Below are 576,716 nucleotides of genomic sequence, written 5' to 3'. Positions count from 1 at the left end.
CAAAATGTACATATTGTGAAGGAAAATACCGCCTAAATTTAACAAGCTATATTAGGGTTAAATTTGACACAGATTGGCCCTGTGTAGAGGGTCAGCCTGGCATGTGAATAGTGAATAGTCCCGGGTTCGATTTCCGGCCAGGGCACACAGGAGAAGCGCCCATCTACTTCTCCACCCTTCCCCCTCTCCTTCCTCTCTGTCTCTCTCTTCCCCTCCCACAGCCGAGGCTCCAGCTCCATAGCACAGTTGGACCCGGGCGCTGAGGATGGCTCCATGGCTTCCACCTCAGGTGCTAGAATGGCTCAAGCAGCCCCAGAGCATCGCCCCGATGGGGCAATGCCCAGTAGATCCCGGTTGGGTGCATGCAGAAGTCTGTCTGCCGTGCCCACCCCTCTCGCTTCTCACTTTGGAAAAAAAAAAAAAATGGACACAGATCACTTTTTCTAAAATATTGGGGTTTATTTTATTAATATTATTATTTTTCTATGAAATATTTAAATTTACTGTGTTAACATGGATTGAAGTGTCACTCTCAGTATAACACCTTCACATCCAACCATGTGCTCCACATTACACCCCCTCTGTCCCCCTCCCTATTGGAGTTTTGTTTCTTTTTTTAAAAGATCAATTCTAATATTGTAAGGAGAACTTTAAAAGTTTACCTTTCCTGAATATATATATATATATTTTTTGTTTGTTTGTTTGTTTGTTTTTTATTTTTTAAGAGAGGCAGCGAGAGAGAGACAGGAACATCGAGCTGCTTCTATATGTGCCCTGACCAGGGATCAAACCCATATCTTATTGTTTTGGGACTATGCTCTTAACTAACTGAGGCAACTAGCCAGGGCTACTGAATATATTCTTAAATAAAAGCACATTCCTTAAAGTTATTTTCAGGGATAGCATATCTCACTGACATAGCACACATATGCTAAAGACAGTACTGTTCCTTATTTACAGAAACGGCACCACTGCTCAGGGAGAGAGAAGTAGACCAGGTTTATTTTCCTAAAGAGAAAATAAACAGCCAATTATAAATCTAAGTTGCACCAAACATAGTCCTGAAGTTTTAAAAAACTGTGTGCATTTTCAAATGCCCAATCAAAATTAGAAGTTAACCTCTGACTTAGAGGTAGAGCAAAGCTAGTCTCTAACCAAGTTGTCTATTAAACTATATTCAAAGGAACGTCAATAAGATTTTAGCTGTATCCCTTGAAAATGGCAAAATTGTATATAAACTTGGGAAGCTGGGTTAAGCAAGTCTGATCAGGCTTGTTTTTTTCTGCATTGTTTTTTACAACATGACTTCTCAAGATCTTAAAATGATAGTAAGAATTATGTTGATACTCCAAGAGTCAGACTGTGCAGTTTGCCCAAAAGTAACTGATCACAGACTTGCCAGGGCTCTCCAAATATACACACGTTTTCCTTCTTTTCCAATGACTGGTTCACATTTTCCAGAGAAGCAATTCTGAGAGCTCTGTGAGGGAAATGCTATCTAACAAAAAAGAACTGAGTTGTCAGGGAATCTTGACAACAGCTTTTAAGAGAAAATTCAAAGCACTAAACTGGACCATATGAATGAGAGAAAAAATTCTACAAGAATTTATATATTTTTTAAAATCTGGGATAAGAAAAATCTATTGCACTGAATATAATGGCTGGTTTGTAAGAAAGTTTTTTGGTCGTTGTTTGTTTGTCTGTCTTTGGCAGAATTGTAACTAAGTTCTCAACTAATATTGTTAGAAATGAACTCTTCCCCATAGAACTCATTTCTACATCTAGTGGTTGGCTCTGATGGTACCCAGGAATCTCTTCTTGAATATTAACTGGTCAGGCTCTGGCTGGATAGCTCAGTTGGTTAGAGCATAGTTCCAACTCACAGCTGTTGCTGGTTCGATTCCCAGTCAGGGCACATACAGGTACAGATCGATGTTCTTGTCTCTCTCTCCCTCACTAAAGTCAATTTTTTTTTTTTTATTATGCGAGAGACTGGGAAGCAGACAGACAGGCTCCTGCATGCACCCCGACTGAGATCAACCTGGCAATCCCCTACAGGGAAATGCTCTGCCCATCTGAGGCCACTGCTCCATTGCTTGGCAACCTATTTTAGTTCCTGAGGTGAGGCCATGGAGACATCTTCTACCTCCAGGGCCAACTTGCTTAAACCATTCAAGCCATGGCTGCAGGAGGGGAAAAGAGAGAGAGAGAAGGGGGAGAGTGGAGAAGCATATGGTCACTTCTCCTGTGTGCCCTGACAGGGAATTGAACCTGGGACTTCCACATGCTGGGTTGATGCTCTACCACTAAGCCAACTGTTCAGGACTGTTGAAATCAACTTTTAAAGAAACAGATAAACTGATTGGGAGCTGTGCTCCTTGGTGCAGCAACCTCAGAGATGTGCTATGTTCACTTTCAGCCTCAAATTGTATCACTGTATTAACAAATGGACCAATATCCAATATGATACCGTTTAGGTACCTATCTCTGCTTATTGTAATCTAGTTTATTTTTAGTTGAGATATATTTTGTTTAAATTAAAATACACCATTTTAAAGTACACAGTTCTGTGGTTTTTAGTATTTTACAATATGATACAATCATTACCATAGCTAATTCCAGCACATTTCTATCTCAATCCTCAAAAATACCTTGTACCGGCCCTGGCCGGTTGGCTCAGTGGTAGAGCGTCGGCCTGGCGTGCAGAAGTCCCGGGTTCGATTCCCGGCCAGGGCACACAGGAGAAGCGCCCATCTGCTTCTCCACCCCTCCCCCTCTCCTTCCTCTCTGTCTCTCTCTTCCTCTCCCGCAGCCGAGGCTCCATTGGAGCAAAGATGGCCCGGGCGCTGGGGATGGCTCCTTGGCCTCTGCCCCAGGCACTAGAGTGGCTCTGGTTGCAACAAAGCGACGCCCCAGAGGGGCAGAGCATCGCCCCCTGGTAGGCAGAGCGTCGCCCCCTGGTGGGCGTGCCGGGTGGATCCCGGTCGGGCACATGTGGGAGTCTGTCTGACTGTCTCTACCAGTTTCTAGCTTCAGAAAAATACAAAAAAAAAAAAAAAAATACCTTGTACCTGTTAGCAGTTACTCCAAATTCCCTCCTTTTGCTCACAATTGCTAGTCTACTTTCTCTATGTTTTTGTATGAATGAAATAATTTAATATGTGATCATTTTTGTCTGCCTTCTTTCACTTAGTATGATGTTTTCAAGGTGCATCCATGTTGTAACATGAAGCAGTACTTGATTCTTTTTTATTGTTGAATAATATTTCTTTGTATGAATATATCACATTTTGTTTATCCATTGATCCATTAATGGTTACTTCTACTTTTTTTGGCTATTGTGAATAATGTTGCTCTGAACAACTTTTGTGTGAATATATGTTTAGTGTACAAGTTTTTGTGTGAACATATGTTTTCAATCTTCTTATATATCAACCTAACAGTAGAATTGTTGAATCATATAACTCTAAGTTTAACTTTTTGAGGAGCTGCCAAAGCATTTTCCACAGAGGCAACACCATTTTTCATTCCTATCAGCAATGTATAAAGGTTCCCATTTCTCCACATCCTTGCCAACATTTGTTATTTTCCCAGACATATAAAGAACTCTTATAACTCAACAACAAAAAGACAAGTTAAAAATGGGTGCATGATATAAATAAATAGTTCCCAAATAAGATAACCCACATCACATTTTTTAGGCTAATGAGCACATAAAAAGATGCTCAACATCATTATTCATTAAGAAAAATCAAATCAGAATCAAAGACTATCCCATCTAGTTCTTTTGTAGAAGCTGGTACTTGAGCAGAATAATATTCTGTGATTGTTCTTTTAATTTTTCTAAGGAGATCGTACTTAGCTATGGTCAATCAACTTCAGGCATTAAAACCCTGGTGACCTTTGTCCTTCTATAAAGCTTTTATGTGTCAGTTCCAGTCATAGGCATTGACACTCAGTCTGTCCATTTCACTATAACCCTGTTCCTTTCTCTCTTGATTCAAGTTTCTGCTCCATGCACATGATCAGAGACAGGGTCTGTGTCATTCGCTACTTGTTTCCTGAATCTGTGATAATCCTTTTGTCACCCAGAAGGGGTTAATTTCCCATTTTCAAGAGAAGACATCACCTCTCGAATAGAATTTGATGATTACCAGCATCTCTTTACTACCATTTTCTTGTCTCTTATCATATTATGGTTTAAGCTTTTAATTTTTTAAGGTAGTACAAGAATGCTTCATTTCTTTACATTTTAAAAGGAAACATATTCATAAAAAAAAAAAAAAAGTGGCAGAGAGGCAAGGGCAATATTATACAGAGACTTTTTTTTTTTTTTGCTTTTAGAATAATTTTATTTGTTTGTTTGCTTTTCATTTAAATTTATTGGGGTGATAGTCGTTCACCATACAGATTTCAAGTGTACGATCTAATAAACCATCATCTGCACACTGCACTGTGAGCCCATCACCCCAAGCAAAGGCTCTTTCCATGCCTGTTTTCCTCCCCTTTGCTCACCTCCACTTACTCCTCAACCCCTGTCTCTCATGCTATCCCCACACTGTTGTCTGTTCCTATGTCTTATGTATGCATGTTATTTGGCTAATCCCTTCACCTTCTTTCATTCAGTCTCCCAACCACTCCCCTCTGATAGCTGTCAGTCTGCTCCATGTGTCCATGCCTATTTCTATTTTGTTCATCAGTTTATTTTGTTCATAAGATGCCATATATGAGTGATATCATATGATATTTATCTTTCTCTGCCTGGCTTATTTCACTTAGCATAACAATATACAGGTCTATCCATGCTATCATAAAAGGAAAAGATTTCCCTTTTTCTTTTCTTTTTTTTTTTTTTTTTTTTTTTTTTTTTTTTACAGCCAAGTACTATTCCATTGTGTATATGTACCACAGCTTTTTTATCCATTCATCCACCGATGGACACTTGGGCTGTTACCAGATCTTGGCTATTGTAAATACTGCTGCAATAAACACAGGAGTGCATTTATATTTTCAGATTAGTGTTTTGGGTTTTTTACAATATATTTCCAGAAGTGGGATTTCTGGGTCATAAAGCAATTCCTGTTTTAATATTTTGAGGTAACTATATACTGCTTTCCACAGTGGCTGCACCAGTCTGCATTCCCACCATCAGTGCAGGAGGGTTCCCTTTTCTCCACATCCTCCCCAACACTTGTTGATTGTTGATTTACTGATGAAAGCCATTTTGGCAGGTGTGAGGTGATGTCTCATTGTTGTTTTAATTGCACCTCTTTCATAATTAGTGACATTGATCATTTTTTATTTTTATTATTTTTTATTTTTTATTTTTATTTTTGTATTTTTCTGAAGTTGGAAATGGGGAGGCAGTCAGACAGACTCCCACATGCGCCCGCCTGGGATCCACCTGGCACGCCCACCAGGGGGCGATGCTCTGCCCATCTGGGGTGTTGCTTTGTTGCAACCAGAGCCATTCTAGTGCCTGAGGCAGAGGCCATAGAGCCATCCTCAGAGCCCGGGCCAACTTTGCTCCAATGGAGCCTCGGCTGCAGGAGGGGAAGAGAGAGACAGAAAGGAAGGAGAGGGGGAGGGGTGGAGAAGCAGATGGGGGCTTCTCCTGTGTGCCCTGGCCAGGAATTGAACCTGGGACTCCTGCACACCAGGCTGACGCTCTACCACTGAGCCAACCAGCCAGGGCCTCATTTTTAAAAATATGTCTATAGGCCATCTCTAGGTCCTCTTTGGAGAAGAGTCTATTCAGGTCCTTTACCCATTTTTAATTGGGTTGTCTTCCTGGTGTTGAGTTCTATAAGTTCTTCATATATTTTTGGAAATTAACACCTTCTCAGATGTATCATTGGAAAATATATTCTCCCATTCTCTGATTTGTCTTTTCATTTTGTGAAGGGTGTCTTTTGCTGTGAAAAGCCTTTTTAATTTTATGTAGTCCCATTTGTTTATTTTTTTTCTTTGTATCCCTTACCTGAGAAAATATATGGCAAAAATATTGCTATGAGATATGTCTGAGATTTTACTGCCTATGTTTTACTCTAGGATTTTTAAGTTTGGCAACTTACATTTAAAGCTTTTATCCATTTTGTTTATTCTTGTGTATAGCGTAAATTGGTGGTCTAGTTTTATTTTTTATTTTTGCCAACACCATTTATTGAAGAGACTGTCTTTACTCCATTGTATGCCTTTGCCTTCTTTGTCTAATATTAATTGATCGTAAAGATATGGGTTTATTTCTGGGTTCTCTGTTCCATTCCATTGATCTATATGTCTGTTCTTATGCCAGTACCAGGCTGTTTTCATTATAATGGCCTTGTAGTATAGCTCGATATCAGGAAGTGTAATATTTCCCTTTGTCCTTCATTTTTAAGATTGCTGAGACTATTTGGGTTCTTTTTTGATTTCAGATAAATATCTGAAAGAGTTGTTTTATATCTAAGAAATATGCCATTGGTATTTTAATAGGAATTGAATTGACTCTATAGACTGTTTTGGGTAGTATGAATACTTTTTTTTTATTTAGAAAATTAAATTTAACAAGGTGAAATTGATCAACAAGTGTACCTAGATTTCAGGTAAGCATCACTACATCATTTGAATAGTCAATTATGATGTATATCCATCACCTAAAGTCAAATCATTTTCTGTCACCTTATAGTTGTCCCTCTTTACACGCTTCCCCCAAACTCTCCTCCCTCTCTCTTATATCTCCCTCCCCCTGGTAACCACTATTACTCTTACCTATGTCCATGAGTCTCAGTTTTGTATCCTACCTATGTGTGAAATCATACAGTTTTAGCTTCTCTGATTTACTTGTTTCACTTAGTATAATGTTATCAAGGTCCATCCATGTTGTCGTAAATGTCACTATGTCCTCATTTCTTAGGGCTGAGTAGTACTCTTTTGTATATATGTACCACATCTTCTTTATCCAGTCATCTATTGAGAAACACTTTGGATGTTTTCATGTCTTAGCCACTGTGAACAATGCTGCAATGAACATGAGGGTGCATGTGTCTTTTCGTACCAATGTTTTTAAGTTTTTGGGGTAGATACCCAGTAGAGGGATTGCTGGGTCACATGATAATTCTATACTATATTTTTTGAGAAACCACCATAACTTCTTCTATAATGGTTGTACTAATTTACATTCCCACCAGCAGTGGATGAGGGTTCTTTTTTCTCCACAGCATCTCAACACTTGTTATTACCTGTCTTGTCGATAATAGCCAATCTAACAGGTGTGAGGTGCTATCTCATTGTAGTTTTGATTTGCATTTCTCTAATAGCTAATGAAGATGAGCATCCTTTCATACATCTGTTCACCATTTAATATCTTCTTGAGAGAAGCATCTGGTCAGGTCCTCTCCCATTTTTTTAACTGGACTGCTTGTTTGTTTGTTTCTGAGCTTTGTGACTTCTTTATATATTTTGAATATTAACCCCTTATCAAAGCTGTTGTTTGCAAATATTATTTCCCACTTCATTGGCTACTTGTTTTGTTGTCAGGATTTTTTTTTCTGTGCAGAAATTTTTTAGTTTGATATAGTCCCATTAATTTATTTTTGCCTTTACGTCACTTTCTATGGGGTCAAATTCATAAATTATTTTCTACGGCAAAGGTCCATGAGTTTAGTACCTATGTTTCTTCTATGTAATTTATTGTTTCAGATCTTATGTTTAGGTCTTTAATCCATTTCAAATTGATTTTTGTGCAGGGGGACAAACTGTACTCATTTCATTCTTTTGCATGTGGTTTTCCAATTTTCCCAGCACCATTTATTGAAGAGGCTTTTTTTCTCCATTTTGTTTTTGGCTTCTTTCTCAAAGATGATTTGTCCACATATATATGATTTTATTTCTGGTCTCTTGATTTTTTTCCATTGATCTTATGTCTATTTTTATTTTTTTTTATTTTTTTGCCAATACCATGCTGTTTTGATTATCGTGGCTCTGTAATATAAGTTGAAGTCAGGCATTGTAGTACCTCCAGCTTTGGGTGTTTTTTTTTCAGGGGTGATTGGTTATTTGAGATTCTTTAAGGTTCCATATAAATCTGGTGATTTTTTTGTTTTCATTTTTAAAAAAATTATATTGGAATTTTGATGGCAATTGCATTAAATTTGTATATTGTTTTGGGTAATATGGCCATTTTACCTATGGTGATTCTTTCAATATATGAACATGGAATATTTTCCCATTGTATTGTTTCTTTTTCAATTCCTTTAATAATGGTTTGTAGTTTTCAATATACAGATCCCTTACATTCTTTGTTAAATTTATTCCTAGGTATTTTGTTGTTGTTGTTGCAACTGTAAAAAGGATTTTTTTTTTTAGTTCATTTTCTGAAGTTTTATTGTTGGCATATACAAAAGCAGTAGACTTCTGTATATTGATTTTGTATCCTGTAACCTTACTGTATTGGTTTATTGTTTCTATTAGTCTTTCTGTGAAGTCTTTGGGGTTTTCTATATACAGGCATGTCATCTGCAAAAAGTGAAGCCTTTACTTCTTCTTTTCTTATCTGAATGTCTTTTATTTCTTTCTCTTGCCTGATCACTCTGGCTAAAACTTCCAGCACTATATTGAATAGGAATGGAGAGAGTGGGCAGCCTTGTCTTGTTTCTGATTTTAGAGGAAAAGCTTTCAGTTTTTAATCATTTAATATGATATTTGCTGATGTTTTATTATATATGGCCTTCACTGAGTTGAGGTATTTTCCTTCTATACCCATTTTATTGAATGTTTAAAATAAAAGGATGTTGTATCTTATTGAATGCCTTCTCTGTGTCTATTGATAGGATTATATAATTTTTGTTTTTGTTTTGTTGATATGGTGTATACCACTAATCATTTTATGTATGTTGAACCATCCTTGTGCTGCTAGAATAAATTCCACTTGATTGTGATGTTATTGTATTTGATTTGCTAGTATTTTGTTTAGGATTTTTGCATCTGTATTCATTAGAGATATTATTTTGTATTTTTTTGTATCTTTTTTTTGTAATATTTTTGCCTGATTATGGTATGAGGGTTATGTTGGCCTCATAATATATGTTAGAAAGTGTTGCTTCTTCTTCTATGTTTTGGAAGACTTAGAAAAGGATAGAAACCAACTCTTATATAAATGTTTGGTAGAATTCACTAGTGTAGCCCTCCAGTCCCAGACTTTTATTTTTGAGGAGGTTTTTGATAATTGTTTCTATTTCCTCCCTGCTTATGTGTCTATTTAGTCTTTCCACTTCTTTGTGACTCTGTCTAGGAAGATTGTATAGTTCTAGGAATTTATTCATTTCTTCTAGATTGTTGAACTTGGTGGCATATAATTTTTCATAGTATTCTACAATAATTCTTTGTATATCTATGCTATCTGTGTTAATTTCTCCTCTTTTATTTGGACTTTGTTTATATAAGTCCTTTCTCTTTTGTCCTTAGTGAATCTAGCCAAAAGTTTTTCAATTTTATTGATCTTTTCAAAAACCAGCTCTTTGTGGTATTAATTTTTTCTGTAGTTTTTCTGTTCTTTACTTCATTTATTTTTGCTCTAAATTTTACTATTTCCTTTCTTCTGCTGGCTTTGGGTTGCCTTTGTTCTTTTTCTAGTTCCTTAAGTTGTGATAAGTTGTTTACTTGGGATCTCTTTTGTTTCTACTTATAAACCTGTAATGATATAAAATTTTCCTTTAATTGCTGCTTTTACTGCATCCCAGAAATTTTGATATGTCAAATTGTCATTTTTGTTCATCTGAATTTCTCTTTTGCTCTCTGCTTTTATTTCTTCTTTGACTTGGTCATTTTTTAAAAATATGTTGTTTAATTTTCACTTTTTTGTGGGTTTCTTTACTTTTTTTTATAGTTGAATTCTAGTTTCAAAGCCTTATGGTCAGAGAATATGCTTGGTATAATTTCAATCTTCTTGAATTTGTTGATATTAGTTTTGTGGCCCCACATATGGTCTATTCTTGAGAATGTTTCATATATACTGGAGAAAAATGTGTACTCTGAAGTCCCGGAATGAAAGGTCCTATAAATTTCTATTTTGTCCGTCTGGTCCAGAGTGTCATTTATGGAGGATATTTCTTTATTGATTTTCTGTTAAGATGATCTATCTAAACTATCAATGATGTGTTGAAGTCTCCAAGTATTACTGTGTTTTTGTCTGCTTCTATTTTTAGATCAGTTAGTATGTGTCTTATATATTTTGATGCTCCCAGGTTCAGTGTGTATATATTAAGAAGTGTTATGTCTTCTTCATACAATGTCCCTTTTATTATTACAAAATGTCCATCTTTGTCTCTGGTTACCTTTGTTGACTTAAAGTCAGCATTGTCAGATATGAGTATAACTACACCTGCTTTTCTTTGGAAATTATTTGCTTGAAGAATTATTTTCCAACCTTTCACTTTGATTTTACTTTTGTCCTTGCAGCTTAAATGTGCCTCCTGAAGACAGCATACAGTGGGGTTTTGCTTTTTCATCCAATTTGTTACTCTGTGTCTCTTTATTGATGAGCTCAATCCATTTACATTTAGGGTAATTATTGACAGGAGGATTTCCTAAAGCCATGTTATGTATTATTTTCTGATACCTCTGTGTCTTTTTTGGTTCTTCTCTTTTGTTTTTTCTGTCAGTTTTTTGTTTGGTTGTTTCCCATACCTTTTCCCCATTTCTCCTTCTTTTTCAGCTATGTGTTTCAGTTGTGGCATTTTTGTGGGTGGCTAACTTTATGTTATTAAAAGAAAAATTGTCATTTTTACAAGAGTTCATTATCATAGGAGTGCTTCTGTACTCAGTCATCCCTTGCTACTGCTGATCTTTATCCTCTCCCATTTTATGTTATTGTTGTCACTGATTATCCTTGTTTTTTTACTGTGACTCTGTTGGAGCTTTTACTTGTAATTTTGTTCTTTGTATCTGGTCAAATATCCTCCTTTAATATTTTCTGAAGTGTGGGTTATCTTGTGATAAATTGCCTCAGCTTTTCTATGTCTGTAAAAGTTTGATTTCTCCTTCATATTTGAAGGATAGCTTTTCTGAATATATTATTCTTGGTGGGTAATTCCTCTCTTTCAGTACTTTAAATGTCTGAGTCCTCTCTCTTCTGGCTTGTAAAGTTTATTCTGAGAAATCTGATGATAATCTAATGGGCTTTCCCTTATATGTTGTACTATTCATTTCCCTAGCTGCCTCGAGGATTCTTTCTTTGTCCTTGATTTATGACAATTTCATTACTACATGCCTTAGGGTAGGTCTGTTTGGGTTGCAGTAACTGGTGTGCTGTTTGTTTCTTAGATATGAGGCTCTAACTCTTTCCACAGTAATGAGAAGTTCTCATCAATTATTTGTTTAAATAGGTTTTCCATTCCCTTTTTCTTCTCCTCTTCTGATATGCCCATCATTCTTATATTGCTCTTTTTGATGGAGTCAGACAGTTCTTAAAGAGCTCTCTCATTTTTTAAAGATTTGTGAGTCTTTTCTTCTCTTTGTAATATCCTTAATTTCCTGTCTTTGATGTCACTGATTCTCTCCTCTGTCTGGCTTGCTCTATTAGCTAAACTTGTTACCTCATTTTTCAGTTCATGTTTTGAGTTTTTCATCTCTGTTTAGTTCTTTATTTTTTCAATTGATTTTAATTTATTGTGTTTACATAGATTCTAGTGTTGCCCTGAATGCATCCCCCCTCCCCTGTATTCCCTTCAACATCTCCCTTGTCTCCTCCCATAGCACCCTCCCCCTTCCCTTAAGCTTTATCCCATCCTATCATCCCCTTTCCCTCTGTTTTCTTTTCCTCTGGTCCTTTTGATCCCTTCTCTGTCTCAATTCCATTCCTCAGTTCACATTGTTCATTGGATTCCTCAAATGATTGAGGTCATATGATATTTTTCTTTTTCTGCCTGGCTTATTTTATTTAACATAATATTTTCCATGTCCATCCATGTTGTCACAAAAGGTAAGATTTCCTTCTTTTTCATGGCCCCATAGTATTCTATTGTATATATGTACCAAAGCTTTTAATCCACTCGTCCACTGACAGACACTTGGGCTGTTTCCAGATCTTTGCTATTGTGAACAACGCTGCCATAAACATGGGAGTACATTTCTCTTTTTGAAACAGTGCTATGGTGTTCTTGGGTTATATTCCTAAAAGTGGGATAGCTGGATCAAAAGGCAGTTCAATTTTTAATTTTTTGAGGAATCTCCATACTGTTTTCCACCAGTCTGCATTCCCACCAATACCTCTGATAAGGGGTTTATAATAAAAATTTATAAAGAACTTGTAAAACTCAACACCAGAAAGATAAACAATCCAATCAAAAATGGGCAAAAGAAATGAATAGATACTTCTCCAAAGAAGACATACAGATGGCCAATAGCCATACGAAAAAATGCTCAACATCACTAATCATTAGAGAAATACAAATTAAATCCACAATGAGATATCCCCTCACACCAGTCAGAATAGCGCTCATCAACAAAACAATACAGAATAAGTGCTGGCGAGGATGTGGAGAAAAGGGGACTCTCCTGCACTGTTTGGTTCTTTTTTAAAGTTTCAGTCTTTTTGGTTAAGTACTCTTTTTGTTCATTAATTTGTTATTTTGAGCTCATTAAATAACTTATAAGTGTTTTCTCCCCACTTATTGAGTTCTTTTAGAACTTCAATTTTGAATTCTCTGTCATTTAACTTTAAGGTTTCCATGTCCTTGAGATATTTTTTCCTGGAGACTTTTTATTATCTATCTGAACTACATCTCTGACTTGTGTATCCATGATGTTTGATTTCTTCTTCCTTGATGGCATTTGAGAGTGGTATTGTTAAGAATTCAAACAAGAAACAATTTTTTTCTTAGTAGGTGTTGCTGTATGTACTACAAATTTTGGCTCTGTGAAATTCTTGAGCAGAACTCCACTGTCGTAGTGATGTAGGTGGGGCTGCAGTCACGTTGGTGGTTGGGGCTTGTTGTGAGGGCTTTATAGTTTCAGCTTCATGGTTTTGTGGCCTTATGGCTTTAGCAGTAGCAATTTCAGGTTTCCAGACATTCTTCCCCACATCTCAGCAGACCAGGTGATCAGATGTGAAGCACTTCCACCTCTTAGGGAGAGATTTAGCTGTGGGGAGCCTACCACCACAACTCTTCATACCATGCGGGGAGGAAGGTGTGTTCTGGGAGCCTGGGGGCAAGCACTTTAGTCTTTCCTGACACTACACAGAGTGTGTGCTGCTGGTAAAGTGTCATCTGTGGTAAGAGCGCTTGAGTGCTGTGGGCCCAGTGTGCACAGTGCAGCATGGGCCAATCTTTGTGGGCTAAGTGCTCACTGATGGAGTGTGTGTCATGCCATATAAGCCAGGCACTGTGAGCCCAGCACACTCTGATGAAGTGCATGCCACGTGCCTGCACACCATGAAAGCCAAGCACTTTGGGCTGAGCATGGCCAATGAGCAAGTACTACAGGCTGAATGCAAGCCCCAGATAACTGATCACAAGTCAAGAACCATGAGCACTCCTTGGTAACCCTGTGCCTGATTGTGCCCACCTTAATTCAGCTCCTTTCCCTTTGCCCCTCAGTCTTCCCTCCTCTCTTGGCTCAGAATAAAACTCCCTCCCTCAGTGCAGCAAGGAGATAGAAATGTTCAGTCTTCCACCTTCTTTCCTCTCCAGATTCCACCACAAAAGCATTTTATCTTCTGCCCCCTTTTCATCCTATCCCACATTCAGTCCATCCATTGTGCGGATCTTGTAGGTAGGGTTGTGAACTCAGCTGGGGTTTCTTGACTGTGTTATAGTTGTTTAATTTGGTGAAATTTTAAGAGGAGAGATCTGGAATATCTCTTATGTAGCCATTTTTCTGATGTCAGTTCAAGTTTGGATATTTTAATGATGTTAGTTCTTCCTATCCATGAAAATGGTATATGCTGCTACTTATTTGTATCTTCTTCAACTTCTTCCTTCAATGTCCTACAATTTTTCAAGTACAACTCTTTTACCTCCTTGGTTAAATATATTCCTAAGTGCCTTATTTTGCTATTGTTTCCTTAATTTCTCTTTCTGATAATTGATTATTGATGTATAAATATGCTACCAACTTTTTAATATTAATTTTATATCCTGCAACTTGGCTGAATTCATTTAATAGATCTAGTAGATTTTTTGGAGACTCTTTATGGTTCTCCAGATGCAATAACATGTCATCTGTGCATAATGACAGATTTACTTTCTCCTTTCCATTTTAGATGACTTTTTATTTCTTCTTCTTGTCTGATTGCAGTGTATGACCTTTTAAATGTATCCAGTTTACTAATATTTTGTTGAGGATTTTAGCATATATATTTTAAAAAGATATTAGATTATAATTCTCTTTCTTTAAAATGTTTTTACCTGGTGTTGGAATTGAGATAATGCTGGCCTTGTAAAATGAGCTTGGAAGTCTTCCCTCCTCTTAAATTTCTTGGAATAGTTTGAGAAGAGTAGGTATTCATTATTCCTTGAATGTTTGATAACATTTTTCTGTGAAGCCATCTGGTCCAGGACTTTTGTTTGCTGAAAGTTTGTCTTTTGTTTTAGAAAATTAAATTTGGCCCTGGCCTGTTGGCTCAGTGGTAGAAGCATCAGCCTAAGGTGTGAATGTCCTGGTTTTGATTCCCTGTCAGGGCACAAAAGAGGAGTGACCATCTACTTCTCCCCTCTTCCCCCTTTTCTCTCTCTCTCCCTTTCTTCTTCTCCTGCAGCTATGGCTCTATTGGTTCAAGCACATTGGCCCTATGTGCTGTGGATGGCTCTGTAGATTCTCTGCCTCAGTCACTAAAAATAGCTCTGTTGTGAGCATGGTCCAGATGAGCAGAGCATTGACCCCAGGTGGGGGTTGCTGAGTGGATCCTGGTCAGGGTGCATACAGGAATCTGTCTCTCTATCTTCCCTCCTCTCACTTGAGAAAAGAAGAAAAAAAAAGAAAAAAGAAAATTAAATGTAATGGGGTGACATTGATCAGTAAGGGTACATAGGTTTCAAGTAAACATTTCTATAGCATTTGAACTATTAATTATGTTTTGTACCTATCACCCAAAATCAAATCACTTTCTGTCACTGAATATTTGTTTCTCTCTACTCCCCCTTCCCCATCCTGAAGAAAGTGTTTTGATTATTGCTTCAGTTTCATTAGTTGCAATTCATCTATTCATGTTTTCTAATTTTTCCAGATTCAGTTTTGGAAGACTGTATGTTTACAGGAATTTATTCATTTCACCCAAGTTGTCCAATTTGTTGGCATATATTTCTTTATAGTATTTTCTTACAATCCTTTGTATTTCTGTGATGTCAGTTATTACTTCTCCTCTTTCATTTTTTATTTTATTTATTTGGATCCTCTCTCCTTTTTTCTTGATTAGTCTGGTTAGAGGCTCATCAATCTTGTTCACCTTTTCAAAGAACTAGTTCTTGGTTTCATTGATCTCTTGAATTGTTTTTTTAGTTTCTATGTCATTTGTTTCTGCTCTAATCTTCTTTATTTTCTTCCTTTTACTTCCTCTGGGCTTTGTTTTTCTTTTTCTAGTATTTTTAAATACATGGTTAGATTGTTTATTTGAGTTTTTCTTGCTTCTTACGATATGACTGTAATGCTATAAACTTCTCTCTCAAGACTGCTTTTGCTATGTGCCATAGCTTTTAGGTTGTTGTGTGTTCATTTTTATTTTTTACCAGGTAATTTTTTATTTTTATTCATTGTTTAATAGCATGCTAGTTTCCACCTGTTTGAATTTTTTTAGCTTTTTTTATTGTAGTTGATTTCTACTTTCATATTATTCTGATTCTGAATAGATGCTTGATATAATATCAATCTTCTTGAATTTATTGTCTTATGTTATAACATGTGGTCTATCTGCGACACTGTTCTATGTGCATTTGAAAAGAATGTATATTCTGTTGCTTTGGGATGAAATAAATATCTATTTAATTGATAAATATTAATTAAATTCTGCTGTGGGCCAGCTGCGATGAGTATATTCCAGGGTCCCAAGTAGGAAATTGTACAAAATTGAATTAAAGATAGACAGAGACTTAAAGATATATACAGATGGGTTTGGGAGGAAGCCACAGCTCTTTTTCCAACAGTCACTATTGTTTTGAGCTGCAAAACATGGCTGCCCCCAGAAAGACATCCGTTTTTATTCCTGGGTAACATGGACCATTAACAATTCAATTAAGTTTCCAAGGCAACTCAAAGGCAACCCCCACCATACTAGTCAATCTAACTTTACACCAAGAAGAAACTAGCTTCCAGTCTCTTCTGGGGGAAGGGGAAATGGGTGGGCAGAAGGAGCAGAGGAGCACAGCCCTTTGTTAACTTAATTAGGCAGGTGAGGTGGGGGATTGGGCCCAACACCTCTGTTCCCTAGATATCCAAACTGCAAAATACCCTGTTTATTTTTCAGTCTCCAACAAAATTCACTTGATTCAGTTTGTCATTTAGGGTTACTGTTGCCTTGTTGATTTTCTGTCTGGAAATTTATCTGTTGATGACAGTGGGGTGGTCAAGTTTCCAACTGTGACTGTATTGTTGTCCATCTTTCCATTTATACCAATCAAGATTTGCTTTACATATTTAGGTGCTCCTATGTTGGGTGTATTTATGTTTATAAGGGTTATATACTCTTGCTGAATCAATCCCTTTAGTATTATGTAGTAACCTTGTTTGTCTCTTGTTATGGCCTTTGTTTTGAAGTCTATTTTTTCAGATATAAGTATTGATTGCTACACCAGTTTTTTTGTTTGTTTTCATATGCGTGGAATATTTTTTTTCCACCCTTTCATATTCAACCTATGTGTATCTTTTCTTCTGAGGTGAATCTCTTATAGAGAGCCTATACTGTATATGGGTCATGTTTTCTTATCCATTCAGCTACCCTGTCTTTTTTTTGTGTATTTTTCCAAAGTTAGAAGCAGAGAGGCAGTCAGACAGACTCCTACATGCGCTGGATCAGGATCCACCCGGCATGCCCACCAGGGGTTGATGCTCTGCCCGTCTGGGGCATTGCTGTTGTGGCCAGAGCCATTCTAGCACCTGAGGCAGAGGCCATGGAGCCATCCTCAGCACCCAGGCCAACTTTTTACTCCAATAGAGCCTTGGCTGTGAGAGGGGAAGAGAGAGACAGAGAGGAAGGAGAGGGGGAGGGGTAGAGAAGCAGATGGGCACTTCTTCTGTGTGCCTGGACCAGGAATCAAACCCGGGACTTCCACATGTTGGGCTGACACTCTACTGCTGAGCCAACTGGCCAGGGCCTACCCTGTCTTTTGATTGGAACATTTAATTTATTTACAGTTAGGGTTATTATTGATCGGTACTTATTTATTTCCACTTTATTCTTTATATCTAAGTTCATCCCTCTCTTCTTTCTTTCTTTCTTTCTTTCTTTCTTTCTTTCTTTCTTTCTTTCTTTCTTTCATTCATTTTTTCTTTCTTTCTTTCTTCTTAAAGCAGGCCCTTTAACATTTCTTGCAATATTGGTTTGTTGGTAATGAACTACTTGAGCCTTTTTTTTTTTTTTTTTTTTTTTTTGGTCTGGAAAGCTCTTTATGTCTCCTTTAATTTTAAATGGTAGCCTTGCTAGATAGAATAATCTTGGTTGTATGTCTTTGCTTTTCATCACTTTGAATGTTTCATGACAATCCCTTCTGGCCTGAAGTGTTTCTGTGGAGAAATCAGATGATAGCCTATGGGAGCTCTTTTATAAGTAACCAATTGCTTTCTTCTTGCATCTTTTAAGATTCTGTCTTCAATCTTTGGCATTTTAATTATAATTTGTCTTGGTGTAAATCTCTTTGGGTTTATCTTAATTGTGACTCTCTGTGCTTCCTGAACTTGTGTGACATTTTCTTCACAGGTTAAGGAAGTTTTTAGCTATAATATCCTCAAATAAGGTCTCTAATCCTTGCTCATTCTCTTCTCCTTCTGGTACATCTATGATGTAGATGTTGTTATGCTTGATGTTGGCCCACAAGTCCCTAAGACTTTTCTCATTTAAAAAAATTTTTTTTCTTTCTGATGCTTTGCATGTGTGCTTACTGTTATCTTGTCCTCTAAAGTGCTAGTTTGATCCTCTGCTACATCTAATCTACTTTTGATTCCTTCTAGTGTATTCTTCATTTCAGTACTGTATTCTTCATTTCTGATTGGCCCTTTTTTATAGTTTCTGTGTCCCTTTTAATCCTCACTATCTCTTTGTTTAACTTCTCACTGAGATCATTCATTCTTCCCCTAAGGTCCTTAAGCATCTTTATATCTATTGTTTTTTTGTTGTTATTATTATTATTATTCATTTTAGAGAGAGAAAGAAGGGGGTAGGAGCAGGAAGCATCAACTCCCATATGTGCCATGACCAAGCAAGCCCAGGGCACTGCACCACCACATGTCAGGCATTGTTTTAAACTCTGCATCTGATATTTTGGTTGCTCCATTTCATTAAATTCTTTTTTTTCTGGGAATTTCTCTTTTTTTTCATTTGAGATATATTTATTTGTCTCCCCATTTTATCTCTGTGTATTAGGTAGATTTGCTATGACTCCCAAACTTGTTATGATTGCTTTATGATGAAGCTGTCTTGTTGTAATAAGTGGAAAAAATCTTCCAAATCACCTGCTTTCCATGATTCAGGAATGTTTCTTTTTTTTTTTTTTTTTTTTTTTTTTTTTATTTTTCTGAAGCTGGAAACAGGGAGAGACAGTCAGACAGACTCCCACATGCGCCCGACTGGGATCCACCCAGCACGCCCACCAGGGGCGATGCTCTGCCCACCAGGGGGTGATGCTCTGCCCCTCCGGGGTGTCGCTCTGCCGCGAACAGAGCCACTCTAGTGCCTGGGGCAGAGGCCAAGGAGCCATCCCCAGCACCCGGGCCATCTTTGCTCCAATGGAGCCTTGGCTGCGGGAGGGGAAGAGAGAGACAGAGAGGAAGGAGGGGGGTGGAGAAGCAAATGGGCGCTTCTCCTATGTGCCCTGGCCGGGAATCGAACCCGGGTCCCCCACACGCCAGGCCGACGCTCTACCGCTGAGCCAACCGGCCAGAGTCAGGAATGTTTCTTGTGGGTTATGTGCACCCTCCTGTTGTAGGTGAGTTTTTAATACAGCTGGCCCTTTCTTGGGTGGAATTAACCCTTCAGGCTAGCGGAGTATAATGGTAAAGCTCAATCACTGTTTATAAAACACTGCGCAGGTAATGCCTCCCAAGAGTTATTCTCAGCAAGGTCTGGTGCCTGCTGGAATCCCCTCTGTGGTGTGGCTAGTTGAGTTGAACTCTGGTGTTATCTAAAATCCATCACTGGTTATTGGTTCTGGGTCCACTTAAGTGTAGCTCAGATACAGGTCAATGTCAGATGGAGTGTATAAGCAGCTTTGGGCTACGTTTCTAGAATTATCACACTGTTTATTGTTTGTGGCTGCATCTACTGGGCCTGGATGTGTGAGGAAGGGGCCAATCTGTGCATAAGGGTTGGCTGCTTCCAGCTTAGAGTTGAGGACATATCTGTAAAAGGACCAAGGCTCCCTTCAGTTCACCTCTATCTGTCAGCCTCTCTTCCCCCTAAAGTTGCCTGGCCTTCCTCCAGAACTTTCCAAAGAAAAACTGTAAAGTGAGCCCAGACTGGTGTGACCCATAGTCCCTTTTCACAGGTTACAAGCTCAGTAGGGTAGGGGAACTGTGGTTAGGAGGATAGGGCAGGTGGGTCTTCTACTTGGGAGTCACATGATCATGCACTCAATGAGGGGACTGTGGTCCCTACTAGACAGCCAAACCACTCTGTTTCTACAAAAGTCTCCACCTCTAGTTCTCCAGGAGGGGTGCGCTGCAGGTTCAGGTTGGGTGTAACCAGCCATGCCCTCTGCAGGAGAAAGCTCGGCCAGACAGAGCCACCAGGCTCAGGAGGACATATCGAAAGAGTCTACCATTAAGAGTGATGCCAATTCAACCCGGAGGAGGGGGATAAGCACTTTGTTCAGTTTCCAGACAGTAACCTCTGTGAAACTTACACTCTGTCCCAGCTCTGAGCCACTCTCCCTTCACCACATGGAACTGAGCTTGGCAGAGTGGGGATCTGGGTCTTGGCAGGGCAGATCCAAATATTCTCCCACTAGAGGTGGTGCCCACAGGCAATAAGAGAAGGGAGGGTACCTCTCTCCCACCCCAAGGTGGCACGGGCTGAGCTCATAAGGGAGATAGGAGTGGCCCCCAGCACTTGCCTGTCTGATTGCCAGACAAAAGTCTTCCTGGGGAGAACACTTCAAAAGCCCCAACTCTGCATAGCACTCTGGTCTGCCTGTACAGCTGAATTCAGCAGGACAATGCCAGCCAAGTGATTCGGCAGGTTGGTGGGGGGAGGGCCTGGGGTAGGGGGAGAGGCTGTACACAGGAGGTGGAGGAGACCTGTTCCCTTTCCAAAGTCACACAGCTAAGTCATTATCTGAGTCTCTACCAAGAGCCTCCCCAGAAAAAGAGGACACCAAAAGTCACTGCTGGGTGTAGCCACTAGATGCCTTTGCAGAACTTGAGTGTGACAAGAGTGTTTGCCAGCAGTCTGAGACCAGACAGTGTGTTCCCCCAGCTGATACTGAAACAATAGGCATGCTCGTCCTTGGGATGGTAGCCTCTGGGTCTCCCAGGTGGATTCAATCCCTGCTGATTTTCACCACCGGATGGTATGTGGGTTCTTATTCCCATATCTGTTACTCTGCATGGGGTAGAGGCCCCACGCTCCTGAGGGAGCGTGTTTTGCTGCTGCCATCTACCTCCAGCTTCTCAGCCACTGTACACAGGTACAGGATCCAGCCCATTCCATATCCCCGCCCTTCTGACCAGTCTATCTGACTTCTTCTGTAAACTCTGGGTTATATTTCAGTTCAGCTAGCCTTCAGTTGGTTATTCAGGTTGGTTGCTCTATAATTTAGTATAAATCTGGTTTGGTGCCAGGAGCTGGTAAGTGTAACTTCCACCTACTCTGCAGCCAACTTGGAGTCCATTATGGTTTCATCTTCAATCCAAAGAGCCTGCATTCTTAAATAGGTTATACTTCTTTTTAAAGACTATTCAAGCCTGACCTGTGGTGGCGCAGTGGAGAAAGCGTCGACCTGGAAATGCTGAGGTCGCCGGTTCGAAACCCTGGGCTTGCCTGGTCAAGGCACATATGGAAGTTGATGCTTCCAGCTCCTCCCCCCCTTCTCTCTCTCTGTCTCTCCTCTCTCTCTGTCTCTCCCTCTCCTCTCTAAAATGAATAAATAAAAAAAATAAAAATAAAAAATAAAGACTATTCAAGAGCCTTAGTTTTAAAACACAGTTAAATATAATTTAATATAGTGTTGAATAGAAATATAAAGGTGATATTTCAGAATGTATCTGACAACATATTAACATTTTTAGAGCTAAAATTTATGAAAATTATAAGATCATCTTATCTGCAATTACGTACATTTTTGAGAACTGCTTCTAACATATGCATAACACTTATACCCAGAAATACACATGAATCTAATAAAATACTTGAAGGAAAACCTGTAGGTGGCAATGACCTACTTAGGTTTTTTTGTATATTCTATCTTTGAGACTATAAAATTTACCAGGTGAAGTTTTGGTTTAAAAGATAATGGAAAGTACTTGTAAGAATCATTACCACAGGCCCTGGCCGGTTGGCTCAGCGGTAGAGCGTCAGCCTAGCGTGCGGAGGACCCGGGTTCGATTCCCGGCCAGGGCACACAGGAGAAGCGCCCATTTGCTTCTCCACCCCTCCGCCGCGCCTTCCTCTCTGTCTCTCTCTTCCCCTCCCGCAGCCAAGGCTCCATTGGAGCAAAGATGGCCCAGGCGCTGGGGATGGCTCTGTGGCCTCTGCCCCAGGCGCTAGAGTGGCTCTGGTGGCAACATGGCGACGCCCAGGATGGGCAGAGCATCGCCCCCTGGTGGGCAGAGCGTCGCCCCATGGTGGGCGTGCCGAGTGGATCCCGGTCGGGCGCATGCGGGAGTCTGTCTGACTGTCTCTCCCTGTTTCCAGCTTCGGAAAAATGCAAAAAAAAAAAAAAAAAAGAATCATTACCACATATATGTTAAATCTTTGTCTTAATAACAAAGCATATTAAGATCATTTTTAAATATAAGCCTTGCTCATTTTTGTCTGCCAGTAAGAATACTATACTATATCACAAAATTGCTTTAAAATAGGTTATTGAAAGTGAGAAATATATCTTTGTATGACATTTTCAGTTTTATTAAACTGCTTTATTTCCTAATTTAGAAGAGTATGCTAAAGCATGCACATAGATATTAGAGAATAAATTATGAGAGACTGTATCAGCGATACTGATTTTAAAAGCATATGTCTTTCAGTGAAATTTTGATGTCTTCAATTTATATTTATGCATATTAACAACATTTGAATTCCTCCTTACCTATAGTGTCTCCCAAATATTGAGCTTTAATAACAGACCTAAGTTTCATTAAAGGTGATTATTTGCATTTTATGTCCAGCATACACTTGCTCTTATCTCTCATCCCAGATGGCTATGTATATGCTAAAGGGAGGAATATAAACTGTAGCTTCATATTTGCAAAAATTAATAACTCTAGTAAGTAAGGTTGAAATACATTTTCTCTTCCTCACTTCTACCTTATTTTCTTCAACAGCCTTCTGCATTACATAACCTTTTTTTCTTTCAGGGGCAGGACTACATTTATTTTCCCCTGAGGATCATTTCAGAAGATAGAACCTAAACCTTCTTAGAAACCAGTGTGTCATCTGGGAGGTAGCCTTTTGTTATCTTTTCCTCATGAACCAAAAGGCAAATTTATACTAGCAAGAAATATTGAAAACCAGTATCCATGACTTGTACATTCAAAGAATTTTTAAAAGAGGCTTAAATTTACTCATATATTCTATTTCAATATGTGATCCTGTTAGGTATGTTGCCTTTTGATGATTTACATTTAAAAGGGCATGCAAATAAATTTTTATAGATATTTTTCATTGCGCCTCACTGCTAAAGATTTGAAAAAGAAAATGTGTTTCCTCTATTACTGATTTTTAACACTTTTCCTGTGGCAAATGTGGGTCCTTATCTCTGGACTCTTAATGCACATGTCAGCATGTTTCTGTTTCATTTGTTCTCATTTGGCAAACAGCTGAAAACTGATGGTAAGATATGTGCTAGGACCATGATGGCAAACTTTATAAAAACTGCCCACTTTTGCAGTGCTGGCCAACCTGGTCCCTCCCGCCCACTAGTGGGCGTGCCAGCTTTCATGGTGGGCCAATCGCGGCACCGTTTGGTTGCTCCGCTACCGCCCACCATGAAAGCTGGCATGCCCACTAGTGGGCACGGGTGGGTGTGGGGGGGGATGACCAGGTTGATCAGCACTGCAAAAGTGGGAGGTTTTTATAAAAAGGTTCACCATCCCGGTGCTAGGACCTCAGGAGTGTCCACAGAGCGCCAGCCCCACATCAGCCCTGTCCGCAAGCATTAATACCAGTTCTCCAGGTTAATACCACGCCTGACAATCCCTGGGTCTCTAGGATGACAGCACAATGCTCTGCCTTCACGCTTCTGCAAGCCTCAGCCATACAGGAAAAAAGAAAGGTGAGAGAATAGAGCCAATGGCTGTGGACCATTATGCGGCCTTCATAACTCATCCCCAAATTGAATCCACCATTTTATTTCACTCTCTTTAATTAAACTTTGTGAAGGTTCTGTCACTAGGAACTGAAGCACTAACTCTGTAACAGTGTATCAATGGAGATACTGGCTGAATCCAGACATCGCAGCTTCTTGAGACCAGTATTTATTCTATGCCTTGTCAACTCAATTTTGAAAAGCAGACATTCGTCAAGGAAATTTTTAAGAAAACTAGGTTAGAAATACTGAAATCAACATTAGAAAAAGTCAGAATCATCAAAGTGAACAGATGAAAAAACACAGATTTCATGTCCTAATTAAATTATAGTTGGTTGATAGTATTTATTAAACTCATTATGTATAAGGCAATGTCTTTTTTTTGACCAAGACAGAGAGAGAATCAGAGAGAGAGACAGCTAAGGACAAACAGGAAGGGAGAGAGATGAGAAGCATCAGTTCTGCGTTGCAGCACTTTAGTTGTTCAATTATTGCTTTCTCATATGTGCCTTGACCTGGGGGCTACAGCAGAGCAAGTGACCCCTTGCTCAAGCCAGTGACCTTGGGCTCAAGCCAGTGACCTTGAGATTCAAGTCAGTGATCTTTGGGCTCAAGCCAGTGACCATGGGTCATGTCTATGATCCCATCCTCAAGCCAGTGACCCCGTGCTCAAGCTGGTAAGCCCACGCTCAAGCTGGTGACCTCAGGGTTTCAAACCTGGGTCTTCCGCATCCCAGTCCAACACTATCCACTGCACCACTGCCTGGTCAGGCTGTATAAAGTAATGTCTTTTTATTTTATTTTTTTTAATTTTTTTTTACAGAGACAGAGAGAGAGAGAGATAAGGACAGTCAGACAGGAACGCAGAGATGAGAAGCATCAATCATCAGTTTTTCACTGTAACACCTTAGTTGTTCATTGATTACTTTCTCTTTTTTTTTATATTTTATTTATTGATTTTTTTTTTTTAGAGAGAGAGGAGTGAGAGAGAGAGACAGAGAGAGAGAGAAGGGGGAGGAGCAGGAAGCATCAACTCCCATATGTGCCTTGACCAGGCAAGCCAAGGTTGATTACTTTCTCATATGTGCCTTGACCATGGGGCTACAGCAGACCGAGTAACCCCTTGCTCGAGTGAGTGACCTTGGGTCCAAGCTGGTGAGCTTTGCTCAAATCAGATGAGCCTGTGTTCAAGCTGGCAACCTCAGGGTCTCAAACCTGGGTCCTCCACATCCCAGTCTGATGCTCTATCCACTGTGCCACCGCCTGGTCAGGCAAGACAATGTCTTAATGCTCAACATCAATAACCTTATTCAGTTCTTACAACAAACTAGTTGGTAGATCATATCCCCATTTTACAGATCAGAAAACTAATAATGAGTAACATATTTAGTTTTAATAAGAAGTGGTGCTGTAATTGAGAGTAAGATCTCTCTGCATTGACACAGCTTCAAGGTAAAGACACTAAACTCTTCAGTTTAGCCCTACCTAAAGAAACTAAATTCTAAGCTATCTATGGCTCATTTTCATTTGTTGAGTGGTTAATCTTCTTTGGAGGGAATAATCTAAACTATGAACTTTTATAACAAGTCATTGCTAAATTTTGAATTATATCTATCCTCTTCATTACAAAATCTTTGTCCTAAACTGAATGAAATAATGTAAAAGAGCCTAAATTTGCAAGTATTCTTAAGCTGATATATATTTTATTTTCATAGAAACCTTTGGTAGATATAAAATGTAGGCACATTGGATAGGCAAAAATCACAGGCAAGTGACTGGACAGTAAATAAAAGAAGAACATTTCTTCCCACTAGGAATGGGCAGTATTTGTGGAAAAAAACAACCTCTGTGAAAGCACAATCAATGACAGTCTTGGCTCTGTAATCCCAGATGCTTTGCAGCTTTAGCAGTTGAGGAGTACTTGGGAACCGTAGCACAAGCAGTAGCCACCTTGAAATAGGACATCTTGGACAAGAACACGTGGTAGCGACATAAGCAATCTAGGCCAAGAGTGGTTAAAGAAGAGGAACCCTTCCCAGAACTCCAGAAAGAGGATTCTGGAGGTCCTAGCTTAGTGTTTTAGCTAAATTCTTCCAGGAGGAATGAAAAGTTTATACTAGATTAAAAGTTGCTATTAGACAATTCTATATAATTCGTTGGATTTAGAAATATGTGCTAAGATAATGGTATACAAATTTGATAGGTATCTTCTATAAAGTTATGAGATAAAGTAACCCTCTAAGTATTCTGCTATAGAAATAGTAACTGGATTTTATCATAATTGCAATAAAAATAAGTGAAAGAAACCTTCCTGGAGCTATTCCTAGACCTCTTGGTGCTGCATGGCTTGAGATGACACCACTTGGGTCATCTATGCCAAAGGCATTTCCTTTGTGATGGGGAAATGGACAGGAAAGACAGTGTCTCTATGAGTGGCATTTCTATGCCCTGCAAGATAATGCCCTCCTAATGCTGGGGATTGCAGTTGGTTGGGAGAGACTGCATATGAACTGGAACACCCATTTGTTGAACTCCTTTTCCATCTTTCTGCAGAATGCACTCTAGGTGCAGCTTGTTCTGCAATCCACCCCGTGGGTCAGGTTAACACAGAAGAAACAGGTAAACACATTGTATTTCATGTCCTTTGACACACAGAAGGCAAAACATTAGAGAAGAGAAAAAACAGTATGGTCTGCTGGTCCGAAAGTGAGGAAATTCAAGTCCTAATGGCAGATGGATCACTGATTTTATGACCTTGGTACCGTACAGCTTTGAGGCCCTTTCAGTTCTAGGGGTATCCTATGCTAGGCCTGTCACCCTAAGAAAAGATTTCATTTGCACGATTTCCATCACCAGGGAGAGCAATGTGAAGAAGAATTGTAATAGGTTGTTCAAAATCCAAGATGCTGACAGAGAGACTGGTAGGTATGAGAGTCTAAGAAAGCTATCTATGGCTCTTAATCATGTTGACTCAAAGAAGAAAAGAAATGGTAAAATGTTTTAAGTTTGGTCAAATTCACAGATCAATTAAAAGACACTAAAAATGCCAAAAATCTCCCCCCAAATCATCTACATCAGCTCAACTTCCAACCAGCAAACACCAGAACCCAGTGAAGAAAGCCAGAGGGCCAGAAGTTTGTAGTAACTGATGGGTAACAAACCAGTACTGTCTGAAGCTTTTCTCCAAGACGGCTCCAGAACTCCCGAACATCTCACGGATCCAGAATTGAGTTAAATTTTGGGCCAAGGAGAGAGAAATTATTAACAATGTTAAGATATCAAAAAATATATTTCAGGTGGGTATAAAAGAAACTGATAGACCAAATTTTTTTTCCATCACTATAGTTTTTCACACCATGTCAGCAGCTTTTTTTAAACATGTATGTGTACTACCAAAAACAGTTAATAAACAAATACATAAAAATAAGAAATATCTAAATCAAGTAAGCTATCTCTAAAAAAATATTTCCATAGTAAGGTTTCTTCCTCAAGACAGAGATGGAGATATTAATATGTAGATATATATGTTTTTGGTATTATAAATACATTTATTATATTATAAATACATCTATTATAGCTTGGAGATAACTATGCTATACTTATGGCATAGTTTTTGTTCCTTCCATTTTGTTATTGCTACCACTTTGGATTATTAAAAAGGAAAGCCTATTTCAGAGAGCAGATCACTTAAAATTGTGTCTTGGTGCCAAAAGTGCCAATTAACAAAATAAAAAGAATAAATGATTCTTTGTTGTAGAAACTTATAAAATAGTATAGCAATTAGGGAAACCTCCAATATACGCTTCAAGGTTAAAAACAGAATCTCAGAACAGATTACGATGTTTTTAATCATTTAATATTGGAAATCATTACAATAAATTGGTTCTAAAAATGGCTATTCAGGCTTTCCTCTTTTTGTCACTGCCATCCTTTCAACTGCCAAAAAGCCATTGAAAGGGTGACCATCATATAGATGACAATCTCTGCCTGCTGACTCCATGAACAACCACACCCCTCTTTGGCCTAGACAGGACTGTTATGGTAGCAAGAAGTAAATGTCTTTTATTAAACTGAGCCATTTTGAGTTTGAGCTAACTTGTGACCAAAATGTAATTCTTTAATTAATCACAAGTGAAAGTGTTCATTTGCTTACCTTTTTGTTGTAAATTATATAATCATGGTTGACCATCAAGAGAGATGGCTAGTCAAGATTAATTTGCCTTGTTTCAAAGGAAAGATTATTAAAGCAACCAAAGGAGCTGAGCAGTCATTTAGATCAGACAGGGAGAGAGCTGCAGTGAATTAATGGGCTAAGGAAAGGGGTATTTGTTTAGACATTAAAGTTGTAGCTTTGAGACATCTTTCCTGGAGATTCTTATAATCCAAATATTAGAGCAGCATATGGTACTGTCTATCGTCTATCTATCTATCTATCTATCTATACATCTACTTATCTTTCTGCTTTTTCATTGGTTGATTAATTGATGATACACAAAACATTAGGTTCTTTTGTTATAGTGTCAGTGTGGTGAGATTTTTGTATGACCCTAATGACAAGTGCACAAACATCAAGTTGCCAAGTGAAAACCAACCCCTTAATCTATAAATGGTGCTATTGATCATTACTGGGTATTAGCTATTTATCAGGAAATGTATGGATTTGTAAATTTTATCAATATTATAATAGATTTAAAAAATTTTAAATGCCAAAAATCACAAAAATATGAGTGATGGCTGAAATAAGCTAGAGAAAAAATAAAAGGTCTTAGAGGATGAATTTATGTGAAATGAAAATGCAACTCTACAACCTCAGATAACAGTGAATATTAGAACAGCAGAAATGAAAACAATGAAATAGTATCAGATCTGAATAATTAACAAGCATTAATTAAATTGCAGGGGCAGAACATAGTACATAATATAAAGTTTAAAAAGCAGGAATTATAATGCAAAATATAGGGGAGAAAAGTTAGTTCCATTTAAAAATAATATAATTTTATGAGTAACTATTAAATTGTCCAAGATATATGTGTGTGTGTTTAGGGGGGTAGGTATACTGTGAAAAGAGTTACTTGGAGACCAACATTAAATGAATACTTCAGTAATGGAGCAATAGATAAATTATTTGTGAATGATACCAAACAAAAAGGGAAAAAATTAAAATTTTTAAGTTTCATTTTGACAGCGATACAATATGTACTTTAAAACCTGAAATAGAGAGTCGCCAGCTGGTTGGCTCAGTGGTAGAGCATCAGCCCAGCATATCGTTGTCCCAGATTCAATTCTCAGTCAGAGCACACAAGAGAAGCAACCATCTGCTTCTCCAAGCCTCCCTCCTTCCTCCTTCCTTTCTCTTTTTCTCTCTCTCTCTTCCCTTCCTACAGTGGTTGGAGCAAGTTGGCCCAGGGCATTGAGGATGGCTCCATGGCCTAGCCTCAAGTGCTAAAATAGCTCGGTTGCTAAGCAATGGAGCAATTGCCCCAGATGGGCAGAACATTGCCCCATAGGGGGTTTGCCTGTGGATCCTGGGCGCATGTGGGAGTCTATCTCTCTGCCTCCCCACTTCTCATTTAAAAAAAGCAAAAACAAAAAACTGAAATAGTGAAAACAGGAAAAAGGCATCATAACAGGAGTTTAGAATAGTACATAGTTTGAAGAAAAAAGAGAGAAAGGAAACATTTATTTATATTAGTTAATAAAATTCTTTAACATATGCATCCTTTAAAAACCCACCTTTAGGAAAGAACAGCTTTAAATGGATGTTGGTTTTCTTTCTGATAAATAAATCAAACAAAGAAATAAGCAAACATGGAGCCAAAATCTTTAATCATCAATTTATTCTTTCACCAGGTATTTGTTTACAAGTATCTTTGCATTTTGAGAAGTAAATATAGGTGACAAAATTAATTGAAACTTTGCCTTAGGGGAACTAGGAAAGTAAATGTTCCAAAGTCAGAAGTTATTATAACTTTAATACTAGCAAGCATGTCTTAAGGGATTTGTGTCCATGCTTTCACAGGTACTATAATTCACCCAGTGTTTCCTGGTGAAGAGTCTGAATGTAGGCATTTTACCCGGTAACAAGGCTGCTCAGACACGGAGACATTTACACGGAGCAGGCCAGTGCCCACACGCTGCTTTGGGATGCTGACTGTCCTGATACACCACGGGCAAGACAGAGGCCAGGCCGGGTCAGAGCTCGGCAGCACAAAGTGCTCATAGCAGTGCTCCTAGCTAGGGAGGAAAATGTCAGTTATAATTTTATTATACTTTATTTTTTGAGTTTGAAATTCAGTTATAATTTTATTATACTTTATTTTTTGAGTTTGAAATTCATAAAGCAGGGGATTCAAAAGTACTTGTTATAATGTCAATTCAACAGCGTTCATATACTGGACAGATAGGCTTTCTCAAATATGTGACTTACTGTAGCTGTTTGCCATTAAAAACATGGTGCCTCCCTAAAAATAAGGAGGAAGACTGGTACCTGAGCCTCGTGGACAGGCCGGCTTTCACACGGCTCCTGGTGGGAGCCCAGTCTCTCATATCTTCATACCTAATAAGAGAAATAACAGTAACAATGACAAAAATAACAAACCTAAGGTAGAAGTTATTGGAACTTGTTTGGGGTGACAGAGGACAGAGTTAGCATCTCAGAATTCTGAGCGAAATTCTCAACGTAACCATCTCTACTTTTCTTTAATTTTCCTAAGATCACTGCCAATGTCCTCACCAGCTTCCAACATGTCTACCTCCCGTGCCTTCTCTTTCAGCTCTTTTTAGGCTCCCATTCCCTGTATTTCCTCCTCTCCTCTGATCTCTCCAGCATCCCCCCCCCCCACCCCATCTATCTCTTTCTCTCATCTGCCGTTTTGCATTTTCATCTCTCAACTTGCTCAACAAAAGCAGTCTCAGGATTCACTCATTTCAGAAGGCTTGTGGTGGCAGGAGGGAATGTCATTGCTAATAATTTAGCATATTTCTTTAGCCACTTTTGTTACAGCATTCTGATCAGCAGAGAGGAGGTTTATATCCAGGACCCATATCTCTAACCTATTCTTGAGTCTTTAGTAATAAGTGTAGTATGGAAGACTTCAATTCCACTTTTCCCTCAAATATTTGGGAACATTACAATACCAAGGCTTTGCCATTTATATATTGAAAAACAGAGAATGCGCTCTAGTTCAGATACTAATATTCTCTCTGCTCAAGGGGACCCCAATTCTTGCTGATCTAGGCCAAGAGGGAGCAGGAGTCCTTATAAACAGATTAGAAAGTGGACGGTCTGATGGCCACCTTCATCTAGCTTCCCAAAGAGACTTCATCTTACTTTCTACGTTCTGTGACAGGCACAAAAAATGAGGACTGTCCTCCAGGAGGATGTCCCTGTCACTGTCACTTTTACAGTTGTGGTTCAGTTTCCTAAAACATCTCCAAAGAGGTCTATTTTATCACACACCTATGCCTGTGCATTATGAATAGGGGCATCTGTACCATTAAATGTGTCCTGTTCACCACTGTCAACAGGAATTTAGGAGAGCCTGGGAGTGGAACTTAAGATCAGCCCTCAGGGGCACAATGCTTTTGAGGTCAGGGAAAGGCTGTGTCTGTGGGATTTTATACTTTCGACATCAAGAGTCAGCTGAGGTCTCTAAACCTGCAAGTTGCTAAAATGAGAACCCCAAACATCCCTTTAAGCACTCACAGATTCTTTCTGTGACCATCATAGGAACACTGGACCTAATCTCATCACCTCCCCATTTCTGTGGATGTAAACCACCACAGTCTAAGTTATCACTCACTACCCCCACTCTCATCTCCAGGTGGCTTTGTATATGCCTTTTATGACCCCATCTTTTAAGCCTCTACAATTTTTGGAAGGCCTTTCCTGTAGTTTCTATAACTCAGAAGTTTTAATAATAAAATTCCTTCTATCCTTATTCATTTCTTTGAGCATTTTCTTAATATATTATGCTTAATATTTATGCTTGCCATAAAAATATTAAGATCCTTAGCTGAGGACACTGCTTCCTTCCTCTGCTGCCATCCAGGGAGTGGCTGCTTGGCTCTCCACTCCCCCCACATCACTGGTCTATAGCAAGAATCAGGATCCACCTTGTCCTCGTTCCTGGTTCAAATCATTCTTCCTCTATCCTCAAAAGTCTCCAGTTTGTGCTTGACCAGGTGGTGGCGCAGTGGATAGAGCATCAGACTGGGATGTGGAGGACCCAGGTTCCAGACCCCGAGGTCGCCAGCTTGAGCGCGGGCTTCTCTGGCTTGAGCAAAGCTCACCAGCTTGGACCCAAGGTCGCTCACTCGAGCAAGGGGTTACTCGGTATGCTGAAGGTCTGGCACATATGAGAAAGCAATCAATGAACAACTAAGGTGTCGCAATGAAAAACTGATGATGCTTCCCATCTCTCTCTGTTCCTGTCTGTCTGACCCTATCTATCCCTCTCTCTGACTCTCTCTCTCTGTCCCTGTAAAAGAAAAATTTTTTTAAAGTCTCCAGGTTGCATCTTATATTATCAGGTTATAGTGTCCCTGCCTGTTTATTGCCATCATCTGTCACTGCTAGGACATTGCCTCTTTACCCTGATCTAATTTTCTTGTGAAAAGTAAATTTTTACTACTTAGTAATATCTACATCCATGTAAATGATCTGTTTAATGCTCTGGCCTCTTAATCCTTGATACATTTCCCACAATCCTACCTCAACCACTTCTGCCCTTAGTCATACCCTTGACCTTGTCACTATTAATAACTGCAATTCGCTATCATCTCTCCCAGCTTCAATTCTGCTGTCAATCATAACCACTTCCCAGCAAATATGCTCAACTTCCTCCTCTGTCTTCCTTCAACTCTCTCACTTGATTACACCCTTGGTAATGTTAATTTCAACTCTCTGCTGCCAAAAGGGACTAAATAAAACCACACAATTATGCTAACTTGACTCACTTTAAAAACATGATGAACTAACCTCAAATGGACTTTTGTAGTTGCCTGGCGCTCACACTATACTCCTTATCTCCATTTACTTAACCACTCTACCAAATGATTAATTCCTGTGTGTGCTGCATGCGTTTGTATATTCAGTGTGCTTCTTAGCTCTGTCTGCTCAAAGAGCCCCAAAGCAGTAACGCCTTTGTAGCAATTGCTTTACTAAGAACTCACATTTTGGTTTCTAAATACCATCCTCCATTGAAAGAAACCAAGGCTCCTTGAAGACATGGCTGAGACCAGGGCTAGAACAGGAAAACCTTAAGAGGAGCCTGGCACATTTTTCTTGTGCCAGAGAGAAAGTAAAAGCTTGAAGAATGATGGTGACAGGTCAAAGGACAAAAGACCCAACTTGGAGAGACTCTTTGTAGCCAAATGAGTGACAATTAGAGCATCAAAATAAATAATAAGAATTCCAGCTTATAAAACATTGAATGAAATAGAAACTCATTTTGAAGAAAAACATATAAAATATGTATGGTATATAGGTGAAAATTTTACTGATATAAATAAATACAGTATGTCCATAAAGTCATGGTGCACTTTTGAACCGGTCACAGGAAAGAAACAAAAGACTATAGAAATGTGAAATCTGCACCAAATAAAAGGAAAACTCTCCCAGTTTCATACTTATTCAGTGCAGTTCGATGTGGGCTCACGCACAGATTTTTTAGGGCTTCTTAGTTAGCTATCCCGTATAGCCTCTACAGACTCGTCACTGACTGATGGCCTACCAGAACGGGGTTTCTCCACCAAACTGCCGGTTTCCTTCAACTGCTTATCCCACCGAGTATTGTTATTCCTATGTGGTGGCACTTTGTTATAAATGCGCCAATATTCACATTGCACTTTGGTCACAGATTCGAATTTAACAAGCCACAGAACACCCTGAACTTTCCTCTGTACCATCCACATCTCAACTGGCATGGCCGTGGGCTGCTCCGCTGTATACACGGTGTTACGTCATCATCTGCACATGCGCACATGCTGCCACATCATCCTACAGAAACTGGGAGTGTTTTCCTTTTATTTGGTGTGGATTTCACATTTCTATCATCTTTTGTTGCTTTCCTGTGACCGGTCAAAAGTGCACCATGACTTTACGGACACATTGTACAGGGGTCCTTGGGTTACGACAGTCTCAACATATGACATTTTGAGTTTATGACGCTCACTCCATAAAAACTTAAGAAAATTGAGACATGAGTGCTTAAGCTTATGCTGTTAGCATGATACTTACGGACTATGTAGATGAATTAGTTTGTTTGCATGCCACAGAAGAACACGCAGTACAGTGTACATACAGTATATTTATGTCCTTTTCCTGTGGCTTAGTTGTGTTTTATGTTCTAGATTATGATTTTACAACTATGTTAGGATAGGTAAGTGACTTAGGGTAGGGTGTGTTTCAACTTACACCAAAATTCTGGTTAAGTCACTGTAATAGGAAGGGAACTGTGTTCTAACCTAAGAACTCCTGTATTTAGGTGTGATAAGCATCAAGTCTATATATAAAGAGAAGGTAATGGAGTCCATGTAGACAATGTTAACATGGAAGGGATGCAGGAGTTTTGATACTGTTTCTGCCACTTTTCTGTCAGCTTGATATCATTAAAAAACAATCCTTCAGCATTGTGATTTGTGAAGCTCTATGTGATCTAGATCCTTGTCACCTTTCTGAACTCATAGACTGCATGTTCTCTGCTCTTTTAATCCATCCTTGTCCCCTGATCTATGCCCTAGAAGTTAACCTGTGACTACATCACGGCATCAACAGGTCCCATTCCCCTGGCTTCCACCTGAGTTTGGACAATGTGGGGCACTCAAGGGGTAGAGGAGCAGGAGCAAAGAGGGCTGGGACACGTATTCCTCTAGCACACTTCTTGCCAGGTTCCATGTGGCAAGAGCTGGGTTTCTCTACCCAGGCCCTGAGTCCCTGTCGAGAATCCTTCCCTCCACCCTGTGTTCAACTCCCTCTGTGTTTCGTAACCACTCCCTCCCATTTTGTTTTAAGCCTAGATCTCCCTGGTTGCCTTATAAATACCCCTTCATCAAATTCTCAGTTATCCTATGGAAGTGTCCCCTCATCCTTCCAGGATCTGAAAGGACAGACAGCACCACTTGCTATTTTGCCCCTGGGGCTTTCTGCCCCATCCACACTGGCCTCTGTGCTGATGCATGGACCTGTTTGGCACAAGTCTGATCTGTTTTCTCTCCCTGAAGTGTTCTTTCCTCAGTATCTACATGATTCACAGCTTCATCTTCTTTCTACCTTTAATCAAAAGTGATCTTCCCAGTGGGACCCAAGATTTCAACTCCTGACATTTCCTCCTGGCTTTCTCCATAGCACTTATCACTCTCTAACATAATCTGTATTTTACTTATTTTTTATTATTATATTTCTTTTCTCTTTAGAATATAAAGCAGAGAAAAGTATGAACTTTTGTCTCTTTTTACACTACTGTATCCTCAGAGCTAAGAACAGGATCTAGCATGTAGTCAGAGTTTATTAAATATTTGTTGTTGAATAAATTGCATCCAAGTGCCTAACACATTGGTGATTGATGAATTTTTAAACTAACAACTGATTGACTTACTAATTAAAGAAATGAATAAATTTGATGCATCAAATCAGAGAATTTAAGAGCTCAGTGGGGCTTGAGAATTGAGAGAACATTTGTTTCAATCTTCTAGTTTCACAGATGAGGAGACTGAGGAACAGCAACTCTCACACCCCAACTGAGAACCAAGGTCAAGACAATTATCCATCCCTGCCACATTAGTAGATTCATTTTAGAGGGAAAAAAAATGAAATATATTACATAATATTTTAAATTTAACTGTATATGCAGATATTGATTGGAATATTTGAATAAACCACTTTAAATCTTGGATTAGTATCACAGTAATTTTCAAGACTTAAGCATAAGAGAGCATCTGGTGTTAGACTGGTTTGATGTCAAAGCCCCTACCACTTGTCTGTCAGAAGTTCAATATTGCTTCTCACTGCATGAGTCCCATTGATCTTTCTAATTCCACTAAGTTGCTGAAGCTATTAAAAATAGAGGTCGTTCATCCTCTCTAGCAAACTTCATGAAGAAATGTTTTCCTATGTTCTCTCGTACTATTTCCTCTTGTTCCCTAATTATCCAGAGGATGGAAAACCAATAGAAAAAGCATCTGTGCCCAATCCCTCCTGGAACAGAAGTAAATAGTTTCCAAACTATTTCCATTAAAAAAATAGATTTAATAAGTTGAAAGTCTCCCTAACTTCAATCTTTCAATATTATTTGCTATTTAAAAGTGACTTGGAAACACTGAGGCAAGAGAAAAATTCTGAGGTTGTTTTTGATGTTGGTGGTAGCAATGGACCATTTGTTAGTCTTAAATCATTGTATAGCTTACAGAAGAATGGACTATCCTTTGTAAACCAAATATAAATAATGGCTTAGGCCTGATAGTGGCTTAATGATAACTCAGTAATTTGGTCTTATTATCTAATTTAGATATAAGAAAATAGAAGTAAATATAGCTGTCTAAGGTCACATAAGTAGAAAGTGGAAGATTGGGTTTTAACTCATGTCAGTCTGATTCCATTATTTAACATGTTTTGCAGTGACATCAAAGTAATGGCAGCATGAGAGATACTCCTAACTTCCCCCCTTGAAATTTCAACAAATTGAACAACTATAATGCAGCAAAGGAACCCCAGTTGGGCTTGCAGGCATGCCTGAAAGATACACACACCAAACAGACTAAAGGTGGGACAGGGTGAGAAGGAGGGCTGGAGATAAAATGCAATTGCAGTGGGCTTTGGAGAGGAGGGAGACAAACCTGGACTGAATGGGTTTTTTTAATCTCTGCTGGACTATGGGAAGAAAGGAAGCTTGGGCTCTGGATTTTGTCTGAGGGGAATTAAGAGGGGAACTCAGAGTGACTGGGTTTCCTTCTGACAAGAGGAGCGGTGAGAAGGTGGAGCCAAGGGGGGAGATAAATCAAAGTGGCAGCAGAGTGCTCCTGCAGTCTGCCTGCAGCCCACACTTGGCAGAGACAGAGAAAGCTAAAGTGCAGTCCCCAGCCTCCCAGATTCCACATCCCCACCCTCACCTCAAGTATGGAGAGTGGCAGAGACAAACCCCACAGCTAGCTCTCCAGAGCCACTCTCTCCCCTGAAGAACAGAGGTGCTCCATGTCTTATCTTCAAGTCTGTTGAGAGGTGGGAATAAGCTCCCAGAAGCCTGAGATCGCCACTGTTAGAGCCATGAAGCCCTCGCAACATACCTCACACCCCCCCAAAATGACTGTAGCCCCGCCTATATCTTTGTGACACCAGCATTTCAGTGGACAGCCCAGGAACTGCATAGATCTAAATGTTGTAATTCAGTAACATCTACTGGAAGAAACCTCTCAAAACTGAAATTATTTTTCCTTTTCCCTGCCATTTTTTCCTTTTTTTTCTTCTTATTCTTCTTTCTCTTTTTCATTTTTGAATTTCATTTTTAAAATTTTTACATTTTTATTTTTTTGTGGGTGCTTTGTTTTTTATTTTTTCTTAGCTTTTTATTATTTTTCTGTGTTTTTTCTTCTTGTCACAATTTTTAAAATTTTTATTGTATTTTTTTACTTTTTGAAGTTTTTAGTTATTGCTTTTTATTTTTAGAGTTCTTAACAATACCACTTTCAAATGCCATCAAGGAAGAAGAAATCAAATGCCATGGCTACACAAGACAGAGATGTATTTCAGAAAATCTCCAGAAAAAAATCTCAATCACATGGAAGCCCTAGAGTTAAATGATAAAGAATTCAAAATTGAATTTCTGAAAATACTAACCAAGATGAAAGAAGACACCAATGGGCAACTTAATGAACTCAGAAAACAAACTATTGAACAAAACGAACACCTCACCAGGGAGATTGAAACTTTAAAAACAGAAATAAAGAACTCTGTGTGAATTGAGCACTGAAGTAGCAAGTTTAACTAATAGAACAAGACAGATACAGGAAAGAATCAGTGACAATGAACACAGGCAAATAGAGACATTACAGAAAGAAGAGAAAAGAAACTTATGAATTAAAAAAATTGAGAGAGCTCTACAAAAATTGTCTGATTCCATCAGAAAGAGCAATATAAAAATAATGGGTATTTCAGAAGAAGAAGAGAGAAAGAAGGGAATGGAAAGCAGCATGTTCATACTAATAATTGGTGAGAATTTTCCAAGCTCATGGAAAGTTACAAACTCAAATCCAAGAAGCAAACAGAATGCCAAGTTACTGCAACCCAAACAGACCTACTCCAAGGCATATCATAATAAAATTGTCAAAAATCAATGACAAAGAAAGAATCTTCAAGGCATCTAGGGAAAAGAAAAACATAACATAAAAAGGAAAACCCATTAGGTTATCCTCAGACTTCTCAGCAGAAACTCTGCAAACAAGAAGAAAGTGGACCCAAACATTCAAAATACTAAAAGAGAGGAAATACTAAAAGAGAGGAAATACCAGCCAAAAATACTATGCCCATCAAAGTTATCCTTCAAATATGAAGGAGAAATAAAAACTTTTGTTAAAAGAACCTTTATTTTGCGAGGTGACGTCACGGAAATGGTGCCGTGAGCAGCGTGTCTGACAGATCTCCCCAAAATCTCAACAAATTTATCAACTAGAAACAGAAAAATTTATCCTCGGAGCATTCCGGAGTTCCACACACACTGAAAGCGAAAAGACTGTTATCACTTGAATCTGAGAGATGGGTCAGAGCTGAGGGTGTGGAAGAAGCTAACTACTGCATGGACATTCATTCAAGCCAAGGAGGGAATATGCCTGTGGTGAGTCAACCCACACGTGCAACTGACCACCCACACTCATGGAGAAGCAGCCTGAGTGCTGCGAGCAGCAACCAGTGTGCCGTGAGAAACCGCACATGCCCCGTGCCGCGGTCCGGTTGCAGAGCGAGCTCCCTTGAACCGCGAGCGTCCCCAGCAGCCCGCGCACTGCGAGTGAGAGTCCCCAGCCACCGGAGTGCCCAGAGCACCCCATTCACTCGCGTGCCCTGAACTTCCCACTTGCCCACACGCCCAGAGCACCCCACTCGCCCGCACACCCAGAGTGCCCCATTCTCCCACCGCCCAGTGCACCCCAGCCGCCAGCGACAAGGCAAGCCGGAAGGGCGCCAAAGCTATCTTCCATACTCCGGAGATTCTCTCCATGGGCGGGGCACCTCACCCAGCCATTCAAGCTAACAATCAAGCGTTGGGGGAGGGGTGCATGGGCAGCTTGAAATACTTTCTGGAGCACAACTGCAGATCCAATCACTGAAATTAGCTTAACCCACGAAATCTGCACACCCACGGGGCTCTAATTGATAAGATCTCTCTCAGTTCAGCGATCCAAGACAAGAGGCGTGATATTTTTTAGCGCCTCTCGCTAAAGGGGCAGGGGCAACCTCTGATTGACAGAGCCTTCATATTCAGGGATATACGCTAACAAGAGGGACTTGGCAGATGTTAAGATCTATACAGCAAGCAGCAACTAGTGCCTCTACTTCCCAACCAAAACAGGCTACAAAGTGTGGAAAGCCTGGGTTGAGTGGTCCAACTGAATGCTAGGCGCTGAACAGTCACTTTGACAACAATTGACACCCAGCCCTGCCTGATTACGCTGGAGGCTCTGACTGCCAGAGCCTTACCCAGAGCCTTGCGCTGAGTGGAAATAGAGTGGGGATTTCCCAGCTTTTTGAGCCTCTTACTCCCCAGGCAGAAGCAGTGGCAGCCTCATAGCTGGATTACCAGGCTGCTAACTCAGGAAGAGGAGACTAGGAGAGAGACTCCGGGAAAGCAAACTCTCTCATTGTTGGATCCTGCAAATGCCAACAAGCCTTGACTACCAACGAGACTAAAGCCAATTATATGACATTGCCATAGAATCCCATCAACTGCAAATCCCTACCTAAGCGTGACACAGGGGCAGAGCCTGGGGTACAGAGTCACCGACCAGGAAGAGGGAGAGAAAAGAAAAAGGAAGAAGTTAACTTCTCAAAATCAAGAAAAATCCACAGACTTTATAACTTGTTCCACTATTTTTTCATTGTTGTTGTTTGTTTCTTCTATCTTATTGCCTTTATTATTATTACTTCTATTTCCTCCACCTTGATCCTTTTATTCTCTGCCCATCTTATGCTTCCCTTTTCTTGAACTACACTACCCATGAGTGTTACATTTTATTTCTCTTCTTCATCCTTACTCTCCTTTAGGGTTACACTCTAAAACCCTTAACTCTCACTCTCTCACCTTTTGGGGTTTTTTTCTTTTCCTTTTTTTCTTCCTTCGTTTTTCTCTTTTTCTTATTTTTTCCTTTCTATTCATTTCTTCTTTTCTCCTTTTACTTTTCCTCCCATTCAATCCTCAATCACAAACAAATTATTTAATTTGGGAATCAAGTTTTATATTTTGTTTGTTTTTTTCTTTGCTATTGTTTTTGGTTTTCTTTTGTTTGTTTGTTTTTGAGACATTTTGGGTACTTTTTACTTTGATTTTTAACTCATTAGCATTCCTCCCAACCCAAGGTCTCCATTGTATTTAGTCTTTGCTCCACTTAAGACAACAGATTTTTACTTATTATTATTTTTTCTTCTTTAATTATTCTTTTTTTTCCCTTTTTTCTGTTTCCCTCTTATTCCTCTCATTATATCTCTTAGTTGACCATCACTTACAAGCAAATCATTTTATACTTGTCTAAGATTTTCTCCTTTTTTTTTGCATTTACTAGGTCCCTACTCCCTTTTTTGCCCCTTGAACTCTTCACCCCAAATCAGGCCCTCCGTTATAGGCAGTTTTTGTTCCATTTAACATAATATAATTCAAAGGTCATCACAATATTTCCCTAAGGAGGGGAGAGGAGGGGAAGAGAAGAAAAAAAGGGGGGGGGGAATAATAAATTATTACTGTTTTTTTTGGTGGGGTGTTTTCCTTTTTTCCTTTTTTTTTCTCTTTATTCTTTATTAATTCTAATTAGTGCTATCAACAAGACCACACTCAGATGCCAATAAGAAAAAGGAAATCAAATATTATGGATACAAAAGATAAAGAGGTAACACAAATAGATGTGGAAAAACCTATGGAGAAAAGATTTAACATATTGGAAATGCTGGAGCTAAATGACAGAAAATTTAAAATAGAAATGCTAAAAATATTCAGAGATATACAAGAAAACACAGAAAGGCAAGTTAGGGAGCTCAGAAAACAACTCAACGATCACAAAGAATATATTACCAAGGAAATTGAAACTATAAAAATAAATCAAACAGAAATGAAAAACTCAATTCACGAGCTGAAAAACGAGGTAACAAGCTTAGCTAATAGAACAGCCCAGATAGAAGATAGGATTAGTGAAATAAAAGACAAGCGACTTGAGGCACAACAGAGAGAAGAAGAAAGAGACTCAAAAATAATAAAAAACAAAAAAGCCCTACAGGAATTGTCTGACTCCATCAGAAAGAATAATATAAGAATAATAGGTATATCAGAGGGAGAAGAGAAAGAAAATAGAATGGAGAATATACCCAAACAAATAATAGACAAGAACTTCCCAAGCCTGTGGGAACTAAAGCCTCAAATTCAAGAAGCAAACAGAACACCGAGTTTTCTTAACCCCAACAAACCCACTCCAAGGCACATCATAATGAAGATGACACAAACCAATGACAAAGAAAAAATTCTCAAGGCAGCCAGGGAAAAGAAGAGTACAACATATAAAGGAAGGCCTATTAGATTATCATCAGATTTCTCACCAGAAACTCTACAAGCTAGAAGAGAGTGGACCCCAATATTTAAAGCCCTGAAAGAGAGGAACTTTCAGCCAAGAATTCTATACCCATCAAAAGCTATCCTTCAAGTATGAAGGAGATATAAAAACATTCACAAATACAGAAAAGATGAGAGAATTTATCATCAGAAAGCCCCCACTCCAGGAAATACTAAAGGGGTTTTTCCAACCAGATTCAAAGAACAAAACAAAACAAAACCACAAGTAACAGCTCCACCAAAAACACAATAAAACCAAATTTATACTGTGACAACAAAAGAAAACAAGGGGGGAGAGGATGGAGATTAACAGTAGCAAAGGACATTAAAGCGCAGAAATACTCATAAGATAGGGTACTACAATGAATATGGTAGGTACCCTTTTCATTACTTAATGGTAACCACCCTTGAAAAAAACACCACAAAAACACTTGACTTAAAAAAGGTAGCAATAGAGGAAAGAAGAATGGAATACAAACAAACAAAAACAAATGATAGAAAAACAAAAGAGAAGAATCAAACAAGATACAAAACTAACAGAAAGCAATTTATGAAATGGCAATAGGGAACCCACAAGTGTCAATAATTACACTAAATGTAAATGGATTAAACTTACCAATAAAAAGACAGAGTAGCAGAATGGATTAAAAAAGAAAATCCAACCATACGCTGCCTACAAGAAACACATCTAAGCAACAAGGATAAAAACAAATTCAGAGGGAAAGGCTGGAAAACAATACTCCATGCAAACAACACCCAAAAAAAAGCAGGTGTAGCAATACTCATCTAATAATGCTGACTACAGAAAAAGTACTCAGAGACAGAAAAAGTACTCAGAGACAAAAAAAAAGACTCAGGTCATTTCATAATGATTAAGGGGACACTGAATCAAGAAGACATAACAATCCTTAATATATATGCACCAAACCAAGGAGCACCAAAATATATAAGACAGCTACTTATTGACCTTAAAACAAAAACTGACAAAAATACAATCATACTTGGAGACCTCAATACACCGCTGACGGCTCTAGATCGGTCATCCAAACAGAGAATCAATAAAGATATTTTGGCCTTAAACGAAATACTAGAACACCTGGAAATGATAGACATCTACAGGACACTTCATCCCAAAGCGACAGAGTATACATATTTTTCTAGTGTACATGGAACATTCTCAAGAATTGACCATATGTTGGGCCACAAAGACAATATCAGCAAATTTAGAAAAATTGAAATTGTACCAAGCATATTCTCTGATCATAAAGCCTTGAAACTAGAATTCAACTGCAAAAAAGAGGAGGGAAACCCAACAAAAATGTGGAAACTAAACAACATACTTCTAAAAAATGAATGGGTCAAAGAAGAAATAAGCGCAGAGATCAAAAGATATATACAGACAAATGAAAATGACAGTACAACATATCAGAATATCTGGGATGCAGCAAAAGCAGTAATAAGAGGAAAGTTCATATCACTTCAGGCCTATATGAACAAACAAAAGAGAGCCCAAGTAAACCACTTAACTTCACACCTTAAGGAACTAGAAAAAGAAGAACAAAGACAACTTAAAACCAGCCAAAGAAAGGAGATAATAAAAATCAGAGCAGAAATAAATGAATTAGAGAACAGAAAAACTATAGAAAAAATCAATAAAACAAGGAGCTGGTTCTTTGAAAAGATCAACAAAATTGACAAACCTTTGGGAAGACTCACCAAGGAAAAAAGGCACAGGACTCAAATAAATAAAATCCAAAATGAAAGAGGAGAAATCAACACAGACATCATAGATATACAAAGAATTATTGTAGAATAATATGAAAAACTATATGCCACCAAATACAACAATATAGAAGAAATGATTAAATCCCTAGAACAATACAACCTTCCTAGACTGAGTCATGAAGAAGCAGAAAGCCCAAACAGACCAATCAGCAGGGAGGAAATAGAAAAAACTATTAAAAACCTCCCCAAAAATAAAAGTCCAGGCCGAGATGGTTATACTAGTGAATTCTATCAAACATTCAAAGACTTGGTTCCTATTCTACACAAAGTCTTCCAAAAAATTGAAGAAGAAGCAATACTTCCAAACACATTTTATGAGGCCAACATAACCCTCATATGGAAACCTGGCAAGGATGGCACAAAAAAAGAAAACTACAGACCAATATCTCTAATGAATACAGATGCTAAAATACTAAACAAAATACTGGCAAATCGAATACAACAACATATTAAAAAAACAATACATCATGATCAAGTGGGATTCATCCCAGAATCTCAAGGATGGTTCAACATACGTAAAAGGGTTAATGTAATACACCATATCAACAAAACAAAGAACAAAAACCACATGATCTTATCAATAGATGCAGAAAAGGCTTTTGATAAAATACAACACAATTTTATGTTTAAGACTCTCAACAAAATAGGTATAGAAGGAAAATATCTCAACATGATAAAGGCCATATATGATAAACCATCAGCCAACATCATATTAAACGGCATAAAACTGAGGACTTTCCACCTTAAATCAGGAACACAACAGGGGTGTCCACTCTCTCCACTCTTATTTAACGTGGTGCTAGAAGTTCTGGCCAGAGCAATCAGACAAGACAAAGAAATAAAAGGCATCCATATCGGAAAAGAAGAAGTAAAAGTATCACTTTTTGCTGATGATATGATCTTATACCTCGAAAACCTGAAGGACTCCACAAAAAGATTACTAGAAACAATAAACCAATACAGTAAGGTCGCAGGATACAAAATTAACATACAAAAGTCCATAGCCTTCCTATATGCCAACAATGAAATATTAGAAAACGAACTCAAAAAAAATAATCCCCTTCACGATTGCAACAAAAAAAATAAAATACCTAGGAATAAACATAACAAAGAATGTAAATGACCTATATAACGAAAACTACAAGGCATTGTTAAGAGAAATAGAAAAAGACACAATGAGATGAAAAAATATTTCTTGTTCTTGGATATAATTAAAATGGCCATATTACCCAAAGCAATATATAAATTTAATGCAATTCCCATCAAAATTCCTATGACATTTTTTAAAGAAATGGAACAAAAAATCATCAGATTTATATGGAACTATAAAAAACCCTGAATAGCCAAAGCAATCCTAAGGAAAAAGAATGAAGCTGGGGGTATTACAATACCTGACTTTAAACTATATTATAGGGCCACGATAATCAAAACAGCATGCTATTGGCAGAAATACCATGACCAGACACTCAGACCAATGGAACAGAATAGAAAGCCCAGAAATAAAACCACATATATATGGTCAAATAATCTTTGATAAAGGGGCCAACAACACACAATGGAGAAAAGAAAGCCTCTTCAACAAATGGTGTTGGGAAAACTGGAAAGCCACATGCAAAAGGATGAAACTCGACTACAGCTTGTCCCCGTGTACTAAAATTAATTCAAAATGGATCAAAGACCTAAATATAAGACCTGAAACAATAAAATACATAGAAGAAGACATAGGTACTAAACTCATGGACCTGGGTTTTAAAGAACATTTTATGAACTTGACTCCAATGGCAAGAGAAGTGAAGGCAAATATAAATGAATGGGACTACATCAGAATAAAAAGTTTTTGCTCAGCAAGAGAAACTGATATCAACATAAACAGACAGCCAACTAAATGGGAAATGATATTTTCAAACAACAGCTCAGATAAGGGCCTAATATCCAAAATTTACAAAGAAGTCATAAAACTCAACAACAAACAAACAAACAATCCAATAAAAAAATGGAAAGAGGACATGAACAGACACTTCTCCCAGGAAGAAATACAAATGGCCAACAGATATATGAAAAGATGCTCAGCTTCATTAGTTATTAGAGAAATGCAAATCAAAACTACAATGAGATACCACCTCACCCCTGTTAGATTAGCTATTATCAACAAGACAGGTAATAGCAAATGTTGGAGAGGCTGCCGAGAAAAGGGAACTCTCATCCACTGTTGGTGGGACTGTAAAGTAGTACAACCATTATGGAGGAAAGTATGGTGGTTCCTCAAAAAACTGCAAATAGAACTACCTTATGACCCAGCAATCCCTCTACTGGGTATATACCCCAAAACCTCAGAAACATTGATACGTAAAGACACATGTAGCCCCATGTTCATTGCAGCACTGTTCATAGTGGCCAAGACATGGAAACAACCAAAAAGCCCTTTAATAGAAGACTGGATAAAGAAGATGTGGCACATATACACTATGGAATACTATTTAGCCATACTAAATGATGACATCAGATCATTTACAGCAAAATGGTGGGATCTTGATAAAATTATACGGAGTGAAATAAATAAATCAGAAAAAAACAAGAACTACATGATTCCATACATTGGTGGAACATAAAAACGAGACTAAGAGACATGGACAAAAGTGTGGTGGTTGCCAGGGGTGGGGAGAGGGAAGACGCAGGAGGGAAGGAGGGAGAGAGTTAGGGGGAGGGGGAGGGGCACAGAGAAAACTAGATAGAGGGTGACGGAGGACAATCTGACTCTGGGCGAGGAGTATGCAACATAATTTAATGACAAGATAACCTAGACATGTTTTCTTTAAATATATGTACCCTGATTTATTAATGTCATCCATTAACATTAATAAAAATTTATTTAAAAAAAAAGAACCTTTATTTTGACTTAGTGATTTCTTTTTTTTTTTTTTTCTTTTTCTTTTTTTTTTTTACAGAGACAGAGAGAGAGTCAGAGTGAGGGATAGACAGGGACAGACAGATAGGAATAGACAGATGAGAAGCATCAATCATTAGTTTTTCATTGCGCATTGTACTGAATGAACACCTAAGTTGTTCATTGATTGCTTTCTCATATGTGCCTTGACTGCGGGCCTTCAGCAGACTGAGTAACCCCTTGCTTGAGCCAGCGACCTTGGGTCCAAGCTGGTGAATTTTTGCTCAAACTAGATGAGCCCACTCTCAAGCTAGCGACCTCAGGGTCTCAAACCTGTGTCTTCTACATCCCAGTTCGACACTCTATCCACTGCGCCACCGCCTGGTCAGGCAAGAAATGAAAACTTTTACAGACATACAGAAGCTGAGAGAATTTATCAGCAGAAAACCTCTATAGCGAAAAATACATAAGGGAGTTATTTGACCAGACACAAAGAACAAAACAAATCAAATCTACAAGTAAAATCTCCAACAATGTCACAATAAAATCAAGGATAATTTTTTACAACAACAACATATAAGGTGAGAGGATAAAGATCTGCAATAGCAAAGGAGAATGGAGAGCAGAAGCACTCATAAGACAAAGGACTATTGTATAAATATATATGAATATTTATCTCTTAACAACCTAATGGTAACCACCCACAAAAAGGCAACCACAGAAACACATAGCTTAAAAAAGAAAAAACAGAGAAAAAGAAATGTGGAATACCACAAAACAAAAACAACTGACAAAAATAAAAATGAGAAGAAACAAACAAGAACACAGAACTACCAAAAAAAACAAAATATAAAATAGCTCTAAGAAATTCTCAAGTGTCAATAATTACCCTAAATGTAAATGGACTGAACTCATCAATAAAGAGCCACAGAGTAGCAGATAGGATCAGAAAGCAAAACCCAAGTGTATGCTGCCTTCAGGAGACACATCTAAGCTGCAAGGACAAAAGTAGATTCAAAGTAAAAGGTTGGAAAATGATTCTCCAAACAAATAATATCTAAAGAAAAGCAGGTGTAGCTATCTATACTCATATCTGACAATGCTGACTTCAAGACAACAAAGGTAACCAGAGACAAAGATGGACATTTTATAATGATAAAAGGGATATTGTATCAAGACAACATAATACTTCTTAATATTTACACACTGAACCAGAAAGCATCAAAATATATGACATCTACTAACTGATATAAAAATAGAAGCAGACAAAAACACAATCATTGATGTCTTTAGAGTGATCATCCCAACAGAAAATCAATAAAAAAATATCCTCCATAAATGACACTCTGGACCAAATGGACATAATAGACATTTACAGGATATCTCATTCCAGGACTTCAGAGGGAACATTTCTCTCCAGTGTGTATAGAACATTCTCAGGGATAGACCACAAAACTAACATCAACAAATCAGGAAGAATGAATTCATACCAAGAATATTTTCAGATCACAAGGCATTGAAATTAGAATTCAACTGTAAAAAGGAAGTAAAAAAAAAACAACAGAAGTGTGGTAATTAGACAACATACTTCTAAAAATGGCTGGGTCATAGAAGAAATAAAAGCAGAGATCAAAGGCTATATACAGACAAATAAAAATGACAACACAACATATCAAAATTTTTGTAATGCAGTGAAAGCAGTAATAAAAGGAAAGTTTATATCAGTACCGGCTTATATGGCTTATATCAAGAAACAAGAGAGATCCAAAGTAAACAACCTAACATCAGATCTTAAGGAACTAGAAAAGGAAGAACAAAGGTAACTCAAAGTCAGTAGAGGAAAGGAAATAGTAAAAATTAGAGCAGAACTAAATGAAATAGAGAACAATTAAACTATAAAATAATTAATATAACAAAGAGCTGATTCTTTAAAGAAAATCAATAAAATCAACAAACCACTGGCTAGACTCAGTAAGGAAAAAAGAGGAAGGATTCATATAAACAAAATCCAAAGTGAAAGAGAAAAAATTACCACAGACATTATAGATAAACAAAAGATTATAATAGAAGATTATGAAAGATTATATGCCACTAAATTCAAACCTAGAAGAAATGAATAAGTTCCTGGAATGATACAAGCTTGGTAGACTGAGTCACAAAGAAGTGGAAAACGTAAATTGACCTATAAGCAGGGAGGAAATAGAAACAACTATCAAAAACCTACCCAAAAGCAAAAGTCCAGCACCAGATGACTATACTGGTGAATTCTACCAAACATTCAAAGAAGATTTGGAATCTATTCTTCTCAAAGTCTTCAAAAAATAGAAGTAGAAGCAATACTCCCCAACACATTTCATGAGGTCAACACAACCCTCATACTAAAATCTAGCAAGGACAATACACAAAAAGAAAACTATAGACCAATATCTTTAATGAATACAGATGCAAAAATCCTAAACAAAATACTAGCAAATCAAATCCAATGATACATTTAAAAAATAATATATAATGATCAAGTGGGATTCATTTCAGGAGCACAAGGAAGGTTCAATATACAGAAATCAATCAACATAAAACACCACATCAACCATATGTTGAAGAACAAAAACCATATGATCCTATCAATAGATGCAGAAGAAGCATTTGATAAGATACAACATCTCTTTTTGTTTAAAACACTAAATAAAATCTGAGTAGGAGGAAAGTAGCTCAACATAATAAAGGCCATATAAGACACACCATCAGTTAATATTATACTAACTGGTGAAGAAATGAAGGTTTTCCTCTAAAAATCAGGAATGAGACAAGACTGCCCACTTCTTCACTTTTATCCAACATAGTTCTGGAAGTGTTAGAGTGATCAGGCAAGAGAAAGAAATAAAAGGTATTCATATTGGGAAAGAAGAAGTAAATGTGTCACTTTTTGCAGATGACATGATCCTATACATTAAAAACCCCAAAGACTCCACCAAAAAACTATTTGAAACAATAAACTAATACAGCAAAGTCACATTATACAAAATCAATATACAAAAGTCTACTGCTTTTCCATATGCCAACAATGAAACTTCAGAAAATGAACTCAAAAAAACAATTCCTTTTATAATTGCAACAAAAAGAATAAAGTAAGTAGTAATAAATAACACAGGATGTGAAGGACCTATATGCTGAAAACTATAAGATATTATTAAAAGAAATTGAAATAGACATGATGAAATGGAAAAATAATACATGTTTATGGATTGGAAGAATCAACAGAGTTAAAATGGACATTTTACCCAAAGCAATATACAAATTTAATGCAATCCCCACCAAAATCCCAATGTTATTTTTTAAAGAAATAGAACAAAAAATTACCAGGTTTGTATGGAACCATAAAACACCTCGAATAGCCAAAACAATTTTGAGGAGAAAGAACGAAGCCATAAGTATCACACTACTTGACTTCAAATTATAATATAGAGCCATGATAATCAAAACAGCATGGTATTGGCAGAAAAACAGAGATAGAAACCAATGGAACTGAATTGAAAGCCCAGAAATAAAACCACATATACATGAATAAATCATCCTCAACAAAGGAGCCAAAAACACACAATGGAGAAAAATAAGCCTCTTCAACAAATGGTGCTGGGAAAACTGAAAAACCACATACAAAATAATGAAACTTGACTACAGTTTATTCCCCTACACAAAAATCAATTCTAAATATAAGACCTGAAACTATAATGTACATAGAAGAAAACATAAATACTAAGCTCATAAATCTTGGCCATAGAGAACAATTTATGAATTTGACTGCAAAGGCAAGGGAGGTAAGGCAAAAAATAAATGAATGGGACTATATCAAACTAAAAAGCTTCTGCACAGCAAAAGAAATTGACAACAAAACAAATAGGCAACCAACAATACTGCTCACAAAAATTAGAGGATATTTCAAAATTAATATGAAGTGATAAAATATTTCCTAATTTTTGTGAGCAGTATAAATAGAAGATGTGTTTGCAAACAACAGTTTCAATAAGGGGTTAATATCCAAAATATATAAAGAACTCCCAAAGATCAGCAACAAACAAGCAAACAATTCAATTAAAAGATCGGGAGGGGACCTGACCAGACACTTCTCCCACGAGGACATACAAGTAGCCAACAGGTATTTGAAAAGATGCTCATCTTCACTAGCTATTCAAGAAATGCAAATCAAAACTACAATGAGATATCACCTCACACCTGTTAGATTGGCTATTATAAACAAGACAGGTAATAACAAGTGTTAGGCTGTGGAGAAAAAGGAACCCTCATTCACTGCTGGTAGGAATGCAAATTAGTAAAACCATTATGGAAGAAGTTATGTTGGTTCCTCAAAAAATTAAGAATAGAACTACCATATGACCCAGCAATCCCTCTATTGAGTATCTACCACAAATCTCAAAAACATTGATACGTAAAGATGCATTCACCCCCATGTTCATTGCAGCATTATTCACAGGGACCAAGACATGAAAACAACCAAAGTATCCCTTGATAGAGAATTGGATAAAGAAGATGTGGTACATATATACACTGGAATACCACTGAGCCATAAGGAACAACGACATAGTGACATTTATGACAACATGGATAGACTTTGAGAACATTATACTGAGTGAAATAAGTAAATCAGAAAAAGCTAAGAACTGGATGATTTCACACATAGGTGGGATATAAAACTGAGACTTATGGACATAGATAAAAGTAAAGTGGTTACCAGGGGAGGGGAATGTGGGAGAGGGGTAAGGGGACTTGAGTGAATGTGGAGGGAGGAGGAGGTGGGTGGTAGGGTGTGAGGAGGGACAAATATAAGGTGATGGAAAATGATTTGACTTTGGGTGATGGGTATACAACATAATCAACAGTTGAAACGCCACAGAAATGTTCACCTGAAACCTATGTACTCTTATTGATCAATTTCACCCTGTTAAAGTTAATTTTCTAAATCAAATTTAAAAGTTAAAAAAAATAAATACTTTTGAATATATTATTGCCATAAAGGAGAATTGTTATTCCCCTGGAGAGTAATACTAATAATTCCAAAACTACCATTATTACAGAACTTTGATATATTTTTTAATATTTCAATTGGATCCCAGAAACATACAGTATATCCTCAAGACTAAAATCCTCTGGGGCCATCTAATCTAACCTCCCATGGCAGCTTCAATCTTTTACATAGTGTCTGGGGAACTAAACGCCATGTCTCTTACTGAAGCTCAGACTGGGAAGGATCTTTGTCATTACATACAAAGTCGGTTTCAGTCTAAATGTAATTAGTTTAATAGCCATTTATTTTTATGTAAGTTCTGTATCTTTAAGATTTTTGAGTTGTGGTCTTTAGAACCAAGACATGTCTAATTCTTCAAACTTATGTTCTAATTCTCTCATAGATCAACCTTCTTCCAGAGAGCAGAAACAGAACAGAACACAGTATTTTGAAACCACAACTAATATATTTGGCGATGGAGGTGCTCCAAAAATTTAAATGCAGATCAGTGATATTACCAGGTAAATGGAATGAGGAACCTGGAGTCCAAAGGGCTTGTGATACAACTACATCCAGGTCCTTGCTGTGCTCTGGCGCCATCTGGTGGTAAATGCTGTGTGACAGATGTGTATGCTGGGTCTTCAGTTGATTCGGAAAGAGGCTTAATGACACATATTAGAAATTATGACAAAGTGAAATAAATTTTAAAAAGAATAGGAACAGTAATAAAGAGAGAATAGAACAAAAATGTTTAATGGAGAATAGAGGGGAAGGAAGCCTGTTTGAGGAAGTAACATTTAAAATATACATGATTTTGGCGCTGAGTCTTATAAGCAGTTGAAGGGAAAGGAAAGAGCAGGAACCAAGGTCCTCAAGTAACAGACAACAGTGTATTTATTGTTAACACTCTGCAAGGAGCTCAGTGAAGGCTGACACGTTGTTGATAGGAGGAAAGAGACTGGAGAAGTGGCCAGAGCCTGAACTTTAGGGTGTTGAAGAGATTCGAGGTTCTCAGATTGCTGTAAGAAGTCATTGAGGTTGAAACTGACGTCTCTAGCGTGAGAACGAGAGCAAGCAGGACAGGGTAGGGAAACTGCCGACCAGGTCCGGCTGAGTGGTGCAGGCGGCTGCAGCTGGAGTGGTAAGGGTGGCAACGAGCAGGCACAGTGGCTGATTTGTTGGGATTTTGCTTTCTCTCAAGTTCATTTTATTTTCTCCTTTTACATGTAAGTTGTTTATGAACATGCCCTGCATTTTTGAATGAAGAAAACGGCTGAACTACAACCAAAGTTTCATTTTGTTTTCCTCAACAGTTTGTTGGAGATAGCTCTCTAAGTCGTAATTGTACCCATTAAAACCCTAGCTTTGTTTGTGTCACCTTAAGAAATGAGAGGAAATACTGCAAGGCTTCCTTCGGCATTCAGTTGATCCTCAGACCTCCAAGCCGATGCCCAGGGAGAGAATGGAAACAGGGCCGTTCCATCCCGCTGTCCTCCTGGCTTCCTCTCAGATGTGAATGAGCAGAGAGCACCAGATGCCGTTCAAGTGAACGGGGAAGAACGCGGGCTCCAACTCAGCCTGCCTGAGCTCCGGCCTAAATCTACCACTTACTCAGGCAGTTACATAACCTCCTGGTGCCTCAGTTCTACGTCTGTAAAATAAATGTAAAAATAGAACCCATTTCATAGAGTTGTGGGGGTGATGAAATGAGCAGTACAAGGAAAGTGTTTAAAGAGTGTCTGGCATATAGGTAAGTGCTAAGAAACATTAGCTTTTAAGTTGGTGAGAGATCTGTATGTAGCTGTTGATTAGATTCTTTGAAAGTAGCATTGTCACCCATAAGAAGGTTATATATATTTGCGGTGAGAATAAAAAGACAGGATTTCAACCTCTTCTCTCTGCTACTCAGAGATGAGTCACATCCTGGATACACTTTCTCACCAGCTTGAACACCCCCCAAAATTAAAGATCGGCAAAAGGATAAAATAAAGAAGAGGAAAATGAAAGAAATGTCTAGGGTTTCCACCTATGTCCCTTTTTCTATTAAAAATTTGAAGGAAGTGGCTCTGGGAGGATGTTTTCTATTTCCCCGAAAATGGAAGTATGTTGGAAGAACCTTTGCACTAAAGAGCACGTTGGCATCTTTCAGCCGTGTGTTGTACACAAAGAAGAAAATAGATGTGACTAACCTTAATAATAAAAAAAGGAACTCTTCACCACAGTTTCTCTTAAAGGATTTAGGAGATGCTAAAAATATATTTATAGTTTTGTCTGGATAAGTGAGTTGGATTGTAAACAGCAGTCTGCAAGAGTTATATTTCCCAAGATGGCACTCTTGTTTTTTTTAAAAGCAGCAGACCACTTTGGCCATAGCCAAAACATTCAGGGATAGCTTAACGACATAGCCAGATGTCTCATAGAAAATCAACTGTCTGGCCAAACCACCAAACCTTACAGAAAGGGAGAGTGAGTTTAGCAGGTAGAAAAAATTCATCATGTGATGATGTATGGTAAGAATATTTTTGTGACTCAATGGCATAGTCGTTATTTCCCATTGAGTTTAAAACTCCTTTTTAAAGAAGCCAGATTCTGCCAGTGCTTCTGCAAGATGACAGAGAGACCTTTGGAAGGCATGTTCCAGTGCCAAAAGTATCAAGTGCTTTCCAGCAAGACCACACTTGTTCCCAGGGTGCATTGTCTGCAGGGGTGATTCCAGCTTGTTCTTACAGAAGAGCAACAAGCATTCACCATTCACATATATTATCTAGTCAGCCATTATACTATGGTTTGTTTATTAAAAATTGACTTTTAAAACAAATTCCTAAGAAGGTATTACTTTAAGGAAAAACTAGTTTATTCTGATATTAGCAGAGAACACATGTCCTTCACTTCTCCCCACCTTCTCAATCTCAGAGTGGGAAGTGGGCTTATCTGAGTGGAAAGTTTGGTTGCTCATTCAGGTCAATTTCTCTGCTTCTGTCTCAGTCTCTCTCTATATATATCTCCCCCCTTCTCCCTTTCTATCTCCTTCTCTCCCGCTCCCTCTTCCCCATCCCTTTCCTTCCCCTCCCTTTCCTTTTCCTTTCTTCCCCCTGCCCCTCTCCATCCACCTCTCTCCTCCCCCCTCCCCTCTCCGCTCCATGTCTCTTCCTGTCCTCCCTGCGTCCCTTCTCCTTCTCCCCCATTATGGATGCTGGCAGGAAAATGCATTTTCAGCTGTACCTCTTTCCACAAGAACTTTCTTTGCCTGCAGGTATTTTGCAATTTCATCTGCTTTCTGTCATTCAGTAACCTTATCAGATGAGCTTGTCTCAGGGGATTAGGGAAGAGAAATGAGAGAAATCTGGCAGTTTATTTATTTTTTCCTTTTTATTGAATTTATTGGTGTGACACTGGTTAACAAAATCATACAGATTTCAGGTACCTAACTCCACAACATGTCATCTTCACACTGCATTGTGTGCTCACCACCCCAAGTCAACCCTCTGCCCATTACCATCCAAGCCTGCGTACCTTCTCCTCTCTTCTCCCACCCCCCAGCAATCAACACACTGCCTTCCATGTCCATGAGTTTTTTATTTTTTACATTCTCTTTTCCTCAATCATTCCACCCCTAATCCCCCACCCAACAGCTGTCAGCCTGCTCTCTGTCTATGAGTCGGTCTCTATTTTGCAAACAATGCTGCAGAGAACATAGGGGGCATATCTTCTTTTGGATTAGTGAGAGGGGAGAAACTAGAAGAATACAGGAGAAGGGGCCTGCAATGTCTGTGATCCTGCACTCAAGCCAGTGACCACAGGGTTTCGAACTGAGGGAGAAGGGCTCAAAGGGCTGACTGAGAAAGTTTGAAAAATAACAAAGCATAGCTATAGCCCCTTTATCAGCTCCCTGAAATAAATTTGCAGCACCAGCAAGAAAAATGAGTTTGTGAAAAGTCAAGGACAGACAGTCCAAGCCTCCTCCCTTACTGCCCCACCCCCTCCCGGAGTCACAAAAGTCATGCAGGTTTGCAGATAAAGAAGTCAAAGAAATCAGGCACTTGTCATGTGAAAGCTAAAGCTGTAAAGGTATATAAGACTCAGAAAAACTAATTTCAGGGAACTTGTGCTTTGGTGCTACTAACTCCACATGCTTTTCCGGCTACTAATAAATTCCTCTTCTTCTATTAAGTTGTTTGGATGTCTATTATCCTCTGTTTAGGTGTCATTTTTCCTGCTACATTAGTGTTTGGGTTTTTTGTAAATATTCCCAGAGGTGGAAATGCTGATTATGAGGCAGTTTCATTTTTTACTTTTTGAGGTAACTCCATATTACTTCCCATAGTGGCTGCACCAATCTACATTCCAACCAACAGTGCAGGAGGGTTCCCTTTTCTCTGCATCCTTGCCAACACTTGTTGTTTGTTGATTTATTGATGAGTGCCATTCTGACAGGTGTGAGGTGATATCTCATTGTGGTTTTCATTTGCATTTCTCTGATGATTAGTGATGTGAGCATCTTTTCATATGCCTATTGGCCACTTGTTCATCCTCTTTGGCAAAGTGTCTATTCAGATCCTTTGCCCATTTTTAAATTGGATTGTTTGTCCTTCTGGTGTTGAGTTGTATAAGTTTCTTATGAATTTTGGATACTAACCCCCTATCAGTTGCATCATTGGTAAAGATGTTTTCCCATTGAATGAGTTGTCTTTTCATTTTGTTGATGATTTTGTTTGCTGTTTAAAAACTTTTCAGTTTGGTTTAGTCCCATTTGTCTATTTTTTTTTCTTTTATTTTCCTTGCCTGAGGAGATATATCAGAAAAATATTGCTACAAGAAATGTCAGAAATTTTACTGACAATGGTTTTTTCTAGGACTTTTATAGTTTCAGGTCTAACATTTAAGTCTTTAATCCATTTTGAGTTTATTCTTGCATATAGTGGAAGAAAGTAGCCTAGTTTCTTTTTTTCTTTTTTTGCATGTATCTGTCCAATGTTTTTAACACCATTTATTGAATAGACTATCTTATTCTATTAAATGTGTTTGCCTCCTTTGTCAAAAGGAATTGACTATAAAGGCATGGGTTTATTTATGGGCTCCCTATTCAATTGATCTGTATGTCTGTATCTATGCCAGTGATCATATCAATAGAAAAAGCATTTGATAAAATTTAGCATACATTTATGATAAAAACTGTCAATAAAGTGGGAGTAGAGAGAACATACCTTAACATAATGAAGGCCATATATCTGACAGTTTTTGTCATTTGTGTGAATTTTTGTCCTTTGCACTAAGACTACAGCTTTCATACTTAAGATAATCTGTAAGCCAGCCTGATTAATAAATCCAACCCTAGGATCCGAGACAAACTTGTTATTGCTTTTTTTTAATAAATAAATAAATACAGAGATCCAAGATGGTGGCAGAATAGGTGATGTTATACTCACCTCTTCTCAGGACCAAACTGCAGGTCTAACTAAATTTAAGAACAATCATCCTAAAAAACCAACTCAAGATTGAATGAAGAAGAGTCTTATAACCAAAGAAAAAGCCACATAAAGACTAGTAGGAGGGGCTGACCCTACTCCTGTGAATGGCAGCTGAGATTCCAGAGGAATTTCATAGCTGTGAGGCAACTTTAACCCTGAGAAGCATGAGGCCTAAACCCTGAGCCAGGCTCTCCAGCCTAGAGCTCCAGAGCTGAGAAGAGGCACCCACATAGCATCAAGCTGTGAAAAGTGGCGAGGTTTCTGTCAGAGACAGGAGTCTACAGAGATGTAGGCACTCTTTGACTTTCTGAAAGGGCCAATATGCAAAATAGCATTCACAGCCACTTACCCTGAACTCTGGTGGAGGGAGGGCTGAGTGGAATAGAGATAGGTGAGAAAAGTTTGAGTTGTGTGGCTCTGGGGAAAGACATAGTGGGGGACAGCCACCAGAATCCTTGTACTGAGTCATTCTCCAATACACTAGTCACCATCTTTCTTGGGCAGAACACTCCCTTCAGCTGCCCGACCCTCAAGAATCTCTCTCACCCCATCTTGCAAAGATTAGGCCCTGTGGAGGAGTCAGCAGTCTTGGCCATAGAGTGGAAGTATGGACAAACTCAAAGGTAATAGTGAATTGGTTGTTTGGCTTTGAGTCAGGGGCTGTTCCCACACTTTCATGGTGGTCTGACTGATGCTTCCACCTCATGGGAGATTCAGTGGGCCACTCTCTTGGCTGTTGGTGGGCTAGCTACCTGTGCTCCAGAGGTCTCACCCACCTGACTCCTGGTGGCTCCACCCTACTGAGGTCAGAGTCAATATCCAAGACTGACTCAGACCTGTGCCACTCAAGGGAGGCCACACCTACAATCTTCCAGAAGCCTGACGGCCCCTCCTCCTTTTCAATGGGTGAGTCTAACAAGCATGGGGCAGACAGAGAGGGCTGGAAACTGATCTCAGTGTGCTTTTGATCTTTTGCTGACCTGCCTCCAGGCCCAGTGCTGATAAAAGTCAGCCTCGGTGTGCAGCTTGGTCCTTCCCACATGCACCTAAGCCCAGCAGAGGCAGGCACAAACTGTGGAATGCATGTAGCTCCAAACAGATTGCTAAAGGCCAGTCACAGTCAGCATCTTACATTGGCCTGCACCAGGTTGCCTCTGAAGAGGCCCAGAACAAACACACCCAGTGGTCAGCTTCAGACAACATCAGAGCAGGATCTTATTAGCTTCACAAGCAGCCTGTCCAAAGGGAGATCTTGTCAGGCTGAGGTGAATTCCATTTCCTGTGGTCAGCACCTGCACAGCAGTTTGCACACATTGGTTGGGGTAGAACTTCACAGTCGACTAGCCTGAATATCAATCCCACACAATAAGCCAACAGCAGTCAAATCTCAATTACAATAGAAGAGCCCACCACACAAGGGACATTCCTGGAGCACACAGCTCAGGTGATCAAGGAATCTGTACCACTGGATCTAACAGAACATCTACGACATGAAGCCAACCCATGAGGAATGGAAATTATAACAAATATATCTAATACATAGAAACAAACACAAAGAGACAGCCAAGATGGGTAGGAAAAGAAACAGACCCAACCCTGGGCAATTAGCTCAGTTGGTTAGAGCATTATTCCCAGTCAGGGCACATACAGGAACAGATCTATATTCTTTTCTCTCTCTGCTCCTCTTCCTGTCTTGAAAAAAAATCAATAAATAAAATTTTAGAAACCATAAAAAAAATAAACATATCCAAATGACAAAACAGGAGAAATCTCCAGAAAAAGAGGTAACTGAAATGGAGATAAGCAATTTATCAGATGTAGAGTTCAAAGTAGTGGTTATATAGATGCTCAAGAAACAAAATGAGAACTTCAACAAAGTGATGGCAAGAATAAAAAAATGACATAGAAACCACAAAAAGGAACCAGTCAGAAATGAAAAATATAATGTTTGACATCAAGAATACACTGAGAGGAATAAACAGTATATTAGATTAAGCAGAGGATCAAATCAGCAATTTGGAAAACAAGGTAAGAAAAATCACCCAATCTGAGCAGCAATAAGAAATAAAGAATTTAAAAGAATGAGGACAGTTTAAAGGTACCTTTGAGACAACATGAAATGTAACAACATCTGTATCTTAGGGGTCCCAGAAGGGGGGAAAAGAGAACATGAGATTGAGAATCTATTTGAAGAAATAATGACCCAAAATTTCTCTAACATGGTAAAACAAAAAGACACCCAAGTCCAGGAAGCAAAGAGAGTCCCAAACAAGATAAACCCAAAGAGACCCACACCAAGATACATTACAGTTAAAATGGTAAAGCTTAAAGACAAAGAGAAAAAAATCTTAAAAGCAGGAAAAGAAAAGCAGCTGGTAACTTAAAAGGAAGTTCTCATAAGGCTGTCAGCTGATTTCTCAATATAAACATTTCAAACCAGAAGGATTGGCATGAAATATTCAAAGTGATAAAAAGCAAGTACCTATAACCAAGAATATTTTTCCCAGCAAAGCTATCATTTAAAATTGAAAGAGAAATAGAGAGCTTCCCAGACAAGAAAAAGCTAAAGGAATTTGTGACCACCAAACTACTATTACAAGAAATGATAAAGGGCCTGCTTTAGAAAAAAACACACAACAACAACAACAACAGAGGAACATAGTTAAAAGAATAAAATGGCATTAAATACATACCTATCTATAATTACTTTAAATGTAAATGGTTTAAATGCTCCAATCAAAAGGTATAGGGTAACTGAATAGATAAGAATGCAAGACCCATATATATGTTGTCTACAAAATATCCACCTCAGAACAAAAGATATACAGACTAAAAGGTAAAGAAATGAAAACTGGTATTTTATGTAAATGGAATGAAAAAAAGTTGAAGGGAGCAAGCCACAACAGATATAACCCATGCAGACATATGTGCATCTAAATAATTAAAACAAATTTTGATGGACATAAAGGGATGGATCAACAGCATAGTAAGGGATTTTAACACCCTATTGACATCAATGGATTGATATTTCAGTATTCTAGAAAGAAAATCAACAAGAAAATAGTGGCCTTGAATGACACATTAGATCAGCTAGAATAAATTGATATTTTCAAAGCATTTTTCCACAAAGGAGTAGAATATACATTGGTTTCAAGTGAATATGGAACATTTTCTAGGATAGACCACATTTTAAAAGATAAAACAAGTCTTATAAATTCAAGAATATTAAGATTACACCAAGCATCCTTTCTGACCATAATGTTGTGAAACTAGAAATCAATCACAAGAAAAAAAATAAATTACACAAAGAGATAGAGGCTAAATAACATGTTACTAAACATTGAATGGATCAACAATGATATCAAGAAAGAAATCAGGGCCTGACCTGTGGTGGCGCAGTGGATAAAGGATCAACCTGGAATGCTGAGGTCACCGGTTCGAAACCCTGGGCTTGCCCAGTCAAGGCACATATGGGAGTTAATGCTTCCTGCCCCTTCCCCTTCTCTCTCTCTCTCTCTCTCTTCTCTAAAATGAATAAATAAATTTAAATAATTTTTTTAAAAAAGAAAGAAATCGAAATATTCTTTAAAATACTTGAAAAGGAGACCACAACAACCCAAAATCTATGGGACATAAAAAAGGTAGTCCTAAGAAGAAAAAAAGTTCATAGCATTAAAGACCTACCTTAAATATATATATATCAAATGAACAATCTTACCTACCCTGAAGGGAACTTGAAAAAGAACAACAGAGCTCAAAGTGAGTAAAAAAAAAAAAGCAGATAATGAAGATTAGAGCAGAAATAAATAAAATAGAGACAAAAATACAAAAGATCAATGAAAATGAGAGCTGGTTCTTGGAAAAGATTTTTAAAAAGGTTGAAGAGCCTTTAAACAGATTTATCAAAAAAAAAAAAAAAAAAGGACTCAAATAAATTAAATCAGAGATGGAAAAGGAGAAGTAACAATAGACACCAAAAAATATTTTGAACAACTATATGTTAACAAATTTGACAATCTGGACAAAACAATAAATTTCTAGACATATACAATCTTCCAAAACTGATTCAGGAAGAATCAGAGAATCTGTATGTAAAGATTATAGCCACTGAAATTGAAGCAGTTATCAAAAACCTCCCAACAAACCAAAGCCCTGAACCAACAAACCAAAGCCCTGACTTTGCAGGTGAATTTTACCAAATATTCAAATAAGAATTAACACCTATTCTTCTCAAACTATTCCAAAAACCCAAAAGGAGGGAAGACTCCCAAGCTCTTTTTATGAGGCCAGAATTATCCATATTTCAAACATAGATAAAGGTATTACAAAGAAAGAAAAGTCTAGCCAATATCCCTGTTGAACATAGATAATAAAATCCTCAACAAAATCCAAGCCAGATCCAGTAACACATTAAGAACACATAGTTGTTTGTAACGTTTTCTTACAATATTTTGTTTTCATCTAATGTCTGTTGAAATTTCTCCTTTTTCATCTCATACACCATGATCAAGTGGGATATATTCCAGGGGTGCAAGGTTGGTACAACATCTGCCAATCAATAAATGTGATATACCATATAAACAAAATGAAGTTGAAAAACCACATGATTATATCAAGATACAGGAAAAGCATTGATAAAATTTAGCACCAATTTATGTTAAAAAAAACTCTCAGAGGCCTTGGCTGGTGGTTGAGTGGATATACTTTTGTCTCAGTGTATGGATGTGCTGGGTTTGATTCCTGGTCAGGGCACACAGAAGTTACCATCTGCTTTTTCCTTCCTCTCCCTTTTCTCCCTTTTCCCCTCCTGCAGCCAGTGGCTCAATTAGTTCTAGTGTGGCTCTGGGCACTGAGGATAGCTTGGTTGGTCTGAGCACATCAGCCTTAGGCACTAAAAATAGCTTGGTACTTGAGCATTAATTCTATAAACAGTTGCTGGGTGCTTACCAGTCAGGGCAAATGTGGTAGTCTGCTTCCCTATCTCCCCTCCTCTCACCTAAAAAAAAAAAAAAATACTCTCAGCAAAGTAAGAATAGAGGGAACATACCTCAATGTTAATAAAGGCCATACAAACTCACAGCTAACAACATACTCAGTGGGAAAAGACTACAAGTGTTTCTTAATATTAGAAACAAGACAGAGATGTCCACTATCACCACTTTTATTTATTATAGTACCAAAAGTCCTGGCCACAGCAATCAGACAAGGAGAAATAAAAGTGATCCACATTAGAAAGGAGAAAGTAAAATTGTCATTATTTGCAGATCACAAGCTACTGTATATAGAGAACTCTAAAGAGTTCACCAAAAAAAACCTACCAAAAACTGATTGATGAATTCAGTAAAGTAGCAGAATACAGAATAAATATCCGAAAATCAGTTGCATTTTCATACACCAATAGTGAACTATCAGAAAGGGAAACTAAGAAAACAATCCCATTTACAACTGCTTAAAAAAATAAAATACCTAGGAATAAGTTTAACCAAGGATGTAAAAGATGTAAACTCAGAAAAGTATCAGACACTGAACAAAGAAACTGAAGAAACAAATAAATGAAAGCATATACTATGTTCATGGATAGAAAGAATTAATATCATTAAATGTCTATACCAACCAAAGAAGTCTATAGATTCATTGCAACTCCTATAAAAATACTAATGGCATATTTCACAGAACTAGAACAAATATTCCAACACTAAAGATCCTAAATAGTCATAGCAATCTTGAAAAAAAAAATAATAAAGTTGGAGGAATCATGCTACCTGCTATCACACTATACTTCTAGCAATTTACTTTTGAGAGGAGTAAATTCAGTTGAGAGACCAATAAGAGTGTAATTATCAGTGGGATAAGATGAGGCTGGTGATATCGTCAGGGGTGCAAGATGGAGACTCTGGGGCAGTGTTTATAAAGTATCTCCATCATTTGAGCAGAATGGGACAACGGTAAGAGCTATGATGCTAATTAGTAGCTGCTCCACATCATTGATGCACCAAAGAAAGAAAATGACCTTGTCAGATGTGTTAATCCCCAACTCAGGTTAACATAAGAAATCTCAAATACTCCCATGGTAGCATTTAAAGACTTCCTTATTGCCTGAAGTCAGACTGAGGCATTTTTTTCCTCCTTCTTTCTTTCCAAGTGAGAGGAGAGGAGATAGAGTGAGACTCACGCATGCGCCACGACCAGGATCTACCTGGAAACCCCCATCTGGGACTATTTTTAGTGCCTGAGGCAGAGGCTCCATGCAGCCATCCTCAGCACCTGGGGCCAATGTGCTTGAACCAATCAAGTCATGGCTGCAGGAGGGGGAGAGAGAGAGAGAGTGAAAGGGGAGAGAGACGGACAGAGAAAACAATGGTCACTTCCCCTGTGTGCCCTGACTGGGAATCAAACCTGGGACATACACGTACAACATAATGCTCTACAACTGAGTGAACCAGCCAGGGCTGGCACTGATTTTTTACTAGCTGATTTACAAAGATTGTTAAATAAACCACCCTCACAAGTCTTCTATGTTAATGCCAGAGCCCTGATAAAGAAAGGAATGAGATCCTGATATATGGGATACAAACGTCCAAATGGCTGTGCTTGAGGCCTAGACCCCCAGAGTTACCCCAAACCTACAGAGCCAGCAGAAGAGTCTCCCTCCTACTGTAATAAGTTAAGCACCCACTCCTGGCTTGGAGACTGTTTAAAGGCTGCATTGAGGTATATGACTTGAAAGATGATTCTGGCTCTTCTCAAGATCTGCTCTAACTTCCCTCATTGCTTCTAAACTACTAAGTCATTTCAGTCTCAACATGAGCTGACCAGGGAAGAATGAGCCCTGCTTTGGCAGGAAGTGGCTTATTCATCAAAAACGCCGCTGGGCCTGGTGAATGTGTATTGGCAGGAACTGAAAGCATGTTGGGTACTGGATGAGGATATCCTATGATTTAGGGTTTAACGTCTTAGCAGTGACAACTAGACTTATTCCTAATAGGCTGCTAATATAACTCCTTGAAGTTGGGAAAAAATGATAGATGGAAAAGCTGGAAATCCCTGGGTGAATATTGAGGAAGCCTCAGAAAAGCAGTCATGTTAGAATTAATTTATTATACAACATCAAACAAGAGTTGATTGTGTTCTCCTTGAGGTCCTAGAGGAGACTTCTTTTGCTCTAACCATAGGAGTCTGATAGTAAAGCAGAAGCCACATTGTTGAGAAGCTGAGCCTACCCTCAGCCCCGAGACCCACACATTTAAGAAAAGACAGGTCCCCTGAAGGAAGGATTCCTAAATGCCTGCAATATTTATAGTCCTTCTCCTTAAGGACCTATGAACATTTCCCCAGGTAGCATGCATTCTCTGGGGAAAGGAGAATATTCAACCTTTTAGGGGTAGTTGGATACAGGGTCAGAGATGACTAATACAGGACACAGAACCATCTTTATGGCTCCCCTGTAAGAGTGCTAAGGCTGGTGGTACTGTCTTGGCTCAAAGTTTGTTGTGTAGTCTGGCCCATATGTCATTTTCCTGGTCTCTGAGTGCATAACTGGTATGGATGTACTTGGACTTGGTAACTGGCAGTACCCTTGTGAAGCAAGAGCCAGGAGAGAGGAAAAGCCAAGGGAAAGCTCTTGAACTTTCTGACTCTGGCCAAGATAATAATTCAGAAGCAATATGTCTCACAGTGTGGAAATGTAGAGATTCCACAAAATGTAAAAGAATACAAGTTCCCATTATATCCCCATTTAACCTACCTGTCTGGTCCTTGCAAAAGTGAGATGAGTTACTCGTAGCATCCTGCTGGATTCTCACAGAAGCTTGGTATCTGACTTTAGAGCATTAAGTGAGTATATGATAGAGATGCCCATCAATATCTGGACCCACCAAGTAATAAGAATGAAGAGTTCTATCCATAAGATGAAAATTATAGCCTGACCTGTGGTGGCGCAGTGGATAAAGCGTCGACCTGGAAATGCTGAGGTCGCCGGTTCGAAACCCTGGGCTTGCCTAGTCAAGGCACATAATGGGAGTTGATGCTTCCAGCTCCTCCCCCCCTTCTCTCTCTCTGTCTCTCCTCTCTCTCTCTCTCTCTCTCTCTCTCTCTCTCTCTCTCTCTGATCTCTAAAAAATGAATAAATAAAAAAAAAATAAAAAATAAAAAATTTAAAAAAAAAAAAAAAAAAAAAAGAAAATTATACATTCAAATTCAAGGCAAAGGGAGCCTGGATAGGATAAAAAAGTTAAAGATGATCCAGATTTGCTCTCTGAGACACCTTTGTCCACTGCAATAATGCCAATCCTGGTGCTCATACTCATGTCCTTGTGAGGTTCTTATGACTAGCTGACAGAATAAGATAGGTTCAGATTGCCATGTTGGTAAAATTTTAAAGTATATTGTTGTTACACTACAATCTCTCTCAAGGTTGTCCCCTAAAGGCAGCAGTGAGATAAAATTGTCCTGTGGGAAGAGCTTTAAATGGTATACCTGGCCAGTAGGCAGGTATAACAGGGGTGTGGTTGGAGGCAAGAGTATGCATGTACATAACCTTCATCCCTGATATCCTGGCTACTCCCCTGGCAGCACAATGTTTGAAGAACTGAAAACTGAAAAGTGAAGTGTCCAGAGAGTCAGTGATAAGGGTTTGCACATGATTCCAAGGCTGCCAGAGTAGCCCGTGGTTACTGCCAATGCTGAATCTCAACCAATTAATAGAAAAAAAAAATTGATGTTAAACTCTCAACGTGGCACCATTTCTTAAGAAACCCCTAATTACAAGTTGAGTAAACCACACCCCTATTAGCCTGGAGGGCACAACAATTTGGGTGTATGAGAATTGAGGTATGTTTTTTCCATCCTTTCCCATCTTCCCTTGGCCACCACACTATCTGATGGCTTAGAGTTTCTGATTTATCATCATGTAATCTCGAGCAATATCACCTTGAGGAAGAGACCCATTCAGGGATGGAGTAGTTGTAATATTGGGCACATCCTCATTAGTTTTTTTGGGTTTTTTTGTTTTGTTTTGTTTTTACAGAGACAGAGAATGAGTCAGAGAGAGGGATAGATAGGGACAGACAGACAGGAACGGAGAGAGATGAGAAGCATCAATCATTAGTTTTTCATTGTGGCACCTTAGTTGTTCATTGATTGCTTTCTCATATGTGCCTTGACCGTGGGCCTTCAGCAGACCAAGTAGCCCCTTGTTGGAGCCTTGGGTTCAGGCTGGTGGGCTTTTGCTCAAACCAGATGAGCCCGTGCTCAAGCTGGCGACCTCGGGGTCTCAAACCTGGGTCCTCTGCATCCCAGTCCAACGTTCTTTCCACTGCGCCACCGCCTGGTCAGGCCTCACTGGTTTTAATACACACATTATTCATAAGCTGTCAACCTGATAGAACATTAGAATGGCTTCTTAACACATAAATAAACTTATTAGCATAAGAATGACACTCTCAAGGGGTTGGAGAAGTTTTTGGGTTTTTTTGTTTTTGTTTTTTGGTTGTTTTTTTTTTTTTTCAGGGACAGAGAGAGAATTAGAGAGAGGGATAGATAGGGACAGACAGACAGGAACTGAGAAAGATGAGAAGCATCTATCATCAGTTTTTCGTTGGGACACCTTAGTTGTTCATTGATTGCTTTCTCATATGTGCCTTGACCGCGGGCCTTCAGCAGACCAAGTAACCCCTTGTTTGAGCCAGCGAAGCTGGTGAGGTTTTTTTTGCTCAAGCCAGATGAGCCCACGCTCAAGCTGGCGACCTTGGGGTCTCGAACCTGGGTCCTTCCACATCTCAGTCCAATGCTCTACCCGCTGCGCCACCACCTGGTCAGGCTGGAGAGTTGTTTTTTAAGATGCATAATATACTGTGAACCATTAGCCATTATATGGTTCAACATCCCCAACAGATAAAACACATTCATCCAGGAAGCAAGGTGAAGAAGCAGGAATAGCCCTCGTCCCTGTCAGTGACCCACTGGGGGACAATGTACTCCTTGTTCCTGAAACTTAAGGGTTTTCTGAACTGGAGCCCCTGATTCTTGGGGAAAATGGGATTATTTCTCATATGACAGGAGTATAGGTTCTATTAAACTCAAAGATAAGACTTCAGCTTGGTCATTTTAGATTTATTATGCTAATAGACCAACAGGCAAAAAAACAGTTTATTATACCATCAAGGACAAGCGTCCCTGCTTGTCATGAGGCCTTAGGTGTTGCTGATACATAATGTGGAAAGTCAGAGTATTTTGGTATTTAGGGGGTTCACTGGGGAAACGCTTATTCCTTCCAGGCCTGAGATGATCATGCAGGAGAATTATAGCAACCTGACAGGAGCACAAATCCAAGTCAGGCCCTCAGAGTTGAGAAGCTGGGAGACTCAGGAAACAAGTGACCTAAACTAGCTGAGGCATTAGCTAAGGTGAAAGGGCGGTTCAATGGGTGGTAGAGAAAGAGGGGGTGAATATTACTTGGAACTAACTGCAGCAGAAAATAACAGCTAGTTCTACTAATCTATATCTTATGAGTATTTTCTTTAAAAAAATATGACTTGCTACTACCTTGAAAAATAAGTAGCAGAATGGAGTAAACTTAATGACAATCTTGAGTAGATCTGAGTGAATCAAAAGGGAAACTATAGCAGATGCTGTCTAAGATTTGACCATATGTATAACCAATTGATTTTTACAAAAATGCTAAGGCAATTCAATGGAAAAAGGATAATCATTTTAACAAATGGAGCAAGAACAATTGGATAGCTATATGAGAGAGAGAGAGAGAGAGAGAATATCTACTCTTTCCATACCCCATATACAAAGACTAAAAATGGATCTAAGACCTAAATGTAAGTTAAAACCATAAAACTTAAAACTTTCTGGAAGAAAACATTGGAGTATATATCTCAGTGACCTTAAACTTGGCAGATATTTCTTAAATAGGATATAAATGTATGAACTCTAAAAGAAGTCAATAATTGGACTTCATCAAAATGGAAACTTTTGCTCTTAGAAAGACATGATACAAAAATGATAAGGCAAACAAATGCTAGGAGAAAATCATATATTTTAAAATTGTATAGGAAATAGTTATTCTATAGACTCTGCCTCTAGAGTAGATAAACATTCTTACTAAATAATAAGAAAGCAACTGGTAGAACAGGGACAAAAGATTTAAACATACATGTTACCAATACGATGTATCAGACTGTAAAGGTGCACTCAGAAAGATGCTCCACATCCTTAGTGATTTTAGAAATGAAAATTAAAACCACATTCAGAGACCATTACATGGCTAAAATTACAAAGACTAAGCCTACTGTTCAGGATATAGAAGGACTGTAAGGGTCATGCTGCTGGTAAGAATGTAAAATAGTACAACTTTTTTGGAAAATAGGTTGACAGCTTCTTAAAAGTTAAATCTATACCTACTATATGACGCGGCCATTCCACTCCTGAGTATTTACTCAAGAGAACTGAGGCACCCTCCCAGACAAATACTTAATACACAAATGTCCCAAACAGCTTTATTTGTATTAGCCAAAACCTAGAAACAATAGAAACATCTATCAACAGGTAAATGGAAAAAATAGCAAGTGATGGTAAATACAATGGACTATATTTGGCAATAAAAAGGAATGAACTATTGAAACATTAAGATGAATCTCAAATTAAATGTGATGAGTGAAAGAAGCCAGAGAAAAAACAGTACATACTAAGTGATTCCATTCATAGGAAATTCTAGAAAATCTGTCGTAATAGAAAGCAGAACAGTGGTGATGCAGGGTGAGATGGGGAGGAAAGGGTGTTCTACCAAGGAGCACAAGGAAACTACAGGGGTGATGATTTTATGGGCAAGTGTATCAAACTGTATATGTAGAATTTATTTTATGTTAATCATACCTCAATAAAGCTGTAAAATATCAAATTGTACCTCAGTGAAGCTGTTCAGGATGCTCTAGAAAATGGGAACTCTATCCTAAAAATACTATGATGAGGGAACGAACCCTTACAAATAAAGTCCAGTACTTAGTAACTGGAAGGCAAGTCAAGACTTGGTTTACCTGCTGTATATCTTCTAGTTTGCTTTTGCAGATGTTCTAGGGAGGAATTTAGTTGTGTGATACAGAATAAGATTTAGGATACAGGAAAAAAATACGAATTATTAAAGGGTAACATGAGCCTGTAGGTCTGTCCACCTAGAACGCTTCTTTCTCATCATGCCTATCTATTGCTGCTCCCATATGTTCTTGTCAAGGCGGGATAAGTGCAAATCTCATGGTTAAAGACCCATATTGTTTGTCTGCTCAGCTCACTAACAAAACAGCAAGAGGAGAAGTGTGGCACTGCAGAAGAAGTAAACCTTATTTCTCCCTGACACCTTGTGTCACTCAGTTTAAGTCCTGAGCCCAAAGGCTGCCAAATACCCTCAGAGACCCAGAAGTTGGGGTCCACCAGGAGTGAGCGACAAAAGCCTGCTCGATTCTGTTCAGTGCTCATTTCTGATGAATTTCAGCATTGCTTTTCTAGGACGATTTACACATAAGAAACGGTTTTGTCAGTCTTCCAGGCCTTCACAGAGTCATGTTGTCCATAATGGACTTTAACTCAACTGCTTTTCCTGGTAAAATCAATAGGTAAAACAGTGGTGAAGAAAGCTCAGTGAAATTTTGCTCCAGAATCCCCAAACTGAAGGAAGAAGATGTAAGGTATTTTTCCCCGCCGAGAAGGAAGGAACAGGTCTCGGAGCCACCAAGTGTGGTAAGTTCAAAAGGATTTATTCAGTACAAAGCGTTCCCCAGACGAGACTCACTGGCGTGCAAGATGGAGGTCAGGAATAAAAATCGCACATGGACAGACCGCGCGGGTATATTTAAAAAAGGGTCCCTCTAGGGCAGTCAGGCTAATATGACGTAGAGAAATCTTACTGGCTGACAGTCTATCGCCTTTGTTTCCAAGGAGTCCTAGGAAGTTTCTTTTTGGCGCGCTTGACTGGGGGCGGTCCTAGCCAAAGTTCCCAGAGCCTAAGTTCCCACGTGACTAGCCCTCTATCCACCGACCTTACATTCCGATCTTTTTGTGTTAATAAGGGCGCCGCTTATTCGTCTGGCTACTTCCTGCTGAATAGGGGCGTTGTGGGGAGGGGGAGATCGGAAGGTGGTGGTTTTGAGGGGTGTCCAGAGGAACATCTGTTTGGCCATGAGTTGAGGAACTTCGTTGGTGCAGTTCTGTAAGAATTTTTTTAAAAAGAGACAAATATGAGTTATACGCTGATAATTAGAAGAAGATTTAGGTAGGATAGGGGCAGCCCAGGTAAGAATAGGTGGCTGCTATTAGGAGTTAAGCAGGTTATAAGAGGAGAGATTTTTGCTTAATTTTTTTCTTGCAGACAGTTCAGATTAAAGCTTCTTTTATCAGGCCAGTCTTACTGAACAGCATTGCTCCCTGCTTCAGCTCACTCTGGTGGCAGGTTCCTGGTGGGAGGGACAGGAGCAACAGGAGGGTCTGCATGGCCCAATTTTTTTGTGAGCCGCAGACGAGTAAGGCCAGTGGTTCTGACTCCCAGCAATCCTGTATGGGAGCAAGTTTGAGGCAAGAGACATGATACCAAGGTGTTTGCCCTAGGAGCTTAGCTGCAGTAGGAGTAGTCAGTATTACCGTATGGGGTCCTGTCCATCTGGGCTGCAGGGAGCCAGGCTGGAGCTCCCTTAGAAGAACGCTGTCTCCTGGTTGGAGGGGGACCGCTGGCTGTGTTTCATCTGGACCCCCTATGGGAGGAAGGGTCCGGTCCGCGTGTTCCCTGAGAAGATGGCGAAGTAAAGACAGAAAGGGGAGGTACGTGGCAAGAGGAGGGGGGTTGACAGGTAAGCTGTGATTGATTAGGAATGGCCTACCGTAAATCAGCTCAAAGGGGCTAAGTCCAGTGGGGTTTCGCAGGGTTGCCCTGATTCTGGTGAGTGCCAGGGGAGGAGGTTTGGCCAGGAGAGCCTGGTCTCGATGGAAAGTTTAGTTAGCTGACTCTTCAGGATGCCATGGGCCCTTTCCACCTTACCCGACGACTGAGGGTGATAGGGTATGTGGAGCTTCCAGGTGATGTTGAGAGAGGTGGCAACCTGCTGGACTATTTGGGCAGTGAAGGCCGAGCCGTTGTCTGACTGGATGGTAGTCGGCAGTCCAAACCGCGGGATGATGTTTTCAACGAGAATGGAGGCAACGGTATCTGCTGTTTCTCGAGAAGTTGGAAAGGCTCTATCCATCCTGAAAAGGTGTCAACAAAGGTTAAGAGATAACGGAGTTTTTTGTGAGGCATATGAGTGAAGTCAATTTGCCAATCCTGGCCTGGCACGTGACCCCTCAGCTGATGAGTAGGGAAGCGAGGGCGGGGTCCCCCTTGTGTAGAGGCTTTGGAACAGACAGCACATGCTGCGTGTACCTTTTCGATAGTCTGCTGGAGGCCTGGGAAGAAAAAGAGTGGTTGTAAGAACCAATAGAGAGCTTTTGGCCCTATGTGTAAGGAACAGTGGATATCAGAAAGGAGAGTTTCAGCCTGTTCTTTTGGTAAGGCAATTCTATCTCCGAGAAATATCCATCCCTGGTTGCACACGTCTCCACCCTTTTTGAGGAGGGTCTGTTCTTCCTCAGGAGTGTAGGAAGGTTTCAAGGAGGTGGAGAGAAACATGAGAGGAGATGGGGAGGCTCCCAGGGTGAGGTTTCGAGCTGTCGCATTGGCCCGAGCATTTCCCAAGGCCACCGGGTCCTGAGAGGTTTGATGGCCCCTACAATGTACCACAGCCACCTCAGCGGGAAGCTGTAATGCCTGCAAAAGTTTAGAAATGAGGGTAGCATTGATTATGGGGGAGCCCCTGGTAGTGAGGAAGCCCCTTTCCTTCCAGAGGGCAGAGTGGCTGTGGGTGATAAGAAAAGCATATTTAGAGTCAGTATATATAGTTACGCATTTTCCCTGGGCCAGAGTGAGTGCCCGCGTGAGAGCAATCAGTTCTGCTTTCTGGGAGGTGGTGCCCTCTGGCAGCTGTTGAGCTTCTAGGGTGGAGGAGGTGGTGACCACTGCGTAGGCTGCCCGTCGTCGTCTGTTGGGTCCCTGTACAGAGCTCCCATCTACAAAGAGTATTAGATCTGGATCTTTTAAAGGAGAATCTGATAATCCATCTCGAGGCCTGTTGAGGAAATCTATTAGTTCTGTACAAGAGTGGGTGGGTTCCGGAAGTGTCACTGGAACTGGCAATAAAGTGGCTGGGTTGAGTCGGGGAGAGGGTAAAAGAGTGATTGAAGGGTTTTCGATGAACAGGAGGTGAAATTCTTGTAGGCGGGAAGGACTTAACAGAGAAAGAGATTTGTGTGAAAGGAGGTCAGTGAGCCTGTGGGAGGAGAAGACAGTGATGGGTTGAGAAAAGGTGAGCTTAGTAGCCTCCTTGGTGAGTTCAGCTGCTGCACCCAGTGCCCGGAGGCAGGGCTGCCAGCCTTTGACAGTGGTGTCCAGTTGTTTAGAGAGATATGCCACAGGGCGGTATGTAGGCCCCACAGGTTGAGTTAACACGCCAACAGCATTACCGTGCTTTTCATCAGTGAAAAGATGGAAGGGGCGCCTGGAGTCGGGTAAAGCGAGAGGGGGAGAGGAGATGAGGGCATCTCGAAGGGTACAGAAAGCCCTTTTGACGGTGTTAGGGCATGTGAGAGGTCCCGTAGGAGTCTCCTTTGCAGCCTCGTAGAGGGGTTTGGCTAAGAGAGCAAAATTGGGAATCCAGTGTCTAAAAAAGCCTATTAGACCAAGGAAAGAAAGAATCTGATCAGCAGTGGTAGGTGGTTGGAGACTGCGGATGGTCTGAGTTCGATCTAGGGTGAGACCTTGGGTGGTGGGAGTCAAGGCAATGCCCAGATAGACTACAGACTGAGAGTGAAGTTGAGCCTTAGCAGGGGAGACACGATATCCCTTCATGGCAAGAAAGTTAAGAAGGGTAGCTGTGTGTCTTCTTGAGGCAGACAGGGAGGGACTGCAGAGAAGTAGGTCATCTACATATTGTAAGAGAGTACTAGTCTCGAGATCGCATGCAGCTAAATCCCGAGCCAGCGCCTGTCCAAACAGGTGTGGGCTGTCTCTGAACCCCTGGGGCAGGACGGTCCACGTAAGCTGCTGGGCTGCATTAGTGTCCGGATCAGTCCAAGTAAAGGCAAACAGAAAGTAAGAGTCAGGGTGTAGAGGAATGGTAAAGAAGGCATCCTTGAGATCTAGGACCGTGAAGTGAGTGGTGTCTGATGGAATGTGTGACAGTAATGTGTAAGGATTAGGGACTACTGGATGGAGGGGAACTACTGCCTCGTTGATTAGGCGTAAGTCTTGGACGAGGCGATAAGCTCCTGAAGGTTTTCGAACAGGAAGGATGGGGGTATTGCAGGGAGAGTCCGTGGGAATGAGTAAGCCTTGGTTTAAGAGGCGGGTAATTATGGGTTTAAGGCCTTGGCGGTGACTTGCTGAAATAGGGAATTGGGGCCTAGATGGAAATTGGGAGGGATTCTTTAAGCGGATGTGTACAGGTGGGTGGTGGGTTGCTACCACAGGGGTAGAAGTGTCCCAGACCTGAGGGTTGACAACATCCGGTGGAATAGGAGGTGTGACCGGGTTAGAGTGATCTGTGGTAGTGGAAGAGTCTCTAGTCAGGAGTGGTAGGAGTAAGTGGGAAGATGCTGTCAGCTGGATAGTGGCCCCGAGACTGTGTAGAATGTCTTGACCCAGAAGGGGTACAGGGCACGATGGCATGACTAAGAATGAGTGTGAAAAGGGAATTCCATCCAAACTGCATGTCAGAGGTGGTGTGCAAAGAGGAGAAGAAACGGTTCCGCCCACTCCCATAACCGAGACCTGTGAGGGAACTAGAAGTCCAGAGTATGTAGGCAATACAGAGAAGGTAGCCCCCGTGTCCACAAGAAATGATATGGACTTACCCGCTACCTGTAGCATCACCCGTGGCTCAGAGAGAGCAATGAGGGTCTCCGAGTCCGGGCCGCATCAGTCGTCTGCGAGGCCTAGGAATTCAAATGATGGCCCCACCTGGCTGGCTTGGTCTCCCATCTGAGCGGCCTGTCCTCCACGTCGAGACGTCGAGGATGAGCCTGCTGCCAAAAGGGGACAATCGCTCCGCCAGTGACCAGGCTGCTTGCAGTTAGGGCAGGGCTTAATGGGCGGCCTCGGGCAGGGGCACTGCCGGGACCAATGACCCTCCTTGCCACACTTAAAGCAAGCTCCTGGTGGGGATCCTCTTGGTGGCCCAGACCTAGGTCGAGCACCCTCTGTGCCTTGCCCTTGTTGCTCTGGCCTTAGGGCTGCCACAAGAGCCTGGGTTTGGAGTGACACTTTCTGCTGCATGCGGGCCCGGCATTCAGCCTCGGCCTGTTCCTCTCGACTGTTAAAAACCTTAAATGCCATGTTCATCAGGTCTCGGATAGGGGTCTGGGGGCCCTCTTCTGCCTTTTTAAGTTTCCTCCGAATGTCCGGGGCAGATTGGGAAATAAAGTGAGTAGCTAATACAGTGGCCCCGGCATTGGAGGTAGGGTCTAAACGAGTGTGGAGGACCATAGTGTCAGTGAGGCGATTTAAGAAGAGAGCTGGATTTTCCTCAGGTCCCTGAGTAATTTCCCTTAACTTGTCATAGTTAACTACCTTTTGTGCTGCATCCTGCATTCCAGCTACAAGACATTCAATCATTTGGTCTCGTCGTCTCCTACCTGTTTGTTCCGCCTGGTAATTCCAGTTGGGGTCCATGTCAGGGACCGCCTCTGGGCCCACCGGCATTTGAGGGTTTGAGGCGTGGACCTTATCTGCATGAGCTCGCGCCGCCATCCGGATTCAGTCCCGTTCATCGGGGGTAAGGGTAGAAGACATAATAACATAGAGATCATGCCAAGTGAGGTCATATGCCTGAGTGAGATACTGGAATTCCTTGGTATAGTTGGTAGGATTAGAAGAGTAAGAGCCCAAGCGCTTTTCAATTGCAGACAGATCAGAGAGGGAGAAAGGCACATGAACCCGAACAACTCCTTCTGCTCCGGCCACCTCACGGAGAGGGCATAGGAGGTTGGCTTCCTCTTGTGGCCTGGAGTGAGATCGGGTGTGAGCGCTGACTGGAGAGGAGAGAGAGAGAGAGCATCATTTGCAGGTGGGGAAGCAGGATCTAGCAAAGAGGGAGGAGGAGTCCGATGGGACCGAGGGAGCCGAGGAAGTCTTGCAGGAGGGGAAGAGAGTTCCTCGGGGGAGTCAGAAAAGGAGGAGGAATCTGGAGCGGAGGGTTTAGCTGAGGTTTCTCTGGCCAAAAGAATGTGCGGTGTAGAGCAACCAGCACAGAGTTTAGGACGAGAACGCAGATGCCAAAACCCCTGAATATAAGGAATTTCTGACCACTTCCCAGCCTCCTGGCAATAATTCCGTAAATCAGTAAGGATGTTAAAATCGAAAGTCCCTTCCTGAGGCCACCTGGTCTGGTTATTTAGTGGGTATTGTGGCCAGGCTATGCTACAGAAGAAGATCAGTTTCTTCTTTTTCAGGGAACGATCAATGTTTGAGAGATTCCAGATCAGGCACCCCAGGGGTGTTTTAGAGTCAGATTTGGATCCCTTTGCCCCCATAATCACCCTCAGTTCTCGGAGTGGTCAGACTTGAGTATTAGTGTCCTAAAACTCACGGTCGGGCCACGGACGGAAAAGGTAGAGTGGAAATGCTCCGGACGTCTCTAAAGCAAATGCACTCTGTCGGAAGAGAAGTCCCTGATGCAGCTGCGGTTTCGGACAGGGATTCTCGAGAGAGAACTGAGGCGAGGGGAGGCTGGAGGTGGGGAACTTACCACACTGTGCGCTGAAGTGGGTGGGAGGTCGGAGGTCCTGGTTCTTTCTCGGAGGGAAGGGAAGAGGAGCAGTCCTTGCAGACTTCTGACTCCTCCCGGGTTTTCGGCACCAAAATGTAAGGTATTTTTCCCCGCCGAGAAGGAAGGAACAGGTCTCGGAGCCACCAAGTGTGGTAAGTTCAAAAGGCTTTATTCAGTACAAAGCGTTCCCCGGACGAGACTCACTGGCCTGCAAGATGGAGGTCAGTAATAAAAATCGCACATGGAAAGACCACGTGGGTATATTTTAAAAAGGGTCCCTCTAGGGCAGTCGGGCTAATATGACGTAGAGAAATCTTACTGGCTGACAGTCAATTGCCTTTGTTTCCAAGGAGTCCTAGGAAGTTTCTTTTTGGCGCGCTTGACTGGGGGCGGTCCTAGCCAAAGTTCCCAGAGCCTAAGTTCCCACGTGACTAGGCCTCTATCCACCGACCTTACAGAAGACAGTAATGAAATCATTTCCTGTGTAATAAGCACAGCAAAATATAAGGGTGAAGCTAATCAGCCTGCACAGCGTTATGAAAAGGGAAGAGCAAAGAAGAGGAAACACACCACCTGTGAGTGCCAGAGAGAGGAAGCAAGCAATTAAGACTTGGGAGTTTGTGTTTGGTGATATTCTAATTATGGCTGCCTACTGTGGGGCATAGTAAATTTAACTTTTATTACCCAAATTCAGCTTCTGTTCTTATACTAGTAAACACATTCTTAAGGATGGGCTCCTGGGACTCCAGTGGATATGCTGCTGCCTCTGAAGAACTTTCTCCCCATGCATTAGGGGTACAGAGGAATCTGTAGACAGACAAGTATTGATAGCAATTTAGTGTCATATTTGAGAGATATAGCATTTAGTTATATTCTGTTTTTTAAAAAATTTTATTTGTAATACTGTTTCCTATTTTTTCTTCTCTTCACCTTTACTGGATTCATCAGTTATTTTTCCCTTTGTATTGTCTTCTATTGCAGAATTTTATGAGTAGTATTACAGAAAGTGCTATTACAGAATTCTATATTTTGCATGATAAACTTTCTGTTTTAAACTAATAATATTTAATTCTGTATTTCTCAATTGATGTAACAAGTTTAAATAATATGACCCCATATAATTTATTCACCAAGAATCAAATAAAATTCTGATTTGGAATCTGACCTCCATTACTGATGGTACAGATGTGCGAGTGGACATGGTGAACACATGTCAGGTGACGGGTTCTGGGTGAAAAACATCTGTTCGTAGGATGCTGTGATAGAGATTGGAGAATGACCCAATACAGTGGTTCAAGCTGCCTTTCTTCTTTATTACCTGCAAATTCATTCAGTTCCTCCTATATGTTTATCTTGTGGTTATTTTTAGGTTCTGCTAAAACAAACAAACAAACAAACATACAAAAATTTCCAAATTTTTGGACTTGGGATTTTTGTTTTGGTCTGGTTATGGTTTTTTGTGTTAATTTATTGTAACTTTTGGAATTCAAATTTTAAAATCTTACAGATTTTGAGATAAATTGATCTCTGTTTACAAATTGGTTTCTGTTTACGTCTTTCAGAGAGTCTCCATTTTCCTGTACTTGCTGTGTCAGCCTTTCCTATTTCCCAAGGCACCTATGAATTACACTTGATATTTAATGTCATTTCAGCTGCATTTTATGAGGAAGGCAAAGTCATCCCACACACAGCTGTTGTGATCTCTACAGTATAATCTAAAGGAATAGACTAATTGAGTAAAAGAGAAAGCAATAGATAAATGGGGTTTATTTGCATTTTCTTTGAGAAATGTGATGGATACATAAACTTACCAAAGGTAGTGTCATAAATCATATTTGAAAATCATATAAATCACAGTCAGGACTTTGCTTAATGCAAAATATAAATATAGCACTGTTGGGCAAATAAGCTTGTAAAATATGATTTCTGAGTTTGCTAACTTTTGTTGTTAAAAATGGTGCTGCCCACATGAATGACACTGCCAAGTGAAACTGCTAATTACCTTCCTGCTTGGGAAGGGCAATTGTTATGCTAATGTGTGCTGGAGGATGGGTCTTTGTGGGCCCAGGTAGGATTTTAGAAGGAGAAGAGGAAGAAGAAGCCAAGATGGAAGAGAAGGAGAGAGAAGCCAGTTTTGCAGAACAAGAAGCCATGTTGGCAGATAGGGAACCAAAGGTGACTGAGAGTGGTGAGGGCCTTTGATTCTAGGAAAAACCGGATGAGTTAGTGGCTTTGGGAGCCCTGAATGGAAAGGGAAGTGTTTTCCTGCTGTGTGTTTACTTGCCGGCTGGTTGTCAGGCTAGAATAAAGGAATGGCCCACCATTTTTTGGCTCCACTGTTTCTGTACCATCTGCCCGAATCTAATGGGAACCTGCACCTGCATGGCCATGATGGCTGCAGCTACTGGGGTTAGAAGCACAATTAGGAGATCTTATTTAAAAATAATTGTTTCTCTAAGTGTTATTCAACAGAAAGATGTGAAGCCTTTTGACTTCTTGAATTTATGATTTTTGTTCTTCCTGATACTTGCTTTCCTTTTCTTTGGGGGACAAGCATGCTTCTGTCACCCATGAGGCAGGGTGCCTTCCGAGAGTGCCATTTGTGTTGCCTGCATTGGCATGGTTCACACAGTTCTCACTTTCTATTTTGCGTCACTGTGTTAGAGGCCGGTGGGGAACACAGAGCATGATGCATACTCAGTGTGTGTTTGCCCAGCATTTCACTGCCCACTGCTCCTTGTCATTAATTGAGGGAGAAAGCAGAAGCTGCCAGGAATCGGAGTTGATGTCGCAGACCAAGTTAATGGAGTGTAGGAACTATAAAGACTCCAGGGAGGAAGAAAGATGCACGCCCGGGATTACAGCAATGACTACTCTGATTTAAGCAATTCCCCAGTACTCCTCTGATGGAAATTCATATAACATGTATGGCTGTGTATAAAACCACAAAAAAATTCGAGAGCCAGGAAAATTAATGAAAATAGACTCATTTTTTCATGGAAGGAAGAGAATCAGAGGTTTGGGAAGAGTAGAAAAATACACATGGTTGTGAATTGTAAGAAAAATTAAGGAATAGTAAAGGGAGGGAAAAATTGATGTCTGGAAAGGCAATTAAAGTGTGATATAGATGGCAAGTATTTCAGTGCAATAAAGCTGTATAACAAGCAATACATAGTTATAAGCACTTATATGTATAAGCTGAGACAGCTATCTCTGTTCGTGTAAGTTTAATATGTTTTTTTAAAAAAATTTTATCCAGCTCATGCAATAATTCAAATGTAAAATAAACAGCTTTATTGAGTAAGATATTTTAATAAGCTTACTAAGGGGAACAAAAGCATCTCAACTTAGCTCCCAGGTTTGTAGGTGAAAAAGGAAGTAACTTTAACAAATAAAATGTAGAGGAGAGAGGTGAAGGATGCTCAGTGTTGCTCTAAGGATAAAAAAAAATGGTGAGTGTAAAGCCTATAGCCACGGCCTCCATCACAGCCGCCTGGCCAGTGCCGGTTCGCATTAGATTCAGACAGTTGGTAATTAAACAACAGAGCCAAGAACTGGTGGGCCATTAGCTTTAATCCTAGCTTGCACCTAGCAGGCAAGTAAAAACACACACTGGGTTCCAAAACCCACTCATTCAGTGCTCACAAAGCTTCTGACTTATCCGAGTTACTTAGAATCAAATGTTTCTAGCTCACCAGCCCCATTCACCTCTGTTCCTCATCTCCTTCTCTCTGCACAAATTCTGCACAAACTGGCTTCTCTTTCAGCACCCCACCATCTTGGCTGCTTCTCCTGGCCTCCTCCATGTGGCCTTACTCTGCTCTCCTCCCTGTTCTCTGCCCTCCTCCTAGAATGCAATCACTCTTCCCTGGAACAACGTGATCTCTCTTCCTTTTAAAAGCTTTTGGCATAAAAGCCCTCCCCACACACATATTAACATAATCACGCCCATCCCAAACAATCACCTGGGCAGCGCCATCTTTAACAAAGTGAGCATAATATATTTTATCTGCCCAACAGTGAGCCAGGTTAAAGAAAGACTTTCACAAAACCAGACATATCTAAAGAGTGTGTACTGAATTATGAATTATTTGTTGGTGATTTTGCTTTAAATACATTCCTCCATCTCACCTATAAAATGTTTGGCACATTCTTAACTGCTCACTAATGCTTTTTGTAAATGGATTGTTTCCCCAAGATATTTAAAGCTTCATGTCAAGCCATAGAATCTATAAAGTCAAAATGCCTTGGAAATCCAAAAGCTTGCAATCTCAGCCAATGTGACTGAGGTTGAAATTTAGAAAAACCCTAGGAAATTACTTTTATTTAGGAAATGACAGAAACTACCTACATCCATTATGTAACTTTTATTCATTCAATGATGAGTTATTGACTTTCTCTTCTTCATGAAGCACTGGTAGGCATCGACACTATGAAATAATTAAGTTCACTTCAAATGGAACAATGAGTAGCAATAAATTTTTATAGAATTAAATACTAAAATAACTTAATGGACATTAAATATAACAAATACACAGAAATATAGATGGCTCTAAAGGAAAACTATGAGGAAAAGAAGATTAAACATAAACATAAACCGGATCTTAAAAGATGGGTGAAACTTTATTAAGCTGGAAATAGAGTCTATATGATGGATGAGAAGGAGGTAGACACATCTACATAACAATTTTGGTGACATAGAGGGGACACAACATGTTTGAAGGAGAATGGGGATACAGGTGGAGAATATGCCTGGATGGCAGTAAAATAAGCCAAAAATCGGAGTATGATTGTGCAGTCACAGAATTCCCAGTCTCTGTAGGATTTCAGATGAAAGCATGGGGGTTGATTGGGAGCCAGTGACTCCCCACAAATTTGGATGTTGGAGTTAGGCTGTAGGAGAATGAATTCAAGAATGAATCTTCCAGATTTCTTTGACCAACAGGAGCTGCCTCTCCTCTGCCTTGTGTTGAGCTAACCTCTTTCTTGTAGAAAGATGTGGCAATATCCTCATCTGGAACATGTGTGGGGATGAATCTTAAAAGTGCTGGGTCAGAGAAAAAGGAACATGGCCTTATTTGGGCCATTTTACACACACATTTTACCTACATTTCTCCATAAAAATTAGCAAAATCTTGCAATTCCCTTTGAGTGTAAACTGTCTCCTCTTGGGCTAGACTTTGTGTTTATTCCCTGTTCTATAGTTTCCTATGGCTTCTGTGAAAAATTACAACACGCTAAGTGCTTAAAATGACACAAATGTATTCTCTTAGTATAAGGTATTTTTCCCCGCCGAGAAGGAAGGAAGAGAGCTCGGAGCCACAAAGTGTGGAATAACAAAAGGTTTTATTGAGTACAACGCATCCCACCCGGCAAGGTTCCCTGGACCTGAGGTAAGATGGAGGCCAGGGAAGTTGCAAGGATTAAATCGTGTGGGAGATATTTAAAGGGGTCCCTCTAGGGAAGTTGAACTAATATGATGTGGTGAAATCCCACTGGCTGGTAGACGGTCGCTTTTTTCCAAACAGTTCCTGTGAAGCCTCTTTTGGCGCGCTTGGTTGTGGGCGGTCCTAGCCAAAGTTCAGGGGTCTGGTGACCATCCCCCATTATCCACCGACCTTACACTTAGAATTCTGGATATCTGAAGTCCTAAAATGCTGAGCAAGACTGCGTTCTGTTTGGAGGCTCTAGGGGAGGATCCATTTCTTTGCATTTTCTACTTCTAGAGACCTCCTACATTCCTTGGCTTATAGACTCATCCTCCACCTTTAAAGCCAGCAGCCTCTTCTATTCTCTCTGAGTCTGACTTTTCTGCCTTCCTCTTATGAGGATCCTTGTGATAACATTGAGTTCACCCAGCTAATTCAGGACAATCTTCATCTCCAAATCCTTAATTTAATAATGTCTATGAAGACCCTTTGTCATGTTAGGTGATATGTTCATAGTTCCCAGGGATTAGAATTGTTAAAGTAATTAAATGAGGGAAATATAGGGAAGGAAAGGAAAACTGATTTTCTTTTAGCTGAGACTGCTCCCTCTCATAATAAAAGACAAATTAACAGAAAAAAAACCCAGAAATTTAACAATATGTATACCTCCTATATACACGGGAGATACCCCAGCAAACTAAGTTATTTCCCAAAATGGCCCAACCCACCACTTTCAATATTATCTCTAGCTAATGGCAAAAGAAGATATTAGGGGTGAGAAGAGAAACCAATTACAGAAAGTTACCAAGGAAAAGTACAGTAAACAAAGGTGAGATTGCTATGCAGATTTAAGTCATTGTATTCTGCACTGATAAGACTTTCTAGACATTTAGTCATCCTTCTCTACGGAAGAGGAAGACAGGAAGCAAGACACCCTTACCATGGAGGTTTCTCATATAAATGTCTCTTACAAAAGAGTAACTTCTACTCTGCTTTCAAAGCTTTAGCTATGTCTGATATTTCTTAAAAATAATCAGCCTAAAATAATCTTTTTTTGCCTAAAACACATATTTTGGGGGAGGGGGACAAATTCTGCTCTTCTTCAAAGTCATTAGATGGAGGTGGCTCTAATGCCTTGATAGCCTCAATAAGCAAACGAAACCTAAGCCAGAGTCAGTTCCTGTCAACACTCTTATCCCAGAAAAGAAAATTTGAGAACACTCAAACATCAAGAGTCAACCAGGCTTCCCAAATAAGGCAACCACTTACAAGTTTTACAAACTTACAAATAAGTTTCTTGCTTTGCTCCCAAGGCTGTTCTAAAAAGCCCTTCCCTGGGTCCCTTCCTCAGAGGCTGTAAGGCCAGGAGCCGCCATCGTGGCCATTCACATGCAGGTTCCCATTGGATTCGGGCAGACGATAAAGAAATGGCGGAGTCAGAGGATGGGGGGCCATCCTATTTATTGGTGTCTCACCAAGACAGGCAAACCACAAAAGAAGACAAGGGAAAAGCAGAAAACCAGCTCTTCCCATGAAGGGCAAGGGATCAGGGAAGCCCCTGCAATTGTGATAGCAGGAACTGTGTGTCCAAGCTCCTGGTCTGTCCCACTTTATAGTGTAGAAAACCAAAATCCCTTAATCCAATATACAAACAAGGAAGTCCCCGATACAAAGTCACCCATCCAAGGCATAATTGGATTCCTCATGAGAGTGCACCACCCAGATCATACAATCAGTCAAGGGTGTGGGGAAAAGCTTAGTCCCAAAACCAAACCCCAGGCCACAACGACCTGGCCTGCCCACAGCCTGTCCCCCACACCCAATATAAGTCACAAGCGAGCAAACATATATATCATATTTACAAACTTATTTGACCAACATTCCACCCCTTTTGCTCGCTTTACAATCTAAACCACAGGCATCTTCCATGATGGTCACTGTGCAAGGAGTAGGATACATTGCATAAACAGAAATAGTACCAACTACAGCAATAGGATTAACAGATCAAAAACTATGGGCGAAATGAGAGAGCTGTCAGTGGCACCAAGAGAGGCAAATCTTTTCCCTCTGGCAGAATACAGGCCAGAGTTTTGTCTGCAGACAGCACCGTAGCTGGCACCAGAGGCCGCCCTGAGCGGGCATACCAAACCTTATTGGCCAATACACCAGCATCTGCTGGTTCTATGTGTAGTAAAATAGGGGAACTCATTATTGGCCATAAAGAAATTACAAAGGTGCCCTTCAAAATGCTGTCCCCTTGAGCACTCAAGGGATAATACACTTCTACCTTAGGTGGCCAGGTGCTGGTTGCCCAAGGAGTTAACTGGAGGTCCACCTCTAACCCCTTTCCCCATGGTGCCAACAAGGCCACCCATCTCAGATGGGGGGCCTGTACAGTCCAGGGCCAAGTCCATTGAAGCCGTTGTCCTTTAAGAAGGGCTGTTGGAGCAGGCAAGAGCACGTTGCCCTGCTGTCCGAAACCTGGCTTGAGTAAAATGTCCTTGGTGCGTATCTGCAACTGAATAGGGGCAGCTGTCCGATGCAGGAGGGCCTCTACTGGAGCTGGGCTTCCCCGTCGAGGTCGCTCATTCAAAATCCGAAGTACTGTCCATAAGCGGCGTGTCCATCCAGTAAGAGAGCCGGTGCCCCCCTCCTGTCGCAGTCCCTGCTTTAAGAGTCCATTATAACACTCAATGATACCAGCAGCCTGGGGGTGGTAGGGAACATGGTACTTCCAGTCCACCCCCAGCTTTTGAGCCCATTGCCTCACCGTTGAACCAGTGAAGTGGGTACCATTGTCACTTTCAAGGACCAGCGGTCACCCATATGCAGCACTCAGGCGGTCCAGAGCCTGTATGACTGCCCTCTGGTCAGGGTTACGAGCGGGGTAAGCAGCAAGCAGCCCGGTGGCAGTATCTACACAAGTGACTGCATACTGGTACCCTTCTGACTTTGGTAAGGGTCCAATGATGTCTATCTGCCATCGTGTCAGTGGGACATGACCCCTCTGGATCTGTCCAGGTGACACCAGTGGTCTCCGAGGGTGTTCCTTGGAACATACTGCACATTGCTCACAGGCTGCAAGTACCTCTGCATAGGACACAGGCAAGTTCCAAGCCTTAACCGTAGACCACATAGTTTTCTGTCCTGCATGGAGCAGGCGCTGGTGGAGCCACTGTGCCACATCACCTGCAGGTGCAGTCTCCAACCATCGCACCCTTGCCAACGTATCTGCCTCATCATTCCCAGGATGGGCTAGAGGGGCATGCCCTGTGACATGATATACTGTCACCTGCTTCTGGTGTCCTATTTCCCATAAGTCCTGCCACATGGCCTGACCCCATAATGGACGGTGCATTACCATCCACTGGTTAATGTGCCAAGTAGCAATCCAAAGGGTCAGTCCACGATAGACAGCCCAACTGTCAGTACAGATCACCAGAGGTGAAGGTTCATTATGGGCAACTAGCCAAACAGCTCTTAATTCTGCCCATTGGCTGCTTTGGCCTGTACCCGTGTCCATCCAAATAGTCTCAGTGGCCGGATGGAAGGCGATAGCCGTCCATTTGGCAGGTTGGCCCCTGCTGGAACCATCAGTATACCAGGCATCTTCAGGGATGGGCACCCGCCCCTCCTGGTAGGGACTGACCTCAGGTTCTGCCTCCTGAGCCCCAGTTGCACCTGACTCTAAGGTCGCATAGGTGACTGGAACCAAGACTTCCTGCAGTTCTGCCCTCAATGGGCTGGTGCTAAGAGCACAGCGTTGTTGCAGATAGGCACCCCAGTTGGCCAGGGTAGACATTTGGGCCATACCACTACGTGGTTTAGTTGCCCAATCTCTCACCCATCCAGCAATAGGGTATGTTGTCTTGACTGTAACTGGTGTTGTGGTTGTAATACTCTCAGTTGCCAGGAGGGCAGCATACACAGCTGCCAGCTGCTTCTCTACTAATGAGTAACGAACTTCAGCACCTTTCCACAATTGGGACCAAAATCCAATAGGTTGCCTTAGGCGCTCTGTCCGCTGCCACAAGCCCCATCCAAACCCCTCTGAGGTTACATGAACATCCAGCTCACAGGGCCTGGCAGGATCAAACATATTCAAGGCCTGTGCCACCTTGACAGCTCTCTTAGCAGCTGAAAATGAACCTTGCGCCTGCTCAGTCCAATCCCAGCAAACCCCCTTTCGAATAAGGTTGTACAAGGGGCATAGTAACTGAGCCAAATGCGGTATAAATGCTCGCCAATACCCCAACAAACCTAAGAATTCCTGTAACTGTTTTACCGTAGTGGGCACGGGGTATGCTTGAATCTTATCTATAACTGCGTCAGGGATAACTTTTGTCTTACCCGACCAGACAACTCCCAAGAATTTAACAGATAACCCAGGTCCTTGTAATTTGTTCTCGTTAACTGCCTAGCCACATGCTTTCAAATGGGATAGCAGGGTAGGGATTGCTTGCTCCAATTCTGAAAGAGAATCACTAGTTAGCATAATATCATCAATATAATGGTACATGCGGACTACCTCTGGCTGTTTCCATTTAGCCAGGTCAGCAGCCACCAGCCCATGGCATAAGGTGGGGCTATGCAAATAGCCCTGGGGTAACACTGTAAAGGTCCATTGTCTCCCTTCCCAACTGAAGGCAAATTGGTCTTGACTCTCTGCGGCTATATCAATAGAGAAAAAAGCATTGGCCAAGTCTGCCACAAAGTGGTATGTCCCCAACTCATGGCTTAACCGATCCATCATGTTAGCTATTGAGGGAACAGCAGCATGCAAAGGGGGAACAACTTTATTAAGTTCCCTGTAATCTACTGTCATTCTCCAGGTTCCATCTGCTTTGCGCACAGGCCATACTGGGGAGTTGTAAGGACTGTGTGCTGGCTGGATGATCCCCACCTTTTCTAGTTCAAGGATTGTCCCTGTGACTTCTTCATAACCACCTGGCAGGCGGTACTGCTTGGTGTTAGTCACACGCCGAGGGATGGGTAATTGCAAAGGGGAATGTGATGCATGTCCCCGCAATACTGCCTTCACAACCCTGATCCACAGCCAGAACTCCCCAGCTGTAGTTTCCAACCACAGTCCTTGCAAGACATCTACCCCCAAAATATATTCAGGAATAGGAGATACATACACCTTATATGGCTTAGGAGGCAGTCTCCTTATCCCCAATGGAATAGTTATTGGCTTCGCTTGAACAGTTTGGCCCCCATAACCGTCAATGGCCACTGGGGTCCCAGCAAACCGCTCTGGATTTCCATAGAGAAGGGAACATTCTGCACCTGTATCCACCAAGGCCAACACCTGTTGTACATTGGAAGGGGACCAGTGGATAGCCAGTTCCACATGTGGCCTCCGGTCCCCACCCATCCCCGTTAGACGGGTCCCTCGGCCTTTTTCCTATTCAAACTGGTACAATGGGTCTTGGGAGTTCCCCTCTCCCTTGGCCGTCTCTATCATATAATCTTGTAACCGAGCTGTGCGCACACCAAATGTTTTATTGGTAGCTGCTGGGGCCTTTCGTCTCAGTGGCTGGAACTTCTGTTCTGGTTTAAGCTGCCGCCAAAGCTCCAAAAGAATTTTATTAGACTGGCCATCCAATTTCCCCTTATCTGCTCCAGCCGCAATCAAGTCTACCCACATCTGCTTTCGGGTAACCTTTACAGGCCCGTTTCCCTTGTTAGTTGGGGGGGGGAAACATAGGCAGCAGCCCTCACTGCTTTATGATCCCTAGCGGCCTCCAGCTCTCCCAAATCTGCTACCATCTGTGTAACTGCATTGATGGGCTGCCCCACATAGGGGCCCAAGATAGCCACAAGTGACCCAAAAAGGGCTGACGGGGCGCTAGCAAGGACAAATTCCCTCATTTTGGCCGTAAACATTTCCTCATCTGGCCCACGAGACCCAGGGTTGAAAACAGCATTCTTCATACCTAGTTCTCGAAGGACCTTTACTAACTCACTGTAGCACTGCCACCGACTCATTGGCCCCGGCAGTTCTCCAGCATTCTGCCAGACCATACGAATGGCAGCCATCACCCATTCTAATAGGGTATGGTCTCCTGGGTTGCCATGGCAGTTCTGAAGACGCTGCCTCAAGGAAGAGTGTGTGGTAATGGCGGCCAATTTCTCCATCTCTGTTCCGGAGAGCATGATGTCATCCACCCCTATATCCCATAATCATAGTAACCAGGCTATCAGGGATTCAGTAGGTTTCTGCCTAAATTGTGCCCCCAACTCCATCAGCTCTGCCTGGGTATAGGGCCGGACCACAGAGTGTTCCATTACCTGGGCAGGAGGCTGTGGCTGCCCCTGAGGGACTCTTTGTTGCTGGGTTTTTACCTTCTTGGCGACAACTGGTCGGGCTCTCAGTGTGCGTATGGCAGCTTCTGCCTGAGCCTTCTCATCCTCAGAAGAGGAGTCGCAAGCGCCTGCTCCCGCTGACTCAAAGCCAATCCACCGGCACGGATGCTGCTGCTCCTTTGGTGACCATTTAGGCTCCTGTGGCTGCTGGCTTTTGGCCAGAAGCTGAGACTCGAGCTCTTGAATCCGCAGTTGTTTCTCCAACAACTGCCGGTGAAAACGTTCAGCTTCCAGGGTAAACTGCAACTCGCGAACCTGTAATTCCTTCTCCAATGCTCGCTCCAATTCCAGCCTTTTCTGCCATTCTATTTGCAGTTCATACTGAAGCTTTTGACCTTGGGCAGTTTCTTCTTGAGTAAAAAACATGTAGCCCATGGCCCCTAAAAGGACAGCCATGGGGAGCCCGAGCAGCAACCAATACTCTATCCCACCCATCAAGGGTGGTGGCTCCATACCAATCTCTGAATCCTGCCGACTACGCCAGTTGTAAGGCCAGGAGCCGCCATCGTGGCCATTCACATGCAGGTTCCCATTGGATTCGGGCAGACGATAAAGAAATGGTGGAGTCAGAGGAAGGGGGGCCATCCTATTTATTGGTGTCTCACCAAGACAGGCAAACCACAAAAGAAGACAAGGGAAAAGCAGAAAACCAGCTCTTCCCATGAAGGGCAAGGGATCAGGGAAGCCCCTGCAATTGTGATAGCAGGAACTGTGTGTCCAAGCTCCTGGTCTGTCCCACTTTATAGTGTAGAAAACCAAAATCCCTTAATCCAATATACAAACAAGGAAGTCCCTGATACAAAGTCACCCATCCAAGGCATAATTGGATTCCTCATGAGAGTGCACCACCCAGATCATACAATCAGTCAAGGGTGTGGGGAAAAGCTTAGTCCCAAAACCAAACCCCAGGCCACAACGACCTGGCCTGCCCACAGCCTGTCCCCCACACCCAATATAAGTCACAAGCGAGCAAACATATATATCATATTTACAAACTTATTTGACCAACAGAGGCCCACTAACCACTTTCCAGATTTGAGCTGCCCAACTTATATTGATGTTTGCTAAAAAAAAAAAACTTCTTGAAACTTGGATAAACATGCTTCAGTTTATCTTTTAACAGGATGTAGCATCTTTGGGATCATTATGTTGTAAGGTACCTGTAGTGCCAGTAGTCACAGCCACCATCACAGCAGCCTGGCCCAAGCAGGTTTGCATTGGATTCAGGCAGACGGTAATGAAACAACAGAGCCAAGAACTGGTGGGCCATTAGCTTTAATCCTAGTTTGTACCCGGTGGGCAAGTAAAAACACACACTGGGCTCCAAAACCCACTCACATTCAGTGCTCACAAAGCTACTGACTTATCTGAGTTTCCTAGAATCAAATGTTTCTAGCTCACCAGTCTTATTCACCTCTGTTCCCCGTCTCCTTCTCTCTGCACAAACTCTGCACAAACTGGCTTCTCCTTCAGCACTCCACCATCTTGGTTGCTTCTCCTGGCCTCCTCCATGTGGTCTCTCTCTGTTCTCCTCTCTAATGCTAATCTCAGGAACTGAGAGAGCACAAGCTCCCCGGTCTGCCCTACTTTATAGTGTAGAAACCAAAACCTTTAATCCAATATACAAACAAGGAAGTCTCTGATACAAAGTCACTTATCTGAGGCATGATGGGATTCCACATGAGAGTGCACCACCCCACATCAAAAAGGGTGGGAAAAGCTTAGTCCCAAAACCAAGCCCCAGGCTACAAGGATCCTGCCTACCCACAGCCTGTCTCCAACACACATTAATATAATCACGCCCATCCCAAGCAAGAAGGCAACCAATACCATCACCTGGGTGACGGGCTTCCACGTGGGCAGCGCCGTCTTTAACAAAATGAGCATAATATAGTTTATCTGCCAAACAGTACAAAAAAAACTGCAAATTAATATTGATATTCTAGGAAGAAAAGGTCAGGCTTCCCTGTCCTTTCCTTGGAAAATGGAGGAAAAGGAATATAGAAGTCTCCTGACTGACTAGGGTCATTTGGTTTTAAGTTCTCTGAAAGGATTAAGGTTAACTGAGAAACTTCTTCCCTTTCAATAGGAGTCAGAATTTACATACCACCTTGCATTGATTGTAGTTCCTCCCTTTCCTGTAATCTTGAGAGTAAAATACCTCTAGGCTAGTGAGGGAAGAGGAACCCTGAAAGATTTGTAAATATCTTTGATTGTGTTACCTTGAAAGTCTTAAGGTTTCTGTGTATCCCCTAGACAAATGTTATAATCTTGTTAATGATTGTGACATAATGTCATACTCTCCCCCTCCCGTGCCTGATCAAGGATATTATATAAGCAGCCCCTGAACTATTTTTGGGGCTGCATGATTTGGGCCTGATGCCCTGTGTCAGTCATATGCAGCCGGCATATTTAATAAATCTCCTCCTCTAATAAAACTCTTCAAAATTTATCTAGACTGGGTGTTGGGCAGATAAAATGTATTATGCTCACTTTGTTAAAGATAACACGAGGAGGCCGTCGCCCAGGTGATATTAATGTGTGTATTTTTACTTGCCCGCCGGGCGCAAGCTAGGATTAAAGGCTATGGCCCACCAGTTTTTGGCTCCATGGTTTCTTTACCGACTGTCCGAATCCAATGCGAACCGGCATGGGCCGGGCTGCTGTGATAGTGGTCCTGGCCCTAGATACTGGCTTTACATTTGGCGTAGTCTGTGGCAGGATTCGATACAGATCGGCAAGGAGCCTTTGAGTGGTGGAGTAGAGGACTGGCTAGTGTTAGGGTTCCCCATGGCTGTCCTTTTGGGGATTGTAGGCTGGCTGACTTTTACAGCCATGCGTGAGGAAACTGAGAGCTCTGTGGAAGAGGCTGCCCGGGACCTGCAAACCGAGCAGTGGAAGGAGTTGGAGCAAACACAGGAGAAACCGATGCTGACCCTGGAGCTGGAGAAAGCGCTGAAGGAGGAGGCCGACAAGGTTTGCGAGATTCGCCTGGATATGGAGCAAATGCTGGAGGAGGATTCAGAGGTTCGTGAGTTGCAGCTTGCCCTGGATGTTGTGGACAGCCAGCAGCGGCAGGAGGCTGAGGCTGAGGCTGGAGCTGAGGCCAACGTCCGGAGCTGCAAGGTCTGCGGAGCAGAAGGCGGCAGTGGGCGGAGGCTCGAGCCCAGCAGCCGGAGCTGGTGTTTTCAGTTCCTCTTTGGAAGGTGAGGATAATCGAGCTGAAGTTGTGATCTACAGTCTCCAGAAGATGGAAGCCCAGCTGGAAGGAGCACCTACTGTGGCCCCGGTAGGTCTGCGATTTTGGGACATAGGGCTGGACATGCTATCCGGAGCAGAGATGGAAATGCTGACTGCCATTGCCATGTGGCCCTCTTTGGGACAGTGTAAGACCTGCCAGGATGGCAGGGATGAGGGGGGTGGCTGCCACCCCATGTGCACGGACTGATTTCCTGGACTACGACCGGAGTGGGCATTGGCTCCTTTGTTGGATGGATTTAAGGATTATGGATTTTGGACAATGTAAAATACCCTGATGGGGGTGGGGGGTGGCTTTGCTGGAAGCACTCCCCTGCCCCGGGAAGCTTTTCCCATAGGCCGAGGACATTTTGCGCTTTGGGCAAAGTGCTCAGAGACTAGTGAAGTGTACCTTTGTAATTGTTGAAATTGTAATTTATGTAATGTGCCTAATTTCCTTGCACAGGGATGCCAGTGGTATAGATTGTGGGTAGTAAAGTGAGCATAGGGGTGGATTGTTGGGCAGATAAAATGTATTATGCTCACTTTGTTAAAGATAACACGAGGAGGCCGTCGCCCAGGTGATATTAATGTGTGTTGGGGTGGGCTAAAGGCAGGCAGAATCCTAGTAGCCTGGGGCTTGGTTTTGGGATTAAGCCTTTCCTACCCTTTTTGCTGTAAGGTGGTATCCTATCATGCCTCAGAGAAGTGACTTTGTATTAAGAGACTTCCCTATTTTTTTTTTTTTTCCATTTTTCTGAAGCTGGAAACAGGGAGAGACAGTCAGACAGACTCCCGCATGCGCCCGACTGGGATCCACCCGGCACGCCCACCAGGGGCAACGCTCTGCCCACCAGGGGGCAATGCTCTGCCCATCCTGGGCGTCGCCATATTGCGACCAGAGCCACTCTAGCGCCTGAGGCAGAGGCCACAGAGCCATCCCCAGCGCCCGGGCTATCTTTGCTCCAATGGAGCCTCGGCTCCGGGAGGGGAAGAGAGAGACAGAGAGGAAAGCGCGGCGGAGGGGTGGAGAAGCAAATGGGTGCTTCTCCTATGTGCCCTGGCCGGGAATCGAACCCGGGTCCTCCGCACGCTAGGCCGACGCTCTACCGCTGAGCCAACCGGCCAGGGCGAGACTTCCCTATTATGTATATTGGATTAAGGGTTTGGATTTCTACACTATAAAATGGGAACGGAGCGGGAGTTTGCCTTTTGGTTCCTGGGATGATTAGAGGAGAGAGTAGAGCCAGCAGCAGAAGGAGGCCACGTGGAGTAGGCCAGGAGAAGCAGCCAAGATGGCGGAGTGCTGAGTGAGATGCCAGTTTATGTAGAGTTTGTATCTGGGATAAGGAAGGAGATGGGGAACTGAGGAGAAGAAGGCTGGTGAGCTAGAAACCTTTGATTCTAGGAAACTCGGATAAGTCAGTGGCTTTGTGAGCACTGAGTGTGACTGGGTTTTGGAGCCCAGTGTGTATTTTTACTTGCCCGCCGGGCACAAGCTAGGATTAAAGGCTATGGCCCACCAGTTTTTGGCTCCATGGTTTGTTTACCGACTGTCCGAATCCAATGCGAACCGGCATGGGCCGGGCTGCTGTGATAGTGGTCCTGGCCCTGGATACTGGCTTTACACTGGGTGTCTCTATGTGGACTCGATGAAGTGAGGTACAGTGCCTTTCAGAACCTGGGGTGCAGTACTTTTTTTATTATTATTAAATTTAATGCAGTGACATTGATAAATCAGGGTACATATGTTGAGAGAAAACATCTCTAGATTATTTTGACATTTGATTGTGCTGTATACCCATCACCCAAAGTCAAATTGTCTTCTGTCACCTTCTATTTGGTTTTCTTTGTGCCCCTCCCCTCCCCCACCCCCTCTCTCCTTCCTCGCCCCATCCCCCCTCCCCCCCGCCCCCATTGCCATCACATTCTTCTTCATGTCTCTGTGTCTCATTTTTATGTCCCATCTATATATGGATTCATATAGTTCTTAGTTTTTTCTGACTTACTTATTTCACTCCGTATAATGTTATCAAGGTCCACCCATGTTATTGTAAATGATCCGATGTCATCATTTCTTATGGCTGAGTAGTATTCCATAGTATATATGTACCAAAGCTTTTTAATCCACTCGTCCTCTGACGGACACTTGGGCTGTTTCCAGATCTTCGCTATTGTGAACAATGCTGCCACAAACATGGGGGTGCATTTCTACTTTTGGAGACTTTCTATGGTGTTCTTGGGGTATATTCCTAAAAGTGGGATAGCTGGGTCAAAAGGCAGTTCGATTTTCAGTTTTTTGAGGAATCTCCATACTGTTTTCCACAGTGGCTGCACCAGTCTGCATTCCCACCAGCAGTGCAGGAGGGTTCCCTTTTCTCCACATCCTCGCCAGCACTTATTCTGTGTTGTTTTGTTGATGAGTGCCATTTTGGCTGGTGTGAGGTAATATCTCATTGTGGTTTTAATTTGCACTTCTCTAATGATTAGTGATGTTGAGCATTTTTTCATGTGCCTATTGGCCATCTGTATGTCCTCTTTGGAAAAGTGTCCATTCATTTCTTTTGCCCATTTTTTGATTGGATTGTTTGTCTTCCTGGTGTTGAGATTTACAAGTTCTTTATAAATTTTGGTTATTAACCCCTTATCAGACGTATTGTCAAATATGTTCTCCCATTGTGTAGTTTCTCTTTTTATTCTGTTCTTATTATCTTTAGCTGTGCAAAAGCTTTTTAGTTTGATATAGCCCCATTTGTTTATCCTGTCTTTTATTTCACTTGCCCGTGGAGGTAAATCAGCAAATATATCACTGCAAGAGATGTCAGAGGCTATTCATGTTCTTTTTTGGTTCCATATAAATTTTTCTAATATGTGATTTATATCTTTGAAGTATGTCATTGGTATTTTAATTGGTATTGCATTGAATTTATAGATTGCTTTGGGTAATATAGACATTTTAATGATGTTTATTCTTCCTAATCATGAGCATGGTATATGCTTCCACTTGTTTGTATCTTCCTTGATTTCTTTTATCAATGCTTTGTAATTTTCCGAGTACAAGTCTTTTTTTTTTTTTAATATTTTATTTATTGATTTTTTAGAGAGAGAGGAGTGAGAGACAGAGAGACAGAGAGAGAGAGAGAGAGAGAAGGGGGAGGAGCAGGAAGCTTCGACTCCCATATGTGCCTTGACCTGGCAAGCCCAAGGTTTCAAACCGGTGACCTCAATGTTCCAGGTCGATGCTTTATCCCACTGCGCCACCACAGGTCAGGCCCAAGTACAAGTCTTTAGTCTCCTTGGTTAAGTTTACTCCTAGGTACTTTATTATTTTGGTTGTAATAGTAAAGGGGATTGTTTCCTTAATTTCTCTTTCTGACTGTTCATTGTTGGCGTATAAAAATGCCTCTGATTTCTGAGTATTAATTTTATATCCTGGCACTTTGCTGAATTCATTTATCAGGTCCAGTAGTTTTTTGACTGAGACTTTAGGTTTTCTATATACAATATCATATCATCTGCAAATAATGACAGTTTTACTTCTTCTTTTCCAACTTGAATGCCTTTTATTTCTTCTTCTTGTCTGATTTCTGTGGCTAGGACTTCCAGGACCACGTTGAATAAGAGTGGTGAAAGGGGGCACCCCTGTCTTGCTCCTGATCTTAAGGGGATTACTTTTAATTTTTCACCATTGAGTATGATGTTGGCTGTGGGTTTCTCATAGATGGCTTTTATCATGTTGAGGTATGTTCCTTGTATTCCCACTTTGCTGAGAGTTTTGATCATGAATGGGTGCTGGATTTTATCAAATGCTTTTTCTGCATCCATTGAAATTATCATATGGTTTTTCTCCTTCTTTTTGTTTATGTGATGAATCACATTGATTGATTTACGAATATTGTACCAGCCTTGCCTCCCCAGAATAAATCCCACTTAATCATGGTGTATGACATTTTCCATATATTGTTGCATCCGGTTTGCTAATATTTTGTTGAGGATTTTAGCATCTATATTCATCAAAGATATTGGCCTATAATTTTCTTTGTTTGTGTTGTCTTTGCCTGGTTTTGAAATCAGAATTATGCTCGCCTACTTGATCTAGTGTGCCCAATAAGTCTGCTGTTTCTTTGTTAATTTTCTTTCTTGAGGGTCTATTGCTGTTGATCTCACCCTTTATCCATCAAAGTCTGCTTTATAAATTTAGGTGCTCCTATATTAGGTGCATAGATATTTATAATAGTTATATCTTCCTGTTGAATTACTCCCTTTATCATTATGTAGTGGCCTTCTTTATCTCTTACTATATTCTTTGTTTTAAAGTCCAATTTGTCTGATATAAGTATTGCTACCCCAGCTTTTTTTTCATTTCCATTTGAATGAAATGTTTTTTTCCATCCTTTTACCTTCAATCTATGTGTATCTTTTGTTTTAAGGTGTGTCTCTTGTAGACAGCATATGTGCGGGTCTTGTTTTCTTATCCACGCAGCTACCCTATGTCTTTTGATTGGATCATTTAATCCCTTTACATTTAAGGTTATTATTGATATGTAGTTGTTTATTGCCATTTTATTCTTTTTTTTTTTTTTTTTTCTGAAGCTGGAAACGGGGAGAGATAGTCAGACAGACTCCCACATGCGCCCGACCGGGATCCACCCGGCACGCCCACCAGGGGCGACGCTCTGCCCACCAGGGGCCGATGCTCTGCCCCTCCGGGGGGGTCACTCTGCCGTGACCAGAGCCACTCTAGTGCCTGGGGCAGAGGCCAAGGAGCCATCCCCAGTGCCCGGGCCATCTTTGCTCCAATGGAGCCTTGGCTGCGGGAGGGGAAGAGAGAGACAGAGAGGAAGGAGGGGGGGTGGAGAAGCAAATGGGCACTTCTTCTATGTGCCCTGGCCGGGAATCGAACCAGGGTCCCCCGCACGCCAGGCCAACGCTCTACCGCTGATCCAACCGGCCAGGGCCCATTTTATTCTTTAAAGCTGTATTCTTTTTTTTTTTTGCTATATTTTTTCCCACTTTGATCTGTTTACAGCAGGCCCCTTAACATTTCCTACAGCATTGTTTTGGTTGTAATGAATTCCTTGAGTTGTTTTTTGTCTGGGAAGCTTTTTATTTCTCCTTTGATTTTAAATGATAACCTTGCTGGATAAAGTACTGGTTGTAGGTTCTTGTTCTGCATTACTTTGAATATTTCTTGCCATTCCCTTCTGGCCTCAAGTGTTTCTGTGGAGACGTCGGATGTCATCCTTATGGGGGCTCTTTGTAGGTGATAGCTTTTTTTCTCTTGCAGCTTTTAATATTTTCTCTTTATCATTTAGCTTTGGTATTTTAATTATGATGTGTCTTGGTGTAAGTTTCTTTGGGTTTCTCTTTAATGGAGTCCTCTGTGCTTGAACTCGTGAGAGTTTCTCCTGCATTAATTTGGGGAAGTTTTCAGCTATGATATGATTGAACAAAGTCTCTATCCCTTGTTCTTTTTCTTCTTCTTCAGGAACCTCTATGATGCGGATGTTATTTCTTTTCATGTTGTCACAGAGCTCTCTAAGAGTTTCCTCAGACTTTTTGAGTTTCTTTTCCTTTTTCTTCTCTGCTTTCATGCCTTCATTCCAGTTGTCCTCCAACTCACTGATTCGATCCTCAGCTCTGTCTATCCTGTTTTTAATTCCTTCCATTGTAGTCTTTATTTCTGATATTGTATTTGTCATCTCTGACTGATTCTTTTTTATACTTGCTATTTCTTTATTTAGGTGTTCATAATGATCATCCATTGTTGTTCTAAGATCCCTAAGCATCCTTACAATCATTATTTTGAACTCCGTTTCTGGAAGTTTGATTATTTCCATATCATTCAGTTCATCTCCTGAAGGTTTCATTTGAATTACACTTTTTTGTCTTCTCATTGTCTGTGTTTTGTTTGTAGGTTGGTTGAGTCTAGGCTTGGTGTTGTCTGCCTCCAGTTTTCTGTTGTGTTATTTCTAGGTCTTCTTGGGTTGGTATCAGCTATTATTTTTAATCCACTTTTGGATTTGGGCAGCTTTGAAGTCTTGATTTGTTTGTTTTCTTAACAGGTCATAGTCTTGTTTACTGATCTCAGCAGGGGGCTTCCTTGAAACTGTATCCAGGAATGCGGTGGGTGTAACCTGAGACTCTGAAGGCCTCTTCCACCAACTAATCTCTCTGGGGGCAGGGTGTTTTCTCAGCTTCAGTAGGGGGAGGTGTATCTCAGATCTCCATGGAGACCTGAGTTACTGCCCCTCCTCCCCACTTCTTTTTTTCAGCTGTGTCTTGTTGCACTGATTGGAGCTGGAGAGATGTCTGGAGATCTCTGATATGGAAGCAATTCAGTACTGTTTTGTGGGGTAGGATCAGTCCCTCCCCCCAGCTTTGGCCGCCTCCAGCACGGATGAGTCAGCTTTTTTTAGTTTGTTTCCTGCATTCCTTAGCCCCTCACAGTCTGACCCTCTCTCTTTCCTTTCCACTTGGGAGATAAGCTGGTCTTTTCAACACACCTTACTCCCTGGTTGCCAGGCAAGTGGCTGTGAGCAGTATTTTCTGCTCTTTTCCCTGGGTTGAGATCCCCTTGGGCTCTCAGCCTCACCCCCACCCTCCGTTCCTGTAAGCAGGGTAGATTCAGGCGCTCTCTACCAGGTTTGTTGTGGCTTCTTCTTTGCTCCTTGGTTTTTGAGAGCTGTTCTTGTAGTCCAGAGTTAATTTTTCATGCTGATTTTTCCTAAATTGATTTGTATTACAGTTTGGTGGTGAGAGCTGGGTGTCTGTGCGTCTGCCTACTCCACTGCCATCTTCAGGTCCTCCTGGTGTGCAGTACTTTATAACAATTATTCTGGAGCATGTGGGGATTTGATGAAAGTTGTGGTCTAATGGCAACAAAAATTGGGAAGAGTAGGGCACAAAAATAATTTGTACTCCATTGTAAAGAAACTGCCGAGAGCAGCTGGGTCAACAACAGTGAGGAGTTTTGGTAGGAGCTTCCAGAATTATGAATGGCAGCAATGGTTTCCTGGACTCTGAATTATTGTGTCAAGGAGTGATTTTCTTTTTCTTTTTTGAAATGACTTTTAATTCAAAAGTTTGGTGATAGCCAAAGGGTTTGTGAAAACCCAATTCTTTATAGTAAATTCTTTGCTTCTTGAAATATCTAAATGGGTTTCTATTTCCTGTACCAAGCTCTGATTGATATGATCTTAGATTCAATATACATATATCAGCTATGGTAGCTAACAGCAATTTTCTGACAGGTTTGGAATCTTTATTTTAACTTTTAATGGCTATGTGATCTTGGTGAATTACTTTATACACACACACACACACACACACACACACTACTCTTCAGCATTTTTTTGTTTATTTTTTGTTTTATGTTTTGCCTATAAATGAGAATTATATTACCTCTCTATCACCCAGGGTTTTCTTTCTTTTATTTTTCTTATTTTAAGTGAATTAATATATTTAATGTCTTTAGAAAATATCTGGAACATATTATTATACAAAATTTCACCGTCTAAAAAGATAGCAACTTTTTTAAAGATTTTTCAGCACACATAGAGCAGCCACTAAAACATATCATTTGTATCAGTCTGGTATTTTAAAGAAAGGGTGCATATTTTTTTTAAAAAAGAGATCTTTTAATAAAAGCAATTTTATCTAGTTAACTACAAATGGCAAAAAAGAACACTATGCTATTGCAGGGTAACAACTACAGGAATCAGCCATTTCCCCTAAATTTGGGCACATAAAGTAATGAGATGGAAATTTATATAAATTGGAAGCTTGAAGAAGGGGCCCAATGAAGATGAAACCCAGAGCTCTAAGGAAAGCACTACAACTGAGCTTTGAACATGGGGGTTAGGGTCACGGACACCCCCACACAAAGTCAATAATTCTCATATCACTTTTGACTCCCTCAAAACTTAACTACAAATAGTCTACTGTTGACTGGAAGCCTTACAGATAACACTAACAGTTTTTAACGCAAGTTTAATATATATGTTATATGTATTATATACTGTATTCTTAAAACAAAGTAAGCAGGGAAAAGAAAATGTTATTAAGAAAATCATAAGGAAGAGAAAATATATTTACAGTACTGTAATGTATTTATTGATAACCACAAATTTACATCATCTATTTTCAAATGAAAAAATCCATAAATAAGCGGACTCGTGCAGTTCAAATCTGTGTTGTTCAAGGGCTCACTGTTTTGGGCTGGCGTGGGGGGTCTCTGAAGGCAGTCTAATAAAGCTGATTCTGAAAGTGTTGGGAAAATAGAAAGTGGATTCAAACACTGCTACAGAAAGAAACCACAACTTCCTCTGTTGGAAATATTTTTTTAAGGCATTGATAAGATGATGCACAGAAAAGCGAGGAGCAGAGAAGAGGCACACACAAGACAAATAGGCAGGATGCATTTCTTTTCCCTCCCATAGCCCTAGCCTTTCTCTCTCTGGTGTGGGTGTCAGCTGAGACAACAGGAAGGCAACCCAAAATGGCAGTGTGGTTTGTAGCACTTCAGTCCTAATATCTCAAAATGAATGTGGTGGGAGGGCTTATAGTTGAGAGAGACAAGATTAATAACTAGCAAATCTACCTTTGACTCCTCTGCATCCATACAACATATTGCAACTATTCTCCTTACAAATGGAAATGTTCTTCTCTTTCCCCCAAATAAGAAGCAAAGTTCCAATTGTCACTGCATTGTCGATATAAGAAACATCCCAACCTGTGGAGAATTTTTATGAGTTTATTTCAGGCAAAGTGACAATTATCGGGAAGCAAAATCTCAACAGACTGAGAAAACGCTCCAGAGAATGGCAGTTTTGCAGCTTATTTTACAACATTAGAATCAAAGCAAGAGAGGAAAGAGATGGGGCAAGGGGTTTTATATGAAATTTATTGGTGGTAGATTAAGGAGGCAGGAGAAAACAGAGTGGAGAAATCTCTGAGATTGGATAAAAAGTTAAACAGAGAAACACTTCTTTTGTATTTGTGGGCACAAAATAGTTAATATTTGACATTTACAGCACATAAAGGTGGTATTTGGAAGAACAGACAAAAATGAGGATTCTGTGGTCTGTGCTCTGGTGGGAGACTATGCCATTAGGGATCTGGAAAAGGAGATTACTCTGATATCCTAAAGGTGTGGTATCTTACATGAATAAAGACAACAGAGAGGTTCAGTAAAGGTAAAGACTGACCTTTGTCAAGAAAGCTACAGGCCCAGGACTTGATTATCCACCACGATCTGCTTTTAAAGTTAGGCATTTTTATGTTCAGATCATCCTATGTGGTAACTTTGGGTTTCTGAATTCATAAGGCTGCCATACAGGCCACCCCTGAGCTTCTTGGGTTCAGTATGTGGTCCCCTTTTTGTCCACAGTAGTCATCTCTGGCAGACAGTCACTTTATCTTTCTCTGCTATGCCAATTATTCTTCAAATTTAGTAATAGTTCCAATGAATTATTGTATTACTTAAAGAAAACTCTTACATACATTTTTATACAGTAGTAATGAGGAGAAGGAGCTGCTGCACAGGGAGAATTACCTTGAAGGGGATAGTTATGTTTCCCAAATCTTCAGATCGCTATAGCATCTCTTAGATACATTCCACATGCATCTGCTCTCTTCCTTTTCTAGTTTTGTATGGTTTAATTTGTATTACAATTGATATTATTTCTCATACCTTTCTATAAATTTTCATGATGTCTGAACATATTTAACTTGATGTTGTCATTGATCATAACAATGCAGGTGTGACTGTTCACTACGTCTAACTAAAGGAAGTGTGGGCTTGTTTTAAAGGAAAAGTAAATTGTTGTAAGGTACCAAAAAGCTGAAAAATTAATATTGATATTCTGAGAAGAAAGGTCAGGCTTTCTTGTCCCATCCCTCCTTTGGGGAGGGGAGGGAGAAGAATGTAGAAGTTTCTGGCATACAAGAACAATGGGTCATTTAGTTTTAAATCTAAAATAAAGGTTAACCGAGAAACTTCTTCTCTTCCATTAGGAGGCAGCATTTACATACCACCTTGCATTGATTGTAGTTCTTCCCCCTTCCTGGAATCTTGAAATTAAAATACTCTCGGCTAGTGAGGGAAGATGAACCCTAAAATATTTGTAAACATGTTTGATTGTGTTACCTTGAAAGTCTTAATGTTTCTGTGTATCCCCTAAACAAATGTTGTCAGCTTGTGCCATGATGTCATGCTCTCCCCCACCCGTGTGTGATCAAGGGTATATAAACAGCCCCTGAAATATTTTGGGGGCTCACACATGATTTGGGTCTGCTACCCCATGTAAGCCAAATGCAGCTGGCATATTTAATAAACCTCCTCCTTTAACAAAACTCTTCAAAATTCATCAGGACTTGGTGTCTCTACATAAACCCGCAGAATTGAGGTATGGGTACTTTACAACAAAATAACAGATTTTTAAATTTATTTGTGTATTTTTATCCTTTTTAAAATGTCTCTTTCTCTTCTCCCTTCATTCTTCTGCAGCATTATGCTTCTCCAGCACAGATCTGAATTGTTCTGGAAGGTGCCAAGGAGAACATGGAGTCAGCGTTTAGCACTCAATGTCCAGAGTGGGATTCTGAGTGAATTACATAAATATAGGCATAAAAGCTGGGCTTTGTTGAGAAGAGGATTTCGTCAACATATCTGGGGATGAGCTTTTGTTGACTGAATCATAGAATTTTATCATAAGCCAAGACTAGAAGAAAACCTGAATAAGGTAAGGGTGGTCCTTGTCACACAGAGAGGAGTGGAGAGACTGCCCTGATTGACCTTGGATTGGGAAAAGAAGGACACAGACAGTCTATGTCCTGTGTCCTCTGTCCTGACTTGCTCTTTCCAGGCTGCTGCCCCAGGAATCATTGGGAATGTCTATTAGACATACTCTGGGGAAAGTGGAAAACAGAATAGTTTTTACCTTGTTCTTGTTTCAGAACTCTGGTAGACTACCCACATGCTGACCCCTCTCCACCATAGGGGGAATAGTAGGATTGGTGAGGAGGTGCTTAAAAAGATCAAAGGCACTTGGACCAGCTCCCCATTGCAAGGGCTGATACAAAGACCACACAGGACAAGACTGGAGGAGCTCCTGCTTCACACCATGAGGACTGCAAACTTTCCACTGTGCCTCTGTACTGTATTTGAAAGTGGAAAGTGAAAGGGAGGAAGAGCCCTGCAGGAAGTTTAATTTTGGATTAAGAGAATGTTAATGCAAGTAGAGGTTTTAATTGAAAGATACTGTCTAAAACAAAAAATAATGAGCTATTGTTAAAATTCCCCTCCAAACCAGCCTGCTTCTCCTTGTGCATAGCTTTGAGAAGGATCCTTGCATTCTTTGGACATCTGTGTAGTATATGTGTGAATTTAATACCATCATAATATCTATTAATTTAGAAGAGTTTGATGACAGCAGCTGTGTGCATATAATTATATATAATGTAAGTCACAGGCATTTTGGAAACATAGAGCTCCAAATAGAGAAATGTGGGGATTATACTGTTTAAATATATCTTTAAATTATTTGGTAATATTGAAATAATAAGAAATGATTAGTTACAATAATATTCCGATAGGTTCAGTTATTTATTTTAGGTAAAATTATGCAATTTGCAGTATTTTATAATATTTTGCTAATAGTTCCATTCCAGAGATTTCTCACTGGATTCATCTTAGAGAATAAGTAATAAAAGTTATCTTAAGATTTAATAAAAGCTCAATATTTTTAGAATAGATAGATACATTTATAACTTATTGGTAATAAAAAAGCGCTTGTTATAGTCAGTTTGATGACTTGTTCTATTTTCTTATATTATTTTTCATGCAGTTTTCAGTCTTACATTTTGATTCAATACAAGAAATTGACTTGCTGTATTTAAAAAAATACAATGTTAACACAAATTATCATTTTAATATAGTAATTGCTGCCATATAATTTATTTTCTAATTTTAATATAGAATAATTTGACTTTCAATGTGTTGTTTTACTTGCCTTAAACTCAAATTAAAAGCCTCAGACTGGAACTGCATTCTATTAAATATCTATTACAACATGTCTGTTCTATGTGTATAAAATCCTTAAGAAACTAGAAACTTAATATTCAAGTTTTATATAATTCTGTTAACACCACTCAGAAAAAAAAAAGAAACTGGAAAATTTACAACTAGGGCCCTGAAATAGCTAACAAAATTCTGCCACTTTAGAACATCTACGGGTTGGTGCTATCCATAGAGTTTTTGTTTTAGTGCCAAAATCAAAGGTTTCATTTTAAAAAATAAAATAAATGGAATGTCTGGGCCGCTGGATTTTGTGCTGCTGGTGTCATCAAATATAAAAATTTATGCCTTCCCTTTTTTTTTTTTTCTGAAGCTGGAAACGGGGAGAGACAGTCAGACAGACTCCCGCATGCGCCCGACCGGGATCCACCCGGCATGCCCACCAGGGGGCGATGCTCTGCCCCTCCGGGGGGTTGCTCTGCCACGACCAGAGCCACTCTAGCGCCTGGGGCAGAGGCCAAGGAGCCATCCCCAGCGCCCGGGCCATCTTTGCTCCAATGGAGCCTTGGCTGCGGGAGGGAAAGAGAGAGACAGAGAGGAAGGAGGGGGGGGTGGAGAAGCAAATGGGCACTTCTCCTATGTGCCCTGGCCGGGAATCGAACCCGGGTCCCCCACACGCCAGGCCGATGCTCTACCGCTGAGCCAACCGGTCAGGGCTGCGTTCCCTTTTTTTATGTTCCTATTTGTTCCCTAAGAATTTCTTCACCTTTCTTGGAGTTCCATTTAATTTCAATGTGCTGTCTACCTTGGCTTTGCTTTGCTATTGTTTTTCAATTTCTTACTATTACTTTGTTGTTTTAATGCATCTATTCTTAACCAAGTCATTTTTCCCCCCAGTGTTCCCACTGTTTATTGTGATAAAGACAGCTCACATTTTTCAAGCACTTACCAAGGGTCAGGCCTTGTGCTGTAATACACATGCACACGTGATGCATGCTCCCTATGTAAGGAGGGTGGCCCTTACTATGCCTTGATCACAGGGAGAAGTGGAAGCACAGAGGATAGAAGTAACTTGTCTAGGGCCACAATGCTGGCACATGAAAGAGCTGGGCTTTGGCTACATACATGTGGTTTGACTTCAAAGCACACCTAACAATCTTTTAGTGAAAATTCTATTAGCTGTGAGTGACAGGAGTTTACCATGAAACTAGCTTATGAAACCTGGCATAAAATCCAGGAGTGTGCTTCCAAACATTGCTGGATTCAGATACTTAACTCACAGCAGGGTCTGTCTCCTGCCCTCTTATGGCTTCATTCTCTTCATTTTCAGACTGCTTCTATGGGTCTAGTATTAATTTTAAAAAGAGTAAATAGACTTAAATGGATAAAATTAGACACTTGCCTGATCTAGTCCTGTATTATGTATTGAAAATTAATCTTTTAAAAATATTTTAATGGGCCCTGGCCGGTTAGCTCAGCGGTAGAGCGTTGGCCTGGCATGCGGGGGACCCGGGTTCGATTCCCGGCCAGGGCACACAGGAGAAGCGCCCATTTGCTCCTCCACCACCCCCCCCTTCCTCTCTGTCTCTCTCTTCCCCTCTCACAGCCAAGGCTCCATTGGAGCAAAGATGGCCCGGGCACTGGGGATGGCTCCTTGGCCTCTGCCCCAGGTGCTAGAGTGGCTCTGGTCACGGCAGAGCGACGCCCCGGAGGGGCAGAGCATCGCCCCCTGGTGGGCAGAGCATCGCCCCTGGTGGGCGTGCTGGGTGGATCCCAGTCGGGCGCATGTGGGAGTCTGTCTGACTGTCTCTCCCCGTTTCCAGCTTCAGAAAAATACAAAAAATATATTTTTTTTTTAATGTTTTATGCATTATAACTCTTACTTGCAATTTTCTGATGGTATCAAATAAAAGAGTGGAACATTTCTATTAGATGAATGTCAGCTTTATTCACACTCTTTAGCTCAATCAATGAGATTACTTTAATGAAGCAAGTTTAACCCTTTGAGTACTGAGTGTTTTTCATGCTCACTGACCCCCGGAAGTGAGTTTTGTTTTTTTTTTCAAAAAATGAAATTAGTTTCAGTTACAGTTTTATTAACTTAAAATCATGTTTGTTTAATAACCAATTTATAAAAACAAGGAGAACATACATTTGCCTTTTTTTAATGTTGCCTTACACATTTTTAAAATAAATCGATTGTACTCTGGATGGTCCAGAGGCACAAGGATGTACATGAACTTTCATACTACTCAAAGGGTTAATGAAAAAAATTCAGAAGTTACAAGAATTTGAAGCAACAGCAAGTACTTGATTACCATTCTGTGTATAACAGAAGTGTCATTGGGGAAAGAAAATTCTTTTTAACTATGTTTAAAGGTCATTATTACCTAAGGGAGGGGGACGAGTATGAAGTAAATTCTAATCTACATGCTCAGTATGAACTCCATGTCACAGTTCTTTAATTTTTAAAGCCATCTTCAGTCCATTTCCAAGCTTCCATTTGATGTAGATAGTAAGAAATGAAATCTAAGACATTACTGGGGTGTGCCCCCCACTGCATGGTTACCTTAGGTTATCTTAGGGTTGCATGCAGTGTCAGTTATCCAGGGTACTTCTGAGGTTACGTCTGCAGAGTTTGTGTTGACACACCCATCACTCCTCCAGCATGGGCCTTTCCAGTCTCTGCAGCTTCCTGATAATGAGTATATAGAGCATGCTGGCCTTGGGAAAGTCTTTTAGCTCATTTAACACAGAAGTCCTCAGTGTATGTTCTGTGACTCCACCGAGGGACCTAAATGTTTCTGGAAATATTGGATTGGAATTCCACTTAAAAATAGTGTTGTTGTCAGTAATGAAAAACAGAAAGTAAAACTAAAACTGTTATACTGTGAAGGATACTAAATAGGTGTGTCACCTAAAACTTAATTTGAGATCTAACTTTCACCTAAGATGTGACTCTATGAGACCCATTCAGGAATATGCATTAGAACTTGTGAGATCACACCCCTCCTCTGTTCAGGTTGACAATAACTGACTTCCCATCTCAGTTGAAGTTAAAAAAAAAAAGCCTTACATTGGCCAAAAGGTGTCCCCAGCATGTTCCTTGCCTTGGTAACCTCATTCCTTTTTTCATGACTCACACCCCGATAGCACCCTACGCTCCTTGCTGTTTCTCAGAACACGCCATGCATGCTCCTCTCCGCCAGTTCTCTCTTTCCACAGACATCACTGTGTCTTGCTTCTTCACCTCCTTCAAGCATTTGCTCATATGCCATCTTCTGAATGAAACTTTTCCCAATCACTATATTTTAAAAATTGCCTTCCTAAGTTCCTAACCCCCTTCCCCAACTTATGTTTTATGGATATTCTCCCTGTCTTACATATTATACTATGCAATTTAATGTTGTGTTTTCACCAGCTAGTGAGTCATCTCCCCAAAACAAGGGCAAAAAAATTTGTTCTGATTTATTTAATCATAAAACCCCAGCACCTAGAACAGAGCCACAGAGAAGGTGTTACTAAATTTTTGTTGAATAAACAGGAATAAAAGAGCAAATGCCACCTCAGAAAGACTAGAGCAAGTGCTCAAATTTTTCTTTATAGATGTCTGTGTCTATGTGTGTCTTAACACTGAAAGTGTTAGAATACAGATAGCTTTATCTCTGATCTCAAACTGTGGTTGGAACTTCCTGTACACATACACACACCTCTATACAGGAAAATATTGATCACTTGTTAAAATAAACATATGTTTAAGAACATATTCAAATATAGGAAATATTTAAGCACCTTCTGTGATCCAGACCTTCTGCTGGGCATGTTCATCATCTTTACCTCATACAACCACCTACAAAGATATTAAGGTAGTTCAATAAAGTTAAACCCAAAAGTGGGTATTTTAGGATTCTCCACCCACTCTCTAGTCACTGCAAGGGTTTGCTAGGTTATCTTTTTTTTTTTTTTTTGCATATTTCTGAAGCTGGAAACAGGGAGAGACAGTCAGACAGACTCCCGCATGCGCCCGACCGGGATCCACCCGGCACGCCCACCAGGGGCGAAGCTCTGCCCACCAGGGGGCAATGCTCTGCCCATCCTGGGGGTCGCCATGTTGCGACCAGAGCCACTCTAGCGCCTGAGGCAGAGGCCACAGAGCCATCCCCAGTGCCCGGGCCATCTTTGCTCCAATGGAGCCTTGGCTGCGGGAGGGGAAGAGAGAGACAGAGAGGAAGGCGCGGCGGAGGGGTGGAGAAGCAAATGGGCGCTTCTCCTGTGTGCCCTGGCCGGGAATCGAACCCGGGTCCCCTGCACGCCAGGCCGACGCTCCACCGCTGAGCCAACCGGCCAGGGCCTGCGATTAAATTTTTAATGTTCTCTGCTACTTTAAAATCTCAGCTACTCAGAAGTGGAAGCGTCTTTGATTATTGGAAATCGAGATATTTTAAGAAGATAATGATACGCGGAAAAGAATTCTGCATGTGACTAATCTAGGGTTAACTTTCAATAATTGGTCGAATGTATTCGCGATACTTCTTAATTTTTTTAAAAAACCCATTATAACTTTTGTATTCATCTGTACTTGATATGAACTATTTGACATTTAGTGGCAATGTGAAACCCACATTCTTTTAGGTGGAGTTTGCCAGTGCACACCCAAGGTCAAACAATTCGTTATTTTTGTAGTCAAGTGTGCTGAATCAAGTGGCATTGTAGCATAGAAAATAGCTGCAGTTGATAACTGAAAATGTGTCCAGGCTGTTTGTAAAACAAAATAATTGTTTTATTTGCAATATAATCCCTTCAAGCTCATTCTATTAATTAAATATTGTTTTGATTAATTGTGATACAGTTTGGATATTTATACGGTATGTAATTATATTTTTATTAAAATAATATTGTATATTAAAATTATTTTTACTCACATTTATTCATAAACAAATTACATAATAAAATTTTGTTTACTTAAACAAATCATTTTTGTATTTAACATTTTTTAATTTTAATATTTTGTCTGGCCCGTGAAGAAAGTTTTCTTTCTAATCTGGCCTGGGGGCAAAAACTGTTGGCTACGCCTGCTCTATCCACTGTGCCACCGCCTGGTCAGGCAATAAGCAATTGTTTTTTAAGTGGAGCAATTAACTATAAGATTTGATTTAATTTTTCTAAAAAAAAAATCCTGCTATAAAAATAGTTTGAAAATCACTGCTGTTGCCCAGGGATTGGTGAACTTTTTCTGAAAGAGCCAAATACTAAGTATTTTAGGCTTTGCAAACCAAGAGGCCAAATTGAGGATATTATGAAAGTATTTATATAATACTTAATATATAACAATTTAAAAATGTAAAATTATTTTAAAATGTAAACCTCCCTCTTAATTTGGAGGCCACCAAAAAAAGGTGGTGGGCTGCATTTGGTCCATGGGCTGCAATATGCCCACCTCTGCTCCAGCCCAGGGACCTGCTCTTATAGGTGAAGATGTGCTGAGCAGAACAGAATGTCCTGTGGAGACACAGTCATGTGACAGCACAAAGAGAGGAGTGAAGACTACACTGTCAGTCTCTTGTGTCTGAAATTGTTGGGTTGTTCTTGAAAACTTAAGGAGAAAGGAGGCCCAGATACAAATATCAGAAGACTCCAAGCTATGGGTGAAGCCAAAGCCAATAAAAAACAACTATTTAAACACTCACTGTAGAAAACAACCACATTTGGCAGGTTTTCTTCTTTTCCATATTCAACCCCACCAGACCCTTTTTGAAGGCAAAGGAAATTTTCCTATAATTCATATATAATTTCACTTTCAGTAATGATGGAGGCATAGGTAAAAATGGTATTTAGAACCTCCAGAAAACCCATCAATTACAACTAAACTACAGAACCATCACTCACCTGAACCACCTGAAATCAAGCTCAATGGAAGTCCTACAAGCAGGGAATTACAGAAGAAGCCACATCCAGAATGGTGGGAGAGGCAGAGACGTGGAACAGGCTGATCCCACAACCACACGTGGCAGTTAAAAATCTTGAGGGATATGTTACCTGCAGTGGTCACCCCTAAAAATTTAGAGGGTCCCAGCCCCACATCAGAACCCTCAGCACAGGTTTCCAGTGCCAGGAAGAGAAGTCCCCATAACTTCTAGTTATAAAAACCAAAGGGGATTGTGGCTTCCAGAGTCCCACGTGTTCCTCTTAAAGGAATCATGCATAAACTCACTCAGACTCACTCCCTCCGAGCTCCATCACGAGGACAGCAGTTCAAAAGGTACCAGGGAAAATTGGAGAGGAACTGAATTTTCTGTTTTCAGGATGAGGGCTGAAGGAACAGCTTTATTCCAGACAGAGGTGCTGACAGAGGCCATTGTTTCTTCTCTGAGCCCTCCCCACACAGAGCTGGCAGGCAGGCACCATATCTGAGTCTCAATCACCCTGGCTCACACTGTTCACTCTGTCATGGTGATTCCCTGAGACCCCACCTCACCCACCTTGCAAGCTTAACCTAGCCATTTCCAGTGGCTTTTCCATACAAATAGCCTCTCTAGGCTCATGCTTGGGACTTTCCTAAAATCTCAAATAAGCAGTATCTGGATTCTGTGCATCCCATATTTTTTGCTAAGTGGCCCCAGGCCTGGCATTGGTGGCAGCCAGCCTCAGCAGCGTAGCCTCTCCCAAGCACCTCTGGGCCAAGCACAAGTAGCAGCTATTGGCAGCTCACCTTGAAGCTTCTGCTGAGTGGTCCTGGCTAATCATGGCCTGTACTTTCCAGAAGGCTCTGGAGCCAGTGAACTCAGAACACAACTTCAGACCAAGTTGGATCATTTCTCAACCACCTCCATAAGCAACACACTCAAGGGGTGGACTCACCTGATACCGAAGTGCCACTAAACGGAGTCCTACCTGTGAGGACTGCCCAGGAACAGCAGTTCCTCTTCTCTAAGTGCACTGGTCCTTGCATACAATGGGCCTAGAGTCAAGCCCTCAGTGGCATGCCAACAGCAAGCAAGGCTCAACTACAACAGGGCAGTGCACACAACCCACTCACAGGGCACAATTAGAGCACCCAGCTTTGGTGATGGGGCGGCTATACCACTGGACCTTATAGGACACCAACTACATTAGGCCACTCTACCAAGACTGGGAGACAGAGTACAGGGGTCGAGAAACTTTTTGGCTGAGAGAGCCGTGAATGCCACATATTTTAAAATGTAATTCCATGAGAGCCATACAATGACCCGTGTACATTAGATATTATCCAATAAAATTTGGTGTTGTCCCGGAGGACAGCTGTGATTGGCTCCAGCCACCAGCAACCATGAACATGAGTGGTAGGAAATGAATGGATTGTAATACATGAGAATGTTTTATATTTTTAACATTTTTATTATTTTTATTAAATATTTGTCTGCAAGCCAGATGCAGCCATCAAAAGAGCTACATCTGACTTGCAAGCCATACCTTCCCGACCCCTGACCTAGTACATAGAAAAAAAATACAGGGAAGTGGCCAAAATGAGTAGACAAAGAACAAGTCTCAAATGAAATAACAGGAGAAATCTCCAGAAAAAAGAAAACTAAATGAAATGGGGACAAGTAAACTATGGAATACAGAATTCAAAACAATGATTATAATGATGCTCAAGGAACTTGGTAAGAACTTCATCAGCATACAAATAGGACATATAAACCATAAAAAAAGAATCAGTCAGAAATAAAGGCTACTCTAACTGAAACAAAGAATAAATTACAGGGAATCAACAGTAGAATAAATGAAACAGGTAATCAAATCACCTATTTGGAATATAAAGGAGCAGAAAACACCCAATCAGAACAGGAAAAATTATAAAAAATGGTGATACTGTAAAGAGCCTCTGGGACAACTTAAAGCATATTAACATTTGCATCACAGAGGTACCAGAAGGAGAAGAGAGAGAGAGCAAGAAGTTGAGAACCCATTTGAAAAAGTAATGATAGGAAACTTCCCTAACCTGATGAAGGAACTAGATATACTAATCCAGGAAACACAGAAAGTCCCAAACAAGATGAACCCAAAGATACCCACATGAATATTTGTCATAATTAAAACCCTAGAGATTAAAGACAAAGAGAATCTTAAAAGCAGCAAGAGATAAGCAGTTAGTTATCTACAAAGGAGCTCCTGTAAGACTGTCAGCTCATTTGTCAACAGAAACATTTCATGCCAGAAAGGATTGGCAAGAAATATTCAAAGTGATGAAAAGCAAGGACCTACAATCAAGATTACTCTATTCAGCAAAATTGTCATTTAGAATTGAAGGGCAGATAAAGACCTTCACAAACAAGAAAAAAATCTAGAGGACTTCATCAGTACCAAACCAGTATGACAAGAAATGGTAAAGGGTCTTCTTTAAGAAGAAACTAAAGATTAAAAATATGAATAATAAAGTCTTGGCTGCGTAGCTCAGTTGGTGCATTGTCCCAATACACCAAGGTGGTAAGTTTGATCCCTGGTCTGAGTACATACAAGAATCAACCAGTGAATGTGTAAATAAGTAGAACAACACCTTGATGTTTCTCTTTTTCTCAAAAAACAAATGATGGTAATAAATATGTATCATAATAATTATTTTAAATGTAAATGGATTAAATGCTCCAATTCAAAGACACACAGTGACTGAATGGATAACAAAAGAAGACCCTTACATATGCTATCTACAAGAGACTCACTTCAGGTCAAAAGACACACACAGTCTAAAAGTAAAGAGATGAAAAAAGATACTTTATTAAAATGCAAACAAAAAACCTAGGGTAGCAATACTTACACCAGACAAAATAAACTTTAAAACAGTGGTTCTCAACCTGTGGGTCGCGACCCCGGCGGGGGTCAAATGACCAAAACACAGGAGTCACCTAAAGCCATCGGAAATACATATTTTATTCAAAAATGTATTGTATAATAAATATGTATTTTCTGATGGCTTTAGGCGATAAAGAAGGACCCAGTGACTCCACTTCTGATTATTTATCCAAAGAAACTCAAAGTACTAAACCAAAAATACATTTGCATCTATATGTGTATTGCAGCAGCATTACAATAGCCAAGATATAGAAGCAACCTAAATGTCCATTAATAAATGAATGGATAAAGAAGAAGAGGGGAATCTATACAGTGGAATATGATTCAGCCATTAAAAGAATGAAATATTGTCATCTGCAATAACATTGATGGACTGAGAGGGTATTGAAATTAATCAGACAGAGAAAGACAAGTAGTAGATGATTTCACTTATATGTGGAATCTAAAAAGCAAAATAAATAAGCAGAACAGAAACATATTCATAGATACAGATAACATTTTGACAGATGCCAGATGCGAGAGGGTTTGGGGCTGGATGAAAAAGGTGAAGGGATTAAGAAGTACAAATTGGTAGTTACAGAATAGTCATGGAGAATATAAAGTACAGCATAGGGAATATAAAGTTAATAATATTGTAATATTATGAAGATGAGTACTAGATTTATTGGGATAATCACTTTGTAAGTTATATTAATGTCTAATCATAGGTTGTATGCCTGAAACTAATATAATATTGTATATCAACAGTAATTTTAAAAGAAAAAAAATGAGTCATATATAATTTCACATATAATAAATCAGAAATTTGAGTGAATGGTGAGGGGAAGGGACAAATATAAGGTGATTGAAAATGATTGGAGGTTGGGTGATGGGTATCTAACATAATCAATAATTCAAGTGCTATAAAAACATTCACCTTAAACCTATGTACTCTTATTGATCAATATCACTCTGTTAAAGTTAATTTTCTAAATAAAAATAAATAAATAAATCAGAAATACCAGATTGCTAGGAAATTATATATATTCAACTTCCCACATTATCTTCCCAGCCTATTTGTTACTAAATTTTATAAGTTCAGTAAGTGCAAGTTAATAAATAAAATAATTAAAATAGAAAAATATAGCATCTTTTTCCCCTCATAACCTCAACTTTATGTCTTGATAGATAGATTAGAATATTAGTGATGTGATTAGGGATTAAATAGCAGAAAAATGAGATTACTTCTGGTAGGAATGAGCTTCTGTTTTTGGATTACTTCAATTTATTTTACCTAGCAAGACCTTTTAAGAAACTGAATATAGACAATTTTTCTGATCAATTCTTTTACAAATCCCTGGATCATAAAAAATTAAGGATTAAAAAGTGAACCTGTCTTTACTATGCAGACTGTACCACTAGATATTAGTAACTTTTCCCTTTGTGGAAGTATTCCAGTTAATAAGGAAAGAAACAATGGTGGAATTAGAAATATTACCATTTTGAACGTATAATGAATTAATGAATCTAGGAAATCGTTATCAACAGCAACTTATATTAGAAACAGACAACCGTTATGTGTCTCCTGTAAAAGAACACAACATTGTCTTTTTTTGTGTGTGTGTTTTTCTGAAGTTGGAAACAGGGAGGCAGTCAGACAGACTCCCGCATGGGCCTGACTGGGATCCACCGGCATGCCCACCAGGGGCGATGCTCTGCCCATCTGGGGCATTGCTCTGTTGCAACCAGAGCCATTCTAGCGCCTGAGGCAGAGGCCATAGATCTATCCTCAGTGCCCGGGCCAACTTTGCTTCAGTGGAGCCTTGGCTGCAGGAGGGGAAGAGAGAGACAGAGAGGAAGGAGAGGGGGAGGGGTGGAGAAGCAGATGGGCACTTCTCCTGTGTGCCCTGGCCAGGAATCGAACCCAGGACTCCTGCACGCCAGGCCGATGCTCTACCACTGAGCCAACCGGCCAGGGCCACAATGTTGTCTATTAAGTACTTACATTCAAAAAGAAAAATTGAACTTGTATCTGGTAATTCTCTGGGTCATGAAAATTCAGAGGACATACAGAAGACAGAGGAGCATGTTAAATAATGCTCAGGAATGAAACCCCACAGGGTAAATAATCCAGTTTGTTTTAAGCAAATGTAAAATGAGAGAGAGAGAGAGAGAGAGAGAGAGAGAGAGAGAGAGAGAGAGATGGCAGGACCTATTAGAGAAGCTTGAGAGGCATATAAAATAATGCTGATTATTAAAAAATATCATAAAATAGAATTGATGTGATAGTTGACAATTTTAACAATTATTTGATATTTGGTAATATTTAGGAATACAGGTTAAATTTTCATATGGTGATATCATTTTAAAATTTCTTATCTTTTAGAGCTATATAAAGAATAATTATACATAAATAATGTCTGTGATTGACTTGACGATAACCCAGCAGAAGCTAAGTGGGTGAGGATGTAGATAAAAAAAAGATTGGTCCTGTGTTGAGAAGTGCTGAAGCTGGATGATGGGTACAGGAAGTTCTTGTCTGTATACTTATGTATGTTTGAAACTTTCCATAGCAAAATGTTTTTTAAAAATAGCTGAAGGGAATTCCCAAAACCAAGAGACAGTACAATGGCCACAATGGCCGCAGGAAGAATTATGGTAGTCCAACAGGGATGACAACAGAAAAACATTAGCAACTCCAGTAGCCCCATAAGAAGATTGTTTCTATAAGATACATTCTTCAATGCAAAGAAATCTAAATTTGTAAGGCACACCAAAGAAATCTAAATTTGTAAGGCACACTTTTGAAACTATTACTTGGTATATCGATGGTTACTTACTCACGTGGTTTGTGTCTATTGTAGTACAGACAGTTCAAAAGTCTGGCTTTCAGAGTGAACATTGCTTTTAACTTGTGGGTTGGAGAAGAGGCCGCCAGAGTCTTGCCTACATCTCCTTATCTTTTCCACTATAGTGCTTGCCAGTGCTCTGTCTTTCAAGTACCAGCCTCTTTAACCCATTACTGAAGGGCTTTTTTTTGACTGTGCAAGAGGCAGCCTGGAATTTGGGGAATTAGTGCCCCTGGGAGCAGCCCTTAATTAGTGACTGACAGAGAGTAGAGTGTAAATACAGCCAAACTCTTTGTTTCTTCCACTGGACAAATCTGAGACCCATCCATAGTTTACTTTGACTATAAGTGTTTCCCAAGTGGAATTAAACTCCAGCTATCAGCAGTAGTAAATGACTTCACAACTCACCCTTCCTGGGTGAGTTGGCTTCCTTCCTTCCCTTACCTCTGCTTTTCATTTCTCCATTCTCCTACCAGTATTCTCTGGGGTCACTTTCCAATAAACCACTTCTCTCAAATTCTTGTCTGAAGATGAAGAGAAACCAAGATAAAGAGGAATGCACATACCTTCAGTTTGCAAACAGCAAGTGAATTAGGGGTCCTCTCTCATGTTAGTGGGAGAACCTAGAATTTAGCTATTTATCCATGTTTTCTAAGGGTGGTAAATGTCAGTAGAAGGGAATAATAGTTTTGTTTTTTATGTTAATTTGTTTAATGTATGTTCTTAGGATTTTGAATTATCCCAGTTATCAAGAAAGATTAGAACAGTAAGTTACAAACTTTATTATGTTCACTCAGGGTCTGTGGACCCCTACCCCCACCTTCAGGGATTCTGATTCATAAAACTCCAGATTTACTATTAATAGTTACACATATTAAAACATTAGAAATATTTGCACACGTGTCCTGAGATTCCCACGTTGAGAAACTTGCCCTAGGTGCCATGGCCAGTGGGTTCCATATGCCTGTCAGACTTGATCTGACTTATAGCTGTATCATGTTCTGGAGTCCCAGTTCGGTGAGGCTAATACCAAAACCTAAATTTAATTTTAATCTGATTCAGATGGTGCTGTTGCTAGTCCTTTCTACTTTTTGTAAAGATGGGCATGGGAAGTACAGTCTGGAAAGAAATAAAAGTGTAGGGTAGAATGGAGGGTGTGGTTAGCAGAACTCTGGCAAAGGTCTTCTTAAGAATGCAACACTCTACCCGGGTTGTTTCTTGGGTGTGCCGCACCATGCCTTCTTTGAATCTCTGTGTGCCTGGTTGGGAGATGAAAGCAGAAAGCACTGTGAGAAAACACTCAGCTATAAGGCTAACCCATTCCTCTCTCGTCCTCTTTATGCCCAATGAAGATTCAGAGATAAGGCCACAGGGCCCAATGAGAGAAAGTATCATCATCCCCCCCCATTCATATTTTCCATCTTGAACAATGTTCTTAGAGCAATTTCCAAACAATGACCACTTGTTTAATTTATAGGAGCCAATTTACCTTTCTCAATTAGTTCACAATTTTATTTGGACTTTGCATTTAGTCTATTCCCAGAACTCCAACTGGCTTCAAAATGCAGATAATTGTACCTTCTACTTTATCAGTATGGCAATATTATCTTTTCTCCTTGCTAAATTTTGACACATCAAGTTTAGAATTAATTTCTTGAGACAGACTTTCTTTGGCACACTAATGCAGAGTAGTTGGAGATTTATAACAATGTACTGTCTTGTACATAAATTTTGTTTCATAAATAGTGCCTTTTTACTTAGAAAAGCTTGCTTGTGTGTAAGAGACTTTCATATGAGCTGAGGGGAATTGAAAAAATGTTAATTCTGATATGGTCACCTCTTTACTCTTTCATATATATATATATTTGTGTGTGTGTGTGATTTTCATCCTTTTTTTGTAATTTAAAATGTCTTATAATTACATGATACCCAATATTTTATTTTTACTTTTTAACTGTTTATTATTATTATTATTATTTTTTTTGTGTGTGTATTTTTCTGAAGCTGGAAACGGAGAGACAGTCAGATAGACTCCCGCATGCGCCCGACCGGGATCCACCCGGCACGCCCACCAGGGGGCGACGCTCTGCCCCTCTGGGGCGTCGCTCTGCTGCGACCAGAGCCACTCTAGCGCCTGGGGCAGAGGCCAAGGAGCCATCCCCAGCGCCCGGGCCATCTTTGCTCCAATGGAGCCCTGGCTGCGGGAGGGGAAGAGAGAGACAGAGAGGAAGGAGGGGGGGGTGGAGAAGCAAATGGGCACTTCTCCTATGTGCCCTGGCCGGGAATCGAACCCGGGTCCCCCGCATGCCAGGCCGACGCTCTACTGCTGAGCCAACCGGCCAGGGCCCTGTTTATTATTTTTTAAGTGAGAGGAGAGGAGATAGAAAGACAGACCCCTGTATGCACCCCAACCGAGATCACTCAGCTAACCCCATCTGGGGCCAATACTTGAATCAGCCAAGCTATCCTCAATGCCTGAGGTTGACGCATGAACCAACTAAGCTAACCTCAGAACCTAGGCTGTCACTCAAACCAGTTGAGTCATGAGCTGCGAGAAGGGAAGAAAGAGAGAAGGGTCAGAGGCAGGGGAAGAGAAGCACATGGTCACTTCTCATGTGTGCCCTGACCAGGGATCAAGCCTGGGACTTACACATGGTGGGCCAATGCTCTATCCACGAAACCAAATGGCCAAACCCTTATTTTTATTTTTTTAATTGTTATTTTAAAATTTTTTCACTTGCCTAATCACTTTTTATTGAAATAAATACTGTGGATTATAATACAAGTAAATGTATTCTTTTTTATTAATTTTAATTTATTGTGTTTACCTGGATTCAAGTGTCTTACTGAATAAAACTCCCTAACCCCCCACTCCTGTGCCCCCCACACCCCCCTTATCCCCTTCCTTTAGACACCCTCCCCTCTTCCCTCTATGATTTGACATCTTGCTATCCATATCTCTGTATTATATATACATAAATTTACAAATCCCTTTACCTTCTCTGATCCCATCCCCTCATCCTTCCTCACTCTAACCATTGCCCCTCTGGTCCTTGTGATCTCTCCTCTGCCTCTATTTCATTCCTCAGTTCACTTTGACCATTAGATTCCACATATAAGTGAGATCATATGCTATTTGTCTTTCTCTGCTTGGCTTATTTCATTTAGCATAATAGTCTCCAGGTCCATTCATGCTGTCGCAAAAGGTAAGATTTCCTTCTTTTTCATGGCCACATAGTATTCCATTGTGTATATGTACAACTGCATTTTAATCCACTCATCCACTGAAGAACACTTGGGCTGTTTCCAGATCTTGGCTATTGTAAACAATGCTGCAATAAACATGGGATTGAGCATATTTTATATTGAATCAGTGCTTTGGTGTTCTTAGGATATATTCCTAAAAGTGGGAGAGCTGGGTAAAAAGGTAGTTCCATATAATTTTTTGAGGAAACCCCATACACTTCTCCACAGTGGTTGCACCAGTCTGCATTCACACCAGCAGTGTAGGAGGGTTCCCTTAATGCCACACCCTCACCAGTGCTTATTCTGTGTTGTTTTGTTAATGAGCGCCATTCTGACAGGTGTGAGGTGATATCTCATTGTGGTTTTAATTTGTGCTTTTCTAATGATTAGTAATGTTGAACATTTTTTCATCTGCCTATTGGACATCTGTATGTCCTCTTTGGAGAAGTGTCTGTTCAGTTATTTTACCCATTTTTAAATTGGATTGTTTACCCTCCTGGTATTTACTTTTAGAAGTTCTTTATAAATTTTTGTTATTAACCCTTTATCGGATGTATTGGCGAATATGTTCTTCCATTGTGTGGTTTGTCTTTTTATTTTATTCATGTCGTCTTTTGCTGTGCAAAAGCTTTTTAGCTTGGTATAGTCCCATTTGTTCACCTTGTCCTTTATTTCACTTGCCCGTGGAGATAAATCAGCAAAGATGTTGCTACAAGAGATGTCAGAGTTTACTTTCTATGCTTTCTTCCAAGATGTTTGTGGTTTCACCACTTACATTTAAGTTTTTTACCCATTTTGTTTATTTTTCCATATGGTGTAAGTTGGTGGTCTAGTTTCATTTTTTTGCATGTACCTGACCGATTTTCCCAACACCATTTATTAAAGAGACTGTCTTTACTCCATTGTATGCTCTTACCTCCTTTGTCAAATATCAAGTGGCCATAAAGGTGTGGGTTTATTTCTGCATTCTCTGTTCTGTTTCATTGATCTGTATGCCTCTTCTTATTCCAGTACCAAGGTGTTTTGAGTGCAATGGCCTTGTAGTAAAACTTGATATCAGGAAGTGTAATACCTCCCACATTATTCTTTTTCAAGATTGCAGAGGTTATTCATGTTCTTTTTTGGTTCCATATAAATTTTTGGAATATGTGTTCTATAAATATATCTTTGAAGTATGCCACTGTTATTTTAATAGGAATTGCATTGAATTTGTAGATTGTTTTGGGTAATATAGACATTTTAATGATGTTTATTCTTCCTATCCATGAAGATGGTTTATGTTTCCACTTGTTTGTATCCTACTTGATTGCTTTTATCAATGTCTTATAATTTTCTGAGTATAAGTCTTTAGTCTCCTTGGTTAAATTTACTCCTATATATTTAATTTCTTTTTGTTGCAATAGTGAGGGGGATTGTTTCCTTAATTTCTTTTTCAGACAGTTTATTGTCAGTGTATAAAAATGCCTCTGATTTCTGAATATTAATTTTATATCCTGCCACATTGCCAAATTTGTTTATTAGGCCCAGTAGTTTTTTGACTGAGACTTTAGAGTTTTCTATGTACAGTATCATGTCATCAGCAAATAATGATAATTTTACTTCTTCTTTTCCAATTTGGATGCCTTTTATTTTTTCTTCTTGTCTAATTGCTGTAGCTAGGACTTCCAGAACTATGTTGTATAAGAGTAGTGAAAGGGGGCATCCCTGCCTTCTTCCTGATCTTAAGGGGATTGCTTTTAATTTTTGTCCATTGAGTATAATGTTGGCTGTGGGTTTATTGTGGATGGCCTTTATCATGTTGAGGTATGTTTCCTGTATTCCCACTTTGCTGAAAGTTTTGATCATAAATGGGTGCTAGATTTTATCAAATGCTTTTTCTGCATCTATTGATATAATCATGTCATTTTTCTCCTTCCTTTTGTTTATGTGATGAATCACATTGATTAATATGTGAATAATGTGCCAGCCTTGCCTACTCAGAATAAATCCCACTTGATCATGATGTATGATTTTTTTCATGTATTGCTGGATTTTGTTTGCTAATATTTCATTGAGAATTTTAGCATCTATGTTCATCAGAGACATTGGCCTATAGTTTTCTTTCTTTGTAGTGTCTTTACCTGGTTTTGGAATGAGAGTTATGCTTGCCTCATAAAAGGAGTTTGGAAGTCTTCTCTCCTCTTGAATTTTTTGAAAAGGCTTGAGAAGGACAGGTGTTAGTTCTTCTTTGAATATTTGGTAATATGTGCCTCTGAAGCCATCTGGCCCAGGTCTTTTGTTTGTTGGGAGTTTTTTGATAAATGTTTCAATTTCATTTTTTGTAATCAGTCTGTTTAGGTTTTCTGATTCTTCCAGATTGATTTTTGGAAGATGATATGTTTCAAGGAATTTATCCATTTCACCTAGATTGTCCAGTTTTTTGGCATACAGATCTTCATAGTATTTTCTTACAATCCTTTGCATTTCTGTGGTGTCATTTGTTACTTCTCCGCTTTCATTTTTAATTTTATTTATTTGAATTCTCTCTCCTTTTTTCTTGCGAGTCTGGTTAAAGGTTCATCAATCTTACTAAGTTTTTCAATGAACCAGCTCTTGGTTTCGTTGATCTTCTGTATTGTTTTTTAGCTTCTATGTCATTTATTTCCACTCTGATCTGTATTATTTCCTTCCTTCCACTTGTTCTGGGTTTTATTTGTTGTTCTTGTTCTAGTTCTTTTTATTGCAGAGTTAAGTTGTTTATCTGAGCTTTTTTTTTGCTTCTTAAGGTATGCCTGTAGTTTTCTGAATTTCCCTCTCAGGTCTGCTTTTGCTGTGTCCCATAGATTTTGAGTTGTTTTATGTCCATTTTCATTTGTTTCAAATTTTTTTTTATTTCTTCTTTGATTTCATTTTAACCCATTTGTTATTTAATAACATGGTATTTAGCCTCCAAGTGTTTGAATGTTTTTCAGTTTTTCTACTGTAGTTGATTTCTAGTATCATGCCATTGAGATCAGAGAAGATGCTTGATATGTTTCAATCTTCTTAAATTTTTGTGTCCTAACATGTGGTCTATCCTAGAGAATGTAACATGAGCACTTGAAAAGAATGTATATTCTTCTGCTTTGGGGTAAAAGGTTCTGAATATATATATTAAGTTCAATTGTTTTCATGTGTCATTTAAGGCCGCTGTTTTATTGTTAATTTTCTGTTTGGAGGATCTATCCATTGATGTTCGTGGGGTATTAAAGTCCCATATTATAGTATTGCTGTTGATTTCTTCCTTTATGTCCTTTGAAATCTGCTTTATATATTTAGTTGCTCCTATATTAGGTACATAGATACTTATAATGGTTATATCCTCCTGTTGGATTGCTTCCTTTATCATTATGTAGTGACCTTCCTTATCCCTTACTGTAGCCTTTGTTTTAAAGTCTATTTTGTCAGATATATGTATTGCTACCCCAACTTTTATTCATTTCCATTTCTATGAAATACATTTTTCCATCCCTTCACTTTCAGTCTATGTGTATCTTTTGTTCTGAGGTGGGTCTCTTTTAAACAGCATATGTATGGGTCCGGTTTTCTTATCCAAGCAACTACCCTATGTCTTTTGATTTGAACATTTAGTCCATTTACATTTAAGGTTATTATTAATATGTAGTTGTTTATTGCCATTTTATTTTTTAAGTCTACAATCCTTTTTTTCTAGATTTTTCTTCCTTTGTTCTGTTTACTATAGGCCCCTTAACATTTCTTGCAGTACTGATTTGGTTGTAATAAATTCCTTGAGTGTTTTTATGTCTGGGAAGCTTTTTATTTCTCTTTCAATTTTAAATGATAGCCTTGCTGGATAAAGAAGTCTTGGTTGTAGCTTCTTGCTTTGCATCATTTTGAATATTTCTTGACAGTCTCTTCTGGCCTCAAGTGTTTCTGTTGAGATTTCAGATGTCATCATTATTGGGGTTCCTCTGTAGGTAATTAACTGCCATTCTCTTGCAGCTTTTAGTATTCTTTCTTTGTCTCTTAACTTTGCCATTTTAACTATGATGTGTCTTTATGTAGTCCTCTTTGGGTGCCTCTTAAATGGGACTCTCTGTGCTTCTTGAAATTGTGTGACTTTTTCTTTCATCAATTTGGGGAAGTTTTCAGCTATGATTTCTTCAAACAGGTTCTATATCCCTTCTTCATTCTCTTCTCCTTCAGGAACCCCTATGAGGCAGATGTTGTTTCTCTTCACATTGTCACAGAGTTCTCTTAGAATTTCCTCAAACTTTTTGAGCCTCTTTTCTTTTCGCTGCTCTGCTTCCATGCTTTTGTTTGTCTTGTCCTGTAAATTAGATTTGATCCTCTGCTTCATACAGCCTTCTGTTAATTCCTTCTAGTGCAGTCTTTATTTCAGATATTGTATTTGTCATTTCTGACTGGTTCTATTTTATGATTTCAATGTCCTTTATGATGCTTGCTGTCTGTTTATTTAGGTGCTCATTATGCCCATTCATTGTTGCTCTAAGATCCTTGAGCATCCTAAAAATCATTGTTTTAAACTCTGCATCTGGTAGTTTGTTTACTTCCATGTCATTCAGTTGTTGTTTTTTCTGGTGATTTCTCTTGTTGATTAATTTGGGTTGCATTTCTCTGTCTGCCCATGTTGTCTTAGTTTGATATTTTTGTGGGGTCTTTATGAAGAAGGTGGGCTCAATGGTACTGTCCTCCAGGCCTGTTGTTTTCCTTGTTCTAGGAATGCTTCTTGAGGGTACTATTTTCCTTCTTGTTGTATGTATTAGATTCAGTTGGTCCTTTCGTGGGTACTGTTATCCATTCAGGCTGGCTGGCTCTAAGGATCAACCTTGATCATGTGTATTATACACTGTTCAATGTCTGTCCTGTTGGGCGTATTTATTCTCCTCAGTGTCTGGTGCCTGCTAGACTCTACCTTTGAGTGTGCTACTTTTGTAGGTAGTTGAGTCTAGGGTTGGTGCTGTCTACCACCCAGTACCAGTAGTGTTGGCTCTAGTTCATCTTGGATTGGCATCAGCTGTTGTTTGTAACCTGCTGTGGGCTACCAGTCTGCAGCTGTTTGTGTCTGTGTTTTCTGTACCTGTGTAGTGTGGGAGGGGTCAACCTTTGTATAACTTCCTCCTGCTTAGAGATGACAGCAGCTACATAAATGCCCCAAGCCCTGTAAAATTTGTTCACACTTTTCAGCTGTTCCTTCTCCTCTTGCAGCTGCCTGGTCATCCACAGAGTCTTCTGTAGAAAGACTGTAGTGTGGGCTCAGATTGGCCTCACCCAACCAATCCCTCTACAGGTTGCACGCTTAGTGGGTTAGGTCAGCTGAGAGGTTGTGAATATGTTTGTGGGATCCAGTACTTCAGGGGTCTCTTGGTCAGGAGCTCAGTTCAGGGAATGTGGCCCCTACTCCAGATCTTGATTCTTTAGCCACTGCTGTATACTCAAATTTTAGTTCTCTCCAACAAGGTGAGCAGCAGGTTCAGACCAAGTGTGGCTAACGGTTCCCTCTGAAGAAGTTATTTCAGCTGGTGTGACCCCAGTCTCAGGGAGGAAGACTGAGAGAGTCCTCTCCTAGGGCTGACTGTGCCCCTCTCAAAGGTGGCTAAGGCCCTTGAGCAGATCCAACAATAGACTCACAGGGACCCGTACATTAAATGTCCATGCTATAAGCCTCTCTCCCTTCCCCCTGTGCAATCTAGCCTAGCACAGAATATCCAGCACCAGGTTGGCTGACTGTGAAGCTCCACCCTATTCAGTGCACATGTGCCAGTGCTGATCACAGAGAGTGAAACTCACCTCAGCTGGGCCAGGTGTGAGGAGCTTTTTCTTAGGATACCACTCTAACAAGTGTTGTTAGGTCCTGAACCCAATGCTTTCTGTACCTGGCCCCTGGATGTGCCAGCCCTGGGCCTCCCTAGCAGGAACCCAGCACAGATCAGTGGGAGACAATTCCCGTAACTGGCCCTCAGCAACCTTCTTGGAGCGACAAGTAATCCAGAGTTTGTGGCTGCTTCTGCTAGGCCCAGGTGTACATGGTAATACCTAGCTGCACTCCTAGGCTGGTTTTCACCCGCACTGGGCCTGTGAGAGGGTGCACTCAAACGGCCAGGTTTCCCTGAGTCCTGCCTCCTGCAGCCTCTGTCTGCTGGATGCTTATAGGTCTCAGCTGCTGAAAAAACCTCTGCTAGAGTTTAGAACCTGGGCAATTCAGGGATTAGGAAGGATGGTGGGTGTGGCTCTGCCCCTTGGCCCCAGGTGTCAGTCTGTTCAGACTTTTTTCACAGACCTTAATAGGGTGTGGCCCCAGGAGTCTGGTGGGTATAGCCTCTGAGACCCAGAGGTGTGGTCTGCTTGTTCTCTGGACAGCTTCAACTGAGTCTATTGTGAGGTGGAAGCACCAGTCACAGACTTGGGAGAATGTGGGGGGGAGCTCTGATCTCAACACCAGAAAACTAAGTCACTGTTGCTCCTGCTGCTTCCTGGACTCTCTGAGTGATCCGTTGCCATGATTGGGGTAGGAGAGACTCCTGAGGGTGGAGTATTTGCTTTTCCCCAGGCTGATGCCACCCAGAGGGGATTGTTCAACCCAAGCAAGATGGTGATTGCAGTATTGGAGAATGACTCAGCACAAGGGTTCCGTTGTCCATCCCTCACAGTGTCTCTCCCTGGGCCTCCAACTTTACATTCTCCTCACACAACTCCAGTCCTGTCAGCTCTCCCTTGCCAGAGCCCTGGGTAAGTGGCTATGGATGAGGTTTTCTGTGTGGGTCCTTTAAGACAGTGTCTGTGTCTGAGAGCTCTGTCTTTTTCTTACAGACAGCAATCTGGCTCTTTTGACAGCTAAATTCTATCTGGGAGCCTCTTCTAGGCTCTGGGGTTCTAGGCTGGGGCTCTAGGCCTGGGGCTGAGCACTCACAGCTCTCAGGACGAATCTCCCTGCAGTGAGAGTCCCTCCGGACCCTTAGCTGCAGCTCGCTCCTGGGAGTGGGGCAGCCCTTTCTGTGTCTCCACCTTTCCTACCAGTTTTGATGTGGTAGGTTATAGACTCCTCTTAGTTTAGTCAAAGTTGATTTTTCAAGATGATTGTTCTTAAATTATGTTGTAGTCCAATTTGGTCCTGGGAGGTGGCAGTTGGAATATCCATGTACTCTGTCACTGTCTTTGTTCTGGTCTTGTGCCTCTTTTGACCACAGGTATCCTGCAGTGACTTTGGTGAAGACATGAAAGGCATGCTCATTGGGGCTGGTTGGGCCGGACTGTGCTCACTGGTTAGCGTGGGTGTCAGGGATGGACTTGCCCTTTAGTTGTCCACTGGCATTGCTCTGCCTCTTCCCACCCATTTTGACCATTTCTGGGTCCTCCGGGGGTCAGGCCAGTCTTGGTGTGGCTTCTTCTGTGATCCTTGGTTATAGAGTCCTCTTAATTTAGTCCAAAGTTGGTTTTTCAAGATGATTGTTCTTAAATTAAATTGTAATCCAATTTGGTCCTGGGAGGTGGCAGTTGGAACGTTCACCTACTCAGTTGCCATCTTGGAATCTTCTTTGGGTCATATTTTCTTATCTTACCATTTTGTCTGTGAATTAGGAGCTCTGTGCTGATTTTCAAATTTGTTGTGGCATCTTTTTGAGGAAAATGGGCAGAGTGGTACTAACCTCCAGGTCACCTGTGCTCCTTGCTCTAGGAATGTTTCTTGCAGGTTATATTTACCCTCCTGTTGTATGTCAGTGTTGAATGCTGTTGGCCCTTTTGTGGGTGAAATTATCTCTTCAAGTTGGCTGGTTCTAAGGGTCACCCTTGATCATGTGTATTAAACACTGTGCAGTGTCCTTTCCATGTGGCGTAGTTATTCTCAGCATCGTCTGGTGCCTGCTGGACTCCTCCTCTGGCTGTGCTGGTTGTGTAGCTAACTGGGTCTAGTGTTGGTGCAGCCTGCCATCCAGTACTGGTTGTGTTGGCTCTGAGTCCTCTTGGGTGGGGTTCAAGTCCGGGTTGATGTCAGACATTGTTTGTAACTCACGGTGGGCTATGTATCTGGAGCTACTGCTCTGTTCACTGTTTGTGTCTGAGTTTTATGTGCCTAGATGTGTGTGTTAGGGGTCAGTCTCTATATAAGGACCAGCTTCCTCCTGCTTAGAGCTGACAGCAGCTCCATTAAAGGGCCCAAATTCCTTATAATTTGTCTCCACTTTTCAGCTGGTCTACCTCCTCTTACAGCTGCCTGGCCTTCTGCAGAGTCTTCTGTAGAAAGTCTATAGAGTGGACTCCAACTTGCCTCATCCCCCCAACCCCTCCACAGATTGCAAGCTTAGTTGGTTAGGGCAGCTGAGGTTGGAATGAAAACATTAGTAAAATTTCCTAGTTTGGGGGCCTCTTGATCAGGAGCTCAGTATGGGGAAAGTGTCTCCTACTCCTGAGCATAATCCCTCAGTCACTCCTGGATATTCCAATTCCCTTTCTCCCAGTGAAGTGAGCAGCATGTTCAGATTGGCTGGGACCAACAATCCCCTCTGCAGAAGTTCTTTCAGCTAGGGGCCACTGGTCTCAAGGAGGAAGACTGAGAAAGCCTTCCACTGGGGTTGATTGTGCCCCCCCCCAGAAGGTGGCCCCTCAACCAGTCCTAACAATAGACTCCAAGGAACTCACACTTTGAATGTCTGTGCTCTTAGTCTCTCTCCCTTCCCCCTGTGAAACTTGGTCAAGTGTGGCAGGATAGCCAGGACCTGACCCAGCTGACTGAGAAGCTCTATCTTGTCCAATGTGTGTGAGCTGCTATGCAGGTGTTGACCACAGAAAGTGGAATTCTCCTCAGCTGAGTTTGGTGCCTGACATGCTCTCCATTTTGGATATGCTGCTATAAAGTTTAGCTGGTCCTGCTCTGGTGTCATCTGTAGTTGGCCACTGGATGTGTTGTTTCTGGGCCTCTTATGAGGGAACTTGGTGCAAGCCAGTGTAAGACACTACTACCTGTGACTGGCCCTCAGCAACCTTTCTGGAGCTATAAGCAATCTGAAGATGTGGCTGCCTCTGCTGAGCTTAGGTGTAATGAGATGAACCAAGGTACACATGTAGGCTGGCTTTTACCAGTCCTGGGCATGGGGGAAAGTCAGCCAAAGGCCTAAATTTTCCTGAGATCCACCTCCTACTGCCTGTTTGCTGGCTGCTTGTTGGGCTCAGCCCCTGAAAAAATGTCTGGTAAGAGTCTAGAGCAGTGTTTCCCAACCTTTTTTGTGCCATGCCCCACCTTAACCTTTCTAAAATTTTTATGTCCCCCCCTATGTAACATACATAATTTTTAACATTAAAAAATTGATTTGTTCACTTAATAAACATAAATGATAGGTTCTAGGAAGAAATTGTTAACAAAACACAGTAAGTAAAATTTCAAAACATATAATGAAAAGCAGAAATTTAAACTCCAAATAATTTTAATACAGATTTTTCTATATTAATTTATTATTTTAATTTAGTGTGATCCTTGCACTTGATGCTTGCTGCACAGAGATTTTATATTAGGTTCCAATTTGGTTAGCTTTAGTCTCAAGTCTCCACGTTGTGTTATATCCAGCCGATTTTTGTTTTTACCAGTAAATCATTTACAGCACTAAATCCACATTCAGCTAAAAATGAGGATGGAAACAGTAGCAATAGTTTTCTTGCACATTTGGTTGAATTTGGGTATTTGATTTCTGTTTCCTCACAAAGCCATGCCATCACTCCTTTGATATTAAATAAAGCTTTAACTGACTCATCATTTTGCAATTCTGCGAGTTCTTCTTGATACTGCATATTTGATATATCAGACAAATCCACTAACATTGGCTGCATCATCCATGTTGGGAAATCAATTTGTTTTAAATCAGAAAATGTTTCTTTTAAATCAGCCGATAGAATATTCAAATGATTGACAATAACAAGTAAAGCGGTATCAGTTACTTCACATTTTTGGAGCCAATAAAACTGTTTAAAGTTTTTGTTGTTAATATGTTTCTGACATAACTCAATATTGGTAATGAAGCCAAATATCTTTGCTTTTGCATCGACAAGAGTTTTATTTGTTCCTTGAAGTTGCTTATTTAATATATTTAGTTTTTCAAAGATATCGGCTAAATAACTCACAAATGCTTTACCATCTATTGTTAACAGATACTTCATTTCAGGTTTGTCGCTTAAAAAATCACTAAGAGTATCAAACAGTTCCATAAATCTTTTCAAACAGTTTCCTTTAGATAGCCATCTGACTTCAGTATGAAGTAAAAGTCTCACACGGTCTTCATTTTGTTCTTCACAAAATAGCTTGAAAAGACGCTCACATTTGGCGCTAGCTTTAATAGCATTAACACACTTTATTACTGTATGTAATACTTCATTCAGAACAGGCGAGATGTTTTAGCTGCCAAGTTTTCCCTATGAATAACACAATGCACAATAATCATTTCTGGATTCGCATCTTTCATCAATTTTAAGCAGCCATTTTTCTTGCCCATCATATTGGGAGCACCATCTGCAGCACAAGATGTTATCTTTTTCATTGGTATATCATTGACATCTAAGTAGTTTTTTAGCTTATTATATATATCTTTGGAGGTAGTGGTGCTTTCTAATCTTTTACAGAACAACATTTCTTCAGCAAAATGTCCTTTATCAATATATCTTACGTAAGTTATCAATACTGCCTCACTGTCTCTCAAAGTTGATTCATCCATTTGCAAGGAGAATTTTCTTGTTTTCAGCTTTTCAATAAGTTGTTTTTCAATATCCTCACTCATTTCGTCTATTCTTCTGCTAACAGTATTGTCACTGAGTGGCATAGCTTTTACATCTTTGTCATCTTTTTCAAGAACCGTTTTAAGAAATGCTGATATTGACGGTTTTATTAAATTCTCTCCTATAGTGTGATTTTCTCCAGTTTTAGCGATGAATAAAGAAATTTGATAACTAGCCTCAAGAACACGATCATTAGTTGAAGTATGAGCAGTAAATAGAGACTTTAATGTTGTTCTTTTTTCAAAAATTTTCTTTAAAGTTTTAAAGTAACTCAAATCTGAATTAATATGAGCACTATGTTTCGCCTTCAAATGTGCCTCAAGATGACCTTGTTTCATTGATTTGTTGGTCAAGCATTGCTGGCATAAAAGACAAAAAGGCTCTATAACTTATATAGTCTTATAATATGCTCTAAATAATTACCTGTTCATATTTCAGTATAGGAGCTCTTACCATTTCTGCATGTGCTTATTTCTAAGGAAATAAAAATATAATTAAATGGCTATCTTATTATGTCTCTATGGTTACAATCTTTTGCAACGTCTAACATTTTATAACACGATCTATCCGTTAGAAACATACCAAATTACATTATGATTATTAACCACTAGATGCCACAGTTGCTTCATGCAAATGAAATCAATTCAGCCTTGATCTGTCAAGAAAAAATAACATTCTAAATATCACAGAAAAATACTAAGTTAAAGTGTCAGTACTAGTCTACACTTGCTTCCAGCTTATAATAGAAACATATGCTGAACCACGTATTTAAATATTTAAATACTTACTTTTAACTTTCATAACTGAGCAAACAATATCCTCCCTTTTAAACTCATTTGTAACTTTTTCTGTAATTTTGAAGTTATTGCTAATTCTTTTCAATCAATTCAAGCACTCATAGTACCTTCAGAGCAGTGTGCTGAATGGTGCTGTGTGTGTCAAGCTTGGTTTTAGGGTGGTTGACATTATTGTCACCCCAAAGCCAAGGACACAACTCTTATTGGGGTGCTGCTTCAGTGCGAATCCAGGTGATTTCTATGTTCCAATAGCTTCAGCTCAGAGGAGGTGGCAAATGGTTCATGTGTCACAATAATCAAATAGAGACATGTTTGAAATTGATAAAGGGTTGAGGACAGGGATTCAATTTTGCACTTTTCTCTGGAAACAATTGTAATTTTAAGAAGAAACTATTATAATTTTTGTTTTACTGTTTTTCTCAAAACCTACTAAAGTGCTTCATAGAGGTTTTATCAGGTGGTTCAAAAGTACAACTATTGAAACATTCTTGTTTGGATAAGAACAGCAGTCCCATCAGATATTTTCAGCCAGTGATATTAGAATTAACTGTATTTCTGTAGTCTCTTCCAATATAGTACATTGATCTACTGTAATTGTGTTCACTTACTATGTTTATGTTTCTTAAATAGTTTCCATGTAAAATCTCCCTTTACATTCTTCTTAACTAAATAAAACTGTTTTCTTGCGTCAACCTGGACAACTGAAGTCGCCGGTTCGAAACCCTGGGCTTGCCCGGTCAAGGCACATATGGGAGTTGATGCTTCCAGCTCCTCCCCCAGTTCTCTCTCTCTCTCCCCCACCTCCTCTAAAATGAATAAATAAATAAAAATAATTTAAACCTATAAATTTTGAAAAAAAATGTTTTCTTAAATTTTTCCAAGAATGTATTACTTTACTCTTGTTTTAATAAACAAAACAAAACAGTGTTTGGTAGAGATTTCTCAGAATATTACCTATCCTAAAACTTATGTATCTTCAAAATTAAAATTGAGAAAATTACCTCACTGACTTTTGGAAATATCAAATAAATAGCGGAATCTCAGTAAATATAAAACTAAACTCACAGAAACACTTTCCCAGGTGCTCCACTTCTTCCAAATGAGGAAGATGCTGTGTAGCAAGAAGAAAAAGGTATTTTTTCTTCTTCTATTGCAAAGGGGTCCCATTAATGTTTTAAATGCTTGTTCAAATTCCACTCTTGTTTCCATCTAGTTTTTTCCCCCCACAGGAGCTAGAGGGATCCTTATAAAACAAAAACTGTCTCACCACTTTACTCAACACCTTCACTGCTTCTCAGAATAAAAGCTAAAATCTTTACAAATATCTTCAAGGCTCAAAATACACACTGTCCAATATGGGAGACACTAGTTACATGTGTCTATGCAACATTTAAAAAGTGTCTAGTCTGAATTGGGGCACGCTGTAAGTGAATAATACACAACAGATTTGGGAAACTTTAAAACCCATGAAAAGAATATAAAATTTCTTACTAATGATTTTATATTGACTACTTTTTGGAATGATAATATTTGGATATGTTGAATGGAATAAAATACATTATTAAATTTAATTTCACCTTCTAAAAAAAGTGGCTACATGAAAACATTTTAATTCCTTGTCTTATGTTTATGGCTCACACTGTAATTCTATTGGACAGCTCTGGCCTAAATGATTAGCAAGTCAGAGCTTCCTCCCGTTTCCAGCCCACATTGGCCAATTTGCAGTTTCTCAATATACCACATCTCTCTCAAGCCTTTGCTTTGCTATTTCCTCTTCCTGGAAAGTCTGCGTCTAGGTACCCTCATGGTTAGTTTTCTCACTTCTATTTTTTGCTAAAATTATAAGAAAAAACTTCTCTGACTGATCAGTTTAATATGGCCTCCAATACACATATACACTCACTATTTCTTTATATTATTTCAAAACATTTATAACCCAGCATATATATTATAAATATAATATAAATATGATTTGGTATATATAATACATAAAATATATAATGTATTCATTATATATAGATCAGGGTAATCTCTCCTTGGCAGAATATAACTCATGAAATCAAGAGCCTTTTCTGTTTCATTTACTGCTGTTTCTCTAGAATAGTGCCTGACTTATGGTAATATTAAATAAATATTTGTTAAGTAAATGAAAAGATGAAATATCACAGAAAATAAGTAAGGTGATATCTAAGAGAATTTATTGTAAAGGAAGAGATTGGAAAAATGAGAACTAACATTTCCTGAGTTCTTACAATAAACTAGACACTGTGCCAAGCAGTTACGTATAATATTTTAGTAAATCCTAACAAAAAGGTATTGACAGATGAGAAATCTAGAGCTCAGATAATTTAAACAAATTTCCCAAGGTCACTTTTAGATGTCATCATTTTAATACTTCTCTTTTTATTTCAATGTTTCCAAGTGCCTCTCCTGACTCTGACTGAATTACAATACTTGTACAAATACTCCCTCAGAGTACATACTTATTGTCCTTCATATCATTTGTTACCACTGTAATTCACTTTGTCGTGTGGTGTTTAATGTCTGTATTCTCCACTGCACTCTACACTTCATGATAAGTGACAGTGAACAGTTTGCTGACATTTCCGTTCAGAGCCTTCCACCTTGTTGGATGCTTAATCTCTAACACCTGTTTGTTGAATAAAAGAATGAATGAAGTTGGCCCTGGCCAGTTTGCTCAGTGGTAGAGCGTCGGCCTGGCGTGCAGAGGTCCCGGGTTCGATTCCCGGCCAGGGCACACAGGAGAAGCGCCCATCTGCTTCTCCCCCCCTCCCCCCCTCCTTCCTCTCTGTCTCTCTCTTCCCCTCCTGCAGCTGAGGCTCCATTGGAGCAAAGATGGCTCCGTGCGCTGGGGATGGCTCCTTGGCCTCTGCCCCAGGCGCTAGAGTGGCTCTGGTCACAACAGAGCAACGCCCAGGAGGGGCAGAGCATCGCCCCCTGGTGGGCGTGCCGGGTGGATCCCGGTCGGGCGCATGCGAGAGTCTGTCTGTCTCTCCCCGTTTCCAGCTTCAGAAAAAAAAAAAAAAAAAAAAAGAATGAATGAAGTTAATTTTCTCCCAAAATGTTATAACAGTTGATGAGTGGGTTATTTATGCCAAATTTGAATTAATGATTTTGTAGATCAACTACATGAATGGCACCCACCGGAATAAAGCGTGGCAAGATATTGTAGGGGAGAGTATGCTGGTGTGTAGAGGGACTATTTGTTTTTCTCTGTTTACCTAAGTCATGGAACCATGGGGTATGGATTAGCTCTGACAATGTGCTGTACAACATGGCAGCGGCCAGTCACATAAGGCTATTTAAATCAAAGTTAATTAAAATGAAATGAAACTGAGCAATCATTTCTTCAATCACAGTAGTCACATGTGATTATCGAGTGCTCGATAATCATGCAGGGCTAGTGGCTGCCTTATCGGACAGTACAGATAAAGAGACTTCCCATTTAGGAATAGTTCTTTCGAATAGCACTATTCTAGAAAGTTTAAAATGCCCTTGGGAAGATATAGTTTTAAGTTGGAAGGGGCCTGTTTGATTTGTTTGGTATTCCAACTAAAATTAAACTTTGAAAAAGAATCCAATAATCTGTATTCCTAAGTGTTTCTGGGAAAGACTTAAATGTGGAAAAGGAGCTTCAATGTTCACAGCTGAAACATTCAGACAGACGTGCTCATGCACAGCCAGTGACTGATGTGGAAAGAACCATTCCTCCAAGGACTCTGGGCAAGCATACTGTTCCAGGGACGCTGCCAGCCCCTTGCTGGATTAAGCCCCATATCTAATGCCATTCAATACCATCCTTTTTTCGTTTGATGTACAAAACAGAAGACTGACATTTGAAGAAGAGGAAAGGGTTTGGATGCCAAATGCACCTTAGATTCCAGTTAAGAGTCACAACTTCTATCTAGAGAGAAAGTTGTTAAATGCTCTCTTCTTCAAAATGTCACGTATCTTCAGGTAATTTCTTCATAATGTAACTTTCAGTGATTTCGGCCAATATAATTTAAGGTTTTTTTGAGATTCTGTTGCTGGAGATGTTCTTCTCATTGCCATAGAAAATAAAATGGTTTATAGACAGGAATGAAAATTTTATTTTCTAATTAAGTTCACCTATGGGGGAAGTAGGTAAGAATTTTCTTAGTTTGAATCTTCTGGGTATTGGCCCTATAATTTGTTCACATTTCTTCAGTTCTACTGACCCAATCTTCTACCAAGATTGAAAATAGTTCATGGCTCTCATTTTTGGTCCACAGACCAATAAGAGAGCAGTGGATGGGACCACTGGGTAGGCCCACATTGCCCAACCAACAGGTGGGCAACGTGGAGTTTTTAAGTTCTCTGGGGGTTGATTCCCCATTCCTTATCCTCACGATCTCCCCTAGCCTTTCAAGGTTAGGCCTTTTCAATCACTCCGAGATTTTCTTAGGAGGATACCAAGGGGCAATGGTGCTTCCGTGGAGAGGTGGTGGAGGATGCAGATAGGGAGTGGGGAGTTAGTAAGGCTGGGAAGAGGTGCAAGGTTGGGACAGTTGTTTCTGAGCGGTGAGTAGGAGGAGCTGAGAGAGAAACCCAAAACAGACCGAAAACGCGGAGAGGAGCGCGGGCGGACCTGGGCGTGGCGGATTGAGGAAGGGTGACGTCGGGACTTAACGGGCCGTGGGCCGGGGGTGGGGGGAGGACACACGGGCGCGAGCCGGGGACTCGGGGTCCCGCGCCCCGCCGATGAGGTCAGCGGAGCCGTTGCGCCTGGAGGAGGGCACTGGGTCCCCGGGCGCGGGTGGCGCGAGGCTACCGGAGGGGCGGGACGGGACGGGAAACGGGACGGAGTGCAAGGGCCTTGCGAGGAGGGACGATGGGGCGTCGGCGCTAGGAGCTGGAGGCGGCCCGATGGGGATCGTTTCCTTCCGGAGGGGAGACCAGCGCTGGACCCAGGCGCGGACGGGGGGCGTCCGAGGCGGAGGAGGACGGGGAATACCGCGGACCACGCTGCGCCCGCCCCGCCCCGGGCTGCCAGCGGCGGTGTTTGTGGCTCCTCCTCCGGGCCAGTCCGGAGCCAGGCCGCGAGGGGGAGCTGGGGGCGGGGGCTCGGGAAGGAGGAGGGAGGGACTAGGCGCGCCAGTGACAGGGTGGCAGCCCAGGAGCGGACGCGTAGCCGCTGCCGCCGCTCCACCACCTCCTCCTCCTGCAGCTCCTCTCGCTGCCGCTGCCGCCAGAAGTTTCACTCCCGACCCTCTCGCAGAAGCCTCCAACCCAGAGCGGAGTGGGGAGCGTGCCCGGCAGCTGCAGCCCGTAGCGGGCTAGGCGCCTTTGCGCTGGGAGTCCGAGCCGGCGTCGGCGCCTGGGCGGCGAGCAGCGGTGGGGCTGGGGGCGCGGAGGTGCAGAAGGGGCGGGAGTGAGCTGGCGGACCCGCGCTCAGCGCCGCATTTGCTCCGCTAGCGTCGGCGCTGGGCCTCCGCGATGGCCGTGCGCTCCCGCCGCGCGTGGATGAGCGTGGTATTAGGGCTGGTGCTGGGATTCACCGCTGCGTCCTGGCTCATAGCCCCCAGAGTAGCCGAGCTGAGCGAGAGGAAGAGACGCGACTCCAGTCTCTGCGCTTACTACGGTCGCTCGGCCGCTGGCCTCGGCGCACAGCAGCCGCTCCCCCAACCTCAGCCCCGGCTGCGGCCAGAGCAGTCACCGCCCCCCGCGCGCCAGGAGCTCCAGGGGCCGCAGCTGCCTGAGCCAGCAGCTAGGGTAACCAGTTTTCGGAGCAGCCCCTGGCAGCAGCCACCTCTGCTGCAGCAGCGGCGGCGACGAGGACGCGAGCCCGAAGGTGCGACGGGGCTTCCCGGCGCCGCCGTAGCGGAGGGAGAACCGGAGAAGGAGGACAGGGGCGCGGCCGAGAAGCGGAGAGGTGGCCCACTGAGGAGTAGTCACAACGGCAGCGGGGACGGGGGCGCCACCGCCGCAAGCTCTCGATCGCGAGATTTCCTGTACGTGGGGGTGATGACCGCGCAGAAGTACCTGGGCAGCCGCGCGCTAGCGGCTCAGCAGACCTGGGCGCGCTTCATCCCCGGCCGCGTGGAGTTCTTTTCCAGCCAGCAGTCCCCCAACACCAGGCTTGGTCATCCCCCGCCACCCCTGCCTGTCATCGAGCTGCCGGGGGTGGACGACTCCTACCCTCCCCAGAAGAAGTCCTTCATGATGATCAAATACATGCATGACCACTATCTAGACAAGTATGAGTGGTTCATGCGCGCCGACGACGATGTCTACATCAAAGGTGACCTCTCAGCGCCGACTGACCTGCCTACCCTCCTCCCTTTTCTGCATCCAGCCCCAACCCCCTGCCCAGTCCCTGTTTCTCCGCCTGCACGTGCTCCGGGTTCTTGCAGCCCCCAGCCCGCCATCCCCACCTCGCGCATCCGCCCACCATCCCTTGTCTGTTCCTCCTCTCCTGCGGTTTGGACTCTCCTCACATGTGCCTGGCTTTATCCACCTCCCTCACACTTGCTTTCTCGCTTCCGCCAGCGCTTAACCCTACTCTTTACGGTGTGGGAGAGGTGAGGACCTGGACTTTAGGGTTCAACCAAAGGCTATTCCCACTCTGCCTTGCTCTGAAAGCCCGGGGTGGTGGCCAGGTTCCCAAATTGGCCCAGAGGGGCGTGTTCCCAGTGGAGGAAGGAAAGATCCAGGATGCGGGCGAGAGCCCGTGTGGAGATCGTTGTTCTTGCTTTGTTTCCCTACCTTTTTTTAAAACCTGGATCGAGCGCAGTTTCGGAGGACTCATCTTCCCTGTGTCGGACCCTGCTCTGTGCGTTGCCTTCTCTCTCGCACGACTTGCCGTGCACTGGGAGCCTTTGAGCATCCCTAGCACCCCTCGCGCTGCTTCTTCCAGCCACTACAGTGTAGCACCAAGCTGCCCCACTCCCCGCCACACCTCAGTAAAATCCCCAGGCGATGGGTGTATTGTCACATTTGGTGGTGAGAAGAGGACTGTGTCCGCGAGTTATCCAGACCCTAGGAGCTTCAAGCTGTGCTAGCACACACCAGGATGGATCTTTTCTAGTCCATCGTGGTGTCTGCGGCGATAAGCGGGGGCTGGAAGTACTCTAAACCAGGCGCAGCCACAGCATGAGAAAACTTTGTCACTTTTTTAAAGAGGTCCGATCTTTCACTCCGAGTGTGGGTGGCTCTGGCCAGAGATTCCTAAACTTAGCAGAGAGTTCATAAGAGCTGGAATAAATCTTACCAGTCCAGCCTATTGCGGGAATGGACAGGGACACAGGGAAGTAGAAACGCTGTAGGGAACGAAGGTCCCCTGTGCGTCCCACGTTTCCTGCTTGGACAAAGGGGAGCAGCCCTGCCTTAGTTTCTGCCTCTTACTCGTACCATCATTGCTTTCCCCTTGTCCAAGTAGTAGGAAAAACAGGATTCAAGGAAAAACAGACATTTCTCTTCATGCTTTGAAAGATCGACCTTCAAATCATTGAAATGCCATGCATTTTGAAATGCATTTTGTATTAAGGACCCAATAATAGCTGAAGCTCATTGAGATCCAAGGGGCGTGGCATGAGATCAAGAAAATGACTGCAGATTCTGTGCTCATCAAAAATGATAGTAAAGGTGCTGACTGGGAATATAAGAAGGTGACTACTTATTCCAGTGTATTATTTTGTAGAGGACCAAATGTTTTTGAACTGTGTTGGTTACTTTTAAATTGTTTTTCCTGATAAACTCCCAATCTATAAGTATTCCAATTTTATCCTTTAATTTAAATGTTTATTTTTTTCTAAAAGGGTGCTTTCCAAAGTTCCAAAGTTAAATTTCAAGGCAAGTTAAGGACAGAACACTAAACTAAATTGTCAGGAAAAAAAATAATTTTTGGATATTAACATTGTCAATCGATGCTAAAATCAATATTTAATATTTCTGGTAATTTTATCATTATTTCAAAAGTGTTAAGAAACCTTTTTATTCTCATTATTTCACCTTTAAAAATCTGATGATTGTTAGACTTATTAAGGTTTTTCAGTGACTTTGGCTAGAAGGTTGGTAAGAATTTTATTAATTCAATTAAGAATTATAAATTAGTTTTTTTTAAACAAAATATTCAGAAAGGTTTCTTTTTTAATTGTATAAGACTTATGGGGAGTTTATACATAATACACCATATTGGAAGTTCTGTCCATTTGTACATATACATGATTATGAAATTAGGAAAAAATGATTGTTGCCTTTCTCTCTGTAGGTGACAAGTTAGAAGAGTTTCTTCGATCACTGAATAGCAGCAAGCCCCTCTACCTGGGCCAGACAGGCCTGGGGAATATTGAAGAACTTGGAAAGCTGGGCCTGGGGCCTGGGGAGAACTTCTGTATGGGCGGACCTGGCATGATCTTCAGTCGAGAGGTTCTCAGGAGGATGGTGCCACATATTGGTGAGTGCCTCGGAGAAATGTACACAACGCATGAAGACGTGGAAGTAGGAAGATGTGTTCGACGGTTTGGTGGGACTCAGTGTGTCTGGTCTTATGAGGTAAGATGAACTGTGATGCAACTGTTCACCTATGAGAGGTGTGTGCCACTGTATAGTCCGGGCAGTGATTCTGTTATTCTCTCTGTATCTTTGCATTTGCTTGAAAAATGATAGCAGCAGCTGGCTGTGGACACAGGTGATTGTGGAACATACTTTTCTGTTAGAGCTAAGGCCTGAGGCTTTCTCATTAGCGTGACCACCTGAACCTTAATCAGCAGTCTAGAATTCTGCTCACATCTCTGAAAGATGCTCTCCCTTTTTACCTGCTTTAGTGGTGTTTATATAAGTGTGTATCCATTTCCTATCTCTAAAAGAGGACAGATTCTCTTGGGCTGTAGGTTTTAGCATTTGGTACATTGTTGTTTTGGTCAGGTATGTAATTGCATTTTTTTTCAAAAAGTTAAAAATTTGAAGATTCTTTAAAGATTTTCACGTGAAAATTTAACATGTATTTTTTAAAACATAGGAAAAGTTAACTCATGATATATCACTTGTGATAAATAGATTCACAACATTTTAAAAGAAACGAATGATCTAAAAAACGAGAAGTAGTTCTGAAGGTGTTACATAACTGCTTGATATTTTGATTGGTTCCCTAGAGGTTGTTTATGTCTGCCCTCATTCTGTTTTCTGACCAGCAACTGTTAAATAATCTGAATCATGAACTGTTGTTTAATTTTGCTGTAATTAGTTTATAAAATACTTTGAGGTTTTTTCTTCAGAAATTAAGTAAAATACAATAGAAAAAAATAGTTTTCCTAAAAGCTAATCTTAGTAAAAATTGATTTAATACTGAGTGTATTGCAGTTTTCAATACAGTTTGGTTTTCAAGTATTTGGAGTTTAATATACTGCTCACAAAAATTAGGGGATATTTCAAAATGAATATGAAGCGATAAAATATCTCCTAATTTTTGTGAGCAGTATATATCTTAGCTACCCAGTGCACTCCTCTTAGTAAATGATAACTTAGCTCATTTACTTTTCAGATTTTCATGTCCTTTAGTATAGAAGAAACATTTTATGAAAATATACATGGGTGGGCAAAAGTAAGTTTACAGTTGTAACACAAATAGTGCAATAAGTAATATACAATAATAGAAGAATGAACTGTTTTGCATACTTACAGCTGCAAATCTCCTTTTGTTCACCACTGCATTACTTGTGAAGTCATTATACCCCAAGATACCATACTCACATTCATTTTTCTTTTAGAAGTTTAATCCCACTTTTGTAAATTTTGCTTTGTCTTTCTGTTTTGTTGTATTTACACTGGGGGGGGGGGTAGTTCTTATATTTATCACAGAAAGTAAAAATTATTTGATAACTAGTTATTTGAAATATATACTGTGCAAACTTAAAATTATTACATAATCTAATTTGATAAGAAAAATAGTAATTTTTATTTTATACAGTTGTGTTAGCACTACCTTTTAGAATAAAAATTTATGAAAGTTATAGTTTATGTAAGTTACAGTTTAAAAGTAGGTAATTTAGAATAAACATGATGAGAAAAGATTGTGTTTTGCTGTTTAATATAAAACTAACTGGAGGGCAAAAAAAATATTCAATATAGAAAACACATCCAGTGGATTTTGTTTACAAGTGGATTTTGTTCTGCAGACTTACTTTATATGGATCAGTAAAAAATCATATATATTTAAAAATGAAGATGGAAAATTATTGCTTTATTTGATACTTTGTTGCCTTAACATCACATATGAAGTTTTAACAAACCTTTTAAGTGTTAACTCCCTTCAACTCTTTGTTGATTCTGTTATAAAGTTACAGTCCTTACAAAGCGGTCTACCCATTCATGTTCTGAGAGAGTGAAATATGCTCAAGTGACCTACATGCTCAAGAATTGATTTAATATTTTATTTATAATATAGGCATTTGTTCTGGTTAAAGTGAAGAGGAGTTATTATAGATGTGTATCCTCTCTTTTGGGATAGTGGAACCTTAGATCTTAATTCATCAGTTGATGTTAAAGAAGAGACAAGGGACTCCCAAGTCTTACAGGATTTAACTTTATGATCACTATGTTTTTATTACTTTTTCACAATACATTTGAATTTTAGACTGATACTATAAAAGTAATTTCTACATTTTTTTCCTGGCAATAGAAAATATTGTTTTCTAAAGGAAGGCTGTTTAAGAATGTTGACTTTATTTTGTTAAGCAGTTATATAGAAGTTAATTTGTTTTGGAATTTCACTCTTTAAAGCAGGGGTCCCCAAACTACAGCTCATGGGCCGCATGCGGCCCCCTGAGGCCATTTATCTGGCCCCTGCCACACTTCCAGAAGGGGCACCTCTTTCATTGGTGGTCAGTGAGAGGAGCACATTGACCATCTCATTAGCCAAAAGCAGGCCCATAGTTCCCATTGAAATACTGATCAGTTTGTTGATTTAAATTTACTTGTTCTTTATTTTAAATATTGTATTTGTTCCTGTTTTGTTTTTTTACTTTAAAATAAGATATGTGCAGTGTGCATAGGGATTTGTTCATAGTTTTTTTTTTTATAGTCTGGCCCTCCAACCGTCTGAGGGACAGTGAACTAGCCCCCTGTGTAAAAAGTTTGGGGACCCCTGCTTTAAAGGATCAACTTAAACAATATTTATTTTACAGGAGGCATTAATTTAATCCTAATACAAAGTCTCAACATCTTCTTTAAAAGAATGATGGAAAATTTTAATACCAAGGAATATAATAAACAGCATCTATTAATAAATTTAGCAAAGATATATATACAATTAAATTGTATCTAATCATTTTAATATTAGGGTGTGTTCTGTGTTTTAAGAGACACTTGAGTAGGTCAGTTGGGGCACAGCCAAACTAAGGCTTTCTGGTTTGGATTTTATGTTAGTTGAAATGATGTCCACATTTTCTAATGTTCACATTATAATGGAAAAACTTATCTATTCCATTCTGGGTTGGCAGTATGAGTAAAGGTGAGATTTCATATCTGGTAATAGAATAAGTTATAAAATTGATTGGTAATTTTGTTTCCATATTTGTTTTAAAAGAACTATCTGTGACAGAACTTTCTTAAAATTTTGAATTTCTTTCATCTATATCTTCATGGATTTCATAATTTTTTTTGGCTTTATCTTTTAATAAAAATTCTTGCCAAGTTAACAGTGCTGTACAGACACAGGTTCATGATCTGAGTTTGAATAGCTGAACTATTCATGATAGAATTATATCTTTTAAAAAATGATGAGCAGACTTGCAGATCTCATAGGAAGAGAATTAGATAAAAATATTAAACTATATAGCTTACATAGCTTTTATTATAGCAGTGTTCTTTACTGTTCAGTTGAAGTCTGCTTTTTCTGTGTTATATCTACAATTAAGCACAGTCTTGAGAGAGAGAGAGAGAAAGAGTGAAGGGAATATAAACTTGAATTTGGACTTGAATCACCACTCTGCTATTTATTAGTTTCATTGTCTTTTGTAAGTTACTTCTTTGAGCCTTGTTTAACTGAACTAAAAGTGGAAATTCTAACATGTTTACCTTGTAGACTTTAGAGATTAAGTTAAATGGTGAAATGATCCATGTGAAGCCCTTTGTATAGTGTCTGGCACATAGTAAATTGTCAGCAGCTGATGTTAGCTATTGTTACAAGGCTGAACAGGTCATGTACTAGATTATATATAACATGAATTCATTCATTCATCTATATCAAACAAGTCAGACTATAAATAATTTTTTCATTTAAAGATTCAAGTTTAAGGTTTTTTTGGCAAAGAAACCAATAATTTTCAGTATTTTAGAAGTATGAGGAGTCCATTATTATAAAGTATGGAAGACTTTAAACCATTCATTACAAATATTTGTTTCATTCTTTGAACATCATATTAAATAACTGATCTTAAGACAGTGTGGAAAATATTATTCAACAAGTGATTATTTAATATACATAATTAAACAGTCAAACAGATCAGACTCTATAATACATTAAAAATTATTACTGTATAGATATCTAGATCAGTTGCCAGAACAATACACCTTTTCTGAGTTTCTCTAGAATTTTCAGTAGGAAAAGAAGTCAGTAGTATCCCATTCTGCAGTCAGCTCACAGGAGCTTGCCTCTCAAGGCAGCTAGCTGGAAGCTGCTCTCGAAGTTCCTGTGGTTCTTTAGGAAATGAAGTACCCCTATTGTTCTCCCTGTAATGTCTTGGTGGTCTGCAAAAACTTGTCTTCTTGCTCTGCTTCCTTCTCTGCCGTTCCAACCGCTTTTTCTTGTTTCCTCTGTCTTTAATGATAAAATAGCACTGCTTTTCACCTGGTTCTCGGTAAATTAATGTGCGCATGACAGAGTTAATCCTGATGTTCCAAGAGCTCACAGGATGTGCACCTAGAGCGCCTTAGGGCCCGGAATAGCCTGACCTCTTCAGAATATAGAGGCCTTTGGTTGCTGGTTCTCTGTGGGCCTGAGACCATTGTAGAGTCGGCACTGAAATTCTCCCATTTCCACCTGGAGGTAGAAACAACTATTTTTCAAGAATATATGGCAGCTGTTAATAATCCACGGATTTAGCAGGCTGTTATACTCATTTATACTTCAAATTGTATCAGTGAAAATTACTAAATATCTGTGAAAAATTATTCTATTCACTTTGTATTTGAATCTATTGGCACCTACTGTTGGCTAAGTTCACATTTTTGGTTGAGCTCAGTCTTGGCTACTGTTCTAGTTATCTGAGATATAAACTGGCAGCTTGGGAGGCTGCATATGGTGCTTAAACATTGTTTGGCAGGCACATGGAGTATTTTAAGGTTTTTCTTTTTCTTTTTGATGACTTTAGCAGTCTTCAGCCCTCTCATGTCCTGTTGTTGTCCACAAGGCTCTTCTTGCATGTTTATTTTAACTCCTTGTATGTTTAATTCTCCTGTGGATTTATTTTTAGTTCTGGTAGGCATAAGAATCTTGATATTTTGAACCAGATAATCCACATGTTGCAAATTTCATTAAAATATTCTTTAGAAAATGAAGTGATTTTTCCAGTGAGAATGACATGTGTATTTTAAATAATTTACAGAAGAAATAATATTTTTTCAAATTTGGCTGTTAGAATCATAGGTCATATAATACAGTTATATTTTCTTTTTTATAGGCATGTTTTTACTAAGTACCTAACGAGTCCCCAGTGTTAAAAACTGTTTATATAATTTATTGCCAGCCTCTGTGTTAGCAGAATTGGAAGTTCTGGTTATTTTATTTTTTGGATCACTTATATTGAGGCATTAAAATAATTTTAATTTTAATGATTTTTTTTCTCATTAGGGAGTTTTGCATTTCATCTAAGAGTCATTTTCAAAATAGTTTGTTTTTTTTTTTTTGTTTTTTTTTTTTGTATTTTTCTGAAGCTGGAAACGGGGAGAGACAGTCAGATAGACTTCCGCATGCACCTGACCCGGGATCCACCTGGCACACCCACCAGAGGGCAACGTTCTGCCCCTCTGGGGCGTCGCTCTGTTGCGACCAGAGCCACTCTAGCGCCTGGGGCAGAGGCCAAGGAGCCATCCCTAGTGCCCGGGACATCTCTGCTCCAATGGAGCCTCGCTGCAGGAGGGGAAGAGAGAGACAGAGAGGAAGGAGAGGGGGAGGGGTGGAGAAGCAGATGGGCGCTTCTCCTGTGTGCCCTGGCCGGGAATCGAACCCGGGACTTCCGCATGCCAGGCCGACGCTCTACCACTGAGCCAACTGGCCAGGGCAAAATAGTTTAATTTATCTTTTTACGGTTTCTAGTTAACCAGAGCAACAGAATATCTGTATTTCTTTGTTGCCTCAAAGAAAACATAGCCCTATGCTGATAAAAAAAACATTTCTCTACAGATTGAAGGAACCATTTGTTATGACTAGAAATATTTTAGATTTCTTCAAGAATTAAGTTCGGAATGCCTTATGTTTAATCTTATCCCCTAAAGGCTATAAACACCTAGAACATTCCATTATTTCACAAAAGGATATATTCTGGAAGTTTTTTCCTGGGCTTGTAATACCAGAGAGTTACACCATAAAAAGTTTAACCTACATATAGTTCTTTACAACAGGCATTAAGGTTAAAATGTATGTGCCATTCTTACAGGGCTCTTGCATATCCTTTTAGCTTCCTTCTTCTGTAATGCTAATTTTTACTGTATCATGAACATGGTTTATGCCAGAGTTATGTTAATATCTGCGGAAAAGTATAATTATGGAATTTTGATCTTAAGTTCAGTCTTTCAAAAATCTTTTCTTGGTTCTGCTTCAGTTGTGTTTAGTTTTCAACTTCACTAAAGGCAATGAGCTTCTCGCACCTACTTTTCTCACCCTCATTCCTCTTGTCAGATGATGTCATCATGCATTGATCTTATGAAATTCCTTTTCTGCTATACGAAATAAAATTGCGTTCCGAGCTGAAGGAGAAACATGGTATGGTTTTTCCATACTTTGTAGTCTTAGCTCATTTTCATGGTTGGCAGCTGCCTTTGCCCCTGGATCAAGACAATGCACTCTTTCCAAGATGCTGATTTCCAATAGTTGTGGATAATGTTAAGTTTGGATGATGTTTTTATGCAATTTAAAATAAACTACATGATAACATAAACATTCATGTTAGTTTAAAAATCTTCCATGCTATTCCTCTTTAATTGAGCTTAAGGATTCTAATTCCCTGAAAAAATTCCAAGTCAATTTTCTACGTCCACTTTCTTTGTCTTGGTCTTTAACAAGCTGTTTTGAGAAACAGTTATTTCAGTATCTTTTCCATCTAGTGAATTAGTGCTCAACATACAAAGCAGTCAGTTCTATCATATAAGTGTACTACATATTGCTTTGATTAGAGCATGTTATTTCTTTTGCACAAAGGTATACATTTTAATAAGGTATTTGAGCTAAACAAACTTCATTGAAATGCAAAACATCAGTGTCAAATCATATGAGTCATTATTTGATATCAATGAACCATAGGAAAACCTAAGTGAACTGAAATATTGTGGGTTGCAGTTTCTCAGAATTCTGATGTTCTCTTCATTTACTGTCTTATTAAAAATACTCTCGCCCTGGCCGGTTGGCTCAGCGGTAGAGCGTCGGCCTAGCGTGCGGAGGACCCGGGTTCGATTCCCGGCCAGGGCACACAGGAGAAGCGCCCATTTGCTTCTCCACCCCTCCGCCGCGCTTTCCTCTCTGTCTCTCTCTTCCCCTCCTGCAGCCAAGGCTCCATTGGAGCAAAGATGGCCCGGGCGCTGGGGATGGCTCTGTGGCCTCTGCCTCAGGCGCTAGAGTGGCTCTGGTCGCAACACGGCGACACCCAGGATGGGCAGAGCATCGCCCCCTGGTGGGCAGAGCACCGCCCCTGGTGGGCATGCCGGGTGGATCCTGGTCGGGCGCATGCGGGAGTCTGTCTGACTGTCTCTCCCTGTTTCCAGCTTCAGAAAAATGAAAAAAAAAAAAAAAAAAAAAAAAAAAATACTCTCTAGTTAAGGCTTAACTAGATGCAAATCAGGCTGAGTCTTGAGATAACATTTGATGTTACCCTTTCTCACAAAAGTGTTGGACTTTTACAGTATAATAAGTGTGTTACAAGTTTCTAAACTAACTGAATAAAAAATATATTTAAAAAATTCAGCAGCCACAGTTTTGGAACTAATTAATGAAAGAAATGTCTGTCTTAATTTTTTGAGATTGTAAAATCTTTACTCATCATTTATAATTTTGAAAGTCATGTCCCTTAGTACTTATATAGTCAGTGGTGTCTGAAATTTTCATTATCCCTTTCAGTTGCATTTATTCTTACTGTAGAACTATTTATTTATAGAGTATTAGTACCTCAAAATGAGATGTTTAAAGAAGTATATATAATAATTAAAGTAACATACAATAAAATAAAATTAAAATGTGAAGAAATAAGGGAAAAAGCATATAAAAATAAGAAAAATATTGTAAAAATATTTGTTGGTTTCCTGCTTCCCTGGCATTAAAGAGAACCCTAACTTATCATGATACTGAGACCTGATAGAGATCTTCCCCAGGGAACAGACGGGCTGTGAGGATGCACACACTAGCGCCATTTCTATGACAAGTAGAATAGCATAATTCTCTTGGGTGTTTCTATCTGCCCCCTCAATATGAACCAGTCTGTGACACAGAGGACAGTTCTGTAGGAGCAATGCTACTTGGAGATTATGGGCAAGTGCACCCTTGTTTGATACCTTGCTTGTTTTTATTTTAAAATTTAGAATACTCTTTACAGATGTTCTCACCTAAATGCTTTATACTGGGTTGGCCAATGGCAAATTGAGTTATGCTGTTTTCTGGGGAGAACCCAGAGTGTAGCTGTTTCATCATTGGTTCAGGGATGCCAAAGCTGTGCCTTCCTGAGCCCCTGGGTGGAGGAGCACCCAGGAAGGGGGAGCCCCCAGGGAGGGGGAACCCTCTGAATAGGGGGAGCACTCGAGAAGGGGAGCCCCCAGGGAGGAGTAGTCAGGCTTCTCAGGAATCTCTTACTTTCATGACTAGTAGAGAATTGGGTTTCTTGTCTTCGTCGTCTTTACTTTTTCATTTTAAGTCATGAAGGTTCCAGTTGCAACCTGTGATACCTGTGCTGAATTAAAATCAAATGATTTTTTATCTCAGTTTTCTTAAACAAGCACCTTCCTCTTTATTTGTTTTACTATTTTCTGAAAAGGAGTAAAATAAAGACGTTTAGCAATTTAATTGCCCATTAATATAATTTGTGCCTGTTGTATAGCACAGAGCTACTAGGGTTTTGTTTTTCAATTAAGTCTGGAGCTAAACTATGTGGCTTTGAATTCCAGTTCTGCCATTCATTTTTTAATAACTGTATGGCCCAGTTATTTTCTCTGTGCCGTAGTTTCCTCATCTAATGAATGATTATAATAAAGGTGCTTACTTCACAGAACTCTTGTGAAGATTAAATGAGTCAAAGTATATAGCAGCATTCAGAATAATATTGCAATGTTAAGCATTCTGGAGTTGTTAGCTCTGTTTGCAGATGCAGATGCAGAATGGCATAAATTGAGCCAACTTTCCAGAGCCATTGTGAGGAGTAAAAAGGTCAGTGTATTAGAAGCTGTTAGAATAATGCTTGACACCTAATAATTGCAGTATAACTGTTAATAATAATTTCCAGGTAACAGTGTTCATATTCCTTTTCTGCCTTCATGTGAAAGAAATAACATTGATTGTAAAGAGTTTATTGCAATTGCTTTTTGAAAGCTAGGCTTTGCTGTAGGTGAGAAGGTGCTGATGTGATTCTCTACCCTGACTGCACAGTGGAATCTCTTGGGGAACTTTGAAGACTTCTGATGCTGACACTCATCCCTGACACATTAGATCAGACTCTCCTATAGGTCAGACCTCTAGCACACTACGTCTAATGTGGCTCTAGGGTGTGGACCACCATATAAATTCTTTTATTAATTTTCTGTTTTTAAATATTCAGCTCATTCTTTAATTATTCCTTAAACATTACTTTTTATTTTGTTTTCCTCCAGGGAAAATCATAGTAAAGTAATCAAGATTTATGAATTTTTTTCTACATCTATTGCAAAGAGTTAGGCGCTGAATTTAAATACAATGACTATAAAGCCATTACTGACAACCGTAGTATGTTTTGTCGTGGTCTGATTTTCATTTCTGTATAGTACTCCTTTTTTAGAGAAAAATTCAGGATGGATTTTAAAATATTCTTAGGAAAATATATATTGTGTATCTATGCAAGGATTAAGGTTTATAGGTGTTTATACTTATTACATTTGAATAAATATGGTACTAGTTTTGGAAATATAGACAACATTGTTTTATTGTGCTTCCCTTTACTATGTGTTTCATAGATGCTGTTTTTTACCAGTTAAAAGCAAGACCCCCCCCCCCCCCACCAGAAGAATGACTGCCACTCTCTTTATTGCTCTACTCACTTTACTATCATGGTTTAAAACCAAAACCACAGTATCTCCAAATTATGCCTATATAGGTGGAATGTTTTTTTGACTTGATTGCTTTCATGTTGACTTATTGAATTGGTGGTCAAAGGAAAAAAAGTGATTTGTTTGATAATTGCAGAAACTGTAACTTATTTAATAACTGGGTGTAACTGATTTCAAACAGTCATTCTCAACAAGTGTTTCTGTGCCCACTGCTGTAGCCTACTGCTGTAGCTCACTGCTATAATCGGGGAAAGAGCAGGATACACAGGAGTGTAAGGGAAGAAGTCCCTGAGGAGAACAGGAAAATGCAGTGCTTTCTCCAAACTAGAAGTAATGCATAAGAACATTGCCAGGTGAGTGGGGACACATGGGAAGGCAGAGATGGGACAACAACATAATAGCGAATTGTGCATTAGTTTCAAGTATATGTGGAGGCAGGAGCAATGAGGCTCAGAGGCTGTTGGTAAGACTTGATTATAAAAGGCCTTTAAATCACCTACAAAGGTTTGTAGATCAGTGATTTTTAGAATTGCTGGGGGTGATGTAATTGGTTTAGATCCAGTTATGATGGAGCCCCTGAATAGTATGTGGAAAAGCTTTCTGAGAGATTCCAGTGAATCAGAGTGGAAAGTCAGTTTCATGGATGCTGGGGCGCTTGGAAGAGTTCTTCAGAGGTGAGCACCATGGTCTGATCACTGTTCAGCATCTAGCGTGGAGGGGTGGACTGGAGGCGCCAGTGCCTAGGGCTAGGACGTGAGACATTTAGGAGGCTATTGCCCAGACCAGTGAGAACTGAGTCTTGAAAGTCAAAGTGGAAGAGGAGGTAAATGAGATGGTATTGAGAGCTATCAAAAAGAGAACTGACAGATGTAGGTTATTAATTAGATCAAGGGGTGGAATGGGGGGGGGGGGGGTTAAGGTTGATCCTAGACTTTAGCCTCAGATGATAATAATGTTCCTAGAGGTAGAGAATAAAAGGGAGAAGACTAGGTTTGGGCGACTGGTGTGTCTCACAAAGGAGAGAGGAGGTCTATTTTGAATTCATTGAGTTTTATTCATTATTCATTTATTCAACTAATACTTACTAAGCATCTAATATTATAGACACATTTGTACATACTAGAATTATAGCAACCAAACATCAGAAAAGCTCACAAACATTTCTGTCTTATTTCCAAGGGGGCCCACAATTGATAGCAGGGGAGAAGCTAGGGAATGCAGGAGGGTGGGTGTGCATTTTAAATGGGGCAGTTGGGACCTACTGAGGAGAGGTGATTTGAGCAAGGTAGGTATGTGAGGGAGAAGCGTTCCAGTCCAAAAAGAGTAGGTGGACAGGTCCCTAGAGAAAGGCCCTTGGCAAGTCGAGAGCTCATCAGAAAGCAAGAGAAACTAGAGGAAGGGCTGAGAGAGCAGGAATGTGTGAGCTGCAGAGGGCAGAGGGTAAGGGGCAGGAGCAGGGGTGCAGTGTGTCAGCTTCATAGCCCTTTGTGAAGACTGGTGCTTAGTGGAGATGTGAGGCCCACGCAGTGTGGACAGCTCTCTAAATTCAGCAGGCAGGGTCTCCCTCCATTGTGTGAGTATTCTCAGCTGACGTAAATGCATTTTTAAAAGATCATTCTGAGGCAGTTCTTGTTTACAGTTAAAAAAGAAAAATCACACCACAGTCATAGACTGACAAAGTTTAATTCGTTTAAGATTTGTTAAGATTAATAATTTAAAATTTACTTTGTATTTATTGATTTAAACCAGTAATATTATAAAATGGCTCCAAACCTAAAAGCATAAACATGCATACATACAGTGATAAATCTTCTGAATTCTGTCCTCTACCTGCCCAGAGAGACGCTCCTCTTCCCAAAGCCCCAGTCCTTTGTCCCAGAGTTTCTTCTGTGAGTCAGGTGACCAGGCGGGCACTGGGCTGCCCTCTGCAGTCTTTGCTTGCTGCAAGAAAGAACATGTTATGCATGATCTGAATATTGCTTTTTTCAATTAAGATGATTTTTTGGAGTGATTCTTATATCAATATCTCATTCTCATTAAATGATCTCGTGTTTGGAAAAAAAAATCTGTATTCTTTTTATTTTAACTCTTTCCTGTGAAAGCAGAAAGGGAAATGGGCTGCACAGTGGCCTTAGAGCTGTGTGCAGATTTCCACATGTTCTAGACTGCCAGAGTTCTTTCCAGAAGAGTAACAGATTCCCCAAATAATTAGCTTTTTTAAATGCCTTTTTCATTTATTCTGTAAATATTTATTGACTACTTCTTGGGCTTCAGATACTTTGTTGGGTGCCGGGACAGGTATTTCTCTGTCCTTGAGGAATTTGTAATCTCTTAGAGGGAGCTTGCTGGTAAACAAGTAAACAAGTAGATGATCACACTCTGAAAATAAGTGAACAAGATGGAGTTGGAAAGAGTAAATATGGAGTCAGCTATAGATAGATTTAGGAGAGAAGATTTAGGAGAGAAGGCTTCTGGGAAGAGGTAACACTTGAGCCCAGCTGCAGAGCATTAGAATGAACTTATAAAGAGTTGAATTATCTAGCCTAAGGAAATAGATCAGGGGTCCCCAAACTATGGCCCATGGCCGCATGCGGCCCCCTGAGGCCATTTATCCAGCCCTCCTCCCCCCCCCCCCCCCCCCGCACTTCTGGAAGGGGCACCTCTTTCATTGGTGGTCAGTGAGAGGAGTATCAGCATCCTGTGCTCCTGGAGTACTATATGTGGTGACAGCGCCACAAAGCGCGGTGTTGCTTACATACAGTACTACTTCCAGTGACGGGGGACGCATGCATCTTGGCTCCGGAAGCGTCATATCACTTGTTACAGCTAGCAGTGACAAATATGGAACCGGACATTGACCATCTCATTAGCCAAAAGCAGGCCCATAGTTCCCATAGAAATACTGGTCAGTTTGTTGATTTAAATTTACTTGTTCTTTATTTTAAATATTGTATTTGTTCCCGTTTTGTTTTTTTACTTTAAAATAAGATATGTGCAGGGTGCATAGGGATTTGTTCATAGTTTTTTTTATAGTCCGGCCCTTTAACGGTCTGAGGGACAGTAAACTGGCCCCCTGTGTAAAAAGTTTGGGGACCCCTGAAATAGACAGTACAAAGGCCCTGAGGTGTGTGTTGAACTGAATGGAGGCCAATGTGGTTGAAAAATATAAGTAAAGGGAGAGGCCCTGGCCAGTTGGCTCAGTGGTAGAGCATTGGACCAGTATGTGGAAGTCCCGGGTTCGATTCCCGGCCAGGACACACAGGAGAAGCGCCCATTTGCTTTTCCACCCTTCTCGCTCTCCTTTCTCTCTATCTCTCTCTTCCCCTCCTGCAGCCAAGGCTCCATGGAAGCAAAGTTGGCCCGGGCACTGAGAATGGCTCCATGGCCTTGCCTCAGGCGCTAGAATGGTTCTGGTTGCAGCGGAGCAACACCCCAGATGCGCATGCCGGATGGATCCCTGTCAGGCGCATGCAGAAGTCTGTCTGTCTGCTGCCCGCACCTTCTCACTTTGGAAAAATACAAAAAAAAATGTAAGGGAGAAAGTGGTAGGAGAGTCAGGTTGCAGACAATAAGAGCCAGAGGGTAGAAGAGAAGCTTTATGTAAGAGAATGAAAAGGCTTGAAAAATTATAAAGAGCTGGGTGATGGGACTTATTTCTAACTTGATTACTAAATGAACATAAATGATGGACATAAAGCATAATAAATGTCATAAATTTGGTATTTCATTTATTATATGTGATTTACCAGGACTTATATGCGATGTATTATGTCATTGTATAATTTTCTGCAATAGATTATAAAACAAATTTGGGGTCATAATGACCCCATATAGTATGAAACTTTATCACACAATATTATTTGGCAATAGACCAGTATTATTTTTATTTCCTTGAAAGTTTGGTTGATAATTTTAGATAATTTATTGCATATTTACATGACATTATTTGTTACACCTGGAGGTTATTCTTATGATGTAGAATAATTTTATAAAGTTTCTATCTGAAATAACTTTAGTTTAGTGTTTCAAATCTTATAAAGTACCTATCTTATTCTGTGAAAGTAGAGTTTTGGAATTATGAACATATAGTTCTGTTTTGTGTCTTAATTAATTGAATTGTAGTTGCTTTAGCTGCAAATATATTTAGAGCAGGATAACATCAGACTAATTACATTGCATATAAATTTGTCATCCTTGATTTCCTACCCATATAATGGCTTATATTAAGATTCATATCAGGAGGGGGGTGCATTCAGGGCAACACTAGAATCTATGTAAACACAATAAATTAAAATCAATAAAAACAAGGAAAAAAAAAGATTCATATCTTTCCCCTATAGTTGTTTTAAAATTCTGCATTTCTCATAATCTTCATCTTGTCTTGGTTTCCCTTTTCAAGAATTAAATAACCTTAAAGATTTATGAAATTGTGATCGTTAAATTACAGCAAGACTGTAACTTTGGAAAGTCTGTGGAAAGACTCGCTATAATCAAACAATCTTTGTTAATCAGTATTTGCTCTTCTGACAATATGTTTTATAGTAGTGTTTGTAAATGTTTATTTTCATTGGTTATAAGCATGTAACTGATGATTGGTCTTATTATTATGCGCATTTGTTATATATTTGTTGTTATAATATTTATACATTTAATGTAGTAAATTCTGTGTAGAGATTGCCTAACACTTAATCAATTTGAAAAATAATTTAAAATCCATTAAAATTGCTTTGTTTTTCTATTTGAAGAGCATTTAACAGTATATCATAAATTAGTTTTTGAAACTTAAGCAATATAATGAGTGGTAGTATATTAATTAGAATACATAAGTATGTTTATAATATAATTATGACACTTCTATAATAAAACAAAAACTCAAAGCGGACCCTATAAAGGTAGACTTTTTATGAGGACTTATAAGGGCCTAACTTAACTAAAATTAAATTTTCTTTCTTTCTCCTATTTTTTTTAAAATTTGTTTTCTAACGGTCATAAACATTTAAATGCTACTATGAGGTTTTATTCTGCCTCAGTTCATTTCTAGTCATTCAGCCACATTGGCCTAATATTCTGCACACATTATGAATTTTGATCACACTTTTCTTATAAAACTAAATTCCCAGGTTAAGAGAGAAAATATATGTCAATTTGACACTTCTTAAAAATTTTCAATTACAGTTTACATTCAGTATTGTTTTGTTTCAGGTGTGGAGCATGGTGGTTAGACAGTCATGTACTTTTAAAAGTGTTCCCTCTGATATTTCCCATACTGACCTGGCACCATTTGTAGTTATTACAGTATTATTGACTGTACTCCTTGTGCTGCACCGTACATCCAGCGGCTGTTCTGTAACAACCAATTTATACTTCTCAATCCCTTCTCCTTTTCACCCAGCCCCCCAACCCCCTCTTCTCTGGCAGCCATCAGTCTGTTCTCTATCTATGTGGTGTTTCTATTTTGTTCATGTATTCTATTCTTTTAACAAAGGGTTACATGAGTAGGTTTTATGTTCATAGGTGCAAAGAACAGCCTAACCAACACCCTCAAATTATCCAAGACTTGTAAACTGTAATCTCATTTGAATTAGACCAAGTTCTATTTTACTAAATATATTATCTGGAGAATTGCTTGAAACAGTTGTTAATGAGTAATATTGGTTTACTAAATTAGACAGTTGTAAAATGTGTCTGGAAATGATGGGAAAAAGGTTCTATTGCTTTTCAGGGTTATAATAGAGCAGTTATTAGTTTTGTATATAAGTAATGATACTGATAATTCCTGATTATGTAAAATGTTTGTGTTTTTATTTACTTCTTTTATTTACTGTATTTTTCGCTCCATAAGACGCACTCCCCCCCCCCCCCCCCAAAGTGGAGCGGAAAATACGGTATTTTATTAAAGACTTTAACACACCATTTGGTTCAGAATATTTTTTTTTCTTATTTTCCTCCTTAAAACCTTAGGTGTGTCTTATGGTCAGGTGCATCTTATGGAGCCAAAAATACAGTGTTTATTTACTTTTGAAAGAAGGGGGAGAGAGAGAGAGAGAGAGAAACAGAGAGGGAAACATCAACTTGTTCCACTGAGTTGTGCCATTGATTGCTTCTCATATGTTCCCTGACTGGGGCTTGAACCTGCGACCTTAGGGTTAGAGCTGGTGCCCTCAGGATCGAGCTGTTGGCTTTGGGAATAGCGACCCGGGCTTGAGCTGGAGACCCTGGACTGGACCTTGGCACTCTAGGCCGATGCTCCATCCAAAATACTTTTAGGGATTTGAGTGAAGAATTCCTGTTTTTGGCTTTCATTTCTTCATGCTAGTGTTAAATTCCAGTTTACACATATCAGTTTATAGGACAACAAGTTTTCTGGGCAGCCTGTACCACCTCTAGGTCAGTTGAATCAAGAATGATGTTAGTTGCATAGGCTCCTTTTGGCTAGTTTATATAATTTTATCAGTCACAGATTTTGGAATATTAGAAAATTGTGAAGATCTGCCGTAATTTTTCCTGTAGTATAGAATTAATTAATATAGCTTGCCCAAATTAAGGTAGGTTTAGGTCTAAGAAATACTTTATTGTAAAAATTGGTGGGTAACGTTGGCATCATTTTGTATCACTGTTTTGATCAGACTTGTTTCTTTAAATGCTGTACTTACTAATGACATAAATTTAGATGAATCTCTGCATCCTTTTAACAGTTAAGGTATACAGCCCGTGAAGACAGTAGAAGCAAGAACAGGGACTTACTGTAGTATAAAAAGTGGTGTGGGCAACCTGATCAAATGCTGATCTGTAACTTGGTGTGGTTCATTAAGAATAAATAGTATAAACCCTGGCTGGTGGCTTACTGGATAAAGTATCATCCTGGTACACTGAGGTCGTGGGTTCGATACCCGGTCAGGGCATGTATGAGAAGTAATCAGTGAGTTCCTACCTAAATGAGACAGCTAAATGGAATAACCAATTGATGCTTTTCTCTCTCTCCCTTCTTCTCTCTCTGTCTCTCTCCCTCTCTCCCTCCCCTCCCCCCTTCCTTCTCCCACCTTCTCTCCACTACTTCTCTCTCAAATCAGTGGAAAAATTAAAAAAGAAAGAATAAATACTATGTAGGAAATATCTGAAGTATCTAGTATTTATGCTTAAGATGAACAATAATGTAAGCATCTAACCTTCCTGAGTGTTTAATAATAGCTATCAAATTGATTTATATTTATATATAGCTATAAAAATAAACTATTCAGCATTAGTTATGTCGAAGCAGTGTACTGGACTGTACAGGGGTGTGAACTGGCGTTTCCTTGCCTGTTCTACAAGAGGGCAGCAGGCTCAGCAGTTTAGTAACTTGCCCAAGATCACACAGCTAGACAGCTGTTAGCATCTGGCTTTGAACTCTCTGGTTTATATAACTCAAAGACCATACTTTTCTTGAAATGTGAATTGACATTCTGCCTAAGGATTTAAAGAATGGCATTTCATTTTTATTTTAAAATTCTAGTGTCAGGTTGGAGTAGAAAAGTTCAAGTATATGCAATATGAGGAAATTGGAAAAAAAAGAGGTAGGTGATGAAGGCCAGCCAGTAAAGACCCTGAATGGAGAGCTGCTGTCATCAATTTCAGCATTCTTTCACTAGGCGTGGTCACCTGTTGGAGAGAGACTCTGTCTTTCTGGAAGAGATCTGTGAAGAACGAATGAAAGGGACCAACATTATTACAAGTTTTTCCAGTTCTCAGTAGGTAGGTTTACAGGAAAAATACCTAACAATAAAGTTTTCATTTTTAGTAGAAAAAGACAATTGTATATTTTGCTCTACCTTAGGGCAAGAATAAAAATGTCAGCTGTCAGTTTTATCTAAATTTTTTTTCTCTCAGTTGTACTATGTAGGAACAAAATATACTTGGGCATATGTACCACACTAGAATTTCACTTACTGGCATAAACTCTGAAAACTCAGCATTTTACCTTGAAAATGTTCCTTGTTCTTGTAATTAGTTTATGATAGAATGAAGATTTTTCATTTATTGCTCAGTAATACATACACTGAGAGATTTTATAGGAATTGTTAACTATATATATTTAAAAGAGCCAAAACTTTGTAGAAACTTTTATTTGTTTCTAGGAGTGACTTTTACATGGACTTACACTGTTAATAAATCCTTGTGATAAACAGGCCGTTGCCATCTTTGTTAGGTGATTGTAGTAATCTGGCTCAGGCTGAGTGCCAGCCATATGCTTTGCTGTAGATAGAATATGAGAACAAAGATGGTGTTTTGATAACAGGTTTAGTAAGGTACAGATATTTCTGGAGTCAAAATGTAAAGTCACACAGTAGAAATATCAGAACATTAGACCATGTCTGAATGAGTGTATTCAAAACACGTATCAAGTATAAGATTTCTGCATTGTTCTAAGCACAGTCTTCTTCCTTTAATTGTTTAGAGTGTAACTAGGGATAAAGATGTCTAAGTGCAGTTATTAACAACATGGAAGTGAGCATGGCGTTGATGAGTTATACACAGATAAGCACTACAGATGTTTAAAAGCAGCCATCACTGGGGGAACTGTGAAGTTTGGGCAGGAAGGCTTGGTGGAGAAGTTGATCTTGACTTTGAGGAGTAGATAGGTCAATTCTTCAGGCATGGGCTGTGAATTATGCCCTGAGGGCACGTGGTCAGCTGGCTCCCCTTCGGTCAGAGGTGTAGAAGAGGCTATCTCAGCACCAAAAGATGGAGCTAGATATTCTATCTGTGTAGGGATGACCATGTCAGTGACTATGTAAGAGCCAACTGTTGGCAAAAAGCAACGCAGAGACTACAGATGAGGGATGATAGACGAACCTGGAAAAATATGAATGAGAATTCTCTTCTACCTGTGTGGATTGAGGACGTCTTCTAGCTTCTGGTTAAGGTAAGGCCTTGGAATTCAGGGAACGCTCTGGCCACTCAGTTAACTTAATCTCCTCTTTGCAAACAGCTTTATTCAAATTTTTGTCAAATGTGTCTAAGTCTTTCCAATCCAGTTCATTTTAAATTGCCTCTATCTCAGCCTCCATGATCTTATTACAGCCTGCCTATAGCAACACTTTAGACTCATATATCATCCTAACTGAAAAAATGTGTTTTTTTCATTTTGAGTAATCCACGGAAAACAGCTCCTGTTTAGTTGAAGCTCTGTAAGTAATTTAAAATATGTGTATTTGTGACAAATACATCTAGCCTAAAATGTGGCCATATTCTTATTTATTAATGCTGTTCCATCACTGTTCGTACCAGGGGAGGACCTGGCTCTCTGCTTCCTGGGCCCCTGTGGCATGGCAGGGCTTATTTCTTTTAGCACAGCTGTCAAAGAAGGCCTTTGAAAAGAAGACAGTCATTATTTGCAGTCTCCAGTTTTAATTTGGGAAATTATTCAGTGCTTAATAAATTATACCTGAGCTTTTAATGTGTATATTTTTATAATCCTTTTATTGTTTTTATTTGTATTTTTAAAAATTATTTTTTACTAACTTTTCTATAAGGAAACCAGTTTTTACCAGCTTAATGCTGCAGATACTTAGGTAGATGTGTGTCAAGACATTTTCAAATGATTGTATCAGATCAGAATGTATTTGAATAAAGCAAACAGAGAACTTGGCCGTGGTGGCTGTTTGTCAGTTTCCCGGATGCATAGGTGAGTAGGCTGTGACTAAGTGGGTGCTCAGTGATATCATCATGGTCCCATGCTCTCACTGTATTTTTGCTCTGTCTTTGCTGAGGGTGTTGGTTTCTGTCTGCACTCGGATAGATTTTAGGCACTTTTAAATATCTAATCCTAGTTCCAGGTTGGAAGGGGAAAGACTTCTACTGGCATGAGATTAGTACTAGTTTCAGTGATTTCAGTTCTCCCTCCATATTCGGGGTTGGAAACTGCAGCATATAGCCACCTTTGGCTGCGGGAGAGGTGGGGGAATGGAGCACTCCTGGCTTCCGTAGCAGGAAAAGTAAAGGTGAAGGAACTTGGGAACAGGTATGAATACAGCTAACATACAGTGTAAAGCAATGGTTGTTAACCTGGTCTCTACCGCCCACTAGTGGGCGTTCCAGCTTTCATGGTGGCAGTAGTGGAGCAACCAAAGTATAAATAAAAAGATAGATTTAACTATAGTAAGTTGTTTTATAAAGATTTATTCTGCCAAATTAGCAAAAATCTGACATAAAGTACTTGGTAAGTAATTATTATATGCTTTAACTTGCTGTAACTCTGCTTTATAAATTTTATAAAGTAAAGTTACTTCCCTACGTTATAAATCACCATTACTGTGGAACTGGTGGATGGTTAGAAAGTTTTACTACTAACAGAGATACAAAAGTGGGCGGTAGGTATAAAAAGGTTGACTACCCCTGGTGTAAAGCCAGGGGCCGCTGCTGCCATCATGGCCATTCACACGCAGGTTCACATTTAATCTGGGCAGATGGTAATGAAACTGCGGAGCCTAGAACTGGAGGGCCATTACCTTTATTCCTTTCACTTGGCAAGCAAGTAAACACAAACACTGGGCTCCAAAACCCACTCATTCAGTGCTCACAAAGCTACTGACGACACATCGAGTTTTCCTAGAATCAAAGGTCCCCACCAGACTTAACCCCTCTGGTTCTCCATCTTCCTTCTCTTCTCTGCACAAACTGGCTTCTCCTTCAGCACCCGGCCATCCTCTCCTCCAACCACATGGCTTCTCTCCCCTGGAACAACATGGTCTCTCTCCCAAAATGGCCACCTAGCTCCTCCTTTTAAAACTTTTCAGCATGAAAGTCCTCCCCCAGCACACATTAGCATAACCAGGCCCTTTCTTGAGCATGAAAGCAATCAGCTGTATCACGTGAGAGCATCATCATATGAGTAGTGGCCATTTTTAACAATAAGAGTGAGCAAAACCAGAAAATACAGATTTTACAACTCATTTGCCCAACATATGGTATTGGGGTTTCTAGAAAAGCAGACCAACAGAAGTGTAGACACTTAAGGGATTGGTTTACACTGTCGGGGGGCTGGCAAGTTCAGTCTTTAGGGAAGGCTGGCAGCCTGCAGAGTAGGAGTTGATGTTGCAGCTCAAATCTGAAAGCATTCTGGGAGCAGGATTCCTTTCTTCTTAACATTTTGGGGGCCTTATTTTTTTTCTTTTAAAGCTTTCACCTGATTGGATGAGGCCCACCCACACTAGGAAGTGTAATTTCCTTTATTCAAACTTTGCTGATTTAAGTGTTAACTGCATCTAAAAAATATATTAATAGCGACAGTAGACAGTTGTTTAACCAAACAGCAGGTGCCACAGTCTAGCCAAGTTGACACATACAATTAACCATCACACCTATATTATATACTAAAGTTTGAACATACCAGTGGTTGAGAACTTTTGCATATTCAAGTCCGGTATTAGCCTTAGTGTGTCAACATATTTATGATTCATGTTTAGTTTGTGTGTATTAAATGCAGTAATTTTTGCTTGACCAGGCCATGGTGCAGTGGATAGAGTGTCAGACTGGGACACATGGTGCAGAGGACCCAGGTTCAAAACCCTGAGGTTGTTGGTTTGAGCACGGGCTCATCTGGTTTGAGCAAGGCTCATCAGCTTGAGCCCAAGATTGAAGGTGTCACTTGGTCTGCTGTAGCCCCCCTGGTCAAGGTACATATGAGAAAGCAATCAATGAACAACTAAGGTGCCGCAACAAAGAACTGATGCTTCTCCTCTCCCTTCCTGTCTATCTGTCCCTATCTGACCCTCTCTCTGTCTCTGTCTCTCTGTCACAAAATAAGTAAATAAATAAAAATAAATGCAGTAATTTTTCTTTGTATCCCAGAAAACTTTTACGTTAATTCTGAAGTGGAGTTAAAATGTTATACCCATTTCAACAAGGGAAAGGCTTAACAGAAAGGTGTGTTGGGATTGCTTAGGTGGTAAATGACTTACAGTCTTTCAGCCAGTAAGCGTACTTTTGGACCAGGGCATGCTAAGAGGGATAGTGGAGTGTCGACTGGCCTGGAAATAAGGTTTTGTATTATCTCTGGTATCAGCTGGCTCATCACCTGGTCTTTCTGAACCACCTATAAAAGAGTACTAGTTTCTTACCTTTCCTGCTGGCTTGTGACAGGTGCATGAGATAATGGATCTAAAAAGTTGCTTTATGATCCACAGATGATAAGGAGACACTAGAATATAAAGCAGCGGTTCTTAACATTATAAAATATGTATTTCCGATGGCTTTAGGCGACCCCTGTGTTTTGGTCGTTCGACCTCTGCCGGGCTGGCTACCCACAGGTTGAGAACCGCTGATATAAAGGCAAATGTCATCTAATAACCTCCTGTTTTATTGGAGGGTGGCATGGCTGATGAACTGTCCAGTGGGGAGATTAGAGCTGAATGCAGCCTCAGTAATGATCTGTCCAAGCTCAGAGTATGCTGTAGCCTGGAGAGCTCAAAAGAACATCATCTCATGAGTGTGATTCTGAGGAAGCAATCTGAGGGCCATTTCCTGGCAGCCTGAGGAATGTTTTCAAATTAACATCAGGCTGTTAGGTTTGTTCAGCATGGCCGCTGTTTCAGTCCATGTTGTTCTGCCCTCTCCTTTGGAAATGCACAGCAATTATTTGAGTAACCTTGGCAAAAATATAATTTAAGAAACATTTTAAGAACAAACTTTTAGATCTAACTATTAATTTTTGAAATATTAAATGAATAAGGGAGTAACAGAAGAGCTTACCTAATGTGTTTATAAGTACAGCCTTTAAATAGTTTCAGGTGATGTTAGTTCATTTTACCTGTATGGAGAGTAATTAGGCACAGCTAAAAGTCATTGACAATTTCTTAATTCAGTGAGCCATCATTTTAAGCATAACAAAATCAGCTAAATTTCCAAAAATAGTTTATTATAAATGTACCTACTGAATAGGATTTACATAACCCTAACTACATTTATTATTAACCTCCGACTTCTTTCATATAATTCTAAATGTCTGTGGGAGAATGATTTTAGTGTTTATATATGATAATTTCATATACAAAATAAGGTATACCTAGCAGTTTAATTCCTTCCTTCCTTCCTTCCTTCCCCCCTCCCTCCCTCCCTCCCTCTCTCCCCCCTTCCTTCCTCCCTCCCTCCCTCCCTCCCTCCTTCCTTCCTTCCTTCCTTCCTTCCTTCCTTCCTTCCTTCCTTCCTTCCTTCCTTCCTTCCTTCCCCCCTCCTTCCTTCCCCCCTCCTTCCTTCCTCCCTCCCTCCCTCCCTCCCTCCCTCCCTCCCTCCCTCCTTCCCTTCCTTCCTTCCTTCCTTCCTTCCTTCCTTCCTTCCTTCCTTCCTTCCTTCCTTCCTTCCTTCCTTCCTTCCTTCCTTCCTTCTTTTTTTTATGACAGAGAGAGATACAGAGAGAGGGACGGATAGGGACAGACAGACAGCAAGGGAGAGATGAGAAGCATCAATTCTTTATTGCAACTCCTTAGTTGTTCATTGATTGTTTTCTCACATGTGCCTTGACGGGGGCCTACAGCAGAGTGAGTGATCCCTTGTTCAAGCCAGTAACTTTGAGTTTCAAGCCAGAGACCTTTGGGCTCAAGCCAGCAACCATGGAGTCATGTATGATCCCGCGCTCAAACTGGTGACCTTGGGGTTTCAAAACTGGGTCCTCTGCGTCCCAGTCCGACAGTATCCACTGCACCACCACCTGGTCAGGCCCTAACAGTTTAATTTCTTTACAAATCTTGATTTTGAAACTCTTAAACACTAGCTGTTAACTTTTTTTTATGTTCATGTGAAATGGACACTGAAAATTTAAAAGTTGTTTCATGTTTTTCATGTTGGTTATTTGTGATGTCTTTTGTCCTAGTAGTTTTGCTTTCAGTCATTTATCCTGATTTTGGGTTTGTGTGTAATATTTAGGGTTAGAGACAGCCTAAACAATAGAAATAGTTAGACTGCATGTATTCCTAAGACAGAATAACAGACAGCTATTAAAAATGATTTCCTATGTTTATTATATGAAATAGAAAAATACTCGTGATATAATGCTATGTGAAAAGAATGGGATAAAAATGGAATATACACCATTACCTCAGTTCAATATATTTATATATTGCAGTGTATTGAGGAGACTACATTGCGCTGTTATTCTGGATAAGAGTTGTTAATATATAAAATACTGTGGGTACACTGTCTAATGAAATTTAAAGTGCTTTTGTATGTGGGGAAAGGAAAATAAAATGGTGTGTGTATTATCAGATGATGGGCATAATAAGAATCTTATAAAAAGAATTAGAGCCTCGTGTTAAATGAGACATACTGAGTTGGGCTTTAAAGGAAGACACATGACTAGAATGAGCTATTTTAACTACTGTGTTAAGAAGTACATTTCTAGTAAAGGTAAAATTTCCTTGGTTGCAACATGTGTTCTCTTATACAGTTATCTTTTTTAATGTGAGAAACATTTAAATTTAAGTAGTCAAAGGCACCTTTCTGAGGTAAACTTGCCAAAATATTTTTTTTGAGCAGCCCCTTTAATGTTTAAATCATTTCTCTTTCTAATCACAGCCATACAGGAGGTTGTTTTTTATTATGTATTATTTCTTTCCTTCTACTGTTCACATTAGTCATATGAATTATGAAGTAAGAAAATCAAAGACAGTTTTTTTAAATTTTTTATTTTGGGTCATCCATATCTTTATTCTGTGTCCCTAAATCAGGCCCCACACCTCACCTCGCAGCTCTTGTTTTTCTGTGTCACACATGGAAGGGCAGATATTACTCTTGAGGCCACTCTGTTATTCATGCAATTAAAAGGTTGGTCCTTGACAATCTGTTATTTGGACAAAACACTCATTTGGCATAGCGTGCATCTCAGAGTTCTTTCATCTACAATAAGGATGAGAACTAGCTACACGGGCGATTCTTTATTAACAGAATCGCTTGAAGGAAAATGATGAAAAAGAAAAATGGAAACTGTTGGACTTAGAAATGAGATGAGGATACTCTGGATTTATTTACTTTTGACTAAATCCTGAGTCAGTCACTTCAATGGAAATATTGAATTTTATTTTATTTTTTTATTCAATTTATTGGAGTGACACTGGCTAAGAAAATTATACAGGTTCAGGTGCACAATTCTACAACACATCTCTGTATGCTGAATTCACTTCCCCAAGTGCAGGGAAATAATTCATTTTAAAATAAGTTATAATGCACTATTTGCAGCTCTCACACTCTAAAATGAGGTTGCCACATTCAGGTGTTGACTGTAAATAGCTCATAATCATGGGCGTCTTGTCAGACAGGGGCCACTGTTTATCTGCAGAGGGGGCGCCAGACGCTGTCCTGTTCAGTGCTTTTTAAAACCAGATGGCTGCAGAGCACTTAATGATTACAGAGATCTGGGAATAGGGCTAGGGACAGTCTCTTTTAAAAACATTTTGCTTTTCAATTACAGTTTATAGTCAATGTTATTTTACATTAGTTGTAGGTGTACAGCGTGATGGTTAGAAAATCATGTACTTTACAAAGTACTCCTTCTGTTTCAAGTACCACCTGGTGCCATATGAAATCACTGTGATATTACTGACTGTATTCACTGTGCTGTACTCTACACCTCTGCACCTGTTCTGTAACTACCAGTCTGTATTTCTGATCCCTTCATCTTTTCCTCCTGACCTCCTAGCTCTGCTCCTGTCAGCTGCCAGTCTGTTTCAGTTTTCTTGTTTACTTGTCATTTGGATTAGACACAGAAGTGAAATCATATGATATTTGTCTTTTTCTGTTTGAGTTATTTTACCTAAAATAATACCCTCTAAGTCTAAGTCCATCTATGCTGTCACAAAAGGTAAGGTTTCATTGTTATTACGGTTATGTACCACCACATTTTTATACACTTTTCTTTTGATGGGCACTTGAGCTGCTTCCATTATCTTGGCTATTGTAAATAATGCTGCAGTGAACATAGGGGCCATATATTCTTTCAAATAACTGCTTTGGGTTTCTTCAAGTACATACCGAGAAGTGAATCGCTGGGTTAGAAGGCAGTTCAATTTTTAATTTTTTGAGAAATCTCCACACTGTTTTCCACAGTGGCTACACCAGTCTGCACTCCCACCAATAGTGCATGAAGGTTCCCTTTCTCCACATCCTCGCCAGCACTTGTTTGTGGATTTATTGATGATAGCCATTCTGACAGGTATGTGGTGATTAACTCATTGTAGTTTTAACTTACATTTCTCTAATGATTAGTGACATTGAGCATCTTTCCATATGTCGGTTGACCATCTATATGTTCTCTTTGGTGAAGTGTCTATTCAAGTCCTCTGCCCGTTTTTTAATTGAATTGTTTGTATTTTTTTGTTTTGAATTATAAGAGTTCTTTATAAAAGTTTGGATGGTTAACTCCTTAGATATATTATTGGTGAATATCTCTCCCATTGAGTACATTATCTTTTTGTTTCGTTGATGGTTTCTTTGCTGTACAAAACTTTTTATTTTAATTTAGTCCCATTTGTTTATTTTTTCTTTTGTTAACCTCACCTCAGGAGATACATCAGAAAAAAATTTTGCTAAGAGAAATATTAGAGAATTTACTGCCTATGTTTTCTTCTAGGAGTTTTACGGTTTCAAGTCTTACATTTAAGTCTTTAATCCATTTTGAGTTTATTCTTGTATTTGATGTAAGAAGGTGATCTAATTTCATTTTTTTGTTGTTTATTTTTTTTATTTTTTATTTATTTATTTATTTTTTTTATTAAATTTAATGCAGTGACATTGATAAATCAGGGTACATATGTTGAGAGAAAATATCTCTAGATTATTTTGACATTTGATTGTGCTGTATACCCCTCCCGCAAAGTTAAATTGTCTTCTGTCACCTTCTATCTGGTTTTCTTTGTGCCCCTCCCCTCCCCTAACCCCTCTCTCCTTCTTCACCCCATCCCCCCTCCCCCAACCCCCCGCCCCTGTTGCCATCACATTCTTGTTCATGTCTCTGAGTCTCATTTTTATGTCCCTTCTATGTATGGATTCATCTCAGTTTTTTTTTCTGATTTACTTATTTCACTCCGTATAATGTTATCAAGGTCCTTCCATGTTATTGTAAATGATCCGATGTCATCATTTCTTATGGCTGAGTAGTATTCCATAGTATATATGTACCAAAGTTTTTTAATCCACTCGTCCTCTGACGGACACTTGGGCTGTTTCCAGATCTTCGCTATTGTGAACAATGCTGCCACAAACATGCGGGTGCATTTTTCCTTTTCGAGCCGTTCTATGGTGTCCTTGGGGTATATTCCTAAAAGTGGGATAGCTGGGTCAAAAGGCAGTTCGATTTTCAGTTTTTTGAGGAATCTCCATACTGTTTTCCACAGTGGCTGCACCAGTCTGCATTCCCACCAGCAGTGCAGGAGGGTTCCCTTTTCTCCACATCCTCGCCAGCACTTATTCTGTGTTGTTTTGTTGATAAGCACCATTCTGACTGGTGTAAGGTGATATCTCATTGTGGTTTTAATTTGCATTTCTCTAATGATTAGTGATGTTGAGCATTTATTCATATGCCTATTGGCCATCTGTATGTCCTCTTTGGAGAAGTGTCTATTCATCTCTTTTGCCCATTTTTGGATTGGGTTGTTTGTCTTCCTGGTGTTGAGTTTTACAAGTTCTTTATAAATTTTGGTTATTAACCCCTTATCAGACGTATTGTCAAATATGTTCTCCCATTGTGTAGTTTGTCTTTTTATTCTGTTCTTGTTGTCTTTAGCTGTGCAAAAGCTTTTTAGTTTGATATAGTCCCATTTGTTTATCCTGTCTTTTATTTCACTTCCCCGTGGAGATAAATCAGCAAATATATTGCTCCGAGAGATGTCGGAGAGCTTACTGCCTATGTTTTCTTCTAAGATGCTTATGGTTTCATGGCCTACATTCAAGTCTTTTATCCATTTTGAGTTTATTTTTGTGAGTGGTGTAAGCTGGTGATCTAGTTTCATTTTTTTGCAGGTAGCTGTCCAATTTTCCCAACACCATTTGTTAAAGAGGCTGTCTTTACTCCATTGTATTTCCTTACCTCCTTTGTCAAATATCAGTTGTCCATAGAACTGTGGGTTTATTTCTGGGTTCTCTGTTCTGTTCCATTGATCTATATGCCTGTTCTTATGCCAGTACCAGGCTGTTTTGAGTACAATGGCCTTGTAGTATAACTTGATATCAGGAAGTGTGATACCTCCCACTTTATTCTTCTTTTTTAAGATTGCTGAGGCTATTTGTGTCCTTTTTTGGTTCCATATAAATTTTTGGAATATGTGTTCTATATCTTTGAAGTATGTCATTGGTATTTTAATTGGTATTGCATTGAATTTATAAATTGCTTTGGGTAATATAGACATTTTAATGATGTTTATTCTTCCTAACCATGAGCACGGTATATGCTTCCACTTGTTTGTATCTTCCTTGATTTCTTTTATCAATGTTTTGTAATTTTCCGAGTACAAGTCTTTAGTCTCCAGTTTACTCCTAGGTACTTTATTTTTTTGGTTGTAATTGTGAAGGGGATTGTTTCCTTAATTTCTCTTTCTGACTGTTCATTGTTGGTGTATAAAAATGCTTCTGATTTCTGAGTATTGATTTTATATCCTGCCACTTTGCTGAATTTATTTATCAGGTCCAGTAGTTTTTTGACTGAGACTTTAGGGTTTTCTATATACAATATCATATCATCTGCAAATAATGATAGTTTTACTTCTTCTTTTCCAACTTGAATGCCTTTTATTTCTTCTTCTTGTCTGATTGCTGTGGCTAGGACTTCCAGGACTATGTTAAATAAGAGTGGTGAAAGGGGGCACCCCTGTCTTGTTCCTGATCTTAAGGGGATTGCTTTTAATTTTTTCCCATTGAGTATGATGTTGGCTGTGGGTTTCTCATAGATGGCTTTTATCATGTTGAGGTATGTTCCCTGTATTCCCACTTTGCTGAGAGTTTTGATCATGAATGGGTGCTGGATTTTATCAAATGCTTTTTCTGCATCTATTGAAATTATCATATGGTTTTTCTCCTTCTTTTTGTTTATGTGATGAATCACATTGATTGATTTACGAATATTGTACCAGCCTTGCCTCCCCAGAATAAATCCCACTTGATCATGGTGTATGATTTTTTCCATATATTGTTGGATCCGGTTTGCTAATATTTTGTTGAGGATTTTAGCATCTATATTCATCAGAGATATTGGCCTATAATTTTCTTTCTTTGTGTTGTCTTTGCCTGGTTTTGGAATCAGAATTATGCTTGCCTCATAAAAGGAGTTTGGAAGTCTTCCTTCCTCTTGAATTTTTTGAAATAGTTTGAGAAGGATAGGAGTTAGTTCTTCTTTGAATATTTGGTAGAATTCCGTTGTGAAGCCATCGGGCCCTAGACTTTTCTTTGTTGGGAGTTTTTTGATAACTGTTTCGATCTCCTTTGGTGTAATCGGTCTGTTTAAGTTTTCTGATTCTTCCAGATTGATTTTTGGAAGATTGTATGTTTCAAGGAATTTGTCCATTTCATCTAGGTTGTCTAGTTTTTTGGCATACAGTTCTTCATAGTATTTTCTTACAATATTTTGTATTTCTGTTGTGTCAGTTGTTATTTCTCCTCTCTCATTTCTAATTTTATTTATTTGAGTCCTCTCTCTCTTTTTCTTGGTGAGTCTACTTAAAGGTTCATCAATCTTGTTTACCTTTTCAAAGAACCAGCTCCTAGTTTCATTGATCCTCTGTATTGTTTCTTTAGCCTCTATGTCATTTATTTCTGCTCTGATCTTTATTATTTCCTTCCTTCTACTACATTTGGGCTTTACTTGCTGTTCTTTTTCTAATTCTTTTAGATGCAGGGTTAAGTTGTTTATTTGAGCTTTTTCTAGCTTCTGAAAGTGTGCCTGTAGTGCTATGAACTTCCCTCTCAGCACTGCTTTCGCTGTGTCCCATAAATTTTGAGTTGTTGTATGCTCATTGTCATTCGTTTCTAGGAATTTCTTTATTTCTTCTTTGATCTCATTCTTAATCCATTCATTATTTAACACCCTGCTATTTAGTTTCCATGTGTTTGAGAATTTTTAAGCTTTTCTGCTGTGATTCATTTCTAGTTTTATGCCGTTGTGATCGGAGAAAGTGCTTGATATGATTTCAGTCTTCTTAAATTTGTTGAGAGCCCTTTTGTGCCCTAACATGTGGTCTATCCTAGAGAATGTACCATGAGCACTTGAAAAGAATGTATATTCTGCTGCTTTAGGGTGAAAGGTTCTGAAGATATCTATTAAATCGAGTTGATCTAATGTTTCCAATAAGTCTGCTGTTTCTTTGTTAATTTTCTTTCTTGAGGATCTATCTAGTGATGTTAGTGGGGTATTGAAATCCCCTACTATTACAGTATTGCTGTTGATCTCGCCCTTTAAATCCATCAAAGTCTGTTTTATATATTTGGGTGCTCCTATATTAGGTGCATAGATATTTATAATAGTTATATCTTCCTGTTGGATTACTCCCTTTATCATTATGTAGTGGCCTTCTTTATCTCTTACTATATCCTTTATTTTAAAGTCCAATTTGTCTGATCTAAGTATTGCTACCCCAGCTTTTTTTTCATTTCCGTTTGCATGAAACGTTTTTTTCCATCCTTTTACCTTCAATCTGTGTGTGTCTTTTGTTCTAAGGTGTGTCTCTTGTAGACAACATATGTATGGGTCCTGTTTTCTTATCCACGCAGCTACCCTATGTCTTTTGATTGGATCATTTAATCCATTTACATTTAAGGTTATTATTGATATGTAGTTGTTTATTGCCATTTTCTTCTTTAAAGGTGTATTCCTTTTCTTTTTTTTTTTCCTGTATTCTTTTCCCACTTTATCTGTTTACAGCAGGCCCCTTAACATTTCCTGCAGCATTGGTTTGGTTGTAATGAATTCCTTGAGTTGTTTTTTGTCTGGGAAGCTTTTTATTTCCCCTTCAATTTTAAACGATAGCCTTGCTGGATAAAGTAGTCTTGGTTGTAGGTTCTTGTTCTGCATTACTTTGAATATTTCTTGCCATTCCCTTCTGGCCTCAAGTGTTTCTGTTGAGAAGTCAGATGTCATCCTTATGGGGGCTCCTTTGTAGGTGATAACTTTTTTTTCTCTTGCAGCTTTTAATATTTTCTCTTTATCGCTTAGCTTTGGTATTTTAATTATGATGTGTCTTGGTGTAGGTTTCTTTGCGTTTCTCTTTAATGGAGTCCTCTGTGCTTCTTGGATTTGTGAAAGTTTCTCTTGCATTAATTTAGGGAAGTTTTCAGCTATGATATGATTGAACAAAGTCTCTATCCCTTGTTCTTTTTCTTCTTCTTCAGGAACCCCTATGATGCGGATGTTATTTCTCTTCATGTTGTCACAGAGCTCTCTAAGAGTTTCCTCAGACTTTTTGAGTCTTTTTTCTCTTTTCTTCTCTGCTTTCATGCCTTCATTCCAGTTGTCTTCTAACTCGCTGATTCGATCCTCTGCTCTATCTATCCTGTTTTTAATTCCTTCCATTGTGGTCTTTATTTCTGATATTGTATTTGTCGTCTCCAACTGATTCTTTTTTATACTTGCTATTTCTTTATTTAGGTTTTCAAACTGTCCCTCCATTGTTGTTCTAAGATCCCTAAGCATCCTTACAATCATTATTTTGAACTCCGCATCTGGAAGTTTGATTATTTCCATATCACTCAGTTCATCTCTCGAAGGTGTCTCTTGTGGTTTCATTTGGATTGCACTCCTTTGTCTTCTCATCTTTTTTTTATTTTATTTTTTATTTGTAGAGTTGGTTGAGGCTAGGCTTGGTGTTGTCTGCCTCCAGTTTTCAGTTGGGTTATTTTTAGGTCTTCGTGGGTTGGTATCAGCTATTATTTGTAATCCACTTTCGGATTTGGGCAGCTTTGAAGTCTTGATTTGTTTGTTTTCTTAACAGGTGATAGTCTTGTTAACTGATCTCAGCAGGGGGCTTCCTTGAAACTGTATCCAGGAATGCTGTGGGTGTAACCTGAGACGCTGAAGGTCTCTTCCACCAACTAATCTCACTGGGGGCAGGGTTTTTTCTCAGCTTCAGTAGGGGGAGGTGTATCTCAGATCTCCATGGAGACCTGAGTTACTGCCCTTCCTCCCCACTTCTTGTTTTCAGCTGTGTCTTGTTGTGCTGATTGGAGCTGGAGAGATGTCCGGAGATCTCTGATCCCGAAGCACTTCAGCTCTGTTTTGTGAAAGGTTTAGTCCCTCCCCCAGCTATGGCCGCCTCCAGCACGAATGAGTCAGCTTTTTTATTTCATTTCTTGCATACCTTAGCCCCTCACAGTCTGTCCCTCTCCCTGTCTTTTCCACTTGGGAGATAAGCTGGTCTTTTCAACCCACCTTGCTCCCTGGTCGCCAGGTAAGTGGCTGTGAGCAGTAGTTTCTGCTCTTTTTCCTTTGTGAAATCCTCTCTGGGCTCTCAGCCTCACCCCCCTCCTTCCGTTCCTGTAAGCAGAGGAGATTCAGGCACTCCTTACCAGGATTATTGTGGCTTCCTCTTTGCTCCTTGGTTTTTGAGAGCTGTTCTTGCAGTTCAGTGTTGGTTTTTCATGCTGATTTTTTCTAAATTGATTTGTATTCCAGTTTGGTGTTGAGAGCTGGGCATCTGTGAATCCGCCTACTCCGCTGCCATCTTCTCTCTCTCTAATTTCATTTTTTTACATGTATCTGCCCAGTTTTCCCAACATCATTTATTGAATAGACTCTCTTTACCCCATTGTATGTTTTTCTTTCTTTGTCAAATATTAATAGACCATATATATGTGCATTTACTTGTGGGCTTTCTATTTTGTTCCATTGATTTATATGTCTGTTTTTATGCCAGTATCATGCAGTTTTGATTACTATGGTCTTGTAGTATAGTTCAGTATCAGATAGTGTGATACTTCCAACTTTATTTTCCTTTCCCAAGATTGTTGTGCCTAATTTTGGGTTTTTAGAGGCTCAATATAAATTTTTAGATTATTTGTTCTAGTTCTATGAAGTATGCCATTAGTATTTTGATAGGAATGGTGTTGAATCTATAGAATACTTTGGGTAGTATGGCTATTTGAGTGATATTAATTCTTCTTAGCCATGGGCATGGTATATGCTTCCATTTATTTGAAACATCTTTAATTTCTTTCATTAGTGTCATAATTTTCTGAAGTGCAAGTCTTTTATCTCCTTGGTCAAATTCATTCCTAGGTATTTTATTCTTTTTGATGCAATTGTAAATGAGATTGTTTTTCGTAGTTTCCCTTTCTGATAGTTTATTATGGGTGTATAAAAATGCAACTGATTTCTGCACTTATGGGAATATATTAAAAGAAACCTGAAACATTAGAAAGAATATATACACCCTATATTCATTGCAGCATTATTTACAATAGGCAAGAAATTGAAGCAAGCCAAGTGCCTATTAACAGATGAGTAGATAAAAAGCAGTGGTACATATATACAGTGAAATACTACTGGTCCTTAAAAGAACAATTAAATCTTACCTTTTATGACAGGGTAGATGGGCCTATAGGTTATTATTCTAAGTGAAATAAGTCAGAGAAAGACAAATACCATATGATTTCACTTATATGTGGAATCTAAAGAGCAAAATAACAAAAAATTGATACAGACTGACAGTTGACAGAGGGGAAAGGGTTTAAGGGACTGGGAAGAAAAGGTGAAGGAATTAGAAGTACAAATTGGTAGTTAAAAATAGTCACAGAAATGTAAATTACAGTGTAGGGAATATAGTCAATAATGTTGTAATAATTATGTATGATCCTCAGTGGGTACTAAAATATTAGGGGGACCACTCTGTAAAGTATATGACTTTCTAACCACTATCCTGTGTGTCTGAAACTAATGCTGAATAATATTGAATGTAAATTGTAATTTAAAAATGCAACCATTTTCTGAATGTTTTATATTCTTCTACTTTACTGAATTTATCAGTTCTAGTAGTTTTTTGGTGCAATCTTTAGGGTTCTCTATATAACATCGTGTGATCTGCAAATAATGACAGTTTTACTTCTTCCTTTCCCATTTGGATGCCTTTTGTTTCTTCTTGTCTGATTGTTGTGGCCAGGACTTCAAGTAATGTTGAATAGGAGTGGTGAGAGTGGACATCCTTATCTTGTTCCTGATCTTAAGAGAAATGATTTTAGTTTTTTTCCCATTGACTATGATGTTGGCTTTAGGTTTTTCCTGTGGCCTTTATTATGTTGAGGTGTATTTTCTCTAGTCTCACTTTGCTGAGAGTTTTTATCATAAATGGATGCTGGATTTTTTCAGATGATTTCTCTGTATCTGTTGACATGATCATGCAATTTTTATCCTTCATTTTGTTTATGTGATGTATCACACTTATTGATTTGTAGATATTTTACCACCCTTGCATCTAGGAATAAATTCCAGTTGATCATGGTCTATGATTTTTTAATAATTGCTGAATTCAGTTTGCTAATATTTTGTTGAGGATTTTTGTATCTATGACAACCTTTTATTTGTTCATTTGGAGGGCAAAGTTTGGCAAAAATATAGCTTTAAACTTAAAAAAAATACAGGATTTCAAAGCTCTTACGAACTACTAATTGAAAGATAATCTATTATATATATTTTTCAAACCATTAATTAAATAATACATATGTTCTTATGTGGAATTTTGGGAAAACTTGATCAATTTATAAAATTCTTTAGAAGATAAAAAAGAAATAACACTTCTAAATGAAATCCACATTTGGGGAAAATTAATTTGCCTCTAACTGGCTTTTGGTTCTACATTTCCTGCAAAATAAAGGTCAGACACTGTTGGATGGCATATAGCTCAGGATTCTAGGTGGAAAGCTAAGTACTGCCTCTGCCTAATTTATCCAGAGGAGACTTATTAAAGGATCTTGGGCAATTCACAGAATTCTGGTGGAGCCTCAGATCCAGGGCGAGGCCTCGCTGCCAGGGATAGGGCCCAGGAGTATGCTCCACCTACTGTCTGGCATGATGGCAAGTGTCACAGTGGCTGTACACACAGTAGACACTGCCCCTGGCTGGAGCCACAGGAAATCAGATGTGGCTGTCTTGGCTCCACCACACTGCAGGACAACACAAACTGTTTATGCTTCTTCATGTCACTGGCTTCCTGGCTCTGGTGGCTCTGCACCCTCGCTCTAAGAAAGGTAGTGAATGTGACTATGTTCAATTTTTGCTTCTTTGTCATATGTAAGATGAGGGATTCCTCAGACATACGAATGAGCTGTAAATGATGACAGTCCAGAAAAAATTTTTAAATCTATGTGGTATGCAGGGTCTTAAACTACCAACTCCACAGCTTACTCTACTCCACTCCATACTGCCTCATATACCCCGCACGCTGGCCAGGTACTCCTCATTTCCTTCCGCACTTCTTAGACTTTCTGACACTGAGGCTTTACTCACGTTATTTCCTGAGTCTGGAATTCTCTCCTTTCTGTGTACGTCCACTGTCCTTCAAGGGCTAACTCAGTAACCATCTCTTCCACAAAATATTCCTTTTTTTCCCTAGGAGGAAATGTCTTCCTTCATTTAGAGTGTTCTCTCTTGCTCTCTTATTATCTTTTTGGTTTCTGTCTCACCCGCTTAACGTAAGCTCTTCACGATGAGGTGCCATTCCTCAGTCATTGGTGGAACTTCAGGTTGTACTGATTATTAAGCTGTATTCACTGGCTCATCCTCTTCTCAAAAGAGTTTTTAATATGCCTCTTTAACACTCTAATTTAGTAATACTTGAATAGGAATGTACATTTTTACTTGTTTTCTTCCACGCTGTTTTGCATAAAATTTCAAGTATTATCTCTGTGCATAATTGGAAAAATAAATCTAGAAGTTGTGTACTCTAAACTTTTCTTTCCAGATAATAATGTATCATGTTAAGGCAAGTTGCTTTGGCTTAAAAACCAAGCCTGTCTACTTGCTTGCCTAAATGTAAGTTCAGTTACACAGGTAATTTAGGGTGTTCTAAAAAGAATGTTTCAGATTAAAAATAAAAGTGATTTCACTCATGTAGGATATAAACCCCAAAGCAATAAATGAACAACAAAAACTCCTAGAGATAGACAATAGTATGGTGGTTACCAGAAGGAAGGGGGATGGAGAAGTAGTGACAGGTAAAGGGGGTAAAAAATATGGCTACAGAACAAACTTTGACTTTGGGTGGTGAACACACCATGCATTATACAGATGATGTATCATGAAATTGTACACTTGAAACCTATATAATTTTATGAACCAATATTACCCCAATAACTTAATTTTAAAAATAATATAATAAAATTATTTAAAACATTAAAAAATAATTCAATGAAAAAACACAAACATAAAAATCCTACAGTATCGCTAAATGAGGACTTGGAATATAGATGGTATTATTGTGAATGATGCTTTGAATTTCTACCATGGACGGAACTTTAATTCAAGGAGTCCAGATTTCATTTTAGATGTGAGTAATATTTACTGGTGTTGAAAATGATGGACTGAAAATCAAAGTGCTCACAGCTTTTTCATGCAATTAACACAAGGAATCTTTTTATAAGTACTGCCTCAAGATGAGCTGATAAAGCCTGAGGATATGAAGACATAAAAATCAAACATACCTTGAATTCTGATTATTCTACTTCTGTGATAGTGGCAGACATTTCTATTCATTCACTAGGGATCCTTTTTCTGTTAGGATAGAACTATCAATATTAAAGAAAGTATGATCTCGATACATTATCTTAGAGTCCAAGTAGTTTATACTAATCAAATTACAATGTTATTGAAAGAGTTCTTTAAAACCTTGACATTAAATAGAAATGTTCTAAGTCCCTTTCTTTTTTAGTTTGGGTTCCCTTAGTCCTTTAGAGTGTGGGGGAATATATTCTCAGTGCCTATATGCACCATACATGTGTACAGAGTCTAAAAAATTTAAATTTATTTTCTATAGCTAAAGGAATGTAGGTGGTATCTTACTTGCTTTTTTAGAAAAGGAAACATTTGTTTAATGCAGGTGTGAGATGAATTTCTGATCATTGAATTATTTAAGATATGAATCTTTTTTGACGCTAACTGAACTCATTCATTCTTAGCATTTGTAATTTATATGTTAGTCAAAAATTAAAGTTTTTCAGAAGAGGTAATTGTCAAAAATATGTCATTAGTGTTCTGTAAAAATTTCATTTTAGGACTATAATCTGTAGACATTATATTAAACTTTTATAAAACACACTGATAATAAATTCACACATTAGTAATTCTATATAGATTCTTAAAGTTGTAAGAATATGCTTTTTGGGGAAAATTATATAAATTTGGCATTGTCTCTCTTTTTATAAACTCTGCTTTAAAAATTGCATTGATAAAAAAATTTTGCATATTCTCATGTACATATATGTATATTATATGTAGTTAGTATGTAACAGTATAGAGAATTATGTGAGAGTGTATGTGGATGAGCTATACATGTATATTATATATGTTGTATATAATATACTTTCATTTAACTAATAATTATAGGTATACATACACACACACTCACATACAACTTTAGTATTAGACAGATTTATGCCAGCACTTTCATTACAATTTTTATATCATTGTTTTTGCATAAATGAAACTTCCCCAAACTTCTGACTGTATTACTTTTGATACAGCAAGTCACATTTAAAATTTAATAATATGAATACTAGCTCAAAAAACCCAACAGGTGAATATTACTAAAGAATAACACTCATTAGAACTATAAGAACACTGTTAATTTGTTTTATTTAAATGAGTCCACTTATCTCTCTTTTTTTTTTTTTTTTTTGGTATTTTTCTGAAGTTGGAAACGAGGCAGTCAGACAGACTCTCACATGCACCCGATTGGGATCCACCCGGCACGCCCACCAGGGGGTGATGCTCTGCCCATCTGGGGTGTTGCTCTGTTGCAACCAGAGCCATTCTAGCACCTGAGGCAGAGGCCATAGAGCCATCCTCAGCACCCGGGCCATCTTTGCTCCAATGGAGCCTTGGCTGCGGGAGGGGAAGAGAGAGACAGAGAGGAAAGAGAGGGGGAGGGGTGGAGAAGCAGATGGGTGCTTCTCTTGTGTGCCCTGGCTGGGAATCGAACCTGGGACTCCTGCACGCCAGGCCGATGCTCTACCACTGAGCCAACCGGCCAGGGCCCACAACTTTTATGTTAGTCTTTAAGATGTCTATTATGTTTGCAAATTTACATTTATTAACTTCCTATAACTTTTATATAATTAAATAAATATACCCCCTATTCTTGAATATAGATTTTCTTCAGGTATAATAATAACATCAAATAATTCATTGTTTAGTGAGAGCAAGAACGAGAGCGAGAGAGAGACAGACAGACAGACATGGACAGGAAGGGAGAGAAATGGGAAGCCTCAACTTGTTGCAGCACTTTAGTTGTTCATTGATTGCTTCCTCATATGTATCTTGACTGGGGGGCTCCATCTGAGCTAATGACCCCTTGCTCAAGCCAATGACCTTGGGCTCAAGCCAGCAACCTTGGGCTCAAGTCAGTGACCTTAGGCTCAAGCCAGTGATCTTGGACTTCAAGCCAGTGACCATGGGGTCATGTCCGTGATCCCACACTCAAGCCAGCTGACCCTATGCTCAAGCTGGTGAGCCTGTGCACAAGCTGGATGAGCCTGCACTCAAGCCAGCAACCTCAGGGTTTCAAACCTGGGTCCTCAGCATCCCAGGTCGCCTCTCTATCCATTGCGCCACCACCTGGTCAGGCTCAAATAATTACTATTTAAATGTTTATTCCTAAAGGAGGTGGTTCACACTTATTGAACCAAACACCATGCATAACATGATCTGTAGTAACTTATTTAGTTTTTACAGTAACCCTGAGGGTATGCATTTTTATCTCCTTGTTACAGGTGAAGAAAACTGATGCTTTAAGGGGGTTAAATAATCTTCTTAAAATTTGACTTCAGAGCCTGTGCTCTGTGCACCCTACCTCACCAGATCAGGGAGGGAGCACACACATGCTTTTATTTGATGATGGATTTGGGAGGTAGAACTTATGTGTAACGTTTTCTTCACATACAGCATGCTGCTAATTGAGTGAATAGCAGCTTACTAGACTAGCTTCATTTGATCCTTCTATTCTGCTTCCAGTGGAAAGTCTCCATTGGGTCCTTTCTTGGACCTCAAGGAATCGACAGTTGTATTCCTATTGGTTTGTAAATTCTCCACAGAAGTTATTGATAATAATTGAAAAAGGTATAATGATACAGGAAGAGATTGTGGATCATTTGAGTGCCACCATTATAATTGAGTCTCACCATGCAGTGTCTATATTTATATCCATTTTCATTGGAGCTGAACAGAATTCTTTCATTATCATGAGTGAAGGGTAGCAGATGGGGTCAGACTTAATGTGGATATAATACAATAAACGAAAACGAAGATTAAAATGTCACTGGTGCCCACTATGAGAAAGGTTTTGCAGTAATTCAAACAAAAACCTGTTAAAGGAATTGCTTTGTCAAGTGGTGATCATATATGCATGCTGGACCCTAAAGAACCTGTGCTCTAAATAAACTGCAAAACAGTCATGACACTAAAATATTGCTAAATTAACCTTAATTCAAATGCTAATTGCCATACTTGTGGTTTACCACTATAATAAATGAGGTTTGGTGGTTTTACTATTAAAACATTGCCATAAAATTTGGAAGGCATTCACTGGAAATCTCTGGAAGTTAGTGGAATGCTAGGCAGCTTGCACAGAGCTGGGAACACACATGTCTGAGTGTTGCCATGAAGTTGCTTTCTGTAACTTATGTTTCTACTGTTTAGTGCTAGATCTTTTTTAATGATAGCTCTTTGAGACTTCTTAAATCTCAGGTTTCCACTTGGAAAGTGATTGACAGTCACGGAGCTCTTGTTTTACTTTGGCATCAACACCTAGTCTACAATCTCTCCTTCCTGTGGTGTTTGGAAAAGGGCCAGTTGAAATTAATCTGAGGAAGAGTCAGTACCTCTAACCCAGAGGTCTCTTTGGACCAAGATAAGTGACTCTTGTAAATTCCCCCGTGGTTAGCTGGCAGAGGTGGGGAGGAGGGAGAAGACTGGCCGTCGTGGACTGGTAGTGTAAGATAACGAGAGAGCTCCATTTTAATTTGTTTAAACAGAAGTACAAGCTGTGTGTGAAGTTGGTCTTATAAATTGCCTGTGGCTTTCTGTTCATTCACTGAAAGAATGAAATGGATTTAGTATTTTGAACTATTTACTAGAGCATATATTTAAAACTGTTTTGATCTAATTTTTTAGATCAATACACTTTTGAAAGAGTTCCATGAAAACAAATTTATCCTGCTTACCAATGAAAATTCCAAGTTCTGTAGTTTTATTTTTCTTAAATTTTAAAAGTAATGCATACTTACAAAGTCATAGTACACACAGGTAAGGTGAACAAAATCTCTCCTTTCTGTGTACCCTTTGTGTTCATGTTTTATACCAAATGATGATTTTTTTGATTACAAAATAAATGACAGCAGGATTAAGAAAAACTGTCATTTTCTTAGCAAATTCTGATGTTAAATGGTAATTTTAGTACACTAATATTCCATGCTTAGGAAATTTGTTATTTTCTTTTTATTTCTTTTAATTTGCCTATCCAAATTAACTGAATTGAACAAGTCATACTTCAGTAAAAACAGATGTCTCTTTAAATACCTGATTACTCCACTATCCAAAGGCAGTGAAGCATTCTGAGGGCTCCTGTGAGCTATTTATTGTCCTGGCCTAGTAGGTGAAGATGGGCGCTCCTGGCGCAGGGCGCATGCGCGTGAAGATGGGCGCTCCCGGCGCAGACGCCGCTGGGAGGCAGCAAAAAGCGAAGATCAGTCTGTTCTTTTCCAAGTGGCATGTGCACCCCAGGAAAGGCCACAGGATAAATATGGCCCAACTTCTCAAAGCCTCAGCTTTGCCTGAAGTTTTCAGGACAAAATGTTATCATGAAATAAAGCTATCATTAAGTAATAAAATTAAGCACCAGATATATAAGAATTTTTAAGTTTTAAATAAATAAACAAAATTCTTCTTGGGCATTGAGCTTATACCATAAACTCCTAAGAGTATCTTATATCCTCAGCCTGTCAGGGTACTTTTGTTGGATACGTGTTAGAAACAGTTACATGTTGAGGATACAGAGAGGGAAGAGAACCGGATTTTCATCTGGGGAGGTGTGGGAGAGGCGGTAGAGAAAAACGAGTATTAATCTTATTTTTAATTAAAAAAAAAAAATTTATTCCTCACAATATTTAGCATAATACCTCACAGATAGAAGGGCATGTAAAAATGACTGTGGGTTTTTTTGATTCAGTTTCTGTTCTTATTAAGGAAAAATAATGCTGGTCAGTGAGCACCAGCTCTCAAACTTTGCCGTAAGTTTTCTTTAAAAATCTCTTCCACTAGCTGATACTTTAAAAGACTTTTTAATCCTATAGGTCTAAAGGCTGATTCTCTCAGAGAAGAAAGACAGTACATCTGATAAGGGGTTAATAACCAAAATTTATTAAAAACTTGTAAAACTCAACACCTCTTTGAGAGAGGTGAAACTATAAAAATATTACTTGAATCACAAAACTTATTTTTTTATATTTATGTATTGTGTTTACATAGATTCTAGTGTCTCCCCAAATGCATCCCCCCCTCCTCTCTGTATTCCACTCAACATCTCCTTTGCCCCTGTCCCAACCGCTCTCTCCTTCCCCCTTCCCTTCAGGTTTAATTCCCTTCCTCAGTTCACATTGTTCCTTGGATTCCTCAAATGAGTGAGGTCATCTGATATTTTTCTTTCTCTGCCTGGTTTATTTCACTCAACATAATAGTTTCCAGGTCCATCCATGTTGTTGCAAAACGTAGTATGTCCTTCTTTTTCATGGCCCCATAGTATTCCATAGTGTGTGTGTGTGTGTGTGTGTGTGTGTGTGTGTGTGTGTGTGTGTGTGTGTACCACTGCTTTTTAATCCACTCGTGCACGGATGGACACTTGGGCTGTTTCCAGATCTTCGCTATTGTGAACAATGCTGCCATAAACATGGCGGTGCATTTCTTTTTTTTGAGTCAGTGGTATGGTGTCTTTGGTATATATTCCTAAAAGTGGGATGGCGGGTCAAAAGGCAGTTCCATTTTTAATTTTTTGAGGCATCTCCATACTGTTTTCCATAGTGGCTGCACCAGTCTGCATTCCCACCAGCAGTGCAGGAGGGTTCCCTTTTCTCCACACCCTCACCAGCACCTATCATGTGTTGTTTTGTTAATAAGCGCCATTCTGACTGGTGTGAGGTGGTATTTCATTGTGGTTTTAATTTGCATTTCTCTAATGATTAGTGATATTGAACATTTTTTCATCTGTCTGTTGGCCATCTGTATGTCTTCTTTGGAGAAGTGTCTATTCATTTCATTACCCATTTTTTGATTGGATTGTCTTCCTGGTGTTGAGTTTTACAAGTTTTTAATAAATTTTGGTTAACCCCTTATCCGATGTACTGTCGAATATGTTCTCCCATTGTGTAGTTTGTCTTTTTATTCTGTTCATATTGTCTTTAGCTGTGCAAAAGCTTTTTAGTTTGATATAGTTCCATTTGTTTATCCTGTCTTTTATTTCTCTTGCCTGTGGAGATACATCAGCAAATATATTGCTGTGATAGATGTCAATGAGCTTACTGCGTATGTTTTCTTCTAAGATGCTTATGGTTTCATGACTTACATTTAAGTCCTTTATCCATTTTGAGTTTATTTTTGTACATGTTGTAAGTTGGTGGCCTAGTTTCATTTTTTTGCAGGTAACTGTCCAGTTTTCCCAACACCAGTTTTTAAAGAGACTGTCTTTACTACATTGTATACTCTTACCTCCTTTGTCAAATATCAATTGTCCATAAATGTGTGGGTTTGTTTCTGGGTTCTCTGTTCTGTTCCATTGATCTACATGCCTGTTCTTATGCCAGTACCAAGCTGTTTTGAGTACAGTGGTATAACTTGATATAAGGAAGTGTGCTGCCTCCCACTTTATTCTCTTTTTCAAGATTGCTGAAGCTATTCATGTTCTTTTTGGTTCCATATAAGTTTTTGGAATATGTGTTCTATATCTTTGAAGTATGTCATTGGTATTTTAATTGGTATTGCAATGAATTTATAAATTGCTTTGGGTAATATAGACATTTTAGTGATGTTTATTCTTCCTAACCATGAACATGGTATATGCTTCCACTTGTTTGTATCTTCCTTGATTTCTTTTATCAATATTCTATAATTTTCCGAGTACAAGTCTTTAACCTCCTTGGTTAAATTTACTCCTAGGTACTTTATTTTTTTTCTTGCAATAGTGAAGTGGATTGCTTCCTTAATTTCTCTTTCTGACATTTCATTGTTGGTATATAAAAATGCCTCTAATTTCTGTGTAATAATTTTATATCCTGCCACCTTGCTGAATTCAATTATTTATTAGGTCCAGTAGTTTTTTGACTGAGACTTTAGGGTTTTCTATATACAATATCATATCATCTGCAAATAATGATAGTTTTACTTCTTTTCCAATTTGGATGCCTTTTATTTCTTCTTCTTGTCTGATTTCTGTAGCTAGGACTTCCAGGACTATGTTGAATAAGGGTGGTGAAAGGGGGCACCCCTGCCTTGTTCCTGATCTTAAGGGGATTGCTTTTAATTTTTGGCCATTGAGTATGATGTTGGCTGTGGGTTTGTCATAGATAGCCTTTATCATGTTGAGGTATGTTCCCTGTATTCCCACTTTGCTGAGAGTTTTGATCATGAATGGGTGCTGGATTTTGTCAAATGCTTTTTTTGGCATCTATTGAAATTATCATGTGGTTTTTCTCCTTCATTTTGCTTATGTGGTGAATCACATTGATTGATTTACGAATGTTATACCATCCTTGCCTCCCCAGAATAAATCCTACTTGATCATAATGTATGATTCTTTTCATGTATTGCTGGATCCAGTTTGCTAATATTTTGTTGAGGATTTTAGCATCTAAATTCATCAGGGATATTGGCCTACAATTTTCTTTCTTTGTGTTGTCTTTGCCTGGTTTTGGAATCAGAATTATGCTCACCTCATAAAAGGAATTTGGAAGTGTTCCATCCTCTTGAATTTTTTGAAATAGCTTGAGAAGAATAGGAGTTAGTTCTTTGAATATTTGGTAGAATTCACCAGTGAAGCCATTGAGCCCCAGGCTTTTGTTTTTTGGGGAGTTTTTTGATAACTGTTTCTATCTCATTTGTTGTAATTGGTCTGTTTAGGTTTTCTGATTCTTCCAGATTAATTTTGGGAAGATTATATGTTTCCAAGAGTTTTTATATTTCACCTAGGTTGTTTAATTTTTTTGCATACAGTTCTTCAGAATATTTTCTTGTAATATTTTGTATTTCTGTTATGTCAGTTGTTATTTCTCTACTCTCATTTCTAATTTTATTTATTTGAGTCCTCTCTCTTTTATTCTTGGTGAGTCTCGTTAAAAGTTCATCAATCTTCTTTACCCTTTCGAAGAACCAGCTCTTGGTTTCATTGATCCTCAGTATTGTTTCTTTAGCTTCCATGTCATTTATTTCCACTCTGATCTTTATTATTTCCTTCCTTCTACTACCTCTGTGCTATACTTGCTGTTCTTTTTCTAGTTCTTTTAGATGCAGCGTTAGGTTGTTTATTTGAGCTTTTTCTAGCTTTTTAAGGAATGCCTGTAGTGCTATGAACTTCTATCTCAGTACTGCTTTTGCTGTGCCCCATAAATTTTGAGTTGTTTTATGCTCATTATCATTCTTTTCTAGGAATTTTTTTATTTCTTCTTTGATTTCTTAGCCCATTTGTTATTTAATAACATGCTATTTAGTTTCCATGTGTTTGAGTATTTTTCAACTTTTCTGTTGTGGTTGATTTCCAGTTTAATGCCGTTGTGATCAGAGAAAATGCTTGATATGATTTCAATCTTCTTAAATTTGTTGAGACCATTTTTGTGCCCTTACGTGTTGTCTATCCTAGAGAATGTACCACGAGCATTTGAAAAGAATGTACATTCTGCTTCTTTAGGGTGAAAGGTTCTGAAGATATCTATTAAATGCAGTTGATCTAGTGTGTCCTTTAAGGCAGCTGTTTCTTTGTTAATTTTCTTTCTTGAGGATCTATCCAGTGATGTTAGTGGGGTATTGAAATCCCCTACTATTATAATATTGCTGTTGATCTCACCCTTTATATCCATCAAAGTCTGCTTTATATATTTAGGTGCTCCTATATTAGGTGTGTAGATATTTATAATGGTTATATCTTCCTGTTGGATTGCTTCCTTTATCATTATGTAGTGGCCTTCTTTATCTCTTACTATAGACTTTGTTTTAAAGTCCATTTTGTCTGATATAAGTATTGCTACCCCAGATTTTTTTCATTAACATTTGCATGAAATTTTTTTTTATCCTTTTACCTTTAGTCTATGTGTGTCTTTTGTTTTGAGGTATGTCTCTTGTAGACAGCATATGTACGGGTCCTGTTTTCTTATCCATGCAGCTACCCTATGTCTTTTGATTGGATCATTTAATCCATTTACATTTAATGTTATTATTGATATGTAGTTGTTTATTGCCATTTTATTTTTTAAAGATATATTCCTCTTTTGCTATTTTCTTTTTCCCCTTTGTTCTGTTTATAACAGGTCCCTTAATATTTCTTGCAGCATTGGTTTGATTGTAATGAATTAATTTCTTGAGTTTCTTTTGTGTGTCTAGGAAGCTTTTTATTTCTCCTTTAAACGATAGCTTTGCTGGATAAAGTAGTCTTGGTTATAACCTGTTGTTCTGCATTACTTTGAATATTTCTTGCCATTCCCTTCTATCCTTAAGTGTTTCTGTTGAGAAGTCATATGTCATTCTTATGGCTGCTTCTTCGTAGTTGATAGCCTTTTTTTCTCTAGCAGCTTTTAATATTTTCTCTTTATCTCTTAGCTTTGCTATTTTAATTATGATGTGTCTTGGTATGGATTTCTTTGGGTTTCTCTTTAATGGAGTTCTCTGTGCTTCTTGAACTTGTGTGACTTTTTCCTGCATCAATTTAGGGAAGTTTTCAACTATGATTTGATTGAACAAGGTCTCTATCCCTTGTTCTTTCTCTTCTTCTTCAGGAACTCCTAGATGTGCATGTTATTTCTCTTTAGGTTGTCACAGAGCTCTGTTAAAGTTTCCTCAGATTTTTTTATTCTCTTTTGTTTTTGCTGCTCTGCTTCTGTGTTTTTGTTTATCTTGTCTTCTAAATCACTGATTTGATCCTCTGCTTCATCCAGCCTGTTTTTAATTGCTTCTAGTGTAGTCTTCATTTCAGATATTGTATTTGCAATTCTGACTCGTTCTTCTTTATTATTTCAATGTCCTTTTTAATAATTGTTATTTATTTACGTGCTCACTGTAACCATCCATTGTTGTCCTAAGATCTTTCAGTATTATAATAATCATGATTTTAAACTCTGCATCCGATTGTTTGCTTATATTTATCTCATTCAGCTCATTTTCTGGGGGTTTCTCTTGTTGATTCATTTGCATTGCACTTCTCTGTCTTCACATTTTGTCTTTGTTGCCCCAGTCTTCCCTGGCTGGGACCTATGGCAAATCATTGGGGGTCACTGCCTGTGACTGGTTCTTATCCACCTTTTGGGGGCTACAGTTTATCCAGATCTGTGGCTGCCTTACTGGGTCCAGGTGCCATTGTAAATATTCGCTGCAATCCTAAGATTGCTTTTATCTACTCTTGTTCTGGGAGAGGTTACTTTAAAAGGTCAAGTTCCCCTAAAGTCTGCTTTCTGTTGTCTTTTGTTGCTGGCTACTTGTTGGGCTCAGTACTGTAATTCAGTGATTAGGTACAGTATTAGATGTGGCCTACTTCTCAGCTTTAGGTGTCATTCTATCCAGACATTTTAGCTCCTGTTGTGTGGTCTAACAAGCTTCCACCGCTGTTGCTGCCTGGGGCTTTTGGGCTTAGGTGCTGCTGGCTCCAGCCCACCTCTGCAACCACCACTGCCCTGATTGGGCTCGTGCATGCCCGCATGCCTGCATGCCCATTTGGACCACTTCCGGGGCTGCCTTAGTTGGCTTAGATCTCAGTGGCCGCCTGGGGGGGTGTCGTGCACACCCTCTCGGACAACTGCGGGGGGTCGCCTGTGCTCTTTTTACCACTGAGGGCTTGTTTGGATCCTGAGCAGGTTTGCGCACTGCCGGATTCCTGCAGTAGCTGGTGCAACTTCCGCCGTCATCACTGGTGGGCTCGTGCTCGCCCATGCTTTCCCCTCAGATGCCGCTGGGGGCTCTGCCTCCACTCAGATCACCACCAAGGGCGCGACCCACCCCAAGCAGGTTTGCATGCCTGCCCGTATCCCCGCGGCAGCCAGGCGACTTCCGCAGTTGTTGGCGGGCTCACGCCCACCCATGCGTTCCCCTTTGTTGACTCTCGGGCCTCCACGCCCAACAAGGGCTGGCCAGTCAGTGAGCAGGGCTGTGTGTGAGCCCGGCCTTCCCCAGCGCCAATGGCAGTTTCCAGCTCTGCGGGCCAGTTTGCCTGTACTTACTTGCTTGAATCTCCGCAGCCACGCCCTGCCTCCTTCAGCCTGTCTGCCCAGGTGAGCACTCAGCAGTGGGTTGGGTAGTGTAGCTTAGACCTCTGCACTCCCTATTTCTGTCCCTAACATGGTGCCTGGCTCTAAGTGCCTTTGTTATAGCTAGGGTAGGGGAGCCTCCAGTGGACAGGGCACTTTCTGTTGCTGGTGATGCTGGTTCACTTAAATTTGGGGAGTGACTCAGCCCAGGTTTAGGGTGTCCTCCTGGAGCTCCGGGAAAGTGGCTGTGAGCGAGGCTCTCTGTGCAGTTCCTTTAATACGGAGCCTGGGTCTGAGAGTCTGCCTCCTCTCAAACCGTGTCTAGGCTTTTTTTCTCAGGCAAATATAGTCCATCAGCCACTTCCAGGCTCCAGGGCTCTAGGCTGGTGTTCTGATTTTGGGGATAAGGACCTGCAACTCACTGGACAGCTCTCCCCATTGCGAAAATTTCTCCCAGGCGCTGCTCCCCGCTCCCGGGAGCAGGGCAGCCTTCTCCATGTCTCCGCTTTTCCAACCAGACTGAGTGTGGGTTCTTTGGTGGTCCTTGGCTGTAGAATCCTCCTAGTTCAGTCCAAAATTTGTCTTTTATGATGAGTGTTCTCAGATTTAAGTTGTAATACACGTTGGTTCTGGGAAGTGGGAGTTGGTGTGTCTGCCTATTCTGTTGCCATCTTGTCCCCTTGGTCCCTTCCTTTTGATTTTTAAATTGACACTTTTTAACTTTCTAAAGGTTTTGATATTCTCAAGTAGTTATTTTTCAGAGCATCCAGTTATTTTTATGGGTAAGATACCTTTCTTGAATATCTGTTATAAGTTTGTGTGTGTTTCTTCTGTAGCTTGAATTAGCACTTTTTTCCTGCCTTTTTTTATTGATCATACTGTTGATTTTCCTTGGAAATCTGGTGGTTTTTGGTTGTCTGCCCATATTTGAATGAGAGCATTGGTTGATGATTGTAAGGAAGCTGTGTGGATTTCTTCTAATGTTTTCTAATTCACCATATTTCCTGCTGGCCCTTCTCTGGAGTAATGCCTCAGACAGGGATTCTGTGCAGGAGATGGGGAGCTAAGCAGGCAGCTCAACGCCAATGAGCAGGCAAGGAGCTGTTATGGGGGTGACTCCAAACCTGCACTGGAGATTGGTCCTCCAGCTTACTTTAACATTTTTGTAAATTGTATACTTCCATTGAATTATGTTTGGTGTCCATTAAAGTTTACTACTGGTCCTTCATTCAGAGAAATCCTACTTATTAATAAGTTGAGAGCCAATTACTTTCAACCTACAAAGCAGAATTGAAATTCAGTTAAGAATGGCACTGGGATTTCAAAGCATCGGTCATAGAAACCTGAGAGAAAAATCATGAAGTTTATTTCTTATCCTCCATATAGGACTTTATTGATTTTTGTATTTCCCTGTTTTTCTGACAAGGTTGCTTTCTTGTGTTCTTACCTATAGGAAAAGTGAGAAAGAAAAAGAAAAAAAGTATAGTGAGAAGTAGGTAGTCCACTAGAGATTCAAGGTGAGTAGGACATGGAGCCATACTCTGTGAATAGCAGGTCATATAATCTCCATATCATATTGTGCCCAGTGCCTTCTTTTTAAGAAAACAGAAGTAATATCTTTTTTTTTAAAATTTTTTTATTTATTTTTAGAGAGGAGAGAGAGAGGAGAGAAGGGGGGAGGAGCTGGAAGCATCAACTCCCATATGTGCCTTGACCAGGCAAGCCCAGGGTTTCATACTGGCGACCTCAGTATTTCCAGGTCGACACTTTATCCACTGAGTCACCACAGGTCAGGCGAGAAGTAATATCTTTTATAGAGAGATTATTTTTGAATGGCCAAAAAATTGTGTAAAGATTAATCCCCAAAAGAATAAAACACAGCACTCAATATTTTCCTATTGGCCTAAATAAATGAGTTGTTACCCTAGATGGTTGGCCAAACATAGCAAAGTCCTGCTCAGCATTCAGGGTCAGCTGGAATCTTGCCCCTTCTAGTAAGGTCTTCCTGGATAACCCCCAATGAAATGTTATCTTCTCATAACCTTGTTTTTCTATTGTGAGACTGAGACATTATATTTTGCTTCATATTCTGACTTGTGTACAATTATTAAAGTTAATGTTAGATGTTAATCTTGTTTTGAACAAGATTTTAATTTGTAATTATCTTTGCATATTTCTTAGGTATTTCTACCTGGTAGGCATGTAAACAATATTGCTCAAATGATTGGAACAGTGCCGATCTCATTATATTCCAATAATAATTTGTTACTTGTTGATGCTTACCCTTCATACTTTTTAAATTTATCCTTGGGATTATAGTTTGTTTTGAATTATGGTTTGCATCTTGAAATTTGGATGCTATGAATAAAAAGTTTGAACACAAGTACTATTTATTTTTTTTCACACTTATATTTATTATAACTCAGAGCAGAGAAACTCCTAATTTGCATGTAAAAGAATGTGAGATGTGTCACTTTCAATATTGTTAATAGGGAAAAAACCAACAATAAATGTATTTATGGTCTGGAAGAGTTAAGCTCATTGTTATTCAGTTTGTGCAGCTAAAGAGGCAAAATTATAAATAGAAATGGTTTCCATAGATAGCATTTTTAGGCTTATTTGCATTAAAATTTCTGTAAGCAGCATAGGAGAGATGCTGAGAGCAATAATAAATTTGGAAACCTTCTTCAATCACAGTTCTACTTCTTATGTATACATTTTGTCATATAGTCGTCCTCCTTGTGCTTGCTTTTGCTTCCCATGCTTTCAGCTATTGGCAGTCAACTGCAGTCCAAAAATACTGGAAAGTTCCAGAAATAAATAATTTATATTTTTTAAATAGTGCGCTGTTTTGAAAAGTATGATGAAAGCCTGTGCCACCCCCTCCATTCTTCCCTGGACGTGACTCATCCCTTTGTCCAGCGCTTCTGCGTTGCAGACAACCTGGCCCTTAGTCACTTAACTGGCTTGATTATAGGATCTGCTGTCAGGGTATCGCAGTGCTGCTGTTTGCATCAGCCTTTTTTAATTTCATGATGGCCCCAAAGTACAGGAATAGTGATGCTGGCAATTTGGACATGCCACAGAGAAACTGTAGAGTGCTTCCTTTGTTATAATATGTATTATATGATTAGGAAAAACATCCTGTGCGTGTGGCTCTGTACTCATGGAGGCTTTAGGCATTCCCTGGGGGCCTTGGACTCTTATCTTCTCTGGATAATGCAGTTCAGGGTTCTATTTTTCCTGGTGTAATTGATGTATAGTATGTCCCTTTTTTTAATTTCTAACTTCTTAAGAGCATTTTAAAACTTCTCTGATATATTTTTTGATTATTTCACCCAGTCATGTTGGGCATTTAAGCATTCTGACGCTGGTTGTTGTTCACACAAACCTTAGGAAATCCCTAATCCTGAGAACTCTGAGTAGACTAGTTGGTTTTATGACAACAAAGAACTGTTTGGTGAAGTTAAAATGGCTTTTCTGGGACTTCATCAGTGCAATTTTTCCACTTTACAGACAGCAGTGCCTGGATTCTTTCCTCCTTACCCTGCCTCTGTTGCTCTACTGGCCTCTTTCTCTTTTCTTTACCTGATTTTGTCCATGGAAAGATGGTTAAGTGTTTGGCATACAGGAGATGCTCACTGAAACAATTAAATGCTTGAATGAATGACTTTTGATTTCCCAAACATTGGAGAATCTTTGAAGGTTTTTAACCAAAAACATGGTAAAAAAAATGTATCTTCAAAATATTTATGGCCCTGGCTGGTTGGCTCAGCGGTAGAGCGTCGGCCTGGCGTGCGGGGGACCTGGATTCGATTCCCGGCCAGGGCACATAGGAGAAGCGCCTATTTGCTTCTCCACCCCCCCCTCCCCCTCCTTCCTCTCTGTCTCTCTCTTCCCTTCCCGCAGCCAAGGCTCCATTGGAGCAAAGATGGTCCAGGCGCCTGGGATGGCTCCTTGGCCTCTGCCGCAGGCGCTAGAGTGGCTCTGGTCGCAGCAGAGCAACGCCCCGGAGGGGCATAGCATCGCCCCCTGGTGGGCAGAGCGTCGCCCCTGGTGGGCATGTGGGGTGGATCCCGGTCAGGTGTTTGCAGGAGTCTGTCTGTCTCTCCCCGTTTCCAGCTTCAGAAAAATACAAAATATATATATATATATATTTAGTTCCTCATATTCTTTAAAATGGCTATTGATGTTGGGACTTGGTACATATTTAAATAAGTAAAATAGGCCAAGGCTTGATGTTTTTGAATGGAATGGCTCAAATCCATTTATAGATTTTATTATTTGCAACAGACAACTATAGTGAGATGAGCAGGGATTTGGACATTTTACTTGAATACATGAGAAAATGGAGATGATAAAAGTAATTTAATCTTGCTTCGATTAGATTTGTTTTTGTAATGTTTTAAAACTTTGAATGTAATGTCTGATGATTTGGGAAATGTGAAACTTGGCATCAGCATTGTTTTATTTATTATTTTTATTTTTATTTTTTGTATTTTCTGAAGTTAGAAATGGGGAGGCAGTCAGACAGACTCCACATGCGTCCGACTGGGATCCACCGGCATGCCCACAAGGGGGCGATGCTCTGTTGCAACCAGAGCCATTTTAGAGCCTGAGGCAGAGGCCATGGAGCCATCCTCAGTGCCCAGGCCATCCTTGCTCCAATGGAGTCTTGGCTGCGGGAGGGGAAGAGAGAGACAGAGAGGAGGGAGAGGGGGAGGGGTGGAGAAGCAGATGGGCGCTTCTTCTGTGTGCCCTGGCCGGGAATCGAACCCGGGACTCCTGCATGCCAGGCCGACGCTCTACCACTGAGCCAACTGGTCAGGGCCATCAGCATTGTTTTAGTAAATCAGTTGTTTTATACACTGTTATTTTTAAAAATAGGTAATTTGTTTCATTGTTTAAGGAATAAAGTATTTTATGCTTCTCCTGGAACCAGTTAATCAATTTAGCAGATTTTTATGACATATTCTATATGTATCTACTCCCAATATTAGCATAAATAGGGAAGAGTGTCATAAAGACATGCTCTTGTAGTAGTTTACTTTGTGTCTAGTGTTCTGAATTATCAAATTATAATTTATTTTCTTAGCTCCCCTGAAAATTCTGCCCGCCAATGGATGTGCTCAAACTGAAAATTTCCGCAGTGTGTCCTGAGTTGAAATTCTTCCCAAAGTGACTTGATTGGAATGTTTGGTTGATTGTGGCAAGTCTGACTTGCTTTCACCATAAATGGTACAGACGTGAGTTTTTAGAAAATGGGCAGTGGAAATTACAGCTAATACATGGAATACACTGAGAGGGGTGACTGCTTTCTTCCTTCCCTCTTTAAATTTAGTACTCTGACATCACTAAAGTTGCTCACGATGCTTGCTTTTCTAACATACCAAGTCAGTGAAAGTAGGGGAGGTGTGTACTGTTGATAAAGAGGTTTGTATTGAGAGAATAACAAATGTGTGCACATTGGCATCTCATCCCTTCTAATATTTACATGTGAAACCATAGCAAAATAGAGAAAGTTATTCTTTAGAATTGTCTCAACTGCCCAAGTTGAACACTTTCATTTGAGAATAAAATTTTAAATCACTCCTTTTAAGGAACAGTGGTCAATTGTGATCACCTCCATCTAATATGTGATTAGATATGATTATGTCTAATATATGTAATATGGTATACAATATGGATGTAGCCCTGGGATTTTTCTCTGACAGCCAGAAGCCCTAAGTCACTTCAGACTTTTCTCATCCCTCTGTGTTCCAACTATTCTTTTTTATTTCTTCTTATTGAATTTACTGAGATGCTACTAGTTAACATGTTTCTAATTTTCAACACTACCTCAGTCTCATCTCTGATAACAATTTTTTCTTCTTTCAGCATAATCATTCAACTGTTTGCCACTTCTCTATTAGCCTTTTTATTGCTTTCCTTTCTTAGGTGTGTGTGTGTATATATCTTTATACCATGGAATACAATTTCACTAACACTTTCTATCATCCCTCCCTTTCAGCTCAAACTTTCTTATAAAAGCACAGTATGACATAACTTGTACAACACCTGTACTTTGTTTCTCTGGTCAGTATATTTTAAAAAGAACCTTTCAATATGTTCAAGCTTTCTGTACTCTCACACTTCTTATTTCCTACGTCATTCTCCACAGGTGACTGTTTCCTCCATCCAGAAGAAAAGAAGAGTCATTCCAGGGAAAACTGGCTTCCCTCGGCCCCAGCCAGGGAGCATCCTGTATCTTCAGCCTTCTTTTTCAGCTGCTTCCTCAGTTTCAAAAGAGGGGTCCTCCTTATATTGTACCAGTCCCTTCATCTGGGCTCTGTCTCCTGTATGCCCAACTCTCTCACAAAACTTCCATTGTCATTCCTCTCTTCTCTTCCGCACACCAGTTTCATCTCAAAGGAATCACTCCAGTCAGGACTCCTACTTAACATCTCCATAGTTAAACATGTGACCTTCAACACCATTCTCTGCTTTTGAGCCTCTGATCTCAGCAAATCGCACCATTCCAAGCCAACTGCACACAGAACCATGAGTTATTCATGAGAACTTTTCTCCTTGAATTCAGTCCATTCCCATTTCTTCTTAAAGGTCCACGAATATCTACCTCATTCTATATCCTTCCCTAACACTGACATCTAGGCTAGCATCACCTGTTACCAGATAGATGACAACAGCCTCCTAATTCATCAAGATCATTCTCCAATTTGTTTCTGATTATAAATATGACCTGTCACTTCTCTGCTTAAAACTCTTAATCACTTCCCGTAACAAACAAAATAAAAACCAAATTCCTTTCCGGAGCCAGTGAGATCCTGCATAGACTGACCCTGTCTGCACTTGCAGCCCTGCCTCGCTCTCCCTGCTCCCTGCTTCCTGTTCTCTAATCACTCCAGCCCTCTCTGGTCGAACAAAGGAATCCTGCTTCCTCTTTTTGCACTCTGGATTTTTTGCATATATTAACTCAGTGGCACAATTCTGGCTTCAAGGATTGCATTCATATGAAAACTTCGGTGGACCCTGGCCAGTGGCTCAGTAGGATAGAGTGTCAGCCTGGCATATGGATGTACCGGGTCCAATTTCCAGTCAGGGCACACAGGAGAAGCAACCATGTGCTTCTCTTTTCCTCCCCTTCCTCCTTCCTCTTCTCTCCCTCTTCCCCTCCTGCAGCCAGTGGCTTGATTGGTGTAACCATGGCCTCTGAGGGAAGATGGCTTGGTTGGTCTAGCTGTCATGCTCAGGTTTTAAAAACAGCTTGATACTCAGGTATCAGCCCCAGACGGGATTGCTGTGTAGATCATGGTATGGGCGCATGCAGGAGTCTGCCTCACTATCTCCCCTCCTCTCACCTGAAAAAAAAATAAATAAAAGAAAAAAGAAAGAAAGGAAAAAGAAAACTCCAGCAGAAGGAGAGCAGATATCTAGAATTATCAAAATTATCTAGAAGGGTAAAGTGACTGTATGAGAAGGTTAGAATACACGAATTGTGAACTAGGTTGCAGCAACTCTGGGTGTTGGTTGCCATTCCAGGGCAGCCAGCTTCAGGTGGGTAGGTGCTGTATGTTCTGCTGCCGGGTTCTCCTGGCCACAGGCTGGTTTCTAGGAAACTCAAGGCAGCTGCCGAGCTTCAGTAGTGAAGCCAGAATGAATGAGCAGAATTGACCACTACCTATAATCAGTCCAGCAAAGCTACAGTGTGTGGAGAGAGATGACTTCTGTGCTGAGCCAAGGGCTAGAATCCTATTGATTATGAAAGAAAAGTATGACCTGATTTTATTTCTCAGACTAAGGAAGTGGATTATAGCTATTATGAATACATTATATCTCTTAGCATTTTAATGTTTATGAAACTATTTTCATCTCCTACCTTGGCTCATAGCTCACTAGTTTTTAAGGTAGGCACAAAAAAGATTTTTTTTTCTTTTTTTTTCAAAAATTTTTAAAAAATTCTTTTCATATAGATATGCCAAAAGAAAGGTTGCAACTTTACTGTGACACTTGAATTTCAAAGTCAAAAGAACAGCTACATCCAATTCCCGTGCTGCTCTTCAGAGGGTTGGTTTAAAATTTAACACTCCCATGGTCAGCATGTGTCCTATGAACATGTTAGTGAAGTGTGATGCAGTGAGAAAATGACTAACAGATGACACTGAGGAGCCCATTCAGCTGGTTTCCATGGTGCAGGCCTCTTTCAGTAAAATTAACCTATTTTTAGTTGTGTTTGGGACAAAGCCCAGACCAGTACTGAAAAGAGTCTGCTACCTTCAGCCTGGTGTTATTTGCCCTTAGTCATCATATGAATGTTTCTGATGTTATATGCCTCAGGAAAGACACATTTTTATTTTCTTCTACAGTATTGCCTCAGCTGATCTTGGGTCCTATGTCAGGGTTCTCCTCCTTTTTTAAGAATTTGAAAAACCCTAAGAAAATACTCTGTGTGTGTGTGTGTATGTGTCCCCTGTAATTCACTGTAATGAAAAATTTCTGAGTCACAGTAGAACGGAGTTCCTCCATCCTCACCTCCCAGAATGCAGTGCCATGGGAATAGGCAGAGATGACAGCCTCCTGTCAGGCCCTCCTCCTGGGCCACAGGGGCTCCGCACTGAGTGGCAACAAGGCAATGCTTCAGCTCCTTCTTCAGGAGCCTGACTTTCTCTTTGGCTGGAATTGGATGTGCCCGTGGCAGGTCTCCTTTGACTCGAACGCGTACACTGGTAGAGGAGGGGGCATGTCTTCGGCTAAGGTGGGTCTCCCAGTACTGCCACCAGAGCCCCTTCTGTCCTGTCAGTCAGGCTCTTGCCCACCCTGGGATGGAGGTGGGGCGGGGGGTGGGGGGGGTGGGGGAGAGAAGGTGGTAGTGGTCCAGGATGTAGAAGGGAGTGATTATAGCCTTCCTTGAAGCTAGGAGCTTGTATAGCTTAATGTACATCCATGTGCACTTTGGGGACTCCCACAACTCCCCTCCATTTTTTGCCGCTGTCATGTGCCTCTGTCCTGTTTGGGTTCCCAGCTGAAAGCAGTGTGCGATCTTCAACTGCCCTTATTTTAACAGCTATGATTGAGTTATTCAGTATGATTCCCCCCTGTGTATAGCAAATTGTATGTACAGAATTTTAATTACTTCAGAGATAATCTTAATTACTGACATAAGACAAGGTATTAATAATTTTGGTGTGTATAAAATTCAAATCACTATGAAGAGTATTTCTTCCTGTTCAAAGTCTTCTCCGAAGCTGCTCCTGGTGCAAATGTTTCTTTTCTTTTGTACTTTTAGAGCTCTGACTGAAAACGGCTCTAGAGGTAGAGGATTCATGATCATTCTTCCCCTTCCCATGTGGTTTTCTTTTTTTTTTTTTTTTTTTTTTTTTGTATTTTTCTAAAGCTGGAAACAGGGAGAGACAGTCAGACAGATTCCCGCATGCGCCCGACCGGGATCCACCCGGCATGCCCACCAGGGGGCGATGCTCTGCCCATCTGGGGCGTCGCTATGTTGTGACCAGAGCCATTCTAGCACCTGAGGCAGAGGCCACAGAGCCATCCCCAGCGCCCGGGCCATCTTTGCTCCAATGGAGCCTCAGCTGCAGGAGGGAAAGAGAGAGACAGAGAGGAAGGAGAGGGGGAGGGGTGGAGAAGCAGATGGGCGCTTCTCCTGTGTGCCCTGGCCGGGAATCGAACCCAGGACTTCTGCACGCAAAGCCGATGCTCTACCACTGAGCCAACCGGCCAGGGCATAGATATCTTTTTTGAAATATGGTTAGTCTGCTATCAAAAATATAGGTTGGGCCCTGGCTGGTTGGCTCAGTGGTAGAGTGTTGGCCTGGTCAGGGCACACAGGAGAAGTGACCATCTTCTTTATACCTCCCTCTTCCCCTTCTCTCTCTCTCTTTCTCTTCACCTCACACAGCCATGGCTCAATTAGTTTAAGTGCATTGGCCCTGGGTGCTGAGGATGGCTCCGTGGAGCCTCTTGCTCAGGGGCTAAAAAAATATATATCAGTTGCAAACATGGCCCCAGATAGGCAGAGCATTGGCCCCAGATGGGGTTTGCCAGGTGGATTCCAGTTGGGGAATAGGCAGGAGTCTGTCTTTTCTCCTCTCACTTAAAAGAAATATATATGTTGAATCACATACACACTTTCATTTCTGCCGATTTAAACTGTCAATTTTTTTTATTGAAAAACCTTTTTACATGTTTCATGAGAATGCTGTGTTGGTGTCTACCTTACTGCCAGTTTAGACACAGTGAACTGTAGTCGTCCCTACTGTCAGACTTGTTCGTGTGGCCGTGTTCTTTACCATCAGGGTCCTAGTCTTTGTATTTTCATGGCTGCAGATTGTAAGGTAGGTGCCAATGCTAGTGGCTATACATTGGTAAGAGGAGTGTGCATGTCCGTGTCGGGGGAGGAGATAGAGCATGGATAGTCGGTACTAGAGTCTGTCAGGCTGCCAGGTCACACACATGCCAGGAGCCACTTCTGGTGATACCTGTTTCTGTTGTAACTATATCTTTTTAGTTAAAAGTAATAGTTCTCATCTCATTAGAGTTGTGGGTGACTGGGATTGTGACCATTTTTTCAGCAATTCATAAATTATAAGCTCATGACAGGAGATTTAAAAAATATCTGCTTTGTTTACTGCTGCATCTTACTACCTCTTTCCTCATCTGTCTGGTACCTAGTAGGCACTTGATAAATGACTTCTGAATGAGTGAATGAGTGACCAAATGATCTGCTATTCAAGGGGCAAGTCTAAGACTAATACTCTGGAACTAATTCCTTTGCAGCCAGAACACAAATTCATATAGGTCATTGTCTGCTAAAATTTAACTTTAGTGTGACATTTTCATAAATATATTAAGAGCATTAACAGAAGCTTTGTATATAAAACTTATTTCTTCAAAATTTTTAGTGCTTGTTATATGGCAAGAAGAGTTTAAGGTGCTAGGAATTCCAAGATGAGCAAGTGAAATCTCAGCCCTCTTAGAATGTGCATGTTAGTTCAGAAAGATAGGCAACAAACCAGCAGATGAATGATTCCATGGCTAGTGCTAGCAGGTGCTATAAAGAGAATTCAAGAAAAGCCCTCTCTGAGGTACTGTGTCTGCAGAGCCTGACTGAACTGCAGTAATGATCCTTGTGACTCTCTGAAGACAGAATGTTCTAGGCCAGGGGCAGTCAACCTTTTTATTCCTTCCACCCACTTTTGTATCTATGTTAGTAGTAAAATTTTCTAACCGCCCACCAGTTCCACAGTAATGGTGATTTATAAAGTAGGGAAGTAACTTTACTTTATAAAATTTATAAAGCAGAGTTACAGCAAGGTAAAGCATATAATAATAATTACTTACCAAGTACTTTATGTTGGATTTTTACTGTTTGGCAGAATAAATCTTTAGAAAACATCTTACTATAGTTAAATCTATCTTTTTATTTATACTTTGGTTGCTCCGCTACCACCCACCATGAAAGCTGGAACGCTCACTAGTGGGCGGTAGGGACCAGGTTGACTACCACTGGTCTAGGCAGAGAAGGTACAAAGTCTTCATGGTGGCAACATGCCTGAGGGCTTCACAGGCTGAAGAAGACTGAAGGAGCCAGCCAGTGAGGTGAGAGGGGAGTGAGCACAGGGAGTGCAGGAAGGTGGGATCCATGAAGGATCAGGTGGGAGTAGACTGTTGCAGACTTGCAATCTATTTTTGGGAATGTTGCTTTTCCTGAGTGAGCTAGGAAGCCAGTGGAGGCTCTATGAACAACTTGGTACTGGAATCATCAAGAAGAGAGAGTAGGACCCTCTCCGTCATTACTGTGGGTGGTGGGCTAGTGGAGCCACCTCGTGCCTGTATCCACAGTGTCTGCAGTATTGCTACAGCCTCCTGGGACAATACACTGACCAGGGCTGGCTCAGCACAGAGCTGTAGGTGAGGCAGACAGCATTGCCTCATACCTCCAGCTCCCCAGTGCACATTTATTTATTTTTAATTTCCTTTAAAAATTTGTTATTCCAAATTCCAACATTATCTTGAGTTCTTTGGGTATGTGTGTTAGCAAAGACATAGATTTAAGAGGAGTTTGCATTTCAGAAGTAAGGGGCAAGAGATGGGCAGTAATGTGGGTGCATGTTATTTCATTAAAAAGAAACTCTGACTGACCTGTGGTGGCGCAGTGGATAAAGCGTCAACCTGGAAACGCTGAGGTTGCCGGTTCAAAACCCTGGGCTTGCCTGGTCAAGGCACATATGGGAGTTGATGCTTCCTGCTCCTCCCCCCTTCTCTCTCTCTCTCTCTCTCTCCTCTCTATAATGAATAAATAAAATCTTTTTTTTTTTTAAAAAAAAAAAAAAAAAAAAAAGAAACTCTGAAATGGGTAGCAGAAATCAGGTTTTCAGGTCAGCTTCTGGCAAACACTGCCACTTGACTTTGGGCAAATGATGTTTCCTCTTTAATACTTACATTCGTCATCTTAAAATAAGCAGAATTTGACTGGATGTATCCCAAGGACATTGCCAGACGGTATTTTAGTCAACTTGGACTGCTCTAACAACATACTTTAGCATGGTGGCTTCATCAGTAGAAATTTATTTTTCACAGTTCTAGAGGCTGGAAGTCCATGATCAAGGTACAGGTCACTTTGGTTCCTAGCAATACTTCTGTGTTGCGGGCAGGGCAGCCACCTTTTGTGTCTGTTCCTATAAGGGCACTAATCCCATCCTGAGGGCTCCACCCTCATAACCTAATTATCTCTCAAATACCATTAAATTGAGGCTTCAACACATGAATTTGGGGAGACACAAACATCCAGGGCATAGCAGCCAGCTTTAAAATCTGAAACTATCATGTTCTTTCATTTTATTGAAGAACTTCCAAGTTATATTTACTGTAGGACAATTTGTTTGACATGCAGGTCATCAAAAGTTTGCTTTAACTGGCAGTGCTGATAGTTAAATGCACATCCAATGCCCTTGCTTTGTTGATTCCTGAATTTTAGTTATGACACGCTATTTTGGTGTTCTGGTGGACCGCGAGGTTGTTCCATTTAAATACACTGTGTATTAACACAGTCCTTTTGAGAGTAGTTGAAGAAAAGTTTTCATTTAATCTACAGGTTTCAGAAAGAAACCAGGGATCATAGGGAGGTTACTAATCCTAATACATACTGAATTGCTACAGGGTAGTTGTCTTTCCACACTTGTCAACATTTTCTTCAGTAATTCTTTGTGGTTGTAAGAAAAGAATTGCAGAGATGTCTCTTTTGGGGTTACTAGGGACTCTGTTTGATATTTTAAAATAGCGGTTCATAAGATGTTTGTCTCTTGTAAAATTCGCTGGTAGAAAAACATTTCAATTAGTGAGATCAGAGTCTTAAATTATTGTTTTAAAAGCTGTTATATGTGGAATAGTTGACTAACTCTTCTCATATTCCAAGTAGCCTGGATTCTGTCCATCAGAAACATATTTTGATGAAGGGAGGTCTGTACACATTTAAAAAGATGTAAAGAGTCATCCAAACATTTCTAACAGCATGCCTTATTCCAGATGTTATCCTTTAATTATATGCTGTTAAAGAAAAATTTTCCTTAAAGTATTAGAAATATCAAGCAGTTGAGGAGTAACAGCTGCTGAAAGTCAAGACGTGTTTGTGTGGTGGACATTTAAGTATGGAATACTTTTCTTCCATTTATTCTCTTCATCCAAAAAATTTTTCTTTGTACACTTGCCACTACCTTGACATAACACGGTGTTTGTATAGTGAATGGCAGTAGTCAGTGTCTCATTTCTTTATAACCTCTTTTTTTTTAAAAGATTTTTATTTATTCATTTTAGAGGAGGGGGAGGAGCAGGAAGCATCAACTCCCATATGTGCCTTGACTGGGCAAGCCCAGGGTTTCGAACCAGTGACCTCAGCATTCCAGGTTGACGCTTTATCCACTGCGCCACCACAGGTCAGGCAGTGTCTCATTTCTTAGTGCACACTCAACTCAATGGGTACGCAAGTCATTCTGAAAACCTTGCTGTGCGGCATCTGTTTGACTCCCGGCTCTGCCACCTGCCTGCCTGATAACTCTTCTCTCTCTTGAACTTTTGTGTAAAAAGGGGGCAATCATAAGACTCATGTATAGGGCTGTTCTGGGCATTACATTGGATAATGAATGTTATGAAATAATGCAATTTTAACAATAAATATTTTTTAGTTGGGGCGTAGTATATTTTAGATGAACCAGAACTGAAAGAGTCCCATTAGATCAGCTGGGGTGTGTAGAGCCAGTAAATTCAGCCAAGATTCTTTAGTAAATAGGGGCTTTTTCAGTTCCATAAAACTTTCCAGTTTTATGCAGTGGTTTCTTGAGGGAAAGACTCTAACCTACCATTGAGGATAAGTTGTCTGGAAATGTGTTTAGCTCTGGCCTTGGAAAGGGAAAGGAAAACGGCAATAAGAAGTAACAATGAGAAGGGGGCAGTGCCCACCTTCACTTCCTGTCCTAGAGAGCATGCTGCCCATCCTACACTGAGCATCCTGTGAGTAATTTTATACTTCAAGTCAGAGGACTCCTGTGTAGGGTCTCAACATGTCTAGTGTTACTTGTGTTGAAAGCAATTTAAGAAGATAATAAATGAATGATCTGACCATCTTCTAGTTGTATAACCAAGTTAGAGTGACAGGGTTGTGATGGAAGAAACACTCATAATCAGAAGACCTTATGTTTAAAATTAGACTACACTCCTCCACTGTCCTTAGGGTCCTTACCTGTAAAATAATAATGATACGCTTCTCTAGCTTATTGTGTTTCACACATAATCAGTAGTGCCTATATGTTAATTAAATATGAAACTAATCCAGTTATTTGAAGTCAGCTTGATTCCAACATTAGTTTGGAGGAATATCAAAACTCTATAACAAACTTATTTGAAGGTGTGGTCATTTGGGTATTGGTCTGACCTATGATGTATTTTCACATGTGTAACAAAAATGTTTCTTTTTTATATAGGAAACTAAAATAGCGTAAGACTACAAGATTCATTCACTTATTTCAATTTTCTTTATTTTTCAGAATTAAAAATTAATTATCCTTTGTTAAAATTGTTAAAAATTTAAATATTTAACAGCATCGAGTCTTTTAATTTGTCAACACAGTAATTTTAAAATGCAATTTACAGTCATTCTCAAACTGAGGGATTAGATTTTAGATAGAAAATGAAAAGTTATTGGTAAAAGATAAATGAGTGAAATAAAATCAGGATTTTTTTGGTATAGATATTTTAGTCTTGATTCCTCTCCTCAGAACTCCTTTCATTTTTCTCTCTCCATTATGGGTCTGGTATTCTTCTCACTAAAACAGAGTGGGAGGAAAATAGCTATATTATCTCTCTATTCAATAATTTTCTTTACCTAGATGAGACTGAATAAAATCAAATTTAGGCCCTGGGCAGTTGGCTCAGTGGTAGAGTGTCAGCCCGGCATGCCCAGTGTGTGGAAGTCCAGGGTTCAATTCCCAGTCAGGGGAAGTGACCATCTACTTCTCCACCCTTCCCCCTCTCCTTCCTCTCTGTCTCTCTCTTCCTGTCCTGCAGCCAGGGCTCTTGGAGCAATGTTGGCCTGGGTGCTGAGGATGGCTCCATGGCCTCCTCCTCAGGCACTAGAATTACTCTGGGCCACAACGGAGCAGTGCCTCAGATGGGCAGAGCATTGCTCCTGGTGGGCATGCTGGGTGGATCCTGGTTGGGTGCATGCGGGAATCTGTCTGGCTGCCTCCCTACTTCTAACTTCGGAAAAATAAAAACAAAACAAAAAAACCACATCAAACTTACTGCAGAAGGGCTGCATGACTCAGGTGGCAGTGGGCTGGGGGGGGGGGGGACAAACAATGGCCATAGCCGCTACAGATTGTTCAACTTGATCAGTAGTATGCTGTTTGGATATAGGACAGAGTAGGAAAATGGGTCTCAGGCAACACTGGCCTCAGGGTTCAGACCTCTCTCAGAGGCAGGGTTTATAAGCAGAAAGCAGAGTCTTCCAGTCTCTCAGTAGAACTCCAATGAAAACTTGTCCTCTAATGCATGTGGGTAGGAAAGAAAAAAAGAACATTTAGGGCATGAAGTGCAGTTTAAAAAGTGGGAGTTTTATTGGGTTTTTTTTGTGTGTTTTTTTTTACAGAGACAGAGAGAGGGATAGATAGGGACAGACAGACAGGAACGGAGAGAGATGAGAAGCATCAATCATCAGTTTTTTGTTGTGACACCTTAGTTGTTCATTGATTGCTTTCTCATATGTACCTTGACCTTGGACCTTCAGCAAACCAAGTGACCCCTTGCTCGAGCCAGAGACCTTGGGTCCAAGCCAGTGAGCTTTAGCTCAAACTAGATGAGCCCGCACTCAAGCTGGCGACCTCGGGGTCTCGAACCTGGGTCCTCCTTATCCCAGTCCGACGCTCTATCCACTGTGCCACCACCTGGTCAGGCAAAAAAGTGGGAGTTTTTAGAAGGATGAGAATGAGGCTGATTTTATAGGGTAGTAATACTAATTAAACTTCCCAGGCCACATTTATAAGGGTGAGAAAAAAGAGCTTGAAGAAGGTGGAATCAGTGGAAGGCCTTTTACACCAGTGTAAAGAGTTAGTATTTGATCCAAGAAAAATCAAGAAATGTGAATGAAGCTGACTTTCAAGTTGTCACACTTGATAGAAAGTATTACATGATATATAAGTTATAGGTGTGCATATATATGTGTGTCTTCTTTACTTTTAGTATCCTTTGAAGAGAATAAACATTTGTGAAAAATGACTTCTCTACTGTTCTTTTTCTGGCTAAATATGGCATTCATTTAAAACGTCTGATATTTACCAGTCACTGCTACTATTTGGTTTCATAAAAACCCTCCTAATTATCTGAGAAAGCCAAATGTGATCTGAGCTTTCTTGGCAGAAGGGTATTGACTTTCATTAAGACTGAATTGTAGTGCAGACCTTTAAGCCTTTATCTGCATCTCATTAACTGGCATGTGATTTGGGAGTGTGGCTATTATACAGAAGACAGTGAGTGGCTAGAAAGGGTTGTTCAGAAGCAAACCATGCTTAAACCTGGCGTGTCTGCAAGCATTATACACTCCACCCGACAGGCATTAATTTCCCTAAGTGTTTGGAAGCAGCCATAGTAAGGGTTTTTAAAGGACATATCTAGAAGTAACATTAATATCTTGTGGGTGTTTTTTTTTTCATTTAATTTAGTTAACTGCTAAGTCTTTTTTTTTTTTTTTTTTGACTTTGCATGACTGCTTGGTTGAAGCAGTAAGAAAGGAACACATATGATATAATAGAAATAATCCTGGGAAGCCACAGATGCGTTTTTGTGAACTGAATCCCTCTCCCCTCAACATAAACTTTATATGATGGTGTGCTCTTCTAAAATTCACTACAGTTAGAATAAAATGTTTCCTTTGTATAAAGATACAGTGGAGGCAGTCCTCACAGCTGTTGTTAAGATGTCAGCAAGTAGATTGTGTCTTGTTAAATATAAACTGTACTTGAAATCCACATTCATCTTTCACTTCTATTAAAGAGACATCATCTTGTAATACGTTTTTATACATCCACACATAAATATAGATTAAAATGAATTTACAGTAAACTCTGTGTGAACTGTTTTCAGTTTTAGCTGTGCTGCTAATGCTTTTCAAATATGTCCATGTGCTCTCAAGTCTGGCCTCTTTAAAGTCAAAGGCTTACCTCTAATTTTCACATGCATAATTCAGATCTCCAGTATTAAAATTGTCTGCCTTACTATAATTCGACAAACCTACATTGAATATTGAGTGCAAAAGGCACCGTGTTACATTACACCATTTTGATGGGTGGTCAGAGTTGGAACCTTTAGCACTGACCTTGGGAAAAGCCAAGTAGGGATTTTCCAGCTCCACTCATGGCGTTAACAGAGTGTCAGTCATCAGATCTGAGCAGCTAGGTTCTCACCAGTTCTTCTGAGTTCAGGTATAACTGTCTATCAGTGACAGATCTTTCTCAAACTTTGCTGGAACAAAAGCAATGTGAACCAATAATTTTGATTGTCAATTTTTGTTAAATGGTAAGCATTCTGTGACAGTGAGATAGATCTCAGAGCCAATAGGCCAATGTGTTGTTCAACATTCTTGTTGAGATGTTCCAGGCTCTGAAGGGCAGTGTTCTCAAAGTTTAGGCCGGCGATAGTCCACCTGCATCTGAAATGGGTGGGTATTTGTTAATGCAGATTTCTTGGCCCCACTTTAGACTTAACTGAGTCAGATCTCTAAAAGTGAAGACGGAAATCTACTTTTAACTCACACCTTGGGTGTTTCTTAACCACGGTGCAAGTTATCTTGCTAACATTTGGGGGAGTGATTTATTGCTATGAAAAATGTTTATTAGGTACTTAATGGACAGCGAATTAGTTAAATCAGTGCTGTTATGTATTTGTATGTATAATATTTTACAGAAATATTTAATCTTTCAAAAAAGGTATCTGAGGGTCAGTGGAAGTAACGATGCTATTATGATAGATCTTTCCTATTTTCTTGTAAAATGATATTTCAAAAAAATTTACTTTGTACTTACACAAACACACATGTGAGGTTAAAAGTTGGCATAGCTAGGGTTAAATAAACTGGTACAAGTTCAGGAGCAGATTTCTGGAGTCATTATAAATACCACTATATTTAAAGTAATTGGTACTACTTCTATTTTCAAGGTAGTGATTTACTTATTAATGTTTAATGCTTAAACATTACTTAATGTAATTAAATGGATCATGTGGTATGATGTGTATTTTCTTCAGCTGAGCATTAGATAATTATAGTTAAGTCATTAGTATGCCGATTGCATACTAAACACATTTTCTTGCTTTTTGTAAACATTTAATTTGAAATACTGTAGAATGACTATCAGTTGTTTTTATTTGCCTCCGACTTAACTCAGGCCTGAATAGAAACTTTCTCATAAAGTATTTAATTCATTTCTCTTTACACAAAGAACATGCAATTTCAAAGTATAATGTAAGTAGATTGTCAAGATTCTTTGGAGTAGGAAATTTATCTTCCTTTCCAATTTTAAATTCTTTTATCTTTTATTCAGTGGTGAAATCATTCTGGTAAGTGCACTTATGTGCTGCTTCTAAAAGAGCTGAAGGTCAGCCAGGAATATTAGCCCGAGCACTGTGCTTTACTTTAATTAATTCATTAAGGCAGTTTTTTTCCTGCTGAATCAAGGGGGGAAAAAAGAACTCCCAGCAAAGGCTATGAGCATATTTCTTTGTTGAGTGAATCAAGTGAATGCTGTGCTCGGTTCTGTTTCTCTGACACTCCAGGCGCTTTCCTGCCAAGGGGTCTTGCAGCACAGGGTGCCTTTGCCCGTGTCGGGTTCCTCAGGTTCACAAAGCTGCCTCCTTGGCTTCCTTCAGCTTCCCACATGAAGGCAGTCCTCTCAGATCAGCCTGTTTGACTGCTCTGTTTAATGCAGATCTTTATGTCAGCCTTTTGTTTCCTCCCATCTTTTTTTTTTCTTAATTGAGAAGTGGGGAGGCAGACAGACTCCTCCATATGCCCTGACCAGCATCCACCCAGCAAGCCCTCCACCAGATGATACTCTGCCCATCTGGAGCATCACTCTGTTGCTCAGCAACTGAGCTGTTTTAGTGCCTGATGAGAGGCCATGGAGCCAATCATCAGTGCCTGGGGCCAACTTGCTCCAATAGAGCCATGGCTGTGGGAGGAGATGAGAGAGATAGAAAGGAGGCAGAGAGGGAAGGGTAGAGAAGCAAATGGTCACTTCTCCTGTGTACCCTGACCAGGAATCCAAACCTGGACATCCACATGCCAGACTGATGCTTTACCACTGAGACAACTGGCCAGAGACAGTTTGCTCCCATCTTAAGCCTTATTACAACTTGTAATTGTTTTATTTTTCTGTAGACTCATTTCTTTTCTGTCTTTCCCAATGGGCTGTGAGCAAATTGTAATCACAGAAAATATTTATCTTATAAACATTTATGTCACCAGGGCCTAGCAGAATGATTGGCACATAGGAGATACTCAGTGCATGTATTTGTTTGACTTCAGGAATGGGTGGATGGATGGACAGGTGGGCAGACTGACTGATGGACAGACAGATAGATGAATCATAAATGCTCCTGGGTTGAAAATGTTCACAGTGAGAGAGATCTTAAATGGCATGCTAACATTAAATAATGCTTGCAGTTGCTTAGCAGTAAAGAATGGGTAAACCCTTAGTAATTTTATATTTATCTAAACCACTTGAGTGGAATTGGACTAATCACATTGGAGCATTTTGTGGCTTGTGTCGTTTTTCTGAGATCTTGTACTTTAGTCACACTGCTCTGTGTGACTTGGCTGACACTGTGAAAGTGATTTTCTTTGTATAACTGTGGACATACTTTTTCTGCTTTTTGTAAAAAAGGCATGGTATGTGGATCTAATTTGATCAATAATGCCACCAGCCAGTCCAGGCTGTGAAGCTATGCCATCAGAAACCTTTCTGGGATTTGAATTTTGTAACTGACTATACCTGATGATGTATGGCATAGTTTTGGGGAAAAGTGAGTAGATTTATGAAACTCTAAATTATTATTGTCAAATATCAGTGTAAATGCCTCCATTATGTCAGATAAATATAAGGAGGTGACAGCTGTTTCCCACAAAGCTAGGAAATTCTTTATTGCAATATGTACCTATAAAATGTATACTTAGCACATTTTTTGGTGTTCTGTTTAAAAGTGCACAAAAACATTTAGAAGAAAATGGAGTATTTAAAATCCATTGGGAATATACTGAATAGATTCAAGAGATTGAAAAGGAGAAGCTTCAGGATGATTCTGTTTTTCAGTTTATAAGAAGATGGGAGTAGCTGCATGCATTTCAGTTGTAATAGGGTAGGAGACTGCATTTTAGATTTGGCATCATTTAACAGAAAAAGATACTTAATATAGTATTTAATTTGTCAAATATAGTAAGCTGTTATAAAGATATGCAGAATAGTTTAAAATGGGGTTGTTCCTAATTTTATTTTCCATGCTATTCATTTAGATTTATAAATCTTCAGTCATTGATAAAAGACTAGCATCAAAATACTACATACTGTGGGTTGAATTGTTATTGCCAGGCACTGAGCTAGGCAAGATTTTTACATATCTGTATGCACAGCAACTCTGCAAGTCAGTATTATTACCTCTGTTTTATAAATGAGAAAATTGTGGCTTACAGAGGTTATTGGTCTAAAGCCATATTGCTAAAAAAACAAATACAAAAAACTGCTGACTCAAGTTTATCTGCTTTCAGATTTTTTATGCTGTATCACATTGCTTCTAGAAAAGAGCTTCAAGGATTTAAAATAATAATACTCAGAGATATTAGTCATGTAGCTTATATTTTCCATTTACTCAGTCAACAAACATTTATAAAGTGAGCAGGCATTGCTGAGAATTGGGGATGGTCTAAAATTATGCTTGAAATTTGTCTCTAAGGACCTCAGTTTGGCAAAGTAGGACCGTCCCTGGTGGCTGTAGATTTCTGCACATGCCTGTGTTCTACTGGGAATGCAGCAGCTTCACTGTTTTCCACGTCTTTTCATCTCTGGCTAATACAAAAACAAAAGAGCTACCTTCCCTAGACCAGCTCTCAGTGTGCCTTGTTTAACTAGCATTGACTAAATAACTCTGACAAGAGACACATTTTCCCTTATGAATCAAATTGGAATTTTGTTGAAATTAAAGTAGGTAAATTTTAAAATATATTTTATTTATTGATTTTACAGAGAAAGGATGGTGAGGAGGGTGAGGCATGAGAAGAAATTGCTTCACTCTAACTGTACATTAACCAATATCATATGTGCCTTGACTGGGTAAGCCCAGGGATTTGAACCAGTGACCTCAGCATTCTATGTTGGCGCTCTATCCACTGCGCAGCCACACTCCAGGCAGAAGTAGGTAATTTGAACAAAAAGATTATCAGTGTCACTTTCTACCAATGAAGTAAGTAAATCTAAATTATTTAGATGGACTTAAGCAGTATATCATTGGTTACTAAAAAATATTACAAATTGTCTGAACAACTGCTGTGAACCCCAGATCCAGGCAGCTGGTTGTCTACCTCCTCACTGCCTGCATCTGCTCTGGTGGCTGTTGATGGTCCTTCACTGTGGGGTTCTCTGTGCTGAGAACGTTTTGCTGCTTTGGCAGATCTGATTCATATTTCATGTCTGGCTCAAGTCACCTTCTCAGTTTTTTCCATTCCTATTAATCATCCCTTTTCAGAACTCTTTTAGCCCCTAGTGTAGTGGTTCTCAAACTTTTTGTAGTTGGGGCACATTTAAAATCCTACAAATAATTGTAGGCGTGCTATATACAAATTTCTGAGAAATATGTTATAATAATTAAGTCAAATTAAAAAAATATAAAGTCCAAGCGTGCTTTTATGGTAATTAAACAAAATAAATACAACAAAACGAAATTTATTCTGACATTAAAAAAATTTTTACTTTACATTTTTTTTTTTTAATTTTTCTGAAGCTGGAAATGGGGAGAGACAGCCAGACAGACTCCCGCATGCGCCCCACCGGGATCCACCCGGCACGCCCACCAGGGGGCGACGCTCTGCCCACCAGGGGGCAATGCTCTGCCCCTCCGGGGCATCACTCTGCTGCGACCAGAGCCACTCTAGCGCCTGGGGCAGAGGCCAAGGAGCCATCCCCAGCACCCGGGCCATCTTTGCTCCAATGGAGCCTCAGCTGCGGGAGGAGAAGAGAGAGACAGAGAGGAAAGAGAGGGGGAGGGGTGGAGAAGCAGATGGGCGCTTCTCCTGTGTGCCCTGGCCGGGAATCGAACCCGGGACTTCTGCACGCCAGGTCGACGCTCTACCACTGAGCCAACTGCCAGGGCCTACTTTACATTTTTTTGAGTTATGCTTTTTAGAATTTGTAAAAAAGAGGGGTTAAAAATTTTTAAAAGACAAAAATGTTATCTTTTATATATATATATAGATACATTCTTAGTAAGATTTAGTAAATTCAGCAGGTCCCGGTGCAAATGTGTTAGGTTTTTTCATTCTTGTGTTTATGAGAAACATGAGCCTGATGTGTCCTAGCGATTTCTCCAATATTTAGGCATATATCTGAAAGGCAAACTCTCATTTCCTCGTCAATACATTGAAGAATTCCTCTCTTTTTACTCTTAATTGTGTTGAGGGTAGAAAATCTTAATTCCCATAAATAGGATGTTGAAAACTGTAGTAAAATGTTCAAAGCTTTTTTAGATATTGCCACATATTCTTCTTTTATAGAAATCCAAAAGGCTTCAAGAGACAATTCCTTATGTTTAATCATAAATCCACGATCAGTGGATATAGCTGCCAGTTCTTCTTCTGTTAATGTTAAACAAAAATCACTTGAAGCTTCCATGAATGAGTTTTTAATCCAATAGTATTGTTCAGTGTTAAGTGATGGAAAATGCTATAAATTAAATTCTTCCCATCAGCCTTCAAGTCCTATTTTATTTACACTTAACTTTTGCTCACTTCCAGAATTGGATTCTTCAATATCATACTTCTTTTTGAGAAATCTATCCATTTTATTTGGGTGTATTTATCTAAAAATAATATAATGATGTGTTAATAATAAATATAATAATGATATGTTAACAAAAAGTGGTATTTCTGTAATGAAATGGTGTAATAGAGTGACTATATTTATTTTTATATCTGGGCACATGCTGCGAACCAGCACAGCTAGTAATTCCAGGTCCCGAGTGGGAATGGTGCAGAATTAAGAAAATATGCAGAATTAAGAAAATATGGGGTCAGGAGGGCCCTGTAATTGCTGCTGGTAAGAACAAAGTGCACCCAAATACCAAATCTTGCTTTATTTATAGGGCAAAGTGGGCCATTAGAAAATCAATGAAATCTTTGATCATGTTTCCAAGGCAACCCAAGAATTTTACCAAGTGCAGAAAACCCCCACCATACATATCATTTTAACTTGACACCAAACAAAGGATAGAAGAAACTTGCCTCCAGTCTTTCTGGGGAACATGGAGGATAGTGTAAACAATCCAGCACCACAGCTTAACAGCCTTTTACAACCTAATCAGGCAAGTAACGTGGGGGGTTGGGCAGACTGTCATCTTACAGCCAATTTCCCACACCCCTGTTTCCCCAAAATCTAAACTCCAAAAACCCTGTTGGTTTTTTTGGCCCCCAACAGGCACATATTTCTCTGGAATACCATGGGACACAGCTGGAAATCTTCTAGGATGCACCAGTGCGTCCTGGCGCACACCTTGAGAACCACTGCTCTAGTGTATCACTGTTCTTTGTTCCTTACCCTTTTGTGTGCTCATTCATTTCTAGTCTCATTATGTGACTTATTTTCAAATAGATTGTAAACACATCATACATTCATTTTGTGGGTTTTTTGTAGCACCCAGCTGGGAAGACAGTTGAAACTGGCATTTAATGCACACAGGTTCACTTCATAAACCCAGTGAGTGGGTTGGGACATGTAATTTCCAGGCACCAGCAGCTATAGTTATTTAACTCCTTTCAAATTGAAATCTCATTAGACTGGACTAATTCCTTAGCACAGTATTTCAGTAGGGAAAAATTTTACCATACATACCTACTCTCTGCGATTGTCAATCACCTATGAGACAGAGGGTCAAGGACACAAAAGTTTTAGTTACAACGAATCTGGGATGAAAGAACTTGTATGTCTAGTTGGTTTGATACTTTAGTTTTGAAGATTTACAAAAGCATAATTGATTCTACTTAAAAATGAGAAATCATATCCTGAAATCCATTGAAAGCTTATTGAACATAAAACGCACCATCACATCCTTACAGTGAACGTGTGAACGGTCGTCTTGCTCCATTCAGCCTGATCCTCTTTCTGACATTGTCATCATGGGCTGTGTGCTTCTGTTTTAGCTTTGCCTTTAACTAGATAATATAGCCTGAATGTGTCCAATTTCCTGTAACCCATTGTCAGGGTGTTATCTCTAAACTTGTATTTCCAGTCTATTTCTAATCGTTTTATGATCTGAGTAACAAACTTCATATACAGCATACTAAGGAGTAAGATTTCTTTTTATTAACCCAACACTCAGCATTAGGAATTAGCACTAAGCTGAGTGATATACGGGGAGCAGAGAGGAGCCCTTCGGTGTCTCAGGTGAAGCAGGTCTGCTAATTGCATCTGTGAGCCCTCTTTCCATTCGGAGTGGCTATTGCCCAAGTGAGGGTGGTCTGGACTGAAATTCTTTCAGTAGACCTTTTATTAGGAGGAGGAGGGATGCTCCTATGCTTGTTTGCTCTGTTTACCTGTAGTATTTTGGTGTATCTTCACTTTGAAAAAACAACATTTTTTTTTCATTTACATTAAGAATTTATTAATAGCTTTAGCTATACTAAAACCAAGCACCCTAAGAAAATCTCGTGTCTAAACAGACTTCAGGATTCTACAAAGATAAAAGGATGAAAAATTACACAAAGAGACGGATGACTCGAGGACATGTAACCCCTGTCCCTGGAATGTTTCCCTTCCCACTCTATCCCTGGTGTCCAGGATGTGGGGAAGCAAGCTCACTTTAGCACCCTCACCTGTATGTATACAGAAGTGAGCATCCTAGTATTTCTTCATAACCCAAAATTCTCGAAGGAAGTAGCCCTTCTTAGTTAAGTAGTAATCTTCATGTCTGTCTCAGGGGCTTTGTTCTGGAGAAGCTGTACCATGAAAGCCTACTGGTCTATTTCTGTAGTCAAATGTGCATGTGTTTGTGTGTGTGTGTGTATGAATATGGAAAAATGCCCTGCAATGGGACATTCAAGGACATTTTCCTCACCCACCCATCATTCACTCAAAACCAGGCCTATAACAGGCAAGAATGAACTAGGGACCTGTCCTGTCTGGTCCCTTCCCAATGTCCATTTCTTAGACGTGCCGTCTTGTGTGTGCTCTCACTGCCTGTGTCTTCATTTGGTGCCTTGTGTCCTCTCATGGCCATCATCTCTGTCTCCTAGGCCTGTTGTGCCTGCTCTGCCCCTTTTCCCCGTGCATGGCTCTGTCTCTTCCTACACGATCTGCCCCACTGACTGGGTCTTGTGATGGCTCACTCATGCTTTCTGGTCTCATGAGGAGTCTCATGCCTTCTGTTGCTCTCACACTGTCTTTGAACTCTCTCACATGATGCTCCCTACTTCTCTATCCCCTGTGACTATTTTTTCATTGAATTCCTCTTCCTCTCTTGTGAGTTATCATTTAGCTGTGGTGTTTGTGAAGTGTTTGAGACATAGATTTTGCCTACACCATCATGCCTTACCAGAAATTTAGTCCTCTCAGCCATGATTGTTGATTTATACCCTATTATTCAGTGCAAGACCTTGTGCTTTCCAAAAGGCACTCATTGTGTTTTATTCTTCCTAATTTAATTATACTTTCAATGAAAGTTTTGAGAATTCAGAGTCCTTTTATAGTCCTAGCTTGGTTACTTCTAACTATATATTCAAGAGAACTGAGCAAATTTTGCCTGTTTTTATATACCTCTGAATTGTAGTCCTGTACAACTAGCTGTTTTATTAATATAAAATTCTTGTTCCTACTCAAATGAATATAAATTGTTTTTTTTTAATAGTTGCTAAATTTTTGAGATCACTTTAAATGCAACTTGAAGATTTCAAGAGTGATTTTCCTCCCTCTCTCCCTCTCTCTTTCTAAAACCCACTGCTGTTTTGTATGATTTCTGTTAGACATTTCCAGCAGTCTGTGTTGTCATTTGGTAAAACCTGCCTTCCTCGATTTTTACAGGCAGTGCTTTGATGAAAGGCCTTGTTCTCGCTCCTGGAGAATGATGAGCGCAGCCTCACAGTCCTTCCCTCTCCCCATGATTGCTGCCACGCTTGTCTTTCTAAAACATGTCATTCTGTGTAAGGCATTTTTATGCTTAGGTTTTTTCAATGTCTCCCTATTGACAAAGAACAGATTTTATAGCAAGATCTGCCCTGCTCACATTCTCAATAAAACTTAGCCTACTCCCTCTGAACCCAAACTCGTTGTATTTTCTCTTAGAATGATAAGGCTTTTCCACAACACCACGACTTTTTTACATGCCGGATCCCCAGTCTGGAATGCTTTTATTTTGTCTGTTTGACAAATTTCCATTTGCCCTACATTCTTTTTTTTTTTTTAATATTTTTTATTTATTCATTTTAGAGAGGAGAGAGAGAGAGACAGACAGACAGACAGAAAGGAGGAGCAGGAAGCATCAACTCCCATATGTGCCTTGACCAGGCAAGCCCAGGGTTTTGAACTGGTGACCTCAGTGTTTCCAGGTTGACACTTTATCCACTGCGCCACCACAGGTCAGGCCTGCCCTACATTCTTAATAGATTGACCACCCCTGAACATTTTATAGTTGTAAAAATAACTTATCAGCCCAAATAGCTGGATATGAAATACTAGAATTTCATCAAATCTATTTTGGAGCAAATGGGATTTCCTGGCACATAGCTTCTTTCCAGCTGTGCCCAAACAGAAGGATGCCTTTGAGCTATTGAGACCGTTTATTCTGAACTAGTTACACTCCTGCCTACATTGTGAGTCACGTACAAGGAGTGGAACATGCTAGTCTGGGTGAGGATTATCCCCCGGGAAGGGAAAACTGACTGGCCCTTCTGTGGACTCACTCTGGCTTGGTAAAGCTGGACCAGTCAGAGGAACAGTAATTCCAAATGAATATTTACAGTATGTTTGTGCTCCCCCCTGCCTACCCTCCACTGCTCTTGATATAGTTCCTGTCACTCATCTTTACAGTAGGATATGAGAACACCAGACTGCTTCAGGTTGTCTCTGGTGAAATAAAGGTACCATGGTAAAGAATAAAAAGCAAAGGCCCCTGGGCACTTACGGTTCTTCAGGGCTGTCAAGTGTGGTTGGCTGTGGGGCGCCCTCATCTTCTAGAGGAGCTGGGTGGCACAGTGGACGTGCACACACAGCTGCTTGGCAGACTTCAGGCCACCATGGTGTCCTTTGATCTGTCTCTAGAAAGGATCTCCATTTTTAGTTCTACTGGGAAATACATTATTGGCATAAAATACAGTGTAGGAGAGTAATGGTAGACATGGTGATATTAAAATAAGACTTTGGCTTGCATTGACTTGCATTGCAGTCATAGCTGCTCATAACTTTCATTTTCAAACTCTGTGTAATTTTTACTTAAAAATAGTTACTTCACAGTTTATGGTATGACCAAATGACTTCTCTTGGAAGGAGGTAGCAAGTGGGAGAATGTAAGCAAAGCATTGTTACAATCTTTAATGTTTAAACAATATTTTCATACCATGAATTACTAATTATTTCATATGTAATAAAATTATTTCTTTGAAAATTTATTTGTGATGTGAAATATGAATTTTAAATAGAAAGTCCTTTCTCTAATTTGATTACCTGATACTTTTTTTCATTTTGTAAACCATGTTTTGTATACATTATAGTACGTCATTCTGTGAATATGTAATATTTTCCTTTGAAGCAGTTCATGTGTTCTGCACCGTGAAACATCAGTATAATGAAGAAATTACTTCAAAATCATCTTTCCTAAGAGATTTCTCTTTAGTGATAACTATGGTGACAACATGTGGTTCTGTGCCATTTGAGCTAACGTAATGTGTGCCTCCAGGCTCCAGGTACTGTGTAGAAGGTGGGTACACGGGCTTTTCGGGACAGTGGGTGAGCTGGGTGCCATCGCTGTCCTCTTGCTTTTGGCATGGAGATTGAAGCCTTGGGGAAAGTTACCCCCAGGATAGTAGTGGCCACAGGCAGGGCTGCTTCCCAGCTGGTTCAATTCAGTTCTGTATTCCATGCCTGAGAAACGAGGAAGAAGAGCAACCTGAGGGAAACAAAAGGCGTGACCTACAGCCTTTGCACAGCATCCCTCAGATGCCTGCAGTCTGAGCTGGGAGAGTTGTCCAAGCCCTCCTTTTGTAAATGGAGACACTGCTGAACAGACACTGCCTTCCAGGTCACATGTCAGTAGCCAGTTAGAAGGAGAACCCCATCACTGCCAATCGAGCGTCACTTCTGCTATCCACATTGCCCCAAGATTTAGTTACACTTTATAGCAACTTATTTGTGTCAGGCACAAGGCATTTATTAATTCAACACCTATCAAATGTTTGTCCATTTACCTAATATGCACCAGGGCCATCTCCTTCTCTACCTTAGTGGTGATTTAGACACTTATTCAGGCTTTTAGATCAGTGGTTAGAGGCTTTTTAGAGACTGAATTCAGTGGCTCAGGTGCCTGAAGCCATCACAGGAACCCCTTGCCTGGGCATTCAGCACTCAGGAGCCTGTGTCAGAAATGAAAACAGCTGGCTGGTCATGAATCCTGGCTGTTTTATTTGCTCTCTCTTTGATTCGGGAGTTGGTTTACAGCTTCCCTGCTTTGGATCCCTGCAGCTGCTGGAGAGGAGTGCCGGAGGCCTCATGGGGAAGTCAGATGTGATCAGTTAGTTTGGAACTGGAATCAGCCTTTTATAAACTGGGAGTTGTACTGATAGAAAATTCCTGAGGAAGGAGCCTGGATCTTGGCCACACCGAGTACCTTTTGTAGTTTAAAGAACTGAATGAACCCTTTATTCCACTATCAACAGGTGTGGTGTCTTTTTAACTTATCTCCCCACTTTGGAGTCAAATTGTGTTCTCAGAGTCAACTTCATTCCGTAATCGTATTATATTCATTGAATATTCCAGATTCTTCGACATTACCTCTGGGATCAGCACATTGGCTCATCTTCTCTGGGTTCTGTTCCTAGTTCAAGTATCACTACTGTTAGATTCCCTGCCTGGCATGGGTTGTGCCCGGAGGGGTCAGAGTCAAGGATCCATGGCTTGCACCCTTATTTTAGAAGGGTGGTCATCACTTAACTTGCTATCAGAACTTTCTATGAAATGACTCATACATAAATATAAGCATATTGTTGTGGTATTGGTTAATTAGACTTAAAGATACTAAATTTTTTGTATGGATTGTCTTACTCATTCTGCAACATAATTTTCTTTTAGTAAGTAAGACTATAATGCACAATATAAACTTTATATGTTTGGGGTTACATGCTTCATTTTTTGATAATGTGGAGCAAGGTGTTTCCCTCTGAACTACTACTTAAGAAACATTAGGGAAAACACTTAAAAAAATAAAGGCTGTAAGTTATAAAAGGTGAAATGAACAAACATACAGTGATATGAGCTCTATAAAGCTCCCTGTTCTGCTTCCATGTATCACAGCCAGAGTGTGTGCACAGATCGTGGCTGCAATAGATGTTCCCTTAAAGACACAGTGAATTTGGGGGGGACATTAGAATCCAATGTTAAAAAAGGGGTTGGCTGAATGAAGGCTCTTGGGGACCTTACCTTTCTTTGGAAATTGTATTCCTTTAACAATATTTAATACAGATCTTTCTGATTGGAAGACTTAACATGCACATAAAAAACTTTACACTTAGATGATTTTTTAATGGTGGATATCAGGCTGTGTATGTAATAATGTGTAGAGGGAGGATGGTTGCAGATTTTTAGGAATTCGCTACTCTGGCATTTTTTATCTCATGATGAAGAAAACTCTAGAGTAACCTGAATAAGATTTGTTAAAAAGGAGAGCTAAATAAGTCACATTGTTTTTGTTATGACAATCTCTGACTGGGGGTAGTTTACTTGAGCAGTTCATTAAAAAAATGTATAAAAATTTGTTCTTTTAATAAGAGAAAGCCACGTTCTTGCTTATTAGATAGATTAGACAAGCTAGATAAGATATTACTGAATATAAAATTTTCTTGTTTATTTTAGTTTTTCTTTTTTGTTTTGGGTATTAGTCTAATATTTTTATTTAATTGATGTCATTAAATTGAGTAGCTATTATGCAAGGCACTGCTTGCTAGCTATATTATATGTAACACTACTAATCAGAACTACTTAAGGTAGGCAATCATTAACCCTGCTTTATCTGCAAGAAAGCCAAAGCTCAGATAGCTTCAGGAGAGCAGTCTTCTGAAGGTCACACAGTGAATGACATCTTTGCAGCGCAAGTCCCAGGCAGTCTCTGCCCCTGCAGATTACACACTTTTCATTGTATTGCAGCGGCCCCAAGGACAAAACAAATCCAAAGAAAGGAATTTCAAGGCTGAGTTTTGTTTTCAAATACTGATTAGCAGCAAAATGCTAAATTACAAGCCAACTTGGAAGGACAGGGCTTTGCTAGGGTGCAGATTACCTGGAGAACTACCTGTTCTTGTGAACACAGCCACCATAGTGGCAGCCAAAACAAAGCAGTCCTTTGTGGACATGCTGTGTCTTTGTTAAATAAACACGCTAATATCACCAAGAACTGGTTTAAGTCACAGTTTAACAATATAGGACAGTTTGAACAATGTAGGCAGATAATAAATATACTGATAATTCATCAAAATATAAAAAAAGAATGCAAGCCTGACCAGGCGGTGGTGCAGTGGATAGAGCGTCAAACTGGGATGTGGAGGACCAGGTTCGAGACCCCAAGGTCGCCAGCTTGAGTGCGGGCTCATCTGGTTTGAGCAAAAAAAAAAAAAAAAGCTCACCAGCTTGGACCCAAGGTTGTTGGCTCGAGCAAGGGCCAACACAGTCTGCTGAAGGCCTGTGGTCAAGGCACATATGAGAAAGCAATCAATGAACAACTAGGCTGTCGCAATGAAAAACTAATGATTGATGCTTCTCATCTCTCTCCATTCCTATCTGTCTGTCCCTGTCTATCCCTCTCTCTGTCCCTGTAAAAAAAAAAAAAAAGCAATAAACAAAGCTTTTAACCAGTGTGTTCATTTCAACGGTGATTATTCTTAAGAAAGTTAAATATTGTTTTACTTTGGGGGAAATAAAAGATTGAAAAATATTATTCTATCATCACTATAGAACAGTCAAAAGATTAATGATGAGGTTATACTGCAATTTTAATTTTAAAGAAATATTTTAATATTTTTTGTCTTTTGGATTTTTTTTGTTATAGTTTGTTTGTATTCGGTATTATTTTGTTAGTTTCAGGTGTACAACCCAGAGGTCAGACAATCATGACCTTCACAAAGTGCTCCCCCAGTATTTCCTGTACCCACCTGGCACCATACATAATTATCACAATATTATTGACTGTATTCCCTGTGCTGTACGTCCCTGTGACTTCTGTAACTACCAACTTGTACTTCTTAATCCCTTCACCGTTTTTTACCTATCTCCCCAAACCCCCTGCCATCTGGCAAATATTAGTCTGTTCTCTGTATCTATGAGTCTATTAATTTTGTTTATTTTGTTCTTTAGATTTCACGTATAATAAAATTGTATGGTTGTTTTCTTTGACTTATTTCACTTAACATAATACCCTCTAGATTCATCCTGGCTGTTGGAAATGATAAGATATCATTAAAGAAATATTTTCAACAACATACACAGAAATATCAAGTCATTTCCTTAATTTTGGCATGCTCATAATTACCATTAAATGTATAAGTAAAAACACAAAGCATATAACCTACTTGAGAAAAAACAGAGGTAGACATCTAAGTGGTGATTTTAAAAGGCATCAAAAACTTGCACTGGATTTGCTCAGCCCTTCTTTGTCTGTTTCTGTTGTGCTTGTTTTCCACTTCAAACACGGCTTTCCTTCTCGAAAGTAAATGTGTTAATTGCATACTTATACAGGAGTTACATCGCTGTGAATTGAACCTTAATATCATTTATTTTTAGATGTTTATTCAGTTCCAAGCTTGAGGTTCTAATTATGTTGTTGGTTTTTATTGTTGTTTTTTGCTTTTCAAAAAAGATGGTTAAAGTTCTGCTTCCAATGAACTGTTTTAAGTAATATTTATAGTATGTCTTTGATCCCCAAACTTATAATAATATCTAATATAAAAGATCCATTTTTGTCATAACAGTTAATTAAATACAGTATTTTGCCAATGGAAATTATGCTAATATTATTTTTTAGTTTTTTCTTTTCTTTTTTTTTAAATTAAATTTAATGCACTGACATTGATAAATCAGGGTACATATGCTGAGAGAAAACATCTCCAGATTATTTTGACATTTGATTGTGCTGTATACCCATCACACAAAGTCAAATTGTCTTCTGTCACCTTCTATCTGGTTTTCTTTGTGCCCCTCCCCTCCCCCACCCCCATTCTCCTTCCTCGCCCCATCCCCCCTCCACCCACCCCCTACACCCGTTGCCATCACATTCTTGTTCATGTCTCTGAGTCTCATTTTTATGTCCCATTTATGTATGGATTCATATAGTTCTTAGTTTTTTCTGATTTACTTATTTCACTCCGTATAATGTTATCGAGGTCCATCCATGTTATTGTAAATGATCCGATGTCATCATTTCTTATGGCTGAGTAGTATTCCATATATACCAAAGATTTTTAATCCACTCGTCCTCTGACGGACACTTGGGCTGATTCCAGATCTTCGCTATTGTGACCAATGCTGCCACAAACATGGGGGTGCATTTCTACTTTTGGAGCAGTTCTATGGTGTTCTTGGGGTATATTCCTAAAAGTGGGATAGCTGGATCAAAGGGCAGTTAGATTTTCAATTTTTTGAGGAATCTCCATACTGCTTTTCCAGAGTGGCTGCACCAGTCTGCCTTCCCACCAGCAGTGTAGGAGGGTTCCCTTTTCTCCACATCCTCGTCAGCACTTATTTTGTGTTGTTTTGTTGATGAGCGCCATTCTGGCTGGTGTGAGGTGATATCTCATTGTGGTTTTAATTTGCATTTCTCTAATGATTAGTGTTGTTGAGCATTTTTTCATGTGCCTATTGGCCATCTGTATGTCCTCTTTGGAAAAGGGTCTATTCATTTCTTTTTTTCCATTTTTTTTATTGGATTGTTTGTCTGTTATTGAGATATACAAGTTCTTTATAAATTTTGGTTATTTACCCCTTATCAGACGTATTGTCAAATATGTTCTGCCATTGTGTAGTTTGTTTTTTTATTCTGTTCATATTGTCTTTAGCTGTGCAAAATCTTTTTAGTTTGATATAGTCCCATTTGTTTGTCTTGTCTTTTATTTCACTTCCCCGTGAAGATAAATCAGCAAATATATTGCTCCGAGAGATGTCGGAGAGCTTACTGCCTATGTTTTCTTCTAAAATGCTTATCATTTCACGGCCTACATTTAAGTCTTTTATCCATTTTGAGTTTATTTTTGTGAGTGGTGTAAGCTGGTGATCTAGTTTCATTTTTTTGCAGTTAGCTGTCCAATTTTCCCAACACCATTTGTTAAAGAGGCTGTCTTTACTCCATTGTATTTCCTTACTTCCTTTGTCAAATATCAGTTGTCCATAGAGCTGTGGGTTTATTTCTGGGTTCTCTGTTCTGTTCCATTGATCTATATGCCTGTTCTTATGCGAGTACCAGGCTGTTTTGAGTACAATGGCCTTGTATTATAACTTGATATCAGGAAGTGTGATACCTCCATTTTAGTCTTCTTTTTTAAGATTGCTGAGGCTATTCGTGTTCTTTTTTGGTTCCATATAAATTTTTGTAATATGTGATCTATATCTTTGAAGTATGTCATTGGTATTTTAATTGGTATTGCATTGAATTTATAAATTGCTTTGGGTAATATAGACATTTTAATGATGTTTATTCTTCCTAACCATGAGCATGGTGTATGCTTCCACTTGTTTGTATCTTCCTTGATTTCTTTTATCAATGCTTTGTAATTTTCCGAGTACAAGTCTTTAGTCTCCTTGGTTAAGTTTACTCCTAGGTACTTCATTTTTTTGGTTGTGATAGTGAAGGGGATTGTTTCCTTAATTTCTCTTTCTGAATGTTCATTGTTGGTTTATAAAAATGCCTCTGATTTCTGAGTATTGATTTTATATCCTGCCACTTGCTGAATTCATTTATCAGGTCCAGTAGCTTTTTGACTGAGACTTTAGGGTTTTCTATATACAATATCATATCATCTGCAAATAATGATAGTTTTACTTCTTCTTTTCCAACTTGAAAGCCTTTTATTTCTTCTTCTTGTCTGATTGCTGTGGCTAGGACTTCCAGGACTATGTTAAATAAGAGTGGTGAAAGGGGGCACTCCTGCCTTGTTCCTGATCTTAAGGGGATTGCTTTTAATTTTTTCCCATTGAGTATGATGTTGGCTGTGGGTTTCTCATAGGTGGATTTTATCATGTTGAGGTATGTTCCCTGTATTCCCACTTTGCTGAGAGTTTTGATCATGAATGGGTGCTGGATTTTATCAAATGCTTTTTCTGCATCTATTGAAATTATCATATGGTTTTTCTCCTTTTTTTTATGTGATGAATCACATTGATTGATTTACGAATGTTGTACCAGCCTTTCCTCCCCAGAATAAATCCTACTTGATCATGGTGTATGATTTTTTCCATATATTGTTGGATCCAGTTTGCTAATATTTTGTTGAGGATTTTAGCATCTATATTTATCAGAGATATTGGCCCTATAATTTTCTTTCTTTGTGTTGTCTTTGCCTGGTTTTGGAATCTTAATTATGCTCGCCTCATAAAAGGAGCTTCGAAGTCTTCCTTCCTCTTGAATTTTTTGAAATAGCTTGAGAAGGATAGGAGTTAGTTCTTCTTTGAATATTTGGTAGAATTCAGTTGTGAAGCTGTCAGGCCCTGGACTTTTCTTTGTTGGGAGTTTTTTGATAACTGTTTCGATCTCATTTGGTGTAATCGGTCTGTTTAGGTTTTCTGATTCTTCCAGATTGATTTTTGGAAGATGGTATGTTTCAAGGAATTTGTCCATTTCATCTAGGATGTTGGGTTTTTTGGCATACAGTTCTTCATAGTATTTTCTTACAATATTTTGTATTTCTGTTGTGTCAGTTGATATTTCTCCACTCTCATTTCTAATTTTATTTATTTGAGTCCTCTCTCTCTTTTTCTTGGTGAGTCTCATTAAAGGTTCATCAGTCTTCTTTACCTTTTCAAAGAACCAGCTCCTAGTTTCATTAATCCTCTGTATTGTTTCTTTAGCCTCTATGTCATTTATTTCTGCTCTGATCTTTATTATTTCCTTCCTTCTACTACATTTGGGTTTTACTTGCTGTTCTTTTTCTAGTTCTTTTAGATGCAGGGTTAGGTTGTTTATTTGAGCTTTTTCTAGATTCTTAAAGTGTGCCTGTCGTGCTATGAACTTCCCTCTCAGTACTGCTTTTGCTGTGTCCCATAAATTTTGAATTGTATGCTCATTGTCATTCGTTTCTAGGAATTTTTTATTTATTCTTTGATCTCATTCTTAATCCATTTGTTATTTAACAACCTGCTATTTAGTTTCCATGTGTTTGAGAATTTTTGAGCTTTTCTGTTGTGGTTCATTTCTAGTTTCATGCCGTTGTGATCGGAGAAAGTGCTTGATATGATTTCAATCTTCTTAAATTTGTTGAGACCACTTTTGTGCCCTAACATGTGGTCTATTCTAGAGAATGTACCATGAGCACTTGAAAAGAATGTATATTCTACTGCATTAGGGTGAAAGGTTCTGAAGATATCTATTAAATTGAGTTGATCTAGTGTGTCCTTTAAGTCTGCTGTTTCTTTGTTAATTTTCTTTCTTGAGCATATATCTAGTGATGTTAGTGGGGTATTGAAATCCCCTACTATTATAGTATTGCTGTTGATCTTGCCCTTTAATTCCATCAAAGTCTGCATTATATATTTAGGTGATCCTATATTAGATGCATAGATATTTATAATAGTTATATCTTCCTGTTGGATTACTCCCTTTATCATTATGTAGTGGCTTTCTTTATCTATTACTATATCCTTTGTTTTAAAGTCCACTTTGTCTGATATAAGTATTGCTACCCCAGCTTTTTTTTTTCATTTCCATTTGCATGAAATGTTTTTTTCCATCCTTTTACCTTCAATCTATGTGTATCTTTTGTTCTAAGGTGTGTCTCTTTTAGACAGCATATGTACGGGTCCTGTTTTCTTATCCACGCAGCTACCCTATGTCTTTTGATTGGATCATTTAATCCACTTACATTTAAGGTTATTATTGATATATAGTTGTTTATTGCCATTTTATTCTTTAAAGCTGTATTCCTTTTTTGCTATATTCTTTTCTCAGTTTGATCTGTTTACAGCAGGCCCCTTAACATTTCCTGCAGCATTGGTTTGGTTGTAATGAATTCCTTGAGTTGTTTTTTGTCTGGGAAGCTTTTTATTTCTCCTTTGATTTTAAATGATAGCCTTGCTGGATAAAGTAGTCTTGGTTGTAGGTTCTTGTTCTGCATTACTTTGAATATTTCTTGCCATTCCCTCTGGCCTCAAGTGTTTCTGTGGAGACGTCGGATGTCATCCTTATGGGGGCTCCTTTGTAGGTGATAGCTTTTTTTTCTCTTGCAGCTTTTAATATTTCCTCTTTATCACTTAGCTTTGGTATTTTAATTATGATGTGTCATGGTGTAGGTTTCTTTCAGTTTCTCTTTAATGGAATCCTCTGCGCTTCTTCCACTTGTGAGAGTTTCTCCTGCATTAATTTAGGGAAATTTTCAGCTATGATATGATTGAACAAAGTCTCTATCCCTTGTTCTTTTTCTTCTTCTTCAGGAACCCCTATGATGCGGATGTTATTTCTCTTCATGTTGTCACAGAACTCTCTAAGAGTTTCCTCAGACTTTTTGAGTCTCTTTTCTTTTTTCTTCTCTGCTTTTATGCCTTCATTCCAGTTGTCCTCCAGCTTGCTGATTTGATCCTCAGCTCTATCTATCCTGTTTTTAATTCCTTCCATTGTGGTCTTTATTTCTGATATTGTTTTGTCATCTCCGACTGATTCTTTTTTATACTTGTTATTTAGGTGTTCTCTTTATACTCTTTATTTAGGTGTTCATAATGACCATCCATTGTTGTTCTAAGATCCCTAAGCATCCTTACAATCATTGTTTTGAACTCCGCATCTGGAAGTTTGATTATTTCCATATCACTCAGTTCATCTCCTGAACGTGTCTCTTGTGATTTCATTTGGATTGCACTTTTTTGTCTTCTCATTATGTCTATGTTTGGGTGTTTTGCTTATAGAGCTGGTTGAGTTTAAGCTTGGTGTTGTCTGCCTCCAGTTTTCAGTTGTGTTATTTCTAGGTATTCTTGGGTTGGTACCAGCTATTATTTTTAATTCACTTTCGGATTTGGGCAGCTTTGAAATCTTGATTTGTTTGTTTTCTTAACAGGTGATAGTCTTGTTTACTGATCTCAGCAGGGGGCTTCCTTGAAACTGTATCCAAGAATGTGATGGGTGTAACCTGAGACTCTGAAGGCCTCTTCCACCAACTAATCTCTCTGAGGCAGGGTGTTTTCTCAGCTTCAGTAGGGGGAGGTATATCTCAGATTTCCATGGAGACTGAGTTACTGTCCCTCCTCCCCACTTCTTGTTTTCAGCTGTGTCTTGTTGAGCTGATTGGAGCTGAAGAGATGTCTGGAGATTCAGTACTGTTTTGTGGGGAAGGATCAGTCCTTCCCCCAGCTATGGCTGCCTCCAGCATGAATGAGTCAGCTTTTTTTAGGTCGTTTCCTGCTTTCCTTATCCCCTCAGAGTCTCTCCCTCTCTCTTTCCATTCCACTTGGGAGATAAGCTGGTCTTTTCAACACACTTCGCTCCCTGGTCGCCAGGCAAGTGGCTGTGAGCAGTATTTTCTGCTCTTTTTCCTGGAGTGAGATCCCCTCTGGGCTCTGCCTCACCCCCACCCCACCCGTCCGTTCCTGTAAGCAGGGTAGATTCAGGCGCTCTCTACCAGGTTTGTTGTGGCTTCTTCTTTTCCCCTTGGTTTTTGAGAGCTGTTCTTGTAGTCTAGAGTTGATTTTTCACGCTGATTTTTCCTAAATTGATTTATATTCCAGTTTGGTGGTGAGAGCTGGGCGTCTGTGCGTCCGTCTTCTCCGCTGCTATCTTCAGGTCTCCAAATTATGCTAATATGACATTTTTAGTAGCTTAACTCATATATTTTTCTTAAGTTAAATATATTGGAAGCTCCTTCAGTTTACCTCTCAGTACTGACTAGTTTGTCTTTTGTTACACTTTGATGATTTTTCTACAGTGATTATATGTTATCTTAGTTTACCTATATTAAAAAGTAGTTTTAATCTACCTATGAAAAGGAAAAAAATACTGAGCATGTATGACAATTTGTTGTGGGTTTTTTTTGTACTTTTCTGAAGCTGGAAACGGGGCGGCAGTCAGACAGACTCCCACATGCGCCCGACCGGGATCCACCGGCACGCCCACCAGGGGGTGATGCTCTGCCCATCCAGGGCGTCGCTCTGCTGCGACCAGAGCCATTCTAGCACCTGAGGCAGAGGCCATAGAGCCATCTCCAGTGCCCCGGTCATCTTTGCTCCCTTGGAGCCTTGGCTGTGGGAGGGGAAGAGAGAGACAGAGAGGAAGGAGAGGGGGAGGGGTGGAAAAGCAGATGGGCACTTCTCCTGTGTGCCCTGGCCGGGAATCGAACCCGGGACTTCTGCATGCCAGGCCGACGCTCTACCACTGAGCCAACCGGCCAGAGCTGACAATTTATTTTTTTAAGCTTAAAATATGTTTAGCTTTCCAACTGCAGCTGTATTTTTTTTTGACAGAGACAGAGATAGAGAGATGGATAGATAGGGACAGACAGGAAGGGAGAGAAATGAGAAGCATCAATTCTTCATTGCGGCATTTTAGTTGTTGATTGATTGCTTTCTCATATGTGCCTTGACGGGGGGGGGGGGGGAGGTGGGGGTCGCGGCAGACCGAGTGACCCCTTGTTCAAACCAGCAATCTTGGGCTCAAGCTGGTAAGCTTTGCTGAAACCAGATGAACCCATGCTCAAGCTGTCGACCTTGAGCTTTTGAACCTGGGTCCTTTGCGTCCCAGTCTGACACTTTATCCACTGTGCCACTGCCTGGTCAGGCCCAACTGCAACTATATGTATTTGTGTATTTATGTGGCTGTCTGAGCTGAGAGAAATGCTGATATTATTCTGACATTAGAAAAATTGTTACTTATTTAGTAGTGAGGAACTGTAAACCAGAAATAAATCTAATGCAGAAAATATTATGTTAAAGGTTAAAATCATAAGTGAGGTTTAAAACTTGACCTAAAGTTTAGAACTGTCTTATATATCATATACTCATTTACTGGATGATATCATGTGGTATTTTAACTTTTTAACTCATTACAACTGGTTCAATTAGAGATGAAAGGCTTGCCTTTTAATAGGATTTGAGTGCCATGTATATTTTCAGTTTTACTGATATAAGTATTATTTTACAATAATTCAGTCCCATAATTTAGTTTTTTATATAAATATTCTTTCAGGTTCCTTATAATATAGTGTTCATTTAATACATTTAATGCGACAGGAATTCAGTCTTTAACGATTCTTTCCTTCATATATTTCTACTTTTAACTGTATTCTTCTGGTTTAAAACCAACCCCTCAATAAATTCTGCACTAAGATAGTTGGCTTGAGGTTTTTTAATAATTATAAATATTTTTAAACGTAGGACAAATAATGTATTTCTGTCATCCACTTATTGCATGTAGATGAGAATGCATTCCTTTCATTATCTTTTATGCTTTGGAACAGGATGATGTCGTAAAATCAGTTAGAGCCTGACCAGGCGGTGGCCCAGTGGATAGAAAGTCGGACTGGGATGTGGAGGTCCCAGGTTTGACACCCTGAGGTTGCCAACTTGAGCACGGGCTCATCTGGTTTGAGCAAGGCTCACCAGCTTGAGCCCAAGGTCGCTGGATCGAGCAAGGGGTCACTCAGTCTGCTATAACCCCCAGGTCAAGGCACATATGAGAAATCAGTCAATGAACAACTAAGGAGCTGCAATGAAGAATTGATGTTTCTCATCTCTCGCCCTTTCTGTCTGTCCCTATCTGTCCCTCTCTCTGTCTCTGTCTCTGCCACAAAATAAATAAATAAATAAAATCAATTAGATAATTTGATAAAAATTTATATCTTAGATCATTAGCACAATCTTCAGTTTTCTTCTGGATAATTCAGAAGTATGTTTAAAAGGGCGTGGGGGAAGGACAGTTATTATATTTAATACCATTTAACAGGTACCTTTGATTCAGCCTTCCCAGTGTGTTTTAGTAGTCTTATCAAATTCAATTGTAAATGAAACATTCTATTCCAGTCTTTAGACAACTTATATTAATTTAATTGAAACAAAGTTGCAGAACCAGCACTCAGCAAGTTCCAGAATTAAACTTGACTAGAATTGTATATATTTTTAGCTTTTGATTTAAACATGAAGTTTATTTCACTTCTTTTTTGATAGAAGTGAAAATGATAGTTATTTCACAGATCCATTTTAAGAATTAAATGGCCCAGTACAGGTAAAGGGATTAACGCAGCAATAGCACCTGGTACACAATAAATGCTCAGTAATTGGTAGCTTTTATTAATGGTTAATGTACATTACAGCTTTCTGGTTGGAATTTGAATTTTATTCTTTATCATTAAAGCAACCAGTTGGTAACTTTCTGTGCTATAGTGAAGCATATTTTTTTAATAAAAATTAAGATTTGAAATTATACTTTGAAAAAGACTTCATTATATATCTACTGAGTTCAAAAGCACAATAAAATTGGCATCTTTTTTGTATTTTAAGTCATGCCTTTGCCTTGCCTCTCTCCTGGTCATATGTCAACTCGTCACTGTCTCCAGAATGGAGAGATGAACTCTCTACACTTTCAGGGGCTCATTTGGGCATCTTTAGTGCTATGGCAAATTATAATTCTTTTAATTTTATACCCACAAGAAAGTGTGATTTAATCTACTTTACTTGTGCTTAGTATTCTTTGTTCTCCTAGAGCCATATTGGTCAATATTATAATTAGAAATCACATAATACATTACTTATTGTGAAATAAAATTGTTACTTGCTCCACATTAGAACCACATTAACATTTTTTTCTGCTGTATACACTTAGATTAAGCTTAAATATTCTTTCATCTCTGAGGAAGGTGAAGTCTTCATTCTTCTCTGATGAGGGCTGTTAGTGATTCAGTTCAACACATATTTATTAAGTACCAACTGTATATCAAGTAGGAGGGTGAATGCTGATGATAAAGCCATGGAAATGGCTTTTAAGAATTCATTTCAATTCAGGTTATCAAGTATTAAAACCAATTCATGTATAAAATGCTAGAGCAGTGGTTCTCAAAGTGTGAGCCAGGGTGCACTGTGTGCCCTAGAAGATTTCCAGGTGCACCCTATGGTATTCCAGAGAAATATGTGCCTGTTGGGGACCAAAAAGCCAAAAGAGGTTTTAGAGTTTAAATTTTGGGGGGACAGACATGTGGTGAATTGGCTGTAAGCTGACAGTCTGACCAACCCCCCACCTCACTTGCCTGATTAGGTTGCAAAAGGCTGTTAAGCTGTAGTGCTGGATTGTTTACACTACCCTCCATGTTCCCTGGAAAGACTGAGGCAAGTTTCTTCTGTCCTTTGTTTGGTGTAAAGTTAAATTAATATGTATGTTGGGGGTTTTGGATTGATGATTAAACATAAGGAATTGTCCCTTGAAGCTTTTTGGATTTCTATAAAAGGAGAATATGTGGCAATATCTAAAAAAGCTTTGAACATTTTACTACAATTTTCAACATCCTATTTATGTGAATTAGGATTTTCTACCCTCAACACAATTAAGAGTAAAAAGACAGGAATTCTTCAATGTATTGACAAGGAAATGAGAGTTTGCCTTTCAAATATATGCCCAAACATTGAAGAAATTGCTAGGACACATCAGGGTCATGTTTATCATAAACATAAGAATGAAAAAACTGAAAACATTCATGCTAGGACCTGCCGAATTTACTAAATCTTACTAAGAATGTATCTATCTATATAAAAACATAACTTTTTTGTCATTTTAAAAAATGTTTTAACACCTCTTTTATGAATTCTAAAAAGAGTAACTCAAAAAAATGTAACATAAAATGTTTTTTAATGTCATAATAAATTTAATTTTGTTGTATTTATTTAGTTTAATTACCATCAAAGCATGCTTGGACTTTATATTTTTTTCTTTAATACTTGACTTAATTGTTATAACATATTTCTCAGAAATTTGTATACAGTGTGCATACAATTATTTGTAGGATTTTTTAAAATTTATTTTAATTTATTGTGTTTACATAGATTCTAGTGTTGCTCTGAATGCATCCTCCCTCCCCCGTATTCCCTTCAACATCACCCTTGCTCTCCTCCCTATAATGCCCTCCCCCCTTCCCTTCAGCTTTATCCCATCCTGTCATCCCCTTTCCCTCTGTTCTCTTTTCCTCTGGTCCCTTTGATCTCTCCTCTATCTCAATTCCATTCCTCAGTTCAAATTGTTCATTGAATTCCTCAAATGAGTGAGGTCATATGATATTTTTCTTTTTCTGCCTGGCTTATTTTATTTAACATAATAGTTTCCATGTCCATCCATGTTGCTGCAAAAGGTAAGATTTCCTTCTTTTTCATGGCCTCATAGAATTCCATTGTATATATGTACCACAGCTTTTTAATTCACTCGTCCATTGACGGACACTTGGGCTGCTTCCAGATCTTCACTATTGTGAACAATGCTGCCATAAACATGGGGGTACATTTCTTCGTTTCAAAAAGTGCTATGGTGTTCTTAGGTTATATTTGTAAAAGTGGGATAGCTGGGTCAAAAGGCAGTTTGATTTTCAATTTTTTGAGGAATCTCCATACTGTTTTCCACAGTGGCTGCACCAGTCTGCATTCCCACCAGCAGTGCAGGAGGGTTCCCTTTTCTCCACATCCTCGCCAGCATTTACTCTGTGTTGTTTTGTTGATGAGCGCCATTCTGACTGGTGTGAGGTGATATCTCATTGTGGTTTTAATTTGCATTTCCCTAATGATTAGTGATGTTGAGCATTTTTTCATATGTCTATTGGCCATCTGTATGTCCTCGTTGGAGAAGGGTCTATTCATTTCTTTTGCCCATTTTTTGATTGGATTGTTTGTCTTCCTGGTGTTGAGTTTTATAAGTTCTTTATAAATTTTGGTTATTAACCCGTTATCTGACGTATTGTCGAATAGTTCTCCCATTGTGTAGTTTGTCTTCTTATTCTGTTCTTATTGTCTTTAGCTGTGCAAAAGCTTTTTAGTTTGATATAGTCCTATTTGTTTATCCAGTCTTTTATTTCACTTGCCCGTGGAGGTAAATCAGCAAATATATTGCTTCGAGAAATGTCGGAGACTTACTGCCTATGTTTTCTTCTAAGATGCTAATGGTTTCACGGCCTACATTCAAGTCTTTTATCCATTTTGAGTTTATTTTTGTGAATGGTGTAAGTTGGTGGTCTAGTTTCATTTTTTTGCAGGTAGCTGTCCAATTTTTCCAACATCAGTTTTTAAAGAGACTGTCTTTACTCCATTGTATGCTCTTACTTCTTTTGTCAAATACCAATTGGACATAGAGCTGTGGGTTTATTTCTGGGTTCTCTGGTCTGTTCCATTGATCTGTATGCCTGTTCTTATGCCAGTACCAAGCTGTTTTGAGTACAATGGCCTTGTAGTATAATGTGATATCAGGAAGTGTGATACCTCCCACTTTATTCTTCTTTTTCAAGATTGCTGAGGCTATGAATATAAATTTTTGGAATATTAGTTCTGTATCTTTGAAGTATGTCATTGGTATTTTAATTGGTATTACATTGAATTTATAAATTGCTTTGAGTAATATAGACATTTTAATTATGTTTATTCTTCCTAACCGTGAGCATGGTATATGCTTCCACTTGTTTGTATCTTCCTTGATTTTTTTTATCAATGTTTTATAATTTTTAGAGTACAAGTCTTTAATCTCCTTGGTTAAATTTACTCCTAAGTACTTTATTTTTTTGGTTGTAATAGTGAAGGGGATTGTTTTCTTTAGTTCCCTTTCAGATAGTTCATTGTTGGTGTATAAAAATGCCTCTGATTTCTGAGTATTAATTTTATGTCCTGCCACCTTGCTGAATTCATTTATCAGGTCCAGTAGTTTTTTTGATTGAGACTTTAAGGTTTTCTATGTACAATATCATATCATTTGATATGATAGTTTTACTTCTTTTCCAATTTGGATGCCTTTTATTTCTTCTTCTTGTCTGGTTGCTATGGCTAGGACTTCCAGAACTATGTTGAATAAGAGTGGTGAAAGGAGGCACCCCTGCTTTGTTCCTGATGTTACGGAGATTGCTTTTAATTTTTGCCCATTGAGTATGATGTTGGCTGTGTGTTTTTAATAGATGGCCTTTATCATGTTGAGGTATGTTACCTGAATTCCCACTTTGCTGAGAGGTTTGATCATGAATGGTGCTGGATTTTATCTCATGCTTTTTCTGTATTTATTGAAATTATCATGTGGTTTTTCTCCTTCCTTTTGTTTATATGATGAATCACATTGAATGATTTTGTGAATGTTGTACCAGTCTTGCCTCCCCAGAATAAATCCTACTTGATCATGGTGTATGGTTTTTTTCATATATTGCTGGATCCAGTTGACTAATATTTTGTTGAGGATTTTAGCATCTAGATTTTCAGGGATATTGGTCTATAATTATTTTTGTGTGTGTGTTGTCTTTGCCTGGTTTTGGAATCCGAATTATGCTCATCTCATAAAAGGAGCTTGGAAGTTGTCCTTCCTCTTGAATTTTTTGAAATAGCTTGAGAAGGATAGGAGTTAGTTCTTTGAATATTTGGTAGAATTCACTTGTGAAGTCATCGGGTCCGGGGCTTTTGTTTTTGGGAGATTTTTGATAACGGTTTTGATTTCATTTGGTGTAATCGGTCTGTTTAGGTTTTCTGATTCTTTCTGATTGATTTTCTTTTAATAAATTTTTATTAATGTTAGTGGGATGACATTAATAAATCAGGGTACATATATTCAAAGAAAACATGTCTAGGTTATCTTGTCATTAAATTATGTTGCATACCCCTCGCCCATAGTCAGATTGTCCTCCGTCACCCTCTATCTAGTTCTCTGTGCCCCTCCCCCTCCCCTAAATCTCTCCCTTCCTCCCTCCCTCCTATGTCCTCCCTCCCCCCACCCATGGTAACCACCACACTCTTGTCCATGTCTCTTAGTCTCATTTTTATGTTCCACCAATGTATGGAATCATGTAGTTCTTGATTTTTTCTGATTTATTTATTTCACTCTGTATAATGTTATCAAGATCCCACCATTTTGCTGTAAATGATCTGATGTCATCATTTCTTATGGCTGAGTAGTATTCCATAGTGTATATGTGCCACATCTTCTTTATCCAGTCTTCTATTGAAGGGCTTTTTGGTTGTTTCCATGTCTTGGCCACTGTGAACAGTGCTGCAATGAACATGGGGCTACATGTGTCTTTATGTATCAATGTTTCTGAGTTTTTGGGGTATATACCCAGTAGAGGGATTGCTGGGTCATAAGGTAGTTCTATTTGCAGTTTTTTGAGGAACCACCATACTTTCTTCCACAATGGTTGTACTACTTTACAGTCTCACCAACACTGGATGAGAGTTCTCTTTTCTCCGCAGCCTCTCCAACATTTGCTATTACCCGTCTTGTTGATAATAGCTATTCTAACAGGGGTGAGGTGGTATCTCATTGTAGTTTTGATTTGCATTTCTCTAATAACTAATGAAGCTGAGCATCTTTTCATATATCTGTTGGCCATTTGTATTTCTTCCTGGGAGAAGTGTCTGTTCATGTCCTCTTCCCATTTTTTTATTGGATTGTTTGTTTGTTTGTTGTTGAGTTTTATGAGTTCTTTGTAAATTTTGGATATTAGGCCCTTATCTGAGCTGTTGTTTGAAAATATCATTTCCCATTTAGTTGGCTGTTTGTTTATTTTGATATCAGTTTCTCTTGCTGAGCAAAAACTTTTTATTCTGAAGTAGTCCCATTCATTTATCTTTGCCTTCACTTCTCTTGCCATTGGAGTCAAGTTCATAAAATGTTCTTTAAAACCCAGGTCCATGAGTTTAGTACCTATGTCTTCTTCTATGTACTTTATTGTTTCAGGTCTTATATTTAGGTCTTTGATCCATTTTGAATTAATTTTAGTACACGGGGACAGACTGTAGTCCAGTTTCATTCTTTTGCATGTGGCTTTCCAGTTTTCCCAACACCATTTGTTGAAGAGGCTTTCTTTTCTCCATTGTGTGTTGTTGGCCCCTTTATCAAAGATTATTTGACCATATATATGTGGTTTTATTTCTGGGCTTTCTATTCTGTTCCATTGGTCTGAGTGTCTATTTTTCTGCCAATACCATGCTGTTTTGATTATCGTGGCTCTATAATATAGTTTAAAGTCAGGTATTGTAATGCCCCCAGCTTCATTCTTTTTCCTTAGGATTGCTTTGGGTATTCGGGGTTTTTTATAGTTCCATATAAATCTGATGATTTTTTGTTCCATTTCTTTAAAAAATGTCATAGGAATTTTGATGGGAATTGCATTAAATTTATATATTGCTTTGGGTAATATGGCCATTTTAATTATGTTTATTCTTCCTATCCAAGAACAAGGAATATTTTTCCATCTCATTGTGTCTTTTTCTATTTCTCTTAATAATGCCTTGTAGTTTTCGTTATATAGGTCCTTTACATTCTTTGTTATGTTTATTCCTAGGTATTTTATTTTTTTTGTTGCAATCGTGAAGGGGATTATTTTTTTGAGTTTGTTTTCTAATATTTCATTGTTGGCATATAGAAAGGCTATGGACTTTTGTATGTTAATTTTGTATCCTGCAACCTTACTGTATTGGTTTATTGTTTCTAATAATCTTTTTGTGGAGTCATTCAGGTTTTCGATGTATAGGATCATATCATCAGCAAAAAGTGATACCTTTACTTCTTCTTTTCCGATATGGATGCCTTTTATTTCTTTGTCTTGTCTGATTGCTCTGGCCAGAACTTCTAGCACCACATTAAATAAGAGTGGAGAGAGTGGACAACCCTGTCTTGTTCCTGATTTAAGGTGGAAAGTCCTCAGTTTTATGTCATTTAATATGATGTTGGCTGATGATTTATCATATATGGCCTTTATCATGTTGAGATATTTTCCTTCTATACCCATTTTGTTGAGAGTCTTAAACGTAAAATTGTGTTGTATTTTATCAAAAGCCTTTTCTGCATCTATTGATAAGATCATGTGGTTTTTGTTCTTTGTTTTGTTGATATGGTGTATTACGTTAACCGTTTTACGTATGTTGAACTATCCTGGAGATTCTGGGATGAATCCCACTTGATCATGATGTATTATTTTTTTAATATGTTGTTGTATTCGATTTGCTAGTATTTTGTTTAGTATTTTAGCATCTGTATTCATTAGAGATATTGGTCTGTAGTTTTCTTTTTTTGTGCCATCCTTGCCAGGTTTTGGTATGACGGTTATGTTGGCCTCATAAAATGTGTATGGAACTATTGCTTCTTCTTCAATTTTTTGGAAGACTTTGAGTAGAATAGGAACCAAGTCTTCTTTGAATATTTGATAGAATTCATTAGTATAACCGTCTGGGCCTGGACTTTTATTTTTGGGGAGGTTTTTAATAGTTTTTTCTATTTCCTCCCTGCTGATTGTTCTGTTTAGGCTTTCTGCTTCTTCATGACTCAGTCCAGGAAGGTTGTATTGTTCTAGGAATTTATCCATTTCTTCTAGATTGTTGTATTTGGAGGCATATAGTTTTTCATAGTATTCTACAATTATTCTTTGCATATCTATGATGTCTGTTGTGATCTCTCCTCTTTCATTTTGGATTTTATTTATTTGAGTCCTGTGCCTTTTTTCCTTGGTGAGTCTTGCCAAGGGTTTGTCAATTTTGTTGATCTTTTCAAAGAACCAGCTCCTTGTTTTATTGATTTTTTTCTATAGTTTTTCTGTTCTCTATTTCATTTATTTCTGCTCTGATTTTTATTATCTCCTTTCTTAGGCTGGTTTTGGGTTGTCTTTGTTCTTCTTTTTCTAGTTCCTTAAGGTGTGAAGTTAAGTGGTTTACTTGGACTCTCTCTTGTTTGTTCATGTAGGCCTGAAGTGATATGGACTTTCCTCTTATTACAGGTTTTGCTGCATCCCAGAGATTCTGATATGTCGTATTTTCATTTTCATTTGTCTGTATATGTCTTTTGATCTCTGTGCGTATTTCTTCTTTGACCCATTCATTTTTTAAAGTATGTTGTTTAGTTTCCACATTTTTGTGGGTTTTCCCCCCTCTTTTTTGCAGTTGAATTCTAGTTTCAAGGCTTTATGATCAGAGAATATGCTTGGTACAATTTCAATTTTTCTAAATTTGCTGATATTGTCTTTGTGGCCCAGCATATGGTCAATTCTTGAGAATGTTCCATGTACACTAGAGAAAAATGTATACTCTGTCGCTTTGGGATGAAGTGTCATGTAGATGTCTATCATATCCAGGTGTTCTAGTATTTCATTTAAGGCCACTATATCTTTATTGATTCTCTGTTTGGATGACCGATCTAGAGCCGTCAGCGGTGTATTGAGGTCGCCAATTATGATTGTATTTTTGTTAGTTTTTTGTTTTAAGGTCAATAAGTAGCTGTCTTATATATTTTGGTGCTCCTTGGTTTGGTGCATATATATTAAGGATTGTTATGTCTTCTTGATTCAACTTCCCCTTAATCATTATGAAATGACCATTTTTGTCTCTGAGTACTTTTTCTGTCTTGTAGTCAGCATTATTAGATATGAGTATTGCTACACCTGCTTTTTTTTTGGGTGTTGTGAGCTTGGAGTATTGTTTTCCAGCCTTTCACTTTGGATTTGTTTTTATCCTTGTTGCTTAGATGTGTTTCTTGTAGGCAGCATATAGTTGGATTTTCTTTTTTAATCCATTCTGCTACTCTTTGTCTTTTTATTGGTAAGTTTAATCCATTTACATTTAGTGTAATTATTGACCCTTGTGGGTTCCCTATTGCCATTTTATAAATTGCTTTCTGTTAGTTTTGTATCTTGTTTGATTCTTCTCTTTTGCTTTTCTATCATTTGTTTTTGTTTGTTTGTATTCCATTCTTCTTTCCTCTGTTGCTACCTTTTTTAAGTCAAGTGTTTTTGTGGTGGTTTTTTCAAGGGTGGTTACCACTAAGTAATGAAAAGGGTACCTACCATATTCATTGAAGTACCCTATCTTATGAGTATTTCTGCACTTCATCGTTCTTTGCTACTGTTAATCTCCATCCTCTCCCCCCTTTTTTTTCTTTTGTTGTCACAGTTTAAGTTTGGTTTTATTGTGTTTTTGGTGGAGCTGTTACTTGTGGTTTTGTTTTCTTTTGTTCTTTGAATCTGGTTGGAAAACTCCCTTTAGTATTTCCTGGAATGGGGGCTTTCTGCTGATAAATTCTCTCATCTTTTCTGTATTTGTGAATGTTTTTATATCTCCTTCGTACTTGAAGGATAGCTTTGATGGGTATAGTATTCTTGGCTGAAAGTTCCTCTCTTTCAGGGCTTTAAATATTGGGGTCCACTCTCTTCTAGCTTGTAGAGTTTTTGCTGAGAAATCTGATGATAACCTAATAGACCTTCCTTTATATGTTGTATTCTTCTTTTCCCTGGCTGCCTTGAGAATTTTTTCTTTGTCATTGGTTTGTGTCATCTTCATTATGATGTGCCTTGGAGTGGGTTTGTTGGGGTTAAGAAAACTCGGTGTTCTGTTTGCTTCTTGAATTTGAGGCTTTAGTTCTTTCCACAGGCTTGGGAAGTTCTCGTCTATTATTTGTTTGAGTATATTCTCCATTCCATTTTCTTTCTCTTTTCCCTCTGTTATACCTATTATTCTTATGTTATTGTTTCTGATGGAGTCAGACAATTCCTGTAGGGCTTTCTCGTTTTTTATTATTTTTGAGTCTCTTTCTTCTTCTCTCTGTTGTGCCTCAAGTTGCTTGTCTTCTATTTCACTAATCCTATCTTCTATCTGGGCTGTTCTGTTAGCTAAGCTTGTTACCTCGTTTTTCAGCTCATGAATTGAGTTTTTCATTTCTGTTTGATTTGTTTTTATAGTTTCAATTTCCTTGGTAATATATTCTTTGTGTTCGTTGAGTTGTTTTCTGATCTCCCTAAATTGCCTTTCTGTGTTTTCTTGTATATCTCTGAGTATTTTTAAGATTTCTATTTTAAATTCTCTGTCATTTAGCTGCAAGGCTTCCAATATGTTAAATCTTTTCTCCATAGATTTTTCCACATCTATTTGTTTTACCTCTCTATCTTTTGTATCCATAATATTCGATTTCCTCTTTCTTATTGGTATCTGAGGGTGGTCTTGTTGAGAGCACTAATTAGAATTAATAAAGAGTAAAAAGTAAAAAAAAAAAGGTAAAACACCCCACAAAAAAAAACTAATAATTTATTATTTCCCCCTTTTTTCTTTCTTTTTTTCCCCTCCTCTCCCCTCCTCAGGGAAATATCGTGATGACCTGTGAATTATATTATGCTAAATGGAACATAAACTGCATATAACGGAGGGCCTGATTTGGGGTGAAGAGTTCAAGGGGCAAAAAAAGGGAGTAGGGACCTACTAAATGCAAAAAAAAAAAAGGAGAAAATCTTAGACAAGCATAAGATGATTTGCTTGTAAGTGATGGTCGACTAAGAGATATAATGAGAGGGATAAGAGGGAACCAGAAAAAAGGGGGAAAAAAAGAATAATAAAGAAGAAGAAAAATAAAAATAAAAAGTAAAAATCTGTTGTAATAAGTGGAGCGAAGACTAAATACAATGGAGACCTTGGGTTGGGAGGAATGCTAGTGAGTTAAAAAGCAACGTAAAAAGTACCCAAAATGCCACAAAAATAAACAAAAAAACCCCAAAAAACAAAAGCAAAAAAAAAACAACAAAAACCAAAAAAACTTTAGTCCCAAATTAAATAATTTGTTCGTGATTGAGGATTAAATGGGAGGAAACGTAAAAGGAGAAAAGAAGAAACGAATAGAAAGGAAAAAATAGGAAAAAGAGAAAAACGAAGGAAGAAAAAAAGGAAGAGTAAAAAACAAAATATAGCAAAACAAAAAAAACAAAAGGGGAGAGAGTTAGAGTTAAGTGTTTTGGAGTGTAACCTTAAAGGGGAGTGAGGATGAAGGAAAGTAATAAAATGTAACACTCATAGGTAGTGCAGTTCAAGAAAAGGGAAGCATAAGATGGGCATAGAATAAATGGACCGAGGTGGAGGAAATAGAAATAATAATAATAAAGGCAATAAGATAGAAGAAACAAAGAACAACAATGAAAAATTAGTGGAACAAGTTATAAAGTCTGTGGATTTTTCTTGATTTTGAGAGGTTAACTTCTTCCTTTTTCTTTTCTCTCCTTCTTCCTGGTCGGTGACTCTGTACCCCAGGCTCTGTCCCTGTGTCACACTTAGGTAGGGATTTGCAGTTGATGGGATTCTATGGCAATGTCACATAATTGGCTTTAGTCTTGCTGGTAGTCAAGGCTTGTTGGCGTTTGCAGGGTCCAACAATGAGAGAGTTTGCTTTCCTCGAGTCTCTATCCTAGTCTCCCGTTCCTGAATTAGCAGCCTGGTGATCCAGCTCTAAGGCTGCTACTGCTTCGGCCTGGGGAGTAAGAAGCTCAAAGAGCTAGGAAATCCCCACTTTATCCCCACTCAGCGCAAGGCTTTGGGAAAGGCTCTGGCAGTCAGAGCCTCCAGCATAATCAGGCGGGGCTGGGAGTCAATTGTTGTCAAGGTGACTGTTCAGTGCCTAGCATTCAGTTGGACCACTCAACCCAGGCTTTCCACACTTTGTAGCCTGTTTTGGCTGGGAAGAAGAGGCACTAGTCGCTGCTTGCGACTAGTGTAGTATAGATCTTATTATCTGCCAAGTCCCTCTTGTTAGCGTTTATTCCTGAATATGGAGGCTCTGTCAATCAGAAGTTGCCCCCGCCCCTTTAGCGAGAGGCACTAAAAAATATCACGCCTCTTGTCTTGGATCGCTGAACTGAGAGAGATCTTATCAATTAGAGCCCCGTGGGTGCGCAGATTTCGTGGGTTAAGCTAATTTCAGTGATTGGATCTGCAGCTGTGCTCCAGAAAGTATTTCAGGCTGCCCGCGCGCCCCTCCTCCAACGCTTGATTGTTAGCTTGAATGGCTGGGTGAGGTGCCCCGCCCACGCAGAGAATCTCCCAAGTAGGAAGACAGCCTGGCGCCTCTCCCGCTCGCCCGCCGCTGGCGACTGGGGCGCACCAGGCACCGGGATAATGGGGCACCCTGGGTGTGCGGGCCAGTGGGGCCCTCTGGGCTTGTGGGACGCCCAGGGCATGAGCGCGAATGGGGTGCTCCGGGCAACGGTGGCTGGGGACTCTTACTCGCAGTGCGCGGGCCGCTGGGGACGCTGCCGGTGCTCGCTCTGCGACCGGACCGCGGCACCGGGCGCGTAGCGGCGGCTGCTTGCCGCTCCCGAGTGTGGGCCCACTCACCACAGGCGCACTCCCTCCGCGGCTTGAATGAACGTCCCTTCGGTAGTTAGCTTCCTCCACACCCTCGTCTCTCAGATTCAAGTGATAACAGTCCTTTCACTTTCAGTTTGTGTGGAACTCTGGAATGCTCCAAGGATAAATTTTTCTGTTTCTAGTTGATAAATTTGTTGAGATTTTGGGAGATCTGTCGGACGCTCTGCTCATGGCGCCATTTCCATGACGTCACTCCTGCTTGATTTTTAAAATATGTGTTTCAAGGAATTTGTCCATTTCATCTAGGTTGTCTAATTTTTTGGCATAGTTCTTCATAGTATTTTCTTACAATATTTTGTATTTCCGTTGTGTCATTTGTTATTTCTCCACTCTCGTTTCTAATTTTATTTATTTGAGTCCTCTCTCCTTTTTTCTGGGGGAGTCTGGTTAAAGGTTCATCTATCTTGTTTACCTTTTCAAAGAACCAGCTCTTGGTTTCATTGATCCTCTGTATTGTTTTTTTAGCCCTATGTCATTTATTTCCACTCTGATCTTTATTATTTCCTTCCTTCTACTAGCTCTGGGCTTTACTTGCTGTTCTTTTTCTAGTTCTTTTAGATGCAGGGTTAAGTTGTTTATCTGAGCTTTTTCTAGCTTCTTAAGTTATGCCTGTAATACTATGAACTATTTGTAGGATTTTTTTTTTTTTTCATTTTTCTGAAGCTGGAAACAGGGAGAGACAGACAGACTCCCGCATGTGCCCGACCGGGATCCACCCGGCACGCCCACCAGGGGCAAGGCTCTGCCCACCAGGGGGCGATGCTCTGCCCATCCTGGGTGTCGCCATGTTGCAACCAGAGCCTCTCTAGCGCCTGAGGCAGAGGCCACAGAGCCATCCCCAGTGCCCGGGCCATCTTTGCTCCAATTGAGCCTTGGCTGCAGGAGGGGAAGAGAGAGAGAGAGAGGAAAGCGCGGCGGAGGGGTGGAGAAGCAAATGGGCGCTTCTCCTGTGTGCCCTGGTCGGGAATCGAACTCGGGTCCTCCGCAAACTAGACCGTCGCTCTACTGCTGAGCCAACCGGCCAAGGCTATTTGTAGGATTTTTAATGCGCCCCGACTTCAAAATATTTGAGAACCACTGTGCTAGGGGAATAATAACACCTACTCCAGCCTCCAGGAAATTAATTCAGCCCTAACAACTCTTCTGAGGTAGAATAATTATATTTAGAATTATCCCTTTGAATTATCACCAAATCCTCAGTCATCAGTAAAGATTCACTTATGATCATGATAATTTCCTGAATAATGAACAAAACATCCTAATGCATGTTAGTAAAAAACTTTAAGTGTAGGCTTGATGGTAACTGCAAAATTCCTCAGAAACCTCAGTTTCTAAGAATTATTACTAGTCAAGGATTCATTCTTTATTTGATTGGGACTCTTTTATTTTTTATTTACTTTTATTAAGTGAGAGGCGGGGCGGCAGAGATAGAGTTCCGCATGTGCCATGACTGGGATCCACCCAGTAAGCCGTCTGCAGGCGGTGCTTTGCCCATCTGGGGCTGCTGCTCAGTTGCTCAGCAACTGAGCTATTTTAGCGCCTGAGGTGAGGCCATGGAGCCATCTTCAGCACCTGGGGCCACCTTGCTTGAACCATTTGAGCCATGGTGTCAGGAGGAGAAGGGCGGGGCATAGAGAAGCAGATGCTCATTTCTCCTGTGTGCCTTGACTGGGAATGGTACCTGTGACTTCTGTATGATACCAGGCTGAGGCTTTACTGCTGAGCCAACTGGCCAGGGCTGCGACTGTATTTTTAAAAATACCAGCATTATTAGTGTATTGTCATTTTCTATATTTCAAAGAAAGTTTCCATATTAATGAGTTTTCTTTTTTTTTTTCTTCTTAAATAATTTTATTTTTTTAATGGGGCGCCATCAATAAATCAGGATACATATATTCAAAGATAACAAGTCCAGGTTATCTTGTCGTTCACTTATGTTGCATACCCATCACCCAAAGTCAGATTGTCCTCTGTCACCTATTATCTAGTTTTCTTTGTGCCCTTCCCCCTCCCCCTTTCCCTCTCCCTCTCCCCCATCCCCCCGTAACCACCACACTCTTATCAATGTCTCTTAGTTTCACTTTTATGTCCCACCTACGAATGGAATAATGCAGTTCCTGTTTTTTTCTGATTTACTTATTTCACTTCGTATAATGTTATCAAGATCCCACCATTTTGCTGTAAATGATCCGATGTCATCATTTCTTATGGCTGAGTAGTATTCCATAGTGTATATGTGCCACATCTTCTTTATCCAGTCATCTATTGATGGGCTTTTTGGTTGTTTCCATGTCCTGGCCAGAGTGAACAATGCTGCAATGAACATGGGGCTGCATGTGTCTTTACGTATCAATGTTTCTGAGTTTTTGGGGTATATACCCAGTAGAGGGATTGCTGGGTCATAAGGTAGTTCTATTTGCAGTTTTTTGAGGAACCACCATACTTTCTTCCATAATGGTTGTACTACTTTACATTCCCACCAACAGTGTATGAGGGTTCCTTTTTCTCCACAGCCTCTCCAACATTTGCTATTACCTGTCTTGTTAATAATAGCTAATCTAACAGGTGTGAGGTGGTATCTCATTGCAGTTTTGATTTGCATTTCTCTAATAACTAAAGAAGATGAGCATCTTTTCATATATCTGTTGGCCATTTGTATTTCTTCCTGGGAGAAATGTCTGTTCATGTCCTCTTCCCATTTTTTTATTGGATTGTTTGTTTGTTTGTTGTTGAGTTTTATAGTTCTTTGTATATTTTGGATATTAGGCCCTTATCTGAGCTGTTGTTTGAAAATATCATTTCCCATTTAGTTGGCTTTCTGTTTATTTAGTTATCAGTTTCTCTTGCTGAGCAAAAACTTCTTAGTCTGATGTAGTCTCATTAATTTTTGCCTTCACTTCTCTTGCCTTTGGAGTCAAATTCATAAAATGCTCTTTAAAACCCAGGTCCATGAGTTTAGTACCTATGTCTTCTTCTATGTACTTAATTGTTTCAGGTCTTATGTTTAGATCTTTGATCCATTTTGAGTTAATTTTAGTACAGGGGGACAGACTGTAGTCCAGTTTCATTCTTTTGCATGTGGCTTTCCAGTTTTCCCAACACCATTTGTTGAAGAGGCTTTCTATTCTCCATTGTGTGTTGTTGGCCCCTTTATCAAAAATTATTTGACTATATATATATGGTTTTATTTCTGGGTTTTCTATTCTGTTCCATTGGTCTGAGTGTCTATTTTTCTGCCAATAGCATGCTGTTTTGATTGTCGTGGCCTTATAATATAGTTTGAAGTCAGGTATTGTAATGCCCCCAGCTTCATTCTTTTTCTTTAGGATTGCTTTGGCTATTCGGGGTTTTTTATAGTTCCATATAAATCTAATGATTTTTTGCTCTATTTCTTTAAAAAATGTTATTGGACTTTTGATGGGAATTGCATTAAATTTGTATATTGCTTTGGGTAATATGGCCATCTTGATTATATTTATTCTTCCTAACCAAGAACAATGTATATTCTTCCATCTCATTATATCTTTTTCGAGTTCCCTTAACAATGGTTTATAGTTTTCATTATATAAGTCCTTTACAGTTTTTGTTATGTTTATTCCTAAGTATTTTATTTTTTTGTTGCAATCGTGAAGGGGATTAATCTTTTGAGTTCGTTCTCAAATGTTTCATTGTTGGCATATAGAAAGGCAATTGACTTCTGTATGTTGATTTTGTGTCCTGCGACCTTACTGTATTGGCTTATTGTTTCTAGTAGTCTTTTTGTGGATTCTTTGGGGTTTTCCATGTATAGTATCATATCATCTGCAAAAAGTGATACCTTTACTTCTTCTTTTCCGATATGGATGCCTTTTATTTTTTTGTCTTGTCTGATTGCTGTGGCTAGAACCTCTAGTACCACATAAATAAGAGTGGAGAGAGTGGACAACCCTGTCTTGTTCCTGATTTAAGTGGGAAAGCCTTCAGTTTAGTGCCATTTAATATGATGTTAGCTGATGGTTTATCATATATGGCCTCTTTCATGTTGAGATATTTTCCTTCTATACCCATTTTGTTGAGAGTCTTAAACATAAAATTGTGCTGTATTTTATCGAAAGCCTTTTCTGCGTCTATTGATAAGATCATGTGGTTTTTGTTCTTTGTTTTGTTGATATGGTGTATTATGTTAACCATTTTACGTATATTGAACCATCCTTGAGATTCTGGGATGAATCCCACTTGATCATGATGTATTATTTTTTTAATATGTTGTTGTATTCGATTTGCTAGTATTTTGTTTAGTATTTTAGCATCTGTATTCATTAGAGATATTGGTCTGTAGTTTTCTTTCTTTGTGCCATCCTTGCCTGGTTTTGGTATGAAGGTTATGTTGGCCTCATAAAATGTGTTTGTAAGTATTGCTTCTTCTTCAATTTTTTGGAAGACTTTGAGTAGAATAGGAACCAAGTCTTCTTTGAATGTTTGATAAAATTTGCTGGTATAGCTGTCAGGGCCTGGACTTTTATTTTTGGGGAGGTTTTTAATGGTTTTTCTATTTCTTCTCTACTAATAGGTCTGTTTAGGCTTTCTGCTTCTTCTTGACTCAGTCTAGGAAGGTTGTATTGTTCTAGGAATTTATCCATTTCTTCTAGATTGTTGAATTTAGTGCCATAAAGTTTTTCATCGTATTCTACAATAATTCTTTGTATATCTACGGTGTCTGTGGTGATTTCTCCCCTTTCATTTTGGATTTTGTTTATATGAGTTGTTTCTTTTTTTTCCTTGGTAAGTCTTGCCAAGGGTTTGTCAATTTTGTTGATCTTTTCAAAGAACCAGCTCCTTGTTCTATTAATTTTTTCTATAGTTTTTCTGTTCTCTATTTCATTTATTTCTGCTCTGATTTTTATTATCTCCTTTCTTCGGCTGGTTTTGGGTTGTCTTTGTTCTTCTTTTTCTAGTTCCTTAAGGTGTGAAGTTAAGTGGTTCACTTGGGCTGTCTCTTGTTTGTTCATATATGCCTGAAGTGATATGAACTTCCCTCTTATCACTGCTTTTGCTGCATCCCATAGATTCTGATATGTCGTACTGTCATTTTCATTAGTCTGTATATATCTTTTGATCTCTGCACTTATTTCTTCTTTGACCCAATCATTTTTTTAAAGTATGTTGTTTAGTTTCCACATTTTTGTGGGATTTTTTTCCTCCTTTTTGCAGTTGAATTCTAGTTTCAAGGCTTTATGATCAGAAAATATGCTTGGTACAACTTCGATTTTTCTGAATTTGCTGATGTTGTTTTTGTGGCCCAACATATGGTCAATTCTTGAGAATGATCCATGTACACTGGAGAAAAATGTATACTCAGTCACTTTGGGATGAAATGTCCTGTAGATGTCTATCATATCCAGGTGCTCTAGTGTTTTGTTTAAGGCCAATATATCTTCATTGATTCTCTGTTTAGATGACCGATCTAGAGCCATCAGCGGTGTATTGAGGTTTCCAAGTATGATTGTATTTTTGTCAGTTTTTGTTTTAAGGTCAATAAGTAGCTGTCTTATATATTTTGGTGCTCCTTGGTTTGGTGCATATATATTAAGAATTGTTATGTCTTCTTGATTCAGTGTTCCCTTAGCCATTTTGAAATGGCCTTTTTTGTCTCTGAGTACTTTTGCTGTCTTGTAGTCAGCATTATCAGATATGAGTATTGCTACGCCTGCTTTTTTTTGGATGTTATTTGCTTGGAGTATTGTTTTCCAGCCTTTCACTTTGAATTTGTTTTTATCCTTGTTACTTAGATGAGTTTCCTGTAGGCAGTATACAGTTGGATTTTCTTTTTTAATCCATTCTGCTACTCTGTGCCTTTTTATTGGTGAGTTTAATCCGTTTACATTTAGTGTAATTATTGACACTTATGAGTTCCCTATTGCCATTTTATAGATTGCTTTCTGTTAGTTTTGTGTCTTGTTTGATCCTTCTCTTTCATTTTTCTGTCTTTTGTTTTTATTTGGTTGTATTCCATACATCTTTCCTCTGTTGCTATCTTTTTTTTCTCACATGCTTCTGTGGTTTTTTTCAATGGTGGTTATCTTTAAGTAATGAAAAGGGTTCCTACTCTGTTCATTGTAGCGCACTATTTTGTGAGTACTTTTGCACTCCATCGTCCTTTGCTACTGTTAATCTCTATCCTCTCCCCCCCCCTTTCTTTTTGTTGTTGTCATAGTTTAAATTTGGTTTTATTGTGTTATTGGAGCTTTTACTTGTGGCTTTGTTTTTTTTTTTTTTTTGTTCTTTGTATCTAATTGGAGAACCCCCTTTAGTAATTCCTGGAGTGGGGGTTTTCTGATAATAAATTCCCTCATCTTTTCTGTATCTGTGCTCAGTTCCCAGTGAAAGCCGCCCTGTTTAGGTTAGTGAGGAATGCGGAGCATTTCTTACTTCCTATTTCCTTTGGGGTTTGATTATATATTTAGCTAATTTTTCACTTGACCATTCCTTCGGGTGTATTGCGAAACATCTGAAGGCTCCAAGGATAGGTTTTTCTGTTTCTGGTTGAAGATCTTGTTGAGTTTTGGGGGAGATTTATCGGTATCGCTTCCTACCATGCCATTACTCTGACATCATCTCTCAGTGAGTTTTCTTTGATTAAAAATAAATGAACAAAGCTAGACAATAGATGTCATTAAAAATTGTAGCAATATTTTTTCATTATTTTATAAGTATTTAAATTGTAAAAACTACATTTTTTTATGAATTCATTTATTCATTTTAGAAAGGATAGAGGGAGAGAACGGGGAGAGGAGCAGGAAGCATTAACTCCCTTATGTGTCTTGATTAGGCAAGCCCAGGGTTTCGAACTGGTGACCTCAGCATTCCAGGTCGGTGCTTTATCCACTGCTCTACCACAGGTCAGGTGGAAAAACTACTTTTATTAAAGGTACATTTTCTGCAACATTTAGTGGTTATATTTAATGAAATATTACAATAAAGAAAATAAAAAGTATAAAAATTTCAGTATTACCCTCGAATCTAAGTTGTGATAGAAGGGATTATGTTCATTCTGCTCATAAAATTCTTTAAAAAATTTTTTTATTGCATTGATTTTAGAGAGAGAGAGAGAGAGAGAGAGAGACAGGAACATCTATTTGCTTCTGTATTTCTGTATTTGCCCTGACTGGGGATTGAACTGGCAACCTCTGTGATTTGGGATGATGCTCTAACCAACTGAGCTATCCGGCCAGGGTTGTTCATAAAATTCTGTGGGCTATATGCAGGCAATTCAACCTTATGTTACTAGTAGAGCTATTTGAAAAGTAGTGGGATCTCAAGATACAAAACTAATGCCAAACACCCATCCCGGTTAATGCTGTACTAGAGAATGCAAAATGTTGTCTTTGTCAAGTGGATACAAAAGTTTTATTCTAAAAGACTTATTTTACAATTAGATCTTAGGATAGATTCTTTGTAATTAATAATAGGAGATATTTCTTAATGATTTGAGCCCCTTTATAATAGTTTTTGGAATATTTTAATTAAAATATATTGGAATTATAGCAAAAATATATATCACTCATGTTTAAAGGAATGACTTCTTGAGAGAAATAATTATCTCACTCATGGATGTTAGAGATTTGGTGCTCTTCTGTGTCTTGGCTTTTGTTCCTCTAAAAAGAGGACTGCCATGTTATCTAATTTTTGTTTCTGCCTCAGTTATATGTGTAACATAACATATTTGTGTTATACATCACCGTATTTTTCGCTCCATAAGATGCACTCCGCCCCCCCAAAAGTGGAGAGGAAAATTCCCGTGCATCTCATGGTGAGAAAAATACGGTATTTTATTAAATATTTTAACACACCATTTGGTTCAGAATATTTTTTTCTTATTTTCTTCCTTAAAACCCTAGGTGTGTCTTATGGTCAGGTGTGTTTTATGGAGTGAAAACTACAGTATATGATTATGAATTGCACTTAATGATTACTGGCCAGTAAGAAAACATTCTTTTGGGAAGAATGATCTTATATTTGTAGTATTTTTTTTTTCCTGTTGTTAAATATGTTGAAAGAGTTGCCAAATTCTTGTAACTGCAATTGTGGCACCAAAGTCACTTCTTTTATCATCCGCTGAAGAGATCATGACTGCTTGTTTTTGATAGTTCTCCAAGTCTTCCTTTTGTACTTTACCTTGTGCCATGAAATCGATAACTAGAAGTTAAATTTTTTAGGTAGCTGAAATTATATATATATATATAAAACTAAGGAGAGTGCAATGAAATAAATTTATAGTGATAAAATGAAATTTGTCACAAAATGACATTACTTGGACTTAGGGTTAAAAACAAGTACCAGTAAGTTACTGCCCTTATCTAGGGAAGTTTACTCTTCTGATAATATGCATTGTCCTCTGAATTGGGGTGAGTAATAGCGCCAGGATCATTTATATGAGTCTAGATCTTTTAGATTATTTTCATCCTGTTTAATCACTCAGAAGGTGAGTGCATAGGATGAAGACATATTTGATAAAAGCCATACCTTGATTATTCATCTAAAAGGTTATCATTGTTTTCCTTTATGTCCCTTACAAGATGCCTTATGAGAAGCAGGTCCATTTCTGAACAGTGCTGAAGAATTAGAGTGGCAAGGACAGCCATGAGCCCCACTGGGTTTCATAGCATTATCTAGAAAGATTTTTCCTGTGATTGTTAATAGTCAGTTTTGGCCCCTGCTGTTTCAGAGCATATGAGTCCCTGTGACTTTAGAAAGTGGAAGGCCTCAGCGGCTCTGGCTGCTACTGTACACGACTTCACTGTAGTGGCAGTGTACTGCTTACTGCCTCTGCTGGTGCAGAGCAAGAATGATCTCTTCTTATTTTTCCTGAGTAATGGGAATTTGAGGCAAGGTGCAATGAATATGGCTAGGTCACATATTGCCAACTCGAACTTTTGAACTTTCCAATTTTTTTTTATTTTTTTTTTTATTTTTCTGAAGTTGGAAATGGGGAGGCAGTCAGACAGACTCCCGCATGCGCCCAACCGGGATCCACCCGGCATGCCCACTAGGGGGCGATGCTCTGCCCTTCTGGGGCATCACTCTGTTGCATCCAGAGCCATTCTAGCACCTGAGGCAGAGACCATAGAGCCATCCTCAGCGCCCGGGCCATCTTTGCTCCAATGGAGCCTCGGCTGTGGGAGGGGAAGAGAGAGACAGAGAGGAAGGAGAGGGGGAGGGGTGGAGAAGCAGATGGGCGCCTCTCCTGTGTGCCCTGGCAGGGAATCGAACCCGGAACTCCTGCACGTCAGGCTGACGCTCTACCACTGAGCCAACCGGCCAGGGCCTAATTTTTTTTTTTAAGTGAGAGGAGATAGTGAGACAGTCTCCCGCATGTGCCCTCACTGGGATCCACCTGGCAACCCCTGTCTGTGGCCAATGCTTGAATCAACTGAGCTATCCTCAGTGCCTGAGGCTGATGTTCAACCATTGAGCTATCCTCAGCACCCAAGGCCAATGCTGGAACCAATAGAACCACTGGCTGTGGGAGAGGAAGAGGGAAAAGAGGGGGAGAGGAGAGGAACAGGGTGGGGAAGAGAAACAGATGGTTGCTTCTCCTGTGTGTCCTGCCTAGGGATCAGACCTGGGAGGTCCATACGCCATGCCAATGCTCTACCCAGTGAGCCAGCTGGCCTGGGCCAGACTTTTGACTTTATAGTTTAATTTCACTGTCTAGTTATAACTGACTTAATGCTAGAAATATCCCAGTTTCATATATGTTAATTGAATTAATCCAATCAGTATCCATTTGATTATGCAGTAGTGGTGTTCACTTATACTTATTCATTTATGAATTTATTTGTTCATTCATTAGTGCACTTAGTAACAATTTGTTGAATACCTATTTTGGGTTAGAATTTTAAGACAACAAAGTGAAAAACAACATAGTCTCACTAATCAAGAGGTCAACAGCAGTATAGGGATAGTAGAAAAGCAGTAAGGTGATAACATCATGGCTGACAAAGGAAGCATAGAAAGACACCCAAATGCTGTGATTGTGTAGAGCAGGGGTCCCCAAACTACGGCCGCAGGCTGTATGCGGCCCCCTGAGGCCATTTATCTGGCCCCCGCCGCACTTCCAGAAGGGGTACCTCCTTCATTGGTGGTCAGTGAGAGGAGCATAGTTCCCATTGAAATACTGGTCAGTTTGTTGATTTTTTTTTTTTTTTATAATTTTATTTTTTTAATGGGGCAACATCAATAAATCAGGTTACATATATTCAAAGATCAACAAGACCAGGTTATCTTGTCTTTCAATTATGTGGCATACCCATCACCCAAAGTCAGATTGTCCTCTGTCACCTTCTATCTAGTTTTCTTTGTGCCCCTCCCCCTCCCCCTTTCCCTCTCCCTTTCCCCCCTCCCCCTGTAACCACCACACTCTTATCAATGTCTCTTAGTTTCACTATTATGTCCCACCTACGTATGGAATAATGCAGTTCCTGTTTTTTTCTGATTTACTTATTTCACTTCGTATAATGTTATCAAGATCCCACCATTTTGCTGTAAATGATCCGATGTCATCATTTCTTATGGCTGAGTAGTATTCCGTAGTGTATATGTGCCACATCTTCTTTATCCAGTCGTCTATTGACGGGCTTTTTGGTTGTTTCCATGTCCTGGCCACTGTGAACAATGCTGCAATGAACATGGGGCTGCATGTGTCTTTACGTAACAATGTTTCTGAGTTTTTGGGGTATATACCCAGTAGAGGGATTGCTGGGTCATAAGGTAGTTCTATTTTCAGTTTTTTGAGGAACCATCATACTTTCTTTCATAATGGTTGTACTACTTTACATTCCCACCAACAGTGTATGAGGGTTCCTTTTTCTCCACAGCCTCTCCAACATTTGCTATTACCTGTCTTGTTAATAATAGCTAATCTAACAGGTGTGAGGTGGTATCTCATTGCAGTTTTGATTTGCATTTCTCTAATAACTAAAGAAGATGAGCATCTTTTCATATATCTGTTGGCCATTTGTATTTCTTCCTGGGAGAAATGTCTGTTCATGTCCTCTTCCCATTTTTTATTGGATTGTTTGTTTGTTTGTTGTTGAGTTTTATAGTTCTTTGTATATTTTGGATATTAGGCCCTTATCTGAGCTGTTGTTTGAAAATATCATTTCCCATTTAGTTGGCTTCCTGTTTATTTAGTTATCAGTTTCTCTTGCTGAGCAAAAACTTCTTAGTCTGATGTAGTCTCATTAATTTTTGCCTTCACTTCTCTTGCCTTTGGAGTCAAATTCATAAAATGCTCTTTAAAACCCAGGTCCATGAGTTGAGTACCTATGTCTTCTTCTATGTACTTGATTGTTTCAGGTCTTATGTTTAGATCTTTGATCCATTTTGAGTTAATTTTAGTACAGGGGGACAGACTGTAGTCCAGTTTCATTCTTTTGCATGTGGCTTTCCAGTTTTCCCAGCACCATTTATTGAAGAGGCTTTCTTTTCTCCATTGTATGTTCTTGGCCCCTTTATCAAAATTAATTTAACTATATATATGTGGTTTTATTTCTGGACTTTCTATTCTGTTCCATTGGTCTGAGTGTCTATTTTTCTGCCAATACCATGCTGTTTTGATTGTCGTGGCCTTATAATAGAGTTTGAAGTCAGGTATTGTAATGCCCCTAGCTTCATTCTTTTTCTTTAGGATTGCTTTGGCTATTCGGGGTTTTTTATAGTTCCATATAAATCTGATGATTTTTTGTTCTATTTCTTTAAAAAATGTCATTGGAATTTTGATGGGAATTGCATTAAATTTGTATATTGCTTTGGGTAATATGGCCATCTTGATTATATTTATTCTTCCTAACCAAGAACAAGGAATATTCTTCCATCTCATTATATCGTTCTCAATTTCTCTTAACAATGGTTTATAGTTTTCATTATATAAGTCCTTTACAGTTTTTGTTATGTTTATTCCTAAGTATTTTATTTTTTTGTTGCAATTGTGAAGGGGATTATTCTTTTGAGTTCATTCTCAATTGTTTCATTGTTGGCATATAGAAAGGCTATTGACTTCTGTATGTTAATTTTGTATCCTGCGACCTTACTGTATTGGCTTATTGATTCTAGTAGTCTTTTTGTGGATTCTTTGGGGTTTTCGATGTATAGGATTATATCATCTGCAAAAAGTGATACCTTTACTTCTTCTTTTCTGATATGGATGCCTTTTATTTCTTTGTCTTGTCTGATTGCTCTGGCTAGAACCCCTAGTACCACATTAAATAAGAGTGGAGAGAGTGGACAATCCTGTCTTGTTCCTGATTTAAGGGGGAAAGCCTTCAGTTTTGTGCCATTTAATATGATGTTAGCTGATGGTTTATCATATATGGCCTTTATCATGTTGAGATATTTTCCTTCTATACCCATTTTGTTGAGAGTCTTAAACATAAAATTGTGTTGTATTTTATCGAAAGCCTTTTCTGCGTCTATTGATAAGATCATGTGGTTTTTGTTCTTTGTTTTGTTGATATGGTGTATTACGTTGACCGTTTTACGTATGTTGAACCATCCTTGAGATTCTGGGATGAATCCCACTTGATCATGATGTATTATTTTTTTAATATGTTGTTGTATTCGATTTCCAGTATTTTGTTTAGTATTTTAGCATCTGTATTCATTAGAGATATTGGTCTGTAGTTTTCTTTTTTTGTGCCATCCTTGCCTGGTTTTGGTAGGAGGGTTATGTTGGCCTCATAAAATGTGTTTGGAAGTATTGCTTCTTCTTCAATTTTTTGGAAGACTTTGAGTAGAATAGGAACCAAGTCTTCTTGGAATGTTTGATAAAATTCGCTGGTATAGCCGTCAAGTCCTGGACTTTTATTTTTGGGGAGGTTTTTAATGTTTTTTTCTATTTCTTCTCTACTAATAGGTCAGTTTAGGCTTTCTGCTTCTTCTTGACTCAGTCTAGGAAGGTTGTATTGTTCTAGGAATTTATCCATTTCTTCTAGATTGTTGAATTTAGTGCCATAAAGTTTTTCATAGTATTCTACAATAATTCTTTGTATATCTACGGTGTCCGTGGTGATTTCTCTTCTTTCATTTTGGATTTTGTTTATATGAGTTCTTTCTCTTTTTTCCTTGGTAAGTCTTGCAAGGGTTTGTCAATTTTATTAATCTTTTCAAAGAACCAGCTCTTTGTTCTATTAATTTTTTCTATAGTTTTACTGTTCTCTATTTCATTTATTTCTGCTCTGATTTTTATTATCTCCTTTCTTCGGCTAGTTTTGGGTTGTTTTTGTTCTTCTTTTTCTAGTTCCTTAAGGTGTGACGTTAAGTGGTTCACTTGGGCTGTCTCTTGTTTTTTCATATATGCCTGAAGTGATAAGAACTTCCCTCTTATCACTGCTTTTGCTGCATCCCATAGATTCTGATATGTCGTATTGTCATTTTCATTAGTCTGTATATATCTTTTGATCTCTGCACTTATTTCTTCTTTGACCCATTCATTTTTTTAAAGTATGTTGTTTAGTTTCCACATTTTTGTGGGATTTTTTTCCTCCTTTTTGCAGTTGAATTCTAGTTTCAAGGCTTTATGATCAGAAAATATGCTTGGTACAACTTCGATTTTTCTGAATTTTCTGATGTTGTTTTTGTGGCCCAACATATGGTCAATTCTTGAGAATGATCCATGTACACTGGAGAAAAATGTATACTCAGTCACTTTGGGATGAAATGTCCTGTAGATGTCTATCATATCCAGGTGCTCTAGTGTTTTGTTTAAGGCCACTATATCTTTGTTGATTCTCTGTTTGGATGACCGATCTAGAGCCGTCAGCGGTGTATTGAAGTCTCCAAGTATGATTGTATTTTTGTCAGTTTTGTTTTAAGGTCAATAAGTAGCTGTCTTATATATTTTGGTGCTCCTTGGTTTGGTGCATATATATTAAGAATTGTTATGTCTTCTTGATTCAGTGTCCCCTTAGCCATTATGAAATGGTCATTTTTGTCTCTGTGTACTTTTGTTGTCTTGTAGTCAGCATTATCAGATATGAGTATTGCTACGCCTGCTTTTTTTTGGATGTTATTTGCTTGGAGTATTGTTTTCCAGCCTTTCACTTTGAGTTTTTATCCTTGTTACTTAGATGAGTTTCCTGTAGGCAGTATACAGTTGGATTTTCTTTTTTAATCCATTCTGCTACTCTGTGTCTTTTTATTGGTGAGTTTAATCCCTTTACATTTAGTGTAATTATTGACACTTGTGAGTTCCCTATTGCCATTTTATAGATTGCTTTCTGTTAGTTTTGTGTCTTGTTTGATCCTTCTCTTTCGTTTTTTTATCTTTTGTTTTTATTTGGTTGATTCCATACATCTTTCCACTGTTGCTATCTTTTTTATCTCATGTGCTTCTGTGGTGGTTTTTTCAATGGTGGTTACCTTTAGGTAATGAAAAGGGTTCCTACTCTGTTCATTGTAGCGCACTATTTTGTGAGTACTTTTGCACTCCATCGTCCTTTGCTACTGTTAATCTCTATCCTCTCCCCCCTTTCTTTTTGTTGTTGTCACAGTTTAAATTTGGTTTTATTGTGTTCTTCCTGGAGCTTTTACTTGTGGCTTTATTTTTTTTTTGTTCTTTGTATCTGATTGGAGAACCCCCTTTAGTAATTCCTGGAGTGGGGGTTTTCTGATGATAAATTCTCTCATCTTTTCTGTATCTGTGAATGTTTTTATTTCTCCTTCATATTTGAAGGATAGCTTTGATGGGTATAGTATTCGTGGCTGAAAGTTCCTTTCTTTCAGGACTTTATAAATATTGGGGTCCACTCTCTTCTAGCTTGTAGAGTTTCTGCTGAGAAATCTGATGATAATCTAATGGGCCTTCCTTTATATGTTGTATTCTTCTTTTCCCTGGCTGCCTTGAGAATTTTTTCTTTGCCATTGGTTTGTGCTAATTTCATTATGATGTGCCTTGGAGTAGGTTTGTTGGGGTTAAGAAAACTCGGAGTTCTGTTTGCTTCATGAATTTGAGGCTTTAGTTCTTTCCACAGGCTTGGGAAGTTCTCATCTGTTATTTGTTTGAGTATGTTCTCCATTCCATTTTCTCTCTCTTCTCCCTCTGATATACCTATTATTCTTATGTTATTCTTTCTGATGGAGTCAGATAATTCTTGTAGGGCTATCTCATTTTTTTAAATTTTTGAGTCTCTTTCTTCCTCTCTCTGTTGTGCCTCAAGTTGCTTGTCTTCTATTTCACTAATCCTCTCTTCTTTCTGGCCTGTTCTATTAGCCAAGCTTGTTACCTCGTTTTTCAGCTCGTGAATTGAGTTTTTCATCTCTGTTTGATTTGTTTTTATAGTTTCAATTTCCTTGGAAATATATTCTTTGTGTTCATTGAGTTATTTTCTGAGCTCCCTAGATTGCCTTTCTGTGTTTTCTTGTATATCTCTGAGTATTTTTAGGATTTCTATCTTGAATTCTCTGTCATTTAACTCCAAGGTTTCCAATATATTAAATTTTTCCTCCAAAGATTTTTCGTCTTCTATCTGTGTTACCTCTCTTTCTTTTGTATCCATGATATTCGATTTTCTCATCCTTAATGGCATCTGAGGGTGGTTTTGTTGATAGTATTAATGAGATTTAATAAAAATTAAAAAGTTAAAAAAATAAAAAATTGAAAAAAGTTGTTTTTTTTTAAAGAAATTAATAATGAAATAAAGAAAAATAAAATAAAATAAAAATTAAAAAAAAGGAAATTATTCCCCCCCTCCTTTTTTCTCTCCTCTCCTCTCCCCTCTTTCTTGAGAAAATCTTGTGGTGAACTGTGAATTATATTGTATTTAATAGAACAAACAATGCCTGTAATGGAGGGCCTGAATTGGGGAAAAGTAATAAAGGGGCAAGAAAAAAAAAATAAATAAAGGGGTGAGGGTATGGACCCACAAAAAGCAAATAATGAAAAAATTTGGATCAAGAATAAAATGATTTGCGTTTAGGTGTTGGTTGACTAAGAGTTATGATGAGAGGAGTAAGAGGGAAACAGGAAAATGGGGGGACAAATTAAAAAATTAATATTGTATTTAGTGGAACAAGAGCTTGATAAAATGGAGAGCCAGGGATGGGAGCACTGCTAGTGAGTTAAAAAGGTGAAGTAAAAACCCCCCAAAATGCCACAAACATAAGTTTGAGTCCCAGATAAAATAATTTGTTTGTTATTGAGGTTTGAATAAGAGGAGATGTAAAGGAAAAAAGGAAGAAACTAATATAGAGGGAGAAAAGAAGAGAGAGAGAGAGAAAAAAAGGGAACCACTAAAAGAAGAAAAAAGAAAAAAGAGGAGAGAGAGAGAGAGAGTTAAGGGTTTTGGAGTGCAACCCTCATAGAGAGAAAGGAAGAGGAAAGAAAAGATAATGGGATATGTAACACTTATGGGTAGTGTAGTTCAAGGAGAGGAGAGAGTAAGACCGGTAGGGAGTTAAACGACCAAATTGGAGGAGGAAAAAAAAAAAGAAAAAAGAAAAAAAAAATCAAGGATGAAGATAAGAGAAACAAACTAACAAATATAATAAAATGCGATAGGTTATAAAGTCTGCGGATTATTCTGATTTTGAGAGGTTATCTTCTTGCTTTTTCTTTTCTCTCCCTCTTCCTGGTCGGCGACTCTGTACCCCGGGTTCTGCCCCTTTGGCACGCTCAGGTAGAGGTTTGCAGTTGATAAGTCTCTATGGCGATGTCATATATTGTGCTTCAGTCTCGTTGGCAGTTGAGGCTCATTAGCGTTTATAGGCTCCGACAGTGAGAGAGCCCGTGTTCCAGGAGCCTCTCTCCTAGTCTTTTCTTCCTCAACCAGCAGCCTGAGAATCTAGCTATGGGGTTGCTGCTGCCTCTGCCTGGATAGTAAGAGGCTCAAAGAGCGGGCAACTCCCCACTCTTATTTCCACTCAGCACAGGGCTCTGGGTAAGGCTCAGTCAGTCAGAGCTGCTAGCATAATCAGCCGGGGCTTTCGCCTACTCAAAGACCTCTGGCTCTGTCACTCTGTCCAGTAACACGGGCGGGTCTGCGCGCGCAGACCAGGATGTTAGACAGGAAGTCTCGCCCTCTGAGTGAAACACCCCGCCCGCACTGAAAAGTTCCAGTGTTGGAATTGGCTCTCGCTCGTCCCCATGTGCTGCTCTTTCAAGGCACTGGGGCAGCCTGTGACTCCGCCCTCGGCCCCCACAAAGGTCCCCGACTCTGCCCCTCCGTGGGACAACATGGGCTCCCACTCCGGAGGTGCTGGGAGGAGTCTCCTTCCCACTCTCTGTGCGCGCAGACCAGGATGTGAGGCCGGAGTCTCGCCCTCTGTGTGAAACCTCCCGCCGCACTGAAAAGTTCCAGTGTTGGAATTAGCTCTCGCTCCCTCCCCGTGTGCGGCTCTCCCCGGGTGCTGGGGCAGCCCGGAGGCTTTCGGCCCACACAAAGGCCTCTGACTCTGCCTCTCTGTGGAGTAACATGGGCACACCCTCCGGGGGCTTTGGAAGGAATCTCTCACCCACTATGCGCCTACCAGGGGATCAGGTAAAATGGCTGCCCCGCTTGTCTTTCTTTGTCTGGGTTTGGCGCGAGTGTTAGCTGTATTGCCCAGGTTGTCACAGGAACAGTTTTTCCTTGGCTTAGATCTCCGTGCCACAGCCTGGTTCGGCCGTTTGTGCCGCGGCCTGGATCTATTCACCCCCTTTGCCCGCCTTAGTTTCTATATTCTCAGTTTCCAGTGAAAATCGCCCTCTTTAGGTTAGTGAGGAAGGCGGAGCATTTCTTACTCCCTATTTCCTTCGGGGTTTGGTTATATATTTAGCCAGTTTTTCGCTCGATCATACCTTTGGGTGTATTGCGAAACATCTGGAGGCTCCAAGGATAGGTTTTTCTGTTTCTGGTTGAAGATCTTGTTGAGGTTTGGGGGAGATTTATCGGTATCGCTTCCTACTCCGCCATTACTCTGACGTCATCCCAGTTTGTTGATTTAAATTTACTTGTTATTTATTTTAAATATTGTATTTGTTCCCATTTTGTTTTTTTACTTTAAAATAAGATATATGCAGTGTGTATAGTGATTTGTTCATAGTATTTTTTATAGTCTGGCCCTCCAACGGTCTGAGGGACAGTGAACTGGCCCCCTGTGTAAAAAGTTTGGAGACCCCTGGTGTAGAAAAAGGGCACATAATTGAGCCTAGTGAGGGAGTTAGTGCTGGCAGGTTTATGATGCCTGGGAAGCATTTTAGACAGATGGCGCACCGAGGTGCAATCACAGGGAGGCACTGGGTAGATCGTTACAGGTGAGTAACTTGAGAAGGGGCTGGAGAGACTGAGGGTCTTTGTAGACTTATAGGAATGAGACTATAGTATTTCAACTGAGGAATAGCATGATAGTACTTGCCCTTCAGGAGTTAAGTCCAGTGTAAGGTGGGGACTTAATTGAAAGGAGATGAGGCTGGAGGTGAGAGATGTTGCCAGCTTGGACTCATGAAGGAAAATTTAGGAGGTAGAGTTTTAAAATGTGATGATACAGCCAAAGTGGAAGTAAGAGTGTAGATGAAATCAGTATGATTTTTAGATTTCTGTCTCTCTTGTATACTAATTTGTTTGGCATCCCAAGTGTGACATTTCATACATTAATTTTGTGTTCTTTTATGAATTAGTGATAGTGCTGACATGTTTAATATTTTACTCCCTAATTATATATAGATTTTGACTTCACTGTCTAGTTGTAACTGACTTAATGCTAGAAATATCCCAGTTTCATATAATAGCATACTGGTAATAAGGTAAATAGTATATAAGGCATTGAGTTCGAATCAATAAGCCTTTAAATCTTTCAAAAAGTTTAGTCTTCACCATTTTCTACACTAGTCATTGTTATTGTTGATTCTGTTCTGTTGCCATTGTTACAGTCATGAAATTTGGATTAAGTGATGTATGTGGAAAGCAGCCATGGGAAATACGATAAAAACAGCATGGGCGATCTATTACCAGATGAAGGAATATGAGGAAGAGAAGAAGCGAAAGGAGAGGAGGAGGGAAGAGAGAGAAGAATAGGATTTCTGTTCTGGATTGGGAATCAGGGGAGCAGATAACTCTTGACCCTTAGATTAAAAAAAATGCAAACAATAGTGTTGTCTCAGGGATTTTAGGGCAAATAAAGTTGCTTCTTGCAACTCTGTAGACAGCTACATTGTGAGCCCTCCTCTGTTTAGAGTGAACAGACTCGTCCTATAGTACACGCTAGTCTTTTTTACACCATTTAATTTTGTCCAGAAGCACTGAAAATAGACAAAGACAAAAAAGAAACTTTTTTTTTTTTTTTTTTTTTCTCTTTTTTTTTTTCTGAAGCTGGAAACAGGGAGAGACAGTCAGACAGACTCCCGCATGCGCCCGACCGGGATCCACCCGGCACGCCCACCATGGGGCGACGCTCTGCCCCCCAGGGGGCGATGCTCTGCCCATCCTGGGCGTCGCCATATTGCGACCAGAGCCACTCTAGCTCCTGAGGCAGAGGCCACAGAGCCATGCCCAGCACCCGGGCCATCTTTGCTCCAATGGAGCCTTGGCTGCGGGAGGGGAAGAGAGAGACAGAGAGGAAAGCGAGGCGGAGGGGTGGAGAAGCAAATGGGCGCTTCTCCTATGTGCCCTGGCCGGGAATCGAACCCGGGTCCTCCGCACGCTAGGCCGATGCTCTACCGTTGAGCCAACCGGCCAGGGCCCAAAAAAGAAACTTTTAATTAGTTAAAGTTGTCTCTAGTTTGCATTTGATGTGTTCTTTTCTGGGCACTCCTTCAGCAGCTCCATGTAACCAGCTGTGTGACCAGCTGTGTGACTAGGCGACCATGGAAGGGAGCTTGCTGAAGTTCAAGACCTGCAGGCATTGAGCATTCTCTTCTGGAATGTTACACACTTTTGCTAAGCACATACTTTCTTAACCTTTCAGTCACAACAAGAAAAGTAAGTTAAAATCTGACTAGAGTTCAACAGTCCATTACCTTGCCCTCCCAACTAAATGATAGCCATGATTAAGCCAAATGTTATTTCAGAGGAATAAAAATATCTCCCCTACTGGTATTTTAAAAATAGCATTGGATTTTATACACACTTTTAAATTAGAAACCAGAAGTTGCTCAGTTGCTATTTTTAGTTACAAAAAGGCGCTGAAGTAAACTACAAATATTATGCAGAATAAAAAAAAATTGGTATTCTTTGATATTTAAAGATTTGTCTTAAGTTCTTGAACACATTCCATAGTTCTTAGATTTTCAAATGGGAAATATTTTCTGTCATACCGCGACAGCAGGAAGGCAGTCTTGATGTCTGTGATTGGCAGTTTTGTAAACAGAGGAGATGGATTGTTACCAGCAGTCCTGTCCCATCAGTGTATCCAGTGTTTTATGGCTGGAGAAACCATTTATAATTGTCACCTTTTGTGGCTTTGGCTTTTAAATCTCTCATCTGCCTAAATATTTTGCTCAGAAGAACCAAGCCATTTCTAATTGCAGCATGATGATCTACTTGGAGCGATTTACTAGTAAATTCCATGTCAAACCATGTTGTATCCAATTCTGCCCTAAAGCAGTCAGTTTAAATTCTCACACATATTCACTATTATTATTATTATTGTAATAAATAACATGATAGTAAAGTTTTTCTCAGTGTTTTTGAGTGTTTCAGTGTTTTGAATAGCAGTTTGGCACTCAAAACACTGTTCTAAATGGCTCATAAATATTGTCACTTCCTTTGCATCCCACCTGTAAGAGTGGGTACCATTATATGCTGTTGCAGATTGTGGACAAGGCCCACTGGGGGTAAGGACGACAGAGACGCAGAGACCCGACTCCGGGGACCAGGTTCAGTGAAGCAGATCCGATTTATTCAGGAAATAAGCTAGCTTATATACACAGGTTCAGCCTATAGGGTGTTACAGCGTGTTCCTCAAAGCCAATGGCTGAAAAGATCAGGGAGCTGCCTGGTAGGCACTGAGTCACTTCCTTATAGCAGGAGAGCTCCCTTCCTGGGTATGCCCAGGAGGGTTTCAGGTGCTGGAGTATTCTCACAGCATTGCATCAGCCATAGCTGCTAGGAATGTGCTCTGCGCTCTACCTACAGCAGATGAGAAAATTAAGCTCTGAAAGTCTGTTATTTGCTCAAGTTTGTATGGCAGTATGTGTTGCAGTTGGGGTTCCAGTTCCAGTCATTCATTCTGAGCCAGTACTGTATGTCCCCAGTATCATTTAAGAATGATCTGTTACCTAAGCATGAAAAAAACAGAAGTGCATGTTCATAAAGGTTGCAATTTTTCCTTTTAGACAATGAATGTGCATTAAGAGATTTTCCTTCAGTCAGTAACCCCTTCTCAGGGCCACAGTTTATAGGTTGGAGAAGCCTGGATTTGTGTGTTTGGGCATTTTTCTTTTTAAATATTTATTTTCCTCTTCCCTCCCTCTTTTTATCCCTTTCCTTGTCATCTCCTCACTGTTTCCCCTCCCTCTTTTATGCTTTCAAATTCTATAGAGCATGGGCTTCAAACCCAATAGACCTCATTTCAAAGACTGGTTCTGTCTTTTATTTTGAGAAAGTTACTGAACTTCCTATCTTTTTTTATTTTTATTTTTATTTTTTTATCTGAAGTTGGAAACGGGGAGGCAGTCAGACAGACTCCCGCATGCACCTGACTGGGATCCACCCGGCACGCCCACCAGGGGGAGATGCTCTGCCCATCTGGGGCGTCGCTCTGTTGCAACCAGAGCCATTCTAGCGCCTGAGGCAGAGGCCACAAAGCCATCCTCAATGCCCGAGCCAACTTTGCTCCAATGGAGTCTTGGCTGCGGGAGGGGAAGAGAGAGACAGAGAGGAAGGAGAGAGGGAGGGGTAGAGAAGCAGATGGGCGCTTCTCCTGTGTGCCCTGGCCGGGAATCAAACCCTGGATTCCTGCACGCCAGGCCGACGCTCTACCCCTGAGCCAATCGGCCAGGGCCAACTTCCTATCTTTTTTTTTTTTTTTTTGAGAGCAGCAGGGAGAGAGAGACAAAAACATGGACCTGCTTTTGTATGTGCCCTGACCAGGGATTGAACCAGCAACATACGTACTCCTGGAAATGCTTCAGCTGACCGACAAGGTTATCTGGCCAGGGCTTAATTTCTTTTTTATTTTCAGAGACAGAGAGAGTTGAACTTCCTATTTTAAAAAAGGGATAATAATAACCTTGTGAGAGTAATTTTCATTTAAATGAGTTGGTGTCTGAGATGTGACTAACCACAGTAGCTGTTGTTATTACCATTAAAATTTGTTATTATTGACCATATTATTACTTTATCACATTGGAGTCTCAATGCTGATGTTATGGATACACTGAGCCCAGGAAGCCCAATTGCTTTGTCATCTGTTTCAAGCTGATGGAACAGTTTGCTTAAAGAGATCTTTCGAGAAACTGTTATTTCATACACCATCTGTTAATGTCCTGACCAACCACATAGGAAGCCTATGGAGCACAGTGGCAATTTTGCCTCTCGAAACCCTGGAGTTGTTGATGTGTGTTTATTTCATGTTTTCCTATAACATTTAAAAATGTTGTAAACTTAATGCCTGAAACAGTTTCTGTCTTCCAACCAATATACTGGAATTCTGAATTTGGTTTCTTAGTTGATTGTTAGGAAGAACTTGTTTTAAAAATGCACAACCTTGATGAATATCATGGATAAGTTTCATGTGATCATGTTTTTGAGGAAGAGGACTTTTAAGCCACAGTTGATGTTTTAAAGAATTTCTTGTCATCTTAATAGCAAGCATATAGTAATTCTAAGGTTTGCTCTCCCCAACACATACACACACATGCACACATACTATGACATCATTGCCTTGATTGTCTCTTCTGCAAAGCATTTATCATATCTTAACAAGCTTATTTAATTGTTTACTTGTGTGTAATGTCTCTCCTATCATACTAAAAACAACCAAAAATAGAGATGTTATCTGACTCATTTTCAGTATCCCTAGTGCAAGGCACAATTCCGGAATTTATATAAGTGTTTTTAATTGATGAATGAAACTTGATAAAGTGCCAAGCCTAGCTCATAAATATGCCTTCCATAATGTCCATTAATTTCTTCTTCTTAAATCATCTTTATATAAACTTCTCATGACTGAAGTCCAGCAATAAACACATTTCTTAGGCAACTCAAAGCATGTTTTAAAAATTCCAGCTCTTTTGTTTCATTAGGATAACATTTGTGACAGACTTGTTTGCAGTCTGCATTTACTTTGTCAAAACCAATTTATATGACCAAATGGTGACACTCACGTCATTGTCTCTCAGAAAGTGAAGTTCAAGCAGCAGTGCTACTACCCATGGCTTAATCTGACTTTTCTCAAGTTAGCTTTTTCTTTGAATGAACAGCTATCCGTGTATAGTTGTAAGAAATCAAAGTAACTGTACAGTGACATAAAAGTGTCTTTTCCACTTCAGACCCCTTGGCCACATGCTGAGAAGTAATCAATTATTTAATTTGTAGTAATTTAGCAGTAAAATATTCAGAAGCATTTTACTCTATGCTTGCATCTATATGTGAATATATACTTAAATGAATAGTATGTCCACAGTTATAAACCCTTTGTTATTTCTATCTACTTAAGTTTGTATCTTTACAAACTGATGGTTGCCCTGGGGTAGGGAGTCAAATTGGTAAGAAGTGCAAGTTGGTAGTTACAGAACAGGCACAGGTATGTAAAGCTAAGCAGAGGAAATATAGTCAATTATATTGTAATCATGTATGGAGCTAGGTAGGTAAATTATCAGGGGAAATCACTATATAAATTAAATAATTGTCTAACTACTATGCTGTATACCTGAAACTAATTAAAAATATTAACAACTAAATATAAAATATTATTAAGTGTCAGCTATAATTAAAAAAAAAAAAGCCCTGGTTGGTTGGTTCAGTGATAGAGTATTGGACCGGTTTGTGGATGTCCCAGATATGATTCCCAGTTAGGACACACAGGAGAAGCGACCATCTGCTTCTCCAACCCTCCCTGTTCTCTCTCTCTCTTTCTCTTTTCTATTCCCATAGCTGTGGCTCAGTTGGTTTGAGGGTGTTGGCCCTGGGCACTAAGGATGGCTCTGTGGATCCTTGGCCTCAGGTGCTAAAAATAATTCAGTTGTGAGCATTGCCCTGAATAGGCAGAGCATCGGCCCCAGATGGGTTGCTGGGTGGGTCCCAGTCAGGGTGTATGTGGGTGTCTATGTATTTTCCCTCCTCTCACTTGGAAAAGAAGAAAAAAATGAATAAATAGAGGTATAAATACATACTTTTATTTAGATATTTAAAAGTATAAATACATACTTTATTAAGATCTTCCCAGGGCCCTGGCCAGTTGGCTCAGCGGTAGAGCGTCAGCCTGGCGTGTGGGGGACCCAGGTTCGACTCCCGGCCAGGGCACATAGGAGAAGCACCCATTTGCTTCTCCACCCCCCCCCCTCCTTCCTCTCTGTCTCTCTCTTCCCCTCCTGCAGACAAGGCTCCATTGGAGCAAAGATGGCCCGGGCGCTGGGGATGGCTCCTTGGCCTCTGCCCCAGGCGCTAGAGTGGCTCTGGTCGCAGCAGAGCGACGCCCCGGAGGGGCAGAGCATCGCCCCCTGGTGGGCAGAGCATCTCCCCTGGTGGGCGAGCTGGGTGGATACTGGTCGGGCGCATGCGGGAGTCTGTAGTCTGTGTGACTGTCTCTCCCCGTTTCCAGCTTCAGAAAAATACAAAAAAAAAAAAAAAAAAAAAAAAAAGATCTTCCCATATTAGTACATGAGAATCTCTTTTTAAAAAACAACTGCCTGGTGTTTTATTGTGTGGATATAATTCCATTTATTGAATCATTAGTATATTAATGAGCATTAAGATAGTTTTCAGCCTTTGGATATTTAAAAACAATGCTACAATGAATTCTACTTTACATACTTTTTATATACACATTTAAAATGTCTATGGGATGGATTCTTGAAATGAAATGTTGAGTTAGTGGGTTAGTGCTTTCTAAGTGATTATAGATCTGGCCAAACTTTGCTGAGTCTGTTGCCATGTTTATACTCCTACTAAGGGTCTAGGAAAGTGTCTTTTCTGCCAGTTACTCGCCAACATTGTTTAGGATCAATCTTTTTGAATTTTATTAATGAAAAATAAATGGTCCTTTTAAAGCTGTTTTAACTTGTACTTTTTATTATGTAAATGGCTCAAGATCTTTTTTATTTACTTGAAATCCATTTATATTTCTTGTTGCCCATTTTTCTTTTGTATTTCTGGTTTTTCTTCCTGATTTGTAGGAACACTTTATTCAGTAAAAGAATTGGTTCTTTGCCATAAGTGGCAAATTTATTTTTTCATGTGGTTGTTTGGCCTTTTAAAAAAATTTTTACCATATTTTTTATGCAGAATTTTTTTTGAACACACAATTATTAATCTTTTCTAAGGCTTCTACCCTGATGTCCCATTCTAAATGCTCTCTCAGAACCAATTACTAGCATTCAGCACAATACAGTTCCATTTTCATAGGCAGTTATTCATTAATATCTGTGTTGCTCACTGGACTGTAAACTCCACAAGGTCAGGCACTGTCTGTAATGCCCTGTGACATGCCCAGCACGTGGTCTGGCACCTGCCTGTTACAAATAGCCTCTTAGGAAGTTTTGAGACTAAAGGGGGGAAGTAACAAGTGAGACTGGCGTATTCATCAATAACAGGCTCATGCCCCAGTGGTAGGTACAGATACCTTGAAAAACATGATCCTCAATCCAGTGTATGTCAGTATGAGTCATTGATGACTGCGTTTGACATCATGTCATATTTGCTCTAAGAACTGCTGAGTTTTGTGAGGCTGTGACTTAGTTGGTGGTCAGTTTTTACACAAGTCATTTTCATTCAGGAGGCTACAATCCCTTGCTTGCGATGAATTTCAGCGTTATGTCTCAGAAACAGCCAACTTTGCACAGTGAGGAAAGTATTTTTCATAAAGATGATCACTACATTTAAGGAACTCATAACTTCTTAAAAGATTAGATGCTTTGCTTTTAAAGGTTTAAATGATTTAAAATAATATATATTTTACCTTTTGTTGATTTTTATGAGAGATAAGGGTATGCTAAGTATGCTTTTCCATTGCTTTGTTTAAAAACATCTTATGATTTTGGTGTAAACTTTAGACAGACTACACTATAAAGATAGCACTTTGGGTAACAGTGCAAATAGTAGCAAGGTAGCTAGAGAGCTGTGGTAGCAGTTAGGCAGACATGAGCAGAGCAAGGATGATGGGCCAGGCACAGAAGGTCACCAGGGTGGAAAGCCCCAGGTGCCTAGCAATGTGCAAAACTGGAAAAACAAAGACCTTGCTCCCAGGGTGACCTTTCCTTCTCCAGCATATCCCTGGTCATTCAGTTTAGACGCCCTGACCTTTCATATCGGTTGTCATGCAGTTCGGACCCTCCCCTGACCTTTCCAACCCCTGGCATGTTGCTGGTCATGTAGATTAGACCCCCTTAGAGGAGGAACAAAAAGGGGGGCCAGAGAGAATAGCCCTTAAGTATTAAGGCCCCAGAACAGTGAGGTTCTGACCCATATCAGATACATCTAAGCCTCAGTTGTGTTTTAGCTCCAGGCCCAGAAAAGCAGGAAAACTAGATAAGCAACACCACCCCTCCTGAAAAAACACACCTGGAAAGCTGATGAATAATCTATTGAGATCCTTCCCAGGGGCTACCCCAAATCTCTACCCTGAAAAGCCCTTAGGACAGAGGCCCATTATCTTTGCCTTTCTCTCTCCAGAGCTCCAAGGACCCTTCTTTTCCCTCTGTGACTTGTTTCCTGTGCCCATTTCTTCTACTGCTCACTTCTTCCACATTGGTGACTTTATAACTAAACTTTCTTTCATAGTGTGAGTCTTGGCTCTTAATTCTTCCTTAGCCAGTACTCAAGTCCCGAGGTGCTGAAGGAGGCCTGGCGTGACTGAGGAGCCACTGAGCCATTTCACCCGCAGGTGTTGTAAAGTACCAAAGGCTACAGAATTAATATTAATATTATAAGAGGCTTGGAGAACATTTTATTAATTTGGGTTAAGGTGTGCAGAGAAATTGTGAGAATAGTCTCTGTACTGTGTGATTGGCATAGTCAGGATAGCCCTTGGCATTGTGTTGTAAATGCAAAGGGGAGGGAAACATGGATCCCCAGACATTCCACCACGCCTGTGGGGAAAAGGGTGAATGGCTAGCCAGGTACAGGGAGAGAAAACTAAAATAAACCTTTTCTCATAGCAATGAGCCATTTGCGGGCATTTGTCCCCACCAAAACTACCTCTCCTATGTAAATGCGTGTGGTTAACACGTGTGACTCTGGACAGAGAGATGGCAGATAAACACTAGATGATATAGGAATACCTTTAATACGTAAAGAGACATCTTTCTACCATTGTGTTGGCTTGTAAACTTTGTTTTCCCCAAAAGGATGTATGGCTTGCAAATTGAACGTGGTCCTATCATGTTAAAGGACATATGACTATAACCAATAGTGGTAAGGGGCTCCTAATTGCAATTTTTGCTTCTGTACTTCCCACTTACAAAACTATAAAAACTAAGTAGAACAAAGGGCCGGAACCCTCTCCTTCGGATTTTTGTAGGAGTTCCCGCCGCTTGGCCAAGCTAGACAATAAAGCTTTGATGTGTAAACGACTGACCTTGTTCCTGTCTTTCATGTTTCGGGTCCCTCCAAATTTGGCTTAACATGACCCTACCGGTCTAATACCTGGCGCCTTATTGCTGCTAACAGAATGAAGTTGCATAATTTTATTCAGCTGTCAGAAATGGGAGGGTTAATGCAAGACAAAGGAAGACTGATTATCTCTGATTTAAATTTCAAGTCAACCCAAATTTATATTTATTCAAAAATCTACATTATTTCTATAAGCTTAAGAGATCTTTCTAATATGGATTTATATTCTTTTTTTTTTTTTTTTTTTACAGAGACAGAGAGGGAGTCAGAGAGAGGGACAGACAGACAGGAAAGGAGAGAGATGAGAAGCATCAATCATTAGTTTTTCATTGCGCGTTGCAACACCTTAGTTGTTCATTGATTGCTTTCTCATATGTGCCTTGACCGCGGGCCTTCAGCAGACCGAGTAACCCCTTGCTGGAGCCAGCGACCGTGGGTCTAAGCTGGTGACTTTTGCTCAAACCAGATGAGCCCGTGCTCAAGCTGGTGACCTCGGGGTCTCGAACCTGGGTCCTCTGCATCCCAGTCTGATGCTCTATCCTCTGTGCCACTGCCTGATCAGGCTGGATTTATATTCTGATTCATTGGTCTGTCTCCCTCTCTATTTAGGTAACCTTGAAGTTGAAAATTATTTCACAGATTCTGGTAATAGCGAGGTCCATTTCCTGGGTTCCTTACATGTGTCTTCAGGAATTTAGGCAAAGGCTCTGCCTCTCAGTCCGTGGGTTCCTAGGAAGCTGAATTCATTCATTCTCACAGGAAAGAAAATATTTTCTTTTCCAAGTGAGAAGAGAGGAGAGGAGAGGAGAGAGACAGACTTTTTCATGTGCCCTGACTGGGATCCACCCAGCAGTCCCTGTCTGAGGCCAATGTTCTGCCAACCTGGAGCCATGCTCACAACTGAGCACTTCTTAGCACCTGAGGCAGAGGCTCCACAGAGCCATCCTCAGCACATGGGGCCAATGCACTCTGAACCAATTGAGCCAGGGCTGTATGTAAAGCCAGTAGCTGCAGCAACCATCACAGCCACCTGGCCTGTGCAGGTTTGCATTTGATTCAGACAGATGGTAATGAAACAACGGAGCCAAGAACTTTAGGGCCTGATAGCTTTAATCCTAGCTTGCACCCGGTGGGCAAGAAATACACACAGTGGGAAAACACTTCCCTTTCCATTCAGGGCTCCCAAAGCCACTGACTTATCCGAGTTTCCTAGAATCAAAGGTTTCTACCTCACCAGTCTTATTCACCTCTGTTTCCCGTCTCCTTCTCTCTGCACAAACTCTGCACAAGCTACTTCTCCTCTCCTCCATGTGGCCTTTCTCTGCTCTCCTCCAGCATGGGCTCCTCTGCCCCATTTTATAGTGTAGAAATCAAAACCTTTAATCCAATATACAAACAAGGAAGTCTCTGATACAAAGTCACTTATCTGAGGCATAAATGGGATTCCTCATAAGAGTGCACCACCCCCATCATGCAACAGTCAAGGGTGTGGGGAAAAGCTTAGTTTTGAAAAGATCTTAGTGTTAAACGGTGGGAAAGGCTTAGTCTTAAAACTAAGCCTTAGGCTATAACGACCCTGCCTGCTTACAGCCTGTACCCCACACCCAATGCAAACTATAAGCAAGCAAACTTATATATCATATTTACGAATTTATTTGACCATCACTGTGGGAAGGGAAGAGAAAGAGAAAGAGACAGAAGGAGTAGAGATGGAGAAGCAGATGGGCACTTCTCTTGTGTGCTGTGATTGGGAATCATATTTGGGACATCCACACACTGGGCTGACATTCTACCACTGAGCAAACAGGCCAGGGCCGGAAAGAAAATATTTTCTAAGAAACAATCATAATTCAAAATGTTTTAGAATATGGGTCTCTACAATTTATTTTTTTTAATTTTCTTTTTTTTTTTTTAAGACTACTGAATCAGTAGGTCACTGAAGAAATAACCAGATGGTGGAGGGTTGCCAGTAATAACACAGTGGGCATTGTCATTTTGTGCCTGTGGCTGGGCAGATCCAGGACCCAGTGAAGGCCTGGGATGGGAACCAAGATAAATGGATGCCACTGAGAATGACTTCCCCTCCCTTTGGGCCGCAAGCACAGCACTGAATGAGCATTCTCTGAGAATTTATGTACCGTTGCTTCTAATAAGGAAGCAGGGTCATATAATAATTTAAAAGCCTGTGCATTTGCTATTTTTCACAGTTATTTCATAAAAATGAATACCATATTATTCCTAAGAGATCCTTATGCTCATAAAAATTGTCTTTTCTTTTCTGAACCTGCTCTCACCAACAACTTTCTGTATTTCTAGGTTAGAGGAATACAAAAAGTCTAAAGTCCTGCAGTTGACATTCAGGTATTTTACCCATAAATATAATCTCATATAAGCCAAATAGGAGGGAAAAGTAACCAAAACATTTAATTAAAATTCTGCCTGGTTTCCTTTAGGTTAGTGATATGTAAGTCATACTTACATTTACATTTCAATTACACCCATACACCTGCAGTTTATTCTTTTTAACCCATGACAACAGTAGATGACATTCTGCTGCCTGTATATGAAGGCAGCAAGGTGGCTTCTTTCTGTACTTCTATCTGTTGTCCTTTTTGAGAACCACTTGGGTCTCTGTCTTAATGATAAAGCATCCATCATTAAGGAATAGGCTTTCTTGGGCATATGTACATAGCTGAGGATCAGCAAGAGAAGAGAAGGTTCTATAAAGTACCACAGCCCAGATTCTGAAAGGCACTGTACCTCATTTCATTGAGTTTATGTAGAGACACCCAGTCCAGATGAATTTTGAAGAGTTTTATTAGAGGAGGAGATTTATTAATATGCCGGCCACATATGGTGACACGGGGCATCTGCAGGCCCAAATTGTGCAGCCCCAGAAATAGTTTAGGGGATGCTTATATACCCTTGCTCACACACGGGGTGGGGGTGCATGTCCTCATGGTACGAGCTGGCAACTTTTGTTTAGGGGATACACAGAAACATTAAGACTTTCAAGGTAACACAATTAAAGATGTTTACAAATCTTTCAGGGTTCGCCTTCCCTCACTAGCCTAGAGGTATCCAGGAAAGGGGGAGGAACTACAATCAATGCAAGGTGCTATGCAAATTCTGCCTCCTATTGAAAGAGAAGTTTCTAGGTTAACCTTTATTTTAGATTTAAACTGAATGACCTATTGTTCTTGCAAGCCAGAAACTTCTATTCAATACATTCTTCTTCCTCCCCTTCCTAAAGGAGGGACAGGACAAGAAAGCCTGGTAGGAAAGCCTGACCTTTCCTCCCAGAACATTATTATCAATTTTCAGCTTTTGGTACCTTACAACAAAGACATGGTGCCTCCTTTTCTCTTGTCATTCCAGAGAGGAATGTGTCACAGATAGGTTGCTTCTGAGACCATGCTGTCAGAGGCTAATACACAGGCTGATGGCAGCCAACAGCCTGGACTTAGAATTTCAGCTGGTTAAAATCCTGGAAATGCCCACTGCCCAGTGCTCACAGGCCTTATAACCCCTGAGATATTACAGTGCCTTCAGTGGGTGTAGCATCCACCGGGTATGAGAACAAATGTCGGAGACTTTCAGGAGTTAAGATGTTACTTTATTGGCCAGTTTAACCTGCGCAGGGGCGAACTCCCGAGATGTCCGGAGACACCGTGCCCACAAGGAGCTGCAAATGGGAGCCACACCTGGAGCTTACAGCCAGGCCCTTATATATCCTAAGTGAGCAAGCATAGGACAGAAGCAGATGTGGCAGTTTAGCTATTGGCTAGGGAGGTCACACGCAGCATAGCAACAGGGGCCGGCATAGCAACAGGGGCCGGTTTTAGCTTAGTGGTGAATTTCAAACCTAAACTTCTGATAAGGGTCTCTGACCTTCTTTGTTCTCAGCCTCACAGGAGCCATATCAGCACTTACTGTTCCTTCAATAGTTACACTCTTTGGTAGCCCCAGTACTCCCTGAATCTAACATTCCCCCATCTCTTTTGGGAATAAATCAAACCCTTGATTCTTTATCAGTGGGGAGAATGGTATAAGGCTGGGGCTCATGAGAATTTTCTACTTTAGCTGTAGCTATAAGCTAATTGGGTCTTATACACTGGCTAGTGATTAGCCTACTACACCTCTCACAATGGTCAGCAATGAGCTCAGGGGGAGAGGGGTATTTATAGGCGAAACCTACAAGGTTACAATGTTTTTAGTACATTTGTACAATATCTTTGCAAAAGTACACAAGCACACACTGTTTTAAGATAATAAACTGCTTTCCTGCAATATCTGCAGGGCTGATACACAAGGATCATGTCCTGCCTTGTATTTTTCTTCTCTGTACTAATTTCTTACAACTTGCATAAACCTTCTGCACCTTGCACAAACCTTCTGCAACTTACATAAACCTTCAACTTTTATGTACTTTCTTATCTAGAAATAACTGGCCTTCATAACAACTTGCTTTTCCCTTTTCTTTTCAAAAGTACCTTTACACTTCATACTTTCTATTATCAAAACTATACAATTCCTTTCTAGTCAAAACTCTTGATTTAAAAATCTTTAACCTTTAGTGACAATTAAGTTGACTTTCTTTTTATCCTAGTTTCCCTTTTCCTAAAGCCTGATTAAAAGAGTCCTTAGTTAGTTCCTCTAGGCATTAGCCATGCGTGGACCAGTTAACTTCTGGTTTGTGGCTGAAGCAGGCATGCTGTCCTTCTCAGGGTCAGCTTACAAGGGTTGGCGGGGTCATTCTTCACTGTCCATAAAGGTGTCTCTGCTGGGACTGCAAGCTTCAGCCGGCTGCGGTGGACCCAGGAGGGTATGCCTTCTACTTTGGCAGTAGTGGGGGTGCTCAGGATCATGGTGTGTGGACCCGTCTATGTGGGAGTCAGTCCTTGGGTGGTGTACTGCTAGAAGTGCCTCTTGGACAGTCTTTGAACAGTTTGCTGAGTAACCTGTAAAACCTTCTCATGTCCTACTTTCTACAGCACAGACGTGTCCCTTGATGGGGCCGGGAAGCCTGGCAGGCTTTCAGTTCAATGACCTTTCTTTCTACTCTGGAGCAGGGCCTGCAAGGACTTGAGGAAATTATGATTAGAAATCTCTAGTTCCCCTCTGGTCAGTCGAGGTACAAGGGGCACAGGTTGCCCAAATAAGATTTCATAAGGGGTCTATTTATTGAGATAGGGGGTACATCTGGTTCTAAAAAGGGCGAAAGGGAGGAGCTCAACCTAGTTTTTGTCGGTCTCCCCTCTCAGCTTAATTATAGTTTCCTTCAGAGTCCTGTTCATTCTTTCTACCTGTCCTGAACTATAAATGCAATGCAATTTCTAATTAATACCTAACTTAGAGGCTAATTCTTGAGATATCCTGGATATGAATGCAGGTCTATTGTCTGATCCTAGGACTAGGGGAATGCCATATCTAGGTATGATTTCCCTTAATAAGACTTTGCAGACTGTGGAAGCAGCCTCTCCTCGCGTGGGGAATGCTTCCACCTATCCTGAGAAGGTGTCTAATAATACTAGTAGATACTTATAACCTGACTTCCCAGGGGTCATATCTGTGAAATCTATTTCCTACAGTTCTCCCGGAGCTTTCCCCTGATACCTCACAAAGGGGGGGGGGGGGTAGCTTCTTATTCTGTGCATTTACTCTGGCACAGATGCTGCACCTCGAGACAATGGAGTGGACAATATCTCTGATGTTGGGCCCTACATAATACTTCCTAATAAGTTGTTCTAGCTTGTTTTGTTCTAGATGGGTACTAGTATGAATACTTCCTACTATTTCTCTTACTATTCCCTGGGGTAAATAGAGCCTGGAGTCTGGAAGCTCTATCTCTCTCTGCTGATTTTTCTTCCCTTTCAACTGCATCCCTTCCTGCTCTTCTTCTGGAGAATATCTAGGATCCGGAGGTAGCGTTGGCTTAGGCAGCAATGGCAGAAGGCTTTCTTGTGGCCTAGTGGCTGCCTCTCTTGCAGCTGAGTCTGCTAGGTTGTTACCCTTTACTATAGGCGAGTCCCCTCTCTGGTGTCCTTTGCAGTGGATGATGGCAACTTTGGTAGGTAGCAAAATGGCGTTTAGGAAGGCAAGAATTTCATTGCGATTTTTAATGTCTTTCCCCCCTGCTGTCAGTAAGCCTCTCTCTTCGTATATGGCTCCATGGACATGGGCAGTGGCGAATGCATACTGGCTGTCAGTGTAGATGTTGGCAACTTTTCCCTCTGCTATCTGTAAGGCTCGGGTTAGTCCTATTAGCTCTGCCCTTTGTGTAGATATGTTCCTGCGGGCAGTGCTTTCTGCCACAGGACCTTATTTTCTATGGCCACTGCTGCCCTTGCATGTCGCTGTCCATCCTTAATAAAACTGCTCCCGTCTGTAAAGAGGGCCAGGTCTGCCTTCCCATATGCTTGATCTCTTAAGTCCGGGCGGGAGCCAGTTACTGTGTCAAGGATTTGTTTGCAACTGTGGACCAAAGTGGAGTTGCTGGGTTCAGGGCAGCAGTTTTGAGGAACTGAACAGATGGAGGGTTCATCAGCTGAGCCTGACACTGTATTAGCTGCACATTAGATAGCCACCTGTCAGGAGGTGCTCGCAGCACTTGCTCTACGTAGTGTTCCTCAATGACTTTGATGTCCTGCCCTAAAGTTAATTTACTAGCCTCCTTGACTAGTATGGAGGTGGCAGCAAGTGCCCTCAGACATGTTGGCCATCCCGAGGCTACAGGATCAAGTCTCTTGGACAGATAGGCGACAGGCCTCTTCTACGGCCCAAGTTCCTGGCTCAGTACTCCTAAGGCTACCCCTCCCTTTTCTGCTATAAATAGCTGAAAGGGTTTGGCCAGATCTGGCAGGGCCAAAGCTGGGGCAGCCGCCAGGGCCTCTTTCAGCGCTTGGAATGCTTGCTTCTTCTTATCTGTCCATGTGAACTGCTCTTCCTTACCCCTGGTCAGTTCGTGCAGGGGTTCAGCTAGTTCTGCAAAGCCTAATATCCACAATCGACAGTATCCTACTGCACCCAGGAATTCTCGTACCTGTCTCTTGTTAGTAGGCTCGGGGATCTGCAAGACCATCTGAATTCGCTGGCTGGATAATGTCCTTTGCCCTCCCTGTAAGTTATAACCCAAATAACTTACAGTTTGCGTCACAATCTGGGCCTTCGTGGCGGAGACTCGATACTCCATTCGCCCGAGATCTTGTAGCAGGTCCAGGGTAGCTTCCTCACACTCTCCTTCATCCTTGGCAGCTATGAGGATGTCATCCACATACTGGAGCAGTATGATTGATGGATGGGAGAAGCGGAAAGCCTGCAGATCTTTGCTGAGGGCTTTATTAAAAATGGTGGGGGAATTCTTAAACCCTTGTGGTAGTCTGGTCCAAGTGAATTGCCCCACCAGTCTATTATCTGGGTCATTCTATTCAAAGGCAAAGATCCCTTGGCTCTGAGGTGCCAGGGGAATACAAAAGAAGGCATCCTTCAAATCTAGGACAGAATAATAGGTATGGGTTGGGGGCAATGAGCTCAGTAAGGTATATGGATTGGGCACCGTGGGATGAATAGTCTCTACCTGTGCATTCACCTCCCGCAAGTCCTGGAATGGACCATAGTCTTGGCTCCCTGGTTTCTGGACGGGAAGCAGCAGGGTGTTCCAGGCTGATTGACACCTTCGAAGGATGCCTGCCTCCACCAGGTGTTGCAAGTGCCTGGCGATTCCCTGTCTAGCTCAGGCTAGGACCGGGTACTGCCTGATCTTAACTGGTCTAGCAGTGCTAAGCAGTTGCACCAGGACAGGCGGTTGGTGAGCAGCCAAACCTGGGGGGTTGGTTTCCGCCCAAACCTCAGGTACCCAGGCATACAGGGAGTCTGGAACCCTTTCCTCGGCCTCCTTACCTTCTAGGACGGTGGCAAGTAACTGTTCTTCAGACAGTGGAACAGTTACTTCCATGCTGACCTCTGCCTCTTTGTTCCCCATAGGGCTTTCCTCCCGTCGGAAGGTTATGGTGGCCTGAAGTTTCTGCAATAAGTCCCTTCCAAGCAGTGGGTAAAGGCAGTCTGGAATGACTAGGAAAGAGTGGGTGATGGTGCCTCGACCTAAGTCAGTAATTCTTGCGGTGGCCCATGGGTAGGCTTCTGCTTTGCCCGTTGCCCCTCTTATCTTAGTAGTTGTCTTCTGCATCTGGCCCTGTGGTTTCTTTAGGACTGAGTAGGTGGCTCCCATGTCGACTAGGAAGTCAATTAGTTTTCCTTCGACTGTTAAGGTGACCATGGGCTCCTGGGAGCTGGTGGGAATGGAGCCCTGGCCCCGTCAGTCTGTTTGGAGTAAGACCTCTGGGCCCTGTCTTGGCCCTTTTGCTGTCCCCCTTTCTCTTTCGGAGGAGGTTTCTGGGCAGCAATCAGAATTTTGGCAACTTCCTTCACCCTGCCAACCTCCGGATCATCCTTATTGACATACATCTTCTGGGCTATCTCTAATAGCTTGCTTCTATTCTCTCCTTCGAACCCCTCAATCTTCTGAAGCTTTTTCCTAATATCTGAAGCGGCCTGAGTCACAAAGGCTATATTTACTAGTCTCCTGTTCTCTTCTGCTTCAGGATCTAGAGGGGGTATATACTCTATAAGCCCCTATGAGTCTCTCTAAAAAGGCTGCTGGGGATTCCTCTCTTCCCTGGATGACTTCATTTACCTTGCTAAAGTTGGTTGGCTTTCTAGCTGCTGCCTTGAGTCCCCTCAACAGAGCCCGGCGATACTGGAGGAGCGCGTCCCTCCCCCCCAGCGGTATTAGGGTCCCAGGTAGGAGGTTGGGACGGGAGAACGTCTTCTATTTCCCTTCTTCCCTCCTAAGTTTCCCTTTCTTCAGAAGTGAAGAGGGTTTGTAAAATCTGCTGACAATCATCCCATGTGGGCTGATGGGTCCTAAAAATGGTCTCAAGGAGAGATATTAGTCCCTGAGGTTTCTCGGAAAATGGGGGATTCTGATGTTTCCAATTGTATAAATCACTAGTGGAAAAAGGCACATAGATGAGGCAAGGAGGTGCCCGTGGGCCAGCATCTGGTGCTGGCGGCGCCTCCCGGAGAGGCAAAATAGCTGCGCCTCCTGGAGGAGGAGGCAAAATGGCTGCCCTCCCGGAGTAGGAGACAAAATGGCTGTATCTACCCACACATCCATATACAGGTATTGGTCTGGGTGGGGAGCCCTATAGACCGTGGCTCTGACAGCAAACAAAATTGGAAGGTCAAAAGTGCCCTCTGTGGGCCGTCCTACATTAAATGTACGTTATTCCAGCTGGCTCAAGGTCCGGAGGAAACCTGGACTCGGCTGCGGACCTCCGTACCCCTGAGCCCTCTTCTGAAAATCAGAAAAATTCTTCAACAGGTACTCAAGCAGGGATCCTGGCACAGACTCCTGTTGTCCCATCCTAGATGACTCAGGAATAATGAGAAAGGGTAGGATACAGGCAACACACACTATTAACACAAGGAACACACTTGTCTTTCTCACACTCAACTCAGTCATTTGAGCTCAGACAAAATGCAGCACAGCGCAAAACGGATTCCTAATGTGACCGGTCACTCCCAAAGTTAACTCCTTGAGTTAACAATTCCTTTCAGAAAACGGCGTCCCGTTCTGAAAGCCCTGGGTAGGTTACCAGCGGCGTCCCACCTACTACCTCAGGTTTATATGCTCCGGAGCCCAAAACCAAACCAAATGAGGATCCTCCGTGAATACTTACTCAGCTCGAGCTGTCCTTCCGGTCTCTGACCCAAAACTCTGCCAAGGGAGAATCCCGGGCGAGCCCCCAAAATGTAGCATCCACGGGGTACGAGAACAAATGTCAGAGACTTTCAGGAGTTAAGATGTTACTTTATTGGCCAGTTTAACCTGCGCAGGGGCGAACTCCCGAGATGTCCGGAGACACCGTGCCCACAAGGAGCTGCAAATGGGAGCCACACCTGGAGCTTACAGCCAGGCCCTTATATATCCTAAGTGAGCAAGCATAGGACAGAAGCAGATGTGGCAGTTTAGCTATTGGCTAGGGAGGTCACACGCAGCATAGCAACAGGGGCCGGCATAGCAACAGGGGCCGGTTTTAGCTTAGTGGTGAATTTCAAACCTAAACTTCTGATAAGGGTCTCTGACCTTCTTTGTTCCCAGCCTCACAGGAGCCATATCAGCACTTACTGTTCCCTCAGTAGTTACACTCTTTGGCAGCCCCAGTACTCCCTGAATCTAACATGGGTAGATGGGAGTCCTGGAAAACAGCCTGGGCAGCCCCTCCTGTCAGGGGAGAGAGGAACCCCTATCTCAGCTAGCTTGTTGTCTAGGCAAAATATGCCCAGCGTCATTTTCAGACAACCCTGGTCCTTGTACAAGATAAATGAGTCACTGAGAGCAGATTAGAATCTAAAGAGAATACATGAAAAATTTAATAGGTGCAATGTTGGGCAGATAAAATGTATTATGCTCACTTTGTTAAAGATGACGCTGCCCACGTGGAGGCCATTGCCCAGGTGATATTAATGTGTGTTGGGGGCAGGCGGTGGGCAGGCAGAATCCTTATAGCCTGGGGCTTGGTTTTAGGACTAAGCCTTTCCCACCCTTTTTGATGTGGTGCGGTATAATCCAATCATGCCTCAGAGAAATGACTTTGTATTAGAGACTTCCCTATTATATATATTGGATTAAAGGTTTGGATTTCCACACTATAAAATAGGGGCAGGCCCTGGCCGGTTGGCTCAGCGGTAGAGCGTCGGCCTGGCATGCGGGGGACCTGGGTTTGATTCCCGTACAGGGCACAGAGGAGAAGCGCCCATTTGCTTCTCCACCCCCCCTCCTTCCTCTGTCTCTCTCTTCCCCTCCCGCAGCCAAGGCTCCATTGGAGCAGGGATGGCCCGGCCGCTGGGGATGGCTCCTTGGCCTCTGCCCCAGGCACTAGAGTGGCTCTGGTCATGGCAGAGCATCGCCCCGTGGTGGGGAGAGCATCGCCCCTGGTGGGCGTGCCGGGTGGATCCCGGTCTGGCGCATGCGGGAGTCTGTCTGACTGTCTCTCCCTGTTTCCAGATTAAGAAAAATACAAAAAAAAAAAAAAAAATAGGAGCAGAATAGGAGCTTGCTCTCTTGGTTCCTGAGATTATCATTAGAAGAGAGAGCAGAGGAGAGCAGAGAAAGGCCACGTGGAGTAGGCCAGGAGAAGCAGCCAAGATGGCGGAGTGCTGAGTGAGAAGAGAGTTGGTGCAGAGTTTGTACAGGGAGAAGGAAAGAGATGGGGAACAGAGGTGAATAAGGCTGGTGAGCTAGAAACCTTTGATTCTAGGAAACTCGGATAAGTCAGTAGCTTTGTGAGCACTGAATGTGAGTGGGTTTTGGAGCCCAGTGTGTGTTTTTACTTGCCCGCCGGGTGCAAGCTAGAATTAAAGACTATGGCTCACCAGTTTGTGGCTCCGTTGTTTCATTACCGACTGTCCGAATCCAATGCGAACCTGCATAGGCGAGAAGGCTGCTGTGATAGTGGCCCTGGCCGTTGACTCCTGGCTTTACATGCAACCTGACACATGTATTGTTTTCCTCTGTTTTTTTGTTTTGTTTTGTTTTTTTGGTGGGAGATTATTATTTAATTCACATAGCCACATTTCCAGCCTAATTATCATCTCCCAAATGGTCTGTAAATGCTTTCATTTTTTGTTTTTGTTTTCCTGTTTCTGGTTGCCTTGTTTTCTGATTTCCTGTGTCCTTCCAGCATCCTTGTGTTGCTTTGCGCAAGAATATTATCAGGACTTCCATTGTAACCTTTACTAAGACTGATTTATGCTAAGCTGCCCTTGAACAACTGAGGATTGACTGTAGTACAAATCATCAGAAACTTTCTCCTGTATTTCAGTGTTGTGGGTAGTGTTGTTATTGCTAGTTAAATTGTTAAGACTGCACAGGATACTGATGACAGGTCAGTTTCTTGCTTCTAAAACTGTGATGTGGTCAGGAGCATACTACTCAGATTGTGGGTTTTTCTTTTCTTTTTTTTTTTTTTTGTATTTTTCTGAAGCTGGAAACTCAGACAGACTCCCGCATGCGCCCGACCAGGATCCACCCGGCACGCCCACCAGGGGGCGATGCTCTGCCCACCAGGGGGCGATGCTCTGCCCCTCTGGGGGGTCGCTCTGTCTCGACCAGAGCCACTAGCACCTGGGGCAGAGGCCAAGAAGCCATCCCCAGGGCCCGGGTCATCTTTGCTCCAATGGAGCCTCGCTGTGGGAGGGGAAGAGAGAGACAGAGAGGAAGGAGAGGGGGAGGGGTAGAGAAGCAGATGGGCGCCTCTCCTGTGTGCCCTGGCTGGGAATCGAACCCGGGACTTCTGCACTCCAGGCCGACGCTCTACCACTGAGCCAACCGGCCAGGGCCTAGATTGTGGGTTTTTCTTAAGGTACATTGCTATGTTTTATTCAACTTTGCTGGCATGTGGAAAAAATATTTAATGCCTTTGTTTCCTTTGGATGGACAGGAGGCTTTCAAGCAGTGATATTTTGTATGTCTTATGGAATTTATTGTGGTCAGAATGCAGTCAGACTGGTGTCTCATAGATGATCAATTTAAATTGTAAACTGATTTGAGAAAAAAAAAAAATTACCCCCAGGCTTGATGCCAGGGCCTTGTGGTGGCTCAGGTTAGTCTTAGCTAGGGGTAGGTGGCATTGGCGGCATTGGTGGCTCTATGCTCCAGGGCACCAGGGTAGTTGGGGGAGGGTTCACTTTGCCTTCTGTCCTTAGTTTGTGCTCAGGAGGCAAGGCAGGGATGGGTAAGCCAAACAGGATAGAACAATGCCTAATTTAAAAAAATAAGAAAGTAAAACAGAAAAATCATCCCATAGTATAAAAGGAGAAGAACTTTAAAGTTCTTTTCTAGTCAATTTGAGACCTTGAGGTCCATTTCTATCTGACTTTTCTTTAATGAGAAAATTAGAGGTACCATTGCAGACCTGGCGGGTAATGCCTTAAACTGCTCAACTGTTCATTCTGATGTGCACAGAAATTTTTTAAATGCTCCTTTGAGATGTTATATAATAATTTTTTTATCATGTTTTATTTATTTTTAAGGGTGATTTATTTTTTACTCATTGGAAAACATATTAAAGCATTAGTACTTTTGATAATTTATTATAAAATCTTATATTTACCCTTGTTAAAATCAAAGTATTGATACAAGAGTTTTGCCAGGAATCGGAATAACTCATGCTTGTTGTTGAAAAGTGGCCATTTCAGTGTGGTGCTGACACCTAGTACAATCACTGAGTGCTGAAATTTGAGATTCAAAAACTTGTTTCTTTGGCCCTGGATGGTTTGCTCAGTGGTAGAACGTCGGCCCGTTGTGTGGAAGTCCCGGGTTCAGTTCCCAGCCAGGGCCCACAGGAGAAGCGCCCATCTGCTTCTCTACCCCTCCCCCTCTCCTTTCTCTCTGTCTCTCTCTTCCCTTCCCCCAGCCAAGGCTCCATTGGAGTAAAGTTGGCCCTGGGCGCTGAAGATAGCTCCATGGACTCTGCCTAAGGTGCTAGAATGGCTCCGATTGCAGCAAAGCAATGCCCCAGAGGGGCCAAGCATCACCCCCCTCCCAATGGGCATGCTGAGTGCATCCCAGTCTGGCACATGCGAGAGTCTGTCTGTCTGTCCCCTCCACCTTCTCACTTTGGAAGAAAAAAAAATTTTTTTTTCTTTACTGAAGTAATAATGTATGGGAAATTCAGTAAGTCTTTAAGCTAACTAGAACACTTTATGAACATCTTATTCTTGATACACATTGCATGGGGAAACTTTTTTTTTTTCTTTCTTGATTTTAGAAAGAGAGAGGGAAAAAGAGAGAGAAACATTGATTTGTTGTTTCACTGATTTATACATTCATTTGTTGATTCTTTTATGTCCCCAAACCAGGGATTAAACCTGCAACCTTGGCATATTAGGACAACACTCTGACCAACCGAGCTACCTGGCCAGGTTGAGAAATTTCTTACGTGAATGAGAACTGTTCATTTTTTTCAGCTTTATTACGGTATACGTAACAAATAAAATTATAAGATATTTAAAGTGGTTTTTGTGAAAACTTGATAGACAGATTTCCTCCATCTGGCTAATGAATCCATTCATCCATCTACTCACATATTTATTTATTTTTGAGAACATTTAAGTTCTCTCAGCAAACCTCAACTATGCACAGAGTGTTATCAACTACAGTCACCATGTTATACATTAGATCCTCAGACCTTATTCATCTTAGAGCTGGAATTTTGCACTTCTTTACCAATTTCTTTTTATTTCCCCCACCCGCAAGCTCCTGGCAGCCACTTTTGTACTCTGTTCAATGAGTTTTTTACTTGTTTTTTTAATTCCACATATAGGTGATCCTGTGCAGTATTTGACTTTTCTCTGTGAGACTTCTCTTACTTAGCATAGTGCCTCAAGTTTCACTCATGCTGTCTCAAATAGCAGGTTGTCCTTCTTTCTGAATAATATTCAGAATTTATGATTGAATAATATTTCATTTTATATACTCCAGATTTTCTTTATTCGCTTATTTGTTAGTCGACACTTAGGTTGTTTCCATGTCTGGGCTGTTGCGAATAATGCTGCAATGAACATGCAGGGCAGATTAGTCTCTGAGATTCTCTTTCCATTTCCTTCAGGTATAAACCCAGAATGGAACTGCTGGATCGCATGGTAATTCTATTTTTACATTTTGAGGAACCTCAGTGCTGTTTTCTACAGTGGCTGCGCCAATTTATATTTTCACCAGCAGTGTGTAAGGGTTTCTTTTTCTCTACATCTTCATCAGCACTTTTTCCTGTTGTCTTTTGAATTATAATAATTCTAAAAGGTCTAAGGTATTATCTCATTTTAGTTTTGATTTGCATTTCCCTAATAATAAACAATGTTGAATGCCTTTTTTTATTTTTATTTATTCATTTTAGAGAGGAGAGAGAGACAGGGGGGAGGAGCTGGAAGCATCAACTCCCATATGTGCCTTGACCAGGCAAGCCCAGGGTTTCAAACCTGCGACCTCAGCATTTCCAGGTCGATGTTTTATCCACTGCGCCACCACAGGTCAGGCCATTGAATGCCTTTTCCATGTACATATTGGCCATGTGTTTGTTTTCTTTGGAAAAACATCAATTTAGGTTCTCTGCCCTCATTTTAACTGGATTTTTTTTGTTTTTCTGCTATTGAGTTGTATGTGCTTTTAATCTATTTTGGATCTTAACCACTCATCAGATCTATGGTATCTCCCATTATGTAGGTTTTCTCTTTATTTTGTTGATGGTTTCCTTTGCTGTGCAGAAGCCCTATGGTTTGATGTAGTGCCACTTACTTGTGGGTTGTTGTTGCCTTTGTTTGGTGTCAAATCCAAAAAATCATTGTGAAGACCTATGTCAAAGAGTACTCCCTGTGGTTTTTTTCTAAGAGTTTCAGTTGATTTTGTGTACAGTGTAAGATAAGATAAGGGTCTGGTTTTATTCTTTCGCATGTGGCTTTCCAACTTTCTCAACACCTTTCATTAAACTTTTAGAACTGTCCTAAGTATCTTATAGAACATGGAAATTTATTTACTTAAAGACTGATTTGATGGGATAGTGCTTTTTGTTTTTTTCTTTGAGAACTTTACTTATTTGAAGTCTCTACCTGGAATATGTTCTGTAACACGTGAAATCATTGGTAGGTTGACTATTCTCTGGATTTATTCAGTCTTTAAGCTTGCTTTGATTTATTCAGTGTCACTCTTGGAATGCTCAAATGTCAGAAAGAATTTGTCACTTGTTTGTTTTTGTATTATTAGTGTAGTGGCCATTCAACCCACTTTTGTTAAATTAAACTGTATTATTCCTTATCTAAACTATACAAAATAAAGTTGATTATTGCATAGTAAATAATGAATAGTGCAGCATCTTTCATTGAATAGGCTTGTCTTTTGCAATGTTTAGGATTTTTATATATTTAATGTTAGTAACATAGTGCTTCTACTGGCATTGTCAGCCCTTGGTTCTTGTGTTTGGCAAAGAAAGAATTTAGACCCAAGAACTCTACTATAGGAGAAAGTTTATTTAGCATGCAAAATAAAATACACTCGAAGAGAAGATTTGAGCAAGCTGCCTTGGCCTTTTAGAAAGAAAATTACAGGGGCAGAAGAAGTGAGCCAGCTGGGCCATGTGGGCTCAGGAAACAAGTTAAGGAGGCAAAAGAAGGGCCTTTAGAGCTAGTAGAAAAAAAGCAGTGATACACACCTAAAGAATCAGGCTTAGGCATCCTCTAGTGTTTTTCAACTGCCCGTCTGCAAACTAGTCTGCCAAAAATTTTATGCCTGTCTGCAAAAGAGGTACCACCCTGATGTTGTATGAAGGGTATAGACCTGATGATATTAGTTGACTTTGGTTATGCTCAAGGTGATTTCTGTCTTAGTGGTCTCTGAAATACTTCTTCTATTTTCACTGGTTCCTAAGTATAAAAAGGTTAAAAACCCCTCTGAGCAGGGTTTGTCAACCTTTTTATGCCTACCGCCCACTTTTGTATCTCTGTTAGTAAAATTTTCTAACTGCCCACCAGTTCCACAGTAATGGTGATTTATAAAGTAGGGAAGTAACTTTACTTTATAAAATTTATAAAACAGAGTTACAGCAAGTTAAAGCATATAATAATAATCACTTACCAAGTACTTTATGTCGGATTTTCGCTGTTTGGCAGAATAAATCTTTATAAAACAACTTACTATAGTTAAATCTATCTTTTTATTTATACTTTGGTTGCTCTGCTACCGCCCACCATGAAAGCTGGAATGCCGAGTAGTGGGCGGTAGGGACCAGGTTGACTACCACTGCTAGAGAGAGAGAGAGAGAGAGAGAGAGAGAGAGAGAAAGCAGGCACACATGCATTGAGTCCTTTGTCTTAGGGGTTTTACCTGTTTTTCAAATGTAGGAATTTTAGGGGAGTTCTCAGGGGAGGATCTCAATATAATGAATATTCATAGCTTTCCAGGTGTGTCCTTTTATATTCTGATTCATCAAAATGAGCATGTAAGGTCAGAGTTGTGGGGGTGTCATTGGTCCTTGCCCCTGGTCCTGATGTCAGCTATGGCATTACTTTATCTGGTTTTGCTACTCTTCTGGGCCTGGAGTTGAGATACAACTGAGGCCTACATATTATCTTTAGTTTGAGCAAAACTCTCTGTGGTCAACCGACCCAAGGCTTTGTTCCAAAGATTATCTGATGTGGATCAGAAACTCATTGTACTGAGGGCTTAATGCTTAAGGGTATGGTCATGCAAGGGAGTCAGGGTGCTGGATGGGGCCAGCTTGAATCAGCCATCTGTCTCAGTTTCCCCATTTTACTTGCCATGGAGTTTTCCTACCTTCTTACTATCCTGCCTCAGTTCTGTTTACTTTTAAATTCTTTACAGTGGAAATGCAAATAATAATATTCAAGGAAAGGAAGGGCCCTAGAATATCTGAAGTATAGCAATCACCTTGAAGATTAATTAGGCATGAGATTAAAATGGCATATTAGGCCTGGAATTCTTAACTGGAATTTTAGTAGGCAATTGGTAGGAGCCACTAAAGAAAGGCTTTTGAGTTTAATAGAGAGTGAACAGGAAATGCTGGTAGAAGGAAGATAATTAAGAGATAAATCATCATGTCAGTATGGGGCAGGGTGCAGGTGATAATGGTGACAGTCTGAAGAGAGCTGAGTCTTTTAGGAGACAACTGTAACTCTCTGCCAGGATATAAACCAGGATGAAGGCCATCGAAGGACACTGATATAAACCAGATTTATGTAGGTTTTACTTTTTCTAGGTTCTTTATGGTGATTTGAAGTCCTTTGAGGTAAAGAACAGTGCCTGCATGTTGGGCGGATAAAATGTATTATGCTCACTTTGTTAAAGATAACACGAGGAGGCAGTCGCCCAGGTGATATTAATGTGTGTTGGAGATCGTTGTAACCTGGGGCTTGGTTTTGGGATTAAGCCTTTCCCACCCTTTTTGCTGTAGGGCGGTACAATCCTATCATGCCTCAGAGAAGTGACTTTGTATTAGAGACTTCCCTATTATGTATATTGGATTAAGGGTTTGGATTTCTACACTATAAAAGGGAAGCAGAACGGGACTCGGCTCTTGGTTCCTGAGGTTAGCATGAGAGAGAGGAGAGAGTAGAGCCAGCAGCGGAAGGAGGCCACGTGGAGGAGGCCAGGAGAAGCAGCCAAGATGGCAGAGTGCTGAGTGAGATGCCAGTTTGTGTAGAGTTTGTATCTGGGATAAGGAAGAAGATGGGGAACTGAGGAGAAGAAGGCTGGTGAGCTAGAAACCTTTGATTCTAGGAAACTCGGATAAGTCAGTGGCTTTGTGAGCACTGAGTGTGACTGGGTTTTGGAGCCCAGTGTGTATTTTTACTTGCCCGCCGGGTGCAAGGTAGGATTAAAGGCTATGGCCCATCAGTTTTTGGCTCCGCTGTTTCTTTACCGACTGTCCGAATCCAATGCGAACCTGCATGGGCTGGGCTGCTCTGATAGTGGCCCTGGCCTTGGCTGCTGGCTTTACACTGCAGTTTTTTGCTCCTTTGTGCTTTATGTTGCTCTGCAGGAGTGGAGTTTTGAGCAAGTGAAGTGTGTATGGGATGACACTTGCTTCCAGATATTTTGGACCCTGGTGGCTGCACCGCACTTACAGTAGATTTCTTCCCTTGTATTTCCCCACTCTGAACTTGCTATCCCCTAACAAGCCAGCATCTCCATGACTCCAGGCTTTCTTGAGTCATTAACGCTTCTACTGCCTCTCCAGTCCCTCTTTGTAGTCTGGGCTTTGGCGGGGTTTGTCAAACTGACTGCAGCTGAAGGCAGTGAAAGGAAGGTTACCTGCTGAACTGATCACCCGGAAGTCCTCATTATACTATCTTCTCCAATGAGGACATTTGAAAGGGTTTGAAAAAATCTCTTTTCCAGATCTTGGCTACTGTAAACAACGCTGCCATACATGTGGGGGTGCATTTCTTATTTTGAATCAGTGATGTGGTGTTCTTGGGATATATTCTTAAAAGTGGGATGGCTGGGTCAAAAGGCAGTTAGTTCCATTTTTAATTTTTTGAGGAATCTCCATACTGTTTTCCACAGTGGCTGCGCCAGTCTGCATTCCCACCAGCAGTGCAGGAGGGTTTTATTATTTTCCACACCCTCTTCAGCACTTATTATGTGTTGTTTTGTTGATTAGTGCCATTCTGACTGGTGTGAGGTGATATCTCATTGTGGTTTTAATTTGCATTTCTCTAATGATTAGTGATGTTGAGCATTTTTTTCATATGCCCATTGGCCATCTGCATGTCCTCTTTGGACATGTTCATTTGCCCATTTTTTGATTGGATTGTTTATCTTCCTGGTGTTGAGTTTTACAAGCTCTTTATAAATTTTGGTTATTAACCCCTTATCAGATGTATTATTAAATATGTTCTCCCATTGCATGGTTTGTCTTTTAATTTGTTAATGATGTCTTTTGCTGTGCAAAAGCTTTTTAGTTTGATATAGTCCCACTTGTTCATCCTGTCCTTTATTTCACTTGCCCGTGGAGATAAATCAGCAAATATATTGTTGCAAGAGATGTCATGGAGGAGTGGATTAAAAAGCTGTGGTACATATACACAATGGAATACTATGGGACCATGAAAAAGAAGGAAATCTTACCTTTTGCGACAACATGGATGGACCTGGAAACTATTATGTTAAGTGAAAGAAGCCAAGCAGAGAAAGAAAAATATCATATGACCTCACTCATTTGAGGAATCCAATGAACAATGTGAACTGAGAAACTGAATAAAGGCAGAGGCAGGATCAAAGGGACCAGGGGAAAGTGGACAGAGGGAAAGGGGATGAGAGGATGGGATCAGAGAAGGGAAAGAGTTTGGTGAAACTATATACACATAACACAGCATTATACAGAGCAGAAAAGCAAATCCTGGAGGGAAGGGGAGAGCGTGTTTGGGGGAGGGGGGCAAGGGGGATGTTGAGGGAAACACGAGGGAGGGGGCACGCATTTGGGGGGACCAGAATCTATGTAAACACAATAAAGTCATAAAAAAGTCTTTTTTCAAGGAAATCTCACTGCATCTTTTTTTTCCCTTGAACAATGCTTTTATTTACTTGTCTTTTTTTCCCTTCAGACATGTTGAATACTAACACCCTGAAGTAATTTTTAAAAAAATGTTCCAGGCCCTGCCTGGATGGGTCAGTGGTAGAGCGTCGGCCTGGTGTGCAGTAGTCCTAGGTTCAATTCCCGGCCAGGGCACACAGAAGTGCCCATCTGCTTCTCCACCCCTCCCCCTCTCCTTCCTCTCTGTCTCTCTCTTCCCCTCCCGCAGCCAAGGCTCCATTGGAGCAAAGTTGGCCCGGGCGCTGAGGATGGCTCTATGGCCTCTGCCTCAGGCACTAGAATGCCTCTGGTTGCAACAGAGCAATGCCCCAGATGGGCAGAGCATCGCCCCCTGGTGGACATGCCGGGTGGATCCCGGTCGGGTGCATGCGTGACTGCCTCCCGTTTCCAACTCAGAAAAATACAAAAGAAAACAAAACAAAAAAAAACAAAAAAAAAAGTTCCACTAACAATCTTTGGTTGTCAAATATAAAGCTTACTAAAACATAGCTTTTAAAACATTTATGTAAAACAGAATAAAACTGTGATATTAAGTGAATTTAACACAGGGACTTCATAAACTAACAAAACCAGCTTTCTTTCCATGGTCTCACTGGAAGATGAGAAAACCAACCCTAATCCTCTTCAAACCTCTTTGAACCAGGAAGCTTCAAAGGTAGTGGAAGGACATGTGATTTCTTCATTGTAACTGCTATGCTTTTTTGAGGTAGCCTGGGGTCACAGCTGGGGTCCATTGCCTGGTCACCTTATGTGGGAATTGCCACTGAATAGAATCAAAGTATAAATAGATTGTAGAAGGTCATTTTTAGGTCCTTTCTTTCTTTTTTTTTTTTTTTGTATTTTTCAGAAGTGAGAAGTGAGGGGCGACAGACTCCCGCATACACCCAACCAGTTTCTACCCCACATGCCCACCAGGGGGCAAAGTTTGGCCCATCTAGGGCGTTGCTCTGCTGTAACCAGAGCCATTCTAGCACCTGAGGTGGAGGCCATGGAGCCATCCCCAGCGCCTGGGCCACCTTTGCTCCTATGGAGCCTTGGATGTGGGAGGGGAAGAGAGAGATAGAAAGAAAGGAGAGGGAGAAATGTAGAGAAGCAGATGGGTGATTCTCCTGTCAACCCTGGCTGGGAATTGAACCTGGGACTTCCACACACCAGGCCGACGTTGTACCGCTAAGCCAACTGGCCAGGGCCAATTTTTATTAATTTTAATTTATTGTGTTTACATGAATTCAAGTGTTCCACTGAATATAACTCCCTCACCCCCACCCTTGTGTCCCTTTTTATATCCCTTTTACCCCCTCCCCTTAACTCCCTCACCCCTTCCCGCTAGGATTTGATGTCCTGTTACCTGATTCTCTGTATTATATATATATACATATATATATACACACATATATATACATATATATACATATATATACATATATATATATATACATATATATACATATATATATACATATATATATATAGTTTCACTAATTTTTTTTTTTTTTATATATTTTTCTGAAGCTGGAAACGGGGAGAGACAGTCAGACAGACTCCCGCATGCTCCCGACCGGGATCCACCCGGCACGCCCACCAGGGGCGATGCTCTGCTCACCAGGGGGCGATGCTCTGCCCCTCCGGGGCGTCGCTCTGCCGCGAGCGACCAGAGCCACTCTAGGGCCTGGGGCAGAGGCCAAGGAGCCATCCCCAGCGCCCGGGCCATCTTTGCTCCAATGGAGCCTTGGCTGAGGGAGGGGAAGAAAGAGACAAAGAGGAAGGAGGGGGGGTGGAGAAGCAAATGGGCGCTTCTCCTGTGTGCCCTGGCCAGGAATCGAACCCGGGTCCCTCGCACGCCAGGCCGACGCTCTACCGCTGAGCCAACCAGCCAGGGCTAGTTTCACTAATTTTTTACCTTCTCTGATCCCATCCCCTCATCCCCCTTCCCTCTGATTGCTGTCCATTTGGTCCTTCTGACCCCACCTCTGCCTCTAATCCATTCCTCAGTTTACTTTGTACATTAGATTCCACATATATGTGAGGTTATAGGATATTTTTCTTTCTCTGTCTGGCTTATTTGACTTAGCATAATAATCTCCAGGTCTATCCATGCTGTCACAAAAGGTAAGATTTTTTTTTTACACAGTCCTGTAATATTCCATTGTGTATATGTACCACTACTTTTTAAAAAAATTTTATTTATTCATTTTAGAGAGGAGAGAGAAAGGGAGAGAGAGAGACAGAGAGGGAGAGAGATAGGAGAGACAGAGAGAGTAGGTGGGGAGGAGCTGGAAGCATCAACTCTCATATGTGCCTTGACCAGGCAAGCCCAGGGTTTCAAACCGGCGACCTCAGCATTTCCAGGTCGACGCTTTATCCACTGCGCCACCACAGGTCAGGCTGTACCACTACTTTTTAATCCACTGATGGACATTTGGGCTGTTTCCAGATCTTGGTTATTGTAAACAATCCTGCAATAAACGTGGGGATGCGTATCTTCTTTTGAATCTGTGATTTGGTATTCTTAGGATATATTCCTAAAAGTGGGATAGCTGGTCAAAAGGCAGTTTCATTCTAAAATTTTTGAGGAAATGCCATACTGTTTTCCACAGTGGCTGCACCAGACTGCATTCACACCAGCTGTGCAGGAGGGTTCCCTTTTCTCCACATCCTCGCCAGCACTTGTTGTATGTTGTTTTGTTATTGAGCACCATTCTGACAGGTGTGAGTTAGTATCTCATTGTGGTTTTAATTTTTATTACTCTGATAATTAGTAACATTGAACATTTTTTATATGCCTATTGGCCATTTGTATGTCCTCTGGAGAAGTGTCTATTCAGTTCCTTTGCCCATTTTTTAAAAAAAATTATTCATTTTAGAGAGGAGAGGGAGAGACAGAGAGAGAGAGAGAGAGAGAGAGAGAGAGAGAGGAGAGACAGAGAGAGAGAAGGGGGAGAGGAGCTGGAAGCATCAATTCCCATATGTGCCTTGACCAGGCAAGCCCAGGGTTTCGAACCGGCGACCTCAGCATTTCCAGGTCGATGCTTTATCCACTGCACCACCACAGGTCAGGCTTTGCCCATTTTTAAATTGAATTGTTTACCTTCCTGGTGTTGAGTTTTAGAAGTTCTTTATAAATTTTGGTTTTTAACCCCTTACCAGACATATTGGCAAATGTGTTCTCCCATTGTGTGCATTGTCTTTTTATTTTGGTCCTGGTAGCTTTTGCTGTGCAAAAGCCTTTTAGTTTGATATAGTCCCATTTGTTCATCCTGTCCTTTAATTCACTGGCCCATGGAGATAAATTAGCAAAAGACTGCTGCGAGAGATATCGGAGAGTTTACTGCCTATGTTTTCTTCCAAGATGTTTATGGTTTCGCGACTTACATTTAAGTATTTTATCCATTTTGAGTTTATTTTTGTGAATGGTGTAAGTTGATGGTCTAGTTTCATTTTTTTGCATGTACCTGTTCAATTTTCCCAACACCATTTATTAAAGAGACTGTCTTTGCTCCATTGTATGCTCTTATCTCTTGTTAAATATCAATTGACCATAAAGGCATGGATTTATTTCCGGGTTCTCTGTTTTGTTCCATTGATCTGTATGCCTGTTCTTATGCCAGTACCAGGCTATTTTCAGTACAATGGTCTTGTAGTATAACTTGATATCAGGAAGTGTGATACCACCCACTTCTTCTTTTTTTTTTTAAGATTACTGAGGCTATTCGTGGTTTTTTTTTTTTTTTTTTTAATTCCATATCAATTTTTGGAATATCTGTTCTATATCTTTGAAGTATGCCATTGGTATTTAAATAGGAATTGCATTGAATTGATAGATTAGTTTTGGTAATACAGACATTTTAATGATGTTTATTCTTCCTATCCATGAACACTGTATATGCTTCCATTTGTTTGTTTCTTCCTTGATTTCTTTTAACAATGTTTTATAATTTTCCGAGTACAAGTCTTTAACCTCCTCTGTTAAGTTCACTCCTAGGTACTTTATTTTTTTGTTGCAATAGTGAAGTCGATTGTTTTTTTAATTCTCTTTCAGACAATTCATTGTTGATGTATAAAAATGCCATTGATTTCTGAATACTGATTTTATATTCTGCCACCTTGCTGAATTTATTTATCAGGTCCAGTAGTGTTTTCAATGAGACTTTAGGGTTTTCTATATACAGTATCATATCATCAGCAAATAATGATAGTTTACTTTTTTTTTTCCAATTTGGGTGCTTGTCTGATTGTTGTGGCTAGGACTTCGAGAACTATGTTGAATAAGAGTGGTGAAAGGGGGCACCCCTGCCTTGTTCCTGATCTTAAGGAGATTGCTTTTAATTTTTGCTGGTTGAATATATTGTTGGCTGTGGGTTTGTGATAGATGGCCTGTATCATGTTGAGGTATGTTCCCTGTATTCCCACTTTGCTGAGAGTTTTGATCATAAATGGGTGCTGGATTTGATCAAATGCTGTTTCTGCATCTATTGATATTACTATGTGATTTTTATCTTTTCTTTTGTTTATGTGTTGAATCAAATTGATTGATTTGCTGATATGGTACCAGCCTTGTTTCCCCAATCTCACCTGATTATGATGTATTTTTTTTCCATGTATTGCTGGACCTGGTTTGCTAATATTTTGTTGAGAATTTTAGCATTTAAGTTCATCAGGGATATTGGTCTCTAGTTTTCTTTCTTTGCAGTGTCTTTGCCTGGTTTTAGAATCAGTATTATGCTTGCCTCATAAAAGGATTCTGGAAGTCTTCCCTCCTCTTGAATTTTTTGAAATAGCTTGAGAAGAATAAGAGTTAGTTCTTCTTAGAATTCTTGGTAAAATTCTCTGGTGAAGCCATCTGGCCCAGGACTTTTGTTTGTTGGGAGTTTTTTGATAAGTGTTTCAATCTCATTTGATGAAATTGGTCTGTTTAGGTTTTATGATTCTTCTATATTGATTTTTGAATGATTATATGTTTTGAGGAATTTGTCTATTTCACCTAGGTTGTCTAATTTTATGGCATACAGTTCTTCATAGTATTTTCTTACAATCTTTTGTATTTCTGCTGTGTCAGTTGTTACTTCTCTTCTCTCATTTCTAATTTTATTTATTTGAGTCCTCTCTCTTTTTTTCTTCGTGAGTTTGGTTAAAGGTTCATCAATTTTGTTTACCTTTTCAAAGAACCTGCTCTTGGTTTCACTGATCCTCTGTATTGTTTCTTTAGCCTCTATGTCATTTATTTCTGCTCTGATCTTTATTATTTCCTTCCTTCTACTACCTCTGGGTTTTACTTGCTGTTCTTTTTCTAGTTCTTTTAAATTTTTATTTATTTATTCATTTTTAGAGAGGAGAGAGACAGAGAGGGAGAGAGAGGAGAGAGAGACAGAGAGAGAAGGGGGGAGGAGCTGGAAGCATCAACTCCCATATGTGCCTTGACCAGGCAAGCCCAGGGTTTTGAACCGGCGACCTCAGCATTTCCAGGTCGACGCTTTATCCACTGCACCACCACAGGTCAGGCATTTTCTAGTTCTTTTAGATGCAGGGTTAAATTGTTTATTTGAGCTTTTTCTAGCTTCTAATGGTATGCTTGTAATGCTATGAACTTCCCTCTCAGGACTGCTTTTGCTATGTTCCATAAATTTTCAGTTGTTTTATGTTCATTTTCATTTATTTCAAGGAAATTTTTTATTTCTTTCTTGATCTCATTGTTAACTCATTTGTTATTTAATAACATGCTATTTAGTTTCCAAGTGTTTGAGTGTTTTTCAGTTTTTCTATTGTAGTTGATTTCTAGTTTCATGCCATTGTGATCCGAGAAGATGCTTGATATGATTTCAATCTTCTTAAATTTGTTGAGACTCATTTTGTGTCTTAGCATGTGGTCTATCCTAGAGAATGTACCATGAGCACTTGAAAAGAACGTATACTCTGCTGCTTTAGCGTGAAAAGTTCTGAAGATATCTATTAAATCTAATTGATCTAGTGTATCCTTTAAGTATGCTGTTTCTTTATTAATTTTCTTTATTGAGGATCTATCCAGTGATGTTAGTGGGGTATTAAAATCCCCTACTATTTTAGTATTGCTGTTGGTCTTGCCCTTTATGCCCATCAAAATTTGCTTTATGTATATAAATGCTCCTATATTAGGTGCATAGATATTTATAATGGTTATATCTTCCTGTTGGATTGCTCCCTTTATCATTATGTAGTGACCTTCTTTATCCCTTACTATATCCTTTGTTATAAAGTCCATTTTGTCTGATATATATATTGCTACCCCAGCTCTTTTTTCATTTCCATTTGCATGAAATATTTTTTTCTATCCCTTTTCTTTTAGTATCTGTGTATGTTTTGTTTTGAGGTGGTTCTCATGTAGACAGCATATACATGGGTCCTGTTTTCTTATTCACACATCTACCCTATTCCTTTTGATTGGAGCATTTAATCCATTTACATTTAAGGTTATTATTGATATATAGTTGTTTATTGTCATTTTATTATTTAAATTTACCTTCCTCTTTTATTAGATTTCCTCCTCCCCTTTGTTCTGTTTACAACAGGCCCCTAAACATTTCTTGTAGCATTGATTTGGTTTTAATGAATTCTTTGAGTTTTTTTTTTTTTTTGTCTGGGAAACTTTTTGTTTTTTCTTCAGTTTTAAATGATAGCCTTGCTGGATAGAGAAGTCTTGGTTATAGGCTCTTGTTTTGCAGTACTTTGAGTATTTTTTGCCATTCCCTTCTGGCCTCTAATGTTTCTGTTGAGAAGTCAGATGTTATCCCTATAGGGCAGGGGTCCCCAAACTTTTTACACAGAGGGCCAGTTCACTGTCCCTCAGACCATTGGAGGGCCGCCACATACAGTGCTCCTCTCACTGACCACCAATGAAAGAGGTGGCCCTTCCGGAAGTGTGGTGGGGGGCCGGATAAATGGCCTCAGGGGGCTGCATGCGGCCCGCGGGCTGTAGTTTGGGGATGCCTGGTATAGGGGCTCCACTGTAGGTAATAGACTGCTTTTCTCTTACAGCTTTTAGTTTTATTTCTTTATCTCTTAATTTTTTATTTTAATTTGATGTGTTTTGGTGTTGGCCTATTTCAGGGGTCCCCAAACTATGACCCACGGGCCACATGCGGCCTCCTGAGGCCATGTATCTAGCCCCCGCCGCATTTCTGTAAGGGGCACCTCTTTCATTGGTGGTCAGTGAGAGGAGCATAGTTCCCATTGAAATACTGGTCAGTTTGTTGATTTAAATTTACTTGTTCTTTATTTTAAATATTGTATTTGTTTCTGTTTTGTTTTTTTTACTTTAAAATAAGATATGTACAGCGTGCATAGGGATTTGTTCATAGTTTTTTATAGTCCGGCCCTCCAACGGTCTGAGGGACAGCGAACTGGCCCCCTGTGTAAAAAGTTTGGGGACCCCTGGCCTATTTGGTTTCATCCTTAATGGAACTCTCTGTGCTTCTTGAACTTGTGTGACTTTTTCCTTCATCAATTTAGGGAAGTTTTTAGCTATGATTTTTTTAAGCAGATTTTCTATCGCTTGTTCTTTCTCTTCCCCTTCAGGAACACCTATGATGTGGATGTTATTTCTCTTCATGTTGTGATAGAGCTCTCTTAGAGTTTCCTCTGATTTTTTGAGCCTCTTTTCTTTTTGCTGCTGTGCTTCTATGCTTTTGTTTATCTTGTCCTCTAACTCACTGATTTAATCCTCAGCTTTATCTATCCTGCTTTTAATTCCTTCCAGTGTGGTCTTCATTTCTGATATTGTATTTGTCATTTCTGACTGATTCTTTTTTATTATTTGAATGTCCTTTTTTATATTTGCTATCTCTTTTTTTAGGTGCTCATTATGTCCATCCATTTTTGCTCTAAGATCTTTGAGTCATCCTAACAATCATTATTTTAAACTCTGCATCCAGTTATTTGGTTATTTCTGTCTCATTTAAGTCTTTTTCTGGGGTTTTCTCTTGATTCATTTGGGTTGCATTTCTCTGCCTTCCCATTTTTTCTGTGTATAAGAAGAGTTTAGCCACAGAAGTTTGATAGGTATGGCCCCTGTGTTCCCTAGGTGTGGTCTATCTGCAGCCCTGCCACCCCCTCTGCCACTGCCTCGGGCATTCTGGCATGGGCCTTGCTGGCACCGGCCCACTGCTGCAGTCGCTGCAGTTTTAGTCCTTCCTCCATGGTTGGGACTGCTCTCCTGTGTCCAGGCTACAAGCCTTGGCCGGCCTCAGCCTTCTCCCTGACCCCACGAGTTGGATTGGGACCGCTCTCGCTCACCTGGCCCGCTGCCGTGGGTTGGACCACTTTCGTGTGCCCCTTATGCTGCCATGGCCACCCTCAGCCTCCATCCCTGCTGGGTGGAACTGCGCTTCCATGTCCTGCCGCCACCCTCCCTTTGGCGAGCACTGAGCAGTGTGTGTGTGGGGGGTGTCAATGCAGCTCAAACCTTAGCACTCAATACTGTATCCCTGATGGCTTCCTGCTTCTAAGTGACTCTGCTCTGAGTGCAGCAGGAGAGCTTCTGTTTGGCTGGTGGCGTGCTTCCATTTGCTGGTATTGCTGGTTCCAGGAAAAATATTCATTTGGCTGTCCCTCAAAGTGTTTCTCTCTGTGCCTCTTAGTTACACTCTCTTCCTGCTACTCTAGTCCTCTCAGGTTTCCCTGGGTGAGTGGTTGTGAAAGAGCTTTTTCTGTGCGGTCCCTTTAAGAAGAATCCTGGATTTGAGAAATCTGTCTCTTTCTCACAAACAGTATCCTGGCCTGTTTCGCAGCTAAATACTGTCTATACACCTCTTCTGGGCTCTCAGGCTGCAGGCTGGAGCTTTGTTCCTGGGGCCCAGGACCATCCTCTCTCTGCTAAACTCTCTTCTCACATGCCTGTCCCTCGGAGCTGCCATTCGCTCCCGGGAGCTGGGCAGCCCTCTCCGTGTTTCCATTTTTCCTACTAGTCTCAGTGTGGCTTTTTCAGTGATCATTGGTTAATGAGTGCTCTTAGTTTGGTCCAAAGTTGGTTTTTACAGATGATTGTTCTTAAAATTGAGTTGTAATCTACTTTGGTTCTGGGAGGTAGAAGTTGGTATTTCTGCTTACTCCATCGCCATCTTGCTGCCTCTCCCAACCTTCCTAACATCCTTAATGAATAACTATTGTCCTAATAAGTGAGACAATGAATACTTTTGCACTACTCTGCTTCTGATTCAGTTTATACTGCTGTAGCTATGTGCCTCTCAATGAACATTTTCTTGTTATAAAGGATTTTGTGATAATTACAATAGGTGAAATAGGTTTTTGGAGTTTTGTTATTTATAAAATTATTTAATAACTAGTGGTCAGCCTTGTTTATCTTTTATAGCTTTATTCTAGTATATCTTATATGAAATATTTTTCTAAAATGTATTGTCCTATTTAAATAACTATTTTTATATGTTTGTTTGAAAAATAATTTCTCTTATGATTAGCACCAACATGGCAGTATTATTAGACCTTAACATATATTTTAGAGTCACTTGTTTTGTCCTTCTCTTTTTCTTTCTCTTTGTTTTTTTTAAATCATTTTTTATTTTTTAGTTATAGTTGACATACAATATTGTATTAGTTTTTAGTGCAGAGAGTCCAAAGCCAGATGAAACCAAAGAGGCCCACACTAAGACACATCATAATTAAAATCCAAAGGGTTAAAAACAGAGAATTTTAAAAGTAGCAAGGGAAGACTAGTTAGTTACCTACATGGGAGCTTCCATAAGACTGTCTGCTAATTATCATGTATTCTTTATCTCTGTGAATGGCAACATCAGTTTTCCCGTCACTCAGCCCAGAAACCTGGGGACCCTTTGCCTCTGGTATTCATTCATCCCTCTATAATTATTATCTGGTTGATCTTATTACTATCTCTAATTTTATCACCTTCACTCTATTCTTCTCTCCCCTTCTCCTTAGTTCAAATACACATCCTTTTTTACACACATTATTCTAATTTCCACCTAATTAATCTATGTCCAGACTAGCTGGGCATATAAACTTACGCCACAGAACAATAACCTGGTTTGTATATCCCTGGTAGGACTTCTTTTGGTTTTTATAACTAAACCTGCAAAAACTGCATAAAATGTTTGTATTGCAAAAGTTCATACATTTATAATTTAGCAAAAATACATCAGTTTGAATGTCAACTAAAGGTCACTGTACCTTAAATATCACTGGTACTAGGCGAGGCCACGTTACTCTTCACAAAGCTCTGTGGTTTGTGTCCACATTTCCACCTAGAATTGCTAATTTGTAGATATTTAAATGTGCTTTAGAAAAATATTAGGCATTTTGTCTGCCTTATTACACATTGTAATTCTTATCACTGAAAATAGTGGGAAATAAGCTCCAATTAGAATTTTGCTGGAGAGCATCAGCAGGCCTAATTTTCATGGGTTATTGATAGTATGAGTAAGATCTATATGTTGCCCCAACACTGTTGTCTTAAAGGTGTTACTAAAACACAGATTTGATGCTCTGTTTCCCAGGTGAAAATGTTTTCTGGCTTCCCCACATTCTTTTGATTAAAGTTCAAATTCTCCCTTGCTTGGAGAAAACCCTAGATTCCTCCCTGGGACTTTTCACACTGTCCTTCCAGCATCTCTCTTAACCCAGGACCACGTGCATCTAATCACCTGAGATACACGTAAAAAATAGCGGTTTCCAGACTGTTTTCCACACACACAGAACCAGAGATTCTGGGAAGAAAACCTGGGAATCCTTCCCCTCCCCCAAGCCCATAAACATGAAAGCTGCTGACGGGGACCTAGGTGACAGATATGTCTGGCTAGTGAAGTTGCTGCAGCACTACCCTGGGAAGCCTCTGGCCTCTTCCCCTGTCTGCTCCTTAGAACACATCATGATGCTTCAGTTCAGTGCTCATACTGTCCTTGTACAAACCTTTATCTGACTTTCCCTCACACCATAGTTGTGGAGTCTCAAGAGAAGGAGCTATATTTCATTCAGTGTTTTGTCCCCAGTTTTAGTGCAGCCAGTTCCCCAGATTTAGTGTGTAGCCAGTGTCCCTGTATAAGTACATGATAGATAGATGAATCATCTGTTATGGTCATAAGTCTTAGAGCAGAATCCCTGTTTCTTTGTTGTTATGGTGCCAATATAGTAAGTGTAGCACATGCTCTTATTTTTTCATTACATGTTTAAGATGATGCGTTTAGTTATAAGAATCTTATCCTAATTCACAACGTCAGTAAGCCTAGATTAACATTATCCACATCAGCCGAGCTAAGGAGTCATGGCTAAGGGCTGCGATTCAAAATCATGGTTGCTGTGCCTACACTTGTGGTTGTAATGTTACCCTTACTACTACCGCCAGTAATGTGCCCAAATAGTAATAATATTGTACTTAAATAGCAACAGTGAAGTTTTTGTTACTATTATTTTTAGTCATGCTTGAATTTTTATTCTAACTACATCACTGCCACCTGATTTCCGCTTCGTACCCTGCTAAGTATAGGAAGAGAACAAGAAAAAAATTGCTTTTCTTCTGTTTCCATAGAAATGGAGGCTTCTGTGTGTTTCAGAAGCAAGGGATGCTGACAGAAACCTGAAAACAGCCCGTTCTTTCTCTCTTAACACCTCTCCTCCACATGCACACACACGCACACACTCACACATAAAAACACACAACAAACATACTCCACAAAAGTTGATTCTGTCGAATCTTGTCAAAACTAGAATAAATTTTCAGATTTTTTTTTTGCTTCAGTTAATTTCTATTACCTGGTGGCGTTTTCTTTATATAAAAAAGTAAACACTGTCTAAATGCATGTGTATAATAAATATTTAGGAAATGAGAAAAGAGCAGATGTGTCACATTTTCAAAATATGCTATAACTCTCAGTGTTATGAAGACTTTACTTCTTTAATAACTGGTATTTCAGTAACATTAGAAAGTAGATAGTTTCTATTCCTCAATATACATTTTATATAATTTTGTTCCTTCTGTTGGAAGAGTTCATAGAAGTTGTTGGACACGTGAAGTATGGAGGTATCCAACTGCATTCTTCTTTACTGGAATGAGTGAATTAGGTCATTTGTTGAAAAAGTAGATTTAATTTTTTCTGTCTTCTGAAAAGCTGAATTTGCTTTTGGAAATACCGCCTTCCCCACTGCCTCCCTGTGCCTCCATGGAGGCTGAATTGATTTGACAATTTGATTTTTAGTATAGTGTTAATTTGGAAAATAATTTAGTTCTGTATCTATGAGATTAGTGAATATCTCTTTCCGTCTATATAATTTAGATTTACCGTGGCTGTTACTAACTTTGATTTTCATGTTTGTGAGCTACATCATTCTATAGAATATTTACGTAATTGGCATATATTAGCATCATCTATAACCTTAGTGAGTGGTCATGACCACAAATTGTGCTAAGTAACTCTTTTAGTTTCCATGTGTACACTTGTGTTTGAATTGCTGCTGTTAATACCACCACCGATAGTAGTATTATAGAGCTTGCATTTGATCCTAGCAAAAGTGAAAATTATAGGAAAATTTTTGATAGTGTACCAATTCTAATATTAATCTCTCTGTCAATGACATTTCCTCCTATTTTTGACACCCTGTTCAGTCAGGTATAATTTATAATTTATTTTTTTAAATGCATTTTGAACAAGGAGATAAGTAATAACTTTAATGAATAGCAGTCTGTGTATAGAACTTAATCCTTTCACATTCAGGGCATTGTTGTTTGTTCAAAGTGGCCTTCCATGAAATCACATGATTTAAATGTTGCCTCTGTAACTTGTATATTACTTTAGATTACTTGGCAAAGTGTGTGGTAAGTGTATTTCATAGAATGTAAGCACAGAATAGATTTTTCTCCTCTTCTTTTTTGTTTTCAGTTTTGCAGAGGATTCTGTGAAACTTCCAAGAAGTGTGAAACTTAATTCACTTGAAATGTAAAGTATAAAAATATGCCCTACAGTTGTTATATTGGGGGAAGGGTAGTTTAGAAGTCAAACAATGATGGGCTGATGAACCTGAGATACCCTAACCTTGATTTGTGGCCTCGTGACCTGGAGAACCTGGGGACAATAAGCAGTGACAGGAATACCCCTAGATATTCCTAGAGAAGACATCCCAAAATTCCTGAGAGACTTCATAATACCCTCTAGAACAGGGGTCTCAAACTCAACTCAGCATGTGGGCCGCAGAGCAAGATCACAGCCGTTCGGCGGGCCGCACTAGGTCTACAAAAGGCAACTGTTACGCAACACTTTTCTCACTGCAGTTGAAAACAAAAAAAAATCAATACAACAAGCACAATCGTACATGCAGTTTACTCAGTGTCACAAAACGACCAGAAACTGTAGTTCGCATCACAACTGCTGTTAACTAAGCTAATATCTTGCTAGGATGCTAGAGAAATGAAAAATACAAGTAGGCCCCTAAGCTTACTTAATTTTATCCAAAATATTTTGAACTTCGTGGATTAGTCTGCGGGCCGCACAAAATTGTTTGGCCATGAGTTTGAGACCCCTGCTCTAGAATGTCCCAAGTTAGTGTAATTTCTGTGATATATTCTTAGATAATGAGACCTTCTATATCCCCTTTAGAAATGAGAAAACCTCTACATATGAATTGCAGTCTTTAAGTTTTTGTTTCTAAAATTTTGTTTTTTCCATCTTTGCAGGAAAGACAAGGTTGTAGGTATTACTGATGTTAGCGAACCCAACTGTAGGGAATTTTAGCAAATATTAATAGGTTTTCAGTATACATTTGTTTTACAGAAATTATGCGAGGTAGAAGGACTATAATGTGGCAATTTATCTTTTTTAGAGATCTACTTCCCTATTTGTCTCACAATAGCTCTCATAAAGCTAAATATGATGGAGTAGCAATAATAATACATGTAAAGTATAAGGTCTACCGGAAAGTTCTGTCCGTTTCTATCACAAGTTTCGACACGTAAGCACATGTTTATTTGGCGCATGTGTGCCTCTCTATTTTTATCACTTAATGTATACATACTGACATAGCAAATTAACTAAAACAAAGTTGATTCACGTTAGTCTTATGTGTGAAGCGATAGTGTACCCATGGCTACTGATAAAGTTCATTTACGCCACTGTAATTTTTACGAATTTCAACAAGGAAGAAATGCTACAGAAGCATGTCTGTCGCATCCACCATATTCCCTGGACTTAGCACCCTCCCACTATTACTTGTTTTTGTCCTTACAAAATTTTTTGAAGGGCAAAAAATTCAAAAATGAAGAAGATATCAAACAAGCACTGGTTCAATTTTTTGCATCAAAAGATAAAACATTTTTCAAAAATGGGATATACAAATTGCCCTCACGCTGGCAAGAAATCATTAATAATAATGGCAATTATATTATTTAATAAAGTTTATTGACAGTAAGAAAAATTTGTATTTTGTTTTATTCCAAAAACAGACAGAACTTTCCGGTAGACCTTATATAATGGGAAATAAATTTGGAAATGTGTACAGGATGTTTATAAGAATTTTATCACCCATTTAAAACCAATATGTTTAATCTATACATGGGAAGAGCCCAATTAAGGTCACGTGAGAGCTCATCATTGTGCCTTATGCCTTCAGATTTACAGTTTTTCAGTAAAATATGTTTATGCAATGTATAAAGGATATTGATGTCTAAAACCATTGCCATAGGGTATTATTAAAGGCATCTGGGAATAGTGTTGTAGAAATTAAAACCCAGGTCTTAATGTAACACCCTTCACTTTTTTCTGGTTTTTGATCTCCTGTGTTAATAAAGTAGCCAAGCAGGAAAAATGAATTATGCAATTTTGCCTAGTGTAGGAGGAAGCCCTTGTTCCCTAAATACCCAGCATTAAAGTAAACATTATCTAAACATAACACAGAAAATTCGTTTTTTTAAACAACATAGCTCTTTAAAGGGAAATGCAAGTTTTATGGCCTGAACTACTATGACAACTCATAGTGTTACATTTTCCTAATAATCAGGTATTGTAAGTACCTCTCAAAGTTTTTGAACAGTTTATTTCATATAAAATATGCAACCAATATAGATGCTTTTTCCGGATCTTGCTGACCCCCCCCCCCCCCCCAGAACACTGTGCAGATGGCCCATTGAGGCTAACTCCTTACCTGCCTGTGTAAGCCTCAGCCCAGAAGGGATCTAAATTCTTCTACATTAGGAATAATGTATCTTCAAGCTTTCCCTCCCAGCTTTTCCAGAGAGATAGAAAACAATTTAAATGAGTTTGATAAGATTTCAAAATGGCAGTACAGTGGTACCTTGACACACGAGTTTAATTCGTTTCATGGTCGAGCTTGTGTGTCAAATCAAATTTCCCCATTTAAATTAATGGGAATGCAATTAATCCTTTCCGGCCCCCCCAAAAACACACAAATTTTTTGTTTTATATACTTTTAAATAAGAAAAGGTACTTTATAAATAACAAACACATGTATATATACATAATAAGAGAAAATGTAAAGAAATAAACTGGTTTATGAAGTGTATTTTCCTTCAAGGTCAGACAATGATGCTGGTGGAGGGGGAGGAGACTGGCAAGAGGGTTTTCATTTCATGCACTATTGCTTAACTTACTCTCTACACACTTAACGCTACATTTGATTGCAAAATTTAACTTACAAACTACGTATGATATGTAACTTTATCACTAAACTTAATTGCTATTTTTTTACTTTGCTTAATCATCATCATTTTCTTCACTGACTTTTGGCTTTTTTGCCACACTTTCCTCACTTTTATTTAGAGGCCATTTCAACAAAAATCTTTCCATGGAAGTTTTTTCCTCCCTTTCAGAACATTTGGCAAGCCATCTAGTGAAGGGTGGCAGAAGCTTGTGATTCAAATATCTGCTCGTGACTTAAAGCAAAAAATCCCGCAAGTGACTGCTAGTCTCTCAAATTGCTCGTGATTTAAAGTGCTCATGTGTCATGGTACCACTGTAGCTCATCTAAATCTTTTATACTATATGAAATCCATTGCATTGTTCACTATTTCGCCTTTATTTGGTTAATATAAGGGAACAAATGAGATAAGACGTGGAGGCTGTGTGCATACGGAGCCTACAGTCTGAGGTAGGCACGCTCTGACTGGTTCCTGCCACTGCTCTCTACGTGACTGTGTATAAACTTGAGTGGCAGAGGACTTCAAAAGGTAACTGACATTATTGAGTACTGATGTGGCCGTCCAACCCCAGTTCCAGTCCTTTTAGCAAAGGAAGTGTGTGAGGCCTCGGCAGGAAGTAACTGGGCAAGTGAATGATGTTGACACGTATTAACAAGTGTTTTACATAGTTATGACACTTTTCCACATGTGGCATCTCCTTTAATCCTTTGAAAAGCACCATGAAATTGGCTGAGCAGCTGTTACTTTACTTCCAGTTTTACAGTTCAGATACCTGGCTTTCAGAGTTCCGGGCTCCAAACGGAGTGTGTTAGCACTGAGACTGAATTCTGTTTTATGACTGCAGTTTTTAATTGATTCAGCAAATATTTGATAAGTGATTAATTTATGGCCTGGAGCAGGTTGTAGAGTATAAAAACACTTCCTCCCCTGAGAAGAATTTTGATAAATACACATTTTTCTCCATGGTGTAATACTCAGTTCCAGTGTCATGGTGGGGATCTTTATGGTCCCTACTCTTATGGGTCCTTTATCGGTTAGTGCTCTGAGCATCCTCCTGATTGGCTGGCCTCTTCACTCTTTTTTTTTTTTAATTTTTTTTATTTATTCATTTTTAGAGAGGAGAGAGAGAGGGAGAGAAAGAGACAGAGAGAGAGAGAGAGAGAGGAGAGACAGAGAGAGAGAAGGGGGGAGAAGCTGGAAGCATCAACTCCCATATGTGCCTTGACCAGGCAAGCCCAGGGTTTCGAACCGGTGACCTCAGCATTTCCAGGTCGACGCTTTATCCACTGTGCCACCACAGGTCAGGCGGCCTCTTCACTCTTAACTTGACTTTTCATGAAAAAATAAAAATAACAGAATTTGGATTTGGTGGAATAAGCAGTGAAGTCCTCTCTAAAGAAGTAACTTGTAGGCTGAGATCTGGTGAAGTTAAGCCATGTGAAAAGTGCAGCGAAGGGTGTTCTAGTCAAAAGACACAACACACACAGGTGCTGTCCTGGGAACCCATGTCAGAAAGGTGGCCAGTGTGGCCAGAGTGAGGAGAGCGAGGAAGAGGAAGACTAAGAACAGCTGAAGAGCCTTCGGGAGCCAGAGCACAGGATCCCTGTGGGCCACCAGAAAGACCTGTCTTATAACAGAAGAAGCTGACAAATTACTTAAATGAGAAAAGTGGTGTTACTTGATTTATGATCATTTTGGCCACCATGCTGCGAATGGATGGAATGGGCCCAGAAGGAAGCTGGGAGAGATCGGTGGCACTAACAAACAGTGCCTTGCAAGCGTCTAGGCAAGACATGGTGGTGGCTCTGAGGACCAGGGAAGTGAGTGGATGTGGAGGAAATCTCACGGGCTTATGTGGCCTTGAGCCTGTCACTCATCTCTGCTATCTCGCCTGCCTTCTCTTGCCATTCCTGCATTACCTTGTATCCTTGACAGTTTCCTGCAGCCTCCAGAGGGACGACTTCCTGTCTCTCCATAGTAACCCCTTTTCATCACCAGCCCAACTTGTTGAGAAACATCACATTTTACTCTGGAATGTGTTAAAATGTGAATAATGAAATGATTAAAATGTAAACTTTTCACAATAATTAAATACTATAGTAAAAAAAGATAATCCTTTTAAAAATAAATTGCTGAAAACACTGGTAAGCAGGATTTTCCCAGTAGAATTCATTGTTTTACATCAGGAAAATATGTTTTTATGGACTATGAGGCAGGACTTATAAATAGCAATGATACATTTTGGTGGTGTTGATATAAATGGATATATGCCTTGTAATTTCTGAGACTAATTTGTCAATTTGTATTCTTACAGGGAAATTATGTTTAGTAACTGTAGTCTCAAACTAATTTTCAGAAAATGGGATTTTTCTGCTTTTAAATTGTATGTAACATTTTTGGGTACTTATTTTAGGTTATGGTTTAAAAATTCTTTTTTTTCACAGGGACAGAGAGAGAGTCAGAGAGAGGGATAGATAGGGACAGACAGGAACGGAGAGAGATGAGAAGCATCAATCATCAGTTTTTCGTTACAACACCTTAGTTGTTCATTGGTTGCTTTCTGATATGTGCCTTGACTGAGGGCCTTCAGCAGACCGAGTAACCCCTTGCTCGAGCCAGCAACCTTGGGTCCAAGCTGGTGAGCTTCTTTTTTTTGCTCAAGCCAGATGAGCCTGTGCTCAAGCTGGCGACCTCGGGGTCTCAAATCTGGATCCTCCGCATCCCAGTCCAACGCTCTATTCACTGCGCCACCACCTGGTCAGAAAAATTAAGTTCTTATAAACAAATTATAATCAAAATTGGCCTACCTTCTAAAAGTTTGGCAGGTTAGTCTATTTAAATTTGAATTCAGTAATAACATGTAGTGAACCAAAATGTTTATAACATTTTATTCTGTTATCATATTTAAAAAATAGTTTATTTTTATTTTTTTCTTGTAATTTGTAAGAAGAAAATATTATTTTTCCCAAGGACTGTGTGTGTGTGTGTGTGTGTGTGTGTGTGTAAATCTAATGTAAAATAATGAACAGTATGGTGCTTAGTGGGCTCTTTTCCTTTATTTATGGCCCTGGTCACTGAGGGGCCACTTTGTGCTGTGACTCCCTTGCAGCCCTACAGGAACTCAGCCTAAATATGTGTCCCAAGGCACCATGGTAAATTCAACCTTTTCAGCTCTCTAGCACCTTGTACTTCCTGAGACACGTAAGGAGTTTTACTTTCACTTTAAGAAACTCTGCTTTGCATTGACATGAGAAACTATTATATAACATGAGTATAATGAATCAATAGCAGATAAAGGATCTAGTCTCTCATTTAACATCTAGAAAAGACCAAACCTTAGACAGCTGTGTGAACGAAGACTAGGTAGTAGGAAGATGAGCCATGGCTTTGCTTCTTATTAGCTGGTCTTTACAATGCTTGGGTTACTGGCTAGGTGAGCTCCTGAACTTCTCTGGCCATTTATTTTATTTGTAAAGTAAATGTGATAGTAGGAGTACTGTGAGGACTAAATTAAATAAGGCATGCAAGAAAATACTAGATGCATGTAATAATTTTCAATAATGATGACTTACTATTACTTTTATTGTTATTATTATTTGGTCAAGCATTCATCATGTTGCCTAGTACATAATAGTTCCTTAATAATTTTGGTTGACGTGAAACTCAACTTAAGACACTAGTGAAAATGAGAACGTACTGTCTCACATCACTGAGATGCCCAGGGATTGTCCTCGTTCAGGTTCATCTGAAGAGGGGCTAGGGGAAAATCCATCTTTCTCTTCCTTCTACTTCTGGTTTTGCTCCTCCCATCTCTCTCTGATACTTTGTCATTCTGTCTCTATTACTCTCTGCATTTGTCTCTGTCTCTCTGATTCTGTCCCTGTTTATCTTTGTCTTTTATTGATCTCTAAACCTGTCTCCCTTTGTATTTCTCTCATTGTCTCTTACTTCCTGACTCTGCTGCTCTTCTCTCTACCTCTTTGCCTTCTTTCTTTCTTTTTCTGTCTCTCCTCTCACCCTCCTCCTTCCGCCTCTCCCTGCCCCGAGTTTCTTCTCTTTCCTGCCCTCTAACTCTCTGGGTCTGTCCCCCTATTTCTGTCACTTCCCCCATCCTGTCCTCTTCCCCACTACATCCCTGTGTGTTGGTTATAATTCTTGGTAGATTCTGGAATCAGGGTGGCTTCTGACAGGTTTATATGGAAATCAGTGCTGGTGGTCTTAAAGAGAAGAGAACCTGTTTCCCCCAGCACCCCCAAGAGTGAGTCAAGTCGGTGTCTGCCCAGGTCTGGGGCCAGGAGTTCTATTCCTCCCAAATCCCTCAGACTCAAAGTGGATTGTTTGTGACAATAGTGAACAGTGTCGCTTATCATGTATTTATTATGTAGGTGTAGCAGGCCCTGTGCTACACTTTTATAATCTCCTTACATCCTCCTAACATTTTTTAGAATTTAGAACTATATTATCCCCTTTCAACAAATGAGGGAATGGAGGTTTAGAAGAATTAAGTATCATGCTCCGGGTGTATCACATGGGCAGCTGAGCTGACACGTGAGCCCAGAACGTGTGGCTCAATTCCATGTTCTTATTCTGTGCGTGCCATGGTCTTGTGGGGAATTTAAATGATCTGGGTCTCCATTTCTTTATCTGTAAAATCAGGTGTTTGATTTAGATACTTATACTCTTTAGTTCTTATTAATTTTTCAGCTCATCTGCAGTATGTATAACTGTATTTAAGCATTTGTAGCTCCTCCCCAGTACTCCCAGTTATCCTTTTTTATCTTTTTTTATAGTGATGCATGGGATTTTATTTAATGCATTGTTTCCGATCCACCAGAACTCCCGGGAGCACGGCCCTCCTGCCCTCAGAGAGAAGTTAGCATTGGCTGCTACTGTGCGCATAAAGACTGTTGGCTCCCTTAACCAGCTCCTGGTCCCACTTCTAGCTTCCTTCAGAAATGGCAGCTAAAGTCCAAAGACTTCTCATCTCCAACAGCATGCCCAGTCATATGCATTGTTGTATGGCTGGAAGGCATAGGCGTAGTAGGTTAACCCTCTTTAAACTCTTTGGATATTCTAAATAAAAGTTACTGTAGATATAAATATTTACATCTGTTCTGTATTTGATTATTTTTCTGAATTCATTTTCTGATTTTTGTTGCTCATTATTTTTCTGTTTCCTTTCAGGAGAACCTCTAATTTATTCTGTGTTGATCCCTCTAAATATATATTCTATTTTTTGTTTACTTAACAATACCTTGAATTTTCTCTTTCAAAATATATCTGTCATCCTTAATGTTTTGTACTAATGAAATAAAAGGGAATCTTTAAATGTTGTAGTTATGTGACATTTAGCGAATTTTGTGCAGTTCAGATTTAGAAAAGTATTTTAAGACTTTAGTTTCTAGTGCAGTATAATGTTTTTAGCAAAATTGAGGGGAGAGTACAGAGATTTCTAATATGCCTGCTTCCCCAACGTGTGCACAGCACATGGTCAACATCCGCCACCAGAGCGGCATGCTTGCTACAACTGATGAACTTGCACTGACTCATAATCACTCAAAGTGCGCAGTTTACCTTAGGGCTCTCTATTCATACTGTACAGTCTGACAGTATAATGACATGTGCCCATGGGTCTGGGACCATACAGAGTGTTTTCACTGCCCTAAAGCTCCTCTGTGCTTACTTCCCTATTCAGTCCACCTCACCATCCCCATAACTTGGCAAACACTGATTTTTATACTATTTCCAGAGTTTTTATGAGAGTTTTTTTCATTTATGTTTTTTATTTTTTCTATCAATGAATATGGCACAATTTCAAAGTCCTTTATCAGGAAGTTGAGTAGTTATTTTTATTGTTAAAACTCCATTTCAAAGTTTATTTCCCCAAATGAGCCCATGCCATAAAATAGAAAAATTCTAATAGCACGGTTTATTATTTTGTTTTCTGAAAATAGCCTGTTCCTTTAATAGTGGTTTTTAAATACTGTTTTCCAAAATGTCATATTAGTAGTAATTTGACATTATTAATTCCAAAGTCCATGTTTGAAATGATCCAACTCTTATCTGAGATGTGATCCCACAGTGCCCTCTGAGTGGGCTCTTTACTGAGTCAGGGTCTTTTTGCCCCATTATTGGAGACTCAGTGTGACTCCCATGAGCTACTTTCTTAGAGTGCTTCTGAGTCCAACCTTTGGCTTCTGAACCTTCCTTTTAAGGTGTGAAGATGGTTTACAGTTAAGACTCATTAGGCCTGACCTGTGGTGGTGAAGTGGATAAAGCATCAACCTGGAATGCTGAGGTCGCCGGTTCTAAAATCTGGGCTTGCCTGGTCAGGGCACATATGGGAGTTGATGCTTCCTGCTCCTCTCCCCTTCTCTCTCTCTCCCCCTCTCTAAAATGAATAAGTAAAATCTTCAAAAAAAAAAAAAAGAGACTCATTAGGTTGTTTTAAAACATTTTACTACAAGAGATATAAAAGGAGAATTTTACCTAATTGCACAGTACTACAGAAGCAAGATGGAATAGTTTTTACTTTCTTAGTTTTGATAGCAAGAATATAGCAGAAGTATAGGCATGTTCTGTGAGAATGAAATCCCAGCTCTTTGTTTTTCTTTTTAAAAAAGAGAGAATAATGCTTGCAGAAGATAAAAGGCAGATAGTGTATATAAAGATTTGGACTCTGCTTCTCATGTGTTATCTGATGGGTCCCTAACTTCATCACCTTTACTGACATGTGAGGGGGCAGAAGTTCTATTTAAGGACTGACATTATTAGACTCAATTTTTTTTTTGTATTTTTCTGAAGTGAAAAGTGAGGAGGCAGAGAGACAGACTCTTGCATGTGCCTTACCAGGATCCACCCGGCATGCCCACTAGGGGGCGATGCTCTGCCCATCTGGAGTGTTGTTCTGTTGCAACTGGAGTCATTCTAGCACCTGAGGTGGAGGACATGGAGCCATCCTCAGCGCCCAGGCCAACTTTGCTCCAATGGAGCCTTGGCTGTGGGAGGGGAAGAGAGAGACAGAGAGAGAGAGAGAGAGAAAGAGAGAAAATGGAGGGAGAAGGGTGGAGAAGCAGATCAGCACTTCTCCTGTGTGCCCTGGCAAGGAATTGAACCCAGGACTTCCACACACCAGGCCAATGCTCTACGGCTGAGCTAGCTGGCCAGGGCCTCTAATTTTTTTATTAATCCAAGAAATACTTGTTTGCTGCTATCTCATTCTTTAATGGATTTAATGCAAATTTGAATTTTGTAAATTTGAAATAATATAATATCGAGTATCGTCTCACTGTGTGCAACAATACACATAATGTATTAAAAATTACATAATTTTTAATAGAGAGGAACCAAAAATTAACTTTTTACTTAAAGAGTTGAAAATTTTCAAAGATGGGTGGTTATTTGTACATGTTATGATAGTTCATGTGGCAATATAGTGGTGGCTGCTAACCCACTAAACTGCTCTTGATCATCAGGATACATGTCAATTACACATCTGTCAATTGGTTTAGGTTTGCAGGGGTACATATCTAACATAAAATGTAAATGCCATGGACACTGTTTTAGAAAATATACTTTTTATTAATTTTATGGGGTAACATGAATCAATCAGGGCACATAGGTCAGAGAAAACATCACCAGGTTATTCTGACATTTGACATGTTGCATACCCATCACCCAAAGTCATATAGTCTAACATCACCTTCTATCTGGTTTTCTTTGTGCCCCTCCTCTGCCCCCACCCCTTTCCTTCCCCTCCCCCACCCCGGTAACCACCACACTCTTGTCCATGTCCCTGAGTCTCATATTTATGTCCCACCTATGTATGGAATCATATAGTTCTTAATTTGTTCTGATTTACTTATTTTACTCAATATAATGTTATCAAGGTCCATCCATGTTGTTGTAAATGATCCGATGTCATAATTTCTTATGGCTGAATAGTATTCCATAGTCTATATGTACCACATCTTCTTTATCCAATCATCTGTTGAACGGATTTTTGGTTGTTTCCATGTCTTGGCTACTGTGAACAATGCTGCAGTGAACATAGGATTGCATGTGTCTTTACGTACCAGTGTTTTTGAGTTATGGGGGTATATTTCCAGTAGAGGGATTGCTGGGTCATATGGTAGTTCTAATCTTAATTTTTTGAGGAACCACCATTCTTTCTTCCATAGTGGATATACTACTTTACATTCCCACCAACAGTGGATAAGGGTTCCTTTTTCTCCATAGCCTCGCCAACACTTGCTATTGCCTGTCTTGTTGATAAATGCTAATCTAACAGGTGTGAGGTGGTATCTCATTGTAGTTTTGATTTGCATTTCTCTAATAGCTAATGAAGATGAGCATCTTTTCATGTATCTGTTGGCCATTTGTATTTCTTCCTGGGAGAAGTGTCTGTTTATGTCCTCTTCCCATTTTTTATTTGCTTGTTTGTTGTTGAGTTTTATGAGTTCTTTGTATATTTTGGATATTAGGTCCTTATCTGTTCTGTTGTTTGAAAATATCATCTCCCATTTAGTTGGCTGTTTTGTTGTCAGTCTCTTTTGCTGTGAAAAAGCTTCTTAGTCTGATGTAGTTCCATTCATTTATCTTTGCCTTCACTTCCCTTGCCTTTGGAGTCAAATTCATAAAGTGCTCTTTGTAACCAAGGTCCATGAGTTTAGTACCTATGTTTTCTTCTATGTAATTTATTGTTTCAGGTCTTATATTTAGGTCTTTGATCCATTTTGAATTAATTTAGTACAAGGGGACAAACTGTAGTTGAGTTTCATTCTTTTGCATGTGGTTTTCCAGTCTTCCCAGCACCATTTGTTGAAGAGGCTTGCTTTTCTCCATTGTGTGTTTTTGGCCCCTTTATCAAAAATTATTTGACCATATACATGTGATTTTATTTCTGGGCTTTCTATTCTGTTCCATTGGTCTGAGTGTCTATTTTTCTGCCAATACCATGCTGTTTTGATTATTGTGGCTCTATAATATAATTTGAAGTCAGGTATTGTAATGCCCCCAGCTTTGTTCTTTTTACTTAGGATTGCTCTGGCTATTCAGGGTTTTTTTTTTGTTTTTTTTTTAAAAGATTTTATTTATTCATTATAGAGAGGAGAGAGAGAGAGAGAGAGAGAGAGAGAGAGAGAGAGAGAGAGAGAAGGGGGGAGGAGCAGGAAGCATCAACTCCCATATGTGCCTTGACCAGGAAAGCCCAGGGTTTTGAACCGGCAACCTCAGCGTTTCCAGGTTGACGCTTTATCCACTGCACCACCACAGGTCAGACTATTCAGGGTTTTTTATAGTTCTATATAAACCTGACAAATATTTCTTCCATTTCTTTAAAAAATGACATTGGAATTTTGATGGGAATTGCATTAAATTTGTATATCGCTTTGGGTAATATAGTCATTTTGACTATATTTATTCTTCCTATCCAAGAGCAAGGAATATTTTTTCATTTCATTATATCTTTTTTGATTTCCCTTAACAGTGCTTTGTAGTTTTCATTATATAGGTCCTTTATATTCTTATCTTTATTCCTAGGTATTTTATTTATTTTTTGTTACAACCATGAAGGGGATTGTTTTTTTGCGCTCATTTTCTGATGTTTCATTGTTGGCATATAGGAAGGAAATGGACTTTTGTATATTAATTTTGTATCCTGTGACCTTACTATATTGGTTTATTGTTTCTAGTAGTCTTTTGTGGAGTTTTTGCGTTTTCGATGTACAGGATCATATCATCTGAAAAAAGTGAAACCTTTACTTCTTCTTTTCCAATATGAATGCCTTTTATTTCTTTTTCTTGTCTGATTGCTCATGCTAGAACTTCCAGCACTACGTGAATAAGGGTGGAGAGAGTGGACAACCTTGTCTTGTTCCTGATTTTAGGGGAAAAGTCCTCAGTTTTATCCCATTTGATACAATGTTAGCTGATGGTTTATCATGGATTGCCTTTATTATGTTGAGATATTTTCCTTCTATACCCATTTTGTTAAGTGTTTTAAACATAAAATGATGTATTTTATCGAATGCCTTTTCTACATCTATTGATAAGATCATGTGGTTTTGTTCTTTGTTTTGTTGATATGGTGTATTATGTTAACCGTTTTACGTATGTTGAATCATCCTTGTGATTCTGGGATGAGTCCCACTTGATCATGATGAATTATTTTTTTAATGTTTTGTTGTATTCGATTAGCTAGTATTTTAGCATCTGTATTCATTAGAGATATTGGTCTGTAGTTTTCTTTTTTTGTGTTGCCCTTGCCAGGTTTTGGTATGATGGTTATGTTGACCACATAAAATGTGTTTGGAAGTATTGCTTCTTCTTCCATTTTTTGGAAGACTTTGAGTAGAATAGGAACCAAGTCTTCTTTGAATGTTTGATAGAATTCACTAGTATAGCCATCTGGCCCTGGACTTTTATTTTGGGGGAGGTTTTTAATAGTTGTTTCTATTTCCTTCCTGCTTATGGGTCGATTTAGGCTTTCTGCTTCTTCATGACTCAGTCTAGGAAGATTGTATTGTTCTAGGAATTTATCCATTTCTTCTATATTGTTAAATTTGGTGGCATATAGTTTTTCATAGTATTCTACAATAATTCTTTGTATATCTGTGATATCTGTGGTGATTTCTCCTCTTTCATTTTGGATTTTGTTTATATGAGTCCTTTCTCTTTTTTCCTTAGTTAGTCTTGCCAGTGGTTTGTCAATTTTGTTGATCTTTTCAATGAACCAGCTCCTTGTTTTATAATTTTTTTTCTATAGTTTTTCTGTTCTCTATTTTGTTTATTTCTGCTCTGATTTTTATTATTTCCTTTCTTCTGCTGGTTTGGGTTGTCTTTGTTCTTGTTTTTTTTTTTTTTTTTAGTCCCTTAAGATGTGAAGTTAAGTGGTTTACTTGGGCTCTCTCTTGTTTTTTCATATAGGCCTGAAGTGATATGTACTTCTCTCTTATTACTGTTTTTGCTGTATCCCAGAGATTCTGATATGTTGTATTGTTATTTTCATTTGTCTGTATATATCTTTTAATCTCTGCTGTTGTTTTTTCTTTGACTCACTCATTTTTTAAAAGTATGTTGTTTAGTTTCCACATTTTTGTGGGATTGTTTACCTCTTTTTTGCAGTTGAATTCTAGTTTCAGGGCTTTATGATCAGAAAATATGCTTGGTATAATTTCAATCTTTCCGAATTTGTTGATGTTATTTTTGTGGCCCAACATATGGTGAGTTCTTTAGACTGTTCCATGTACACTGGAGAAAAATGTATACTCTGGCACTTTGGGATGAAATGTCCTGTACATGTCTATCATATCTAACTGTTCTCGTTTTTTATTTAAGGCCAATATTTCTTTATTCATTTTCTTTTTGGATGAACAATCTAGTGCCGTCAGTGGTGTATTTAGGTCTCCAAGTATGATTGTAGTTTTGTCAATTTTTGTTTTTAGATCAGTCAGTCGCTGTCTTATATATTTTGGTGCTCCTTGGTTTGGTGCATATATATTAAAAAGTGTTATGTCTTCTTGATTCAGTGTTCTCTCTATCATTATGTAATAACCTTTTTTGTCTCTGATTACCTTTGCTGTCTTATAGTCAGCATTGTTAGATATGAGTATTGCTACATCTGCTTTTTTTGGGATGTTATTTGCTTGGAGTATTGTTTTTCAACCTTTCACTTTGAATTTGTTTTTATCCTTGTAGCTTAGATGTGTTTTTTATAGGCAGCATACAGTTGGATTTTTTTAAAATTCATCCTGTTACTCTGTATCTTTTTATTAGTGAGTTCAATCCATTTACGTTTAGTGTAATTATTGACATTTGAGTGTTTCCTTTTGCCATTTTATATATTGCTTTCTGATAGTTTTGTATCTTGTTTGGTTCTTCTCTTTTATTTTTCTATCATTTGTTTTTGTTTGGTTGTAATCCATACTTATTTTCTCTGTTACTTCTTTTTCAAGACATGTACTTCTGTGTTGTTTTTTTCAGGGATGTTTGCAATTAAGTAATGGAAAGCATACATATTATTTTCATTGTAGTACATTATCTCATGAATGCTTCTGCACGCCATCCTCCTTTGCTACTGTTAATTTTTTTCCTCTCCCCTTTTTTGTTTTTTTGTCACAGATTAATCTTGTTTTTATTGTGATCTTGATGGAGCTTTTACTTGTAGTTTTGTTTTGCTTTTTGTGTCTGGTCAGAAAACCCCCTTTATTATTTCCTGAAGTGAGGGTTTTCTGGTGATAAATTTTCTCATCTTTTCTGTATCTGTGATGGTTTTTATTTCTCTTTTGTATTTGAAGGATAGCTTTGATGGGTATAGTATTCTTGGCTGGAAGTTCCTCTCTCTCAGATCTTTAAATATTGGTGTCCACTCTCTTCTTGCTTGTAGAGTTTCTGCTGAGAATTCTGTTGATAATCTAATGCAGTGGTCCCCAACCCCCGGGCCATGGACTGGTACCGGTCTGTGGGCCATTTGGTACTTGTCTGCAGATAAAGAATAAATAACTTACATTACTTCCATTTTATTTATAATTAAGTCTGAACAATGTTTTATTTTTTAAAAATGACCAGATTCCCTCTGTTACATTCATCTAAGACTCACTCTTGATGCTTGTCTCTTAAGTTTGACAATTATATTTAAAAATACCACAGTTTTTACGCCAGTTGCATAATTTTATTTTGTGCATTTATCCGTACCACCCTAAAGGCTGGTCCATGAAAATATTTTCTGACATTAAACCAGTCCGTGGCCCAAAAACGGTTGAGGACCACTGATCTAATGGGCCTTCCTTTATATGTTGTATTCTTCTTTTTTTTCCCTGGCTGCCTTGAAAATTTTTTCTATGTCATTGGTCTGTGCCAATTTCATTATGATGTGCCTTGGAGTAGGTTGTTAGGGTTAAGATAATTCCATGTTCTGTTTTCTTCTTGAATTTGAGGCTTCAGTTCTTTCCACAGGCTTAGAAAGTTCTCATCTATTATTTGTTTGAATATGTTCTCCATTCCATTTTTTCTCTCTTCTCCTTCTGATATACCCATTATTCTTATGTTGCTCTTTATAATGGAGTCAGACAATTCCTGTAGGGCTATCTCATCTTTTTAAATTCATGATTCTCTCTTTTCTTCTCTCTGTAGTACTTCTAGTTACCTGTCTTCTATGTCACTAATTCTCTCCTCTATCTGACCTGTTCTATTGGCTAAGCTTGTTACCTCGTTTTTCAGTTCATGTGTTGAGTTTTTCATCTCTGTTTGATTTGTTTTCATAGCTTCAATTTCCTTGGTGAAGTATTCTTTCTGTTTATTGAATTGTTTTTTGAGCTTTCTAAATTGCCTTTCTGTGCTTTCTTGTATATCTCTGAGTATTTTTAGGACTTCAGTTTTAAATTCTCTGTTATTGAACTCCAAGGTTTCTAAGCTATTCAAATTTTTTTCTATAGATTTTTTTTCTCATCTATCTGAGCTACATCACGATCTATTATATCCATGATATTCGATTTTTTTTCTTTAATGGCATTTGAGAGTGGTATTGTTAATAACACTAATAAGAGTTGATAAAGAAAATTTTTTTTTGAGAAAATGCAGGGAAAAACTAAAAATTATATTGTGCTCAGTGGAACAAAAATACATAGAATGGAGGGCCAGGGTTGGAGGGGAGTCACAAAGAGGCAAAAAACAAGACAAGAACTCACAAAATGCCACAAGGAAGAAATTTCGATCAAGAATAAAATAATTTGTTTGTAAATGATGGTCAAATGAGAGAAATAGTGTAAGAGGAAAGAGAAGAAAGAAGAAAAAATACAGTGAAAAGTGAAAATTCTATTGTATTAAGTGGCACAAAAACTATAGAATGGAGAGCTGGAGTTGGGGGAAATGCTAACGAGATGAAAAGTGAAGTGAAAAGCATACAAAATGCCACAAAGAAAAAATTTGAATTCAGAGTAAAGTAATTTGTTTGTGGATAAGATTCAAATGAGGGAAAAAGTGAAAGAGAAAAGAATAAACAAAAAGAGAGAGAGAATAAAAATTGAGTTAAGTTTTTTGGAATGTGACACTCAGAAAAAAAATGGCAAATGTAACACCTATGGGTAATAACGTTAAAATGGAAAAAAAAATGAATAAAATGGAAAGAGGATAAAATGACCAAGGTGGAAGGAAAAAAAAAGTGATAAAAAATACAAGAGAAAAATGGAAAAAGTTATAAAGACTGGAATTCCTGGTTTTGAGAAGTTATCTTCTTCCTTTTTCTTTCTTCTCTCTCTTTTTGGTTGGTGGCGCTGTACCCCAGGTTCTGCCCCTGTGGCACTCTTAGGCAGAGATTTGCTGTTGTGTCGCTATGGTGATGACATGAACTAGGCCTCAGTCCCATTGATAGGTGGTCCTTGTTAGCATTTGCAGGCTCTGACAATGGGAGAGTCCATTTTTCTGAAGCCTCTCCCCAAATCTCTCCTTCCTGAACCAGCAGCCTGGGACCCAGCTGTGAAGTTGCCCCAGCCACTGCCTGGAGAACAAGAAGCTTTAAGAGCTGCCAAATACCCCCTCTATCCCCACCCAATGCAGGTTTCTGGGTAAGGCTTTGCGATCCAGAGCTGCCAGCATAATCGGGCAGGGCTGGAAGCCAATTGCCTTTAAGGTGTCTTTCTATGAGCCTTCCGGCATGTCTAGTATGCCTCAGCACTCTGCAGGTCTGCTCTCCAGAGGCTTTCTGCAAGCTGCCTGTGTGCCCTTCCCTCCACCACTTCCGAAGTTCTCTTCCCCAAGAGTGTGCTTTTTTAGCCTGTATGGCTGGCGGAGGTGCCGCACCCAGACAGGTCCGGGTGTAGGGAAGCCGGCTTTCGCGTATTTCTTGCGCGCTGTTGTTTGGGAAGCCGGCATTATTCAGAAACTCTGGTCAAAGCCCACACAGAGGGCCACTACTGATAGTCTCTGACCCAGCTCCTCTGTCTGGGAACACGGGCGCCCACGCCCAAACCACCAGGTGGATCCACTCGCACACTGCCCGTGCTCACCAACCAGGATACCGGGAACAAGCAAGGCAACCGCTTGCCCACCTCTGCCGGGGTCTGCCACTGGCATTAGCTCCACGTGGGCTGAGCCATGGGCACACTCTCTCCTCGGCTTGAACATCTCTGCCCTAGCCCAGCTTTTTTCGAACCTCCAGCCCTCACTTTCTCTCCAAGTGAAAGCAGCCCTTGCTCAGGTCAGTGAGGAAAGCAGAATATTCCGTTCTCCGTCTTATTTCCTTCAGAGTGGATTATATATTCAGCCACCTTTTTTGCCCAATTGTACCTTTGTTTGATGTATGTGTATTTCAGATGCTCCTGAGATTGTTTTTCTGTCTCTGGTTGTTGAATTTGTTGAACTTTCAGGGAGAGGTATTGGGAGCACTCCTCATGGCGCCATTTCTCTGACATCATTCACCCAAATACTGATCAGGAAATATTTTTAATACCCTGCATGGTTTGAAAAAAGTTAATTTATTCATTTAGCAATGTACCTGAATTATATAAGATACTGGGAACACAAAAGTGAACCAAATAGAATATCTTCCTTCATGAAGCATGCAAGGTAGTGTCACAAAGTGACATTGGGTATAAATATCAAACAATTTACTATTTTCAGTTTTAAAAATAAATGATCTCTATTGAAATAAGCTTGTTTTAATGGAAGCATGCCCAAGCCAAACACTTTGGTATTTTACGGAAGCATACTAGAAACTCTTAGGAGGAATAGATGACTCTCGGCTCAAATGTGACTTGATACATTTGAGACTTGAGAGAGAGCATGTAAGCATCCAATGAGACATGAGTCTGATTCCAAGTAAAAGCAATCTTGTATTTCACTTATTATTGATCACTCTTCCTCTACTACTTCCTGTCCATAAATCTATGTAATTTCTTATGGATGGATTTGGAATGTATCTGTTGCTCTCTCTATAGTAGTATTCTTTTCCCTGTAGTTATAGTCTCTTTGAGATTTATTTTCAAATCATTCTTTTCTTACATATTAGAAATGTGTGACAACTTTGATTTGGTATTTTCCTCCTAAAATGGTTATTGTTTGGGAGATAGTATTCATAGCACCTAGAATATATGTATTATGTTTCTATTAATAATATTTTTTAGACTGTTTACTTTTGTAATATAGTAGTGTTAAAATAGAAACTTTGGCTGATCTTGCTGAGGCTTCCTTCAGAGAGCACCCTGCTGTGACTCAATACCCCCTTCCAAAGTGAGGAGACTGCAAGCTGCTGTTTTTGCCATTTCCTGCCCAGGGCCCTCCCACCCCAGCCCCTCCAGCCCCAGGCCCTCCCGCCCCAGACCCTCCTGCCCCAGGCCCTCCCGCCCTGTACCCTCCTGCCCTGGGCCCTTCTGCTCCAGGCCCTCCTGCCTCAGACCTGCCCAGGGCCCTCCTACCCTGGACTCTCCTGCCCCAGGCCCCCCTGTCCTGGACTCTCTTGCCCTGGACCCTCCTGCCACAGGCCCTCCTGCCCCAGACCTGCCCCAAGCCCTCCTGCCCTGGGTCCTCCTGCCCCAGACCTGCCCCAGGCCCTCCTGCCCAGGACGCTCCTACCCCAGGCCCAGCAACAGTCTTCATGTGGATTAATTGGCGAGAATGCGCTCTGCGTTCTGATTGCTCCCCCACCCAGGAGAGCTGCTCTAGCTTGAGAAGGGACTTAAGTAGACCTTTGTGCGGGCATAAATACACCCACTGGAGTTTAGAGATATGCAGACAACTGTCTAAAACATGCCTGAGGGAGCAGAGTTGAATCCCAGTGAAAGAGAGGGGGGCACCTTGGGATAAACATGTCCCCATAGGCTGGAGTCTCCAGAAAGCAGACACAGGGAGAGGAGTTGCACAGCACATTGACTGCTGAGCGAACACCTGTGAGGGGACAAGGGCACAGGCTGGACTGATGGATGGGGGCAGCCATCATCATCCATGCAGCCCTGACAGTGTCTGCTGCCCCTCAGGGAGCCCAGAGTTGAGTGCACTTGAGGAAAGAGTCCTGTCAGGGCCAATGGCCCGGCCTGGTCCTGAGTCTTTCTCAGTCATGTCTGAGAGTCACCCAGAGAAGATTATGCCCTTGACTTCAGGCCAAGGCAGACCCAGGTGAGGCTGCAGTGGAGGCGGTAGCTGACCCTCCCCTCCTCACAGATGGGCACCCAGTGGTTTCTAGGAGGGACGCTGGGCAGGACGTCTCCATCAGTAACAAATTCCAAGCATTTCTTTTTATACTCATAAAAGTCTGTGTACTTTTTTTTAGTCATGAAACAGTCTCATTTAAGTAATTAAAAATGTTTACTTTAGTGTAATAATTCAAACTTCTGAGTTTCTTTCAAGGCTTTCTTCTCCCTCTTGCCTCAGCATGTATTCATGACCTCCCCCCCTTTCCTTCCTTCTTCAGCTTGCCTGAGGGCTTTGTGACCATCCTGAATGTGCCCTAGAAAGAACGGCCCTTAGTGCAAAGATGAGACGTTGTGCTGTCTCACGGACATGCAATTACAGATTCTCATGAAACTTCATCTTGTTTTCAGTTTTTCAAGTCAGCACTTTATTTTATTGTATTTAAATTTTTTTTAAATAATTTTAATGGGGTGACATTGATAAATTAGGGTACATAAGTTCAGAGAAAACATCTCTAGGTTATTTTGACATTTGATTATGCTGCATTCCCATCACCCAAAGTCCAGTTGTCTTCCATCACCTTCTAACTGGTTTTCTTTGTGCCCTTCCCATCCCCCAACTCCCTCCCTCTCCTCCCCCCCACCCCGTAAGCCCCACACTCTTGTCCATGTCTCTGAGTCTCATTTTTATGTCCTACCTATGTATGGAATCATATAGTTCTTAGTTTTTTCTGATTTACTTATTTTACTCAGTATAATGTTATCAAGATCCATCCATATTGTTGTAAATGAACCGATGTCATCATTTCTTATGGCTGAGTAGTATTCCATAGAATATATGTACCAAAGCTTTTTAATCCACTCGTCCTCTGACAGACACTTGGGCTGTTTCCAGATCTTCACTATTGTGAACAATGCTTCCATAAACATGGGGGTGCATTTCTTCTTTTCAAACAGTGCTATGGTGTTCTTGGGGTATATTCCTTTTCTTTTTTCTTTTTCTTTTTTTTTTTTAAGTAATTTTTATTTTATTTTATTTATTAATTTTAGAGAGGAGAGAGGGGGAGAGAGAGGAGAGAGACAGGGGGGAGGAGCTGGAAACATAAACTCCGATATGTGCCTTGACCAGGGTTTCGAACCGGCGACCTCAGCATTTCCAGGTCGATGCTTCATCCACTGCGCCACCACAGGTCAGGCCATTGGGGTATATTCCTAAAAGTGGTATAGCTGGGGCAAAAGGCAGTTTGATTTTTAATTTTTAGACGAATCTCCATACTGTTTTCCACAGTGGCTGCACCAGTCTGCATTCCCACCAGCAGTGCAGGAGGGTTCCCTTTTCTCCATATCCTCGCCAGCACTTAGTCTGTGTTGTTTTGTTGATGAGCGCCATTCTGACTGGTGTGAGGTGATATCTCATTGTGGTTTTAATTTGCATTTCTCTAATGATTAGTGATGTTGAGCATTTTTTCATATGTCTATTGGCCATCTGTATGTCCTCTTTGGAGAAGTGTCTATTCATTTCTTTCTCTCATTTTTTGATTGGATTGTTTGTCTTCCTGTTATTGAGTTTTACAAGTTCTTTATAAATTTTGGTTATTAACCCCTTATCAGACGTATTGTCAAATATATTCTCCCATTGTGTAGTTTGTCTTTAGCTGCGCAAAAGCTTTTTAGTTTGATATAGTCCCATTTGTTTATCCTGTCTTTTATTTCACTTGCCTGTGGAGATAAATTGGCAAATATATTGGTGCGAGAGATGTCAGAGAGCTTACTGCCTATGTTTTCTTCTAAGATGCTTATGGTTTCATGGCTTACGTTTAAGTCTTTTATCCATTTTCAGTTTATTTTTGTGAATGATGTAAGTTGGTAGTCTAGTTTCATTGTTTTTCAGGTAGTTGTCCTCTTTTCCCAGCACCATTTGTTGAAGAGGCTGTCTTTACTCAATTGTAGGCCTTTACCTCCTTTGTCAAATATCAGTTGTCCATAAAGATGTGGGTTTATTTCTGGGTTCTCAGTTCTGTTCCATTGATCTATATGCCTGTTGTTATGCCAGTTCCAGGCTGTTTTGAGTACAATGGCCTTGTATTATAACTTGATATCCGGAAGTGTGATACCTCCCATTTTATTCTTCCTTTTTTTTTTTTTTCATTTTTCTGAAGCTGGAAACAGGGAGAGACAGTCAGACAGACTCCCGCATGCGCCCGACCGGGATCCACCCGGCACGCCCACCAGGGGCGACGCTCTGCCCACCAGGGGGCGATGCTCTGCCCATCCTGGGCGTCGCCATATTGCGACCAGAGCCACTCTAGCGCCTGGGGCAGAGGCCACAGAGCCATCCCCAGCGCCCGGGCCATCTTTGCTCCAATGGAGCCTTGGCTGCGGGAGGGGAAGAGAGAGACAGAGAGGAAAGCGCGGCGGAGGGGTGGAGAAGCAAATGGGTGCTTCTCCTGTGTGCCCTGGCCGGGAATCGAACCCGGGTCCTCCGCACGCTAGGCCGACGCTCTACCACTGAGCCAACCGGCCAGGGCCTATTCTTCCTTTTCAAGATTGCTGAGGCTATTCATGTTCTCTTTCGGTTCCATATAAATTTTTGGAATATGTGTTCTATATCTTTGAAGTAAGTCATTGGTATTTTAATCAGTATTGCATTGAACTTATAAATTGTTTTGGGTAATACAGACATTTTAATCATGTTTATTCTTCCTAACCATGAGCATGGTATATGCTTCCACTTGTTTGTATCTTCCCTGATTTCTTTTATCAATGTTTTATAATTTTCTGAGTACAAGTCTTTAATCTCCCTGGTTAAATTTATTCCTAGGTACTTTATTTTTTGGGTTGCGATGGTGAAGGCGATTGCTTCCTTAATTTCTCTTTCTGACAGTTCATTGTTAGTGTATAAAAATGCTTCTGATTTCTGAGTTTTAATTTAATATTCTGCCACCTTGCTGAATTCATTTATCAGGTCCAGTAGTTTTTTGACTGAGACTTTAGGGTTTTCTATATACAATATCATATCATCTGCAAATAATGATAGTTTTACTTTTTCTTTTCCAATTTGGATGCCTTTTATTTCTTTTTCTTGTCTGATTGCTGTGGCTAGGACTTCCAGAAGTATGTTGAATAAGAGTGGTGAAAGGGTGCACCCCTGTCTTGTTCCTGATCTTAAGGGGATTGCTTTTCATATTTGCCCATTGAGTATGATGTTGGATGTGGGTTTGTCATAGATGGCCTTTATCATGTTGAGGTATGTTCCCTGTATTCCCACTTTACTAAGAGTTTTGATCATGAATGGGTGCTGGATTTTATCAAATGCTTTTTCTGCATCTATTGAAATTATCATGGTTTTTCTCCTTCTTTTTGTTTATGTGGTGAATCACATTGATTGATTTGCAAATAGTGTACCAGTCTTGCCTCCTCAGAATAAATCCCACTCTAATATGCTGCATGATTTTTTTCATATATTGCTGGATCTGGTTTGCTAATATTTTGTTGAGAATTTTAGCATCTAAATTCATCAGGGTATTATCTTTCTTTGTGTTGTCTTTGCCTGGTTTTGGAATCTTAATTATACTTGCCTCATAAAAGGAGCTTGGAAGTCTTCCTTCCTCTTGAATTTTTTAGATAGCTTGAGAAAGATAGGAGTTATTTCTTTTTTGAATATTTGGTAGAATTCACTTGTTAGGACTTTTCTTTTTTGGGAGTTTTTTGATAACTGTTTCAATCTCATTTGTTGTAATTGGTCTGTTTAGGTTTTCTGATTCTTCCAGATTAATTTTTGGAAGATTATATGTTTCAAGGAATTTGTCCATTTCATCTTCATTGTTTGGTTTTTGTCATACAGTTCTTCATAGTATTTTCTTACAATATTTTGTATTTCTGTTGTCTGTTGTTATTTTTCCACTCTCATTTCTAATTTTGTTTATTTGAGTCCTCTCTCTCTTTTTTTCTTGGTGAGTCTGGTTATAGGTTCATCGATCTTGTTTACCTTTTCAAAGAACCAGCTCCTGGTTTTATTGATCCTCTGTATTGTTTCTTTAGCCTCTATGTCATTTATTTCTGCTCTGATCTTTATTATTTTCTTCCTTCTACTACCTCTGGTCTTTACTTGCTGTTCTTTTTCTAGTTCTTTTAGATGCATGGTCAAGTTGTTTATTTGAACTTTTTCTAGCTTCTTAAGGTATGCCTGTAATGCTATGAACTTCCCTCTCAGGACTGCTTTTGCTGTGTCCCATAAATTTTGAGTATATGTGTGCTTGTTATCGTTTGTTTCTAGAAATTTTTTTTATTTCTTCTTTGATCTCATTGTTAACCAATTTATTATTTAATAACATACTATTTAGTTTCCAAGTGTTTGAGTATTTTTCAGTTTTTCTATTGTGGTTGATTTCCAGTTTGATGCCATTATGATCAGAGGAAGTGCTCGATATAATTTCAATCTTCTTAAATTTGTTGAGAACACTTTTGTGTCCTAACATGTGGTCTATCCTAGAGAATGTACCATGAACACTTGAGAAGAATGTATATTCTGCTGCTTTAGGGTGAAAGCTTCTGCAGATATCTATTAAATCAAGTTGATCTAGTGTGTCCTTTAAGTCTGCTGTTTCTTTGTTAATTTTCTTTCTTGAGGATCTATCTAGTGATGATAGTGGGGTATTGAAATCTCCTACTATTATAGTATTGCTGTTGATCTCACTCTTTAAATTTATCAAAGTCTGCTTTATATATTTAGGTTCCCCTATATTAGGTGTGTAGATATTTATAATGGTTATATCTTTCTGTTGGATTGCTCCCTTTATCATTATGTTGTGACCTTCGTTATCTCTTACTATAGCCTTTGTTGTAAAGTCCATTTTGTCTGATATAAGTATTGCTACCTCAGCTTTTTTTTCATTTTCATTTGCGTGAAATATTTTTTCCATCATTTCATATTCAGTCTATGTGCAACATTTGTTTTAAGGTGTGTCTCTTGTAGACAGCATAGGTATCGGTCCTGTTTTCTTATCCACGCAGCTACCCTATGTCTTTTGATCGGATCATTTAATTCATTTACATTTAATGTTATTATTGATATGTAGTTGTTTATTGCCTTTTTATTGTTTAAAAATGTATTCCTCTTTGCTATATTCTTTTTCTTTTTTGATCTGTTTAAAACAGGCCCCTTAGCATTTCTTGCAGCACTGGTTTGGTTGTAGTGAATTCCTTGAGTGTTTTTTTGTCTGGAAAGCTTTTTATTTTTTCTTTAATTTTAAACGATAGCCTTGCTGGATAAAGTAGTCTTAGTTGTAGGCTCTTGTTCTGCATTACTTTGAATATTTTTTGCCATTCTCTTCTGGCCTCAAATGTTTCTGTTGAGAAGTCGGAAGTCATCCATATGGGGGCTCCTTTTTAGGTGATAGTCTTTTTTTTCTAGCAGCTTTTAATATTTTCTCTTTATCACTTAGCTTTGGTATTTTAATTATGATGTGTCTTGGTGTAGATTTCTTTGGGTTTCTCTTTAATGGAGTTCTCTGTGCTTCTTGAACTTATGAGATGTTTTCCTGCCTTAATTTAGGGAAGTTTTCAGCTATGATATGTTTGAACAAAGTGTCTATCCCTTGTTCTTTCTCTTCTTCTTCAGGAACCCCTATGATGCAGATGTTATTTCTCTTCATGTTGTCACAGAGCTCTCTTAGAGTTTTCTCAGACTTTTTGAGTCTCTTTTTTTTTCTGCTCTGCTTCCATGCCTTCATTTATCTTGTCCTCTAACTTGTTGATTCGATTTCCAGCTTCATTCATCCTGCTTTTAATTCCTTCCATTGTGTTCTTCATTTATGATATTGTATTTGTCATTTCTGACTGATTCTTTTTATTAGCACTTTATTTTATTTTTTTGAGAGAGTGGGTGGGGGAACAGACAGGAAGGGAGAGTGATGAGAAGCATAAACTCATAGTTTTGGTTCATTGATTACTTTTTCTTATGTGTCTTTATAGGGGGGCTCCAACGGAGTCAGTGACCTTGGGCTCAAGCTAGTGACCTTGATCTTCAAGCCAGTGACCATGGGTTCATTTCTATGATCCCATGCTCAAGCCCGCAACCTCAGTGTTTTGAACCTGGTTCCTCAGCATCCTAGGCCAAAGCTCTAGCCACTGCACCACTCCCTGGTCCAGTGAAACTTTATCCTGTGATAAGAGGAGTTATATAGAATGATGAAAGAATTAGATCTTTTTGATGTGCTTTCATTAGTCACAGTAACAACCACTGCTCCAGCAGCCACTACTAAGCACTTTATTACAAACGCTACTGAATTGTAACTATTACACTAATCGTTTTAGATGAGACACTTACCCTACTGCTAAATGGAGGGTCTGGAATCTGGGTATCAGAGGATCCCAGAGTTTTTGTTCCTGGGCCGTCCAAAGGTTGGTTGGACTTTTCAGATGTCTTTTACATTCTTTGTATTTTTTTTTTTTTAATTTTTTTCCCACTAAAACTCTTGAGTTTGATTATATTTATCAATGACTGGTCTTACTATTAGTAAATATCAAGTGAGTAAATACAATTAACTACCTCAGAATAAATTCCAGAAGCTTAACTTGTAATTTTCTGCATGTTTGGAAGATAGTTTTAAATGTAAAAATATATTTATTGCCTTAGGAAAATATGTTTTAGCAAGTTGCGAGAGAGTGAATTTGTTAGGGAAGAAATTGCTGAGGAGAATAACTGATCTCATGCAGTTAGATCTTGCCCTTGGCTGCTGCTTCAGCGTGTCTGTGCAGTAAGGTCTCCCAAGTGCTTGCTTACAACTGCGTTGGTGTTTACCTGGCTAGTTCTGCTTTTTTATGTTACAGAATATTACAGAAGTCAGCTCTGTTTTGTTTTGTTTGTTATTATTCTTTACAAAGAACAATGAAATGGAAGCAAGTTTTACTTCCTTTTACCATGAGTATTCTGATAGGTTTTAACATTTAATCTAGGGTGATATTCCTCTGGGAGACTGTCATTATTAGCTTCCTAAGTTTTTTAGAATTCATCTCTTCCATATTTATAAGAGGTACAACTTGACATTTTTTAAAAGAATGGTTTAGTTCCCCAAATAGAAATCTGAACACTGACAATTTTAGCAACATTTTATTATGAGAATTTGTCCCCATTCTCATCAGTGACATTTAATTGTTTTTCTTTTAAAACCAGGAAAGTATCCATTCAACAGATATTTATGGTACAGGCAAAGGTCTAGGGGCTGTGGATGACACAATGAGCAAAACAGACAAAGCCTTTCACTTCACAGAGCTTGTACCCTAGAAAACTGAGATAACAATAAAAATAAGCAAGAAAAATATTTCACATATCTGCTGGTATGAGAAAAATGGAGCTGATATCAGGACAGAGGACGCTGATGGGATGAAGGTGTAGAGTGTGTCATAATTTTAAATCAGGAAGTTGTCTCTGAGAAAACAACATTTGAATCAAGACTTGATGGTCAGGAAGTGAGTCAGACAAGTATCTAGAGAATGAACATTGGACACAGAGAGAACAGGAAGTGCAAAGTCTTGAGACAAGAAGTTGCTTGTCATGTTAAAGAAGGAGCAGGGAGATTAGTATTACTGGCTAGTATGAAGTGGATAGAGGTATGACCAAAGATGAGGATAGAGAAATACTAGGGACTTAGCAGTAAGGTCTTACAAGTCATTGTAGGAATTTGGACTTTTATGCTATGTGAGATGGGAATGCATAGAAGTGTTGTGATTGTAGGAATAAGAGTGGTCTGACTTCCATGTTAACATATGTTGAAAATATACTATATCAAAGCAAAGGAAGAGGCGGAGAGATTAGTTCGGAGGCTGTGGCAGTAATCCAATGAGAGATGGTGGTGCCTGGATCACCCATTGTGGTAGGGGAGAGAGGGGAGAGGAGGCAGTTTTCTGGGTGTGTTTTGTGGATGGAGCTGATGGGATTTCCTGGTAGACGGACAGTGGGGATGATACAACCAGAGGAGGTCAGCTTGCCTTCAAGGCTTTTGGTTGAATAACCAAAAAGATGGAGTTATCAGAGTAAGTGAATATCTACAGTGTGATATAATCATGTGTACATTTAGTGTTTACTAATTATAATATAAAGCATTGCTAGACAGAAGAAGGAAAAACAATCTGAATTGGCTATAGTTAAAGTAAAGCAGCATGAAGCCTACAGATGACCTCAAGTTGTACATAATGCTGAGAAAGTAAGTGGAAATGAGTGACATGGCACACACCTCTCAAGATAAAGGAAGTAGAAAATGAACCAAGGTCAGTAGCAGAAAATGCAAATTTCTGTGTGAAGGGGGTGATTAGTTCTGTTCATGAGAATTTTAATAGTTAGATCAGATCAGTCACTATGAATATAACTGCTTCTAGCTAAATTCCTTTCCTTTTAAATGCAAATGACATTTTAAATTCTGTACAGCTAATTGCTGTGACATTGAAATTAAGAGCAAGGTATGTGGTTTATCAGAAGACTGGCATCCCCAGGGTAAATCTAGATCACCTTTGCAAGGCTGATCATTGTCTAAGCCAGTGGTTCTCAAAGTGTGCACCAGGGCTCACTGGTGTGCCCTAGAAGATTTAAAGATGTGCTTTATGGTATTCCAGAGAAATATCTGCCTGTTGGGGACCAAAAAACCAACAGGGTTTTTGGAGTTTAGATTTTGGGGAGGCAGAGGTATGGGGAATTGGCTGTAAGCTGACAGTCTGCCCAACCTCCCACATCACTTGCCTAATTAGGTTGCAAAAGGCTATTAAGCTGTGGTGCTGGATTGTTTACATCAGGGATAGTCAACCTTTTTAGACATACCGCCCACTTTTGTATCTCTGTTAGTAGTAAAATTTTCTAACTGCCCACCTGTTCCACAGTAATGGTTATTTATAAAGTAGGGAAGTAACTTTACTTTATAAAATTTATAAAGCAGAGTTACAGCAAGTTAAAGCATATAATAATAATTACTTACCAAGTACTTTATGTTGGATTTTTGCTAAGTTTGGCAGAAGAAATCTTTATAAAACAACTTACTATAGTTAAATCTATCCTTTTATTTATACTTTGGTTGCTCTGCTACCACCCACCATGAAAGCTGGAACCCCCACTAGCGGGCAGTAGGGACCAGGTTGATTACTACTGGTTTACACTAACCCCATGTTCCCCAGAAAGACTGGAGGCAAGTTTCTTCTATTCTTTGTTTGGTGCAAAGTTAAGAGGATATGTATGGTGGGGGTTTTTTTGCACTTGGTAAAATTCTTGGGTTGCCTTGGAAACATGATCAAAGATCTCATTGATTTGCTAATGGCCCACTTTGCCCTATAAATAAAGCAAGATGCAGTATTTGGGTACACTTTGTTCTTGCCAGCAACAATTACAGGGCCCTCTCGACCCTGTATTTTCTTAATTCCACACCGTTTCCACTCAGGACCTGGAATTACTAGCTGCACTGGTTCACGCCATGTGCCCAGATATAAAAATAAATATAGTTACTCTATTATACCATTTCATTACAAAAATACCACTCTTTTCGTTAACATATCATTATTATATTTAGTAACACATCATTATATTATTTTTAGATAAATACATCCAAATAAAATGGATAGATTCCTCAAAAAGAAGCGTGATATTGAAGAATCAATTCTGGAAGTGAGCAAAAGTTAAGTGTAAATAAAATAGGACTTGAAGGCTGATGGGCAGAATTTAATTTATAGCATTTCCATCACTTAACACTGAACAATACTATTGGATTAGAAACCCATTCATGGAGGCTTCAAGTGATTTTGGTTTAACATTAACAGAAGAAAAAGAACTGGCAGCTATATCCACTGATTGTGGATTGATGATTAATCAGAAGGAATTGTCTCTTGAAGCCTTTTGGATTTCTATAAAAGAAAAATATGTGGCAATATCTAAAAAAGCTTTGAACATTTTACTACAGTTTTCAACATCCTATTTATGTGAATTAGGATTTTCTACCCTCAACACAATTAAGAGTAAAAAGAGAGGAATTCTTCAATGTATTGACAAGGAAATGAGAGTTTGCCTTTAAATATAAGCCCAAACATTGAAGAAATTGCTAGGACACATCAGGCTCATGTTTCTAATAAACACAAGAATGAAAAAACTTAACACATTCACGCCAGGACCTGCTGAATTTACTAAATCTTACTAAGAATGTATCTCTATATATAAAAAGATAACTTTTTTGTCGTTTTTTATTTTTAACCCCTCTTTTTTTTTTTTTTTACAAATTCTAAAAGGCATAACTCAAAAAATGTAACATAAAAAGGTTTTTTAATGTCAAATAAATTTAATTTTGTCGTATTTATTTTGTTTACCATAAAAGCACGCTTGGACTTTATATTTCTTTTCTTTAATATTTGACTTAATTATTATAACATATTTCTCAGAAATTTGTATATAGTGTGCCTACAATTATTTGTAGGATTTTAAATGCGCTACCAACTTCAAGAAGTTTGAGAACCACGGGTCTAAGGGGTTCATTTGGTGTTGCTTAGTAAGTCCTTCATGAGCATTACCATGCCAGGCATGATCATGATGAATTTAAAATCTGCACATGCTTACATAGATTCACTTTGCTCCATACTGATGAGTGAAAACAGCAGTTTTGGTTGCTGTCTTAATACAATGCAGAAATGGATTTAGCATCTCAGTGTTGTCCCACACTGTGACAGGATGTGGCAGGAATTCATGCACACTCCTCTTGCACTGGCTCCCAGACATGATGAAAATTAATTATAATACACATGAGGCATGCACTCTTTTTTTTTTTTTCCGAAGCTGGAAATGAGGAGGCATTCAGACAGACTCCCGCATGCGCCTGACCGGGATCCACCCGGCATGCCCACCAGGGGGCGATGCTCTGCCCATCTTGGGGCATTGCTCTGCCGCAATCAGAGCCATTCTAGTGCCTGAGGCAGAGGCCATGGAGCCATCCTCAGTGCCTGGGCAGACTTTGCTCCAATGGAGCCTTGGCTGTGGGAGGGGAAGAGAGAGACAGAGAGGAAGGAGAGGGGGAGGGGTGGAGAAGCAGATGGGCACTTCTCCTGTGTGCCCTGGCTGGGAATCGAACCCAGGACTCCTGCACGCCAGGCCAATGCTCTACCACTGAGCCAACCCACCAGGGCGAGGCATGCACTCTTTAGGGTACACACTGAGAGTATGAGAAGGCTCTTGCCTGATCCCCAGTTCAGTGTGAGCAGCACGCTAGTCAAGGCAGTTGGGGACTGGCATAGGGTTGACATATAGACCAGGACTCTTAGTTACATGCTCCATTGCTTTTGGTTTTGGTTTTTTTGCATATCAGTAGCTGGTTTCTTTTTTATCGCTGAGTAATATACCACTGAACAGATAAGCCAAAACATGGATAAATTTCAGAAACATCATCCAGTCAGACATAGAAGACTACAGGGTACACGATTCCATTTATATGGAATTCTAGAAAAGGCAAAACTGTAGAGACAAAAACTAGGTTGCCAGGGGCCAGGGTTGGGAAGCGGGTTGACGAGGGAACTTCTGGAGAGATGAGAATGTTCAGTCACGATTGTGGTAGAGGTTATATGACTGTACATTTGCCCAAACTCATCCAATTGCACATTTAACAGAGGTAAATTTTACTGTGTGTAAATTATACTCCCCACATGTGTCATCCCCAAAAGAGCAAGAATAATTTCTAGACCTTGGTCGGGTAAGCAAGGGGCTTTTCCATGGGTCTCCCGCACCTCAGTAATTGAATCTTCTGTATCTTTTTATTTTGTCTATTTGATATTACCAAATTTAAAATTTGTGTTCATTCTTAAATTCTCTAGGTATGATTTTTCTAATACATTTTGTTTATTTCTGTTTATATATAATTTTCCCAGGTCACCACATTTAAAAAATGCTCTATGATTGCTTTCAAAGTGAGTATATTTACCTTCTCTTTATTCTCTTGACATGTTAGCTGTTTTGTTATATATTTTTTAAGTTTTATTGAGCTGTCAATATGTAAAATTGCATAAACTGAGGTGTACAACATAATAATTTGATATATGTATATAAAATATATATGTATATGTTATAAAATGGTTATTATAATAAGTTTATATAACATCCATGACCTCACAGTGATCATTTTTTTTCTTGAGATAAGAACTTTTAGTGTCTACTCTCTCAGCCATTTTCAATTATACATTACAGCATTGTTAACTATAGTTTCTGTGCTGTATATTTCATCCCCACAACTTACTGGAAGTTTGTAACTTTTAACCATTTTTTCTGCCCCTACCCTCCACCCTGGCAACCAGCAATCGCTCTCTGTTTCCATGAGTTTGGCTGTTTTATATTCTGCATATGAGTCAGACCATCTAGTATTTGCCTTTCTTTGTCTGACTTATTTCATTTAGAGTAATGTGCTCACGGTTCATTTATGTTATCACAAATGGCAAAATTTCCTTCTTTTTATGAATGAATAACTTTATATTATATATGCCACATTATCTTTATCCAGTCATCTGTTGATAGACACTTAGATTTGCTATTATAAATAATGATGTAGTGAAAATAGGGGTGTAAATATCTCTTCAAGATCCTGATTTCATTTTCTTTGGATGTATACCTAGTAATGGGATTATGGGATGACATGGAAGTTTTATTTTTAATTTTTTGAGGAACGGCTAGTTTTCAGTCATGGCTGTACCAATTTACATTCTCAGCGACAGTGAACAAGGACTCCCTTCTCCACAACCTAACCACCACTTTATGTCTTGCCTTTTATTAAGCCATTTTAACAGGTGTGAGGTGACACGTTATTATGGTTTTGATTTGCATTTTTGGGTGATAAGTGATGTCGAGCACCTTTACATGAACCTCTTGACCATTTGACTGTCATCTTTGGGAAAACTTATATTTAATTGGACTGTTCATTTTTGCTATTGAAGTGTATGAGTTTCTCAATTATCTTGGATATTAACCACTTATCAGATGTGATTTGCAAATATTGTCTTCCATTTATTGCCTTTTCATTTTGCTGATGGTTTTCCTTGCTGGGAAGAATTAATATTGTTAAAATAATAGCGCTACAAAAAGCCACATTCCAAATCAATGCAGTCCCTATCAAGATTTCAATGACATTTTTTTTTTTTTTTTTTGTATTTTTCTGAAGCTGGAAATGGGGAGAGACAGTCAGACAGACTCCCGCATGCGCCTGAACGGGATCCACCCGGCACGCCCACCAGGGGCGACGCTTTGCCCACCAGGGGGCGATGCTCTGCCTCTCCAGGGCATCGCTCTGCCACGACCAGAGCCACTCTAGCGCCTGGGGCAGAGGCCAGGGAGCCATCCCCAGCGCCCGGGCCATCCTTGCTCCAATGGAGCCTTGGCTGCGGGAGGGTAAGAGAGAGACAGAGAGGAAGGAGGGGGGGTGAAGAAGTAAATGGGTACTTCTCCTATGTGCCCTGGCCGGGAATCGAACCCGGGTCCCCCACACGCCAGGCCGACGCTCTACCGCTGAGCCAACCGGCCAGGGCTTCAATGACATTGTTACAGAAGTAGAAAAAAAATCCTAAAATTTATATGCAAACACAAAAGACCCAAAAGAGCCAAAGAAATCCTGTGAAAGAACAGAGCAGGAGACATTACATTTCCTGATTTTAAGCTTCACTATAAAGCTATAGTAATCAAACAGCATGGTACTACTGTAAAAACAGATATTTAGGCCAGCAGTTTTCAACTAGTGTGCTGCAAGAATTCTTAAAACCTGTAATACCTGACTGTTTAATCAGAGGCACTGACCTCTTTTCCCTTAGATTGTCAAGTAAAAAAATGACAACACAACACTAACCATCTGGAGTGAATGCCCTGTCTTGAACCATATGTATATGTGTCATATAATAGAGTTGCATCTTATTGGTAATGCATAAGGTTGTATTTGATTGGTTCATTCTTGGTAGCAGAAATCCTTATATACAAATATAGGCATCCTAAATTTTTAATAAGTCACCTTGGAACAAAAAGAGTAGGTGATTACTATTATTACCTTTTGTCAATCAAAATTATAGCTATATATTTGTGAGATTAGCAAAAAATATAATGTATGTCACAGTATTTTAGTAATTAGTTTATCTGTACCATGAGATGAAACATTTGAAAATCACTGAAATGGACCAATGGAACAGAACGGAGAGCTCAGAAATAAACCCAGTCATATATGATCAACTAGTATTTGACAAGGGTGCCAAGAGCTTCTTGATTCAGTGGTGCTGGGAAAATTGGATATTCACTTGTAAAGGAATGAATCTAGACCCATATCTTATACCAGTCACAAAAATTAACTTAAAACAGATTAAAGACTTAAATGTAAGACCTGAAATCATTGAACTCCTAAAAAACACCTAAAGCACAAGCAACAAAAGCAAAGATAAGGAGATGCTCTCCTTTTTAAACAGAAAGTTGATCTGTTCTTTGCTTAAAATCGTGTTCTTTATTAAACCACCAAAAGATTGCTGGAAAAGCTGAAAACAATGAAAGGAGGCTGTTAAGAACTCAGAACTTGGGGTGCTGCCCTCCTCCCTTTCACCTGCTTCTTGACAAGGGAGGTGTGGAGGGCTGGGGCATGCTGTACTCTCAGGGCAGAGGTGGGGAGAGTTGGTGAAATCAAAAGAAAAAAAATGTTAGAAACATAATTTGTAAAACATAAAACGACAAAAGCTCAATTTCTTAAAAATTAGTTTTAAAAGCCTTGTAAATCAACAACAAAAAAATAGGCCCTGGCTGGTTGGTTCAGTGGTAGAGCATTGGCCTAGTATGTGAATGTCCCAGGTTCGATTCCCAGTCAGGGCACACACACAGGAGATGAGACCATCTGCTTCTCCATCCTACCCCTACATCCTTCTCTCTCTCTCTTTCTCTCTCCCTCTTCCCTTCCCACGGCCATGGCTTGATTAGTTTTGAGTGCATAGATTCTAGGCATTGAAGATGGCTCTGTGGAGCCTCCATTTCAGGTGCTAAAAATAGCTTGGTTGCAAGCATGGCTCTGATGGGCAGAGCGTCAGCCCCAGATGGGGGTTGCTGGGAGTCTGTCTCTTTATCTTTCCTCCTCTCACTTGGAAAAGAAGAAAAAACAAACAAACAAGAACAGTGGGGGAAGCAGGGCAAAGGCATTTTGCATATTATTTGCTCTAGCACTTCCACCTCTTTGATAGTACCCATAATGAAACCTAAATAGTGCCCACCTTTCACAAACAAGATTGAGAAGGGTTTTTCCTTTTTAATTCATAATCTCCTACTTTGTTTGAATTCTTTATTAACAATATGGCTCACTCTCATTATTTAAAAGTTTTGTGTTTTGTTGTTTTGTAAATGAAGGGGGAAAGACGATAATTTTCTGAAGTAACTAGCACAGTGCTGAGTTCATAGTAGGTGACAATTCGTATCTAGGGGCCTGGCTCCCTTGGGGCTTAAGTAGTTGTTTAATTCTACCTTTCCAGGTGATATGTACAGCGAAAAGAATGCAGATTGCTTTATAATCCAAGGGTCATTAGTATTGCTAATGAGATATTTATTTTTAGACTCACTTATCCTCTTGCCCCTTAATTTGTGGTGCTGTTTGACTAAAAAAAATGGCTGTGAGAGGAAGTGAGATAAATGTTATTAACCTGAGCTTGATCTTTTATTAGCCCCTGTGCTGTGTGCTGCTGCTGAACTCCAGATCCTTGCTGCCCTGGGTTAGTTTCTGCTGCAGAGGAAGTTGCTGAAATTTATATTTGCTGTATTTAGCTATCTGAAAGAAATCACTTTAGATATTTCTCCCTAGGAAAAGGACAGAGTATTAATGTTGTGTAATTCTCCTTTCCTTTTGTCTCCAGACCATTTGTCCCTGAACAGAATTCAGTGATAGAGAAAAAGGCCCCTCTTTTTATCTCACTGGAAAATTGCAAGGCAGTATTGGACTATTACTTTCAAGTAATAATATAGTCCATTGTTAATTAAACTTGAAAACATACTTCTTAACTTACAGGAGGACTATCCTTGGTCATAATTATGACTTAAAAATGGCTTGACAAACTTTCTGTTATATATGATTGTAAAGCCAATAGCCATGACCACCATCACAGCCTCCTGGCCCATGCAGGTTCACATTAGATTCAGACAGACGGTAATGAAACAATGGAGCCAAGAACTGGTGGGCCATTAGCTTTAATCCTAGCTTGCACCCAGCAGGCAAGAAATACACAGAGTGGGAAAACACTTCCCTTTCCATTCAGGGCTTCCAAAGCCACTGACTTATCCTAGTTTCCTAGAATCAAAGGTTTCTAGCTCACCAGCCTTATTCACCTCTGTTCCCTGTCTCCTTCTCTCTGCACAAACTGCACAAACTGGCTTCTCCTTCAGCACTCCGCCATCTTGGCTGCTTCTCCTCTCCTCCACGTAGCCTTTCTTTGCTCTCCAGCATGGGCTCCTCTGCCTCATTAAAAAAAATTTTTTTTTTATTGATTTTTAGAGAGAGAGGAGTGAGAGAGAAAGAGAGAGAAGGGGGAGGAGCAGGAAGCATCAACTCTCATATGTGCCTTGACCAGGCAAGCCCAGGGTTTTGAACCGGCAACCTCAGTGATCCAGGTCGACGCTTTATCCCACTGCGCCACCACAAGTCAGGCTGCCTCATTTTATAGTATAGAAATCAAAACCTTTAATCCAATATACAAACAAGGAAGTCTCTGATACAAAGTCACTTATCTGAGGCATAATGGGATTCCTCATGAGAGTGCACCGCCCCACATCATGTAACAGTCAAGGGTGTGGGGAAAAGCTTAGTTTTGAAAAGATCTTAGTATTAAAAGGGTGGGAAAGGCTTAGTCTTAAAACTAAGCCTTAGGCTATAACGACCCTGCCTGCTTACAGCCTGTCCCCCATACCCAATGCAAAGTATAAGCGAGCAAACATATATATCATATTTGCAAACTTATTTGACCCACAATGATTATGAATTTGTTTTTAACCACAAAGAGCAGGGAACATAGAGGTTTTGCATGCATAGATTTATAGCCTGTGTGCTATGGAGCATTAGCCTGGTGTGTGGATGTCCCGGGTTTGATTCCCAGTCAGGGCACACAGGAGATGAGATTGGGAAAGAGTGGACCCTATAAATCCTTAGTGAAGCTGTGAGGTAGCTCATTCTTTTGTAGGGACCCTCTACCTTTCTCTCCTTAGTTAGAGCATTTGTTCCTTTGCCAAATGATTAGTTCCCTCTACATCTGCCACAGAAGACAAAGACTATGCTGCAGGCTGATTAGGGAACAGTTCTCTGCACTGTGCTCCACTGTGTGCTCTACTATGTGCTCTGTTGTGTGATTAAGAGTGAATGCTTGTTTTCAAGTAGAATTGCAGCAAAAGTTATTAGGAAAGATGAAGCAAGCAAGGTCATTTGATTGTCGTTACCTCCCAGTCTTTTCTCCTTTTGCACCTACACACTTTTTCAAAGAAACAGAAGCACCAGTGAAAGAAATGCCAAAATATTGACAATTTTTTTTACAACATAATGGTTCATAAAAAATTATTAGAGTTAGAAGACAACAATTGAAAAATTAAGAGATTAGTGTTACAATATTTTCAAAACACTGTTTTAATTTAGACTTACCTCTGAAGATTCATGAACAAGATGGCAATTTGGTGGCAGATTTTTATTCTAGGACATTGGAGTTACTTAGAGCATCTACCAGGATAGAATTCTAGCAACAGGGCAGTTGAAAAAGTCGAGACTAAATGCCCTGGCCGGCCAGGATAGCTCGGTTGGTTAGAGCACTGTCCCTGTACTCTGAGGTTGCCAGTTTGATCCCTGGTCAGGGCACATACAGAGCATGTCAATGTTTCTCTCTCTCTCTTTCTCCCTTCTGCCCTCCCTCCCTCTCTTCCTCCACTAACACTAAAATTAATCAATAAATTCTAAAAATAGATGCTAGATGCTAGCTAGATTGGTATGTGGGGGTGGGGTGGTGGGAAATGACAGCTTTGTAATTGTTTCACAATACTCTTGAAGTTATTTTGTTGAATGCTGAAGAACTAACTATACAGGATTGTTGCATGCATTGGAATTTGTTGCATTGTCTGGGGTTTAGAATTATCTGCCTTGGATAAACATTTTTTCCCCTAAATAGCAGTTGTAGCAAGAGTATTTGCCCTGTAGGAACTTTCTGATGCCCCAATCTCTTTATGAAACTTAACTTCTCAGGTTTTTCTCAGAAAAATTCTGGATATTAGTCTGAGTTGTTCAGATTTTGACACTGAACCTGTATGAGCAGGGAGGCTGGCTGAGGAGTGATTACTGCAATTCCTCCCTGGGAAAGTGAAGTGTGGCTTCCCCTCTGCCTGGAGCTCTGTGCTCTGGGGACTCCGCACTGATTATGCAGAGCAGCTATTGGGAACCCTGAACCTAGCTCTTACCCAGGCCTGTGGCTGTCTTTCCATGAAACCTAAAATAAAGCTGCTTTCAATGTAAATTGAATTTTCAGCTCCTAATCAGTGACCATTTTCATGGAAATTTGGAGTAATTGTCTGGCATTTAGACCATACCTTGTGAAATTGAGTAACAGGAAAACCCTCTTTGTCCGACTGTCAGCATTAGATTTTCATGAGTTGTGCAGAGTATCAATTTTCGTATTGTGTGACAGGTGTTCATTCTAAAATTTGCTTCCAAACTTGTTCAGACACTAATCATATGTACTTGAGACTGTGAAAAGGTTAGAACTGTCACAACTGCCTTTCTGTGCCTGTATGTAATGTTGAAGAGATGGCAGTGTCAGAGCAGTGGAGACTGCTGCGTGGTTTGTGGTAACCCTTGATGGCCCTGATCTAGTTCGTACAATATCATGGAGGGCTGTACATCATCTTGTGCAGCTGCGGTGATGGGAATTAGAAAGGCACATACTTTGAAACTTCATGGGCCTTCAAAATGAGCAAATGATTAGGTTTCAGGGAAACTGATTTTTACTTCGAACACCTAAACGGGCAGTTCTCAGCCTCCGTTGACAGTATTTCTTGCCTAAAGAGAAAAGTGTTTTTTCAAGGCTCTCCCTAAACCCCTCAGTGCTCATCTGGAGGCCAGCCATATGATTAAGTACACGGAGCGGTCTATCCATTTTCAGAAGAGGAAATCATATTTGGGAAGCTAATGAAAAAAATTGTTTGGCTGTTTCTTTAACAGAGCAAATTAGTGCTGATGAAACAGCTGTACTGAGGAAGAGCCTAGCTGGCTCAGCAGTTGGGGTGGCGTTCTGACCCCCACTTATACTATGAGTCCTTCGGCAAGCGTCTCTAAGTGTTACTGCTAACAGCTCAGCTTGTCTCCTTCCCTAGAGAACTGCTGTGGGCACAACAGGTGTTGAGCTGCCTCACCCTTCTGGAGGTTAGGCCTCCGTTCCCCACGCGGTGACTGAGTGACAGGAGGATGCAGAAGGTGGCCCCTGGCTTCAGCGAGAATACACTCTGCTGTGCCATTAGGAGGTGATACCTATTACTTCCCAAAGAATTAGGCTGAAGACTCCAGTTAGACCACCCTGAGCATAGATACTTCTGCTCTGTGTCCTCACTCCCCTTTCCCCAAAGTACTCCCTAGTAAGACATGCACCTGAATGTGCCGCGGACAAGGTGAATACTCCATTTCTTCAACTAGACTGTTGTGTTACTAGTATCAAGTGTAAGAGATGTCAGAAGTGACTAGAAAGACATTCATTACTTAGCTCTGATCACTGTACTAAACAGACAGTAATAAAAATAATAACTTTTCTCAAGAAGTGTATTCTAATTCTGTCAAGATGTAGTTCAATGAAAGAGAAAGGCGCAGATGGTGACTTTAAAATACTGATGTAGGTTCATGAAATTTTCCTCTTTTGACAATTTCTTTGCTTATTTTGAAAGTTGTAAAGCTATGTTTTAATACAGATATGAACAATGCATGATGGAGATTAAATGCATGATCATTGCATTCTAAATTTTAAGAAATGTAGAAGTATTTCTTCCATCTTGTAGGGAGGCCAGTGTCTTTACAGATGACACATTGGGGAGAGCACAGAAGGGTCACAGGGACGACAGCTTTCTAAGAAATTTAAGGAAGCTTGGGATTAAGGATCAAGACTCTCCTTTGTTACCAGATTTTATTACAACCTTCTAGATTTTAATTTGCATATAAATTTATTGTAGCATAGCATCTAACTAATATGCATTTCCTCCTAGACAGTAATTATTCAGGCAAATATTTAATTAGATCAAGGCAAAATAAATATTCATACACTCTAATTTTAAATTATTTGCACCTCCTATTATAATTTTAAAATGATAACTTTTCATCATAGTGTTAATTATTATTGTCTACTGGTTTTTACCAGACAAGCTTATCATTTTATTTGATCAACATCTTGCACATATGAGACAGGGTTTCAATATTTATTTGTTTTTTTTAAGAGATATATAGTGTGTGTGTTCTAAATTTGATAAAGGTTCTCTATCAGATTTTTTTTTAATTTAAATGACGATTCTTTAGAGCTAAAATCAATGACTTGCTTATTATGTAGGGAGAATCTAATAAGTTACAGTTAGTGGGACAGCTGTGAGCAGAGGTACAGTGCTGTCCTCACTCTTCCTCACGCTCATATAGCAAATTAACAGGGACTCATTATTCTGTTCATTGTGTGGCGTCTCCTAGAGGAGTTTCTGCTTCTTGTAATGGCATGTGTTATCTAACCCTCATTAGTAGAAACACAAAAATACATTCAGAAAAGTTGTTTGATATTTTCTGGTTCTTCAGCAGGCTTATGATAGATAACGAACAGAATTCACCCTCAAGAGCCGAAATAGCCAACTTGGGTTACTGGGAGCTACATGACCTCAGGTAGTTACCCTAAAGCCTGAAATTTAGGTAAAGCTGTTCCAGACCGTGAGCCAGCCGGGATGTTTTTCTCAATTTGGACATAAATTTTATGTTAACAAGCAGTCCTTTGCCATCAAGACTCTCATGTTAGAGTGGACTTTTTTTTTTTTTTTTTTTTTTTAGTTAGTTTTGTTTGCTCTGCTAAACTGGAATCTTATTGTTAAATTTCAGATATGTTAAATGTTCAAATAAGGAAAAGTCACCTCTTTTGCTGTCCTATAATGTATAACACCAGGTTGATGGCTCATCAGACCTTCTCCTGAGTCTAGATTTTAATACGGGGGTCAGGGAGGGAAAGGAGGCCTCCTGTAGGGATCTGAAAGTGTGCAAAGGGGAGGACCTAGAACTGGAGGTCAGTAGCAGGCTGCTTGAGATCTTTTCCCTGTTTCACAGTCTTGTCTACATACGTTTGTTTGCATGATGTCTGGGCAGACAGGAGTCTCGCATACTCTGTGTCTAGATCAGGTATTAGAACACGTCCCCCAACAGTCCTGAAGGAGGGGCAGGGACAGTGGGGTTACCTCTTGCGATACTACTGCATAGGGTCTTGCATTCCAATCTGGAAGGAAGTCACACTTACTGCTGGGTATTCGTGTATTGTATTTGATGTCATGGAGCAGAACTAGTTTAAGAAATCATTGGGAAAGCACCTGACGTATGCACAAGTTCTGTGATGGTTATCGTTGTGCTCAAGATCATGGCCCAAGAAGTTTTTACTTCTTTAATGAAGAATACTAGTGGCTTCTGGACTTAATTACAATTTAGTTTAGATTTAAGACCAGTGTGCTTTTCTGTTGAGAAATCACCATTTCACAGTGCAAAGCCTGTAACGTCGGCTCTGTGGTTCTAGAACAGATGAGTTTACAGTAAATGAGGACTTTGAGCAGGAATCCGGTAGTCTCATACATCTCTTCATTCATTTTGTTCCTTAAGCAGATATTTATTGAGTACATACTCAGTGCTTTTCCCTTGCCAAGTGCTAGGAAGGTTGAGGTAAGTGGGAGAGCAGATTCCTGCTCTTGTGAAACTGAAGACCTCATGGGAGGGGGTCAAGTAAACAGGAAAGCAAACAAATAAAAATCTTAAAAATGCAGTGAAGGGAGCTAACGTGATAGACAGTAATGAGAGGAGGCTACTCTGAGTTGGTTAGTGAGAACCTGCCGTGACCAGGGAGGACTGTCCTTGTATTTGAGGAAAGGCAAGAAAGCTAGCCCCTGTCCCCCACTGAGTGGCACTTAGAGGGTCGGAGCACAGGGTCAAAGGGTAGACAGTGCCCAGGTCTCACAAGGTCTTACAAACAAATATGAGAGTTTTACTGTAAGAAGAGTAGAAGTATGCATAACTTTTTTTTAAGCAGGGAAACAGTATAACCCGGTTACTCTTTTGAAGAGATCTCACTGGCTTTCTCTGGAGAATTAGAATAGGGGAACACAGGTAGGAGCTAGGAGATCAGTTAGACTGCCAAGATGCTTGCAGAGGAGGGTGTTAACCATAAAAATTAAATTGATGGCTTTCTGATAAATTTTGGAGATAGAACTAGTAGGATTTGCTGATTTAGAAGGAAAGAGGAAAACCAGCAATCAAGAATATTTACCTTATTTTATTTGAATAAATGGAGTGAATGGTGGTGCTATTTATTGGGGTTGTGGAGACGAGAGAGATTGGGTGAGGAAGCAGTGTCTGGGTGGGAGTCAGGACTCGGATTTGGTGGAGGTTGAAATTCAGGTTAGACAGTAAGATGGAGATGTCAGTTACAAAGCTAAATTTAGTCTATAACTTAGTAGATCAGAGTTGGAAATATATATCCTGAAATATATAAATCTTCAGTGCTTACCGATTGCAATTAAGGGCCCTTTCCACAAGTAGAGGAAAAAGAGCAAAGAAATAGGACCAAGGAGTCACTAAGAAAGTAGGATAAAAACCAGCACAATGCAGTCTTATGGAGACCGGCAGAACAGAATGTTTCAAGGCATGGAGAGGAGGTCAGCTATGCCAGCTGTTGCTAAAAAAATGAAGCTAGAGATGTTACTGCATTTAGCAATGTTGCGTTTTGTAGATAAACTCAATGTGAGGTTTCAGAAGCATAGACAGATGTCACGATGGATGTACTGAAGCATGATGGGAAGGAAAAAAGAGGACAGGAAGAAAGTGAAATCTTTTAGAGGTTTTGATTTAAAGCTGGAACAAGAAAAATGGTTGGTGCAGAGAATATGAGGTCGAAGAAGATATATTCTTTAAAGATGTAAAACTCTTAACCATGATTTTGCATACTGATTAGAATGACCTAATAGGAAGAAAGAATTCATAATTCAAGAGAAAGATAATATCTTGCAAGAGCAGAATCCCAGAGGAAGCCTCAGGGCCCCAGGAGGACGCAAGTGGAAACAGGCCTTTGGATAAGGAAGGATCTTCCATCCCCTGACGTGACTGGAGGGTGGCGGAGAGGGTGGGTTCATATGCAGGCAGATTGATGGTTCAGTGATAGGCAGATGGGGGGGATCCTCACCATGTGCCTTCTTTTTTCTCAATAATGTAAAAAGTGTAATTATCAGGTAAGAATGAAGAAGGGAAAGAACTGGGACAGTTCAGGGGAGAAGAAAATATGTTAAATAATCATTTCAGACACTTGGAAATTGAGTTTATTAGGAAACATCAAATTATTTCCTGACAGCCTGACCTGTGGTGGTGCAGTGGATAAAGCATCGACCTGGAATGCTGAGGTCGCCAGTTCGAAACCCTGGCCTTGCCCAGTCAAGGCACATATGGGAGTTGAAGCTTCCTGCTCCTCCCCCCTTCTCTCTCTCTCTCTCTCTCTCTCTGTCTGTCTCTCTCTCTCCCCCCCTAAAATAAATAAACAAATAAATAAATAAATAATTTCCTGACAGTTTTGAGTGCCATGTGATGTTTGTTTTTGTGAACCTAATGTGGGACCAACTGACAACATCAGATGCTTAGATACAGATGCAGAGAGTGGCAGAAAATTGTGTTGAAACTGGGTCAGGATTTTTCTGTGGGGGCCAAGGCATTGGGAACATTTTTAAAACATTGACTATATTGCTGGACCACAGAATCAAAACCACGTAAGGAAATAAGTGAAATAAGAGGATGATGATGGGCAGTGAGAAAGTGCAAGGGTCATGGAAAGACATCAGGAAGTAGGATTGGTGAGTATGTGTGTGAGTAAATGAAAAGCATAAGAGGGTATAGTCAGTGAGTCACCTGTGCCTGAGGGGGCAGAGATGGGATATTTCTTGGTGAAACCCAGGCCTGCAGTATTATTACAGGAGTAGGGGGCTGATAAGGGGAATAGGAAAAGTTTATTGTAGGTGATTATGTCAGGGTATAAAGACATCAGAGTTTAGGAAGGCCATTTACAGGGTGTTGGTGCCACTCAGAAGTATGACAGAGACGATACCAATGTTGTCAACCTGAGTTTGATAAAGGACACTAGCAAGAAGGTTTGGTGGGTGATGCATATGGGTGGCATTAAGGAATTCAGGTTTTTAATGTAACTAAAAGAATCACAAATGGGAAACGGGTCAAGAACCCTCATGTCAACCTCCTGTTGCCAAGGCACATAGATCATTAGAGAAAGTTAAAAAGCATTCATTAAGGAGGGCTGGTTTAAGAAAAGGAAGCCAGTGTGTTCAGGTACATTCAAATTTGGGTATGGAAAAGTGAAGGGAATATTTATAGAAGAGAGTGAGGGTAGAGGAGAGTTAGACATGGGTTTGGGAGGACACACTGCCATGTCTAGAATGGAGTATAGCAGTGGAGAATTAGAGTAGAATGTGCAAAGAACAAACGGGTGAAAATGAGGGTGCTAGTGAGTGACATAATCAGGGAAGTTGGCTTTTGCTGGTGGCCAGGGATGTGGGCAAGATGACGTCGGTCCTGAGAGCATCAGAGTGAAAGTAAGACCAGTTGATTCTGTGTCCCCAAAAAGCACCTGCTGTGGAAGATGGGGATTGTATGGTGTGCCGTGGCCTGGGCACCCCTGCTCACAGGGCAGGATGTGGAAGCCTGCGCCTTATTCCGTTAGTTTGCCTCCTTCTGGATCCTGCAAACTCTGGCAAGTCTTCTGACATAGAAAATGGGTCACTCTTATATCAGTCATAGGAACACGCTGTGTGCGTGTCCTCAGAGTAGGTAAAGATTCCCAGCCCTGCCAGGGTGTGCTTCAAGCCTGACTGCCGAGGAGAATTCTCAGTGCTCGGGGGCAGGGCAAGGGCTGAAGGGAATGAACTTTCATTGAGTCTGTTGCTGTGCCAGGCTCTTGACAACCTTGTCTTATTTACTGTGACTTCAGTGCTCTTCTCTGCCTATCTGGTAGCAACAGTCTCGTCTCAATTAATGCCTGTAAGGCTGGAGAGCGGGAAACAACAGTGGTAACTCATGTCTTTAAATTACCTGCTGAAGGGAAGAAAGCACTGGCCCCAGGGAGGTCACTGCATTAGTACCACATTACATTTAAATAGAAGTGATACTGCATTTGCAACTTAGATCTTCTGCTTTCTAATGTTTTTGGAGTTTAGGAAGCAATGTATATAGTATACGAATGAAGATAAGCTACTTTATCAGTGACAAAAATTAACCTGGTTAATAATGAAATGCCATGTATGCCATGCTATTCTTTTAGTGTTTGCTAGAATGATGCAGTTGAAGTTTGAGGAGATGCTGACAGGGATGTCATCGTGGGAAAAAAACAAACTAGTAATCAAGGTGCTTCAAAACTTGACATTTTCACCACGACCTTAAACTTGTAGGCTAAGAGATTTGATCTTGTGATTATCCCAAATATCTGTTGAACAACTGATTTGAGGGAAACCGTACACACTGGTACAATATTAAATATGACATATTTTTTGACTTGGGCCAATTTACCAGCTAGTGAAAGATACGATCAGTTGTCAATTGCAGTACTCAAACCATCTACACTGGAAGAACAAGGAACCTGAACAGGGGAAGGGCTGTCAGTACAGACCTCTCAAATGAATGGAAATCTAAGCATCAGTAAGCATTTTTCACAGAGACCTCTATAAAGTCAGAATTGCAGGTCTTTAAATTTATTGTTAAAATGTCTGTCTAGAAAATCAGACATTTTGTGGCTTCTTCATTGGCACAAAGTAAATTGCAAATAAGTTCAGTGTACTCAGTTGTTATCTGTTTGAAAGAGATTAGATTTTAATTGATCTTTAAATTAAATTAATTATAACATTTACTAAAATAAAATGTTAAAACATGGCATGTTCCTCCTATCCTGTTTCAGTAGTGCATATCTTCTGTAAATGTAAGGGGGGAAAATCAAATTTTAAAAGTATATTTGAGAAGTTGTTAAGATCTGGTTCTACAGAATCCTTAGGATGATATAAATGAAGGAGAAAATATTTTCAACTTTGACCAGAATAAATTGTGTTCATGTTCAAGAAGGCCTTGCAATGACGTTAGCTCACCTTACCTTCTACCTTATTTCTCCCTTAAGATTTCCATACTCTTAGGAATAGTAATGATTCTCATCCAGAAAACGTTCACTTTTCACCTACTGTGTATGAAGTACCATGTGAGTTCTGAGTGTCTTATTGAGATATAGCAGGTAGGGGCCTCCGTTCATGCAGATCTTATAAATCAATGGTTCTCAACCTGTGGGTCGCGACCCTGCTGGGGTCGCGACCCACAGGTTGAGAACCGCTGTTATAAATGCACCTAGACCAGGGACAAGTTAGATAGCACATTATAGTAAAAATGGGGTTTTCTAAACTATTTTTTTAAATATTTTATTTATTGATTTTTAGAGAGAGGGGAGAGAGAGAGAGAGAAGGGGGAGGAGCAGGAAGCATCAACTCCCATATGTGCCTTGACCAGGCAAACCCAAGGTTTTGAACCGGCAACCTCAGTGTCCCAGGTCGACGCTTTATCCCACTGCGCCACCACAGGTCAGGCCGTTTTCTAAACTATTTGAGGTAACTCACTGGCCACCCAGAAACCATCAAGACCCCTAGTTCATCACCCAGGTTTTCTCTGCATCAGATCTCACCTCAGTATAAAAGGATGATTCTGTTATGTAAGAGGAAATCCTGTTGATTGCAATTCACTCGCTGAGATGAATAAAGTTTTTGTTGAATGGACTATATTGTCAGGATTTTGTTTTGACTTGCAAATCCATTCTTTTTTTTTTTTTTTTATAAATAATAACTATAAGCTTATTTCCGTTGCAAAGGTATGGCTTTAAAAGAAGGAAGATATGAAAATAATAAAGAAAAAGGTAAAAAAAAAAGTAGTTTTTAAAATATAAAGTGAAATATATAGCTACTCCCTGAAATATACTCCCACTCCTCTAGTAATATTTTTATGTACTTTGTAATTTCTTGTCATTTTATCTTGCAGTTTATGTTTTACAATGTGTGTCTATGAAAAATACCACTCTGTGGATGATTATTTCAGCAGAGGCACTTCTCTTTTGTGTCCCCTCAAATATAGGAGCACAGCTTGAGGGAGGCCAGGAGTGGGTAGGCAGAGCCATGTCTCTGCATGTCTCTGAGTGCTCCCCTCTCTTCAGTTGGGGACAACACCAAGTCCAGATCTAGGCACATTTCTCCTTCTTTCCTTTCTCCTTAATTGAAATGTCCTTCCCCCTCCCTCCCTCCTTCCATGCTTTCCTCCCTCCCCCCTCCTCCCTCCCTCCCTCCCTTCCTCTCCTACTCTCTCTCTCTCTCTTTCTTTCTTCCTTTCTTCCTTCATCTTTCTTTCTTTCTTTCTTTCTTTCTTTCTTTCTTTCTTTCTTTCTTTCTTTCTTTCTTTCTTTCTTTCTTTCTTTCTTTCTTTCTTTTCTTTCTTTCTTCTTTTTCCTTCTTTCCTCCCTCTCACCCTCTTTCCTTCCACCCCTCCCTCCCTCATTCCCTCCTTTCTTTCTTCCTCCCTCCCTCCTTCCTTCCCTCCCTTTCTCTCTCCCTCCCCCTCTCCCTCCCTATCTTCCTCCCTTCCTCTCTCTTCCTTCTTCCCTTCCTCCCTCCCTCTTTCCTTCCACCCCTCCTTCCCTCCCTCCCTTGACCCTTCCCTCCTCCCTTCCTTCCTCCCTCCCTCCCTCCTCCTCCCTTTATTTCTCCCTCCCTCCCTTTCTCCCTTCCTTTCTTCCTTCTTCCCTCCCTCCCTCCCTCCCTCTTTCCTTCTACCCCTCCCTTTCTCCTTCCTTCCACCCTTCCTTCCTTCTTCCCTCCCTCCCTCCTTCCTTTCTTCCCCACTTTCCTTTCTTTCTTCCTTTTTTCTTTCTTTTTCTCTACTTTTCTTTTTTCTTCTTATCTCTTGTTACTTACCTATTCTCCAAGTTCTTCTCTCTCCCCAGTCTTCTTCCAGTTGAGAATGAGATGATGAGGATTGATGTCAAGGTCTGGATTGTGCACAAAACCCACTTTTCAGACGTAGTCTTTCCCCTTCACTAAAGTTTCAGGAAAAGAGATGGGATCGTGGTTACATAATTGACAGCATTTATAATTGGCCTAAGTCATGAGGTAGATTAATACATCCCAAACTCTCATTTTGGAACTTGATGTAGGATTTCTAAGTAAAAGATAAAGTATGACATTCATTAGGCTAGAGTTGAGAGTTTTGATTTGCATGGTTAGGAAGAAATGATCACTCCAAGAAGATATTTTGTAAATTTTTTTCATTAACAACAACTGGGGTTTCTCTTTCTGTTAGCTGGGAAAATGCTTATACAGTACAAGGCTTTTCTTATGAAAGAAAGTAATTTGTTAAAGATGTGTCCCCTCACATTTCGCCTACAGATAGCTGGCACATGCCATGAAAAGAACAAGAAATTATTCTCAGATGTTTTCTTACATGTTGTCCCAAGTCAGAGGCCACCATGTAGCAGCTCCTCAAAATTCAGAAGTCTAACTAGACTCTTCTGGGAAAAACCTTTCAAGATGTTTTATTTTAAACTGGATATGTATTTTTTAATTGAAAGAGGGGCTGTAAAAATTACTCCAGTAATAGGGTAGGCTTGAGGGTAAACTCTACTAGGACATGTGTTTTGTAAACATCGTGACAAAATGCTGTTTGATGAATTCATTAATTAGTGCATGATTGGGTGGTTCTCTTCCATAGCCAGCGATCAGTCGGTGATAAAACATTTCCTACATGTTTTCCCATGTCCTTAATTGAGATGTCAGTAACCATGCCTGTTCCTTAGCTGTTCACAGACAGAAGGGAATAAAGTTCTTCTGCTCTGTAAAATCACCAGAATGGGTTCATAAACTGGCTGTCGTATTGCTCTCTCAGTGGGAGAGCAGAACTTCTCTGGGGTTTATATTTATATGAATGCCTTGCCAAAGGAATTTAAAGTAGAACCTTGCATCTTAGGACTGTTTATTCAACCATTTAAAGGCGCCTAGGATAACTTTTGGTGGCTCTGATGTGTAAGCTGTGTCTTCCTAATATTTGAACAATAAGAACAAAAGTGCTCCTGAGCCCCCTGGTGCTGTCAGACTTTGTAGCTATTCTGCACGCGCAGTGCTACACGACTACTTAGTGCTTCTTCTGGCTTGTGCATTCCCTTCCAGTGTTATATAAATACTCCAGTTGTGTATCAGCTATCTTTTATTATCTCTTGTTAAAGATTATGTGAGACTAATTCAAATTAGCTTCCATCCATTATAGTTTCCTGTTTAAATTTCATCTGTGATATCTTCAACAATACATCATAGTTAAAAGTGGGCATTTTTAAATGACATCATCTGCCAACTAGAGGGAAGCGTCGTGCTGTTTCTACACAAAGAGTCCCAGCTTACTGTGTTGTGAAGTCTTGATTTAACCAACTGCTTTGTTGAAATACTAGCAATTTCTTAAAAAATAATCATTCTAATGAATATTACATAATATTGTTGCATATACAACTAAATTTACCCTTGGAAGAAGAGGCAATAAGCACTAAACTTTTGGAACAAAAAATATGTTTTAAAGCTGGAACCTGATAAAATGAAAGAAACGTGGGCACCGGAAACACAAATAGTTGGAATCAGATTCTAGATAAAAGCCTGTCTTCACTGTCAAGAGAATGACGATTGAACTTGGTCTGTGTGCGTACTCATTTTCAGTACTGACACACGCATACAGGCAAGCGAGACTCATCAAGGCTTGAGGAAAGCTGTCTGGTAGTATTGTCACCAAACTCAGTTGACAAATGAATTTACGTAGCGTTGTTGCAATAGCAACTTATACCCATCTAAGTTGATGGTAGCATTATTTAATATAATAATGATATTCACAATTCAAGACTTCACAACACAGTAAGCTGGGATTCTTTGTGTAGAAACAGCACTACGCTTCCCTCTAGTTGGCAGAAAAAAAGAAAGCTATTAAGGACTATTAATGCAGCTATTACAAAGAATGTGATAAATTCATATGTATTATCATAGAAAGATAAATAATCTACTACTCTTATACATAAAAGAGTAAATTTTAGAATACTAAAAAATATGGCCTTATTTTTTTATGTTTATTGTATTGATTTTTAGAAAGAGGGGAGGGGAGAGGGAGGGGGAAGGGGAGGGGGTGGGAGAGGGAGAGGGAGAGGGAGAGGGAGAGGGAGAGGGAGAGGGAGAGGGAAATAGGAACACTGATCTGCTCCTGTGTGTGCCCTGGCTGGGAACTGGACCAGAACCTCTGTACTTTGGGACGATGCTCTAACTGAGCCATCCCACCAGGGCAGGATATTATTTTTGTTAATAAAATGAAAACATATTCATATTTGTAAGTAAATCATCAGTAAAAGATCTGGAACAATGTGTGTGTCGCACTGTTAACTGGTCACTTCTGTGGAGACGAGGAGCTGGCATTGGGGCCAGTGCCACATGAAGGGGGCTTCATATTAGGTCTCATGCAATTCTCTGTTATCTGGCTTTGTTTGTAGGTAAATATATATACTAGATGTATGCTGCTTGTGTGGTAAAGTACAAGGGATATAATTGAAAATCACCAAAGCAGTAAGCTTAATTATAGAAAGAAAACTACATTTATTTACAGACTATACATGTATGTATCAGATTCTACTAAATTTTGATTCTTTCCAGCCTGCTTTCCTTCCCTAATCCTCTATCCTACCATACTCACCGACTGGGAGCCACAGTGAGCCCCTGGTGGTCACATGCAATCAAGTTCTTACATACCAGAGAAGAAAACTGACACCACAGGATATAGATAGTAGGACCCAAAAGAATAGTCTAGAACAGTGGTCCCCAACCCTCGGGCCGTGGACCAGTACTGGTCCGCAGAGAAAGAATAAATAACTTACATTATTTTTGTTTTATTTATATTTAAGTCTGAACGATGTTTTATTTTTAAAAAATGACCAATTCCCTCTGTTACATCCGTCTAAGACTCACTCTTGACGCTTGTCTCGTAAGTTCGACAATTATATTTAAAAATACCACAGTTTTTACGCCAGTCACATAATTTTATTTTGTGCATTTATCCATCCCACCCTAAAGGCCGGTCCATGAAAATATTTTCTGACATTAAACTGGTCTGTGGCCCTGGGGGTTGGGGACCACTGGTCTAGAAGACTATCATAGGATGTCATAAATACCAGGGGTGTGAGACAGGGACATTTTCTGTGAGGAGGGTAAGCTTGAATCCTAGAGTGACAAGGCAAAAGCCAGCATTTGAAGAAAGGGACAAAAACAATAGAGGTATCATTTCAGGCATATTCAGGGGATAGAGATCAAGATGAAGATGAAGTGCAAAATTGATCAAGTGTTTTAGACAGGCTAAGGGGAAGAAGAACACATTGTGGCAAATTCTGAATGGGCTTGTGGACCAGGCAGAAAGTTAGAGTTGCCAGAGTAGGTGACAAGTTACATAGAAATAGATGAAGTGCCCTGAAGTGACAGAGATTGGAGAGTAAATTGAGAATGACAACAATGTCCCTCTAAGATTGAACAAAAGTGAATGCACTGAAAGGATTAGGGTGGTGCAGACCAAGAACAATACCCCTCTCAGCTTTGCTGGGCGTATTTATGTCATTCTTAAGCTTTTCTCTGCAGATGAGTTTTCATCGACTCTTAGTCCACCTGCCATAGTTGTTCATGCCCACAGCTTCCGCTCCATGTGGTGTGGCTCAGTCAGAGGTACTGGTCTTCCTCCCACCCAGTTTTTAGGACAGGGAGAAATAGATCTGCTTAGCCATGCTGGGCTCTGGGACCCATCCAGTAAACTACCAGTGAGGAGCAGTGAGCCACTGCACAGTTCAGTCACAACTGCTGGGAGCTCACCCCAGGGTGGGGATGCTGTTCGCAAAGGAAGTGGGGGTTACATTATGAACCAGATACTTTCTCTAGCTTCTAACTGCATAACTAGTAACTACATAATAGCCATTGCGGAGATTTTCCTTTTGGAACTATCATTAATTAAAATATTGCTAAGAAATATTTTGTGACAAAGCACTGGTCCCATGGCACTGGTCACAGCAGTTCACCATCAGTAATAACAATTTTTATTTTATGGACTCCTCTGAAAGAATATAAGTAGGAATTTTAGTCAAAAGAAAAACTGAGAGATTTCTGCCTATTCATGGAGTGCTGAAATCAATCTCAGGAATTTTTTTCCTAGCCTTCTAATGGGGCCGGTGTGTTTAGCCATGGCTCTCTGTACTTTGATACTACTTAAATGGTGTAATAAGCTAATATCTACAGGCTTTAATTGCTTCTTTCTTCCCTGTTTTGAAAATGGAAAAGTTGAAGCACTGATATTTTCTCAAAACTACCCAAGACTGAGAAAAATGGACTGAAATCAATCAACACATAACAGTAAGTACTAGAAAAACTCGATTTCTAGAAAGAATGCCTAGAAGATACAAGAAGCTGTAAACCATGAGAAGTAAATAATATAAAAATTTAATAACTGTGAGAGACAGTGAACAAGGGGTGAATTTGACAGCCCACAATTAACTGCTGAGTCAGTTGTATAAATATTATAAGTTCAGCCTTCCATGAGAACAGACATGTCAACAATATATATATTCCCATTGAAAGACATTCTCACTAAACTGACCAATTAAGACAATTTATTATAAAGAGAAAAATAGATACTTTTTTATATATTCAGTTTCCTAAAGGAGAGTAGAATCACAGGGAGACTAAGTAAATAACACCCAAAATAGGATGCAATCAATTCTAAATAACAAATGGATGGTATAGACATTGAGGGCAGGGATGGAGTCAGGCCCAAAATGGGGCACAGCAACTCAGAGTTGTAAGGAAGTGAGAACTGTAATTAAGAAGAAGCACTATCGAATGGTTGGTAAGAATTGTGGAGTTGGAGGTCGAAATACCAAATAGGCAGAGTAGGCATCCATAGAGTAGAATTGAATCTGTTAATGATGGTGATCATTTCTCATGTTTAGGATTCTCAGATCCATAGATACTGCCTTAGTTCCAGACTGTTTTCCAGTTCCTAATTGTGAGCCGAGGGTTATGTCTTTTGATTCTGAACTTCCATATGATTTCGTCACTTTTTTCACACCATGTTTTTACAATGGCTCCTGTACTGGCCTGAGTGAGTCTCTGTTCTTTGTAACTGAAAGAGCTGTAGAATAATGAATATATACATTAAATGTCTTAGTCAGCTTACCTTGCCATAACAAAATACCACAGACTGGGTGACATATACAACAGAAATTTGTTTTCTCACAGTTCTGGAGGCTAGAGGTCTGAGATCAGCCTATCAGCATGGTCAGGTTCTAGTAAGAACTCTCTTCCTGGTTTGGGGACAACTGTCTTCTTACCATGTCCTCACACAGTGGAGAGAGTAAACCCTGTGGTGCCTCTATTTATAAAGGCACTATCATGGGGGCCTCAACCCCATGACCTCATCTAATTGATTACCACCAGAAGGTCCCATCTTCAACCACCACCACCTTGGGGGTTAGGTCTTTAAATTTACAGGAGATATAAGTCAGTCTATAGCAGTCAGAAAAGAGAAAAAGAAAGCATTACATTTGAAGCCTGAAGGATTTGGACAATATTAATATTAATGGTAGAAATAAGGAAATTAAAATGAATCTGTTTAGATTAGATGAGCTCAGTCTTAGATGTGCTCTCACTGTATTAACTTTGAGGTGACCAAAAGCCATGAAATAGAAATGTTTAGTAACTCTGGAAAGTTTATCATCATGTATCTATTTTACACATTTTACCCAGCATTCATTGGGAATTCTAAATCTGAGAACCAAAAACTTCTCTTAGTTTTGGGACATTTTATTCTATATACATATTCTCTTGCTTTATTCTTTTATACTCTCTTTTCAGAAAGCCTTTCGTCAAATATTGGGACCAGCCCACCACATCCTGTGGCTTTTCTTTCACCCTTGCTATATTTGTATATTTTTAACAGCTTCTGTAAATTCTGTGGCTCATTTTTCTAGTTTGTTCTTCAGTTGTGCCTGTTTTTTTAATTTATTTATTTTTATTAATTTTAATGGGGTGGCATTGATCAATCAGGGTACATAGGTTCAGAGAAAACATCTCCAGGTTATTTTGACATTTTTTTTAAAAGACTTTACTTATTCATTTTAGAGAGGGAGAGAGAGGAGGGGAGGAGCAGGAAGCATCAGCTCCCATATGTGCCTTGACCAGGTAATCCCAGGGTTTTTGAACCAGCAACCTCAGCATTCCAGGTCAATGCTTTATCCATTGCGCCACCACAGGTCAGGCTATTTTGACATTTGATTATGTTGCATACCCATCACCCAGAGTCATATAGTCTTCCATCACCTTCTATCTGGTTTTCTTTGTGCCTCTCCTCTCCCCCCATCCCCTCTCTTCCCCTCCCCCCACCCCGGTAACCACCACACCCTTGTCCATGTCCCTGAGTCTCATTTTTATGTCCCACCTATGTATGGAATCATATAGTTCTTAGTTTTTTCTGATTTACTTATTTCACTCAGTATAATGTTATCAACGTCCATCCATGTTGTTGTAAATGATCCGATGTCATCATTTCTTATGACTGAGTAGTATTCTGTAGTATATATGTACCACATCTTCTTTATCCAATTCTAGTTTGTTCTTCAGTTGTGCCTGTTTTCTTATTCAGCTCATCTATTTAAAAATGATCAATGATCATTTTTGTCATTTCTAATGGAACCTAATTGATTATTTCTTATGGATGATATAACCTCATATTTCCCTCATGATATTAATTATACTTAATCTAAATTCTCAAGCAGTTCTGTTAACTTCTTTTCCATATACATTAATATTGATCACATTTTTTTCATGACATTGGCTTTCTTCAAATGTTTGTGTTCTGACCTTTGTAACTATGATTCCCTTTTAGCTCAAGAGAAAGTCTAGAAGAGTAGTCTAAGGTCCAGAGAGCCATGTGGTCTGGGATGTGATTAAAGACTTCATATTTCTGTCCATTTCCTCACCTATAAATTAATGACAATTAGAGCTCCCACCCCATAGGATTTTTGTAAGATTTAAATGATTAAGATACGCAAAATTTTAGAAGGCAACCTAACACACACCCCATCCCTACCACTTAATCAGCATTAAGATTTAATGTTATGAAAACTTTTCATATTAATAAATGCTAGCTGTTAATATTGTGATTACTGAAGCATTTTAAATTTTTACTTTTATTGCTTTTAGAGAGAGGAGAGGGAAAGAGAGAGAGACAGGAACATCAATCTGTTCCTGCATGTGCCCTGACTGGGGATTGAACTGGCAACCTCTGCGCTTTGGGACGAAGCTCAAACCAACTGAGCTATCTGGCCAGGGCCTCAAGTGTTTTATTGTAGCCTGATTGCAGTGACCATGTGAGTGGTTAGGCTGTGCTGCTGGGGCGAGTATACTTGTAGTTTGTCTTTTAGGTGTGGGGGTTTTCTGCTCCTACTGAACGTAGTCGGTCACCTGGTGTACTGACTTGTCCAGGGGGGCAGGTGGGGTCTGGGGATGTGGGTGGGAGAGCATGGTATTTTTTTTGTCAGTCCAAGTGTGTGCGTGGAGGTGGAGGACTACCCAGCAACTCCAGCTGGATGTCACTGCTCTTCAGCTTATTGGGCATGTGTCTCCCTGTGGATCTGTGGGATTTATGATAAGAAAGTGAAGTACAGCCTGTGCTCTGGCCCCATCTTAAGCAGACCCTCAATGACTCTTTCAAATGTAAGTCCCATAATACTGTTTGACAAACTATTGTGTATTTTTGATATTTTCTGTCCTCTCCCAGTGGGTCCTAGTATTTGCCCCTTGTCAAATGATCATATTTGGCTGTGGATATGGCAATCTACAAAAGTGTTATAAAGGTAAGGCCTGGTTTTCAGTCTATAGTAGATAATATGTGGCTGCAGTGTCTAAATATATCTGTTACAATATTATTCACAGAGTAGAATTATTTCCTTGTGAGCTCAGGATTTCACCAATAGATATAGAAAGAAGAGTTGGGACCAGCTGGGAAACATCTTAAGTCCTTGCCTTTTTTTGTGCAAATGAAACATTAGAAGAGAAAGGAGAGTTTCTTTAACAATTACTTGGATGAGCTGTCTTACCTATTTTCATGGACTCAAATAATGTCTTTAATGGCAGACGATGAGAGGACACAGGTATCCTAGCCATAGCCATGTGTTCCCTCCACATCCCCAAGGACAGTTTGAACAGGACACTGGTTGCACAGCAGCGGCAGTAGCCAGAAGCCCTGCGGTGGGACTAGACTTAATTTCCCAAGCTGGGTACCAATGAGGCATTTTGAAGAGATGATGTATTTAGTGCTGAGCTCATTCAGGGTGATGGCAGCAGCACTTTTGTCCCATCCCTGCAGAGCTGTCAATGGTCAACCACACCAAGAAATGACATGTGAAAAAGAAAATGACAACAGTAGAAAGATTTGGGAGAGTGATGAGAACTGGTGTTGATTTTCTCTCTTTCTTTGAGCTCAGGAGTTAATGTTGGATTGTCCTTGGTAGATGGGGGAAAGTCTCCAGTGCTGTAAGGATTGAGGGTTGTGTGACATGCCTGGAAAAACTAGTCTAATTCCTTTCACTGCACATCCCAGCTTCTCTGTGTCGAAGGCAATTCATTGACCCAGAAAGTATCTAATGGCATCAATTTGGCACTTAAACAAACTCTCTGACTCAGCTGGTTAAAGAAAGTTCTGGTTCATCAGAAACAAAATTTAAAAAAAAGAACACTAAAAATCTTGAGCAGTTCATTTGACAGCTTAGTGCTCATGTATTGCCCTTTTGTTAAAATGATAGCATTCCATTTGTTGTGGTTCCCATTGCCAGGCTTATTTCCCATTTTTTTGCTAAAAGAGCTTTGATAGAGTTGGGTTGTAGCATTGTGCAAGAAAAGGGAAGTTGCAAACTTTTCCTTGAATGAAGCAAAAGCAATTTCAGAAGGAACCAAAAAGGAATCTTCACTGATTTTAGTCTAAGAGCAAAGGATAAATGGGAATTTGGCTTTCGTAATTGATCATTTTGTTTTACAGCTGGTTTCTACTTCAATAAAAAAAGAAACTAATGCTACACACCTATAAAACTCTCCCAAAGTGAATATCAGCCTTTATTTGTAGCAAGCATTATTACACAGAATAGTACAGCTTAGTGATTTAGATCATGGGTAAAAGCCAAGCTTAATTCTACTAGCTGTATGGTCTAGGGAAGGATTCTTAACCGTACTGTGACTCAATATCCTCATATATAAACTAGGAATAATGATTATATCTGCTTGATAGGATGGTTAAGATGATCATTTGAGTCAATACACAAAAGCTCATAGAACAATACCTACTACGTAGAAACACTATATATGTGTTTGTTGCTAATATTTCCTTTAAAGAAAACCACGTGAAATTATGGGGAAGCTTAAAGTCCTGGACTATATTAAATGACATTATTTCTGAAGTGGTTTGTAAAAAATATTGTGTGCTGATGACATTGTATGTCATAAATTACTATTAAATAACTTCCCCATAAACTATGAGGTAATTAAGCAATAATTGCTTTTAATGGTGTCATTGTGTTTTGAAATTAAAATGTCTTTTGTTTCTTTGGATGGCTCATTGTGAAAAGTACAGAAAACATGTGCTGCTTTTGAAAGAAAAATGTGATCAATAGTCACATAACACTAATATTTGTCACTGATAGTATAACTCAATAATATTACTATTTATAGCCTTTTAAATAATTTTCAGAGCTGATGGCAACAACATCACATAAAACTTTTACATTTGTTGACTAACAATGCCTTTTAATGTAAGTATAAAAAGACTAAGGGTGGAACTGTCTATAATTCTTGGATAGTTTTCTCTTTGTATCTTCTTCAGTGTTAACTCTCTGTTGATGACAACATTCATACCAAGAGTTTTATTTAACCCCTCAAATTTAACATACTTCAAACTTAAGTCCTTATCATATATGCTTGCTGCCTTCTTTCTGACCTTCTCCCACAACCTTCCGCTCATACTACCTATGTTGACACGTATACGCACAGCACCTCTGCCCAGTTTCTCGTCAGGTGCACCTGTGTTTTCCTAATCACCAAGTCCTAAAGATTTGATTCATAATTTCTCTTCATTCATTCATCTAGCAACTAACTCTTAGTGAACCTTCCTGTAAAATAGCTCACCTTTACCTTTCTTCTGTTCTACCACATAACTCAAAATAAAATCTTCAATTTCCGATGTTATTCTTTCCACACTAACGCTATATTTAATAATCTATATTTGTTGATCAAATTAGTTTTTATTATTAAATCTAGATGCAAGATGTTCATTGCTTTAAAACATGCATTGGTAAATTATCCTTTAGATGTGGCAGGTGAAAAATGGGCATGTAGTGATAAAAGTCATATCATCCTATCAAAGCACAGTGGTACCTTGACACAGGAGTTTAATTTGATTCATGGCAGAGCTTGTGACTCAATTTACTCGTGTCAAATCAAATTTCCCCATTTAAATCAATAGGAATGCAGAGGTGACATCAGAGAAATGGTGCCATAAGGGATACTCCTGAAATACCCCTTGAAATTTCAACAAATTCATCAACTAAACACAGAGAAAAAAATCTCAGAAGCACCTGAAATATACACACACCAGACAAAGGTATGACTGGGTGAAAAGGTGGCCGAATGTATAATGTACTCTGAAGGAAATAAGATGGAGAATGGAGCATTTCCCTTTCCTCACTGATCTGAGGGGCACTTTTGTTTGGAGCAGAGCAAAGTGGAAAGACTGAGATAAAGGGAAAGGAACTGAATTAGGGTAGGTGCTCAAACAAAAGAAAGCACATCCCAGCTCTGACTGAGATTGCGGATACAGGGCATGCACACAGGTGGTGGGCACCACCTAATATTACCAGTGCAGGGTGCCCACATGGGCCGGTGCCATCATCTTTGTGCATTCCTGGCTCTACGATCACTGGCGCTGTGCGAGTGGCTCCACCTAGCATCACTGGTGCTGGATGCATGGGCTGGAGTGCTTAGCCTGAGATTATCAGCGCTAGGCACCTGCATGGGTGGTTGCCAGCATCTTTGGGCATTCTCAGCTCCATGATCACCAGGGCAGGGTGCGCGCATGGGTCAAAATCCTTAGCCTGAGACTGCTCGCACTGGCCGCCTTGATGCAAGCGTCTGAGTGCATTCCCGGCTCTGACTGAGATCACAGGCACTGGGCGCCTGAGTGGGCAGGTACAGGCCTCTGTGTGCTTTGCTGGAGTCGAGGGAGCTGGACACACACGTGGCTTACTGTGGGCTTCCAAACAGTGCATGAGGAGAAACCCATAGAGATTAGACCCATGGCGCACTGAGGTGTGCTAGACCTGCCCGCCAGCCCATAGAATTTTGTCTGTGTGTAGCAGAAAGGCGCTTGATCTGTGATCTGCTCCCAGCCCTGCCTGCTCTCGCTGGTGGCTTTCATTACCACTGCCTTGCTCAGAACTGTGCTTTGAGTGGTACTGGAGGAAGACCTGACTGCGCATAGATCCCCTTGCTCTGCAGACAGTGGCTGAGGAGAACCTCACAGCTTAGTCCCTAGGCTGTTAGCTCCAGTGGGAGGTACATGGGGAGAGGCATCTGGGAAACTGAGACTACCATTGCTAGAGCCATAAAACTGCAAAGCCCTAACAAGCACCACCTATCAAGGGACTGAGTCCCAGCCTACATCATTGTCACAGCAACACATCAACAGACCTCTGCCCAATAGCCCCACAGAGGTAAAATTTGTAGTATAGCGCCACCTGCCAAAAGAAAGGGAAGAAGTTACCTCTCAAAACCAGGAAAAAAATTACATTTTATAACACTTTTTATCATTTTTTTCTCTTTCTTTTTCATTTTTCCTTTTGAAATTTATTATCCATAGTTGTTACATTTTTCATTCTTGTTTTTTGTGAGGGTTTCATTTCAGAAACCTTTACTTCTTTTTTGTTGTTGTTTTTTGTTCCTTTTTCTCCTTCTTTCTTCTTTCTTCCCATTTCTTCTCCTTTCTCTTTTTTTCTTTTCTATTTCTCTCCAATCATCATTTATCATCAAATTGTTATATTTTGGACTCATTTTTCTTTGTGGCAATTTTTATTTTATTTTTTATTTATTTATTTATTTTTTCTTTTCTTTTTTTCTTTTTTTTTTTTTTTTTTGTATTTTTCTGAAGCTGGAAACGGGGAGAGACAGTCAGACAGGCGCCCGACTGGGATCCACCTGGCATGCCCACCAGGGGGTGATGCTCTTCCCCTCCGGGGGGGTCGCTCTGTTGCGACCAGAGCCACTCTAGCGCCTGGGGCAGAGGCCAAGGAGCCATCCCCAGCACCCGGGCCATCTTTGCTCCAATGGAGCCTCGGCTGCGGGAGGAGAAGAGAGAGACAGAGAGGAAGGAGAGGGGGAGGGGTGGAGAAGCAGATGGGCGCTTCTCCTGTGTGCCCTGGCCGGGAATCGAACCCAGGACTTATGCATGCCAGGCCGATGCTCTACCACTGAGCCAACTGGCCAGGGCTATTTTATTTTTTAATCATCTCTTATTAGTGTTATGAACAATACCACTCTCAAATGCCATTAAAGAAAAAGAAATCAAATATCATGGACACAAAAGACAGAGACATAGCTCAGATAGATGAAAAATCTTCAGAAAAAAATTTTAATTACTTGGAAAGCTTGGAGTTAAATGACAGAGAATTCAAAATTGAAGTCCTAAAAATACTCAGTGAATACAAGAAAGCTCTGAAAGGCAATTTAGAGAGCTCAAAAAACATTTAATAAACAAAAAGAATACTTCACCAAGGAAACTGAAACTATAAAAAGGAACCAAACAGAGATGAAAAACTCAATACATGAACTGAAAAACAAGGTAACAAGCTTATGTAATAGAAAAGGCCAGATAGAGGAGAGAATTAGTGACATAGAAGACAGGAAACTAGAGATATTACAGAGAGAAGAGAGGAGAGACTCATGAATTTAAAAAAAATGAGAAAGCCCTACAAGCTTTGTCTGACTCCATCAGAAAGAGCAACATGCGAATAATGGGTATATCAGAAGGAGAAGAGAAAGAGAAAGGAATGGAGAACATATTCAAACAAGTAATCGATGAGAACTTCCCAGCCTTTGGAAAGAATTATAGCCTCAAATCCAAGAAGCAAAGAGAACAGGAAGTTACCTTAACCCAAACGGATCTACTCCAAGGAACATTGTAATGAAATGATCACAAATCAATGACAAAGAAAAAATCTTCAAGGCAGCCAGGGAAAAGAATACAACATATAAAGGAAGGCCCATTAGGCAATCATAAGATTTCTCAGCAGAAACTCTACAAACCAGAAGAGAGTGGACCCCAGTATCTAAAGTACTGAAAGAGGAAGTTCCAGCCAACAATACTATATCCATCAAAGCTATCCTTCAAATACAAAGGGGAAATAAAAACATTCACAGATACAGAGAAGATGAGGGAATTTATCACCAGGAAACCCCCACTTCAGGAAATGCTAAAGGGTTATCCTAAGGGGTTATCTGACCAGATACAAAGAACAAAACAAAACAAAATCACAAATAAAAGCTCCAACAAGATCATAATAAAAACAAGAATAATCTGTGACAGCAAAAACAAAAAAGGGGAGAGGACAAAGATTAACAGTAGCAAAGGAGGATGGAGTGCACAAGCACTCATGATATATGGACTACAGTGAATATAATATATATTCTTTTAATTACCTAGTAGTAACCACCCCTAAAAAGACTGCTACTGAAACACATGGCTTAAAAAAAAGAAGAAACAGAGGAAAGAAGTATGGAATACAACCAAAGAAAAACAAATGACAGAAAAACAAAAGAGAAGAAACATAGCTATCAGAAAGAAATATATAAAATGGCAATAGAAAATCCACAAGTGTCAATAATTACATTAAATGTAAATGGATTGAACTCACAAATAAAAAGAAACAGAGTAGCAGAGTGGATCACAAAAGGAAATCCAACTGTATGCTGCCTTCAAGAAACACATCTAAGTTACAAGTATAAAAACAGATTCAAAGTGAAAGGTTGTAAAATGATTCTCCAAGCAAATAATATCCAAAGAAAAGCAGGTGTAGACATACTCATATCTAACAATGCTGGCTACAAGACAGCAAAGGTAATTAGAGACAAAGATGGTCATTTCATAATGATAAAGGGGATATTGAATCAAGAAGACATAACACTTCTTAATATATGATATATGCACCAAACCAAGGAGCACCAAAGTATATAAGACATCTACTAACTGATCTCAAAATAAAAACTGACAAAAATACAATCGTACTTAGAGACCTCAATACACTACTGATGACTCTAGATCGTTCATTCAAACAGAAAATCAATAAAGAAATATTGGCCTTAAACGAAACACTAGAACAACTGATGTGATAGACATTTACAGGACATTTCATCCTAAAACATCAGAGTATATATTTGTCTCCAGTGTACACGGAACATTCTCAAGAATTGACCATATGTTGGGCCACAAAAATAACATCAACAAATTCAGAAAGATTGAAATTATACCAAGCATATTCTCTGATCATAAAGCTTTGAAACTAGAATTCAACTGCAAAAGAGAAGGTAAACAAACCCAGAAAAATATGCAATTTAAACAACATACTTCTAAAAAATGACTGGATCAAAGAATAAATAAAAGTGAAGATCAAAAGTGAGCAAACTCAGAAAATACAAATTTTACAGACTCATTTGCCTAAGAATCATCATTTCCTTCACTGACTTTTGGCCTTTTCACCACACTTTCCTCACTTTCACTTAGAGGCCATTTCAACAAAAACCTTTCCATGGAAGTTTTCTTTCTCCTTTTCAGAACCTAGAGGAAGGTGGCGGAAGCTCATGATTCAGATATCTGCTTGTGACTTAAAGCAAAAATATCCCACAAGTGACTGCTGGTCTCTCAAATTGCTGGTGATTTAAAGTGCTCATGTGCCAAGGTACCACTGCAATAGGAGAAGAAGTTTAGATTAATTAACTAAAAGTAATTGTCTGAGATGAGTTAGATGTTAAATTTCTATTTATAGCTACTGCATTAGTTTCTTGTGCTGTCATAATGTAGTCCACAATCTGGATGCCTACAAAGAACGAGACATGCTGTCTCACAGTTCTGGATGCTAGATTTCCACAATGAAGATATGGGTAGAGCTGTGCTCCCTCTGTGGTTCTGGGGGAGAAGTAGTTATTTGCCTCTCGCACTTTGGTTGTTACTAGCTGCCTTGACTTGTGGTCAAACTCTCAGCTTTATCTTCATGTGGCTTTATTTTCTGTGTCTGTTTTTTTTCCCTGCGTATAATTTTTAGGACACTTGGGTTAATTTTATATGTCAACCTGGCTGGGCTGTGATGCTCAGCTCTTCACTCAAATGCTCGTCTAGGTGTTTCTATACAGGTATTTTGTAGATGTGATTAACATTTACAAGCAGTTATCTTTAAGAAGATTATCAACAACAGGTTGAGTGGGCTTCACCCAATCAGTTGAAGGCCTCAAAACCAAAGCTGAGGTTTCCTGAAGAAGTAGTTCTTCCCAATACTGTGACATAAAAAACTGGCCTGAGTTTTCAGCCCGCTAACCTGCCCCACAGATTTGAGACGCACACCTGTATGAACTCTTAACCTCCACCTGCCGTATGGATTTCGGATGTGCCGGCCCCACAACTGCATGAGCCAATTCCTTAATATTTTTTAAATCTCTAGATAGATAGGCAGATAGAGATATACATGGCTATATAGATATTATATCTCCAACTGGTCCTATTTCACTGGAGAACCCTGACTAATTACCAACACAGAACCCAAGCAATAATTGAGGATGAGCTCACCTTTAAATGCTTAACTTAGTTCATCTGCAAAGACCCTTTATCCACATAAGGTAACATTTATAAATGTCAGGAACCTGATGTGAAAGTCCTTTGGGGACCATTTTTCTGCCTGCTGTAACTACTCTGTGAATTAAGAGTTCCTGGTCCTGTTTTTAGAAGGACCACATTTGTAACAAAATTTTTTAAAAAGTGAAAGAATTCTCAAAGCCATTATTAATATAAAATTAATATTATTCAAATCAGAGACTGAATATGTAAACCAGATGGAACTCATAAGAGAGAAGAATGTTGTAAGGGAGATTTAAAAATAGTATAGTGAATTGTAACTTTAAAATCATGCATATAAATCTACTTAATTAAATTGAATGCCAATGCCTCACTTAAAAAAACAAAAGTAATTTATAAGGAAATCCATGTTTTTATAAACTAGAAATCTAATTTCTAAATATGAGGCCTAAAAGTTAGCACCTTTACATGATTAATTTGCATAATTGCTGGAGTTTATGAAGATTTTTTCCAGTAGATACATTGGTCAAACTCCATTTTATAGATATCATTGATATATCTGATGACCATATTTTCAAGGTATGTATATATTAATTCCCCTCTGCCTCTCTGATTTTTTAAGCATGCTGAGAAAATATGGATTTTTTTCCAGATAGAAGTTAGTACCCAAACCAAAAAGCAAATTTTCATTTAAAAATAATTTCATATCCAGTGCATAATAAATAGCGCCTGGATTTTGTTGAGTGTAGCTTCTTTTTAGCATTATTTTCTTTCTTGCACTTAAAAGCTTTTAAGGTTTAGCAGTAGAACTTGGTATTTTCTGTTAAAAGTCTGAATCTGTTTTGTGTGTGTGTGTGTGTGTGTGTGTGTGTGTGATGAGGACTTCTACAATCTCTCTTAGCAATTTTCAAATATATAACATAATATAATCACCATGCTGTACTTCACATCTTCGGAATTTAATTATAACTAAAAGTGTGTATGTTTTGGACTTTTAAAATTTATTTTGTCACCTTAAAAAAACAGTATATTTGAATTTTAAGGATTTTCTTATTATAGTCAAATGATCTCAACAGTACTTTTGTGAATATATGTCTATTGGCCTGAATCTCATTGGCTATTATTTGATCTGGGACAGGGTGGGGGAGTAGAGAAAAGCTGGAAATGAAGAAAAAAGAAAGGAATCTCACCATAAACAATAAGCTATATGACTTTTTTTTCAAAGTTTTATTTATTAATTTTAGAGAGAGGAGAGAGAGAAAGGTGGGCTGGAAGAAAGAGCAGGAAGCATCATCTTGTTGCTTCCTGTATGTGCCTTGACCAGACAAGCCCAGGGTTTTGAACTGGCAACCTCGGTGTTCCAGGTTGACGCTTTATCCACTGTGCCACTGCGCCCATGCAGAGAAGGCTATATGAATGTTAAGAAAGACTTTGGAGTCCAACTTTCATTTATACTTACACACCAATTTTGAAAAGGTCCACAAACTTGGTCATGTTTTAATAATATAGTCTCCACTGTGCTAGAATGTTTTTCATCTGATTTATTGTTGGGACATCAGAGACATACATTTATGTAGGAGTTTTGTATCTCTCTTCTCTCTTTTTCCCCCTAAATATCCACCTTTATTCCTCTTGAGAGCCTGACATTGTTGTCATTGTATTAAATATTTAAAGAAGGTATCAGTTTTTTTGTAAAATTAGTATTTTCATTTTATGGATAATTAAGGAAGTATGTTCCAGGAACCCCAATGTTTTTTCTTGTGTCCCCTTGCCTGTTGCACTTGCCCCAAAAAAATGCACAAGCAGGAGTTTGCAGTATAGAAAGAAAAAATAGTTAAATTAAATTGAATTGGCCAATAGAGAGACAGGGAGCTGATGCTCTAAAGACCCAAATCCCTGATGGCATGGGTGTAGATTGCATATTATATAGGGTGAAATCATAAGACATCATGTGTTCAGAGGTCAGAATCGTGCTGGGAGCTTATTGGTAGAGGTAAAGAAAGGCTAGTAAAGCATTTCTTCAGGTCTTGAGTACAGTTCTGAGGTTTTTTCCTGGAGACCCTCTGGTTTCATAGGAAAGTGGTCAGGGGCCCATTCTACCTTAGGGCTCAGGAACTGAAATATAACTTAGGTCAAGATGTTACTTTTAGCCTGACCTGTGGTGGCACAGTGGATAGATTGTCAACCTGGAATGCTGAAGTTGCCAGTTCAAAACCCTGGGCTTGCCTGGTCAAGGCACATAAGACAAGCAACCAATGAACAACTATGAGTTGATACTTTTTGCTCTACCCCACCACCTCTGTAAAATCAATAAATAAAATCTTAAAAAAAAAAAAAAGATAATGTTTCCTTTAGCTGGCCAGAGGTCCAGACTATGTGACCTTCAGTCAGGTCCAGGTTATTGTCTTCTGCTGCCTTGGAGTTGCTGATTATCTAGGAGGAAGGCTAACTATGTCTCTGAAGGGTCTGAGGAGAGAGAGAGAAAGACAGAGAGAAAGAGAGAGATGATTCATAGAGCTAGATTTAATTACTAAATTTAATCAAAGTCATAAGGAATCTTGGTTTCCAGTACTGATTAGGAGGGTTTCTAACAGTGAAGTCCTTTAAGATGAATGTGGAAGAAATCACTCTATGTTTGTCACTCTATTCAGACTCTTAAAGAAATAAACAAAAACACACAGATACAGACAGCATTATGGTGGTTACCATAGGGAAGGGGGTTGGGCGTTAGAAAAGAGTAAAGGTCAAATATATGGTGACAGAGGATGATTTGACTTTGGATGGTGGGCGCACAATGCAATATCATAAATGTACACTGAAACCTATATAATCTTATCAACCAATGGCACCCTAATAAATTAAATAAATTAATAATAAATAATAAAACTAAAATTTATAGAATAAAATAAATAGAGGAATTGTGGGAAGTTTGGCAAATTAACATGAAGATGTACTAATGAGGACAGAAAACTACTGTCTTGACATTTGAGCTGGAGACAATTTTACATTTAACAATACTGTCACCATTAGCATATAAACCGATAGATATTTCTTGATAGCATTATTAGCAATACTTTTTAGCTACATACACTCTGTCAAAAATGTGCCAGGTGTTTTGCACATATTAGTCCCCAAACAGGCATGTCACATAGGGATAGGGTCGACTTTACATGGAGAAATTGAGGCTGACAGGTTATGGAATTGCACGCAGTTATCCAGTGGCTGAGCTAGGACGGGAGGTGAGGCGTTTATTGCTCCAATTTCTCATTGGCCATCTGTTTTATGTTTGGAAGAAAGGAGGTGGTTCTGAAATGGTCTTTACTTGCTCTAGGCATGTTGCAGGCGCGAACCTCCTTCTGTGATACATGTTAAGAATTTACAAAACAGTTCAAATAGTTTTATTTGGGAAACCAATGAAAGTCTTGTCTGCTATTCATTGACTTCAAGTTTGCATAGTGAATATATGGTATTTAAATCTGCAGATGCATAGATTTTTCTCTAGAATCAAATCTGAGAAAGTCCCCTAAGGCAAAGACTGCTCCTAGAATTTTTCTAAATAATTTTCAGGGTCTAGAAAATTAAGTCCAAACAAAGTCATTTACATAAGAAAAGAAAAAAAGCTGGAAAGTATTAAATAATCGTGCAGTGTATGAGACACTGTTTTGTTTCCCGTCTTCTGCTGCCACCTTTGTGTTCAGGTCAAGGCTGTGCCTGGGAGGAATGTTTTTATTTTGAACAGTCAGGGATCTGTGTATTCTACTTTGCATACATGGGTTTGCAGGTTTCTTTTTCTTCTTTCCTTTATTTGTTTGCAGTGATTTGCAGCATATGCTGTGACTAGAACTTGCTTTCTGGAACTCATTCATCTGGAAGAAGTCCATCATTTTGCTACTACAGAGTCAACAGATGCAAATGCTTCAGAACAACTGAAATTATTTAGAAATCTGTTGTTTTTTGTGATGCTTGGTGGGTTTGCCTTTAATATATCAATTTAGTGTTCATTATTTTCAAAGAATAAATTCACTTTGAAAGAAGACAGGCACTGTTGCTGGCCAGTAACTTTGACATTTAGAACTGGCTTGTGAAGTCCTAGATTGACAATATTTGACTATTCACTGAAGAATTAGTAGCTCTCAGCTCTCTGTCTCATGCTTATAAAAGTAAGCAAACAGAACAGAAGCCTAGGGGGAGAGTGGCCCTTCCTTTCTTCCTTTCTATAGAAAATTGTGATTACAGAATTTTAATGCACTTTATATAAAATGAGGTTGTCTATTGTGTGGCCCATCTTTTCTGTGAGCCTTCCAGGGGCAGTTTTTTGTCCTTGGATGCAGATCTCAGAGGACCAAAGACTGTCCCCAAAACCCTCACTGATTAACTTCGTAAGTCAGGAGAAGCTGGTTCAGTATAAGATAGCTCAGCTATCATTACTGCTTCACCATCTATAAAAGATCAGAGAGAGGTATACTTCCCATTTGACATTTGGTCCAATTTGTTAATATGTTTCTAAATTTATGTTCTAACATCATTGTTTAATCACAGCTATTCACCAACGTGTGCAGTTTGGAGGGATTCCGGCTTCCCAAGCTGAACTGGCTGGTTCGCACAGGGCGCCTCCCTGGTCCCATTGGCTCAGGCCCTTACTCTTCCAGCTCTCAGTTTCCTTGTCCACGCTGCTTTACATCACACCACAGTCTCCCCGATGTGCTTTCAGTTGTACTGCACTAGTAAACTCATTGTTCCCAAACACACTGACTTCACCCACAGGAAATAAACCCAAAATTGGAACACGTGCGTGCTGATAACTGCCAACACAGAAAGCCGCGAATCTCATCCTCATGTCTTCCTCCGCCCTCATTCACTTTTTCTGCCTCTTCTGCCAGAGGTCCGCAAACCTTTACTGCCTTTTTAATGTCTTTATTCATATTTCTTTATGGTCTTTTATTGTATTCTGGAGGATTATTGTGTTCTGTTCCTATTAATTTCATACACAACTGTGCAAGTGTTATTCCAGAACGCTTGGGGATAATCTTCTGTTACCCCCAAAATGACAGCACATGATGGGGCTGCAGAAATTGCTTGGTCAGCCTTTCTCTTTTTGAATACTAACACATTAAGGAGTTTGAAAGTTAAGTAACTTGTCAAAGGTTCCACAACTAATTAGTAACATGAAATTTGAGCTCAAGACCCTTTACTATAAGTCCAGTGTTATTTCTGTACTGGTCCACTTTCAAAATAAAATCGAACTGGGCTGTATGGGCAGTAGAGCTTGAGCACTGCAGAAGAAATGGGAGTCATCTCTGAGGATGAGGGCTCGCCTTCAGACCAGGAGAAGCCCTACAGTGCAGGCTGGCCAGTGGGCACAGGCACGCCCACCCGGTTCTCACGCTTCTCCCACATGTTCAGGACCCAGGTCTGTCACAGGCTTCGGTGACTACTGAGGCCAGGGTGTTATTTGATCAGAGGCTGGACCATGCCAGCCAATCTGGGTGCTAGATTCCTTTTCAGTGACTTGCTAATATCACAAATGTGTTTCCTAATTGTGTTTTAGAATTTCTCAAGTTAATACTTCAGTTTCTCATCCTGCCTGCATTTCATTTTTATTGTTTTAAAATATATTTTGTGCAACACAAGTTGTAGTGACTTTGGGTGGGAAATAATTCTTTACTAAAGTTATCACATTATAAGTTTGCTGAAACTCACAAGTAGGCTGTCTAACAACAGCAAAATAGTTCCCTTTCTAAAGTCCTCTTTAATTCCACTAGCCAAATATATAGTTCTGTTCCTATTAAGTTTTACACTCACTTAGTACTCTGTAAGTTTTTCTGTGAATATACCATATTTTACATTTTTTACTAGCCTATCTCTGTAGTTCTCTTTTGTAGTATGGTTTGAGTGCAGAGGCCATTGTAGAATCGGCATACCCTGTACAGAATTAATAGAATGGTTTGCATGCAGTGGGTGCACATATGTTTTCTAACTGGATGACTCATATAAATTTTATTCTCTCTCCCAGCTTCACAAATAGCTGAAAAATAAAAGCGTGAACCTAGTATATTTCTATTAAACAGCCTTTTGTGTTTGTGTGTGTGTGTGTGTGGGGGGGAAATGTTTATTTAGAAGAGTTAAATTTGTTTATAGTATATAAGTAGGAGGAAGATAAGAAGGAAACCAATGTCTTTGAGTGAGTAGTAGAAATCATTGTTATTCTTAAGTGTCAAATCTTTAGATCTGAGCTCCCCTTCAACCTTGTTATCTTCCATGCAAAACAAACAAAACCAAACAAACAACCAAACAAAAAACAACTGGAGCACTAATTTAAACCAAATGTATTATTTCAAAGTATCATTTTTCTATGTGATTATTTTCTGCTGGATCCATCTGGATATTTAAGGACATGTCTCCCAATTAGAGAGAGCTTCACACGGGTATAACAGGATTTTCTCTTTCCTGGATTATTCTTTCTTAACATCTTTCTCCATATTTGATTCTTTTTTCTCAATTGAATTTATTGAGGTGATACTAGTTAAAAAATTATACAGGTTTCAGGTGCACAATTCTATAACACATCTTCTGTACACTGCATTGTGTGTTCATCCTATTTGATTCTTTTGGCTTTACTTGTCACTCTTCCTAGCTAAATTGACCATCCAAATGTTCTTGCTATCTTTTCTCTAAACAGTTTACTGGGTCCCATATTCTTTATTTTGGTAGCATGAATACCATCCAACCTCAAGGTGTGAGCCATGTGGCTCTCCGAGGGAAGGCATTTCAGGCATTGAAAAGTCAATGCAAAAGTCCTGACTTGTGCTTGGATAACTCTAAGAATAACAGAAAGTTTAGTCTGGTTAGAGGCAGTAAGCAAGAAGGAGAGTAGCAGGGGATTGTGTGTTTATAGCACTGTAGTGGAGCCATGCAGGAAGCAGGAATTCATTCATCCAGGAGGACACTTGAGGGGTTGACGGCTGCAGCACAAGTGGTTAGAAGTGCTTAGATGCTGGTTTTCTGTCAGAGCTTACAGAATTTTCTGAGAACGTGAATGTGGGGATGTGAGAGAAAGATGGAACTCACAGATGACTCCATGTATTTTGACCTGACAACTAGAAATGAGAAAGATGACGTGGAAAAAAGTTTTTTTTTTGTTTTTTTTTTTCTCAGCTTTGCAAGTAGAAAGCTGTTTCAAATATGTTTTCAAAAACTGAATCAGGTGAGTGGCAATAGTTGAAGGTGCAGATTATTATAAATATTATAATAAAGGACCATAGGTTTTAAGCTAAATAATGAGAGAAGTAAGGGCATAAGTAAAATAAAGATTAGATCAGTTAACTGTTGATCCTAGAGGGGTTGAATAGTTGCAGTGGTGCTAAAGGAGCAAATTGGAATAACGGTAGAAGAAGAAGTTCATAGGAAGGGGTAATGGAAATTGAGATTATGCATGGGTTGTATTTACTGGTAGTGAGACAGAGAATATGGCTTATAAGAAAAGGGCTGAGGTAAAGTGGTGATGAGTTTTTATATTATTAGAAGTAAGAGGTCAAAGATTTGAGAAGCCAGAATATTGGGAGGTTGGTTTGTGTGGATGTGGACAGTGGTCGGATTCAGCCAGTTTGCATCAGTTCGGCAGAATAAATACCTAATTTTTTGTTGAGTTCTGCGAACTGGTTGTTAAAATGGCACTTTTTAATTTTTTTATTTATTCATTTTTTTTCTTTTTTTATAGAAAGAGTAGAGAGAAAGAGAAGAAGGGAAGGAGCAGGAAGCATCAACTTCCATATGTGTCTTGACCAGGGAAGCCCAGGGTTTCGAACCAGCTACCTCAGCATTCCAGGCTGATGCCTCATTCACTGTGCTACCGCAGGTCAGGCTAAAATGGCACTTTTTAATCAGGGTTCTCTCTAAGGTGGGTACCTGGGTAGCCGCCTAATATGGAAAGAACAAATTTACATTTCTGACTCTTTTTTTTTTAATTTTTAATTTAATTTTATTTATTTTATTTTATTTATTCATTTTAGAAAGGAAAGAGAGAGGGAGAGAGAGAAAAAAAAACAGAGAGAGAGAGAAGGGGGAGGAGCAGGAAGCATCAACTCCCATATGTGCCTTGACCAGGCAAGTCCAGGGTTTCGAACCGGCAACCTCAGCATTTCCAGGTCGACGCTTTATCCACTGCGCCACCACAGGTCAGGCTCTGACTCTTTCTTAATGTTCATCTGTGCAACAGCATATTCTAAGCGACTGTGGTAATGTTCATTCCATCCATAGGTGAAAAAAATTTGACAGAACTATGCTTGTAATATTTATTTATTCATTTCCTAAAACTCATTAGGCCTTTGATGAAATTTTAATTCCTCATGTTTGTTACTTCCGTATGCAAACATACAACATAAAGAAAAAAGTGTCAAACAACCATGGGGGGGGGGGAGGGGGACAAGCTGTCATTAGAAATATTCCAAGGAGATGACGTCAAAGTTAGGGTGGCATGAGAGATACTCCTGATCACTCCCCTTGAAATTTCAACAACTATAATGCAGCTAAGGAGCCCCAGATGGGCTCACAGCCATGCCTGAAAGATCCACACACCAAATGGCCTAAAGGTGGGACAGGGTGATAAGGGGGGTGGAAGATAAAATGCAATCACTGTGGGCTTTGAAGAAGAGGGAGACAGACCTGGAGTGACTGGGTTTTATTTTTCTTTCGCCGCTGGACTATGGGGAGGAGGGAAGCTCGGGCTCTCTGGAGTTTGTCTGAGGGATATGCAGAGGGAAACTCAGAAAAACTGGGTCCCTTTCTGCCAGGAGGAGCGGTGAGACAGAGGGGCAGAGAGGGAGATAAATCAAAGTGGCCAGCACGCAGGACCACAGCCAGTTTTCCCACCGTCTGCTTGCAGCCAGCATTTGGCAGAGACGGAGAAAGCTAAAGTATGTCCACCCAGTCTCCCAGGTCATGCTTCTCTCAACACTTGGTGTGGATAGTGGCAGAGACAAACCCCACAGCTAGGTTTCCTGAGCCACTCTCTGTTGAAGAACAGAGGTGCTCCACATTGAGCCCTCAAGTCAGTTAAGATGTGGGAAGCAGTGCCCAGAAACCTGAGATTGTTAGCACCTTAAAACCGGAAGACTGAAGCCGTAAAGCCCTCACCATATGCCCCACCCACCAACCAGACTATGAGCCCTGCCTGTATCATTGCGACAGCAATACCCAAGCAGATAGCCCAGGAACTTTGCAGAGCTAAAAGTTATAATACAGCAACAACTATGGGGAGAAACCTCTCAAAACAAAATTTATTTTTCTTTTTTACCCACTTTTATCCATTTTTTCCCTCTATTCTTTTTTCTCATTTGTATTTTTGAATTTTATTTTTTTTATTTTTTTCTTATTTTCTATGAATGTTTTGTATTTGAATTTTTGTTTGCTTTCAATCATTTTGCTTGTGGTTTTTCTTTCTAATTTAAAAAATTTTTGTTTTTTATTATATATATTTTTTAATTTTTCAATTTTTGTTGTGGTTTCTTTTGTTAGGATTTTTAACAAAACCACTATCAAATACAATCAAGGATGAAGAAATCAAATACTATGGCTACACAAGACAGAGATGTTCAGAAAGAAAATTTAAAAATTCACTGAAAAAATTTCAATCACATGGAAACCTTGAAGTTAAATGATAGGGAATTCAAATATTGAAGTTCTGAAAATATTCAACGAGATGTGAGAGGACACCAATAGACAACTTAATGAGCTCAGAAAACAAATCAATGAACAAAATAAATTCCTCACCAAGGAGATTGAAACTTTTAAACACAGATGAAGGACTCAGTACATGAATTGGAGACTGAGGTAGCAAGGTTAGCTAATAGAACCAGCCAGATAGAGGAAAGAATCAGTGATATCGAAGACAAGCAACTAGAGATACTACAGAGAGAAGAGGAGAGAGACTCACAAATTAATAAAACTCAGAGAGCTCTATAGGGATTTTATGACTCTATCAGAAAGAAAGATATAATAATAATGGGTATATCAGAAGAGAAAGAGGGGGAGAAGGGAATGGAAAGCTTATTCAAACAAATAATTGAGAATTTCACAAGCCTATAGAGAGAGTTAGAGCCACCAATCCAAGAAGCAAACAGAATGCTGAGTTACGCAACCCAAACTGACCTACTTCAAGGCACATTATAATAAAATTGTTAAAATCAATGACAGAGAAAAAAATCCCCAAGACAGCTAAGGAAAAGAATATAACATACAAAGGAAAGTCCATTAAGTTATCAAACTTCACAGCCAAAACTCTAAAAGCCATAAGAGAGTAGACACAAACATTCAAAGTAATGAAAGAGAGGCATTAGCAGCCAAGAATATTATATCCATCAAATATGAAGGAGAAATAAAAACTTTTACATACATACAGAAGCTGAGGGAATTTATCAGCAAAAAACCTCCACTACAGGACTCAAGGGGGCTATTTGACCAGATACAGAGAAAAAAACATATCAAAACTACAAATAAAAGCCCCAACAAGATCACAATAAAAACAAGGATAATCTGTGACAACAATAACATAAAAGGGGAGAGGATGAAGATCTGCAGTAGCAAAGGAGGATGGAATGCAGAAGCACTCATAAGACAAAGGACTCTTGTACATATGAACATTTTCTTAACCTAATGGTAACCACCCACAAAAAAGACACTCCTGAAACAAACAGCTTAAAAAAGAAGAAACAGAGGAAAGAAGTATGGATTACCATGAAAAAAACAAAAACAAAACAACAAACAACTGACAGAACACAATAGAGAAGGACCGAAGAAGACACAGAGCTACCAGAAAACAAAACATAAAATGGCTCTAGGAAATCCTCAAGTGTCAATAATTACTCTAAATGTAAATGGACTGACCTCTCCAATAAAAGGTCACAAAGTAGCAGCTTGGAAAAAAAAGCAAAACTGAACCATATACTGCCTTCAAGAAACACATCTAAGCTGCAAGGACAAAAGTAGATTCAAAGTGAAAGATTGGAAAACAATTCTACAAGCAAATAATATCCAAAGAAAAGCAGGTGTAGCTATACTCATATCTGACAATGCCAACTTCAAGACAACAAAAGTAACCAGAGACAAAGATGGACATATCATAATGATAAAGGGGACATTGTGTCAGAAGACATAAAACTTAATAGGTTCACCAAAATATATAAGACATATATTAACTGATCTAAAAATAGAAGCAGACAAAAACACAATCATATTTGGAGATTTCAACACACTATTGACAGCTTTAGATATATCATCCAAATAGAAAATTAATAAAGAAATATTGGCCTTAAATGACACTCTGGACCAAATGGACATAACAGACATTGATAGTACATTTCACAATGAAACGTCAGATTATACATTCATCTCTAGTGTGCCTGGAACATTCTCAAGGATAAATCATATATTAGGCCACAAAACTAACATCAACAAATTTAGGAAGATTGAAATTATACCAACTATATTTTATGATGATAAGACTTTGAAATTAGAATTCAACTAAAAAGGGAGTAAAGAAAACCACAAAAAATGTGGAAATTAAACAACATACTTCTAAAAAATGACTGGGTCAAAGAAGAAATAAAAGCAGAGATAAAAAAATATATATAGACAAATGAAAATGACAGCATGAAACATAACAATTTCTGGGATGCAGCAAAAGAAGTAAGAAGAGGAAAGTTTTTATCATTACAGGATTATATCAAGAAACAGGAGAGATCCCCAAAACAACCTGACTTCATGTCTTCAGGAACAAGAAAAAGAACAAAGGCAACCAAAAGTTATAAGAAAGAAAATAGTAAAAATTCAAGCAAACTAAATGAAATAGAGAATCAAAAAAAAAAAAAGTATAGAAAATATTAATATAAAAGAAGAGCTGGTTCTTTGAAAAGATCAATAGAATCAACTAACCCCTGTCTAGACTAACTAAGGAAAAAGAGGAGGGACTCATATAAACAAAACCAAAATGAAAAAGGAGAAATTACCACAGATATCATACATATACAAAAGATCATAATACAATAATATGAAAGATTATATGCCACCAAATTCAACAACCTGGAGGAAATGGGTAAGTTTCTAGAACTATATACCCTTCCTAGACTGAGTCACAAAGAAGTGGAAAACCTAAATAGACCTGTGAGCCAGGGGGAAGTAGAAACAACTATCAAAAACTTCCCCAAAAATAAAAGTCCAGGACCAGATGGCTACACTAGTGAATTCTACCAAACATTCAAAGAAGATTTGGTACCTATCCTTCTCAAAATCTTTCAAAAAATAGAAGAAGCAATATTCCCTAAAACATTTTATGAGGCCAACATAATCCTCATACCAAAACCTGGCAAGGACAACACACAAAAAAGGAAACTACAGACTGATATTTCTAATGAATACAGATGCAAAAATTCTAAACAAAATAGTAGGAAATCATATCCAACTACACATTAAAAAGATAATACAGCCTGACCTGTGGTGGCGCAGTGGATAAAGCGTCGACCTGGAATGCTGAGGTCGCCAGTTCAAAACCCTGGGCTTGCCTGGTCAAGGCACATATGGGAGTTGATGCTTCCTGCTCCTCCCTTCTCTCTCTCTCTCTCTCTCATTCTCTCTCTCCTGTCTAAAATGAATAAATAAAGTCTTAAAAAAATTTTTAAAAAGTGTTAAAAAAAAAAAGATAATACATCATGATCAGGTAGGATTCATTACAGTAGCACAAGGATGGTTCAACATATGGAAATAGATCAACATAATACAACACATCAACAAAACAAAGAAAAACCATATGATCATTTGAATAGATTTAGAAAACGCATTTGATATGATGCAACATCCCTTTATGTTTAAAACACTCATTAAAATAAGAATAAGAAGAAAGCACCTCAACATAGTAAAGGCCAAATATGACAAACCATCAGTTAATATTATACTAAATCAGCGGTTCTTAACCTGTGGGTCACGACCCACAGGTTGAGAACTGCTGTACTAAATGGTGTATAAAAGAAGGCATTTCCTCTAAAATTCTGGAATGAGATAAGGTTTTCTACTCTCTTTACTCTTATTCAACATAGTTCTGGCAAGAGAGAGAAATCAAAGGCATTCATATTGGGAAAGAAGAAGTAAAGGTTTCACTTTTTGTCGATGATATGATTTTTTATATAGAAAATTTCAAAGATTCCACCAAAAACTATTAGAAACAATAAACCAATAACAGTAAAGTCCCAGGATGCAAAATTAATATACAAAAGTGCACTGCTTTTCTATAGGCCAAAGATGAAACTTTGTAAAAATGAACTCAAAATAACAATTCCTTTTACAGTTGTAACAAAAAATAAATAAAATACTTAGGAATAAACTTAACAAAGGATGTGAAGGACCTACATACTGAAAACGATAAAACATTATTGAAAGAAATTTAAAAGACACAATGAAATGAAAAAATATTCCATATTCATGGATTGGAAGAATCAACATAGTTAAAATAGCTAGATTACCCAAAGCAATATACAAATTTAATTAATTAATTAATTTATTCATTTTAGAGAGGAGAGAGAGAGAGAAAGGGGGGAGGAGCAGGAAGCATCAACTCCCATATGTGCCTTGAACAGACAAGTGCAGGTTTTGAACCGGCGACCTCAGCATTCCAGGTCAACGCTTTATCCACTGCGCCACCACAGGTCAGACACAATATACAAATTTAATATAAGCCTCATCAAAACCCCAATGTTGTTCTTTAAAGAGGTAGAACAAAGAATTACCAAGTTTGTATGGAACCATAAGAAACCCTGAATAGCCAAAGCAATCCAGAGGAAAAAGAATGAAATGAAGCTGGAAGTATCACAGTATCTGACTTCAAATTATACTATAGAGCTACAATAATCAAAACTGCATGGTATTGGCAGAAAAACAGACATACAGACCAATGGAACAGAATAGAGAGTTCAGAAATTAAACCACATATATGGACAAATCATCTTTGACAAAGGAGCCAAAAGCACACAATGGAGAAAAGAAAGCCTTCAATAAATGGTGTTGGGAAAATTGGAAAACCACATGTGAAAGAATGAAACTTGACTACAGTTTGTTCCCCTGCACAAAAATTAATTCAAAATGGATCAAATATAAGAGCTGTAACTATAAATTATATGTAAAAAAATATAGGTCCTAATAAGCTCATGGACCTTGATCATAGATAATAATTTATGAATTTGACCTGAAAGGCAAGGGAAATAAAGGCATAAATAAATGAATGTAACTATATCAAACAAAAAAGCTTCTGCACAGCAAAAGAAACTGACAACAAAACAAATAGGCAGTCAATTAAATGGGAGATAATATTTGGAAACAGCTCCAATAAGCGGTTAATATCCAAAATATATAAAGAACTCACAAAACTCAGCAACAAACAAGTACACAATCCAGTTAAAAAATAGGGAGGGGACCTGAAAAGACACTTCTCTCAGGAAGAAATACAAATGGCCAACAGACATATGAAAAGGTGCTCATCTTCACTCGCTATTTGAGAAATGCAAATCAAAACCACCTCCCACTTGTTAGATTGGCTATGATCAACAAGACAGGTAATAACAAGTGTTGGAGAGGCTGTAGAGAAAAAGGAACCCTTATTCACTGCTGGTGGCAATGTAAATTAGTACAACCATTATGGAAGAAAGTGTGGTGGTTCATCAAAAAATATAGAATAGAATTACCATGTGACCCAGCAATCACTCTACTGGGTATCTATCTCCAAAACTCATAAACATTGGTACATAAAGAAACATGCCCCCATGTTACTCGCAGCATTATTCATGGTGGCCAAGACATGCAAACAACCAAAGTGTCCCTCAATAGACGACTGGATAAAGAAGATGTGGTACATATATACAATGGAATACTACTTAGCCATAAGAAATGACATAGTGACATTTATGACAACATGGATGGACCTAGAGAACATTATAGTGAGTGAAATAAGTAGATTAGAAAAAAGCTAAGAACTGTATGATTTCACATATAGGTGGGATATACAACAGACTATGTACATAGATAAAAGTGAAGTGGTTACCAGGGGGAAGGGGGTGTGGGGGAATGGGGAGGAGTAGGAGGTGGGGGAATGATACAAAAAGGGACAAATATAAAGTGACAGAAAATTATTTGACTTTGAGTGATGTGTATACAACATAATCAACAGTTCAAATGCTATATAGAATTGTTCACCTGAAACCTGTGTACTCATTGATCAATGTCACTGTGTTGTTAGTTTTTAAATAAAATTAAAAAAAATTTTAAAAAGTATCTTAACAGTTTTATTGTTTTTTGTCAGGTATTATCAATATTTTTTCATTAATATTTTAAAACTCTTATAACAATCTAATTTTGTGTACCTCTTTTATTCTTATTTAAATATTAAATGCATGAAATAATAAACTACCTTTTACTATGTGATTTTTTTTTTATACTTAAAAGGGTCAGTAGGGCAGAGAACCGGTTGTTAAAAAATTTGAATCCCACCACTGGATGTGGATATTATAAAGAATCACAACAGTAGTGAAGACATTTACAGGAACCGAGGGACTAAATTTGTCCAGGATCGAGAGACAGTGGTCCACGGTTGCCATGGTTAACTGTGACAAGGAAGGATAGTGGAATATAATTTGACGATAGGAAATTCCAAACTGGGTGTTTTCACGGAGGGGCAGAGGAGAATATGTGTAGTGGCAGGTCAGTCACCTCCTGAACTTCTATACGTGGTACTGAGCTTTTAGGAGAGAAAACAGCCACTCCTAGAGTTTGTTCCAGGGAATGTGGTACTCTCGTGTCAGTCTTAGAGCTAGAAAGGAGAAGGAATATTCAGGTAGATATTGTGATGCTTATGGATGTAGGAAGATCTTTTTTAACTCAATTTTGATATCAGAGTCATAGACTGTATTTTATTCATACTTATATTCCAAGCATCTATCCCAATAAAGCATGATTGATGGTTCAATGTTATATAGGTTCCTCAAAGTACCTAGAACTTTTTAGAAAGCATATCTGAGCCATAGATTAGGTTTGTGAAAGTTTAATGCTTGACAGTCTATAAATAATTGTCCCACTGAATAACTGTACTTGATACATAAATGTCCAGGCAACTATAAGCATATATTGTGTATAAATTTAATATTTCAGTTGCCAGCATCTCTTGTCACCCCTTCTTCAGTGATGCCTGTTTTCATATTGAACTTAATTTCATTTGCAATTCTTCATTGGTTTTTCAGCCAACAATTCAATGTCATTATTATACACAGAGCACCACCAATTCTGTTAATTAGGCCTATAATTGCAACTGAAAGATTGAATACACTTGAGTTTCCCATAAAAATTTAAAAATAAGATGGAAATTCACTATTTGCCTATTTCACTTTCAGAAGATTTCATAATTGCTGAAGCATCTCTCTGCTGCTTTGAGTTGATGCCTCTGACAATAAATCAGGGTCCAGGTGCTCACAGGATGGGCTGCCTTCAATTGTGCCAATTTCTAAGTATTTGTTCATAGTCACCAAGAAAACAATGTGAAAGAATTACTCCTCCACCAAAGCATGAAAGACTAGGGAATGAAATTTCTATTCCATTTTCTAATATAAAAATCTTTGGGGAATTCACTTAACATTCCTGGGTAGGTATCAGGTGGGTAGCAGCAGGGCAAAAGGGAAAGCCTGGCAGATAATAGGAAGCAAGATCACACCAAAGGATCTTTCCTTATAAAGAGCACAGTCTTGAATGGTGTGATTGTATAAAAACATTTTCTTTTTTTTTTTTGTATTTTTTTTTTCTGAAGCTAGAAATGGGGAGAGACAGTCAGACAGACTCCCTCATGCGACCGACCGGGATCCACCCAGCATGCCCACCAGGGGGCGACGCTCTGCCCACCGGGGGGGGGGTGCTCTGCCCACCAGGGGGCGATGCTCTGCCCCTCTGGGGCGTCGCTCTGTCACGACCAGAGCCACTCTAGCGCCTGGGGTAGAGGCCAAGGAGCCATCCCCAGCACCCGGGCCATCTTTGCTCCAATGGAGCCTCGGCTGCGGGAGGGGAAGAGAGAGACAGAGAGGAAGGAGAGGGGGAGGGGCGGAGAAGCAGATGGGCGCTTCTCCTGTGTGCCCTGACCGGGAATCAAACCCGGGACTTCTGCACGCCAGGCCCACGCTCTACCACTGAGCCAACCGGCCAGGGCCAACATTTTCTAAAAATATTCATTGGGTATGGTGGTATGTTACATCTACAGTCAGTTTATTTGTGGTCTGCCAATATCATGGTCTAGCTCAAAGAGCTAATCTTTCATTTTAAGTGAACCTATAGAATGTATTAAAAATAACATTTATTGACCATTCTCTGTACCAGTACTGTGCTAAACACTTTCTCTGTATTATTTCATTGAATTTTCACAACACTATAAAGTGAGAACTATTATTAAATTCATTTCTCAGATCAAGAAACCAGGATCCAGAAGTAACTTTCCTAAGGTCACCGAACTAGTAGGTGTCAGGGCTGGCAGAGCAGGTAGTCATGTTACTGGACAGGGACCAGGCTGGAACGGGTCTGCCTCCGGCCAACCTATAGTGTGTGGGTTCTTGTCTTCATGCAGGAAAGATGTCACAACACGAGTTCAGGTGATTTTGAGACCATGTTTATTAAAGCTGGAAACAGTGAAAGAAGGAAGGACTTAGGACAGAAGTAGCATCACGAGAGAGCCCAATTGGGGCAGCTTTGTCTCTCTAGAAATGTCATAGGAAAGAAGTGAGCCTAGGAGGGGCTGCTGGGTCTCACCGAGGAACAAGGCACAGGGAAAGAAGTGAGTCTAGGAGGGGGCTGCTGGGTCTCACCGAGGAATAAGGCACAGGGAAAGAAGCCTAGGCGGGGCTGCTGGGTCTCACCGAGGAATAAGGCATGGGGAAAGAGGAAAAGAAGCGAGCCTAGGCGGGGCTGCTGGGTCTCACCGAGGAATAAGGCACAGGGAAAGAAGTGAACCTAGGCGGGGCTGCTGTCAGCTCACTGGGAAGTCAGAGAAAAGGGGCCATGGAGACAAATTCAAGGGGTGAGCTGCTGCTGCCCACTGCTCCCTTGTTGCAAGTCTTGTAGAGACCCTTAGAATTTACCGATGCATGCCTTTGGGGGAAGAAGGGGAACGGGAAGAAGAGGGGAAAGAGAAAGAGGGAAGAAAAGGGGGAAGGGGAAGAAGAGGCGGGGAGGAGAAGAAGAAGGGTAAAGGAAAGAGTTTTTGTGCTCCTGGGAGGGAGAGCTCACACTGGGTCCTTGGTTTTAAAGGCTAGGATTTTAGGGACCTCTTAGAGGGGGATTTCAATAGAATATTCATCAGCTTTTCCAGGTGTGCCCTGTCAGGGTCATGTTCTCCACTGATTGGTCAGTGCCAGGGGGGTAATTAGTCACTGGAGCTGGTTTGGGCATCACTCATCTGGCTTTGCTGCTTCTCTAGGCCTGGAGCTGACAGACAACTGAGGCCTAGATGTTACCTGGTGGGAGGAAAGATCAGGATGTCTAAATTGCATGACCAGCGATGTGCCCTGGGGGCAAGGTCCAGTGCCAGTTTTGCCCATTGTGAGGCAGCCTGGGCTTTCTGCCCTGGTGACCTCTGTGTCTGGCTGAAAATTGCTTAGCCAGTTTGTTCAGCTCTCTGTCTCAGTTTCCCCATTCCACTTGTCAGGAACTTCCCTACCTTCTTACTATCCTGCCTCATTCTGACCTCAGAGCCCACCCTGAATTACACCCCCCCCCCCCAAAGACATAGTTCCTTGGAAGGCTTCTAAGTCAGCTTGATGATTTGCTAAAGCTTTTTATAACAATCTTGCATATTTATTATTTCATTGATTTGTTTACTGATTTAAACTGTTTTATTGAGTGCTTATCATGTCAATGCAAGAAATGACCTGAAGAGAAAGCAGCCCACCTCTCCTGTACCCTGTGGCTCTGCTGCACGGCTGAGACACTCCCAGGGGCCTGAAGTGAATGCTCCACAGAGAGTCTTATATCAGGAAAGTACACAGAAATGTTGTTACATGAATTGCACATTTCAATGTACTGGGATCTCTTGTTTCCAGTAGGAATTTATTAAAAATACATGCTAAGTGAATGAAATCAAGGTATTTCAGGTTAATGAAAATGCTCAAATGCATAAAAATAGTCACTAGCAAAACTTGAACCAAAATGAGCAGTGTGTCTCTCCCAGACAAGCCCCTGAGAAAGCAGCACACAAAAATGGAAACATGAATGCTCTGGTTTGCAGGACCTCCCACAAAAGTTAAAGAAATAAATCCTTGAATAGTCTGTGTACAAGATCAGGAATGGTGCTTATAAAATATCAACTGTTTTTAAAGTATCTAAATTCCAGTAAACGTTTACTAGAACAGCAGATAACGTGCCTATTTTGGAGCAGGTTTATCTTTCTTTTTCTTTTTCTTTTTTTTTTTTAGAAAAAATAAGGTATAGTTTGATGCAGATCTGAACAATATTTAATTTTTTAATTTTGGGGACTTAACATGAGCTCTGCCTTGGACATAAAATCCTTTTCTGTGATTTGTTCCAAATTCTCTTACTTGGCGTCAAAGGCTTATTTTTCTTCAGGTCACTTGGGCACGTATTTGTCTCCCCCCACACCGCTCTACAGCGTGACACACTGCCCACATCAGCTTTTTCTGCCAGCTAAGTCAACTGGCTTTCCTCACAAATGATGGGCACGGAAAGAAGATACAATAGGGATTAATAATGTAAAAACCCAGAACTTCCCCTTATGCATAAAGATACATTTTCCCATCTCTTTCTAGACTGCCTTTCTGCCATCAGTCACGATATTCTTTTTCTTCAATTAGGTATGCATTGATTTTATATACCATTTGTTTATCTTTTTTATAGTTTGTTGCTACTAAAAAATCCCTCAAATGTGTCTTAAATGAGAAAGAGTCTTTTTAAATACTTAAGTAGTATTTAAGTAAAATTTATATAAGGATTTTGTATAGCAATGTTATATTACTTTATGTCATAAACTTTTAAATCTAAGATATTCATAAATGAAAACAATTCACTACAGTGAGTATTTTTAACCTTCAGTTTTAAATTAAGTAGACTGGGTATTACTTTATTTTTTATAAAGCTAGAGACACTTTGTACCTTCTTTTTTTTGTGATAGTACTCTTAATCCTGTTGACATTTTCATATTTTCTGAATAGTCAGAAAATTGTGATTGTCATATCACATGTGGCAATATCATCTGTAATGAATACAAGACCAGCAACTAAGTACTTTTATTTAGTTCCTCCTTTTCTCCTCACCCCATTAGTTACATATTTTATCGATGAACTGTCTTAACAAGTGATATAAATTGACCCCGGCCTTCTTTGGTTTTGAAGATTTACTGAGAACAGACTGGGTGGTCTGCTTAGTTGAAGGAAGAGCTGAACAATGTGCCTAGGCAGGTGATAGCAAAGATGTGTCGGGACGCCGCAGAGGAGGGTGGCTGGCCTCGACAAGAGTTGGCTGCCAGTGACTTCCTGTTGCTGGACATCTCCACCCAAATGTGAAGTTTCTGGGAGAAACAATCTGAGTGTTCCAGCTTGAATCAAGGGTCTTCTCCCTGAGTTGGTAAGCTCTGGTCAGAAGGATTTTGGGGCACACATGTCATTATGCATCAAAGACCATTTTTACAGAAAGGAGAGTGATGTGAGTGGGCAGTCATCTTTAGGAGTATCTGCTTGTCCATATTGGCTTTCCTTTTAAGGACATTCCACCCAGTTAAGCTATTTACACACACACAAACCAAAAAGAACATGTGTGCATTCTGCTTCAGATAACTTATATTGTAAACCTATGTTAACATTTAGTGATATTTGCATATTACAATGAATGATTTCTACATTTCATTGATTTTATTAATGTAGAGTTTGGAACTATCGCTTGCCAAAAAAACAAGACTTGTGAGCATTGGTGAGGTTCAAATAATTTAACAACCAGTTCTCTGCCCTAATGACCATTTTAAGTGTAAAAAAACGATATAGCAGCCCTGGCTGGTTGGCTCAGTGGTAGAGCGTCGGCCTGGCGTGCAGGAGACCCAGGTTCGATTCCCGGCCAGGGCACACAGGAGAAGTGCCCATCTGCTTCTCCACCCCTTTCTCTCTCCTTCCTCTCTGTCTCTCTCTTCCCCTCCCGCAGCCAAGGCTCCATTGGAGCAAAGTTGGCCTGGGCGCTGAGGATGGCTCTATGGCCTCTGCCTCAGGCGCTAGAATGGCTCTGGTTGCAACAGAGCAATGCCCCAGATGGACAGAGCATCGCCCCCTGGTGGACATGCCAGGTGGATCCCGGTTGGGCGCATGCGGGAGTCTGTCTGACTGCCTCCCCGTTTCCAACTTCAGAAAAATACAAAAAAACCCCACAAAACCCGATATAGCGAAAAGTAGTTTATTATTTCATGCATTTAATACTTAAATAAGAACAATAAAAGAGGTACACAAAACTAGTATGTTATAAGAAACAGTTTTAAAATATTAATGAAAAAATATTAAATAATACCTGACAAAAAACAATAAAACTGTCATTTAAGATATTTCCAATGACAGCTTGTCACCCCCCGGTTGTTTGGCTCTTTTTCTCTTTACATTATGTTTGTTTACTGAAGTAACAAATGTGCAGGAATTAAAATGTAGTATTTTATCAAAGGTATAATGAGTTTTATGAGATGAATAAATAAATAATACAAGCATAGTTCTGTCAAATTTTTTTCACCTATGGACAGAATGAACATTACTACAGATGCTTAGAATGTGCTGTTGCACAGATGAACGTTAAGAAAGAGTAAAGAATGTCAATTTGTGATTGCCACATTGAGCGGCTGCCCAAGTGCCCACCTTAGAACTCTGATTACAAGGTGCTATTTTAACAACCGATTTGCCGAACTCAACAAAAAATTAGGTATCGGTTCTTCCAAACTAATGCGAACTGGCTGAATCCCACCACTGCTTGTGAGGTATTTTTTGGTTATTTGTCTAACTATTTTATGCTTATATTTTATACTTTTTGAATGAAAAATCACAGTTCAAGTAGAGAAAAAAGATGATTTAAAAAAGAAGCTCAGTAACCACTGTAGAGGAAAGTTCTTGAGAAAAAGTATTCCGTTTTCATTTTAGCACCCACAGAATCTAGTACCAGTCTAGAACTCAGTAATTACTTTTTGAATGAATAAATAAATGGATGGGTGAAATACCCAAAAGATATGCACATACTTTATTTTGTTTGTAAGCATATTTTCATAGAAAATCCATATATTCTCTGTTAGGCTATCCAAGTTTCAATCACATTTAAGTTAGCAGAGGTGGGAAACATAAGTACTAATTAGGTTATTAGATAGAGAGTTATTAAAGAGACAGAAGTGTCCAAGTTCTGTCTTATCGACAAAGAGACTGTGCAGAACACATGTGCACACGGCCACACAACTTGTGCACCATCTTCCCAGATGTGGGAAATAAGTGTATTTGAAAATAGAAGACTACAGAGGAGGAAATTATTAATATTAATCTGCAACTAAAGAATGGTCAGGAATGAAATATACATTAATTTATTAAATTAAACAAAAATATAATAAGAGCTTACACAGAAAATTTTCTCATAGAACATTTTTCTTCTTTACAGTGTGCCAAGGCCTGCTGGCAGGTGCATGTGTTTGCATCTTACTGACTTGGGTATTTCACATTTGTGTGATTTTATGGCTGTGTTTGCATAATGTGTTATATCATTTAACTTCTTTGTTTTATTGTTGTTGGATTAAAGTTCCAGGATATACGTAACATATTCTAGATTGTGTTCCAGATATAGTTAGTAGGTAGGAATCTCATAATTTGGAAAACAAAAATTATCTCCTAGCTACATATATGTTTCCCTTTCTTTTTACCAGTATTTTTTAAGTTAAGATGTTGGGTTGATAATTCCTCTGTCACTAAAAACTAATTTCCTTTGATACTTTTGATAGTTCAATAAAAGATCACTTTATTACCCTTACTGCTATAGTATTTTTATTTAACATTTGGCATTTGTCTTAAATTTTTGTAGAAGCATTAATATTTTTTAGGAAATTTATATATGTATATATATGCACATATATATTTCAGTATATATCATCTATTTTATGGTTATAGAATCAGAAACGCCGAGACAAACACATGTCTTTAAAAATGTACTAATTGCGGCTATAATGGAAAGTTGAATTTATAGTTTATGGGCTATCTTAAAAGGCGAAAGATTTATACGATATGAAGAGAAACAAGAGTATTATGGGCTATCTTATAAGCATAGTACATTCTACAGGACTTCAGAAACATCTTCCCATTCCATATTAACTGATGGGAGTATTGTCTTTGCAAATGTTTCTCTTTATGAAGATTATATATACATACATACTACAGACAAGATAAGATTTTTCTGAAGACCATATTTTTATGTTATTTGGACTATTGTTATGCACGCATTGTCATATAATGTTAAAAGAAATGGTAGCTATTAAACTAATCAAGTAATCTGAGCTTCTAGGATTGATTGGATATTGATTGGGTTATCAAGCTACTTGGCTAGTTGGTTTTTCAGCCAACAGTGAGCCAAGAGTAGGGCACAGTGATTGAAAAGGAAAGACTTGGATGAATGAATAGTCCAAATCCAGATTTTCCTAGTTCATTATAGTATGTTTGCTATTTGTTTTTCTGGCTAAAATTATGAAATAAAAAAGCTTCTGGGTACAAACATTCAATTAATTATGGAAGTCGGTGCAATTTGGAAATGATTAAATAAAATTGATTTTATTGAAAGTTGAAACTGGAAAATAGTTTTCAGGTCAGTATTCATTTATTTGGCTAAAGGCTATTTTCTTGGCTTATTTATTACAGTTTTACAAAAATAAATTCAACTCTTTTTTTTGTATTTTTCTGAAGTTGGAAACAGGGAGGCAGTCAGACAGACTCCCGCATGCACCTGACTGGGATCCACCCGGCATGTCCACCAGGGGGCGATGCTCTGCTCATCTGGGGCATTGCTCTGTTGCAACCAGGGCCATTCTAGCACCTGAGGCAGAGGCCATGGAGCCATCCTCAGCGCCAGGGCCAACTTTGCTCCAATGGAGCCTTGGCTGCAGGAGGGGAAGAGAGAGACAGAGAGGAAGGAGAGGGAGAGGGGTGGAGAAGCAGATGGGCGCTTCTCCTGTGTGCCCTGGCCAGGAATCGAACCCGGGTCTCCTGCACGCCAGGCCGACGCTCTACCACTGAGCCAATCGGCCAGGGCTATATTCAACTTTTACTGCTTGGGTAAATCTACAGATCTTCAATATTGTTGAAGTGTTACTAAAAGTAAGATAAATTTCAGTTGAATTAAAGCTGTCTTTGGCAGCAAAATAAAACTGGCCAGGACGAAACACAGTAGGAACAGTCAGATTTTGACTGCTTTTAAACTCAGATCTGTTTTATCGGGGCTTTGGTAAAGATCGGAAGTCACTGTTGTATGATCCCATTTTATTTGCAGGAGAAAAGTTTTGGAGGTTTCAAACATGTGTTGTATGTCAATGTGTTCACATATTTATATCTCAATGCCTATTAACTGTATATTTCTTAAAAGATGATAGCAAGCCTTAACAGTGTGAAATCCAATCTGATGCCCAATATTGACAGTAAATCAGTGCTTTGTTCTCCTGGTAATAGTACTATTGCCATACAGACAGCCTCATAAACACATCTATTGTTTTTTAACTAATTGGAAAACCAGTAAAGGCCCATTTTTTTATAACTATGTATCGAAAGTAACACTTTTCAATGAAATATTAACTAGTTTTTTGATATGGCCTAGTCTTTTAAATTTAGATGTTTGCCTAAGAATGAATGAACATTTTTATTCAAAATTGATTTTTAAACTTGATATTTGCATATTTCCAGGAAAAGAGTTGAGTCTATCCTTTGAATTGTCTGGACAGTACTAATAATAATTGAGTGAGACCACCCACCGAGTCTGTGTGAGAAGACCAAGCAGCTTCATTTCACCTCACACTACAGAGCAAAGTACTTAGAGCTTGAGTAGAAGAATAGCACCCTTGGCAAAACCGAAACCCATATAGTAGTATTCTGCAAATTCGTCACTTTGCATACAGTTTTGAAAGCATATTCACGTGTATTTTTTTTTTACCTTATTCTCATAATAAAGTTCACAGATAGGAGAAGTGAGATACAGAGATCCGAAGGGACAAACCCCAGTTTGCAGAACTGCGGTGTAAAGACCAGTGCTCTCCACGTGGGGGTCAGATTGTAGTTCACCTGACTTCTCATTTCCTTCTCTGTCCTTGTAAAACAAAATCACATTAGACAATCTAAGAGTTCTCTTCCAGCTAGAATTAAGCTGACAGCTGAATTCAGAGTGCAGTGCCCAATAGGAGATACAACACACATTTCTAAAGGGCACAGCAGCGTGGTAGAATAAATACAACTGTAACAACACAGGGAAATAAGAGGATCGATTTGGAGATAATCAGATAAGCTCTCTTCAAATCTTGGAACTGCTGAATGTGAAGTATTGATAGATTACGGACTTGCTATACAGCTCCACCAAAAGAAATAGAAAAGTCAAGCTATGTATGTGTGGAAAATATTTGGAATACTCCTATTTGTGTTCTTTGAAAGTAGGAGAAACTTTGCTCTAGTAAATGGTCTTGGTAGTAGAAATACTTTTTTTTTTTTTTTTCTCATTTTTCTGAAGCTGGAAACAGGGAGAGACAGTCAGACAGACTCTCGCATGCGCCCGACCGGGATCCACCCGGCACGCCCACCATGGGGCGACGCTCTGCCCACCAGGGGGCGATGCTCTGCCCATCCTGGGTGTCACCATGTTGCGACCAGAGCCAGTCTAGCGCCTGAGGCAGAGGCCACAGAGCCATCCCCAGCACCCGGGCCATCTTTGCTCCAATGGAGCCTTGGCTGCGGGAGGGGAAGAGAGAGACAGAGGGGAAAGCGCGGCGGAGGGGTGGAGAAGCAAATGGGCGTTTCTCCTGTGTGCCCTGGCTGGGAATCGAACCTGGGTCCTCCGCACGCTAGGCCGACGCTCTACTGCTGAGCCAACCGGCCAGGGCGAAGAAATACTTTTTTAAAGGTTATAAAACCGTTCATTCCTTCAAAAAAAATTTTTTTTTTTTTGTATTTTTCTGAAGCTGGAAACAGGGAGAGACAGTCAGACAGATTCCTGCATGTGCCCAATCGGGATCCACCCGGCATGCCCACCAGGGGGCAATGCTCTGCCCCTCCGGGGTGTCGCTCTGTCGTGACCAGAGCTACTCTAGCGCCTGGGGCAGAGGCCACAGAGCCATCCCCAGCGCCTGGGCCATCTTTGCTCCAATGGAGCCTTGGCTGCGGGAGGGGAAGAGAGAGACAGAGAGGAAGGAGAGGGGGAGGGGTGGAGAAGCAGATGGGCACTTCTCCTGTGTGCCTTGGCCGGGAATCGAACCCGGGACTTCTGCACGCCAGGCCGACGCTCTACCACTGAGCCAACCAGCCAGGGCCCATTCCTTCAATTTTTACATTAACCAACTAGTGGCATAAATGTGTTCAGTACTGCCACACTTCCATACTGAGGATTCAGTAGTTATGGAATGCAATTGGGAACTTTGCTTTATACTAATAAAGAGGAAAGCTGAATGTCTGAGAGTGATCAGTTGGAGTTAAACAAATACATAACAGAAACTACAATAATAAAGGAGAAAAAGTCAGACAACAGAGAGCACTTATCAAGCTTTTTGGCTTAACAGCTACATGGCTTTGGACAAGTTATGCTGAGCTTTAGTTTCAAATGAAATAAGAGTTTCCTCTCTTACTAGAATGTTCTCAGTGTTGGTGGAATCAAAGAGTTTGGAGACTATAAAAGTAACACAGTCAGATGCTGTTCCATTTGTTTTTAAAATACTGTCATTTGTTTTTAACAACAGCAAAAGGATATTGTGGTATATATACTTAAATGTGCATAAAATATTTCAGGTCCAGTGAATTCATTATTCTTCCTTTGCTTTACAGAAAAAAATATTCAAATACTTTTTTTTTGTTGCTGTTGTTATTGTGGATCTAAAATTAAAATAAAATACCTTGCTTTTTTGAAAATGGTGGCATTCAGAAGACCTTAAAACTAATTGAAATATAATGATAATACATTAGCAGTAGACTCTAAAGACTGAAATAAATGAATAAGCAAAACAGAAACAGTCTCATAGACACAGAGAACTGGTGGTTGCCAGAGGGGAGGGAGTTGGGCTAGGTGACAAAGGTGAAGGGACTAAGCAGTACACATTGTAACTACAGAATAGCCACAGAGATGCGGATTACAGCATAGAAACGATAGTCAATAATGTGGAGATAACAGGGAGTGGGGCCAAGTGGGTGCTTAGGGTTATGGGGACCACGCTACGATTGTGTGGTTTTCTGGTCACTTTGCTGTACATCTGAAACTGGCATGGAAGGATTTGAATGGTTGAAAAATAAAATTATAACACCCACACATACACACAAAACACAAAACCCCAAAGTAAATTCCTGTCGACTTCATCAAAGCAGCCCTGTCTGCTTTGCTCCGTGCAAACTTTGCTGATGCCCTGCCAGGATCGGGAGCAGGGAGGAGGACAGACAGCTGCCTTGAAAGCAGCTGTGCAGTCAGGGAGGCCGGGGGTGGGGGTGCAGAGCCAGCGCAGGATCAGAGGACCCACCGGGACTGACCCTACGCTCAGCCTCTCTAATCACCTGACCCTCTGCACTCACTTGTCCAAGATGCTCTAGTCATTAAAGCAGGACGTTAAGTACTGAGATTTCTTTTTCTCCAAAGGTCATTTTGAGGATTGATGAGATTGTGCTGTGAATAATTCCAGCAAGCATCAAATGAAAAGCACTGCCTGCATACCGAGAGCTGCCGCATGTGCCAAACACCATTCGTCTCTGCTTTTTTCTTTTCTGCTTCTGAGACCCTTGGCAACATTCATTCTGTTTTCTCAACCTGGATGTAGATTGTAAAGAGGTCAGAGCTCAAAATTGAGGCCCGAACTACTTTCCTTAGACATTTAAGTCTGACTTGCATTACTGTCTTCTTTTCCAAGGAGAGTATTTCCTCTCAAATAGATCTCATGCAACTGTACATGTATTTAAATAAATAAGTATTCCTTTTTTAAAAAGACGTGAAATCAAATCTTAAGAGGAAAACTTTTTCCTGGCTGTGGTAGTGTTGATTTTTGACATTGGGATAAAATTCACGTTGTATATTATTAGGTTTAAAAGCAAATGTTTTTAGTCCTTGGATGGGTAGCTTAGTTGGTTGGAGCATTGTCCTGATGCACCAAAGTTGTGGGTTCCATCCCTGCTCAGGGCACATACAAGAATCCAGTTGTGAATGGACAAATAAGTGGAACAAGTCAATGTTTCTCTCCCCCCCCAAAGTAAATAAAAGCAAACATTTTTGCTACTTCCATTTATAATTTTAATGATTGTTCTTATATGTAGAATGAGATTCTCTTCAGGATTTACAGAAAACAGTTGTTAAGAGAGGCAGAAGAGGGTCATAGTTAAGAACACATAAAAAATTTACAGACTTGGGTTCAAAATACTGAATCTGCCACTCACTATCTGTCTCACGACACAGAAACAGGTCGGCCTTTGTGCATCTCTCTTCTGTAAAAACAGAATAAAAATCATACTTGTTGACTGGATATGTTATAAAGAAAGGAGATATTTATATGACGTACTTGGCATAAATTTTTAATTAATTAATTTATTTATTTATTTTAGTGAGGAAAAAGAAAAGAGGGGGAGGGGAGGAGCAGGAAGCATCAATTCCCATATGTGCCTTGACCAAACAAACCCAGGGTTTTGAACTGGCGACCTCAGCATTCCAGATCAACGCTTTATCTACTGTGCCACCACAGGTCAGGCAGCATAAGTTCTCAATGAAGGGTCATCACAGATGATACTTCTGTGCTTTTCAAGTACACATCCGAAGCAAGGAAGTTTGTGGCACAACATCTTTAGTATGAACATTAGAAGGCTAACATTTCTTCTTTGGCTTTTTTCTAATCTAGATGGCCTTTTGAAGCCATTAAATTTTTCTGTTGTTTGTTTTCTAACAGCCTCACAGTTGGCCATATGCAGGGAATATTTTCAGCCATTAAGAAATACACCTGAGTATTTATTTATTTATTTATATATATATATATATCCTTAAACATATTTCATATTTTTATATATATATACATACCCTTAAACATATTTCATATACATACATACATACACACACAAACACACATATATACATACACATATACCGATCTGTCTATCTATCATCTACCTATCTTCCTATCTATCTAATGAGGCTGGCACCACAAACCACCAAGAATTCAATGTATTTAATGACTCTGTGACTTAAGATAAGTAGATTTGCCCTCAGTTTATTCATCTATAAAATGGCGATTTTGTGTCAGATGAACTCCCAATTTTAAAGCTGGAAAATTTTAAACATACATTTCTTTTTATCTCCAAATATAGTTACCAAGGAAGCTTGCTTGTCCTTACTCTCTGACTAGATCATAGCTCCATGGCACACTTTCATTGTACCATGTGGCCATTCCTCCGTTTGACCAGGGTTTTTGCACCGCTCTAGAGTTTTGTAATATCTATTCTGCCCATCATCTGCACAGTGCCTGCACATAGTGGGCACTCTATCCTTGTTGATTGTATGACTGTTTTGTAATTGGGCTGATTTCTGTCCATTGCCAATTGAAGCCTACCAAGAATCTGTTTCTTATCACAGTTTATTTCTGCAAGCAGGTCACTTTGAAATGAACCTATTATTTTGTTTATAATGTGTTGACCCTGTTCTTAAGGTATTAGGTATAATCTGGGAATGAAAACAAAATTTTAATCATTATTTAATGTAATATTTGGAAAATAACCAAGACCAGAAGTCAGTGTGTGCTGAGCTGAACAGATTGGCTTCTCTTTAAAAAAGATCATCTGCATTGTTTCATTACATACCAACAGTGTGGGCAGCATGCAGGCAGGAAAGAGCGGGTCTGAGCTTCCTCACTTGGCTGTGTGATCTTGGTTAGTCTTTTAGATTCCCCAAGCCCTATTTCTGAACTGAAGATTATATACCCAACAGCATAGTGCAAGAATTAGATTCAATATATTATATATCTCTAAATAGCATCTTGTACCCAACCTATATTCTTTCCCTCACTTAAAATATTTGGCTCTAATATTTAACAGAGGAATTAAGGAAAGCAATCCCAAGTTATTGCTAAAACTAGAAATTTTCTCTGTTTACATATGTTTAATCAAAAGTAAATCCTAAAGACATTCTGCATTGAACATAGTCTTTCTCCAAGAACACCCACAGCCTGGTGAATACATTAGGATATTTATCACCTGAGTTCAAATCAATGCAAACCCAAGTGTTCACATTAGTCATTTCCATGGCAGGTTCATGGAATTATGATAACGGTCATTATTTCAAACGCCCAACAGAAATGACACTTAGACTGCTGAATTTTGTTTTATGTGTTATATGAAAAAGAACTCTGATTTTTTAAAAATAACAAGTTGTTGATAATTGCAATGTGATTCAATACCTTTTTAAAAACAGGAGTTCTCTGCAAAGAATTAATACAAGGTGTTACTGCTCGGGGATCGGGCCTAGAACGGGTCTGCCTTGAGCCGGCCAGTAGTGTGTGGGTTCTTGACTTCGCGCAGGAAAGATTTTACAACACAAATCTGGGTGATTTTGCAAATACATTCATTAAAGCTAGGGACAGTGCAATAAAGGAAGGCTAGAAGAAGCAACAGGAGAGAACCTAGGTAGGGCTATTTTGGCTTTTTAGAAACCTTAAGGAAAGAAGTCAGCCATGCTGGGCTGCATGAACTCACTGAGAAGTAAAGGTCACAGTGACAAAAGTGAGCCAAGGTGGGGCTGCTGTCAGCTTACTGGGAAGTCAGAGGAAAGAGGGCCTTGGAGATGGGGTCTAGGGATGAGTCCAGGACAAGCTGCTACTGTTCATTGTTCCCTGGTTGCAAGTCTCATGGGGTCCCGTAGAGTTAAAGAGAAAGAGAGAAGACATACACTTTAAGGGAGAAAGGTGTGAGTGTGCTCTAGAGAGAGCACACCTTGGTCTTGAGGCTTTTTATCTTGTCAGCAGGCCAGAATCCTAGAGGAGGTTTCAGGGGAGGGTCTTAAAAGAATATTTATTAGCTTTCCAGGTGTGTCCTCCAATATGTTTGTTCATCTAAATGTGTGTATAGAGGGCCAGGTTTATTTTCTGGTTAGATTCATATATATATTTTTTTCATTTTTCCGAAGCTGGAAATGGGGAGGCAGTCCGACAGACTCCCACATGCGCCCGACCGGGATCCACCCGGCATGCCCACCAGGGGGCGATGCTCTGCCCCTCTGGGGCGTCGCTCTGTTGCATCCAGAGCCATTCTAGCACCTGAGGCAGAGGCCATAGAGCCATCCTCAGTGCCCAGGCAAACTTTGCTCCAATGGAGCCTTGGCTGTGAGAGGGGAAGAGAGAGACAGAGAGGAAGGAGAGGGGGAGGGGTGGAGAAGCAAATGGGTGCTTCTCCTGTGTGCCCTGGCCGGGAATCGAACCCGGGACTCCTGCACGCCAGGCCGACGCTCTATCACTGAGCTAACCGGCCAAGGCCTAGATTCATTTTTAAAGAACATGGAAGAGGGACTGGACCTAGGCGGGTCTACCCCAGGCCGGTCTGGAATGTGTAAACCATTTGCTCCTAAGTGTCCCTGGTTAGGGAAGATAAAACCCAGTGACTCATTAGCTGGCTGTAAATTGTTTGGCTTTGTTTAATTATTTTGTCTTAGTTTTCCTTATTCCACTGTCAGAGATTTTCCCTAGCTTCTTATTCTCCTTCTTCAAAGGGATTCTGGGTATGACAAACTTGAGAAGCAGTTACTAGTATATTTTACTCAGAAATAAGAAATACAAATTGCAATAGATTTTATTTCAAATGTGTTTGATTTAATAAAACATTCTCTCATGATGTTTTATATTTGGTATTGAAGGCTGTGAAAGGAGTCTTTTCTATTGTTATAATAGTTTATGTGAATAAATCTCAATGCTAATCCCTAATTAAAGAATCAGACCAAATTCTCTGCCTACTAATGACTCTTTCCCTACTGAGCATATTGTGTTTTATCCCCAAAGAGCATGGCTGAGTAGAGGTGGAGCAGGGGTGAGGAGGCATGTTTACATGTTCTTGGCTGTGCTTATAAAAAGTCTTCAATAAACATATGATAAACACTAGTCTCCCAATTACAGAAACAGGGTGTATTTAATTACTCACACATGCTTGGTCTCAGGAGTTCTCCTAAGAGGCTGAAGGCCATTTTTTAAGACTTTATTTTTTTAGAGCAGTCTTAGGATCACAGCAAAATCGAGAGGAATAAAAAATAAATGGTATGAATTTCTAGTTGTAAACTGAACGGGTCCTGCAGGTGGAATGTGCAGCATAGTGATTATAGTTAATGTTATATATTTGAAAATTGCTAAGAAAAATTTCAAAAGTCTGATCATGAAAAATAGTATGTAATTGTGCAAATGGACATTGATTGAAATTGTGGGATGATCATAAGTATATTGAATCATTATTGTACATATGAAACTAATCTGTCAATTATAACTCAATGAAAATAAATTAAAAATTGAGAGGATGGTATAGAGACCTCTCATAGCCCACCCTGTATCTCCCACACAGGCACAGGCTCCCCATTCTCAGCGAGCACCCCGGAGCGGCACATCTGTTATAATTGATGAACCCGCCTTGACATGTGACAGTCATTTAAAGTCCATAGTTTACATTAGGGTTCATTCTTGGCATTGTATGTGTTATGAGTTTGGACAAATGTGTAATTACATGTATCCATCATTATGGCATTACACAGAGTTATTTTCATTGCCCTAAAAATCCTCTGTGCTCCACCTGTTTATACCCGCTGCCAAGCCCTGGTCTTTGAGAACATTTTTTAGAAGAAGAAATTGGGTCTGTCATAAAAACAGTGGTGACAGAAATGAGGAGCTTCAGTCATTTTCAGTGTGGCAAATGCCTGCTGATTAGTGTGGAAACATAACACGCCCATCACCTGAATATTTGTCTCTCTCTTTTTTAATATAGCAAGTGATCACTCTATTCAAAGGCACCGGTTGGTCTCCTTTCTATTACTTTATTTAATATTTGGGGTTTGTACATTCGATCATCAGGAAAGCCAATTCATTTCCCAGTCCCTCATCTCCCACATAGGTACCTGTGTGAAAACAGAGCATTGCTTAGCTAGCCAGGTGTATCTTTTCACGTGATCCTGTTCTTTTATTTCAGAAACGTGTCTCTGCTGTGTTAGCACATTCCGGAAGTGTATATATAGAGGAATACATCCTGTCTTTCTCTTTTCTCAAAATTCATTTCCACTGTCCTAAGACTAACAATTCCATGTTATAAATGTGTATGATTACTTAGCCATTATTATGACAAGCAAAATACTCAAACTAATTTGAATCACTACATACAGTAACATCTAACTCATCTAACATTACTAATGAATTAGATGAATATAAACGAATGTTTTAGACAATAGGTATTTCCTTATATGATTTTTCATTTTAGTAAGTTTTCTCCAATACATCTATCTAAAATGCATTTATATTTCTTTGAATACTTGCAATATATTATTCTAATTACCTGCAGACATTTTTATGATGATTCAAGAACATCAGAAGAAATATTTTTTTTTGTGTTAAAATAGCTCAGATGCCTTTCAGGAGTGTACATTTCTTTGCATCTTTATAAATAGACTTGCACTGGTCTTTGTTTTCTTTTTACTTTTGATATTTTCCACCTTGAAGATTGTATTCTAGTATTTTCCACCTTCTAAATATGAAATTTGCATTTTTATCAATTAAACTGCCCTCTTCCCACCCCTAATATATACCCCTCTTTAATCTAACCAATTAACTAATTGTGTTAAGCCAATTAATGTAATTTGGCTACAAGTGAAGTTTTCTATGGTATAAGGATGTTTTATAGTCCTCTTAATGTAATTTATGTTAGCTCTATGGTACCCTTAAAGAGGCACTTTCTCCATTTCTGCTTTTATGATTATGCTTCAGATATTTGAAATTGCTGAAAAATTACTCTCTTCAACAAGTGGACATTTCTTATAACAGACTTTTAAATAGGAAAATGTAAATATATTGTTAATCAATATTGACACACATATATGATATGTAAAGCAGCCTTGAAAATATCACAAACAGGTTAAAACAAGTCAGCTCACCATCAGAAAATTTGAGCTGATGATCTGTAATCAGTCTAGGATGATCTGTAAATCGGAATATTTTCTATCTTGGTTGATGTGGAGTTACTTTATTCAGCAACAGAAACCTCATTTTTTAACAGAATTAAGCATCAAGGTACCAAAAGAAAAAAAATGCTGCCTTTAAGGGAATATTGAAATTTTGCTTATCAGTAATTTCAATTTGTAAATGTGCAAAATGTGTTTAGTTGTAGAACCTGGACTTAAATTTGCAGTTATCTTATCTTATTTGGGACAGTGGAAACACAAGTATTGGTTGAAAAATACCCGCTGAATTGATGTTAGAAGAATTGACATCACCTGAGTTGATATGCCCATTGGATTTCTTCTCATCTATTTGGAGAGCTAATTCCTGTGATTTATTTGTGTGTGATAATTATAGGAATCCTCAGGTTACAACACAGTTTTGTTCCTATGACAGTTATATAACCTGAATTTTGGTGTAAGTCAAAACACACCCTAGCCTGAGTCACTTACCTATCATAACACAGTAGTAAAATCATAATCTCTAGAACATAGAAATGCAACTAAGCCATAGAAAAAGGAAAAGGACCTAATTACACTGTACTGTCGTAACAGAAAAAATGACAAGAAGTGAGTGTAAAAAAATTCCTTTATTCCTGTGGTTGGCTTGCACACTGGAAGGGGCATTGCAAGGTGAGAGAGAGTGACTTATTGGGAGAAGGAAGATGGAGAGGCAGGAGAACCTGCAGAAGGTGCTGGAGATACGGGGTCAGGTGAATCAGGATTGCCTAAGAAACATGCAGGAGACGCTGGAGATGATTCTACCTGTGCTACAGGTGTTTTATTTCAAGATGCAACTGATGTAGAGGGTACAGGATTTGTTGCAGGCCTCTCTACTTTCTTAAAGAATTGTTCTAGGCTAGTCTGGAAGGTTGATGACTTCTCTTCCAAAACCTGCCTATAGCATTGCAGGGCATCCATAACAGCTCTGTAGACCTTATTGAATCTGTCTGTCATCACTGGGGTCCTCAGCCTGAAATTGTGCCAACCCATCCTCTGCCATAGAAAAACCTTCTGCCAAAACCTTGGTAGTAAATCTCTAGGGTTCTCCAGCTTCTATCTCTTCCTCTTCAATCAGTGGCTTCTCCTGCTGAATGAGGTCCACAGCAGACAGCTCCTCTCCATGTGATGCCTGTAGCTCTGTGACATCCTCAGCCTCCACCTCCAAATCGAGCTGTTTACCCATGGTGACAACCTTCTCTGTTACAATCTCCACTGACTCCTCAATGCCATGAAGTCATACACTAACTGGGGACACAGTTTTTTCCACACACCATTTAAGTTTGTTTGCCTCATTTCATATCAGGCAAAAGCAATGCTTTGTACAGCATTGTGAATGTTATAAGGTTTCCAAACTAGTTTGCCCACACCATATGTAAGTACAATGCTAGTGGCGTAAAGTGAAACCTGCATGTCTTGATTTTTAAAAGTTTTTATGGGAGTGAGTGTCGTAAACTTGAAATGTCATATGTCTAGACTGTCATAACCCGAGGATTCCTGTATATACTCTTCCCCCTGTGCGGGTATATATAGGCAGCCACATACAGAAATGCAGAGCTCTGTAATTCAGTATCCATGAGGTCCTGATGATAGGGAAATGAAAGCCTGTTATTGTCAGCATGTGTTCAGATGGCACCTGTGGGCTAACCAGGCAGTTCAGCCAATATTTACACTTCAGTGTGCAGATGCAGTTGTAACTGATTTATTGAACAGGCCGAGCACAGGAAGGGGCCCCAATGTCATTCTTTCATACCACCATCTTCCCTTCATGCCTCAGGCTAAAATCCTTCACAGTTCCTAAGGCTCTTACATTTAGTGCAGGTACTAAGAATTTATTTTGAGTTGTTTTCTCTTCCAGGCAATGAAAAGCACACTCCAGCCTACTATCAAAGCTACTGTCTCTTATTAAATGGAAAGTTCTGGTCGTCCCTGGTCAGGGCTGCCTCTGCTTTGGAGAGAGGGGTAGGGGGGAAGGAAGGAGGGCATGGTGCCAGTGCCTTCTGAGCAAGTTGACTATCCAATTGCAGATTCTCTCTTTTTCTTTTTTTTTTGTATTTTTCTGAAGCTAGGAACCGTCAGACTCCCACATGCGCCCTACCGGGATCCACCCGGCACGCCCATCAGGGGGCGACGCTCTGCCCACCAGGGGGCGATGCTCTGCCCCTCCCGGGCGTCGCTCTGTCGCGACCAGAGCCACTCTAGCACCTGGGGCAGAGGCCAAGGAGCCATCCCCAGCGCCCGGGCCATCTTTGCTCCAATGGAGCCTTGGCTGCGGGAGGGGAAGAGAGAGACAGAGAGGAAGGAGAGGGGGAGGGGTGGAGAAGCAGATGAGTGCTTCTCCTATGTGCCCTGGCCGGGAATCGAACCCAGGACCTCTGCACGCCAGGCGGACGCTCTACCACTGAGCCAACTGGCCAGGGCCTAAATGCAGATTCTTTTACTTTGCAGGTTCCTTTGGGTTCCCCTGATAGCTCCACTGGAGTCTTCCAATACCGTGGCCCAATGCAGCCCCCTCCAGTCAGCCCCTACACCTGGCTTCTGCCTACAAGTGTTTCTGTTGTGGTCACTTCTCCCATCATGTGTTTGCCAGGTAGAGTCACTTTCAGAAAAACAAAAGGTTGACTCCCCCTACAGGGTCCCCCTCTGGTCTCTCTCTCCTCTCACCACTGTTACTCTCTCCTCTCTGAAGGCTCAAGGTCCGTTGAGCATTTCAGTATTTTCAGCTGGGAGCTTATACCAATCTGTGTATCCTCCAGACGCCGGAGAACAGGTATCTCATCGCAGTACCAACACACTGCTCTCCCTGTGGTTACGTTCATTGCCCATGGACTTGAACGTTCATCATTTATTTCCTCGGAATGCACACCAATCACATGGAGTTGTTTCCATTGAAGAGTGCCAGGCTTGTGACATCCCCTGGAGGAGGGAAGGAAGCAGCGACTTCCTGAGACATGCCTCCTCTCAGACTGATACTTCCCAACATGGGTACTTTGTAAATCTTTTTAAACTTTGCTTTTACCTATGAAACAAGTGAATGAGTACACTGTCTGAAGCACCTTGTTGGAATAGCTCACAAGAAGCTGTTTCACACATGGGTGCTTTCTTCCCTTTCAAATCTATTTTTTCATTTGGGATGTTCTGTGTATAGATATAATTCCTGTTTACCAGAAGTGAATTGGGACCATTGCCAAAAGCACCAGTTCTGCCGTTTCTGAACTTTTTTAAGAAAAAAAAAAGTCTTCTGCTTTTGTTCAATTTAATTATGCAGGGTTTTGCTTTCCTCTTGTCAGGGCTGTGATTCAGCCCTTTCAGTGTGTAATTGTCCCAGTGTCCCCGACCCGCTAGTGACAATCTATTTTTGTCAGAAAGCAATGCTATTCAGCTTTGGAAATCTTTGGGAGCATTTTGTTTTCACTTGTACCTTTGTGATCCTGAATGTAAACACACGAATTGGAATTCCTACCTGGTAAAGAGAATTAATCTTGAAGTAAATTAACCCCCCAAAAGAGGAGGACAATGTGAGCAGCCACTGCCATGTCTGCAGAATGGCGGTGAACGGCATTGGTGCTGGATGGCGGACGAGGCTATGACCTTCTGAAGATCCTTCTGGGTCTCCGCCCTGCAATGTGGCTGAGAACATGCACTGCTGGAAAAAGACTTTCACTTCTTTAATACCAGGTTCTTTATCTGTAAGATTAAAGTAATTATATTGCATAAAGTTTATAGGAACATTATATAATAGTGTCTAAAACAAAACATGAAAGAAATCCTTGTTTTCTCTAACAATGCCTTATATATAATTTTTTATATAGTACTTTTAAAACTGACGCCCCCATTGCTGCAGACCTCTCCAGGAGTCAGAGGGACCAGTGATCTTGGGAACCCTCAAAACACTGGCAAGTTCCTTGCATAAGGTACGACAAGAGAATGCTTTTCTCCTTGTCACACTATGTGTGGCAAAGAGGTTAGTCTGGGGGCAAAGCTGAGTTACAAGTGCTCTAATGTGGAGAGTACTGGCAGTGCCTACTCTACTAAGAAGCTAGACTTGCATAAATGGGCCAAAGCCACTGTGAGTTCTGCATAGTCTTAAGCTGGGCCCTCCACTCTGATGATGTTTAGGCTTGTACCTCTGCATAAAATACTTAGAGTATTTCTTTTTACTATAAAGTATAGACCCAAGGGACTATATGCTCTCTATTCCCAAGACAGTGTGTTCTTCTGATTCCTCCAAGTACTAAAATGTACACATTTTTACTTTGCTAACCATGTTTTACTTTACATAACCTTTGTTGTGACCTGAAACATTTATTATTCAGTTGAATTTGGAGTGTTTTCTTATGCCTACTGTTGGAAGTCCCTAGTGATACAAATATGAAAAAGGCATGTTCAGTCTTCTAGAGCTTCACTCTAGGAGAGTCAGACACAGAGAGAAATTTAGATGCGTCAGTGCATGTTATCATTTTGAAAAAAACAAAACACTATCTAGTTTATTTGACTGATCTAACCACATAAGGTTCTTTGCAGTCGTGGTTATTTAAATGTGTTCAATACTATTTGTAAATATTAAACTCTGCTATTCCCATATAATGAGATTTCCTTATCACCTAAGAAATATGCCCATGTACTATATTGCTAATATCTACTATTAGGACTGTTGTTGCATACTTAGTTGTACTAGGTGCCTCATATGCTTGAATTTGCTTAATTATTAGAGCAAACTTGATAGTTACTTACGTATTATGTGGCTTATTTTACACAAAAGGAAAGTCACGAGAGAGCAGTGGGCTGCCCGGAATCACACAGCAGCTTGGTGCTCTGTGCTTTGGACGTTACCTCCTCTGCCTGTTTATGCCTCAAGGAGACTGCATCTTTTCAAAGAGCGTTTTCCTTTCCTGAGCCTCATATATTTTGTAGCCACAGGTAGTAACCATCAGGAATCACACTCTGAGGAATTGCTATTGAGGCATAAAAAAAATCCACATAATGATAATCATAAGTGATTTTTTTCCCTGCTAACTAAAAATTATTACATTTCTCTTTTATTCGCTTCTCTTAACACCCTGCCAATTTTTTGTCTTCCATCCCTTTCCCATTATCCATCACTACCCACAATAATAACCAAATAATATGATACATACAAATATGCACTACCACTATCTGCACAGCTGCTTTGTGTTAGCACAGCTCTAGAGGGGCTGGCAGGAGCTGAGTGGTCCTCCCGGTCACCCGTGCTGCTCCCCAGAAAGGAAGTCTGCTGGCACGCTGAGGGGTGAGAGGGCACAGGAGTGCCCTTTCTGTGGGCACTGATGCTGAGCTATGAGCTACTCCAAGATTCCGAATGTAAACATTCAAAGAAGGAAAAAGTAACAATAAAATCCATGGTGTAAGTTTCTGAGCTCTTAGAGCCAATTAAAGTCCAAATCTAACCACTGGCATAGTTTAGATAGAACAACAGCATCTTATAGCTGTTCTGTTGTACTCTCAGATGCATCGTCATCATCTTCACAACATGGTTTTAATGTTCTGCTTCCTTCTAACTAATTCCCAACCATATATCAGAATAATTGAAGCAAACGCTTGCTTTGGTTAGCATTTGGGGGAGTAATATAAAGAAATTTTGGGGGTAATGAAACTGTCCTGCAGGACTAACTGTGGATATACACAGAGACTTTGTCCAAATTTGTCAAAACCCATAGAACTGTATACCAGAAAAAGTGGATTTTACTTTGTAATTTAAAAAAAATCAATTAAGATATGAGGCAAAATCTGGACTGCAGACTATGTGACACTTGAAGCACAGAGCCAGCGAGGGGTGGGGAAGGAGGCCCTGCCTGAAGGAACTTGGGGAAACAGTGCTCGACGGGGGGCTTTGTTTGAACTAGCACTGTAATCTGCCTTGTGAACGTGTTTCTCTTAGGCATGCTAGTAAGAAATTCTGACACTAACATACGTGGAAGCTAGAGTAGAACAAATAAGCAAATACATCATAGATCAGACAAAGCAAAATTGAAAAACAGTCTACAAAAGAACTGACCGGTACTCTTCAAGGTTCTCAAGGTCATGAAAAAAAACAGAGGCTGAGGAAGTGCTACCTGCTCACAGTGACTAAGGAGACGTGACAACTAAATGCAGTATGGCATCTTGAATTGGAGCCTGAACAGAAAAATTACATTCCTGGGAGAACTGGAGTAATCTGGATGAGTTCTGCTCTGAACTTTAGTTAATAGGGTTATATCAAAGCCCTTAACCTTCAAGGTTGTGTAAGATGTCTGCAGCAGGAGGCTGGGCGAAAAGTATTTAGGAATTCTCTCTACTGTTTCTGCACCTCTTCTTTAAGTATAAAGTTATCTCAAAATAGAAAGTAGTTTTCATTTTTAATTTTTTCCTATCAAATATTCTTCCCATATTATGAAAGAAAACTTTTGCCAACCATGTCTTAGCTCTTTTTTAAAAGGAGTGACCATCACTCATGTTAAACAGCATTGCCATCTTCCATTTGTAGAAAATTCAGTCTCTTCATCCCAAGGAGAAAGCTGGTTACTCCCAAATAGTCTTTTTTTTTTTTAAATAACTTTTTATTAATGTTAATGGGTTGACATTAATAAATCAGGGTACATATATTCAAAGAAAACATGTCTAGGTTATCTTGTCATTAAATTATGTTGCATACCACTCGCCCAGAGTCAGATTGTCCTCCGTCACCCTCTATCTAGTTTTCTCTGTGCCCCTCCCCCTCCCCCTAACTCTCTCCCTCCTTCCCTCCTGCATCCTCCATCCCCCCACCCCTGGTAACCACCACACTTTTGTCCATGTCTCTTAGTCTCGTTTTTATGTTCCACCAATGTATGGAATCATGTAGTTCTTGTTTTATTCTGATTTATTTATTTCACTCCATATAACGTTATCAGGATCCCACCATTTTGCTGTAAATGATCTGATGTCATCATTTCTTATGGCTGAATAGTATTCCATAGTGTATATGTGCCACATCTTCTTTATCCAGTCTTCTATTAAAGGGCTTTTTGGTTGTTTCCATGTCTTGGCCACTATGAACAGTGCTGCAATGAACATGGGGCTACATGTGTCTTTACATATCAATGTTTCTGAGGTTTTGGGGTATATACCCAGTAGAGGGATTGCTGGGTCATAAGGTAGTTCTATTTTCAGTTTTTTGAGGAACCACCATACTTTCCTCCATAATGGTTGTACTACTTTACAGTCCCACCAACAGTGGATGAGAGTTCCCTTTTCTCGGCAGCCTCTCCAACATTTGCTATTACCTGTCTTGTTGATAATAGCTAATCTAACAGGGGTGAGGTGGTATCTCATTGTAGTTTTGATTTGCATTTCTCTAATAACTAATGAAGCTGAGCATCTTTTCATATATCTGTTGGCCATTTGTATTTCTTCCTGGGAGAAGTGTCTGTTCATGTCCTCTTCCCATTTTTTTATTGGATTGTTTGTTTGTTTGTTGTTGAGTTTTATGAGTTCTTTGTAAATTTTGGATATTAGGCCCTTATCTGAGCTGTTGTTTGAAAATATCATTTCCCATTTAGTTGGCTGTCTGTTTATTTTGATATCAGTTTCTCTTGCTGAGCAAAAACTTTTTATTCTGATGTAGTCCCATTCATTTATCTTTGCCTTCACTTCTCTTGCCATTGGAGTCAAGTTCATAAAATGTTCTTTAAAACCCAGGTCCATGAGTTTAGTACCTATGTCTTCTTCTATGTACTTTATTGTTTCAGGTCTTATATTTAGGTCTTTGATCAATTTTGAATTAATTTTAGTACACGGGGACAAGCTGTAGTCGAGTTTCATTCTTTTGCATGTGGCTTTCCAGTTTTCCCAACACCATTTGTTGAAGAGGCTTTCTTTTCTCCATTGTGTGTTGTTGGCCCCTTTATCAAAGATTACTTGACCATATATATGTGGTTTTATTTCTGGGTTTTCTATTCTGTTGCATTGGTCTGAGTGTCTGGTCATGGTATTTCTGCCAATAGCATGCTGTTTTGATTATCGTGGCCCTATAATATAGTTTAAAGTCAGGTATTGTAATGCCCCAAGCTTCATTCTTTTTCCTTGGGATTGCTTTGGCTATTCGGGGTTTTTTATAGTTCCATATAAATCTGATGATTTTTTGTTCCATTTCTTTAAAAAATGTCATAGGAATTTTGATGGGAATTGCATTAAATTTATATATTGCTTTGGGTAATATGGCCATTTTAATTATATCCAAGAACAAGGAATATTTTTCCATCTCATTGTGTCTTTTTCTATTTCTCTTAACAATGCCTTGTAGTTTTCTTTATATAGGTCCTTTACATTCTTTGTTATGTTTATTCCTAGGTATTTTATTTTTTTTGTTGCAATCGTGAAGGGGATTATTTTTTTGAGTTCGTTTTCTAATATTTCATTGTTGGCATATAGGAAGGCTATGGACTTTTGTATGTTAATTTTGTATCCTGTGATCTCACTATATTGGTTTATTGTTTCTGGTAATCTTTTTGTGGAGTCCTTCGGGTTTTCGAGGTATAGGATCATATCATCAGCAAAAAGTGATACCTTTACTTCTTCTTTTCCGATATGGATGCCTTTTATTTCTTTGTCTTGTTTGATTGCTCTGGCCAGAACTTCTAGCACCACGTTAAATAAGAGTGGAGAGAGTGGACAACCCTGTCTTGTTCCTGACTTAAGGTGGAAAGTCCTCAGTTTTATGCCATTTAATATGATGTTGGCTGATGGTTTATCATATATGGCCTTTATCATGTTGAGATATTTTCCTTCTATACCCATTTTGTTGAGAGTCTTAAACATAAAATTGTGTTGTATTTTATCAAAAGCCTTTTCTGCATCTATTGATAAGATCATGTGGTTTTTGTTCTTTGTTTTGTTGATATGGTGTATTACGTTAACCGTTTTATGTATGTTGAACCATCCTTGAGATTCTGGGATGAATCCCACTTGATCATGATGTATTATTTTTTTAATATGTTGTTGTATTCGATTTGCCAGTATTTTGTTTAGTATTTTAGCATCTGTATTCATTAGAGATATTGGTCTGTAATTTTCTTTCTTTGTGCCATCCTTGCCAGGTTTGGTATGAGGGTTATGTTGGCCTCATAAAATGTGTTTGGAAGTATTGCTTCTTCTTCGATTTTTGGGAAGACTTTGAGTAGAATAGGAACCAAGTCTTCTTTGAATGTTTGATAGAATTCACTAGTGTAACCGTCTGGGCCTGGACTTTTATTTTTGGGGAGGTTTTTAATAGTTTTTTCTGTTTCCTCCCTGCTGATTGGTCTGTTTAGGCTTTCTGCTTCTTCATGACTCAGTCTAGGAAGGTTGTATTGTTCTAGGAATTTATCTATTTCTTCTAGATTGTTGTATTTGGTGGCATATAGTTTTTCATAGTATTCTACAATAATTCTTTGTATATCTATGATGTCTGTGGTGATTTCTCCTCTTTCATTTTGGATTTTATTTATTTGAGTCTTGTGCCTTTTTTTCTTGGTGAGTCTTGCCAAGGGTTTGTCAATTTTGTTGATCTTTTCAAAGAACCAGCTCCTTGTTTTATGGATTTTTTCTATAGTTTTTCTGTTCTCTATTTCATTTATTTCTGCTCTGATTTTTATTATCTCCTTTCTTCGGCTGGTTTTGGGTTGTCTTTGTTCTTCTTTAAGGTGTGAAGTTAAGTGGTTTACTTGGGCTCTCTCTTGTTTGTTCATATAGGCCTGAAGTGACATGAACTTTCCTCTTATTACAGCTTTTGCTGCATCCCAGAGATTCTGATATGTCGTACTGTCATTTTCATTTGTCTGTATATACCTTTTGATCTCTGCGCTTATTTCTTCTTTGACCCATTCATTTTTTAGAAGTATGTTGTTTAGTTTCCACATTTTTGTGGGTTTTCCCCCCTCTTTTTTGCAGTTGAATTCTAGTTTCAAGGCTTTATGATCAGAGAATATGCTTGGTACAATTTCAATTTTTCTAAATTTGCTGATATTGTCTTTGTGGCCCAACATATGGTCAATTCTTGAGAATGTTCCATGTACACTAGAGAAAAATGTATACTCTGTCGCTTTGGGATGAAGTGTCCTGTAGATGTCTATCATATCCAGGTGTTCTAGTATTTCGTTTAAGGCCACTATATATTGATTCTCTGTTTGGATGACCGATCTAGAGCCATCAGCGGTGTATTGAGGTCTCCAAGTATGATTGTATTTTTGTCAGTTTTTGTTTTAATGTCAATCAGTAGCTGTCTTATATATTTTGGTTCTCCTTGGTTTGGTGCATATATATTAAGGATTGTTATGTCTTCTTGATTCAACTTCCCCTTAATCATTATGAAATGACCATTTTTGTCTCTGAGTACTTTTTCTGTCTTGTAGTCAGCATTATTAGATATGAGTATTGCTACACCTGGTTTTTTTTGGGTGTTGTTTGCTTGGAGTATTGTTTTCTAGCCTTTCACTTTGAATTTGTTTTTATCGTTGTTGCTTAGATGTGTTTCTTGTAGGCAGCATACAGTTGGATTTTCTTTTTTAATCCATTCTGCTACTCTGTGTCTTTTTATTGGTAAGTTTAATCCATTTACATTTAGTGTAATTATTGACACTTGTGGTTTCCCTATTGCCATTTTATAAATTGCTTTCTGTTAGTTTTGTATATCTTGTTTGATTCTTCTCTTTTGTTTTTCTATCATTTGTTTTTGTTTGTTTGTATTCTATACTTCTTTCCTCTGTTGCTACCTTTTTTAAGTCAAGTGTTTTTATGGTGGTTTTTTCCAGGGTGGTTATCATTAAGTAATGAAAAGGGTACCTACCATATTCATTGTAGTACCCTATCTTATGAGTATTTCTGTACTTCATCATCCTTTGCTACTGTTAATCTCCATCCTCTCCCTCCTTTTTTTCTTTTGTTGTCACAGTTTAAGTTTCGTTTTATTGTGTTCTTGGTGGAGCTGTTACTTGTGGTTTTGTTTTGTTTTGTTCTTTGAATCTGGTTGGAAAACCCCCTTTAGTATTTCCTGGAGTGGGGGCTTTCTGATGATAAATTCTCTCATCTTTTCTGTATTTGTGAATGTTTTTATATCTCCTTCATACTTGAAGGATAGCTTTGATGGGTATAGAATTCTTGGCTGAAAGTTCCTCTCTTTCAGGGTTTTAAATATTGGGGTCCACTCTCTTCTAGCTTGTAGAGTTTCTGCTGAGAAATCTGATGATAATCTAATACGCCTTCCTTTATATGATGTACTCTTCTTTTCCCTGGCTGCCTTGAGAATTTTTTCTTTGTCATTGGTTTGTGTCATCTTCATTATGATGTGCCTTGGAGTGGGTTTGTTGTGGTTAAGAAAAATCGGTGTTCTGTTTGCTTCTTGGATTTGAGGCTTTAGTTCTTTCCACAGGCTTGGGAAGTTCTTGTCTATTATTTGTTTGAGTATATTCTCCATTCCATTTTCTTTCTCTTCTTCTTCTGATATACCTATTATTCTTATGTTATTCTTTCTGATGGAGTCAGACAATTCCTGTAGGGCTTTCTCGTTTTTTATTATTTTTGAGTCTCTTTCTTCTTCTCTCTGTTGTGCCTGAAGTTGCTTGTCTTCTATTTCACTAATCCTATCTTCTATCTGGGCTATTCTATTAGCTAAGCTTGTTATCTCGTTTTTCAGCTCATAAATTGAGTTTTTCATTTCTGTTTGATTTGTTTTTATAGTTTCAATTTTCTTGGTAATATATTCTTTGTGATCGTTGAGTTGTTTTCTGAGCTCCCTAAATTGTCTTTCTGTGTTTTCTTGTATATCTCTGAGTATTTTTAGGATTTCTATTTTAAATTCTCTGTCATTTAGCTCCAAGGTTTCCAATATGTTAAATCTTTTCTCCATAGGTTTTTCCATATCTATTTGTGTTACCTCTCTATCTTTTGTATTTATAATATTCGATTTCCTTTTTCTTATTGGCATCTGAGGGTGGTCTTGTTGATATCACTAATTAATAAAGAATAGAATTAATAAAGAATAAAAAGGAAAAAAAAGGAAAAAAGAAAAACACCCCACACAAAAAAACAGTAATAATTTATTATTTCCCCCCTTTTTTTTTCTTCTTTTCCCCTCCTCTCCCCTCCTTAGGGAAATATCATGATGACCTGTGAATTATATTATGCTAAATGGAACAAAAACTACCTATAACGGAGGGCCTGATTCGGGGTGAAGAGTTCAAGGGGCAAAAAAGGGAGTAGGGACCTACTAAATGCAAAAAAAAAAGGAGAAAATCTTAGACAAGTATAAAATGATTTTCATGTTAGTGATGGTCGACTAAGAGATATAATGAGAGGGATAAGAGGGAAACATAAAAAAGGAGAAAAAAAATAATTAAAGAAGAAAAAAAAGAGAAACAATAAGTAAAAATTTGTTGTATTAAGGGGAGCAAAGACTAAATACAATGGAGACCTTGGGTTGGGAGGAATGCTAATGAGTTAAAACGCAAAGTAATAAGTACCCAAAATGCCACAAAAACAAACAAACAAAAGAAAACCAAAAACAAAAGCAAAAAAAAAAAAAAACAAAAAAAAAAACTTGAGTCCCAAATTGAATAATTTGTTCGTGATTGACAATTGAATGGGAGGAAAAGTAAAAGGAGAAAAGAAGAAATGAATAGAAAGAAAAAAATAAGAAATAGAGAAAAATGAGGGAAGAAAAAAAGGAAAAGAAAAAAAAACAAAAGGGGAGAGAGTGAGAGTTAAGGGTTTTGGAGTGTAACCCTAAAGGAGAGTAAGGATGAAGAAAGGAAATAAAATGTAACACTCATGGGTAGTGTAGTTCAAGAAAAGGGAAGCATAAGATGGCAGAGAATAAAAGTACCGAGGTGGAGAAAATAGAAGTAATAATATTAAAGGCAATAAGATAGAAGAAACAAACAACAACAACAAAAAAATAGTGGAACAAGTTATAAAGTCTGTGGATTTTTCTTGATTTTGAGAGGTTAACTTCTTCCTTTTTCTTTTCTCTCCCTCTTCCTGGTCGGTGACTCTGTACCCCAGGCTCTGCCCCTGTGTCACTCTTAGGTAGGGATTTGCAGTTGATGGTATTCTATGGCAATGTCATATAATTGGCTTTAGTCTCGTTGGTAGTCAAGGCTTGTTGGCGTTTGCAGGGTCCAACAATGAGAGAGTTTGCTTTCCCAGAGTCTCTCTCCTAGTCTCCCCTTCCTGAATTATCAGCCTAGTGATCCAGCTATGAGACTGCCACTACTTCTGCCTGGAGAGTAAGAGGCTCAAAGAGCTGGGAAATCCCCACTCTATCCCCACTCAGCGCAAGGCTCTGGGTAAGGCTCTGGCAGTCAGAACCTCCAGCGTAATCAGGCAGGGCTGGGAGTCAATTGTTGTCAAGTTGACTGTTCAGTGCCTAGCATTCAGTTGGACCACTCAACCCAGGCTTTCCACACTTTGTAGTCTGTTTTGGCTGGGAAGAAGAGGCACTAGTCGCTGCTTACTGTATAGATGTTAACATCTGCCAAGTCCCTCTTGTTAGCATATATCCCTGAATATGAAGGCTCTGTCAATCAGAAGTTGCCCCCGCCCCTTTAGCGAGAGGCACTAAAAAATATCACACCTCTTGTCTTGGATTGCTGAACTGAGAGAGATCTTATCAATTAGAGCCCCGTGGGTGCATAGATTTCATGGGTTAAGCTGATTTCAGTGATTGGATCCGCAGCTGTGCTCCAGAAAGTATTTCAAGCTGCCCGCGCGCCCCTCCTCCAACACTTGATTGTTAGCTTGAATGGCTGGGTGAGGTGCCCCGCCCACGGAGAGAATCTCCGGAGTAGGTATAATAGCTTTGGCGCCCTTCCCGCTTGCCTTGCTGCTGGCGGCTGGGGTGCTCTGGGTGCGCGGGAGAATGGGGCACTCTGGGTGTGCGGGCGAGTGGGGTGCTCTGGGCATGTGGGCGAGTGGGACGTTCAGGGAACGCGAGCAAATGGGGTGCTCTAGGCACGCCGGTGGCTGGGGACTCTCACTCGCAGTGCGCGGGCCGCTGGGGACACTCACGGTGCAAGGGAGTTCGCTCTGCGACCTGACCGGGGCACGGGGCTCGCGCACACGGTTTCTCATGGCACGCCGGCAGCTGCTCGCAGAGTGTGGGTGGGCAGTTGCACGTACGGGTTGACTCACCACAGGCGTACTCCCTCCTCGGCTTGAATGAACGTCCGTGCGGTAGTTAGCTTCTTCCACACCCTCAGCTCCGACCCGTCTCTCAGATTCAGGTGATAACAGTCCTTTCACTTTCAGTGTGTGTGGAACTCCAGAATGCTCCAAGGATAAATTTTTCTGTTTCTAGTTGATAAATTTGTTGAGATTTTGGGGAGATCTGTCAGATGCGCTGCTCACGGCGCCATTTTCGTGACGTCACTCCCTCCCAAATGGTCTTAATGGGGGAATTGTCTTGACTGAGACACTAAATTATCCACAAGTCATGATTTCATTATTTTCTCCTTAAAGTACTGTCATTTTTATTGCTGTTTCTCCTGTTATAATTTGTGGTTTATATTATAATATTGTGATATTTAAATGCAGTATTTTAGTGCATTTTAAGGGCCCAATCTGTGTTTTGATCCCCTTAGGGACATTCACACACACACGATGTACAGAGGTTTTGCTTGATAACATCATAGATTAGCTATAAACTTGCTAGGGGATTTGGAATTGACAATTCAAAGAGCCCGCAGCTTTTGGATATAATGTAAATTATAGACCAACAGGCCATGCACTTTCCTCTGCTTGCAGAGTAGACTCTTTAGTACTGCAACCCCTGCAACAAGTCTATTCCAGGGTCTTGAGCAAGAAATTGTAAGAAATTGACTGAAAAATAGAGAATTAAGGATATATACAGGATGAGTTCGGGAGAATGCCACAGCTCATTGCCAACAGTCACTACTGTCCTGACCGAGCCACAAAAACAGAGCGGCCCCCCAGAAAAACATCCGTCTTTATTCTTTGGGTACAGTAGGCCATTAGCAATTCAATGGTGTTTCCAAGGCAACCCAAGAAAACTGCCAGGTGCAGAAAAACCCCCACCATCTTGACTTTAAACAAAGAAGTAACTAGTTTCCAGTCCTTCTGGGGAACATGGGCAGGCAGGACAAGTACTGAAGCACAGCCCTTTGTAGCTTAATTAGGCAGGTGAAGTGGGGGGTTGGGCCCAACACCTCTGTCTTCTAAATATCCAAACTGCAAAATACCCTGTTAGCTTATTTGGTCCCCAACACTTCAGAGTCCTGCCATTTTCTGAGTGGCCCTTCTTAACAACAGCTATTAGATGTATCTAATATCAGGTTGACACGAGCAGCCAGTCGGTCAAGACTTAGAGAAAAGACTCCCACCTGCCTCTTAGTCTCCCTCTGGATTCAGCCCTAGGAAGGAACAGTCCAAAGATTGGTTGCTATGGCTTGTTTTCCTGCTTTTAGCATGTCACAGGGGAGCTCCCAGGAGAGATTAGGACTCTCCTGCTGCTTGTGAGCATAGCCTTACTGAGAACATGCTTCTTTACGGTTCCACCCTCACCCCAGCTCCCTCCAAAGTTTGGATTTTCAAACCACTAGCCTTACATTTTAGTTTCGTTTAGTTTGTATTTCAGATTCGTTGTATGTAACTATATGTTAAAGCTCTTGTACTATTTTTAATTAGATATTTTATTTTGAGATAACTGTTGATTCACATGCAGTTGTAATGCATGAGATTTCCTCAGTGGAAACATCTTCCAAAATTCTAGTACAATATCACATCACAGCAGGATGTCTAAGTGCATTTGGACTGCTTTAACAAAGATATCATAGACTGCGAGGCTTAAATAACAAATCTTTATCTCTCAGAGTTCTGGAGGCTGGGAAGTCCAAGATCAAAGTTCCAGCCAGTTTTGGTGTCTGGTTCATAAAAGACAGTCTTCTTGCTGTGTCCTCATGTAGTAGAAGGTTCAGTGAAGCTCTCTGGGGTCTCTTTTATAAGGGTACTAATCCCAGTCATGAGGACTCTACCCTCATGACCTAATAACCTCTCAAAGTTCAACCTCCAAGTTCCATCACATTGGGGATTAGGTTTCAATGTACAAATTGGGGAACACAAACAGATATCAGCTTGTGGCTCAGGGAACTGGTACGGTGATGACACAGAGCATCTACATCCCCTGAAGGATCCCTTAAAAGTTGCTTTTTCACAGCCACACTCACTTCCCTCCTGCCCACCTCCTCCTCAAGCCTTGGCAACCATCAATTCTCTATTTCTGTATGTACTTTTAAAAAAGTAATAATTCATAAAGAGATTGATTTGCCTACTTCCCAATGAAAACAGTTTCTTCTATAACTTGGAAGGTAGATACTGCCACATTTATAGACTATACGCAGAACTTGAATATGCCAAGTTTTGTGTTAGTAAGAGTCGGTGTGCTCATGATTTGGTTGTGAGTTCATAGGTCTCAGCATCAGACGACCAAGGATCACATTTCACTCTCTTACTGGTTGTGTGACCTTGGACAAATGGAAAGACTTCTTGAAATAAAATATTTTCACCCAGGAGGTGGGGGAAGGAGGATAGTAAATACATTTAACTTAAAGCAGTGGTCAGGAACCTATGACTCGTAAGCCAGATGTGGCTCTTTTGATGGCTGCATCTGGCTCACAGACAAATCCTTAATAAAAAAATAATAATGTTAAAAATATAAAACATTCTCATGTATTACAATCCATTCATTTCCTACCGCTCATGTTCATGGTTGGGGGTGACTGGAGCCAATCACACCTGTCCTCCGGGACAACACCAAATATTTATTGGATAATGCGTAACATACACTGGTCGTTGTATGGCTCTCATGAAATTACGTTTTAAAATATGTGGTGTTCATGGCTCTCTCAGCCAAAAAGGTTCCCGACCTCTGACTTAAAGTGTGGGAGAGAACTACGTGAGATGATTTAAATAAATTACTCAGAGTAGCAACTGGTATGAACTAATTCTTCTGGAACTATTACTTAATGGAGGTGACTCTGGCAGAGTTCAGGAAGTGAGGAAAAGGCAAGTGACATCTGAAAACCAAATGCCTACTCCACTTTCTCAGAACCCCCTCCCCCAAAATCAGATTTATATAAGGTTATTCACTGAAAAGAATCATCAAGATATTCAAAACTATGAAATTAGAATTAAAATTAGAATGGATCCTTGACCAATATTTTAAGTTTGAATAACAGTGAGTAGTAATATTTGCTTTTCATTTTCAGTAATCAAAACCTATCCATTAGTGTCTTCGAAATTTTTTAACTGTATTAGCATTTCCCTTTTAAAAATGCCTTTAGTTTACAATGCGGGCTTGACTGGACTCTGTAGCGCAGCCCTCAGCACAACCGTATGGATTGAAATCCTCTCTCGAGTAAGCTCGCAGATCTCAGGAGCAATTGGGCAGAGCAGTATCTGTAATTGATACAACATATTGATAATCAACACATTTATTTCCCCCTGGTGAGTCATGCAGCTATATACATCTAAAAATAAGTTTTAATTCTACCTCCCACAAACCCACTTGAAGACTATCTGCTAATATTTGTTTGGCAGTTTAAAAAGATGGAATGATTGTATTGAATTTTTTCCTTTCTGGCTTATCCAAGTGCTCCTTTCCAAACAGGTCTCTTTGGGAAAATATTTGCAGGGTAATGCTTTCCATTCCCACACCTCCGTGGCGACATGTTTGTGGTTAGGCTTGTCTTCTTACCTCACACTGGACTACATTTCTCACTGCTTCTAGGTATGTGGTATTTCTGGGAAGTCTTCTGTTATTTGCAAAACTCACATGGTTTTGCAATGATAACGAAATAGGAATTTCCCTTGCCTTTGCAAGTGAATTAACATATTGGTGCACACATGAATGTGTGAAATTATTTTTTAATGTAATTGATTATTTATGCAAGTTATTACCTATAAAAGTGAGATTGAGCAATCTTCATTTCTTTTATGTGTATGTGAGCAGGTGTCTATTTATTCAAATTGCATTTGTGAGCCTAGAATTGGGTCAGAGGGGAAAGAAGAACTATTTCCAGGGGCTCTTTCTTGCAGAGATTGTCAGGCTGAGGTCGTGAGGGGAGCGGTGGCACCTGAGCACCACGTCAGTCCATGCCATCGGGCTCTGCCCAGCTGTCAGCGCTGCCTGGTGAGGTGGCAGAAGGTTTGGCGCAGCTTATTCCGGCTCGGGAACAGACTGGCAGAGTCCCGCTCCTCTTTACTGAGATCCTGGCTGTCTGCCATTTATTCTTCACTCTATTTGAAATAATCACAAGATATGGGGAAAGTTTTTCAGGGAGAAACTTAGAAAACACGTACTATATTTGGGAAGATGTGAAGGATTTGTGGGAGAATGTTCTTATGAGCACAGGGACAAAGGATGGGAGCATTCATGTAAGAACCGGTGAAAAGGAAGCTTTCAGTATCCTCTATTTGAAAATTTAGACATCTAATTCATTTATGTGTTTTATGCTTAACATGTCAAAGTATCTCTCAGTTGATTATTGATTTTTCTCTAGATTTCACCTAATGCTTGAATAGAAGAGGCAAAGTTAGGTCCTTTAGTGATCATAGTTAAATAAAGCAGTTGCTATTAATTGAGTGCTTATTATGCTCCAAGCACTGGGTTAAGTGGTTTGCATGAACTGTGTTATTTAATCCTCAAACTAACCTTATGAGGTTGATATTTAATTATAAATATTACAACAAACTAAAGCTTAAAGATAAGTAACTTAATTCAGGTTGTAAATATCTAGGAAATATATACTTTGCTATAGCAATTACTATTGCAACTCTTAAAGAAGTCTTAAAAAGGTTTAACTTCTTGACTTACTGATTTGATCAAACATCAGCTGTACCAGTAATGGAAAAGCTCACTTCAACTTTGCCTTGAATAATAAATGTTTCACTTATTTTATCTGGTCTAAATTTCTCCAGTTGAATTGCCTCAGAGGCATGAACTATCTCTTTGAATCTAAATATATTAAGCAGTCCCTAAAGTGCTCTTTAATTGAAAACTGAGACTGCAACAATTGTCTGACAGCTGGAGTGTGTCTGACGAGTTGGCTTCAGCAGACTATTTCTTTATACTCCCATTTTCTCACCAGTGATCACAGTGCTGCAAAATCTTAAAATGCTCATTCATGGTTTTGTTTTGATTTTCTATTTAACATTGTCAGAGTAACTCCAACCAGACTAATGACCAAATAAATGTCATCTTTTCTTTCTCACTTCCCCCTTGGTATTATTCATCATCACCATCGATTGATCAATTATTACAAACTTCTGAGAAACAATGCGCAGCACAAAAGGTTTTCCTGGGTAAGAAAAATCACTGAAATGACATAACCATATCAGTCAAATCTTTAAGATATTTTTAAAATTATATCAGTCTTAAAGGAGATTTTTTAAGTATCCCAAGTAAGATAGTTAAAGTAGGTAATTGTATTTAGAAATTCACATATAGGTATATAGTTCCGTCATTACATAATAAAAGGATGTTGGGAAATCACTTAATTGAAATTACTTTCATTATTTTGATTTAGGATGTATTTGAACTCTGCCAATGGTCGAAAATTAAGCCATATTAATTCTCTATTATTCTACAATTTTTTACAAGCCCTATCATGATTCATTTGCTCCCTCTGCATTAATTTAGTTTTAAAGTATCAGGGCCCTAGCTAGTTGACTCAGTGGATAGAGCATCAGACCGACTTAAGGACATCCTGGGTTCAATTTCTGGTCAGAGCACAAGGGAGAAGCACCTGTCTGCTTTTCTCTCCCCTCTCCGTCTCTCTTCCTCTCCCACAGCCAGTAGCTAGATTTGTCTGAGTATCCGCCCTGGGCACTGAGGATAGCTCAGTTGGTTCGAGCATTGGCCCTAGACAGGGGTTTCCAGGTGGATTCCAGTCCAGGCACATGTAGGAATCTGTCTCTCTATCTCCCCTTCTCTCACTTAAAAAAAAAAAAGTATCAGAATGTTTTATTTTTGCATTTCACAGCTTCTGAGGAATGTTAAAAATAAAAGTGTACTAAAAAATAAAAGCTTTGCTTGTATCATTATTACTTTGAAGTGCTACACTGTTACATTGAAAGTATCAGTTATATTTTTTTTCATGAAGTCATGGTCAAAGGTTTAATTTCCTGCCTGACCTGTGGTGGTGCAGTGGATAAAGTGTCGACCTGGAATGCTGAGGTTGCCGGTTTAAAACTCTGCACTTGTTGGTCAAGGTACATATTAGAGTTGATGCTTCCTACTATCCCACCCCCCCTCACCTCTCTCTCTCTCTTTTTTTTTTTTACAGAGACAGAGTCAGAGAGAGGGATAGATAGGGACAGACAGATGAGAAGCATCAATCATTAGTTTTTCATTGCGACACCTTAGTTCATTGATTGCTTCTCATATGTGCCTTGACCACGGGCCTTCAGCAGACCGAGTAACCCCTTGCTCGAGCCAGTGACCTTGGGTCCAAGCTGGTGAGCTTTGCTCAAACCAGATGAGCCTGTGCTCAAGCTGGTGACCTTGGAGTCTTGAACCTGGGTCCTCCGCATCCCAGTCCGACGCTCTATCCACTGTGCCACCGCCTAATCAGGCCTCACTCTCCTCTCTTAAATGAATAAATAAATAAAAACCCCAAAATTTAAAAAAAGGTTTAATTTTCTGTTATAATATGAATAAGTTCTGTGGATCTAATGTAGAACATGGTGCTGTAGTTAACAACACTGTACTATATACTTGAAATTTGCTAAGACAATAGATCTTAAATGTTCTCACCACACACAGGCATACACACATAGATATACACAGGTAATTAAGTGGATAATGAGGTGTTAACTATATTGTAGTAATCATTTCACAGTATATAGGTATATGAGATCATCACTTTGTATACCTTAAACTTATACAATGTTATGTCAATTATCTCTGAATAAGCTGAAAACAAAAAAACTGATCACACACACATATACAGAACTGAGCTCAGTCTCTATCACCAGATTGAATTTTAAAGTATGTTTTGTATCTTAACTTATTTCAAAGATTACCTTTTTATTATTAATTGTGAACATTGTAATTAAACAATAGCAAAATGTTTACTATTTAATAAATCAATGTAATTTGAAATCTTTTAATAAATTAATAAACTTCAAAAATATTACTGGGAGTTAACTGTTGAGAAAGATCTTCTTTTGGTTTTTTAACTACTCTCTTTCTACTAAAAAATAAAAATTCAACCTAGTGAGCAGTAATAGTTCCAGTTGCTTTATCAAAACCCACGTTTGCCTTAGTAGGAGCAAGACAATGATTCCACTTCCAGCTGGGACTCATACCATGTCGGTACATAAGTACATGCCTGATATTTTATCTGCTGGATATAAGAGCACAATTAATAGGATGAAATAATGTTGTGAGCACAAATAATTGTTGGATCTAATTCTGAAGCCTAAGTTATGAATATGTTTTAACTTTTTGAGTAGTCTGAATGTTCATGTATGTCCTCATGCCTCCTGACCATCCAGAGTACAATCGTACATGTGTGTGTAAGGCAACATTAACAAAAGGCAAATGTATGTTCTTCTTGTTTCCATGAATTGGTTATCAAACAAATATAATTTTAAGTTAATAAAACTGTAATTGGAACTAATTCTATTTTTTGAAAAAAACCTCACTACTGGGGGTCAGCGATCATGAAAAAAAAACAACTCATTACTCAAAGAGTTCATTGGAATTTAAGTTTCTACATATTGGCCTAGTTGTGAAGAAGGAGTCTTGGGAACGGGTGCCCGGAACCTTCTGGTTTGTGTGTTCCAGAACTCAACTGCTGCTCCCTTCCTGACAGGCCTTCTCACCGGCACGTTCTCCCAGCAGCTTGCTCCCTGAGAAGATTGTACAATGACTCGCGCAAGGCATTCCAGTTGAGGATGAAAGTGTTTTGTGAGGAGCTCAAAGAGCAACAAAAGGATTTTTTATCGTCTTAACAAAAAATGGAAGTACATGTCTTCCTAGAAAAATACGACTACTGAGCTGGCTTATGCCTAGATGCAACTAGGACTCAGCCAGAGAAACATATGGCAGAGGCGAATTAAGGGACTCCTGGGAACAAGTCATGAACTTTGAAAGCCATTGCTGGATGGAATGTTGAAAGTTCTTAGCAACAGTGTATCTGTGGTCTTGCTTAGCCTTCTGACCACACAAGTTGTGTGACAAACCTACTTATTCAGGAGATGGGTAGTACTCAGCCCAGAAGTGAAGGGATGTGTGGAATTCTAAAATTAATATATTGTGAAGATTATATTATAATTATGTCAGTGATATTTTTGCTTCTATGGTATTTTTTCAGATTGAGAGCAGAAAGGTAACTGTATGAAGGCTTATAAAAACATTGCCTTTGTGAGCTGCAGTTTCATTATTATTATTATTATTACTATTTTGTATTTTTCTGAAGTGAGAAGCGAGGAGGCAGAGAGAAAGACTTCTGCATGCGCCCTACCGGGATCCATCCAGCATGCCCACTAGGGGGCAATGCTCTGCCCATCTGGGGCATTGCCCCATTCCAACTGGAGTCATTCTACTGCCTGAGGCGGAGGCCATGGAGCCATCTTCAGCACCCGGGACAACTTTGCTTCAATGGAGCCTTGGCTGCGGGAGGGGAAGAGAGAGACAGAGAGAAAGGAAAGGGGGAAGGGTGGAGAAGCAGATGGGCGCTTCTCCTGTGTGCCCTGGCCGGAATCAAACCTGGGACTTCCACACACCAGGCTGACAGTCTACCACTGAGCCAACTGGCCAGGGCCAGTTTCATTATTATTATAATTATCTTTTGATAGATTGGTTTATTTGAGTTCTACCTTTTTGCTGAACATACTCTGGACTTAGGAAATTAGATAGCACTGTGTTATCAGATATGTTGAGAGAAGAATCTAACAGTAGAAAAAAATAGAGATATGTATGTGTATGTGTGTATAAAATTTTTTTTTACTGAAAATGAATTTTTTTGTGTGAACACTCTTAAAGTAATAGTATAAATAAGGGATTCTCAATGTCATGCCTAAGTTTACCTGAAGGCATTGGCTTCTTACAGTAGAGGCAAGCCTTGTTTTTTTTTAAAAAAATTTATTTATTCATTTTAGAGAGGAGAGAGAAAGGAAGAGAGAGAGACAGAGAGGGAGAGAGAGAGGAGAGAGAGACAGAGAGAGAAGGTGGGGAGGAGCTGGAAGCATCAACTCCCATATGTGCCTTGACCAAGCAAGCCCAGGGTTTCGAACCGGCGACCTCAGCATTTCCAGGTCGACGCTCCATCCATTGCGCCACCACAGGTCAGGCAAGCCTTGCTTTTTATATTAGCATTTCAGTCTGTTTATAAAATATCACCCTATGCAGTCTTTCCCTGGCTTTGCACATGCCACATCCTCAAGCTTGTGAAGATCCATCGTTTGCTCTGCAATAGTTTATTAATAATGGGGTTGCCAGGAGTCTGTTATATATCTTAAAAGCAGCAGATTGTTCTAGGCAGAGAGTAAATGTCTGTTGATGGACTTTAAACACTTCTTTTTCATAAATGGCCAAATGCATCTGCTCTTTTGGTAGTAAAACTTAAAAGCACATTTTTATGTTAACTGTAGTGTTTTTTTAAACTTGATATTTGCTTTGGGAGGTTTACCTTTTACTGTTTATATCACCAACACATAAAATTCAGCAGAAGCATAGATAGCTTGATTTTTCACATTAATAAAAAAGATGCTTCCACAATTTTTGCCAGAGATTAAAATTGAAGCTGTTGATTAAACACATATTTTGCCACATATCCACTCTGATGTTTTCTTATGGGGTTCTTTTTCACCTGAGAGTTATCACACACACACGTGTGGCTTCAGGAACGGACTAACACTCTTTAATCAAATTAACTAGATGTATTTTCAGATACCACCTTCCATCATGGTAATGTGGTTGTGGGGGATGGGGAAGAAATGGCCTTGTTTCAGGAGAGCATTCGCTGCAAACCAAAAGCCATAGCAGGAGATGTCAGGGAGTCAGAGAGCAAAGCCACTGCCATGAGCAAAGGCAACGGGGTGGGGGGATGAGGGAGCTGGGTTTTCTGGGACATTCTTTTTCATGTTTGAGAATGCCTTTATTTTATTTATTTATTTTTATTGATTTTTAATTCATTGTGTTTACAAAGATTTTGTGTCCCCAAGAATGCATCCTCCTCCCCCATGTTCCCCTAAACATCCCTCTTGCTCCCCTCCCCGCAACGCCCTCCCCTTTCCCTGCAGGATTATCCTATCTTGTCATCCCCTTTCTCTCTTGTCCACTTTCCGTCTGCTTCCTTTGATCCCATCTCTGTCTCTATTCTGTTCCTCAGTTCTCATTGTTCATTGGATTCTTCAAATGAGTGAGGACATATAATTTTTTTCTTTCTCTGCCTGGCTTCTTTCACTTAACATAATAGTTTCCAGGTCCATCCATGTTGTCACAAAAGGTGTTGTTTTGTTACCGCCATTCTGACTGGTGTGAAGTGATATTTCATTGTGGTTTTAATTTGCATTTCTCTAATGATTAGTGATGTTGAACATTTTTCCATCTGTCTATTGACCATCTGTATGTCCTCTTTGGAGAACTGTCTATTCATTTCTTTTGCCCGTTTTGTGATTGAATTATTTATCTTTCTGGTGTTGAATTTTACAAGTTCTTTATAAATTTTGATTATTAACCCCTTATCAGACATATTGTCGAATATGTTCTTCCATTGTGTGGTTTGTCTTTTTATTTTGTTCATATTGTCTTTAGCTGTGCAAAAGCTTTTTATTTGATATAGTCCCATTTGTTTATCCTGTCCTTTATTTCACTTGCCCGTGGAGATAAATCAGCAAATATATTGCAGCGAGAGATGTTGGAGAGTTTACTGTCTGTGTTTTCTTCTAAGATGCTTATAGTTTCATGACTTAAATTTAAGTGTTTTATCCCTTTTGAGTTTATTTCTGTGAATGAGGTAAGTTGGTGGTCTAGTTTCATTTTGTTGCAGATAGCTGTTCAATTTTCCCAGCACCATTTGTTAAAGAGACTGTCTTTACTCCATACTATGCTCTTACCTCCCTTGTCAAATATGAATTGTCCATAAAGGCATGGGTTTATTTCTGGGTTCTCTGTTCTGTTCCATTGATCTATATGCCTGTTCTTATGCCAGTACCAGGCTGTTTTGAATACAATGGCCTTATAGTATAACTTGATATCAGGAAGTGTGATACCTCCATTTTAGTCTTCTTTTTTAAGATTGCTGAGGCTATTCACGTTCTTTTTTGGTTCCATATCAATTTTTGGAATATTTGTTCTATATCTTTGAAGTATGTCATTAGTATTTTAATAGGAATTGCATTGAATTTATGAATTGCTTTGGGTAATATAGACATTTTAATGATGTTTATTCTTCCTATTCACAAACACAGTATATACTTCCACTTGCTTGTATCTTCTTGATTTCCTTAATCAATGTTGTATAACTTTCTGAGTATAAGTCTTTAATCTCCTTGGTTAAATTTCCTCCTAGGTACTTTTTTTTTTCTTGCAATAGTGAAGAGGATTGTTTTCTTAACTTCTCTTTCAGACAGTTCATTGTTGGTGTGTAAAAATGCCTCTGATTTCTGAGTATTAATTTCATATCCTGCCACCTTGCTGAATTCATTTATCAATTCCAGTAGTGTTTTGAATCAGACTTTAGGGTTTTCTATGTACAGTATCATATCATCAGCAAATAAAGATAGTTTATTTCTTCTTTTACAATTTTTGTGCTTTTTATCTCTTTTTCTTATCTGATGGCTGTGGATAGAACTTCCAGAACTATATTGAATAAGAGTGGTGAAAGGGGGCACCCCTGTCTAGTTCCTGATCTTAAGAGGGTTGCCTTTAATTATTGCTGGTTGAATATGATGTTGGTTGTGGGTTTGTCATAGATGGCCTTTATCATGTTGAGCTATGTTCCCTGTATTCCCATTTTGCCTAGAGTTTTGATCATAAATGGGTGCTGGATTTTATCAAATGCTTCTTCTGCATCTATTGATATTATCATGTGGTTTCTGTCCTTCCTTTTGTTTATGTGATGGATCCCACTGATTGATATATGAATATTGTACCAGCCTTGCCTCCCAGAATTAATCCCACTTGATCATGATGTATGATTTTTTTCATGTATTGCTGGATCCGGTTTGCTAATATTTTGTTCAGAATTTTAGCATCTAAATTCATTAGGGATATTGGCCTATAGTTTTCTTTTGTTGTATTGTCTTTGCCTGATTTTGGAATCAAAATTATGCTCACCTTATAAAAGGAGCTTGGAAGTCTTTTCTCCTCTTGAATTTTTTTAAATAACTTGAGAAGGATAGGAGTTAGTTTTTCTTTGGATATTTGGTAGAATTCATCTGTGAAGCCATCTGGGCCAGGGCTTTTGTATGTTGGGAGTTTTTTGATAACTATTTTAATCTCATTTGTTGTAATCAGTCTGTTTAGGTATTCTGATTCTTCCAGATTGATTTCAAAAGATTATATGTTTCAAGTAATTCGTCCAGTTCATCTAGGTTGTCTAAGTTTTGCACATACAGTTCTTCATGGTATTTTTTTTACAATCCTTTGTATTTCTGCTGTGTCAGTTGTTACTTCTCCACTCTCATTTCTAATTTTATATACTTGAGTCCACTCTCTTTTTTTCTTTGTGAGTCTGTTTAAAGGTTCATCAATCTTGTTTACCTTTTCAAAGAACCAGCTCTTGGTTTCATTAATCCTCTGCATTTTTTTTTAAAGCCTCTATGGCATTTATTTCCACTCTGATAATTGTTTTTTTTTTTTTTTCTACTTCCTCTGGGTTTTACTTGCTGTTCTTTTTCTAGTTCTTTTAGATGCAGGGTTGTTTGAGCTTTTTCTTGCTTCTTATGGAATTCCTGCAATGCTATGAACTTCCCTCTCAGGACTGCTTTTGCTGTGTTCCATAAATTTTGAGTTGTATGTTCCTTTTCATTTGTTTCAAGGAAATTTTTGATTTCTTCCTTGATCTCATTGTTAACCCATTTGTTATTTAATAACATCCTATTTAGCTTCCAAGTGTTTGAGTGTTTTTCAGTTTTTCTGTTGTATTTGATTTTTAGTTTCATGCCATTGTGATAAAAAAAAGATGCTTGATAGGATTTCAATCTTCTTAAAGTTATTGAGACTCATTTTGTATCCTATCCTGTGGTCTATCCTAGTAAATGTACCATGAGCACTTGAAAAGAATGTATATTCTGCTGTTTTAGGGTGAAAAGTTCTGATTATATCTATTAAATCCAGTTGATCTAGTGTGTCATTTATGTCTGCTGTTTCTTTGTTAATTTTCTTTCTTGAGGATCTATTCAGTGATGTCAGTGGAGTATTGAAATCTCCTTCTAGTATAGTATTGTTGTTGATCTCACCCTTTATGTCCATCAAAGTCTGCTTTATATATTTAGGTGCTCCTATAATAGCTGCATAGATATTAATAATGGTTATATCTTCCTGTTGGATTGCTTCTTTAATCGTTATGTAGTGATCTTCTTTATCTCTTACTATAGTCTTTGTTTTAAAGTCTATTTTGTGGGAGATAAGTATTGCTACCCTAGCTTCTTTTTTATTTCCATTTGCATAAAATATTTTTTTCCATTATTTTACTTTCAGTCTATGTGTATCTTTTGTTTTGAGGTGGGTCTCTTGTAGACAGCATATGTACAGGTCCTGTTTTCTTATCCATGCAGCTACCCTATGTCTTTTGATTGGAGCATTTAATCCATTTACATTTAAGGTTACTATTGATATGTAGTTGTTTATTGCCATTTTATTATTTACATCTACATTTCTGTTTTACTATATTTTCCCCCTCTTTTTTGTGTTTACAACAGGCCACTTATCATTTCTTGCAGCTTTGGTTTGATTGTACTGAATTCCTTGAGGTTTTTTTTTGGGGGGGGAAGCTTTTTATTTCTCCTTCAATTTTAAATGATAGCCTTGCTGGATAAAGATGTCTTGGTTGTAGGCCCCTGTTCTGCATTACTTTGAATATTTCTTGCCATTCCCTTCTGGCCTCAAGTGTTTCTGTTGAGAAATCTAATGTCATCCTTATGGAGGCTCCTTTGTAGGTGATTGACTGCTTTTCTCTTGTGGCTTTTAGTATTCTTTCTTTATCTCTTAGCTTTGGTATTTTAATTATAATGTTTCTGGGTTCCTCTTTAGAGGGATTCTCTGTGTTTCTTGAACTTGTGTGACTTTTTCTGCATCAATTTAGGGAAGTTTTCAGCTATGATTTCTTCAATCAGGTTTTCTATCTCTTGTTCTTTCTCTTCTCCTTCAGGAACCCCTGTGATACAGATCTTATTTCTCTTTATGTTGTCACAGAGCTCTCTTAGAGTTTCCTCAGAGTTTTTGAGCCTCTTTTCTTTTTGCTGCTCTGCTTCTGTGTTTTTATTTATCTTGTCTTCTAAATCACTGATTCAATCCTCTGCTTTATCCAGCCTGATTTTAATTCCTTCTTCTAGTGTCTTCTTCATTTTTGATATTGTATTAGTCATTTTTGACTGGTTCTTTTTCATGATTTCAATGTCCTTTTTGATGCTTGTTTTCTCTTTATTTTATTATTCATTATGTCCATCCATTGTTACTCTAAGTTTTTGAGCATTCTAATAATCATTATTTTAAATCTGCATCCAGTAATTTGGTTTTTTCCATTTCACTCAGTTCTTTTTTTAGGGTTTCTCTTATTGATTGATTTGGATTGCATTTCTTTGTCTTCCCATTTTGTCTTTGTATACACTCTTTTTTTGGATGTGTTGTTTGTGTAGTTAACTGACTCTAAGGTTGGTGTGTTCTGCCTCCAATTTTCAGTTGTGTTGTTTCTACATTTTCTTGGGTTGGCATCAGTTGTTGTTGTAATCTGCTTTGGGCCACTTACCTGCTATCACTATTCATTTTGCTATTTGTGTTGGTGTTTTCTATGTCTTAGCTGGGTCAGGTGTGAAGAGACCTTCCTTATGCTACTACTCTAACAAGGGCTGTTAGGTCCTGAATTGATGCTCTTCATATCTTGCCTCTAGATGTACCTGCCCTGGACCTCCCTGACTGGAGCCTGGCCCAGATCAGTGGGGTCACTGCCTATGTCTGGCTCTTATCAGCCTTTTCGTACTTACAGGTGATCCAGGTTTTGTGGCTGCCTCTGTTGAGTCCAGGTGCTATTGTAAATATCAGCTGAACTCCTAGGCTAACTTTTATCTACTCTTGGCCTGGGGGAAGTTCCTTTAAAAGTTCACGTTTCCCTGAGATCTGATTTCTGCTGCCTCTTATTGCTTGCTACTTGATAACTCAGTACTGTATTTCAGCGATTAGGTACAATATTGGATGTGACTTGCCCCTTAGCCTCAGATGTCTTTCTATCCAGACTTTTTATTTTGTTGTTTTCTTCTTTTTCTGCACTCAGAAAGGTGTAGTCTCAGGGGTCCCACGAGTGTTGCCTCTGTGCTCCTGATGTGTGGTCTGTCTGCCAACCAACCCCCCCCCCCGCCCCCCCCCCCTGCCGCCGCTGCTGCGGCCACCTTGGGTGTTTGGGCTCAGGCGCTGCTGAAGTGCCAGCCTGCCTTTGCTGCCGCCGCAGCTTTTTCATCCGCTGGCAGACCCGCACACGCTTCCTTGGACTGCCTCCAAGGTCGCTCCAGCCCTAGCCGCTACCAAGAACGACTCACGCTGCACGCGCAATTGCCCACGAGCTCAGACCTCCGCAGCGTCCCACTATGGCTTCCGCCTCCGCGGGTGGTCCCGTTCACGGCTGCTTGGATCGCCTCCGCTGTCGTCAGGGCCCTCTTGCCTCCAAGGGCGAGTTTGTGCCACAGTCAAGAGAAATGTAACCAAATGTAAAGATGCTGTTTGATGCCATAGCTGCATAAAATGAACTGTAATACATGCTGTAGTACTGTAATTTTGTACCCACCTCCTGTTGCTGTCTGGTGAACTCAAGGGTTTCAAGTATCCACTTAAAACCGCATGCAACACTCAGAGATATAGATAGCAGGACAGCAAATCCTAGAGGGAAGGAGAGAGGGTGTTGAGAGGAGGGGGGCAAAGGGGTATAAATGGGGACACGGGGGTGGGGGTGAGGGAGTTATAATTGGTGGGACACTTGAATCCATGTAAACACAATAAATTAAAATTAATAAAAAAACAAAAACAAAAAAACCACCGTGCAAACACTAATCATCTCCATGTGAGTAGTTCAACTCTCTGGTAAATTGTGCACCAAAGTCAAAGTGATTTCTCAGCTCTTGCATATTTTTCATCATGTTTAGTGCAACACCATAAACCTTGAATAACACTGTGGGACCCATACAAAGTGCCACTAGTGATGTTGGAAGTGCTCCCAAGAATCAAGGAAGTCATGACATTACACAGAAAAGTAGAATTGCTCACTGTGAACAGTAGGTTGAAGTCTGCAGCTGCAGTCTCCCAACATTCAAGATATCTGAGTCTAGCATTAGGACTATTGTGTAAAAAAAAAGGAAATCGGGAAGCCATCACTGCAGCTACACCAGCAGGAATTGAAAGCCTTGCACTTTTTGCAAAATACCTTTATATCTTGTTTTGGAAATACAGCTTTTATGTGGGTGCAAGATTTCTATAAGAAAGGCATACCTAATCTAATATGATTTGAAAAAAAAGCAAAGTCATTATATAACAAGTTAAAGCAAAAGGAAGGAGAAGGATAAAATGTTGGAGAATTTAATGCCAGCAAAAGATGGTTTGATAATTTTACAAAGAGGTGGCTTAAAAGACATCAAGATAATAGGGGAAATAGCTTCTGCTCACCAGAAAGCAGTGGATGAGTTCACAGACAGCATTAAGGAAATCACTGAGGGTGTTGGCCAGGTAGCTCAGTTGGTTAGAGTGTTGTCCCAATATGCCAAGGTTGCAGGTTTGATCCTGGTCAGGGAACATACAAGAATCAGTCAATGAGTGTGTAAATAAGTGGAACAACAAATCGATATTTCTCTCTCTAAAATCAGTCAATCAATCAATAAGAAAATAAAATCATTGAGGAGACAGGACATCTGCCTGAACAGGTTTTTATTGCAGGTAAAGTGTCCTATTCTAGACAAAAGGAAGCCACATAAGACACTACTAGTAAGGAAGGGAAGCAAACACCAGATTGAAGGCAAGAAGGGACAGGTTAACTGTATGTTTTGTCTTAATGCTATCAGGCTTATGATCAGGACTGCCCTTATCCGTAGAGACTCCTCAAGCTTTGAGAGAAAAGGATAACCACCCGCTTCCAGTCTTTACAAGAAGTCTTGGACAATGAGAACTTTTTTTCTGAATTGGTTCCATCGATGCTTTGTCTCTGACATCAAGAAGTATGTTGCTTGTAAGGGACTGCTTTTTAAAGTTCTTTCAATATTTGACAATGACCCTGGCCACCCTGAATTCCCGGTGAGTTCAACCCTGAAGGTGTTAAAAAGGTCTGCTTGCCTCCAAACACAATACCTCTGATTCAGCCTTTGTATCAGGGGGTCACAAGGACCTTTAAGACTCATTTCACACAGGACTCTGTGGACAGGATTGTCAACACTATGGAAAAAAAAAACCCTGGTAGAGAGAATATTATGAAAATCTAGAAGGACTACACCACTGAAGGTGCCATCTTTGTTATAGAAAAAGCCATGAAAACCATCAAGCCTGAAATGATAAATGCCTGCTGGGGAAAACTGTGTCCAAACATTGTGTGACATCATAGGACTTAATTGAGCCAATCAAGAAGATGATGGGATTGTGGATATGGCAGAAAAGGAGGGTGTGTGTGAAGGGTTCAAGATATGGATCTTGGAGAAATTCAAAAGCCAATAGATAGCACACCAGAAGAATTAACAGAAGACCACTGGGTGGAGATGAGATTTCTGAACCAGTGCTGGCTATTGAGGAAGAACATGTAGGACAAACAGAGCCAGAAGACAAATTGATGTTAGACAGACTAGAGGTAGGGTTCTGATTTCTCCACTGCTCTGACTTTTTTATGACACAGATGCTTCTCTGATACAGGCATGAAACTAAAGCAAATGGTGGGAGGAGAATTGGTTCCACATAGAAACATTTTTGGAAAGGTAAAAAAGCAAAACACCTGACAGAAATGATGATGTATTTCTGTAAAGTTACATCCAGTGAGCCTGCCTCTCTTTCTCCTTCTCTCTCTTCTACCTTTCCCTCCTCAGCCACTGGGACTGCAAGCTTAACCCCTCCTTTCCCTCCTCCTCCTCGCCCTACTCAATGTGGAGATGACGAGGATGAAGACCTTCCTGGTGATCCACTTCCACTTAATGAATAGTGAAGAATCATTATGCGTTATAGTTAATAAACTTACCTGTGCTGTGTGTGAATGTTTTCATGTGAAAATTTGATGACTATAGTAAGAACTGTATGAGGCATTATTGTATCATTGTCACAATCACCATCACCTAAGTATTTGTGGTATAAAACATTGTGTGCAAGACTTGTATGGACATAAATAGCTTAGGCTTACAAATGCATAATGTGATGTTTAATATAAAATTTAGAATGTGTTAGTTTTACTGTTATTGCTTTCAAAGAATTATATTACTGTACAGTATACTTTTACTTTCTTATAATTGGAGAAACTGCATATGGCATGTCACCACAAGTAAGTAGGTTTTTTTCTGTAACTATGTTTTCAATATTATGAATATGATTATAATACTGTATGCCATAAAACATTTTAATGACATATTCATTAGGGTATAGGTTTGGCTACCATGAAACAATTGTATTGATTATATTAGACTACTATAAAGCAATTATATTGCTGCTTCTTCATTATCTATGCATGAATAATTATACCTGTAAAAAAATAGAAATTTCATTTTGATATTCTTTTATTTGATGTTTAGTGTAAGTAATATGTATAGCATCTACAGTGTTTTGTATCATATAGGACAATATTAATGTAGGTATTGACAGATGATTCTTATAAATAGACAGTATAAACATGATATTAATAAATACACTACAGTATTTTAAATGTATTTTCTCTTGCTTAGTTTATTGTAAGATTTACAGTATATAAAACATGCGACAGAAAATATGTGTTATTTGACTATGTCATCAGTAAGACTTTGGTCAACACTAGGCTCTTAGTAGTTAAGTTTTGGGGGAGTCAAAAGTAATCCATGGATATTTGACTGGGCAGGGTGGGTCAGCACTCCCCCCCTACATTGTTCAAGGGTCAAATGTACAAAGATGACAGAGGTTTAATACTAATCTAAAGAAAGGCCTGCATGATGGAACAGAGCACTGTTCCGTGTTGGTTTTGTAAACATTATGCTAACTTATATGTGTATTTATTATATTAAGTATGTCCATTAAGATGTAAAATAAACGTATATTGACAATTTTAAAAGAGATGTGCATAAAGTAACACATTGTCACAACAAAATGAATGGAATTAAGCATAACTTTTAATCATATGCACTGTTTCATTCTGAAAACAGCTTGTGGTTATGCTCTCGTATTATCCATCTTCCTATCCAGTACCTACTAACTAGATATTTAAAAATTATATTTACATATATTGCCTCTTGACTCTGGTTAAAATTCTGGCAGAGTTTGCTAATGTATTCCATCTTTAATTATTACTTCTCTGTTGCATTTTATACCATTTATGACCATCAACTCATCTCTAGCTTATCTTATAGAAATATCTAATGTAAAAAAAGGTTTACTAAAACAAAGGTGAAGAGCATTTATTCTTACAAAGGTGGTATTCGGCGATTCAAGTATTCTGTTCTCAAAGCACCAATTGGTCTATGTTCAGTTATAATTGCATCAAAATATGTTTCCTTGGTATTCCCCAAAGAATTAGGATGTTGTTGTTTTTCTCTCTAGTGAACAGTTTTTTTTCAAATATTTTTCATTGTGAATATGTGAAAATGTTTCAGTCTGATTGAGACTTTTATGTAGCCTCTCACATAAGTATTACATGCTAACCTCAGCACCACTGGAGGCCTCTATGTAGCCTCTCAAAGCAAGTGAGTCCATGTGGTTTTAGATGCAAGAATAAGAGTCTCAAGCTCCTGTCATAAAAATAATTGCCAATTATATTATTTTCTTGATCACATGATGCATTTACTCAGCCATATTAATTGTAAGAGAATTTTATTTTATTAGTTGTATGAAGAAACATTGCTTAGCTTTACAATGGCTTGACTGGGTGTATTACACTGCCATGCACTTATACTTTTTAATTAAATCACATAATTTCAGTACTTTGGGGCCAGTACTTTTGAATAGTACAAATAATCCACCTTATCATAAATTCCTTAACTTTGTGTTTAGAGCATAGTGACCCCTGCTGTACAGGAGGAGAAGCCACATAGAGTGGGCATACTAATTACATAGAAAACCACCTTGTATATGTGCCAGGCACTGTTCCAAGCACTGGGGATACAGCAGTGAATAAAATAGATCAAGCCCCTGCATTCAAGTATCTTTTATTCTACTTCAGGGATACAGACAGTAAACTCAGGATGTGATGAAGTTCTATGAAGGAAAATAAAGTGGGACAGGAGTGAAAGGGATTGTTAGCAAGAAGGTGTTGGATGCAGCTTAACCTGTCCAGAATATGACTTGGCATCAATTATTATAAATATTCATAATTACATGACCTATTGTTATAGTTATGTTTGTCTATTCCCAAACAGATTTATAATCTCAGCTGTTACTGTTCTGGGAGTCATGATAACCTACCTCTAACTGTACCACAGTTAGTTTATTTCTTGTAGGGGCAATAAAACCTGGAAATTAGTCTAGTTAGAAAAAGAACACTAAGAATCAGTTCAGCTCTGCATGAATGTTAAAGAAGGTTGATGATTTTAGACTGAGCAGTTTTTATGTGACATATACTCTAGAATCTCAGTGACCTTTTTTGGTTATGCTGTAAAGAGTTGAGATTGAGTGACATTATTAATTATTGTCATATTGTCCCCATAAAGGTCCACTTCTGGCTTTACCATTGAAGGTGCTTAGGTTATTTATTAAATATGAGTATCTGAGGTTACTAATATGCTTAAAATAACTTTGATGTTGGTCTCTTCAATTAGTGTTGCACTTTTCAAAGCAAAATGGCTTTTACTTATATAACTTGTATTATTTGGATCGGAACCTTCATTCTTTACTATTCAACTATAAAAACAGAGATAAAACTGATTTGAATTGCGGTTTTGCCATCCAAGCATTATATAAAGGATAAATTCCCCTGACCTTCTTGACAATGTTATAATAGCTAATGTTCATATAGTAATGTAGAGTTTCACTAGCTCAGCAAAATGAGTAATATATATTTAAATATGAAGGTGACTTGCTCGAAGTCCCTTTTACTGAATAATTAAGCATTCCTTATGAGGGTATCATATGTCTATATAAAGGATATGGTACTGGTATTAAAATAAATTTGAAATAAGTTGTTTCTCTTCTGCTTTATACATATACCATGTTTGCCATTGTGCTGCCAGCTGAGACAGCCCGCACTTCACTCTTCTGTATTAAATACATTTTCAAAATGAGTTTTTGAGCACATACAACAGACCGTGGCAGGACTCAGAAATCAAAGATTAGACTGGAATAGATATAATGTAAAACTTGATATTTTATCAATCAAGTCAGTTCAGTTTAATAAGTAGGCCTAATTATTGTTATCATGCAGGCAAAGCTACCTTCCTTGTTTCATACATTCTTCTATAAGGTGGTAGATTCCTTCAGTACTTACAATGAGGAATTTTTTTTATTGTCAAAACAATTCATCCACCTGACCAAGCAGTGGCGCAGTGGATAGAGTGTTAGACTGGGATGCAGAGGACCCAGTTTCAAGACCCCAAGGTCATCAGCTTGAGTGTGGGCTCATCTAGTTTGAGCAAAGCTCATCAGCTTGGACCCAAGGTCGCTGGCTCGAGCAAGGGGTTACTCAGTCTGCTGAAGGCCCACGGTCAAGGCACATATGAGAAAGCAATCAATGAACAACTAAGGTGTTACAACGCATAACGAAAAACTAATGATTGATGCTTCTCATCTCTCACCATTCCTGTCTGTCTGTCCCTGTCTATCCCTCTCTCTGACTCTCTCTCTGTCTCGAAGAAAAAAAAAAACCCAAAAAACAATTCATCTAACTGCAAACATAACAACACCTGAAATTTTTATAATTCTTTATAATTTATGGACTTCCAGATCATTTTTAGTTTTGGTATTCCCAACAGCCTTGTGAGTTAGGAGGTGCAAAGGTTAAGAATCTTGCCTAATTTTATAGTTTATGCCTTCCAGTTGTCCATGTAATTTTAAAGTCCTTACAGAAACTTTTTATGGTGGTCCTGGCTGGTTGGCTCAGTGGTAGAGTGTTGGCCTGGTGTGTGGATGTCCCGGGTTCAATTCCTAGTCAGGGTACACAGGAGGAGCACTCATCTGATTCTCCATCCCTCCCCTTCTCACTTCTCTCTCTCTTCTCCTCCTCTCCTGCAGCCATGGCTCAATTAGAGCAAGGTGGCCCCAGGTGCTGAGGATGGCTCCATGGCCTCTGTCTCAGGCACTAGAATGGCTCCAGCTGCAAAGGAGCAAGGCCCCAGATGGGCAGAGCATCGCCCCCTAGTGGGCTTGCCAGGTGGGTCTTGGTTGGGGCACATACAGGAGTCTGTCTCTCTGCCTCTCTTCCTCTCACTAAAATAAAAATAAAATAAACTTCTTACACAACAAGTATGTATGCATATATATATTTATATAAATTTGTTAGTGATATGTTTGATGTTATCTTTAAACATTTTGTTTATATTGGAATGTTCATGTGCAATTCCAGAGAATTCTTTTTAAAAATTATTCTCCTGCATTAATATTATGTATAAAATAGAGAGGCAACCCAGATTTTAGTAAACTACCTTAATACAAATAAATAACTTTTTCTTTGGCTAATTAATTTTAAGTGGTAATTTCCCATTTACTGAAGATTGAAGTTTTAGTCTTTCAGAAATAATACTTGTAATCAATATTCCATATAATGATGAAACATGTAATACTAACAACTGATATAGATTGCAATGACTTGTCAAACTTATTATCTCTACATGAGGCTGTGATGCATTCATATGAGCTTTGATTAAATGTGAGATTTACAAAGGTCTTGCTTTGTAAATATAATGTTTTTTAAAACATTTAAAAGAATCAGTGCATTGATGCTTAGGCTTTCCATTAGAACATTCAAGTGCTGTATTGTCATCTCAGGAATGGGTTCACAAAGACAGACAATAATTAAGCATTTTTATTCAAAAGCATTTTTAAATGTTTATTAAAGGAATAACAACACTCAAGCCCAAAGAATGATCCAAGTATATTGCATTTAATCAGTATAAGGTAAATATTAATATTTCATATTTTGTGGACAATTTCTGACACAAATGGGCCCAAATAATCTCAAGCATGGATATTACTCATTTGAGTAAGACTTAGACCTCGAGCTTCTTTGGCAGATAGAATGTTGCAATCTACTGCAGTTATATTTTATAATTTACCTTAACAATCACACTGTTCTCTGAAAATAAATGTTCTAGTGGAAATCGACATTGTGAATTGGGATACAAGTCCAAGAAACTTTAAAACTATGCATTGGTTCTTATGCAAGTGGGGAGTCATTCAATTTAGAAAGCTATATTGCTTAACTGAAAGTCTCTCTTTAGTCTTCACTTAGGAGTATAAACATCATTTTAAGTGTCATGAATTTACTTTAAGTTTTCACCAACCAGTGAAGCACAGAAATATCATATTATCTACCTCATTTCCACTAGGAGGTGATCTCCCATTGAAATTCATAAGAAAAGAAGGTTTGAAAACTCACTGTGGCCCTACCAATGCAAAGTGGAAATTCTTGGTAGAAAGCTCTCAAATAAAATGTTTTAAGTAAAAGTAAGAGAAAATAAAATCAATACTTTTGGAGTTATCTCGAACATGGAGAACTTTAAAATCCTTATTACAAATTTTTATTTCAACTTCCAAATTTCAGGAGTTCAAGTTTTTTTTTGTTTGTTTGTTTGTTTTTTCTCATCAATGTAGACTATAGGGAGCATTTCAATCGAAGAGGACTTCACCTTTACCGCTTTAAATAACAAAAATTACTGTTCTGGAGAGAGTAATTTTCAACAAAATTTTGCATAGGTAACACTTTGTCAAACAGTCAGCAGATGAATGTTGCGAAATACTGGGTGGAGACTTGAGAGGAGGTTGGAATCTGAAAATAATGCCACATCTGGTCAGGGACCAGACACTGCGGAGGGCGGGTTCCATATGGCCTCTTGTTTAGTCTTCACAGTTTTCTTGTTCGGCCCCTAAGGGGCTTGAAAACTCTGCAGACCTCCACTGCCATGCCTATGAAAACAGTCAAAGAAGAAGCCATTGAGAGCAGTTGTTGCTTTCGTTTTTGTAATTCACAAGAAATATGCTCTAACCTTTCTCAAGGGAGAAAGAACCCAGATAAACCACAATCTAATCTGTGGCTTTCCTTGTGCCCAGAGGCTTTTGTGCTGACAGTATGTGAAGCCGACTCATAAGATCTGTCTCAAGGTTTAGGGAGATAATGTTCACAGTGGAGGGATACTTGCAGTTTTTTTGGATAAAAAAAATGATTCCAACTTATTTTTTATTTCATGTAAGAAACATTGCTTCTTTATATTTTATTAACTTGGGGATTAATTAAGTCTAAATAAAATATTTAGCATTCAAGATCTTTAAACTCTGATTCTTGGTATCTTCTAGAGAGGAATATTTGTAAAGTCTTTAGAAATCTCTAGGCTTAGGCCCTAAAAATATTTGCACAGTCCACTGCTTTTGTGAAGTATTGAAATTTTGCTGTGAGTAGCTTTTTATAGCTACTTTTTCAACTTTCCCTGACATTTTATTTCTGACATGTTGCCTGTTACCTTCCACAGACATGCACGTTTTTTATTTTTGTAAACATGCCGAATGTGGGGAAAGTGTGCTGCCGGGTGGGCTGGGCTCACTCGCTAGCTCAGCAGTGCGCCACTTCGCCAGGCCTCTGGCCTGAGTCCTTCACATCTATGTTTCAGCAAAGTCCAAATCTCTGTAACTAAGGAGCCTCAGGATGAAAACTAACAATGTAAAATATTCAAGTGCCAGGAATCTGCTATACAGTGTTTTCACTAATATTGCCAGGATTGAAGGAACACCTCTTCAATAAGTCAGGTGTTTAAAATTCTGTACACATTGCCACAGATTGTCTAAAAGTATACATTTTATAACCCTGAATATATATGGCTGATTTTATGAAGTCTTCAGATATGTCAAGATCCAGATGTTAGGTTTGTGAGTAGATTATGCAGTCAGCCCAGGATTTTAAACAGCTCTGCATATGGCTGCAGGGTTTTGCTCTATTCCGGGATCGGGAACCTATGGCTTGCGTCCCAGATGTGGCTTTTTTGATGGCTGCATCTGGCTCGCAGACAAATCTTTAATAAAAATAATAATGTTAAAAATATAAAACATTCTCATGTATTACAATCCATTCATTTCCTACCGCTCATGTTCATGGTTGCGGGTGGCTGGAACCTATCACAGCTGTCCTCCGGGACAACACCAGATTTTTATTGGATAATGCATAACGTACACGGGTCGTTGTATGGCTCTCATGGAATTACATTTTAAAATATGTGGCGTTCATGGCTCTCTCAGCCAAAAAAGTTCCCGACCCTTGCTCTATTCAGTATAAAGTTATTTACCTTGATTAACAAAGGATCCCAAATATGGCCTTGGTATTCTAGAAACATACTATGTATTTATAAATTAAGGCAATGTTAGAATTTCCTGGGGAGCATTTAAAGAATTCTGATGCTTGGTCTTCAGCCTAGATTAAGTAAATCACAATCATGAAATCCAGTCATTTTAAAAAAGCTTCCCTAGTGATTCTGATAGCAGCAACTGGAAGCCATAGGGTTAAACTGATTTATTTTAGCCATCTGGAAATTAAGTTCTGGAAGAATATAAGCAGGTAAAATGAGTTGACTCTGTAAGATATAACAAGTGCAACTGACTTCACAATTTTATTTTTTATTTATTTTATTCTTTTAGCGAGAAAGCGAGAGGGGGGGGGGAAGGAAAGGGACAGATAGGGTCAGACAGACAGGTAGGGAGAGAGATGAGAAGAAGCATCAGCTTGTAGTTTCAGCACCTTAATTGTTCACTGATTGCTTCTCCTACATGCCTTGACTGGAGGGCTCCAGCCAAATCAATGACCCCTTGCTCAAGCCAGTGACCCTGGGCTCAAGCCAGCGACTATGGGTTCATGTTTATGATCCCACTTTCAAGCCAGTGAACTTACACTCAAGCTCGTGACATTGGGATTTTAACCTGGGTCCTCAGCGTCCCACACTGACACTCTGTTCACTGTGCCACCGCCAGTCAGGCCACACAATTTTGTGTTTAAAAGCACCTAAGGGCCCGACCTGTGGTGGCACAGTGGATAGAGCATTGACCTGGAACTCTGAGGTCACCGGTTCAAAAACCTGGGCTTTCCCAGTCAGGGCACATATGGGAGTTGAGACTTCCTGCTCCTCTCCCTCCCCCACTCTCTCCTGCCTCTCTAGAATGAATAAACAAGTCAAATAAAAACAAAAACACATAAGGACTCTTACTAAATGTCAGGCAGAGTCTTAAGTGGTTGACTCACTTAAGCCTTTTGGCAATCTGTGAGATTTGCACTCACTTATCTCGCATGTGCAGATGAGAAAGGTGACAACTTCCTGAAGCTAGTGCAGCAGGTAAGGGGCTGTGCCTTGGCTCCAGAAGCCAGGCTCCAACCCTGTGGCTCCCAGAGTGTGATCCCTCAATCAGGTGCATGGTCTCAGCTGGAAACTTATTAGGAATGCAGATTCTCAGGCCTTGTCCGTACAGTTTGTTATTCAGTAAACCTGGAGTAGAGCCTGTGAATTACCTTCCTAACTTTCCAGGTGCTCTGGTCATCACACCTGGACAACCACTGCAGTATAGGACTGGGCCTCTCTCAATTGCCCAGCTGTATCCCCTGCAGAGTAGTCTCTCTAATTGTAAGAACTGTGTAACTGTAAAAGTTCAAGTCTCAATAAACATAAAATGTTTTTGTTACCCCTTTGTTGATTTGAAGAGGCATGAGCTGGCATTGTTCGGATTGGATAATTTGTGTGGAAATTGCACAGGCTGCCCACAAGTTCTTGGTGGGAGGTTGGGAAAGTGAGATTCAACAAGCAGAAGGGCAATGAAAGAGAAATGAGATTGTAGATACAGTGTCCTCATTTCACTGTTCCTTTGACCACAGTCCAGCCATTTCCCCTTTTTGGTACTTTGTTCCATGTCATTCTTACTCCATGATCCTTTGGCTAAGTAATTCAGTGGCTAGCAATATAATGCAGAAAATTACTTTTATGGGCTTATTTGTAGATGGTATTTAGAGAAAATTAAAAGTCACATTTTAAGCTAGTTGTATTAATCTTGTGTGTTGTGTAGCTGGGTTAGGATTGGAGATGTATTATATTTGGAATTCTATAACTGTAAATCATGCTATAAAGATGATTTATATATAAGATACATATATCATATATATGAGAGAGAATTTCTGTTAAGAAAGTGAGACAGAACCTCAATTAACATTTATAGGAGGGAAAATAAATGATGAATTCATATATTATATTTCTGGTAATATTTCAGCACTAAAACATTAATGCTTGTGTAAATCATATATAATATCCTAATATATCTTGTCAGAGCTTAGATCTTTTATATTCCCTTGTCAAATACAAGTATGAGTTTTGATCTCGGTAGGAATGTATTTTCAGTACAATTCTGTGTACTTCGTTATCTCACAGTCGATAAATGTCATAATGTATATTTAAACTCAGAAGCAAATGGAACTATTAAAAGGAACATTAAAAGTTCATTCTGTAAAATTCCATTTTCTATTATCACTAATAATCCAGAATTTAAAAGAGAGAGGGAGACCTGACACTTAGGAAACGTGGATACACTTTCATTCCATGACTTGCCACCCAGTAGACATCTGACATCTGCTGGGTTCTGCTGCTGTTGCATGATTCCTTTGTCTGGCATTTGGCTCTCTCCCCATCTGCAGTCTTCATCCTGATGCTTCCCGAAGTTGCAGAAGGAACAGACTGACAGGAAAGGCTACACTGTCCTGAGCTGTTTTACCAACCACATCCATCGGTAAATGAAATCATTTTTGTAATGCTTTTTTTTACAGGTTTTTAAAAACCATTTACTTTCTGTGAAAATACGCTGTACCCAATGCTGCACCCCAAAATACTGTTACAAAGGAGCCAATGAGAATTAGATATGTGATGCCTGAAAGTATATTCCCCTTTTGTCATTGCTGCCGTGAGCACTGCTCTGTTTTTGAATGTGGGGATTTATGTTACTTAAATCAGCCTGAGACTCAGTTTTTGTTCACATTCTTTTTCTTCATTGTTGTCATAAATGATTTGTCTGAAATAGACTAAAAACATTATTGTAGATTTAAAAACCTTAGATAATGGTTTATCCCAAATATAGTTATCCTTAAACTTACTATTGTCATTTCAATTGTTTTTGATATTGGCTTTAAGAACAGCAAAACAGCTAGAAGCCTGGGGAGTATTCCAGCTAGAGAATTATGAACAAGGTTGTTTATGTGATGGGGGTTAATAGAAAGGAGAAGGCCTGTGTAAAATAATCAATAAGATAGCAAAGGCCTGTTGAATGTTGCTGTTCTTCTGCATCTTAAGACCCTGAAGCTTCTAAGAGAGATTAGACACATGAAAACATATAATACTTTTTAATTTCTGCACATTGACAGTAATAAGAGTGTCCATCATGTTACAAGCATGTAGGGCAATGGACATGTTTGATCAATATAATAATGAAGTCACCAGAATCAGATTCATTGAAAGCTTTTTCATGTGATGTTCCTGAAGCAAAAAGCTTTATCCTTTCAATTGTCCTTGCTAAAAAAATGAATAAATAAACAACAACAAAAGACAGATTGTCCTTGCCATTTTCAATATGCCTTCATGTACTCCCCAGATTGTGTTCCTTTCTAGCTGTTCTTCAGGATACTGTCTGGCATTCCAGGCTGAGTGACACTATCCTTCTGCTCCCTTTCCTTGTACCTATTTCTCTTCTTATCTGTTGCCTGCAGGAACATCTGTCCTTAGCTGACTACTGAAAGTATCACTCTCATGGGCCCAGTTCTCCCTAAATTAGTCTTGGATCTATCAACTTTCAATGAGGTCTGTAGCTGTCATTTTGGAATATGCAATTGATATGTTAAAACTCAAATAATGGCCCTGGCCGGCTAGCTCAGTTGGTTAAGAGCGTCATCCTGAAACGACAAGGTTGCGGGTTTGATTTCCGGTCAGGGTACACATGGGAAGCAATCAAAGAATGCACAATTGAATGGAATAACAGAAAAATTAATGCTTCACTTCCTCATCCCCCCTCTCTCTTTCTTCTCTCTGTCTCTCGAAAAATCAGTAGAAAATTAAGCCCTGGCCAGATAGCTTGGTGGGAGCACCATCATGGAGCTCAGAGACTGGCAGTTTGACTCCCGGGGCAGGACAGGAGCAACTCGATGTTCCTGGTTTCTGTCTCTCTCTACCTGCCTCTCTCACAAAAAACAAAAAACCGAACCAAACAACAACAACAAGAAACACCCAAATAATGACAACATTGTGTGTAGAGTATAATCATAACTATATAAAATGTCTATGTGCAGGGAAAAATGGAGCAAATATTACATAAGAGTTTATTGGGTTTAGGCGATTCTATTGTCTCGACTTTTTACAAATCCTTCATAATGAGATTGAAAGATCACAGAGAAGACTGATTTCAGATATCACCCCCCCTCCCTGCTACATACTTCAAAAAGAAAGGTTTTAGGTTTTCTTTCTATATATATATATTTACTTCCATAAACACAGAACAGAATTATTTTATGAGCAAATAAATAATCACATTTAATGTTTTGATGGTAATGTGTTTATATTCCTAAATTACAGTTTTATATCTGAAAAGGTCACTTCAAAGCAATGTATGGATTTCACATTTTTCCATTTCCGGAAAGTGTTTCTCTGTGTTAATGTTTCTAACACTATGCTATATATCTGCAAATTACCATAGCTTAAAACACCAAATTCTTTACTGTGTTTGATGCTCCTCGTGCACGAGAGCCCTGCTTCTTTTTCCCAAGCCAGAATCAGGCACTTTGCAGCCTTTTTTTCTACAATTTCTTTTTCTTTCTTTTTTTCTTTCTTTCTTTCTTTCTTTCTTTCTTTCTTTCTTTCTCTCTCTCTCTCTCTCTCTCTCTCTCTCTCTCTTTCTTTTTTTTTTGACAGAAAGTCAGAGACAGGGACAGATAGGGACAGATGGACAGGAACGAGAGAGATGAGAAGCATCAATTCTTTGTTGCAGCTCCTTAGTTGTTCAGTGATTGCTTTCTCATATGTGCCTTGACTGGGGGTCTACAGCAGAGTGAGTGACCCCTTGTTCAAGCCAATGTCCTTGGACTCAAGCCAGCAACTTGGGCTTCAAGCCAGCAACGTTTGGGATCAAGCTAGCGACCATGGAGTCATGTCTATGATCCTGCATTCAAGCCAGCAACCCCTTGTTCAAGCTGGTGAGCCCGTGCTCAAGCTGGCAACCTGAGGTTTCAAACTTGGATCCTCCATGTCCAGTCCGAGGCCCTATCCAGTGTGCCACCACCTAGTCAGGCTCTTCAATTTCTTAAACCAATGATTAAGCCTTTCTCTTTACTCCTATAGCATCTTTTACTGCCCCTTAGAGCCTAGTTATTCTTTTCTCACCTGGAGGACCTCTTGTCTGTGCCCAGCTATGATTTTGAATTTTGAACAAGTAGGAATAATGTGCATGTAATTGAGAGTGCTGAGTAACATTCAGGTTCCATGATTATCTGAGCACAGTCAGGTTACATGATGATGCTCTTTGGAATGCAATTGTCCTGGGTTCTTCTTGCAGATGAGCAGCCTAGGGATCTCAAATGGATCTTTCCAGCCTCCAGTCAAATTCCTCCCATGATGGCTCAAAGATTCCTTCTTCTCCTCTTCCCAAGTTGTCTCCCCTCACTGATCACAGAAGAGGACAATAAAATTCACGTGTTGTCCTCAGTCCATTATCTTTCCCAATGTGACCCAGCTTATGTGCATCAGTGTCCCCTTTCTGCTCCAGAATCTTCCCAGCAATTCCCTCATTTGCCTCCCAGAATTATTTCTGAAAATCCTTTCTGGAAAGTTTTAAGGTAATTGACCCAAATAGCAACCATAACATTTCCAACAGTAAAAAGAGGTGGGTGTACTCCTACAGCTTTAAGCAACCATACTCATTATCTTACAAGAGTTCACAGAAATGTGACAAGGACAGAGGGCTAATTGTACTGTTCATTCTCTGGTATGTCAGGCTATAAATACTGCCTTCTGGATCCAAGTCAGCACCATGCTTTTAAATATATTCTGGAAATTAGTTTGCAACTTTTTATATCCAATATTTAATTCTGTCATTTCTGTTCCCTTGGATTAAATAAGAGTTTCTATGAACCAAGGAATAGGGAGATTCATGAGCAGGATTAACCCTGTAATTTTAACAGTCTGGGCAGGAAGCTTAATCGGCACATTGCTTTTCTTTCTTCCTGATACAATGGTCGCTGTAGATGGCTGTGATGGGTTATTCTGCCTCTGCAGGCAGTTGGCTTTTGCTTAAGTCATTTGACTTTTAATGAAATTATTGCAGTAAAAACTGAATTGTTGACTGAGTAGTAAGTGTTACCTTTTTTAATGTATATTGACAATTTGGCATCATTTTGGGCTACCTTCTGGAGGATGGATGAGAGAGTTTGGGGGGTGGGTGGAGAGCATCTTTATGGAATGAGTGTGTCCCTCCGACCTAGCAATCTCTTGGGACATGTCATGGAGAACGCAGGAACCTGTCACATGGTGTGAAGAGGAATTGGTAGGAGGTCCGCGAGGGCATCAGGGAAGTCGGGAGCCCTCCTGGTGGAGCACGAAGACTTGGTGGGAGTGCAGAGTATTGGGGTTGATGTGCCTCCAGGATCCAGAGAAGCCCAGAGGACATGTCATACGTTAGTAATTTCTACACTAAGGAACCATGCAGTCATGGAACTTTGGTTATGAAATGTTGGAAATGAAGGTTTCCAAACCATTTAGTTTATAGCCAATGAAACCGAAGCCCAGTGATGCCCCCTTGGGATCTCATGGCTCAGTGCTGACTGCTAGGAATGAATAACTCATCTAGTATAAATATACCATATATTTATTGTATTCTCATATCTCCAGATCATTTTTTTTGGTGCTCAGAGTAGTATTGCTTACATTTCCACAAAATTCTTAGCATTAATAACTAAAATTTTATCTTTGGTTCTAATATACATGGTGGGGCAAAAGTAGGTTTACAGTTATTAGTATGTGAAAGAATTTACGTTTGTATTATTATTTATTAATTACTGTATTATTTTCCACACAAACAACTATAAATCTACTTTTGCCCCACCCTATATATACAAATCAGGGCATTCATAGTATTTTAAATGCAGATAGACTTAAGAAAACAGAATTTGCCGAGTTGTTTTAACAATAGACTAGGCTGTTCTAAGGAAGCAATTAAATGCATACCTTGGGTTTCTACACTTATTAACGATCCACATTGTGATCCACATTGACCTTGGGCTGCTTCTCTGTATGTGGAGAGGATAAATCAGAGCCTGTGAGCAAGAGCCGTGATGTATGCTACCTTTCAGCAGTATTTTTACAAATTACCATCAATTTCCTTTCTGCACATGTAAACTTAAAGTGAAGAATTGTGCCTTTTCTTTTCATGGAAGTGAAATTTTCTTTCCTAAATTACCCTGGGTAAAACACTTTGCTATGTGATTCCTTAGCCAGGGGTCCATGGGCTGGGAGTGCTCTGACACTCTATGTCCAGCTGTGTCATCAGGCAAGGAAGCAGGGAGAAAGATCAGCCAAAGTGTCCCTTCTTTTTTCACGTGCAGACAGGAGGATGGAGAAGGACAACCAGAGCCCAGTGCTGGTTTTATATACATCATACCATTTAACGTCCCTATGACAAGGCGGGAGCATACATTTTGCTTTCAAAGTAGACACATCTTAGGATAGATGGCAGCACAGTTAATAGTTACTCAGACAACAGGTGCAGACCAAACTACCCTGGAAACACCAGAAAATGTAGCCATCCCATCTTTGACCCTCAGACAGCAGCTTCAGCTCTTCCCATTGTGCAGGCAGGAAAACTGAGATTAGAGAAGGGAGGATAAGTAATTTTTCAAGGTCCTATGTATGTGGAACACGCAGGACTTCACCTCAGAACTGACCAACTCGGAGCAATCGCTCTTTCCTAGGCCTCCTTCCTGTCCAGTCAGCAGTCCCCAGGTCATTTGCACAAACATTGCATTTTGTGGCTGTGATTTGAAGCAGTGAGTGTTGAATGCTTGAGGAAAATAGAACTGTTCTAAATGCCCCAGCTATTTCCTTGTGCAGTTGATTCGTGTTCTGGGGCAGGGGTCCCCAAACTACGGCCTACGGGCTGCATGTGGCCCCCTGAGGCCATTTATCCACCCCACCCCCCGCACTTCCGGAAGGGGCACCTCTTTTATTGGTGGTCAATGAGAGGAGCATAGTTCCCATTGAAATACTGGTCAGTTTGTTGATTTAAATTTACTTGTTCTTTATTTTAAATATTGTATTTGTTCCCGTTTTGTTTTTTTACTTTAAAATAAGATATGTGCAGTGTGCATAGGGATTTGTTCATAGTTTTTTTTATAGTCCGGCCCTCTAATGGTCTGAGGGACAGTGAACTGGCCCCCTGTGTAAAAAGTTTGGGGACCCCTGGTCTGGGTGTTTGTGTGGGTGTGTAGTGTGTGAAATTCTGACACAGGGCCTCAGACCTCAGGTAGGAGCCCCTTGTGGCCACCCCCAGACCCCCTCCCTCCTGGAGCAGCGCGGGCTCCAAGTTTCTGTCTTCATTCCAGGCTTCTGTTTGAATCCTCTGTCACTCCCAACTGAAAGCCTGGGAGAGGTTCAATGCTTGTGTTCTTGACTTATCTTGTTGTTTCCTAAATTAGAAACCTCTTCTGTGCCATTTGCGAGCCCCACCTACCCATTTATATGGAGAGTCTCCCATTCTTGCTCCTTGGTGTCCTTCACCTCCTCCTGGGCCTCACTACCTCTGGCCTGGATACTTTTAGGGACTTCCATCAAAGAACTCTGCCATGTTTTTCTATTACATTGCTATCAAGGTTTCTTCCTCAAAACAAACCTGATCAGAGCCCAACTTGGAGTGATCCTATGGTGTTCTTTGTTGCCTGTAGATAACATTGTCTTCCCAGAATAATATGCAATCTATTACAAGAGAGGGAGAGAAAGAGAGAAGATGTGGGGAGGGAGGGCAGAAGAAAAAAGAACAAGACTATGTCAGGGACACACTGTACAACCCTGCTGTGCACAAGTCAACCCATGGCTTGAGCCTGGCATGCATGCTGTTTTCTGTAGCCTGAGTCCAAGCATGCGAATAAGATTGCCCAAAAGAAGGGACTCCTTTTTCTAATTTGTACAAAAATTGCTCCCATGGCCAAGCCATGTGCCCACTGGGTTTCATCTGTCTGGGATCAGCACCTTTTAGAAATGTGCCCAGCTGCTCTGCTTGGACAGGCTGCGGGCCCTGGCTGCCTCCTCAGATAGACATCGTAAGTCTCAAGGGTGGGGACCCTGTCTGTATAGTCCTTGCCTAATTTGAATTTGAATGTGAATCACCTGGGGGTCTTGTTAGAATGCAGGTTCTGATCCAGTAGTTTTGGGCGCCCATAACAAGGTTCTCGAATCAGGTAGCATTCAGCCAGAAAGCAAGGCCCCATGACTGGTGTGCATGGATGGCAAATGGAAGGAACAGGGTTGGAGGGAGGCAGCCATATTTCATGCACACTGGAGACCCAAAGTTCCAGTTTTCTCATGTATTTAGAGAAAAGGTACACAGATAAAATAATAGAGGAGAATCATGAGTTTTTTCCTTAGGTAAACATTTTTCATAATTCAGGGCCAGACTGAATCTATCTGAGCAGTTCTCGGCGTTCCTCTCTGAGCCTCTCTGTAGCCCTGACCAGGAAGCTGTCCCACGAAGCCTAGACACAGGGAGCATCTTGCATTAAGTAACTACTGGGAAGTGTTGGTGTGCTGTGACGTTTATGTGATTTTTGAGGAATTTGGTGCAGTCATCTTGTTGAAACCATTCACTTCAATATTTATTTGCTTTCCCCTACGAAATAGCAAGTGCATACTTTGTCACTGGTGATGGACAAGCAATAAGGGAAACACATTTGTTTTATCTTCAAATTGTTTATCTCATTTTGGAAGTAAAGAGAGTGAGGCAGCCGAGATGGTGCGGCTGGGTGTCATGGAGCCGGCAGTGGGCTGAGAACAAGAGGCTGCCTGTGGCTCGGCTCAGGGTTGAGCAGCCAGGCGCGTGTGTCCCGGCCCCACTGCCCTCCTTGCGCAGCCCATCAGCCGGGCACCTATCTGTCTAGCACTTCCTGTGGCAGAAATCCTGGAACCGAGCTGCTGTGTGTGACTACATTGAATTAGGTGACCACAAGACCCCTTTTCAGTCCTGAAGTCAGTAATATCTGTGACTTGCCAAAGAAGACATGAGTGCATAAGTGAATAAGTAAATGAATGAATGAATACATGAAATCAATCAGTGATAACAGTCGATTGGGGAGGCACTCTTCCAATTGTTGCTACTTTTGTTATTTCTCCCTTTTTTATAATACTAGGCCATATTTGTTTTAGGAATTGAATTAGATCTTTTTGAAAATTTTTAAAAGTGATTTGAGAGAGAGAGAGAGAGAAACATCGATTTGCTGTTCCACTTACATGTGCATTCATTTGTTGATTCTTGTATGTGCCCTGACCAAGGATTGAACCACAACCTTGGAGTATCAGGATGATGCTCTGACCAACAGAGCTACCTGGCTGGCCAGGGCTTTGAATTTGGACTTTGTTTTAGATTTTAAGATAAGGTTTGGGCAAAGCAAAAGATAAGTCTAATGGAAGCAGAACATTTGTGTGGCTGTTTCACACCTCACTGATGACTGAGTCCACATGTGGGCTTGTTTCTTGAAGTCTTACTGGAAAGAAAAAGAAGTATACATTTTTGTCCTCTAAGAGCCTGTGGCAGATAGCACGAATTCTAACAAATGTCTGGAAGAAAGTATTTTCTGAGAGAGGCGTTCAGACAGTCCCACGGATGGGGTGTGCAGCGCCTCGTGTTTGCTGTTAGGTTGAGGGCAGCACTGCTTGTGTCACTGCCCAAGCTGAGCAGTGTTCTGGGAAACTGATAAATATTTTGGCCTACCTAAATATTTTGCTTCAAAGAAAAAAGATTATCACCAGCCAGAAGTAAGTTTGTTAAAGTGTAGTGTGTTTTCTTTTCATGTCATTTCTGAATGTTGTCCCGAGGCATATGAAAAGCAGTGTACACCATGAGAAAACCACCTACTCAGGGGCATGGCCCTTGCCCGTTTGTTCTAACCTTAGTGGTCAAGAGAGGAGATATTGATTGACCACATGGCAGTTTTTCTGTGGCTGAGATGCTATCTTCTCTTTAAATTTCATGTATCTGGAACTAGTATTCTGAAACCCATCCTACTGGTCTTTCCTTAAATGGGTAGATGTGACCCCGTCCCCAGAAAGGGCAGGAGAACGGTTAAAGGCCCAACAGCAAAGGAAGCCATAAACTATTCAATAAAAACATTTCCACCAAATATTTATAAAGTAAAAGATTCATTTTAGAGAGTTGCCAGTGTGTTAAAAATAAAATTAGAGTTAATTTTCCCTGTCCAGGTGGCTCAATTAAGAGCACCATCTCGATACTCCAAGGCTGCGGTTAGGTCCCGGTCACGGCACACACAAGAGTCCACCAGTGAATGCATGGAAGGTGGAGCAGCAAATTGATGTTTTTCTCTCTTTCTCTATCTCCCTCTAAAATCAATTCATCAATAAGTAAAAAAATTAAAAATATAAAATTAGAGTTGTTTGAAAACATATCTATTGAATTCCAAATAGGGAGACTGGTTCAGAAAAAGAGTAGGTTTTAAATTCACCATTTTCAATCTAATGAATATGCTGATTTTTTTAAAATAAATCTATCAGGGCACATCAGCTATTGCTCTTTCTGTCAAGTTCTCAAGTGTCAATACACACACACACACACACACACACACACTGATGCAGACACATTAGTGCCATAAAATAGCTTGTAACGCAGTGGTGACAAAATTATTATAAACAAATTATGATAAACAGTTTTAAGAGCACTGGGGAGAAAAGCATAGAATGGATTAAACCGTATAAGATTCAGAAGTCAAAAGATAAAGTAGAGGACAGAATTTGCTAGATGGTTTATATGTGATATCACAGGATAATGACACATAACGTGTACCCTGGTGACAGAGCAGTGTCTCCGAGGGCTGATATCACCCACTAGCCGACCTCAGCCTGGGAGGTCCTGCTTGCATCTCCTGTCTTTCTTCTCTGTTCTGTGCCTGAATCTCTCTGTGGAAACACCATACTGAGAAGGAACTGGTAGTACTAACCTTCATAACGACTCCTGTAAGATGAGAAACTGTGTTTGTTCCTGACAAGTTTATCACTGCTTCAGTTTGCTAGAAAGTTCTTTGGATCATACCAAAAACATGCACTTAGAACTTCTTCTTTATTTTAGTGACACTGGCTAACAAAATTATACAGGCTTCAGGTGCTCAGTTCTACAGCACATCTCTGTACACTGTAATGTGTGTTCACGTCCTCAGGTCAGTCTCCATCCATTACCGTTTATCCCCCATACCCTCCTCCACCAGCCCCTTCGTTCTCCCCGCAGTTCCCACACTGTTGTCCATGTCCATGAGTTTTTTCTCTTTTTGTTCTTTTTTCCTCAATCTCGCCATCCTCTCCACCCCACCACCAACACCGACAGCTCTTATCCTGCTCTCTATCTGTGGAATCTAATGAACAGAATGAACTAACAAGCAAAGCAGAGCGGATCCATAGGTAAAGTGCACATTGAACTTGTACTGTTCAGAAATGCGCTCTTTAAATTTGGCTCTAAGTGTAATTTCATTGTTTGCAGCTCAGGATTTCTTTCTAACCCTTCTTTTGTCTTTCTCTCTGGGGATGATGTAAGACACAGAAATGCAGCACGACTGACATTCAATCTATTTATTTTTTAACAAGCATATACCTGGCTAGAATTGTTACCGACATTGAGAGCAAACGTGAGCCTCATGATTCCCATTCATATCCCAAGCCTGTACGCGGCTTTTGTGGTCACTGGGGAACAGCTGTTTCCTGGACTCTCTTGAATGGATGGTGGGAAAAGTGAAAGCGAAAGAGAAACCTGGGCCCAGAGAGCTGCCCTTGGAAGGATGGTCTACTCCCTGAGGCTTCCCTGGAGAGGAGGACTGAATTTTTAAAATTTTTTTTCTTTTTTTCCCCCGAAGCTGGAAACGGGGAGGCAGTCAGACAGACTCCCACATGCGCCTGACCGGGATCCACCCAGCACGCCCACCAGGTGGCGATGCACTGCCCATCCGGGGCATCGCTCTGTTGTGACCAGAGCCACTCTAGCGCCTGAGGGAGAGGCCATGGAGCCATCCCCAGCGCCCAGGCCATCTTTGCTCCAATGGAGCCTTTGCTGTGGGAGGGGAAGAGAGAGACAGAGAGGAAGGAGAGGGGGAGGGGTGGAGAAGGAGATGGGCGTTTCTCCTGTGTACCCTAGCCGGGAATCGAACCTGGGACTTCCGCACGCCAGGCCAAGGCTCCACCACTGAGCCAACCAGCCAGGGCCAATTTTTTTAATTTTTAATCTAGCTTTTATGATTGTGTAAACTGGTCCCAGGAATGTCATCCTACCCACTTTGTAGCTAAAGGGGTACAATTAATCCAAGCTTTGGAGGGGGACTGTGACCTCTCAGCACTTAAGGTGCCTTCCTCCCACACTTTTTTTTTAATTAATAATTTTATTTTTTAATGGGGTGACATCAATAAATCAGGATACATATATTCAAAGAAAACATGTCCAGGTTATCTTGTCGTTAAATTATGTTACATACCCATCACCCAAAGTCAGATTGTCCTCTGTCACCTTCTATCTAGTTTTCTTTGTGACCCTCCCCCTTTCCCTCTCCCTCTCCCCCCTCCCCCCGTAACCACCACACTCTTATCAATGTCTCTTAGTTTCACTTTTATGTCCCACCTACCTATGGAATAATGTAGTTCCTGTTTTTTTCTGATTTACTTATTTCACTCTGTATAATGTTATCAAGATCCCACCATTTTGCTGTAAATGATCCGATGTCATCATTTCTTATGGCTGAGTAGTATTCCGTAGTGTATATGTGCCACATCTTCTTTATCCAGTCATCTATTGATGGGCTTTTTGGTTGTTTCCATGTCCTGGCCACTGTGAACAATGCTGCAGTGAACATGGGGCTGCATGTGTCTTTACATATCAATGTTTCTGAGTTTTGGGAGTATATATATACCCAGTAGAGGGATTGCTGGTTCATAAGGTAGTTCTATTTTCAGTTTTTTGAGGAACCACCATACTTTCTTCCATAATGGTTGTACTACTTTACATTCCCACCAACAGTGAATGAGGGTTCCTTTTTTTCCACAGCCTCTCCAACATTTGCTATTACCTGTCTTGTTAATAATAGCTACTCTAACAGGTGTGAGGTGGTATCTCATTGCAGTTTTGATTTGCATTTCTCTAATAACTAAAGAAGATGAGCATCTTTTCATATATCTGTTGGCCATTTGTATTTCTTCCTGGGAGAAGTGTCTGTTCATGTCCTCTTCCCATTTTTTTATTGGATTGTTTGTTTGTTTGTTGTTGAATTTTATGAGTTCTTTGTATATTTTGGATATTAGGCCCTTATCTGAGCTGTTGTTTGAAAATATCATTTCCCATTTAGTTGGCTTTCTGTTTATTTTGTTATCAGTTTCTCTTGCTGAGCAAAAACTTCTTAGTCTGATGTAGTCCCATTCATTAATTTTTGCCTTCACTTCTCTTGCCTTTGGAGTCAAATTCATAAAATGCTCTTTAAAACCCAGGTCCATGAGTTTAGTACCTATGTCTTCTTCTATGTATTTTATTGTTTCAGGTCTTATGTTTAGATCTTTGATCCATTTTGAGTTAATTTTAGTACAGGGGGACAAACTATAGTCCAGTTTCATTATTTTGCATGTGGCTTTCCAGTTTTCCCAGCACCATTTGTCGAGGAGGCTTTCTTTTCTCCATTGTGTGTTGTTGGCCCCTTTATCAAAAATTATTTGACTGTATATATATGGTTTTATTTCTGGGTTTTCTATTCTGTTCCATTGGTCTGAGTGTTTATTTTTCTGCCAATAGCATGCTGTTTTGATTGTCGTGGCCCTATAATATAGTTTGAAGTCAGGTATTGTAATGCCCCCAGCTTCATTCTTTTTCTTTAGGATTGCTTTGGCTATTCGGGTTTTTTATAGTTCCATAAAATCTGATGATTTTTTGCTCCATTTCTTTAAAAAATGTCATTGGAATTTTGATGAGAATTGCATTAAATTTGTATATTGCTTTGGGTAATATGGCCATCTTGATTATATTTATTCTTCTTAACCAAGAATAAGGAATATTCTTCCATCTCATTATATCTTTTTTGATTTCCCTTAACAATGGTTTATAGTTTTCATTATATAAGTCCTTTACATTCTTTGTTATGTTTATTCCTAGGTATTTTATTTTTTTTGTTGCAATTGTGAAGGGGATTATTCTTTTGAGTTCCTTCTCAAATGTTTCATGGTTGGCATATAGAAAGGCTATGGACTTCTGTATGTTAATTTTGTATCCTGTGACCTTACTGTATTGGCTTATTGTTTCTAGTAGTCTTTTTGTGGATTCTTTGGGGTTTTCGATGTATAGTATCATATCATCTGCAAAAAGTGATACCTTTACTTCTTCTTTTCTAATATGGATGCCTTTTATTTCTTTGTCTTGTCTGATTGCTCTGGCTAGAACCTCTAGTACCACATTAAATAAGAGTGAAGAGAGTGGACAACCCTGTCTTGTTCCTGATTTAAGGGGGAAAGCCTTCAGTTTTGTGCCATTTAATATGATGTTAGCTGGTGGTTTATCATATAAAACCTTTATCATGTTGAGATATTTTCCTTATATACCCATTTTGATGACAGTCTTAAACATAAAATTGTGTTGTATTTTATCGAAAGCCTTTTCTGCGTCTATTGATAAGATCATGTGGTTTTTGTTCTTTGTTTTGTTGATATGCTGTATTATGTTAACCGTTTTACGTATGTTGAACCATCCTTGAGATTCTGGGATGAATCCCACTTGATCGTGATGTATTATTTTTTTAATATGTTGTTGTATTCGATTTGCTAGTATTTTGTTTAGTATTTTAGCATCTGTATTCATTAGAGATATTGGTCTGTAGTTTTCTTTTTTTGTGCCATCCTTGCCTGGTTTTGGTATGAGGGTTATGTTGGCCTCATAAAATGTGTTTGGAAGTATTGCTTCTTCTTCAATTTTTTGGAAGACTTTGAGTAGAATAGGAACCAAGTCTTCTTGGAATGTTTGATAAAATTCGCTGGTATAGCCGTCAAGTCCTGGACTTTTATTTTTGGGGAGGTTTTTAATGTTTTTTTCTATTTCTTCTCTACTAATAGGTCTGTTTAGGCTTTCTGCTTCTTCTTGACTCAGTCTAGGAAGGTTGTATTGTTCTAGGAATTTATCCATTTCTTCTAGATTGTTGAATTTAGTGGCATAAAGTTTCTCATAGTATTCTACAATAATTCTTTGTATATCTACGGTGTCCGTGGTGATTTCTCTTCTTTCATTTTGGATTTTGTTTATATGAATTCTTTCTCTTTTTTCCTTGGTAAGTCTTGCAAGGGTTTGTCAATTTTATTAATCTTTTCAAAGAACCAGCTCTTTGTTCTATTAATTTTTTCTATAGTTTTACTGTTTTCTATTTCATTTATTTCTGCTCTGATTTTTATTATCTCCTTTCTTCGGCTAGTTTTGGGTTGTTTTTGTTCTTCTTTTTCTAGTTCCTTAAGGTGTGATGTTAAGTGGTTCACTTGGGCTGTCTCTTGTTTGTTCATATATGCCTGAAGTGATATGAACTTCCCTCTTATCACTGCTTTTGCTGCATCCCATAGATTCTGATATGTCGTATTGTCATTTTCATTAGTCTGTATGTATCTTTTGATCTCTGCACTTATTTCTTCTTTGACCGATTCATTTTTTTAAAGTATGTTGTTTAGTTTCCACATTTTTGTGGGATTTTTTCCTCCTTTTTGCAGTTGAATTCTAGTTTCAAGGATTTATGATCAGAAAATATGCTTGGTACAACTTTGATTTTTCTGAATTTGCTGATGTTGTTTTTGTTGCCCAACATATGGTCAATTCTTGAGAATGATCCATGTACACTGGAGAAAAATGTATACTCAGTCACTTTGGGATGAAATGTCCTGTAGATGTCTATCATATCCAGGTGCTCTAGTATTTTGTTTAAGGCCACTATATCTTTGTTGATTCTCTGTTTGGATGACTGTTCTAGAGCCCTCAGCGGTGTATTGAGGCCTCCAAGTATGATTGTATTTTTGTCAGTTTTTGTTTTAAGGTCAATAAGTAGCTGTCTTATATATTTTGGTGCTCCTTGGTTTGGTGCATATATATTAAGAATTGTTATGTCTTCTTGATTTTGTGACCCCTTAGCCATTATGAAATGGCCATTTTTGTCTCTGAGTACTTTGCTGTCTTGTAGTCAGCATTATCAGATATGAGTATTGCTACGCCTGCTTTTTTTTGGATGTTATTTGCTTGGAGTATTGTTTTCCAGCCTTTCACTTTGAATTTGTTTTTATTCTTGTTGCTTAGATGAGTTTCTTGTAGGCAGCATACAGTTGGATTTTCTTTTTTAATCCATTCTGCTACTCTGTGCCTTTTTATTAGTGAGTTTATTCCATTTACATTTAGTGTAATTATTGACACTTGTGAGTTTCCTATTGCCATTTTATAGATTGCTTTCTGTTAGTTTTGTGTCTTGTTTGATCCTTCTCTTTCGTTTTTCTATCTTTTGTTTTTATTTGGTTGTATTCCATACATCTTTCCTCTGTTGCTATCTTTTTTAAATCATGTGCTTCTGTGGTGGTTTTTTCAATGGTGGTTACCATTAAATAATGAAAAGGGTTCCTACCCTGTTCATTGTAGTGCACAATTTTTTTTTTTTTTTTACTTTTTTTTTTTTCATTTTTCCGAAGCTGCAAACGGGAGGCAGTCAGACAGACTCTCGCATGTGCCCGACCGAAATCCACCCAGCATGCCCACCAGGGGGCGATGCTCTGCCCACCAGGGGGTGATGCTCTGCCCCTCTGGGGTGTCGCTCTGTTGCATCCAGAGCCACTCCAGTGCCTGAGGCAGAGGCCACAGAGCCATCCGCAGCGCCCGGGCCAACTTTGCTCCAATGGAACCTCGGCTGCGGAAGAGGAAGAGAGAGACAGAGAGGAAGGAGAGGGGGAGGGGTGGAGAAGCAAATGGGTGCCTCTCCTGTGTGCCCTGGCCGGGAATCAAACCCGGGACTCCTGCACGCCAGGCCGACGCTCTACTGCTGAGCCAACCGGCCATGGCCTGTAGTGCACTGTTTTATGAGTACTTTTTCTCTCCATCACCCTTTGCTACTGTTAATCTCCATCCTCCCCCCCCCTTTCTTTTTGTTGTTGTTTTCACACTTTAAATTTGGTTTTGTTGTGTTCTTCTTGGAGTGTTTACTTGTGGCTTTGTTTTTTTTGTTGTTGTTGTTTGTATCTGATTAGAGAACCCCCTTTAGTAATTCCTGGAGTGGGGGTTTTCTGATGATAAATTCCCTCATCTTTTCTGTATCTGTGAATGTTTTTATTTCTCCTTCATATTTGAAGGATAGCTTTGATGAGTATAGTATTCGAGGCTGAAAGTTCCTCTCTTTCAGGACTTTAAATATTTGGGTCCACTCTCTTCTAGCTTGTAGAGTTTCTGTTGAGGAATCGGATGATAATCTAATGGGCCTTCTTTTATATGTTGTATTCTTCTTTTCCCTGGCTGCCTTGAGAATTTTTTCTTTGTTGTTGGTTTGTGCCAATTTCATTATGATGTGCCTTGGAGTAGGTTTGTTGGGGTTAAGAAAACCTGGTGTTCTGTTTGCTTCTTGAATTTCAGGCTTTAGTTCTTTCCATTGGCTTGGGAAGTTCTCATCTATTATTTGTTTGAGTATGTTCTCCATTCCATTTTCTCTCTCTTCTCCCTCTGATATACCTATTATTCTTTTCTCTCTCTCTCTCTCTCTCTTTTTTCTTTTTTTGCATTTTTCTGAAGCTGGAAATGGGGAGAGACAGTCAGACAGACTCCCGCATATGCCCGATCGGGATCCACCTGGCACGCCCACAGGGGCGACGCTCTGCCCACCAGGGGGCGATGCTCTGCCCCTCCGGGGCGTCGCTCTGCCATGACCAGAGCCACTCTAGTGCCTGGGGCAGAGGCCAAGGATCCATCCTCAGAGCCCGGGCGATCTTTGCTCCAATGGAGCCTTGGTTGCAGGAGGGGAAGAGAGAGACAGAGAGGAAGGAGGGAGTTGGGGGTGGAGAAGCAAATGGGCACTTCTCCTATGTGCCCAACCGGGAATCGAACCCGGGTCCCCCACGCGTCAGGCCGACGCTCTACCACTGAGCCAACCGGCCAGGGCCTGATATACCTATTATTCTTATGTTATTGTTTTTGATGGAATCAGATAATTCCTATAGGGCTATCTCATTTTTTAAAATTTTTGAGTCTCTTTCTTCTTCTCTCTGTTGTGCCTCAAGTTGCTTGTCTTCTATTTCAGTAATCCTACTTTCTATCTGGCCTGTTTTATTAGCTAAGCTTGTTACCTCGTTTTTCAGCTCGTGAATTGAGTTTATCATCTCTGTTTGATTTGTTTTTTAGTTTCAGTTTCCTTGGAAATATATTCTTTGTGTTCACTGAGTTGTTTTCTGAGCTTCCTAAATTGTCTTTCTGTGTTTTCTTGTATATTTCTGAGTATTTTTAGGATTTCTATTTTAAATTTTCTGTCGTTTAACTCCAAGTTTTCCAATATATTAAATTTTTCTCCATAGATTTTTCCTCATCTATCTGTGTTACCTCTCTTTCTTTTGTATCCGTGATATTTGATTTTCTCTTCCTTAATGGCATCTGAGGATGGTTTTTTTGATAGTATTAATAAGATTTAATAAAGAATAAAAAATTAAAAAAAATTAAAAATTGAACTTTTTCTTTTTTAAATTAATAATTAAATAAAGAAAAATAAAATAAAATAAAAATTTTTTAAAAAGAAAATTATTCCCCCCCTTTTTTTCCTCTCCTCTCCTCTCCCCTCTTTCTTGAGAAATCTTGTGGTGAACTGTGAAGTATATTGTACTAAATAGAACAAACAATGCTTGTAATGGAGGGCCTGAATTGGGAAGAAGTAATAAAGGGGCAAAAAAAAAAAAAAAGCTAATGGACCCACAAAAAGAAAATAAGGAAAAAATTTGGATCAAGAATAAAATGATTTTCTTTTAGGTGTTGGTTGACTAAGAGATATGATGAGAGGAATAAGAGGGAAACAGGAAAATGGGGGGGGAATTAAAGAATTACTATTGTATTTATTAGAACAAGAACTAGATAAAATGGAGAGCCAGGGATGGGAGCTCTGCTAGTGAGTTAAAGAGGTGAAATAAAAAAAAACCCAGAATGCCATAAACATAAGTTTGAGTCCCAGATAAAGATAATTTGTTTGTTATTAAGTTTTGAATGAGAGGAGACATAAAGGAGAAAGGAGTAAACTAATATAGAGGGAGAAAAGAAAGAGAGAAGAAAAAAAAAGAGGGAACCACTAAAAAAAGAAAAAAGAAAGAAGAGGAGAGAGAGAGAGAGAGAGAGTTAAGGGTTTTGGAGTGCAACCCTCATAGAGAGAAAGGAAGAGGAAAGAAAAGATAATGGGAGATGTAACACTTATGGGTAGTGTAGTTCAAGGAGAGGAGAGAGTAAGACCAGCAGAGAGTTAAACGATCAAATTGGAGGAGGGGAAAAAAAAAGAAATGAAGAATGAAGATAAGAGAAACAAACGAACAAATATAATAAAATGGGATAGGATATAAAGTCTGCGGATTATTCTTGATTTTGAGAGGTTATCTTCTTGCTTTTTCTTTTCTCTCCCTCTTCCTGGTTGGTGATTCTGTACCCCGGATTCTGCCCCTTTGGCACACTCAGGTAGAGGTTTGCAGTTGGTAAGTCTCCATGGCGATGTCATGTATTGGGCTTCAGTCCCGTTGGCAGTCGAGGCTCATTAGCATTTATAGGCTCCGACAGTGAGAGAGTCCGTGTTCTCGGAGCCTCTCTCCTAGTCTTTCCTTCCTCAATTAGTAGCCTGATAATCCAGCTATGGTGTTGCTGCTTCCTCTGCCTGGATAGTAAGAGGCTCAAAGAGCTGGCAACTCCCCACTCTATTCCCATTCAGCACAGGGCTCTGGGTAAGGCTCAGTCAGTCAGAGCTGCTAGCATAATTAGGCGGGGCTTCCTCCCACTCAAAGACCTCTGGCTCTGCCACTCTGTCCAGTAACACGGGCGGGCGCCCACTCCCGGGGCTCTCGGAGGAAACTCTCGCTCACCATCTGTGTGTGCAGACCGGGATATCAGGCCGGCAGTCTCACACTCTGAGTGAAACCCCCGCCCACACAGAAAAGTTCTAGCATTGGAATTGGCTCTTGCTCCCTCCCCGTGCGCTGCTTTTCCAGGGCGCTGGGGTGGCCTGGAGATTCCGCTTTTGGCCCACACAAAGGCCCCTGACTCTGCCTCTCTGTGGGGTAACACGAGCGCCCACTGCTGAGGCACTTGGAGGAATCTCTTGCCCACTCTCCATGCACGCCGACCAGGATATCAGGCCAGCTGCCTCACACTTTGAGTGAAACCCCCACCTGCACAGAAAAGTTCCAGCGTTGGAATTGGCTCTCGCTCCCTCCCCGTGTGCTGCTTTTGCAGGGCGCTGGGGCGGCCTGGAGATTCCACTTTTGGCCCACACAATGGCCCCTGACTCTGCCCCTCTGTGGGATAACACGGGCACCCACTCCTGAGGTGCTCGGAGGAATCTCTTGCCCACTCTCCATGCACGCCGACCAGGATATCAGGCTGGCTGCCTCACACTCTGAGTGAAACCCCCACCCGCACGGAAAAGTTCCAGTGTTGGCATTGGCTCTTGCTCCCTCCCTGTGCGTGGCTTTTTCATGGCGCTGGGGCGGCCCGGAGATTTCACTTTCGGCCCACTCAAAGGCCTCTGACTCTGCCTTTCTGTGGAATAACACAGGCGCCCACTCCCAGGGCTTTTGAAGGAATCTCTTGCCCACTATCTGTGCATGCCAACCAGGAGATCAGGTCGAATGGCTGCCCCACTTGTCTTTTTTTGTCTGAGTTTGGCGCGAGTGTTAGCTTGTATTGCCTGGGTTGCCACAGTCACAGTTTTTCCTCAGCTTGGACTCCGTGCCAAAGCCTGGTTTGCCGTTTGTGCCGCGGCCTGGATCTATTCACCCCCTTTGCCCGCCTCAGTTTCTATACTCTCAGTTCCCAGTGAAAGCAGCCCTATTTAGGTTAGTGAGGAAGGCGGAGCATTTCTTACTCCCTATTTCCTTTGGGGTTTGATTATATATTTAGCTAATTTTTCTCTCGACCATACCTTCGGGTGTGTTGCGAAACATCTGGAGGCTCCAAGGATAGGTTTTTCTGTTTCTGGTTGAAGATCTTGTTGAGTTTTTGGGGAGATTTATCGGTATCGCTTCCTACCACGCCATTACTCTGATGTCACTCCACTTTTTTGATATACTTGATATTGCTTATTATGCTAATACCTGCGTTTTAGCTTTTGCATACATTTGTTTGTACTTATTTTCTCACTGATCTTTGATAAATGCTATTCCAATTAATAATCACATTAGGAGGTTGTGTAGAAACTGATTTCATGGTCTATCCCCAATATTCTTATCAACACAGGGTCCCTAACACATTGTCCTTAATAAATATGTGTGTATTGATTTCCTATTGCATGGCCAATGCTGGGCTAATTAAGCTTCCTGAAGGAAGAAAGACCAGTAATAATGGTATAGAGGTTAAGTGGAAAACGTTGGATCTGAGACTGTAACGTAATCGTACTGCTCTGCTCCAAATCCTTATGCCACATGCTGGGCTCTGTCTGTAGTTGTAAAGATACCGAGTCTGAATCAGTGGATACATATTAGTCCTGTGGTATTAAGCAGAACTGAATGCTGTATGTCTTTTTTTCCTCTACTGACAAGATTAGCTTGTAATTTTATTATAGAAGGAGAGAGTGAGAGAGAGCGTGAGAGACTGCCGTCTCAAAGCTGAGGAGTGCAGGCTGATCTTACGAATTTATGATTCTCTGTCTTTGCCCTGGTAAGCCAGAATGTGAATGGTCAAATCCTTCACACTTCATTTTTTGGCCTTTTTTTTTTTTGTCCTATAATTTAAGAGAGGCATGACCATATATTAAGTCATACAAACCAGACCACTGAGATAAAAGGGACACTTTTATAATTATCAAGAAATGAAAAGTACTATCAGGGTCACCTCATCACTATTGTTTTTTTGCTTTTAAGCTCTTCCTTCACTCGTGAGCCGCCTCTGTCTGACTTCCACAGGTGAGGAGAAGGGCCAGCTGTGTCCCGTGCTCAGGCCCGCGTGGCCCTGCCAGTGCTGTCCGGATTTGCACCCATTGGGACACCTTTCAAAGAGACAGGGAAGACGCTGGCAGCTTCCAGCAAAGCCTATGTCTGTCTTTCTCTGATGCATAAGCAGACACTCTGAGTTAGATATAATCTGATTCAAGCAGCGGCTTTGTTTTCCAAGGAGATATCATCAAACATACTGTGCTAGACAAAAATGCTAGAGCATTCATCACTGTGGCTCGAGCCTTGTTTTTCTCTTGAGCTAATAATCATCATGGATTTTTCCTTGCCTTTTTTCAGGTTGAATCTGTGAGGAATCACATCAATAATATTAATATTGCCAAAGTAGGTCCCTGTTTTAATCCATACCCAATGCCACTTCCCTGCATTTTCTCTAATCATTAAAACAAGAAAAAAACAACCCCCCCTTATATCTATAAAACACATAGACAACACTGTGATGTTAGCCAGAGGAAAGGGGGTGGGGTCAGTGGAAGTGGACAAAGGGGAGAGAAATGGGACGGGAAGGGACTTTGCTTGTGGCTATGGGCACAGGACACAATGTGCAGACGATATTCTGTTGAGTTGCACGCTTGAAACCTGTATGGTTTTGTGAACCAATGTTGCCTTGATAAATTCAATAAAAATAAAAAGTAAAAAAATAAAACAACCCACCCTGCAAGCTAAGTGCGATATCCCCATTTAGAATCTGAAGAAGAGTGGAGGGATCCAGCAGCTTGCCTGCTCAGTGAGCTGACTCTGGGCTGCATCCTAGACCCGTGTGACTCAGAGTCCGTGTTCTCTCTGCTAAGCCCTGGTGCGTCTTCCGTCAGTGCTGGAACATAATCATGTCTTGTTCTCGGTTATTATCTGACATTCATTTCCTATAAAGCTATAAATAAAAGTATTTTCTTTTCTTTTCATGTTACTTATGACTATTTTTAAGACAGTCACAAAATTCTCAATACTCAAATTTAGGTAAATAATTGAGAACTTACCAGTGCTGAACACAGCAGCAGCTGCTTAAGGGTTAACCAGTTTCTTGGGTTTCTCTCCATTAAGATGAACTAGCAAGATTTTGTTCTATTCTGAAGATTATTTCAGAGTGTAGGATGCTTTATTATGATTATACATCATTAGTTTTCTCAATTCTATAAATATGTGCTTTGAAACATAGCAATTAGGTACAATTTCGGCACTTTTTCAACCAAGAAAGGAAGTGTGTACCTAAATTGTTACCACCATGCTGACAATTTACAATCTTACATTGTTCACAAAGTTTGAAAGAAGTATTATTCCAAATTTATCTTCATGGAGAATATAATACAAGAAGTAATGTTTTTAGCTTATTCCAAGAAAATGTTTTCAGTTCTAACAATGAATACATACTGGGGAATAACAATAACAAAATCCCGAAGTTAAAAAGGGGGGAGGGGCTTTTTCAAAACTCTGCTCTCAGTGGTAAGCAAATTAAAATTTCCCTAACACTTTTATTTCTCATGAAAGGAAGGACATGGGCTTGTATTTGTTGGTGAAGCTGTGAGATCTCCCACCCACCCCTCCTCTGCCTTTCAGTACTACTGCCTGGAGAATGCGCAAGCAAAGTCATGGCTCTTGTGGTTGCTGATGCTTTAGGGAAATGTCCACAGGCAAACACTTAGCCTCCTCATTTCTAGGCGTGGACACAGAAAGTCCCCTGTGCCCAGTTTCATCAAGATAATTTGTGCCAATTATGTGGATGTTCCCAGTGTCATGTTATTCTCCCCTATTCATGCCTGACATGTGACATTCAGAAAAGATATCATCAAGTTAGCTCAGATCTGCCCTTGACTGGGAGACCCATGGGAGGTTGTTTGGGTCAATGTTTGACCAACCTGAAATGTGGGCTCATTCAAAATGGCCAGTTCAGCAAGGGCTTCACAGCTCATGGTGGGCCACTTGTTGCACATGGTTGAGGGTCCCAAACTTTTAGGTAAACAGCAGAATCCCTTGGCTTTGTCAGAAATCCTCCCTGTTTACATGGCACAAATTAATTTATATCACATGAGAACTTCATTATCCTGTTTCTTTCTAAGATGCAATAGAGAGTGAAAATTACAAAATTAATAAAATGTTTAGGCCTTTATTATTCATTATAAAAGCAATGATGTAAATACACACAGCAGTTTAGGAAAATTAATATTAAAATTATTCATTTTAAATTTTGTCATAAAAGCATACTGTGCTGGAAAGAACAGTATATGATCTCTCAGGAGCTCCGATCTGGAGCTGACACTGCGATAGGAAATCTGAATGTCTGCCCACTCTCAGAGTGACTGTGACGACCCAGGGGAAGGAACCAGAGAGTCCTTCTGAAGCTACCCAATGCTCTACACATATCAACTAATATTGTTAAAAATATTGCAGTTAACATTACTAACCCTCTGACTCTGAAGTAAAACAAAACTGGCTTTTGATGGGGAACAATATTGTCAAAATGAGAAGAAAACAAAATTTCACGAATTTCTACGTCAAGATAATTTTATAAGAAACTAGAAACAAAGGAATTTAGTTATCTTAATTTGATCTAAATTTTGTAAAATGTTTATTCAAGTAAGATGAGTTTATAAACAAACAGTCCAAGTATATATTTTCACTGATATGATTTATTTTTTTAATTTCCTGCTGTTAATATGTATCTCTCAAGTTTTCTTTCCCTCTTTCTTTGTCAATCTCTCTCTTTATTTTTGTTATTCTTCCCTCTTTCCTTCCTGTCTCCCTCCTTACCTACCTCTTTCTTTTCTTTTTCTCCTCCTTTTCCTTCTTTCCCCCTCTCTCTTGTTATCTCTCTCCTGCTCTTCCTTATTTTGTTTTCCTGATCTCAGATCCAAATACAATTAAGGCAGCATAGCACTGTAACTTCTGCCAGCCCCACTGACCACAAGGTTCCAGACCTGGGCACTGTCCACCTGGTCCCCTTGCTTGTATGCTCTTGACAGTCTCTCCCAGTTTATGCATTTCTGACCTCCCAATTCCTCTGAACTCTCCGTTCCCAGAGTTCCATGCCATATAACACATAAATCCGTGTTTTAAAATGTAGAGTGCACACCTGAATTCCTCTCTAATAGCCTCTCCCTAGCATTCACAGTCTCCGAGATGCTACAGTACTTTATCCTGAGGCTTTATTTCACTAACCCCTCCTCCTCCTTCTTTGCCAGAATTAGGTTTACAGTAACCCACCCTCCAGTCACACCTGCTCTTCAAACATGAAGATTCCTTTTAGCCTTTGACAGCAGTTCAAGTTCACTGTCAACGCTCACTTTCACTGGTGAGGTACGTCAGGCAGGCTTCATGCCAGTCGGCCCAGCAGTAGTAGCGGGTTCCTACAGGGATGGTAATTCTGTCCCCTCCTCCTGCCTTTACTTGTCCCCATTCGTTTACTCTCCTAGGTCCACAGACCCCCACACAAACCTGTTCCTTTAAGAAGTACTTCTTGGACCTTTTCTCCCAGAAGTTGTTTCTAAGAAAAGACACGCCCCTGTGTCATGTCTTTGTCCTTCCCGTGCCAGTCCCACAGGGCGTCTCTGTGTCCTCGGTTCTCTAGCCCCTCAGGTTCCCCGATGACATGCTGAGGGCTTCTGGAGCTCGCTCTTCACTCTTCCTCTTATATCTCCACACATCTCCCTAAGGACCATCATTTGCTTTTACTTCCTGTGTAGCCACTGTCCACTCATCATCTTCTCTCACAGCCTCGGCAGGACCATACTAATACGATGAGATTTCTTTCTAGAATACCTCCCCCAAACAGTTTTCTCTCAGTCTTCTCTACCGTAGGGAATCATTGAATGGGTCAGGTTGGAAGCTCTGGGTTGTTCTTGGATAACTCCCCTTCTCTCAGTGTCCCCTAACATACTGCCACTTGGTTCCCTCTCCTGTCCCCATGCTGCCATTGCTTCTTCCCGGGGCGGTGCCCCCCACTGTCTCTGCCGCCTCCTCAGCTGTCCACACAGAGGCAAGCAGGCACCTCTAACGCTTCAGTCCATCATGCCACTTGCCCACTTAAAACCCAGGAATAGCTAAAATGTGCACTAAAGAAAATCCAATATCTTTACTAAGTCCAAAGATAGTAACCCATATTTAAATGTATCTTTTTATTGACTCCCACAGCCACCCTAAGAGTTAAGTTAATATCCTAATTGGACAGACGAGGAGTCTGAGGCACAGAGAGGATGGGAACCCTGTGCAAGGTCAGAGACAACCTCAAACAAGCACACTGACTCCTGGTGCAGTTAGTTTAATCTGATTTCAGTCATTTATCATGAGGCTAATTCTATACTAAGAACTTCAGGCACCATACATAGTAAACAAGTTAAACAGGTCCTGAACCTCAGAGACTCACGGTCTAGAACAGGAGAAAGACTTAAAACAATAAATGATTATAATGTGATATAATGTTCTTATAAAATAACCCACTATTCTTGGTATTTAAGCCACAGTGCCAACATCCAGGGTGATATAAGTAGCTAAAGCTTTTATTTTCCAATGGGCCTGCTGTATATACATACTTCAGAGAGGCAACAGGTGTCTTAACTGATAGAGTTAGGGGTAAACTCAAGTCTCCCCTAAATCTTCCAGTGGGAAGTTACCCTTTCCTTTGAGTTTGATCTTCCTCACAGGACAGGCAGTGACTTGCTTCACATCACATTGCTTAGTGATTCCTGCTGCTAGTAGTAGCTCTTCCTCAAGCCCTGGCTTCCGCCTCAGCAGATATGATCTCACAGCTGAGCTGCACATCTGAGGAAGGCACACTTCCATTTGAGGTAGAGCATACTTCTGTGTCGCCTACCTTATTCTTGTCCTCCACACTTCCATGTCACTCTCTACTTTTTCTATAGCACTACTGGCTAACTTACCAGGAGTCTGTTTCACCCCCTGTTTGCAGGGTCTTATACCCCCACTGTAATGAACTTTTCTATACCCTCTTTGGTTTACTTTTTCAATAATCTATCTTAAAAATGGAACCATAAATTTCTTTTGAGGGATGGCTGAAGATACCAGCCATCCATGATGCTTCCCCAGGAGCTGATGCTGCATCCTGTCCACATCCACTCTGCATCACATGGTCCCACATGGTATGCACTTGCTTGTGTCTACACAGGGCTGCACCTAAACCAGAGGTGTATCTTCCTATGAAAATATTAGACAGCCAACCCAGTAGATGTGATTTACAGTGGACTTATGTCCACAATGAGAAATTAAATAGGAAGGGGAATAATTATTATGATGATAACCAATCCATTGTCCTAGTAATTTGCACCAAAGAGAGTCAGTAGAAAACTGAAGCAAAGCAAATAAAACAAACAAACAAAAGCTTTGTTAGTAAAAATTTTTATACTTCTAGAATAACAATTGACAGCTTGGATTTATAAATATCATGAAAGTACTTTCAAAGCATAGATGAATATATAAATATAATTGGTATGCTATATACCTGAAACTAATGCAGAATAATACTGAATGTAAGTTGTAATTGAAAAATAAAATCTAAAAAGTAATTTTTTTAAATTTCTAAATCTTATTTAGAAAATCAACTTTAACACAGTGAAACTGATCAAAAAGAGTACATAGGTTCCAGTTGAACATTTCTATAGCATTTGAACTGTTGATTATGTTCTATACCCATCACCCAAAGTCAAATCATTTTCCGTCACCTTATATTTGTCCCTCTTAACTCCCTTCCCCCCATCTACTTCCCCCTCCCCCACGTTCCCTTCCCCCTGGTAATCACTTTACTTTTATTTGTGTCCATAAGTCTCAGTTTTATATCCCACCTATGAGTGAAATCATGCAAGTTCTTGGCTTTTTCTGATTTACTTATTTCACTCAGTATAATGTTCTCAAGGTCCATTCATGTTGTAATAAATGGCACTATGTCATCATTTCTTATGGCTGAGTAGTATTCCATTGTATATATGTACTACATTTTCTTTATCCAATCTTTTATCAAAGGACATTTTGATTGTTTCCATGTCTTGGCCACTATAAATAATGATGTGATAAATATGGGGGTACATGTGTCTTTACATACCAGTGTTTTCAAGTTTTGGGGGAAGATACCCAGTAGGGGGATTACTTGGTCATATGGTTACTTCTATTCTTAATTTTTTGAGGAACCACCATACTTTCTTCCATAATGGTTGTACTAATTTGCATTCCCACCAGCAGTGAATGAGGATTCCTTTTTCTCCACAGCCTGTCCAGCACTTGTTATGTTCTTCTGTCTTATTGATAATAGCCAACCTAACAGGTGTGAGGTGGTATCTAATTGTAGTTTTGATTTGCATTTCTTTAATAGCTAGTAAAGATGAACATTTTCATATACCTGTTAGCCATTTGTATTTCCTCTTGGGAGAAGTGTCTGTTCAGGTCCCCTCCCCATTTTTCAATTGGATTATTTGCTTGTTTGTTGCTGAGCTTTGTGAGTTTCTTATATATTTTGGATTTTAACCCCTTAGAGGAGCTGTTGTTTGCAAATAACATCTCCCATTTAGTTGGCTGCCCATTTGTTTTATTATCAGTTTCTTTTGCTGTGTAGAAGCTTTTTAGTTTGATATAGTCCCATTAATTTATTTTTGCCTTTACTTCCCTTGTCATTGGGGTCAAATTCATACATTGTTCTCTATGGCCAAGGTCCATGAGCTTAGTACTTATGGTTTTTTTTTATGTAATTTATAGTTTCAGGTCTTATATTTAGGTCTTTGATCCATTTTTTTTTTAGGTCTTTGATCCATTTTGAATTAATTTTTGTTCAGGGGGACAAACTATAGTCAAGTTTCACTCTTTTGCATGTAGCTTTCCAATTATCCCAAAACTATTTATTGAAGAGGCTTTTCTTTCTCTATAGTGTCTTTCTGGCTCCTTTGTCAAGGATGATTTGTCCATATATATGTGATTTTATTTCTGGGCTCTCAATTCTGTTTCATTGGTCTGTACGTCTGGTTTTCTGCCAATACCATGCTATTTTGATGATCGTGGCTCTATAGCATAATTTGAAGTCAGGTAGTGTGATACCTCCAGCTTCTTTCTTTTTCCTCAAGATGGCTTTGGCTATTCGGGGTTTCTTATAGTTCCATACATACCTGGTAATTTTTTGTTCTATTTCTTTAAAGAATGACATTGGGATTTTGATATGGATTGCATTAAATTTGTATATTGTTTTGGGTAATCTGACCATTTTAACTATGTTAATTCTTCTAATCCATGGACATGAAATATTTTTCCATTTCATTGTGTCTTTTTTAGTTTCTTTCAATAATGTTTTCTAGTTTTTGGTATATAGGGCCTTCACATCCTTCTTTTTAATTTATTTATTTTTATTTAGACAATTAAATTCAACAGCTTATTCCTAGGTAGTTTACTTTTTTTGCAGTTATAAAAGAAATTGGCCTTTTTTGTTTTGTTTTTCTATTTTATTTATTCATTTTAGAGAGAGGAGAGAGAGACAGGGAGAGAAAGAGAAAGAGAGAGAAGTGGGGAGAAGCAGGAAGCATCAACTCCCAAATGTGCCTTGATCAGGCAAGCCCAGGGTTTTGAACCCACGACCTCAGCATTCCAGGTGGATGCTCTGTCCACTGTGCCACCACAGTCAGGCAAGAAATTGGTTTTTTTTTTAGTTTATTTTTCATAGTTTTATTGTTGGCATATATAAAATTAGTAGACGTTTGTATATTGATTTTGTATCTGGAACTTAACTGTATTGGTTTATTGTTTCTAATAGTTTCTTGGTGGAGTCTTTGGGATTATCTATATAAAGGAACATATCATCTGCAAAAAGTGATACCTTTACTTCTTCTTTCCCAGTATGAATGTCCTTTACTTTTTTCTCTTGCCTGATTGCTCTGGCTAAAACTTTCATAACTATGTTGAATAAGAGTAGAAAGACTGGGCATCCTTGTCTCGTTCCTAATTTTAGAGAAAAAGTCTTCATTTTTTTCACCATTTAGCATGATATTAGCTGATGATTTGTCCTATATGGCCTTCATTATGTTGAGGTACTTTCCTTCTATTCTGATTTTATTGAGAGTTTTAAACATAAACAGATGTGTCTTTTCAGATTTTTTGCATTAATTGATAAGATCATATGATTTTTGTTCTGTGTTTTGTTGATGTGTATTACGTTCATCAATTTTCATATGGTGAACCATGCTTGTGCTCCTGGAATGAATCCCACTTGATAGTGATGTGATATTTTTTTAATGTCTTGTTGTATTTGATTTGTTAATATTCTTTTTAGGACTTTTGCATCAGTATTCATTAGAGATGTTGGTCTGTAGTTTTCTTTTTTGTGTTGTCCTTGCCAGGTTTTGGTATGAGAGTTATGTGGGCCTCATAAAATGTTTTGGGGAGTATTGCTTCTTCTATTTTTTGTAATACTTTGAGAAGGACAGGTACCAAATCTTAGTATGTTTTGTAGAATTCACTAGTGTAGTCATCTGGTCCTGGACTTTTGTTTTGGGGGAGGTTTTTGATAGTTATTTCTACTTCTTCCCTGCTTGTAGGTCTTTTTAGGTTTTCATCTTTATTGTGGCTCAGTCTAGGAAGATTGTATAGTTCTAGGAATTTATCCATTTCCTCTAAGTTATTGAATTTGGTGGCATATAATCTTTCATAATGTCCTACTATGATCTTTTGTATACCTATTATGTCAGTGATAGTTTCTCCTCTCTCATTTTGGATTTTGTTTATATGAGTTCTTCTTCTATTTCCCTTAGTGAGTCTAGCCAGTGGTTTGTCGATTTTATTGATCTTTTCAAAGAACTAGCTCTTTGTTGTATTAGTTTTTTTATAGTTTTTTGTTCACTATTTTATTTATTTCAGCTCTTATTTTCACTATTTCTTTTCTTCTGCTGACTTTGGGTTGCCTTTCTCCTTCTTTTTCTAGTTTCTTAAGATGTTTGTTTATTGAAATCTCTTGTTTCTTGATATAAGCTTGTAATGATATAAACCTCCCTCTTATTGCTGTTTTTGCTGCATCCCAGAAATGTTGGTATGTCGTGTTGTCATTTTTGTTTGTCTGTATATGTTTTTTGATCTCTGATTTTATTTCTTTTTTGACCCAGTCACTTTTTAGATGTATGTTGTTTAATTTCTACATTTTTGTGGGTTTTTTTACTTTCTATCATATTTACAGTTCAGTTTTAATTTTAATGTCTTGTGATCAGAAAATATGCTTGGTATAATTTCAGTCTTTCTGAATTTGTTAATGTTAGTTTTGTGGCCCTACATATGGTCTATCCTTGAGAATGTTCCATGCACGCTGGAGGAGAATGTATAATCTGATATTCTGGGATGAAATGTTCTATAAATGTCTATTATGTTCATTTGGTCCAGAGTGTCATTTAAGGCTAATATTTCTTTACTGATTTTCTGTTTGGATGATCTATCTAAAGCTGTCAATGGTGTGTTGAAATCTCCAAGTATGATTGTGTTTTTGTCTGCTTCTATTTTTAGGTCAGTTCGTAGATGTCTTATATATTTTGAAACTGTCTGGTTTAGTGCATATATATTAAGAAGTGTGATGTCTTTGCAATACAATGTCCCCTTTATTATTATGAAAATGTCCATCTTTGTCTCTGATTACCTTTTTTTAAAAAAATTAGCATTGTCAGATCTAAGTATGGTTATAGTTGCTTTTCTTTGGATGGTATTTACTTGTAGAATTGTTTTTCAACCCTTTGCTTTGAATCTACTTTTGTCCTTTCAGCTTAGATGTGTCTCTTGAAGGTAGCACATGGTTGTATTTTGCTTTTTGATCCAATCTACTACTCTGTGCCTCTTTATTGTTGAGTTCAGTCCATTTACATTTAGGATAATTATTGACACAATGATTTTCTGCAGCCATTTTATGTTGTGTTTTCTGGTAGCTCTGTCTTGTTTCATTCTTCTCTTTTGTGTTTCTGTCAGTGGTTTTTGTTTGGTGGCATTCCATACTTCTTTCCTCTGTTTCTTCTTTTTTAAGCTATGTGTTTTAGTAGTAGCATTTGTTTGGGTTGTTACCATTAGGTTATTAAGAGAAAAATGTTTATTTGTACAACAGTCCTTTGTCATGTGTGCTTGTTCAGTCCATCCTCCTTTGCTACTGGAGATCTTTATCCTCTTCCCTTTTATGTTATTGTTGTCATAGATTATTCTTGTTTTTATTGTGATCTTCTTGGAGCTTTAACTTCTAGTTTTGATTTGTTTTGTTCTTTGTGCCTGGTCAAATAACTCCCTTGAGTATTTATTACAGTGAGAGTTTTCTGGTGATAAATTTACTCTGTTTCTGTATGTCTGTAAAAGTTTTTTTTTGTGTGACAGAGACAGAGAGAGAGAGACAGAGAGAGGGAAAGATAGGGACAAACAGACAGGAAGGGAGAGAGATGAGAAGCATCAATTCTTCATTGTAGCACCTTAGTTGTTCATTGATTTTTTTCTCATATGTGCCTTGACCATGGGGGCTACTGCTGTAAATTTTAAAAACTGAGTGACTCCTTGCTCAAGCCAGTGACCTTGGGTTCAAGCTGGAGAGCCTTGTTCAAACCAGATAACCTTACACTAAAGCTGGTGACCTCTAGGTTTTGAACCTGGGTCCTCCATGTCTCAGTCTGACATTCTATCTACTGCACCACTGCCTGGTCAAGCTGTAAAAGTTTTTATTTCTCCTTTATATTTGAAGGATAACTTTGATGGATACAGTACTCTTGTCTGATATTTCCTCTCTTTTAGTACTTTGAATGTTTGGGTCCAGTCTCTTCTGGCTTATAGAGTTTCTGCTAAGAATACTGATGACAACCTAATGGGTTTTCTATTATATGTTATGGTCTTCTTTTTCCTAGCTGCCTTGAGGATTCTATCTTTGTCACTGAGTTTTCATAATTTTATTACAATGTGCTTTGGAGTAGATGTGTTTGGGTTGTGATAAATTGGTGTTCTGTTTGCTTCTAGGATTCCAGGCTCTAATTCCTTCCATATGCTTGGGAAATTTTCATCAATTACTTGTTTGAATAGGCTCTTTTTTCCTTTCTCCCTCTCTTCTTCTTCTGATATACCCATTATTCTTTTTTTTAAGATTTTATTTATTCATTATAGAGAGGGAAGAGAGAGGGGGGGGAGAAGTGGGAGGAGCAGGAAGCATCAACTCCCATATGTGCCTTGACCAGGCAAGCCCAGGGTTTTGAACCAGCAACCTCAGCATTTCCAGGTTGACGCTTTATCCACTGTGCCATCACAGGTCAGGCTGATATACCCATTATTCTTATATTTCTCTTTCTTATGGAGTCAGACAATTCTTGTAGAGCTTTCAGTTTTTTAAATTCATGAGTCTTTCCTTTTTTCTCTCTGTAGCATTTCTAGTTGCCTGTCTTCGATGTCACTGATTCTTTCCTCTCTGACTTGTTTAATTAGCTCAACTTGCTACCTCAGTCTTCAACTCACATGTTAAGTTTTGCATCTCTGTTTTTAAAGTTTCAGTCTCCTTGGTGATGTATGTGTTTTATTCATTAATTTGTTTTCTGAGCTCATTAAGGTGCCTACTATTGTCTTCTTACATCCCATTGAGTATTTTTAGAACTTCAGTTTTGAATTCTCTATCATTTAACTCCAAGGCTTCCATGTGATTAAAATTTTTTCTGGAGGTTTTTTATTTTTTTTTCTGAAATATGCCTCTTTCTTGTGTAGCCATGGTATTTGATTTCTTCTTCCTTGATGGTATTTGAGAGTGGTATTTTTAATAACCCTAAGAATAAAACAACTAAAAAAAGTAAAAAATTTAGAAAAATGTAATATAAATTTTAAAAACTATGACAAGCAGAAAAACTACAGGACAGAAGATCGAAAACAAAACATGCACATACAAATAAGAATAGAAACATATAAATTTAAAAATATGATATTTAAAAATGAAAGGATAAAAAGAAAAAGAAGGAAGAAAGGGAAAGAAGGGAAAAGGGGGGTATAATTTTCAGTTTTGAGAGGTTCCTCCTGTAGGTGTTGCTGTATTACAACATTAGTCTGTGAAGTTCCTGAGTTGTCCACTGAAATGTTGCAGTGGCAATGATGTAGTTGGGGCCACAGTCACATTGGTGGGTGGGACACTTGTGAGGGCTTGACAGCTTTGGCCTTATGGCTTTCTCTTTATTACTTCAGTTTTCTGACTTTAAGGCTCTAACAATGGCAATCTCAGACTTCCAGGTGCTACTCCGCATGTTTAAACAGACCTGGGGACGGGACATGGAGCACCTTTGTTCTTCAGGGGAGAGAGTAGCTCTGGAGAGCTATCTGTGGGGTTTGTCTCTTCCACTGTCTGTACTGTGAGGGAGGAAGGCAGGATCTGGGAGGGTGGGGCACTACACTTTAGCTTTTTCTGTCCATGCTGAGTGTGGGCTGCTGGCTGACCACAGGAACACTGGCTGTGACTCTGTGCTCTGGCCACTTTGTTTTATCTCCCCCTCTGCCCCTCTGTTTCCCTGCTCCTCCTGGCAGAGGGAGACCCAGTCACTCTGGGTTTCCCTCTCTGTACCCCTCAGACAAAATTCAGAGAGCCCTAGCTTTCCTCCTCCCTGTAGTCTAGGAGAGAAAAGAAACCTAGTCACTGCAGATTTGTTTCCTCTCCTCCCCTCCTCTCCAGAGCCGTCCATGAATGCATTTTATCTTCCACACACACCCCCTTTCACCCTGTCCAACCTTTAGTTCATTTGGTGCATGGATCTTTCAAGCACCTGTGAGCCCAACTAGGGTTTTTTTTTGCTACATTATAGTTGATCAATTTGTTGAAATTTCAATGGGAGAGATTAGGAGTATCTCTCATGCCACCATTACTCTGATGTCATTCCTCAAGTCTCAAAAATAATTTCTTTATGAAAAGAGTAAATAAATTGGTGAATGAGAAATGATGTTACTTATCAAAGTTCTAAAGGCTTAGATAACCCCCTCCTCTGACGTAAATTAAACATGTAATATATACACTCTTATAGAAAGCAGCTTAGGATAGCAAGATTGACTTCTTTGATACAGATAACCTCACAGTTTTTAACTAGGGGCAGTTTTCCCTCCTACACCAGGAGATTTTTGGCAATGTCTGGAGACATTTATGATTGTCACAGCTGGGGTTCATATACTCAGTAGAAGCCAGGAAGCTGCCTAATTTCATATATCCTACAATGGGCAGGGTACCCCCCCTTCACACACACACACTCACACTTTTTTTTAGCACAAAATGTCAATAGTACCAAAGTCTGAAAACCCTGAGACAGCCTAATGCAGGCTTCAGAAACAGAATTTTGTAGTCTTTCCCCAAAGACATTATAAAAATTACAATTAATATTTTCTAAGCCCTTTTACTAAGTATAATTCACTTGGAAAATCTTTATTGGAAATTACAATGGAAGTATAAATTATGGCCCTTCTTGACTCTTTCTATAATGTAATTGGACATGTTGGAGAGATCTGTTATTAGCACTGAGTCCTGGGATTTTTATGTAAAAGACTATATAGTCACTTACCAATTTACCAAAAATTCCTTGTGGTAGACATTAAAACTCATGAGGACTCATAGTCTCAGCCCTGTGACAAAGGCAGAGTTAGAAAGTTTTAATATTTTTGCTTTCATTAAACTCTTAATCGTCTGTGAAATAATTGTGCAGATTACTTGTAATATGTTTCCTCTTCTCCTAGTCAGTCTTAGAATTGACCCCTTGTGGTATATAGACATGTGTGACTATTGGGTGGACTTCAGTGCTCCCAGTGCCATCTGGGACACATAATTCATACTTTTAATTGTCAGGAACTTGGAATTAATGAATATTATGATTTTTACTATCCCTCAAGGAGTAGGTTTCAGTAGAAGGTGAGCATAGAGATAAGTTATAAGTTAAAAAGGACAGTGAAAGGTCTCAGAACGAGGAGCCAACCTGAGTGAGAACAGCCGTGGAGAAGGCTGTTTGGATTTGTCCCCAAGCTGTGCTCCCTTTATTTTGATGACCTACTTCCACCCATGCTTAATTATGTAATTTTTTATTGATTGATTAATTTTTTTCTTTCTTTGCATTGAGAAGAGGGGAGATAGACAGACTCCTGCATGTGCCCTAACTGGGATCCACCTGGCAACCCCCATCTGGGGCTAATGTTCTGGCCACCTGGGGCCATGCTTGCAATGGAGCTATTTTTCTAGCATATGATGCAGAGGCTCCATGGAGCCATCCTCGGGGCATGGGGTGATGCACTGGAACCATCCAAGCCATGGCTGTGGGAGGAGAAAAGAGAGAGTGAGAAAGAGGAAGAGAGAGAGAGAGAGAGAGGAGAAAGAGGGGGGAGAAGAAGATGGTTGCTTCTTCTGTGTGTCCTGGCCTGGAATTAACTCTAGTACATCCACATACTGGGCCAGTGCTCTACCACTGAACCAACCAGCCACGACCTTGATTGATTTTTATTTAGAGAGAGAGGAAGGAGGAGAGAGGGAGAGAGAAACATTGATTTGTTGTTCCACCCATTTATGCACTCATTGGTTGATTCTTGGTTGTGCCCTGACCAGGGGATGGAACCTGCCACCTTGGCATATTGGGACCCTACCAGGGCCTATGCTTAATTCTAATTCTTGATTTTGGTTGTTTTATAAAGACAATACCAGATTATTTTGATTAACAACTATTAAGTATTAGTATTATTATGTTAATAACATCTGAGCCTGACCAGGCGGTGGTGCAGTGGATAGAGCATCTGACTGCGATGCTGAGAACCCAGGTTCGAGACCCTGAGGTCGCCAGCCTGAGCGTGAGCTCATCTGGTTTGAGCAAAAAAAAAAGCTCACTAGCTTGGATCCAAGGTTGCTGGCTCGAGCAAGGGGTTACTCTGTCTACTGAAGGCCCACGGTCAAGGCACATATGAGAAGGCAATCAATGAACAACTAAGGTGTCGCAATGTGCAATGAAAAACTAATGATTGATGCTTCTCATCTCTCCATTCCTGTCTATCCCTCTCTCTGACTCCCGCTCTGTCTCTGTAAAAAGCAAACAAACAAACAAACATCTGAGCATCTACTAAGTGCCATTTATTTAATATTTTGTTTACATTTCTCCAATAGTCTTTTAAACATCCCATGTGATATGTTCCTTCTGTGATTAACTGAAGGGGACAATGAGGTTGAAATAAGCTATATTGCTTTCCTGGTGTCACACAGTTTGTAAGCAGCAGATCTGGATTCAAACCCAGTTTTTTCTAATTCTGTAAATGGGCAATGGTCCTGATCCCTAAATCATGACTATTCTAGGATATGTGTGTGGTGGCTTATTTTAATATTTAAACAGTTTACTTTGTTGTATTTTTTTCCATTAGGGAAGTCATAAGTTTTACAATAACTTTAGAAGGGGAGCCTTAGAAATCAAAATGTAAATATACAAGTTACATATTTTGATAAGGCACGAAGAGGTTTAGGATAATTACTTTGACAATGGCATGTACTAGTCAAGAACATGGAGCATTGCTCTGAATTCTGTTGACATTAACCCTTTGTAATCTATAATTGTGAGCTTATATATGTTGAAAACATTTACTCCCTTAAAGAGGGCCTTCACCTGCTGCAAGGAGAAGCCTGAGTTTAAAAATGCTATTCCTGCCTGACCTGTGGTAGCACAGTGGATAAAGCGTCGACCTGGAAATGCTGAGGTCGCCAGTTCAAAACCCTGGGCTTGCCTGGTCAAGGCACATATGGGAGTTGATGCTTCCTGCTCTTCCCTCCCCCTTCTCTCTCTCTCTGTCTCTCTCTGTCTCTCTCTCCTCTCTAAAAAAATTAATAAAAAAGTAAAATAGATTAAAAAAAAATGCTATTCCTACAGTGGTAGAGCGTCGGCCTGGCGTGCAGAAGTCCTGGGTTCGATTCCCGGCCAGGGCACACAGGAGAAGCGCCCATCTGCTTCTCCACCCATCCCCCTCTCCTTCCTCTCTGTCTCTCTCTTCCCCTCCTGCAGCCAAGGCTCCATTGGAGCAAAGATGGCCCGAGCGCTGGGGATGGCTCCGTGGCCTCTGCCTCAGGCGCTAGAATGGCTCCGGTCGCAACAGAGCGATGCTCCGGATGGGCAGAGCATCACCCCCTGGTGGGCGGGCCGGGTGGATCCCGGTGGGGCGCATGCGGGAGTCTGTCTGTCTCCCCGTTTCCAGCTTCAGAAAAGTACAAAAAAAAAATGCTATTCCTAGATCTCATGGAATCATCTTGAAATCACCAATTGCTGTTAATACTATTACTATGATTTATTTAAGATCTTGTAATTGAAGGTATTAACTATAAAAAATATGTAATATTTTTGCTTGCAACATTTATCTATACACAAAATATCGTATTTCAGTGTTTTTGTGGTAAGAAGAACAGCATAGTTTTCTTAAAACAAAATGAATACTTAAATTGCACTCTTCTCTGGTTATATTTATTTAAGCATTCTTTCACATTTTATGTTTTTTTCCTGATTATTATGTGGCATGTGGCTAAATATTCACAAGCTACAGAGGGGTAAACAATGAACAGTGCTTTTCTCCAATATCAGACTCTAAAGCCCTTTCCCACTTTACCAGTGTCACCCATTTATGACTCTTCCCAGAAATATCCTGTGCAGACAGAGATAGTTATAGATATGCACATGTGTACACTTATACACATACACATATATATGTGATCTCTTTTTGGCTGTAAAAGTGATCTTGTGTACTTTACTTTCACTCAATAATATCTCTTAAAACACTGCACTGTAACAAATATGATTTATGTCCTTTATTTTAAGAACTGCAAACTAAATTGTTGATTAGATGTTGAGATTCTTTTTCTTTGAAAATGAGCCTAAGAAGCATTTTAACTGTCTGTGGTAAACTTCTAATTCCTTTTCTCACATATTTTCATTTGTTTAATTTGCTTTGGAGCTCATGCCACTCATGTTCTTTCATGAATTTTCACTTTCAAATTCAGTATTATTTGTTTTGTTGCCAATATTTTCCTCCACCTCTTCAAATCACAGTGAATTGGTTTTCTGTGCATCAGCTCTTAGGCTTTACAAGTAGTGTTCAACTCATGACTCCTTTTTCTGGAAATTGCTAGTGTTTGTCAAGAGGGACTGTGTCTTGATTATCTATTTCCTAATAAAGGTAAAAGAGACAGAAGATTATTTTGATTTTGCTACTTGTACTAATCTTTAGACTTAGAAGAAATCAGAAAAATCCATTATTATTTTGTTCATCTAGTTGTTTAGAGACTGTGCTTTACCAATACACCAAATTAAGAATGTTAATTTGTGTTTTGTTCTTCTAAACATTCATTTACTTATTTTTACTGTATTACCCTCTTTAAGATTCACAATTTACCTTAGTGTATTTATTGTCAATCATTCAATAAATGGTAATTAAACATCTACTATGTGCTAAGCAGTGTTCTAGAAAACTGGACATATAGCCGTGAACAAAACAACCCAAGTTCTTACACTCATGGAGCATCCATTTTAGTGGTGGAAACAGAGATACATTATATGTACTCAAAAAGTGTCATAAAGAAAAAAAATTATGATAAGCAGATAAAGATGAAGAGAAAGAGTGTATTTTAGCTCAGGTGCTCAGATTAATAAGAGATGGTGGTGGCTTGGACTTGGTGATAATGGTGAAAATGTGAGAAGTTAGGTTTTCCAAACATTTATTAAAGGCTCTGTGTCTCCTAAGCATTGTGCCATGGGTTCAGAATTCACTAAGAAAAGTTCCACACCTCTACCTTGAATAAAGCTAATAAGGCAGACAAACAACTGGGTGTAAAATAATAGGACATGATGTTCTATAATCAAGGTGTGCATTGGATACTGTGGAATTGGAAGGTAGCTAGGTAATGCTTGATTTGAATCTTAATGGCTGAGAAGATTAAGCAAGATAGAGAAGGGAATGGAGGAGTAGTGATATAAGAGATGGAGGAATTAACTCAAGAGGCAGCACGGTGTATTTGGGAAACTGTATGTAGGTGGGCATAATGGGAGTGTACTGCATGTGACGGCTGCATAGAAACCACAGGGCCAGTCATGGGTCCTAATGCCAGGGAGCTTTGTGCAGCTGGGATTTTGAGGCAGAGAGCAATGTGAAAGGATTTTGGCTCTGGCAGCCATAGGGCAGATAGAGTTGAGAAAGATGAGAGTGGACCATTTCAGAAGCTACTGAAATAGTCTCAGCAAGAGCTAATGAGACATAGAACTAATATTTGGCAGGAATGATGGAAAGAAAATAATAGTTTGGGATTTATCTAGAAGTTAAACAGGCAGAGCTTAATTCACTCCTGAGTCATCCAGTAGGAAGGTACCCAGGACCTCCAGACTAGCACATTCTGCCCTAAGTACTGAGGATCCACAGAGCATATGAAGAAAACAGGCAAATTATCAATTAGGAGTAATAATAGTCCCCATTCCAAGTTTATATGAGCTGCAATGAGTGCTGAAGAAGAGAATAATCATTTCTATCTGGGGAGCCGTGGTTTCAGTCCTGCTAGAACCATGCACGGCACAGAAAGGAATCAGGAACTAGATCCTAGAGGTCTCACGTGCCTCATTAAGAATGTGCACTTTGTTCTCTAGGCAAGGGAAGCAGTTGGCAGGTTTTAAGCCAGATACACTTTTTAAAAAATTTACTATGAAAAGTGTATAGAAGAGAGATTGGAGATGGGGCAAGACCTAAGTCAAGAAGAACAGTAAAAAAGCTAGTTCAATGATATAGGCGAGCTCTGGCCCCATAACTCAGTGGGAGCTTCATCTCAATATGCCACAATTGTGGGTTCAATCCCTGGTCAGGAGACATGAAAAAAGCTACCAATTAATGCATAATAAGTGGAACAGCAAGTCAATGTTTCTCTCCCCTCTTCTCTCTCTATAGAAATCAATCAATAAAAATAATAGATATAAATGAGATGAGAATTACTAAAGTTACAGCAGGAATGGAGGTGAGAGGACACAGGCAGTTTAAGCATTAGACTCAATAGTACATATTCATGAGGCAGAGGGGTGAGTAGAACAAGAGAGCTGAGGATGACTCTCAAATTTTGGAATGGCCACCTGAGTAAACAGGACAGGTGCATTGGACCGCATGCATGGGAATGCAATGTGTTAGCTCTGGGGTCTGTTGAGTTGCAGGAACCTGTGGAAACACAAGGTGGCAAAGTAATCAGCTGGAGTTATTCCCCCTTTCTTCATGGTGAAACTCTTCCTTTCCAACTGACATTGTTTTTTTCCCTTCTGAAATTTTCTTATATTTCCCCCTTCAAAGATAAGAATTTAGAGCAGAAAAATTCAAAACAGAGAATATGAACTATGGTCTCTGAATGGCAGTCACAAAACAACATAGTTTAAATTGTGTATTAGAAAATCTTTTAATGTAGGTGGATATCCTTTTTTTTAATAAATAAATTTTTATTAATTTTAATGGGATGACATCAATAAATCAGGGTACATATATTCAAAGAAAACATGTCCAAGTTATCTTGTTATTCAATTCTGTTGCATACCCATCACCCAAAGTCAGACTGTCCTCCGTCACCTTCTATTTAGTTTTCTTTGTGCCCCTCCCCCTCCTTCCCTCCCTCTGCCTCCCGTAACCACCACACTCTTGTCCATGTCTCTTAGTCTCGTTTTTATGTCCCACCAATGTGTGGAATCCTGCAGTTCTTGTTTTTTTTTATTTACTTACTGCACTCCGTATAATGTTATCAAGATCCCACCATTTTGTTGTAAGTGATCCGATGTCATCATTTCTTATGGCTGAATAGTATACCATGATGTATATGTGCCACATCTTCTTTATCCAGTCTTCTATTTTTTTTTTTTTGCAGCGATTAAAGCCTTTAAGCAAACTCTTGGCCAATACAGGGGTGGATATCCTTTTGAAGACACTAGCTAATCACCTGAGCACAGGTTGGCTCTTTACCTAGGAGAGTGTCTCCATTTTATTGGTTGTGCTAAAGCACAAACCATAAATAGCAGATACATTTTGAACATGCTAAAACATTTTCACATTTTGCTGAAGAGAATTAAATTTGCATAGCTGCATATTTTGTTAAGGTATACTTGTTTCCTTGATATCTCTTCCTCTTATTTAGAAAATACAGTTAATACTTGCATTTAAGGTTCATCATAATACCTGATGGTCTATATAACTCAATGATTATAGACTCTATAATCTTCATATGACATCCAGGTGGTTCACTCTTTTTTTTTGTTTGTTTGTTACAGAGACAGAGAGAGGGATAGATAGGGACAGACAGACAGGAATGGAGAGAGATGAGAAGCATCAATCATTAGTTTTTTGTTGTGACACCTTAGTTGTTCATTGATTGCTTTCTCATATGTGCCTTGACCACAGGCCTTCAGCAGACTGAATAACCCCATGCTTGAGCCAGCGACCTTGGGTCCAAGCTGGTGAGCTTTGCTCAAACCAGATGAGCCCGCACTCAAACTGGCGACCTTGGGGTCTCAAACCTGGGTACTCCTCATCCTAGTCCGAAGCTTTATCCACTGCACCACCACCTGGTCAGGTGGTGGTTCACTCTTTTGTGGAGCAGCATGAAATTTCTGGCACATCTGCACCAGTCCATGGAACAGCAGTTGAAAACCACTGGATCTATAAAGCATATAGTGCACTATGTGAAGGAAACAAGCTTTGAGATTTTAAAATGATCCATAATGTGAGCTTTGAAAAAAAAACAAAATGAACAACTGAAATTACCTGAGACCACATGTAAAAATGTTGTCAAAATAGTTAAAAAGATTTCTTTAGTAAAATTTGGTCAATATTCAATAGTTACTCAACTACCACTGTATACAGAGCTTTGGGTTATCGGCTATAGACACAAAGGAGACATGATAAATATCTCCTTAACCCACAAAAACTTTAACTTATGAGGATAAAAATAAAACAAAATGGTGACTATTTATTATATTATGAGTTTTTTATTTCTTTAACTGAACAAAAGTAGTCCAGAGAAAAAGGTTTAGTTATTATATACAGAGTGTTTTCACAGGGTTTATTTTCAAAGACAAGAATAGATTTGTACTTAAAAAACCACTTTTATTTAAAAAGATATATTACTTGGGATGATCCTAGCATATATCTAAAGCAAATGTGCAGTAGCCTTGGTTGGCATTTAACTTGTGCATCGACAGTAGATATCTAGATTATTAATCACCTAAGAGTCTGTTTCATGGATTTTCTAGTCCTGTGGAACTTGCACTTTATAATTGGGAGATCCAAACATATTTTCTCTGAATTAAAGAGAATTTCAGAGCTGAGAACCTGATAAGCCTCAAAAAGCCTACTGTGCCTTCAAAATTCTTAGGGTCTTCTTATATTCCACTTGCTCCGAGTGACAATCAGTGTTGCCTACCTTCATTCAAGACTGTTGCCTACCTTCATTCTTTCTGCAGTTTCCCCTATACACATCCTGTACCCAGCCTCTACTCTTCTGAGAGAACTGACAACAAGTCATTGTTCTCAATATAATGTCTCCTGTTGTATAAAAATTATAGACATTTAGGGATGGAAGGAAAAGTAGGGTCTCTAGGTGTTCCTGTAGTCGCTGTTTGCACACATCCAAGAAAGAAGTATCCTGTGATCCTCCATCCTATTGGGCAGTCCCAAACTACGTCTCCCTCCAGCTCTTCCCTGGTATCAGACCTCTGGAACCATACAGAAAAAGTTCATTCCTCCTCTATCTAACAGCTCTCCAAGCAATGTGAAAATTATCATGATCCTTTAACTTTTCTCTTATCCCAGTATTCTCTGCATTTCTGCTTAGACTTGAATCCTCTCATTGTCCAGACTCTTTTCCCCAAAGCAGTCTATTATGTGGGTCAAATGTGGGTGTTTGCCAGGCAGTATATCAGAAATTTTGCTCATTAATTATTTAAGAATAATCTTATATTCCATTAAGAAGTATGCCTTTTCTCTTTTCTTTTTTTCTTTTCCTTTCTTTCTTTCTTTCTTTCTTTCTTTCTTTTGCCTTTCCTTCTTCTTTCTTTCTTTTTTTTTGGTTAGCACATAGCTACATAGCTAGATCATTCATTTTCCCATTTTTAGTAGAAACAAAGGTAGAAGAAGAAAAAAAGCAACCATACAAACATGATGAACAGGGTCAATCGTCAGTTGACTACACTTGAGGAAGACAACAGCTTCTGCAGCAACAGTGACGCCTGGAGGGGGCAGTCACACAGCCTGAGGAGTCAGAGGTTGCTCATCTCTGCTGGTGTTGCCATGTGGCAGCGTGGGTCCTGCGTGTTAGAGCCTCTCCTGCGTGTTAGAGCCTCCACCTTCAAGCCAGCCTGGATATCCCGTTTCTGTGTTTTGTTTTGTGTGTGTGTGTGGGGGGGGGGGGTGTATATGAACTTTCTAATTTTTAAATGTTAGTAGTAAATTTAAAAAGAGAGAGAGAAAGAAAGGAAGAAAGAATTTCTTTCAATACCATATTCACCAAACAAAATACATCTTTACGCCAGACGTGGTTGGTTTGAAACTCCTGCTTACCAGTCGCTACTGCAGATGTTGTTTTCCAGACTGAAGCTCATTTGGCAGAAGTGCAGGGCAGAGAGCCACAGCTGGGTGGAACAGGCTGGGCAGCGGCTGAGCTAGCGCTAGGCCAGGCATATCTAAATTAGCTGAGGGCAGCATCTCCATAGGAGTCTGACAGCAGGCTGTGGCCAGAGGTGGACACAGACTGTCTGCAGCAGTGAGGAGGTTTCAGCCTCCCACTCACCAAAAGGTAGGCAGGCCTTCTCTGAAAGGCTGGCAGAACCAACATGGAAGGACCTGTGCCCACAGGGGCATTGCAAGTTGGCATTGCTTAAAGGAAGAGAATTCAGGGACTGCCAGCCAAGCAGAGATTCTGAAACTGGAACCATTTTATGTGGCAGAAGGTGGGTTATGGAAAGAAGGCCAGACAGAGAGCAGACACTAGAATAAGAGCAGGCAGCAAGGTTGACTGGATGCTGAACTGTGAGCCCAGAGTGCATTCTATTCTCTGCCCAGAGATAGGATTGGCTCTGCATCTGAGAATGAGGCTGAACCTGTGTTGGGTGGGAGGTGCTGACACAGCAGGAGGGAGGGAAGCAAGAGTGCGGTGAACAAAGAAAAACAGGCAATTTTATTCTTTAGCTAAAAACGCTAGGGACTAAAGATTATTTGAAATGTACAAATAGGTGTGTGTGTCTTCCCTTTGCTAAAGTAGAACAATGATAAAACTGTATCAAAGAAGAACATCAAAAAAATTTATTCATCCAAAGCTAGAGGCTTTATATATACAGTATATAAAATGAGAGATATAAGGTCTGACTAGGTGGTGGTGCAGTGGATAGAGCATCGGACTGGGATGCAGAGGACCCAGGCTCGAAAATCCGAGGTCTCCAGCTTGAGCGTGGGCTCATCTGACTTGAGCAAAGGCTCACCAGCTTGAGTGTGGAGTCGCTGGCCTGAGCGTGGGATCATAGACATGACTCCATGGTCGCTGGCTTGAGCCCAAGTTTACTGGCTTGAACAAGTGATCACTTGCTCTGCTGTAGCCCACCGGTCAAGGCACATAGGAGAAAGCAGTCAATGAACAACTAAAGTGCTGCAACGAGGAATTGATGCTTCTCATCTCTCTCCCTTCCTGTCTGTCTGTCCCTCTCTCTGTCTCTCTCTGTCTCTGTCACAAAAAAATGAACTACAATATATAAGATATATATTACATATGTAATATATACAGTCTCCCTAGCCTATATATATAAAATATTTCTGAAGAATCACTTCTTGCTAATCCTCATAAGATTCTGAAATAAACTGTATAGAGAGAAAAGGAACACAGCCCAGTGGAAAGCCTGCACCACATATTTGAAACACCCATGTCCTAGTCTGCTGTGGTGCACATTATATATATATTTGTGGAATGAAGGAATGTTTCACAGTATGGAAAGTGGTTTAAGCTCCTCTAAAAGAGAGATAAATAAAGGTTCCCTCTTAATTTGTGCTTGTGGGAGATGTATTTTCACAAGAATGATGATAAATAGAAGATGGAAAAGCTTTAGTTTTATGGTTAAAAAAACAACTTTCCAAAATGAGCATTTATGTTGATTTTACTTACAGGCCCAAAAAGACTAAATTAATCCATATTAAAACATAAACTATTAAATCATAGTTGTAAATCAGTATATTCTTTTTTTAAAAGCTACCTTTGTGGAATAATCATATGTAATATACTTTTGTGGGATCAAAAGTAGGTTACAGTTTTGAGTATGTGAAACAGTTTATTCTTGTATTATTTATTAATCATTGTATTAGTTTTTTTATGAACAACTGTAAGCCTACTTTTGCTTCACCCTGTATATAAAAGGAACTATTCTAGCCAATTTGGTTCCATTTCATAATCATTGGCAAGGATGAGACAGGAAATGGAGGTCACATAGAGAATGAACTCTTAATCTGATTTAGCAATCAGTAAGAGATTGCTAAAATAGTGATGAATTATGAGATAAGAATATATTAACTCAAGAGCTTATACAGTTCCTGCAGGTTGGACTGAATCCCTTTTGTTCAAGTAGGGCAATGATGAGACTCTCAAAAGAAATATTTTCAGAACAGATTCAGCCAAGGCTGGTAATCAGTTGGCCCAGGGCAAGACACATAGGCAACAACCTTAGAGAGAGAGGTAGAGATAAGAGTAGGTGATGATTTTATGATGTTCAAAAGCTCAGAGCGAGCTGTGAGGGCTCTGTCATACTTCAGCAGGACACTGAAGTCTTGTTTAGTGTGAGCTCCGGGTGAATGTGATAACCTCACATCTTGAAACTGAAGCTGAGGTAACTAACTGGTGAGGGAAAAAGCTGTCAGCCAGAATAGATGAGAGAAATACATTATAAGAAAATCTAGAAGCAGTTTTTTTAGAATAGGACCTGCTTTATTTTAAGAGTTTTTCTTCTCTCTTGCTAATGGGGACAAGTGGCTGCCATTTGAGCTTTTAGAAGAAAACATCAAAACTGTGTACTTCTACTCTGAGTATATTTAAAATAAGGCAAAGAACATTCACTATAATCACTAGGGTGCTATCATAATAGATGTTGACTATTGTGGAGGAATTGGAGGCAAATGCTTATATTTCTAGGGATTCTGTATTATTAGATTGCTTAATGGTATGATTTTAAAATAAATTTCTAGGCCCTGGTAGGGTAGTTCAGTTGGTTAGAGCACTATCCTGATGCACCAAAGTTGTTGGTTCAATCCCCAGTCAGTGCACATACAAGAATCAACCAATAAATGCATAAATAAGTGGAACAACAAATCAATGTTTCTTTCTCCCTCTCTCTTTAAAATCAAGTTTTAAAAATTCTAACCAATGATTGTGCTTACAATAGACTTTACTTCAAAAGTGAACTAGTCATCACAAAATTTAGCAGTTAAGTCAGGTACAGTTACATGGTTTTGAAGCCTATTTTAAAAATTCCAATAGTAATATGATTTTCACAGTACTAGACCAGCAATCAGAATTTCCTAAATTTTTTTTTTTTAGATTCTTGCTCATATGGCCGACCCTTAAAGCAACAGATGGAGGAGGTGGGGAATCTGTGAAACTTACAAATTATATATATATATATATATATATATATATAATCACTGAATATATATTCAGTGATTTCATTTATTTAAAATAACTTATGACTTCATTTAGTAGCTATGATTTCATGTGGTGACTCAAACATTTATCCTGTAATACGAGAATCTTGGCCTTTGGGTTATAATTTTTTTTTTCCAATTAGAAAATTAAAACTTTACTTTTCTGAAATGTTACTTTTAGCTAAAGAGGAAATAAAGTATTCTAGTGAGATTATGTTAGAGGAAATAATTTTGAAGGCATCAAAATCTCTTTTGAAAAGGTTTTAGTTATTGTAGTAGAAATTAATTATCTAATACCAAGAGATGAATGAGAGCATAAACTCTAGATCATCAAAGCCTTATTTTTGAGGTGTTTCTTTGCAAAAAATTATCCTGGAAGTTGCTGCTGTGATTAAATGTGTGAGCAGATCCTAGGCCATCTGGTCAAGACCCCAGTCTCCACTTCCTAAGGATGGAGATCGGTGGCTTTGGTGAGTTTCCACTTGTTCTGGAAGGACCAACCTCCAGAAATAGGGCAGAATCAAATGAGCCTTTATGAGTAGAGTTGCAGATTTCCCATTAATCAGGACACAGGAGATGGTGGGACAGAGGAGGACAGAAAGAAGAAAGGGAACCACCTTTAAAGAGACCCAAATAGTGTACCTAGAAGCGGCCATATATTCTGGCTTCTATAAAAGTATGCAAATGTATAAAGGCCTAACCCTTGATCTGTCACTTATTAATGCTGTTTTCTCACTAATGTGCATCGCTATGATTTTCATGGGTCTACTTGGAAAAAACTAAATCCTTAATTGCAACAGAGAGAACGATTTTCTGTAGATGAATGTGTGTTTAGCATAAAGAGCAGGCTATTTCTCTCCTTTGATCATTGTCACAACTAGTCTGATACCACTAATTTGAGCTCATCAGTTGTAATACAAAAAGAACACTCCTCCAAAGTTAGATAAATATGAAAATGGGTATAGTAACAAGATGACACTGATTTACTAGGAAAAATAAGCAGAACATGAAGCAGAGGACTCAGAAAACACACTAAGGTAACCAGAGATCTGACAGGCATTGCCCTGATGGTTAGTGCTACTGAGCATCTCTTTATGTACTTGTTGGCCATCGTATGTCTTCTTTGGAAAAGTGTCTGTTCAGATCTTCGCCCATTTTTAAATTAGATTGTTTGATTTTATTGCTATTGGGTTGTATGAGTTCTTTTTGTATTTTAAATATTAGCCCTTTATTAGATATTATTTAAATTTTTGTACAATTCAGTGTGTTGCCTTTTCATTTATTTATTTATTTATTTATTTATTTATGCTATACAGAAGCTTTTTAGTTTGATACAATTCTCAATGGTTACTTTTGCTGTTAATTGCTTTTTCTTTAGTGTCAGGTCAAAAAATCATCACTGAAACCTATGTCAAGGAGCTTACCACCTCTGTTTTTTTCTAGGAGTATTAATAGTTTTAGATCTTACATTCAAGTATTTCATCTATTTTGTGTTCAATTTTGTGTCTGGTGTAAGATCGTGGTCCACTTTCATTCTTTTGCATATCACTGTTCTGTTTCCCCAGCACCATTTATTGAGAAATTGTCCTTTCCTCATTGTATATTGTTGTCTCCCTTGTCATAAATTAATTGACCGTATATGTATGAACTTATTTCTGGGCTCTGTGTTCTGTTCCATTAATCTACATGTCTATATTTATGTCAGTGCCATACAGTTTTAATACTGTAACCTTGTAGTAGAGTTTGAAAGCAGGTGGAATGTGCTTCCAGCTTTATTCTTTTTTCTTAAGGCTGCTTTGTCTAGGTGAGAATGTTTTGGTTGCATACAAATTTTAGAATTGTTTTTTCTGTTTCTGTGAAAAATATCATGGGAATTAAGTAGGAATTGCACTGACTTTGTTTACTGCTTTGGGTAGCATGGACATTTTTTTTTTTCAGAGACAGAGAGAGGGATAGATAGGGACAGACAGACAGGAATGGAGAGAGATGAGAAGCATCAAGCACTAGTGTTTTGTTGCGACACCTTAGTTGTTCATTGATTGCTTTCTCATATGTGCCTTGACCATGGGGCTACAGCAGACCGAGTATCCCCTTGCTCGAGCCAGCGACCTTGGGTCCAAGCTGGTGAGCTTTTTGCTCAAACCAGATGAGCCCGCACTCAAGTTGGCGACCTTGGGGTCTTGAACCTGGGTCCTCTGCATCCCAGTCTGACGCTATATCCACTGCACCACCGCCTGGTCAGGCTAGCATGGACATTTTAACAATATTAATTTTCCCAGTGCACAGGCATGGAATATCTTTCCTTAGTGCCTTCTTTAATATTTTTTTATTAATATCCTGTAATTTTCAGGATTTTTATCCTTGGTTAAATTTCTTTCTAGGTATTTTTAGTTTTTGATGTAACTTACTGTAAAGAGGATTGTTTTCCTAATTTTTATTTCTGATAGTCTATAATTAGTATAAAGAACCACACAGAATTTTGTACATTGATTTTTTTATCCTACAACTTTACTGAATTTATTAGTTCTAACAGTGTTTTTTTTGATGGCGTCTTTGGGGTTTTCTATATGTAATATCATGTCAAATGCAAATAGTGAGAGTTTTGCTTCTTCCTTTCCAATTTGGATGCCTTTTACTTATTTTCCTTGCCTAATTTCTCTGGCTAAGACTTCCAATACTATGGTGAACAAAAGAGTCAAGAATGGATATCTTTCTCTGCCTGGCTTAAGTGAAATAACACTTAACATAATAGTTTCCAGGTCCATCCATGTTGTTGCAAAAGGTAATATTTCTTTCTTTTTCATAGCCCCATAGTATTCCATTGTATATATGTACCACAGCTTTTAATCCACTTGTCCACTGACGGACACTTGGGCTGTTTCCAGATCTTCACTATTGTGAACAATGCTGCCATAAACATGGGGGTGCATTTCTTTTTTTCAGTCAGTGATATGGTGTTCTTCAGATATATTCCTAAAAGTGGGATGGCTGGATCAAAAGGCAGATCCATTTTTAATTTTTTGAGGAATCTCCATTCTGTTTTCCACAGTGGCTTCACCAGTCTGCATTCCCACCAGCAGTGCAGGAGGGTTCCCCTTTTTCCACATCCTTGCCAGCACCTATCGTGTGTTGTTTTGTTAATGAGCGTCATTCCAACTGGTGTGAGGTGGTATCTCATTGTGGTTTTAATTTGCATTTCTCTAATGATTAGTGATGTTGGACATTTTTTCATCTGTCTATTGGTCATCTATATGTCCTCTTTGGAGAAGTATCTATTCATTTCTTTTGCCCATTTTTTATTGGATTGTTTGTCTTCCTGGTGTTGAGTTTTACAAGTTCTTTATAAGTTTTGGTTATCTTATGACCTCACTTATTTGAGGAACCCAAGGAACAATGAGAACCGAGGAATGGAATTGAGACAGAGGAGGGATCAAAGGGAACAGAGGAAAAGAGGACAGAGGGAAAGGGGATGATAGGATGGGATAAACCTGAAGGGAAGGGAGGAGGGCGCTGTAGGGAGGAGGTCAAGAGAGATGTTGAAGGGAATAAGGTGGAGGGGGATGCATTCGGGGCAACCATAGAATCTATTCATTATGTAAACACAATGAATTAAATTTAAAAAATCAATATTAAAAAACTTTAAAAAATGAACATCTTTGTCTTGTTCCTGATTTTAAAGAAAAAGCTTTTAGCTTTTTTCCATTCAATATGATATGAACTGTGAACTTGTCATATATGGCCTTTATTATGTTGAGCTATGTTCCCTTTATACCCATTTTGTTGAAAGTTTTTATCATGAATGTTTGCTGACTTTTGTCAAATGCTTTTTCTGCATATATTGAGGTGATCGTATGATTTTTTCCTTCATTTTTAAATGTGTATAACATTTATAGATTTGTGGATGTTAAACCATCTTGCATTCCTAGAATAAATCTTGCTTGATCATGGTATAATATTGTTAATGTATTATTAATTTGGTTTGCTAATATTTTGTTAAAGATTTTTACATTTATGTTCTTCAGGGATATTGACCTATAATTTTCTATTTTATTTTTCTGGCATCCAGTCTGTTTTTGGTATCAAAGTAATACTGACTTTATAAAATGTTTTCAGAAAGTTCCTTCTATTCTGTTTTCTGTAAGATATTGAGAAGTATTGGTATTAATAATTTGAATGTTGATAGAATTCACCAGTGAAACATTCTGGTCCTAGACTTTTGTTTATTGGAAACTTCCTGCTCAATCTCCTTGCTAGTAATTAATCTGTTCAGATTTTCTATTTCATCATGCTTGCGTCTTCATAGGTTTTATATTTCTAGGAGTTTATTCATTATTTTGTAGGTTGTCCAAGTTATTGGTGTATAATTATTCATAGTAGTCTCTTATTATCTTTTGTATTTTGTGGTATCAGTTTGAACATCTCTTTCATTTCTGATTTTATTTTAGTCCTTTTTTTCTTGGTGAGTCTAGCTAGAGATTTGTCAATTTTGTTTATCTTTTCAAAGAACCAGCATTTAGTTTCATTGATCTTTTCTATTATCTTTTTAGTCTCCATTTCATTTATTGCTGCTCTAGATTTTCTTATTTCCTTACTTCTACTAACTTAGGACTTCATTTGTCTAGTTTTTTGAGGTATAAAGTGAGGTTGTTTATTTGAGACTTTTCTTGTTTTTTGAAGAAGGCATTTGTTGCTATGAACTTCCCTCTTAGAACTGCTTTTGCAGCAGCTAATAAATTTTGGTATGTCACATTTTCATTTATATTGAGATTTTATTAGACTTCTCTTTTGAGTTCTTCTTTGACCCATTGGTTATTCAGTAGAGTATGGTTTAATCTCCACATAGTTGTGAATTTTCCAGTTTTTTTTTTCCTCATGTAATTAATTTCTCGTTTTATGCCATTGTTGTAATGGTATATATGCTTAATATAACTTCAATCATCAAATTTATTAAGACTTGTTTGGTGGACTAACATATGACCTAACTTAGAAGATGGTGCATGTGTCCTTGAAGAAAATGTGTATTCTGTTACTTTTGGATGAATTGTTCTATAAATATCTGTTAAATCCATCTGTTCTAATATGTTGTTTAAGGCCAATGCTACCTAATTGATTTTCTGTCTGGATAATCTATCCATTGATGTAAGTGGAGTATTTAAGTTCCCTACAATTATAGTACTATTGTATGTTTCTCCCATTAGGTCAGTTAATATTTGCTTTAATAGGCACTCTGATTTATATTTAGTGTTCCTAAGTTGGGTATATAAATATTTTTAAATGTTATATTCTCTTGTTGAATTGACCTATTTATCAGTACTTAATGCCTTTCTTTTTCTCTTTTTACAGTCTTTATTTTAGTCTATGTTGTCTAATACAACTATACCCATTTTGGCTTTCTTTGAGTTCAAGGATTTATTACATTAACATGAAAAAAAGTTGAAATAATGTGTGCTAGAGAAACCATTGAAAATACTATTGAACCTGACCTATGGTAGCACAGTGGATAAAGCATTGACCTGGAACACTGAGGTTGCTGGTTTGAAACCCTAGACTTGCCTGGTCAAGGCACATATGGGAGTTGATGCTTCCTTCTCATCCCCCACTTTTTTCTCTCTCCCCCTGTCTCTCTCTCTACTCTCTATAAAATGGATAAGTAAAATCTAAAAACAATTCTATTGATAAGCAGAGAAGTGTTCAGTCCTCCAATATTGATTAATAACAATTAATACTCGAATATGTACTGTCAGTACAGTTTTAATGCTTACATGATATTTAGGACTAAAGCAGTCTCAGGGGATTAGTTTTAGCTGTGATATTAAAAGCACTGTGAACTTTCATTTGCTAAGTGTGCAAACTTGCAGGGTAAATTAGGACCTTAGTTAGAACCATAAACTGTGTTAGCGCCTGTGTCCTCACTAATGAAAAACACATTGAAGTAGCACTGGACCTGCTTCAATGGTTAATACCATGGATTTTTCATCTTTTCTGATTTCTTTGGAGGGATAAAACTTGCAGCTGTATTGGTTTCTCCCTCTGTGTTTTATGTAACTTCAAGGTTTCATAAAAATATTTCCTTGTGCGCTAGAGAAATACTAAAAGACTTCTAAAAGGAATCATGTGTTTGTGGGCCTGCTCCACTCTTCCCCCGCCGCCATCTCCAGACACAGTTGCAACACCACACCAAATTGTTTTCAGATTATGACACCTAATACAGAAGCATTTCACAAGCTCGCAAAGCCTGAAAAAAAAATAAATTCTGCAGTTCACTATCATTCAGACGCACGTGACATTGTGCTGGGACTGTACCTGCTGTGATTTGTTAGAGATGCATTTGGAATGTGGATGCTGACTTGTTGTGGTCCACCAAAGTATTGCCACTCTTCCAGGTCCATGTTCAGTTTTTTTTTTAATTTTTTTTATTTTATTTATTCACTTTTAGAGAGGAGAGAGAGACAGAGAGAGAGAAGGGGGAGGAGATGGAAGCATCAACTCCCATATGTGCCTTGACCAGTCAAGCCCAGGGTTTCGAACTGGCGACCTCAGCATTTCCAGGTCGATGTTTTATCCACTGCGCCACCACAGGTCAGGCCATGTTCAGTTTTGTAGGTGGTCAAAAAGAAAACTTTCATCCCTGTTATAATTTCAGGACCGCTGATGTCTTTGCAGAATGTTATCATGGTGATCCTACAAATGCCTCTTTTGATGAGGTTGTGACATGAGCCCTTTATCTGTCTGATGATTAGTGGGAGATAGAGGAACAGGTGAAGGGCATGAAGTTCAGAAAGCAATTGTTGACATGCTCAATTCATTTTTTTTCACATGTTTAAGCAAAAAATGGTTATATAGTTGTCTCTCTGTGCCATTCTCAATGCTTGGGATAGAGCTGTGACCAAAACAAGGAAAATCCATCCCCTCACAGAGCTTGCATGCACTGGCTCAATCACTGTGGGTACATCTCAGAAGTTTTTAATTTCCTTGAAGAATTGGCTGGGCCAAATGCTTGGTGCATTATCAACCCAGCATAGTTTAAAACATAATTCTGGGGCCATTTGCATCAGCATCACTTAGGACACCTTTAAAAAATCAGAATCAGACTGTCTGTAGACAAGGCCTAGAAATCTGCATTTTAACAAGCAACAACCTGTCCCACCAGCTGTCTCTTTATACTGAAGTTTAAAAACCACCAACCCAGAAGGATTGACCTTCTATTAAGTGCTCATAACACAAACACATACACACACAATAATAATAATATGGGGAAGGGAGAAAGCTTTGGGAAGGGACAGATATGTGTATACTGCCTTGCTGGTGATGATGGTTTCATGGATGTATACTTATCCCCAAACTTATCACATTATATACTTTAAATATGTACAGCTTTTAACATGTCACACATTCCTCAATAAAATGGTTCAATTTTTTTAAGTGAAAAATGTAAAAATAAAAATAAATAAAAAAACACTGATCCAGACATTTATTTATAATATTTACTATGGAAATATAATAGCAAAATACTTGAAGCCAGATTAATTTGCAAAACTTGTGACCATAACCAAAATTGTTGACTTGTTGTGAAAGCCGTACTCTTGCCATTCCAGTCTCTTTATTCAGAAAGAAGCAGCTGCAGATCGATTGTACTAATGATTTACAGAACACATTGAAAGATTAAATAAAATATGCTTAATGGCATGTGTAATACTCTAATAAATTTCATCAGTTCTCTTCTGTTAATTTTTGAAGATATTTTTGGGTTGACTTTTTTCTTCACCAAAGAGCATTTAAAAAATTTCCTATGAGTTCTATGATGGTGACTAAGAGAGGGGAGACTTATTAATGCTCTTTTGCTAACATTGGAGGCAAATAATAAATAAATAAAAATCACAGATGGAATACTTAAAATTAAAACTACAGATATAGCAATAGATATAAAAGTTCTCTTTAGAACCAGCAAATAATCACAGATGTTGTTTAAAACTGTTTTGCAAGGAAATATAAAGTCAGCTTGATTAATAATACTTAATAATACTTAGTGCCCTTTGAACATCTGTAAAAAGCTCTCCATTCATTTTTCTAATGTAAGGGAGGAAAAATAATTCCCTCTCTATTCTTCTACGTTCTTGACGGAGATGCCTCTGTAATAAAAGACATATCAGCAGGAGAAAAACATACAGAAGTTTAATAACATATGTAACCTCCCATATACCTAGGAAAACTGCGTTACTCTCTGAAATGGCCCAAGGTACCACCTTAAATACCATCTCAAACTAAAGACAACAGAAAATGTTGGGAGACAGGGGAGGTTAATTATGGGAGTTTACCAGGAAAAGTACAGTAAGCAAAAATAATGTTGTTATGCAGATTTACTAAGTTGCTGCCTCTTGTAATGATAAGACACTTCGTCATCTCCCTCTTTCTGGTACGAAGAGGAAGACACCCTTACAAACAGAGATTTCCCTTATAAATATAAATGTACCCTATAAAAATATCACTTCTGCTCAGTTTTCAGAGCTTGTCCTGTGTTTGCTGTTTCTTTAAAAATTGCCAGGCCCTGGCCAGTTGGCTCAGTGGTAGAGCGTCGGTAGAGCGTCGGCCTGGCGTGCAGGGGACCCGGGTTCAATTCCTGGCCAGGGCACATAGGAGAAGCGCCCATTTGCTTCTCCACCCCCCCTCCTTCCTCTCTGTCTCTCTCTTCCCCTCCCACAGCCAAAGCTCCATTGGAGCAAAGATGGCCCGGGTGCTAGGGATGGCTCCTTGGCCTCTGCCCCAGGCACTAGAGTGGCTCTGGTTGTGGCAGAGCAACGCCCCGAAGGGGCAGAGCATCGCCCCCTGGTGGGCAGAGCATCGCCTCTGGTGGGCGTGCCGGGTGGATCCCGGTTGGGCGCATGCGGGAGTCTGTGTGACTGTCTCTCCCCATTTCCAGCTTCAGAAAAATACAAAAAAAAAAAAAAATTGCCAGCCAGCTCAAGACAATGACTAAACTAACGAGACATTTTGGGGGGTAGCAAAGTCTGCTCCCCAATAAAATCTAAAACTTGAAGGAATTATTACAGACTACTTGCTAGCCTAAGGAAAATGAGTTTCTACCTGATGAAATATAAAATTCTTACTTTTATGTGCATTTTCTCTTTAGCCCCAGACAAATCAAAGACACATCACATAAAAGCAACCACTGATAAAAGAAAGTTATTTCTTTTGCCTCAACCTGGATGGTCATTCTTAAGAGGAAATCATATGATATTTTTCACCAACTCTATAAAATTATGCAAATTTGTTACATTTGTATGCTCTACTCCTGGCCATTCTGAACTCTCATATTTCATCAGAAAGTCATTCTCTCCTGGAATACTTTCTCTCATTTTCTCTTCCCTTGCATTTGCATCTTATGTTCTTGAAACAGCTCATAATCCCCAGTGTGGGAAGCCTTTCCTCATTGTTTCAGGAAATTAGTGCCTTTTTCACTCACATATTTTTGCATACAGGATTCCCCTTCAACTCATGTCACGTTGTCCTTCCTTGTTCTGTCAGCCCCTGGAATTGTTACAGCCTGACATGGAAACCCCATTGTCAGGCTGCTGCCAAGCCTCTGTTGGCCAGAATACCCAAAGTTTCAAGTAGAAGTTACCAACTTCAGCCCACAGATGTATTTTGTTTGGTCCATTAATTGTTAGGTTTTGTTGTTTGTTGTAGCCAGTATTTAAACATTAGAAGATTGTACATTGGCCTGACCTGTGGTGGTGCAGTGGATAAAGCGTCGACCTGGAATGCTGAGGTCGCCAGTTCAAAACCCTGGGCTTGCCCAGTCAAGGCACATATGGGAGTTGAAGCTTCCTGCTCCTCCCCTCCCTCTCTCCTCCCTTCTCTAAAATAAATAAATAAAATCTTTTAAAAAAAAAAAGTTAAAAAAAATTGTACATGCTAGGAAATCTGAATTTCTAGCTGGTTTTAAAAATCAGAAGATATCGCAACACTGGGCTTAATAGATTATTAGAGTTCAAGAAATAGTTGTCCCTTTAACATAAGACAAATACCTCTTCACTTAATCTCCATTACCCATTTGTTCCTGATCTTTGTAGGTATTATAGTTTTAAATTCCAAATGCCTTAGAATGGAATATAAAACATCATCATATCTAACCTAAGATTATCTTAATCTATATTTCAGATTAGCCCTCCTATGCTCTTAGTTTTGCCTTCAGAATGTCTCAGAGCTTTGCTCAATGCCATGTTTCTCTGTGTCTATCTGTCCAGCATTGTGATTATCCATATATATCTAGATATTCTTAGCTCTTTGGGTTGAGAGTGTTCCTTTTTATTTCTGAATGATATGTAGCAAATAGATGTTCAATAAATAGTAATGTGCTAGTGAATTGACTTTGACATGAGATGTCTGTGACATTGCTCTGTAACTCTCAGATTAAATTTTCTAGTCAATATTGCAGCAGACAGAATTTTAAAGTTAATGTTAGGAGTATGAACCTGACCAGATGGTGGCGCAGTGGAAAGAGCGCCGGACTGGGACAATGAGGACCTAGGTTCAAGACCCTGAGGTCACCAGTTTGAGTGAGGGCTCATCTGGTTTGAGCAAGGCTCACCAGCTTGAGCCTAAGGTCACTGGCTTGAGCAAGGGGTTACTCAGTCTGCTGTAGCACCCAGTCAAGGCACATATGAGAAAGCTATCAATGAACAACTAAAGTGCTGCAACAAAGAATTGATGCTTCTCATCTTTCTCCTTTCCTGTCTGTCTGTCCCTCTCTCTGACTCTCTCTGTCTCTGTCACACACACAAAAATATGTTAGGAGTAGGAGATAATACAACTGAGGGAGTTAGGAATTTTCCAACAGACAGAGAATTGAATAGGACTGACTAATCTGGTACAGCCTGAACTTGAACTTGTACCCAGACCACTTGGGGATCTTGGTAAACTGACGCTTCTGATTCAGTCATTCCAGGGTGGAGTCTGAGAGTCTGCATTTCTAACAAGCTTTCAGGTCATGCCCATAATGACATCTTGAGTAACAAGTCCAATATATTCAATACTTTAATAGAGAATTTGACAATGGGTCAGGTGGTAGAATGCCTCTCTGGGACAAGGGCTGCAGGAGGCATTTCTATGAGTTCACTTCACTCTGGTTTGCATTGTACAGTGTGCCAGGGGAACAGAGTGCTGGAGGGACTTTATAATGGGCCCACAGGTTCCCTCTGCACAGTAAACAGGGACTTTTACGTATTTAATGGAAGCCCTCACTTTGAAAAAACAAATGTTCACATAAAAGAAGGCCCTTTGGTTTCAGTTCAAGGGCAAGCCATCTGGCCCTCTCCTTGGTCGCAATCAGGCCAATAGTGCCAGTGGCATCCGTCATTGGGGAAAGTGGAGAATGGCACTTCAAAATCTCTTCAAGAGCCCTGGCCGGTTGGCTCAGTGGTAGAGCGTCGGCCTGGCGTGCGGGGGACCCGGGTACGATTCCCGGCCAGGGCACATAGGAGAAGCGCCCATTTGCTTCTCCACCCCCCACACCCCCCTCCTTCCTCTCTGTCTTTCTCTTCCCCTCCCGCAGCCAAGGCCCCATTGGAGCAAAGATGGCCCGGGTGCTGGGGATGGCTCCTTGGCCTCTGCCCCAGGTGCTAGAGTGGCTCTGGTCACAGCAGAGCGACGCCCCGGAGGGGTAGAGCATCGCCCCCTGGAGGGCAGAGCATCGCCCCTGGTGGGCGTGCCAGGTGGATCCCGGTCAGGCACATGCGGGAGTCTGTCTGACTGTCTCTCCCCGTTTCCAGCTTCAGAAAAAAGAAAAAAAAGAAAAAAAGAAAAAAAAAATCTCTTCAAGGACCTATTTTTAGACTCTGGCAACCCAGGAGTGTTTAATTCATGTTTAATGCAACCTTCTACTTCAAACTCAAAATGTATCTTTTCTACTGAGCTGCTATCTCCAGTCTCCCAGGAAACACTGCCAGCATTGCATATCCCTAATCTCCAAGAAGATTAACTTTAAAATTAAAAAGCCCCGAAAATGCAAATTCTGCCACAGGCCCCTGGTGGGGTAAAAAGACAACTCAAATACAATGTTTTCAGAAGGTTTAGGCATTCTGTTCTGTATGTCCTCGAAGCAAAGAAGGAATCCTAATCTGGGTGAGTTAGTAAAAAGTTGTTTGGGGGAATATTTAGCAGCTTCCTTTTCAGAAGCCTGTGCTGGCCGCCTCGCAGTTCCTGGGCCGCACATTGGAGAGGCTGCTGAGCAGAAAGAAAGCTGCGTGGCCCGTGCCTTCTGCTGTTCCAGCCACTTACACCCCGATCTATTCTGCATTCTCAAAATGTTTTCTTAACCCAACAATTTAGAATTTGAGAGCAAGTTGTATCTGTTCATCCAAATCAGTGGGTCTTAGGGTCTGGGAAAAGAGCAGTTACACCTTGATTAGTTATACTGAGTTTTCACAGAAGAGTCTTGAACTGTCAGCTTTTTCCTATATCGTTGTTGTAAAGTGACCAACATGATCGTGAGTTCCAAAGAGATACCAGAGTTACAGGAAAATTTCAAGAGGAGTTTATTGAACCAGTGACGGTATGGGTCTTAGTATCCCAAATCATTCTGCCCTGAACAAGCTCAGGGGTTTGCTTTTAAAGGCAAAAACAACACTTTGGGGAGGGGCAAAAAGAGCAGGATACAGGCACCTAGCCATGTGGAATTACAGAAATGAAATAGGCTCATTAAGCTAAGGTTATCTATCTTTAGAATAATCTTGGGTGTGGGGTCTAAATTTCTTAATAGTCAGTTGCAGGCCTCCCTAAGTTCTGCATTTTTGCAGACTGTTGAGCCTGCACAATAACTTCCCTAAAATGGATAAAAATAGTAAAATGCCAAGGTGATGGAGTCTTATTTCATTATAGATTAGATGCACAAGCCAGTCCTGGGTAGCTTACTATGCAAAGGGGGTTACAAGTTGGGTCCCTTATAACACTGTATCCTACCTGGAATCACTTTTCCCTCTCAGCAATTGAGGCACTTCTCATTCTGACAGTCCCTTAAAATGTATCCTCTGCCTTTAAAAAAAAAGAGAGGGAGAGAGAGATTTGAGTTACTTCTTATTTCTAGCTTTCAGTCACAAAATCCACAAAAATTCTGTTGCTTCAAAATAGAGTGATAGAAAATTTGGATTTGGAGCAGGTGTTGGGTTGTCTATATGGTTTCCAACTTTCAGTAAGGCAAAGCCATTTCAGCATCTAGGACGTGTTCATTCCTAGGTACATGTCCTCTGTTGAATACATGTATTTAGCATTTAATAGCAATTTTTCTTTTTTATTATTATTAAATTTAGTGGGGGTGCCACTAGTTAACAAAATTATACAAGTTCAGGGATATAGTTCTAGAACACTTCATCTATACACTGTTTTGTGTGTTCATCCCCCACCAAGTCAATCCTTCATCCATCACCATTTATTCCCCCCACCCCCACCCCCACCCCTTCCCCTGGCAGTCACTATACTGTTGTCTGTGTCCATGAGTCTTTCCTCTTTTTCTTTTTCGCTCTATCTCTCCACCTCTGTCACCCAGCCCACCCCCTGCCTGACAGCTGTCAGCCTGCTCTCTATCTACGAGTTGGTTACATTTACACAACGGAATACTACTCAGCCACAAAAAAGAAGGACTTCTCACCTTTTGCAACAGCATGGATGGACCTGGAGAACATTATGCTAAGTAAAGTAAGTCAGTCAGAAAAAGACAGGTACCATATTATTTCAGTTATATGTGAAATCTAAAAATGAACAAATTGAACTAGAAATTTTCATTTTCAAAGTGTTTGGTCAAAATTAATTAGCACCTTTTCATAGCATCTCTGTGAGGTGGGTCAATATCATCATTGTAGCATCCACCGGGTATGAGAACAAACGTCGGAGACTTTCAGGAGTTAAGATGTTACTTTATTGGCCAGTTTAACCTGCGCAGGGGCGAACTCCCAAGATGTCCAGAGACACCGTGCTCATGAGGAGCTGCAAACGGAAGCCGCACCTGGAGCTTACAGCCAGGCCCTTATATATCCTAAGTGAGCAAGCATAGGACAGAAGCAGATGTGGCAGTTTAGCTATTGGCTAGGGAGGTCACACGCAGCCTAGCAACAGGGGCCGGCATAGCAACAGGGGCCGGTTTTAGCTTAGTGGTGAATTTCAAACCTAAACTTCTGATAAGGGTCTCTGACCTTCTTTGTTCCCAGCCTCACAGGAGCCATATCAGCACTCCCTGTTCCTTCAATAGTTACACTCTTTGCAGCACTCCCTGTTCCTTCAATAGTTACACTCTTTGGCAGCCCCAGTACTCCCTGAATCTAACAATCATCACCACATAGAGATCAGAAAAGTGGGATAACAGAAGTCAAGTTATTTGAGTAAGGCCTGTACAATATCAAAAGCAGCCTGGGAGACCAAACGCACTAAACTCTGCGCATCAGTGCCCCTCCACTCAGGGCTCAGCAGGAGCTCATAGGAGTAAATGCTAAGACAGTTTTGGTTAAACAGCAAAGGGACGAGCTGTTAAAGAGTTCAGTTCATGACTACGGGAACTGGGTTGGCTATGGTAAGCAAGCAGCATCACATGGTAAGCTACTGACTGAAACTATGGGAACAGGCTTCTTGACACTCGTCTCTGTGACAATATCATGGAAACATTCTTTTAACATAAAGAAACATTTCTCATTATCTACTTGAAGATGATCTTATATTTCACAAACAGCACTGCTGTGACATCTATGAGGAGGTAATGCCATTCCTAGTTTGCAGATTTAAGAAACTAAGGTTTATGTGTGAAATTCTTTTTCCAGATCACTTGAGTGATTTGAGATCAGGCTCAGAATGAAACACGAAATCATGAATAATTTATCTGTGGTCCCCAAACATCCAGCTGATAAGGTTGAATGTCATCTGGAGAGATGACCTCCAATGGCCGGCTACCCAACATTGTCTTTCTTTCTTTCTTGTTGGTGACTCAGGTGAAGTCATAGATAACAAGCATGTCATGTGTAAGAACCCTGTGGAGGTGAATAGCATAGATACTGATTAGAGAATAAGGAGACACAAAAGGCCAATGACCAAATCAATGCTGTGCTGATCAGGCCATAGTTGCAGTGCTTTCAAGTGTTTAGTTTGGTTATTCTACTGTAAGGGGACTATAATCCAGCAGAAATATGTTTAGAGATGAGTGCCTGAAAGACAAATATGAACTGTTAGACTGCACAATAGACCTAAGTGATCATAGCCATCTCTCACATGAAAGGATGTTGTGTAAAGGGTCAAAAGCTTGTTTAGTAGAGAAAATTTTTGACAATCAGATCTATCCATGTAATAAATTTGTTAACCAGGAAGTTACCAAATCCCAATCATCAGATTCATTTTGACTGGAACAGCACTTGGTGGGAGCATTCTTTTGAGCTTGACATGCCAGATTGTCAATCCCAAATCTATCTGTTCTGATGCTATCATGTTCTTAAAGAATCAAGTAACAATAGGGTCTACCCTCTGTTAAATTGTAGCATATGTCATTGCCAACAACAGCACCTAGGAAATCTTTAATGTCTGTTTCTTAGTTTAAAGAGACCTAATAGAAAGCATTTAACATCAAAAGGGCCTTAGACAGCATGGGCTTTAAAGGCTCAATGTTGCGCCTTGGAGGACCTTTGATCTAAATCAGAGGCAGCCAGTGATTGGGAGAATGAATTTTATCAATGGGGATATTTCATAACGGAAATTTCAGATGAGTTGAAAGTTTATTCCAAAGTTTTTACAGCAGGTCTCTGAAAAGTGTTACTTAAGTGTAAAGAGAGAAAGAGAAAATTATATTCAGATGGATTTTCAGTGAATTATAAAAAACATTTCTTAATTCTGTATTAAGATGATTTAAAATAGGTTTCATTCATAAATTGTACTTGAGACGACTTTAAATTTAGTTATAAATATTTTATTTTATTTTTTTCCTCCCCTTTATCCTTTTTAACCATTTCAATAGAGGCATCAAAAATATATGACTTGGACCCTGGCCGGTTGGCTTGGCAGTAAAGCGTTGGCCTGGTGTGTGGAAGTTTCTGGTTGGATTCCCAGTCAGGGCACGTAAGAGAAGCGCCCATCTGCTTCTCCACCCCTCCTCCTCTCCTTCCTCTCTATCTCTCTCTTCCCCTCCAGAAGCCACGTAGTCCCGAGAGCTAAGGATGGCTCCATGGCTTCTGCCTCGGGCACTAGAATGGCTCTGGTTGCAATGGACCAATGTCCCAGATGGGCAGAACATTGCCTCCTGGTGGGCATGCCAGGTAGATCCCGGTCAGTTGCATGCGGGAGTCTGTCTGTATGCCTCCCCCTTCTCACTTCAGAAAAAATACAAAAAACCCCAAAAACATATATATATGTATGTATATATGACTTGATTCCATGTTAACACAATAAATTAAAATTAATGAAATTTTTAAAAATATATAAAAAATATATGAGATAAAATCTTGAATGCAGTACCTCAATTATTTAGAGTTTTCTCTGTTTGAATGCACATTAAGTCTAATGACTAAACAACTGACTCAGCATGTCAGTTATACTTATCATAACAATTTTGTATACATGATTAGAGGTGTGAGTGGTGAGACTTAGTATATTGGTAGTAATGGAAAGGGCCAGTAAGAACAGAGATCATCAGCAATCACTGTAAGTCAGCCAAGAAATGCATCCAAGGTAAATGGTTATTGGCAATACTTAATCATGAAACAGCTTCTTGGCAGAAATGCCTACCTACCGAACATGAAACATCTCCAATTAAAAAAATCTAATAGTAATTAAAAAAAAGAATGTTGAAAGCAGCACAGTGGTTTGAAAAGAGTTTGAAGGTGTTATCCTGGTTACAGAAAAAGGAGGCATATGTTTTTGGAGATATGCTATTTCGAGATTCATTAGCACAAGTTAAAGACAATTTCATCTTCGAAGATGATTTCTGTCAAATTGTGCATTGCATTTTGGGTCTAAATCTGGAACAGATTGAGTTTTTGCATCCTATTTTTATTCATGGAAAGATTATGTAAATTAGAATCACAGATTTACTCATTTCCACCAAGTAGAGTTAAATTGAGAACAAGCAAGTTCCTGGACTGTCTGACTCCCAATACTTGCCTTACTTGGAAGTGGTCACATAGAAGCCCTACAGCGGGCAGCCCTTCCTCCGCCCGCCGCCAGACCTCAGTCCTGCCTGTATCTGTGCCCCCTGCTCGTTTCCTCTTACTATATATAACACAAGAACTGTCTCTGCTCCTATCAAAGGCCTGTCCACATTTGGGCCTCTTTGTTTTTCAGACGCCTATCTTCCTTCCTTTGTAAGTCTCTCCCTTTGCCTCTTGCTTCCTTTCAAAATCCATTAGTTTTCTGATGACCTACTCTGTGCTGTTCCAATTTCTTCTGCATTTGGAGATGTTTCCTGTCTCTGAGCTAAATAAAGTTTTGAATCTTTTGTTACAGAGGGTAAAATTCATGGAAACCTTCCTTTCTTCTCATTAAATGCAATATTCTAACATAGCCAGAAAAAAACCTATACTGGTTTCAACTTTATGCCTCCAGAAAGGATACTTCAGTTGTTAGAGAGTTTTTAACCTGGATGGTGGGGTTCACTTGACAAATGAGGGTAGGGGTAGAGGATGAAGGTGTAGCCAGTTAGAGGGGTTTCATGACAGCTACAACTAAATGATTGGAGGGAATATTAGGGATTGCTCCAGAAAGTGGAGCAAAGTTTTTGTCATTTTTATTGCTTTTTAGGGAGCATAGGCTGTGGGCTCAGTGCTATTTGATTACTACTTCTGTTTATGGTGGGTTGCTTATTGATCAAGTGGTTATTGTATAGCAGACATTCTTCAAATAGGTTGTGTACTAGTTAATTTAATCTTTACACTCACCATAATACTTTTTGCATTTTATTGGTAAGAAAACTAGGATAAAGAAATATTAAATGTTTTGTGTGGGATCACATTTGGTAGAGCAGGATTTAACCCCAGGTAATCTGACACCAGAGCCAGTCCTCTCATCCCTGCCCCAAGATTCCCTATAATCTACAGAGGAAGGTTATCGAAAAAGGCTCAATGAAAAGTTTGCTGTGGGCCCTGGCTGGTTGGGTCAGTGGTAGAGCATTGGCCCAGCATATAGACGTCCTGGGTTTGATTCCTGGTCAGGGCACACAGGAGAAGCCACCATCTGCTTCTCTCCCCCTCTCCCCCTTTCCCTCTCACTCTCTCTCTCTCTCTCTCTCCTCACTTCTCCTCTGGCAGCCATGGCTCTATAGGTTAGAGCAAATTGGCTTCAGGCGCTGAAGATGGCTCCATGGCCTTGCCTCAGGTGCTAAAGAGCTCGGTTGCCAAGCAATGAAGCAATGGCCCCAGATGAGCAGAGCAGTCCCTGGTAAGGGGCTTGCAGGGTGGATCCCTGTCGGAGTGCATGCAGGCATCTGTCTCTCTGCCTCCCCTGCTCTTACTTAATAATAAAAAAAAAGTTTGCTGTGTTCACTCAGGTAAATTTCCTCAGTGACTTTAGTACACCTACTTAAAAGAACAAAGAGGAAAATCTATTATCTTAAGTCTTTTCCTATGAAATTAAAGTGGCAGAAACAATTCTTGGGTGTCATATGGAGATTTTTCTTGTAAGTAATGCATTCCATAATATGTGCACTCATTTCTTCTATGAAAATGTTTCCTGTCATTATTCAAAGTAGGTTCTAAAGTATTTCATCTTTAAAAAAAAGAAATAAAAAGAAGGTAGTTTTTCTCTACTACTTCTATACATATATAAATTAATTATCTAAAATGTGTGAGTGTCTTCTGAATTAGGAATCAAATCTGTCCTTCTAAGTTATAGACAGTTAGGCCTGACCTGTGGTGGTGCAGTGGAAAAAGTGACAACCTGGAACTCTGAGATCACCAGTTCAAAACCCTGGGCTTGCCTGGTCAAAGCACATATAGGAGTTGATGCTTCCTGCTCCTCCCCCTTCTCTCTCTCTCTCTCTCTCTCTCTCTCTTCTCTCTAAAAAAATAAAATTAAATTATAGACAATTATGCTAACAGCATTTGTTAAATAATTTATTCTTCACTCAGCTATTAAAAATATTACACTTTATGAAACTAAGAGACATTGATAAGAGTGTGGTGGTTACGGGGGGGAGGGGGGAATGGGAGAGGGGGAGGGGGAGGGGCACAAAGAAAACAAGATAGAAGGTGACAGAGGACAATCTGACTTTGGGTGATGGGTATGCAACATAATTGAATGACAAGATAACCTGGACTTGTTATCTTTGAATATATGTATCCTGATTTATTGATGTCACCCCATTAAAAAAATAAAATTATTAAAAAAAAATATTACACTTTAATTTATAAAATTCCTGTATATATATGTAGGACTCTTTCTAGATTGTTCATTCTCTTCCATTGATCTATTCTTGAGCTATTATCACACTTATTTTTTTAAAGATTTTATTTATTGGTTTTAGAGAGAGAAAGGTATGTGGGAGGAGCAGGAAGCATCAACTCATAGTAGTTGCTTCTCATATGTGCCTTGACTGGGCTAGCCTGGGGTTTAGAACCGGAAATCTAAGTGTTCCAGATTGACACTTTATGCACTGTGCCACCACAGGTCAGGCTATTATCATACTATTTAAATTACTCTCAAGGCTATTTGATAGCCTCCTTTGAAAGACTTTTTTTTTTTTTTTTTTTTTTTGTATTTTTTCTGAAGCTGGAAACTGGGAGAGACAGTCAGATAGACTCCCGCATGTGCCCAACCGGGATCCACCCAGCACGCCCACCAGGGGGCGACGCTCTGCCCACCAGGGGGCAATGCTCTGCCCCTCCGGGGCATCGCTCTGTTGGGACCAGAGCCACTCTAGCGCCTGGGGCGGAGGCCAAGGAGCCATCCCCAGCGCCCGGGCCATCTTTGCTCCAATGGAGCCTCTGCTGCAGGAGGGGAAGAGAGAGACAGAGAGGAAGGAGAGGGGGAGGGATGGAGAAGCAGATGGGCGCTTCTCCTGTGTGCCCTGGCCGGGAATCGAACCCTGGACCTCTGCACGCCAGGCGGACGCTCTACCACTGAGCCAACCGGCCAGGGCTTGAAAGACTTTTTGACTAGTTTTATTCAACCACCATAGATATTTCAGGATCCACCTAGCAAGTTACATTTTTTAAAAGTTGATAACATTTTCTATTATTATATTGTATTTCAAAGGCATTTTAATAAATTCTAATTAATTTATTTAATTTTAACTATTTTAGAAATTGATTTTTAAGGAACTGTTTTCTTATTCAGGATTATGGTAAATTTTTCAATTTATTCAGAGTTTGCTCTTATATTCTTAAATTCTCTTTAGCAGTTACACAGTTCTTATTAGAATCTTTGAAGATAAAATATAATGTATATTATTAAAGTTGCCATGGTTATTCTGCAGAGGTGTCAGTCAATTTTACAACCGTCAAAAACTTGTTACAATAAAAGAAGGTTTATAGTATTCTCACCACTTTGAACTCCACATAATGTTTCTGATTTAATTTGAGTGATTTAATTTTTTTAAATGTAGTTTATTTTGTCTTATAAAAGGACCTAAACATTACTTTAAAAACTCAGAAATAAGGTAACATCTAACTTGAAACATCCTTAATTTTTGTGATAAAGAACTATAAGAAATCTTAAGTTCTAAAGTAAATTATTGAAGACTGAGTTTCCTGGTCTCTTTTAGCTTACTAATCTAATGTCCTTCTTTACTATTTTTTAAAGCTTTAAATTAGATTGAGGGAACATGGTACATAGTAAGAGTAAATAAAAACAATAACTTTAGAATGTGTTTTGTTTAAACTATGTTATCTATATATCTAGTCCCAGATTTTGACACACCATCACCCCATTGAGAATCACTGATCTCAGTTGAAGAACATTTCATTTTTTACTTGAAAAATAGTTGTAAAACTAAATGTACTTATATAATGCTTCAAGTTTATTACAGAAAGAACTTTTTATTTAGTTATTATTTTGTCAATTGATTTTACTCCTCCATAGATCTTTCATCTACGAACAGTTTTATGTGTAATAAATTTGACAGTTTTATGTCATTTCTTGGTTTGTTGGGACACTTGTAAAAAGTTGACATTTAACCAGACATACATTTTTTTCTTTATCCACTCTTAAACTGATCATTTAAATAATGTATCATATGTATAAATATAATTTAATGATTTTACATAACTGTTCTCCTTTGACCTTCATAGCAACATTGTACATTTGAAAGGACAGTGATTTATTCTCTTCTCTTAGTAGGTGAGAGAATTAACACAGACAATATGGTTTGCTCACTGTCACATTGCCAATCAAAAAACTCCCAGCCCAATGGTTTTCCTTGTACAGTCAACTCCTTACTAATATTCCATTTTAAAAAGCCATAGTACCAACTCTCCAGACTCCTATCTTTGTCTCTTTAGTGTGCATGTTATTTTGTTACACTTTCTACCAGTGGCAGTTTTGGGGAAGAGTTATGAGGAAATCCTAAGAAGGACCCCTTGAGGTAACAGAGAAGAACTACATACCACTGGTAGTGTGGATCTGACCGTGATACAGAGGGAATAAATTACACAGCCACAATCAACTCAGATCTAAACTCAGGTAATGGGAATGTAGCAATATTGTGCCTTCTCTATGTAATTGCAGTTACTTTCAAGTTTATTTTGTCATCAAACAAGCAATTTTCCAATCAGTGCAGCTTATGCAAATCAGCACTCTGGTATGGGGATTATTTAATTCATTTATTATGCACTTCGTAATGCCCAGCCCCACCCTCCCGGAAAGGAAAAAAACAACTACAAGACGTTTAAAGAAATATTACATGAAAAGCAAACATGTGGAAGACAAAGGTAATCTCTGAGTCAGTTCCCATTATCAAAGAAAGAAATTATATGTGAGAAGAGTAGAATAAAGCTTTTATCAAGATACATGATTTTATTTAATAAACAAAATATTTGTCAAAAAATAACATAAAGTATATTTTATGCTTGGTTAATTTTTCCTTCTTGTTAGATAACTTATTATAAACATACATGGGAACTGTTTGTTTAGACTAAGAAGACATTTAAACAGAAAGAGGGTGGCCTCACATTTCATTTCCTTTCACAAATGACAAACGCCAGGCCCCTCGGGGTCATTCCCGACTAATCACAGCACTCTCTCTCTTTAACTTCTGGATCCTTCTCAACTTTGGGTGACAGAAGAGCTGCTCCCATTTGTTCTAAATTCTGCTCTAAGAAAAATCTATTTGCTTTTCTAGGACAACATATTTCTTTTTCTTCCTCTTCAAATTCATGATCATTTAATCAGATTTTGTCATCATTAATTATCCCAACACTAGTCATAGTGAGCTAAATGAAAAATCAGGTAGTATCTTTGCCAAAATAAACTTAAAATCAAACTGTAAATGGGGAGGAGTGAGAATAATTCAATACCTAAACAAACAAACAGGCCCCTAATTGATGAAAGAATAAATCGAACTGTGTGATATATAGTGAGCTCTGAAGTATCTTGCAAAGGAGAATGAGGCTGTCCTGGAAATGGTAGAAGGTCATCCTGGAATGGTAGGGATTTCGGTGGATTTAAAAAGGGGGGAGCATTTGAATTGTCAGGACAGTACCAAAAGGGCAACTTCAAGTGATTGAAAATATTTATTTTTTACTTTTGCAGAAATTTTTCTTAAACTTTGAAACCTAATACATAACAGGTTAAAGTAGAGCTGCCCTGATTGAAGGGAAGCTGGCTCCAGAGTCCCCGTCCCATGCATCCTGGTTTCTCCTGTGCCTCCGGCTTAGCCGGTTCCACGTCCTCCATTTATATTTCACTTGTATCTGAACCTTCTGTGGCTTCTTTGAGTCCCTTCATGGAGGCATTTACAGTAATTCAGATTTTTTTTTTAAGTGAGAGGAGAGGAGATAGAAAGACAGACTCCCACATGCATCCCAACGGGGATCTGTCCTGCAACCAAGCTATTTTTAGGATGTGAGGCACAGGCTCCATGGAGCTATCCTCAGCACCTGGGGCATGGTGATTGAATCAATCTAGCCATGGCTGGCGGTGGAGGGGGGGGTGAAGGGTGGAGAAGCAGATGGGCACTTCTCCTGTGTGCCCTGGCCAGGAATTGAACCTGAGACATCCACATGCTGGGTCGACTCTCTACCACTGAGCCAACTGGCCAGGGCCCAATAAATCAGACTTGAATCAGGGACCAAGCAAGTAGTAAAAGGGGAAGAAAACAAAAAGATAATTAGGACTTCAAAAAATACACAATTTGTTGACAGGGATGCAGGGAAGAAGAGAAAAGGAGGAGTCTGAGTTATGTTTCTATATCAGAAATAAAAAGTTGTACTAGTTAGAGAACTGGGAAGTCAGGAGAAGGAACTATACTTGTTATATATAAATGTATGTGGGTTAAGTCACCATTTTCCCCTTTCGATATAACACTGTGCTGAGATAAGCTTTAAGGCAGCGACTTAAGGGCCAGGTTTATTTAAGTTGGATTTTTAATTCTCTATCATTTCTGAAAATCTGGAGTCTCCTTGCAGACATGAGGCATGCATCCAGTCTCCATCACCAGACAACCCTGGCCCAGCATCACTGACCGCATGCCTGGCCCCAGACACAGAAGGAAAAAAGACACAGTTTTGCCTTCAGAAAAGTCCCAAGTTTGTTGAAAGAACAGATGTATTTAGGTGAATAAAGAAGTGTAAAATTAAAACTGGGTAAATGGTGGTATTTAGTGTCCAGAGAACACATACTAGTCCTGTTCTAGACAGAGCAAGTAACCATGATACAGTGACATTTAAGCTGAGTAGTAGTTAAATAGAAGAAATGGGATTGAAAGGTGGGAGAAAATTCCAAGTAAAAGGAAAGGCATATGCAAAGGCACTAGGAGAGAGGATGCCAATATGGCTGGATGATAGAGGGTGAGAGGGTGGAGAGAAGGCTGGAGAGGAATGCATTATTCTAAGAGCATTATTGTTCTGAGAGCATTGTATGTCACTGATGGGGAAAAGGAGTCACATGACCTATTAGGGCCTTGGGAAGATGACTCTTTGTTGCATCATGGAAAATTGCAAGCCCTGGTCAGTTGGCTCAGTGGTAGAGCATCAGCCCAATGTGTGGATATTCGGGGTTCAATTTCTAGTCAGGGCACACAGGAGAAGTTACTATCTGCTTCTTCCCCTTCCTCTTCCCCTTCTCTCTCTCTTCCCTTCTCTCAATTAAGCCATGGCTTGATTGGTTCTAGCACATTGGCCTGGGCACTGAGGATGGCTCTTTGGAATCTCCACCTCAGGTGCTAAAAATAGCTCAGTTGCAAGCATGGCCTCAGATGTGCAGAGCATCAACCCCAGACAGGAGTTGACAGGTGGATCCCGGTCAGGGCACACATGCAAGTCTGTCTCTTATCTCATCTCTTCTTACTTGGAAAAGAAGAAGAAGAAAAGAAAAATCAAAACAAGAAAGACTGCAGAGTGGCTAGTTGAGACATAGTCATACAGATGACTATTGCAAAAATACAAAGAAAGTTCTTGTTGTCTTGGACCAGAGTGGCCATTCTAAAGTATAAGGAGGAGAAGCAAGGCTCAAGAAATAGGAGGTAAAATAGATTTGAACTGGTGATGAGAATTAAAGGAGAACAATGATAGATTAACAATATGTTAAGGAGAATGACTCTTGCCATGACATCATTATTCCAAAAGTCACTTTCCCAATTTAATGTTTGCTTTTTTTTTTTTAATTCTTATTTTATTTTTATTTTATTTATTCATTTTTAGAAAGGAGAGAGAGAGATGGGGAGAGAGAGAGAGAGAGAGACAGAGAGAGAAGGGGGGAGGAGCAGGAAGCATCAACTCCCACATGTGCCTTGACCAGGTAAGCCCAGGATTTTGAACTGGCGACCTCAGCATTTCCAGGTCGATGCTTTATCCACTGCACCACCACAGGTCAGGCTAATGTTTGCTTTTTAATGTTATTTCTGATGCTTTTGATGGAATGTTTTTAAGGTTAATATACTATTAAAATCTATTATTTTTTATTTTTAATTTTTGTTGATACTTTTGTTTTAGCTTAAAAAGGACTTCACATGCTTAGATGTAAATATTTACCTACATTTTTTCCCATTTTTTACAGTATCTTTCTTTTCATTGGGGGTACTTCTAGTATTTAAGTCTTTTTTTCCATCAATTTCTTTTAATTTTTATTGATTTTAAAGCTTTTTTTTTTTTTTTTTTTTTTTTTTTTTTATTTTTCTGAAGCTGGAAATGGGGAGAGACAGTCAGACTCCCGCATGAGCCCGACCGGGATCCACCCGGCACGCCCACCAGGGGCTACGCTCTGCCCCTCCGGGGCATCGCTCTGCCTCGACCAGAGCCACTCTAGCGCCTGGGGCAGAGGCCAAGGAGCCATTCCCAGCGCCCGGGGCATCCTTGCTCCAATGGAGCCTTGGCTGCGGGAGGGGAAGAGAGAGACAGAGAGGAAGGAGGGGGTGGGGGTGGAGAAGCAAATGGGCGCTTCTCCTATGCACCCTGGCCGGGAATCGAACCCGGGTCCCCCGCACGCCACGCTGACACTCTACCGCTGAGCCAACCGGCCAGGGCTAATTTTTATTGATTTTAATTTATTATGTTTGCATAGATTCAAATGTCCCACCAAATATATCTCCCCGTCACCCTTGTGATCCCCTCAACACCACCCGTCCCCCTCCCCCAAAAGCCTTTGCCCCTTTCCTCCAGGATTTCTTGTCCTGTTCCCTATAACTCTATGTTAGGTATATATTATTTCAATAATCTATTTCCTTTCTCTGATTTTATCCTCTCACCTTCTTTCCCTCTGTCCGCTTTCCCTCTGGTCCCTTTGATCCAGCCTCTGCCTTTATGCCATGCCTCAGTTCACATTGTTAATTAGATGCCTCAAATGAGTGAGGTCATATGATATTTTTCTTTCTCTCCCTGGCTTATTTCACTTGGCATAATATTCTCCAGGTCCATCCATGTTGTCGCAAAAGGTAAGATTTCCTTCTTTTTCACAGCTGCATAGTATTTCATTGTATATATGTACCACTGCTTTTTAATCCACTTGTCTACTGACGGACCTGGGGGGGGTGCTGTTTCATATCTTGGCTATTGTAAACAATGCTGAAATAAACATCAGGGTGCATTTCTTCTTTTGAATCAGTGATTTGGTATTCTTAGGATATATTTCTAAAGGTGGGATAGCTGGGTCAAAAGGCAGTTCCATTTTTAATTTTTTGAGGAATCACCATACTGTTTTCCGTAGTGGCTGCACAAGTCTGCATTCCTGCCAGCAGTGCAGGAGGGTTTCCTTTTCTCCAGATCCTTGCCAACACTTATTCTGTGTTGTTTTGTTAATGAGCACCATTCTGACTGGTGTGAGGTGGTATCTCATTGTGGTTTTAATTTGCATTTCTCTAATGATTACTGATGTTGAACATTTTTTCATCTGCTTATTGACTATCTGTATGTCCTCTTTGGTGAAGTGTCTATTCATTTCTTTTGCCCATTTTTTTATTGGATTATTTACCTTCCTGGTGTTGAGTTTTACAAGTTCTTGATACATTTTGGTTACTAACCCCTTACCAAACATATTGTCAAATATGTTCTCCCATTGTGTGGTTTCTCTTTTTATTTTGTTCATATTGTCTTTAGTTGTGCAAAAACATTTTAGTTTGATATAATCCCATTTGTTCATCCTGTCCTTTATTTCACTCGGCCATGGAGATAAATCAGCAAAACTATTGCTGTGAGAGGTATCACAGAGTTTACTGCCTATGTTTTCTTCTAAGATGTTTATGGTTTCATGACTTGCATTTAAGTCTTTTATCTATTTTGAGTTTATTTTTGTGAATGGTGTAAGTTGGTAGTCTAGTTTCATTTTTTGCAAGTACCTGTCCAATTTTCTCAGCACCATTTGTTAAAGAGATTGTCTTTATTGTATGTTCTTACCTCCTTGGTCAAATATCAATTGGACATAAAGGTGTGGGTTTATTTCTGGTTTCTCTGTTCTGTTCCATTGATCTGTATGTCTGTTCTTATGCAAGTACAAAGCTCTTTTGAGAACAATGGCCTTACAGTATAACTTCATATCAGGAAGTGTGATACCACCCACTTTATTCTTCTTTTTTAAGATTGCTGAGGCTATTTGTGTCCTTTTTTGGTTCCACATGAATTTTTGGAATATTTTTTCTATAGATAGATTGCTTTTGGTAATACAGACATTTTAATGAGGTTTATTCTTTCTATCCATGAACATGGTATATGCTTCCACTTGTTTGTATCTTCCTTGATTTCTTTTATCAATGTTTTATACTTTTCTGAGTATAAGTCCTTTACTGCCTTGGTTAAATTTACTCCTAAGAAGTTAATTTATTTATTTTTTGTTGTTGCAATAGTGAAGGGGATTGTTTCCTTAACTTCTCTTTCAGACAGTTCATTGTTGGTGTATAAAAATGCCTGTGATTTCTGATTATTAATTTTATTTTCTGCCACCTTGCTGAATTCATTTATCAGGTCCAGTAGTTTTCTGACTGAACCTTTAGGGTTTTCTATGTACAGTATCATGTCATCAGAAAATAATGATAGTATTACATTTTCTTTTCAAATTTTGATGCCTTTTATTTCTTCTTGTTGTATGATTGCTGTGGCTAGGACTTCCAGAACTATGTTGAATAAGAGTGGTGAAAGGGGGCACCCCTGCCTTGTTCCTGATTTTAAGGAGATTGCTTTTAATTTTTGCCAGTTGAATATAATGTTGGTTATGGGTTTGTCATAGATGGCCTTTATTATGTTGAGGTATGTTCCCTGTATTCCCATTTTGCTGAGAGTTTTGATCATAAATGGATGCTGGATTTTTTACAAATGCTTTTTCTGCATCTATTAATATTATCAAGTGATTTTTCTCTTTAATTTTGTTTATTTGATTACATTGATTGATTTGTGAGTATTGTATCAGCCTTGCCTCCCTAGAATAAATCCCACTTGATCATAATGTATAATTTTTTTCATGTATTTCTGGATCCGTTTTGCTAATATTTTGTTGAGATTTTTAGCATCTAAGTTCATCAGGGATATTGGCCTATAGTTTTCTTTCTTTGGAGTGTCTTTCTTTGGAGTGAGGATTATGCTCACTTCATAAAAGGTGCTTGGGAGTCTTCCCTCATCTTGAATTTTTTGAGATAGAATGAGAAGGATAGGAGTTAATTCTTCTTTGAATATTTGGTAGAATTTGCTTGTGAAGCCATCTGGCCCAGGACTTTTGTTTTTTGGGAGTTATTTGATAACTGTTTTAATCACATTTGTTACAATCGGTCTGTGTAGGTTTTCTGATTCTCCCAGATTGATTTTTTAAAGATTACTTGATTCAAAGAATTTATCCATTTCACGTAGGTTGTGTAATTTTTTGGCATACAGTTCTTCATAATATTTTTTTTACAATATTTTGTATTTCTACTGTGTTAGTTGTTACTTCTCCACTCTCATTTTTTTTTTTTTTTTTTTTTTTTTTAGAGAGGAGAGGGAGAGACAGAGAGAGAGAGAGAGGAGAGACAGAGAGAGAGAAGGGGGGGGAGGAGCTGGAAGCATGAACTCCCATATGTGCCTTGACCAGGCAAGCCCAGGGTTTTGAACCGACCACTCTCATTTTTAATTTTATTTATTTGAGTCCTCTTTCTTTTTTCTTTTGAGTCTGGTTAAAGATTCATCAATCTTGTTTACCTTTTCAAAGAATCAGCTTTTGGTTTCATTGATCCTCTGTATTGTTTTTATACACTCTATGTCATTTATTTCCACTCTGATTTTTATTATTTTCTTCCTTTTACTTCCTCTGGGCTTTACTTGCTGTACCTTTTCTAGTTTTTTTAGATGTGTGGTTAAGTTGTTCATTTAAGCTTTTTTTTTCTGCTTTTTTGTTGTTGTTGTTGTTGTTTGTATTTTTCTGAAGTTGGAAACAGGGAGGCAGTCAGACAGACTCCCACATGTACCTGACCGGGATCCACCTGGCACGCCCACCAGGGGGTGATGCTCTGCCCATCTGGGGTGCTACTCTGTTGCAACCAGAGCCATTCCAGCACCCGAGGCAGAGACCATAGAGACACCCCCAGCGCCCGGGCCAGCCTTGCTCCAATGGAGCCCTGGGTGCAGGAGGGGAGAGAGAGACAGAGAGGAAGGAGAGAGGGGTAGGGGTGGAGAAGCAGATGGGCGCTTCTCCTGTGTGTCTTGGCCGGGAATCGAACCCGGGACTCCTGCACACCAGGCCGATGTTCTACCACTGAGCCAACCTGCCATGGTCAATTTTTTTCTACTTTTAAGGTATCCCTGTATTGCTGTGAACTTCCCTTTCAGGACTGCTTTTGCTGTGTCCCATATATTTTGAGTTGTTGTATGTTTATTTTCATTTGTTTCAAGGAAATTTTTTATTTCTTTCTTGATCTCATTGTTAACCCATTTGTTATTTAATAACATGCTATTTAGTCTCCAAGTGTTTGAATGTTTTCAGTTCTTTTATTATAGTTGATTTCTAGTTTCATGCCATTGTGATCAGAGAAGATAATTGATATGATTTCAGTCTTCTTAAATTTATTGAGACTCTTTTTGTATCTTACAATGTGGTCTACCTAGAGAATGTACCGTAAGCACTTGAAAAGAATGTATAGTCTGCTGCTTTGGGGTGAAAGGTTCTAAAGATATTTATTAAATTCAGTTGATTTAGTATGGCATTTAAGGCCACTGTTTCTTTGTTAATTTTCTTTTTTGTGAATCTATTCATTGATGTTAGTGGGATATTAAAATCCCCTACTATTATAGTATTTCTGTTGATCTCGCCCTTTATGTCCATCAAAGTCTGCTTTATATATTTAAGTACTCCTATATTAGGCACATAGATATTTATAATGGTTATCTCTTTCTGTTGGATAGTTTCTTTTATCATTATGTAGTGACCTTCTTTATTCTTTACTAAAGCCTTTGTTTTAAAGTCTATTTTTATATATAAGTATTGCTACCCCAGCTTTTTTTTTATTTCTACTTGCATGAAGTATTTTTTTCCATTCTTTCTTTCAGTCTGTGTGTATCATTTGATTTGAGGTGGTTCTCTTGTAGACAGCATATATACGGGTCCTGTTTTCTTATCCACGCAACTACCCTATGTCTAATGATTGCAACATTTGACCCATTTATCTTTAATATTGTTATTGATATGTTGTTGTTTACTGCCATTTTATTCTTTAAATTTACATTTCTCTTTTTCTAGATTTTTTTCCCTTTGCTCTGTTTAAAACAGGCCCCTTAATATTTCTTGCAGCATTTTTTTGGTTGTAATGAATTCTTTGAGGGTTTTTTTTTGGTCTGGGAGTCTTTTTATTTCTTCTTCAATTTTAAATGATAGCCTTTCTGGATAAAGGAGTCTTGGCTGTAGGCTCTTTTTTTGCATTTCTTTGAATATTTCTTGCCATTACATTCTTGCCTCAAGTGTTTCTGTTGGAAAGTTGAATGTCATCCTATGAGGGCTACTTTGTAGATGATTGACTGTTTTTCTCTTGCAGCTTTTAATATTCTTTATCTCTTAACTTTGATATTTTAATTATGATGTGTTTTGGTGTAGGTCTCTTTGGATTCTTCTTTAATGGGACTCTGTGCTTTTTGAACTTGTGTGACCTTTTCATCCATCAGTTTAGGGAAATTTTCAGCTCTGATTTCTTCAATCAGGTTCTCTATCCCTTGTTCTTTCTCTTCTCCTTCAGGAACCTCTATGATGTGAATGTTGTTTCTCTTCATGTTGTCACAGAGTTCTCTTAGAATTTTCTCAAACGTTTTGAGCCTCTGTGCTTTTTGCTGTTATGCTTCTATACTTTAGTTTATCTTGTCTTCTAAATTTCTGATTCAATTATCTGTTTCATCCAGCCTGCTGTTAATTCCTAGTATTGTCTTCATTTCTGATATTGTATTTATCATTTCTGACTGATTTTTTTTTTATGATTTCAATGTCCTTTTTGATGCTTGCTATCTCTTTATTTAGTTGCTCATTGTTTCCATCCATTTTTGCTCTAAGTTCCTTTAACATCCTAACAATCATTATTTTAAACTCTGCATCTGGTATCTTGGTTATTTCCATCTCATTCAGTTCTTTTTCTGGGGATTTCTCTTGCTGATTCATTTGGATTGCATTTCTCTGTCTTCTCATTTTGTCTTTGTATAGATTCCTCCTTTGGTTGTGCTGTTTGTGTAGCTATCTGAATTTAGGGTTGGTATTGTCTGCCTCCAGCTTCCAGTTCTGTTGTTTCTACATTTTCTTGGGTTGGCATCAGCTATTGTTTGTAATTCTCCGTGGGTTACTTGTTTGCTGCTACTGTTCCTCTTGTTATTTGTGTCAGCATTTACTATGCCTTAGCTGGGTCAGTTGTGAGAACCCTTCCTTAAGATATCACTCTAACAATGGTTTTTAAATTCTGAACTGGTGCTCTACATATCTGGCCTCTGGATGTGCCAGCTCTGGACCTTCCTGGACCTGGTGCTGACCAGTGGGGTCACTGCCTATGACTGGCCCTTAGCAACCTTCCTGGAGCTACAGGTGATCCAGAATTTGTGGTTGCCTCTGCTGTGCCCAGGTGCCATTGTAAATATCAGCTGCACTCCTAGGCTGGCTTTCATCTACTCTTGGTCAGTGGGTGTGGCCTCTGTGTTCCTGCAGTGTGGTATACCCGCCACTGCTGCCTTTTCCTCTGGCATCCCAGCACAGGCACCACTGGCACCGGCCTACCACCACTGCTGGCCACACCCACTAGTCGTGGCCACACCCATCGGGCACAAGCGCATTGGCCAGTGGCTCAGACTGGCTGCCACCGCTGCATGTGAGTTCTCCTGCCCTCCTGTGAGCACTCAGCAGCATGAGGGGGTAGGCGGTGTAGCCCAGACATCAGCACTCAAAACCTGTATCCCTGACATGCTCTCTGCTTCTAAGCAACTCTTTGCTCTGACTGGAGTAGGAGATGGGGTAATTCCTTCTCTTTGCTTGTGTTGCTTCTCCCAGGAAAAATGGCCACTTTAGATTTGGGGAATGACTCAGTACAGGGGTTAGGGTGGTTGTCCCTCACAGTGTCTCTCCCTGTGCCTCCAAGATTACACTCTCCTCTCACAACTCCAGTCCTCTTAGCTCTGCCTGCTCCTGGAGCCCCAGGTAAGTGGCTGTGAACGAGGTTTTCTCCGTGGTCCCTTTAAGATAGAGCCTGGGTCTAAGAGTTCTGTCTCCCTTTTGCAAACAGTAACCCAGCTCTTCTCTCAGGTAAATACTGTCATATGCCTCTTCTAGACTCTGGGGCTCTAGGCTGGTGCTCCAGTCCTGGGGCTGAGGGCCCACAACTCTCTGGGTCCCTGTCCCCTGCCGTGAGAGTCTGTCCAGGCCACCGCTTGCTCCTGGGAGCAGGGAAGCCCTTTCTGCATCTCCACCCTTCCTACCAGTCTCTGTGTTTTCTTTGGTGATTCTTGGTTATAGATTCCTCTTACTTTAGTCCAAAGTTGGTTTTTCAAGATGATTTTTCCCAAGTTAAGTTGTAATCCACTTTGGTTCTGGGAGGTGGGAGTTGGAATGTCTGCCTACTCCATCGCCATTTTCTCTCTCTAGGATTTAAGTCTTTAATACATCTGAGATATACATGCACACACTTATCGATACATACACATATATACATGTACGTGTATGTAATTTATTTGGTATAAGAATTGAGATAGATATGTATCTAACCTTTATCTTATAAGTAACTAATTGTGCTGTAACCCAGTGGTCCCCAACCTTTCTTGGGCCATGATCCGGTTTAATGTCAGAAAATATTTTCACAGACCGGCCTTTAGGGTGGGATGGATAAATGTATCATGTGACCGAGACAAGCATCAAGAGTGAGTCTTAGACAGATGTAACAGAGGAAATCTGGTCATTTAAAAAAAATAAGACATCATTCAGACTTAAATATAAATAAAATGGAAATAATATAAGTTATTTATTCTTTCTCTGTGGACTGGTACCAAATGGCCCATGGACCAGTACCAGTTCATGGCCCAGGGGCTGGGGACCACTGCTATAACCTATATATTAAGTTGTGATTTCAAGTCATTTGTATTCTTGTGAAATATTTTCACAATGAATGTATTACTGATATTAGCCCTATGACATATAATTAGACATGATATTCATGTGAAGATTTTAAGTGCTGTGTCTAAAAACCCATAAACATTATATAAAGTAAATTTAAAATGTCCTTTTATATTGGGAGTGATAGTGTTGAAAATGGAGTCATGAAAACAAATTTAAAACCTAGTGGGATTTGAAATGTACAGGTTTAGTTGTTTATGAAATACAGATTTTTAAATTTTTTTATTGATTGATTTTTAGAAAGAGAGATTTTGATTTGTTGTTTCACTTATTTATGCATTCATTGGTGATTCTTGTATTTTCCCTGACTGGGGCAAATACCCACAGCCTTGGCATGTTAGGACAATGCTTTAACCAACTGAGCTACCCAACCAGGGCCTATAAAATAGTTTTGTGGGTTTTTTTTTAACTCATTGGTTATACTAATTATCATGTATTCTTCCAATCTTATCCATTTTCTCCTTAGAATTTTATTTTTTGTTTTTAGGACTAAAAATAAGTCATTTATTTTTTTCTTCTCAGAGGGAACTATTTTTAAATTTATTTTTATCCATTTTGAAAGATAACCCTGCAGACTTGAAACCCATTATCCTTTACTCTTTCACTATCGTTTAATGAGTGCATGTGAAACTTACTGAGTCTCATGAAAAGATTGGGTTGGCAAAAGTAAGTTGGCGGTTGTTCCTTTGGATAAAGGCATGCAGATTACAGTCATTGTAGTAGCTTTGTTAACTCTGTGTTTTGTGGACTCACAACTGTAAGCCTACTTTTGCCCATTCCTGTATAAATCATCTTTTTCTGTTGTGACAACTTTATATGGGAAAAACAAAGATGAGTCTCCAGTAAGGAAATGTAAATGTAATTAGAAAGTCAAAATGACTCAAGTCATTGTGTTTTCATTTCCAGAAACCTTGACTTTTAAAGGTTAGGGTTCACTTTTTTTAGTTCAGCACCATCTTGGAAACACCTACCTGTTAATTATAGCTGTGACTCCAGTCCATCTCCCCCAGCAGCACAGTGCGCATGCAGAAGTCTGCAGCACTATAATTAGGAATTTTCTTCTAAAAAAAACATTATAAAAGACATTCTGCCATGCTTATTATATTTTAATTCAGTGTTTAGCTCTAGGGATATTCATAATTTACCATAAAACTTTAATGTTAATAAAATCAGCTGGAAAGGAACACTACTTATCTCTTTGATTAAACCACAAGGAGCAAGCTCTTAATTTGAGCCTTTCTTTACCCCCCCCCCCCCTTTTTAAGCTAATGAAAGCAAAGAGTTTTAAGTGGATCCAGGTATCTAAGCACATTAACAGTGCTTCACCAAGCATTGCCTATGACCCATATGAAGGAAAAATTACACAGGTCAGAGTTAAACAGGCAAGGAAGACTTTATTCAAGACTATTGCAATAAGGGAGAGAGATTAAACTCAACTAGTGCTGAAACAAAAGGCAGGAGAGTGTTTAAGCATTAGGGTGAGCTAGTGAAGAAGGACTGGAGGACTTCCGCAGGAACTTTGGTCAGTGCAGGCTGTCTGTGTTTGCTGATCTCTGTCTGTGGATGTTAGGCTCTTGCCCTCCCAGAAACTTCGGACATAGGAGCTCTATCTCTCTTGATGGTGACATTGCACAGAGATGGCTCCCCGGTTTTTGAGAAAGTCATTCTTATGTTGTAACTGAAAAGAGACTGAAAGAAGATTTATATCTCAAAAAGAGGAAAAATTTACAAGTTTTCTAGAGGAAATGCTCTTTAAAAGGGAGGTCAGGATTGTCCAGCCTGGAAGAAACCTGTCTGAAGTTTAGTCAAGTTGAAGGCAATGTTAAGGACATCTTGACCACCCACTAATTGCTAGATTTTTCTTGATCCGGGAACTGATCTAAAAATAGACGTTCTTTCTTACTGGCAAATGATACACAATCTTAAAAATATTTAAACTTTATTTATAAAGGTTACTTATTAGTAAGCTACTGAATTAGATATTAGCATATAACAGGGAGGTCTTTTCAAGAAATTTTGCTTACTAGATATTAATAATAGAGATACCTATTGAATACTTAATCTATGCCAGATATGGTTTTAACCATGTTTCATACAGTGTAGAGAACAGTCCATCAGTTCTTTTCCCAGACATTGTAAGTTGTCCAAGGTCAGATCAGGAATGGAAGAGCAGACCTCAAAACCAGGCCTGTGACTCCAGAGCCAAGATTTGGCCCAAAATAGACATGTATGAGCACAAGCTGAAAGAATGACAGAGCAACATGCTAGAGAGGTTAATTTCACTTTCTTTCCTGAAGTAACTGAAATGTCCCCAGAAGCCAGACCTACCTGCACACCACTTTCACAGTTGCTACAGAAGCCTTAGTTATGGCCTGTTTCTTGAATGGGAGAATCTTTTCTTCGTGCAGGTGGCAAAGCATTTTTTCCGGTTTTGTTTTCATTCTCATTTGCTGTGGTTCATTTATTTGTGCAGAAACGTTATTAATGTGACAGCCTAGCCCAATTGAGAATCATTTTAGACTCCTAAAGTCATTTCACATTGCAGTGGCACAAAGCAGGAATGGTGATGAGGGTTCTGACTTTTCTCCTGCGTGGAAGGTTGGATCAGTTACGGCTGGTAAAGAGATGTATGTCCACCATCAGTCATGGCACAGCAGTTCTGGACTGCGAGGCACTACTTCAGTAAGATATACAAGTTTTAAGTAAGATTTGGGCCAAATTATGTACATCACAGATATATGAAGTCTTGATCTAAAGAAACATTTAGAAACCTAGGAATAATGTAGAATGCTGAAAATTTTTCATTAGAGAATTAAAGTAATTTCAGTACATGTTTTGACCCATCTTAGATTATCAACTAGTTTTTGGAGGCATATGTTAATTTTAAAAATTAATTATAAATATTTAGTTAAGTATCAGGCCTGGGCAACCTTCTGGGAGCAGGCCAACTAGAAAGGAATAAGGTCAAGTAAAGCAGCAAGGACAACATAGTATAATTAGTGCATGAGCACTTGTCAAAGTTATACAGCTGTTTATGAATTTATGTATTTAGTGCTTGTGTCCCAGACCAGTTAACTCCAGGAGGGCAGGGACTATATTTCTTTTGTTGCTCTATCTTTACCAACTGACACATTTTAGAAACTTAATGAATTAATATTTTTAAATGAAAGAATCAGGTAACCAAAATGTTGAGGAGGATTGGATCAGAAAAGGTTAAGTCGGGGAAAGTTACTGAAAGAAACCGTCATATTGCCATAGAACCTATTTTGGCATCTTTTTCATGTTTTCAATGTTTATTGCATTTCACTGGTTTTCTTGAGCACTTACCATGCCCATGACGCTGCACTATGTTCTTCTACCCAAGTTATTCAATAAAATGGTACTCTGCATTGTACTTACAGCTGGAGTTGATTTTCTCCACAATGAATATGATTTTTTTTTTTTTTACAGAGACAGAGAGAGAGTCAGAGAGAGGGATAGATAGAGACAGACAGACAGGAATAGAGAGAGATGAGAAGCATCAATCATTAGTTTTTCATTGTGGCACCTTAGTTATTCATTGATTACTTTCTCATATGTGCCTTGACCATGGGCCTTCAGCAGACCGAATAACCTCTTGCTCGAGCCAGGACCTCGGGTCCCAGCTGATGAGCTTTGCTCAAACCAGATGAGCCCTCAGGGTCTTGAACCTGGGTCCTTCGCATTCCAGTTCGACACTCTATCCACTGTGCCACCGCCTGGTCAGGCTGAATTTTTTTTTAATCTTGAGAATATAATGTCTTATTTCCATTTCAGAATACATTTGAACATAAGAAAGATCTTCTGACATAAGAAAGCACACATAAACCAATTAACATTGAACGCTGTGTAATGGTCCTTTCTTTTTGTTAGAAGGCCATCAAATACTAATTTCTTGAAAACAGCACTTCAGATTACACTGACGTTTAACTATAGAAACATTAATGATGATCACCAAAAATTCTTATGTAGTCAAAGTCCATAATCACAGACATATATGTCATCCTTTATACAAAATATCATGTTTATTTCCATCTCTATCTGCCTCATTGTTATACCTTCTACATTAGGGAATGTCATGCTATTCATACAGAATTAGATTAGATCATCTTAAGTTTTTCATGAGGTTAAATGGCTGGCTGCTTGAATTTTGGGAAAATAGAAATAAAAATCAGCTGCAACAACAACCAAGAAAATATTTTTCTTTAGCTTTAGCACCTGTAGTTAAATAAGGATCTATTTGGAATTTGAAAGGTTTCATAACTGGGATAAGATCCACTTAGAAATTGAATTAGAAAAATAGAATTAGAAAGCACATTATTTTCTCTTTTTTTTTCATTTGGAAAGTGAGGTGTAATTTTATGCACAATCAGTGCCATCATACAGGTGATACATTCCCTCCAATTGATACAATACATTCATTCATGTCTTTCAAACTTGTGTGGTGACTATGTTTACATTTTCTTTTTCAAAGGTCATGAACGCCTAGTTTGGAAGTGAGGAACTCTCAACCTCTCCCCTCCCCATGTCTGTTATTAGTTATGGTGTGATAGATTAAATCTATAATGAAGGGTAGTTAACTTCTATTGGTGTTTCATAAATACAGAATGTGCACAAGTAGGCAAAGTGGCAACTTGACAACCTTTGAAATTCTTCCTTGCCTCTTTTCTGTATAAATTATGAGTAGAAAAAAAAAGTTTAAAAAATAGTGAATGCAAAAATTTACTTAACAGTTTACCAAAGCTTTAAAAATATCTAAAGGAAGTGAATTGAGTAGGTGTTGACAGTCATACACAGTTATCTTAATTATATATCAGGCAGCATTTATATGGCCATTGCCTGAATGTACTTATATCAGGATATTTCAGGAAGTCAATGAGCAGTCAAGTGCTGTTATCATTAGTGTTTTTTTTAATTGAAATACTATTTTATTTCTCATAGGGTAATGTAAATTAAGGTATATGGGTTTATTTAACTAAAAAATGACTATGTGCTGTGATAATGTTATAAACTGAAACCTGTGAGTTAGTGATTTCTTTCTGAACTTAATCTCTTTGCTATTTGCTTAACATAGCATAAGTCCAAATTACACCTGCTGGGAAATCTATAGCACATGATTATTTTATCAAAAGTATCTTTCTTTTCTTTCTTTCTTTCTTTCTTTCTTTCTTTCTTTCTTTCTTTCTTTCTTTCTTTCTTTCTTTCTTTCTTTCTCTCTCTCTCTCTCTCTCTCTCTCTCTCCTTCTTTCTTTCTTTCTTCCTTTCTTTCTTTCTTTCTTTCTTTCTTTCTTTCTTTCTTTCTTTCTTTCTTTCTTTCTTTCTTTCTTTCTTCTTTCTTTCTTTCTTTCTTTCTTCTTTCTTGTTTTAAGATCTTCTTCAACATCCTTACCCCATCACCATCTTTTCCTTCAGCCTCAGAGATGCTCTCTTTTTACTTTTCTTTTTGTACAAATTTATTGAGTGTATTAGGGAACAAGTTTCAAGTGCACAACTCAATAAAGCGTCATCTGCACACTGCATCGTGCGCCCATCGCCCCAAGCAAAGTCTCTTTCCATCCCCATTCCCCCCATTTGCCTGTGTCCACCAAGCCGTACCCTCACCCCTTTTCTCTCTGGCTACAATTGTATGTGTCTCTGTGTTTATATACATATATAAGTATATATATATTATCATATAAATAACATATATTTTTTTAGGTTTTTTGCTTAATTCCTTCACCTTCTTTCATTCAGTTCCCCATCCCCCTCCCTTCTGATAGCTGTCAGTCTGTTCCATATATCTATGCTTCTGTTTCTATTTTGTTTGTCAGTTTATTTGTTTATTAAATTCACATATAAGTGAGATCATATGGTATTTGTATCTTTCTCTGACTGGCTTATTTCACTTAACATGATGATCTCCAGGTCCATTTATGCTGTCACGAAAGGTCAGATTTCCTTCCTCTATTGGCTAAGTAGTATTCCATTGTATGTATAAATGTACCACAGCTTTTATATCCACTCATCTACTGATGGATACTTGGGCTGTTCCCAGATCTTGGCTGTTGTAAACAATGCTGCAATGAGCATAGGGGTGCATCTATTCTTTCCTGCTAATGTTTCAGGTTTCTTTGGACATATCCCTAGGAGTAGGATTTCTGGGTCAAAAGGCAGTTCCATTTTTAATTTTTTGAGGTAACTCTGTATTTCCTTCTACAGTAGCTGTACCAGTTTGCATATCCACCGATAGTGCACAAGGGTTTCCATTTCTCCACATCCTCACCAACACTTGTTGATTTATTGATGATAGCCATTCTGACAAGTATGAGGTGATAACTCATTGTGATTTTAATTTGTGTTTCTTTGATGATTAGTGATGTTGAGGATTTTCTCATATATTTGTTGGCCATTCCTTTTGGATGTCGTCTTTGGAGAAGTGTCTGTTCAGATCCTTGGCCCATTTCTTAATTGGGTTGTATGTTCCTAGTGTTGAGTTGTGTAAGTTCTTTACATATTTTGGAAATTAACCCCTTATCGGATGTATCATTGGGAAATATGCCCTCCCAATTCAGTGGGTTCCCTTATCATTTTGTTGATAATTTCTATTGCTGTGCAAAAGTTTTGTAGTCCCATTTGTTTATTTTCCCCTTGTTTCCTTTGCCCATGGTAATACATCAGCCAAAATACTGCTCTGCGATTTGTCATAGGCAGTAAAATATCTGAAAGTATTTTTAAACTGTAGAGAATATTCTATTGAGAGCACTTGACCATGTAGAATATCTGGAAGCTATTTTTTGTATTGTCTGACAGGTTTATTTTTTCTTTTTTAACTAAAGTAGCTAACAAAATGAAATATAACAGGAAGAAAAGTGTGGGTTTTAATGTCATACATTGCCCATGTGAGACAAGATTTCAATGAATATTGAACTAGCTAATTAAACAAAGGCATATCATGAAAAACATTCATACAGAGCTAAAATTAGAGCATATCAGTTTATCAGATCATTTTTGACAGGATTCCCCTTTGGTCACAAGTGACAGAACCACAACTAGTCTATGTGAAACAAAGGAGAAACTACTTTCCCAGGACACTGGGAAGCTTGAGATGGGTCTGGCTATAGGCACTGTGTTCAGTACTCCCAAGGACACTGTCTTTCTTGATACTTCTCAGCCCTTGTCTGGGTGGCAAGATCTCCTCTTCTTTCTGTGGGATTATAATGTGCAAAATGTGAACCTATAGCAAACATTTATGCTACCAAAACAGAGACCTTGCCCATGAATGCAGCTAATCTGGATTAAAATTTTAAAACAAAGCATATCAATTTGCCAGACTGTGACTTGTCTTACTTTCTAGGTGAGGCCCATGTGAAATAAAAGAAAAGGACAATTTTTTGCCATCTTAATTATGTTTAAATACACAGTTCAGTAGTGTCAACTATATACAGAATGTTGTGCAACAAATCTCTAGAACTATTTTATCTTGCAAAACCAAAGTCTACAACTCCCATTAAACAACTCTCCATTTTACCACCAAACTTCAGCCCCTGGAAACTACCATTCTATTATCTGTTCATGTGAATTTCAGAGAAGTAGAATCAAACAATAGTTGTTTTCTTCTCTTTGTGATTACCTTATTTCACTTGTATAATATACTCATCTGTGTTCTAGCATGTGACAGGATTTCAAAAGGAAGTCATGAAAACAAATTTTTAGTTACTTTAAAGAGATTTCCAAGGATATAAATGCTCTCAGGCAACTTAAATTCATTCTAAAAAAGTTATGGGACTGAGAATAACTGGAATATGTACTCACTTGTTATTTTTCAAACTCAAATTCATTCAAAGCACTGTGGTTACCAAATAAGAGTTAAAATCACACCCACAGCCTTTGGACTACATGGTTTCAACATCTGATGCTTTTAAGTATACTTTGGGATGAGTTCTTAAAAAATGAGACAAAATATTTTATTTTTTGCATATAGTTTTAATTAAAACTTTCAGTTTTATATAATTAGTGATTTACATGCAGCTGTAAGAAAGTAATGCAAAGAAATTACGTATGCCTCTTACCTAGTTTCCCCCAATGCCAAATCTTAAAAAACAGTAGTTAAATATCAAAGTCAGAATATTGGCATTGATATATTCAGCTGGTTGTGTTTAGATTACCCCAGTTTTACTTGTATTTATTTGTTTGTAGCAAACTTAATTGCCTTTTATATAGTACATTTCTTTAAATTTTTATATTTTATTTAGGAAATTAATTTTAATATGGGGACACTGATTACTAAGAGTGCAAAGTTTCAGGTAAACATTTCTATAGCATTTGAACTGTTGATTATGTTCTATACCCATCACCCAAAGTCAAATCATTTTCTGTCACCTTATATTTGTCCCTCTTTATACTCTTCCTCCTCCCCCTTCCCCATCCCCATCCCCTCCCCCATGTTTCTTTCCCCCTGTTAACCACTTCACCTTTACCTATGTCCATAAGTCTCAGTTTTATATACCACTTATGTATAAAATCATACAATTCTTAGCTTTTTCTGATTTACTTATTTCACTCATTATAATGTTCTTAAATTTTATCCATATTGTCATAAATGGCACTATGTCATAATTTCTTATGACTGAGTAGGATTCCAATGTTTATATGTACCACATCTTCTTTCTTCAATCCTCTATCAAGGGACACTTGGGTTGTTTTCATGTCTTGGCCACCATGAATACTGCTGCAATGAACATGGGGGTGCCAGTGTCTTCACGTACCGATGTTTTTGAGTTTTTGGAGTAGAGACCCAGTAGAAGGATTGCTGGGTCATGAGGTAGTTCTATTCTTAATTTTTTGAGGAACCACTATAATTTCTTCCATAATGGTTGTACTAATTTGCATTTCTACCAGCAGTGAATGAGGGTTGCTTTTTCCCCACAGCCTCTTCAACACTTGTTATTACCTGTCTTGTTGATAATAGCCAATCTAACAGTTGTAAGGTGGTATCTTATTGTAGTTTTGATTTGCATTTTTCGAATAGCTAGTGAAGATGAGCATCTTTTCATATATCTGTTGGCCATTTGTATTTTTCCTGGGAAAAGTGTCTGTTCATGTCCTCTTCTCATTTTTTAATTGGATTACTTGCTTTTTTGTTGCTGAACTTTGTGAATTCTTTATACATTTTGGATATTAACCCCTTATGGGACCTGTTGTTTGCAAATATCACCTTCCATTTAGTTGGCTGCCTATTTGTTTTGTTGTCAGTTTCTTTTGCTGTGCAGAAGATTTTTAGTTTGATATAATTCCATTCTTTTATTTTTGCCTTTACTTCTCTTGCCTTTGGGGTCAAATTCATAAATTATTTTCTCTGGCCAAGGTTCATGAACTTAGCACCTATATTTTCTTCTATGTAATTTAATGTTTTAGATCTTATATTTAGGTCTTTGATCCATTCTGATTTAATTTTTGTGCAGGGAGACAAACTGTAGTCAAGCTTCATTCTTCTGTATGTGGCTTTCCAGTTTTCCCAGTGCCATTTATTGAAGGGACTTTCTTTTCTCCATTGTGTGTTTTTGGCTCCTTTGTCAAAGATGATTTCTCCATACATGTGTGGCTTTATTTCTGTCTTCTCAGTCCTGTTCCATTGGTCTGTATTCTGTTTTTCTGCTAATACCATGCTTTTTGATTATCATGGCTCCAGAGTATGATTTGAAGTAAGGTAGTTTAATACCTCTGGCTTAATTCTTTTTCCTCAGGTTTGCTTTGGCTATTCGGTGTTTTTATGGTTCCATACAAACCTGATAATCTTTTGTCATATTTCTATGAAAAATGAGATTGGAATTTTGTTGGGGATTACATTAAATTTTGTATATTGCTTTGAGTAATATAATCATTTTAATTATGTTGATTGTTTCATTCATGAACATGGAATATTTTTCCATTAAATTGTGTCTTTTTCGATTTCCTTCAATATAAATAATATTTATATTGTATTTTTTAATAGTTTTCAGTATACAGGTTCTTCACATTCTTTGTGAAGTTTATTTTAGGTATTTTATATTTTTGTTGCACTTGTAAAAGGAATTGGTTTTTTAGGGTTCATTTTCTTACATTTCATGATTGATGTATAGGAAAGCAGTGGAATTTTGTGTATTGAATTTGTATTCTGCGGCATTACTATATTGCTTTATTGTTTCAAATGGATTTTTTATTGTTTTTATTGCACTTGCGGCTTAGAAATATTGGTTACTTTCTTTTTTTAATTTTTTATCGTATTTACATAGATTTAAGTATCTCACTAAATATATCTGCTGCCCTATTCCCCTCAAACACCCCTGGCCTGCTCCCCACAATGCCTTCCCCTTTTCCTCTAGGATTTGCTGTACTACTCTCTATAATGCAGTGTTATGTGTATATAATTTCACTAACCTCTTTTCCTTTTCTGATCCCATTCTCTAATTCCCTTTCCCTATAACCGCTTTTCCTCTGGTACCTTTGATCCTGCCTCTGCCTCTACTCTGTTCCTCAGTTCACATTGTTCATTCAATTGATTCCTCAAATGAATGAGGTCATATGATATTTTTTTCTCTGCCTGGCTTATTTCATCTAGCATAATAGTTTGCAGGTCCATCCATGCTGTTGCAAAAGGTAAGATTTCCTTCTTTTTCACAGCTATGTAGTATTCCATTGTGTATATACCACACTTTTTAATCCACTCATCCACTTATGTTACTTGAGCTGTTTCCAGATCTTGGTTATTGTAAATAATGCTGTAATAAACATGGGTGTGCATTTCATCTTTTGAACCAGTGATTTGGTATTCTTAGGATATATTCCTCAAAGTGTGATACCTGGGTCAAAAGGCAGTTTCATTTTTAATTTTTTGAGGGATCTCCATACTGTTTTCCACAGTAGCTGCAGCAGTCTGCATTCCTGCTGTCAATGCAGAAGGGTTCCCTTTGCTCCACACCCTCGCCAGCAGTTACTATGTGTTGTTTTGTTAATGAATGCCATTCTGACAGGTATAAGGTGGTATCTCATTGTGGTTTTAATTTGCATTTCTCTAATGATTAGTGATGTTGAATATTTTTTTGTATGCCTATAGGTTATCTGTATGTCCTCTTTAGAGAAATGTCTATATATTTATATTTCCCATTTTTTTATTGTATTTATTACCTTCCTGGTGTTGAATTTTACAAGTTCTTTCTACATTTTGGTTATTAACCCCTCATCAGACGTATGGTCGAATATGTTCTCCCATTCTGTGGTTTCTCTTTTTATTTTGTTCGTATTGTCTTTAGTTGTGCAAAAGCATTTTAGTTTGATATAGTCCCATTTGTTCATCCTGTCCTCTATTTCACTCGGCCATGGAGATAAATCAGCAAAACTATTGTTGTGAGAGGTATCACAGAGTTTACTGCCTATGTTTTCTTCTAAGACGATTATGGTTTTATGACTTACATTTAAGTCTTTTAAACATTTTGAGTTTATTTTTGTGAATGGTATAAGTTGGTAGTCTAGTTTCAATTTTTTGCAAGTACCTGTCCAATTTTCTCAACACCATTTGTTAAAGAGACTGTATTTACTCTATTATATGCTCTTACCTCCTTGGTCAAATATCAATTGGCTATAAAGGTGTGAATTTATTTCTGGGTTCTTTGTTCTGTTCTATTTATCTGTATGCCTATTATTATGCCAGTAGCAAGCTGTTTTGAGTATAATGGCCTTGTAGTATAACTTGATATCAGGAAGTGTGATACCTCCCACTTTATTCTTCTTTTTCTGGATTGCTGATTCCATTCGTGTTTTGTTATTTTTTTGGTTCCATATAAATTTTTTGAATATGTGTTCTATATCTTTGAAGTATGCCATTTGTATTTTAAAAAGAATTGCATTGAATTTATAGATTGCTTTGGATAGGATAGACATTTTAATGATGTTGAATCTTATTTTCCATTGACATGGTATATACTTCCACTTGTTTGTATCTTCCTTAATTTCTTATATCAATGTCTTATAATTTTCTGAGTACAGATCTTTAACCTCCTTGGTTCAATTTACTCCTAAGTACATTGTATTTTTTGTTGCAACAGTGAAAGGGATTGTTTTTTAAATTTTTTTTAGACAATTCATTGTTGGTGTATAAAAATGCCACTGACTTCTGAATATTAATTTTATATTCTGCCACCTTGCTGAATTCATTTATCAGGCCCAGTAGTTTTTGACTAATACTTTAGGGTTTTCTATATACAGTATCATGTCATCAGTAAATAATGATAGTTCTACTTCTTCTTTTCCAATTTGGATGCCTTTTATTTCTTTTTCTTGTCTGATTGCTGTGGCTAGGACTTCCAGAACTGTTGAATAAGAGTGGTAAAGGAGGGCACCCTTCCTTGTTTCTGATCTTAAGGGGCTTTCTTTTAATTTTGCCCATTGATTATAATGTTGGCTGTGGGTTTGTTATAAATGGCCTTTATCATGTTGAGGTATGTTCCCTTTATTCCCACTTTGCTGAGAATTTTGATCATAAATGAGTGTTACAATTTATCAAATGTTTTTTATGCATCCATTCATATTATCATGTGATTTTTCTCCTTCCTTTTGTTTATGTGATGAATCACATTGATTGATTTGTGAATATTGGAAAGCCTTGCCTCCCCAGAATAAATCTCACTTGATCATGAGGTATGCTCTTTTTCATGTATTGCTGGATCCTGATTGCTAATATTTTGTTGAGAATTTTAGCATCTAAGTTCATCAAGGATACTGGCCTATATTTTCCTTTCTTTGTAGTATCTTTGCCTGGTTTTGGAATGAGGATTATGCTCAACTCATATAAGGAGCTTGGAACTCTTCCTTCCTCTTGAATTTTTTTGAAATAGCTTGAGAAACAAAGGAGTTTGTTATTCTTTAACTATTTGGTATGATTTGTCTGTGAAGCTATCTGGCCCAGGACTTTTGTTTTTAGGGAATTTTTTGATAACAGACTGTTTCAATCTCATTTGTTGTTATTGGTCTGTTTAGGTTTCCTGATTCTTCCAGATTGTTTTTGAAAGATTATATGTTTCAAAGAATTTGTTCATTTCACCTAGGTTGTTTAATTTTTTGGCATACAGATCTTCATAGTATTTTCTTACAATCCTTTGTATTTCTGCTGTGTCAGTTGTTACTTCTCCACTCTCATTTCTAATTTATTTATTTGAGTCCTGTCTCTTTTTTCCCGTGAGTCTGGTTAAATTTCATCAATGTTGTTTAACTTTTCAAAGAACCAGTTCTTGGTTTAATTGACCTTCTATATATTTATTTTAGCCTCTATGTCATTTATTTCCAGTCCTATCTTTATTATTTCTTCTCTTCTGCTTCCTCTGAACTTTACTTGCTGTTCTTTTTCTAGATCTTTTAGATGCAGGGTTAAATTGTTTATTAGAGCTTTTTCTTGTTTCTTAAGGTATACCTGTAATGCTATGAACTTTCTTCTCAGGACTGCTTTTGCTTGGTCCCATAAATTTTGAGTTGTTGTATGTTCATTTTTTTCAAGGAATTTTTTTTATTTCTTTCTTGATCTCATTGTTAACCCATTTGTTATTTAATAAGATGCTAGTTTACATATGTTTCAATGTTTTTCAGTTTTCCTATTGTAGTTGATTTTCAGTTTCATCCTATTGTGATTGGAGAAGATGCTTGATATGATTTCAATCTTCTTAAATTTACTGAGACTCGTTTTTTGTTCTGGCATGTGGTCTATTCTAGAGAATGGACCATGAGTACTTGAAAAGAATGTATATTCAGCTGCTTTGAGGGAAAGGTTCTAAAGATATCTATTAAATCCAGTGATCTAGTCTGTCCTTTAAGGCTGCTATTTTTTTGTTGATTTTCTTTCTTGAGGATCTTTCCATTGACGTTAGTGGAGCACTAAAATTCCCTACTATTATAGTATTGTTGTTGATCTCACCTTTTATGTTCATCAAAATCTACTTTGTATATTTATGTGCTCCTGTATTAAGTGCATAGATATTTATAATGGTTATATCTTCCTGTTGGATTGCTCCCTTTATCAGTATGTAGTAACTTTCTTTATCCCTTACTATAGCCTTTGTTTCAAAGTCTATTTAGTCAGATATAAGTATTGCTACCCCAGCTTTTATTTTCATTTTCATTAAATATTTTTTCCATCCCTTCACTTTCAGTCTTTGTGTATCTTTTGTGTTGAGGTGGCTCTCTGTAGACAGCATATGTATGAGTCCTGTTTTCTTATCCAAGCAGCTACCGTATATCTTTTGATTGGAACATTTAATCCACTTACATTTAAGGTTATTATTGATATGTTGTTTTTTGCCATTTTATTCTTTAAATCTACATTCCTCTTTTTCTAGATTTTTTTTCCCCTTTATTCTGTTTACAACAGGCCCCTTAACATTTTTTTGCAGTGTTGGCTTGGTTAATGAATTCCTAATTTTTTTTATTGTCTGGGAAGTTTTTCATTTTTTTTATTTTAAATGATAGCCTTGCTGAATAAAGAAGTCTTGTTTTGCATTACATTGAATATTTCTTGCCATTCCCTTCTGGCCTCTAGTGTTTCTGTTGAGAAGTTGGATATCATCCTAATGAGGTTTCCTTTGGAGGTGATTGACTGTTTTTCTCTTGCAGCTTTTAGTATTGTTTCTTCATCTCTTAACTTTGATATTTTAATTATGATGTGTTTTGGTGTAGGTCTCTTTGTGTTTCTCTTTAATGGGACTCTGTGCTACTTGAACTTGTATGACTTTTTCATTCATCAATTTAGAGAAGTTTTCAGCTATAATTTCTTTAAGTAGGTTCTCTATCCCTTGTTCTTTCTTTTCTCTTTCAGGAACCCCTATGATGCAGATGTTGTTTCTCTTCATGTTGTCACAGAGTTTTCTTACAGTTTCCTCAGACTCTTTGAGCCTCTTTGCTTTTTCTCTTCTGCTTCCATGCTTTTGTTTTTCTTTTCCTTTAAATCGCTGATTTGACCCTCTGCTTCATTCAGCCTGCTGTTTATTCCTTCTTATAGCCTTCATTTCTGATATTGTATTTTTCATTTATGACTGATTCTTTTTTATAATTTCAATGTCCTTTTTTTTTCTGTTTAGCCATTTCATAAAGGAGGAGGACACAGAAAAACCCTCCCTCTTCAGATCATGGCAGCATTAATCTATCCCATAAGCATTCAATGTCCTTTTTGATGCTTGCTATCTCTTTATGTAGGTGTTTCTGATGTTCATCCATTGTTGCTCTAAGACCTTGTGCATCCTAAAAATCATTATTTTAAACTCTGCATCTGTTATCTTGGTTATATCCATCTCATTCAGTTCTTTTTCTTGGGATTTCTCTTTTTGATTCATTTGAATTGAATTTCTCTGTGTTCCCATTTTGTTTGTCTATAGACTGTTCCTTTGGGCTGTTTTTGTAGCTAGCTGAGTATATGGCAGGTGTTGTCTGTCTCCAGCTTCCAGTTGTGTTGTTTCTAGAACTTCTTGGGTTGGCATCCGCTGCTACTTGTTTACTACTACTGTTCTTTTTGCTATTTGTGTTGGCATTTTCTATGCCTTTGCTGGTATCTTAAGGAGCTCTTTTTTAAGATACCACTCTAACTAGGTTATTAAGTCCTGAGCTGATGCTCTTTGTACCTGGCTGCTTGATGTGCCAGTCTTGGATCTCCTGTCTTGAATCTTTCACAGACTAGTGAGAGTCATTACCTATGACTGGCCCTTAGCAACCTTCTTGAAGCTATATGTGATCCAGAATTCGTGGCTGCCGCTGCTGTGCCCAGGTGCCATTATAAATATCAGCTGCACTCCGAGGCTGACTTTTATCTATGGTGTGGCCTCTGTGTTCCTGCGTTGTGGTCTGCCCACAGGCTTGGCGCCATCACCACCTCCTCGGGCATTCAGGCATGGGCACTGCCAGGCACACAGGCCATTTTGCCAGGTGCCCACCCTGCATGCTCTAATAGCTTTTTGGTGGAGTCTTTTGGTTTTATTTTTAATTGTTTTATTAAGACAATCAACTTTAACGGGGTGACGTTGGTCAACTCTAGCACATAGATTTAGAGAAAACATCTCCAGATTATTTTGATATTTGATTATGTAGTATACCCATCTCCCAAAGTCAGACTGTGCTCCTTGAATCTTCATTTGGTTTCTATATGTTCCTCCTCTCCCTCCACCTCTTTCTTCTCCTTTCTTACCCTCCCCTTGGTAACCACTACACTGTTATCTATGTATATGAGTCTCAATTTTGTGTCCCACCTATGTATGGAATCATACAATTCTTAGTTTTTTCTGATTTACTTATTTTACTCAGTATAGTATTATCAAGGTCCATCCATGTTGTCGCAAATGATCCTATGTCATCATTTATTATGGCTGAGTAGTATTCCATAGTATATATGTACCTCATTTTCTTTATCGAATCTTCTATTGAAGGGCTTTTTGGTTGTTTCCATGTCTTGGCCACTGTGAACAATGTTGCAATGAACATGGGCTGCATGTGTCTTTACATACCAATGCTTTTGAGTTTTGGGGGTATATACCCAGTACAGGGATTGCTGGGTCATATGGCAGTTTTATTCTTAATTTTTTGAGGAACCACAATACTTTCTTCCATAATGGTTGTACTACGTTACATTCCCACCAACACTGAATGAGGATTTCTTTTTCTCTACAGCCTCTCCAACACTGGTTATTACGTGTTTTGTTGATAATAGCTAATCTAACAGGTGTGAAGTGGTATCTCATTGTAGTTTTGATTTGCATTTCTCTAATAGCTAGTGAGTATGAGTATCTTTTCTTGTATCTATTGGCTATTTATATTACTTCTTGGGAGAAGTATCTGTTCATGTCCTCTTCCCATTTTTTTTATTGGATTGTTTGCTTATTTGTTGTTGAGTTTTGTGAGTTCTTTATATATTTTGAATATTAGCTCTTTATCTGAACTGTTGTTCAAAATATCATCTCCCATTTAGTTGGTTTTTTGTTTTGTTGTCAGTTTCTTTTGCTGTGCAAAAGCTTCTTAGTCTGATGTAGTCCTATTTATTTATCTTTACCTTTATTTCCCTTGCCTTTGGGGACAAATTCATAAAATGTTCTCTATGGCCAAGGTACATGAGTTTAGTGCAGTGGTGCCTTGAGATACAAACAGACCAACATACGAATTTTCTAAGATATGAGCTGCAGCTCAGTCTATATTTTTGTTCGAGATCTGAGGAAAATTCCGAGATACAAGTTGTGATTTGGGAAGCTGCCACTAGTTCGTGCATTGGCACACGGGTCCAGTATAGGCAGTTTGATATATGAGTTGACTGACTTATGAGCTCGGTTACAGAACAAATTAATTTTGTATCTCAAGGTACCACTGTACCTCTGTTTTCTTCTGTGAAATTTATTATTTCAGAGTTTATATTTAGGTCTTTGATCCATTTAGAAATAATTTTTGTACAAGAAGACAAACCATAGTCAAGTTTTATTTTTTTGCATGTGGCTTTCCAATTTTCCAAGCACCATTTATTGAAGAAACCTTCTTTTCTTTATTGTGTATTTTTTGCTCCTTTATCAAAGATGATTTGACCATATACAGTGTGTCCGTAAAGTCATGGTGCACTTTTGACTGGTCACAGGAAAGCAAAAAAAGATGATAGAAATGTGAAATATGGTCAATTCTTGAGGATGTACCATGTACACTAGAGAAACATGTATACTCTGATGTTTTGGGATGAAATGTCCTGTAGATGTCTATTATATCCAGTTGTTCTAGGGTTTTGTTTAAGGCCGATATTTATTAATTTTTTTGTTTGGATGAATGATCTAGAGCCATCAGTGCTGTATTGAGGTCTCCAAGTATGATTGTATTTTTTTCAGTTTTTATTTTTAGATCAGTTAGTAGATGTCTTATATACTTTGGTGCTCTTTGGTTTGGTGAATATATATTAAGAATTGTTAACAAAAAAGAATTGTTATATCTTCTTGATTCAATGATCTTTTATCATTATGAAATGACCATCTTTGTCTCTGATTACTTTTGTTGTGTTGTAGTTAGCATTGTCAGATATAAGTATGGATACACCTGCTTTTCTTTGGATCTTAGTTGCTTGAAGAATTTTTTTCCATCTTTTCACTATGAATCAGTTTTTATACTTTATAGCTTTGATATGTTTCTTGAAGGCAGCATACAGTTGGATTTTCTTTTTTGATCCATTCTGCTACTCTGTCTTTTTATTGATGAATTCAGTCCATTTATGTTTAATGTAATTATTAATACATGTGGTTTTCAATTGCATTTTATATAATGCTTTCTAATAGCTGTATTTCTTGTTTGATTCTTCTCTTTTGTTTTTCTGTCATTTTTTTTTATTTGGTTGTATTTTATACTTCTTTTCTCTGTTTCTTCTTTTTTTTAAGCCATGCATTTCAGTAGTGGTATTTTCAGGGGTGGTTACCATTAGGTAGTTAAAAGAATATATATCATATTTATTGTAGTCCATTATCTCATACTTTGCACTCCATCCTCCTTTGTTACTGCTCATTTCTGTTTTCTCCCCTTTATTGTTGTCACAGATGATTCTTGTTCTTATTGTGTTCTTCTTAGAGCTTTTACTTGTGATGTTGTTTTGTTTTGTTCCTTGTATCTGGTTGGATAATTCTCTTTTGTATTTCCTGAATTGGGGGTTTTCTGGTGATAAAATCTCTCATCTTCTCTATATCTGTGAATGCTTTTATTTCCCCTTTATATTTGAAGGAAAACTGATGGATATAGAATTCTTGGCTGGAAGTTCCTCTCTTTCAGTACTTTAAATATTGGGGTTCACTCTCTTCAGGCTTGCAGAGTTTCAGCTGAGAAATCTGATGATAACCTAATGGACCTTCCTTTGTATGTTGTTGTCTTCTTTTCCCTGGCTGCCTTAAGGATGTTTTCTTTGTCATTTATTTGTGATAGTTTCATTATGATGTGCTTTGGAGTAGGCTTGTTTGGGTTATGGTAACTCAGTGTTCTGTTTGCTTTATGGATTCAAAGTTCTAATTCCACAGGCTTTGAAAATTCTCATTGATTATTTGTTTGAATATGTTCTCCATTTCTTTCTCTCTCTTCTCCTTCATGTATTATGTTTTTTTATCTCTGTTTTGTTCCTTTTTATGGTTTCAATTTCCTTGATGAAGTATTCTTTTTGTTCACTAAATTGTTTTTTAAGCTCACTAAATAGCCTTTTAGAGCTTCCTTGTATTTCACTGAGTATTTTTAAAACATCAGTTTTTAATTCCCTGTCATTTAACTATAAGTTTTCCACATAATTGAAATTGTTTTCTAGAGGTTTTCTATCATATTCAATATATCTGAGCTATGTCTCTGTGTTTTGGATCCATGATATTTTATTTCTTTTTTCTTAATTGCATTCGAGAGTGGTATTGTTAATAACACTAATAAGAAATAATTAAGAAAATAAAATAAATGTTGAAAAATAGTGAAAAATTAAAATTCTATAATGATAAGTTAAACAAAAACTATAGAGAACAAGGAGTAGGAACTGAGGACAGATGATAGAATAGAAAAAAAATAAAGTAAAAAACAAGTTAGGCCCTGGCCGGTTGGCTCAGTAGTGGAGCGTTGGCCTGGCGTGCAGAAGTCCCGGGTTCGATTCCCGGCCAAGGCACACAGGAGAAGCGCCCATCTGCTTCTCCACCCCTCCCCTTCTCCTTCCTCTCTGTCTCTCTCTTCCCCTCCCGCAGCGAGGATCCATTGGAGCAGAGATGGCCCGGGTGCTGGGGATGGCTCCTTGGCCTCTGCCCCAGGCGCTAGAGTGGCTCTGGTCGCAGTGGAGCAACGCCCCGGAGGGGCAGAGCATAGCCCCCTGGTGGGCGTGCCAGGTGGATCCTGGTCAGGCGCGTGCGGGAGTCTGTCTGACTGTCTCTCCCCATTTCCAGCTTCAGAAAAATACAAAAAAAACCCAAGTTAAATGCGACAAGGTAAAATATGAGTCTGAAATATAATAATTTGATGATAAATGACAATTAGATGAGAGCCAAAAAATGAGAAAAAGGAAGAAAAAAATACAGGAGAAGAAATGAGAAGGGAGAATAACGAGAAAGGAGAATAAAGAGAAAGGACAAAAAAATAAAATACAAAACAAGGAGAAAGAAAAAGAATAAAGAAAAAAAGAAGTAAATGTTTCTGAAATGAACCCTCACAGAAAACAAGAATGAAAAATGTAACAACTGTGGATAATGTAGTTCAAAAGGAAAATTATAAAAAATGAAAAAGGAAGAAAAAATGACAATAATTACAAAAACCATTGAAAAATTTTTAATTTTTCCTGGTTTTGAGAGGTGGCTTCCATTTTTTTTTTTTTTTTTGGCAGGTGGTGCTGTTTTATAAGTTTTACCTCTGTATGGCTCTTGGGCAGAGGTAGGCTGGGCCTCAGTCCCATTGGCAAGCAGGGCTTTTAGGGCTTTGCAATTATCTGGCTCTAGTAATGACAGTCTCAGTTTTCCAAGTGCCTCTCCATATGTCCCTCCCACTAGAGCTAGCAGCCTGGAGACATACCTGTGGGGACGACCTCAGCTACTGTCCTTGCAGCAAGGGAATCTATGCACAGCCAGATGCCCCCCTCCCAACTGCTCAAAGCACAGTTCTGGGGAAGGCAGTGGGAACATGCAGCCAGCATGAGCAGGCAGTGCAGGGCACAGACCAAGGACCAAGTTCCTTTTTGGTACACAGAGACAAAATTCAATGGGCCAGTGGGCTTATCTGGCATGCCTCAGCATGCTGCAGTTTTCATCTCTATGGGCCTTTCCCACTTGCTCTACTTGATAGCCCAAAACAGTCCATGTGTGTGTCCAGCTCCCATGACTGCACACAGATGGTTGCAGCCACCATTCAGGCGCCCAGCCTAGGCATTCTCAGGACAAGGTTCTTGGCCCATGTGCATGCCCAGCACTGGGGTCGTGGAGCCAATAATGCCCGAAGATGCTGGTGCCCCTGCAGGTGCCCAGTGTTGAGGATCGTGGAGCCAGGAGTGCCCAAAAATGCTAGTGCTCACATAGGTGCCCAGCACTGTTAATCTTAGGCAAAGCACCTCGGCCCACACCTGTGCCTGTTGATGCTAGATGGGGCCACTAGCACTGCTGGGAATACACAAAGATGTTGGCACTGGCCCATGCAGGCACTTTGTACTGGTAATTTTAGGTGGATCCCAACACCCTTGTGCTCGTCCAGTGTCCACAATCTCAGCCAGATCTGGCATGTTCTTTCCTTTGGGCGCCAACCCTATCTCTGCTCCATTCCCACTAGCATAGTCTGTCCTCTTTGCCCTACTCCAAAAAAAGGTGCCCTACCTCAGATCAGTGTGGAAAGCAAAATGCCCCGTCCTCCATCTCATATATTCAGCCACTTTTCCACCCAATTGTATCTTTGTCTGGTGTGTGTAAATTTCGGGTGCTCCTAAGGTTTTTGTATTTTATTTTTCTTCTGTATGTTTAGTTAAATTTGTTGAAATTTCAAAGGGAGAGATTAGGAGAATCTCTCACACCACCATTTCTCTAACGTCACCTTTTTTGGGATTTTTATATACAGGATCATGTCATCTGCAAAAAGTGATACCTTTACTTCTTTCCTGATATGGATGCCTATTATTTCTATCTGTTGCCTGATTGCTCTGGTTAAAACTTCTAGAACTGTGTTGAATAAGAGTGAAGAGAGTGAGCCTCCCTGTCTTGTTACTGATTTTAGAGGGAAAGCCTTCATATTTTTACCATTTATTATGGTTTTTTATGACAGTTTGCCATTATTATTTTGAGGTGCTTTCCTTCTATTCCAATGTTATTGAGTGTTTTAAACAAATGGATGTTGTATCTTATCAAATGATTTTGCTACATTTATTAATAGGATCATATGGTTTTTGCTTTTGTTTTATTGATGTAGTGTATCACATTGATCAATTTATGTATTTTGAACCATCCTTGTGCTTCTGAAATGAATCCCACTTGATCACATTTGCATCTGTATTCATTAGAGATATTGGTCTATAGTTTTTTTTTTCTGTTTTCCTTGCCAGGTTTTGGTATGGGGGTTATGTTGGCAGCATAACATGTGTGGGGAGTATTGCTTCCTCTTCTATTTTTTGGAAGATTTTGAGAAAGATAGGTACCAAATCTTTTTTAAATGTTTGGTAGAATTCCCTAGTGTAGCCATCTGGTCCTGGACTTTTGTTTTGGGGAGGTTTTTGACAATTATTTCTATTTTCTCCCTGTTTATAGGTCTATCTAGGTTTTCCAATTCTTTGTGACTCAGTCTAGGAAGATTGTATAGTTTTAAGAGTTTATCCATTTCTTCTAGGGAAGGGAAGTAGAAGAGAGACTCACAAATATTTAATCTTTTTTATTCTTTATAATTTAGTTATGTAATATTACATAACTACATGAAGAGTTTTATTGCCCTTAATGCAAATGCCTAATGATCTTTTATTCTTTAAGATCAGTAAATATATTATAATGGTTCTAAGCAAAATAGTGAATTTTCAAATTAAAACTATTATTTTCTCTCAATTATTTTTTTCAAATTTTAATAGTAAATTTCTTAAGGTGTGTCCTACTTCTCTGGTGATAATGATATAATAACAATACCTAATTCTAAATATTAAATAAAAATACACATATATCATTCCATAATAATAAAATACCTACTGTTATAGTCTTCAAAGATTTGAAAAATCTGAGTGTGGAAAAGCAACCAGGTGAAATACTGGAGATAAAAAATCTGCTATGGTCTTGGTGTTATTTCTTTTAGGTCACTTTCTCTAAGAAAACTTCTGTGATATATTATTTTCTCTTGTTCTCATTGTCTCTTTACCTATATATTCACACATATATTTGTGTACATACATATCAGAAATATATACCAAATTCTTTATACATGTATATGTATACTTTTAAAATAAGTATTTTATTAATTGGCAAGAAACACATCTTAAGTAACAGTTTAATGAAGGTTCACAAATTGAATGCATATATAAAACCATGACCTAGATCAACATTGACAGCACTCTAGAGCTTCCAGCTCCCTTTCTTGATCTCTGATCACTATTCTAATAGTTAACAGCATAGGTTAGCTTTCTTTCTTTCTGAATATCATATAAACAGAATCAAATACATATATTTTTATACATGGCTTCTTTCACTTATTTGTGATATTTTCTCACATTGTTGTGAGTAGCAGTGTTTCATTTCTTTTCACTGATGTATTGTTTTTTTTTAAATGCATATACTATATTTATTTACTTATCCATTTTACTCTTCATGTACATTTGAGTTACTTTCAGTTTGGGGTATTTTGAATAATGCTACTATGAAAATTCTTATATATGTTTAGGTATATCATGTATGCATTTGTATTGGATGTATATCTAACAGTAGAATTACTCGATGATGTCAGAGTAATGGTTATGTGAGAGATACTCCTGATCTCTCCCCTTAAATTTCAACAAATTGAACAACTATAATGTAATAAAGAAGCCCCAGCTGTGCTCTCAGGTGCATGTGAAAGATTTGCACACTGAATGGACTAAAGGTGGGACAGGGTAAAAAGTAAGGCAGAAAATAAAACACATTCACAATGGTCTTTAGAGAGGAGAGGAGACAAGTGTGGAGTGACAATTTTTTTTTCTGATAGACCATAGGGGGGAGGGAATCTAGAGCTCTTTGGATATTGTCAAGGGGGTACATAGAGGGGAACTCAGAGTAACTAGGTCTTCTTTTGCTTGGAGGAACAGTGAAACAGAAAGGCAGAGGAAGAGATAAACCAAAGCAGACAGAGAATGGGGTCATGGCCAGTGTTCCCATTGTCTGCCTGCAGCCCACACTCCACAGAGACAGAGAAAGCTAAAGTGCAGCCACCACAGCCTCCCAGATCTTGCCTCCCTCGCCTCACAGTACCAAGAATGGCAGAGAAAAACCACACAGCTACTTCTCCAAAACCACTCTCTCCCCTGAAGAACAAAGGTGCTCTACATTTAATCCTTGGGTTTATTGGGACATGGAAGAAATGCCCGGAAGCTTGAGATCACAATTGCTAGAGCTGTAAAGCCAGAAACCTAAAACCTTAAAGATGTAGCCACGAGGCTGAAGCTGCAAAGCCTTATGAACACAATGTACCCACCAACATGACTGCAGCCCACCTTCATCACTGAGAGCCACATCTCAGCAGAGGACAGTTCATAAACGTCACAGAGCTAAAAGTTGTAATACAATGACATCTACTGGAAGAAACCTCTCAAAACTGAAATGAATTTTTCTGTTTATTTCCTTTTCCTTTTATTTTTTTTTTCTTATTCTTTTTATCTCTTTTGCTCTTTTGAATTTCATATTTCTTCATCTTTATATTCTTATTTTCTGTGGGTGTTATTTTGATTATTTTGTGAGCTCTTGATCTTTTTTGTGTGATTTTCTTGTCATAATGTCCTAAATACTTATTTTTATTGTATTTATTTTAATATTTTATTTTTTAGTTGTTTTCTTTTAGTTATGATTCTAAAAAATGCCAGTATCAAATACTTGAAATAAAAAGAAATTGAATGCCATCAAGGAAGAATAAATTAAATACATGGCTACACAAGACAGAGACATAGTTCAGAAAGAAAATAAAAAATCACCAGAAAAAAATCTCAATCACATTGGAAAATTGGAGTTAAATGATAAAGATTTCAAAATTAAAGTTTTGAAAATACACAGTAAGATATGGGAAGACACCAGTAGTCAACTTAATGAGCTCAGAAAACTAATTAATAATTTGTTCAAATTAATGAACAAAATGCATATCACACCAAGGATATTGACACTTTAAAAACACAGATTAAAAACTCAATACGTGAATTGAAGACTAAGGTAGCAGGTATAGCTAACAGAACAAGCCAGATAGAGGAAAGAATTAATGACATTGAAGACAGGCAGCTAAAGATGCTACAGAGAGAAGAGAAGAAAGAGACATGAATTAAAAAAATTGAAAGAACTCTATAAGACTTGTCTGACAGCTTCTGAAAGAGAAATATAAGAATAATTGGTTTATCAGAAGAAGAGATGAGAATTTTCCAAGTCTACAGAAAGTATTAGAGCCTCAAATCCAAGAAGCAAACAAAACACCCAGTTATGTCAACCCAAACAGATCTACTCCAAAGTACATTGTAATAAAATTGTTAAAAATCAATGACAGAAGATTCAATGACTTGCGGACCTGAAGATGGCAGCAGAGTAGGCAGACATACAGACTCCCAGCTCACACCACCGAACTGGATTACAAACTAATTTAGGAACAATCAGCATGACAAACCAACTCTGGACTACAAGAACAGCTCTCAAAAACCAAGGAGCAAAGAAGAAGACACAACAAACCTGGTAGTGAGTGCCTGAATCTTCCCTGCTTACAGGAACAGAGTGCGGGGGGGGGGGGTGAGGCTGAGAGCCCAGAAAGGCTCTAACTCCAAGGAAAAGAGCAGAAATTACTGCTCACAGCCACTTGCCTGGTGACCAGGGAATGAGGTGTGTTGAAAGGGCCAGCTTGTCTTACAAAAAGGGGAGAGAGAGAGACAGATGGTGAGGGGCAGAGGAATGCAGGGGACAACCTGAGAAGCTGACTCATCCACTGCTGGAGGTGGCCATAGCTGGAGGCAGGGCTGATCCTTCCACAAAACAAAAGACTAAAGCACTTCCAGGTCACAGATCTCCAGACATCTCTCACCTCCAATCAGCGCAGCAAGACACACCTGTAAACAAGAAGTGGGGAGGAGTGGCAGTAACTCAGGTCTCCATGGAGATCTGAGATACACCTTCCCCTACTGAAGCTGAGAAAACACCCTGCCCGCAGAGAGAGAAACTGGCAGAAGAGACCTTCAGAGTCTCAGGTTATACCCACCGCATTCCTGGATACAGTTTCAAATAAGCCCCCTGCTGAGATCAGTAAACAAGAATATCAACTGTTAAGAAAACAAATCAAGACTTCAAAGAGGCCCAAATCCAAAAGTGGATTACAAATAATAGCTGATGCCAACCCAAAAAGACCTAGAAATAATACAATTGAAAACTGGAGGCAGACAACACCAAGCCTAGACTCAACCAGCTCTATAAACAAAACACCCAAACACAGAGACATAATGAGAAGACAGAGAAGTGCAATCCAAATGAATCCACAAGAGAAACATCCAGGAAATAATCTGAGTGATATGGAAATAACCAAACTTCCAGATGCAGAGTTCAAAATAATGATGATTGTAAGGATGCTTAGGGATCTTAGAAGAACAGTGGATGGTCATTACAAACACCTAAATAAAGAAAAAGCAAATATAAAAAAGGATATTGAAATATTAAAAAAGAATCAGTTGGAGATGACAAATACAATATCAGAAATGAAGAGCACAATGGAAGGAATTAAAAACATAATGGATGGAGCTGAGGATTGAATCAATGAGCTGGAGCACAAGTTGAATGAAGGCATGAAAGCAGAGAAGAAAGAGACACAAAGAGTCTGAGGAAACTCTTAGAAAGCTCTGTGACAACATAAAGAGAAATAATATCTGCATTATAGGGGTTCCTGAAGAAGAAGAGAAAGAAAAAGGGATAGAGACTTTGTTCAATAATATCATAGCTGGAAACGTCCCTAAAATAATGCAGGAGAAACTCTCACAAGCTCAAGAAGCACAGAGAACTCCATTAAAGAGAAACCTACACCAAGAAAAGTCATAATTAAAATACCAAAGCTAAGTGATAAAGAGAAAATATTAAAAGCTGCTAGAGAAAAAAAGGCTATAACCTTCACAGGAGCCCACATAAGGATGACATCCGACTTCTCAACAGAAACACTTGAGGCCAGAAGGGAATGGCAAGAAATATTCAAAGTAATGCAGAACAAGAGCCTACAACCAAGACTACATTATCCAGCAAGGCTGTCATTTAAAATTGAAGGAGAAATAAAAAGCTTCCGAGACAAAACAAAACAAAACAACTCAAGGAATTTATTACAACCAAACCAATGCTGCAGAAAATGTTAAGGGACCTGTTATAAACAGATCAAAGTGGGAAAAGAATATAGCAAAAGAGGAATACAGCTTTAAAGAATAAAATGGCAATAAACAACTACATATCAATAATAACCTTAAATGTAAATGGATTAAATGATCCAATCAGAAGACATAGGGTAGCGGCATGGATAAGAAAACAGGACCCGTACATATGCTGTCTACAAAAGACACACTTTAAAACAAAAGATGCACATAGACTGAAGGTAAAAGGATGGAAAAAACCATTTCATGCAAATGGAAATGAAAAAAAACACTGGGTAGCAATACATATATCAGACAAAATGGACTTTAAAATAAAGGATATAGATAGAGATAATGAAGGCATCTACATAATGTGAAAGGGAACAATCCAACAGGAAGATATAACTATTATAAATATCTACGCACCTAATATAGGAGCACCTAAATATAAAAAGCAGACTTTGATGGATATAAAGGGTGAGAACAAGAGCAATACTATAATAGTAGGGGATTTCAATACCTCACTAACATCACTAGATAGATGCTCAAGAAAGAAAATTAACAAAGAAACAGCAGACTATAGGACACACTAGATCAACTGGATTTAATAGATATCTTCAGAATCTTTCACCCAAAAGCAGAATATACATTCTTTTCAAGTGCTCATGGTACATTTTCTAGGATAGACCACATGTTAGGGCACAACAGTGGTCTCAACAAATTTAAGAAGGTTGAAATCATATCAAGCACTTTCTCTGATCAAAATGGCATGAAACTAGAAATCAACCACAACAAAAAAACTCAAAAATTGTCAAACACATGGAAACTAAATAGCAAGTTGTTTTATAACGAATGGATTAAGAATGAGGCCATAGAAGAAATTAAAAAAATTCCTAGAAACAAATGATAATGAGCATACAACAACTCAAAATTTATGGGACACAGCAAAAGCAGTACTGAGAGAGAAGTTCATAGCACTACAGGCACACTTTAAGAAACTAGAAAAAGCTCAAATAAATAACCTAACTGTGCATCTAAAAGAACTAGAAAAAGAACAGCAGGTAAAGCCCAAATGTAGTAGAAGGAAGGAAATAAAGATCAGAGCAGAAATAAATGACATAGAGGCTAAAGAAACAATACAGAGGATCAATGAAACTAGGAGCTGGTTCTTTGAAAAGATAGAAAAGATTAATGAACCTTTAACTAGACTCACCAAGAAAAAAAGAGAGAGGACTAAAATAAATAAAATTAGAAATGACAGTGGAGAAATAACAACTGACACAACAGTAATACAAAATATTGTAAGAAAATACTATGAAGAACTGTATGCCAAAAAACTAGACAACCTAGATGAAATGGACAAATTCCTTGAAACATACAATCTTCCAAAAATCAATCTAGAAGAATCAGAAAACCTAAACAGACTGATTACACCAAATGAGATCAAAACAGTTATCAAAAAACTCCCAACAAAGAAAAGTCCTTGGCCTGATGGCTTCAAAGTGAATTCTTTCAAGTATTCAAAGAACTAACTCCTATCCTTCTCAAGCTATTTCAAAAAAGTCAAGAGGACGGAAGACTTCCAAGCTCCTTTTATGAGGCAAGCATAATTCTGATTCCAAAACCAGGCAAAGACAACACAAAGAAAGAAAATTATAGGCCAATATCCCTGATGAATATAGACGCTAAAATCCTCAACAAAATATTAGCAAACTGGATCCAGCAATCTATGGAAAAAATTATGCAGCATGTTCAAGTGGGATTTATTCTGGGGAGGCAAGGCTGGAACAATATCTGCAAATCAATCAATGTGATTCATCACATAAACAAAAGGAAGGAGAAAAACCACATGATAATTTCAGTAGATGCAGAAAAAGCATTTGATAAAATCCAGCACCCATTCATGAAAAAACTGTCAGCAAAGTGGGAATATAGGGAACATACCTCAACATGATAAAGGCTATCTATGACAAACCCACAGCCAACATCATACTTAATGGGAAAAAGTTAAAAGCAATCCCTTTAAGATCAGGAACAAGGTCGGGGTGCCCCCTTTCACCACTCTTATTTAACATAGTCCTGGAAGTCCTAGCCACAGCAATCAGACAAGAAGAAGAAATAAAAGGCATTCAAGTTGGAAAAGAAGTAAAACTATCATTATTTGCAAATGATATGATATTGTATATAGAGAACCCTAAAGTCTCAGTCAAAAAACTACTGGACCTGATAAATGAATTCATCAAAGTGTTAGGATATAAAATCAATACTCAGAAATCAGAGGCATTTTTATACACCATCAATGAACAGTCAGAAAGAGAAATTAAGGAGACAATCCCCTTCACTATTACAACCAAAAAAATAAAGTACCTTGGAGTAAATTTAACAAAGGAGACTAAAGACTTGTACTTGCAAAATTATAAAACATTGATAAAAGGAATCAGGGAAGATACAAACAAGTGGAAGCATATACCATGCTCATGGTTAGGAAGAATAAACATCATTAAAATGTCCATATTACCCAAAACAATTTATAAATTTAATACAATACCAATTAAAATACCAATGACATACTTTAAAGATATAGATCTCATATTTCAAAAATTTATATGGAACCATAAAAGAACACGAATAGCCTCAGCAATTTTAAAAAGGAAGAATAAAGTGGGAAGTATCACACTTCCTGATATCAAGTTATACTATTATACAAGGCCATTGTACTCAAAACAGCCTGGTACTGGCATAAGAACAGGCACATAGGTCAATGGAACAGAACAGAGAACCCAAAAATAAACCCACAGCTCTGTGGACAACTGATATTTGACAAAGGACGTAAGGGCATACAGTGGAGTAAAGACAGCCTCTTAAGTAAATGGTGTTGGGGAAATTGGACAGCTACCTGCAAAAAATGAAACTAGACCACCAACTTACACCATTTACAAAAATAAACTCAAAATGGATAAAAGACTTAAATGTAAGCCGTGAAACCATAAGTATCTTAGAAGAAAACATAGGCAGTAAGCTCCTCTACATCTCTCGCAGCAATATATTTGCTGATTTATCTCCACGGGCAAGTGAAATAAAAGACAGGATAAACAAGTGGGACTATATCAAACTAAAAAGCTTTTGCACAGCTAAAGACAATAAGAACAGAATAAAAAGACAAACTACACAATGGGAGAACATATTTGACAATACGTCTGATAATGGGTTAATAACCAAAATTTATAAAGAACTTGTAAAACTCAACACCAGGAAGACAAACAATCCAATCAAAAAATGGGTGAAAGAAATGAATAGATCCTTCTCCAAAGAGGACATACAGATGGCCAATAGGCATATGAAAAAATGCTCAACATCACTAATCACTAGAGAAATGCAAATTAAAACCACAATGAGATATCACCTCACACCAGTCAGAATGGCGCTCATCAACAAAACAACACAAAATAAGTGCTGGCGAGGATGTGGAGAAAAGGGAACCCTCCTGCACTGCTGGTGGTAATGCAGACTGGTGCAGCCTCTGTGGAAAACAGTATGGAGATTCCTCAAGAAAATTAAAAATGGAACTGTCTTTTGACCCAGCTATCCTACTTTTAGGTATTCCTGATACCCATTACATTATCATTTGAATTTTCAGTAGTAACTCTACAAGCCAGAAGAGAGCAAACCAAAACATTCAAAGCACTGATAGAGGAATCATCAGCAAAGAATACAATATCCATCAAAGTTAGCCTTCAAATATGAAATACAAAGAAAAACATTTACCCTAAGAACACCATAGAACTGTTCCAAAAGGAGAAATGCACCCCCATGTTTATGGCAGCATTGTTCACAATAGTGAAGATCTGGAAACAGCCCAAGTGTCCATCAGTGGATAAGTGGATTAAAAAGCTTTGGTACATATGCAATATGGAATACTACTCAGCCATAAGAAATGATGACATCGGGTCATTTACAATAACATGGATGGACCTTGATAACATTATACGGAGTAAAATAAGTAAATCAGAAAAAACTAAGAACTATATGATTCCATACATAGATTGGACATAAAAATGAGACTCAGAGACATGGACAAGAATGTGATGGTAAGGGGGGGTGAGGAAGGAGAGAGAGGGGGTGGGGGGGAGGGGAGGGACACAAAGAGAAGGTGACAGAAGAGAATTTGACTTTGGGTGAGGGGTATGCAACATAATCAAATGTCAAAATAATCTGGAGATATTTTCTCTGAACATATGTACCCTGATTTATCAATGTCACTGCATTAAAATTATTAATAAAAAATGTAAATAAAAATCAATGACAAAGAAAGAATCTTAAAGGCAGCTAGGGAAAAGAAGCACATAACATATAAACGTAAGCCCATTACATTATCATTTGATTTTTCAGCAGTAACTCTACAAGCCAGGAAAGAGCAAACCAAAACATTCAAAGCACTAAAAGAGGAATCATCAGCAAAGTATACAATATCCATCAAAGTTAGTCTTCAAATATGAAATAGAAAGAAAAACTTTTACAGATATACAGAAGCTGAGGGAATTTATCAGCAGAAAACCCCCACTGCAGGAAATATACAAGAAAGTTATTTGACCAGACACAAAGAACAGAACAAATCTAACCAAGCAAAAGCTCCAAAAAAGTCACAAAAAACCCCAGGATAATCTGTAACAACAATAACATAAAAGAGGAGACGATAAATATCTGCAGTACCAAGGGAGGATGGAGTACAGAAGCACTCAGGACAAAGGACCCTTATACATATGAACATTTTTCTCTTAATAACATAATGATATGTTATGTTATTATGAAAACATGACTGCCATGAAAAAGCCACTGCTTAAACACACAGCTTAAAAAGAAACTGGTGATATTCCATACTTCTTTATCCTAACAAAAACAATGAACAGAAAAAAAGAGAAAAAACAAACAAAAAGACCTACCTCCCCCCCCCCCAAAAAAAATGGCTATTGCAAATCTTAAAGTGTCAATAATTACCTTAAATGTAAATGGACTGAACTCACATCAAAGAGGCAGAGTAGCAAATTGGATCAAAAAGAAAAACTCAATTATATACTACCTTCAAGGGACACATCTAAGCTGAAAGTACAAAAGTACATACAAAATGAGAGGGTAGAAAGTGATTCTCCAAGCAAATAATATCCAAAGAAAATCAGGGGTAGCCATAGTCATATCTGACAATTCTGACTTCAAGACAACAAAGAAAACCAGAGACAAAGATGGACATTTCATAATGATAAAGGGGATATTGTATCAAGAAAACATAACACTTCTTAATATATATGCACCGAACCAGGGAGCACCAAAATATATGACATCTACTAACTGATCTTAAAAAAAAAAGCAGACAAAAACACAATCATACTTAGAGATTTGAACACATCATGGACAGCTTTAGACAGATCATCCAAACAAAAATTGATAAAAAAGTATCAGCCTTAAATGACATTCTGGACCAAATGGACATAATAGCTATTTATAGGACATTTCTTCCCAAAACATCAGATTATACATTCTTCTCCAGTGTGCATGGAACATTCTCAAGGATTGAACATATATTGGGCCACAACTAACATCAAATTCAAGAAGAATGAAATTACACCAAGCATATTTTCTGATCATAAGGCTTTGAAATTGGCCCCAGCTCAATGGCTTAGCAGTATAGCATTGGCTCAGCATATGGATGTTCCAGGTTTAATTCCTGGTCAGGGCACACAGGAGAAACAATCATCTGCTTTTTTACCCTCCCCCACTCTCTTTTCTCTCACTATCTCTCTCTTCCCTTCCCACAGCCATAGCTCCGTGGGAGTAGGTTAGCACAGGGTGCTGAGCATAGCTCCGTGGTCTTACCTCAGGCACTAAAATAACTTGGTTGCTAAGCAACAGAGAAATGGCCCCAAATGGTCAGAGCATTGCTTTATTGGGTGCTTGCCAGGTAGATCATGGTCAGGGAACATGCAGGAGTCTGTCTCTTTGCCTTTCTGCTTTTCACTTAAGAAAAAGAAATGAAGCTTTGAAATTAGAATTCAACTGCATAAAGGAAGTAAATAAACCCACAAACATGTGGAAATTAAACAACATACTTCTAAAAAATAACTGGGTCAAAGAAGAAATAAAAGAAGAAATCAAATGATATATACAGACAAATGAAAATGACAAAATGACATATCAAAATTTCTGGGATGCAGCAATAAGAGAGAAGTTTATATCATTACAAGCTTATATCAAGAAACAAGAGAGATCCCAATAAACAACCTAACATCACACCTTAAGGAACTAGAAAAAGAACAACAAAGGCAACCCAAAATCAGTAGAAAAAAAGAAATAGTAAAAATTAGAGCAGAAGTAAATGAAATAGCAAATAAAAGTGTTGAAAAAATTAATACAACAAAAAGGTGGTTCTTTGAAAAGATCAGTAGAATTGACAAACCCCTGCCTAGACTCACTAAGGAAAAAATAGGAAGGACTCCTATAAAGAAAAGTCTAAATTAAAGGGAAGAAATCACCACAGACATCATAGACATACAAAAGATCATAGTAAAATATTATGAAAGATTATATGCCACCAGTTTCAACTACCTAGTAGGAAATGGATAAATTCCTAGAACTATACAATCTTCCTAGACTGAGCCACAAAAAAAAAATGGAAAACCTAAATAGACCTATAAGCAGGGAGGAAATAGAAACAACTATCAAAAACCTTTTTAAAAACAAAAGTCCAGGACCCGATGGCAACACTAGTGATTTCTACCAAACATTCAAAGAAGATTTGGTAGGTACCTATTTTTCTTAAAGTCTTACAAAAAATAGAAAAAGCAATACTCCCCAACACATTTTATGAGGCCAAACTAACCCTCATACCAAAACCTGGCAAGAACAACACAAAAACAGAAAACTATAGACCAATATATCTAATGAATATAGAGGCAATATTCCTAAATGAAATACTAGCAAATAAAATACAACACATTAAAAAAATAATACATCACAATCAAGTGGGAATCATTCCAGGAGCACAAGGATGGTTCACCATATGGAAATCGGTTAATATAATACACCACATCAACAAAACAAGGAACAAAAGTTACATGAGCCTATCAATAGACGTAGAAAATGCATTTGATAAGATATGTATGTCCCTTTATGTTTAAAACACCCAATATAATGGGAATAAAAGTAATGTACTTCAACATAATAGATGGCCATATATGACAAACCATCAGCTAAAATCATACTAAATGGTGAAAATATGAAGGCTTTTCCTCTAAAATCAGAAACAAGACAGGGTTGCCCACTCTCTCCACTCTTATTCAACATAGTTCTAGAAGTTTTAGCCAAAGCAATCAGACAAGAGGAAGAAATAAAAGGCATTCATATTGGGAAGGGAGAAGTAAAGGTATTTTTTGCAGATGACATGATTCTGTATATAGAAAACCCCAAGGACTCCACCAAAATACTATTAGAAACAATAAGCCAATACAGTAAAGTCACAGTATACAAAATCAATATACAAAAGTCTATTGCTTTCCTATATGCCAAAAATAAAACTTTGGAAAATGAACTAAAAAAAATTCCTTTTACAATTACAACAAAAATGTTAAAATACCTCTGAATGAACTGTAAAGGACCTATATACTGAAAACTATAAAAAATTATAGAAAGAAATAGAAAAAGACACAATGAAATGGAAAATATTCCATGTTCAGGGACTGGAAGAATCAGCATAGTTAAAATGACCATATTACCCAAAGCAATATTCCCAATGTCATTTTTTAAAGAAATAGAAGAAAAAATTACCAGATTTGTATGAAACCCTGAAAAAACCTGAATAGCCAAAGCCATTTAGGGAAAAAGAATGAAGCCATTAGTATCACACTACTATATATCCATGGTAACTAAAACAGTATGGTATTGGCTGGAAAACACACCTACAGTAAATGGTGCTGGGAAAATTATTAATCCGCATGCAAAAGAATGAAACTTGACTACAGTTTGTCCCCTTGCATAAAAATTAATTCAAAACAGATTATAGAACTAAATATAGGATCCAAAACATTAAATTACATAGAAGAAAACATAGGTACTGAGCTCATGGACCTCGGCCATAGAGAAAAATTTATAAATTTGATCCCAAAGGCAAAAATAAATGAATGGGACTATATTAAACTAAAAGTTTCTGTACAGCAAAAGAAACTGACAACAAAACAAATAGGCAGTCAATTAAAAGGGAGATGATATTTGCAATCAACAGCTCCGATAAGGGGTTACTATCTAAAATACCTATATAAAGAGCTCACAAAGCTCAGCAACAAACAAACAAGCAATCCAATTAAAAAATGAGTAGAGGACCTGACCAGACACTTCTCCCAAGAAGACATACAAATGGCCAACAGATATATGAAAAGATGCTCATCTTCACTAGCTATTAGAGAAATGCAAATCAAAACTACAATGAGGATACCACCTCATGCTTGTTAGATTGGCTATTATCAACAAGACAAGTAGTAGCATGTGTTGGAGAAGCTGTGGAGAGAAAGGAACCCCCATTCACTGTTGGTGAGAATGTAAATTAGTACAACCATTATGGAAGAAAGTATGATGGTTCCTCAAAAACTTAAGAATAGAACTACCTTATGACCCAGCAATCCCTCTACTGGGTATATACCCTCAAAACTCAAAAACATTGGTACATAAAGACATGCATCCCTGCGTTCATTGCAGCATTATTCACAGTGGCCAAGACATGGAAACAACCAAAATGTCCCTCGATAGAGGATTGCATAAAGAAGATGTACATATATACAATGTAATTCTACTCAGTTATAAGAAATAATTACATAGTGCCTTTTATGACAATGTAGATGGACCTTGAGAACATTATACTGAGTGAAATAAGTAAATCAGAAAAAGCTCAGAACTGTATGATTTCACACATAGGTGGAATATAAAGCTGAGATTCATGGATATAGATAGAAGTGAAGTGTTTGCCAGGGGGAAGGGGATGTGGAGGAGGGACACTGGGTAGGGCGTGGAGTGAAGGATGTAAAGAGGGACAAACATAAGGTGACAGAAAATGATTTGACTGTGGGTGATAGGTATAGAACATAATCAACTGTTCAAATGCTATAGAAATGTTCACCTGAAACCTATGTACTCATTGATTAATGTTGCCCTGTTAAAGTTACTTTTCTAAATAAAATTTAAAAATTAAAAAAAAAAAGAATTACTGAGTCACTAGAATGTATATGGCCATTTTTATTGATATAGTTTTCCACAGTGATTGAAACAAGTTCCATTCTCACCAGCCATGTATGAGAGTTTGAAATCTTGACAGTATCATCAGACTGTTCAGTTTTCCATTCTTGCTGGTCTGTAATGTTATCAATTATGACTAACCTGCATTATCCCGATGATGAATGAACTGGAAGTGGTTTTGTATGTTTATCAGGTATTTGTTCTCTTTTGTGAAGTGTTCATTTAGGTGCTCTTCTCATTTTTAATTAGGTTTGTCCTTCTTACTAATTTGTATGGATTCATTACCTATTCTGGGTATTTTTTGGTAAGTTCTATTAAAAATATTTTCCCCACTCTATACTTTTTCTTTTATAGTCTTTTAATGTTGTTTTTGAAGAACAAAGATCTTAATTTTAATGCAGACCAATTTATCAGTCTATTTTTATGATTAGTAGTAACTTGTGTCATATTTACAAAATCTTCCTCCTAACCAAAAGTCATGCAGATATTTTCTTATGCTAACTTTTAGAAATTGTATTTTTTTTACCTTTTTTAAAATTAATAATTCATCTGAAATGGGATGGATTTTTTAAAATAGTGGTATGTAGGGTTTTTTTACTATTTTCTGTATGAATGAACTGACTTTGTACAATTTACTGAAAAGACCACTTTTTCTTCGCTCTCCAAGTGATAAATTCTAAGTCATATGTATGTTTGTTAATGGGTTATTTTTAGTCCTTGGTTCTATTTATCCTTGTACTAATATCATACTGTCTAAATTTCTTTAACTTTTTATTTATAGTGTCATTTTTTAAAGATTGTTCCAAATATCCTTGACTTTTCATTTCTATATAAATTTCAGAATCAACTTGTTAATATTAATAGCAACTTTTTATGATGAGATTTGTGCCAGATTTATACACAATATATACTAAACAAATATTTGCAAATATATTCCAGCCATATTTAAAGAGGGTAATATATTGGGATCATGATGAGTTTATTCAAGGAATAAAAGGTGGTTTCATATTAGAAAAGCAACCAGTCCAAATCACCATAATAAGAAAAAAAGTCACAAAATCTTTTCATTTGGATACACAAAAAACATTGGCTCGACATCAAAATTTATTTATGACAAAAACTCTCTTCAAACTAGAACTAGGAAGGAACTTCTTTACAGTGTGAGGAAAAGATACTTATACCTTCTTCCCTGACTCTGGAATTGGAACGAGAATTCTGCTCTACCATATTTCACTGAAGGTCCTGGCCAGCAACAAAGAAACTAACTCAGACTTTTTACTTAGCAGCTGGCTTCTGCTGAGGGAGAGTGCCAAAGGACAAGGAGTTGCTAATCTTGAAACTGGCACAGTGTCACTTCTATTAGTTAAAGTAGTCATAAAGTCACCTGGATTTGAGAGACGAGGACATAGACTTCACCTTTTGATGAGAGAAGTATCAAATAATTTATCACCTCAAGTTCTTACATGTGAGGAGCTTTTATTTTTTGCAATACAATTTGAACTCTAGGTTGGTAGGGATAACTTGGGCTCCAGTATGACTGAATATAAAATTGTCAGTCATTAATTTGCTTTGTTGGGGTTTTCATGTTTCAATGTTGCTGTGGATAATGTTATGGCAAGATTCATTCTTTTACTACTTAGAGCCAAAGTGGGTTCTGTTTGTTTATTTTGTTTTTCTCTTGGCCTAATTGTACACATAGATCTGCCTTTATTTTAAAGGTAGTATGTCCCTCAGATATATTTTACATACATATTTTATCTCCTTTAATATATATTTAATAGTATAAAATATTATAGATATTCAAACTTAAATCTATATTATATATGTATGTGATATGGAGATATATGTTTTGTTTGTATATAGGCCTATATCTCCAAGCTTTTAACCTCTCCTTTGTATTTCTATTATTTGATACATTTTCTCAAGTTTATTCTTCCTATGTTTTTCACAAATCTTTTTATGTTTCTTGTAATGTAACTTTCAGTGGTTTTATTATCTTTTTAAAGCACGTTTATCCATTCTTTGAGTTCTTTTTAAAATTTATTTGCTTGGTTGATAACTGTTACTTGCTTTGGATATGTACTCTTAAGTTTGAAGTATTTCTATTCTCCTTATTCATCAATATATTCACAGATTCTTCCTTCTCCTCCACCTCTTCCTTTACTACTTATGTGGAATGGGTGTGATGGAGGTTTCTCTATTGACTGGTAGAGGAGGAATCAGCTGACAGCTTGAAGTATGATCTCATAATTTTATATTTTCCTCATTTGTGTTTTTTCCTGAAGTAGTCAGGTTGTTTTAGACTAGCAGAGAGACTTTCTGGTCCATAATGTTGTCAGGGCATGTCTAATTTTGGATATGATCCTTTAAATCAGTAGCAGAGATTAATACAGTTTCTGTTTGACCTTACTTTATGAAGAACTTACTCTGTAAAGATAACATATCAGGATACTAACTAAAATTTACATCTGCTTTGGGGGCGGTATTGTCATTCTAAGAACCCCCATTTTTTGGAAAATGTATGCTCAACCCACTTTACCTCTCCTCACAATGAACCATTATAGGGATACACACACACACAGTTCTTGTTTTCTTTGAGTAGAGGGACAAAAAGTCTTCACTTTAAAATATATAGTTGGAGGTTAGCATGCCCTATTTGCATATGAATTGACAGGTTAGTATGCAGTATTTGAGCATACGAATTAGACATTTTAAAACTATTTTTATTTCTTTTAAATATAAATTTTACCAGTCATTTTGCTACAAGAGATCATATAAATAATTTTATTAGATATTTTAGTTGAAACGTTTTTTTTGTTTGTTTTTATTTATTTTAATGTCCTGATTTCCTTTTGCGTTTCAGATGCAGCAACTGTTCCATGAAAACTATGAACACAATCGAAAGGGTTATATTCAAGACCTTCACAATAGCAAGATCCATGCAGCCATAACACTTCATCCCAACAAAAGGCCTGCCTACCAATACAGGCTTCATAATTACATGCTCAGCCGCAAAATTTCTGAACTTCGTTATCGCACCATCCAGCTCCACCGGGAGAGCACGCTGATGAGCAAGCTAAGTAACAGTGAGGTGAGCAAAGAGGACCAGCAGCTAGGAGTGATGGCTTCGTTCAACCACTTCCAGCCTCGGGAGAGGGATGAGGTGATAGAATGGGATTTCCTGACGGGAAAGCTCCTCTACTCAGCATCTGAGAACCAGCCTCCTCGACAGAGCATCAGCAGCATCCTAAGGACAGCACTGGATGACACCGTCCTCCAGGTGATGGAGATGATCAACGAAAATGCCAAGAGCAGGGGACGGCTCATCGACTTCAAGGAAATTCAGTATGGCTATCGCAGGGTTGATCCCATGCATGGGGTGGAGTACATTTTGGATTTGCTCCTCTTATACAAAAGACACAAGGGGAGAAAACTAACAGTGCCAGTGAGACGCCATGCCTATCTTCAGCAGTTGTTCAGCAAGCCTTTCTTCAGAGAAACTGAAGAGCTAGATGTCAATAGTCTTGTGGAGAGTATTAACAGTGATACTAGGTCATTTTCCTTTATATCTAATTCTTTAAAGGTACTATCTTCTTTTCAGGGTGCCAAAGAAATGGGAGGGTGCAATGAAAAGAAGATACACATTCTAGTTCCTCTCATTGGAAGGTATGACATTTTCTTGAGGTTCATGGAGAACTTTGAAAATACTTGTCTTATCCCAAAGCAGAATATAAAACTGGTCATCATCCTTTTCAGTAGGGATTCTGGCCAAGATTCCAACAAGCATATTAAGCTAATAAAAGACTATCAGAACAAGTACCCTGAAGCAGAAATGACCCTGATCCCCATGAAGGGAGAGTTTTCCAGAGGTCTTGGTCTTGAAATGGCTTCTTCCCAGTTTGACAATGATACTTTGCTGCTATTTTGTGATGTTGACTTGGTCTTCAGAGGAGACTTTCTCCAACGATGTAGAGACAACACAATTCAGGGACAACAGGTGTACTACCCCATCATCTTTAGCCAGTATGATCCAAAGGTAACCAATAGGGGAAATCCTCCCACTGATGATGACTTTGTCTTCACAAAAGAGACTGGCTTTTGGAGAGACTATGGATATGGAATTACCTGTATTTATAAAAGTGATCTTCTGGGTGCAGGTGGATTTGATACCTCAATACAGGGCTGGGGACTGGAAGATGTAGATCTCTATAATAAAGTTATTCTATCTGGCTTAAAGCCCTTCAGAAGTCAAGAAGTAGGCGTGGTGCATATTTTCCATCCAGTCCATTGTGACCCTAACTTGGATCCTAGACAGTATAAGATGTGCTTGGGATCCAAGGCAAGCACTTTTGCCTCAGCCGTGCAGCTGGCTGAACTCTGGTTGGAAAAACATTTGGGTGTCAGATACAATCGAACTCTCTCCTGACAGTCTAGGCAACACATTTTGCCTTTTTACAGGGGAGTTTACCTCATTGTTAGTTGTTGTTATTTTAATTTTATTATTGTTATTTTATTATAATTATTATTGCCATAATCTTATTTTGTTGTCCTGGTCTTAAACAACTCTTGGTTGTTTTCCAAAGGGTGTTTGTTGACCTCAAGCAAGAGGAGTCAGCAATTCACTGATTTTTCAGATTTCTACTGAAGTCAATATATGTATTACTTTTATATATCTTTGAGATTGAGTTAAATCATGGCAATCAAATGACTTTTGAAGTTCATTCATCATCAGAGACTGCTTAGAAGAGTGTTTTCTTTGGGCTTACAGATGCAATATTGACTTTTATTTTGTTTGTCAAATTCAATGTGATACAAATATTTACTGGTGAAAGGTACCACAAAAGTGCTTTATGCTTCCTATGGGGAAGGTACTCTGTAACATAAACTTGAGTTTTGTAATTTATACAAGGACTTAAATATATAAACAATAATTTTCTTCATCTTTATAATTTTAAAGTAAATAAACACTTATGATTGTATGTTTATTTTTTAAAAAAAGTTTTAAAAATTGAGGAGTTTTATTCCACAAGCAACTGGTACTGGCTACCCTGGTCTAAGAAAATTATGTACTCCTCACAAGTGTCTGCTATAAATGCTAATGAACTTTATTTTCTCAAGGAAATATGATTTAATTAAATATTCATGTACATTTTAGAAGCTTTGAAATAATGTCCTTCATTTGCTGCAAGAAGATAAAAATGACAGAACCCGGTTATTTATAATAAAACACAGGTATAACAGTTTTCTTTTTCAGAAACACTGAAAAAGTTGTGTTGTTTCCTTTTAGTCATATTCGATGTATTTCTTATAGTGGTTCTAGTCATCAAAATGCACTTGCTACCCTGACTGGAAGAGTTAGTGAGAGATTATGGGCATGCTATTTGTATTATTATGCTTTAAATTGTAGTCTTCATAACTAATTAAAATGAGTAGTTTCTTTATTCAATAATTTTCAGCCTAGAAGAAGCAATCCTCCTCAACCTCTTCAGCTTTGTAAACAACTGAACACAAAACAGGTCAGAAACAGCCTTTAATATGGATTGTAGATGGTTCAAAGATATAAATGTTTTAAGGATATAAATGTCAAAGGGGAAATTATGAATAAAAAATTAATTTTACAGTTATAATTGTGCAATTATAGAAAACACATAGGAACATATTTCATTTCATTTTACTTACCATTCCTTCTTAAAACTGAATCAAGGTTTCCAGTTTACAGAAAAACAGAATCTTTTGCCTCTGTCCTGTTGGCTCAGTGATAGAGTGTCATTATGGCGTATGGCTGTCCTGGGTTCAATACCCAGTCAGGGAACACAGGAGAAGTAACCATCTGTTTCTTCACTCCTCCCCCTCTCCTTTCTCTATATCTCTTCTCTCTCTTCCCTTCCCATAGCCATGACTTGATTGTTTCTAGAACATTGACCCCAGATGGGCAGAGCATCAGCCCCAAATCGGGTTTGCCGGGTGAATCTTGATCAGGGTGCATGAGGAAGTCTGTCTCTCTATCTCCCCTCCTCTCACTTGGAAAAGAAGAAAAGAAAAACAATCATTTTTCAAGAGAAAAAATAAAAATCCATGCAAGAGCTCGTAAAGGCATATATTTTAAATTTTATTTTGTGACTAAGTAATACATTTGCATGGTTTTAAAATTAAACAAAAATTTTAAATGTCTATAGCTATTCGTCTCATTCCCTATCCAGCTGGATCTGTCCCAACCACATATAACCACTGTTTTGGGTGTATATATGTTTGTGTGCATGTCATAACAGAGTTCCTTAAGCAGAAAAGACACATTATTTTTTCATCCACTACATACAAAATATAGCACATTGCACTTACTTTTCTGCACTTTGATTTTATTTTTCACACAATAAGACTAAGGTTTGCATCAAAATGGCTTTGAAAGTGATTGTTACACATTGTTCTCATTATTGGAACTGATTGCCAGGAGGCCCTGTAGCATTGCTTTAGTGGTGGTAATCTCTTTCAGTGAAGACATTTTGGGGCTTCAAAAAATAGCATTGCTTAATACTGCAACAAGCATGATGGCACTCTCCTTGACTAAAGCGTATAATCTTCACAATGTCATATTCATTAGAAAGGAATTAATGACCCTTTTTGATATTAAAACACTTGACAGGGCCAACAACTTGGAATTGATCTCTGTCTCGATATTGTCTCTGGCCTTTAACAAGCCCTTGCTTTAATAGCTTGTTTTTCTACATTGCATGACTTAGCTCTTTTGCTGGTTTTATTTTCCTGGATAGTACATATGTTAATGTGCAGTAGAGATAGTCATTTGGGAAGACCTATTAATATTAACAAATATTCATGATTTTATTAATGAAGAAGAGAAATCAGAGTCTGCTCTTTCCTATAACTTAACAACTGATATAATAGAGTATTACAGATGAATAAATATAAACGCCTCATTTAAGACACTCAAGTCTTAGAAAATTGTGAGGCAGTGGTCCAGGAATGAAGTGGCATTCTCCTGTTATACTGGTGAACTTATACTGACGAAACATGGAAGTCAGCATTCTCATTTGAACATACTAAAATTAGTATAGGTGCATTTAAATTCTGTTTTATAAATTTGCATTAAACTTTCCTGTGATTATTGCAAGCACTGCAATATGTTCTGATTGAAATTTTATTGGAATTATACTAGTAAAGTTAAGGGTGTTTTTAAAAATCTGTGTAGTATCTATTGCCCTAAAACCCTTTATGGTTGAAGAGCAACACAATGTGAATGCAACCTGAAGCACAATGTATGTACATTACTGATATGACATTACTTAGAGCTATGGATGGTCTGGGTGAATGTTCCCCTGATAACCATTTCATTAACCTTCAACATCATCTCATTGATCATCTGCTGTCTACTCTACACCACACTGTGCATTTTACTCACATTGCCCTTTTAAATGTAATCTTCACAATGGATCTCAGAATTTTGATATTTTCTTCATTCAATAGATGTAGAAACTGAGGCCATGGGTGATTAAGTAACTTATCCTGAGTTCATACAATTGAAATGCTATAGTGTTAAGATTTGAGTTAATCGCTATCTGAATCTGAAGCTTCTTCCTTTCTGCTCTCACCCACGGCTTCTTAGTGCCGGGGCGATGCAGGAGATGACAGGGAAGCAAGGGTCTAATTGACATGCTTATTCTGCACAGAGCTTAGTTTCCTGGTATTTCACTGAGAGCCCTTCAGACTTTCAATATCAGCCTTCCACTTCGTTGCTAGCCCCTCTGAGTAATGCTGCATTGGGAAAGGGCTTCTTCTGTCTACTTACTCATATGCTCCTGGACCTCAGCCAGCAGAAAAATGCTGTTTCCTGAAGCCATTAGCAGCTCTTCTATGTGGCCTTAGCCAGCGGACAGCACAAGCTGTCCACAATGAACAACACCATGTAATTGCTTGACTGTTTATGTCACTTCAACCATACAGACTTAGCTAGAGCAGCTTTGTGAGAGTTGAGATATTGCTGAATCTAAAAGTGGAGGCCATTTATGCCCAGTTAATAGATGGGGAGCTACAGGATTGAAATACCCAAACATGGACTGGAGTCCAACCAAGAATAAATGTCCACTGGAAAGGTAAAGAATCAAGTTCCTCTGTTTTCAGCATAAGAAAGTTGAGCCAATCTGTCATCAGTAGTCCCATGGCTGGAGCACTCTGGTTTCATGGTTGCATTTTCAGATTGGCCCGGGGCAGTTCCTTCTTCCAGGAGGATGCCCAGAACATGAGGCCCTTTTCTCATGGCTGGGATTGGCAGAGGACAGGCTGCAGTGTGGCCGGGCCTACGAGCCCTCATCTGGATGGCCTTGCCCTGGAGGAATAGCCTAAGCTAGACTTGGGCCTAGAAAAACTTCGTATCTCCTCAAGTTTTCTCCCCACTCAAGAGAAAATCTGTTTAAGCAGGTAAAATATATCAAGATGAATCTCAAATAGCCAGTAAAATAGCTGTAGCCCTATGTTGCCATGGTGATGAGATTTATATGGAAGAATGAAGGCATCAAGACACCTTACATTATGTGGCAAGTTGCCCTTCTTTCCCTACCCCCTCTGCTTTCTGAGTCACTGCATCTTTGTCCTCCAAGTCACAGGAGCCTAGTGTGCTTTACCCGAGGGCTCTCTCTAATAGGGGACTGCTAGGATCCTGAGGAATTGTCTACTTAAGCCCTCATTTGTGCTTACATTAGCCCCCCTTTATCCACAGTTTCACCTGTGGTTTCAGTAACCCACAGTCAGCCTCCGTCTGAAAATATTAAATGGAAAGTCCCAGAAAGAAGCAATTCATAAGTTTTAAATTGCATGCCATTCTGAGTAGTGATGGAATCTCGAAAGTCCTGCTCTGTCCCGCCCAGCATGTGACTCGTCCACTTGCCCAGCATCTCCATGCTGTGACCTCTGGCCTATCAGTCATTTAGGAGCCCTCTCAATTATCAGGCCTGCTGTCCCAGTATCACAGTGCTGGTGCTCAAGTCACCCTTATCTTACTTAATAATGACTCCAAAGCACAAGAGTAGTGATGCTGGCAATTCGGATATGCCCAAGAGAAGTCGTAAAGTGCTTTCTTTAGGTGAAGTTCTTGACTTAAAAAGTCATATGCTGAGGTTGCTGAGATCTATGGTAAGAATAAATCTTTTATCTTTGAAATTGTGAAGAAAAAAATAATTTGTGCCCGTTGTCTGAGAAAGAGAGAGATTCTATTAAGTAGTTTTGACTGTAAGTCACAATGCTGCCTCACTCCCCTCACTCCATCGCATCACGGGGGCACTGTGTCATCTCCCGTCATCACAAGAAGGGCGAGTACAGAACAATAGCATTTTAAAAGAGAGGGAGACCACATTTATGTAACGTTTATAAAATTATACTGTTATAATTGCTATATTTTATTATTGTTAATTTCTTACTGTGTCCAATTTATAAATTAAACTTAATCAGAGGTATGTATTTATAGAAAAAATATAATATGTATAAGGTTCTGCCCTGTTTATGTTTCAGGCATCCACTGGGGGTCTTGGAACGTATACCCCAGGTAAGAGGGGGTGCCTATAATTATTGAAGACATATCTCTTCAGAAAGTAGCCTGTGATTATGGTGATTACAGGGAAAATGGGCAAAAGAGTGACTAACATAAGGGACAATAAAAGGGACCTGTCATCAGTTCTTAGTGCTGCTGACTTGTGTACCTTCCCCACCTCCACTTTTGTTAGCATCCTAATCATTGTCAAACATACAGTAAAGTTTGTCTGTCTGTGCTGTTTCCAGAAGCCTGTTAGAACTTAAATTTCAGGCAGTAGCAACAGGAGAGGCTGGATGGCAGCATGGAATACGCCAGTGCAGCTCTGCTTGTGTGCCACACCTCGCCAGGGCACCTGCCACTCTGCCAAGGCTGCCCTGACAGATGGTGGGCATGATGAGACCTTAGCAATGATTCATGCCCCCAGGTGGCGATACTGTCATATCTGCAGCAAGCCGCAAACCACCTGGCACTGGCATGAAGATGCCAGCATATTTTTGTACTGCCTTCAATGTGACATGCATCTGTCTGTTTCCCTCTTTCTCTCTTTCGTCTGAAGCTGCCAAGGTCTGCACCATATTGAAATTCTATTCTCTGCAGGATTTTATTTCAATCAATCTTAATCCATATGTATTAATAGATTGGTATAGAAGCTGAGAATATTGAGTTTTGATTATCTATCATTCATAGGCTGTTCCATTTCAATCCAATTCAGTCTTTATTAATAGGATTAATTCTAAAGGAATTGTTGAGTATAAGATTAGGAGGATAACATTTTATTTTAAATGGCCCTATTGTAAAAAGAGGGACTTCAACAGAAGGAAAAGAAACTTTTTTCCCTCTAGAATACTTGCTCTTCTCTGGAATGTTAATCAATTAACAAATATTTATGCACAATTTGGGAATAATACTATCAAATAGAAAAACTCCAAGACTGAAAATACGCATCACCTGAAAGCAAACCTCCTGCCACCATCAGGCCTTCATCTATGGGGCTGTTCTCCGCTTGTTCTGAGTTCGACCCTGACTTCCAGCTGCTAAACTCCCCACAAGTGGGGAAAACTTTGTGTATATGCAAAATAGAAGCTAAGATCTGTAAGTAAGTTCACATACAGAAATATGAACCAATCTTGATTCTAGCATTACACGTTCATTAGACAAAAAAAATAATTTTTTTAAAATATCTCAGGGCCAAAAGTTTATATAAAAATGAAAATAATTCCACAACCTTACTATGAATAATTTTCTGTATCTAATCTGTTAAATATTCTGTTGCCACAATCACACTCAATTTATTTCCCTTTCCGTCTCATACCCACCAAAGTGATTCCGGTACCTATTTCTAAAAAGAAAAGCTTTAATAGGTGATAAATAAAATGTTAAAGGCATAATTCTAGGAAAATGAGGGGTAAAAGCAATGCACTCTGTGTATCTACTTTGCTAAAAAAAAATCCTTTTTTCTAATAGTTTTTTGGTGGAGTCTTTGGGGTTTTCTATATACAGGATCATGTCATCTGCAAAAAGTAATACCTTTACTTCTTCCTTCCCAATAGAATGCCTTTTATTTTTTATTTCTTTCTCTTGCCTGATTGCTCTGGCTAAAACTTCCAGAACTATGTTGAATAAGAGTGAAGAGAGTGGTCAGCCTTGTCTCATTCCAGATTTTAGAAGAAAACCTTCATTTTTCACCATTTAGTATGATATTAGCTGATGGTTTGTCATATGTGGCCTTTATTATGTACTTAACTTCTATTCTGATTTTATTTAGTGTTTTAAACATGAAAGGATGTTGTATCTTATCAAATGCATTTTCTGCATCTATTGATAAGATCATATGATTTTTGTTTTATGTTTTGTCAATGTGTTGTATTATGGTGATCGACTTCTATATGTGGAACCATGCTGTCCTTCTGGAATGAATCCCACTTTGTCGTGATGTATTATTTTCTTAATGTGTTGTTGCTTTCAATTTGCTAGTTTTGTTTCAGATATTTGCATCTGTATTCATTAGAGATATTGGTCTGTAGTTTTCTTTTTTTGTGTTGTCCTTTCCATGATTTGCTATAAGGATTATGTTGGCCTCATAAAATGTGTTGGGTAGTATTGCTTTTTCTTCTATTTTTTAGAAGACTTTGAGAAAGATAGATACCAAATCTTCTTTGAAACTCACATCAGGTTTGTGAGTACATTATGCATATGGCTGCAGGGTTTTGCTCTATTCTAGGGGTCGGGAACCTATGGCTCGTGACCCAGATGTGGCTCTTTTGATGGCTGCATCTGGCTCGCAGACAAATCTTTAATTAAAAAAAAGTAATAATGTTAAAAATATAAAACATTCTCATGTATTACAATCCATTCATTTTCTACTGCTCATGTTCATGGTTGCAGGTGGCTGGAGCCAGTCAAGCTGTCCTCCAGGACAACACCAAATTTTTATTGGGTAATGCGTAATGTAACGGGTCATTGTATGGCTCTCACAGAATTATATTTTAAAATATGTGGCGTTCATGGCTCTCTCAGCCAAAAAGGTTCCCGACCCCTGTTCTAGATTATTGTTTTGGGGAGGTTTTTAATAGTTGTTTCTATTTCCTCCCTGCTTATAGGTCAGTTTAGGTTTTTCAAATCTTTGTGGCTCAGTCTAGGAAGATTTTATAGTTCTGGGAATTTATCCATTTCCTCTAGGTTGTTGAATTTGGTGGCATATAATCTTTCATAATATTCTACTATGATCTTTTGTATATCTATGATGTCTATGGCAATTTCTCCTCTTTCCTTTTGGATTTTGTTTATATGAGTCCTTCCTCTTTTTTCCTTAGTAACTCTAGGCAAGAGTTTGTTGAATTTATTGATCTTTTCAAAGAAACTTCTTTGTTATATTAATTTTTTCTATAGTATTTTGTTGTTGTTGTTCTCTATTTCACTTACTTCTGCTCTAATTTTTACTATTCCCTTTCTTCTGCTGACTTTGAGTTGTCTTTGTTCTTTTTTTCTAATTTCTTAAGATGTGATGTGTTAGGTTTTTTACTTGGGATCTCTCTTGTTTCTTGATATAAGCCTGTAATGCTATAAATTTCTCTCTTGTTACTGCTTTTGCTGCATCCCAGAGATTTTGATATGTTGTGTTGTCATTTTCACATGTCTGTATATATCTTTTGATCTCTGCTTTTATTTCTTATTTGACCCGGTTATTTTCTAGAAGTATGTTGTTTAATTTCCACATTTTTGTGGGTTTTTTTACTTCCTTTTACACTTGAATTTCAAAGCCTTATGATCAGAAAATATGCTTGGTATAATTTCAATCTTTCTGAATTTGTTGTTAGTTTTGTGGCCTAACATATGGTCTGTCCTTGAGAAAGTTCCATAAGCACTGGAGAATAATGTATAATCTAATGCTTGGGATGAAATGTCCTATAAATGTCTATTATGTCCACTTGGTCCAGAGTGTCATTTAATAGCAATATTTCTTTATTGATTTTTTTGTTTGAATCATCTATCTAAAACCATCAGTGGTGTGTTGAAATCTCCAAGTATGGTTGTGTTTTTGTCTGCTTTAATTTTTAGATCAGTTAGTAGATGTCTTATATGTTTTGATGCTCCCTGGTTCAGTGCATATATATTAATAAGTGTTATGTCTTTGTGATACAATGTCCCCTTTATCATTATGACATATTCATCTTTATCCCTGGTTACCTTTGTTGTCTTGAAGTCAGCAGTTTCAGCTATGAGTATGGCTACACTTGCTTCTCTTTGACTATTATTTACTTGGAGAATCGTTTTCTAAGCTTTCACATGGAATCCACTTTTGTCCTTGAAGCTCAGATGTGTCTCTTGAAGGGATCATATGGTTGGCTTATGCTTTTTGATCCAATCTGCTGCTCTCTGCCTCTTTATTGGTGAGTTCAGTCCATTCACATTTAGGGTAATTATTGATGTTTGAGGATTTCCTATAGTAATTTTTTTTTTCCTGGTAGCTCTGTGTCTTATTTCATTCTTCTTTTATTTTTCTTTGTGTTTTTTTGTTTGTTTTTTGTTTGTTTCTGTCAGCTGTTTTTTTTTGTTGTTTTTTGGTTGTTGTTGTTTTTTTCTTTGATGGTATTCCCTTCTTCTTTCTCCTGTTTCTTATTTTTTTTAAGGTATGTGTTTCTTTTTTTTTTATTATTATAATTTTATTTTTTTAATGGGGCGACATCAATAAATCAGGTTACATATATTTAAAGATCAACAAGTCCAGGTTATCTTGTCTTTCAATTATGTTCCATACCCATCACCCAAAGTCAGATTGTCCTCTGTCATCTTCTATCTTGTTTTCTTTGTGCCCCTCCCCCTCCCCCTTTCCCTCTCCCTTTCCCCCCTCCCCCCGTAACCACCACACTCTTATCAATGTCTCTTAGTTTCATTTTTATGTCCCACCTACGTATGGAATAAAGCAGTTCCTGTTTTTTTTTTTGATTTACTTATTTTACTTCGTATCATGTTATCAAGATCCCACCATTTTGCTGTAAATGATCCGATGTCATCATTTCTTATGGCTGAGTAGTATTCCATAGTGTATATGTGCCACATCTTCTTTATCCAGTCGTCTATTGATGGGCTTTTTGGTTGTTTCCATGTCCTGGCCACTGTGAACAATGCTGCAATGAACATGGGGCTGCATGTGTCTTTACATATCAATGTTTCTGAATTTTGGGGGTATATACCCAGTAGAGGGATTGCTGGGTCATAAGGTAGTTCTATTTTCAGTTTTTTGAGGAACCACCATACTTTCTTCCATAGTGGTTGTACTACTTTACATTCCCACCAACAGTGTATGAGGGTTCCTTTTTCTCCACAGCCTCTCCAACATTTGCTATTACCTATCTTGTTAATAATAGCTAATCTAACAGGTGTGAGGTGGTATCTCATTGCAGTTTTGATTTGCATTTCTCTAATAACTAAAGAAGATGAGCATCTTTTCATATATCTGTTGGCCATTTGTACTTCCTCCTGGGAGAAGTGTCTGTTCATGTCCTCTTCCCATTTTTTTTATTGGATTGTTTGTTTGTTTGTTGTTGAGTTTTATAGTTCTTTGTATATTTTGGATATTAGGCCCTTATCTGAGCTGTTGTTTGAAAATATCATTTCCCATTTAGTTGGCTTTCTGTTTATTTTGTTATCAGATTCTCTTGCTGAGCAAATCTTCTTAGTCTGATGTAGTCCCATTCATTAATTTTTGCCTTCACTTCTCTTGCCTTTGGAGTCAAATTCATAAAATGCTCTTTAAAACCCAGGTCCATGAGTTGAGTACCTATGTCTTCTTCTATGTACTTTATTGTTTCAGGTCTTATGTTTAGATCTTTGATCCATTTTGAGTTAATTTTAGTACAGGGGGACAAACTGTAGTCCAGTTGCATTCTTTTGCATGTGGCTTTCCAGTTTTCCCAGCACCATTTATTGAAGAGGCTTTCTTTTCTCCATTGTATGTTCTTGGCCCCTTTATCAAAAATTATTTGATTATATATATGTGGTTTTATTTCTGGACTTTCTATTCTGTTCCATTGGTCTGAGTGTCTATTTTTCTGCCAATACCATGCTGTTTTGATTGTCGTGGCCCTATAATATAGTTTGAAGTCAGGTATTGTAATGTCCCCAGCTTCATTCTTTTTCTTTAGGATTGCTTTAGCTATTCGGGGTTTTTTATAATTCTATATAAATCTGATGATTTTTTGCTCTATTTCTTTAAAAAATGTCATTGGAATTTTGATGGGAATTGCATTAAATTTGTATATTGCTTTGGGTAATATAGCCATCTTGATTATATTTATTCTTCCTAACCAAGAACAAGGAATATTCTTCCATCTCATTATATCTTTCTCGATTTCTCTTAACAATGGTTTATAGTTTTCATTATATAAGTCCTTTACATTCTTTGTTATGTTTATTCCTAAGTATTTTATTTTTTTTGTTGCAGTTGTGAAGGGGATTATTCTTTTGAGTTCGTTCACAGTTGTTTCATTGTTGGCATATAGAAAGGCTATGGACTTTTGTATGTTAATTTTGTATCCTGCGACCTTACTGTATTGGCTTATTGTTTCTAGTAGTCTTTTTGTGGATTCTTTGGGGTTTTCGATGTATAGGATCATATCATCTGCAAAAAGTGATACCTTTACTTCTTCTTTTCTGATATGGATACCTTTTATTTCTTTGACTTGTCTGATTGCTCTGGCTAGAACCTCTAGTACCACATTAAATAACAGTGGAGAGAGTGGACAACCCTGTCTTGTTCCTGATTTAAGGGGAAAAGCCTTCAGTTTAGTGCCATTTAATATGATGTTAGCTGATGGTTTATCATATATGGCCTTTATCATGTTGAGATATTTTCCTTCTATACCCATTTTGTTGAGAGTCTTAAACATAAAATTGTGTTGTATTTTTTTTAAATAAATAAATATTTATTTTAATGGGGTGACATCAATAAATCAGGGTACATACATTCAAAGAAAACATTTCCAGGTTATCTTGTCATTTAGTTATGTTGCATACCCATCACCCGAAGAGAGATTGTCCTCTGCCACCCTCCATCGAGTTCTCTCTGTACCCCTCCCCTTCCCCTCTCCCTCCTTCCCTCCCCCCACCCCCCATAGCCACCACACTCCTGTTCATGCCTCTTAGTCTCGCTTTTATGTCCCACCAATGTATGGAATCCTGCAGTTCCTGTTTTTTTCTGATTCGCTTATTTCACCCCGCACAATGCTACCAAGACTCCACCATTCCGCTATAAGTGATCCGATGTCACCATTTCTCCTAGCTGAATAATATACCATGGTGTATATGTGCCCCATCTTCTTCATCCAGTCCTCTATTTTTTTTACAGTGATTAAAAGCCTTTAAGCAAACTCTTGCCCAATACAGCAAGAATCCATAAAAGAGTAGTGTCCTTAACATGTTCCCCAAGTCCAAGTTGGCCCCATCACCATGCCAAATCCCTGAAAAATGCACCCCAACCACAGTTCAGTCTGTTAGGAGCTGTCACAGGGAGCAGGAGTCCAGGAAAGTGTTGTAATTTATCGAAAGCCTTTTCTGCGTCTATTGATAAGATCATGTGGTTTTTGTTTTTTGTTTTGTTGATATGGTGTATTACGTTAACCGTTTTACGTATGTTGAACCATCCTTGAGATTCTGGGATGAATCCCACTTGATCATGATGTATTATTTTTTTAATATGTTGTTGTATTCGATTTGCTAGTATTTTGTTTAGTATTTTAGCATCTGTATTCATTAGAGATATTGGTCTGTAGTTTTCTTTTTTTGTGCCATCCTTGCCTGGTTTTGGTATGAAGGTTATGTTGGCCTCATAAAATGTGTTTGGAAGTATTGCTTCTTCTTCAATTTTTTGGAAGACTTTGAGTAGAATAGGAACCAAGTCTTCTTTGAATGTTTGATAAAATTCGCTGGTATAGCCGTCAGGGCCTGGACTTTTATTTTTGGGGAGGTTTTTAATGGTTTTTTCTATTTCTTCTCTACTGATAGGTCTGTTTAGGCTTTCTGCTTCTTCTTGACTCAGTCTAGGAAGGTTGTATTGTTCTAGGAATTTATCCATTTCTTCTAGGTTGTTGAATTTAGTGGCATAAAGTTTTTCATAGTATTCTACAATAATTCTTTGTATATCTATGGTGTCCGTGGTGATTTCTCCTCTTTCATTTTGGATTTTGTTTATATGAGTTCTTTCTCTTTTTTCCTTGGTAAGTCTTGCCAAGGGTTTGTCAATTTTATTGAAATTTTCAAAGAACCAGCTCTTTGATCTATTAATTTTTTCTATAGTTTTACTGTTCTCTATTTCATTTATTTCTGCTCTGATTTATTATCTCCTTTCTTCGGCTGGTTTTGGGTTGTCTTTGTTCTTCTTTTTCTAGTTCCTTAAGGTGTGAAGTTAAGTGGTTCACTTGGGCTCTCTCTTGTTTGTTCATATATGCCTGAAGTGATATGAACTTCCCTCTTATCACTGCTTTTGCTGCATCCCATAGATTCTGATATGTAGTATTGTCATTTTCATTAGTCTGTATATATCTTTTGATCTCTGCACTTAATTATTCTTTGACCCGTTCATTTTTTAAAAGTATGTTGTTTAGTTTCCACATTTTTGTGGGATTTTTTCCTCCTTTTTGCAATTGAATTCTAGTTTCAAGGCTTTATGATCAGAAAATATGCTTGGTACAACTTCGATTTTTCTGAATTTGCTGATGTTGTTTTTGTGGCCCAACATATGGTCAATTCTTGAGAATGATCCATGTACACTGGAGAAAAATGTATACTCAGTCACTTTGGGATTAAATGTCCCGTAGATATCTATCATATCCAGGTGCTCTAGTGTTTTGTTTAAGGCCATTATATCTTTGTTGATTCTCTGTTTGTATGACCGATCTAGAGCCATCAGCGGTGTATTGAGGTCTCCAAGTATGATTGTATTTTTGTCAGTTTTTGTTTTAAGGTCAATAAGTAGCTGTCTTATATATTTTGGTGCTCCTTGGTTTGGTGCATATATATTAAGAATTGTTATGTCTTCTTGATTAAGTGACCCCTTAGCCATTATAAAATGGCCATTTTTGTCTCTGAGTACTTTTGTTGTCTTGTAGTCAGTATTATCAGATATGAGTATTGCTATGCCCGCTTTTTTTTTTGGATGTTATTTGCTTGGAGTATTGTTTTCCAGCCTTTCACTTTGAATTTGGTTTTATCCTTGTTACTTAGATGAGTTTCCTGGAGGCAGCATACAGTTGGATTTTCTTTTTTAATCCATTCTGCTACTCTGTGTCTTTTTATTGGTGAGTTTAATCCATTTACATTTAGTGTAATTATTGACACTTGTGAGTTCCCTATTGCCATTTTATAGATTGCTTTCTGTTAGTTTTGTGTCTTGTTTGATCCTTCTCTTTCGTTTTTCTATCTTTTGTTTTTATTTGGTTGTATTCCATACATCTTTCCTCTGTTGCTATCTTTTTTATCTCATGTGCTTCTGTGGTGGTTTTTTCAATGGTGGTTACCTTTAGGTAATGAAAAGGGTTCCTACCCTGTTCATTGTAGTGCACTATTTTGTGAGTACTTTTGCACTCCATCGTCCTTTGCTACTGTTAATCTCCATCCTCTCCCCCCTTTCTTTTTGTTGTTGTCACAGTTTAAATTTGGTTTTATTGTGTTCTTCTTGGAGCTTTTACTTGTGTTGTTTTCTTTTGTTCTTTGTATCTGATTGGAGAACCCCCTTTAGTAATTCCTGGAGTGGGGGTTTTCTGATGATAAATTCCCTCATCTTTTCTGTATCTGTGAATGTTTTTATATCTCCTTCATATTTGAAGGATAGCTTTGATGGGTATAGTATTTGTGGCTGAAAGTTTCTCTCTTTCAGGACTTTAAATATTGGGGTCCACTCTCTTCTAGCTTGTAGAGTTTCTGCTGAGAAATCTGATGATAATCTAATGGGCCTTCCTTTATATGTTGTATTCTTCTTTTCCCTGGCTGCCTTGAGAATTTTTTCTTTGCTGTTGGTTTGTGCCAATTTCATCATGATATGCCTTGGAGTAGGTTTGTTGGGGTTAAGAAAACTCAGAGTTCTGTTTGCTTCATGAATTTGAGGCTTTAGTTCTTTCCACAGGCTTGGGAAGTTCTCATCTATTATTTGTTTGAGTATGTTCTCCATTCCATTTTCTCTCTCTTTTCCCTCTGATATACCTATTATTCTTATGTTATTCTTTCTGATGGAGTCAGATAATTCTTGTAGGGCTATCTCATTTTTTTAAATTTTTGAGTCTCTTTCTTCCTCTCTCTGTTGTGCCTCAAGTTGCTTGTCTTCTATTTCACTAATCCTCTCTTCTATCTGTCCTGTTCTATTAGCCAAGCTTGTTACCTCGTTTTTCAGCTTGTGAATTGAGTTTTTTATTTCTGTTTGATTTGTTTTTATAGTTTCAATTTCCTTGGACATATATTCTTTGTGTTCATTGAGTTGTTTTCTGAGCTCCCTAAATTGCCTTTCTGTGTTTTCTTGTATATCTCTGAGTATTTTTAGGATTTCTATCTTGAATTCTCTGTCATTTAACTCCAAGGTTTCCAATATATTAAATTTTTTCTCCATAGATTTTTCCTCATCTATCTGTGTTACCTCTCTTTCTTTTGTATCCATGATATTCGATTTTCTCTTCCTTAGTGGCATCTGAGGGTGGTTTTGTTGATAGTATTAATGAGATTTAATAAAAAATAAAAAGTGAAAAAAATAAAAAATCGAAAAAAGTTTTTTTTTAAAAAAAATTAATAATAAAATAAAGAAAAATAAAATAAAATAAAAATTTTTAAAAAGGAAATTATTCCCCCCCTCCTTTTTTCCTCTCCTCTCTTCTCCCCTCTTTCTTGAGAAAATCTTGCGGTGAACTGTGAATTATATTGTATTTAATAGAACAAACAATGCCTGTAATGGAGGGCCTGAATTGGTGAAAAGTCATAAAGGGGCAAGAAAAAAAATAATAAATAAAAATAAATAAAATTAAAAAAGGGGGGGTATGGACCCACAAAAAGCAAATAATGAAAAAATTTGGATCAAGAGTAAAATGATTTGCATTCAGGTGTTGGTTGACTAAGAGTTATGATGAGAGGAGTAAGAGGGAAACAGGAATATGGGTGGACAAATTAAAAAATTACTATTGTATTTAGTGGAACAAGAGCTTGATAAAATGGAGAGCCAGGGATGGGAGCACTGGTAGTGAGTTAAAAAGGTGAAGTAAAAAACCCCCAAAATGCCACAAACATAAGTTTGAGTCCCAGATAAAATAATTTGTTCGTTATTGAGGTTTGAATGAGAGGAGACATAAAGGAGAAAGGAAGAAACTAATATAGAGGGAGAAAAGAAAGAGAGAGAGAGAAAAAAAGAGGGAACCACTAGAAGAAGATAAAAGAAAAAAGAGGAGAGAGAGAGAGTTAAGGGTTTTGGAGTGCAACACTCATAGAGAGAAAGGAAGAGGAAAGAAAAGATAATGGGAGATGTAACACTTATGGGTAGTGTAGTTCAAGGAGAGGAGAGAGTAAGACCGGTAGAGAGTTAAACGACCAAATTGGAGGAGGAAAAAAAAAAGAAAAAAAAGTCAAGGATGAAGATAAGAGAAACAAATGAACAAATATAATAAAATGGGATAGGTTAT

General features: G+C 39.1%; 1 protein-coding gene and 3 non-coding genes across 4 annotated transcripts; 1 reads left to right on the top strand and 3 right to left on the bottom strand.

Moving 5' to 3' along the window:
* Positions 1-134,065: 134,065 nt before the first annotated feature.
* On the top strand, positions 134,066-561,533 carry CHSY3 (chondroitin sulfate synthase 3). Its single transcript, XM_066343509.1, has 3 exons — positions 134,066-135,243; positions 137,212-137,495; positions 558,889-561,533. The coding sequence occupies exons 1-3, from the start codon at positions 134,439-134,441 to the stop codon at positions 560,449-560,451; spliced, it is 2,652 nt and encodes an 883-aa protein (XP_066199606.1). The 5' UTR covers positions 134,066-134,438; the 3' UTR covers positions 560,452-561,533.
* On the bottom strand, positions 143,147-143,222 carry TRNAA-GGC (transfer RNA alanine (anticodon GGC)). Its single transcript has one exon. It is a non-coding gene; the product is annotated as a tRNA-Ala (tRNA).
* On the bottom strand, positions 194,745-194,820 carry TRNAA-UGC (transfer RNA alanine (anticodon UGC)). Its single transcript has one exon. It is a non-coding gene; the product is annotated as a tRNA-Ala (tRNA).
* On the bottom strand, positions 534,815-534,947 carry LOC136377951 (small nucleolar RNA SNORA29). Its single transcript, XR_010746550.1, has one exon. It is a non-coding gene; the product is annotated as a small nucleolar RNA SNORA29 (small nucleolar RNA).
* Positions 561,534-576,716: the final 15,183 nt, after the last annotated feature.

Source organism: Saccopteryx leptura, chromosome 6 (assembly GCF_036850995.1).
Source record: "Saccopteryx leptura isolate mSacLep1 chromosome 6, mSacLep1_pri_phased_curated, whole genome shotgun sequence".
Lineage (NCBI taxonomy): Eukaryota > Metazoa > Chordata > Mammalia > Chiroptera > Emballonuridae > Saccopteryx > Saccopteryx leptura.
This window is presented reverse-complemented; position numbering and strand designations above follow the sequence as displayed.

Bases quoted from the DNA above. Each gene is read 5' to 3' on its own strand.
- CHSY3 (XM_066343509.1), top strand. From the start codon at position 134,439: ATGGCCGTGCGCTCCCGCCGCGCGTGGATGAGCGTGGTATTAGGGCTG. The intron at 135,244-137,211 runs GTGACCTCTCAG...TTCTCTCTGTAG, and splicing joins CGACGATGTCTACATCAAAG to GTGACAAGTTAGAAGAGTTT. The intron at 137,496-558,888 runs GTAAGATGAACT...TTTGCGTTTCAG, and splicing joins AGTGTGTCTGGTCTTATGAG to ATGCAGCAACTGTTCCATGA.